This window comes from Pinus tabuliformis, chromosome 2_1 (assembly GCF_031772625.1).
Source record: "Pinus tabuliformis cultivar Carrire ecotype Pingquan chromosome 2_1, CPIR1, whole genome shotgun sequence".
NCBI classification, from domain to species: domain Eukaryota; kingdom Viridiplantae; phylum Streptophyta; class Pinopsida; order Pinales; family Pinaceae; genus Pinus; species Pinus tabuliformis.
The window spans coordinates 512422773-512999488 of NC_142299.1; the positions used below are offsets into that span (position 1 = coordinate 512422773).

Genomic DNA, 576716 nt, shown 5'->3' on the forward strand with positions numbered 1-576716 from the left:
CATACCTTTGCTTTGCTACCTCATCAGTCTGTGGATGGATAGTGGCTGGAATTTTGATCTTCTTTCTTAGTGCAGCCATGTCAGCATCTCTAAGTTTCAGGATCTCTTGTATCCCTTTGATGTCATTGGGATTGTGCCCAATTTCTACAATGATTTCCTCCAGGGTTCTTATCCTGTTGTCTTTGGCCTGAGAAGAGGCCCTCTCCAGTTCTAGCTGGGAAGCTGTGGCATTCAGACTGCTTGTTAATTTGTAGTTCTCCAAAGTCTTGTCTGCCAATGAAGCATACACCATTTCACCAGTTTGCTTATGCAGCTCAATTTTGTCCATAGGGTGTATGTCTTTGGCAAGGACCTCTAGGTTAGTCCTAAGATAGTCAGCAGTGGATTGTGGCCAGAGTGCCGTAGGCATAAAGTGACTCATTGTCAATTTGCCTTCACTTACATCAAAAGCAGACATAAGTCTCTGCTGATTGGAAGGAGCCATGTTTAGCAGGTGATTGTACAGTTGTACTTTGATAGGGTCACTCCTCCTCTTAATGTCTATAAATTGCTGCTTGATGCTGACTTGTCCTTCTTTCTACTGGCTGGAGGAGCTGACCTCCCCTCCCATGGTCCTGTCCTGTTCCTGCTGGAAGGAACTTGCTGAGGCTTCTCTGTTGGGTGGGCCCATGCCCAATGCCTCTCTTATTGCTATATCCTCCTCTGGAAAATCATTGAGTCTCTGCCTTTTCTCTCCCTGGTCTATAGAGGATGTCAGGGGAGTCTCTCTGTCCCTTTTTCTAAAGACAAATGTATCCTCCTTTTGAGGGGTTTGGAGGACCGAGGCATCAAAGGTGGTGTCTTGTCTTGTAGGTGCCGTTCTTTCAGTGGTCTGAGGAGTCTCCACTGTTTTCTTTTGCTGGGCAGACTGCTCCTGCCCTTGTTCTTCTTGATGTTGTTGATCTTGCTGTTCTGATTCTTCTTGCTGCCCTTGCTGCAGCCCTTCTGCTTGCTGCTGTTGTTTTTGTTGCTGTTCCTGTTGTTGCTCCTGCTCCATCTCTTTGCCTTTGCCCCTTTCTGGGATGTTTTCACCAGTTCTTGCAACTTGATGTTGGGCAGTTGAGGAAGATGTTGTTGCTCCAATTTGTGTGCCTGGCAGTGAGGGGACCTGTGAATAAAACTCAAGGTCAGCCATCTTCTTTTGGTTGTTTAGAGCTCTTTGATTAAGCTCTTCTTGTGTAACAGCTTCTTCCAGAGTGCCTCTCTTCCATTTGCTTTGGTTGGCATGTTTTTCTATGTGAGGAAGGCTGCAATGATCATAGGCAGATAGTTTGTATTTCAGCCTTCTCATGGTTATGAAGTTGTTAGGGTCATAAGGTTTCCATAAGAAGCTGTATTTGAGACCCAACCCCCCAAGTATTCTATCTGCTTCCTTCCACCCTTCATCCCTTTCATTATAGAGGAAATGGCCAAGTTGACTTTTGACCTTTAGCTGTGCCTTTTTACCTCTGCCTGAGAAGTGGAACATATCCACAAAGCCAAACTGCCTGAAGTATTCTAAGGCAAATAGCCTCATAGGCACAAATCTGGGTAGTCTAAATGGGGGCAACTCACACCCATATATTCTAATGACGGTGTGGTGTTGGTAGAAATACCAATCCCCAATACTGTATGCTTTTGATAAATGCAGGAGTCTTTACATTTCGTCTGTCAATCTGGGAGGAGGTGAACCCAACAGTAGAGTCAAGGCTGGATGGATGAAAAGATCAATAAATTCGCAGTAGGTGTATGGAGAATAGCTTACTATGTGAAAAACGGATGTCCAATACACTACTGATCTCAGACTGCCCTGTGCATCTTGTCTCTTCTTTGGGAAGGAGAACTTATCATGCTGGAAGTATAGGAGCAGATGATATAGGTAAGAGGTGTATCTAAATACCCTTTCTCTTGACAAATTCATCAATTGGTCATGCATCTTGTCTGATATGTATGTGGCATAATCATAGTAAATTGGCTTCTTTCCTGGGGCAAACATAAGCATCATTTGTATAACTGTTTCATCCACATGTTCTACTGAATCATATCCCAGGATGGGACTGATCATGTCAACAAGGTCTAGGCCCAATTGGTTGAGGTAAACACAGTTGATGGGAGGAGTTTGTAGAGTGTCGGCTTGGATGAACAGCTGGTTGATCTTTGTAATTTGGGCCTCTGTCGTTCTGGCTCCCTGTACTATTAAATCAGCTAATGACAGAGGGACCAACTTTTGATCTGTCTTGAACTGCAACATCTCCCTGATGGCTTCAGGGGTAATGAGGAACAGAATTGATCCTGAAGAGTCTAGCACTGCCCTCTGGGATGCATCATAGTGATCAGCAACTAAGTAGATAAGCTTAGGGAATTGATTAACCTGAGGAAGCTTGAATATTGGGAGAAATGAATCCCAAATTCCCAGGATGTCTGTCCCCCTCTCATGTTTGATCTTTATTTCATTGAGGATTTGTAAATGGAACCTGCTTTTGCTCAACATTTCCTCTGATATCTTGTAGTCCAAGTCTGCTAATGCTCTGGTGTCCAATGTTCTATTAGGGACATTCAGGGGAGCTACATTGAGGGCTATAGGAGCTACAGGGGGGTCCATGACTCTTCTTGGGATGTAGCTCTCTTTTGAAGACTGCTGTTACTATGCAGAGTAATACTGACAAAGTTTCTTTGCAGACAATGATGGTTTTATGAGTGAAGGGTGAAGGTAAGGCTGCAGCAGTTGAAATACTGCCTCTGAGTGATTAGGTGGGTGGCGGAAATGTTCAGAGGATGCTCTTTTGTGGTGGATTTATTTCCTGCAGGTGACGGGTTCACGATTGCGCGAACCAGCGACAGTTTTTCTTTCGAATTACCTACATTGGTTCGACAGAAGCATAGTGATGGCTCTGGTTCAGTTTAAATGTCAATTCGGTGGCATTTAACGGTGAATTTGGGGTCTTAAGGTCTGTTACTCATTGATATGCGAAATGCAGTGAAAATGGAGTTTCAGAGCTTCAAATGAGGAATACCTGTAGATTTGGATCGGTCAGAGCTTGTTGGCGCTGAAGAAATGGACGGTCTGGTGGTCAGGGAACACTTTTCCGCAGCTGGTGCAGGTTTAGTCATAGTTATGCATGCAGAATAAACGACGATGAATGCACAAAAATGGCAAAAAACACGAATTTTCGGCTAAAATAGACCTTTTGGTGATTTTGGCGCGAATCTGTGCTGACGTCATCATGACGTCATGAGTGGGGTCAGGGCCGGATGACGTCAGCAGGACGTCAGCGGGCCAGGTGGCGGGGTCTGGTTGGTCCACCGGGGCAGTGAGATGGCAGGACAAGTGGACCAATGGCTGGGCAAGGGAATGACAAGACAGCGTACCTGGGTTACGGAGCGATGACAGGTTGCTGACGCGGCGAGGACGTAGTGTAAGCGGAGTGGAAAAACCGGAAACGGGCAGCGGTTTCGTATCGCACCGCTCCCGGTACGGCGGAGGTTTGCAGCGGTTGTACCTCCGACGCGCTGTGATGAGGGCGCGTGGCAGCGGAGTGACGTACTCAAAATACGGCCGTCGGGAGGTAAGTTTCGGGCACTGAACGAGCTCCGACGTCATGGTGGCCGTCAGATCTGCGGAGGCTAAATCGGACGGTGGTCGGATGACTGATGTGACGGGGAGATAGTACGCATAATCCGCGGACGTCGGAAGGACTCTGACGCGATCAGGGCCGTCGGATCTGGAGGACCTGATCCAACGGTCATCGGGGAGGTGAGATGGTCAGTGTATACGGAAGCGGGCGGAGGCATAAATATGTATTTTGAACGAATTTCCAATGTATTTCAAAAAAAACAATCTGTATGCGCTAACCTTGGTTAGGGAGCAGAAAGTGGTTTTTTCATAATTTTTGCTCTTTGAAGCGGGTGAAGGTGGGAATTTAGGCTTTTTAGGGGTTTTTTATGTGCAAAAGGGGTTAAAAATAGAGGAATTAGCTCATGAAGGGGAAGGGGTAGTTGGCATAGGTTCATCAACATGACCTGGTGTCATTTGATCCCTGACTCGAGACTTTATTGGCTATAATACCAAGGGGGTGGGTATTTATAAGATTTTGGGGTTTATACACCTTGGTGTTAGTAATATTAGGGAAAAAGGTGATATAAGGGATTTATATAATAGGGTTAGTGTTATCGTGGAGGAGAGGGCAAGTGGAGGGGGAAACCATTAAGTTTATGTGAAACAAACTTGGTTTTAAGAGTAGATCAAAATGAAAAGATCTTTAGACAAGAAATGTGGCTTCTTAAAGATTAAGAAACACCATGAAACATTAGTCTTTTCCATGAATCTTAGCTGATGGGGGAAAGTTAGAAATGAAATTGGAGGAAAATGAGGGAAATTAGTCATGCTTCCTGCTGTTACTCGATGAAGAAGAACACCCTTGTCACTTAGTTAACTTTGCTTTGATGCCCACCATCACCATCTCTGCAATGGTAGGGATAACCTTTCTGCAACCCCAACTACTTACCCAGCTATTTGCCTAGCATTTTTATTTCTTCTTGGAGGGTGCACTTGGACTTGCATACCCTTACTTGCCTTTTCTTTTCTTTGGCTTTTTCTTTTGCTTTCTCTATCTACTTCTACCCTTATCTCTTCCAAGGTCCCAGATTAGGCTGTTGGGAGCCTTTTCATCTCTACCTAAACTAGTTGTCTGCCAAGGTTAAGCAGTTTGAACAGACTTCTTTCTCTAGTCTATAGCAAAAAATTGAAAACATGGCATGATCCAGATTAAACTGTTGGATCATCCATCAAAATTGGAAAATAAGGTCATCAATCATTGAAACACTTTACACACCTTCTTGTTCTCTAGGAAATATGGGATCTTTGTGATATCAAAGCAGAGCATATTTGGACTTTCTCTTGCTAATCATGAAATATGAAACCTATTGGTATAGGTATCCAACACACCATATAGCTATCAATGCGGACATACCCATCTTGGGGAACTTGCTTCATACAATGATTTATGAATAACACTTTACCAAACCAATATGTTTAGCCTTACACAAATCAATATTGTGCAATCAAATCAACTAAGTCGGCTTATCAAATTTTAGATGCCAAATCGAAATTAATATCAAACTCATAAATATCACTATAACAGATTCTTCAAACTAGGTGACAGGTAGAGCTCACATCAAGTAGTGACTTCATCTATCAAAAAATTGTCATTTACCAAACAATATCACACAAAACTTCATCAAGGGATTCTCATGATCAAGAATAATTCATGCAAATTCCATCCATTTATTGTAAGATTACTTCACACTTGTTTATACTTCAATGAGACCAATACAAAACCATTATTGAATACCAATATTAGTCATTGAAAGATACTATGCCCATTTATCATTGTTATCGAGGACAATCATCGGTCATCAAATCAAATCATTATTCATCAGGTCAAATCCAAATTTGTTATCACAGAGAGATATATAGCCCAAAAGATATCTCAACATCAAGCCAAAGTTCTAAATTATTATCAATCATCATGTAAAATATTTCTTATCTATATTAATCAGCCATAATGTCATATTTATATGCATATCCTAGTCATATGCAAACACAAGTTTAGTTAACATATTCACATTATAGTAAGTCAAAGATTCAAACTTCCCTTCTCATAGAACTTTCTGTTGTCTGCTCCGTGTTTGTAGGACTGACATCCTTTAGGCGTACTTCTGATATTATTCAGAAAGCTTCATGCTTGTGTCCTATAGGCATATTCATACCCATAGGCCTTCCTCCGAGATGTTGAGAGGCTACAATCGCACCCTTAAGATTGATTCCATGTGACTGAGGCTTAGAGTAAGGGAAAAATCTATCTTCTCAGGTCCTAAATTTGTTGCAGACCAACAATATTATATATTTTTTATTCATGCCCATAAATCATATTTCAGCAGTAAACAGTCTTCTGTACATATAGTGCAAATGATAGTAGGAGTAAGGATCTTATAGATAGATTCTCCCTCTAAATGGGAAGCCACTTCAGTCATCTTAATTCATTCCATCAACCTATCTATAATGTTATCATGCATTAGCATATCTATTAGATCATAAATTCATACTATATCGTATATTTATCATGATCATATCATGTTAGCATCAGCTAATTCACCATTACATATTGACATTAATCTTTCATCATGAGTTAAATATATAATAGGATTATACTTCAAGAGTCATGATCACAATATTACTTCTTTATCACATAACTCAATCCATCAATTCAGGGCATTCAATTTTACCATATGCCATAATTACTAAACACATCAAAACATAACTATGGTCAACAAAAGATCATGAATATCAATCTCATTGTTATACTTCTATCATCATGGCTACCATGCTTTTCAAAAATAATATCAATAGTGTCAAGTTACCATCTACTAGAATCAATGTTCTAGCCTTCTTTATGGGATCAAAGATATTCAAAATGATAGATGTTAGCCAAACATCAAGTATACCACTATTTCAAAGATCCATATTAAGTATCTTCATAGAATCAAGAAGTTCATCATGTATAAAAGGTAAGATACTTTTTTACCACCAAGTGCACCATTTTATTATAAGAACCATGAATCCAAATAACTTTCATATGCATGAACCATTTGTGAAGGAGACATTCTCATCAGACCTTAGGGCTTACCTTGTCATCAATATTGTAGCTAAAACATAACACCATACATAACTTGTAGTGTTTAGATACTTGTGCACCTTCTTAGCTAGTAGCACTTTGTCACATTTTCATTAAGTGCCTCTTTACTTTTTCCAATGCTTGTTCTTCTCTTCCTGCACTAGCCATGATACTCAATAGGGATCCACTTATCACAACTCATCAAGAGGTTAGAAGCATCCAAATACTCAAATATACATGTAGGAAGCATAAATAATAATCAAAACAATAATTAGGTCCATAAGTCAAAAGTAATATATAAATAAGCATCATGAGTCGGAAAGTACTTATCTTCAATGAGAGGTGATCATCTCCCTCTTGAACCATCCTTCAAGAGCCATCATTTTCCATTGTACATATGACAATATTGCCTTCACTATTTCGACCAACTTTATCAGCAACCAGGACTAATAGATATTATCCCATCTAAGGATTCATCAATTCTGACACAAGTGCTTGAGCATCTTCACATTGACCCTGCTAGGGTTTCTAGATTTCATATCTCAAATATTTTCCATAAACCAAGGTTTCTCTCAAAACCTTCTAATAACCATCAAACTCTAATGCACAAATTTCCTAGGGTTTCCTTCAAATCCTAGAATTATTTTAGGTCTCCTCCATTCTCTCTTGATTCCATCAATGGTGTCATCATAGGGGTTATCTCCATGACTTTTCTTTAGCCCAACTCTGATGCCATGTTAATTTTTCTTAAGGATATATTGTTCTTTGCTTTGATAATTTCATTTCTTCATTAACACATTAAGTTCACCCCATAACAGCATAACATTATTCATATTTACATCATTATTCAGTAGCATATGCAACTATATAGAAAGAACAATATCATAACTATTAATGTGGTGGAACATAAAGGGACAATAGAAGAAAAGAATTCACACATAGAGACACCAGGATTAGTTGGAGACCAAGGCAAAGCCCACTATGGGGAAAACCCTTTCAAATTATTCTTATTAGATTTTCATCAAATGATTCAAAAAAAGAGAGTACAATGATCCATATCTTCATCCATATAACTATCCAGTAAAAACAACTACACAATATCCATGAAATGAGCCCAACAATGTTTATATTCAAAATTCTAATTCTAAATCCTGTAATGAATTGTCCTTGCCTGGGATCAACTGCTAAACACTGCGATTACTAAGAGAAATATCAGAAAACTAAAATTTCACCATTTAGGTCTTGGTTTCATGGAGGAGGTGTCATACGTTCGACTGGGAATGCTCCAGTCGCTCCTTGGAGCCTCTAATCTAGTGACTGCAGTCTGTAGTTGAGACTTAGAAACCCTAGATGTCAGTCGCATGGAGGAGGAGTTGAGCATTCAACTGAAAAGCTTCAGTCCCATGGATGAGATAGTTAGCATGAGACTGTGGTCATGCTATTCATGTTTCATGATTACGACTTAGGCCCAAAACCCTAAAACAAATATGTGAGCTTCGGGCCCTACAATTTCATCTTCGAGTGAACGCATCCCTCCACAGATGTTCCTCAAACCTGTGAGAGCCAAAAACTAAGAAAGAGAATACAATAGTGTTGCGTGATGATGCCCAAATGAGGTTGAGGTCACTTGTATTTATAGCCTTCCAAGGTTTTCCAATCAACTTTAGGTCCAACCTTATCAAATATGCACATGTGGGCTTTTCTTCATAAGTACACTATTCCTTATCCGATTTGAGTGATAGTTAGGTCATTTTTGGTCCTCTCTAAAAGAGGAATTAAATGAAATCATTATCTCCATAAAATGAGCTTCCCAAAGTGGAATTTGAATGAGTTTGCATATTTTAACACGTAAAATGTAACAAAACTATGCACTTTCAACTTCACCGAAGTCATTTATCATGCATTAACCCAAGTCAAGAAATATATCATGTCACCTTCAATATGCTTCCATTATTTCGTTGTTCAAATATGTACACCACTGCCACCATAAACCATATGTTATAACCTACAACATGAGCTCTGCAATCATTATTCAATAATATAACAACATAAAAATATTTTGTCCTTGTAACCACGAGTATTAAGCAAAACAATGTCATTCTTTATTATGGATGGTAATTATATACATGAAACCACAAGACTATATAAGGTTTTTTAATCCATTCAAAACCCTCTAGAAACATTTAAAATATACCATGTCTCAACCATAGGAAATAAAATAATATAGTTTGAATGTGAATTCACATTGGAAGTGCCTATATGAATGGGTCCCAAAATTTGACATTAAAAACTATATACTTTCAATGTGTGAAAAAAAGAAAATTAACCCTTCTTCTTTTGCTTTGTGGAAACTTAGCACAATTGGAAGCTCCAGATATATATATGCTCATATTCCTTTTAATTTTCCAAATTCATAGCAAAAAAAATCACCTTTAAAAGATAGTCAAGATTCAAATGTGAAAGAAAATTTGATGCATCAATTGTTTTAGTATCATTGCACATTGCAGAGAATTTTATGTAATTGACTTAAGGTAGGGTTCCACCTACTAGATTTATTTTTTTATTCTTTATTTCTTTTTATAGAATTTGTATTTAATTCACTTATTGGGGAGAGGGGGGAGATAATCAAAATGATTTGCGGGATTTTAATCATTAACATGTGTCAACATTGGCAACTCCATGGGGTGGTTTACATAGTGTTTACAAGGTTAATCCTCTATGCAGACAGAGACAATCCCTCTAGCCCAATGAGTGGGTATAGCAACTAAAGTGACAATCAACTAGACATCTTCCTAGGTTATAATTGAAAAGTAGAATGAGAGAGATGGCCTACCTCGTTCTGATGTTATTCTGATTTCCTTTGTTGAGAGCCTCAAACTGCTCATGTCACGGACTTGTTCTAGCTTCTCTCAATGTTTTTGTACCTGCACAAGTGATCAAGAGACAACAAATCATACCAAAACCAATACCAAATCCAATAACAACCTACTTAATTGATCAAGGAATGTCAAGCTAAATAATACATGAACATATATATTTTGGGAAGATGAACCAGTAGTTGTATATTATTAAGAAATAAAGGAAAGCTTACAACCAAATTCTTGATGTTGAAAGGCTATCCTTGAGTGGTAATGCAAGTCCAAGCCAAGAACTCTCCAACCACTCCTTCTTCAAGTCAAATGAATAGCCTCTACGCACATGCTTAACGTAAGGGTGCAAAAAGACATAGACCAACCATTTGTGAATGGGAAAAGATGAATATATAGGCTGGAAAAGGGAGTTAGGATCTATCCAAATATAGGAGTAGGTCCTCATCTCAAGGAGGTAGGTCATAGGGATAAGACCAAGAGGCCAAGTTGGGAGAATTCGACCTCATCTATGTCAAACAACCTCCACCTCGCCATTATGGAAGATCTAGATCATGAAGCCTCTCATCCTCTTTGGGAAAATTGCCTTTTTTGGGATCATCACGGGTATACAAGGGAACAAAGCAATGCCATCGTAGGTCAATCATGATGCAACAAGTGACCATCGTGGTTTTTAACCTCGTAAGAGCGATGAGTCTCAAAATAAGGGGTTTAGAGCTATTTCTTCAAGGGAAAGCTCAAGGCATTTTCCAAACAATGTTCTAGAGAGGATATGAGCTACATATCTGAATAAGTACACCGCATGATGGTCATGTTTTGGGAACTTCAGGGTATGTCACTCGGAAGTGCAGGAGGTGTGACAAAATATTGTGTAACACATAGGGAAAACTAGAACTTAGAAATCTCTAGAAATAGAGTTTATAGCTTAGACTATGAGTGAGTAGGATATGAGTTGTCATTAGGGGATGGGAAGTGAGGGATGTAAGAGGTGAGATGAAGATGACATTACCTATGGTGTTTTGTTACAGGTAATAATATAGTTAGATATAGCGTCTTCGCAATCCAACACTTGGACAAAAGGGAAGGTTTTATGTCCCTCTATTAGGAATATTATTGTCAATATTTTTGGAGATATAAAGCCTAACATAAATTGTATCAGGAAGGTATTGTTATCTTGTTAAAAATAATTTGGAACTATACTCAAAGTATAATATAAATACATCATCCTTATCAAGACCAAAGAACTCAGGAAATGAAAAGTCTAAAATCAAAAATAGAAAGTGAATACAAAATGTGGTGAAGAAATTGACTTGGAGAGGAACTATAAAATAATAAAAAAGTAAGAAAGAAGACCAAAATTAACTGGAAGACAAGTGGAATAAAAGAAAAGATAAAAATAAAACAAGAAAAAGAACTAAAAGTAAATATTTACAAGCAGGAAATTGATTTTGATGAGTTTATTCTTGTGTCAATTCTATGTATGGCTTGAGATGAGAGCCATTCATAGTGTAGGGCATGATACGAACATTTTCATGTTTTAAGAGATAGGAACTAAGCTTGACAACAGCATCAATTTTCAAGGGGCCAATCCACAATTTTTTAAACTTGTGATGTTTTCCTTTTTTTTGCATGTGTAAAGTACTCCTATAATAGTACCTTTTGATTGACACTAAAATTAATATATTTTTTTTGTCAAAGTATTTCTTCACTGTTTTCATCCTACGTTTCAGGTTGTTAAGAGAATGATTGTGTTGTTCCTCCAATGCTAACAGAGATAAGACTCTTTGAGGGATGTCAATGGAATTAAGATATCCATCTTGCATGGCAACGTGTAAAGAAGTCAACTCAAGTTCAATAGGCATAACTACCTCTTGCCCATACACAAGCTGGAGAGGGTAAGTGTTAGTACTAGATTTCACGATTGTGTGTTCAACCCATAAGGACTATTTTAACGAATTAGGCCAATTGTGAGGCTTGTCGTTTATGATTTTCTTTAAAATTCAAATCGAATTCTTATTTGTTGATTATGTCTGCCCATTACCTTGAGGGTAATAGGTGGAATTTTTAATCTTTTATCTATCACAAAATTCAGTAAATCACGTAGAAACAAATGTTGGACAATTATTAGTGATCATATTAAGAGGGATACCAAAACGTGATAGAATATTATTTTCAAGAAATTCAATGGCTTGCTTATCTTGGGCATTCTTTAACGGGGCAACCTCGTCCCACTTCATGAAGTAATTAGTGGTGGTGATAATAAAGATGTTCCCTGTAGATGAGGGTGGATCGATTGGTCCAATGAAGTCAAGACTCCATTTTGAAAATAGGAAATTAGCAATGATAGGTAGTAGAGGCATATCATGGAATTTTTCTATACTAGCAACTTACTAATATCCTCTTAGAACTCTACACATACTTATATGGATCTAAAAATATTGTTGGCCAATAAAAAATATATCTAGAGATTTTATGTGCGACAAATTTTTCTCCAAAATGACCACCTATATGCATTCCTCCATTAGTGGGGCCATAAATTCTATAATTTCATCAATAGACTCATCATTGACATGACATAATAATAATCCCTTAAAAATCTTCGAAAAAACCTTGTTATTAAGGATTAAATATTTGGATGATTCCAAATGCAACCTTCTTCATTGATTTTTTTTAAGATGATCAGGACATATTTCATTTTACAAGTAATAGATCAATTCCTTGTATCGAGGGTGATCTGCAACATCGATTCTTGTTGATTAGTCAGAAACAGAGCAGATAAGGATTCATTGTCATTTTTTGGTTCACATGGTTTAGGGTATTGAACCAGATGAAGTTCTAGGTCGTGACCCTTTATCGTCTTGGTAGTAATGATTGAAAAATCATGTTCCTAAAAATTTGGGTTTGCCAATGAACAAGTTTTTCTTAAATATAAGTCTGTGAAAGAAAAACATTTACGGCAAGTAACAAGATCTTAACTTTGTGTGCTTTCCTAGGATATAGTGCCTAAATTTCTCAATTGCTTTAATAAGAGAAAATACATGTTTCTCAATAAAAGAGTATTTTCATTCATCATTTGAAAGGCTTTGACTCATGAAGGAAATTGGTTTTTCAATTCCTTGATCATTCTTTTGCATGAGGATATTAGAAATGGATTCCTTTATGGCATTGGTGTAGATGGAGAATTGTTTGGTGAAGCCTGGATTTTCCAGTGCTGGTGTGCATGCAGTAGCTTCCATTATGGCAAGGAAAGATCTTTGTGCATTATCATCCCATTTGAAAATGCGATCTTGCTTTAATAAATTGTGAATAAGCTTTTTAATTTTGGCAAAATGATTGATAAAATTGCAGAGAAATTTTAATTTTCCTATAAAAGATTAGATTTCCTTTTTTGAGTTAGGAGGTGGGAGATTCTTAATTGCTTCAACCTTGCTTGGGTCAATGCTAATTCCAGATTCAAATACAATATATACTAGAATCTTACCAACAATGACTCTGAATGCAAACTCCTTTGGATTGAGTGATATATTGATTCTTCTACACCCAATGAAAACTCATCTTAGATGCTCAAAATGACCATTACGAAACTTTGAATATAATTTCATTTCATCGAGGAACATATGAATGATTTTCTTGATGAGGTCATTAAAGTCTAATTTATTAGCTCTCTAGAAAGTGGCACCTACATTAATCAATCCAGAATTCATTTGTTCATAAGAAAAAGCGCCCTACAAGTGGTAAAAGTAGTTGTATACTTGTCCACTTTCTTCATGTGAATTTGGTTATAACTAGAAAAGCCATATAAAATAGACATGATTTGAGATGTTTCCACTCGTTGTAATATATGCTCCATGTGAGGAAAATGGAAATTATCTTTTACATTTTCTTTATTTGATGAATGATATTCTACACACAAGTGTATGTCTCCATTCATTTTCCTCGAAGGGACCAAGTTAGCCACCCATTCTAAGTATTTAATTAGAAAAATGATTTGATATTGAAGTAATTTATCCAATTCTTATCTAATAGTGGCTTATAGAGCAAGTTTGAACAGCCTTTGTCTTTGCCTAATTGGTTTTTCATATTCCTTAATAGGAATGGCATGCTTAATGATCCCAAGATTGAATATGTGAAGGTCTTTGTAAGACCAGGCAAATACATCAAAAAATTCTTTGAATAAGCTAATTAGCTTTTATTTCTATTCTTTGGTGCAATGGGCTCCAACTAGTAATAACTTTGAGTCATCAGGGGTTCCAATATTTACCGAAATTGTTTCTCTAATTTTATAATAAGGTCCCTCCCCATGTTTTTATTTTGAATTAGGAACATCATTTGGTGAGAAAGAATTTTTTGAAGGAGAAAATCCAGTTGGTTATTTTTTGTCTTTTGATGATATGATTCCATTCTCCTTGATAGGTTGGTTTTGGATGAAAGCACAAATGCTCTCATCATTAGAAAACACTTGTCGGTCCTCATCATTGTTTGGGAGATGAGGCCTATAGATATATTGTAGAACACAATCCAACCTTTTAGATAATATTTGACGAGAAGGACTTATTGCATATATGGCTAAGCGATCAATAAAATAATTAAGTTCCCTCTGAAAATGAGTAATATTAAAAGCTAAAAGTTCGAAGAACTTTTTCCAAGTAATTTGAGTATACATTTTATTGAGTTTGTTACAAGGAGAATATATTCTATTTATTAAGTTGACAAATCGTTCAGAGTCCCCAAAAGTGGTCAAATATTTACATCCCAAGGTTAAGGATTGTTCTATCCCTAAGAGGAGTGTTTCAAATTTTGCAACATTATTAGTGCACTGAAATTCGAGTTTAAATGTGTATTGGTTCATTTTTCCTAGAGGGGAGTACAAGACAATATTAACATCATTACCTTCATTAGAAGGGGCCCCATTAAAATGAACATGCCAAATCTGATCATCCTGATATGTTTCTATAGGAGGAAGCACCTCATCTTTGGTGAAAAGGGAGTATACACCAATATCCCCTTCCACATAGTTAACATGCAATTGGGGTAAACCTTTGATGTATGGTGTGATATCACCTTCCCTGTAAACAATAATCACTAGAGGAAATTTTAGCCTAAAAGTGGTCTCATAAGGAAAAATAATAAAATAGGAGATGAATTGCATAGGTTTACTCAATGTATCTTCAATTTTTATCAATGTGGGTCTTCTCAAAAGTTTGCATAATGGGTACTCGTTGGATGTGAAATTTAATTCCACATCCAACAAGTGTCTACACTTGAAATTTGAGTAAACTTATAAGGAGATAAGCCAAAAATACAATAAAAAGGGTATTTTTTTCTTCTTTTCCCTCCAAAATATTTGCATTTACCTCTTTTTAAATTTAAATTATTTTGATTGGTTTACATATTATGACATGGTAATTACATGGAAATTACAATAAAATTTCATGGGCACTTTTAGGCTGAAATTTCCTCTAATGGTTTTTTCCATTTTTAAGCAAGGTCATATGTGTGCCAACGAATGAGATGTAAACATTGGCTCGAACTTGCCAATATCTTCCCAAAATTATTGAATAATTAGAGACTGACATGTCCATGAATTCTATGTTGCAAGTGGTTCTAATTTCGGGATGAGTGCATACAACTAGCATGATATCCTTTATTTGACCAATCATTTCCTAGAGAGATGTTGAATGTAAATACTTTCCTTGGGGTATCTTCGAAGAATTGTAGACCTAATTCTTCCCTTATAACCTTAAGCATTTTGTTAGGTCTGGAACCTCCATCGACCAAGCAACAATGTGTTATTTTGTCGTGTAGTTTCATGGAGACATAAAAGTGAGGGTTCTAAGAGAACCTGGAGGGTTATGAACTACAAGGACATTATCTTAATGATCTTATTATTTTGGTTGAATTTATAAGGCATTAATAGGTGTGTGCATTTTACTTTCAAGAATATCCTTTAATTGCCTTTGTTGTTTGGGTATTTTCACCACGTCAAGTAAGGAGGTATCATCTGTAATGTTGACCATCTATTTGAGAATGTCAAATTTGGGAAGCATGGAAGAAGAAGAGGGGATAGAAGAATGTACATTTTGATAAGTGGAGGTGGTATTTACAATTGGGCATAAGATCATAGGATCTAAAGTGCTTGGGTTTTCAGGCTATTTAGAAACTCGATTTCTCACATTGTGAGACCTAAAGGAACCTCTTGTTTCAACAATTAACACTTATTCATTATCGATTCAGTCAAGAGTTGTCATGGAAGGATCATTTTTTTCCCAAAAAAATATTTCTCTCACATTAATTTGGATTTGACATATTTTTTCATCATGATCTTGTTCACAGAAATTACACCACAGTCAAGAGAGCAAAGAGTTTGGTTGATATGTTTGTTAAGCAATGTGAACATGCGTTAAATAAGAGGGTTATGATTGAGGTTGTATGTTAATCTTTCTTTCATAAGAATTCAATCTATTTCTCATGTCTTGCATGAGCTGAAGGGTAGATGTCATGTCAAATTGATTGCCTTAACCCTCCAAAGGAACACCAATTCTACATAGTTGTTCCTTGTATTTGTCACATCGCTCGATATACGTTGTATAAAATACACAAGATGAAATGTTTTTATCAATTTTTACCAACATGTAACATGCCATGAATGACTTATCACATACTTAAATGATCATCAAATGATATAATTATGAACTTTATGCAAGGTGATCACATCATCAAGGTAACCAATTAGACAAACACGCAAATGAACATTGATATACCCTAGAAACCCCGAAGGGATAAACCAGCAAACATTTATTTCATTAAACTCTCCGTGAGAGAGTTCATCCCTCATTCAATGGAAATAAGGGTTTCCATCCCTTTTCCACGGTTGAAAATTTTACAAAAGAAACATAATCTTTCATTTGAGCATTATTAATTATAGGCCCATACATTAGACATGTTGTAATGTTTCTCAAACACATTACCCATAAGTTCTTAGAGCACAATATCTTCATGGCAGTTGTTTATTGCAATAACCTTCTTCCCCATCGTGCATCACCATTTTCAGACCATAACAAGTTGATGATATAACTTAGTAAACCAAGTTGCTCATTGTGACCTGAACATGACGATCTTTCACTCTACATGTAACAATAGTTATATATAATGACCTCATCGCCTACAATAGTATTATTTCTAATCCAACTTTTGATCATTGCAAAAGAGGTTAGTTCAAAAACCATCACTGAATTCTTTTGCAGAAGTCATGATTCTTCACTACAAGCATTATTGCTAGCAAGCACTCTCATGCCATGATTACCTATAATTTCCTGAAATATCAAACTATCTAAACCCGAATATTATGGTACATCTTAGCATGAAAACATTTTCTTTCACATCCATAAATAAAAATAAAATTCATCTCCATAACTAATCATTTACTTTTACATGCATCATTAAATTCCTAACCATAAAAATTTAACACATGCAATACCTTAACTAGTATGAAAACCATATTTTTAATGCATTTAATCCAAATACAAAACCATGGGAATATATTTGCACCACCATGGTATTGTTTTTCCGATTATCTTCTTGTTGCAAAACCACGGGTAACAATCTACTTGCTTCTTATAATACAAAACCATTCTTGTTTTTATCCATGTAAAAAAAAAATCAAATTCATCTTTTTTACCTTTATTTCAAATGCATCATACACATGGATACAATTATAAAAGCTCTTCAATTTATCCATATGCATTTAATATATACATACAATAAAAACATGCCTATTTATCCATAATTCACATGCATTAGATAAATGCATTCAATTACAAAACCCTGATTATTTATCTATATTTCACATGCATTAAATAAATACATTCAATTATAAAAACATGCCTATTTATCCATGTTTCTCATGCATTAAATAAATGCATACCATAATAAAAACATACCTATTTATCCATATTTCGCATGCAATAAATAAATACATACATTCAGTTATAAAAGCATGTATATTTATCCATGTCTCACATGTATTAAGTAATTGCATTCAATTATGAAAACATACATATTTATCCTGCATTAAATATATGCATTGAATTATAAAAACTTGCATTTTTATCCATGTTTCACATGCCTTAAAATAAATGCATTCACTATTATAAAAAAATCAGTTATTTGTGGTTGAAAATACAAAATCTTATGAATTAATAAAACCACCTTTATATTGTTTCCATGAATATAAATGTATTGGCAAAAGCATTTCCGATAAGTCAATTTTTTTCCCTTGGAAATATTGTAATTTTATTCATAAGACAAAATTACATGTTGTAGATGCTAGATGCTAAATAGCATATGCAAATGAAGCCCCAAGGGTTAGCTTAACCATTCAAATCAATGCCTCGTCGTTCGGGAGGTCATAGGGTCAATTTTCCTCGAAGCCCTTGGGGTTAGGCCAAGTTATTGGTCGTGGGGCTTGATTCCCTTCGGGCTCGATCAGCCCAGATATTTCCGTGGACCTAGTGGCCACCCAATGACCAAGGTGCCCATGAACCACACCAAATAAAAAACATATGCAAATGAGTTGATTATGTTAACATAGAGGTCACAGGGTCAATTTTCCTCGAAGCCCTTGGGGTTAGGCCTAGTTATTGGTCGCGGGGCTTGATTCCCTTCGGGCTTGATCAGCCCAAATATTTCCGTGGACATAGCGGCCACCCAATGACTAGGGTGCCCATGAACCACACCAAAAAAAAAAAACATATGCAAATGAGTTGATTCGAGTGGAGATTACAATGGACATTTGATTTTCATTTGTGTTTATAGGATATTCTTTGTCAGAATCGGATCCCTCTGATCCATGAGTTCGTTTGTTGTTGTTTACTTCCTTTCCTGTTGTTTGGGACTCATGATGCTGCAAGGGGTTGTTGGGCCTCAAAATGCAGGCAGTGGTGTGGTCGATCTCCTCCTTTTGAACGCTATTCTGGCCCTTCTGTGAATCCTTTTCTGCATTATTTTCTGTTGTTGCTGCTTTCCATGTTACTTCTTCCAGAGTGTCTATGCATTTCCAACCTTTTGGTTTTTTGGGTTGTTTTTTGTTCCTTTTGGGGTCTTTTTTAGCTTGTGGACAGGCACTGTGTAGGTGGCATGTTTGCATGCATCCCGCAACACGAGAAAGCTATATTTTCATAATCTAAAGGTTGTGTCCAATGTGTATCATTGAAGATCAATGTAATATTGTCTGGTAGTCCTTGACTATGGTCTACTTCGACGCATACCCTGGTGAAAGTGAATATTCCCCTTGTATATCTGTCTACATCAATCTTTAAGAACTTTCCCAAGGAGTTCCATATACCTTCTAATACTTGATGATGCCAGAATTGTAATGGAAGATTGTGTAATGTGACCCAAATAGGCATTTTTGATACCACCATTGTATTGGCGTCAAATTCTGGGAACCAAGGGGTCATGAAGAGCTTTGCGTTGCCCCAAAACCATGGTCCTTTATTAAGTATATATTCTTTTTCTTGAACTATGGTGAATCTAACAATAAAAAACCCCTTGGAATATAAGGGTATTTCACAAGTGGGTGTCCATGTAACAAATATCCATTAGTGCAAAAAATCAGATTTAAGCCGAAAACAATTAAATCTGCATATCGCTGCTTTGGTAAGAAAATATGTATACAACCCATTTACCTCAGGTGTTGTGACTATGAAAGCAAGATTCCAAGATTTTTGTTCCACTATGTAGGGTCCTGAACTACCAGGGTAGTTCAGGATGTAACGTTGGCTTGGTTTGGGCTTTTTCTTTTCCTTTGACTGCGCCTTTAAATGTGTCTATGCCCTTTGAACTGGTTCCAGAGCATCACCTCACAGTAGCAGATTGACTTGAGTCTGTAACAATACCATAATCCTGTAGTAAATCAGGTTTTTCATGCTTGCTGGTATGCCTAAGTGTGTCTGGATTTCGTGCCTTAAGTCTTGGATCTAACTCCCTCCCCTGATTCGCCTGCACATATTCCTTCCTTCCAGCATTTTAATGAAGATTTGGATTAGATCCAGGTTAGTATTCGCTGAATCTGTCTGAAATAGGGCTCGATCTGTTGCCAATGATTCTGGATCTGATGGATCTGAGCAGATCGGTGCCCCATATTTTCCTTTCTTCTCCGGATCTGAGTCGTAGTAGCATTCCCGTGGGACATAACTTTGATTAACAGCAGAGGAAAGGTGATCGCGTGAGGTCCTACTAGAATCGGGGCTGGATCTGCCAGCTTTGTGCACCACAATTACGAGTTGTCTAAACGTTGGTCGTTTTTGTCTCAGCTTGAAGCTACGGTCAGACTCACCAGTCTCTTCGTCCTGTCTAGGCAAGTGTTGCATCATTCGCCCTCTGCAGCTTGCTGGGCTTCCTGGTTTTCGGGGACTGTGAGAACTGAATGCCTCCATCTAGCCCAAAAACTTTTGATGCCTTTTGACTAGGTTCAAGCTAATCCCCCATTGCAGAAGGTCGTGTTGAGTCTGACTCGCTTCAGTTTGCAGGCACGCAGGAACGTCATGTGGAGTTGATTCAACTTCCGCTCCCCGTTCGTTCCTCCCTCAGCATCTTCAGATTTCCTGTGGCCCATCCTGCAATTATCGTTGATGCTCAGTTCTCTCGTTTGGTGGGCGGCGTCGGCCCAGAGAGCGTTTCTCGAAACCCTAGCCATCGTTCCGATCCACTTCGTATTGGTGTTGTCTTTTATTTTGATAGGTCAATCTTTTATTTGGAAGTAAAAATACTTATAAACTTACTTACTCCCATATTAGCTCAATTACTATTAACCACTACAAAACCATATTTATGATATCAACTTTCATGCAACATATAAATGGCCTTCAATAAATAGTGTTTAAACATCACCACGCCAATGATAAGGAAGAAAATAGAGTTTGTACCCCCATTCATTACGTTAAATCCTACTTGGGTGAAAAAGAACAGAGGTAATATTTTCATAACAAAATAAATCATTAGCTTCTAAGTGGTAATCATACCTCCAAAGCTTTGCTTGAATGATTTTAAACACTAGTTTCCATACTACAAATCTTCCAAGACACCCACGATTGCATTTCTAAAATACTATTCCCTTGTAACATTCCTCGTCTTTCAAATTGACTTGAGAAGTTTCTTGGCCAAGCAAAGCACGCACTACAAATTCCTTGAACCAAGTTATTTATGGTGAGTGATCTAGTGGCTGCCAACCATTCCGAAACCAAGCGGGGGCTTTTTAACAGAGTTCTCAGTTACCCTGTTGATTCGTGGCTTATATTTATCCTTTATTTGCTTATATTTATTCACAAAGCATTAATGCATCCATGAATTTATTTTTAATCTAACAATATTTTCCATGTTATTAAAATCATAAATTTTATATGATTAGTCAGGCTTCAAAATTATTTATGCATGTTTGGGTTCTAGGGATATTATCCAGGGAAATTTGGAGTGGAGATTCAAGACTAGTAGTGGTCTTCTCTTCTAGACGTTGACAGTAAAGAGGAGGCAACGAGCAATAATAGTGCATCCTTGATGCTTGATTTTGGGGGTGAATAATTTTAAGAATTTGATGGTATAATTTAGTAATAAAATATTAAATGATTTAATGGTTTCCCTTTTGAAAGGAGACTTTGTTATAATCAAATAAAAGATCAATATGATTTCTAAGTTTCCTATAGGTAGATTTGAATTAGTAATAAAGCTCTTCCCAAGTTAAAAAGACTTTGGGGTCAGTTCGAAAAAATCAGCAATAGCTGTGCCTTGAAGGCAATTCATAAATAACCACATACCACTGTCATTATTGTTTGCCCCAGTATTGTGACAAGCATTAGAAAATGTGATTAAATGCTCATTTGCAGTTATAGTTCCATCAGTGGAGAACTTGGGTAAATGATCTTTGAATTTTGGAGGAGGTGCATTAGAAGGTGCCAAGTTTAGATGAGATTGGGCATGCCAAGGGGTCGTATTAAGATCTTCTTCAAATTGGAACAAACCATATCTACGAATAACCTTTGCAGGGTTAGTGGATGACTGACGAGGAATGAAAGAGGAGTAGATTGACTGAATAGAAATTGTTGGGGTGAAAATTGAACCTGGACTTTATGAGGAGGACCTGAAGGCCCTATACCCCTAGGTTTCAAATGAAGATCATAATTGAGTCCTAGACATTATATGTTTAGCGGGAGAGGTAGTCCTAAAAGAGCTAGTTGAACTTTGTAAGAATTGTCTTCAAGCTTCAACCTCTAATATAACTCTACGTATTTGAATCTCATCAATAGGGGTGCATTCAATACTTTCATGTCTAACGCATCTAGAGGATCAAGGTTCACTACTCATACGATAATTATTGATGGGAAACTTGTATGTGTTGGAATTCACATTCATATTGTTGGTTAATTATAACTTCTTTCTCATTAGAAATTTCAATTGCTTGAGCAATCACAACCTAATTTTGCTTTAAATAATTAATAGTAGAGGCATTGTACAAATGTAATGAAGCAGAGGGTTAGTGATTTGTCTTTGATCATTCAATTGTTGAATTCGATCATGTTGTTGATCAAATAGAATGGTCATTAATTTGATTGGAAAAAAAACAATAAGAGATAAGTCTAATAAACCAACAATCTATGAGCCAAATTTGCGTGCTCACAAATTTTCCTTTAAAAGGCTTCTCGTTGCTCTTCTAATTGAATATCGCATAAGAAAATAGCCCAATTTTGAGCACACTCTTCGATAGAAATAGTGTTAGAAGGATGAAATCAAACAATGAATGAGCAGTATTAGTCTAATCACGCAAGAAAAATCCAATATTAGGTTGTTCCACAGATTGGATAGTAATGAATTTAGCATATATTTGTGATGACAAGGGAAATAAACGTTCCCCAGTATGGCTACCAAAAGATTGTTAGCTAAGGAGAATTTTGTATACTTCTCTCAATTGACCCCTCATATCTCACAAAGTAGGTGAGATAATGGGACAAGTATGTTCAATATTTTATGCCCTAATGTTGTGGTTGATTCAAAGAGAATTTACAAATTTTATAATGAAAAAGAGTTATTTTCAAGGGATTTAAAATAGAAAATTGAAACTAAGCCTAATATTTACAAGGAATTATTAAAATTTCATGAAATTTTAGAAATAGAAGGTTGTACATAGGAAAAATTGGCAAACAAAAACAAAAATCAAACATAAAGGAAACAAAATAGTCAGTGTTTTGAATCATTTTAGCCTCAAAAACTATAGAGAATCAGCTACATTAGATTTATAAATTAAAGGGAATAAATTGCTACCAAAAATATATTTTTTTGTGAGAAGTATGCATAGCAAATATAGAGAAAAAATAGATATATCTATTAATGAAATGTCTATGAGTACAACAGAATCAAAAGGAAGATTCTTGTGAAGAACATTGACCATATGAGATTATAATCATCTGCAATGAAAAGAGGTCATATACAGACACTTTGGAAAACACAAAAAATCAAAAATTGGTCTTCAAACACCTTCAAATGATTTGATACAATTATAGAGAGTCGGCTTCTCTATAAAATTAATGGTTGTTAGAATTGGTTAAATAAAAACAAGACCTGCAAACAACAAATAAAATAACAGGAATTTAAATTACCTAAAAATATATATATCCAAAGGTTGAGTGGAGTTGCTCCTTTGACTGTAACTTCCTTTCAAAAATGATATGTTGCCACCTTTTGGTTCAGCTTCTTGTAAATCACAAAATATTGAAATCAAAAGGAATGAATGACAACTTACAACATAATGCATACCTCTCACCACAGTATTCTCTCTCTTCCTTCATGTTAACCTTCATGTTTTTATGCTTCCTCAAAGTAGTTTGGAAGTTGAATCACCTTTAGGGGTCATTATATTTTACTTTATAATCATATGTTGATTAGAATATGAGGAAGGAGTTTCTAAAGGGAAAGCTAAATAAAATTAACTTTATAGGTTATTATGCTTTAATTTCCTATAAGTGGGACCCCCTAATCCATAAAATAAATTATCTATCATTTAAGATCCCCACATATACTTTTCTTCATAAATAATTAAATAATCATTGACCACACCTGTGTTATATGCCTCTGAACAAAACAAGATAAATTAAATAATGCTACCATAAAGCATGTTGTATAAACAAGCCCATCTCTCATACCTCTAATGTGAAAACATGACAACATCACCCATGCATATACAAGTTGAAATAATCATCATCAAAAAGGAAAAGAGAAGAACGTTGTGTCTCCCATAATACCCCTTGTCTCTTCCTCATTAAGCATCATGATAATAAGAAAATATTCATGCATGCATATCAAAAATTATATAATAGATGTATCATAAGATCCTCAATAAAATGAGTGTTGTAAACTATCCATATATGTATACAAAATCCTTTCATAAGTTTGTATGAATAAGTGTTGAGAAAGGAAACTAAAACAGTAGCAAAAATGAAGCATGATCCATCCATAAATGTAGGAATTTACAAGGTAAGTTCCTCATACAGAACACCAAAGGACACCACTCACAAACAGATCACAGATCAATACACTAGTATTTTTGACATGGTTAAAACCCTCAAAGAGGGAAACAGTCCACGGCCTGAGTCAATGCGGCCACTTCGGCTAATTTATTAATAAAAGAATGAAAATTTACATAAGCTTCTCTCATGAATGGTTACCCTACAAATGACCCTCCATGCTCTTTAAATAGAGATCATGGACCAATCAGGTGTTAAGCCACGGATCAAGTGTCAGTAATACCGAGGAGAGAATGAACTGTCAGATCACTTCATGTCTAGAACATATCATGATCGTCAGATTGTAAGTTACAAAAGTACATAGTAAAGAAACACAATTTACCTAACTCTACACTAGACCAAGTTACACTTAACTATTTCCTATGTGTCGGAATATCCTAACATCCCCCCTTAAGAACAACTTGGGATAGGATTGAAGGATGTATAAATATGACACAATAGGAGAAGGAAGGAGGCATTAGAACCCATCCCCCCTTAGTGACAACTTCCTGAACTCCAACCATAAATTGAAGTTTAGTAAACTTTGCCTCTGTGAGAGCCTTTGTAAAGATGTCTGCAACTTGATCATCTGTTGAACAATATTGCACTTCAAGAACATGGTCATGAATGAGCTTTCTGATGAAGTGCATGTGCAATTCAATTTGTTTGCTGCGATGGTGTTGAACTAGATCTTTGCATAGTTGAATGGCACTTTTATTATCACACCAAAGTGTAGTCGGATGCTGCTGCTGAAAGATCTGACAAAGCCATAGGGCTTCCTTACTAGCTTCTACGGCACCACGATACTCTACTTCTGCTGAAGAAAGAGAAATGGCACTTTGTTTCTTGCAAGCCCATGTAATAGGTCCTGAACCAAGAGTGAACACACAACCTGCAATAGACTTCCGATCATCAGGGTCACTAGCCCAATCAGAATCAGTGAAACCAACCAATAGAGGAGATGCTTCTGCGCTGTAATGAATCCCAAACTGAATTGTACCTTGAACATAATGAAGTATTCTTTTAGTTGCTTTCCAATGAATTTCATGTGGGTTTTGCATAAACCGAGAAATAAGGCCAACAGCAAAGGAAAGGTCAGGACGAGTATGGGTCAGATACAAAAGTTTTCCTACAAGTTAACATTATAAGGTAGCATCAACTTCAGGGGAAGTATAAGTGACTGAAATTTTGACTCCAGACTGAAAGGGAGAAGGGGTTGTCTTAAAGTCTTCCATGTGAAAATGGCGTAGAAGATCACATGCATACTTGGATTGGGAAAGGGAAATACCTTCCTTGGATTGCAAGACTTGAAGACCAAGAAAATAATACAAGTGTCCCAAGTCTGTCATTTCAAACTTCTTTTTAAGGCTGGACTTCACATGGTTTATAAGGTTGGAATCAGTACCAGTAAGGATAAGATCATCAACATAAAGAACAAGAATGATAAGGGACTTTCCCACTTTCTTGGTGTAGACAGTATTGTCAGAACGACACCTAGAAAATCCAGTTTCTAAAAGAAAGCTATCCATTTTGGCATACCAAGCCCAAGGGGTTTGCTTGAGACCATAAAGGGATTTCTGAAGCCGACATACAACGTTGGAGTATGTTTGTATAAAGCCAATAGGTTGTTCCATGTAGATTTCTTCATGCAAGTCCCCATGCAAGAAGGCAGATTTAACATCCATCCGATGGACTTCCCATTTGAAAGAGGCAAAAAGGCAAAGAAAAAGGTGGATAGAGTTCATTTTTGCAACAGAGGAGAAGGTTTCAATATAGTCAATGCCTTCAACTTGTGAAAAACCCTTAGCAACAAGACAAGCTTTATGTTTATCAACTTTTCCATCTGGTCCATACTTGGTTTTGTAAATCCATTTGCATCTAACAAGTTTTCATCCCTTTGGAAGAGGAACAAGATCCCATGTATCATTTGCCAATAATGAATGATATTCTTCATTCATAGCTGTGTCCCAATCTGGATGGCTTGAAGCTTCTGCAAAGGTGTCAGGATCATAATTCGTTGAAGCTTGATCCAATAAAGAAGAGGCTCTATCGTACTGAGAACATGTACGTTGCTGATCTATAGGACCACCGGCAAGAGCATGTTAGGAAACTAGCTCACAAAAAGATAGAAAAAATAGATCAACGCCTTAGAATTTAGCCTCTTCGAGGGGGCAACCTCCTTTACATTACACAAATGAACAATTCTTGGATGATACAAATGACTAAACCTCCTTTCTATATATAGGACTCTAAGGGGTCACAATGTAATCAAGCCGACATAACAGTAATAACATAAGGGCACAAAAATAACAATAGTGGGTTCCTATGGGGCATACTAATAACAATATGGGGACAATAGGGGCACAATAATAACAATAAGGGATATAATGACAATAGTAATGGGGGAATCACTAATATTATAGGGTCCTAACATTCCCCTCTCCTTCTGAAAAGTGTTGTCCTCAATGCTTGAGTAGTTCTGGATGCTTTTGTATAAAATTCTCATCCTCCCATGTGGAATCTTCAATGGATAAGTTCTTCCACTTGATGAGATACTGCGAAATTCATCGATTTCATAGTTTTTGGGTTCTTGTTTCTGTGGCTTCTTTTGGTTCCAATATGATTTTTCCTTCCTTTCAAGTTCTGGAAATATTGTTTGAAATGGGAGCTTGTCACCTATAACCTTCTTTCAACATGAAACATGGAAAACTAGGTGCGCTCGAGAAGCTGCAGGAAGCTCCAATTTGTATGCCATAGTACCAATCTTTTGCAACACCTTGTATGGACCATAATACTTTGGTGATAATTTATTATCCTTCTTAGCTTGCTTGAGGGACATTTGTGTATATTGTTGTAGCCGTAGGAATACCCAGTCACCTACATCAAAACTTCTTTCACTGTGATGCTGATATGCCTGTTCTTTCATTCTATTCTACGCCAATGTGAAGTTATCCTTTAAGTGTTGCAGAACTTGTTGTTGATGCTCAATGTGATGTTCCACTGCTTGAACCTTAGAATTTTCTCTTAAATATGATGTGATGGATTGTGGATGATATCCATAAAGTGCCATAAATGGGGTATTTTTTGTTGCAATATGGAGGGAAGTGTTATAACACCATTCAGCCTGTTAGCGCTTGAAATTTCACCTCAGGCTGAGAAAGGTAAACCTCAAGGCTACATCAAACCACTTAGCCTCGTAGCTAGCCCTACGGGGCATGAGAGGGCTCTCTCCGGTCTATCTCGATAAAGATCTTCAATGGGGAGATGACCAATAGGGTAACACTGATTTTAGGCTAGCAAACTGATCAAAAGGATTTGATTTTGGGTTTTTAGGGTTTTGGGTGGAAAATTGAGGAAATGGCAATTTTCGGTGCGGGGATTGGAGACAGTTTCTGCAGGGGGTTCTTTGGGGCGAGATAGGAGACAGTATTGATGCCTTAAACTGAGGTGAATGGATGAGAAAGACAGCTGAGGAGCTAAGGAGGGGCAAACAATCACTTTGAATCCTCCTTAAACAGTAGAAAAAATTGAAATTAAACAAACTTAAAAGCAGAGCATGACAGTCATGAATTCTACTTTAACACTTCATTTGTTTAATGTGCAGAAGGAAAATAAAGGAAATGATTCACATAAAATACTTACAGGTACATAGAGAAACACACCATCAATACATGTAACCACAAGAATCCCAAAAAGGACTGCAAAACCCTGGTCTTCCTTAGCCAAAAATTGCAGAGATACAGTGAATAATACAATGATAGCTTATCCCTCAAGAGTCCAACCTTCCAACCCCTGAAAATGACTAAGAGAATACATAATATAGGCAAGCTAACACCTTTCCTTGCCTCTAGGGGTCAAGCTCATCCTTCTAGGAGCTGTTTCAACCAATTCTAAAACTGAGCACTAAAAACTAGGCAGTCAAAACAACTTGCCTCTATAAGCTAGGAAACCAATTCATTCACTTAATTTTCACCTTTTTCATGAATGAATCTTCTAGAAGAGGTACATAAGTGTAAAAGTATCAAAAAAGTACATAAATTACATCAAAGAGGATAATAATCCATCCCAAAAAGTCAAACAGGGTCAAACTGCGTTTTTCTGAGCTGTACACTGAAATCTGGAGAAGTTTGTCTGACGGGTCGCGTGCCTCTGCCTGACGGGTCGCGCGCCTTTGGGACCACTTTTGGGACACTTCCAGGTGTCCAAATTGAGCAATAGTAGTCTTGTTGGAAAGTTCTGTGAGTCTACTTTCCAACCCAACTGGAATTTCTGAATTTGGTGGTCATTTGCCCCTCCAAAATTGCAATCTCCCAAGACTGCTTTCTGTGTCTCAAAAATGTGGCAGAAAGTCATTTTTTGCTTGTTTTTTGACTTTCTGGAGGCCCAAAACTTCATAAAATCCTTAGTCCATTGATGAGCATATGTAACTTTGCATGAAAAATCTGGAAATGCTGAGTTTTTGCAAAATGGAGTTGCCAAAATGAAGGGTCGCGCGGGGGGTGAGACCCGTTAATGGAGAAACCTGTAAATTGCTTGAAAAAACCAAAATTTACCCAAAATGCTCAAAATTTCTTGGGATTTGTGATGTGGCTAGGCTATTTAGTTCCATGCTCAGTAAAAGAGGCTTTGGCCAAAATTTGGAGTGGATCGGGCCTTTTCCGTCGTTTTAGTGCCTTGGCCAACCTCCTTGGATCTAGCGATTGCAATTTTGACATTTCTCTAAAACCATGACACCTGTGCAAAAAGTGAAGGAGGTTTTTCTTCTTTGGCATGTTATGGACAAAAACCTCTCTCCGTTTTCCAAAATTCATCTTTTATTGCTCTGAAACATCATTTGAGTGCGACTTGTCCCGATGTGTGAAACAAGGAATTTTGTCGAAATGGAGCGAAATGAAGGGGATAGGGGGCTTATAAATTCTTGGGGAAATTTTTGGGAGTGGGGAGGGATGTTAGGAAGTAGAGGAAATTGGAATCTCAGAGATTGAGTGAGGGGAAGGGGTTGAAAAGGGCAAAACACAGGCCCAACCTAGAAAATTGCCAGGTTGTAGCTAGAAACTAGGGTTTGTGTGAAAATGAGGAATTTGGCGGATCTAAGGGATGGGAAGAATTTGGTAAAGTACTTTAAGGATAGGGGAAGGTGTATGAACATCAGGATACAAGTTTTGCTGATGATTTGACCGCCCAAGAGAAATTGCCTTCAAAACCCTAGGAGAGGGAAATGACCTTGCCTAGGTGCAACTGAAGCATGGACAAGGTGTAAGATGACTCATTAGACACTGAGATGATAATCAAAACCCTATGAATGATGATAGACTCAGCTGAATGATGACATGGATGGGCCTTTGGGCAACTTTGAAAAGAGTGAGAGCAAACCCTAGACCTAATGCCTAGTGACCAAATTTTGCTTGAAGACTCACTGAAATGACAAAATTTGACCTTGACACTCTGAGACCACTTTGTAAGAGCATATTTGATCACTGGAGGAAGGCTAGAAAGACTAACACTAACATTTTCTCCAATGGGGATGGTAGCTCCTTGGAGGTGCCAAGAACTGCAGACCTCTGGGAGAGCAGACCAGTGCTTTCAACCATTGGGCGATGGAGTCATTATTTCGGCAAACGACACAAGACTTTGACTCATTTATTGAATGAAAACTTGACTGAAACTTAACTGAATCTTGACTCAAACCGACTCGATGGAAAACTGAAATAACTTGAAAAACTCACTCAACAGACCAAACACAAATGACTCATGACTTTGACTTAAAACAAGACTTACAAAGCTCATGAAGGGCAGCAGTCCATCAAGATTTTAAATCATGATGACAACCACCTGTGTTTCTTACAAGACAATATACCATCAAACTATATCAAAATTCCAATGCAACCAATCAAGCGAATGCCTTCTTGATTGATTCTCCTGATTAGATCTTCTGGTCAAAAATACAAACCTATCACTATGCATCCAAAAACATAGCTGACCATGATCTCCTTCATCACTGAAAACTGCAATAAACACTATCACTGCTGGCTGCAACAAACTTGCTAGAGGATCGTGAAAAACATGAAGATTTGCCACTGCCACCTCCTGCTGAAAGAACAAGGTATCCTTTGTTTCAAATTCTGATCTACCTTCATCATGTGCTTCAGAAAGAGTATGTTCCTGGGCTTCAAAAAACTCTGAACAAGTACATGAGTAGATCTCCTCTTGGAAAAGCATTTCAGCACATGAAACATATGAAGAATCTGAAAGGTAATCCTGTATGCTATGATCTTCTGTAGTCTGACAATATGGTAGGTCATCTTCATATGGTATCATAACCAAATTATCAAGTTCCTTGTTACATTCTTCAATCATAAGGAAAGAAACTTCAGCTGATTCTTGAAGTGCAAAAATGACATTTCTATCATCTACCATAAATTCATCCAAAGGAACTGTTTCACTTACTTGAATGAAGATGTCATCTTGCTTTTCATGAACTGACTGAATTACCTCCTCATGCAGGCTCTGTTCTGATGGCATGAGAACATTTGGATCAAAAGCTTTGTCTATGGTCTCAACAACAAAACCCTCCTTTTCAGAAGAGGAAGAAGGTCCACCATCATCTTCTTGACCATGTGCACACTGCATTTCTACGTTAACTTGAGCTGGAACAAGACCTCTCAAAAGTAGATCTATCTCATCTTCAGATAGAGGAGATAATACCTTTTGTTTTCTTTTGTTCAAACAGTGATTGTCTTCATTGATTTCAAGTGAAGGAGTATACAGATTTTCCTCATACTGCTGATCCATTTCATGCAATTCCTGTTGACTGTCAAGATGCGAAATTGTTTCATCTTCCACTGTACTAAGATCTTGGTCCTGCTGCAAATTTTCATGATCGTCTCTATGGGAATCCTCTAGGTTCTCTTCATGTTGCTGAAATGGATTCTCGTACAGAGCCTCCATGATCTCAATATCCATAAAATTATCATCTTCATAATATTTCTCAAGGCTTTCAATAAAACTATAAGCATGCTTGCAGCAGTCATGAACCAAATTTAATGATGGATAAGATGCTTGATATCTTTCAATGAACAAGGCATGAAAATCCTTTAAACAGTAAATACAAGCAGGCGGCAAACTTTCATACCATGATTGGGCTTTACCTTCAAGAGTGGCCAGGAATATCTTCATCAAGCAATCTTCAGGAAAATCCACCTTCAACTTGCGAATATGCATATGAACTATGATTAGATGTAAAGCAACATCCTTCTTACCATCATCATTAAATGTAGGCAGATTCCTTGACCAATCTACCTTGGGTATCTTATTCGGAAAACCTGGAATGTGATCTCGGCTCAAGGGAGCGTATCTTCTTGCAATCTGATCCATCTTGAAAAGCTCAAAGCTACTGATCTCTCTGCAGTGAATTCACCATGAAGCATAGGTTGTTGGATTCTTCAGTGAAAGGAGTCACCAGGTGAATGATTTCAGCCTGTCAAGTGTCTGATCGTTGTTCACCATCAACCATCAGATCTGAACTTGATACATGTACTGGGGTAAAATGCAAATGAAATGGTTGTATTCACAAGCTCACGGAGATTGACTGAAGCAGCGTTTATCTACTTCCGCTAATGCAAAGCAAAAGCGTTTCGAAGGCTACCTGGCATAACTTCAGGCTCTGTCTAAGACTTATGAAACAAACACATCAATCAACAAACAATTTTTTCTCCCCAGTATGGTCGCCAATATTTTAGCGCTTCAAATTTCACCTCAGGCTGAGAAAGGTAAACCTCAAGGCTACATCAAACCACTTAGCCTCGTAGCTAGCCCTACGGGGCATGAGAGGGCTCTCTCCGGTCTATCTCGATAAAGATCTTCAATGGGTAGATGACCAATAGGGTAACAGTGATTTTAGGCTAGTAAACTGATCAAAAGGATTTGATTTTGGGTTTTTAGGGTTTTGGGTGGCAAATTGAGGAAATGGCAATTTTGGGTGCGGGGATTGGACACAGTTTCTGCAGGGGGTTCTTTGGGGCGAGATAGGAGACAGTATTGATGCCTTAAACTAAGGTGAATGGATGAGAAAGACAGGTGAGGAGCTAAGGAGGGCAAACAATCACTTTGAATCCTCCTTAAACAGTAGAAAACATTGAAATTAAACAAACTTAAAAGCAGAGCATGACAGTCATGAATTCTACTTTAACACTTCATTTGTTTAATGTGCAGAAGGAAAAGAAAGGAAATGATTCACATAACACACATACAGGTACATAGAGAAACACACCATCAATACATGTAACCACAAGAATCCCAAAAAGGACTGCAAAACCCTGGTCTTCCTTAGCCAAAAATTGCAGAGATACAGTGAATAATACAATGATAGCTTATCCCTCAAGAGTCCAACCTTCCAACCCCTGAAAATGACTAAGAGAATACATAATATAGGCAAGCTAACACCTTTCCTTGCCTCTAGGGGTCGAGCTCATCCTTCTAGGAGCTGTTTCAACCAATTCTAAACTAAGCACTAAAATCTAGGCAGTCAAAACAACTTGCCCCTATAAGCTAGGAAACCAATTCATTCACTTAATTTTCACCATTTTCATGAATGAATATTCTAGAAGAGGTACATAAGTGTAAAAGTATCAAAAAAGTACATAAATTACATCAAAGAGGATAATAATCCATCCCAAAATGTCAAACAGGGTCAAACTGCGTTTTTCTGAGCTGTACACTGAAATCTGGAGAAGTTTGCCTGACGGGTCGCGCACCTCTGCCTGACGGGTCGCGCACCTTTGGGACCACTTTTGGGGCACTTCCAAGTGTCCAATTGAGCAAGAGTAGGATTTTTGGAAAGTTCTGTGAGTCTACTTTTCAACCCAACTGGAATTTCTGAATTTGGTGGTCATTTGCCCCTCCAAAATTGCAATCTCCCAAGACTGCTTTCTGTGTCTCAAAAATGTGGCAGAAAGTCATTTTTTGCTTGTTTTTTGACTTTCTGGAGGCCCAAAACCTCATAAAATCCTTAGTCCATTGATGAGCATATGTAACTTTGCATGAAAAATCTGGAAATGTTGAGTTTTTGCAAAATGGAGTTGCCAAAATGAAGGGTCGCGCAGGGGGTGAGACCCGTTAATGGAGAAAACCTGTAAATTGCTTGAAAAAACCAAAATTTACCCAAAATGCTCAAAATTTCTTGGGATTTGTGCTGTGTCTAGGCTATTTAGTTCCATGCTCAGTCAAAGAGGCTTTGGCCAAAATTTGGAGTGGATCGGGCCTTTTCCGTCGTTTTAGTGCCTTGGCCAACCTCCTTGGATCTAGCGATTGCAATTTTGACATTTCTCTAAAACCATGACACCTGTGCAAAAAGTGAAGGATGTTTTTCTTCTTTGGCATGTTATGGACAAAAAACTCTCTCAGTTTTCCAAAATTCATCTTTTATTGCTCTGAATCATCATTTGAGTGCGACTTGTCCCGATGTGTGAAACAAGGAATTTTGTCGAAATGGAGCGAAATGAAGGGGATAGGGGGCTTCTTAATTCTTGGGGAAATTTTTGGGAGTGGGGAGGGATGTTAGGAAGTAGGGGAAAGTGGAATCTCAAAGATTGAGTGAGGGGAAAGGGTCGAAAAGGGCAAAACACAGGCCCAACCTAGAAAATTGCCAGGTTGTAGCTAGAAACTAGGGTTTGTGCGAAAATGAGGAATTTGGCGGATCTAAGGGATGGGAAGCATTTGGTAAAGTACTTTAAGGATAGGGGAAGGTGTATGAACATCAGGATACAAGTTTTTCCGATGATTTGACCACCCAAGAGAAATTGCCTTCAAAACCCTAGGAGAGGGAAATGACCTTGCCTAGGTGCAACTGAAGCATGGACAAGGTGTAAGATGACTCATTAGACACTGAGATGATAATCAAAACCCTATGAATGATGATAGACTCAGCTGAATGATGACATGGATGGGCCTTTGAGCAACTTTGAAAAGAGTGAGAGCAAACCCTAGACCTAATGCCTAGTGACCAAATTTTGCTTGAAGACTCACTGAAATGACAAAATTTGACCTTGACACTCTGAGACCACTTTGTAAGAGCATATTTGATCACTGGAGGAAGGCTGGAAAGACTGACATTAACACAGCCAGAGACAACCATTTGACCCATTGTGTTTGTTTATCAGATACAAAGCAACGAAGATATCCTTCCAAACATTTGTTTACTATCTCAGTTTTCCCATCAGATTGAGGATGATAAGATGAGCTATGAGCTAACTGAGTACCAATACAAGAAAATAATTCTATCCAAAAATTTCCAGTGAAAATGGGATCTATGTCGCTTACAATAATCTTTGGGTTTCCATGTAGCTTTTGAATTGTTTCCATAAATGCAGTAGAAACTGTACTAGATTTAAATGGATGTGATAATGCACAAAAGTATGCATACTTGGTAAGTCTGTCAACTACCACCATGATGACACTTCTTCCTTCAGACTTGGTAAACTTGTGATAAAATCCATTGAAACCTCCTCCCAACATTGGCTTGGAATGGATAAAGGTTGTAATAAACCTGGGGTCTTAATTGTTTCAACTTTATTTTGTTCGCAAGCCAAACATTCTGCCACAAACATTTGAATATCCGATTTAAGGCCATCCCAAAAAAAATCCTTCTTAACCCTGTGGTAAGTTTTTAAAAATCATGAGTGCCCTCTAAGGGAGAAGTGTGCAATTCCATAAGAATCTTTTGTTTGAGTTGGGAATTCTTACATAGGTATAAGCGATCTTTGTACCATAACAAATCATTTTTCCAACTAAATGTATTAGATCTACTAGGATCTTGTTGTAACTTTCGAATCATTGCCCACACTTCTTCGTCATGCTTCCATTCCTCCCTTGCTTCATTTATCCAATTTGGTTGGATAATAGAAATGGCACACAACAATACTTCCACATCCTCATCCTTTCTTGAGAGTGCATCTACCACAACATTTTGCTTCCCTTTTTTTGTAGATGATTTCAAAGTCATAACCCAACATCTCTGTGACTCATTTTTGTTTCTCTTCAGAGGATAATCTTTGTTGTAAAAAGTATTTAAGACTATCATGATCCGTTTTTACCTTGAAGTGTCTTCCCATTAGGTAGGGTCGCCATTTCTTAAGTGCATGTAGTATTTCCAACATTTCCTTCTCATAAATAGCTTTTTGCAAATACTTTCCCTTGATTGGACGACTTTCAAAAGTAATGGGTCTTTCATATTTCATTAAAACAGCACCAATTACATTTCCTGAAGCATCACATTCCACAATAAAGGTTTTTGTGAAGTCAGGCATAGCTAAGACCGATGCTTGGCACATTTCCTCTTTAAGATGTTCGAAGGCCTTTATTTCTTCTGGAGTCCATGAAAATGAATCTTTCTTCAATAATGTTGTTAGAGGTGCTGCTATTCTCCCATAATTCTTAACAAACTTGCGATAATACCCTGTCAACCCGAGAAATCCTCGCAGATGCTTTATGGATGTGGGGATTTTCCATTCCTTAATGGCTTTAATTTTTCTAGGGTCTACCTTAACACCTTCATGAGATACAATATGACCCAAATATTCCACCTCTTGTACTCCAAAGAAACATTTGGATCTTTTTGCATATAATTGTTTCTCCTTCAATAGTTTAAGCACCATGTCAACGTGTTCAACATGATCCTTCCATGGATTGTGATATTGTGGATTTTCTGTAACGAGGGTTTTTGGTATCCATGGCTGCCGCTTTCACCCCGTCTGCCGTCGGCGCTGCAAGAGATGGCAAGGCGCTGTCAACCAACAGTGGCTACAGAAACCCCAACCGCGATATTTCTCTCTCAGACACGGACGCGCTCCCTTCCTTCGCTTTTCTGGGAAATACGCTATCTCCTCCGTCGGCCCGCAAGTGGGAGGAGCTGCCATGGTTGAAAGCCCAGATTCCCTACAGCCTCGCCACAGCCATGGCCATCAAGCCGGAGCTCTCATTGAAGCTCTCGGGGTTCCTTTCCCCCAGCAAGATTCGGAGCTCCAGGATGAGGATGAACCCTATGGCGATTAGCCATGAAATGCACAAAAATGGAAGAGATCTCGCAGGGACTGCTTCACAGGGGTTCGGGAGGAAGAAAGCCTGCGTCGATTGGTGGCCTAGGGTGAACGAGACGACCAGAGCCGAAGCACTTAGGTTGGTCGTTGCAAAGGTCGCCAAATCCGTGGAGGATGCGGGGCATCTGTTTGACAAAACGCCTCTTCGAGATTTTATCTCATTCAGGGGCCTGTACTCTGTTTTAGCTCAAATGGAATGCGCCGAAAGGGTTTTAAGTCGCCGGCTTAACTCCCAAGTCCCAGCAGAAGCATGGTCTAAGCAAAGCCTTGCAACTCTTTCAACCGTGAGTCTCAGAAGCACCTCCCTCTCAGACAGATGCGTGCTCTCCAGTCCCCCTGGCCATCAGGGCCTCAGTAGCCCGCAGAGAACAGAAATCTCAGAACCATTCCAGATTCTGATTGTCCTCATTTCCGGTAAGTCAAAGCTGCTGTGGGTGAGATCTACTGATTTGGTGCAGCACCTCAAGCTACACCTGGAAAACAAGGAGGGCTACCCGGCAATCTTTCAGCGGCTCCTCTATGAAGGTAAACAATTAGAGGACTCTTGTCCCCTGTCCTGTTACAATATTCAAAGAAATGCCTCCATTTCCCTGTCCTTGCGTCTGAGAGGGGGTGCTGTTGGACAGCCTTCTTCAGCTGCTGCCTTTTCATATAAAGATGTAGTCCATTCTCAGAAGCCTAAGGACAGAGCTCCTCCTGCTCAAGCTCCCAAGCCCTTCCTAGTGGACAAGCTGGAAGAGTCCCCCACCATTGAAATATCACATCCCTTGTTGGATACGCAATATCAGGTGTTTGCAGAAAAGGGCATCATTTGCAGGTTCAATGGTCTTTGGCCTAACACAGCAGACCTATACCAATGGATTCATGCTAATTAGACCAACAATTGCAAGGTTATCTTCTGCTCTAAAGGCTTCTTCATAACTCTGTTTGTTGATAGCGATGATTACCAAAAAGCCTTAACTGGAGGCCCTTGGTTTTGGAATTCGGCGGGTCTGTTCCTCACTCCGTGGTTCCCAGAGTTCGATCCCTCCACAGCAGTCATCACCAAACTCCCGATCTGGGTTAGACTCCCTAACCTTCCGGCGCATCTCTGGAACTTTGTTGTATTTGAAGCTATCGGCAATTCCTTAGGTCGCTACCTCGACACAGATCCCTCACGAGGGCTAAAAGGAATTTATACCTTCGCCAGAATCTGCGCAGAAATAGACATAAGTAGAGGACTTCCTGATCAGATCATTCTCAAAATAGGCGATTTCCATTGGGCTCAACCTCTGGACTTTGAGAATACAGCATTTCGGTGCAGAAATTGTCATCTCACTGGGCACCTACAAAGTTCGTGTCCTTCATTACCTTTCCAAAAAAAGAAAGCTAATTCCAAGCCAAAATCTAAAAGCTGGAAACCTCATGATCCTCCCCCAATGGATAGCTTTTCCAGCTCAGATGAAGACGATGAGGAGGAAGAGGAGGAAGTCATGGACGAAACCCCAGATCAGGTTTCTCATCCAGCGCGTCACGAAGAAGCAACTGTCCCTCCTGTCTCTCAAAAACGAACTCATGTGTCTTCTCCGTCAGATTCAGACAAGGAGCTTTCGGCTCCAGCCCAACTCAGCATACAAATCGTTCATGACCAACAAGATCCAGCTGGTTGGGTCAAAGTCGGCAAAAAGAAAGGGAAAAAAGGTCGACCGAATGATTCCACCCTCGTTGTGTAGAATCTTTGGTTTGGACCGGTTCTGTTTGCTCATCTCTACCCTAGTCTATTCTTCTCTTGGGAGCCGAGGTGGATTGTTTCCTTTCCGGCTGCCCTGTCAGTCTTGTGGTTCTATGCCGCCCTGCGTGGTGGGCAGTCTATTCTTTTCTTGTCTCTTGTAGCTTGGCCTGCTGTTCAGCGGCCAGTTTTTCTGCAGTTTTGCAGAAGTTTTGTACTATATTTTCCTTTAATACAAACGCTAACTTACACAAAAAAAAAAAACATGATCCTTCCATGGCTTGTTGTAGATTAGTATATCATCAAAAAATACTAACACAAAATTTCTAAGGAAGGGTATGAAAATGGAATTCATCAAACCTTGAAATGTAGAAGGTGCATTGCTAAGGCCAAAAGGCATGACCAAAAATTCATAATGACCCTCATGAGTTCTAAATGTTGTTTAATTTCTTCAGTCTTCATTCTAATTTCATGATATCCTGAACGAAGATTCAACTTGGTGAAGTAAATTGATCCATGCAATTCATCAATGACAGGAATGGGAAATTTATCTTTAATAGTGAGCTTGTTGAGCTCCCTATAATCTGGACACATGCGCCATGATCCATCCTTCTTGTGCACCAATACCACTGGAGAAGAGAAAGAACTTTGACTAGGTTGAATTATACCAGCCTCTAGCATTTTTGCAACCATACGTTCAGTTTCACTCTTTTAGGCATAGGGATTTCTGTACGGCCTGATGTTTGAAGGAACACTTCCTGGAATCAAATGAATAGCATGATCATGATTTCAGTTTTCCATGATGCGAATAGATTGTCCAAGACTTTTTGGATATCTGGAGAAATAGATGATTTTGATGTGGGAACCTCTAGCGAACATAATTGTGCAATTACACCTCGTTGTTCCTTCTTTATAAGCTTTGTCATACCGTTAGAGTTGATTATCTTTCCCAGTTTCCCTACAATACCCCTTAATTCAACTTCCTTTCCTTCTGCACAAAATTTCATGAAAAGTTCTTGAAAATTAAAAGTTATTGTACCCAAGGATTATAGCCATTGGACTCCTAGTACAACATCAGCACCACCCATTGGAATGGAAAGCATTGGGTTATTCAATACATATTCTCCCATGCATAGCTTGATATTATGGCACTTTCCAGAGCAATTTATGGTTCCTCCACTTGCAACCATCACTTGACACTCTGGTGCTGGATATAGGAAGCAATTCAATTCATTTTCTATCTTACAATGAATAAAAATATGGGTACTTCCTGAATCAATTAACATTATTGCCTTTTTCTTCTTGATATGTCCTTCTATCTTGATAGTTTGAGGAGTGGTAATTCCAGCCAATGCATTACAAGATATGGTCAGATTCATTTCTTCTTTATCTAGGGTTTGTTCCTGGAGTATATCTTCTTCTTTTGACATTTCTTGTTCCTTTTCTTCCTCCTCTTCACAATCTATGTATAATACTTTCTTCTCAGCACACTTACGACCTTTAGTGTATTTTCTATCACAACTGTAACAAAGCCCTTTTTCTCTTTTTTCTTCCAATTGTCGTGTTGTCAACCTTGTAGGTTGTGGAAGGCTACGGGCAACAACACTTCCATCTTTATAGTTGTGAGTGGTAGGCTTCCTCGTTGCCATAATTTTTCTTTCCATATTTCTTGCTAACCTGAATGCCTTCTCCAGTGAATCAGGTTCCCAAAGGCGAACCTCACATTGGATCTTATCCTTTAAAGTCCCTATGAACACATCAATCCTATGCTACTCTAGAATATATTTTACCCTTATGTTCAATTTTTGGAAGTCCTCAATGTGCTCCATCATTGAACCCTTTTGTTTGAGATTTATCGATTAGCTAAAAAAGGTGTTGCTTTTTGTATCATCATAATGTGCTATCATTTCTTCCGTAAAAATTGCCCAAGTGACAATTTGTTTACGAGAGCAAAGCCATTGATACCATACAAACTGATTTTGTTCTAAATATAAAGTTGCAATACGTACCTTTTATGTGTTTTGCACATTATGGAGATCAAAAAATTGCTCCATCTGTAGTATCTATGTTCCAGGATCCTTGCCATCAAACTTCCTCATATCGATTTTTGGAACATGGTGGGTCTTCAATCCAACATTAGAGTCTACGAAATCATGATTAACATTTTGTTTGTTCTCATCATGAGTTTCCTTTACTACCCTTTCACCATTAGTGACCATTTCTTGTAGAAACTTATTCAAATTCATCCTCAATTATTCCATCTTATCATCCATGCCATTCATCTTAGCTTCTATGCCTTTCTTTAAACCATCCATCTTAGCTTCCACACCATCCATCTTAACTTACATGCCATTCATATTAGCTTCGAAACCATTCATCTTGGCTTCATTTACCTTTAGTGAGAGTGAAATTTTTTGTACTTGGTCTTGTAATTTTGATATATCATGTTGCATTTCTTCCTCTTCTTCACGAGTCATGCTAGAGCTTTCAGGTTTCTTACTAGTTGTTTTTATTTTCTTTCTCTGGGGCATTAGTTAATGCTAATAATTCTCCACTATTCCCTTTGAATTCCTTCAAACTAATTTTTCAAACCAATCTTATGCAAAATTCAAAAAAACTATACAGCTTTTTTTTCACTTTGTAAGAGCTCGATATTGATTATGTTGTATCTTTGTAACTGTGGATCTCAAATATCTGAAATCTCATCCTGCGGTAGCCCTTTTATTCCTCTTTCTAACCCCGTAAGCTTGATCAATATTGGATTCTCCAAGGAAGAGTTATGCCAAATCTCCCATGGTGACCTCATTATAGAATAGTTCAGTAGATTGAACTTGTACGATGTGCCACACGTCACTGTTTCAACCTTAGTACCTAAAATTGATGCACAGAAAACTACAGGCCATCTTATTTCTGAAACTTCTTATGAAATTTCCATCTGATTCTCAAAAAAAAAGTTATGACGATTTTCTCCAGGTCAGTTGTTTGGAATGTAATTCAGGAGTCTGCAAAAATGCCAACTTCCTTAGATCATATCTCCGTGAATATAGCATGACAATCTCTGAAATTCGGACCCCAAGTTCAGAACGATTTCAGCCCAAATGGGTTTTTTTTTAGCTTCTGAAATGTCACAGGAAAAAGTTTATAGCGAAAATTCCACGATGACCTATTCGAAGCAGTGAAACCCTAGAATCCAAAGCTTTGATACCAAATGTTAGGAAACCAGCTCACAAAAAGATAGAAAAGATAGAGAAACACCTTAGAATTCAACCTCTTTGAGGGGGCAACCTCCTTTACATTACACAAATGAAAAATTCTTGGATGATACAAATGACTAAACCTCCCTTCTATATATAGGAATCTAAGGGGTCACAATGTAATCAAGCCGACATAACAGTAATAATATAAGGGCACAAAAATAACAATAGTGGGTTTCTATGGGGGCATACTAATAACAATATGGGGACAATAGGGGCACAATAATAATAATAGGGGGACAATAGGGGCACAATAATAACAATAACGGATACAATGACAATAGTAATGGGGGAATCACTAGTATTATAGGGGCCTAACAGAGCACCTGCTGCATCTCAAGTAGTATGGACCCATTTTGGAAGCTGAGGAGCAGAAGGAGGATCCTGAGAAGGTGGGGGAGGATTGTCATCCTCACTGTCATCATCTGAAGAAGAAATATTTTCAGAAGTAGAAGGGATAGAGAGAGGTGTCACATCCGCAAAACTAGGCTCGGAGGCCGATAAGTTTTTAGCAAACTTTACATCTCTTCTAATGATAATATTTTTGGACTTAAGTGGAATAATTCTATATCCTTTGACATCTTCAGAATATCCAACAAAAATACATTTTTCACTCTTAGGTTCTAAATCTTTATGTTTCTCATCTAGAATATGGGCCCATGCTTCACTTCCAAAAACACAAAAGTGACTTACATCTAGTTTAATTGAGATCCATGCTTCTTCTGGAGTGATATTCTTTAAAACCTTAGTAGGAGTGTGATTTACTATGTAATTTGCACAGTTAATTGCTTCTGCCCAAAAATTAATACTAAGTCCTTTATATTGAAGCATGCAATTAGCCATTTCCTTTAAGGTGTGATTCTTCCTTTCAGCTACACCATTTTATTGTGGAGTATATGGAACAGCATGTTGCATTTGAATTCCATTCTCAGTGCGAAAGTTGATGAATTTATTGTTAACATATTCTCCGCCATTATCAGATCTTAGCTTAAGAATTTGATGTCTAGATTGTTTTTCAACAAAGGCCTTAAAGGCCAAGAACATGTTAAATACTTCACTCTTGAGTTTTATGAAGTATACCCAAGTGCATCTGGAGAAATCATCAGTGAGAGTTAAGAAATACTTGTAGCCAAAGAATGAAACAACTGGAAGTGAACCACATAAATCACTATGCACAAGCTGTAAAGGGGCTGAGACGTGCCAAGGGGCATGTTTTCAAAACTATCCTAATGATGTTTTCCAAGTACACATCCAGAAAAAACACCATCTCTACAAGATACCATTGGAAGACCTGTCACCATATTTTATTTACATAGACTTTGAAGGGAGCGATAGTTTAAGTGACCAAATCGCTCATGCAAAAGTTTGCTCACTTCATCATTATGAGCAACAAATACCGAGGGAATATTTGATGACCCAAAGTTGTTAAACTTATATAACCTTGTAGAATCATCAGCAATGCCAATAGCTAAAATCTGTCTAGGATCTCTTAGGTCCTTAATTACAACATCGTGAGGTGAAAATTCAACACTTTTACCTTCACCTAAACGAGTTATCTAATATACAGATAGAAGGTTGCAGGATAAGGTTGGAACACGTAACACATCATTAAATTGACCATTGTCTAGATGAACAGTTCCAGTTCCTACAACACTAAGATATCTATCATCACCAACATATATAATTTTTTTGTTACAATCATTTAAAGAATAAAACATGGCTTTGTTTTTGGTCATGTGATAAGAAGCTCCAGAATCAATGAGCCACTCATGAGAATGAGAAGAAGAAGATACATTTAGTGCATAACCAGACCGAGATGCTTGAAAACCACATGCAAAAATTTTTATTCCTGAAGATGAAGTTGAAGTTGAAGAGTGCTCCAAATGGATGTTATGCTTCTTCATTGTTGCTTCCAAGGCTTCCATCTTCTTAAAGCATTTGGATTCTAAGTGGCCATCTCGATTACAAAAGTGGCAATGTCTATTAGTCTTCTTCCCTTTGCTTTTATTTGCCTTATCATTTTGTGGAAATGATTTTTCATTTTGAGACTGAAATTTCTTAGGACCCTTGTTTGGTTCAGGACCATCATTTTTAGGATATTGCTTCTTAGGATTCTTTGAATTTGGTTGTTGTTGGGTGACTAAGGCTTTCTTAGAAGAGTTTCCAAGATTAAGAAGACCAAGATATAAGAGCTTTTTGTGTTCTCTTATTAAAGAATCACAGAAGGAATCAAAAGAGGGGGACTTGTAGTATTGTCCTTAAGAAATAAAGGCTTCTCTAGTAGAATGGAAGGTGGAAACAAACACAAAATAGGCTTGTCCCAACTTAGTAAGAATGAAATAGATAAGGCTACCATCTTCTTTCTTAACCTTAACACCTTCCAAGAGAAATCTAAGGGTCTTGAACTTGGACAAAAAATATTCAATGGAAGAAAAATTATTGGGGTCCAATGTAAGCAACTTATGTTCAGGTTGATGGGCTTTAATTTCATTTTTAATTCCAAAAACTTTACTGAGATGTTTCATTGCTTCATTAGGAGTATCATGTTTTGCAATATGGAATCTAAGGTCTAAAGAAATAGACATCCCTATCAACCCACGTGCTTGATCTTTTCTATTTTCCCATTTGGCTGTCTTATCTTCATCTTGAGGTTTGGTTTCTTGGCCTAAAGCTATTCTGTAAAGACTTTTACTTCTAAGTAAATCCACAATGTAGGACCACCATTGGAAATAGTTGGTGTTGTCAAGAATAACTTGGAATTGACTTTCAATTTTAACATAAACTGAAGTTGTAGATGTTGAAACTAAGTGTTCCAATGGAAACATCTCGAAAAATTAGGCTGATTAAAAAAAACGGCTCTGAAAACGACTTCCAGAGTTATGGCCTTTTGAAGAAAAGTTGATGAATATGCTGACAAAGTGCGTGAATGTGTGAAAATGAATGATAATGTTATATTTAAAAAAAAAATCTCTCCCCCCTTTCCAAACTTAATCTAATTAGCTCACTTTAAAAAAAATATGTGACTCACTTTTTTAAATAAGTGAAAGTCACTTTTACAATGGTACTTTATGAGCTACCCATTAAATTGTAACTTAATTAAAAGATAAAGAGACTTTAGAATTATAAATGACTCACTTTTTATAATGGGTGAGAACACTTTTACTTAAAGTAACTTTAAAACATAAGTTATATGTGCTTTTTGAAAAAGTAATTCAACAAAAAGAAAGACATGAACTCAAGACCTCTATTCTCATAAAGGAACTTTGGACCAAGTGAGCTAGTTTAAAAGGCTAGTAATTTTTGGAAAAGAGGAAGGGGGGAGGGAGGGCGAGCGAGTGGTGGGGGTTTCTTTTTTTTATTCATTGAAGCTTTAGGGTGCATGCTTACTTGAAAAAACCCTTTTTTCCTACAAAACAAAAACCACAAAACCCAACACGGACATACACAAAAAAAGCAAACCTTGCATCTTGAAGTTAGCTTTAGCCAGAAACTAAATATTTTCCTCTATGTTTCTGATTTTCTGAGATCACACTACGACACGGTGGAAAATAGCATACGCATGAGAAAAATCCTTCCTTTTTGTTTCTGATTTTCCCAAATCACACAGAGTCGCGAGGTAAAGAGCATACGTAGAAATGAAAGGTATAGATCTGGTAATAAAAAACAAAGAGCTAAATAAACCGAAATAAACAAAGAGATGAATGGCTAGAACTGAAAATAAAAATTGTATACCTCCAGATCTTAAAAATAACGTAGCTAGGGCTACCGGAAACTTTTTCGCATGAAACGAAAGGGGTTCCTCAGAACAGATGCTCCTAACACAATAGAGCAGCCCTCTCCGCCTGAAAGCAATCTGAAACAATAGATCTAGGAAACGACAGTCGGATGCAGTTGTACCAGCTTCAGATTTAGATCACCAATGGATGCAGCCCTCAAATAGCTCTAATACCATGTAGGAATTTACAAGGTAAATTTCTCAAACAAAACACCAAAGAACATAACTCATAAGCAGATCACAGATCAATACACCAGTATTCTTCACGTGGTTAAAACCCTCAAAGAGGGAAACAATCCATGGCTTGAGCCAACGCGACCACTTCAAGAAATTTATTAATAGAAGAATGAAAATTTACATAAGCTTCTCTCATGAATGGTTACCCTAGAAATGACCCTCCATGCTCTTTAATAGAGATCATGGACCAATCAGGTGTTAAGCCATGGATCAAGTGTCGGTAATACCGAGGAGAGAATGAACCGTTGGATCACTTCATGTCTAGAACATATCATGACCGTTGGATTGTAAGTTACAAAAGTACATAGTAAAGAAACACACTTTACCTAACTCTACACTAGACCAAGTTATACTTAACTATTTCCTATGTGTCGAAATATCCTAACAATAAATAAAACTTAATCTAAAAATATCCATAAAATACCATTCTAACGTGTGAGAAGGTGCACTTTCATCTTGTTTCTCCTATTAGCAAGGATGGGATGTAACAGAATGAGAAGAGCCATGTGAGGAGTCTAATATTCTAACTTGGGATTTATGCTTCTTAAGGTTGGCAATGGCTTGAGGAGGATTATTGACATGTTTATAAGTTTTACAAGCAGATGGTAGAAGTTGATTAGTGAGCCTTAAATATTGGGCTACTTGTTGTGGTGTGGGAACAACGCGAGTGACAGTTGACTGTAACTAATGTGATACATGAGCTTCTAGAGGAGGTGGAGAAGGAGGAAATGAGGTTGTTAACTATCCCTCGACATATCATAAAGGTTATGGCCGAATGATATTCTACTAGCCATCAATTGTAGGGACTGCAAGTGGGGCTGAAATATGAGGTGGCACTAGGATACAAATTCTATGCCTATTATGAGTAGATGGTTATGGGGGTTGAGCAACAGGCTAGTTGATTAAATTCACAATGTCAATTTGGAGCAGTTGTCTCAACTCTTTTGATTCTTCGTCAAAATGCACCAAAACTATATGCCTTATATCCCTTCTTATCCCTATCCCTTTGTCTTTTTTATCCCCCCCTTCCTTTGCTTCAATTATAAAAACTCCTGCTATGAAAGAAACATTATGGAGGTTACGACAAAATAAAATATTTCAATATCAATAAATTTAATATTACATGATATTTTTTCCAATAACATTCAATTGGGAAAAGAAATTTGCAGGGAGAAGGATAATTGCTTAATGCATCGTAACAACACATCTGTAATAAATGGAGAGGTTTGCATAATATTATAATAAAAAGTAGTGAAAGAGTGACAATATCTAGGATTAGGCCTTCTTTTTGAATTTATAGACGCTTGGTGTATCGTGCTAACAGAGTATATATCTCAGATTTACTGAGCTGAGAGAATGAGTGGACATAAACACAAGCCCCCCTTTATTTATTTATGCACAATCATATGACATAGGTTAAGTATGCCATTGAGAGTTGAACATAATTATGCAGACAAAAGTAAACACCCTTGGCAACAAAGTGAAGTTATATAATATTTTGTTGCCACAGTATCGAATCAGAGAGATGTGCATATAATATATTATGTTAAATTCACTTGATTGATTGACAATGTAAAAAACTCTTTACACTATGTTGGTAAAAACAAAAAAAATTGATTTATAGCTGGAAGAATTGAAAAAGTTGGGCGTTATAAATAAATGCATAGAAACTTGTTTCGCCTAGATCGTGAAAATAAACACTGAATTAGTGTCATGATAACATCAAAGTGGTTTTGTGCTCGAGACCCTAAGGTCTCAAGGGATTCCATTGCGATATACATATATAATGCAATGACGAAATAAGTTTGTAGTGTAGGGTTTTATTTTTCACCTATGGAGAAGGATAGACAATACGCTTAGCTGAACACTATAGGAATTGACTATTATTATGAAAGATAAACAGACCATAGGTTAGAAAAAAGAAAATAATAAACTTTGATTATATGAAAAGGCTTATTGACGAACTAGTATAAAAACAGAAAACTTTGTTTTTTATATTAACCCTAGCACGAGTTTGCATGAATGGATCCCATAATAATAAAAAACATGATAATAGAATGAATTGATATGCTCAGTTCTAGGAGTCATAAAGACAACATTTTTTGAGATTGGCAGCATACATGTGTATGGCATTGGTGAGTCATGGAAAAAAAACAAATTATGGATTACTCAGATGATACATGTAATTGCAGTAATAAGATTCATTTGAATAATGAAGGATAGATATAGATTTAGAAATCCCAGAATGACGCAAAGTGCTTTTGTGCCTGAGACATAGGTCTCAATGACTTGCACTACATGGCGCAAGGACATTGAGTAGGGAAAGCCACATGACAAGATAAATCTATGCAAATATATTGTGGAGGTGTTTTTCCCTTGCATGCAAATAGATATTAGGTTCATAAAGGCATGCAAAGTAAAACTCTAACAAGGACCTATTCTGTGAAATTTTCCCTGAAAGAGTGTAGAAGGTATTTTATTTTTAACAGGAGGATTTTAGAAGAGTTCTAACATGACATTGAGGAATTAGAAAACAAACCAAAGGAAGAATGGGGACAGGGCGATAAAACACAATGTAAATTTGACCCATTAAAGACAAATAAGTTTAGTCATTTTTAGGTATACCTCGTGGTTTTTCATACCGAATAACAGTTACCCATCTTCCTTCTCAGCTTCCAACAACAATTTGAGGCAATTTGAGAGGGAACAACTGAACAAAGGATGGCTAGACACATGCAATGTCCCTAAAATTTCACAAGTAGAAGGAAATATGGCATGCAGTTATCGAAGTTTGAGGAGTAGTGGAGAGTAAGTGAAGGGAGTAATGGCAAGTGCCGACATGGGTGGTTACGTTCTCAAGATAGTCACAATACAAGTGTCATGTATGATTCATAACAACGTTGATCTATAGTTATTACAAATATGGGTGCACCATGTAGGCAATGTCCATTTGGTCAAGGTGACATGTTAGCAATGCTCTTAATGGATAATTTAAATGGGTTAAATGGTTGTAATATCATGCTGGAAAATGAAGGGAGGGCCAGATATGTCATTAAAAGCAAGTATCAGATAAATATTGAGGGAAGGACTGGAAATCACAGGCACAATAAACAATGAAAACTTTGATTCCATGTGATCCAATACACGTGGAATGACACAATAGCCATCTCCAACCATGCCTTTGGGTCATATTACCAAGTGGTCACATTACCATCCTTTATTATGCATGGGGATTGTAAACCTGTGACTACAAGTATATATAAAGTGTTATGTATCCATTAAAAACCCTCCAACAACATTTAAAATATACCATGTCTCAACCATAGAAAATAAAAAAATATAGTGTGAATGTGAATTCACTTTGGAAGCACTCACAAGAATGGTTCCCAAAATTTGACATTAGAAACTATATACTTTAAATTTATGAAAACAAAATTTTAACCCTTATTCTTGTGCTTTGTGGAAACTTGGCACATTCCTTTTCATTCTCAAATTCCTTTTCATTTGACAAATTCACAGCAAAAAACTTTGGCTTTAAAAGATAGTCAGAATTCAAATGTGAAAGAAAATCTAATGCATTAGTTGCTCTAATATCAATGCACATTGTAGAGAGTTTTATGTAATATACTTAAGGTAGGGTCCCACCTAATAGTTTTATTTTTTTATTCTTTCTTTAGTTTAAAGGATTTGTATTTAATTTGCTTATTAGGGAGAGGGGAAAGATAATCGCAATGGTTTGCATAATTTTAATCATTGGTGCACGTCAAAAAACCACAGCCTATGACCTTCACCTTAATCCTCGGCCCCAAAGATTTTATATGGAGCACACTCCCGCCTTCCTTCTAAACTCCCAGAGAAAAACCTCTAGAATGGGAATATTTGTGACACATGTTGGATCAAGCCACATTTTTGTCAATGTTAATTAACAATCCTGAGGAAGAGAACTATCCTCGTCTCTTGTTGCCCAATTATTTGTCTCACCTTTTTAAATATGTCCGGACGATTTTTAAACAAGGCTCCTCTTGGAAACACTGGGGGAAAAGTCCTGGGATGGGGATTTCTACAACAATTGTTCTACTCTTATTAACATATTCCCTTTATGAAAAACCTAAATCTTGGCATTTTTATGAATACTCATTCTTTGGCAATGAACAAAGGGGTACAAGACTTGTGACATAGTTATGTCAATTCAAAGCTAAGGAAGGTCTCCACTATGCAACTATTATATAAGTAAATTGCATAAATTAAAAGGCTATTTCATAGGGATTTTTACACCACAATGTGTGCAAGATAGCCACATATAAGGGATTCAATGCATTCAAATTATACACAGATCACATTGTGATTTGATTCACACATACAAATCCAACCATTCCCATTATTCAAAGTTTTGATAAATACATTTAGGGCTACATCCATATCTTTGAGAATATGATAAAATGAGCCAATTTTGGCTCCAGATCAATCTTTGAACCTCGTACATGGCAATTAAATTTATTTTCCTAATCTACTCATAACAGAAAGCAAAGATTGAGGAACCAACTCCTTTTGTAAATTATTTTGACCTTCTAGAGGTAAAAAAGGAATTTAATCGATGACCCTGCATCAATATCAAATTTTAAATAAATGGGATACATGTGTCATGGGGATAATGATGTTATTTTTAATGAGATATCATTTTTCCATTATATGTCAAAAATGTGGGAGTCACAAGGAGTTTATTGGTGATAAGTCTTATGAGTTGAGACCATTGGAACCCTATCTATTTTTATTTAAGAATGTTTAAACCTTCATGACCTTTTTATGATTAATTTTATTATCTTATGATATTTTTCTAAAACCAAAATTAAAGAAAAAAGTTGAACTAAATAATTGTTTTTATTCAAATACTAAAGAGAGGAAAATTCAGAAAGAGCAAGGAGATAGTTTTAGAATGAAGGTATGACCAATATTTGTAATATGAATTTATGAAATGATATACATATTTACAACCAAAACACAAAGATACAGTGAAACTTGACTTTTATTAAAAATAGAAAATCTTGAAATTGTATAAATGAAAAATGAAAACAAACTAGCTTGAATGGTGGTAATGTATCTCTAAGAAGAGATGTGACAGTTACATGTCTTCATTGAACTATGTTACAATGAGGCTCAAAGGCCTTTTCATCATAAAGAAGTAATGACAAACCCTAAACATCCAAAAACTTAACCCTAGGAGATGAAGTGCAAAAGGCTTTTTGGCCCAGATGGGGTAAGTTGGAACACCAACTTCTTGGGGTTACAAATTTTGCATACGATATTTGTTTGGTGTGAAAAATAACCCATTGTAAAGGTATATCTGAAAAATAAACTTTTGTCTAATTTCAACCCGTTTATCCAAAAAAAATCATTTAGGGCATCAAAATGGCTCTAGAAGTTTAGGACTTAAAATTTGTCGAAAATAAAAACTACCAAAATAGAAAGCTTGTGATGTGAGGTGGTGGAATAGGTGGGTGGAAACAGATATCCACCTAGATTAGTACTCCCCTCTTAGGGAGAAATGGTCTCCATTTCATTGATTGCTTCAATGAGATGGGGAAACTTTTGTTAAACTTAGCCCCTAGTGAGTCACTTACCTTAGTCCAAGAGTTGGCTTGTTTTGACAACCTGATAGAACTGGATCCTTAGTTAGTGACTGCTATTAATATGTTTGTCCGTGATATGATCAACTGTGTCTTGTTCAATGCGATATGGGTTGATCTCTATCGATGTAATTTTCTCTGTGATTTATGATGTGTCCAATAATGGTGAAAAGTATGGTCGAAGGTGGTCCACATTGAACATTGAGTGCAAGACAAGGAATGGGGGATACTTAGCTCAAAATAATTGTCACCCATATACTTGGTAATGGTGTAAGGTCCATAATGGAGTGGTTGAATCTTCCAATGGGCCCCTACAAGGCATTCCTTTTGTAAATGCAACTAAACTTTGTCTCCCGCTTGAAACTTGTGTGGCACCTAGTGCTAATCATGGTGTTTTTTGTACTTAGTATTGGATTTTTGCAATATATCGTGGTGTAGATTTCCCTGTAGATTCACAAGCTCATACAATTTACTAAAACACAGGACAAGAATATGCTTCTACTTTCCACCAGCAGAAGCCAATAGATTGATGAAAATAGTAATCGACAAGAGGAAGATAATCAATAGAACATAACACAATATGTATCTCGGGAAAGCCACATCTGAAAACCCCTACTATCTATATTGCATTAATCATAAATCCAAGGTGAGAATACAATTATTGTTCTCACAAGAACAATCCCTACACAAGTATAATCAACTCTCAGCTCACAAGCTAGCTTAAGCCAAACTCTAGGCCTATTTTTCAGCTCTCCAAGCCCCTATTTCCTTGCGCAATTCCTAGGATGAATAACATGTATTTAAAGGGAATTGATGCTTCCAAAACTACGCAATCCAAACATAATTCGTTCTATGATTGCATGCGTCATATTTACAACTCATTAAATCATACAACTGATAGTCCCTGCACTCTAGTCTCAACTAGGTCTTTCTCATAACTAACATGCATAAGTTTCTGATGAGTGAATATTCAGTTATTTGGAGTAGCACTCGTGGATGCACCAATGCACTAACTAATTGCCAATCCTTTACTCGTTCAACAAACAGTTAAAACTATTTTAACACACTATAACTCAGAAAACTGAGTTATCTAATCACAACTCAATCTAAACTCATATTGGACCCCTAAAATTTAGGGAGAACATATACATGACTACAGAAAGACTTCCATCTCGAAATTCCTAAGCTAATTAAGTTAATTAAACTTAATTAACTATTTACAATTTGCTATGAGAAAATAATTACAAAATTAATTCACAATTTAATTAAAGGACAAATTAAATTGGAATTTCTAGATTCTATTTTTAACATTTCTTGTTGCTATTTTCAAAACTCCCTCTCAATAAGAAAAGAATTCAACTCGATCGCGATCCTAAACCTTTATAATGTTCTGCATGCAACACTTATCTCTAGTGTTGTTGCTACAAAAACTTTTGAAACAAAAAGATCATTCAACCTAAATCAGTATGATGCATTTGTCATCAAATTCTTTGATTGTTATTGCCTCTGTCAATTGAAACTCTACGTCTCTACTGACTCTACCTTTCTGCATTATTTTCAACCCTTCTCTTCACTCTTCAGTATATGACTTCTCTAGCCTCTGTCACTTTGATATCTGACTGCATCAATAACCATTTATTCCTCCTACTACTATGTACTTTGGGCTCCCGTAGCAAGGTACAATCCATGAGATAAAACCTCTCAATGGACCCTGCCCAATTTCAGTGCTCTTGGGACTATCACTTCACATCGCCCACCTCACACATGGAGGTATAGTTGCATTTTCTCCCTCTTCCCACTTGGCTCGAAATTTCCCCCTATTGGAGGTCTCTGCATGAGTGATTGTCTCCACTCAGTCTCCTCTCTGCTTCTTCAATTGTGGCTACTCCACAATTGTCTGACACTTCTTTTGGGGTTGCATCTTGAGAGGTGATTCACTCTCCCTCTCAACCATCAAGTCTCTAAATTTTGCCTTTCTCCTCAAGGCTTTGCATGCATCTTGTAACTCAAGAGCATATAGGTTCTTGACTTGTGCACGGATGTGTTTCACCTATCTCATGGCGATGTGTCTAAGGAAAACCTTTCCCTTACTAAAATCACACCATAGCCACGATCTTCCAATACCGTGACTAAAACAAGATTCCTCTTTAGTCCTGGAACATACATCACATCTATGATCTTCAGAGGGGAGTCAGAATCCCTCTGAAAGGTAACCATACTAATCCTAGTAGCTCTATACCTCTCGTCATCTCCAAACTTTATGTTGTGCTTGAGGTCCTTTTCCTCAAAATCACTAAAGAGATCTTTGTTCCCCATCATATGGAATGGGGCACCGTTGTCAAGACACCACACGCTTCCCATGATAGTGTTGGCCATGCATGCAATGAGAGTGAAATCAAGTTCAAATTGTGAAGCTAGTGCTTCACTTGCTACAGCTACTACAGACTCCTTCTTGCTTGCTTTCTTCTGTGGGAAATTCAAGGCACATTGCCCATGCTCATGATAGTGAAAACACTTGAATTTTGCCAAGTCCATCTTATTTCTACCCACCTTGCCTTGGGACTTCTTTCCCTTGGCCGTATTTTCCTTACTTGCTAAGAAAAATCCTCTTCCACTTCCTTGGAAGAGGTCCCATCTCTGGTGTTTCGTAAAAACTCCTCTTGTACCAAATCTGACAATAGTCGTTCCCAATCTGGAAGCTTCTCCCTCCCATTGACAAAGTCCTGATAACTATGCCAAATCTTGGGAAGTCCTATAAGAGCTAGGCTCATCATATCATCCTCGGAAACCATGATTCCAACAATTCTAAGTTCATCACGAAATTAAGTGAACTTGGTCAAGTATTTTGGAATAGTCTCGCCTTTCTCCATTTTGATTTTTCAAAGTTTGTTCTTCAGTGCGATTTTTTTTTGTCACTTTTTTTCTGATACAAGTCCGTCAATTCTTTCCACATAGCATACAGATTTTCCTTCCCATGAAGACTCAAAAAAATGTGGTCTCAAACTCCCTCAAGGATTATCCACCTTGCCCTTGCCACACACTTCTTCCATTCATCCAGATATTTTGCATCCGATGTTGGTGGCTTAGGAATGTCTTGATCAATGAATTCCTTCAATCCATTATCCTCCAACATAGCCTTCATCCTATCCTTCCAGGCTATGTAATTCAAGGAGAAATCCAAGGCATACTTGAGGCACAAACCGTAGAACACCATCTACCGATCCTTAAGTATGTATTGTAAATTCGCATTTCACATGTAACCCTGAACACAAAAACTTTGAAATATCCTCTAATGTATTGTAATAAGCTATGATACCATGTATATTTCCCTATATATTCACAAGATCATGCAATTTACTAAATCATAGGACGAGAATCTACTTCTACTTTCAACCAGCGGAAGCCAATAGATCCATGAAAACAGCAATCGACAAGAGTAAGATAATCAATGACACAAAACACAATATGTATCTAGGGAAAGCCATAGCTAAAAACCCCTACTATCTATATTGCATTAATAAAAAATCCAAGATAAGAATAAGAACAATCCATGCATAAGTATAATCAACTCTCAGCTCACAAGCTAGCTCAAGCCAAACTCTAGACCTATTCTGTAGCTCTCCAAGTCCATATTTTCTTGCACAATTCCTAAGATGAATAGCCTGTATTTAAAGGTAATTAATGCTTCCAAAACTGCACAATCCAAACATAGATCCTTCTCTGATTGCATGCATGATATTGACAACTCAATAAATCATACAACTGATAGTACACTGGCCCTGCACTCTAGTCTCAATTGGATCTTTCTCAGAACTAGCACATGCATGAGTTTATGATGAGTGAATCTTCAGTTATCTGGAATAGCACTTGTGGATGCACCAGTGCACTAAGTGACTACTAATCCTCTACTAGTTCAACAAAATGTTAGAACTAGTTTAACTAACTATAACTCAGCAAACTGAGTTATCTAATTACAACTCAATCTAAACTCATAGACTACCCCTAAAGTTTAGGGAGAACATATACATATACATGACTAAGCTATATACAGAAAGACTTCCAACTCAAAATTCCTAAGCTAATTAAGTTAATTTGTTAGGTCCCTATACTACTAGTGTAAACCCTTATAGTTATTAGTGCAACCCCCTTATTGTATTATTGTGCCATATAGTCCCCATGTTGTTATTATTGTACCCCATAGAAGCCCACCATTGTAATTGTTGTGGCCCTACAATATTATTGTTATGTAGGCTCTGATTGCATTGGGACCACTTAGACTCCTATATATAGAAAGGAGGCCTTGTCATTTGTATCAAACAAGAATTGTTCATATGTATAATGTAAAGGAGGTTTCCCCTTCAAAGAGGATGATTTCTAAGTTGCTAATCTATCTTTTCTATATTTTTTTGGGCTAGTTTCATAACATTTTGTGTCAGAGCTTTGGATTCTAGAGTTTCGCTGCTCCAAAACAAGTCATCATAGAATTTGTGCTATAACTCTTTTTTTTGCGACATTTCAAAAGCTAAAAAAAAAACCCATTTGAGCCGCAATCGAAATTATCCATGAGTCCAAATTTCATACCTTTTAATGCTATATTTTCATATATATGATATAAGGAAGTTAGGGTTTGTGACAGCTCCAGAATTCCATCTCAAACAGGTCATCGTGGAATTTTCGCTATAATGTTTTTTATACAAAGGTTTAGACACTGAAATTAAAACCCATTTGAGCTAACATCTTAATTAATCTCGGGCCCGAACGTCAGATATTGTTTCACTACATTTTTGGAAATATGGTTCAAGACATGTATGTTTTTTGCAAGCTCCTGAATTGCATCCCAAACAGATGATCTTGGGAAAATAATCATAACTTTCTCTCTGAGTATCAAATTGCAATTTCGTAAGAAGTTACAGAAAGGGGACAGATTGTAGTTTGCGGAGCATTTTTTTTATGTCCGAAGGTTAAAACAGTGAAACGTGGCCCTTTGTACAAGTTCACTCTACTAAAAAAGTGTATAATCAGGTCATCTTGGGAGATTGGGCATAATTCTTTCTTGCAGAATCCAATTTCGATCAGACTGGTGGCATTGGAAAGAGGACTTATAGGGCTAGCACAGTTCACAATTTTTGACTTTGGAGATCCAAAATTTCAGAGGTACGTCAAATTCAATATAGAGCTTATACAAAGTGCAAAAAGGTGTGTAGTTTTTTTTTTAATTTTGCAAAAGTCTGGCTTGAAAAATTAGTTTGAAGGAATTCAAAGGGAATAGTGAAGCATAATTATCATTAGTTGATGCCCCGAAGAAATAAAATGGAAACAACTAGTAAGAAAATTGAAAGCTCTAGCATGATTCTTGAAGAAGAGAAAGAAATGCAACATGATATATCAAAATTACAAGACCAAGTGCAACAAATTTCACTCTCACAAAAAGTAACAGAAGTTAAGATGGATGGTTTAAAGAAAGGCATGGAAGATAAGATGGATGGTTTAAAGAAAGGCATGGAAGATAAGATGGATGGTTTAAAGAAAGGCGTGGAAGCTAAGATGGATGGTATGAAAGACAACATTGAAGATTGGAAGAAAGACATTGAAGGTTGGAAGGAAGGTTTGACAAAGTTGCTACAAGAAATGCTTCCTAATGGCGAAAAGGTAGTAGAGAAAAATCAGAATGAAAACAAAATAAATGTTAATTGATTCAAAGAATGACAACATTCAATATTTGAAGAAATACGTGGAAGTTTTGAAGGAAGGTTTGACAAAATTGCTACAAGAAAGGCATCCTAATGGCAAAAAGGTAATAGATAAAATTGATGATGAGAACAAAATAAATGTTAATCATTATTTCATAGACTCTAACGGTGGATTGAATACCCACCATGTTCCAAAGATCGATATGAGGAATTTTGATGGCAAGGATCCCGTAACATGGATACTACAAATGGAGCAATATTTTGATCTCCATAATTTGCAAAACACACAAAAGGTACGTATTTCAACTTTATATTTGGAACCAAATCAGTTTGTATGGTATCAATGGCTTTGCTCTCGTAGGCAATTTTTACAGAAGAAATGATAGCACATTATGAGGATACAAAAAACAACATTTTTTAGCTAATTGATAAATCTCAAACTAAAGGGTTCAATGGCGGAGCACATTGAGGACTTCCAAAAATTGAATATAAAGGTAAATGATATTCCAGAGAAGCAGAGGATTGCATTTTTCATAGGGACTTTAGAGGATAACACTCAACATGAGGTTCATCTTTGGGAACCTGATTCATTGGAGAAGGCATTCAAGTTGGCAAGAAAAACGGAAAGCAAAATTATGGCAACAAGGAAGCCTACCACTCACAACTATAAAGATGAGAGTGTTGTTGCCCCTAGCCTTCCACAACCTACAAGATTGACACCACAACAATTGGAAGAAAAAAGAGCAAAAGGGCTTTGTTACAGTTGTGATAGCAAATACACTAAAGGTCACAAGTGTGCTGAGAATAAATTATTTTACATAGATTGTGAAGAACAGGAAGCAAAGGAACAAGAAACGTCAAAAGAAGAGGATATACACCAGGAACAAACCCTAGAGAAAGAAGAAATGAATCTGACTATACCTTGTAGTGCATTGGCCGGAATTACCACCCCTCAAACTATTAAGATAGAAGGACATATCAAGAAGAAAAAGGTAATAGTGTTGATTGATTCAGGTAATACCCATAATTTTATTCATTGTAAGATAGCCAAGGAATTGAATTGCTTCCTATATCCAACACCAGAGTGTCAAGTGACGGTTGCAAGTGGAGGAACCATAAATTGCTCTATAAAGTGCCATATACCAAGCTATCCATGCGAGAATATGTATTGGATAGACCAATGCTTTCCATTCCAATGGGTGGTGTTGATGTTGTACTAGGAGTCCAAAGGCTAAAATCCTTGTGTACAATAGCTTTTAATTTTCATGAAATTTTTTTCAGAAGGAAAGGAAGTTGAATTAAGGGGTATCGCATGGAAACCGGGAAAGATAATCAGCTCTAACAGAATGACAAAGCTTCTAAATAAATAACAACGAGACGTAATTGCACAATTATGTTCGCTAGAGTTTTCCACATCAAAATCATCTATTTCGCCAAATCTCCAAAAAGTCTTGGACAATCATTCCAAGGTATTTCAAACTCCCAAAGGCCTCCCACCTATCCTTGATCATGATCATGTTATTCATTTGATTCCAGGAAGTGTTCCTCCAAACATCAGACCTTACCTAATGGGAAGACACTTCAAGGTAAAAACGGATCATGATAATATTAAATACTTTTTAAAACAAAGATTATCTTCAGAAGAACAGTAAAAATGGGTCACAAAGATGTTGGATTATGACTTTGAAATCATCTATAAAAATGGAATCAAAATGTTGTTGTAGATGCACTCTCAATAAAGGATGAGGACGTGGAAGCATTGTTTTGTGCCATTTCTATCATCCAACTAGATTGGATAAACGAAGCAAAGGATGAATGGAACAATGATGAATAAGTGTGGGCACTCATTCAAAAGTTGCAGAAGATCCTAGTTCAAACAATATTGCCAGAACTTAACGAAGAAGGAAAAATCATATTAGAACCTGAAGAAGTCATAGAAACAAGAAATTGACAGCTACGAAATCGATCAATTTCAGAGTATCTCGTCAAGTGGAAGAACTTACCCACTGAAAATTCCATGTGGAAGGATGAGAATTTTATACAGAAGCATCCAAAACTACTCAAGTGTTGAGGACAACACTTTTTGAATGAGAGGGGCATGTTAGGTCCCTATACTACTAGTGTAAACCCTTATTGTTATTAGTGCAACCCCTTTATTGTATTATTGTGCGCATATAGTCCCCATGTCGTTATTATCGTACCCCATAGAATCCCACTATTGTTATTGTTGTGGCCCTACAATATTATTGTTATGTAGGCTCTAATTGTATTAGGACCGCTTAGACTCCTATATATAGAAAGGAGGTCTTGTCATTTGTATCATCCAAGAATTGTTCATTTGTGTAATGTAAAGGAGGTTGCCCCCTTGAAGAGGATGATTTCTAAGTCGTTGATCTATCTTTTCTATCTTTTTGTGGGCTGGTTTCATAACATAATTAAACTTAATTAACTACAAGTTGTTATGAGAAAAGAATTACAATTTTAATTCACAATTTAATTCAATGACAAATTAAATTGGAATTTATGGATTCTATTTTTAACATTTCTTGATTCTATTTTCAACATATGGACATGTTGATAGATATGTTGAATCCATTTAATAAAATTGGTAGCTTTATCAACTTTACGTTGAACATGTGCTTATTTTTCCTGTGTAGTTGCAAGGGGCAATGCGACATCAATGGGATCCAATCGTTAAAATTTCAAGCCCACCTAGAAGGGGTTGTGGCCAGTTGAGCTATGGAGAGATCAGTTGTAGTTTTTTTGAACATAGGGGAGACTCTCGTCCCATGTTCGTGGATGATTGGAGTTGTACATGTAAAAAATGTGCTTGATCATCTTGTTGATGACCTCTATCTAACCAGCAGTCTACGGGTGGAAGGAAGTTGATTTGGTGAGCTTGGTGTCCAACAATCACCAAAGGATCGACCAAAATGTGTTTAGGAACCTACTATCCAAATCTCATATGATGGTATGTGGGATCCCAACATATACCTACACCCATTCAAATATGAACTTGACATTGGCTTCTATTGTGATACTCTTGTTGCAAGCAACCAAAATTTCCATCTTAGAAAATCTATCAACAACCACAAACATACAGTCATTACCATGCATGGTAGAAGGAACACTAGACATAGTTATTAACATGGTTGGTAGAAGGAAATAAAAACATATAGTCCATCAACATGGATTGGTTAGGAGTAGGTGGAAGGGTGTATAGGCCCTATAAACTCAAAAACGGGAACTATAAACTCAAAACGGGAACTCTAGCCAAAAAACCCCCAAAAAACATCAAAAACAGTGCTAAAAACGAAAATTGTGTATATTGGAATGATGTTTTTATTTTTTAGGCATTAATTTTGTACATGTTTTAAAAATGGCAGTGACTACGAACTTTACTATGAAATTATCGTGCAAAATATAGCTTCAAAATGAAAGTGATGATAATGGAATAATGATTTTTTTTAGGGTCAATTTTCAACATTTTTAGAAAATGCTAATAAAACCAAATTTTTATGTGTCAAACAAAGTTGTTTATGAGGAAAAAAACACATTAATGTTTTTGGTAGAATATCATTTTTCTTTCATAAGTATAAATATAACATGTTTTCAACCATAACATGCTAGGGTGGGCACCACAGCCCGACTTGTCCCCTACCTCTAACCCCCCTCTCGACACCCTCACTACCTTCACCCACACCCTTCGCCCCTGCCCCCCTTAATCCCTACCAACCCAACCCAACGCCCGCTAGAGCGCCCTCACCCTTCCCCCTGCCCGGCCCGGGTGCCCTCCCAACCCCTACCCCCCGCCCAGGCGCCCACACAACCCCCTGCGCCCAAACACTCTCAACGCCCCCCTCCCCCGACTCGGATGCCCTCACCCACCCCCCCAACCGACCCCCCACCCGGCCCCGGCACCCTCACCCGCCCCCCGGCCCTGACTGTAGAAATTTTGAATAATATGACACATATTCAACAGAGATTATCCTGATCATACAATTTAAGTGGAACATGTATAATACATAATCTCCTCTACGTTGATCATCAAATTACAGAAGCAGAAACATCCACAGGCACACATAGAAGCATCAATCAAACTCATAAACACAGTATGTATCCCGGGGAAAGCATCTCGCTAAAAACCCCACACTATCTGTATATTATATTGATTGAATCATGTAACAATACAAAGCATAATACTTCTCACAAGTATCTCCACTTGTTACACACAATACAGCTCAGATTTGATCTCCAAATCTCTCCCGCTGCTTGCCTGCCTCCACTGCTCAAACCTGCTCGAGAACTGATGAGAATAGCTTCCCAAACTCGATTTTTACACTGCAAAATAGTCACCCACACTATGTTGGACGTGAGCAACAGCTATAATATCATGAAGATACGTGAGCAAACTCATTGGCATACTCAATCCTTTGATTGTGCAAATCATCATGCACAGCTATAGTCACAACTGATAGCAATCTGATCCTCTAACACCTGTCCCTGCTGAACTGAACATGCACTGACATGCAACTGAGTTAACTGATGTATTCTATAGTTGCATTATGAGTTAATAACTTGTGAATTAATTAATAACTAATTCACCCAACTCATCTTTAGTCTATTGATCAGTTAGACTAAATACAACCAGTTTAACAAAGCTAAACTGAACACAACTCCATCAACTGTACCTCCAGTCCACTAAACTCAACTCACTTGAGTTCTAACTGAAGTCATGCATGCAACAACTCAACTGACTCATAAGAAAAACGAATTTCCTTCTGACAGCTGCATGTGCCACTTTCGTAGCTCAAACTGAAGTGCTCCAAGAGAATAAGATTAAGTTTATAGTCCAAATATTATTGTGAGATAATAATATTTGACTTTTCTATTTTTGACTTTGATCACTCACACTGTGATCACTCACACTGTAATCACTCACACTGTGATCACTCACACTTTCATCAAAAATAGAAGTCCATCTATTTTTCCCAACTTGATCAATCATCCATAGACATGATCCATATGTCTAAAAATAGACATAGTCTAAAAATAGACTTGCGCCAAAAATAGCCTGCGGGCCCACTTAGTGAAGGCGACTCTTTTCACTAAGCTCCATCATCTTGTTGCACTCTCAACAAGCATTTCTTGTTGCACACTTTTCAACACTCCCTCTCAACAAGAAAGGCTTCCTCTCAAACCCGATCCTGTAACTCTGGAATGTTCTCCATGCAACACATTTGGTCGGTCCACTTGCTCTGTCATCAAAGTCTCTGACTGCTATTGCCTCTGTCAACTGAAACTCTGCATCTCTGTGCTCTTCAGTATCTGACTGCTCTAGCCTCTGTCACTTTGATCTCTGACTGCATCCGTGCTGTTGCTGGTTCTATCTCCCAGCATTGCATCCGCACTGCACCTCCCAACTGACCTCCCTGTTGGGATAGAAACATCCTCTGATGCTGAAGCTCTACCTGCTGCTGACAAGTGCTCCCTCTCTGACATCTGCGCTACTGCAACATCTCCATGCATCTCGCACCATTGCACACCTCTCTGTGCCACCTAACACTGTGCAAAACACTTGTGCCTCTCGCATTGCTACAGCCTGCTAGCTATGCGCTGTCCTGGGATTCCCTGCACTGTCGCTCTCTCTGCTGCTCCATCCGCATCTGTCTCTACCCAATCAGTCAGTTCCTGCTACTACACATCGGGGCTCCCGTAGCAAGGTCTCATCCAAGAGGTTGGGTACCTCAAGGATCTTGCCCCTCCTCCTTGGGACAATCAATCCACATCACCCCACCTCCTACCTGGAGGTATGGATGCATGCGATCCTTCAGCCCACCTGGCTTGAAGTTTCCCCCTACTGGAGGTCTCTGGATGAGTAGATGTCTCTACTCGATCTCCTCTCAGCTTCCCTTGTTGTGGCTGCTCCACAACCTCCTGAAGCTGCTGCACCAATCGTGGCTCCTCCACAATCGTCTGAGACTTCTTCTGGCTCTGCATGTTGAGAGGTAATATACGCTCCCTCTCAACCACCAAGTCTCCATCAGTTTCCTTGCTGCTCAAGGCTTTGCATGCATCTTGAACCTCAAGAGCATACAGGTTCTTGACCCGTGAACCAATCTGCTTCACCTGTCTAGTGATGATGTGTCTAAGGAAAACCTTTCCCTTAGTAAAGACCACATCATATCCTCTGTCTTCCAACATCGCGATCGACACCAAGTTTCTCTTCAGTCCTGGTACATACTTGACATCGGTCAAGGTAAGGCGAGCTCCATGCTCCCTCTGAAAAATAACCGTGCCTACACCTGAGACACTATACTTCTCATCATTACCCATCCCTATGAGTATCTGGAGATCTTTCTCCTCCAAAGTACTGAACAAACTTTTGTCACCGGTCATGTGGAAAGAAGCTCCACTGTCAAGAAACCAACCACTTCCCATCATGGATGAAACCATGCATGCGAAGAGTGTGAAGTCCAACTCAAACTGTGAAGCAAGTGAGGCTGCCTCACCTTCAGATCCTTCCCCGGATCCCTTCTTGGACTTCTTCTTTGGGCAATTAGTAGCATAATGACCCAACTCATGACAACGAAAGCATCTCACCTTCGCCTTGTCAACCTTCTTCCCATCATTGGAAGAACTGGATTTGGAAAGAGAAACCTTCCCCTTCCCCTTCCTCGCCTTACTCGCTAAGGCACAGTTCTCCTCATCCTGCATGGATGAAGAACCGTCTCTGGTGCTCCGCCTGATCTCCTCCTGCACAAGATCCGACCAAAGTCTCTCCCATCCTGGCAATTTCTCCCGACCATTGACAGAGTCGTGATAGGAATGCCAACTCTCCGGAAGACCAAGGAGAGCCAAGCTCACCAAGTCCTCATCATCGACAGTAACCCCCACACTTCCCAGCTCATCTCGACACTGAGTGAACTTCGTGAGATACTTGGGAATATTGTCTCCCTTCTCGCATTTGATGTTTCTGAGTTTATCTTTGAGCGCCAGCTTCCTCTGATCGCTCTTGCTTTGGAATAATTCTGTTAGTGATTTCCACATCAAATATGGAGTAGCCTTTCCATGGAGCCTGGACACAATGTGATCCTTCACGCCCTCCAACAGAATTCTTCGACATTTTGCGATCTTCTTTTGCCAAGCATCAGCTTGAGTAGCATCAGTAGGCTTTGGGATATCCATATCTATGAACTCCTTCAGCCCGTTATCATCCAATACCGCCTCCATCCTGTCCTTCCATGCAATATAGTTTGAGCTGCCCTCAAGAGCATACTCCAATCGCAATCCGTTGAAAGACATTGCTGCGTTGTCACCAAGAAAACACTGCTGCAAATTCGAATTCCACCAGCAACCAACTCAACTGCTTCCGATCTAGAATTCGTGACTGAATAGTAGATCTGATGATCAATCCTCGCTTGATATCCTGTAAAAATATCTTCTACAAATCAAGCTGCTCTGATACCATGTAGAAATTTTGAATAATATGACACATATTCAACAGAGATTATCCTGATCATACAATTTAAGCGGAACATGTATAATACATAATCTCCTCTACGTTGATCATCAAATTACAGAAGCAGAAACATCCACAGGCACACATAGAAGCATCAATCAAACTCATAAACACAGTATGTATCCCGGGGAAAGCATCTCGCTAAAAACCCCACACTATCTGTATATTATATTGATTGAATCATGTAACAATACAAAGCATAATACTTCTCACAAGTATCTCCACCTGTTACACACAATACAGCTCAGATTTGATCTCCAAATCTCTCCCGCTGCTTGCCTGCCTCCACTGCTCAAACCTGCTCGAGAACTGATGAGAATAGCTTCCCAAACTCGATTTTTACACTGCAAAATAGTCACCCACACTATGTTGGACGTGAGCAACAGCTATAATATCATGAAGATACGTGAGCAAAATCATTGGCATACTCAATCCTTTGATTGTGCAAATCATCATGCACAGCTATAGTCACAACTGATAGCAATCTGATCCTCTAACACCTGTCCCTGCTGAACTGAACATGCACTGACATGCAACTGAGTTAACTGATGTATTCTATAGTTGCATTATGAGTTAATAACTTGTGAATTAATTAATAACTAATTCACCCAACTCATCTTTAGTCTATTGATCAGTTAGACTAAATACAACCAGTTTAACAAAGCTAAACTGAACACAACTCCATCAACTGTACCTCCAGTCCACTAAACTCAACTCACTTGAGTTCTAACTGAAGTCATGCATGCAACAACTCAACTGACTCATAAGAAAAACGAATTTCCTTCTGACAGCTGCATGTGCCACTTCCGTAGCTCAAACTGAAGTGCTCCAAGAGAATAAGATTAAGTTTATAGTCCAAATATTATTGTGAGATAATAATATTTGACTTTTTTATTTTTGACTTTGATCACTCACACTGTGATCACTCACACTGTAATCACTCACACTGTGATCACTCACACTTTCATCAAAAATAGAAGTCCATCTATTTTTCCCAACTTGATCAATCATCCATAGACATGATCCATATGTCTAAAAATAGACATAGTCTAAAAATAGACTTGCGCCAAAAATAGCCTGCGGGCCCACTTAGTGAAGGCGACTCTTTTCACTAAGCTCCATCATCTTGTTGCACTCTCAACAAGCATTTCTTGTTGCACACTTTTCAACACTGACGCCCTCACCCGCCCCCCCAACCGGCCCGAGCGCCCTGCCAACCCCCCCCCCCCCGCCCGGGCGCCCACACAACCCCCGCGCCCCAACGCTCTCAACCCCCCCTCCCCCTGGCTCGGGCGCCCTCAACCGCCCCCCCACCCGGCCCTGGCTATCACGCCCCCAATTCTTTTTTCGTTTAATTGAGCAGGTGCGGCACCGCCTAAGATAATAACTTGCTCACCGTTAATTAACTTTGCGAACTACGCCTTCAACAATTCATAATAAACATGAATTCATATTATTAATGTGCGGAAAACATCAACAATATAAGAATAATAATCAACTCGACAATAATATAAAAGAAGAGATCTTTTATTATATAATGAGAGTTTACAATGGCCGGGAGCCGCGCTCCACCGGCGTTAATAATACAAGTGGGCGCCCGCCCGTGCAAGAGCGCACGGCGGTCTGCCTCAACCATCCACTGAATACAATGATAACAATACAAGTCTAGCGTTGGGCGGGTGGGCGCACCCGTGCACGACCCGTGCCCAAGCCTCAACCTAAACTAAGTATTCATTGTGCGGGTGGGCACCCGTGTGCACCACCGTTCACCCTACCACCGTTCCACACAATACCGTCGCCCGACTCGGCAGGCACATCTACTTGTGCGACCTGCGGTAAACTACCTCACACCTTCGTGCGCACTCAAGTCTTGTGCGAAGATGTTCTGCGAGGAGTTCGTTGTCAAATGAGTGTGTGCCTTCATGTTTATATATCCACATATGGAGGTGTCGCCCTCCATGCGGCCGACCTCCAATCTACAATGAAATCACCCAACCAATGTGCCATCTACCGTCGGCTTGCCCCAACATGTAACTCGCTCCTTGGTCGGCTTGTTGTGTGGCGAGTTGCCTGCCTACCTTATAAGTGGGCGACCGCCCTCTCACATCCGCGCGCACATATAATTGTGCCTCGTCGTTTTGGAGCGCTCGCACATCGATACTTAGTCGCATTTCGCAATGGGAGAGGTGCGCGCCTTCACACAAACCTGCAAGGCTTTACACCAGCGCCCTCACCCGCCCCCCAGCCCGGGCGTCCTCACCAACCCTCACCCGCCCCCCACCCCGCCTCAGGCACCCTCACCCCCCCCCACCCCGCCTCAGGCGCCCTCACCCGCCCCCCACCACCGCCTCAGGCGCCCTCACCCGCACCACCCCTCGCCCGGGCGCCCTCACCCACCGGCTCGCCCGGCGCACTCACACACTTGCCCGCCCGGTGCCCTCACCTGCGCCGCCCCTCGCCCGGGCGCCCTCACTCGTCGGCCCGCCCGACGCCATCACCCTACAACCCCCCCGCCCAGGCACCCTCACCCGCCCCCCTGCCAGGCGCCCTCACTTGCCCGCCAGCCCGACGCCCTCACCCGCCCGCCCGCCCGACGCCCTCACCCGCCCGCACGCCCAGCGCCCTCACCCGCCCGCCCGCCTAGCCCAGGCGCCCTCGCCCGCCCGGCACCCTCACCCGCCCGCCTGCCAGCGTGCCCTCACCCGCCCGACGCCTGCACCCCCACCCGCGCCCTCACCCGCCTACCCCCGCGGCGCCCTCACCCACCCTGCCTCGGCCGCGCCCCCGCCTGGCAAGCGATAGGGCGATTCTGGGAATCACCCTACCGCCTGGCAGGCGGGGGCGTGGACCGCCAGGGCGACACCTGCGCCCCCGCCCGGCAGGCGGCAAGGTGATTCCAGGAATCACCTGGGCGGGCAGGTGAGGGCGAGCGAGCGGGCGAGTGCGAGGGCGGGCAGGTGAGGGCGAGCGAGCAGGCGAGGGCGAGGGCGCCCGGGCGGGTGACGCGGGCGAGGGCGCCCGGGCGGGTGAGGCAGGTGAGGGTGTCGGGCTGGCAAGGGCGCCGAGCGGGTGGGCGAGGGCGCCGGGCGAGCGAGCGAGCAAGGGCGCCCAGGCGGGTGAGGGCGCCGGACGTGCGGGCAGGTGAGGGCCGCCCGGGCGATTCTGGGAATCGCCCTGCCGCCTGCCTGGCGGGGGCGCAGGCTGCCCAGGTGGCGCCTGCCTCGGCCGAGCGACTCGGGCGGCCTGCGCCCCACCCAATAGGCGGCAGGAAGATTCTAGGAATCGCCTGGGCAGCCCTCACCCGCCCGCCTGCCCGGCGCCCTCACCCGCCTCACCCACCCAAGCGCCCTCGCCCGCCCGGCACCCTCACCCGCCTCACCCGCCCACCGGCCCTTGCCCGCCCGCTCGCCCAGCGCCCTCACCGCCTCACCCACCCGCCTACCCTAGCCCGCCCGGCGCCCTCGCCCGCCTCACCCACCTGGGCACCCTCACCCACCCGCCTCACCCACCCGGGCACCCTCACCCGCCCGCCTGGCGCCTGACCCGCCCGCCCCCCGGGGCGCCCTCACCCACCGTGCCTCTACCGCGCCACCCAGGCGGCCCGCGCAGGCCTGGTTGGTGGGCGGGCGAGCGAGGGCGCCTGGGCAGGTGAGGTGGGTGAGGGCGCCAAGCGGGCAGGCGGGTAGGTGAGGGCACCGGGGCGGGCGGGCGAGGGCGCCTGGGCAGGTGAGGCGGGTGAGGGCGTCGAGCGGGCGGGCTAGGATGCCCGGGCGGGTGAGGCGGGTGAGGGTGTCGGGCAGGGGAGGGCACCGGGCGGGGGAGCGAGGGCACTGGACGGGCGGGCGTGTGAGGGTGCCCGGGCGAGCGGGCGGGCGGCGCGAGCAAGCGAGGGCACCCAGGCGGGTGAGGCGGGTGAGGGCGCCGAGCGGGCGAGCGCGCGAGGGCGCCGAGAAGGCGGGCGAGCGAGGACGCTCGGGCGAGTGAGGCGGGTGAGGGCGCCCGGGCGGGTGAGGTGGGTGAGGGCGTCGGGCGGGCGAGGGCGCCAGGCGGGCGGAGGGGCGACGATGCCCAGGCGTGTGAGGTGGGTGAGGGTGTCGAGCGAGCGAGGACTCCGGGCGAGCGGGTGGGCAAGGGCGCTGGGCGGGCGGGCGGGCAAGGGCGCCCGGGTGGGTGAGGCAGGTGAGGGCGCCAGGCGAGCGAGGGCGTCGAGCGGGCGGACGAGTGAGGGCGCCAGGTGGGTGAGGGCGCCCGGGCCTGGCAGGCGGGCGGTGGGGGCGGGTGAGGGCACCGAGTGGGCGGGCAGATGAGGGCGCCGAGCGGGGGGGCGGGTGAGGGCTCCCGGCAGGGGGCCGGGTGAGGGCGAGCAAGTGAGGGCGCCCAGGCACGGGGGGAAGGTGAAGGCGTCAGGCAGGGGGCCGGGTGAGGGCACCTGAGCTGGGCGGGCAGGCGGGTGAGGGCAACGGGCGGGGGGGCGGGTGAGGGCACCCAGGCCGGGTGGGGGAGCCAGTGAGGGTTGGTGAGGGCACCCGGGCCGAGGTGGGGGGTAGGTGAAGGTGGGTGAGGGCGCCCAGGCCGAGGTGGGGGCCGGTGAAGGTGGGTGAGGGCGCCCGGGCCGAGGTGGGGGGCGGGTGAAGGTGGGTGAGGGCGCCTGGGCCGGGGGGCGGGTGAAGGTGGGTGAGGGCGCCCGGGCCGAGGTGGGGGGCGGGTGAGGGCGCTCGAGCCGGGGGGGTTGAGAGGGTTGGGGCGCGGGTGGTTTTGTGGGCTCCCAGGCGAGGGGGGTTGGTAGGGCGCCCGGGCTGGGGTGGGGGGCGGGTGAGGGTGGCTGAGGGCGCCCGGGCTGGGTGGCGGGTGAGGGCGTCGGGGTCAGGTGGGGGGTGGGTTGGGGTTGCGGGTGAGGGCACCCAGGCCGAGGGAGGGGGGGTTGAGAGGGTTGGGGCGCGGGGGTTGTGTGCGAGATTCACAGACATCAAAGACCCATTAGAAGAGGAAAATGAGCAAAAGGAAACAGAAAATATTGTGGAAGAAGACAATGATGAAACTCTAGAGGACGAAAAGTTTGGATTACGTGACATTGTTGATTAAATTTAAGTTATGCTTGTAAATCAAGCTTTGCAATGTTTTGACTTTGACATTTTATGAGAAGAATAAACACTCAATTAGGGATGTTATACGTTCAATATCTGTAATATGTGATTTTTGCATTGATTTTTAAGTTAATCATTATTTTTTGAAAAAAAAGTGATTATTATTGTTTTTTTGACATGAAATTCATAAAAGAAGCTATTATTTAACCATTTTTAGTTAAAATTATCATATAAAAATTGTGATTTTGACATGTCAATTCTAGCAAAAAATTATCAAAACGTGTAGTTTTTTAGTTATATTTATGTTAAAAATGGTTATAATTATGTCCATTGTTAAAAAATATTGTTTTTTAGAAACAATTATTTCATGTGGATTGAAAAATTAATTAAGGATGTATAAATATGTATAATATCAAAAATTCTAAATATCGACCTCCTAATTTAAAAATGCAAAACAATAAAAACCTCACTAAAAAAAAAGTTAAAATTAAAATAAAAAACAAGAAAATGTGAAGAAAACGACCACTTCAAAAATGATCAAATTTACAAAATAGTTATTTACATTTTATATATTAGAAAATGTAAAGCCAAAAAACAGGTCTTTTAAAAAAAGGGGGTGATGCAAAATACTCACTTTTTTAAATCAGCATGAAAATCACTACCATTTTAAAACGATTCTAAAACATAATGTACATAAAAAAATTAAAATGCCAAAAACTATGCTCTAAAAAAAAGATGTTCGTTCTGCATCACCCCTTTTCAAAATCAGGTCACTTTTTTGCTATCTCTACGAAACGGGTAACAGTATCAGTTCTCGTTTCAAAGTTTACATTGGTTGGTTTGGAAATGGTGTGAGTGTTATAGGATCTAATATACTTGTCAACGTCCCGTCAAAGTTCTGATCATAATTTTACAATACTTCCATTGTATTCTCCACACCAAAGTTCCATACTACCTGAAAGTAATGTGCCTCCAAGATCACTGGGCACGTTCACTTCAAGGAACACAAAGGTGTCTCAGGTAGCACAACAGGGCATCTTGGAGATGGAAGTCTAAAACTTTCTTTCCCACCATCAATATCTAGTATGTGGTAGTGAGTTCCAAGTCAATGTTGTATAGTTGTGGCCATTCAGAGGTATCATGCCCACAAGAACTGGGAATTGTTGTCAATGCCACAATTAGGGGTTGACTGAGGCAGTGTACGACATGATTGGTGCTACCCTTCTTGTATTTAATGTTCGAATGGAATTATTGTAGGTATGTGGACCATTTCTAATGGTGGTAATTATATAAATTCCCTTGTGTCTACATAAATTAAAGCGGCTTGTGATCTATTTGGATGATCATCTCCTTCCCTGAAATATAATGTTTCCATTGCCAACAAATCTGTCTAATGGAATACATATGCTTATCATAGGTGGGGTGTCTTTGAACAGTTTCAAAGAGTGTTTCACTATGATAGGCCACTGGATGTCCTTGTTGAACGAGGATTGCAACAATAACATAGTTTGAGGAATTTATCTCAATCTCAAATGGTTATTGCAGGTATGGAAGGGTGAGGAGTAGTGCAAAGAAAAGATAGTGTTTAAGTTCATCGAATACCTTATGTTGTGACTTAAACAAAAAAAACCTTATCTTTTTCTCCAAGGCTTGGTCACTTGACATAAGTACCAAACGATATAAGAGAACCCCAACACAAATATTTAGTAGAAGTTTGTAAGGTCGAAGAAGTTGTAAAGCTCTATAAGACTCTTCAGGGCTAGGCAATCTTGAATAACTTAGATCTTGTGATAGACATGCACACGTTTCTCATTAATAATGTAGCCTAGGTATTTAACCTTGTCCATGTTGAAGGACCATTTTTCTAAGTTAACAGATAGCTTATGCTACTACAGAGTGTGAAGGACTTGTTGAATATGCTGCAAGTGTTCTACCCAACTCTTATTGAATATGAGGATATCATCTAGCTATACAACCGCGAAAGATTTTGTGAAAGGATAAAAGATATCATCCATCAACCTCGTGAAAGTTGTTAGGGCATTCATCGAACAAAAGGGCATGACCCACCGAGTCAAAAAGACGCTCCTTGGACTTGAAATCAGTGTTCTACACATCAATTAGTTATATTAGGACTTGGTGGTAATTGGGACTTCAAATAAATGTTATTGAAGTACTTGGCACCATTGAGTTAGTCAAGGAGGTCATCAATCTGGGGAATCAAGTACCAGTTCCTTACTGCGATTCTGTTTAGGGCCTGAAAATCAATGCAGAGTTGTCAGGTTCCGTCTTTATTCTACATGTGTATAATTGGGCTTCCACATGGTGAGGTACTTGGCTAAATGGGCCATTTAGAGTAGCTCTTGGATCCATCGCTTGATCTACTCATTTCCAAAAACAAAGCAATGGTTGATTGGCGCATTGGCTAGAGGTGCGTCGAGGGTCAGATCAATTGAATGCTTGACCTGAAAATGTAGAGATACCCCAGTGAATGAGGAAAATATGTCTCTATATTCCTCCACGGCCTTAACCACTTTCCTATGTTGCGTGGATGATCCCAATGTGGAGGCCATGGCAGTGGCGATAATGTTCTACTTACTTTGAGAGCGAATTAGGAAGAAGACAAATTCCCAATATGGGAGGTGAATTTACTACATTACTTAGGAGAGATCAAAGAAATGGCAGTAAGTGGGATCACCTTTGGTATCATGTATATTTATCTTCCCAAAATAATAATAGAACTATCAAGTTTAGACTCATCTATCACATGATATTTCCACAAGTATGGTTGGCCTAATAGAACATCACAAACTTTAAGGGGAGTAACATCACACTATACTTTATCCTTAAAAGGCTTGATGATGTGTAATGACCAAAAGTCAAATATGCAGCGGAAATCTTTAAAATACTTCAAAGATGTAAATGTCCAGTATAAGACATGAAATTGTATATTTGAATATTGTATAATGAATTGATGTAAGATATGAGAATGAGGGCTTTCTTATATACCCTATACAGGTGCCCTTTCATGAATGGTCATGTCTCTAAAACATGCATTTTCATTACTAACTAACTAACTATTAGGTAATTAATTATTATTATATTTATATTTAAACATTATTTTTATATGAATTATATTCAAACACATTGCCCCTCTCTTAAAAAAGTTTTGTCCTCAAAGCTTACTGATGAAAGGTTGGATTTCTTTTTTAGCTCGTTGTGACATTGTCATCTTCATTGTTACAAGACAATATGAGCCTTGGAGCAATAAATAAATTGTCAAATCGAAAATGGATCTTACCATCCTAGATTAATCCTATTTGAAATCTTCCAGTCACTGGAAATTTTCACTGAATTGTTATCATCGGACTGGATTCTACGAACTTCAATATTCTTGGGAACATAAATCTATTGTTTTCATTCTAAGCGATATTGGTATGTAGATTGATTGGAAAGTTCGTTCTTGTGATTTGAATGTCAATAAGGAGTTATTCTAGTTGGACTTTCCTTTATCATGTTAGTGTCAGTTCCCTAATTTCCTTCAAGTGTTGTTGTTGTTGAGTTGGCATCATCATTTGGAACTTTCATCGCTTTAACTGCAACTTATGCATGTGCCTTCACTTCAGTAGGTTTATCCTCTGCTTGAGTTACGATTTTGATTGGATCGATATTTGTTTCTTTATCTTCAACTTGGACTGAAACAAATGGAGACTTTGATACTACTTGAAGTTGTTCTAAATTGTTATTTAGTGATTTCTTGTCATTTTTAAGCTTCTTTATTTGTGTAAGTAAGGCTTGGTTATGATTCCTTAGACGTGAAATTTCACCATTTGTGAATCGTTGACTTTGTCCTTTGTATCTTTCTCTTTATCTTTTAAATTTTTTATTTTCTCTAATAATTTTTAATAAAAGTTCTGAGACACATAATTTCCTTTTTCTTTTTTTGATAGATTCTCCTTTAGTTCCTTATCAAAAATTTCCTTTTCTTTTTTTAGTCTTTGTTTCTTAACCTTGAACGTTTTTATCTGTGAAAGTAATTTCTCATTGTTGTCCCTTAGACGCCAAATTTCTTCGTTGCTTTCTGTTGATTTTTCATGAAACCAATCTTCGAGATCATTATATTTCTTTTTTGATGCTTCGTTCTTTTGTTGAGGTTTTGTGATTTCTTCCTTTAATCATTTTATTTTCATATGCTCATTTTCTTTATGTTCTTCTATATTAAATAATCTTCCACACCTTGGACAACGTAAATTGCACTTTTTTTATTATATGTATATCCAATTCCATCTAGACAACTTGGACATTTAGTCCAAAATAGTGATTGTTGTGTGGAACTCATCTTAACTGCTTCCTTTCCTCTTATATGAGCTTTAAGAATGTTTTTTTTCCCTTTTCCCAAATAATCTTGTTATAAAACACCCTTTTTTTTCACTATAATAACTTTTCCTTGACCTTACTTTTTCTTGGTAGAATTTTTATTTTTATTTTTTTTTGGTTGCTTAAGTTAAATATATTTTTTTGACCAATAAATTTTTTTGAATTAATTATATATATATATATATATATATATATATATATTCGAAAAAAACTGTGTAATATAATAATTCTTACGGTCATGACCAAACATCACCACAATTTAATCGAACCTTTGAACTGTTTCCATGAAATTTAATGTTTGTTAACTAGTTGTCGGTACGATGGATGAGATTGGTCAGGGTTAACGTAACTGGTGGGGTAGAGAAACAATAGTGGGGGACACTATCTAGCAAAGGGACATGATGGTTGACAATGGATGTGGATAGGATACACTAGAGCGAGGATTGGATAGGGACGGCGGAGGATGGATGGTTTCGGGCCAGCAGCAGATTACGTGGTTTGGTGCAGTCAATACAACACAGGCAGAAGACACGATGGACGAGGCAACATGAAATGGTGGGAAAAGAGGTGGGGACTGAGTCGGATGCGGCGTGGCAAATGGGCGAAGGGCAGCAGAATTGAGCCAGGTCGAGTTGTAGTAGTGATGTGAATGGGGCAACAATCATTGCAGCTTTGTGGAGACACAGTGTAGGAATAGGCGGCTATGTGGTAGCAAGAACATGGTGGAGTTGAATCAGCTAGAGGGCATGCGTACGCGGCTGTGGTTGTGACAAATTTCAATGGTGCTGGCAGCGGTTAGCACGGTGGTCGGGCATCTATCAGACATTGGTGATGGCAACCTTTGCAAACAAGTTACAATTGTGGCGAAGTATTTTTGAGTTGGAGATATTGTGGAAGGCGGCTAGGACCACTATTGTGATGGTGCAACGACGATGGCGAGCAAGTTTGGGAGGCATGGTAATGACTATCAGAAGGGATGCCAATGGTTGTGGTTGGGCTCTAGCGGTAGCAACGACGATTGTTCAGAGAAATGGACGACGACAACGATGTTAGTATGGTGTTTTCGATGGTAAGCGGAGGAGCTGAGCGAGATGGTGGTTGTATAGTGGTGGTTGGCGTCGGGGGCTTAGCCAAGACAAAAATTCCTCTATTTTTTATTTTTTATTTTTTGTGTTTTCCTGAACTTTATATGTATGTATTTTTTATTCCCCTTTTTTATATTATTATTCTTTTTTTTAATTATTTTTTTTAAGTTATTTTCTTTAGTTTTATTTTATTTTTAATTTATTTCCTCCTTTTTCTCTTTTCTTTCTAATGGCCAAGGACCAACTGACGAATTAGAGAAGCTCCAAACTCTTGTAGCGAAACGCTTGATCACGATGACAACTACATTGACGAAAATTTTAATGGCCAATGGTCGAGATCGGAGAACGTGGCTCCGATACCTATATAATGACCAAAATTCATATACACAGTGAAAATATTTAAAATACTTCAAAGACGTAAATGCCCATTATAAGACATCTAATTGTATATTGAATATTGTATATTGAATTGATGTAAGATATGAGAATGAGGGCCTGCTTATATATCCTAGGTAGGTGCCCTTTCATGAACGGTTATGTCCCTAAGACATGCCTCTTCATTACTAACTAACTATTAGTTAATTAATTATTATTACATTTATATTTATATTTATTATTTTATATGAATTATATTCATAACATGATGTAAGGCAGGTAGCACTATTGGTTGATGTGAAGATATCACCCTTGGGGGAGCCACCTGATGGTGTGTGGTTGCGGGTGTGGTGTTGTCAACAGGCCCAATCGCTTAACAACCTCTACTGAGATGAGGTTTTTTTGACTCCCTCTATCGACAATAAAATGCAGTAGAGCACCCCTCACCCACATTTATGAGTGAAAGAACTCACCTTTTTTCGAATCTTCGAGCTCACTTTGTTGGACCTTGGTGGTGGAAACGGTGGCATTAGGTTTTGCATCAATGATTTGTTTCCCCTTGTCTAGGTCTATATCATAGTCGAAACCTATGTCTAACTCTAAGGCTTTTAGCTCGGCAACGAATGAATGCCTTGAACAACATTCATTGGTATTATGAGAGTGGCTCTTGTGGAACTCGCACCACTTCCCCCTGTGTTTCTTCATCTTCACATTACCATTCTTTGTTTACAGCTTAGGTGGGTTGTCCTGGGGTGGTCCACCCTCACTTTATCTTTTGTTCTACGATTTGGGGATGCCCTTGCCCTACTTATGATGTGAAGGATTCATAGATCCAAAGTCTTGCTTATTTTGTTTAAATTTTTTCTCTATTTGACAACATCGATATGTTGCACAAGTGAGGATATGTCCAAACACTTAATTTCCATCTAGATGCATTTTTGCAGACAATCGTGGTACTTGAGAACTAGATGTCACTCAAAATCTTTGATAACCAGCTTAGTGCGCAAAGTATGAAAGTTAATTGTGAACATTGGCACTGCTTGGTCCCTTTCCTACTGTATTGTGGTCCATCTCATGTGCTAGTCTTCGTAGCTTCCAACAGGGCATCCCTAAAAAATTCCCAAGTGGGCGCAACTAAAAACAATGTGGATTCCTTTGTGGCCCTCTGCTCACAGTAAGTTTCCCACCATTTCTTGACATGGGGGACAACCTTAAGGAATGCAAAGTTAATCTTTTCTCTGTCAAAAAAATGTGGACCAAAAAAATCCTTCAAAGTAGATTTAACCATTTATCTTACATCTATTTGGCCTCAAATATAGGAATATCAAAATTAAATAGTACTTTAAAGGGGGAAATGCCTCCAAAGTGCCCATTGGATGAAGATATGTTTCCTATTAGCATATGTTGAATGATATGGGAAAATTTGTCCTTCATCTTATTCTCTTGTCGCTCGAATGATTGTTCAAAAAACGCTTTAATATGATCTCCCACTCTCTCGTTTTTATTTTATTTTGCCATGGGAGGCTTTTGAGGTTGGAAAGGACAATCCTGCAAGGGCTTATGCAATTCGAGTCCCAAGCCCTTATACCCCAACCTCATTGGGGACATGCACAAAAAAACATATAAAGAGAAAATCGCTCTAATACTGATCCGAATTTATGAAGGGAATGAAATGATATACATATTTATAACCAAAACATAGAGATACAATGAAACTTGACTTCTATTAATAAATAGAAAATGTTAAAATTGTATACATGTAGAATGAAAACAAACTAGTTCAAATGGTGTTAGCATATCTCTGAGAAGAGATGCGATGACTACACACCTTCACCGAATTGTGTTATACTGAGGCTCAAAGGCCTTTTTATAATAATAAAAAAATGGTAATGAGAAACTCTAAATATTCGAAAACCCAACCCTAAGAAATGTAGCACCAAAGGCTTTTGTGCTCCAATGGGGTAAGTTGAAACGTCAACTTCTCAGGATCGTAACTTTGGCATATGATCTCCATTCAATGTGTGTGATAGCATTTTGGAAAGGTCTACTCGAGAAGTACATTTTATGACTACTGAGAATAGACATCGATTGTCATCAGCCGTTTCCCCAAAAAAATTCATTTAGGGCCTCGAAACGGCTATGAAAGTTCAAGACCTAAAAACTACCAAAAATAATACTCTGCCAAAATAGAAAATTTGTGCTATGAGCTAATGGAATAGGCAGGTAGCAATATCCATCTAGATCGCTTTCAGAGTGATTTCCAATTAATTTTCTAACCTTTATGTGGACTAAATTGTCTTGTCAATAGCAAGGATATCTTGAAAAATGATAAGATAAAGTAATGTTGATTTGTGGTGTTTTTTAAGGTTGTTTATTTTCTTGTTTTGTTTGTAGCTATTAGAAGCTTTGGTTTTATTCAATGCTAATTAGCGTGAATCTTGTAAAGATTTGATGATGTTTTTCACATCTCTTGAAGTCGTCTAACATCAACTTTATTGTTGTTTTTTCTACTTTCCTATGGTACTTAATTGCCCCTGTATGAGTCATTGTAATGTTTAAGGCTTCTAAGGACATATTTGGTCCTTATCCTCGTAGGGGTCTATAAATACAATTGATCTTATATTCATATTGGTCTTATAATAAAATCATTATTGATTTCTTTCTCTAATTAGCATATTAAAAGGTTTATTCTAAATTTATATTGTTGCTCTATTTTCATGATTTCTTACAAGCATTTTAAAATTTATTTGGAAATTTTCTTGTTCACGAGTTTTTGTACAGATTACTTTATTATTTTATTCTCTGAGCTATTACAAATAGAACACAAAAAAATTATATTGATAAAATAAATTTCAAATTTAAAGAATTTTTCATTTTGAAATATTGATGCAATTTTAAGCGCTATAAAACCAAGATGATATTACCACGTATCTCATGTAGCCTAACAAGATTCAAGGAATTTTTGTGAAAACTTCACCCTCAACGTATAAGTGCTTTTAATCAATAATATCCAAACCCAAACAATATATAAAACATAATATTTTATTTTCTTCACTTAAAAACAATATATATATATATATATATATATATATATATATATATATATATATAGCATAAGTATACATGTATATTGAAATAACTCACCAGAAAACATAGAGCTGGATTTATTTAAAACACTTGAAATCAATTTACAAATAAGGTAAAATAATATTTTCCTTATGGTTTACTTAACAAAATAGATTTGAGTATTGTAAAATGAAATTTAGTGATACAAAGTAAGGTTAAAAACATACCTATGGAATCTATGGTAAGTACTAACCAATAGTTGCTTGAGAAAAACACATTCAAAAGTTTAGTTAAGTTTCATTTTGATTGTTGTACATGGTATATGATCATTAACAAATCTAACAAATGGGTAACTCTGGATTAACATTGAACACAAAAAATTGCTACCTATCACACAAATTATAAACAAAGAATATTGCAATAGGATAATTTATTTTTATTGACAAAATAAAGTGACGAATGCCCATTTCTTCATGAATAAAACATCTAGTAAGAATGGCAAATAAGAGTGGTGAGGCAAAGTTTGCTATATTGCCACCATTTAGACTAGTAGTGTAATTTACTTAAGGTGCAATTAATGTAAATAAAACCCTCTAAGAATGATATTGAAAAGGGAATTGATAATACGATCTCTAAATCAATAAAAAGAACCTTCAAAAATATAAGTTATTTTGCATAAACATGAAGATCTAAAGAATTTTACGTATCATAGGAGAAAAACCTACAAAATTCAACATCAATCCTACAAATCTTTTCAATTAAAGCTTACATGATACATGATATATATTGCACATGGTTCTTTTCCTCAAAGAAAAGAAAACATGGCGGATTTTAAGTAATATATGAAGGAAACCTACAAAATTCAATATCAACCCTACAAATATCTTTAATCAAACCCCATAAGCTGCATAGTAAGCATTCTACTCTTCAAATTCTACGATGTCTATAAAGGCATAGACAAGGAAGATTGTTGTGAATTTTTGGATAAACATGACATGATATGTGGATAATAAAATAAGAAAAAAAACATGGTTTTAACCACCTAGCAATAAAAAGTAGCCAATTAGCCCAATAATGTGTAGGCCCCAAAAGATATTCAAATTTTAAAAAGCCTATCCCATAAGCTATGTATAGATTCTACTCTTCTAAAATCTTTAGCCAAGCATAATCAAGAATGTCAAAGTAAATTTTTGAACACACAAGATAGGTTTTGTAAAAGATTAGCAAAATAAGAAAAAAAAAATATTGTTTGGGCTTAACCACCTAGAAACAAGCAAATGACCAAATAACCTAATAGTTTGTAAACCCCCAAAAAGGGTTTAAATTTTCAAGTCTATGAGTTTGTGTACTTGCATTTCTATTAGGAATGCTATTTAACCATTGGTCCACTAGGTAAGCTCCTTACCTACATTCTACAAAGAAAAGCATAATAATATTGACCTCCAAATGGTTGAATAAGATGCATGGATGAATAAAAACCCTAACTAGTTCCTTGTTTTTTTGTTCATAGGTAGGACTCTCCTTATGAATATTTGCTATAAAGAAATGAAGATGTAAAAGGATGGAAATTTCATACTCCACACATGGGAGAAAGGGAAAAAGGTAACTTGGACAAGAATGTGTGTTGAGCAATAGATGATCCAAGTGGAATGATTGAATGACAATAAATTCAAGTATTGATTCCATTGTGACTATTGATATCCTTTCCCTCATCAAAGAAGCCTCAAAGATTAATGAAGTAATATGTTCAAGAATCAAACTAACGCCTAATCAAGTGCAAGTGACATGTGTTAGCCAACCCATGTATATATTCTATAGTATTGAACATTTATAAATTGCTAAATTTTAAAAGGACAAAATCAACTATAAAATCTTCCATAGCAATAAGGTCGGGCATACAAAGCTAGACTCAATGAAGCAAATGTAAATTGTTACAAACCATAGAATTCTTATTGGATGTGGCTTAATTTCTACTGAAGATAAAATATAACATGATAGTGCATCAAAGCAAGATCCCTTCAAATAAAAAAAATCATCATTTTTTCATTCAAAAGGCCACCACTTAGATCAATTCCAAGACTTACTACAAACTTGGATCCCAACATTGTCACTAAATTGTAAAGTCAAGCTCTCCAGAACCAATAGGATTTTATGCTTTTATAGGTTAAAAACATAAAAATGGAAGGTATGCTAACTATCAACCAATAACTGCTTGAGAGAATCATCTTCAAAGTTTTGGTTTAAGTTTTACATTAATTGTTTTTCATGTCACATGATCATTGACAAACCCTCTAGATGGATAGTTTTCTATTAACATAGAACATTAAAAATTGTTATCAATCACACAATCTATTAATTAAGAAGAATATTGCAATAGGATAACTCTATGTCCATCTACAAAATATTGAAGAATACAAATTGTATCATCAATATAAACAATCTAGTAAGGTTGGAAAATAAAAGTGGTGAGGTAAATGCTACTACATGGCCACCAATTGGACTTGGTATGTGAATTACCCAACTTGTAATTTAATGTAAATAAAACTGTACGGGAATGATATTGAAGAAAACATTAATATCTCCACATCAATATAAAAATTTACAAATATATAGTTATTTTCCATAAACAAGAAGTTATAAATAATTTAAGTATTATAGGAGAGAAAATGAAATTAAAAATCAATCTTACAAATAGCTTTAATCAAAGTTCATAAAATACATCGTATATATACACAAGGTTCTTTTTCATAAAGAAAATAAGGTAGAGAAGAATTTAAGTAATATAGGAGGGAAACCTACAAAATTCAATATCAATGCTACAATATCTTCAATTAAATCTTGTAAGCCACACAGTTTGTTATGCTCTATTGATTCTACAATCTCTAACTAAGCATAAGCAAGAATGTCAAAGTAAGTTTTTTAAAACAAGGGATGATCTATAAAAGACTAGTGAAATAAGGAAAGAAAAAAAAGGGGGAGGTTTACCACCTAGGAACAAGAAGCCAATTAGCCTAACAATATGTATACCCCAAAACATGTTCAAATTTTAAGAATCCTATGGAAATGCTCTTACCATAAAAGCTCATAACCTTCACAATATAGATTCTATTATTTAGATCCTACAATCTCTAGCCATGCATAAGCAAGGAAGAATGTCAAATTAAGATTTTGAATACATAATACATGCTCTTTCAAATATTAGCCTATAAATGATTAGAAAAATAAGAAGAATGAAATATCATATGTGATTAACCACCATGCAATGAGCATACAACCAATTAGCCTAACAGTTTGTAAACCCCAAAAGAAGTTAAAATTTTAAAATGTCTAAGAGTTTGTGTGCTTGCATTTCTACTAGAATTACGATTTATATGTTCTGTTGTGACAATAGCTATTGGAGTGTTGTGACAATAGCTATTGGAGTGTTGTGACAATAGGAAGGCACCTACAAGACAAGACCAGGAGCATTAGATAGTGAAAAGCAAAATCATATTGACCCGTAAAAGGTTGAATGGTAAGCATGCAGGACTACAACACTTAACCAATGCATGATTTCTCTATTCATGGTTAAGAATTTTTTCAGAGGGGAATCCCCTATGAAAGAAGTTGTATATATACATCATGGTACAATATTACATCGGAATATATTGTACATATGTCGCATCCAACAACGACTCAGCAAACACATAAGCTGCACAGCAGCACGCAAGCATGTATCGCGAGTCGAACCCGGGTGGGGAGGCTAATAACATGTTGTCCCATCCACGCGGGATAACAACCACATACTCTATTCATGGCTAAGAATATCTGCTATAAATAAATTGAAATGTAAAAGGATTCAAAATTCCATATTCCATACCTAGGAGAGGGGAGGGAAATTACATAGGGAGGAATGAGATATGGTAATGTGGGTTGAGGAACAGATAATTTAAGTCAAACAAGTAATAACAAGGAATTTGAACATTGATTCCATTGTAAATGTTGATGTGCTTTCCCTCATCAAAGAAGCCTCCAAGAGAAGCGAAGTAATATGTTCAAGAATCAAACTTGTGCCTAACTGTGGATTGCATGCGTTATCCAACCCAAGTTAATGCACTACAGTATTGAACAATTATAGAATGCAAAATCTTCAAAGGATAAAATCAACTACAAAATCCTCCATAGCGGCAAGGTTAAGGGCATACAAAGCTAGACTCAATGAGGTGATTACGACAATTACCCAACTACACCTTTATTGTTGGAAGTGAGTTAACGACCATTGAAATTAAAATAGAGCATGGTCATGAATCAAAACAAGATTCCTTGAATTAAAACAGTCATCATTTTTTCTTACAAAGAACCACCACAGAGATTACTTCCAAGACTTATCACAAACTTCGATTCCACCAAGTTTGCTCCCAAAATTGTCACTCAAATTCTAATCTCAAGCCCTTAGAAACCACCATGCTTCCAAGGGTTGATCAATTTGAAGGCTCTAGAAAGCAAGAATGCCCAAATGTTTAGGTGACTCTTCTCTCATCACTGCTTCAGTGAGAAACGTAGTTCTTGGAAGTTTCTCTCCTGCTTCCAAATCCATTACTCAAATCAAAATTTATTTTCATGCTTTGAACCCATTGAATATTTACAAATTATTGCTTGAGTAATTGGATGGCCATTAAGTGTAACAAATAATCAAACAGATGCCCTCACCTTGTATCAAGTATTGATCATTTTGAAGGCTTTGGGAATCAAGATTGCCCTGATCTTTGATGATTCTATTTTCATCACTGATCAAGTGAGAAAGTCAAATCCCGGAAATTTCTCTGTCGTTTCCAAACCCATCGCTCAAATTAAAGTTACATTTTTAAATCAAATGGAAATGGGAGTAAATCAAGGATGAGCTAGCCATTAAACCATCCTTCCCCCTCATCTTCATCTCACTTGAGCATTTGTTTGCAGTGAGAGTTTTGTCTATGCTTGGATGGAGGTTTACAATGCAGGGGGGACATATTAAGATATCAATGTGATGGGATTTTGTCACCTTGCAAGTTGGATCAAACCGTCATTTGGCTTTGCACTCGTACATGAGGGTGGTTGTGGTCAAAATTGTGTTGTTAAGATCACTTTTGCATTTGTTATTGCGGTGGGAGTTTCGTCTATGCTTTGATGGAGGATTACAATGCAAGGGGGATATATCAAGAGATCAATGTGATGGGATTCTGCTTTCTAGCAAGTTGGATCAAACCATCATGTGGCTTTACACTCCTAGACTAGGGTGGATGTGGTCGAAATTGGGTTGTGAAGAGCTCTGCCGCAGTGTTGGTTTGGTTGTTTCAACACTTGCAATTGGACTCTTGCAGGACCTATTGGGCCAGCATTGTTGAATACTGGGCACTGAATTTTGTTCTTGTTTGTTGAGCAAGTTGTATTTGGTTCGTTACTTGGTTTACTCCATATTGGATTTGGTTTATTGCTCCATTTGTCTAGTGTTTTATACATCTTTGCCTCTGCCTTCTTTGGTGGTGCTATGGATGAGCACAATTATCCTAGACTGTGCTCACTATGGTGTTCTTGACCTGTGCAAAATTTTGAGGTCCTTGGAAACACAAATGGATGTACCTAAATCAGAGCTTTTAGTCAATTTGATGCTCAATTGGTTAGGAATGCAGAATTGAAAATGAAAGTGGAATCCCATGACCAAAGAATGGAGAAATTGGCTATAGGTCTCAATATCACAACATAATTATGGGATTCACTCCTAGCTCAGTCCTTGATCAACCAGCCTCTGATTCTATGCATTCAGTGACAAATGCTCTCATGGAAGACACCACAATTCAGCAAGCTCTTTGAGAGTCGAGACCATGTAGAGGAAGCAACAGCACAGCCTCCACCTGGAATGCAGGAATCTGATGAAGACATGAACGAAGTTCATGGTGGGCATGGACATATCTAAATAGCTTTTTTTTTTAATTCATATTTGCATGTGGTCATTTTATTTGAATTTAAAGTTGCCGAGAATATAGAAACCGAGTTGGTATTAGATGTAAAATTCAGTCTGCAAGAACTGTTTTGACAAACTGAAACTTTTAGTTCATTTTGTAATATTTTGCTGACCGATTTGGCTGCAGAATTTTATATATCAATATAAAAGTTACCTGTTCTCGTTATTAGAAAAAAATAAAAATAAATAAAAGTTAGATTGTCATTTTGTGGCCCACAAGCAAATTGTAATTTCGAAGTACTGTTAACATTCATTGTAACTTAAACATTGCACTCCACGTTGTGTTAATTTTCAACCTCTGAAAATTGAAGGGTTGTATCAAAAATACCCTTTAGTAAACGATTTAAGCAAGCCCGTCAATTTTGATTGGTGGCTCCCAAAAATGCCCACCAAAGAAAAAATGTGCAACGAATGTTTATAGCAAAGACACAAATTATGAAGGAGAAATTATGGATGATAAAATCAAAGGAGGTATAACTATCACTTCTTGTCCTAGATACATTCTTGGTTGACTTGCAATTATAGGTTCCCACCCACAGTGAGCCTTGCTGATGTGGAGCCATTTTTACCATGCCCTTCAATGGGGACCTTGCCTACATGGAAACATTTTATACTGTGCCCATGAACAAGGCTTTGCCAATGTGAACCCAATTTCGCTAGGACCTCCTATGTGGCAAACCAACATGTCCACAAGGATACCTTCCTAGCCTTTGTAACCTTATATTAGCCTTAATTTCTCACAATTCTTTATATAAATGTACTAAATTACGATAAAGTCAAAACATCGATCAAAATTATAACACAGATTGCTTGTTCCCTGACCACAGGACCAACATCCTTGTGGTCAGTCTTTTATAAATGTAGCCAGCCAGATTTCTACAAATGAGTTGGGAAAATTATCCAATTTCTCGATTCTCTAACAAAGAGGGAGGGTCTCAACCATATCTCAACATTAAAATGGGCTACAGGGTGCCTAAAAATATTGATTGTGGATGGGGGGGAGGTGACCATATCTTTCCAACAGGGGGGACAAGAATTTCATGGAGGCTTTCATAAGTTGAAACCTAGCATAAACAAGGTTTCTAAGATCTTTTATAGCTGTGAAACAAGTGAATTGTTGCCGCCATTTTTAAGATCTCTCACAGTTTTCTTTATCGAGTACAATAAGGATGAAGGGTTTAGAAATAGAATAATGAAGCAATTTTAAGACCAACTCACTTTCTATTTCAATTTTGGACTGGCTTTTAGAACGAATTCATATTCACCCTGTTTACATTTCTCTATTCAGTAGTTCATTTACCCAGGGGATAGCTAATTTGCTGCAAAATTAACAGTTACTTCACTAGATAACAATAGGTGTGATTACTACAGTGTCCAGCATGCCCAATAGGTCTCCAATAGGCACTAGTGGTTGCCATTACAGCAATCTTCAGTACTTAATACTAGGCAACCAGGTACTCAAAATCAACAGTAGCTTAGCTTAGACAATCATTACCTGCCCTCTGAGCACAAGAGCCAAATGATTGTAGGCCCAGTTAAGGATTTATTCGAGACCTACGTCTAATGATTCTCCAATTTGTCCTGAGATCATAGGTGCATTATCCACCTGGATGGCTAAGTTGACATGTCAAAGTAACCTTTAGCCACTTCCAACTATGAGAACAAGAGAATAAATATGGAATATCAATGGTTTTGGCATTTCTTCTACAATATGGAGTGTGCCCTACATGAGGTAAAAGATACAAAAGACATCTGAGGTTAGAAACTAATTTAAAACTAGAGACGGCTATCAACGACTGCACAATTCATTTTGAAACAACATTTACTTCACATATCAGAATCTAATACATCTTCCTTTGGATAGCATATCATGTGTAATTAGTAAATTATGCATTACAAAACTGCATTTTTTTGTTTTCCGCCAAAAGTTTACAAAGTTGGAAGGTTATTATCTCAATTTTAGGATCATTTTCTGATCATGCAAGATATCATATCATGCTTTTGATTCATGGTCACCACTATGATTCATGCTGATAGGCACATAAGCCTTGAACTACTTCATCCAGGTTGTTTGAAAGAAAACTGCACCAACATCATCTAAACATTGGCCATAAATCTATAAAAATGAACTAAACCTGTATCAACAAATTACCAAGCAAAGGGCTTCTATATATCAAAACAAAACTCAACTGCATACAGATTGGCATGAGCTGTCTTAACAAAAATTGCAATCCAGATCCACATCCTCTAGATTGAAATGGGACTCACATATCACTTCATCAAATTATTGCATCAACTTGTGCAAACCAATATGAAGATCAGAGGAGATAGAGACAACCAAAGGCCATGAAGGGTGCCATGCTGCTTTAAAGACCCGCTTGCTATGAGCCGGAACAGATTGAAGGGGTTCACTTCTGTTATATCGGATGTCAAAAATGTGAAATCTAGGATCAACTGATCCAGATGCTATGTACAAGCCATCAGGAGACCAAGTCTGATTTATTAGAGCAGATTGAGAATCACTACTCTCTTGTTTCCAACCAAATGCATGAAGCTCTGTTTGTCGTATTCGTATATCAAACAAGCGAAGTTGCTTTTCAGGAGTCCTGCACATAAGCAACAATTGCAATCCTATTAACATGAAGAAAGGACAAAAACATCTGGAGAGGAGTACCCTTTATAGCTGAAGCAAGTACAAATAAAATGTGATGAAACAATCTGCATGCCAAAAAGGTCATCTCGTAAGAACCTTGGTCCACATTTTTGAAAAATACTAGTTTGACTTGTTTATGGAAAAACTGTAAGAAAATCGAAATAATGAAAGTGAAAAGCAGGCACAAAATGCCAATCTTCAGGACAAACAATTAATTGAATTCAAGGCAGTGATTATCCTTTGTATATAAAAGTGGGATGGACAACCATCACAGAATTTAGAACGTAACTCCTCCCAGACTATTTTATATGTTGCTTTCAAAAAGCCCCTAAACTTGACGTATACTCTGCATCCAATGAATAGTGAGACATGCAAGGCACTCCCTGTCACAAGAATAGAAAACACTTGCTGCTTCATGTGAGGTCGTTGAATGCAGAGTTAGACATAAAAATCATTAATGTGCTTAGGTCAAGAAATGGAAACTTTACATGCCCAGGAACAAAAGTTACCAACAGCATGGTTGAAGATGTAAATCAGATGTTTGAAAATTTTCAGATTCAAGGATTTATCAAGGAAAGGGTCCTTGAACAATATAGACATACCAAAGATATGAATCAGAAAAATTTGCAGATCATAATGATCAAATTAAAAACTTCAGACAGCTTAATAATTTAAACACAATATTGTAGCCTTTTATAAGAATCTTTTGAGTAATTTTAAGGTTTAGATATAATTTTAAATACTTTTCCCTTTTTCTTTATTATACTTGTGCCATGAATAGGTGACAGAATCCATCGTCGCAATTCATCATGGATCCCTCTCCTTCATGGATCTGGTCAGGAACCAGATCTTGACCAAATATTTAAGAATCCACATATCCCAAGAAGAGAGGAAACATGGGATATTTATTTGTGACTATTATTATAAAATGCTCAACACAAATTGCAGGTTGGCAGTTAAATTTGCCAGCCTGCCAGCATTCCATACCACATTCTTTCAGATTATTTTCTTGGGTACAACTATTCATAACACTTGAAAATTTGTAGTTTTGTATTCATTAAAAAACGGTTGAGTCGGCATCGCATCAAACAATTGACAGCTGAATTAAATTCAAGAGTGCCAAACTGCATTTAATATGAGTAGAATGACCTATTCCACTGCCATTGCAGACTAAAGATGGAGCTTTTCAAAATCACATTTAAAACAACTGTAATGCTCGCTAGTAAATGTCTTCAAGCTTCCTTATCACATGAAAAACCTATGTGTTGAAAAGTGTAACTAGGTTCGGTCTTCATAATGACATGTAATTGTGATTTCATGTAAGAGATGTAAAGAAGAAAAATAAAATTATTGTAATACTTGCATCATAGGTTTCATGAACAAGAGATTTTACTTTTAGTATAGGCTCCCATTGAGAGCCCTTAGGAATTTTGTCATCTAGTCATAAAAGTCTAAAGAGTCATTGTCATGTATTAAAGGCATGTTACACTTTGTAAAAGAGTCATTTGTATATGTAAATTCACCCTCCAAGACCTTGTCACTAGCCCTCACACAAGTCGGCCTATAACAAAGGAATAAGTCTAGAAGATGAAGTCGGCCTGCTCTAGGGATCATGTCAGCCTAATGGACATGGACCAAAGACTATATATACCCATACTCAGCCTCATTTGGAGATAAGAAATTCAGTGAAGCAAGTCCACAAAGGAGTGTGACAAACATAATAAAAGAAGCCTCTACATCAGCGAAGCAAGAAGGAAGGAGAGCAAAGATCGTTGTGGACTGATTTGGGCTAGTTCAGCCTCCCACGTGCGAATGTAGCAGATCCGAAGGTGTCAAGAGAAGGTCAAAAAATTGCAGTCACATCGAAGTGCTCTTATTTGGGTGGAAATCTTCGCTATAGGAAGCCAAGTAAGAGAGAAAAGAATCTCCTTCAAGGAGGAGTCTATTCAAGTGGCAAATCTGATCTAGGGTTTCTGCTGTCAAGAAAAGGAGTTGCAGAACGACAAGGAGAGGCCAAAATTCTAGAGGAAGCTGAGAAGGAGAAGAAGAAGAGTAGGGTTCAAGAGGAGGCTAGTGACTTGGTCTTGAGAGGACTCTAGTGTCAACGGTCTTTGTCATGGTCTTGGTATTTGTCAAATGAAAATCTATAAGAAAAATTTTGTTTGGGTTTCTGTTTTCCTCTGACAGAGTGAGAGGTTTTGGCCCTGGCTGACAAGCCTATACACTGTGTCTCTTGTCTCTTTGTTGTTCATGATTTGGTAATTGTCTTGATGAAAAGAATACAACAATAACTCAAGAAGAGAAGATCGTAATCAAGAAGTAAAAAGACTATCACAAGCAATTATCATAAGTAGAGAAATCACCTATCTATTGATGCCCTAGATTTCTCAACACTAAGTAGTCTAAGAAATGGAAGTCTAGTCCACATCTATATATTGAATAAGAAACAAGGACAAATCAACAGAGAAAAATAGAGATGAATTCATCTAGGAAGTGAGAAGGGGAGAGAGGCAGATGATATCTAGAGAATAAGAAAGATGTCCAAAGAGAGATACATTTAGTGGAACTGAGCCAAATGTATGGCTAAAAGATGCAGAGACATAGACAATAGACACCATAGTAGTGTCCATAAAATAATATTAGCTTAATGTTAAATAAACATGACATGTATCCAATGTGTCTTGATCTATTTTATATACGTTCTAGTCTGCTTCAAAATCTCGACCATGAACACCTGTTCCATAATTTTTCCCATCAAATTAGTGCACTACCTCCATCCTAGATCTGTCTTTGCCTTTCTCATTCTGTTCCACCTCTCAACTATTGAGAAATCATTATGCTAATTATCTCTTTCACAAGGAACATAATTGACCACTATTTTAGTATCATATATTAAACAACTACATCTCCCTTTATAATGAGATAGTTGTTACCCCTCTTTCAACAGGGGTACTCCAGAATTTTTGGCCACACTATATAAGCCCCAAGGATGTCCCTTACAGCCTTGTATAGCCATGTGGGTGTGTGTTATTGTTATGAAAGTGACTCTCAGATCCCTGTTGATGTGCACGGCCATGGGTTCTCCTGGTGTTGTTATTCATGGTACGTTTGGCTTTGTGGCATTGTTGACTTCCCCTTGGTGTGCAGCAACTTCCTATACCCTTAGATGTTGTCGCAGGTATCATGGATTAGACACTACTAGGACTCATGGTTTACAGGAGCACTTGCATCATAAAGCCTTGTAAGGGTGTTCACCATATAGACTTTTCCATAACAATGCCCTTTCTGATCCCGATGCAGACCCTCCCCCAACCCCCCCAACCCCCACTTGGCCTTGGCTTTGCATCCTTATTGTCTCACAGTTCCCAATGCATTTGCATCTCACAAGGCATCATGCTACAACTTTTCAGGAAAAGAGGGTGTCCCTTAGATTCTCTATGGCAAGCCAAATCACTTGTCTTTTGAAGCAATAAGAATGCCTTCACAGATCTCTAGTTACAACTTACAACAATGGACCCATTTTTGGGGGCAAGAGGGCTTTCCAAGTGGCTTCCAAGTGAGTGAGTAGTTCTAACTTCTAAATACCAGTGATGAGGTGGACAAAGAAGCAAAATCAAGCATGTATCATCTCCATTCCAAATCAGCTCAACGCTCAAGCTAGAGGGCACCTTCCAAGCATTTTGAAGCATTTATTACCACACATGGGGCATGGCGTCATCCTCTCCTTGGTGGTTGGATGAAATTTAAAGGAAGATCAAGGAAAATACTTGAATGTTTAAGTCTTAAGATGGAAGATGAAGCCCCAAGGGCTAGAAAATTAACATTTCAACTCAAATTCACTCCAAAAAGGGTTGAAGTCCTCCAACGTAGCCTAGCCACTAGCATTCTAAGGAAAGAAAGGGAGGTTGTATCCTCCAAGCATGCAAAGAAAGCCTCATCAAGCAAGACATTGTGAGGATAATTCAAGCATATTCAAGCAAAATTAACTCAAATTTAAAGGGTTTCCTCCACAAGCAATGAAGTTGTTGATTATTACTTGGTCCAAGGAAGAGGTTGAGCCCACTTAGAAGGTCATGGAAGATTCCAAAGTGAGACATTGCAAGGGAAGAATCTTCTCCAAGCAAGTTTTCAAGCCTATCTTCAAGGAAATTTAACTCTTGAGCCACTTCAAGATGAATTCAACCAAGGTCTAGATCCATCATCCAGTGAGGCATAGCGGCCTCCTTTATGCCTATCCATTTGAGCATTTTACTTGGCCAAATCAAGTTGTTGGAGCCTCATTTGATGGAGAAAGTTTCAAGGAAGGTTTCCATGGTCTAGCAAGTGGAACAACTTGTCTTGGACGACGAATCGGCCCCTCTTTGCCTCTTGATGTAGTCATTTAGCAAGTGGAACGTACTTGTCTTGGAGGGTGAATCAACCCCTCTTTCCTTCTTGATGTAACCATTTTGCCTCTTATGAGGGTTTTATCTTGTAATTTTGAAAATTATTTTTTCTTAACTTAGTCTCCAAGCATTTTGTGGATGGAAAGTCCTTTTTTAGAGACCAAGGAGGGAATTTTTGAAGATCCTCATCTATAAATATAGGCCTTCTCCTACTTGGCGAATTAGGACTCGTTGAGATCTATCAAAATGTGAAATTTTTCATGAGACAAAAGGGTTTACATGTGAATTTTCTTCTCTTGCTTGGTCGATCTGAAATTTTCAAAGGCAATTTGTGGATTATTTCAATATTACTACAAGGCTAAGGAAATCAATTCATGAAGGCATAAAGGAGGAAGGTCTAGGGTTTATCTCACACCATTCTCTTAATTAATACAAGGTACTATTGTTCTCTTTTGAGATATTCTTATCGCTCCCCTTGCGTGTAAGCAATCTTATCTGGTATAATTGTCGATTTCCTTCGTTCGAGGATTCATTCCATAGGAAGCCCTCCAAGTAGAATGCAGGGAAAATTTTAAGAACCCCCCTAAATTTAAATGTATAATAAATGGGCGAATCCCCGTGATACATAGGAAAAATGGAAGGTGATTTTATATATATATATATATATATATATATATATATATATATATATATATATATATATATTTGTTTGCCGAATCTCTCACCAAATTATATTATCTTGTAAAATCATGGTGAATCACTAAGAAATCCAAGGGTTGTTGCAATCGCTCTTTAGAAAATATCTACAATAAGCCTCTATAAAAGGAATAAGTCATAACCATATTCAAAGCCTAACAATTTGGTGTGGTTGAGAGTAAAAATGCTCTCAAGCCACCTAGATATCAGAAACATTGCAAATGAAAAAGAAAATAATAATAATAATAATATAATATCCAAGTGGAAACCTTATTAATGCACTTGGGATAGACCTTTGGCTAAAAACCACCATGGAGGCAACCTTAGGTCTACAATAAAGGCATTCCTCCTCATGAAAACCCTATTAGGATAAATGGGGTAAGACACTAGTGAAAACCGAAAATGGCATCAATAGCTTGACAAGAAAAATGAAAAAACGAAGGAAAAAAAACTTTGGGTTCATAAGTGTTTTCAAGTACACAGACACTAAATATGACTAGCAATAGGTCAATGAAGACCTCAAACTAGATTGAGAAACAAAGCATTCCAAGATACCTACACAAATAAAACAATTGGAAGGATTAATGTATCTATACAAAAATCATCACAACAAAGCAACATTGTACATCCTATTGCAAGTCCTATTTGCAAGAATCATCATCATCATCTCCATACTCCATGTCTTATCCTCCATTTCACACTTTCTCTATATCCTCCATTTCATCATCCTCTTTATTATTGATGCACCATACTAATTGTAGCAAGCAACGTTTCCAAGTCCCATTAGCATTTTTCATATTCACCATATTTCTTGCGGAACGATTGTATATTTCCATTACAAAACAAAGTGCTCTTACTATCGTCATGGAAAATCATACAGTACAATTGCTACCATTGTTGAAGAATATACATCACACAAATCATCACTGATATCAGCATGGACGACGGAAACCTTCTTCAACAATATTCAACATACACAACCCCATGTGGTTTGCTCTGGACAACATTGATACCACCAACTCTTCCCAACATGCCATCACCACACATCTCTGTGGTCGGCTGTCAGATGGGAGTTCACAAATGCCTACATAAAAGGGATGGAATGAAGGGAAATAATGTCCATCATCTCAAACAAAGGTATTCAAATATGGTCATGGAAACACGATTGTAATCTACGTCACCAGATTCGCCGAATTTTATCCATTAAATTCAAAATTCGGCGATTTTCATTGGCAAACGAACATATTCGTTCGAGTTTGCCGAATTTAATGGCGAACTCGAATTTCAAGTCAAATTCGATTTTTTGACGAACAAAATCGCATGAAAATCGTTGAAATTCGTTGAAATTCCATTAAATTCGTTTTTTTTTTTTTTCACGCGCCCGCGGGTTTTATTGTTCCTGTTTGGGTTTCATTGTTTCATTGTTTCATTGGCGCCGGCGGTCCAGACTCGTCACTCAGCAGACTCCATACTCCAGTCTCCAGTCACGACTCGTAACTTGTAAGGGCTTGTGTTTACCAGTCTCCATACCGACTCCTGGATCTGAAGCTTCAGAACGCTGTCCAGTCTCCATACCGATAGTTGATAGGCGATACCGGATACGTAAGGGCTTTGAACCTTTGGTGCGTTGGTCTGGGCTAAGTTTAAAGGGCAGAGCCTTTGGTGCGGAGTCCGGGCAACTTGGCAAGTGCTGGAGGCCCGAGGGTGCAAAACCGCAGGCCGAGAAAACTGCAGGCGTGCCAGAATTAAAGTTGTTAAATTGTCCATATTCAATCTGCAACTGCAAGAAATATTCAATAGGAACCCATGACTCCATCCATGATTCGCTAAACTAAAATGAAGCAAACTACCATAATACTAAATAACAAGGACATGTTTGACCGTCACTGATTCAGATCAGTAACATGGGCAGAGGTTACTAAGTCAAATCAGTGATATGAGGAGAATTTACTGGTACAAATCTGGTTGCATAACAATTTAGTTTTTGTAAGCAGGGCTGTGGTCCAGTGGTAGGTCGATTGATAATCACCAATGACAATTGTCAATAACAGAAATAAAGCAGTTTGTACTGTTTCTAAATCAAGACTTTAAACGCATTTGAAGTTGCCATACCATTTCTCATATGCATCTGATATATCTATCTTTAATATACATTTTTTTTTTTGAATTTCTATATGTCGAATTTTATGTCGAATTTTATCGACAAAATTTTAGTTGCCGAACTTTATTCGAATTTCATGGTCCTCGAACTCGAACTCGAACTCGAACCTGGTGACTTAGACTGTAATTATGGCCCTGTTCATGAACCTCACCTTGTGAAGATGGAGAAGGTCACTGTTAGTTAATAAGTTAGCGCCCAAATTCAAGTCCATTTGGCCAATTGATATTATGGTTCCAGGTAGCTCTGCTTTATCTTTCAGGCTAGTGGACACTATTTTGTTGGTCTCTCCCACATGATGTTTTGCTTACGTCCCCTATCCCACTCCCCCCGTACCTTGTTTTATCAAAATTCATGTCTCATCCTAGTTCTTCCTTAGCCATCACATAAGTTAAGGTCATGGAGTCTCCTTACACATGAGAGCACAAGATGACATCAAAGCCTTTGGAGCATACCCCTAGGGTAGCTAGAGAGGAATGTGTGAAAATTTATGAATCTAACACATTAGAAACCCCTACTGCATTTTCCGGTTTATTATCTCCTACTTGTTCTTTGCATTAACAAGTTATTTAAATGCATAAATATCGAAGTAAACACAAATGTAGCCTTCACAAATATACAGATCAACAACTTAAATAAACTGAGACAACACAAGGGACACCGTTATTTTTGGACAATCATCCCCAGAAGAACCCAAATGCGAGAAAATCGGTGCAGCATATATGAGGGTTTTATTATTAAGCAGATTCTAAATACAACTAGGATGCCAGAAATGGCTCACCCTTCAGAGAATTTCCTTGGCAGCAATACCACTATCCAAAGACAGATACTCCGGTTGATCAGCAACCCGATGAACAATCCCATAGTGACTCTGGTTGTTCCTTGTGCTGGATAGTGAAAGTTGCTCCCCGCACTCCTCTGGAACTGAGTCACCCTCTCTGGCTCTGCATCAGCCAATCAGCACTTAGTCTGTCCCACTGAATCGCCTCAGCACAACCTCTGAAGCTCACTACGTCCTTTTCGTCAACCTCTACAACCTCTACATTATCTCCTTTGGCCCTATATGACCTCTACGCTGGCCTCCTTAGCCTCTACATCAACCTTCCTAGGCTCTGTGCTACCTCTTCCAGCACTCTGCTGCCTCTCTGATATATATCCTTCAGCCTTGGATCGAAATCCTCTTGTTGAATTGACCCACTGCGACTGATCATTCACTCGATTTCCTCAGAAAACCCTGCCCCAAAACATCGAATTATTGATTTATCTTGGTGTGTCTCCAACTGGCCCTCAAGCCTCCTCTTATACTTTTCCTCTTGACAATTCAACAACTGAGATTAAGTCTCTAATCAACAGCTAAGATTAGATCTGGCTTGATCCTCGTTATTTAGAACTTTCTGACCCATATTATATTACTACACATTAGTATTTTAATTTTCCTAAGTTTAGACTTAGGAACCCCAATAAAAATATTAATTATTTTAATATCTCTTCATCTGGGTGGAATTTCTCCAAATGATTTCTAGGTCTTGGAGATCTCATGTGCCTTAGCATCTCCACCAATTTTCATGGCTAGAGCACAACCGATGCTACCAAAAATCAACACTCCCTCTTAGTGAGGAATGTGCTCTAGTAATGCTTCACCATAGAAACATCACGTTGATCTACTACATCAGTATCTGTGTTGATGCTTGCCCTGCTACCTCACATCCCCTGCACTGTTTCTTCCTGTACTGTTGCCCATGACACTGCCACTACTACATCTGTACTGTGGCTCCCTCTCAAAACGTTGCATTATGTTGCCCATAGCACTACCACTGCTAGTTGTCGCACTGCAACTCAGTTACCGAGAAGTAAGTAACTGACTCCACCCAAACATTGACATCCCGGTCAATCTAGAAGCCTTGTGATGTTGAAGCTACCTCTGTTGCTACCTTGTGCTCCCTCTGCTACCATTGTGCTACTGCAAACACCTTTGTGCCTCTCGCACTGCTACAACCTCCACCACACTACCTCAGATTTCTGCACTCTAGCACTGCCTTGCCGCTCCATCACACCTTGCTCTACTCGTCACCTATCATGATGCTATTGTCGTTAAGGGATCCTGTAGTCGTATGTGATCCAAGAGTTTGGGCACCTCAAAGATCATGCCCCTTTCATGTAGTCCTCCTGAATACAACTCAATGTCTCCCCACCTCTTCACTAGAGGTGCATGAGCACTCCTGGCATAATCGTCATCCGTCTCTGCCTTTGCTGGAGCTTCCTTTGAGTCGGAAGCTTCTCCCTTGCGTTTCTTCCTGGGGCACTGAGATGCATAATGTCCCAACTCCCCACAGTTGAAGCACCTGACCTTGGAGATGTCCTTCTTCTTCCTCTTCCCTTGTTGTCCCACAGATGCTAGAGCCGCATCCTCCTCCTTCTTGACTCAAACTCCCTTACCACTACTCCTTACCTTGGTTAACCTCCTAATCTCTTCCTGTCGAAGAGCTGCCCACATCTCTTCCCAACTGGGAGAGTCGCTCTGCCCAAAATGTTTGGACAAACATCTCCCAGTCCTCGGAGACTGCATTCAGAGCAGTCCTAACCATAAACTCTAGATCCGGTGTAGACCCCACGGAAGTAAGCTAGTCGCGAATTCCTTGCAACTTGAGGAGGAAGTGATCTATCTCCTCTCCTTTCTGCATCTGATATGACCTTAGTTGATTTTCCAATAACATCTTCCGCTGCACGGAAGAGCCCTGGTATAAGGTGGTCAGCGCCTCCCACATCTCCCTTGTTGTGTTCTTCTCAGCAATATGTGGTATGACATGATCTTTGACCCCATCTAGGATCATGCATTTTGCCTTCGCCTCAGCCTCCTCATACTTCTCATTAGCATTCGAGTCAACTGGGACAGCTATGGTTTTCAAGGCATAGTCCTTGATGCGATGTTTATCCAGGATTGCCAGGATCCTGGCCTTCCAGATGACAAAATTGGAAGCCCCGTCCAATCTGTCCTGATCCCTCAATTCGTTCACTGCCATCTCTGCTCCTCTTCTAGACTCCCTCTGAGTCTCGACTTCTCTCCCAGAAATTGGCCAACTGTCGAATCACTCCTCCCCAATCCCCCTTTGTTGCTGCAACTCAAATCTGGATTTCTTGGCTAGAAATCCGTCGAGGTAATGCTTCCCTCTACCTTGGTTTTGTTTCCTTAGACACTGTTCTGCACAGACAGAAATAGCGTCCCACCAACTCCTCAAATCACAATTTGCACAGCTCCCTTAACCCCTTCAACTGAAGAATCTGAGCCCTTCTGGCTCTGCGCAATCACAGTGAGACTTGGATCAGCTCCTCCCGGCCTCAGCGTCGATCCTTCCTGACTGGGAAAGATGATCGAGCATTATGTAGGCCTTATTTCCCCCCTTCTGTCTCTGCGCTAGCCTAGCCTACTAACACAGCTATTGCGTGGGCTCCTCCCAGCTACTGTGTCTTCCCTTCCTAGCTCAGAATGCTGACACAAGCACTACGTGAGCCTCTGCGTCACTCTTCCTTCTGCTTCTCTGGCTCTGGAACAGTGCCATCTCTCGGGACAGCTGCTTCTCTGCTGCAAATCCTCGGGTTTCTTCTGTTGGTGTCTTCAGTCCTCCTTGATCTTCAATCGCTTTGATACCATGTGAAAATTTATGAATCTAACACATCAGAAACCCCTACTTCATTTTCTGGTTTACTATCTCCTACTTATTCTTTGCATTAACAAGTTATTTAAAATCATAAATATCGAAGTAAACACAAATGCATCCTTCACAAATATACAGATCAACAATTGAAATAAACTGAGACAACACAAGGGACACTGTTATTTTTGGACAATCGTCCCCTGAAAAACCCAATGCGGGAAAACCGGTGCAGCATATACGAGGGTTTTATTATTAAGCAGATTCTTAATACAACTAGGGTGCCAGAAATGGCTCACCCTTCAGAGAATTTCCTTGGCAGTAATATCTCTATCCGGAGACAAATATTCTGGTTGATCAAAAACCGGATGAACAATCCCACAGTGACTTTGATTGTTCCTTGTGCTGGACAGCGAAAGTTGCTCCACGCACTCCTCTGGAACTGCGTCACCTCAACATAACCTCTGAAGCTCATTGTGTCCTCTATGGCCTTTGTGTCAACTCCTTTGGCCCTCTGCGACCTCTGCATTGGCCTCCTTAGCCTCTACATCAACCCTTGCTGCCTCTACGTCAGCCTTCCTAGGCTTTGCACTGCCTCTTTCAGCACTCTACTGCCTCTCTGATATGTATCCTTGAGCCTTGGATCGAAATCCTCTTACTGAACTGCCCCTCATTGCAACTAATCACTCACTCGATTTCCTCAGCAAACCCTACCCCAGAAAATCGAATTCTTGATCTCTCTTGGTGTGTCTCCCACTGACCCTCAAGCCTCCTCTTATACTTTTCTTGTTGACGATTCAACGGCTGAGATTAAGTCTCTAATCAACGGCTAACATTAGATCTAATTTGATCCTCGTTATTTAGAACTTTCTCACCCATATTATATTAATAAACATTAATATTTTAATTTTCCTAAATTTAGACTTAGGAACCCCATTAAAAATATTAATTATTTTAATATCTCTTCATCCGAGTGGAATTTCTCCAAACGATTTCTAGGTCTTGGAGATCTCATGTGCCTTAGCCTCTCCACCAATTTTCATGGCTAGAGCACATCCAATGCTACAAAAAATCAACAGAATTGAAATTATTGAAAATGAAGCAAGAGTGGGAAGAATATTTCTATCAAATACAGAGGTTGAAGGAAATATAGGACAGTGGAATCCAAACCTGGGTAATACTAGATCAAGGCACACCCAATATATGAAAATAACGTAATATCTCTATTGGTAAATCAAAACTACCATGGGTAAAGTCATGTTAGAAAGACGTGAGTCCCAATAGGAGATTCTCTTGTGCATAGATACTATGCAGTTACAAGTGGACAATTTGGATTACAAGGTGACTTCTCTTTCCAAGAAAGTAGTAGAATTAGGATTTCCTAAGAACAAGGAAGAGGAGGTTGCACCTTCACCCCAACAAGCAAATTCCCCCTAATGATGGTTGGGTTTTTTATTATTATTTTTATTTTTTAGATTAGGTTATACAACCTTCTCATTTCTTTGTTTGATAGTCTTAGGATACATGACTTATATATTTATATTGTTACAGTCAAAGTAATAATTTTGTCAAAGAACTTACTTACGTGTTACTAGTTTGGTTTCCCAAAAGGCAGACCAATAGGTACATGAACAATGTTTTCTTATTTAAAGTAATACAAAGGTGTGACTAGCTTACCAAAAAAACAATATTCAACTTACACAGGTATGTACAAGTATCATTCCACTATTTTCAAGGGTTCCAAATAGAGATTTTCCCAGGGACAACAATAGAAACCTGATAAAATCTCATGATGTGAATCGTTTCATTAATCAAATGCAATTACATATATACATCCACACATAATATGTTGGTTGAGAGAATATATCAACCACACACCAATGTAGGAAATAGATCCTAACTACTAGGAACGAACTCCTTTCCTTAGTAAGAATTACAACTAAGACAAGTAGGAGTTACATTTTCCACCACTCCCCCTTAATGACTACTTGTCTGAATATCAATCTGCAAAATCTGCATCTGGTCCAGTCTCGTAATTACACCTTGTACCTTGTTCATGCAATTGTCGATGTCCATATAAAGGAACAACCATCTACCAGAATGCATGGGTTCCCAACTGCTGCAACCGCCAGTCTACTAGGAAGTCCTTCACATACATGGTTCATCCAACCTCTTGATGAACTCCCCCTAAATATAAAATTTCACCTCATGGAGTCTAAAACCAATATGGCCCACCCAAGTGTATCCATCTCGCATGACACACTCTTCCAGGGTGTTAAAACTCTCTTACAGAGGGAACACATAACAAAGGGTATGCATGCCTCTCTGGGTCTTACAACAGGTACATAAAACATTTCAAGACCACAACTAACCATTACAAAAGAGTATATGACATGTAGATTTGTTCTAATTACAATATGTGACTCATACTACACCATGAATCTGTTCCACAAACTCACACTAATTCACACAAACTCGATTGTCCATCATCTTCCAATCTCTGATGCAGCTCCTCTAATGCCATCTTCACTGTCATGTCTTCATCATATCTCATGGTTAATCATTCCTGCAAATAAATTTGTCTATTGTTGGAATGGCCAATTCCAACATAGATTCAAACTCGTGACAATAGTTGGCCAAACTAAATGTCACAATACAACATCCAATTCTTTTAACCAAATTTACATGAATGACATTTTTACCTGAAATACATGCATCTTGACAAAATGCAAGGCACCATGTGATTGCTCTCTAACTTCATCTAAAATCTCTAATAAATCATATGGTATGCCATCTAAAATATGATCTAGTTCTTCGGTCAAAGCATGGAATCTACAGGAGATTGATTCGTTGTTGGCCTCAGATCGTTGTTGTAATGTGTCGACTCATCCAGAACATGATACTCGCCATCCAAACAGAGCCTCAAGTGTATCTGACTTGCAAACTTTATCTCCTTTTTCTTGGGCTCCATGTCGGCGAGCATCGGTTTCTCCAGGTTAAACCACTTTGAATTCACAGTCTTGTGAACCATTCTCCTTGATATAATGTTCATAAGAATGATACGATTTCCCCAACACTTCATCCTTGTTGGGCCCTGTCCGATCCTCAACACTAAGCACCAGATGTTTTTAAATGGCTCAGCTGACATAAAGAGGAGGTCTTCGTTCTAGAGGGGATTCGTGGTCTGACTTTGGGAAAACTTGGTCTTCAACATCTGGTTACCTATATGAGCCTTCACAACAGTCACTTCAGGATACCAGGCCTTATCACTAGGTTGAAGATCCTAGGCCTCTATAACATTAACCCTAACATACCGGAGCTTCATATTCCCACGCTGCCTTGTCGGCGAGAGATGCGCCCTCCTGAACAAATGCAAATTCACATGACTACGGGCTTCCAACACAGCCAGCAATCTATGCAGCGATCCTCTCAAATCCTGTAGATCCCACGATCTCAGCCACCTGCATGGAGGCACCACAAAACACATTCAAGCAATTTCTCAACCTTCAATGATCTCGGTCTCCAAGGCTTCAGGCTCTGCACCGAACTGCACTAACGACATCAGTCTCAAAATCCACTAATTGATCCTCGATTGCATCCGGCATCACCACAGATTTGCATAGTCAATCTGACGGCTCCACCGCTGTTGCTGATCTGCTGGGCAATCCAGACCTTGACCTTCGATGCACAAATAGGTAGATCCTCAGTTTTGATGCCTCCTCTTCTCAACGTAAATTCCTCAAAAAAATAGGCATTTATGAACAACAATCTCAGTGGCCTCTCCTCAACGCAATTTGCTGGAGTAACCCCAAGAGCTATGACAGTCTACAGAAATCGCCACCTATCTCGGAGACGACTGCTGCCTGTATCCCTCTCAAATGCAGCGCTCAACTTCGTGACTACCTCTATAGCCGTCTGAAATGCAACCCTTAGCTTCGTGACTATTCTTACCTCATGGAGATCTTGAATCATGTTGTATGCTTAAACAATGCTTGAGCACAACAATTTCTCGTATCTCCATCGACCCACGATGATGGACAAACAAACAAAAAACTAAAACAACTCATATATATTTTCTTATTTAACTCAGCCCAGGAGGGGCTGGCCCTTAGGGCTCTGATACCATGATAAAATCTGATGGTGTGAATCGTTTCATTAATCAAATGCAATCACACCACTGTAGGAAATAGATCCTAACTACTAGGAACAGACTCCTTTACTTAGTAAGAATCACAACTGAGACAAGTAGGAGTTACATTTTCCAACAAAACCCTATTTTTCAAATAACATTATTCACCTTGGCAACATCGTTTGAAGCATTAGAGTCATCAAATAATTTTAAACACTTTCCTTAATAGTGTACAACTTGCAAATATATATACCCTATTCTCTTTTCACAAGTAGGCATATTCTAGGCCAATACAGGAATCATACAAGAATTGTACAAAATCTATACAATTACAACAAAAATTCAACATCAATAGGTAACTTGAGTCAACATAATGCAACATGTTATGTTAGTCCTCTTGACTAATAACACATTATCAACTAAGTTGTGTCAAACAAAAAATACATCAAAAATGTCAATGATATATAGAAAAACACTCAAGCCAATTTCTAAATGACACTTGTAGATTTGTAAGTCTCATCCTTCTTGAAAGCACATTCAAAATTTTGCATGGTTAAATGATCAATACTAGTTTTTCAAATGAAAGGAACACATTTTAATTTTTACCACTTGGATTCTTAGGCTTCAAGAATTCTTCCTCACAACCATGAACATAGAACCATCTATAATGAAATTATAATTCCAAAACTATGTAGAGAGTATGGTCTCTGAAATGTTCGCAAACTACATAAATGGTTAAAAGGAGCTCTTGAATCAGAATCCAAGCTATAGATCTGGATAGGAAGTGACAGAGCACAACTATAAATCCAATCCCATGAGTACACCTATGGTGATTTGGAAAGGAGGGGCCATAAAAATCTTCTGAGCCTCCAAAAATAAAATAAAATCAAGTTGTAATCCCAGGTGAGTCATATCAGCAATGTCTTTAAAGCATCAAGATAGATGGCATGGATATCAAATCCCTCAATGATTTAAGGACACTAGCATTAGTAATTATGCAACAAGAGATTTATCGAGCTGAGAAATTTTTTTCCCTTTCTCATATGATGGAGACCATCTCACCTAGTATAGACATTCAATTCAACATTTCCCTCATCAATATATATGAGAACTCTCCAAGTCTTCATCACCTTGTCCTCTTTCGAAAGCTCTGTTAATCATTCCCTTCCTTCTTAGTGGTGAATTTCTTGGAGCTTGGCCACTGAACTCTATCTTTTCCTACTCTGGGCATCTCATTGTTTCTAATGGAGAGCTGTGTAGCATGCCCCCTACCCAACAACTGTTGGAGGTGTGAGGGAGGTGCATCTTGTGTGAATGTTTGTTCAATGGAATTGTCAATAATGAAAGCCACCCTTTGTGAATCCATTAAGAAATTAGAGACATAGAGAACCCGAGTCAAGTCTAAGCATGGTGAGACAAACAAAGCCAAGGAATGCCTCTCTGTTGAAGTTGCTAACCACATTCTAGCTCTTTGTGAATGGGAGAAGTAATCTAGAAATGCTTTCATCATATTAAGAGGGCATATGAATGAATTAAATGCATATCTCTATTGTTTGAGACCTACTTGACCACTTGGCAAATCATGTGAATCTCCCTCCATGGGAAGCACTCTCAGAAAGATCTTTCGGTTAAAAACACAGAATCGTATCTTGAGAGGAGGCCAACACCACCAGCCAGGATGACACATACACCAAGTCAAAATGATTTAAAGTCTCTGGTTAATATATGTTTTATTTATGTTTGCTACTGTTAGACCAATTTATACCTGTAAGCTTTGGAGAAGAACTACACTATGTTTGGATTTCAGCGTTTTTGGAACACTGCATTTCATGCTTTCTATATTTATAGCTCCATACGGAAATGAAATGTATTGAGGTTCTACAGGAAAAACTGTAGCCATGTTGCTAATTAATATAAATTTTAAGTCGTCATTATCGTTATAAAAAATGGATTAAGTCATAGAAAAAAAATTAATTAAGCAAGTTATGACAATCTAATGCTAAGTTGATTGTATAGGACATTGTGTCTCTCACGAGACATTACTTTATGTTCCTAACTACTACATGCATTTAATTATCATATACACCAACATTGTGAAACTCAACAAAGATCCACGAGTGTTTTCGAGTTCATCTTATAATGTCTACTCAGTGACAACACACTTACAAACTAAAATTCGCCAAATTTGGTGAAACTTACCCAAAACTCAGCATGCCTTGCTCATTTTTTTGGAACTAAGTAACATTCATGGTCTAGAAGTCAAAATACACTGAAGGGACAGAAACCAAAGGAAGATTCTCACCTCAAAGTCTTTAGGACATCACCTAATGCCCTTTGTTTAATCAAAGGTGAGGTCCCAGCAACAACAACACTCCACCCTTCAACTTTTGTCCAACAAAACTCAAACATTGCCTAGAAAACAACAAGGTGAATATAGCCAGCCTTTGAGTAGGAAAGGATCAAGCCTCCATGGGAACTAACCCCTTCTTCCCCTATAAGCAGTCAAAGCAGGAACACATGCACTGGACATCAACACAAAGAATCACCTTGTATAACAGATTAGCCTCACTATATAGTATAGATAAATTGGAGACTTGACCATAATAATTTGAGCACTGAAACTAGAGCTATCTCCCTCCTCTCCTCATCTAGCAAGCATTTTCCAAAGGGAAACATTACTTCTAAAGGCCTTCCACAAATCCTCTACCTTTCGAGTTAAAAGACATCTAAACTCCATAGAAAATGAAATGGTTAATCAAGGAGCTCTTGAATCAGAATCCAAGCTATAGATCTAGATAGAAAGTGATAGAGCACAACTATCAATCCAATCCCACAAGTACACCTATGGTGATTTGGAAAGGAGGGGCCATAAAAATCTTCTCAGCCTAAAAAAATCAAATCAAATCAAGTTGTAATCCTAGGTGAGTCATATCAGCAATGTCTTTAAAGCATCAAGATAGATGGCATGGATATCAAATCCCTCAATGATTTAAGGACACTAGCATTATTAGTTATGCAACAAGACATTTATGGAGCTGAAAGGTAGAGAAATTTTCTTCCCTTTCTCATATGATGGAGACCATCTCACCAGTATAGACATTTGATTCAACATTTCCCTCATCAATATATATGAGAACTCTCCAAGTCTTCATCACCCTGTCCTCTTTCGAAAGCTCTGTTAGTCATTCCCTTCCTTCTTAGTGGTGAATTTCTTAGAGCTTGGCCACTGAACTTTGTCTTTTCCTACTTTGGGCATCTCATTTTTTCTAATGGAGAGTTGTGTAGCATGCCCCCTGTTAGCACTTGAAATTTCACCTCAGGCTTAAAAGGCAAACCTCAAAGCTACATCAAACCATTCAGCCTCGTAGCTAGCCCTACGGGGCAGGAGAAGGCTCTCTCCGGTCAATCTCGGTAGATTTTCAATAGGATGAGATGACCAACTATGTAAAACTGATATTAGGCTAGTAAACTGGTTATAAAGGTTGATTTTGGGGGTTTTTGGGGTTTTTGGTGGCAAATTGAGGAATTGCAATTTTGGGTGCGGGGATTGGACACAGTTTCTGCAGGGGGTTCCTTGGGGCGAGGTAGGAGACAGCGTTGATGCCTTTAACTGAAATGAATGGTCAGGAATGAAAGATGAGGAGCTAAAGAGAGCAAACAATCACTTTGAATTCCCTTTAGAAAGTAGAAAACATTGAAATTAAACAAATTTAAAAGCAGAGCATGGCTAGCATGAATTCATACTTTAACACTTCATTTGTTTAATGTGCAGCAGTAAAGAAAGGAAATGAATCACATAACAAAGCTTACAAGAACATGAAGAAACACACCATCAACACATGAATCCAAAAGAATCCCAAAGATGACTGCAAAACCCTGGTCTTCCTTAGCCAAAAATTGCAGAGATACAAGTGATAATACAATGATAGCTTCTCCCTCAAGAGTCCAACCATGAAAATAAGCAAGAAAGTACATAATATAGATGATCTAACCTCTTTCCCTGCCTCCATGGGTCGAGCTCACTATCCTAGGAGCTGTTTGAACCACTTCTAAACTAAGCACTAGAAAATAGGCAGTCAAAACAACTTGCCTCTATAAACTTGGAAACCAGTTCATACATTCAATTTTTACCCTTTACATGCAAGAATCTTCTAGAAGAGTTAAACAAGAGTAAAAATATCCAAAAAGTGTCACAATTACATCCAAGAGGACCACCATCCACCTCAAAAAGTCAAACTGGAGCCAAACTGCGTTTTCTGGGCTGAACTGGTCAAATCTAGCAAGTTTCCTCAACGGGTCGCGCACATTTCTTCAACGGGTCGCGCACTTTGGAGCTCTGTTTGGAGGCCTTCCCGGTGTCAGAATGAGGTGCAGGATAGCTCGTTGGAAAGGTCTCTGAGTCTACTTTCCAACCCAACTGGAATTTTTGGATTTGGAGGTCATTTGCCCAATCAAAAGTCAATTCTCCCAAAACTGCTTCTGCAACTCAAAAAAGGGGCAGAAAGTCAAATTTTGCATGTATTTTGACCTTCTGGAGGCCCAAAACCCCATAAAAACTCAAGTCCATCCATGGGCATATGTAATTTTGCATGACAAATCCAAAAATGATGAGTTTTTGCAAAACAGAGCTACGATGACAAAGGGTCTCACCGGGGGTGAGACCCGTTGAGAAGCCAAAACCTGTAAATTTCCCAAAAATACCAAAATTACCCAAAATTCTCAAAAAAATTTGGGATTTGTGTTGTAGCTGATGCTAGTGAGTGCCATGATCTTTGAGGGATGCCTCAGCCAAGATACGGAGTGAATTGGTCTTCTTCCTCCGCCTAAGAGCCTCGGACAACCTCCTTTGGAACATTTTCATCTTGGCTTTGCATACATGCATTCTTGCCCAATAGTGATTCTTCATGTTTCTCAACAGCTTTTTCTCTTGGTTGGCCTTAGCTAACAGCCTCTCCAAGTGGGCATTCCCCTGAATGAGCAGTGACTCTCGGTCAGCAGGCAATGGATCACCGGGCCTCCTACGGTTCAAGACTCGGTCGCTACGAATCCTCCATAGCTCATCAAGTGCCTTCTCCTCCTCTAACTGTGTGTTCCGCTGCTCCAAGTAGGTGATGGTCCATTGGGCACCCTCAAGTCTCCTCTGTAAAACATCATTTTCAGCCCTGAGATGCTGAATGATCTCCTTCGCCTCTCGGCTAGGAGAACTGGCCTCAAGATCAATCACCGGATCCTCATGAACCATGGGCTCTTTGCCCCTCTGCAGTACCTGTGCTGGTGAAGAAAGCGAGGCCCCTTCCACCTGATGTGGAGATAACACTCGCTAAGCTGAAGATGAAGAAGAGACCCCTTCCACCTGCTGTGGAGATAGTACTCGCCTAGCTGCTGCAAATAAGGCCCTTGGGCCTTTCTGATAAGTGACCAAAGGAGTGGAGCTGACATGTCGGGTGACGGGAGCATCAGGCTGCTGAGATGGTCGTCCCTCCTCATGAATGACCTCATAGTGTGGCTGAGGTGGTACTGTGAAAAACTCACGGGAAATGAACTCCTCCCATGAGATGCCCTGCTGAGTCAACTGATGTGAGACTATGAGCTGAATCAAACCATAATGACACAAGCTCCTGTACTGCTGGGCCGGGGTCTTCTTCTGCAACATGGGCACCATCCTCTGAATGTTATGAAACAAGAAGACCGGGATGTTCATCATCCTCACTCTGGTGAAATGCATCAAAAGGCGAATGTGATATGAGTACACCTGTGAAAATCTGCCCTCACAGGTAAAATAATGCATAATAAGCCTCATGATGGGAGCATACTCGCTCCGGAGAAATCTGAATGGAAAAACACCCGTCAAAAGTCTCACAAATGGTGGCCGGACATAGGGCTCAAAGTGAACAAAATCAAGCAACCTGCGCTTAGGCCACACCTCACCCACATTTGGTATCCCTGTAGCCTGTGAGATCACCTCAGGTGTCAATGTGAAGTTCACCCCTGCCAGAGTGACATGTCCATCATGGAGGTGTAAGACAAACAAGCAGGCCAACTCTCTATGATGCTGAATCCGAGACTCTCACAAAACTGATAGCAAGACATGTACTGGAAGCAATTCACTGCCAAAGGACATGCCTGTAATTCTGCCAAAGAAGTAGGCTCCTCCCGCTTATGATGTCCTCCCTTACCCCCTCTACGAGGCCTCCTCTGTTCCTCAACCTCTGTAGATGATGAATGGTCATCACTTTGCTCATAAGTTTCGGTTTCTGACATGGTTTTGGAGCAAAGTGGATAAACTGAACTGCTGTCTCTGTCTGCAAAAAGTACTGAAATCTATGCTCGAGCAAATTTGGTGATTTGGAAGAAGATTAGGGAAATTTTTTGAAGTTTGCAGCCAAAACAGTTCAACGGGTCGCGCACGTTGAAAAAATACACTGCAGGCAGCCTCCTGACGGGTCGCGCCCCTCTCAACGGGTCGCGCTTTTGCAGGAGGCTTTTGGAGGCCTTCCCGGTGTCGGAATCGGGCGCATGATAGCTCGTTGGAAAGGTCTTTGAGTCTACTTTCCAACCCAACTGGAATTTTTCAATTTGGAGTTGATTTGACCTGTCAAAAATCAAATCTCCCAAGACTGGTCAAAAAGTGCCAAATGAGGCTGCCTCAAGGAAGAGTGTTGTTGCAGTCAACTTTTGAATGCCTTCCTCAACCCCAAATTGAGCTCATGATAGCTCATTGGAAAGATCTTTGTGTCTAGTTATCATTTTACCCATCAAGAAAATCATTTGGCCAACCAAGCTAGGAGAAAACTTGATTTTCCCAAGGTCACTTCAGAGGTGTCTTTGATTCTCCTGAGGCAACGGTATTCTTGACATTTCTCTCAAACAATGACACCTGTGCAAAAAGTGAAGGAGGTTTTTCTTCTTTGGCATGTTCTGGACAAAAACCTCTCTTAGTTTCCCAAAAGTCATCTTTGATTGCTCTGAAACATCATTTGAGTGAAACTTGTCCCGATGTGTGAAACAAGGAATTTTGTCGAAATGAAGCGAAATGAAGGGGATAGGGGGCTTCTAAATTCTTGAGGAAATTTTTGGGAGTAGGGAGGGATGTTAGGAAGTAGGGGAAAGTGGAATCTCAGAGATTGAGTGAGGGGAAGTGGTCCAAAAGGGCAAAACACAGGCCAAACCTAGAAAATTGCCAGGTTGTAGCTAGAAACTAGGGTTTGTGCAAAAATGAGGAATTTGGTGGATCTAAGGGATGGGAAGCATTTGGTAAGGTACATGAAGGATAGAGGAAGGTGTATGATCATCAGGAAACAAGTTTTGCCGATGATTTGACCGTCCAAGAGAAATCAGCTTTCAAAACCCTAGGAGAGGGAAATGACCTTACCTAGGCACAACTGAAGCATGAATAAGGTGTAAAATGACTCATTCGACACTGACATGATAATGACAACCCTCTGAATGATGATAGGCTCAGCTGAATGATGACATGGACTGACATTTGGGCAAACCCTAGACCTAATGCCTAGTGACCAAATTTTGCTTGAAGACTCACTGAAATGACAAAATTTGACCTTGACACTTCAAAATCATTTTGTAAGAGCACATTTGATCACTGGAGGAAGGCTGGAAAGACTGACACTAACACCCCCTACCCAAAAATTGTTGGAGGTGTGAGGGAGGTGCATCTTGTGTGAATGTTGGTTCAATGGAATTGTCAATAATGAAATCCGAGTCAAGTCTAAGCACGGTGAGACAGACAAAGCCAAGGAATGTATCTTTGTTGAAGTTGCTAACCACATTCTAGCTCTTTGTGAATGGGAGAAGTAATCTAGCAATGCTTTCATCATCTTAAGAGGGCATATGAATGAATTAAATGCACATCTCTATTGTTTGAGACCTACTTGACCACTTGGCAAATCATGTGAATCTCCCTCCATGGGAAGCTATCTCAAAAGCTCTACTAGTCAAAACACAGAATCATATCTTGAGAGGAGGCCAACACCACCAGCCAGGATGACACATACACTAGGTCAAAATGATTTAAAGCCTCTGGTTAATATCTGTTTTATTTATGTTTGGTACGATTAGAATAGTTTATACCTATAAGCTTTGGAGAAGAACTACACCATGTTTGGATCTCATCATTTTTGGAACACTGCATTTCCTGTTTTCTATATTTATAGCTCTATAGGGAAATGAAATGTATTGAGGTTTTACAGGAAAAATTGTAGCCATTTTGCTAATTAATATAAAATATAAGTCTTGATTATCGTTATAAAAAAGAGAATTAATTAAGCTAAGTTATGGCAATCTAATGCTAAGTTGATTGTATAAGTCATTGTGTCCCTCATGAGACAATACTTGTATGTACCTAATTACTACATGCATTTAATAATCATATAAACTAACGTTGTGAGACTCAACAAAGATCTGCGAGTTTTTTCGAATTCATCTTAAAATGTCTACTCGGTGAAAACTCACCTACAAACTGAAATTCACCAAATTTGGTGAAACTTACCCAAAACTCAGCATACCCTGTTGTTTTTTTGGAACAAAGTAACATTCATGGCATAACTAATCTAGAAGTCAGAACACACAGAAGGGGCAGAAAACAAAGGAAGATTCTCACCTCAAAGTCTTTAGGACATCACCTAATGCCCTCTGTTTAAGCAAAAGCCAAGTCTCAGCAACAACAACACTCCACCCTTCAACTTCTATCCAACAAACCTCAAACATTGCCTAGAAAACAACAACGTGAATATAGCCAGCCTTTGAGCAGGAAAGTATCAAACCTCGATGGGAAGCTACCCCCTTCTTCCCTTATAAGCAGTGAAAGCAGGAACACATGTACTGGACATTAAAGCAAAGAAACACCATATATAACAGATTAGCCTCACTATATAGTATAGATAAATTGGAGACTCAACCATAATAATTTGAGCACTGAAACTAGAGCTAGCTCCCTCCTCTCCTCATCTAGCAAGCATTTTCCAAAGGGCAACATTACTTCTAACCTTTCGAGTTAAAAGACATCTAAACTCCATAGCAAATGAAATGGTTAATCAAGGAGCTCTTGAATCAGAATCCAAGCTATAGATCTGGATAGGAAGTGACAAAGCACAACTATCAATCCAATCCCACGAGTACACCTATGGTGATTTGGAAAGGAGGGGCCATAAAAATATTCTCAGCCTCCAAAAATCAAATCAAATCAAGTTGTAATCACAGGTGATTCATATCAACAATGTCTTTAAAGCATCAAGATAAATGGCATGGATATCAAATCCCTCAATGATTTAAGGATAGTAACATTATGAGTTATGCAGCAAGACATTTATGGAGTTGAAAGGTAGAGAAATTTTCTTCCCTTTCTCATATGATGGAGACAATCTCACCGAGTATACACATTCGATTCAACATTTCCCTCATCAATATATATGAGAACTCTCTATGTCTTCATCACCCTATCCTCTTTCAAAAGCTAGTTCATGCAAATGCAAAAAATGCCTCATTTTGCCAATTGGGATGCATCATCCATTGAGGTTAGGTCCTATCGGGATCCCTCCCATGGTAAAACTCATGCCCTTATGTGAAACCACCATGCATTTTCCATTTTAGTTTTTGTTTCAAACAAATGGACATATATAGACATTAACAAAATAAAAGATACCTGCTTATTATAGATGTTGAAAAAGATATTGAATAGATACCAAAGCCCAAACAGAGATCCCAACACCAAAGTCTTCATAATATTTTGTTTCACATCATTATCTGCCTCGTCTGTTAGTATGGCCCCATCATTCTATGTTGCACTCGTTCTTCCACAAACATCTCTTGTGGTGCCCTTCTGATAAGTTTCATAGTTGGAAGTTGAAGCCAAGAGCAACCAATGTCTCAATCCAACCCTTGGTGAAGGGGAAATGGAATCCAGAATTTAGATTTAGGCGAGTAGCCACATTAGATAGTGAGAAGATGGGTCGTGACGGAGCGCTGGACTTGAGAGATCCTTTGAATAATGTGCTACCTAGGTACTCCTGGTAGGCCTTTAGGGGCAGCCAGGACATACATTTATGTATGTATGTATGTATGCACTCGGACCGGATCAAACTCAACCTGATCAAACCAAATCTGTGCTTACACTTATTAGATCTAAGAATTGCTCTTTGTTCTTTCAATTTCAAATCAAATCCCTGATGGCATGCCTCTGTCTCTTCAACATCCGATCCGGATATAGATCTTGTAGCATTCCCATTCCAACAAGGTGTTAGGGCAGCTCCTCTCTAGCTAGATTCTTTTCACTGGATTTAGCCAAGGAAATATTAGAAGCGTGATCTCGGGCACTGCCAGAACACCTTACCTAGTCTTGAATTCTCGGTCTTCCCCATAGTTCGATGCCAATAAGTAGTATAGTAATTTAGGAGGGGAAAGCATGTTGCTTCGATTTATGCGTCGGAGGGGAAATAAGTAATCATCGAATTGGTTTTACACTCTCTTTCATAGGGTAGAGCGTGCACAGGGTAAGAACTGCTTTTACACTCTCTTTCATAGGGTAGAGCGTGCATAGGATAAAAACAAAGCATCTCTTACTCGGATTCTACCTGAACAAAAACCACTATCCCAAAAGAATGGATCGGGATACGACATGCCAAAGAAGGAACGAAGTGAGAAGGAATGGAGTGCAATGAGCCTTACCTGGTTTAGCCCTTCTGTGACCTCAAGACTCTTGCTCAAAAACGAGTCATGGCCAATGGAAACAGTTTAATTTATACAAGCGAATCTCCTAATTCAACCTTGCCCTCGATTTGCAAACTAGGAAACATGGGCGATTGCAACCAAATCCAACCTCCAACCTAGGAAATCGGGCGATTGCAAGCAAATACAACCTCCCAAACCAGGCGAATGGGGCTATGCATTGTTTATCCGCCTTTTTTTATGGCTAAAATGTAATAAATATTTATTTTCTAAATAAATGTTGGGTTAACTATAGAAAATGGGTATATTATAAAAAAAAAATCCCTTCCAAAATATAAAACCCCTTAAATTTCGCCCTTGGGTTAAGATTCACCCCTAAAATTTTCTATGGTAGAATGTTGGTTCCATTTCTTGTCTTGTTTTTTATTCTAGGGATGTATCCTTCATGTTCCAACTTCCACCTAATATCAACACATCAAACATTGTGATACCAAATCTAAGAGGAGATACAGTTCCTTGTCCTTAACTCTTTTGGAAAAGGGAGTGTACCCTTACTCCAACAATTACAATAAAATCTCTTTTCCTAAATATTTTCCAAATTTTATTGTCATTTTTGTATATTTGTATTTAGAATTAAAATATAAAAACCCTAAAAAAATTATATATTCCAAAAATCCAAAAATTCCATATAAGAAAATACAAAATATATTTCAATAGTGAATTTCTTCACTAGCCATGGTTTAATTTGCATTTATTGATTATTTTCGTTTGACAAAGCACCACAAATTTGCATTTTTGGAGGCCCTAGAAGCCCCAAGGTTGTACGACCACCTTTTCTTTGCCTAATATTGTTGTTCTAACATCATTTCCAAGTGTTTAAGGCTTATTAAAGGTTCTGGAAAGTGGAAATTATTTACAGCAATTGGAGACAATTAGAGGCAAACCCTAGCCTTGGGATATGTGAGATTCAACCCAAATCCTCTTGTATTCTTTTATAAATGATTTAAAGGTGTCTTCATTGAATATTCATTGTCTTCAAATCATACATTAGTTGTTCAAATCAATTTGCAGGTCTGATCACTCATTTGGACTAGGTTGATTTTCAACCCTCATGTTGAGAGTCATTTTCAAAGTAGTTAACTTGCAACGTAAATATATTTTCAACTACTCATCCAAATTTGGCGTTCTTGTGCTCATTGGAAAGGATTTTCATAGTACTAACACTTCCAACCGGATTCCTTGAGTTTCATGTCCACCAAGAGCTCGTTTTGGGCCCCTGAAGTGGCTTTATGCCTGCTGTTTTAGTACAATCTTCAGAAATTGCAAGTTTGACCAGCAAGCTTATCTATTTCTTACAACCACATAAACCAGGTACAACATTTCTCAATTTCCTATTATGGTCAATGTTATTAGAACCAAACCGGAATTGTGGAAGTGGCCGGTCCGGCCATTTTTGGCCCAAAATTGGTCCAAACCGGAATAGGCCAGTTCTGTAAAAGAATCGGCTGGTTCAGGACCAGTTCCATGCGATTTGAACCTTCCCGGGTCAGCATAAAAATTTGCCTATTTTTTATTTTTTTATTTTTTCATTTGGCTGGCCCACTTCTAATTCTCCCCTAGGTCAGTGTAATATTCAAGCCTATGGCCCTATTATTGCTATGCAATTCATGATAATGTTAAATTCTTAAAAATTGACATTCTCCTTAATTTTTCATTTCCATCTTTTTACTTAAATTTTAAAAGAATGTTCAATGAATTAATTCACATGGAGCAAACAGCTCAATGATAATACAAAGATATTTACAAAAATAGAAACATCAGGTTTCTATGTAGAATATCGAACAAACAGTTTCATCTAAGAAACTGCTAAAAGAATAAGAATAGAAACATCTAAAAGACTGAGCATTACTAAATAGAGATATAGAGATATATTCTAATACCCTCCCTTAATGCTCAATCTATTTACAACACCAATAGACCCGCGAAATTTTACAAATTTATCAGGACCAAGAGGCTTGGTAAAGATATCGGCGGGCTGCTCTGTGGTGGGAACATAGTGCAACTGAACTGAGCCGTCTTCAACCAACTGTCGAATGTAGTGGCAGTGAGTTTCCACATGCTTTGTTCGTTCATGAAAGACAGGATTCTTGGCAAGTTTGAGCACTCCCTGATTATCACAAAACAAAGAAGTAGGCCCTGTCTGAAAAACATGCATATCTGCAAGCATACGACGAAGCCAAACTGCCTCACAGGCTGCCTTAACTGCTCCCCGATACTCTGCTTCTGTTGAGGAGAGAGCCACAACCTGTTGCTTCTTACTAGTCCAAGTAACAGCTCCAGATCCTAGACTAAACACATACCCAGCTGTAGATTTACGGTCATCAACCGAACCGGCCCAGTCAGAGTCAGTGTAGCCACTGAGAGTAGAAGTGGAGCTGTGAGTATATAAGAGGCCATAATCAGAAGTACCACGCACATATCGTAGCACCCGCTTTGCTGCTATCCAATGATCAGCTTTAGGAGCTGACATAAAGCGAGAAATGTAGCTTACTGCAAAACTGATGTCAGGTCTGGTAGCAGTAAGATAGATGAGACTGCCCACTAATTGCCTGAATAAAGTTTCATCCACAAGAGGAGAGGATGACTGTGCTGAAAGTTTGAGCCCTGGTTCCATAGGAGTCGTGGCCGGTTTGCAATCCTGCATTCTGAACCTTTCCACAAGATTTTTGGCATACTTGGACTGAGAAAGAAAGATCTGATTTTCAGTCTGCCATACTTCAACCCCCAGACAGTAATGAAGAAGTCCCAAGTCTGTCATCTCAAAAGTTCTGCATAGATCTTGTTTGATCCCATGGATCAAATGTGCAGAGCTGCCAGTAATGATAAGATCATCCACATAGACAACTACAAACAAGATATCATCATCAGTATGCTTGATATACAGGTTTGCATCAGATGGACTCCTCTGAAAACCTTGATTTGTCAGATACTGATCAATTTTTATGTACCAAGCCCGAGGAGCTTGTTTCAATCCATAGATGGCTTTAACTAACCGACACACTTTCTGTTCTTGACCAGCAACCTTGAATCCTGGAGGCTGCGTCATGTAGACTTCTTCTTGGAGATCACCATTTAGGAAAGCACTTTTTACATCCATCTGATGAACTTTCCATTTGAACTGAGCTGCTAGGGCAAGCACAAGCCTGATAGTACTCATCTTGGCTGTAGGAGCAAAAGTCTCCTCATAGTCTATGCCTTCCTGCTGTGAAAATCCTCGAGCCACAAGCCGAGCTTTATACTTGTCTAAGGTTCCATCAGCTTTGTATTTGACTTTATACACCCATTTGCAGCCTATGGGTTTTTTGTCTGCAGGAAGATCAGAAAGAGTCCATGTGTGATTTTTCTGAAGACTCTGAAATTCTGCTTGCATAGCCTTTTCCCACTCAGATATACCCTTAGCTTCTGAGTATGTTTGAGGCTCAAAAGTACTGTGAAGGTTAGCCATAAGAGCAAAATTGACTGTAGACTGTTGTCTGTTCTTATGCCTAGAAGTTCTACCTTCAAGGAGCTCATTATCCCGGAGATCACCTATGGTCTTAGCCCACCATTTTGGCCGAAGAGAAGAAGAACCAATATCAGGATTAGAGGGACCAATATCAGGAGGAAGAGAGGCAGGCTCAAGATCAATAGGGATAGCAAGAGGGGGATTAGCTTCTGGAGGAAGCTCAGATAGAGTAGTATCAAATCTGGATTCTACATCATCCCTCCCATCGGATGGACTGACTGGAAGAAGAACACTGTGAGGCGGATCCTCAGAACGCTGCTCAGAAGAAGAAGACTGAAAGAATCCTCTGTCTTCATCAAATACTACATCTCGACTGAAGCTAAGTCGACCAGTGGCTATATCTATCAGCCTATAAGCCTTGTGATGATCACTGTAACCTGTCATCATTAGTTTCTGACTTTTGGAATCCAACTTAGATCGCTTAGCAGATGGAACCCAAACATATGCAACTGAGCCAAAAACTTTGAGATGACTGATCTTAGGCTTACGACCAGACCACACTTCTTCAGAAGTCTTCCCTTTAACAGCCTGAGTAGGGGATCGGTTAAGAAGGTAAACAGCAGTAAATACTGCTTCAGCCCAGAATTTGTTTGGAACACTCCGGTGTTGTAACATGGAACGAGCCATTTCAACAACCGTGCGATTGCGACGCTCGACAACACTGTTCTGCTGGGGAGTGTAAGGTGTGGTGAATTGACGTTTGATGCCATGAATATCACAGAAGTTGGCAAAAGCTGAGGAACAAAATTCCCCCCCATTGTCGGTCCTAAGGGTCATGATATTACAACCAGATTCTTTTTCAACTAAAGTTTTAAACTTCTGAAAGGTACTAAGAGCATCAGATTTATTTTTTAAAAAATACACCCACATCTTTCGACTGAAGTCATCTACAATAAGTAAAAAGTATTTGCAAGCAGTTATAGAAGCTGTATTCATAGGACCACAAATATCAGCATGAAGTAACTGGAGTACCTGGGATGCGCGCCAAGATTCGCCATTTTTGAATGACGACCGATGTTGCTTTCCCGCTTGACAGGCGCTGCATACTCCCAACTGCTGAGTCTGAATATCAGGTAATCCTGACACAAGTCCCTCCCGAGAGAGCTGAGAGAGATACTGCATATTGAGATGCCCATATCGCTGATGCCATAGAGTACTGATGGGAGAGACACGAGCTGCTAGTGCCACTTCTGGAAAGTCACCGGTGTCAAGTAGCCTGTATAGACCATGGTCCTCGAGGCCAGTAGCAACTGTCAGACTGGTCTCCCTGTCAATGATTGAGCACTTGTGTGCACTGAACATAACATCAAGCTGAGGAGAATTCCTCATAATCTGACTGACAGAGAGCAGATTAATCTCCATACCAGGAACATAGTATACATTTAGAAATATGAGCGTGCGTCCACCAGACTGAATTTGAATTGTACCCCTGCCAGCAACAGTGTACTTTTCACCTCCACCAAATACAACTGAATCACTGAAAAGTGAAAAGTCAATAAACCAGTCACGCCTGTGAGAGAAGTGGCGTGATGCACCAGAATCAATGTACCATGCAGAGGAAGGTACATGTTCTGAAGACCTTTTAGCCATAAAGGCGTAAAAGGCAGAATCTGTCTGCTCGGAATGTTCTGCAACATTCGCTGTCTGATGTGACCCTCCCTGTTTCCTTTGTTCAGCAGCAATCCTCTGCCTGCAGTCTTTCTTCATGTGACCGAACTTGTGACAGTAATTACACTGTACACTTTTCTTCCTGTTAGGATCAAAAGACTGAGATGATCCTCTCTGCTGAAAAGACTGAGAGGACTGATATTTTGCAGCAAATGCATTCTCCAAGGGCACTGATGAAGTACCACTACCAAACTGCTGTTTCCACCTATCTTGCTGCAGAAGTTTGGTACATAAATCTGAAAACTTCAGATCAACATTTGTAATGTTAAGTGTTTCAATGAAGTGTTCATAAGATTTTGGTAGACTCTTCAGGGTAATGACTACCATATCTTCTTCCTCCATGGTCCGACCAATGGCGTCGAGCTGATCTCGAATGTCTTTAATTTTGTTGAGATGTTCCTGTAAAGACATATGTTCATCCATCATGATGGAGAACAACTGATTTTTGAGAAAAAAAGCTCTGCTTTTATCAGATGTCTCATGCAATTCTTTCAACTGTTCCCAGATTTCAGCAGCTGTCTTGCCAGAAGGGATCTGTGGTAACTGATCATCAGCTACAGAGAGCTTGAGAAGCATAACAGCCTCTCGATTTCGATCATCAAATTTATCTTGATCGGTCCCGGCTGTACCTGGACGAAGCTCTTTGCCCAAAATGAGTTGATCAAGACGCCTGTACTCAAAAATGGTCAACAGTCTTTGTTTCCAAATGTTATAGTTGCTGCCATTAAACCGTTGATTTCCTTCTAACATCAGATTGGTAAGTGTGGCCATTTTCACAAAGAGAATACAAAAGTATGACACACAAGAACAATGTAGCTGACTGCTTATGCTGGTGAAAATTTAAAGAACGGACTTTCAGCTGTCTAAAACAATAGTAGGACTGCCAATACAGTTCTGAGAATACAGTTTGCCACAAGAAAATGCCGGTCTACCATAAGAGTATACTTATGCAATGTCAGATGTAATGAAGACTGTCAGGATCACAAAAAAAAATTTCCACTGATTGGTAACCCACTGCTGGCAATCAGAACCATACATACAGCAAATACAAATTTTTGAAATACGGACCCACATATGGCATTAAGAAGCTTCAGATAATGATGACTATTGAAGATGACCTCGTGTCTGTTGATGATCTTATTGAGGAGCAGCTAACTGTTGAACCAGCAAATGAATACATTCAGAGTTGTGACATTGTTGCATTTAACAAAATCTAATGATGCACCGGGCGTGCAGCGTGCCAGTCTTCAGTTTCAAGCTTACACTGCTGGTAAATACCACGGATATATTTGGCTCACAAAACAAATACGCAGATCTGAAACAAATACGATCTACACCACGGATGTATTGGCCCACGTGAGCTTCACGTCACGTCTCAGGTATATATTAGTTTGAAATACGTGTCACGGTGTCACGTCTCAGTATATACGTCTCTTGTCTCAGGTATATACGCCTCAGAAATGAACCACGGTTTTCAAGTATCCACGGTTCTACAGCATACGGCAACGGAACCACGGGTCGGCAGAATATATTCACACGTTTCAACAGAAATATGTATTGACCACGGGTTTCAAATATCTATCCACGGGATTTGAAATATAATGACCACGGGTGATTACATACGGGCGTATATTATAATCCACTTGCGTATATAAACCACGGGTTACGTATATAGAACCACGGGTTACGGGCGTATATAGAACCACGAGTTATATAACAGACAGAGCGTGTATACAACAGAGCTATATAACAGACAGAGAGAGTATATACGGGTTATATATACGGGTTATATAACAGAGCTATGACAGAGAGCGTGTATACAAATGCGTGTATACAAATTTGGCGTATTATAGAACCACGGGTTTTGACAGCGTTTAATCAGCAAAAAAAATTTGACCGATGCTCGCAGATCAATTTTCAAAAACACAACTCCAATTTTCAAACAAACAAATGAGTTTTGAAAGTAGAACACCTGGATCACAAATGCTGAGAAATTCCACGGTGTGGTCGAGTAGCCGCCAGGTGAAGAAGGAGATAGCTGGATCCGTTATTCCAAGCAGAACTGACCAGCAAAAACTTCCACGAAAACAGTCACCGCCACAAAGTTATTTCTTTAAAATGATCATGCAAGAGAAGAATCCATTTCTGTATCGAGATGGACGACTGTAAGCTTTTATCACAGCGAGCAAAGCCGAGGCTAAGACTCAGTGAAGGCTGCCTGGCTTACAGAGGGCTCGACCTTAGAAAGGACTCAAGAGATTACGATGCAGATAGTATTACTGTTTCAAGAAAAAATCTCTTAACCTTGCTCTGATACCATAAAAGAATGTTCAATGAATTAATTCACATGGAGCAAACAGCTCAATGATAATACAAAGATATTTACAAGAATAGAAACATCAGGTTTCTATGTAGAATATCGAACAAACAGTTTCATCTAAGAAACTGCTAAAAGAATAAGAATAGAAACATCTAAAAGACTGAGCATTACTAAATAGAGATATAGAGATATATTCTAATAAATTTTTAACATTACCATGAAATGACTCGGGATGTTTGAGAGTGGTTCCAACCTCATTGGATTTCATACAGAGAACGTAGAATTTTAGATTTCACTCAAAATCCATCAGACTAAACAAATTTTCAGGCTTTCAGGATTGGGGGGATTGCAACGTTTCCATTGGATTTTCTCATGTACGAGGGTAAGGAACTAGTATTTAATAAAGAGCACCAATCCCTCTATGTACTTTGATGTTAGTGGCATCGGTTTTTGAACTCCTCTATCATGACTACTAAAAATGTACCCATCACTCAAACAAAATCTTGACTTGACATGCTACATTTTTTTCTATCTTATTTTAATGCTTAAAGGGTTATATTGATGACGAAGATCCCAATATAGGCAATGATTTTGATGATATGTAGATATTTGTTGTAGCATAATATTTTTTGGATACTAGAGGCCATCTAGAGCCTATTTGTTGATGTATTTTCGGTTTAGGGATGGATTGCACTCAATGCTATTTTGGCTATGTGCACCCTTACATGCTATATAAATGAGAACTTTTGCTTATTTTTGTATAAATGGTTTGGATTCATATGGATGCACATGTATATATATGTTCTTTAAAATTTGAATATTTTTGTTTTCGGCAGTGTTACAGGAGTCTTTGATCACTCACAGGTACTCGAAACTGACTCTAATCTTCAACCAAATGAGTCGATGTGAATCTCGGTGAGTCAAGCTTGTGTTGACCAAGTTTGACTCGTGGTCAACGGGAGTTTGAGTCATGGTCAACAAGAGTTTGACTAGCGATTTGTGGAGGACTTGTCGAGCCACTTGGATTCTTAGGTTAAAATTCCATGGGGTTTTATTTTGTGATTTCGCTTTCACTTCTTCTTGCCGCCCGTTGCACTTGGAGTTTGCTTTCATTTCTTCTTGCTGCTTGCCTATCCAGAGATGCCATTGTCACATTCTTCCCTCACTGCGCACACTTCGGCTTTGATAAACCAGAACCATTTCTCTAATTGGTCAAAGTCGCGATGGGTTTTGTTGGTCGGCTTCATTTACATAGTATTAGGCAGTTGGCTTCATGTATTAGGCAGCGGATTTAGCATTGGTCGGCTCGCTCGTCTTACCAGACTACACTGCTTTCCAGGTTTTCTATGCCTTAGGCCCATCCACACCACCCATCCCCCGCCCAAAGAGTGACCTAAGTAAACTACGAGTCTGCTTACCAAACACGATCTACTTGCCCATGTGCTCATGCCAGTAGTTATTGACTTGGCTGGTATACGCACATGTTTGTGGCTACTCCCTGATGGTCGAGAAACGCTCTTTTCCTTTAAAAATATCATTTGGAATAAAGAAATTGGTTGTAGTATGTTAAAGTTCTATATCGTATTGAATAAAAGCAAATGATTGTAGAATGTTGGATGTTTTTGGTCAACTGGTTTTTTGGTCTGGTTTTTTTACCGGTTCCGGTCCGGTTCTGACCTGTTCCCGGTCCACAAGGTTTTCCAGTGCGATCACCGGTTCAGTTCTGATAACATTGAATGTGGTAAGAAGTCTCCATACTCAATTTGTGGCATTTTCAAAGCTTATTTCATTTGTCTATTGAGTATTTTCTTTGTTGGTCTACACTAATCTGCTGTCATATCATCTTATCAGATCAGAATTGATTATCAAATTAACTCCTACCTCTTCCAGCTCAGTATATTTTGGCACTGATCTATTTATAAATTATATATTGGTTGAGTGTTTGTTTGTAGGGATATCGCCCTTGGTGTTTCGTAGGAGTTGGCTTAAAGCAAGAGGAATACATTGTGGTGGCATACGGTGTGTTCCTATGGTGCTCACCGTGTAGCCAGTTTGGAGACTCCAACAAACCCTACTACTTTGAGCAGTAACAACACCCTTTTGACCTTTTGTTTCTTTGCATGTCTTCCACTGATTTTTGTCCTACATATCAGCATAATCTAGGTTTCTGCTTTCTACACCTTTTGTAAGCATCCCTTCTATCCATCCCATTATCCTGTGGTGTTACAAGTTTTGTGATATTTCTTGCCTAGGATACTTACCATCTCCCATCATTGTCATTGCTGACTTCATTGCCAAATATCTTGCATAACGTTTCCACAAACCAGCAAGTACAAATTTCTTTCTCCATAAAATGTTATCACATTTGTGCATTTTAGCCATCGTTATATCGCCCATTATGAAGCAATTGTAGAAGGGGAAGCAAAGAGTAGTGAATTTGAGCTTAAAAGAAAACAGCATTCTCTATACAAATATTTCATTGCGGCCAACTGATGTAGAGTACTAGCCCATTCTGAGTTTAAAAGCACCAGTTGCATGGGTTCTTCTATACCTTTATAGACCACAACTGTGTCAAAGACACCCACATCCTGACAACCTTCTCCCTTACAAAGGGAAATCTCTGTTGTGCCACACCAGCAGTTTGGAAAGTTTTCACCCTTGTCAAACCCACTCTTGTACCAACACCCCCAAGAAGTTGAACTTAACACTGGTTAAAAGATTCTTGGAAGGTAGGGATAACAGCACAATGATGCTTAAATGAAGAACATGTAAAATAAATTGTGGCAGTTGCTTTCAGTTATAATTAAAAGAGCAATTTATTGTAATCAGTCTAAAAAGATTCTTCATGCAGTTAGGAGACCTCTAGTAATAGAGTCGATATTCTTGGAAGATCTTTTCCTCTGTAAATATCAAAGCTACAACTTTTGATCATTGTGTTCAGCTGAATTCCAGGAGATGTTGGGAAGCCATCACCCATGTAAACTAGCATACCCACTAAACGAACGAATGGGAATGTCGAAGTAATCTAAGGGAGGCTTTTATCTCGATATTAATTAGAACCATAGAGATATTGCAATTATAATTTATCTTATTTGAGGGTTGGTCCACTATTTCAATGGTGGCCTGCTACCATGACTCAATTTGGTGAAACAGTTGTGTGTCTTGAAAAAAAAAGGAGTAAAATCTAAGGGAGGCTTTTATCTCGATGTTAATTAGAACCGTAAAGATATTGCAATTAGAATTTATCTTATTTGAGAGTTGGTCCACTATTTCGATGGTGGCCTGCTACCATAACTCAATTTGGTGAAACGGTTGTCTTGAAAAAAATAGGAGTAAATCATTATGAACTCAAGGATCCGAAATAGTGTAGAAGCATCATAATGTGCAGTGGTATATAAATTTGTAGAAATTATAATTGATATGGAAATATGAAGAAAAAACATAAAAGTATTTATATGAAAGAATAAAGGATAAAACAAAATGTTTTTGGTAATCAATTCATTTTATAGGGTCTGTTAACCACACTTTATCAGGTCCAAGAAACAAGGTACAAGTCAGTGGACAAATTTTTTCGAAGATCAGTGTCATCATTCAGCATCAACTTTGTCATTGTAAACCCAAATTCTGCAAGTATGTTGTAGCTGATGCTAGTATGACTGTTTAATTATGTAACAACACCTAGGTAAGCCTCTGATTTTGGCAAAGGATTTCATCCTAGGAAGTTTTTTAACCTCACCGAATTATGTGTTTCTAAACCCGGATAATCGGCAAAGTTTTTCTACTAGCTTAAACCCCAAAGCTAGGGTGGAATTTGTTGACAAGGTCTTGTTACTACTCAAATTAGCAAGGGTCCTAGGACGGAATCCTAAAGGGACAATTGCCAGGTCAAAGGCAACAATGAGCAATACCCAGTATCACCGACTTTCACCGATGGGAGGAGACCCAATATCATAAGGACTATAAAGACGAATAAATCAAAGATAGGATGAAGGGTGATCCTAGAAGCCTATTCACAAGAGAGGCTCAAGATTGTGGCTTGCTTGTCTTCGAAGACAACATGGAAGGCTCTCTAAGAAGGGCTTAGGGAGAATTTCAAGGGTTAGGTTTTGAGTATGTGTCTTATAAAGGAGATCCCTAAGCCCTAGAATTCTTGCGGAAACTTGGGTTCCAAGTGGTCTTTGAAGAATAAACCTTGATAGTGCATGGGACCAAGTGGACCCGAGGTTAGGTCAAGAGGATAGGATTTAACAACCAATGATATACTTGACCTAATTAGGAGGAGAAAGGGATCAAGGAATGAATTTTCAATGAAAGGCAATGCAAGGATCCCAATGAGATTTCTAGCCTAAGGGAAAACAAGGGAAAAAATTGATCTTCGAGCTAGGGCTTGCGATATCTCAAGATCCCACCATCAAAATCTCATCAAATTCGGAGGGCTTCTTAAGGACACACTAGCGCAGTTGTGGACCAAAAATCGAAGTATTTGGATGGCTAGATTGTGTGATAATTGATGCCCTAGGTGACCTATGTATGCTAAGCCTAGAAAAAGAGGGGAAAGTGAAAGAAATAAGCTCTAAAGTGATCACCAAAGGAGGACTAGTGCTTTGTCCTTTGGGAGATATGGAGTCATGGAAGATAGAGTTTGGATTGATTTCCACTTGTTAAGGAGGCCTAAAAGACAACTTCGTTGGGTATTAAGGCTTAATGGAAGTAACTTCAAGGTAATTTATACTTTTGTTCAACAATATTTGGTGACTTGTCAAGACAAGGATGTCTCTAGGAACGTTCATTCATTCAAACATGGCCCAATCATGATACAACACTATTTAGAGATTTAATTTCCACAATTTCATTCCAAGAAAAGCAACAAATTAACCCTAGAATAGCGAAAATCCCAATATCATGAATGCAGAAAAATAAAGAATCCAAATAGGATTAACATAGTACTTACATGTAAGAAGAATATATCCAATCACCAAGATATGCCAATCATAGAAAATCCAAGACAAAGAAGAACAACCAAACATCGAAATTCAACCATTCATCCAAAAAGTCTCATCCTCAAAAGATAGGGAGAATCTCACAAGAAGATATGATCCAATCCAAGTGACGATGCTAAAATGAATTCACATCACTTCTATTTATAAAATTCTAATGAGTTTGATTTAGCTAATTAAGCCTACACCAACCCCTACAATATAATAATGTGCAAAATAACTAACTTTTGGTGACAAGCCCACCAAACTAGCTCATAAACAAAAGAATAAGCCTCTTAAGAGGTCGAATAATGAATAGTGCATGTCGTTGGGCCTTGGAGGAGGACTAATGGAGTCCATATGTGCCATAATGTGTAGTTGAATTCCCAAAAGCAGTGGACAAGGGATTGGCCCCTTGTAATAACATGTGGTGCTCCAAATGACATGTGGGGGCACACAAGTGTCCTCATGGGTCTCCAAACAAATTGAAGATGCCTATAGATCACCTGCAAGGGCTAGGATGATGATGTAAGTGATGCCACATCATTGTGCAAGTCCTGGATCATTTTCCAAGTGTATTGTGCAACTTTGGGTCAGTTGGGCATGATAGATCAGGTGCATATTCCTCGTCCAATAAGTGAACCACGAGCAATCTCTGAATGGCTCTGGGAATCCATGGAGTGTTGTCTGCTGCTGTGGAAGCCCATGGCTCTCTACACACACCCTACATTTGCTAATGTAGCCCTCTGGGATCAGGACACCATATAGGGAGATCAGACCCAAATGAAAACCACCAACAATCCTGCATAAGATCCAATGCGTCCCTGTGCCTTCCAGCACACCAAGTCATTAAAAAAATCAAGTAAAAGAGTTTATAAACCATGGATAACAAGTGAATACTTCATAATCGCATTCCCTTCCATAGTGAGCTTTGGCATGTGCTAATTTCTCCCAGCTCCAAATAGGGTTAACCAGACATCCTATTAAGTGGTTTCTACCTCTAAAGGGGGTGGTACGTCTGTAGTACATCCTTCAAATGGTGGTGGCATGTGGCATAGTGATGAAATGGAATTGGGAATGAACACTTCATAATGGCATTCCCTTCCATAGTGAGCTTTGGCATGAGCTAATGTCTCTCAGCTCCAAATAGGGTTAACCAGGCATCCTATTAAGTGGTTTATACCTCTAAAGGGGGTGGTACGTATGTGGTACATCCTTCAAATGGCGGCGGCATGCAGCATAGTGATGGAATGGAGTAGGGAAAGAAAGGGGGCAACCTAGATTACATGCTATGGTACAAGGGTAGCTAATAAAAGGGAAGTCCACACTTGGGTAAATTGTCGATTTGGGGTAGCATCGGATGTGCTCTAGCCACGAAATTTGGTGGAGAGGTCGGGGCACATGAAATCTCCAATACCCAGAAAGGGTTTGGGCAGATTCTAAACAATTTAGGAGATATTAAAATAATTAATATTTTTAATGGAGTCCCTAAGTCTAAACTTAAGGAAAATAAAATATTAATGTGTATTAATATGAAACTGTGTTTGAATGGTCCAAAAGACATGGATCAAGCCAGATCTAATCATAGTCGTTGATTAGGGACTTAATCTCGGCCGTTGATTTGTCAACGAGAAAAGTATAAGAGGAGACTTAAGGGTCACTTGGAGAACACACTAAGGGAGACCAGTGAATTCAATCTCTGGAGCGGGGTTAGCTAAGAAATTGAACCAGTGGTCTGGAGAGCAATCAGGAGGCAGCAAGTACGAAACAGAGAGACAGGAGATCAGCGCAAAGGCAGAAGAGGCAAACACAGGGCCAGAGGAAGCCACGCAGAGGCAGTAGAGACTGCGCAGAGCCAGCAACGCCTGTGTCATCCATGCAGAGGGTTTCAGGCTGACGCATAGGTTTTCAGGTTGACACAAAGGTCAGTAGGGTCTACGCTGGGTTTAGAAAAAGTGCTGGAAAATTTGTCTATCTGTGGGTAATCCAGTTTGGCACCCTGTTGTACTAGAAAATTGTTGAATAATAAAATCCTCCCTTGCTGCACCGGTTTTCCCACATTGGGTTTTTATGGGGACATTAGTCCAAAATAACTATGTCAATGTGTTGATTCTTGTGCATAAGTTTGTTTCTGTATTACGGTGTGATATTTGCAGCAGTGTTCATTTTAATGTTTGTTGAAGTAATTTCATGAATAACTTATGGTGAAATAAGTAGGAAAAGTAAATCAGTTGTTGTAGTGATGTAATTTTCACATGGTATCAGAGCAAGTAATCAAAGATAGAAAGGGAAAATCAATTATGGGTTGAGACCACGATGCAGAGGCATCTACTTCACGGGACTCACGCAGATTTTCAATAGATTGCACAAGAGAAAGAGATTTCGATTTCTCTATGTTGGCTTCCAGGTTGGAAGAAGAAGTGGCGTGCATGACTAGCGCTGCATCATCAGAAGTATGGTATATAGACAGTGGAGCCTCGTGGCATATAACGGGAATCAAGGAGTGTTTCTCAGAATATCGAGAAGAGAAGATAAACTTTCAAATCACCATGGGGAACAAGGCAAAGTGTACTCCAATAGGAAAGGGTACCATAGTTTTTCAGACAGAATCGGGAGAGCGGTTCTGTACCACAAATGTGCTGCATGTACCACGATTGGGGATGAGCTTACTTTTTGTGTCACAACTACAAGGCAAGGGCTATGACGTCTACTTCATCAAGGAAAAGGTATACGTCAAACACCCGAGCTGGAAAATGAAAATGCAGTTTGGGATCAAAAGTAATCGGTTGTATAGATTACAACTAGAATCTCCAATGGCACTAATAGGCAGTGATGGGGACAAGGACTTGAATGAACTATGACACAGAAGGATGGGTCACTTGCACCATGGAGCTCTGAGAATTCTCAAGAGCACTGTAACAGGAGTTCCAGATTTGAGTACGGAACAAGATGATGTATGCAGGGGATGCGCTCTAGGAAAGTATGCCAAGGCGGCATTTCCTAGGAGCAAACACAGGGCCAAGAGTGTACTAGGATTGATACACTCAGATATCTACAGACCTATGTCCGTCAAAGCTCTCAACAGTGTCGAGTATTTCCTTACCTTCATTGATGACCACTCAAGGAAAACTTGGATTTATTTTTTGAAAACCAAGGATGAGTTTTTCTGTCGATTCAAGGAGTTCAAGGCTCTAGTGGAGAATTGACTGGTAAGAAAATAAAAGTCTTGCGCTCAGATAATGGTGGAGAGTATGTAGATAAGGACTTCACTGATTATTGCGCTAAGGAGGGCATCATAAGAGAGTGGACAGCTCCCTACAATCCGGAGCAAAATGGGGTGGCAGAAAGGAAAAACAAGACTATTGTAGAAGCAGCTAGGGCCATGCTACATGATCAGGATATGCCAAAATTCCTATGGGCAGAAGCATGCAACACAGCTGTCTACGTTTAGAACAGAACTCCTCAACGGGCATTGGGCAAGATTACTCCAAAGAAAGTCTTCACTGGGAAGACGCCTAGAGTCAGTCATTTCAGGGTATTTGGGAGTTTAGCATATTGCCGCATACTCGAAGAAAAGAGGAAGAAGCTGGATCAGACTACAAAAAAGGGGTATCTGGTGGGATATAGCGAGAACGCTAAGGCATATAGAATCTATCTTCCAGGGAGCAGGAAGGTAGTAGTACGACAAGATGTAAATTTCATGGAGGACAAAGCTTTTAGAAGATCTCGCAAAATGCCTTCCGAGGAGCAGTCGAAAGAGGATCCGTTGGTCATGCCTCTTCAACCAACGGAAGAGAAGAATCCTTCCTCAGGTCAAGAAGACTCTCGGGATGAGGACGAGGAGCGAACAGAAGCACCTGCTAGCAAAGGAAGAACTAGCAGAGAACTTCGTCAGATTCTGCGTGATGCAGAGAACTTCGTCAGTGAGCCAACGAATAGTAAGAGGGAGAGAAAACAGCCAGACAGGTATCAGGCGTTAGTAGCTCAAGATGGGGAGCCTACCAGTTTCAAGGAGGCATCTCAGCATCAGGTTTGGCTAGATGTGATGGTGGAGGAGTATAACTCCATGAATGATGTCTGGGATGTGGTGTCAAGACCTCAAGATAGATCTGTCGTAGATTCAAGATGGATCTACAAAATCAAATATGTTGCGGACGGCAGTGTTGAGAAATACAACGCCAGGTTTGTGGCTAAGGGGTATGCTCAAAAGGAAGGGATTGACTATGAGGAAACCTTCGCCTCGATAGCTAGGTATACATCTATTAGGACCGTGATATCTCTTGAAAACCAGACGGGATGGGAGATCCATCAAATGGATGTCAAGACGGCATTGCTAAACGAGGTAATAGAAGAAGAGGTATACATTGAACAACCAGAGGGCTTTGAAACGTATGAGAAGAAGTCTCATGTATGCAGACTAAAGAAAGCCTTGAATGGGCTGAAGCAGGCACCGAGAGCGTGGTATGGTCGAATAGATGGCTACTTGCAGAAGATGGGGATTGTCAAGAGTGACGCAAATCTGAATCTCTACTATCTGGTCGTAGAGAACGAGCCACTTATCTTAGTACTATATGTGGATGATCTCCTTCTAACAGGATCATCCAGACTCATTGAGGACTGCAAGAAGAATCTAGCCACAGAGTTCGATATGAAGGATCTGGGATGAATGCACTACTTCCTAGGGTTGGAAGTTTGGCAGCAAAAAGGAGAAATCTTCCTTGGGCAAGGGAGGTATGCTACAGAGATCCTGAAAAGGTTCGGAATGGGAGACTGTAGACCTATGGCTACGCCAATGATCACCAACTGGAAGAAGATTGATGCATCAAAAGACAAGGATGTCGATCCCACCCTATAACGACAACTCATAGGGTCCCTGATGTATCTGGTCAATACCAAGCTAGATATTTGCTACATTGTCAACACCCTCAGTGAGTTCATGGTGGAACCAAAAAGGGCACACTAGGCAGCAGCCAAACACGTTCTCAAGCATTTACAAGGAACAGTTGATTATGGGCTCTTATATACCAAGGGGAAGGATATCAGGTTGAGTGGATTTACTGATGCAGATTGGGCAGGAAGTTCAGTGGATTGGAAAAGTAACTCTAGTTACTGTTTCAACATTGGATCGAGAATGACCTCCTAGTGCAGTAGGAAACAAAAGTCCGTGGCTCTGAGCTCATCTGAGGCAGAATATACGGCAGCAAGCACAGCTTCGTGTGAAGCCATATGGCTTAGAAAACTGCTGGTGAACCTATTCAGAAGAAATATGGAGGCGACCAAGATCATGTGTGATAATCAGAGTTGCATCAAACTCTCTAAGAATCCAGTATTTCATGATAGGTCGAAGCATATTGATATCCGGTGTCATTTTGTCAGAGACTGTGTCCAATGAGGTTGAGCTACACTCCTACAGGAGAGCAAGTGGCAGATATCCTCACCAAGGCCCTTGGAAAGTCAAAATTTGACTACAAGGAAAAGATGGGGATGGTAAAGAATGTTGGAAATAATACTGAGAGGGGGGGTGAATCAGTATTATCAAATCAATTATTTTTCATTTCACAATTAGATTTGTATACGCTACTTCAGTTATGGGAAACTACATATATATGCTACTGTGTCTAAAGCAACCAGCGTATATCAGTAAACTTATGATTCATTAAATGTTGATCTTTAATCAGTGCATCAGAACTTTATTAACCATAAGAACAGTAAACAGGTGCAGCAAAACAGAACAAATCATCACACACATGGACACAAGATATAAGGTGGAAACCCAATGTGGGTGAAAACCACCTGCTGCAATTCGTCCCTATCTTCTTTTAATAAGAAACTTCTTTTTACAATATTTCTGTATTGTTGCAGTCTTATACCAGTATGCAAGCTTCTACCTGCAGAAGACTACAAGCTTCTCTCGTTCTCCAGCTTCTCTTGGAACGGAGCTACAATCCCCTTATCTCTTGTACTAGCTGATGTACTAGTACGTAGGTGCTGACCTACAGAAGGCTACAACCTTCTCTTTTCTTCCAGGGACCACGTTTCATAAATTTTCAGACTGGATCTATTAATAACAATAATCAAACATCAAATATATCTGCATCAACCAATCTCCTTTGCTTCAATCAAAACTGAATCAAACAATTACTTCTCTGAATGCTGCAACCAAAATACATTAACAGTAACCAGAAACCAATCCTAAACCCAGAACACTGCAGCAATAAACAGAAGTAGCTAAAACATATTTCATGAGACGTACGCTACTTCAACACATAGAATCTGCGTGCATACTCTTCTGTATTAAGGCCAACCAGTGTATATGTTGTTTGAACTTACTGAACCAACGTGTATACGTGCCTCTGCTGTGCCAAACCTGTGTACAGATCTATAAAAAATAATTTACCCTTTTCGCTTATTCAGACATTAGTTATACCCAGATTATCAGATTTATAGATCAAGTCATGCGCCAAATATAACAGATCAAAATCACACAAAGATACTACTATTCAAGCCTTAAAATCTTGACCCATCAATAGAACTTATCCTTCTTCTAGCGCTTAGGTTCCTCCTTGGTTCAGATCCAGCGATGCACCATCGCTCAGTGACCAGTATTCTAGATCTTGCTCTTCATAAGATATTCAATACTTGAGTGAGTGCCTTTGCCTAATGATCTCTTCCCCCTTTTATAGTCTTAGGCCTTACTCAATACCATGGTCCAAAACCATAGAGAATCAATACCATGGACCCAATACCTGGGTTCAACACTTCGGACAAGATACCATGGTCCAAAACCATAGGTTCAAATACCAAGGACTAAATAACATGGAACAAAAAATAAGCTTTCCCACATGTACGTGCTTTTCCTTACATGAAAGTGCGTGCATACGTATACGCGCCTTTTGATCGTTAATCCTGCGTGTATACGCGACTTGTTTAAGAGGAACCTACGTATATCTCTTTTTCCTTCATTCTGAGAGCCTGAACTATGATCTGTCATTTGAGTGAGTTGCCATTACGGACAACACCTGTGTCATAGCGCCAAACCTGTGTCATAATGCCAACAATCTCCTCCTTTAGACTTGATGGCAACCCCAAGTTACTCAAAGTCATTCTCCCCCTTTGCCATCAAGGGCAAAGGGTTATGCTCCCCCTGAGTACATGCTGAAATCTTTGCTTTGTTGTGTTGTCCATGCTCCCCCTAACTGTAGGCAAGGTCTGCAAGAAGATGTTTCTACAAGAAAAAACATGACTTTATACATCATAAATGACCTTCCTATCACCAAAGGCTCATACATACATCCATCTCCCAACCAAGTGGAGATATACCAATATTGACTTATCCACCCAACCAAGTGGGGATACACCAAAAATTTATACATGATAAAACAAGAGCATTACATCATCTATCCCAGGCATAGTGGGGAAACCAAGATAGACCATTACATGACCTTGAAAATAAATCAAATACATGACATAGAGACTAAATATCTGAGACAAGACTATGATAGTCATCAGCAACTAACATCAGCAGCATCTGTCAATCATCATCAAGACCAGCAACCATGATCTCCTTCTGCACCTGTTCTACCTGAAAGAAAATGAACCAAGATCTTCTAAAATAATGCCAACAATGCATTATTAGAAGTATGTGCTCCCCCTGAACCTGTGCCAGATGGTCTCTGTCAGACCCATATCAGACTCTTTTCATCCTGAGTCTGGCCCCACTGTTTTCCTTCAAACCATAATATACGCGACTGTATCCATAGAAACCGGCGTATGTACGCGGATATCTTCATGACACTCGCGTACAACCATTGTTCTCTGAAATAGATAATTTTAACAACAAGATGATGCATCAACTACTCCCAGCTTCTGTCTGAGGTATTCAAATGTCTCCCTGGGCAGTGGTTTGGTGAATATATTAGCAACATGTTCCTTGGAGGGAACATACTCCAATTTGACCTTTTGTTCAAGCACTTGTTCCCGGAGAAAATGGTATTTGATAGGTATGTGCTTGGTCTTCAACTGCATGACTGGATTCTTTGAAATACTAATTGCACTTGTATTATCACAAAAAATGGAGATAGGTGGAGTACACGTGATTTGAATATCTTGCAAATTTTTGCATCATCCAAAGGAGTTGTGTGCAGCGAGATGCAGCAGCCACATATTCTGCTTTAGCTGTAGATAATGCAAATGAGCTTTGTTTATTGCTGAACCAAGATACTAATCTGGAACCCATAAAGAATGCACCACCACTAGTGCTTTTTCTGTCATCCACGCTTCCTACCCAATCTGCATCTGTATATGCATGAAGTGTGAAATCTGTATCCCTAGGATACCATAAGCCATAATTTTGTGTTCCTTGAAAATATTTGAAGATCCTCTTAACTGCTTGAAGGTGTGCTTCCTTTGGATTTGCCTGGAATATTCCAACTATTCCCACTGCATGCATGATGTCTGGTCGGGTACCTGTCAGATAGAGCAGACTACCAATCATGGATCTATAGGTTGGTTGATGTACTGTTGTTGATTCATCATTTGCACTGAGGCTACATCCTGTTACCATAGGGGTACATACTGGTTTCGAATCCTCCATCCCATATTTCTTCAAGATCTGCTTGAGGTACTTGGTTTGTGATAGAAAAATACCGTCTTTGTTTTGTTGGACTTGTAAACCAAGAAAATATGTGAGCTCACCAAGTAAGGACATTTCAAATTCTTTCTGCATCACCAAAGCAAAGTTTTGACTCATGGTTTCTTCATTGCTACCAAAGATGATATCATCAACATACACAACAAGTATTAGCAATTTGTCATTGTCAATTTTTATATATATATTTCTATCAGTTGATCCTTTTGAAAAACCTTGTTGATGGAGATATTTGTCCAACCGAAAATACCAAGCCCTTGGAGCCTGTTTAAGACCATAGAGATCCTTTTTGAGTCTGCATACAAGTTTTGGATCATTCCCAAGGACAAATCCATCTGGTTGCTCAATGTACACTTCTTCTTCTAAGTCTCCATTTAGAAAAGCAGATTTCACATCCATTTGATATACTTTGAACTCCTGAAAGCTAGAAAGAGCAAGGAACATTCTTATGGCATCAAGTCTAGCAACTGGTGCAAACGTTTCTTCAAAGTCTATGCCTTCTTGTTGAGCATACCCTTTACAAACAAGTCTGGCCTTGTTTCTAATAACATCTCCATTTTCATTTAACTTGTTTTTGAATGTCCATTTTGTCCCTGTGACATTCTTATCATTTGGTCTAGGAACCAACTCCCAAGTGTTATTCTTTTCAATTTGCTCAAGTTCTTCATTCATAGCCTTGACCTAGCATTCATCTTTGCATGCTTCACTTACATCTCGTGGTTCAATGGAGGAGAGCAATGCTAGATAGCTTGAAGCTTTTGAAATAGTTCTTCTTGTTTGTACACCTGCCTCTTTCTGCCCCAAAATTTGAGTTTCTGGATGATTCTTCTGAACATACCTGGATGGAGTCTTTTCTACTACCCTTATCTGTTTCTCTGGTGCCTCATAGGTTTCTTCTGCATCATAAGTCTGATTTGATGTTGAAGGATAGTCCTCATCATCTTCGAAACCTTCGGATTTTACCTGCCTTGGATTGTTTCCTTCTTCATCAATAATTTCAACAATTTTTCCAAGTCTTTTATTATAACACTTATATCCTTTGCTTCGGGAAGAGTAACCAAGCAGAATGCCTTCATCTACTCTAGGTTCAAACTTGCCAAGGTTTTCATCAATCCTTTTAATGTAACATTTGCTTCCAAAAATTTTGAAGTATTTTACCATAGGAGTCTTACCATACCAAAGTTCATGAGGAGTTTGAGTGTTGTTCACACGGACGTTTGTCTTGTTGAGAATAGTAACGGCAGCAAATGCAGCTTCACCCTAGAAGGTTGCAGGAGTTCCAGACTCATCAAGCATAGCACGAGCCATTTGTTGAACCTTTCTATTCATCATTTCTACTACTCCATTTTGCTAAGGAGTCCTTGCAGTAGAGAATTCCCTTATTATTCCATGTTCTTCACAAAAATCGAAAAATTCATCCGAGGTAAATTCGCCTCCTCGATCATACCTGAGGCATTTAATTCTGCAATCTGATTCATTTTCAACCAAGGCTTTGAATGCTTTGAACTTTTCGAAGGCTTCGTCTTTATGCTTCAGAAGTCCTATCCAACACATCCTGGAAAAGTCGTCAATGAACAATATGAAGTATTCTTCTCCTCGCGGTGACTTTTTCCTGGATGGATCACATACATCAGTATGGACAAGTTCAAGTGGCTTACTAGCTGGTCCTTCCTTCTCAGGGAAATTAGTTCTGGTTTGCTTACCAAACTGACATGATTTGCATATTGTATTGTCAAGAATTCTGATGTCAAGGAGATCACGAACCTCCTGATATTTGCATGCTTTCCTTATCTGAGAGAAACTTAAATGCCCCAATCTTCTATGCCATAGCCAGTGTTCATCATTCTTGCTTAGATAGCATTGTTTTTGTCCTCCTTTGAGTATGTATAAATTATTTGGAGTTCTTATGCCTTTGATCACTATTTCTCCTATATCAAGCTCACGAACAATACATCCATTTGATCGAAATATTACCTCATTTCTTTAATCACACATTTAACTGACACTCAATAGATTATGCTTTAAGCCATCAACATACATAAAATTTCCAGCTTTGACCTTTCCTTTCAAAAGAACAGAACCTTTACCTTTTATGAGTGCGCGGGTGTCATTTCCAAATGAGACCTTCCTTTCCTTTTCTAAGGCACTATATGACTGAAGTTTTTCTTTATCACTTGTCATATGTTTCGAGCATCCATTGTCGATGTACCACTAATTTTCCTGTCCTTCCACATATAAGGCTATACCACACCTTTCTGGTTGCGGTTCTTCCTTTCTCCATGTTTTGGGACTCAATGAAACTTGCTCCTTCTAAGTTGTTTTCCAAAACCTACTCCTGCATTCAGAATCTTCATGACTGAATTTGTTACAAATAGAACATTCTATTTCATTTTCAAGAACAGAAAAGTTATTGTAGGTTCTTTTCATGATTCCAGTCACACTCCTTTGATTTTGTGCTTCTCTGGTCATGATGGTCGTGTAGGCAACACATTGAGCTGCTTTGTGTCCAAAGTTATGACAAGAGAAACATTGGCCATTGAAGAAATTCATGTGATTATCAAACCTACCATCCAGGTGATTGTAGTTTCCATAGACATTCATTCTTGAGGCAAATTGAGAATGATTTACCTGCGGTTGGTTGTAGCTTCTGTTCATCCTTGAAGTAGATTGCCCCCGATTTACTTGGTGATCTCTGTTCATCCTTGAAGTAGATTGACCCTGATTTACCTGGTGATCTGCTTTATGCCTTTGCTATCGATTGTCAACCTGTTCACTTCTCCTTGCTGCATCAAGATAACTTTTGGAGGTGGATGGCTTCTGTGCTTGAGATGCTTCTTCAGAATATCCAAGACCTGTCTTGATTAGAGGAGAACGCTGCACTTTGATAATCTCATCTAAAGTTTCAGATCCTTTAGCAAATCTAATATTAAGAGCTTTTGTTTTCTCAAAATCTTTTCTAAGTCCCACAGTTTCACATTCTAACTTTTCATTGTGTTTTTCCCTTTCAGCAAGTTCGAATGTCAGAGTATCTATGATCATACTCTTTTCTTCTAAACAGATTTTAAGTTTAGAAATTTCTTCATAGAGATAATCTTCATCTATAACATCCAAGAAATCATCTTCAAAAGCCATCAAAAGTCCATAATCATTACATTGCTCATCTTCATCGCTAATTGAAAATCCATCACTGTCTTCATGAGTATAATAGCTCTTCTTACTTACATTATGTTTTCTGTTCCATCTAACTGGTTCCTTACCTTTGTCAAGTTTATCTTTATGAGGACACTTGGCTGCATAGTGACCGACTCTTCCACAAGCAAAGCATTTGAAAGGTAGCTTACCTCTGAATCTTGCAGAACCCCTTTGAAGGTTCTTGACAAAGTTTGATTCTTCCTCTCCTTCTGACATATGTCCTGACTCATTGTAATATCCTTTTCCTGAAGCTTTGAATGTGGCTTCTCTCCTGTCTGATGGTCCCCTTTTCTCATTTCGAAAGCAGTTAGGATTCTGTGCAGCTGTGACATGGTAATGCTCTGTAGATCCTGCTTTTCTTCTATGGCAGAAACTTTTGATTCAAACTTAGAAGACAAAGATCTTATCACCTTTTCAACCAAACTTCTTTTATTTCTTCACCCAAATTTTTCATACGATTAACAAACACATCTATACGTAAGAAATAATTAGCCACACTTTCATCATTGTGCATTCTGATATTTTCAAATTGAATTTTGAGAGTTTGTAGATTTGCATGTTTTACCTGATCGTCTCCTTCATAGCTCAGAACGATCTTGTCCCATATTTCTTTTGCGGTTTTGAGCTACATAACCTTGACGAATTCTGATTGAGATAAACTCCCTAATAGAGTATTGACAGCCTTTGCATTTGTTTCATACTGCTTCTTACCAGCCGTATCTGTAGGAGTTGTTGATGGAAATGTGTATCTTGCTTCCACGACATCCCAAACTTCTGTACCAAGTGATTGAAGATAGGTTGTGATTCTTACCTTCCAATAGACGAAGTTGCTCCCATCAAAGATTGGTGGCCTGATAGATGCCTCTTTTTCGTAGTTGCTCATGATGATAGATCTTCCTTCAAGCAATCAAGCTTCTTCTGAAGTACCTGCTCGGATACCAATTGTTGGAAATAATACTGAGAGGGGGGGTGAATCAGTATTATCAAATCAATTGTTTTTCATTTCACAATCAAATTTGTATACGCTACTTCAGTTATGGGAAACTGCATATATATGCCACTATGTCTAAAGCAACCAGCGTATACCAGTAAAGTTATGATTCATTAAATGTTGATCTTTAATCAGTGCATCAAAACTTCATTAACCATAAGAACAGTAAACAGGTGCAGTAAAACAAAACAGATCATCACACACATGGACACAAGATATAAGGTGGAAACCCAATGTGCGTGAAAACCACCTGCTGCAATTCGTCTCTATCTTCTTTTAATAAGAAACTTCTTTTTATAATATTTTTGTACTGGTGCAGTGTTATACCAGTACGCAAGCTTCTACCTGCAGAAGACTACAACCTTCTCTCGTTCTCCAGCGTCTCCTGGAAGAGAGCTACAACCCCCTTATCTCTTGTACTAGCTGATGTACTAGTATGTAGGTGTTGACCTACAGAAGGCTACAACCTTCTCTTTTCTTCCAGGGACCACGTTTCATAAATTTTCAGACTGAATCCATCAATAACAATAATCAAACATCAAATATATCTGCATCAACCAATCTCCTTTGGTTCAATCAAAACTGAATCAAACAATTACTTCTCTGAATGCTGTAACCAGAATACATTAACAGTAACCAGAAACCAATCCTGAACCTAGAACACTATAGCAATAAATAGAAGTAGCTAAAACATATTTCATGAGACGTACACTACTTCAATACGTAGAACCTGTGTGCATACGTTTCTGTATTAAGGCCAACCAGCGTATATGCTGTTTTGACTTATTGAACCAATGTGTATACGCGCCTCTGCTATGCCAAACCTGCGTGCAGATCTATAAAAAATAATTTACCCTTTCCACTTATTCAGACATCAGTTATACCCAGATTATCAGATTTATAGATCAAGTCATGCGCCAAATATAACAAATCAAAATCACACAAAGATACTACTATTCAAGCCTTAAGATCTTGACCCCTCAATAGAACTTATCCTTCTTCTAGCGCTCAGGTTCCTCCTTGGTTCAAATCCAGCTATGCACCATCACCCAATGACCAGTATTCTAGATCTTGCTTTTCATAAGATATTCAATACTTGAGTGAGTGCCTTTGCCTAATGATCTCTTCCTCCTTTTATAGTCTTAGGCCTTACTTAATACCATAGTCCAAAACCATAGAGAATCAATACCATGGACCCAATACCTGGGTTCAACACTTCGGACAAGATACCATGGTCCAAAACCATAGGTTCAAATACCAAGGAATAAATACCATGGACCAAAAAATAAGTTTTCCCACATGTACGTGTTTTTCCTTACATGAAAGTGTGTGCATACATATACGCGCCTTTTGATCGTTGATCCCACGTGTATACGCGACTTGTTTAAAAGGAACCTGCGTATATCTCTTTTTCCTTCATTCTGAGAGCCTGAACTGTGATCTGTCATCTGAGTGAGTTGCCATCAAGGACAACACCTGTGTCATAGCGCCAAACCTGTGTCATAATGCCAACAAGGAACCCCTTTTAGAAGTAGTGTGTTAGCAGCACGAATAAAGAGGGAGTTGCAGTGAAGATGCAGTGTTCGGAGAAAGGACTAGTAGCAGCACAGATGCAGAGGGAGTTGTAGTGTTGGGAGACAGGACCAACAGCAGCACGAATGTATAGGGAGTTGTCATACAAATGCAACAATGGCAGTAGCAGAGTCATGGGCAGAAGTATAGGATGCAGCAGTGCAGAGGATGTTGGGTAGGGAGGCTTAACATCAGCACAGGGAACGATGTCGAATGATCAGGGTGATACTCAGTGAGGAGTATTACTAGAGCACAGTCCTCGCTAAGAGGGAGTGTTGATTTGGGGTAGCATCGGATGTGCTCTAGCCACGAAATTTGGTGGAGAGGTAGGGGCACATGAGCTCTCCACTACCTAGAAACGATTTGGGCAAACTCTAAACAGTTCAGGAGATATTAAAATAATTAATATTTTTAATGGGGTCCCTAAGTCTAAACTTGGGGAAATTAAAATATTAATGTGTATTAATATGAAACTGTGCTAGAATGGTCCAAAAGACCTGGATCAAGCCAGATCTAATATTAGTCGTTGATTAGGGACTTAATCTCTACCGTTGATTTGTCAACAAGAAAAATATAAGAGGAGGCTTGAGGGTCACTTGGAGAACACACTGAGGGAGACCAGTCAGTTCAATTTATGGAGCGGGGTTAGCTGAGAACCTGAACCAGTGGTCTGGACAACAGTCAGGAGGCAGCAAGTACAGAACAAAGAGACAGGAGATCAGCACAGAGGCAGAAGAGGCAGATGCAGGGCCAGAGGAAGACACACAGAGGCAACAAAGACTGCGCAGAGCCAACAAGTCCTGCGTCATCCACGCAGAGGATTTCAGGCTAATGCAGAGGGTTTCAGGCTGACGTAGAGGTCAGTAGGGCCTACGTTGGGTTCAGAAAAAGTGCTGGAAAATTTGTCTATCTGTTGGTAAGCCAGTTTGGCACCATGTTGTACTAGAAAATTGTTGAATAATAAAATCCTCCCTTGTTGCACCGGTTTTCCCACATTGGTTTTTTCCGGGGACATTAGTCCAAAATAACTGTGTCAGTGTGTTGATTCTTGTGCATATGTTTGCTTTTGTATTACGGTGTGATATCTGCAGTAGTATTTATTTTAATGGTTGTTGAAGTAATTTCATGAATAACTTGTGGATAAGTAGGAAAAGTAAATCAGTTGCTGCAGTGATAGAATTTTCACATAAATAATGTGTAGGAGGGGGCAATCGTGGTGCATGAGTTACTCTGGCCTTGATTTTTCCACCCTTCTTCATATGCCTTTTTCTTTTTCATGATTTTCTTTGGTTAACCGCTTGGGGCTTTAGGTACTGAGAGCATGATGCGTAAAGTATAATAGCGGATACCCCCTTATAAGGTGGGCCGGTTCATCGTCCACTGAGGGTTGGGACAATCATGGGTTCCTAAATGATAAAGGAGGTTCATCAAGGACCATGTAGGAACCAAGGTGATGGCCATAGAATGGGGTAGAGCCCATGTCATGGCTTTGCCCACGCGCTAAATGTTTTTGTCTCAGGGATATTTTGCATTTTGTGGTATAATTCCCTGTTGAATGTGGCCAATTATGCTTTTTCTTTTTCTTTTAGCTGCATCAACCTTTGGGCATCATTCCAGGCCTGACCCAAGATGTGGGGCAAGGGGAGGGGGTAGCTAACCCTATGTGGACCCAGTGGAGGAATGTGGACCCAGGTGGGAGGAGAGATGATTGCGGGTGTAATGAGTAGAAGGGGAGTAATATATGCGAATCAAGGAGCGGGACCACATAACCAAAATTTGGGTTTCCCATGTAGTACCATCCCTAAAACCAATATGTCGGTAAAAGAAATCCCACAGGACTAGGGTGCAAGGTTAACATCCCAAAAAATACCTAGGGGACAAGGGCATAGACCTAAACCACTCTTTTCGTTGAATCCCCCCATTAATCCATGCCCAAAGTTTCCATGATAAATAAACTAGAATACTCAATTACCAAATAGCAAGGCATACCTTTAGGTTTGGGAGGCCCACCTTCAAAACACATGATCACGACTGATGGGTGAGAACCACATGGTTGGCTCAGGTGGGGGAGAAATGGCACATCGAGCTAGTTGGTCACTGTGGTGGGCTGCTGGCTGTCGGTTGAGGACCATCATGGAAAAAAAAATTCTCCTAGGGATATCACCCACAAAATGGTGGGTAACAGGGCTTAGGAGAGTCCTAGTGTTATATCGACTCTTTTGTAAAAGTGTGTTTGCGAATAATTTACGCACATTTGGCTAAATTATTTTATTACAAACACACTTGGTCTATACTAGATCATATTGTGTCACAGAATTGGGTAAATTATTAAGGGTCTATGTCTAAAGGTGTTTTCCCCCTTCATGGGTTGAATTAATTGTAATATCTTGATGTAAGAATAGTGCATGGTCCCTCATATTTAGACCAATGTGGAAAAAGTCGAAGTCGGGATTAAATCAGCAAGGGTCCAAAAGTTGAAAAAGTCTTTAAATTCAGGAATTTTTTGAAAAAGCCGGCAAAATTAAAAAAAAAATACAAAAATATTCATTTTTTAAAAAATCCGAACTTTTCAATAAAATCCCGATTTTTTCAAAAAAAACTTAAAAATTGTTAAAGAAACTACCTCATTCACGATTTTTTGGAAAAATTCTCGATTTAATCTCGATTTTTTTGATTTAATCCTGAGTCCTGACTTTTTCAACTGGGAAAAAATCGGCAAAAAATCGGCCGATTTAATTGGCCAGCCAAAAAAATCACATTTTGGGGATTTAATCCCAATCTTTTCCAGACTTTTTCCACACTGATTTAGACACCATGACTAAAATATTTGAGGGTCGAAAAAAATATTAATCCCCTCTAGTGTCAATTAATTAATTTTCCGGCTAAATTAAATTAAAATCCCAGTGTTCCACCAAGGTTCCGGGACGAGGGGGTGAGGGAGCGAGGGGGCGCGCGAGCGGCCTATGCAAAAGCTCCCTACCATTTTTCAGGAAATGTGGGGGAGCGTCAAGGTCTTAAAAATTTATAAATATAAAATATAATTTATTAATTGAGTCCACTATGACAATTTGCCAATTTGGTTTGAATTGAAACGCTGCAAGGCATAGCGTAGGCCTGTTCATGGTGAGATATGCATTAAACTGTTCATGGTTGTTCATGGTGAGATATGTATTAGACGTTGTTCATATATCAAACGTTGTTCATATATTAAATGATGTTCATGAGGTTGTTCATGGTGTGATATGTATACAAACAATGTTCATATATTAGACGCTATTCACATGTCAAACGCTGTTCATGTCATATGAATATGGAACCACATTAATGCAATATGAAGTCCATACATGGCATATACGCTGGAAATATATACATTGAATATATATGCTGGGCATTCATATAATACACCACGCATTCATACACAGTCATAAGGATATCCACGCTGCTGATGAGGATGAGCCACGCAATAGATCCATTGACATGATACAGCCGCAGGCATAGATGGCAGCCACGCAGATCCGTTGTCATATAGCCGCAGTAAGGAAAGAAATTTAAAACACAGTCATGAAGGGAAATTACACGCAGATCAGGGAAACTTCTACGCAGTCTAAGAGACATGTAACTTACAGCGAAAAGAAGAATTGTTCAAGCTGAAAAATGACAGGTGTGGCAGCCGCAGTCAAAGTTATAAACTCAGGTACAAGGTCCCACATTAATGGCACGTAGCTGTAGATGATAGCGTGGTAAATCCAAGGCTGTCTATAACAGTCTTGACATCTGATCTCGGTGGTTCTTCTGTAGCAATTTAAGCATGTTGGACAACATAATATAACAGTGATTAGAAGATGAAAATCTCGGATGAAGGGACTGTGTTATACACAACAGTGTGGGATATCTCAGTAAAATCTCAGTGCCAGTACAAACATCTTGTACAGCAAGGAAACGCCCCGTCAGGAAAGGGAAACGCCCCCCTGGCACATCCCCCTGAGTTTCCTCATTTTTGGGAGCATGGGGAAGCGTCCCCTTCTAGTCCCCAAGTCCCCTAGGCGCGGGGGAGCGAGGAAACTAGACCCCTAGGGGGGGGGGGGGGGGCGAGTCCCCGTGGAACACTATAAAATCCTAAGTCAAAAAATTAATTAATTTCGAGTCAAAAAAATAATTATATAGAAAATAAATTTCTCTCCAAGTGAAAAAGTGAAATTTGGAGAAAGTGGTCATTTCCAAGGAAGAATTAAATTGGCAAACCCAATTCCAAGGCAAAAAATCACAAGAAATTCTTTAAGGCCAAAAAACAATCATTTTTTCAAAAAAAAATATTTTTTCCCTGGGTCCAGTTAGTTGAAATTTCGTGGGCCCAAAAGAAATCAAATTTTCAAGGTCCTTTATCAAGCAAAAAAATCAAATTTTTAACAAAAATTGAGCTTATGGAACAAGGTGGTTAAGTCAAAAATGATTTTTTGAGGAAAAAGGGTCAAAATAATATTATTTGGACCACGAAAAAAGAGAATTATTATAAAATTCCAATTTCTTGATCAAGATCAGGGGACGAGATTTATTTTTGTCATGGATCAAGCACCAACTAGTCATTATTATCTGGGATCAATTCAAAATTGTGCAACTTCTTGGACCTAGTCGTTTTACACTTGGAGGGGCATCTAGATTTCTCCATTTTCTATATAAGGAAGCTATTTGCTCCTTATTTGACATCAAAAATTTTATAAAGAAACTCTGAGTCAAGCTCTGCTAGTTGTAATATTTTTTTATCAATAAAGCAAAAATTCTTTGGGGTTTATTCATGGTGGCATTCCTCTTCAGCTTCTTGTGGTAAAAAATTTTGATTATGTGCTTAATACTCTACCGAATAAATTTGTAAGTTATTATTTCATTAGCCAGTGGTTGGATTAACCATTCGCACACGTATCTTGTGTTAGTTAATGGGTTTTAGAGAAACATTTTAATTTGATTTATCTAGCAGGTATCTCTAGATTTTGTGGATCATTATGTTATTTATGCCTCTACCTAAGTAACCTGACACGTGGATTCGAGATTCATCAGATACGGGGATTCGAGTGTCAGATTCGGACACGTTGACCCCCCGGAACAGGACACGTTCGAATACGTTATATATTATTTTATTAAAAAAAAAAAAAAAAAATATATATATATATATATATATATATATTAAAAATTAAAAATTTCTTACACAAATTCTCATTAATGATACAAATTCATTGATTTCAAACATAGATCTTTATCTAGATGAAAGTTTTACTGTTTACAAAGTAAGTTAGTAACATTATAGCATGCATAGTACATACAAAATTCAAATACATGTCACATAAATAATAAATCATAATACATATTCAATTCATCAATGATCCAATAGGAGAAAGACAAGATAGTAAGACAAAGACACTGAAAGTTGTACTTTTCGCATTAAGTCATCAAAATCAAAATGTGTTACATAGGTAGTGCAATGCCAATGGCAAATAGAAATACAAAATACAAAACAACTACAAGTATACAAGCCTCAAGGCAGTAGGTAGCCCATGACTCATGAGTCATCAATCCTCATAGTCAACATCAAAATCAACATCACTGTCCTCATCATCATAGTCACCACTGCTCTCTTCTACATCCTCCTCCCCCCCATATCCAAAGTCATCTTTGCATCTGCTGGTGTGGAAGATGACCCCTCTACAGTATCACCATCATCAAATCTAGCAAGCTTTAGTACTAGACCATTGAGATCCATGTTGGCCAATGCCAACTCAACGCTGTTGTCCAGACCCATATCATCAGGAAAGACATCCCACATCTTTGTCTTTCCCTTCAACCACTCTTCCCTCTGCCTGTAAATAAGACGAAGGTTGGTGTGCACATACACCATTGTCTTTGCCCTGGACTGCTCAAGCCTGCTCTTCTTAACACTATATAAATTCCCATATGTGCTCCAATTCCTCTCACAACAAGAGGATGAAGTCACTTAAGAGAGGAGCCTCATGGCTAACTGCTGTAGAGGAGGGCTTGTTGCCCCATGATTTGCCCACCAAGAATAGGGCTTCTTAGCCCCCTGTCTCTAATCACATCATATCCTGCAAATCGACTAGTGCCAGTGGAAAACTCTGCAAAGGCATCCTCCACCTCATCAAGCAATGCTCTATCCTGAAAAACCCGCCTGAATGCATCTTTCCTCCCCTGTGAGATTTCACCATCCATGTAAGGAGGAAATAGGCGGGAAGGTCCACCATTCAGCCACTCATGGTTGTAGTATTTTGGGTTCAATGAGTGAGCCAAACAATGTAAAGGTGTGCAATTCTTGTCCCATCTGCTGACAAGAATATCCTGTATAGTACCACAGAAGGCCTCTGGTGATGTCTCATACTCGGGGCACTCACTCTATAGAATAATGCTCCTCACAGACTCAATCATTGAATCCCATCCCTCATAACCCTCTCCTAGGATGGGTTTGTTTGTATCTGCAAATCGAAGCAAAGAAATGATAGGGTCCATGATCTGAATAATTAGATCTACCCTCTCCCACCAAGCATCATCTAGCACTGAGTCCTTCACTCTTTTAGAGACTACTTGATCTGTCTTTCTCCAAAAAGACCAAAAATCTGAAATAACCATGGCCCCAAGAGCGGTCTTGACCTCCCACAACCTCTTCAACATGATGAATGAAGAGGAAAACTTTGTATCCGCAATCTTCAAGAATGATATATTGTTGTACTCCTTGTAGATAGTGAGGTAATTTGTATGGTTTTGTACAAAGTTACGGATATGTCATGCATCCTCAATAATGTTACCAATCCAAAGCACATCAGAAGCAATGGATTTCAGTGCTAAGTTCAATGAATGGACAATGCAAGGTGTCCAAAACATTTGTGGATATTTAACTTCCACAACCATGCCAGCATCCTTGCAAACAGGTGCATTATCTGTAATGATTTGCACACAAAAATCAACACCTACATCTTCAATAACTTTAATAAACAACTCACCCATATATTGTGCATCCTTGTATTCTCCAAGTGTATCCACTTCTTTCAAGAAAACTAGACCATTCAAGGAAGACACCATGAAATTGATGAGTGGGTGTCATGCTGGATCTGTCCATCCATCAGAAACAATGCTAACCCCAGATGTTGGCCATGATGCTTTAATAGGCTCAAGCATTTTTTGCACCTCTTTTTTGTCTTCGTCAACAATGTGGTTCTAAGCTTCTCTGAAGCTAGAGGGACATACCATGATGGAGCCCCGTGAGTTAGAGTTCGATACATCTCAATAAATAGAGGTGAGCATGCAACACTAAAGGATATGAAGTTTTGATAGAAAAAAAAGCAATGGTGTGATCAAGCTCTTCTCGTTTCTCCTTTGAAAAATCTTGTCTATTGGACCAAGTGAAATTGCCTTTATTTTTGTTGCTTGTCCCCCACTAGAACTCTCAAAAGGGAATTTGTTGATGCCTTTCCTCAAAAATGGAATGGGGTCATCATTCTTGGTATTTTTTATTTTGCAGCCACATTTGCCATACCAACAGTGAACTCTCTTTCCATTTCTTTCGTCTTTTGTAAAGGAACTTGTGTACAAGCTCCAACTCCACAATCTAGTAAAGCCGACAAATGGCTTTTCACATGGTAATATGTGCTTGTGAAAGTATTGTGGCAAAAGTTGCATCTCTAATTCACATTGCCTCCTCCCTTCACCTTGTTGCTTGGCCCATCCTCTCTTGTGACATATTTCCACAAGGGATATTTCTCAATGTTACCTTTAGGAGGAAATCTTCCCTCAACATTACTTGCAGCAGACTCTGATGAAATTGGGGGAGGAGGGGCATCTCCAGTGGGGACACTCTTCCCCTTCCTTTTCCCCCTACCTGCTGCCCTTGATTGAGCCATTAATACTGTAAAAAATAAACAAAACATGCAAAAATTTGTAAAATAAATGCATATACAAACTACTGTAATACAAATGCAAAAAAACAGAGAGGAAATGCACTTACCTGTTGCTTGAATCTCATTGAAAACGCTCCAAACCCTTGGCTCCTTGCTCCAAACTCCTCACCGCAAACCCACAGCTCACCTATTGCAAAAGAAATGACAAAAAATGATGAAAATGAGGGCATTTCAACCCTTTTATGTTCACGCGGGTCCCAGTTTGCCGGATTCGTGTCCGGATTTCGTGACACAATGTGTCCGATCGAGACACGATCCGGAAGCGATCGTGTCCCAATCGGACACGACGTATCACAAAATCTGAACACGATTTAGGTTGAATCGTATCGGATTCGACGAATTCGGACACGTGGCCCTCTAAGAGCGAATCCGGTTTCAGAGGCCTCTACTAATCTAATAATCTAATCTTAAGTGTGTAGAGACTTCAAGTATTCAGATCTTGGGTTTGAGGGGAAGTCTTCGGTTAGACCAACCGACTCTCAAGTCAAGAAAGCTCAAGAGCCCACTTTGATACATTTCGAAACTTATCTAACGATTTGTTTTGCAGAGGATCTGACTATTGCTCACTCATAGAATTATTTCTCTCGTCTACTTGAATTTATTTGTGCATTAACACATATATCTTCTTATAAGAGCCAAAAATCTAATTTGTGAATAATTCGTAAATAAATTTTGGGCCCTTGTATTTTATTTTTCATTGCGTAAATAATCTCGTAAATAAATTTTGGGCCCTTGTATTTTATTTTTCATTGCATAAATAATTTCTCTAACCATTTATTTTAATTTCTCCTTGTATATAATTTTTTGGGGTTTTTATTTTTAACTTGTAAATTATTTTACCTTTATTTTATTTTATTTTTATTTGTGCATTTAGGATTTTTCTTCTCTTCTTTTCTAGCTTGTGTTATTGCAAGTCTCTTCCTTTTAATATCATTGTGCAGGGGGGTATGTTTCAATACTGAAGAGAAAGCAGATTTTTGAGGATTTAGCCACTACAAACCCTATACGGCTAGGGTTTTTGACCTAAAATTTCACCATTTTTTTTAGAGCCTTCTAGCTAGAACACAAGTTTTGCGGCCAGGTTTCAATTGTAAGATGTGGAGAGATAGCCGCTAAGGTTATTGGCATTATTTTGCTTGGTTGACAGCTTTTCTTGAGATAGGACTTCACTAATATCACAGTTTGATCTTTGTTAGCAGTTTCTTATGTTAATTTTTTATTTTTGCTATATCATATAAGTGAATAATATCCTAATAAGCACATAACTAAGGGCATTTAATGTTGTTGCTACTATTGTCATTGTTTCATTTATGCAATCCTAGAGGTACTTCATTGGAATCTTGTAGTCTTGTGATAATCTTGGTTTGGCATCTCCTCCGTTAAAGCATATTGACACAAATTCCTCTAACATCGTTCCATCTCTGAGCACTCTTAATTTACTTGCAAAGTTATGCATTTCTTGTACTTGTCACTTATACTTATCTTGTAGTATTGCTAAAGTGGAAGTACATTGTTCTATTATTCTTGCAAGTCATCGTTATGCTCATATATCAATCTTTCATCTTGTGCTAACACTTTCCTTAAGAAGCACTTATATCTTGTAACTTGATAAGTCCATCCATTGTGCTAGTATATTTTTTCTTGAGCATTGTTATTGAAGGCATTGGTCTCTTAATTGTCAAAATCTTGAAGTGTCTTAAGAATATAATCCAACCAAGATCGCTAATTACACTGCTCATTAATCACACTTGCAAACTAATTATACTCAAGTTCATAAGATAGTGAAGTGTATCTCGTAGAACTTGTTGGTTCCCAGCAAGTTTCTCTTCATCCTTCACCTTTCACCTTTGGGGACTAACCTCCTTAGCTTGCCTAGGAGGTAGCTAGGACAGAGTGAGCGAGGATCAGAGTGACAGCCCTCACTCTGAGTCGTTGTCGCATTTAACGTATACAATTTGAGCGATAAAATTTGTTGGCATCGCTATCGAGGATAGATTTTTCCCGTTCTTGGGTTTTTGACTAAAATTTTGGTTCTTGCATTTTGGATTTCAGACTTTGATTCCTGTTCAAGTGGCCACTCCACTTATTTCATTTTATGCAAAGATTTATGCATGAAGCTTTCTTCTTGTAGACTTCTTCCTAATCTTGGACAGGAGCATCTCTATAGTATCCATTTTCTCTTTCAAGGTCAAGTGAGCAGGGCATCATGGATGACGTGTTTGCTCTTTGTGATTTTACTAACATTCTAGGAACTCCCCATGATTATTCTTATGAAGTCGGTGAAGCCATCGATGAGTTCCCTTCTTTTCAAGATAATAATGCTTTTAGTGTCGAGACCCACCTTGGGAATTGTTATCAACCATTTTATGGGTGATATCGCTAAGAGAAAAAAAAAATCTCCAAGATGGTCCACAGCCAACAACGCCTTGCAGCCACCAACTAGCTCGTTGTGTCAATTCTTCGCCACCTGAGCCAGCCATGTGGTCCCTCACCCAACTGTTATGAACGTATGTTTGAAGGTGGGCCTCCCGAACCTAAAGGTATGCCCTGCCATTTGGTAATTGAGTATTGTAGTTTGCTTATCATGGATACTTTTGGGCGTGGATTAATGGGGGGGTTCAGTGGAAAGAGTGGGCTAGGTTTGCGCTCGTCCCCTAGACCTCTTTTGGATGTTAACCTTGGACCCTAGTCCCGTGGGATCTCTTTTACTGACCTTTGGGCTTTAGGGATGGTACTACATGGGAAACCTTGATTTTGGTTGCGTGGTCCCGCTCCCTCATCCACATATATCACTCCCCTTCCACTCATTATAACCCCATTCATCATTTCTCCCACCTGGGTCCACATTCCTCCACTGGGTCCACATAGGGTTAACCTTCCCCTTCCCCTTGCCCACACCTTGGGTCAGGCCTAGAATGATGCCCCGGAGGTTGATGTAGCTGAAAAGAAAAGTAAAAGCATAATTGGCAACATTTAACAGGAAGATGTACCACAAAATGCAAAAGATGTTCGGGACAAACACATTTGGCACGTCGGCAAAGTCAATACATGAGCTCTACCCCATCATCATGGCCATCACCCTGGTTCCCATAGGCCCTAGATGAGCCTTCTTTGTCATTCAGGGACCCATGATTGTCCCAACCACTGGTAGGCAATGAACTGCCCTACTCAAAGAAATTTTATAAGAAATTTCTCTCTCCACAGCAACTTCCCGACCAAGAGATGGACCCTCTGCCCATACACTAGTGCCTCTGTGTCACTCTTTGCGCAGTGCCTGAGCAGTTCTCTCGTGGAATACGCTCTCCCTCACGCTACCTCTTCCTGAATTCGAAAATATGCCTTCCAGACTCCTGCTGCTATCTCTCTTGTTGAAGAATCTAGGGAAAATGTAGTTAATGTGATTCTTCTTAGCATGATAACTATTTGTGAGGTGTTTTTCAATTTGTCTTCTTATTCCAATCTTCATTGATTATTATTAGAGTGTGTCTTTGTTAGTTCATCAAATAGCTACCATAACAAAGAGACAAGAACACAAGTTGTTGGCATCCTGGCAGGACCAAAACCTCTCCCTCTTGGAGAGGAAAACCCGCATAAAATTCTTCTTATAGAGATTCTAATTGACAAATACCAAGACCATGACCCTTGACCTACTAGGCCACTCCAAGAACAAGACACCAATCCTCTTCTTCATCAATGTTGAGATCATCATCACCACTGCTTCATCATCGAGGTCTTCATCAATGAGATCTTCATATGTATAGGAGAGTTGCATGTAGATTCAATGAAATCTTGACAATCTCATCATGACTGAGATCGTGACCTTTATATCTTCATAAAGAATGAGATTGTCACTGCACCTTAATGTATACCGAGCTAGTGTGTTACTATGAGTTCCTTCCATCATGTCGAGACAATGTGTTACTATGAGATCCTTCCATCATGCCAAGAGTATCTCACTGTATTACCCATCCAAAATCACAGTGATACTTCTCCATCTGGGGTCCTAAACTGCTACCTTAATCCAAGATTCCTGCACCTCCTGTACCCATCCGGGATTGCAGATAAGTCTGAGATTTCTTGACTATAATCATCACTGAGACTGTACTCTCCTGTACCTTGGAAGTTACAGAGGAATCCAAATTTATGTCTGTACTTTTGCGAAGTTCAACAGGGTATTTATAGTGGTTATGCCTCCATAATAAGCCAACATGTCAATGTGAACTGATGTGTCTCTTTTATTGAGCCGACATGTCATTTGTATATACTTTAAGGCCAACATGACTATCTTCTATATAGATGTGTTGGTTGCCTTCTAAAAGAGGATTATGCTTGTCTTGGAGCCAATGTTACTTGGGAGCAGGAGCGGGAGCGGGGAGCGGGAGCGGAAGCGGGAGCGGGAGCGACCATTTTCAGAAGCTCCCGGTTTGGGAGCGAATCGGGGAGCGATTTTTTAAAAATATATATATTTTTTATATTTTTTAATTTTTGATACATATATGTCAACAAAAACATGTAGAATGATGAAATAGACATAAAAAACATAAAAAAACATAAATTGATCATTGAACCATATATCACATCAATCATCTAGAAATTATAATCGTCATCAACCATGTCCACAAGTTAGTAAAATACATATTACAACTGCAACATAACATGAAGTTGATACATTGAAGTTGAAAGCTTTCAGAATTGAAAATTCAATAACATTTATCATCATTGCTCACCAAAGTAACAAGTTGTACTTGTAAGCCAAGTTTAACCATTACAAGAAGTAATATCGAAGATATTTCTAAGTCCTAACTTCTAACTGTTAACATGATATGAAATGTTAAAAATTTATAAAATGAAACATGAATAATGAGATGAAATGAAACAACTTTAGTCTTTCACAAAGCATCATATTCATAATTCACAATCATTACCAATGAGTTATAATTGCCAAGGCCCAACTTCAAACTTCAAATTTTCATTGTCACAGTGATATAATGTTTACAAAAAATATCATAATGTCATAATGATATGAAAGAGTCAAGAGTCAAGAGTCAAGGACTCAAAACTCAACAGTTATGAAAACTAAAGTCTAATAGAAACTAAAAAAGACAAGTAAACTGTAAATCTACAAGTGGCCCTTGCCACGAGAGTCCCCAGGAGTATAAGTAGGTCGTGGTGGTCTTCTAGGAGTCTCCCGCACAGACCGACGACCAGAACTAGAGCCTCCACGCGAGGGTGTCGATGGAGGTGGCGACAGCAATGGAACAAGACTCGGGCCCCGAGAACTGCTACTGGATGGTGGAGGTGGAGGTGGCATGGTTGCTGCAGCTGCTTCATGTTCATCCCGTACAAGCTCCTCTTCTAGTTCTTCCATATGTACAATGCCATCCTCCAAATTGTCGTCCTCAGGGTGATTGTCCCAAATTTTATATGTGGGATCTTCATTAGCCCGATCACAGTAATGGCTCAACAACCTCAAATTGTAGTGCACATAAACCAAGCTTTCTGCTCGGTTTTCGTTGAGCCTGTTTCTTTCCACATTATGTATATGACTGTAGGTGCTCCAACACCTCTCTGCAGAAGAAGAATTTACAACCTGTGAAAGAACTTTTTTTGCCAATTTTGGCAAAAGTCCGTGGCCGCCATATGTTTCCCACCATGTGAGAGAATCAAATTTATCTTTGTCGTCCATTGCATGGAAGTTACTATACAAACCACTGCCAGTGAAGTATCTGCCTATTTCAAGGCGCACAGCTGCACATTCCTCCCTGTCAAGCACCAACTTTTCTAATGCTTCCAGATATCCTCTAGTTACCTCTCGATCTAAATGGGGTTTGGTCCTAACACCACCCCCTGCTGCAGGTTTGCCCAACCAAGAATCTAAGTAGTATTTTGGCGTAAGGATATACGCCAAGCAATGTAGTGGAAGGTTAAGCCTATTCCACCGTTCACACACACAATCGTGAATCAGTTTGTACAAGTCGGGATCTCTGTTATGGACAATGTCTTTTATTTCCCCCAACATGGTATCCATTTGCTCATACACCTCGCCAATCACTGGTTTGTCTGTATCTGCAAACCGAATCATGTTATAAATTGGCTTGGTGAAATCCAATACCTGTCTCACAGTTGTCCAAAACTGCCCATCAAGAGCGGCCTCCTCCACCGTTTCAAAACCTGCAATGTCAGCTACATTTGTAGCCCTTTCCTTTAACACCTGCCAATGTGGACTTGATACCATGCTAGCTAATGCCTCTCTTACCTTCAAAAGGCGCCTGAAGGTGAGGTAATAACTACCAAATCTAGTCCTCGCAATCTTCAGCAACTCCAATCTCGAGTGACTGCGGAAAAGGCCATGGGTATTGCTATGATTTGTAATAAATTTTATCATTTTTTTCCCTTCTTGTACAAATCACCAATCCATTGGTATTGTTCATTTTTGTTTTTGACAATGTCATGCAACAGAAGGTTCAATGTGTGAACCAAACATCCAGACCAAAATATGTTCGGGTATTTATCCTCAATAATTGCTCCCGCTGCCTTACAATTAGGAGTATTATCAGTGATGACTTGGATGACATTGTATGGGCCAATACGCTCAATTGTTTCAAGCAATGCTTCTGCAATGTTGATAGCGGTCTTGAACTTGTCTGAGTAATCATGTGCAGCTAGAAAGATGGGACCACTTCGGGACACAGCAAGAACACTTATCAATGGCTTGCCTTTTACATTTGTCCATCCATCAGATACAATGGACACCCCCATTGTCAGTCCAAGAACTTGTCATTTTATTCAAAGAATGTGATATTTTTGCTTTTTCATGATCAAGGCCAACAGTTCTTGCCTTGTCATACCCAGGGCTCTTGTATCCTTTAGGGGCATCATTTATGGCAGAAACCATTTCGTGCCAATAAGGTGAGCGTAGAACATTGAATGGTATCCCACATGCATAGAGGAACCTGTAAACTTTTGAATCCACATCATTCCTACACCCCTCATCAAGGAAATCTGATATGGTTCTACGGCGTAAAGATGATGACCCTGTGCCTCCATGTCCATATCCACTGCCTTGGGAGGATGCTGAAGGAGTTCTTTGTGAGCTTGGTTCAAAGAAACCCCTTGATCTTCTTACTCTGTATTGGGCGTCCTCCTCTTCCTTTATGTATTTGGCTCTATCTGTTGTTGACACCGCTGCACAAGTTTTGATTCCTATTTGTTTCTCTCCATCCCATGGCCTTTTCCCGCAGAGGTGTCTTCTAGCACGGGTGTATGAGCCTGTGTAATCAGTGTTGCAATGGGGGCAATGAAATTTAGTGGTTCCACCCCCTCTCCCTGTTTCAGCCCTGTGAACATATTTCCACAATGGAGTTTGGTCTTGTTTAGTTTTTTGACCCTCATGTTCACCCTCCTCCACATCCTCCTCACTGGGGTTTTCACCCATTTGACTTCCTCCGGCTTCTTCATCCACCTCTTCAGTTTCAGGCCCCCTCCGTTTCCTACTCTCCACCACCATAATAACCAGAAAAGGGACCAGGAAGAGGAAAATGCCAATAAATATCCCCAGGTCCATCGTGTTTGATGTTTGTAGGGTTTGAGTCTTGAATCTGCAAATTAATTTAGTTTATTGGGATTAATTCATTTAATTTATTAATTTAATTTAAATTAATGATCTTTAAACTCAAACAGGTAAATTAAACTAACCAAATTAACTACCTAACCAGCTAAACTAACTAAATGATTAAGTTACTTACCTCTGCAAGCTTGCTCCTCGCTCCTTGGCACTTGCTCCTCGCTCCTCAGCTCTGGCTCCTTTTTCCTCAGCTCTTGCTCCAGCTCTCAATCTCTTGCTCAAGCTCTCAATCACTTGCTCAACAAAGTTGTAATGACAAGTTTTTGGCCCATTGGGCTTATAAAACAAAAAAAATTAGCTAAATTTTTTTAATTTTTCGGGTCCAGCGGAATTTTTTTCCGCCGAACCGCTCCCGGAGCGTTTTTTAATGCTCGGGAGCGATCGCTCCCCGATCGCTCCCGGACATTAAAAAACGCTCCGGGAGCTCGGGAGCGATCGCTCCCTGAAACGCTCCCTATCAAAGCAGGGAGCGTAAATATTTTTAAGGGAGCGCGCTCCCGAAAATCGCTCCCGTCTGGGAGCGATTTTGGGAGCGCGCTCCTGACCCGCTCCCGCCCGGAGCGCGCTTCGGGAGCGGGTTCGAAGGGGGGGGGGGCGCTCCCCCGCAACACTGCTTGGAGCACTGATCTAGACACTGGGTTGACTCATATACATTTCATGAATGCTCAAGAAGAGCTCTTTAATATTTTCTTTGACTCTTCGACTTCCTAATGCTCTCAATGGGAGCTACTAATACATGAACCTCTTGCTCATGAAACCCATGCAGCAAGGAATAATAATATTTCTTTTCTTTTGCAAGTACAAAGATCAAAATTATATTTATGAAGATCGAACCTAGCTACACTTTCTTCTATGAAAATTTCTAAATAGAAATCCTACTGCAGTGATTAATATTATTTCTTCTACTTATTATTTCATAAATAAGTTATTCACAGTGTTCTTACAGCAAATATCGAAATATATTCTACTACAGCCTTCACAATTAAAATATTGCAGAAAGTAAATGTAAGGAAAAATACTGGCACAAATACAATCACAATGACAGTTATTTTTGGACAATCGTCCTCGGAAAAACCCAATGTGGGAAAACCGGTGCAGCAGATGAGGGTTTCTTTATTATTCTTCAGCAAATTCTCATGTACAAATTACAACCAGCAAAATAGGAGTGAGAAATTTTACAAACGCTTCCTAACAAATTTCTGATCCAAGTGAAGTACTCCTCTTCCCCGGAATCCTTTTACGTCAAACTTCTCACACTGGCCCAGCGTCTAGTTGCCCACGCAGGCTTTGTGTCAATCTGCCTCTGTGATACCATTTTATGTGTCACCCTGTTCCTGCTCTTCGTCTTGCTTCCTTGCACTCTCGAAAGATGTTGATACCCTCTCTTCATTTCTCACCTGCAACTCTCTCTCTGATTCGAGTTTCTCTTGCCGAACTTCGACCAATGAGAAAATCGATCTTACTCAGGTAACTGAGTATCTGCCTCTGGTGTGTTTTCCAAGTGCCCATCAAGCTTCCTCTTATAATCCTCCCGTTGATCAATCAACAACCCAGATTAGATTCTAATCAATGGCTAGGATCATATTGACTTGATCTCCGCCTTCTTCTAAAAGTTTCACCCACAGTTTAGATTAATACCCATTAATTATTTTAATTTCCTAAGTTTAGACTTAGGGTCCCATTAAAAATAGTTAATTGTTTTAATAAAACTGTCTCCGAGTGGAATTTCCCAAAACGATTTCTGGGTATTGGAGAATGCATGTGTCTAAGCCTCCCTGCAAATTTTGAGACTTAGAGCACATCCGATGCTACCAAAAATCAACACTCTCTCTTAGCAAGAAATGTGCTCTAGCAATGCAACTCGCTGAAGCATCACTTTGTTCTGTAACATCTTCCTCTGCGCTACTAATGTATGTCATGCTGTCCACCAACCTCTGCGCAAATGTTGCATCTGTACTGCTACTGACCCTGCCACTGTCAACACTGCATCCATACTACATCTCCCTATGAATTTTTGCATCTATGCTATTGTCGGCACTACCACTGCACTGCAAACTACTGCTGCTACTGAAACGGATTTTCTGCCATACCCATCTGCTCTCTGAACTGAGTGAACTTAGCTCTTCTGAGAGCCTTTGTGAGTATATTGGCTACCTGCTCTCCTGTGGGGACATACTATAGTTGTACTGCCCAACGCTGAACACAGTCTTTGATAAAGTGACATCAGATATCTATGTGTTTCGACTGATCATGAAATACTGGATTCTCAGAGAGTTTGATACTACTCTGATTATCATCGTAAACCTTAGTCGCCTCCATCTTTTTTTTGAACAAGCTCACAAGCAATTTTCTGAGCCATAAAGCTTCACACGTAGTTGTGTTGGCTGCCATATATTCTACTTCTGCTGAGCTCAGCGCTACCGATTTTTGCTTCCTACGACACCAAGATATCATCCCTAATCCAACACTGAAGCAATACCCCGAGGTACTTTTTTAGTCTACTGAACTACCTGCCCAATCTACATTTGTGAACCCATTCAATCTAACGTCCTCCCCTTGAGAGAATTTCAACTCATATCCGATTGTTCGGCGTACATACCTAAGAATGTGCGTAGCTGCTGCCAAATGCACCCTTTTTGGTTCTACCATGAACTGACTAAGAGTATTGACAGCAAAGCAAATGTTTGGCCTAGTGTTGACCAGATACATGAGAGACCCAATCAGCAACCTGTACAAGGTCAGGTCTACTTCCTTGTCTCCTGATGTATCTATTTTCTTCCAGTTGGTGATCATGGGAGTAGTCATGGGTCGACAATCCTACATTCTGAATCTCTTCAAAAATTTTGTAGCATATCTTCCTTGTCCAAAGAAGACCTCCCCATTCTTCTGCCAAACTTCCAACCCCAGAAAATAATGCATCAACCCCATGTCCTTCATGTCGAATTCAACTTCAAGATTCTTGTTGCAATCCTGCATGAGCCTAGATGACCCAGTGAGGAACAGGTCATCTACATATAATACCAGAATAAGTGGCCCATTCTCTACCATCAAATAGTAGAGATTGGGATCAGCTTCACTCTTGACAAATCCCAACTGCTGCAAGTAACTATCAATCTGACCATACCATGCTCTGGGTGCCTTCTTGAGCCCATACAGGGCTTTCTTTAATCTGTAAACATGAGTTCTCTTCTCATGAGTTTTGAAGCCTTCGGTTTGTTCTATATACACCTCCTATTCTATCACCCCGTTCAAGAATGTTGTCTTGACATCCATCTGGTGAATCTCCCATCCCATTTGCACTGCTAGTTATAACAGATCTGATAGAGGTGTATCGAGCAACTGGGGCAAAAGTCTCTTCATAGTGTATTCCTTCTTTCTTAGCATACCCCTTTGCCACAAACCTAGCCTTGTACTTCTCTATACTGCCATCTGCAGCATACGTGATCTTGTAGATCCATCGTGATCCTACAAATGATCTATCTTCTGGTCTAGGTACTACTTCCCAGACATCATTCGCCATGATAGAATTGTATTCTTCTACCATGGCATCCACCCATACTTGTTGAACAACTTCCTCAAACCTAGAGGGTTCTTCAACCTAAGCTACCAATGCCTAGTATCTGCCAAGTTGTCTACGCTGCCTTTTCTCCATTCTAGGAGCTCCAACAAACTCCTTTGCGTCCCTCAGTGTTTGTCATACTTCTCTGCTAGTTCTACCACTGGTGGTGGAAGGCTCAACCAACTCCTCCTCCTTATCCTATCATTCCATTTGCTGAGAACTATCTGCATTTCCTCCTTCTAAGGAGATACTAGTATTGTTCACTGTACTCGATCTAGGTATCTGTCCTCCTACCTGTCCTCCTTGTTGCCCCTACTGCTCTTGGACTCATGGAGCATCTCTTGACTAATATTTTGCAAACATCTCACGATATTTCTTGAAATCTCTTTCCTCCATGAACTTTGCATCCTGTCTCACTACAATCTTCCTGCTACTAGGAATGTAGATTCTGTATGCCTTTGAGGTCTCGTTGTATCCTACGAGATACCCTTTTTCTGTAGTTTGATCTAGTTTACTACGCTTCTCGTCTGAAATGTGACAATAAGCCACGCTTCCGAATATCCTGAGATGACTGACTTCCGGCTTCTTCCTTGTGAAGACCCCTTTGGGTGTTTTCTTCCCCAATGCTCTATGAGGAGTTCTATTCTGGATATACATTGTTGTGTTGCAAGCTTTTGCCCATAGATAACTAGGTAGAGCCTGATCATACAACATAGCTTTGGCTACCCCAACAATAGTTCTATTTTTCCGTTCTACTACTTCATTCCACTCCAGATTATATGGAGTTGTCCACTCCCTTTTGATGCCCTCCTTTATGCAGAAATCTGTGAAGTCTTTGTCCGTATATTCTCCACCATTATCTGAACGCAATACCTTTATCTTTTTCCCTATCATATTTTCAACAAGGCTTTTAAACTCTCGGAAACGATCAAAGACCTCATCCTTGGTCTTTAAGAAATAGATCCAGGTTTTTCTGTAGTGATCATCAATAAAAGTGACAAAGTATTTGCCACCACTAAAAGCTCTTGTGGACATAGGACCACAAATATCTGAGTGTATCAATCCTAATACACATTTTGCTCTATTGTTACTTTTGGAAAAAGCTGCTTTAGCGTACTTCCCTAGTACACATCCTTTGCATAAGTCATCATGTTCACTACTAAGGATTGGTACTCCTGTAACAGTGTCTTTGAGCATCCTCAGTGCTCCATTGTGTAAATGCCCCATTCGCCTGTGCCATAATTCATTTCTCTCCTTCTCACCATTATAGTTGTTGCCTATCAGTGCCATTGGTGACTCAAACTACGATCTATACAACTTGTTGTTTCGAATCCCAATTTTCCTTTTCTTCTTCCACCTTGGATGCTTGACGTATACTTTCCTTCCCATGAAGTATACATCGTATCCCTTGTCCTATAACTAGGACACTAAAATCAAGTTCATTCCTAATCTTGGAAAATGCAGAACATTGGTGGCTCGGATGATGGTCCCTACTTCCGTCTGAAATGCTATGGTGCCTCTCCCCACTAGAGTACATTTTGTTCTGCTTCCCATAGTGATTTCGAAGTCCATTTGTTCTTCTTGATAGCTCGATAAATGTTCTCGTACTCCAGTCATATGAGCTGAAGCCTTACTACCAATGTACCAAACATCTGTTGATGCTAAATTTTCTAGCCATGCGAATTCTTCATCTAATTTGGTAGATAACTCTAAGACACTTTGAGTATCCATATTGTGCCAATTTCCGACGCTAACCTGTCCCAACAACTACTGCAGGAAAAACTGTGTCCCACCTGAGACAACCCCTCTCGCTGAATCTTCTATTGCGTTGTTCCTTCTACCACTGACAAATTTCGATCGGAAAGACTTACCTCTCTGTCGACTCACTCAGAGAGAGTTTTCCCACGAAATCTAATCCTCTTGGCTTTGAACTACGCAAGCCCCTTGGAGATTTGAATTACTGCCCCTGCAGGAATTTCGAATTCCTTTCTTCCTTCAATGTTGGGTCTTCCAGTGTCTTCCTTCTACTTTCCCTTAACTCTGATACCATGTGAAATTTTCTAAATAGAAATCCTACTACAGTGATTAATATTATTTCTTCTACTTATTATCTCATAAATAAGTTATTCACAGTGTTCTTACAACAAATATCGAAATATATTCTACTGCAGCCTTCACAATTAAAATATTGCAGAAAGTAAATGTAAGGAAAAATATTGGCACAAATACAATCACAATGACAGTTATTTTTGGACAATCATCCCCGGAAAAACCCAATGTGGGAAAATCGATGCAACAGATGAGGGTTTCTTTATTATTCTTCAGCAAATTCTCATGTACAAATTACAACCAGCAAAACAGGAGTGAGAAATTTTACAGACGCTTCCTAACAAATTTTTGATCCAGGTGAAGTACTCCTCTTCCCCAGAATCCTTCTGCGTCCCTCTGCGTCAAACTTCTCACAATGGCCCAGCATCTAGCTGCCCACACAGGCTCTGCGTCAATCTACCTCTTCACTGCCTCTTTCTGTGTCACCCTGTTCCTGCTCTGCATCCTATTGCCTTGCACTCTCAAAATATGTTGATGCCCTCTCTTCCTTTTTCACCTACAACTCCCCCTCTGATTTGATTTTCTCTTGCCGAACTTCGAACAGTGAGAAAATCGATCCTACTCAGGTAACTGAGTATCTACCTCTGGTGTGTTCTCCAAGTGCCCATCAAGCCTCCTCTTATAATCCTCTCATTGATCAATCAACGACCCAGATTAGATTCTAATCAATGGCTAGGATCATATTGACTTGATCTCCGTCTTCTTCTAAAGGTTTCACCCATAATTTAGATTAATACCCATTAATTATTTTAATTTCTTATGACTAGACTTAGGGTCCCATTAAAAATAATTAATTATTTTAATAAAACCGTCTCCGAGTGGAATTTCTCAAAACGATTTTTGGGTATTGGCGAATGCATGTGTTTAAGCCTCCTTGCAAATTTTGAGACTTAGAGCACATCTGATGCTACCAGAAGTCAACATCTTCAACATCCCTCTTAACTAGGGAGGTATACATAATGGTACTTGGTCATTCTCAATCTAAAGAATTTCTCATAAAAAGAATCGAATTGGTAACTCATTTGTATAGCATCATAGTAACCAACATTGTTTCCATAGCAAGGCCTTGACTAACAGCGCTATCTCTCATTAGATCATAGCACAATGTTGGCAAGACCAATGATTATAGACACCTTCATCATTGTTTCTCAAGGTATATACACATCGGAGTGTTCACTGACTATGACCTTCTAGGACTATTCTTATCTTGGATTCCCAGCCCTCAAAGAATATCGGTCCTCTTGCCTACTCTTATCTTGGATGCACTCACATCCTCAAAGAGCATTGGATGCCATATGACTACCCAATCCTCCATTCTTTCTTCCAAAGTGAAGACAAGAATGTTGTGTCTATCTCTCCCTCTTAACTGGGGAAGATATGCCCAAGTTTCCTCTAATCAAAAACATGCCCAAGTTTCCTCTGATCAGGAAGTTGTCAGAGCTCCCTCTTGGCTAGGGACTCTTTTGTACATCAGCAACTTCTTCTTTTGGGTCCTTCAGTTGCTTGATCAACTTCTCTTCTTGATGTCATGAAATTCAGTTGAGCTTCTTCCTTGTAGGGCAACAGCCATCGATCACTTTCCTCCTTTGTTCGCCACGTCATTCCTTTCTTCATGGAAAGTGGCCTTCTTCATATCTTGAACCTTCGTCATATGGCTACTACTTCATCATGCTTCTTCTATCCATCACATGAATGCTAGTTGTATTTGTATTTACAACTCTTGTTTGAGTAGCCCTGCATGAACTCATCCAAATATTTTTCAAGAAATCAAAACATATTAAATCAAATCATACCTTACAAGATGGCTCTTCATCATCATCCTACATTCATGTTGACACATCTCCCAAGGATATCCATTGTCAAGGGTCTTCATCGTTTTCATTAGAGTCTTCATAAATTCCCGAGAGATTTCCTAGTCAAGTCTCCTTAGTCTTTTGGATGTTTATTGCCTTCATCAGGGTTGCATATCTCACGATCTCTTCCTTCACCACACATTTCATTCCCAGGTGCTTTTAATCAAATTTTCTTAATTGTGGTCAACCACCTCATACTTCATATGAGGACATATTATGTTGATTTCATCTAGTGTGTCTTATGGAGGAGATCCTTTTTCTCTTGATCATGCTTCTCAATATAGAAGTAATGATCCATGTTAACTGCAATCATGTGACATGACATTATAATATTAAACCACAAGCATACATAACTTATTTTACCTTTAGGTCATCTAGACTTCTTTCTGCAGCTTCCTTGATTGAAGTGTCTTCAACCCCTTGATATGCTTCTCTTATGTCACCATAACATCATTCATGAATTCCACAAGTTGGAGTTCTTGATGAAACACTTGCTTCCTTTCTAGATTGGTGAACCCTTCAATGAGAATTCCATCAAAGGATCTTGAAGATCTTGTATATCCCCATCTAGCAGATGCTTCCCTTTTTTATGTATGATGAACCTTGTCCTAGATGACTTCTTTCTTTCCTTCAATGTTTACTAAATTTCTCAAGAGCCATATCCTTCATGTTTGTCTGTCATGGATTTTTGTCCTTCATAATTCCCATGGTGATGTTACGAGCTCTTGTTTCTAACGATTCCACGATGCCATGATGCATCTTATTATCTTGGTCATATCTATAACACAAGATTTAGGAGCTTATGATAGGACCCTTTTGTGAGGGATACCATCTAGATCATCGTAGAGATCTGTTACTCCCTCTTTCCTTGGCCCTTTTCTTCAGCTTCCTTCATCTTTCTGGTGATATGAGCTTTTATCCATAATCTTTCCATAGCATTGAATCTTATCTATACTTATTTTGTCTTGCTTGAGGACCAAACTTGCCTTTCCTTTTTGCACATGTTTTAGTCCTTTAACCTCCAATACTTTTTCCATCAACTTGTCTTTCTCTATTTAGCATAGAGACCATAAGTTGTTGAATGAGGTAACCTTCTTATCCCATTGATATTTGTTACCTTGTAAGTGCATTATAGATCAATGCTGGTTATCTTCCTTCCTAGATGTTGTATATGAGACCTTATGAAGATATCCTACATCCTTTGATACATTTTACTTTCATGTAGATCAGATTTCATGTGACCTTCTTCATTGCACCTTAAGAGAATGAGTTTATCATCTACATCACTTTGATGTCTCCAATATTGCTACATGAGGGGATCTTTCATAAATATCCCTTTCCATAAATTCAGAGGAGATCTTTTGATGACTTCAGCTACTTAGAGGACTATGTCTATCCTCCTTCTCCATCCAATTTATACATGTCCTTGGAAGTCATTTAACCAAACTTGATTATAGAATGAAAAGATACTTACTTGTCATGTGAAGATGAAATCTTCACCTTGATGCTTTCTTGAATGATCTCCTTCAATGAGATCTTTGCTTGAGCTGCTTGGTACAACTGAGTTCCAAGACTTTTCTTGAGACTTCCTTGCATTGTTTAGCACCAAGCACTATTGCTTTTATAATATGTTGGGATTACTTGATTCCTTGACTATGAGGGTATGAAATCGAAATCAAGAATTTTGAGAGCATTGTCATGAAGCCCTTCCGAGATGTGGCATTGTGTTCTCCTTCTAAAGTGATATTGTTGTAATGTATGATGTGATTGTATATCCTTGTAACCATGTTGTAATGCTCCTTGCTGGAGTAGAACCTTGCTTGACGCCTTCGAGCACTGTTCAATACCAAGCATCGAAACTACTTCAGACTTAAATCATTAATATCTTTGGGTATGACATAGATTGTAATGACACCCAATTTAGGGCTAGCACTGAAACTATGAGAGGTATTGTGTTTTCCTTCTTTTGACTGTGATCCGAATTCTGAGCACTACCAATGGGAATTCACTTTAACTGAGATTACTTGATCTTCAATTGTCTTGTTAGTGTATAATGCTTGTTGAACATTGATCTTTCAATTCCTTCAACTTGTTTTGAGGCCCTTCTTGAAGTTGATCCTTAAGTGTCTCTTTTTGTTGCCCTTTCCTTGACTTTAGCCACTTACCTATGATACCATGTTGAAGAATCTAGGGAAAATGTAGTTAATGTCATTCTTCTTAGCATGATAACTATTTGTGAGGTGTTTTTCAATTTGTCTTCTTATTCCAATCTTCACTGATTATTATTAGAGTGTGTCTTTGTTAGTTCATCAAATAGCTACCATAACAAAGAGACAAGAACACAAGTTGTTTGCATCTTTCCAGGGCCAAAACCTCTCCCTCTTGGAGAGGAAAACCCACATAAAAATCTTCTTATAGAGATTCTAATTGACAAATACCAAGACCATGACCCATGACCTACTAGGCCACTCCAAGACCAAGACACCAATCCTCTTCCTCATCAATGATGAGATCATCATCACTACTGCTTCATCACCGAGGTCTTCATCAATGAGATCTTCATATGTATAGGAGAGTTGTATGCAGATTCACTGAAATCATGACAGTCTCATCATGACTGAGATCATGACCTTTATATCTTCATCAAGGACGAGATTGTGATTGCACCTTAATGTATACTGAGATAGTGTGTTACAATGAGTTCCTTCCATCATGTCGAGACATGTGTTACTATGAGATCCTTCCATCATGCCGAGAGTATCTCACTGTATTACCCATCCGAAATCACAGTGATACTTGTCCATCCGAGGTCCTGAACTGCTGCCTTAATCCGAGATTCCTGCACCTCCTGTACCCATCCAAGATTGTAGAGAAGTATGAGATTTCTTGACTGTAATCATCACCGAGACTGTACTTTCCTGTAGCTCCAAAGTTACAAGAGGAATCCAAATTTTTGTCTGTACTTTTGCGAAGTTCAGCAGGGTATTTATAGTGGTTATGCCTCCATAATAAGCCAACATATCAATGTGAACTGATGTGTCTCTTTTATTGAGCCGACATGTCATTTGTATATACTCTAAGGCCAACATGACTATCTTCTATATCGATGTGTTGGTTGCCTTCTAGGAGAGGATTGTGCTTGTCTTAGAGCACTGATCTAAACACTAGGTTGACTCATATACATTTCATAAATGCTCAAGAGGAGCTCTTTAATATTTTCTTTGACTCTTTGACTTCCTAATGCTCTCAATGGGAGCTACTAATACATGAACCTCTTGCTCATGAAACCCATGCAGCAAGGAATAATAATATTTCTTTTCTTTTACAAGTACAAAGATCAAAATTATATTTATGAAGACCAAACCTAGTTACACTTTCTTCAACATCTCTCTCATTTGCTACTCACCCTCTGGCCCTATCTCCTCTGTTGAATCACAGCCACTAAGAAAATTGATCTGCCTAGGCAACTAAGTAACTGCACTGGTGTATTCTCCATCTACCCATCGACTTCTTATAATCTTTTGTTGGAGCATCAATGGCCAAGACTAAAACATAATTGATGGCCCGGATTATTTCTTTGACGATCCATGTGAGTTTCTAGAACATTCACACCAAGACTTAATTAATTTTGATCAATTAATCATATTCCCTAAGTTTAGACTTACGAAATATTTAAAAAACAATTAATAATGTAATTAAGTAGTCTCTATGTTGAATTTCTATAAACGATTTCTGGGTTTTGGAAATCTCATGTATTCTAGCATCTCCACAAAATTTTGTGGCTAGAACACATCCGATTCTACAAAACTAATAGTTACACCATAATCTGAGCCCTTATAGATGGTCTACAGGCATCTTCAACCTACTTGGAGACCCATGAGGTCTCGTTTGCCCTCACACCCATTGGGAGCACCACAGGTTTATTATTTGGAGAACAAGGGGCCAACCCCTTGTCCACTACTTTTGGGAGTCCCATTCATCATTATGGCACTTATGGACTTCATGAGGCTTCTTAGAAGGCCCAACGATATGGATTGTTGATCATTTGACCTCTTGAGAGGTTTATTATTTTGTTTATCAACTAGTTTGGTGGGCTTGTCACCAAAACATAGTTCTTTTGCACATTATTTTTATTTTAGGTGCTAATGTAGACCCAAGTAGCTAAATCAAACTCATTAGAAGTGTATAAATAGAAGTGATGAGGATTCATTTTAGCATCATCACTTGGTTTGGACTTGTATCTCACTAGATATTTTCGCTATTACTTCTTGAGGGACGAATTTTTGGAGCATAAATTGAATTTTGATGTTTGGATAATTTTCATGTCTTGGAGCTTCTTGATGGCAAGTTTTTGGATGGTTGGTTATATTCTTATACATGTAAGTACAATTCAATGTTATTCTTTCTATCTAATTTTGTCACATACATTATTGTTGGGATTTCGCTATACTTGGGCTCATTTGTTGCATCTCTTATGCGAGTTGTGGAAATTTTGTTTCTGGATAGTGAATGCTTCATGTATGGGCCATGTATAATGAATGAATGTTCCTAGTGATGTTTCATTACTGAAATTCATCTTGACAAGCCATTTATTTTACAAAATGAAGTATAAAGTATTTCAAGCAACTTTTTATTGCTGCCCTAGTGCAAAGCAAAGTTGTCTTTGAGGCCTCCTTGACCTAGAAAATTCAAAGATCCATAGTCATAATTCTACCTGACTCTAATCTCCCCAAAGGATTAGGCACTAGTCCACCCAAAGGTGATCACCTTAAACTTATTTTCCTTCTCCCCTTTCCTCTTCTATGGGTCTAGTCCTCTAGGTCACCTAGGGCATCAATTATCTAACGATCTAACAATCCAAATACTTCACTTTTTGGTCCACAACTGCGTTTGTGTGTCCTCAAGATGCCCTCCAAATTTCATGAGATTCTGGCAGTGGGACCTTAAGATATCACAAGCCCTAGCTCAAAGACCAATTCTTGCCCTTGGTTTCCCTTAGACTAGAAACCTCAATGCGATCCTTGCATTGCCCTTCATTGAAAATCCGTTCCTTGATCCCTTTCCCCTCCCTAATTAGATCAAGACCCTGTTGGTAGAAGATTGTTTGCAAGGTTACCATAATATAAAATGAAAACAATTTTTATTTAAATTGGATCTAATAATTATAGTCGAAATGTGTTTTAACATTTAAACTCATGTTTTTCTATATAGACTAAACAAACATTTGAGTTTGTCTATTCAGTCATTCCAAGTTAGGTCATTTGCTATATTGTAAATGAATCCATCATAGGATATTTGTTCACAAGATCAATTTTTTTTTATGTTGAACAACACCCACAATAAGACATGTTGGTCTAAAGTAGACCAATTAAGCTTTTACAACATCTCATTGATATTGTTAAGACACCTAATCCTCCGGGATTGGGTGAAATTATGTAAATAGAAACAATTAGAATAGGTAAAGACCCTGGAATGTGAATCCCAACGGTCACCATTCTGATTGCATATAATGATATTTATCTTAATGGAATGTGACTATTCGGGACTTACCATCTTGCCCTGACATGTTATCAGAGCACAGGTCCCAAATTTGGCATTCCTCTGCCCCTGTAACTCCTTCAATATGGATTCCATGTCTATCAGGGGTGCAGACCTGCACAACCTTTTCCAACTTCGTAATGCCTTGCTCGTAAATTTTGTTTTTAGTGTCTCTTACCTATGGACCTATCATACACTCATGGTGTGTTTTTCTACTCTTTTGTGGATTTGTCACACGCCAGTGAATGCACCTGCTATACGTTACATGGTGTGTTACCTTGATTGGAAGGCTATACACCACTCTGCTAGACATCGTTGCGTCTTCCGGTATATGAATTAACTTTGTATGCCAACTTTATCTCCAATTGTGTCCACTAAATAACAAAATTCTCATAACGTTGTCTGCTTATTTGTACTTGTTTGTGGCCTCTCGAAGTTCCACATGTACATCATTCTTTGTGTGCTCATGTTTCCTTGAACATGAGCCAAAACTTGCAACTACTGCACAATATTCGTAACTCCTAGGGTTTCAAAGCATAAAGCTCATAGTTATGGTGTTTTATCTCTAGTTCAAAAACTAATACAAACATTTTTTGGTCTCTTTTGCATTGAGGCCAAATCAGTGTTGCAGTTGTCATGGCCTGTGATTCAAGTTTTCAATCTCTAGTTGTGCGTACAAACTTCAGCAACAGTTGTGTGGTCAAAACCCAAATTTGTTGGGGAGGGTTAGAGGTTTCTCTATAGATTTTTATTATTCAAGCCAAGGCAAACTTTTCATTGGACGGATTATGTCATTAGAGGTCTTTGGTATCGACATCCTGCTCAACGAAGATGGGACGTTGCATGTCTAATTCTATCTATCACTACTCTATAAACTCCCTCCCTCGGTGTGTCCATTGACTTTTCTTATTGATCAACTGCTTACTAATGGCACATATTTTGCTTTGGTGCTCAGTTGATAAAGAGAAGGGTCACTCAAACTTTGAAGTTATAATTATTTATTGTTTCTCGTGAATTGAAGCTTTTTAAATGCACAAGTTATCATTTATAAAGTGTTGTAAATTGAGAGGCGTCCATTTTCAATCCTAATTGCTTAGGTGAACTAAGTTTGAGAATATTTTGCAGTGAGTTTACTTATAAACATGCATTCTCTCATCTCCATTGTTGGTGTGGTGTTGACTGGAAAAGAAAACTACCATGAATGGTCCAAAAAGATCAGACACACCCTTATCTTTGATGACTTATCAAAAGGTTGTTGTGAAGGAGAAGGTGGCAATCCGCCTACCAAGCTCACATTAGATAAAGAGCATGCCATATGGGAGAACAAGAACAATAAGGCCTATGCCCTAATTGTTGCTTTTGTAAGTGAAGAGGTGAGTCACCATATTATTCCAATTACAAATGCTTATGATGCATTAAAGAAGTTGAAAGATTTATTTGACTCACACTCAGAACTGGAGGTAGTTTAGTTGATGATCAAGCTCTTCAATCTAGAATTGAAGGATGATGACCCCCTGGCCCTAGCTTCAGAAATTAGAGCTATTATGCATGATGTAGAAGCCACTGGAATCAAAATGGACATCCCTCTCTTTTGTCAAGGCCCTCTATCCTACATATTCTCACTATCTTGAATCCTTACAAGTTAGTGCCCAACTCAAGGACATTACTTCTGACACTCTTGCAGAGAAATTTGCAAGACGGGAGAAAGATTTTGGGAAGATGAAGACGACTTCTCAGTGTCCTGAAGAAGTTGTATGCCTTGCTAAAAAAGTGAAGAAACGAACTCAAGATTCTTCAAGAGGAAGTGGCAGCAAAAGAGGAACTGGAAGGAAGAAAAACAAAGACAAAGGAGGTAAATGTCATCAAGGAGGAAAATATGATCTCCATTGTATGCTACAACCGAGATGGACATGATGCATCCACATGAAAACTCTCTTGGGACAGAATCCAACAAGAACAAAATGAAGAGAAAGGTAAAACCTCAGATCCAAGGATAGGTAAAGCACCCGTATCTGCTCATTATATTGTTATACACTGCAATATTGGAGTAATTGAAGACCTATTTCATAGTTCATCTGCTTCTTGGAAAGAAGCATGGTTGCACGATATAGGTGCAACTTGGCACATTACCTTCCAGAAATATTTTTTTGAAGACTTCAAAGATAACGTAGATGGAGTGTTGATGTTTCTACAAGAGCGTAATAGAATACTATTTTCTAACACACAATTACTACCTAATGATTCTTCACATAGTATTCTTATGCCATTGATATCATTATGCAATTACACTTTCGAAAATATCAACAATAAATGTAGCAAAAACAATAAATATCAGAGAAAGAAATCCATGCACAATATCGAAAATAATTTTACCCTAGGAAAACCAATCTTGGGAGAAAACCCAACAACTTTTCTCAGAAGAAATTGTTCTTTAGCAAGGTTTACAAATCAATAATTTGTCTAGAAATTTATTCCAAATACCAATCAAAATCTAATCAAAGTAGCAGCAGGTCAACGCTGGTCAAGCAGTCAAACTCCGGACCGGTGGCTCCTGCGGTCAAATTCCAACACACATGAAGCCCTCCTACAACTTGGTCAACTCTGGTCAAACTCAGCCCAAAACAGTACAGTCAACTCGAGTCAAAGTTGATCAAAGAGAGAAAAATAACTGTCAAAAAGTCAACTTGCCCTCTTTTTCTACAAATGTACAGTTGTCCAAGAGACCTCAGAAATATGAAGAATATACTTGCTTGCTTAGTGGAGAAAATGAGATGTCACATCATTTATATATACTAGTCGAATGGGAGTAAATTGACCCAATCGACACCCTTTCAAGAGTTGAGATGACTTGGTATCCCAAAAACATAAATTTTTATTTTAATTTCCTTAGACCGACATGGAGACCTCTTTGGCATGTGGGAATACCTCCCGATGCTAAACAAAAATCAACACTCCATAGTAGCGATGGAGGGATTCTCATTAACCTCAAAGAAATTTCCCCTTAGTTAAAATTTCTCCTTAAGAAAAATTCATGATCTTGCTATGTTGGTGCAGTGTCTCCCTCACATGCATGTCTATAGCACTCCATCCTAGAGTAGGCAATCTGAGTATCCTAGGCCATTTACATCTAGCCAAATCAGCATGGCCCACCCAAATTCCTTCATGGCTTCTTAGGTAAATGTATCAATCTCCTCTGGTCAAATCAGCATGACCCAGCCAAGTCAGTCTGGCTTCTCAGGAAAGGATCTACCCCTGGACCATTCACCCCTAGCCAAATCAACATGAGCTAGCCAAATCCTTTTGGCTTCTTACTAGGTGAAATAAATCTATCTCTTCTAGTCAAATCAGCATGACCTAGCCAAGTATTTTGGCTTCTTAGGAAAAGATCTATCCATTTATGAAATTTTCCCTGGGCCATTCACACTTGGTCAAATGACTCAACCAAGTCCTTTTGGATTTTCGAGTGAATGAATCTGTGTCCCTTGGTCAAATCAACATGACCCAACAAAGTCCATTTGGCTTCTCAGGAGATGGTCTACCCAGTCCTGCAAAGATCAACATTCCCTCTCAACGAGGGAGACATTTTGCATCAAGCCAAGCTTGTCTCTGAAGTATACAAACTTCACTGTAGACAGAGCCTTGGCAAGAATTGTGAAAATTCGAGAATCCCACCCGAATCTACTACATAAAATGATTAAACTTCTCCTAATTGTTAATTACTGAAACAAATTATGTACTGCTTCCTACAGCAATTGTTTACTGCTTCGGATCGTGTTTCTCATCCTTGTCCTTCTTCCTGAGAGGGCACTGTGTAGCGTAGTGACCCATCTCACCACACCTGAAACACTTGATCTTCGAGACGTCCTTCCTACGTCTTCGTTGCTCCTGCTGTCCCTTTAATGCGAGGGTTGAATTCTCCTCCTCCTCCTTGGGCTTCGACCCACTATTGCTACTTCCGACAAGTTTAACCTTGACTAAGTCTCTCCTTAGCTCGTCTTGTTTTAGAGCTACCCACATCTCATCCCAATTTGGCAAAGCTGCTCTGCCAGGATACTCTCGACAAAGACTTGCCACTCATCTGAGACAAAATTGAGGGCCAGTATAACCAACTCTGAATCTTGAGGAGGATGCCCCACAGTAGACAATTCACCACGAGTCTCATAAAGCTTCGTTAGGAATGGATCCACATGCTCCCCTTTATGCATCTGAGCAGAGCTCAGCTTCTATTCAACGTACATCTTCCACTGCTCGGAAGATCCCTGATATAACGTAGACAAAGCGTCCCTCATCTCCTTAGTAGTCCCTCTGCTAGCAATGTGACAGACCACATGATCCTTCACCCTAATAGGATCATTCTTTTCGCCTTATCCATCTCAGCATTGTATTTCTTCAACGAATTTACATCTTCAGGGACACTGACCACGCTGTCGACGTATGTTTGAGGGCATGCTCATTTAGAAGGAACGACATTCTTGCCTTCCAGATGACGTGGTTGGATGCCCCATCCAACCTGTCCTGATCCCTCAAGCCACTGGTTGTCATTTCTGCCACAAATGTCAAAAATCTCCTCTCTCCTCTACGCTACCGCTGGACTAGCCTACGCACTCCCTCCTGGAGTTAGTAAAATTGTTGCCCCTTGTTGTTGCTCGGCTCTATAGAATTCAAATTCCTTGGCTAGGAATTCTCTGAGGAAGAAATTCCCTCAATCGTGCTTCTCTTTTCTCTTCTAGCAATTTTATGCCCAATAAACTGCTTGTAGAAAAATCTACGTCCCACCAGCTTCTCCTCACACTGAGGCTTCAGCACTGCTCCTCTGCCACAGCAAGATCTCGATCTGGAAGCCCTTCTCTCCATCGACTCACTTGGAGAGAGACTGCCTCAAAATTTCATCCCTTCACCTAGAACTGTGCAAACCCTCTGGGTTTCGAATAGCTGCCTCCTATAGCCTTTTCGAATTCCATCTTCTGCTCAACACTGGGTCTCTAGTACTGTTCTTTCTTGCTTCACCTGCAATGCCTTGATACCATGTGAAAATTCAAGAATCCCACCTGAATCTACTACTGCAGCAACTAATTAAACTTCTCCTATTTGTTAATTACTGAAACAAATTATTTACTACTTCCTACAACAAATATCAAAGCTAATACAACTGCATCCTTCACTTAATTAATTAATTTTCCCTAAAAAGGAATAGAGCAATAGAGAAAGATGCACACAAATGACAATATTTTCTGGACAAATGTCCCTGGAAAAACCCAATATGGGAAAACCAATGCAGCAGCTCTGATGGTTTTATGTTATTAAGCAATAGTTTCTAAATACAACTCTGGATGCCCTTCCGGCAATCCAATTACAAAAAAAATAAACTGGCAGAAAAACTAAGTGAGATTATCTCACTCTACCAAGCAATTCCAATTGTTCCGACAGTTGAACCATCTATCCCGACCAGTGATGCGAAACTCGCGATAAAATCGCGATTTTTTTTAAAGCGACGATAAAATCAGTCGATTTTTAAGTGGTTTTTTTTGGCGATTTTTTCGGAAAAAATCGCGAGTTTTTGAAATTATCACGATAGCAAATATTATCGCGATTCGATCAATTGCTATCGCTGGGCCGGCGGACAGCGGGTTATAAACACCGAAAAACGATTTTTTTATTCATTTGATCAGACAACAGCAGCGGTGGATTGGGAGTGACCTTGGAGGAAATTTTTGGTCGATTGGGCACTAATTGGAGGAGAAAACGACTCAAACCCCCGATGGATTGAAAGCTGAGGAGGAGAGGATCAATTTTTTCCGACAAACCGGTATGAGCACCAAATTTATGTGGTTTTTTTTGGTTTTTTTTTTTGTTTTTGGTTCGGTTTGGTTAACCCATTGGTTTATCAAATATTTTTGAGTTGATTTGATTGTGTTTTTGTTTGTTAAATTGTCAAAAATTCAATGTGTTTTGTCATGTTACTCATCTATGTAATTTTTTTTAATTTTTGTAACTTGCAATTCTTATTTTTCCATAGGTTCACCATTCAACTTCAAAGTTCAAACTTCATCTTACAAATTTAAAACTCAAGAGTCAAGATTTCAACCAAGTTACAAACATGCCAAAGAAATTGGACCCTCTATGGGAATTTGGTGACCCTAATGGAAGGTTTGATAGAATAAACTTGTCTTGCAAGTTGTGTGGGCAGCATATGTCAGGGAGGGTTTATAGATTGAAGTATCACCTTGCACAAATCCCTGGATTTGATGTAGGGCCTTGCTCAAATACAAATCCGGAAATCATCCGAAGAGCCATGAGATCATTGGAAAATTTAGAGCACAATAGAGAGGCCAAAGCAGAAATGAAGAAGCAACTAGCAAAGACGGTGTTAGGATCAGGTGAACAAGGAAGTGGCACTTGTACTTCAGCATCAATATCTACAACCAACCCAGTAGCTGCCTCATCATTTTTTATTTCTAAAACCACGCCTGGTTCACAACCATCTATCACTTCAATGCTTAAAAAAAATGAGAAAGAACAAGCTGACAAGTTGTTGGCCAAATTTTTCCTTTTTAGTGATATTCCTTTCAATGTTGCAAGGAATAATCCATTTTTCCAACTTGTTGTTGATGCTATTGCAACTGTTGGCCCAGGGTACAAAATCCCTTCTTATGATGACTTTAGATGCTGGATTCTTCAAAATGAAAAGGTTGACTGCACCAAAAGATTGGAGAAGTTTAGGGCATCATGGGCACAAACAGGATGCACTGTGATGTCAAATGGTTGGACCGACCAAAAGGGAAAAACCCTTATAAACTTCTTGGTTAGTTGTCCCAAGGGGACAATGTTTATGAAATCCATTGATGCATCTTCACATATCAAAGATGCAAAAACTTTATGTGATTTGCTGGATGTTTTTATTTTGGAGGTGAGTGCAGAACATGTTGTCTAAGTCATAACAGACAATGCTGCAAATTATGTTGTTGTTGGCAGGATGCTTATGAAGAGGCATCCTACTTTATTTTGGACACCTTGTGCTGCACATTGTATTGATTTGATGTTGGAGGACATAAAGAAAATTTCATTTGTCAAAGATATTGTTGAGTCATCAAAAAGCATTACAAAATTTATATATAATTATACATATGTGCTTAGCTTGATGAGAAAATTCGCAAACAACAAAGAGTTGGTGCGCCCCGCCATTACACGGTTTGCCACTAGTTTCATATCTCTTCAATCCCTTTTGAATTCTATGTGGGATGTGAAGAGAATGTTTTTTCAGAGGAGTGGCGTGCTTTGACAATGAGCCGCAAACCAGAGGGAGAGGCCATATGCAGATTAGTTTCATACCAGGAAGACTTTTGGGCGGGAGTGCAGGAGGTGTGCACCGTTACTGAACCTTTGGTAAAGGTTCTTCGATTAGTTAATGGTGAGAAGCCTGCAATGGGCTATTTCTATGAGGCCATGGACAGAGCCAAAGAATCCATTCAGGCCTACTATGATGATAAGGAAGATGAGGGGTTTTAGAGACAACTCCTCTTATGGTAAGTGATTGATGAACGATGGAACAACACATTCTGTCGTCCCATTAATGTTGCAGGGATCTACCTGAACCCCGCATTTTCTTACCCGTGTGTGTTCGTATTTGATGTTGAGATCATGGATGGATTCTTAACCTGTGTTCAGAGGATAGTGCGATCTCTAGCAGAACGTACAGAAATCTCCAAAGAAATTGAGACATACAGGATGGCAGGTGGCACATTTGGCTTTGACATGGCTGTGACTGATAGGACGACCAAAATGCCAAGTATTTTTTAGATTGTTTCAAATTTCATTGTCTCTTCAAGTTCATAACTTCATAATTTGCTTCAACTTTCAAATTTCATTTTTTTCTTATGTTTATTTAAAATTTTATTTGTAATTTTGTTGTAGATGCATGGTGAAGAATATATGGTGCCAGGGTACCCCTTCTGCAAAAGCTTGCCATTCGAATCCTCGGCCAAACATGTAGCTCCTCAGGATGCGAGCGCAACTGGAGTGTATTTGAAAAAATACACAACAAGAAGCACAACAGGTTAAACTTAAAACATAAAACTTAAAATATTGCAAATTTCCAAATAATTTTTTGAATTCATTAAACAATATTTTTTTTATAATTATTATTTCATGATCTTTGTATAGGTTGCAGTCCCAGCGACTTAATGACATGGTCTACGTCTATTACAATCTTCGATTGTGGGTGAGGCAACTTGAGAGGATACCTGATATGGAGGCCATCTCATTGGATGGGATTGACACCACTGCTGCATGGAGGGTTAAGGTCGAAAGGCCTCTCATGGAGTCTGTCGATGATTGGTTAGAGTAGGAGGTAGTGGAGGGGGAGGAGGAGGAGGAAGAGGAGGAGGTGACGCCACCTACCCGGGCTACCCCTGCCACCATTAGAGGACGTGGTCTACCTCCTATAGCTTCTAGTTCTTCATCTTCTAGAGCACAGCAAAATCCACTGCCAACTCCACCAGCATCTACATCTAGAGGGAAAGGGAAAGCTATTGCATTTTCTCGCAAGAGGAGCAAAGGAAATCAGTAGAATTAGGCTTAGTTATTTGGTTCATTGCATTGTATACATTGTTTTAATAAACGGTCGTTTCGATACCGAAACGATCGGGTTGATCCGAGCCATTACCCTCTGCTGTGACCCGGCCCTTGGAACGGTTCGACTGGCCGAGTCAGCCATGACTCGGCCGAGTCATGGCTGACTCGGCCAACTCGGCCGTTTATGTATTGACTCGGCCGAGTCATAACCAGTGACCTGTAACCCCATCAAAACAGCGATTTGACATTTTTTTAATGAAATTTTGAAGTGTTTGCTGATTGGTTTGAACTCCAATGTGTTTTATGAATTAGTTAAATGTTATTTGGGGTCCATTTCCCCCTCCCAAACCCTATTTAACACACTCAAATGCTCTCTACTATTGATATGCTATTCAAATTTCATGGTAATGTTAAATTCTTAAAGTAAAGGTGACATTCTCCTTAATCTTCATTTTCATCCTTTTACTTAAATTTTTAACATTACCATGAAATGACTCAGGATGTTTGAGAGTGGTTTCGGCCTCATTGGATTTCATATGGAGAAAGTAGAATTTTAGATTTCATTCAAAATCCAGCAGACTTATCAGTTTTTCAGGATTTCAGGATTGGAGGATTGCAATGTTTCCATTGAATTTTGTCATGTATTAGGGTATGGAACTCGTATTTAATCAAGAGCACCAATCCCTCTATGTACCTTGATGTTAGTGACATTGGTTGTCGAACTCCTCTGGGATTCGCTCCCAAACCAGGAGCTTCTGAAAATGTCGCTCCCGCTCCCGTTTTCGCTCTCGCTCCCCACTTTCGCTCCTGCTCCCAACTTCCAAGTAACACTGAGCCAGATGATGTTGGCAACTCTAGCAGTAGCCAGTAGTACTGGTCACAGACTTTTGTTGTAGAGGCCATTTATAGCCTCCTTGGTTATGTGTTTTTGTTTTGATCTCTATATCATCATCGTGTATGTATTAGACAATGCATTGGGTGCCATTTTGATATAATGGATATATTCATGAGCCTACTTTGATCATATGTTGTCTTCTATCTATATTCTAATGCTGTGTGTTTGGAAACATGAATGAAAATCTTTAAAATTATGTGTTTTTATAAAAAATAAATATTTAATGTATTTTTTACAATGACCGAGTCATTGAAATCAAGCCGGCCGAGTTGATACCGAGTCGGAGTCGGAGTCGGAGTCAACCCTCGGCCGAGTCGGAGTCGGAGTCGGAGTTTTAAAACATTGATTGTAAATGACATTATGACTCATGATATGAGATACATTATTATATTTTTTGTTGATATTTTGAGGCTGAGTTGGGACTCAGGACTCAGGACTTACTATTCAGGACATGATTCACTGTTATGTGTGATGTAGCACTAGAAATGATATTACACATCTTATATATTAGTTCTTTTATCATATTTATGTGTCAATGTATTTATTTTATGTTGTAGATGCTTTAGATATTAAAAAAATTGAAAAAAAAAATGAATATTTTTGTATTTTACGATTTTTCCCGATTTTTTCCCGAATTTTACGATTTTTTCCCATTTTTTCCCCTCACCAATAATATCCCGATAACGATAACTGCAACATTGATCCCAACTATCTCTACACTGACCCTGCGTCAGCCCAACTGGGAAACACCTGCCCTCTAGAGTAGTTTCCAACACTCCCGGCTCAGAAATCTTAACTCCCCGATAGATTTTGAATTTCTACACTAGAAGACTACGCTGCTTCTGCGTGAGCCCTTCTGGCTTTGTGTCAGCTCTGCGTGGGCCCTTCTAGCCCAGCGTCAACCCCTCCTTGGTCTGTGTTGCCTCCTCTCTGTTGTTGATCCTGGGTCCTGGAGAAGATACTCCAACCCAACTATCTTTGCCCCACTACAAAAGCTCACTATCGAAAATCTCTCGGCAACTGCTCTACTTCAGAAAATCGATTCTCTGAACTCTCTCTGTATGTCTTCCAAGTGACCCTCAAGCCTCCTTAAATAATCTCCTCGTTGGCATTCAACGGCCCATATTAGAAGCTAATCAATGGCTAAGATCATTTATGCTTGATCCTCCTCTTCTTCTAGAAGTCACACCCACAATTTATATTAATACACTTTAATTATTTTATTTTCCTAAGTTTAGACCTAGGGTCCCATTAAAAATAATTAATTATTTTAATACAAATATTTCTGAGTGGAATTTCCCAAAACATTTTCTGGGTTCTTTGGAATACATGTGCCTAAGCATCCTTGCAAAATTTGAGACTTAGAGCACATTCAATGCTACCACAAATCAACAATGTCCACAATTCACTCATTTGTAGATATGCTTTGGAGCTTCACTGATCCTTTTTGCACCATGTCTCGAATGAAGTGGTATTTGATCTCAATATGCTTTGACCTGTCAAGGAAAATTGGATTCTCCGAAAGAACAACATAGCTTTGATTATCACAAAATATCAAGATCACCTCAAGCCCTTGATCAAATAGCCCTGCAAGTAGCTTTTGAAGCCACACTGCTTCCTCACTTCGGCACTGGTTGTGATATACTCTGCCTCTGTTGTATTGAGTTCGACGGGAGTCTGCATCCTACTAAACTAGGATATCATAGCTGATCCCAAGTTGAAGCAACACCCCAACGTGCTCTTTCTATCCTCTGCACTCTCGGCCCGATCTGCACTTGTATATCCCTGTAGCCTCACTTCACCACCTAAGACATATCTCAAACCATATCCAACTGTACCACGCAAGCACTGTTACCACTCAAACTAGCAGGGGTCCTACGAAGGGATCCTATAAAGCAATTACTAGGTCAAGGGGCAACAATGGAACGATAGCCCACTGTCACCTCAGCTAAGGCTCCCTGCTCTATACGGACTTTCACCGATGGGAGGAGTCCCAGTATGAGAGGAATCACAAGAACGGATGAACCAATGATAAGATATGAGATGATTCATAAATCATATTCACAGGAGAGGCTCAAATAGATGGTTTGCTTGCTTTGAAAGCAAGGTGATTGGCTCTCTAAGAAGGGTTATGAGCATACCTAGACCTAGGGTTGGAGGATATGCCTTAACAAGGGACTTCCTAGGCTTAAGGATCCTTGCGAAGAAATGGATTCTATGTAATCCTTATGGAATTTGAGTTGTAGCGTTGTGGGACCACAAAGAACCCAAGAGGACCCAAACAAGGTCAAGGGTATGGAGTTGATCAATCAAGGAAGGGCTTGACCAAATGATCCAAAAATGGATCATGGATAAACCTCTAAGTCTAAAAGACTTCATGCAAGAGGTAAAAGGTGCTAAAGGGCACGAGTCCTTTGTAAATCAAAGGAAAATGGAAATTGCATGTTGCTCCTGGAAATAGTCTCATTGCAAAGATTTTCTCATTCTGAATCCAACGCAACTTGAATGGGCGAAAACGGACTCCGGATGAAGGAGTTATGGTAGAATGAAAATTCCCCAATGTCCTTAGAAAAGGAGGCAATTTCATTAAAATTTGAACTATATTGAAAATTGTGATTTTTAGTATAGGCTCACGGGCCAATCCACAGCGGAGACATGGCAGGTCGGGATTGGGCCACGTGGCCCACTCTGATTGGTCATAGAGGAAAATCACACCAAAAAAGGAGTTATGGAAGTATCGGGTTACACTATCGGAACCCCAAAACCATAAGAAAACAACGAAAATGAGCCTATCGGAGGTTGGAACAATGAATGCACAGGGGCCGTTGGATTTGGCCGATCAATGGTCCAGATCCGATCAGCATATCGCATCGACGGTGATCGACGGGTCTAATCGGAGGCATAGCACATGGACCGGGGCGATGCAATAGAGCGATTGCCGAAATCAACAGATCGCCATCGGCGAACACAATGGAGCGGCCATGTTATATATGTATGTGTGATAGTCCGACTGCGATCGTCGATATCAGTGGATCGGCGTCGGCGATACCAAAGGGGAAGCCAAAGGGCTGTTGCGACTAGCGATGCGATATGGTCGGACCCAATAGGGTTCCGAAATGCAAATACATAAAATTTGAAATCCGCCATAAGGCCATTTTTAATGTATTTTCAACATTTCAACGTGTTTTCCAAATACAAAGGGAGACTATGGAACAGGCCCATTTGCGATTGCGATATGCGATTCCCAAGCGGACCCGATGGCGCTATAAAGCACATTTATGGGAATTTGAAGTCCGAAATGAACAGCGTTCTGCGGATTTTTCCGTGTTTTGGCAGTGTTTCCTGTGTTGACAAAAAATGGTCGTTTCAAAGGAATTTTAAGCGTCGATTGCCCTCATTTGTGGCAGAAATAGGTGGCCACCTGCCCAAAGGGCGATATACAATGATTATGGAATGCTCAAAAGGGGGATTAGAACAGACATGGCCGAAAGTTGCAGGGCCCGAAAGGGAGAACCAACAGGCAATGCGTTTTCGCTTTTAAGCCATGAATGCCAAAGAAAGAGGGTTGTTGAGTTATTGTGGAGTGGCCAAGTTGTTGGTTGTCGTTGGGTTGTTGGTCATTGCGGGAATTGTTGCTGAAGCCAAAGCAGGAAGCTAAGGCCAAGAGGCAGCGTTGAGACAGAGCAGCGCTGAGACAAGGCAGCATTGACACAGCAGCGCAGAAGCAAAAGAGAAGCCTACGGGGTCACTTGGAAGCCAAGTGAAAAGCCAAGGGGACTGTGTTTTTTTTTTTATAGAGAGCCGAAGAAGCCAGAGCTGAAGAGCTGAGAGCCAAAGAGTCAGAGCCAAGAACCAGAACCAAGAGCCAGAGAGCCAAGAGCCAGAGCTTCAAGAGCCAAGGGATAAAAAGGTGTCTGAACCCACTGTTTATGTGTAGAACAGCAGGAGTTGAGCCAAAGAGCTTGTAAAAAGAATTTCACCATAATCCTAGAGAGCCAAGTCAAATTGACAAGAGCTCACAGAGATGTAGCACAAGAGTTGTGGGTGAACTCCAAATTAATATTGTTGTTTATGTGTGCGTTTTATTGTTGCATTATCTCTGCTGCTTTATTTACTATTGCATGCATTTATATAACGGTTTCAGCACACTAATTTACAGCACATAATCAGTTAAAATAAATACAAGCATACACCTATGCGTTGAAGCTTTTCTTAATTCCGCATTGGTTAATCATTAAAGACTTGGGAAAATTCAAGCTTTGGACGTGGGAGAGGTTCTTGTAAGCTAGACAAGAAGCCTAAGAGCCCCACTGTTCAGATCAGGTGGTATCAGAGCTTAAGATTGATTAACCACACCTTTAGGAAGGTTATCTCAGAAAGCTTGATTGACAAAGCAAAGATTGCTTGTCTGAAAGGTGTTTGAACAGCAAAAGGCTAATTGTATGCTTGTTTTGCAAACTGACTATTTTCTGAGTTTGCAGAGGTGAAGGGAAAGCTATTGATAGCTCAGTCCAGGAAGGACAAGAAGGAGAAGGGCTGAAGGCATTCTTCTATCCCAAAGGACCTCAAGGCAATCCAAAGCACAAGAGGTTTGTTGCAAGAGGTTGCTTAAATAAGCTCTTTATTTATCTTGTTGAAGTTTTTTTGTTCATTGGCATAATGACAACTTCTACAAGTGGGTCCTCAAATTCTGTGTTCTTCACAAGATTTCTTGATGAAGACATGAGGCAAGAATTGTCCACCATGATAGATATGGTGAGAGAAATGTATGAGGATGGAAGGAAGAGTAGTATGCTTAGAAAGCAATTGAATTCCATGAAGGAAGAGAAGCAGTTGCTTACTAACAAATTGCGGGAAATGGAGAGGCAACTTCATATTGCAAACATGAACCTAAAAAGGATGCATGAGTTGGAAACACAGCTCTTTGTTGCCCAAGAAGCCTTAGTCAAGTACCAGCTTGAAGAAGAGGTAAGCCATTCCAGTTTGTCTTCAAATTCCTCTGAGAATGCTTGTATTGGTTCTTTTGAGAAACATACTAAAGTCATAGGTTGTTGAAGTTTTTTTGTTCATTGGCATAATGACAACTTCTACAAGTGGGTCCTCAAATTCTGCATTCTTCACAAGATTCCTTGATGAAGACATGAGGCAAGAATTGTCCACCATGATGGATATGGTGAGAGAAATGTATGAGGATGGAAGGAAGAGCAGTATGCTTAGAAAGAAACTGAATTCCATGAAGGAAGAGAAGCAGTTGCCTACTGACAAATTGCGGGAAATGGAGAGGCAACTTCATATTGCAAACATGAACCTGAAAAGGATGAGTGGGTTGGAAACACAGCTCTTTGTTGCCCAAGAAGCCTTAGTCAAGTACTGGCTTGAAAAAGAGGTAAGCCATTCCATTTTGTTTTCAAATTCCTCTGAGAATGCTTGTATTGGTTCTTTTGAGAAACATACTAAAGGCATAGGTTCCAAGCTAATGTCCAAGATGGGCTATGAAGGAAAGGGCTTGGGAAAGCATGCACAAGGTATTGTTGAACCAATAATGGTTGAGGAAAGGCCTAAATATTTGGGTCTTGGCTGTGGACAGTCTTATGGAGAGAATTCCAAAGCTGCCATGAAAGCCATTGAAACAGTCCCAAGAAGGAGTTTCATTTCATGTCCTCTACCTCAAAAGTGTGAAGGTTGTATTCAAGAGGAATGCAATAGCTTGAAACATCAATTGTAGGATGTGGGTGTTCAGAAGCACACACTTGAACCAGGGAGTTGGGGAGACTCTAACAGCCTTGAAGAGTTTGAGGGTGTTCCAAAGGGAGCCACTTCTTCATTTGCTTCACCTCCTCATGGAGGCAATAAAGGTGAAAGAGGCAGGTATAAATCTGGTTCTAAACATTTTCCTTTTGATTTTGCAAAGCATGATAAATTTCCACATAAGTATGGGAAAAGAATTGCATGTTCCTTTTGTGGTTTGGATAACCATGATGTTTCTAGATGTTGGAAGAAAGTGGCCGAATACAGGAAGCAGAAGAAGGAAAAGAAGCAAGCAGCCAGAGGTCCATTAGACAAGGCAAATCATGTTGTCAAGAGGATGCACATGCAGTGCACTTACTGCCATAAGCAAGGACATCTTGCTGCAAAGTGTTGGGCATTGAATCCATCCAACAATGCTTCCACCAAAACTGAAGAAAAAAGTCGAAGGAGAAGATGGCAGAAATGGAAGTGAAGATTAAATGAATGATGTGTCTCAAAATGATTCACATGTTGATGTTGATGTGCAGGCAAAGGTAGTACCTTGGAAAGGGATTGGTAAGGAACAGTTAGAGTTCTTATCCGATTAGGATTTCATGTCTATTGATGCGTCTACATTATATTTCATTTCAGCTTCGAAAGTACAGTGTGCTTAAGTGAAAGTTGAGGGAGGAAACGCATGCATCGCATGTGATGCCATGTTGACTTGAAAGCAGTTAACTTGGTCTCCAAAGGGAGACAATGATGAAAGTTTCATCTTTTGAAAAAAGAGTCTTAATGGTCTTTTTCTACATGCTTGACTTGAAGGGTCATTTGTTTAAAGGCATGTTTTGTGGGCTTCTTATCTAGTCCATCATTTGTATGCAGAGATAAGACATGGAGGTGTTCACAAGTTGTGAAAATCTGTTTCTTTTGTTGAAGCAGGAGTTAGTCCATCCAGTTGTTGTCTGTATCCCTGTTGTTGTAAACAATTGTTGTTGGCAGCTTGTCAAACAGGTACAAATGAAAGTTTTGTGGAGCAGATGTACTTCACATTTGTTGAGCCGCCTTGGATCAATGATCAAAGCAAAGAAGCTCAAACTACTTCTATGACCATTTCAACAGAAGCTCTGCAGGAAGGCAAGGAGGAAGACAATTCTTCTCAAGAAGACCAGCAAATCCAAGAGAAGGGAAGTGGTCAGAAACTTTGGTTAAAAGGCACTATGCAAAGGCAAGTGTAGGGGAGGCTAAAAGAAGAGGGTGAGTCACTCTCATTTACTGTTCAGATCAGTGTATCAGTCTTTTGGAGACCAAAAGTTCTTTTAGTGGGAAGGCGTGATCGAAAAATGAATCCTAGATAAACCTCTAAGTCTAAAAGACTTCATGCAAGAGGTAAAAGGTGCCAAAGGAAACGAGTCCTTTGTAAATCAGAGGAAAATGGAAATCGCAGGTTGCTCCTAGAAATAGTCCCATTGCAGAGATCTCCTCATTTTGAATCCAACGCAACTTGAATGGGCGAAAACGGACTCCGGATGAAGGAGTTATGGTAAAATGAAAATTGCTCAATGTCCTTAGAAAAGGAGGCAATTTCATTAAAATTTGAACTATATTGAAAATTGTGATTTTTAGTATAGGCTCACGGGCCAATCCACAGCTGAGACATGGCAGGCCGGATTGGGCCATGTGGCCCACTCTGATTGGTCATGGAGGAAAATCGCACTGAAAAAGGAGTTATGGAAGTATCAGGTTACACTATCGGAACCCCAAAACCATAAGAAAACAACGAAAATGAGCCTATCGGAGGTTGGAACAATGAATGCACAGGGGCCGTTGGATTTGGCCGATCAACGGTCCAGATTCGATCGACATATCACATCGGCAGTGATCGGCAGGTCTGATCAGAGGCATAGCGCGATGGATCGAGGCGATGGGATGAAGCGATCGCCAAAATCAGTGGATCGCCATCGGCGAACACAATGGAGCGGCCATGTTATATATATGTGTGTGTGTGTGTGTGTGCAATAGTCCGACTGCGATCGCCGATATCGGCGTTGGCGATACCAAAGAGGAAGCCAAAGGGCCATTGCGACTAACGATGCGATATGGCTGGACCTGATAGGGTTCCGGAATGCAAATACATAAAATTTGAAATCTGCCATAAGGCCATTTTCAATGCATTTTCAACATTTCAACATGTTTTCCAAATACAAAGGGAGACTATGGAACAGGCCCATTTGCGATTGCGATATGTGATTCCCAAGCAGACCCGATGGCGCTATAAAGCACATTTATGGGAATTTGAAGTCCGAAATGAACAGTGTTCTACGGATTTTTCCGTGTTTTTGCAGCGTTTCCTGTGTTGACGAAAAATGGTTGTTGCAAAGGAATTTTAAGTCCTGATTGCCCTCATTTGTGGCAGAAATAGGTGGCCGCCTGCCCAAAGGGTGATATGCAATGATTATGGAACACTCAGAAGGGGGATTCAAACAGACATGGCCGGAATTTGCAGGGCCAAAAAGGGAGAACCAATAGGCAGCGCGTTTTGGCTTTTAAGCCATGAATGCCAAATAAAGAGGGCTGCTGAGTTATTGCGGAGTGGCCAAGTTGTTGGTTGTTGCTGGGTTGTTGGTCATTGCGGGAACTGTTGTTGAAGCCAAAGCAAGAAGCTAAGGCCAAGAGGCAGCGTTGAGACAGAGCAACACTGAGACAAGGTAGCATTGAGACAGCAGTGCAAAAGCAAAAGAGCAGCCTACGGGGTCACTTGGAAGCCAGTGAAATGCCAAGGGGACTGTGTTTTTTTTTTTGATAGAGAGCCAAAGAAGCCAAAGAGTCAGAGCCAAGAGCCTGAACCAAGAGCCAGAGAGCCAAGAGACAGAGCTTCAAGACCCAAGGGATAAAAAGATGTCTGAACCCACTGTTTATGTGTAAAACAACAAGAGTTGAGCCAAAGAGCTTGTAAAAAGAATTACACCATAATCCCAGAGAGCCAAGTCAAATTGACGAGAGCTCACAGAGACGTAGCCCAAGAGTTGTGGGTGAACTCCAATTTATATTGTTGTTTATGTGTGCGTTTTAATGCTACATTATCTCTGCTGCTTTATTTACTATTGCATGCATTTATATAACGGTTTCAGCACACTAATTTACAGCACATAACTTAGTTAAAATAAATACAAGCATACACCTATATATTCAAGCTTTTCTTAATTCCGCATTGGTTAATCATTAAAGACTTTGGAAAATTCAAGCTTTGGACGTGGTAGAAGTTATTGTAAGCTAGACAAGAAGCCTAAGAGCCCCACTGTTCAGATCACCAAATTACGGAAGAGAATAGGATCAAAGGACTAATCTTCTTTTGAGATTTGAATGCAATGATCCTAGTTAGGAAACTAACCCAAATTGACCGAGGGTAAGAATTAGTCTTATGGCTAGGGCTTTCTATATCTCGAGATTCCACTATTGGATTTGCCTCAAACTTAGAAGACCTCTAGAGAAAACCCCAACCCAGTAGTGGACCAAAAATTGAGGTGTTTGGATGGCTACAAAGGAATTGGATTGACGCCCTAGGTGACCCTCTAAGGTTAGGCCTATAATTGGGAGGAGTGAAGAAAAGAAAGATAAATTTGACCACCAAGAGGATGTGAGGATCAATGCCTTGCTTAGGTGGCTTAATGGAACCAAGATACACCTAGATCGAGAAATTTCATGAGCTAAGTAACCCTAATTCATCTTCGCTAGCCTACTTAAGGGCGACAACTAGGTTATTAGAGATTTATACTTCAAATATGCCAAAGAGGTGAAGTTTCAAGGTCTTTCAACCTAAGAGGTGCCTCTAGGAACATTCACCCAATCCCTCAAGAGAAACGCATGCATTAAATCACTTATTCAAGGTCCTAGAAAAATTTCGCATTACATTAACCCATACAAGAATAATGATAACAATATACATGCATTTGACAAGTAAGATACCAAGAATAGCATTAAAAGTTCACTTCATAAGAGAAAGAAGCTACAAAGACAATAGAAAAAATCCAAACATCATAGTGCATCAAGAAACTCCAAAAAGTTCATCCTAGCAAAAAGTGCGAAAATCTCTCAAGAGATACTAATCCAATCCAAGTGATGATGAGAAGAATGAATGAGCCTCTCATCAATTTATATCCTCTCTAATGAGTTCGATTTTCCTAATTAGGCCCAATTAAGCCCCAAATAATAAAATAATGTGCAACAATAACATTTCTTTGTGACAAGTCCACCAAGATGGCTCAAAATAGAAAAATAAGCCTCTCAAGATGGCAAAATAGTAAACAGGATGAGTCGTTGGGCCATTAAGAAGGTCTAATGGAGTCCAAAGCATGCCAATGTGTGTGAGAATAGGCTCCAAACATAGTGAAAAATGGGTTGGCCCTTGATATCCAAGCATGTCACATGTGGTGTTCCCAAGTGGGTGTGGGGGCACAATGACATCCTCATGGGTCTCCAAGTGGATCGATAATGCCTATAAACCGTCTGTAAGGGCTAGGATGATGACATAAGCCCTCCCTTCATCTCTTGTGGTGAGACACATCCACATCTGGACCCTGGAACATCTGCCAAGTGTGTGGTGCAATGTGACGTCGGTTGCGGGTGGTGATCCAAGTGCATCATCCTCATCCAGAAAGGTGGGACACGAGCAATCACTGAATGGCACTAGCGATCCATTAAGTGCTCTCTGCTATGGTGGAGGCCCATGGCTTTGTACGCTCACCCTACAAGTGCCAATGTGACCCTCTGGAGAGCTTGGACCCCGTATAGGGAGACCAAACCCCAAACAGAGACTCACCTGCAATCTTGCATAAGATAGAATGTGTCCCCTTACCTTGGTACAACAGATCATTAGAATAATCAAGTAAAAGAGTTTACAAATCATGGAATCAAATAGGCACTTCGTAATGGGATGCCCTTCCATAGTGGGCTTTGGCGTGTACAGGTGTCTCCAAGCTTAATAAGGGGATTAACCAAGGACCCTATTAGGTGGTTACAGCCTTTAAAGGGGCTAACATGTCCATGGTACATCCGTCAAGGGGTAGGTGGCATGTGATGTAATGATGAAATGGAGTGGGGTGAGGGAAGAAGATCCAAGCCACGTGCCATGGTACAAGGGTAGCTATAATAGGGAAGCCCACACCTGGGTATACGAGTGTAGGAGGAAGAAATCGTTGTACATAAGTTACCCAGGGCTTTGTTTTTCCACCCTTCTTCATATGCCTTTGGCCTTTGATTGAGTTTTCTTCATAACTGCTCGAGGCTCCAAGGAATGAGAGCATGACGTGTAATATATAACAATAGATACCCCCTTTTAAGGTGGGGCAGTTCATCGCCCAACAGGGATTTGGACAGTCATGGGTTCCTTAATGTGAAGGGGGATAATCTAGGGCCCATAGGAACCAAGGTGATGGCCACATGTAAGGTATAGATAGAGCTTATGCTTGGCTTTTGCCCACATGCTAAAAGTATGTCCCGGCCATCTTTTGCATTTTATGGTACAATTCCCTGTTGAGAGTGGCCAAATATGCTTTTTACTTTGTTTCTAGCTGCATCAACCTTTGGGGCATCGTTTGAGGCCCGACCCGAGCTATGGACAAGGGGAGGGGGAGGCTAACACCTTGTGGACACATGTAGACCCAAATGGGAAATATGATGAATGGGCTTGTAATGGGCAGAGTGGAATGATGTATATGGTGCCAAGAAGCGGGACCACACAACTAAAATCGGGATTTCCCATGTAGTGTCATCCCCAAAGCTAGTAGCCAGTAAAGGAGATCTCACAAAACTAGGATACAAGGTTAACCATCAAATTGGACGAAGGAGACAAGAGCACAGACCTAACCCACTCTTTTCGCCGAATCCCCCCACCAATCCATGCCCAAAAGTGTCCATGATAAGCAAATAAAATTACTCAATGACACTAATGAAAAGCCATACCTTCGGGGTAGGGAGGCCCACCTTCAAACATACGATCATAACAAATGGGCGATGGACCACATGGCTGGCTCAAGTGGTGGAGATAGTGGCACATCGAACTATCTGGTGGTTGCAAGGGGTTGCTCGCTACCAGCTGAGGACCATCTCGAAGAAAAAATTTCTCCTATGATACCACCCATGGATGGTGGGTAACGGGTACCTCAACACATGCATTGCCGCAACCCAATGTATCTTCCTCGACTCAACCATAAATTGGCTCAAGGTCTTCACTACAAGCAAATATCTCGCTTGGTATTAACTAGGTACATCAGGGATCCAATCAATTGTTTGTACATCGTGGGATCCACCAAATCTAAATCTAAAGTGGAATCACTCAGCTTCTTCAAATTGGTCACCATAGGTATAGCCATGGACTTGTTGTCCATCACACTAAATTTTCTCAACATTTGGACAATGTACTTCCCTTGCCCAAGGAAGATCTCATGTGGTCTTCGCCACACCTCCAATCCCAAGAAATAGTGCATGAAGCCAATATCCTTCATCTCAAACTCCAAGGCCAACTTCCACTTACACCCATCAATGAGTCTCTCTACCCTTGTGATGAAAAAATCATCAACATACAACATTGAGATCAAAGAATTACCATCAACAACCATGTAGTAAAGGTCCAAATCTGCAACACTCATGGTGAAGCCCAAACTCATCAAGTGTCCATTAATTCTGGAATACCAAGCCCAAGGTGCCTTCTTGGGTCTTACAAAGCCTTCTTCATTTTGCAAACATGGGACTCCTTCCTATTTACCTCGAAGCCCTAAGGTTGTTGTATCTACACTTCCTCCTCAACTACAACATTGAGGAATACAATCTTTACATCCATCTAATGTATCTTCCAAGTTCCAACCCATACTAGAAGCAAGAGCAATAATAGTTATAATAGAAGTGTATCTGGCGACTGGAGCAAACGTCTCTGCATAGTCCACTCCCTCTTTTTGGGAGAACCCTCTTGCCATGAACCTTGCTTTGTACTTCATGATGCTTCCATATGTGTTGAAGTTTCTAAGTTTACTTAGTTTAGAAACCCTTCATGCACTTTTTCTAATTTATTCCTACCTACTTGTTATTTTTCTTTAACAAGTTATTTACAAAGTAAATATTGAAAATAAACACCAGTGCATGCTCAACATATTACAGATCAACAACTAAAAGAAACAAGAACAAATACACCACATGACACCATTATTTTTGGACCAATGTCCCCAAAAAAACCCAATGCCGGAAAACCGGTGCAGCTATCTAAGGGTTTTCTTATTAAGCAATATTAGAGTACAATCTGGCTGCCGAAACTGGCCTACCCAATAGAGAATTTCCTTAGCAGCTATACCTCATAGTTTGAGAGAAATCTCTTGGTTGAAACCCCGAAAAATCCTTCCGGCAGCTCCTCAGCACAAAACTACTCTGCAACCCCAGCGTCTGCCCAATCTGAACTACATCAGCCCCTCTGTCTCACGCTGGCCCTGCATTAGTCGCTCTTTGTCTCACGTTGGCCCTGCATCAGCCTTTCTTGGCCTATGTCAACCCCAGGAGGCCTTGCATCAAACACACTGGCCTCTCTGGTGCTCTACACAGCACTTGGCTGCCTCTGTGTGGCCCTGCGTGATCCCTTGTTGGCTCTGCATCACTCTCCTTGGCTACCGCGCTGCTCTCCCAGCACAATCTCTGCTTTCTCTGTTTCTCTCTACTCAATGCCCCTCAGCTGCTCTCCCGATCACTGATTCTATCTCTCTTAGCAAACCCTGCTCTAGATAATAGAATGACTAATCACGGTGGTGTCTTCTCCAAGTGACCCTCAAGCCTCCTCTGATACTTTTCCTATTGACATCTCAATGGCTGAGATTAAGTCCCTAATCAACGGCTAAGATTAGATCTGGCTTGATCCATGTCTTTTGACTACTCTAACACAGATTCATATTAATACACATTAATATTTTATTTTCCCTAAAGTTTAGACTTAGGGACTCCATTAAAAATATTAATTATTTTAATATCCCCTGATCTGTTTAGAATATGCCCAAACCCTTTCTGGGTATTGGAAATCTCATGTGCCCCAACCTCTCCACCAAATTTTGTGGCTAGAGCGCATCCGATGCTACCCCAAAACATCAATATGTTGCATGCTTGATCTTATAGATACACTTGGAAGTCATCACTAACTTCCCCTCTAGTCTCAAAACTATCTTCCATACATCATTATTCATGATGGACTAATACTCCTCCATCATGGCATTCTTCCAGACCTATTGGTCTACTGCCTGCTCATAACTAGAGGTTCATAATCAATGATGTCGCTCATCAATGCCATATAGTCCAAGTAACTCTATGGTCGTCTGATCTCCCTGAAAGTACCATGGGAAGCTACATGCCCCTCTGTTGAAATTTGTAACTAGGTTCAGTCTTCATAAATTTATTTGAGATGTACTTATCAAAAGAATGAAGAAAATATTATTATTATTATTATTATTATTATTATGACTTATTAAAGCATGGGTTTCATGCTTGGGTCATCATGTTTTAGGTCAAAGTCCCCATTGAAGACATTTAGGATTTATTCTGAGTCAGTAGAGTCATTGTACATTAAAAGAGACCCTTCTTGGGCTTTCGAATAATGTAAAAAGAACTATTTTTTAGTCAAAAATGAATTTAGTCTCCACCACACCAAGTCGGCCTCAAGAAGAGTAATTCGGCCTCCCTAGAAGGCTATATATACAAGGTAGTTTGAATTCATTTGGAGCATCTCATTCTCTCTCTCATAGTTCGATCTCTAAAGTTGGAAGCAAGAAAAGTGTGAAATTGTTTAAGGGTTGGAAAAGGTGCTGAAAAGAAGTGCAAGTTTCTCAAGGAAGATAGAAGGCATCAAGATCAAAAGTTTGGGACAAATCTCACTCAATTCCGAGGTGTATCAAGGGAGATCGAAGTTCTTCAAAATTGGTTGAAGTTGTTGCTGCTACTGTTGTTGGGTCGAAGTTGCTTGTGAAGGGTTGTCATCTACAAGAAGGATTGAGGGTTGACTTAGTGTGGAGGGAATCTTTGTCTGGGTCTAGAGTCTTGGATTATCTTTAGAAACTATTGAAGAAAGAATTGTTGACTGTGTTTTCCCCTAGATAGGGGTTTTTCCCTAGCTTTCCGCCTACATCTTTTGTCCTTGTGTTATTGTTTTGGTGATTGCTTGATGAACTAAAATATAAAAAAAGAACATAAAGATAAAAGAATCACAAGGTAATTATCTATTTAAGAAAATATTTCTGCCTTTTTGATTTTCTAACATGGTATCAGAGCTAAGGTGAAGGAAGAAAAAGGTAGTCTTGAGTATCTACTAGAAGAAATCTAAAGGATTGATCTAAGGATCATATAAGGAGCTCTTATAAGAAAAGGAGCTCACTATCCTCAAGGACAATGTCTAGCACATTAAAGAGTGAGAACAAGTTGGAAGGAGAAACAAACTACAGATCTTGGAAGAAAAAAATTGACCCATTCTTGAAAATAACAAGGTCTTGGATGTGGTCAGAGGGGAGGTAAAGAAACCTGCCGAAGAATCCAGTGATGCAAACAAAGTGAAGTATAGAGAATTGGATATATTGGCTATGACTCTGATGGTAGAAAGCATTAAGGAAACTCTTGCCCCATACATTTCCAATATAGGCCATGCTCAAGAAATGTATGAAGCATTGACAAAATTATTCACTATCAAGAACATCGGTCAAGTAGCAAGCTTGAAGAATTAGTTAAGGACTGCAAAGATGAAAAAGGATGATATTGTGCTTCCTTCTTTGTAAGGATATCAAGGATTAGAGATGAACTTCAAGCTGTAGATGAAATAATACCATAGAAGGAGCTAGTAATCACTACACTATTGGGATTACCACCTACTTGGAGCTCTTTTGCTTCAAGACTCAATAGTTGGAAAGAAGCTCCCACCTTTGAACAATTGTGGAATGCTTGCACCCAAGAAGAAATGAGAATTTCTTTAGTATCCAACAACGAAGAAGAAAAGGTGTCAGATGCATGCTCCGCCTCTCACGAGAAAGAACATTCCAAGAAGTCAAGAGGGCCAAGAAAGAAGGTTGATATGTCCAATATAGAATGTTACCAATGCCACAAGATGGGTCACTATACAAGTGATTGCCTCGACAATCCAAAGAACAAGAAAAGAAGTAGGGATCAAGCTAATGTAGTTGAAGAAGGATCTCCAAAGAAGACTAAGCCCGAAGAATTGGATTTAAAGGATTTACACTAATAAAGTCCTTTGATCTAAGCTTTAGTTATTTCTTTTTTATTTCTAGTTTTTAGGTTTAACATATTTTGGAAAAACATTTTTTATTTGTTTTTTAGGTTAGTATCCCTTAAGCTTGGAGGGAGCCCTCATCAACCTCTAAAGATAAGTATCCTATTACCATTTTCATTTTTTAGTTTTCCTTACTTATCTAGTTTTGTTCGCATTAAATACTAATCACATTTCTACCCTTATTTCCCTTGTTTAGGAAAACCTGTTGAAGACTCGAGGAAGAAGGCCTCACAAAACAATGCATTGGAAGTACAAGGTTTGTTAAGAAACAAGAGGTATGTTTTGAATTACAAGTTTTGCTCTCTCCATATTCATTCTTGATAAGTTATTACTAACATCTTTATGTCTAGCTTTCCTAAATCTTAAAGATTCTTGATTGGGTGATTCATCATTAGATAAATCTACCCTCCTCATATATTTGATTGCTCTTGTGGAACCCTAGAAAGGTTCATTGTGAAAAACCCTAACTTAAGGGTATGTCAATGATTATGTATGAAACCCTAATCTGCTTAGGGTTATTGTTGAAAGAAAATGTATGATGTTTTGATGAAGTCATGTTTGGGGTTTTGGTATGGTTATGGAAACCGTAACTTGTTAGGGTTGAATGGTAATGTCTGCAATCCTGAACCTTTCAAGTATTGGTAATTTATGGTTTTGTATGGTGATATCTTCCGCAGCCATCGCATTCATGTTTTCTCGGAATCGACATTTCAAACCCACCATTGTGGTTCATCATCAGGATCAGATGAGTGCATAAGTCATAACCTCATGGAATCAATAAATAGAGGAGAGGGTTGGGAAGTGAGTGAAAGGTGCCGACAGGTTTACTAATGATATGATTCAGATTATTAATTAGTTAATGATTTTCAGTTTTAGATTCTATAATATTTAAATTATTTTGACAATTATATTTTTAGTTTTAGATTTCTTATAATATTTAAATTATTTTGACAATTATATTTTTAGTCTTTGTTGAATGATTAAAACTAAATATCGATTTGATATCATTAATGATTATGAATTAACTAATTCTTTTCTGCATAATTAATTAATTAATTTGTATTTTTAAAAATTAAATAATAATTAATTGATAATTAAAACATAATATTAAATAATGATCCTAAACTAACCTAATCTTACAAGCATTACTAATTAATTTTTATTTTTCTTATTAATTTCAAAGTATTTTTATTAATCTCAAATTGAATCAAATTATTAATTTTGATTATGTTAGAATGAAAGTATATAATTTTTTTATATAATTCTTAAATATTATGTTAATGATGTTCCTAAGTCTTCATGTTTGTAATTATTATATCTTTGTTAATTATTAATTGTTAAAGCATCATTTATGGAGTTTTAGTTGAAAAATGAATTTAAAGTTGAAATAATACATTAATTCATTCTTGATTATTGTTTTCAATCAAATTATTAATTTTAATTATGTTAGAAATTATGAAAGTATATAATTTCTTATTAATATTCTTATTAATAATTATTAAATATTATGTTAATGTTGTTCCTAAGTCTTCATGTTTGTACACTATTATAACTTTGTTAATTATTTAATTTTTTAAAATACAAATTAATTAATTAATTATGCAGAAAAGAATTAGTCAATTCATAATCATTAATAATATCAAATCAATATTTAGTTTTAATCATTCAACAAAAACTAAAAATATAATTGTCAAAATAATTTAAATATTATAGGAAATCTAAAACTAAAAATATAATTGTCAAAATAATTTAAATATTATAAAATCTAAAACTGAAAATCATTAACTAATTAATAATCTGAATCATATCATTAGTAAACCTATCAGCTCCTTTCACTCACTTCCCAACCCTCTCCTCTATTTATTGATCCCATGAGGTTCTGACTTATTCACTCATTTGATCCTGATGATGAACCACAATGGTTGGTTTGAAACGTCGATTCCAAGAAAACATGAATGTGATGGCTCCGGAAGATATCACCATACAAAATATAGATCGCAGAAGCCTCAAATCTATAATTTAGGGTTTTTTGTTTTTTATTGAAACCCTAGAAATGAAATCCTTGGGATGTGTATTTCTCTGATCAAACCCTAGTCTAATCAAGTTTGTTATTTGCCTGATATTTGTGCAGTTGGGTTTGACTAACACATGTTATGGTATGCCTATGCATGATGATGGAATCCTAGATGTATGAGTCAACCAAATTGTTGATGGTCATGGGTTCTAGGGTTTGGAACTAAGCCCTAACCGAAGTTTGATTCTCTAGGATGATAGTATTTGTGAACTCTAGGGTTTTGTAACTAAACTTTAGTAGAAGTCTAAATCTCTGATATATGATGACTATGTGATAATTTGAGATTTGTGTAAGATTTTTAAAATCTGAGTTTTAGTTATGATTAATCTCCGTTTGATTGTCTGAGAAAATCTAGGGTTTGCAACAAACCTTAGTGGAAGCTAGTCATGTTGTTGATTGAGTTGTGATTGATTTTGATTGTTAAATCTCATGTATGAAACGTAGGGTTTGTAGGAAGTCTAACATATAAATTTTGAAAGTTGTTAGATACATTGTAGATCTATATTTGTCTAAATTGTTTCTAGAATTTGCAATATGATGAAGTAGAGTATGTTATACCTCTGGAAGAAACATTGAAATCCTAGATACGAAAGGCTCAAAGTCTTGATGAAGTAGTCTACGGTTTATGACAAAAACCCAAGTAAGAAGTTGAAGAGTATGTGTCTCTTGTTTGTAATTAAGTTTGGGTATTTGATATATAAAATTAAATGCTTCCGTGATTTTGATATGGCTAACTTCATGCTTCTATAGATTTGGTTGTACTTGCTATCTAAGTTGTGCAGGTACATAATCTTCAAATATGTTGAAGATGTTCATGTGATAAGCATGATGTGGATGATCATGATCATGATAACTCTGTTGAGAAGGATGGAAGCCATGAAAGATTCTTCGATGTCGTAGAAAAGAAGTAGAACTCCCTAGGTTAAGAGGGAACTTGAATGAAGGAAATCTCCTTAGGTGAAGAGGGAGCTTGAATGAAAGAAATCTCCCTAAATTGAGAGGGAGCACGGATGAAAGGAATCTCCCTAGTTAAAAGGGAGGTCATATCATAGTCAAGATGGACACCTTGATAGAAGAAATTGGAGAATGTATTTTGAAGGGTTGTTGGGATAAGAAAAATTGCATCAATTTATGAAATATGTTGTTGCATGAGAAGTAGGAAAGGAAGTTGCATGGTTCAGGAATCTTATGTCAAGATTCATTGGGAAAGCTCTAAGTCCTACTATGGAAAGTTGCGAAGCAACATCAAGTTGTCTAGAAGACCCCGGAGGTTTGTATCTGTTTATGTACATTTAAAAGTTTGTTACTGATTAGGGTTCTGTTTGTACAAGTAAATCTCTCGGAAGTTTGACAGCATGTCTTTACATTTTTAGAGTTGACGATCACTTCCATTGGAGAAATTTGTTTGATCAAGAAGGATTTGTTACCGATTGGGAAGTTGAGGCTTTGTGAGTAAGACACTGCCTGGGAGGACATTTGGTCGACACTTTGTGTTGATGTCTAGTTCCCGAAGTAGGGAGGATGGTGTTGGTCATGGAGCTCTGACCTTGGATACGCACCTAGATCCTTGGGTTGATGGTTAGTAAGTAAGCATGATGGTACCTAGAGAGGCTGAAAGCTTTAGTCCATCTTAATCCCACTTGGATAGATTGCCTTGGTTAGGAATCTAGTCAATGGCATTATGGTGCCTAAACTGTTGGAGAACCTTGGATAGATTTCCCTACTCAGGTATCTAGTCCATGCCATTGCGCTGCCTAAAGTTCTTCATGATTCATGTGTTTTGAGATCTTCCTTGTACTTGTACTAATGAATACCTCCCTAGTTAAGAGGGAGTGTTGAAATTTGTAACTAGGTCCGGCCTTCATAAATGTATTTGAGATGTACTTATCAAAAGAATGAAGAAAATATTTTTATTATTATTATTATTATGACTAATTAAAGCATGGGTTTCATGCTAGGGTCATCATGTTTTAGGTCAAAATCTCCATTAAGGACTTCTAGGATTTATTCTGAGTCATTAGAGTCATTGTACATTAACAAAGACCCTTCTTGAGCTTTCGAGTCATGTAAAAAGAATTATTTTTGAGTCAAAGATGAATTTAGTCTCCTCCACACCAAGTCGGCCTCAAGAAGAGTAATTCGACCTCCTTGGAAGGCTATATACACAAGGCAGTTTGAATTCATTTGGAACATCTCATTCTCTCTCTCATAGTTCAATCTTTGAAGCTGGAAGCTTAAAAAGGCGCTCAAAAAAAGTGTGAGTTTCTGGAGGAAGATAGAAGGTCTCAAGATCAAAATTTTGGGACAAATCTCAATCAATTCCAAGGTGTATCAAGGGAGATCGAAGTTCTTCAAGTTGTATCTTGAGTCTAGAGACCCTAATCTGCAAGACCCAAGTCCCAAAAACTCAACGCCTAGCCTCTTTGATGGAACCACTAGCCCTAGAGGGCTAAATCACTGCAAAATCAATGTTTGTTGGCAAGGACTTATCTTCTAAGAATTTTGCAAGCAAATATCTTGGGTATAATACATTTTTGTGACTAATCTTTTATTTGGTGGTTCACTAAAGGTAGCCGCAAGGGTTGTTAGCCTCTTTAGGCTTGGACGCAGGCCTAATAGGCCTTTCCTAGCCTCGCCACAGGCTTAAGAGGGCCTAGTAACCCTAGCCGCAGCCCTTGTTGGTTGGATAATCTCTTCATCGCTGACATTTGGCACTAAGACTTGGTCTTTATAGGCTTAATCACAAATTTTGCGAGGGTTTAAAGTGGGTTCCCATTAAATATTTGTCATTGAACCATAGGGGTTTGATTTTTCTTGGCTAATTATTGGTTTTGCAGGGCTACAATCCATTTTGAAGAAGTTTTGTGAGTTTAAATTAACCTCTAGGCCTCGTCGCAGGACGAGAAGGCCCTTTCCACTTAGTCGCAAGGGTATTAAGGGCTATTAGCACTAGTCATAGCCCCTAAAGGGCCTGTAAACCCTAGCTACTAGCATTTGGAGGCTTAATCCATCATTGAAATTGGTTTTAGGGCTAATACCTTGTGGTTGCCAGTGTTTGGAGAAGTTTCATTGCATCCTTGAAGGCTATCCACTTCTTTTGGTGTCTCAACTTCCCATTGGAGTAAGGCCTTTAGTCTTAAGGGGTTTTCTCTCATCCTATTACCTCTCATTTCCTTCACTGTCATAAATCTCAGATCAGAAGTTGATCATAATAGTGGCATAAAAAAACACTAAGATCTAAGCCTAAATCAAGACAAAACACCCTAAGATTATCACAGATTTAACTTCTCAGGCTTAATCATTGTTCTAGTTCTTATGCTCTCCTATTGATTGACTGTCTTGAGGTCTGATATAAAAGTTGCAGCAGTATAATCTCTAAGATATAATCCTGAAACTAAGTCTTTTTTTGAGCCTAATAAGTTAAAGGAATATTGCATATTAACTAAAGACTTAATCATTGTTGTTTTAGCTTATTTGCCAGTGATTTTCAAGACTGTTTTCATAGTAACAGTGGGCTGATCTTATTTGTATTTAAGTCTGGTGCATCTCCTTAATGGTCACTGAATGATAAAAGCATTGGTGCATTGGTCTCTCTTTTGGTCTTGAGGATAAGCCATTATTCTTGCATCCTAACTCTTGCATTCTTGCATCATTGCATGGTTGTCTTTCTTCCTAGCATCTCATGATAGTTAGTCTCTTCTTACGTCACTTATCACTGTTAGCAATCTCATTGCTCTATTGGTGCTTGTTACTATTGTGCTTAAAGAACATTGAAGTTTCTCTTGTCCCTAATTCTCTCATAAGACAAGTATAAGAGAACTATTCTACTTCACACATTAATAAGCATTTTGGATCATTGTGTAATAAATATTGCTAATCTTGTTTCATTGAGATAAAGTGTTCTCTAAAGTGCTTCATTCATTTGCTATTGTCATCTTGTAATCTTGTGTTGAGAAGTAACATTGTGAGCATCTTGATTTCAAGTGGTTTACTATTGTCATATTGAAGCATTTAGCATATATGTGATCTCATTGAAGGAATCTCGTATCATTTGCATCCTCATCCTAGGTAGAATTGCATAATTAAAATTTACCTCCAAGCATAAGCTTGGTTGTAAGAGAGATAGGACCACCTTCTTCACCCAATTTGAGAAGTCTAGACCCTCATTCGCAGTTAACACAAGTGACCTTGCAGTTCTCTTGTGGGCAATCCCTTGTAGGAACGGAGGCACTTGGGTGGTTAGAACTCCAGGGGAGGTATCGTTAATGAGGCCTTAGCCTCCTTCCCATGGACTTCTCTCTACAACTTGCATTTGTTCGTTCATTCTTCGTTGTAGAGAACGAACAAAGTTCGTTCTTCAGGTTAATTACTCCAAAAGACTTGGAATATAAAGATCTCCACTGAAGATACAAGAATATATATTAAAAATGTATGAATAAGAATGATGATACAATTGAGAGTGAGGGGCTTGTTTATATACCAAGCAGGTGTCCCTTTATGAACAGTCATGTCTCCTTAGACATGCCCCTTTGTTTAACTAATTATTACTTATTTACATATTATTATGTTTGTTATTTATTATCTATATTTATTACTTTTAAAATAATTATATTCATAACATTGTCTTCCTCTTCAAAAAAGCTTTGTCCTCAAAGCTTGTTGATGAAAGGGCTTGATCTCTTTTTTCTACTACGAATGTCTCCTCATCTCGGGACAATCACCTTTGTCAATACAAGTTAATATGATCCTTGGAGTGATATATAAAATTGCCACACGAATGAAGGATCTAACCATCTTAAATTAATCTTTTGTGAAATCTTTTGATCACTGGAAACTTGTGATGAATTGTTATCACTGGACTGAGTTGTGCGCACTTCAGTATTCTTTGGAACATAAGTTTGTTGTTTATGTTCTGAGTGACACGGATTCGTAGATTGATTGAGATGTTTGTTCTTGTGATTCAAATGTAGATAAAGAGTTCTTTTGGTTTCCCTTATCATGTGTGTGGCTAGATTTTGATTTACTTCAGGGTCTGATGCCGTCAAGTTGGTTACAAAATCTTCAGTTGGAATTTCCTTCATCTCAACATCTAACTGTGTTTTTTCTTAACTGATGTGTCTTCTTCTTGAGCTGTGATATTCACTTGATCGGTATTCATTCCATTTTCTTCAACTTCGACTAAAACGACTAGAGACTTCAATACTACTTCTTGAAGTTGTTCTAACTTGTCATTTAGTGACAACTTGTCATGTTTAAGCTTCTTTATTTATGTACGGAGATTTTGGTTATGATTTCTTAGAAGTAAAACCTCTTCGCTTTTTGGATTGTTGATTTTATTGTTGATTTTATTCTTCGCTTTTTGGATTGTTGTTCTAATAATGTTTGATTAAGGTTCTTTAAACGTAATTTTTTTTCTTCTTGTTCCAACAAGTGCTTCTTAAGTTCCTTCTTTATGGCCTTAACTTTCTTAACTTGTTCGAGTAATTTTTCATTGTGTTCTCTGAGGCGCAAATTTTCTTTGTCTTTACTAGAAATGACTTCTTCAAGCTCTTTCTGCTTCTTTGGTATAGTTTTTTTATTACCTTGAAACATTAATTTCGAAATATCCTTAAAGTCTTTTGATGAAGGCTTTATCAGTTCTGACTTCATTGTCACATCCTGGAAGGTGGTCATCTTCCTCTTGTAAGGAAACATCAAGAATTTATTTTGTGTTTAGAATGAACGTACCTAATTCCTTGAACCAAGGTCGACCGAGAATTATGTCCACCTCTTTGTCAAGCATAGTTACGACACGAAATTCAGATATGTGCTCATAATGATCAAATGTCACTTGTAAATCATTAATTTCATATTCTTTTTGCCAAAAATATATGTTCTTTCTCCTATGTTTGACTCTGGAATTAATAGTTGATTTGCCAGATTAACATTGATGTAATTTTCCTCGCGACTTGTGTTGATAGTGATATTAATCTCCTTCCCTTGGGTATTCCCTTTTAATGTAATTAATCTACAATCTGCAATTGGAATACTTTTATAGGAAAATTTTCCTTCCTTTCCTTTTGAATTAGACTCCATTTGCCTTTTTCGAGATGAAATTAGGGTTTTTGAAGATAACCCCTTCTTAATCTCTATAATAAAATATTATTATTTTCCTTGTATAACCTTTTATATCTCTTATAAAAATATCCTTCTTGATATATATATATATATATATATATATATATATATATATATATATATATATATTATCTTTTTCCCACTTTAAAAAATGTTAATATAGCTCCACTATTTAAATAAATTGCTCCTTATATTTATTATAATGCTTTTAAAAAATACTCTTCCTTTGTTATAACTTGTTATCCTTATGTCTCTTTATAGTTCTAGATTTAACCCTTTATATACTTTAATATATGGATCTTTTAAGTAACCTTCTCTAATAATACCCGCTTTGTACTTATATATATTTTCAATAATTTTATGACTTGAACTTTTCTTTAAACTACCCCTTTATAATATAAAACTTATCTTTATATATTTTTTATTTATAATATTTTCTTTTTCATTTTTGAAAAGTTACAACTCAAAATTTTCAACCTAGAAATAGTAATATCAAGAATAATAATGCATGGCAAAAGAAGACTTCTCCAAATGGGCAGAGACCGTCAAATCCTCTTGAAGCTACAAATGTTGTTGATCAACCTTTCCCATATTGTAGGCCTTGTAAGAGCTTCCACGAAGAAAGTGCCTATGCTATTGAAAGATGAATTTTGGTTAAGGGAAAAGTAGGAACAAGTGAGCAAATTAATGTGATCAATCAAGATTCCCACTTGACTGCAGAAGATGAAGATCATAACATGGAAATGATCCCTTCATCCTTTACCATCAATAATTTCAGTGATGAAAAAGACCCATTTATAGAATTATATGGAGAAAAGTCGAATTAAGAACAGATTTTGGAAATTGTGAAAAGGGATACACTTATCGCAAGAAAAATAAAGATAAAAGTAAGGAACAAATTGCTTCTAAGCCTTAGCATTCTAGTTTGAAAATTGATTGGGTCACTTGGAAAGATAATGCAATGATTATTGTTCCTATCCTTGAGCTTTTAAAGATTCCATCTCAAAGAGCAGAATTTCTGAAAGCTATAGGCATATCTCAACAGGATAAGATTGATGTGCACCATAAAGATGAAGAAATCAAGTTAAAGGACCTACATTGTTATATAACAAATGAGGATCATCATCCCTTCTTCATAACTTTAATGGTCAACGATCATTTGCTACATAATTGTATGTTGGACTCCAGGGCTTCAACCAATGTCATGACTAAGAAAGTCATGGAACAATTGAATTTAAGGATATCAAGGTCGTATCATAACATATGCTCCATGGATTCAAAGAAGATCGAAGTTCTTGGTGTAATCAAAAATTTACAAGTCTTCTTAGCAGCATTCCCGTACAAGATAATTACTATGGACATTGTTGTTATAGATGTACTTGATGTATGGGGAATGCTCTTATCTCGAAAGTTTGCAGCTAATCTTGGAGGGTGTATTCAATTAGACCTATCTTATGCTACTATTCCTGCAGCTGACCTTGGAGGGTGTATTTAATTAGACCTATCATATGCTACTACTACTGCAGCTAAACGCGGGATGGTTAGACTTTACAGCGAAGTCGAAAGAAGGCATCATGTTGAGGATCCGAGGAGACCTAACAGTGTGGAAGTTGATGGACCTCCTAGAGAATATAATGCAGTATTCGCTGACTTTTTTGAGCATGTAGCAAATAAAGCCCCAGATTCCACGCAATCACATCTCATAAACAAGAAGAGGAAAAGGAAGAGATTTGATTATTCTATACAATGCAGCATAGAAATCCTTCATCAGCCTAAGAGGACTAGGATGCAACAGGGTACATTAGAGAAGCAGCCAATGGATCCGCTTGTCAATAGACAACTTCCCCATATTAGACTTCAAGGATGACACCTGATGCCATAGGGCATCCTTTGTATTATATCTTTAACCCTATTCTCTTAGATTAGGTTTCATTTCTATCATCAGAAAAGGACTTCATTTATGTCATTAGAATAGGACTTTATCTCTATCATTGTGATAGTTTTCGTTTCAGCATTTATGTTTCATGTTTTTAGATTTCATTGTTAGAATAGGATTTCTATTCCAGCAGTTGATGATATATATGATGATTCTGATTTGTATTAGAATGGATATCTACCTAATGTTTCTTTGTTTCCTTGGAAACAGAATTCTAGATTCCTTCACTGAAGCAATGTGTCCCCGAGTAGAGCCAAATGTTGACCATGTACATGTCAACAGTTCCGAGAAGCAAAGTATAAAGCAGTGGATTAAATTTTTCAGTCAGCATCATCATTGTAATCCCAAATTATTCTTTTGTATTTGTAAAAGTGATTCAAGTATGATTAATAAGCCATGTAACAACAACTAAGTAAGCCTATGATTCTTCTCAAAGCGTTTCACTATAGGGTGTTTTTTAACCGACCCAATTACTTGTGTTTCTAAACATGATTAATTGGCAAAGCTTTCCTCCCAGATATAACCCAAAGCTAGGGTGGAACTCGTTGACAAGGTCTTAAGCGAGTCCTAGAGTTATCGAGTCTACGCATTTTTATCATAATAGATCATGTGTCTTGAGTTGCAGAATTTGGTTGAGTCTTAAGGGGCCTGTGTCAGTTTGTCTATTATAAATTTCCCCTTCTAAGGGTTGATTATTGTAGAATCTTGATGTAAAAATGTGTCTAGAAATATTTTTGGTGAATGGTTCCTCGTAATTAGAACACCATTACCAAAATATTTTTTATATCCACTTAGAGGGTGGAAAATATTTGTAATCCACCCTTGAGTCTATTATTTAATTTTCTAGCAAAAGTAAAAGTAAAATTAGCCAGAAATTGTCAAAAAATAAAATGAAGGGGAAAATTTGTTACCCTCCAAGTGGAAAAATTATTCAAAAAATTATTGAGGTTTTTTTCAAAGGAAAAAATTCAAGTCAAAATAAAAAGCCTCATTTCCAAGGCAAAAGGGCCCAGTCCAGAAATTCGTTGGTCCCAGAAGATTTGGACCAAGCAGTTAAATATTTTGCACAACTAACGATAATTCTACTTTTGAAGATTCTCCAGTGATCCAGAAGTCAAAGTTTGATCCCTCCAGCATAGTAAACAAGAAAAATCAAAATCTTTTGGAGATTTGTGCCAACTAATCAAGGGATCGAAATTTTTTCACAAGGATCAAGCCATGGATCAAGCTACTAGTCATTATTTTCCACTTGGATGGGTTGATCCCTCTCATTATCTATATAAGGAAGCATTTTGCTCCTCATTTGACAAGATGATGTGATGAACTGAGCTAAGCTCTGTTGGATTTCTTTTCATAACAATGCATAAATCTTTGGGGTTTCAAATTCAAGGTGTTGAATATTGTTCGTTCAATAGCCAATGGTTGGATCATCTATTAGCACAAGTATCTTGCTTTAGGTGTTGGTTTCTAGAGAAGCATATTTTGCTCGCTCGATCTAGCAGGGATCTCTATTTCTTGAGAGTTTGAAGTGTATATCTAAACCCCTTTCTGAAAATAACAATTTATCCTCCAAAGTGATAGATCTTCAGGTGATTAAGCCCTTGGGAAACCCCCAAGTACATAGCCTTCAAGGAGATCTTCATCTTGTTTGGCTTCTCGGCTTGATCTAATGATTTTTCGTGCACGGTTTTGGCCAGTATATTAAAAATAAAATAATTTGATCGCTTATTTTCAAAATCTACTTGGGCTACAAATGATTTATTTTCTAATTAGAGCTAATATTCTCTCGTAGATATTGTAAATAATTTATGAATACTTTATACTAACCCTTATATTTTAATTTTTCATTGTGTATATAATTTTTGGGGTTTTTATTTTTAAATCTTTTCTAGATCTTGTGGATGGCTCTATTTATATCAATGTGGAAAAAGTCAAAGTTGGGATTAAATCGGTAAGGGTCCAAAAATTGAAAAATTAGTTAAAGACGGGAGTTCTTTGAAAAATTCGGCAAAATTTAAAAAAAAAAATACAAAAATATTCATATTTTTTTTAAGCATCTAAAGTATCCACAACATCAAATAAATGCATTTCCACATAAACATGTAAAGAAAGCTAATATATAATATGTATATGAAGTCTAGTGCTACATCACATATCAAAATAGTGAATCAAGTCCTGAATCTTGAGTCTTGTCTTAGACTCAACTCTCAAGAGTCAAAATATCAACAAAAAATATAATAAATGTATATCATGACTCATCTACGTATCATAAAGTAATCAGTCACTGAGATCCACTGCCCCTTTTATGGGAATAGGGAATGGCTTTTCCTTTTCCTCTAGAGGAAGAAGGCCCTGCCCTTGGGGATACAAATAGCCTCAATCGTCCTCTAGAAGCCAATAAAAGAGGTGGCCTTTATCCTCTATTGTTGTCGCCCATCCTAGACGGTGTCACCTCCTCCTCATCATCCTCCTCCTGCTCTACCTCCTAACCCTAAGGCTGCTCCTCCTCCTCTACCTCTAGCTCTCCCTCCCCTGCAACTGCTACCTCCTCGGTCAGCCTCTCAGTGTCAACCCTCCATGCAACAGTGGTATCAATATTGTCCAATGACATGGCTTCCACATCAAGAGTTTTTGAAGTTGTCTCAGCCACAATTGAAGATTGTAGTAGACGCAGACCATGTCATTGAGGCGTCGGGACTCCAATCTGTATTAGGGTCATAGATTGTAAATTAGTACTTAGAAAATTTAAATATAAAAAATAACCAAATGAATTCAAAAATTTAATTTGAAATTTTTTTACCCGTTGCGCTTTTTGTTGTGTATTTTGTCAAATACACTCCAGTTGCACTCACACCCAAAGGAACTGCATGTTTGGCTGAGCACTCGAATGGCAAGCTTTTGGAGATAGGGTACTCTGCCACCATAGCTTGTCCCCCAAGCATCTACAAGTTAAAAGAAAAAAGAGAAACATAAAAAAAAAAAATTAAAACAGTGAAATTCTAAACTTGAAACAAATTGAAGCTTACCTGGCATTTTGATCGTCTTATTGTTAATAACCATGGTAAAACCGAATGTGCCACCTGCCATCCTATATATCTCCATTTCTTTAAAAATGTCTTCACATTCTTGCTCAGATGCCACCATCCTCTCAACACAAGTGAAGAATCCATCCATCATCTCAGCATCAAATCTGAAACGACGGGAGTAAGAAAATGCGGGGTTGAGGTAGATACATGCAGCATGAATGGGGTGGTGGAGGGTATTGCTCCATCGCTCATCAATCACTCTCCATATGACATGTTGTTTCTTTAACACCTTGTCTCCCTTATCTTCATAATAAGCATGAATGGCTTCTTTCGCCGTATCCATGGCCTCATACAAGTAGCCCATTGCGGTTTTCTCTCCATCAACCAACCAAAGAACCCTTACCAAAGGTTCTGAAATGGCACACACCTCCTCTACTCCTGGCCAAAAGCTCTAATCACATGAAACTAGTCTACATATGCCCTCTCACTCTAGTTTACGACTAATAGATAAAGCACGTCAATCCTATGAAAGAAACATGCTTTTCACATCCCACATAGAATTCAACAAAGACTGAGGAGATATGAAAGTAGTGGCAAATCGTGTAATGGCTGAAGAGATATGAAAGTAGTGGCAAATCGTGTAATGGCAGGATGCACAAACTCTTTGTTGTTGGTTAATCTTCTCATCAAGCTAAGCGCAGATGCATGATTATATATAAATTTTGTTTAGCTCTTGGGTGATTCAACAATATCCCTCACAAGAGGAATATTACCTATATCCTCCAACATCAAGTCAATACAATGAGCAGCACAAGGTGTACAAAACAAGTTAAGATACCTCTCCATAAGCAACTTGCCAACTGCAACATAATTTGCAGTGTTGTCTGTTATGACTTGGGCAACATTTCGTGGGCCTACTTCCTAAATGAAGATGTCCAACAACTCACATAATAAACGTGCATCTTTAATGTGTGCAGATGCATCAATAGAGTTCATAAACATTGTTCCCTTGTGGCAACTAACCAAGAAGTTAAGAACAGTCCTACCCTTATGGTCAGTCCAACCATCTGACATGATTGTTCATCCAGTGTGTTCCAATGATGCCCTAAACTCCTCCAATCTAGCAGTACAATCAGTCTTTTCATCTTGAAGAAGAGGCCCTCTCAACTCTGCAAAGGTAGGGGCTTTGTACCCTGGGCCAACGACAGCAACGTCATCAAACATAGGTTGGTAGAATTGGTTTGTCTTGTCAATGTTGAAAGGAATATCACTCCATAGAATACACTTACTGACCAACCTATCAGCTTATGCCTTTTCCTTTTTTAAAGTGTTGATTTGATGCCAGGTTGTGCACCAGGTGTGGTTCTAGGAACAAAAAAGTTGACAAAGCTGAGGGGTTGGGACATGTGGGTGTGAAAGGTGATGTTGAAGAACCACTCTCACTTCCACCCACAATTAAGGCCCATACAAGTTGGATTTTTAGTGTTGCCTTGGTGTCTTTGCCCTCCTCTTTATCCAGCAACAATTTAATGGCCGACTGAATGATTTCTGGAGATGGATCAAAGGTCTACATTTTGCCCCGAAATTTGCCCCAAATGGAATTTTAATATGTTGACACCCCTTGACATATGCTTGCCACACAACTTGCAAGTCAGATACATTCTATTAACCCCCCCAGATTCGAGTATAGTATCAGGTTCACCATATTCCCACATAGGGTCCAAAAGCCTTGGCATTTTGTTTGAAACTTTGAACTTGAATTCGAACCTAAGGGCAAAAAAAAATTGAAAAAATTAAAAATTTCCCATCACATAAGAAGCAAACACAAATGTAATTGTTGATTTTAGATTTTAAATGCCTCTTCTCACTCACTTGAACACACTCAAATTCACTAAACAAGGGTTTGAATTTTTGTCATTTGATTCTTGAAAGTTGAAGTTTTGATTCAATCTAGATTCTAAACAATGTTTTGATTCAAAATTCTAAGCAAAAATAAGATAAAAACAAACTAATAGAATTATAGAAAGATTTAAGAAGCCATTTGTGTAACAAAGACTAAGAGAGAAATTAAAATACATACCTGGCAGCAGCAAATCGGCACTTTGAATCTCTCATGTTGAGCAGTGGACAAATCTCCAAATCCCCACCACAAAACTAGCAAATCTCCTCCTCTTTGGCAATGCAAAGACCTCCTCTCTCCACAAGGACGAATGGCAGCGAAAACAATGAAAAATGATGGGTTTTTTTGCCTTTTCCGCCTCTTATCTGCGGCCTGGGAAGTCTTGGTGACTTTTTGGGTCGACTACTGATTAAATCGAGAATTTTATGAATTAATCCCGATTATTTCCTCAGTGAAAAAGCTGGCAAAAAATCCGCCGATTTAATCGGCCAACCCAAAAAATCGGATTTGGGCAATTTAATCCCGATTTTTTGGCGACTTCTTCCACACTTATTTAATGACTTTCAGGTGACAAGGCTCAAGGATTCAAAAGCAAATTCGAATTTTGACAGCTTAAGCCCTCACCTAACATAGACGGCTAGGGTTTGGGCAGTGTTCAGCTTCAGAAGTGGTCGTCTAGCCTAAAGGAGGAGAGTGTTCAGCCAAGGAGGGTGGATCTAGGGTCTGAAACCCTAATCTACAAGACCCAAGTCATAGAAACTCAACGCCTGGCTTCTTTCAAGGAACCACTAGCCCTAGATGGCTAAAATCACTGCAACATCAACGTTTCTTGGCAAGGATTTATCTTCTAAGGATTTTGCAAGTAAATATCTTGGGTATAATCACATTTTTGTGGCTAATTTTTTATTTGGTGGATCATTGAAGGTAGCCACAGCGTTTTTAGCCTCATTAGGCTTGATCGCAAGCGTAATAGGCCATTCCTAGCCTATCCGTAGGGGCTTCAGATGGCCTAGCAACCCTAGTTACAGCCCTTTTTGGTTGGATAATCTCTTCATTGTTGATATTTGGCACTAATAATCGTTGTTTGCAGGCTCAACCACAAATTTTGCAAGGGTTTGAAGTGGGTTCCCATTGAATATTTCTCATTGATACGTAAGGGTTTGATTTTTCTTGTCTGTTTATTAGTTTTGCAGGGCTACAATCCACTTTGAAGAAGTTTTGTGGGCTCAAATTGACCTCTAGGCCTAGACGCAAGCCTAGAAGAGCCTTTCCACTTAGCCACAAGGGTATTAAGGGCTATGAGCCCTAACCGTGGCCCCTAAAGGGCCTCTAAACCCTAGCCGCTAGCATTTGGAGGCTTAATCCATCATTGAAATTGGTTTTAGGGCTAATACCTTGTGGTTGCCGGTGTTTGGAGAAGTTTCATTGCATCCTTGAAGGCTATCCACTTCTTTTGGTGTCTCAACTTTCCATTGGAATAAGGCCTTTAGGCCTAAGGGGTTTGCTCTCATCCTATTACCTCTCATTTCCCTCACTGTCATAAATCTAAGATCTGAAGTTGATCATAACAGTGGCATAAAAAAACATTAAGATCTAAGCCTAAATCAAGACAAAACACCCTAAGATTATCATACATTAACTTCTAAGGCTTACTCATTGTTCTAGTTCTTATGCTCTCTTATTGATTGACTGTCTTGAGGTCTGATATAAAAGTTGCAGCAGTATAATCTCTAAGATATAATCCTGAAACTAAGTCATTTTTTTAGCCTAATAAGTTCAAGGAATATGGCATATTAACTAAAGACTTAATCATTGTTGTTCTAGCTTACTTGGAAGTGGTTTTTGAGACTGTTTTCATAGTAACAGTGGGCTGATCTGATTTGTATTTAAGTCTGGTGCATCTCCTTAATGGTCACTGAATGATAAAAGCATTGGTGCATTGGTCTCTCTTTTGGTCTTGAGGATAAGCCATTATTATTGCATCCTAATTCTTGCATTCTTGCATCATTGTATGGTTGTCTTTCTTCCTAGCATCTCATGATAGTTAGTCTCTTCTTGCATCACTTACCACTGTTAGCAATCTCATTGCTCTATTGGTGCTTGCTACTATTGTGCTTAAAGAACATTGAAGTTTCTCTTGTCCCTAATTCTCTCATAACACAAATATAAGAGAACTATTCTAATTCGCACACTAATAAGCATTTTGGATCATTGAGTAATAAATATTGCTAATCTTGTTTCATTGAGCTAAAGTGTTCTCTAAAGTGCTTCATTCATTTGCTATTTTCATCTCGTAATCTTGTGTTGAGAAATAACATTGTGAGCATCTTGATTTCAAGTGGTTTACTATTGTCATATTGAAGCAATCTAGCATCATTCGCATCCTCATCCCAGGTAGAATTGCATGATTAAAATTTACCTCCAACCATAAGCTTGGTTGTAAGAGAGATAAGACTGCCTTTTTCACCCAGTTTGAGAAGTCTAGACCCTCATTCGTAGTTAAAACAAGTGACCTTGCAGTTCTCTTGTGGGCAATCCCTTGTAGGAACGGAGGCACTTGGGCAGTTAGAACTCCGGAGGAGGTATGTTAATGAGACCTTAGCTTCCTTCCCGTGGACTTCTCTCTACAACTTGCGTTCGTGACTAGCTTCAAAAAAATTGAGAAGAAGGATTCACCTAGACTAGGCATGAATTAGATTAGGTCCTGCGCTTCATTTAGGATAGATTTTGCATCTTGCAGCCACTGTTCATCTGGTAACTTGATATATTAATTTCTATTGTGCAAGTAATTAATCTTGAAGGCACTGGTCTATCGTTTATCTAATCTCTTTGTGCTTAATAATCTTACTTGTCATTTAATTTTAATCCAAGTTGCTAGGACATTCAGTTGTATCTCTTGAACTTGTTGGTTACCAACAAGTTTCCCATCATTTCATCTATAGGGACTACCCCACTTAGCCTACATTTAGGAAATAGCTTAAACAGCGAGGGCAGGGATCAGAGTGACAGCCCCTACCCTGAGCATTGTCGCGTTGGGTGTACAATTCGGACAACATGTCCAACCACAGCCTTGGAGTTAAATCTGAAACATAAATTACAGCAGTATATATTTCACTTCTGTACAAACAATTACACAAAGTGTCCCAAGAAAATAAACACCAAACAAATGTACTTTAGTGGAAAAAATTTCCATCCTTTGGGGTGTTATTCCCAAAATATAAAAGCTGAAAATCACTTATTAGAACAGACTTATGACAGCCTTATCACTTAAATGTGTCCTCTTGGCTTCTATATGTTTGTTAAATCACTTTGCAAAATCGGTTCACTGTTATGTAAAATCATAATGGATAACCAGCTCTAAAATCTACTCAATCATCATGAGAACATACACTGCAAATCAGATCTTCAAGTACACAAATTAACAGCAAGCAAGTCTTCTTATATACATAAGATAAGTTACAAATACATACCAACAACTTAATACAAACCAGTTTAACTCGTACTCTCCAAGCCCTAGCAAGGGCATTCACCATAAATAGCAAACCCAAGCCACCAACTCAGAACTAGGGATCACTTCCTACCAAAGTTAGCCCCAGCCACCAACTCCTCTTAGCTACAATTCACTCACAACCAACATTGATTGCTCCAACGAAGATCCACAACTAGCAAGCACACAGACCAACAAATCCTCTTTGGCACGCACACTTACATCACACAAGTGTACAAGAGAAAACAAGGTAAGCTCCTTCTATCTTCTCCACAACAAGCACTCCAAGTAGTAATAGGGTTTCTAAATACCACAAAATCATAGCCTTCGTCTCTCAAAACAACAACAAAAACAAGTGCCCCCTTTGCTTCCTTTCCAGCCCTAGATTCCATTGTCTTCTTAGGGAAAACCCTAACCCTAATGCCTTCCACGCATCAACAGAACAACCCTCGCATACAAGACAAGAGGAAAAAGTACAAAAAAGAAGAATACGAATTTAAGAAACTAGTTCACTCTAGTCTCACATCTCTAATACATGTGCATAATCAATAATGATATGATTAATAAAAAGACACTCTCATCCCTTTATATACATGAAAGGTAAGGAAGGCCAACAATAATAAGCTAGACAAGGTCCACAAGTAAGCAACCTAACTAATCACTAGATAGGTCTGCATGTGAAGGATTCCAACTCTAAGTGACACATCAAACTCCAAGGTATGCATGTCCATCAAGTAAGGGTCCCATGTGAGTGCACCATAAGAAAGGTCCAATGCTCCAACATTACCTCTGAAGCCAGGTGCTCCTTTGGGTCCACCAAACTTCTATGAACACTCCTCAACTCAACAATCCTCAAGTCAAGCGGAAACCTCCATGTAAACAAACAAGTAGGGCCCCATGCTACCTAGGGCTCAACACCCTCTTGTATGCCCAATGTTCCTCCTAATTAATCACCCTTCCAAAGAAGAAACCAAGCCCCCAATGTGCACCTCATAAATAAGGTCACCATGCCACATACGTAACCAACCTCCTAAGTGCACAACATAAACATTGAATCAATATATACCAATTCATGAGTAAGCTATCTCAAATGTGAATGTCTGCTACAATACAACCAAAGGTAGGCACCACAACATGCACTCAATTGGAAAATGTAACTAGTTTCGATCTTCATAATTGACATTGTACTCATGTCAATATGTGTATCTTATGTAACAAGCAAAAGAAGAAAGAAAAAGTACTATTTTAAACCATGGGTTTCATGCTTCTTTTGATTGGTCTTCTAGGTAAAGCATGTTCTTCATGCTTCTACGTTTTGTCATGTCATAAGATTTATTCTCATGAGTCAAGAGAGTCAATGTCATGTATGTAAGACCCATCTACGCAAGATGTACCATGTAAAAGAATTTATTTTGAGTCAAGCAAGTCAAAATAAGCCTCCTAACACAAGTCGACCCAGCCAGAGACAAGCTGGCCCAAAGAGGGTTATTCGACCTCCACAGATCAGTATAAACAGAAGTTGCTTAACCTCATGTGGAAACCAATTCGATCTGAAATCAAGAATTTCGATCTAAAGTGCGAAACTCTAGAAGGAAGTTGAGAAAAGCAAGGACAAAGAAGTTGAAACAAGAAGGAAGAAAAATTGAGCCTTTGACCAAGGTTTTGCCCTAATCTCTTTCACACATGCGAAGATACTCAGCTATTGTAGGGGCTTAAGTTGCAGACATACTACAGGTCCAAAATATAGTTGTTGGGGGCCAAAATTCTAAGTTTTCTATAGTTCTGGAAGGGTTTGACCTTTGTTGACTTGGTTTCACTTGGACTAGATGGAGGAGCTTTGTTGGAGGGTTGACTTGGTGCTAGGAGGAGGTCTTGGTCTTGAGGTTTGAGTCTTGGTTTTCTCATTTGAAATAGATTCTATAAGAAGAGAAGAGATTCTTCCTGGGTTTTCCCTTTGGAGGGGTTTTGCCCTAGCTTGGAGCCTAATACTTGTGTCCATTGTCTTTATTGTTTTTCTCTTGATAATTGTTTGATGAAAGATAGAATAAAACAACATAAAGAAAATAATTAAAGTTTGCAAGCAATTATTAAGGTTAAGGAGAATTTGAATCAATAGTTGCCCTACTACATTCTCCAACATGGGATCAGAGCTAAGGTGAATAAGAGAAAGCAGCTAGAAGATCATTTTAAGAAGGGATTGCTTGTCAAGGGGAATCATTTGCAAAAGGACACAAGGATAGAAGAAGAAGAAGACCTATTGATCTAGAAGGAAGAATTACTACATCAAGTTTTAGTTGAAGAAGAACTCATCATCAAGCTCTCATTGAAGGAAGGAAAGACAAGGTCTATTGAAGATTCTCTAGTGCATCATCGTGAAGAAGAAGAAGCATCAAGGAATCTTGGGATCATCATTCAGTGTTTAAGTTGTTCGAAGACAACATTGTTGAAGGCATCCTAGAAGTCATCATTCTAAGTCATTGTTGGAGTCTCCTTGAAGGTCTTGAAAGCATCAAGATAGTTGGAGACATCATCAAGAAGGAGGACTCTTGGTTGACAAGTAAGTGTTACATTTCTATGTCTCAATCCACAGATCATATGGTTATATTTTGCAAGGAAAGCAACAAGATCGTTGGATCAGCAAACTTCCTAGCATGGAAGAAGATTATTGACTTGACACTCACACAAAATGAAGTCATGGAATATGTTCTTGGAGACGTAGTTGTACCAGACAAAGAGAAGACGCAAGAGTTAGCAAAGTACAAGAGGGGAGAAGTGATGGCACAAAGGATCATTGTTGAATCCATTAAAGAACATCTTGTTCCTTTTGTTGTTGATTTGAAGGACATTCAAGGTTATGTATGATAAGTTGGTAAAGTTATACTCTATAAGTACATTATGACAGAAGATTTCCTTGAGAAATCAAGTATATAGAACAAGGAATTCAAAGAATGAAGACATGGCCACTTATCTCATGAAGATCTCACAAATAAGGGATCAATTACAAGGGCTTGGGGAACTGTTTCCAATTCTGAGATGACCATTTGTGCATTAAATGCTTTGCCACCTGATTGGAGCAATTTTGCAACTAGTATCTACTCTAAGAAAAATACTACACCTTTCGATGAATTTTGGGCTCAACGTATCTTGGAAGAATCTAGGATCAAGGCAAAGGATGACACTGAATCAAATGAAAGGTCTCAAGCCTTTATTGCAAGGTCTAAGAAGTTGAAGAAAGGGAAGTTTGAAAAGTCCAAGAAGAAGACAGATATGTCCAAGGTTCAATGCTTTGGATGCAATGAGTATGAACACTTTAAGAGGGATTGTCCAAACAAGAAACATAACAAAAGAAACAAAAGAAGAGAAGGTCACGTAGTTGAAGAAAAGGAAGAACCTGAGAAGAAGTCAAACAAAGATCCCAAGAATCTTTATTATTGAAGGAAGTCTCATCTCTATCAGGTTCTTTATGAAATTTGTCTTTCTTTTATTAAGTAGAAAGCAGTGTTGCGAAAATCGCGATTTTATCGCGATAACATCAAAAAATCACGATTTTTTCATTTTCTCGATAATATCAGGCGATTAATTCAATGATTTTTTCATTTTGAAAAATCGGGATTTAATCCCGATTTTTTTGAAAAAAATAGCAATTTTTGGGAAAAATCTTGATTTTTTTTTTTTGTTGCCGATTTTTACCGATTTTTTCCCGATTTTTTCCCCTTGCCGATTTACTCCCGATAACGATTTTCGCAACGCTGGTAGTAAGTAGAGTAGCATGCATTGTTGTATACTCTAGAAGAGTCTTCATTTTTGTAAAAGCATGGCATCATAGAAAGAAGCATGTGATACTAGAAGAATTAGAGCCTACTTGATTGAGTTGCTTTGGTAGGAATCATCTAGTTTTTTAAGAATGAGAAGATTGGGACCATACTACATATTATTGTTCATCCAAGCATTTTCTAACATATTATTAGAGGTAATCATTTTGCAAAGAGGGATCACCAAGGCCCTATAAGAACCATCATTTTGGAAGGTTCTTGGGAAAGAGCATTATGAAATTACTAATATATATTCCATTTACTAAGGAAACAATACTTTTGAAGGATGAAGGAATGCAGATAGTCAAGTTGCAGTGTGAAGGTCATAATAAAAGTCTTTCTACTTATGGGAAAAGAAACCTATCTTCAATAGGTATAAGAAACGGGATCGTTCAAGATAGGATGGCTAGATAGTTGTATGGAAGCAAAGGTATGCATATTCTAAGTAACTCCTCTCTAGGGCAAGGTTTATAAATACAGAATCTTGCAAAAGGAGTTGATTATAAAAATATGCTTGGTAAGTCTTCGATATGGTTGCATGATGCTTGAAAGAAACAATTTGACATGCTTTGGAATGGATTGAGATCAAAACTCTCACACAAGATTGCATAAGCATATTGACCAACATCGAGTATAGTCTTCGGAAGAAAGAAAGCGAGTTAACAGTGACAACTCCAAAGAAGATATTGTAGCTTAGTAATAAAGTTCAATCCATGGGCATCTTGATTGAAATAAAATGCATGGAAAAGGATTTGCGCACAATATGGAGATGAATCATGCAAAAGGATGTTGATCTCAAAGGACTCAAATAAGAAAATACTTTGATGAAGGGGCCATCATGATAAGGTAAATATGAGATCTAATATTTTGTATTGGTTATCTAGTTAAGATATTGTTTTGCTACCTTGGAAGATACTGCAGGAATACATAATGATAGTTGGGGCAAGTTCAACAATTGGTATTGTACTCAATTCAAAGAACATACGGATTGAGAAAATGGTTTTGATAATCCTTGAAGGGTTATGTAGTCAAGGTGTTCACATCATCGCCTTGAGATTGAAAGGTAGCAGTGTAAGAAGATAATATGATGTTCATGTTCCTACATCAACAAAGATCACTTTTGTGTTTAAGAGGGAGCTATGACTAGCTTCAAGTTTGATAAGGCTCAATATAATGCCTTCATTGATGATGACTAGAGGAAAGTGATATGCAAGATTGATGGCCTAAATCCTATCACAAAAATGAAGGAAGAAGATGGCTCTACAACATCCAAGTAGAAAAAAAGCTCAATATGGTGAGATACGAAGGAAATGAGGAACCATGCAGCTATCTCCTTGAAGAACTGGTAGTCGATACACTTATGGAGACAAGCTAGAGAGCTTGTGGTTATGACTCATGCAATAGGCCAGGACTAACAGTCGTACATCTAAGTGAAGGCCATGGAAAGAGGATGGTAGATGGAGGATTGGATAAGAATTTGTGATTTCCCTGAGGATAGAAAATCCAAGATAGAAAATGGACTGCCACTCTTTGAGGATTGGACAGGTATCCAAGACAAGAGTGGTCGAAGAGGACCGATATTCTTTGAGGATTGGGAATCCAAGACAATAATAGTCCTAAAAGGACACACCTAGTGAACATCTAGATGTGGTATGTACCTTGAAGAGGTAGTGTGGTATCTCACATAAAGCCTCCTAGCATTAAGCTCTTGTATAAGGAAGAGATTGTCAAGTTAAGGCCTTACTATGTTGGCAATGTTGGTCATGATGTTGATGCTTAAAGATGCCTTACTAATCTGACTCTTCTTATGAGAACTCTTCAATTTGAGAATATACGTGTACTTGTTGTACAATTATGAATACCTCCCTAGTTAAGAGGGAGTGTTGCAAAATGCAACTAGCTTTCATCTTCATAATTGTCATTATACTCATGTCAATATGTGTAACAAGCAAAAGAAGAAAGAAAAATTATTATTTTAAAGCATGGGTTTCATGCTTCTTTTGATTGGTCTTCTAGGTAAAGCATGTTCTTCATGCTTCTAGGGTTTGTCATGTCATAAGATTTATTGTCATGAGTCAAGAGAGTCAATGTCATGTATATAAGACCCATCTGGGCAAGATGTACCATGTAAAAGAATTTATTTTGAGTCAAGAAAGTCAAAATAAGCCTCCTAGCACAAGTTGGCCCTCTCAGAGACAAGTCAGCCCAGAGAGGGCTATTTGACCTCCACATATGAGTATATACTATAAATAGAAGTTGCTCGACCTCATTTGCAACCAATTCATCTGAAATCAAGAAGCTTGATCTGAAGTGCAAAACTCTAGAAGGAAATCGTGAAAGGCAAGGAGAAAGAAGTTGAAACAAGAAGTAAGAAAAACCGAGCCTTTGATCAAGTTTTTGACCTAATCTCTCTCATGCGCGCGAAGATACTGAGTTGTTGCAGCAGCCGAAGTTGCAAACCTACTACAGATCTGAAATATAGCTAATGGGGGCCGAAATTCTGAGTTTGCTATAGTTCTGGAAGGATTTGACCTTTGATGACTTGGTTTGACTTGGACTAGTTAGAGGAGCTTTGTTGGAGGGCTGACTTAGTGCTAGGAAGAGGTCTTGGTCTTGAGGTTTGGATCTTGGTTTTCTCATTTGAAGCTGATTTTATAAGAAGAGAAGAGATTCTTTCTAGTTTTTCCCCTTGGAGGGGTTTTGCCCTAGCTTGGAGCCTAATACTTGTGTCCATTGTCTTTATTGCTTCGCTTTTGATAATTGTTTGATGAAAGGCCTAATAAAGAAGATAATTAAAGTTCACAAGCAATAATTAAGGTTAAGGAAAATTTGAATCAATAGTTACCCTACTACATTCTCCAACGCACTCCACAATACATGAAGTATCCCCAATCATAATGTAAAGACTTAAGTAGCATCAAAAGTGAGATGCTATACAAGTGCTCAAATTTATTGCACACTTATATTTGTATTATGGACATACTTTCCTCCCAATTTTGTTCTTATTCTTTTATCTTAGAATCTTAGAGAATATCTATTTTTCTTTATTCTCTTTTATTTTGTACAAAAGTGGCCCATGCACTCCGTCCAGTGTTATTAGGACTGGACCGAATCGGTTTGAACCGGTCAGTTCGATCGTTTTGAGGCAAAAATTGGTTTGGACTAGTGATTTGAACCACTTTTTGGCAGGTTCGGTACCAAACCGACCAGCTTTGTAATGGAACCGGCCAAGCCAATACTGAACCAACCATTTTCACCAAACAAGAAGAATCGATGCTAGTTTAGTAAAGTCGAGTAGAAAGCAGCAAGTGGGGCCTATTTTGCTTTTTTTCTTTTAATTTTTGTCTTGGATGGGCACTAGCTCACAATAGCTACCTAATATTCAAGTCTATAGCCCTACTATTGTTATGCAATTCATGGTAATGTTTGACATTCTCCTTTATCTTTCAATTTCATCCTTTTCCATAAATTTTTAACATTATCATGAAAAGATGTTTGAGAGTGGTTCTGACCTCATTAAATTTCACATGGAGAAAGTAGAATTTTAGATCTCACCCAAAATCCAATAAACGTAACAGCGTTTCAGGCTTTTAGGATTGGGGGGATTGCAATGTTTCCCTTGGATTTTGTCATGTATGAGGGTATTGAAGTAGCATTTAATTAAGAGCCAATCACTCTATGTACCTTGATGTTAGTGGCATTGTTTGTTTATCCCCTCTCCCAGGATCCTACTAAAAATGTACCCATCACTCACACAAAATCTTGAATTAGCTTGCTCAACATTTTTTATCTTATTTTAATGCTTAGAGGGTGACATTGAAGACAAAGGTCCCAATATAGGCAAATATTTTGATGATATGTAGGTATTTGTTGTAGCATGATTTTTTTGGATGCTAGAGGACATTTAGTGTTGAAGAATGTAACTAGTGTCAGTCTTCATTATTTTACTTGAGTCATGATGTAAATTTGTAATATATTTGTCAAAAAAACACTTTAAAAAAATGACTTATTAAAGCATGGGTTTCATGCTTGGGTCAATGGTTGATAGGTCATGGCACTCATTGCGTGCTCTAGGATTTTTAGTTAAGTTAAATCAAAGCCATTATTGTAAGAGAGCCTTCTTGGGCTCCTTTAGGTCAAGAAAGAAAAAATTCTTTTTGTCTATCCTCCACCAAGTCAGCGCCCTCTCAAGTCGACCTCAAACTCATCATGACAGCCATCTTCAACAGTGTACAAATCGGCATCTTCATCAAATGACAAGTCGGCTTATTATTGCACGCTCTAACTACCATATAAAAGAATGAATTCGACTTTCTTAAGAGACAGAAGTATGACACATCTCTACAATTCGACCTACAAAATAAGAATGCAAAATCTGAAGAAGGAAAGTTTGGGCTAGCGAAATATGTCATGGAAACCAAATTTGTGATGCTACTCATATACTGAAGAAGGGAACCTAAATCAAGAAAGGCCAATTGCAGGAATTATAGAGAAGAAGAAGAGAAATAATTATATGCACCCAAGGTTGACTCGGTGGAAGGAGTAAGTCCATGACTTTGGTCTAAGGTCATGTATGTCTCATTTTGAATTGAATCTACAGTAGGAAGAGTATGTGATTGGGTTTTCCCCTTCTAGGGGTTTTTCCCTAGTTGTGCACCTATATCCTGTTTTCTCTTGTGTTTCTGTGTTTGGCAATTATTTTGATGATAATAATAACAATAAATAAGTAGAAGAAATAATTGATCACAAATAATTGTCAAGAAATGGAGAAATCAATCTAGATAAGAAGCCCTAATAATGTTGCCCTAGATTTCTCAACATGGTATCAGAGCTTGGTTTGATGACATAAGGGCAGCTAGAAGTTCAAATTAGTAGTAAAAGACCTCATAACATCAAAAGAACTCTTAGATCCCTAGGACAGAGCTCCTAGAATTATAAAATCAAAATTCTAGGCATATCATCTAGCCCTTATCTCAATGTCATATCTCTCAACCCTGTTCAAGAAATACAAATAGGCTAGAGACTTTGTTCTCTAGGTCCGAAGGTCTAGTATTCAAGCTAAAAGGAGACCATATCCACCAAATTGAGATCGAAGTCATGAAAACATTCTTCAAGGTCTATCAAGAAATCTTTGTGTCATCAACAATCTGAATCCTTCTCAGTATATAATTTTTGGTAAACATCAAACTCACTTATATGAAGGCAAAAAGTAGGTCTCTTAGACTTAAAATCTAGAAGGATAAATTTTCATCTAGATCGAACTCCTAATGAGAAGAGATTCCAAATTCAGAGCACATTAAATAGCCTTAAACACTGTAATAATTCTACAGACCTATACATGAAAGAGTGAGGGTCTTTGGAGAAGAATTAAATCTTTGTTTTGCATAACCAAATTGCTAATCATGTAGCCTAGTCAAGGCCAAGTTTATCACTATAGAAAGCAAAGACCTAAGTGTAAAATTAATGGTATGAATCTATCTCCCTAAAAATCTGAAATTACACCATAAGTTAAATAAATCCAAAGCTTGACATTCGTTGACTCCAAATTCTTATCGAAGTTTCTAAGCATGGGTCATCAATCATGTTGCATGTTCTCACGTTAGGCAAATGCAAATCGGAATTTAAGGTCTTATAGGAATTTGTTGTCACATTCTCATTTATCAAAAGAAGTCAAGATTTGTGGTTAGAATAGGCTCAAGGCCGAGTTACAATCATATTCATATACTCTACAATAGTACAGAAATCAATTTATATATATATGTTATTCGAGTCTAAATGGTGAAAAAAGTTGACCTATGAAAATAAGAAACACAGTGACAATGTCCACCTTCCGAAAGCATAATCATCAAGCAAATTGAAGGAAGCATCACTCAAGTAAATACTGGTACTACTCTTTGAAAGCATCTTACATATGTTTCCTAGTTACCAAGAAAAAGGGCACCAAGCAAATCGTCGATTCTCCAAGAAACAAAGTTATGCAATTTTGATACGCATAGCATAATAGTTGCTTCCAAAGGTTGCAAGCTCTCATAGTACAATAATTACTAATCCTAGATAATATAAGAATCCTTATTCAAGTAGCAAAATCTTGAATGAAAAATTGGATCATAAGTATAATACTTGTATACTTTTGTTAAGCTTTTGCAGGTACATAAAGGCAATAAAGACCTTATGTTAACAAAAGTCCCTCACACAAAAGATAAATATTCAACTTTAATTTCTCTTGTTATTTAAATGTTTTCCTTGAAAGAAAAATCTACAGAGAACTTACAAAGAAAAAAAGAAGCTTTGAATGAAGAAATCCTTCAAGGAATAACTCTAGCTCACAGGAGAAAATAAGAGTGACCTCAAGGAAAAGTCTTGAAGCCCCTTCAGAAATTTAATGTCCCATAAGGTTTGTAAATCACAAGGTATGTATAAAGTTTAATAGCTAAATTTCTTCATTAAAAGGTACGATCTTTTGAAATTTGTCTTGTATTACTAACTTTCTTATGTTTATGTCTTTGAATCACAAAGATTCCTGTTAGGGTGATAAATCATTAGATTGAATCTACCCTCATTAAAATCATCAGTTTTGTAGAACCCTAAAAGGTTCTCTATAAAACCTTAGCCTAAGGGTGTGTCGATATTAATACCCTAGTCTTCTTAGGGTTATTGATGAAATCTGGAAAATATTATTCTTTTGATGTTTAGGGTTTTCATACTATTATAGAAACCCTAGTCCTTTAGGGTTTGTTGTGTTGTGTATTGAAATCCTAGACCTTTAGGGTTTATGAGTAAAACCCTTATAGTATCTATAGTAAGATCTTAGGCATGAAACCCTGGGTGTATGTTTGTTTGTTTGATCGAAACCCTAGCCTGATCAAAATTGATATATGTCTAACTTTAATATATTGATAGTTGTCTTGGGTTTGTCTGATAGATGTTGTTGTGATATGCTTATGCGTGATTATGAATTCCTAGATATGTATATATGCTAACCTAATTGTTAATGATCATAATTTGTGAATTTTAGGGTTTGTAACAAAGCCCTAGTAGAAGTTCAATATTCTAGGATACGGTGATATTGTTTCTAACTTTCTATTATGATAAAGTCTAGGGTTTACAACAATCCCTAGTAGGAGTTGGTCATATCGATGAAACCTTAGATTGTGCTATGATTGGTTTTGGTTGTTGATATCTAAGGCTTAATGCCTTACAGATGGATTCTAGGGTTTACAATATATCATAAGTAGATTTTGTCATATATCAAAGAAATATTGAGGCCCTTTGTATGATGAGACTAATGTCTTGATTGAGTTACTTTAAGTTTTAATGATGTGATCTAGGGTTTGTAACAAAACCCTAGCAAGAAGTTGAAGTATAGAAGTACAGTCTCTTGTTGAATATGAACCTAACTAAGTTTACGTATTTGATGTCTAAAGTCTAATGTATGATTCTGATATAATTAACCTCACGCTTCTATATATGTGTTTGGTTGTACTTGTTGTTTAAGTTGTGCAGGTACATAATGTTCAAGATGTTGAAGATATTTGTAAGTAAAGTTGATTTGATTGATAAGCATGATGAAGGAAGTTATATAAATAATGATGATCAAGATGACCTTGATGTCGTAAGAATGAATGGAGCCATGAAAGGTTCTCCAATGATATAGAAGAAGGAATTAGTTGATCTCCCTAAGTTAAGAGGGAGCCTAGATAAAAGAAAGGATATATATGCCCAGTTGAGAGGGAAGGCATGGATACCTTGAAGAGGAAAATGGAGAATGTATATTGAGGTGTTGCTGCAAGTAAAGTCGGAAAGGAAGTTGTATGCTTGAGGAAAATTCTGTTAGATTTGTTTGGGAAGCCTCTAAGTCCTACTGTGATAAATTGAGATGCTCAAGGCAGCATTAAGATGTCTAAAGACCCTGAAGGTTTGTGTTTACTTATGTATTTGCAAGTTTGTTACTGACTAGGGTTGTGTTTGATCGATAGAGATTTGATGTTACCGATTTGAATAATCGGGAGTGTTGAGGCATCTTGTGTAATACAAAGTGCCTGGGAGGACATCTAGACGGCATGTGTGTTGATGCCTAGTTCCCGAAGTCGGGAGGGTGGCGTTGGTCATTGAGCTCTGACCTTGCATTACGCACCTAGTTCCCTGGGTTGATGGTTAGCAAGTAAGCTCGATGGTACCTAGAGTGGTTGAAAGCTTTACTCCATTTTAGTCCCACTTGGATAGATTACCCTGGTCAGGAATTTAGTCTGTGTCACTGAGTTTGCCAAAACTCTTCGTAGTTCATTTCAATTTGATAACTTCCATGTACCTTCATATATGTAATTATGAATACCTCCCTAGTTAAGAGGGAGTGTTGAAGAATGCAACTAGTGTCGGTCTTCATAATTCTACTTGAGTCATGATGTAATATATTTGTCAAAAAAACACTATATATATATATATATATATATATATATATATATATGATTTATTAAAGCATGGGTTTCATGATTGGGTCAATGGTCGATAGGTCATGGCACCCATTGCTTGCTCTAGGATTTTTGGTTAAGTTAAATCAAAGCCATTATTGTAAGAGACCCTTCTTGGGTGCCTTTAGGTCAAGAAAGAAAAAATTATTTTTGTCTATCCTCCACCAAGAAAGCTCCCTCTCAAGTCGGCCTCAAACTCATCATGAGAGCCATGTTCAACAATGTACAAGTCGGCCTCTTCATCAAATGACAAGTTGGCTTATTATTGGATGCTCTAACTACTATATAAAGGAATGAATTTGACTTTCTTAAGAGACAGAAGTATGACACATCTCTGCAATTCAACCTAGAAAAGAAGAATGTGAAATCTGAAAAAGGAAAGTCTGGGCTAGCGAAATATGTCATGGAAACCGAATTTGTGATGCTACTCATATACTAAAGAAGAGAACCGAAATCAAGAAAGGCAAGTTGCAGGAATTACAGAGAAGAAGAAGACAAATAATTATATGCATTGAGGGTTGACTTGGTGGAAGGAGTAAGTCCATGTCTTTGGTCTAAGGGCAGGTATGTCTCATTTTGAATTGAATCTACAGTAGGAAGAGTTTGTGATTGGATTTTCCCCTTATAGGGGTTTTTCCTTGGTTGTGCGCCTATATCCTGTGTTCTCTTGTGTTTGGCAATTATTTTGATGATAATAATAACAATAAATAAGTAGAAGAAATAATTAATCACAAATAATTGACAAGAAATGGAGAAATCAATCTAGATAAGAAGCCCTAATAATGTTGCCCTAGATTTCTCAACATTTAGGTCTTTTGATGTATATTCGGTTCAAATATGGATTGCACTCAGTGTTATTTTGGTTGTGTGCACCCTTACATGCTCTATAAATGAGAACTTTTGCTTATTTGCGTATAATTGGTTTCGATTCGTATGGATGCACATGAATATATGTGGTTATCTTTAAAATTTGAATATTTTTTGTGTTTTTGGTTGATAGATTTTTTGATCCGGTTTTTTACCGATTTCCATCTGATTCTAATCAATTCGCGGTCCGGGGGGCTCTACCAATTCGATGACTGGTCTGGTTTTGATAACTTTGACTGCGTCAATTTCTCAAAATTGTTGTACACATTGTTTTAAAAAATGGCTATTTCGATACCGAAACGGCCGAGTTGATCTGAGCCGATACCCTCAACCATGACTCGGCCTTTGAAACGGTACGTTTGGCCGAGTCAGCCATGACTCGGCCGAGTCATTCAGTGACTCGGACGAGTCATTCAGTGACTCGGCCGAGTCATGGCTGACTCGGCCAACTCGGCCGAGTCACAAAATGCCGGCCCAGAGCACGTTAAACAGCAATTTAATATTTTTTTAATGGATTTTTAAGGTGATTTCTGATTGGTTTGGACTCCAAGGTGTTACATGAATTTGCTAAATGTCATTTGGGGTCCATTCCCCCTCCCAAACCCTATTTAACACACTCAAATGCTCTCTACTATTGATATGCTATTCAAATTTCATGGTAATGTTAAATTCTTAAAATAAAAGTGACATTCTCCTTAATCTTCATTTTCATCCTTTTACTTAAATTTTTAACATTACCATGAAATGACTCAGGATGTTTGAGAGTGGTTTCGGCCTCATTGGATTTCATATGGAGAAAGTAGAATTTTAGATTTCATTCAAAATCCAGCAGACTTATCAGTTTTTCAGGATTTCAAGATTGGAGGATTGCAATGTTTCCATTGAATTTTGTCATGTATTAGGGTATGGAACTCGTATTTAATCAAGAGCACCAATCCCTCTATGTACCTTGATGTTAGTGACATTGGTTGTCGAACTCCTCTGGGATTCGCTCCCAAACCAGGAGCTTCTAAAAATGTTGCTCCCGCTCCCATTTTCGCTCTTGCTCCCAAGTAACACAAAGAAGAGAAACTGTTTGGATCAAAAACGGTTAAATGATCTAGTTTATGTCCAATACAACCTCCGGCTCAGACGAAACCATTTGCCGAACAAAAGACCTGATTCAGATCCCATTGTGTTGGAAGACATTGATCCAACATCAGATTGGGTAGTGGAGAGTCGTCCAGCAAAGTTTGATCTTGATGAGGATCTTGATTTAGATTTAGATATCGAGACATCAATTGAACTTGAACATGTTGTTCAGTTGAATGCAGATCCCAATCCACCAGCCTTAGTCTCACAGCCAGCAAGGACTCCAGTTGTAGGTGCTTCCTCTGCTCAACCACGACAGAAGCGCAGCCGCATATCTACTCTATCTCAGCTTGCATCTGCTGCAGTTGCACAGCCTGCTAGTGGTACCACTTCTATAGCTGCAGTTAGAGATGATGATGATGAGGAGGAGCCATGGACCTCCTGTCTGACTCTGATGATGATCCAGAGATTGATCAACATGATCTTGGCTCCTCTGGCAGTAGCTACTAGCCAGTAGTTGTAGTACTAGTACTGGAGTCTGGTCACAATTTACTTTTGTTGTAGAGGCCATTTCTAGCCTCCTTGGTTATGTGTTTTTTGTTTTGAGTCTTTGATCATGTATGACAGTTGACTATGTATTGCCATTGGGTACCATTTTGATATAATGGATTGGTTCATGAGCCTACTTTGATCATATGTTGTCTTCCATCTATATTATAATGCTGTGTGTTTGGAAACATGAATGAAAATCTCTAAAATTATGTTTTTTTATAAAAAAAAAAATATTTAATGTATTTTTTACAACGACCGAGTCATTGAGATCGAGCCGGCCGAGTCATTACCATTTCGGAGTCGGAGTCGGAGTCGATCCTCGGCCGAGTCGGAGTTTTAAAACTATGGTTGTACATAGCAGTCCCATGGACATTAATGTTGGACATTAATATAATTATCTTATCTTCCCAATGTAAACGATTCCCAAGCAATTGTGTTCATTCATTTATACTGATTGCATGATTGAATATGGAAATATGAATAAGTATCCAAGCAAAAAGTTGTGTTTCGTAACCTTGTCTCAACTCTTCCCCTCGTCGCAAAATTATTAAATGCACCAGTACATACAATTGTATATTTAAAATAAAAATTATTAAACAATCTCTCTCACAATCACATATGCCTTTGTATGTACGGATGTATATATATAATGCATGTGTATCAGTGCCGACATGAAAACAATGAACTTATGAACACAAATGCACATAGAGGGATGTATATACCCAATGCATGTGTGTTGGTGCCTCGATGAAAACAATGAACATATAAACACAATTGTACATAGAGGGAAGACAAAAAAGAAAAGAAGAATAATTGATCGACATGGCTAAACAAACTAGTACATCTAAATGAAGTATTCTCACCCCTTGTATCCAAATGATTTAAACATAATACATTTTCCCCATAGGCAGAATGGACTAGGTAAACTCAAAAAAGAAAGAAATTATTATTACCTAATCATTTACCCTACAAAATTCAAAGAAAACAGAGAAAATAAGGTCATCCTCACTCCAGTTAGTGGCAGAAAACAATGATACATACGGTTTGGTTAGCTATGACAAGCTTTTATATCAAAAATAAGTCTTCCTATTCCTTGCCCGCACCAGAAATCAATGAAGCAATTAATTAAAATACTAGCAGCTACAGCCCCTTATACTTTGATCTCTATAGGATTTTGCAGTAATGCAAACACCCTCAAAAGGATTAAACAAAGCCAAAATAAAACTTCTAATTGACCTATTTACCCGGTTTGCACCATAAAAAGGTTGAAGTCAGCAGGATTCGGTAAAACTCCCATAGCCTTGCTGTCCAGCTGGTGCTTGAATTCTGCTCTTCCAAAACGCAAATCAAACCCAACAATTCTTTTATCTGCGCCTGCTGACAATACTATATTCTTTTGCTGCATCCCTGCAACTCCCATTACGGCCGAAGTATGCAGATTTCTGTGCAGTGTCTTTGGTTTCCAACCAATTCCTCCCTCCTTCTCACTCCACATAATCACAGCATGATCACTGCCTCCAGTAGCAAAGCACAAATCATCCCAGGGCATGAATATTATACTGTTCACAATACCTCTTACATGGGGTTTTTCATCCAAGAATGTCACCCTTTTCTGCATATCCAAAATCAGGAAAAGCGTTTAAATTCCTTCAAATTGAAAAGTCAACAGAAGTTGACTGTATTATCACTCTAACAAAGCAAACAGAGAAAGTTAATGGGAAATGGCTACAACATGTCAGCCCATAGCATGTAATCATATTCTGCAGATAACATAAAAATTCAAGGGAACAAGTAGTTGCATGAGCTTCCAACAGCTTAACAACTGGCCACCTCAAACAATGCAGAATTACAATTGTGGAGCAACCTTGGGCTATGCTAAGGTCAGTCCTTCAATAAATCCCCAAGTAAAGAAATTCAAAAAAGAATATTTCACGAGAAAATGAATATGATCTGTTTATGTCATATGGTGACGGGGCAGAGTTCCTGAGTCTTGTACAACATTATGACAACACAGAAGAAAAAAGAACATAAAACATGGAGAATGAATTGAGATGCATAATAAGCTTCTTTTCATTTTGCAATCAAACAGAGTTTACTATGTGAGACATTTTGAAAGGAGAAGCTTCTATTTTACCTTTGACGCATTCAAATTTATGATTGAAACTTGATTGTCTCCACCATCTGCAGTGTATGCCGCGAATAAGCTATCTCCGTATGGATGCCAGGTCATGTCCTCTGGCCATCTTCTTTGTCCGGGAGATAGACAGTCAGATGTGCTAAGCAATGCTACACTCAAACTGCAAAACATAATATAAAATGAGAACATATAAAATTACGTAATTAAAAAACACTCAAAGAAGAACAAGGAAGGTAAGACAAAAAAACTGGTCAACGGGACCTCCCACTCACAAGCAATTTCTTGCAGATCACAACCAATAATCTGCCAATTCTTATTCTCTACTTAGGAATTCCAATTTCCCCTCAGTCCCTTGTGCAATTCACCCTTTAAATATAACCAGTTAATGGAATGGAAACAGGACCAACATGGAGCCATCCCAGTGCCTAAGCTGTCTACAAGGACCTACAAGCTAAGCCAAAAGGTCAAATAATGATGCAGAACACTTATGAGCATCCTCCATACATGCAAATGTCAGCATCCCACAAACATAGAGACAGAAGCTTAGTTATTATTAATATTTACACAAGTTCCTGGAGGCATGTGCATTGCTTTCCTATTATATTATGAAAAAAGAATGGACAGGAATCAAAAGATTAGATGAAATTACAAATTTGATAGATTCCAGCCACCGGAAGTGCTACATGTCAATCTACTTTGCACCACTGTAAGTTAGCATGCTATGCAACCTGTTACACCATATATTGTATTGAGTGTCCAAGGACCAGTTCATGACACTTTGCAGGGTGACACCCATGGACTTGCTATGTGCCAATTGCAGACTCCTGGCATTTTTGTTATTGCACATGTTATTTTCTGCTACTCTCATTGTTTATGTAACCCTTAGTCAAATAAGGGGAGGTGACTTTTACAGGATGACTTGGTAGTATGATTTTCATGCTCTTTTTCTCACTTCAGCATATCAGATTTATTGGTCATATGTTGTATCCTTGGTGTAGGTTGCTTCAACAGCAGATTATGTGTATTCATCTTCTTGGAGGTGCCACTCCATGATTGATTATTGTTGGAGAAATCTCCTATCTCCTTATCTTGTGCTCATTATGTTCTAGACATTACTTTCTCTTGGTCATTTCATGTCGGTTTCAAGTCTTTTTCTTAGCTGTTGTATTGTCTAACTTGGTGGTATATTTTCCTAGTAGTTTCCTTAAATGTCATTCCCCATCAATTATCTGTCCATCATTTGGCCTAGATACCATCCATTACAATGATTACATTATCCCCTTTCCATTTTACATATACAAGCAACATATGTTTCCCATATTCCATCATGATCCACTTCTAGAGGTTCATGATACATTTTCATATATGAAATGAAATGAAATATGATTTTAAGGTCCACGAGACTAAAAAATAGTCTATGAGACCATTAGTTCCCTGTTTTTCACTTTTTGCAATTCAATCCTTTTCCGATTCAAATTGATGATGAGTTGGCCTAACCTTCCAACAATCCCCTCGCTAAAAAGACAATGCCAAGAAACTCTCACTTGTCATATGGTTTTGTCCATAACTTAACTCTCACTTGGCATATGGGAATAAATCACCTTTTTCCATGTGCAAATGTGCCAAAGTGGTTTGGAATATTTTACTGAAGATTAATCAAACTATTAAAGATAAATTTCTCATTCCTATCATTGATGAATTGTCGGATGAATTACATGGAGCAATTTACTTCACCAAGTTGGATATTCATTCAGGATATCATCAAATTAGAATGAAGTTTGAAGACATTCCGAAAACAACATTCAGAACTCATGAAGATCATTATGAATTTTTGGTCATGCCTTTTGGCCATACTAATGCACCTTCCACGTTTCAAGGTTTGATGAATTCCATTTTCAAACCCTTAGAAAATTTTTGTTAGTATTTTTTGATGATATACTAACCTACAACAAGCCTTTGAAGGATCATGTTCAACATGTTAAACAGGGTGTTCAAAGTTCAAACTATTGGAGGATAAACAATTGTATGCAAAAACCTTCAAATGTTTCTTTGGGGTATAGGAGGCGGAATATTTGGGTCATATTGTATCTCATGAGGGTGTTAAGGTAGCCCCTAACAAAATTAAAGCGATCAAGGAATGGAAAATCCCCACAACCTTAAAGCATCTTTGAGGATTTCTCGGGTTGACAAGGTATTATCACAAGTTTGTTAAGAATTATGGGAAAATAGCAGCAACTCTAACAACATCACTGAAGAAAGATGCATTTTATTGGACTCCAAAAACAACTAAGGCCTTTGAACATCTTAAAGAGGCAATGTGTTGAAATATGGTTTTAACTACACCAGACTTCACAAAACTTTTATTATGGAATGTGATGCCTTAGGAAATGAAATGCTTTAACAGATCTTGTATCAGTCGTTCTATTTATGTTTTATGATGATGGGGGTAGTGATATGGCTTTACATTTACTAGTGTTGAATTTGGTTTGACTTCAGTGATATGTTCAATTTTCCTTTCAAGGGGCAATTTCATCAGTAGATCTTGAAAAACCCTTTCATATTTCTGGATTAAGAATGAGACTTCAGGCTGTTGGTGAACCCGTTCCATCGATAATAACTCTAATTGTTGACATTGAGCAACAAATCTAGGGCTCCCTTGCGAATAAGTGTTTTCATTTGCTGAGCAGAAATGACTTGGGTAGGTGGGGCTTAGAACCCGAACAACTTAAACTTCCTTCCATACATTTTGAACTTAATGCACTGTTTTTGGTGATTTGCCGAATACGTCCCTAGTGTTTGCAACCATTGCATTCCTAAGACGGCATCTACTCCTCCTAAAGGGACCATATAAACATTGGACTCCATTTTGTATTCATTCAATTGCATTTTAACTTAATGGCACTTTCCTACTCCATCTATTCGTTTTCCATCTACCACCATAGCTTTTAAATCTACTACGGGGTAGGCAAAAATGTTCAGTCTTTTTCCAACATTGACATCTATAGAGTTGTGCATACATGTTGAATCTATTAAAACAATAACGTTTTGTTTCTTGATATGTCCTTTAAGCTTCAATGTTTGTGGTTGAGCTATCCCTGTGATGGCTGCCAGAGAAATTCGTGGCATATTCTCTTCTTCTGGATTTGGATTAGGGGTCTCGTTTTCTTCATTGTTTTCTTTGTCAAAGCTATCCTCTGAAGATTCTTCTTCTTGTTCTGCTTCGCAGTTGTAAATTTTTTGTGTAGTGCATCTGTGCCCTGGGGAATATTTGTCTCCGCATGTCCAACACTTGCCATCCCTTTTTCTTTCAATATTTGATTGTTGTTTTCCTCAATTGTGCATTGGTGGTGGAACGTACTTACCAATGTTTTCTGAAGATGATTTACTTGACTTCCCTTTTGAGTAGTTGTTTGATTTTTCATTACTGGCATATGGCGCTTTATGGAGTTTATATTTTCGCTCAATAATTATTGTTGCATGTCTAGCTTCTTCAATGGTTTGGGGTTTATATAGTTTATATAATCCTTAAGCCCACATCGATACATTTTTAGCAACTCTTCGTCTCAGCATCCCCTATGCCTTATAGCTAATACATCCCACTCGTGGGTGTATTCGCTTACCGATCCTTTCTGTTTGAGGTGAACAAATTTTTTGTAAACACCGTCTACTTCTTCGCCATGAACCATTTTAGCAGGGCGTTTTTTAAATTTTCCCAATTGAATGAGTGAGTTGCACATTTGTTGGACCACCATAGGAACCAATCATATGCTTCCACTTCTAGGTTGTTGGATGCGGTCATGACCTTCTCTTGTTCACCTATTGGCAGGTTTGCTCTGAAAATGGCATCCATTTTATTTACCCATACAATGGCACCTTTATGGTCCTTACCATCGTACTTAGGTAATTCTCTTTTAATTTTAAGGTAGTCTCTATTGAGAAACTTTGCATGGTAATAAGTTCCTTCAAACTGTATATGCAGTACTCGTGGCTTTTTGTGCATCAACAGAAATTCATGACTTGGAAAAATTTTGCCTTCCGGAGTCTTTGGACTTTGCGTGGTCGAGGGATTAAAAGGTGGATTGGCTCTTCCCATAAATTGGCTCATCATTCTCTTCAATTCTTTAATATTATCTACCATTTGGTCTTGATTACTAACTATCTTCTCGACATTGTCAAGGCGCTACGCATCTTATCGAGTTCTTGGAATTTTTTGAATTTGCATCGTCACTGCTACTCCCCATTTTGTTCTTCTTTTCAAAGTAGACCTAGTTTTTTTTTAAATAAATAATATCTATATATATATATATATATATAATTTGATTAATTAAATTTAGTTTGTAATATAACTATAATGTAAAGAGCCCAACTATATACCGTTCATGGTGTATTAAATGTAATATATATATATCGATCATATAACTATAATGTAAAAATCCCGACTATATACTGTTCACGGTGTGTTAAACGTAATATATATATCGACCACGAATGCTCTGGTGTATCGAACCAATAATAAAGACCAAGGTGTATTAACACAATTCTTATATATATATATATATATATATATATATATATATATATCGATTCAATTACCATAGACCGAGCCATGTATGAATCGAGGTTGGGATCACACCTCACACCCGTTGACCTTTCGATCGAGGCTACGATGCTTCACAGCGGGGGGCGAAAACGTTTTTAGTGTGTTAGTCTCTCAGAACGGCGATTGTCAAACAGCGGCCCTATTGCAATATGCCAAGTGTTTAGAATAGTGACACGGGTTTGGAATAGTGACTTGGATTGGACTACACAAAGGACTGTATGCAAGGTGAGGCACAACGAACGTATGCGACTGTGGGGAACAATGGATTGTGTGGGCAGCGGAACAGTGGGTACACAGGGGCAGAGGACGAAGTGACAGCACAGGGGGGGATTAGTAGCTTTGATACCACTGGAACAAGAATTTTTCTATTGACTTATATTCGCAACTGAATTTTCATTTGTCTGTAAGACAATATAAAATATTTATTCGATAATCGATGATGGTTGTACAAGGACAGGGTGGTTCTCCTTAATAGGAGTTGACTCGCCACAAGCCCAAAAGACACGTCCCTTTGGACTAATGCCTCCCCAAAACTAATTGATTAACTTAGCTTTATTTAAATTATTTACTAATTATGAATTGATATTTATTTATTATTATTTTAATAATTATCATTTATTTTATATATACATGTATAGTTATGAATATTTAATTCATAACAATCCTAATATTAAGGAATCAAACAAGGATGCTCCTGAAGAAGAAGTTGAAGCAATAAGTGCAATCGAATTTCAAAATGTTGTCAGGGTTACAATGGAACTCAAGAGTGAAAAGGAAAGGGCTAAATTTATGGAAGAAGAACTGAAGATAGCAAGAGAACATGTCAAAAGACTTAATAAGAAGAATGAAGAATCCGAGGAAATTATTAGCAGTCTTAGAATCCAGTTAGAAGAAGCCAAGAAAGGTTGAAGAATCTGAGGATCATACACTCAAAAAAGAAGTTGCTCTATTGAAACTCCAAGTGCAGGAAGTAGAGCAGAAAGAGAAAGATCTGGCAAGTCAATTAAAGGAATCTGGTAAAAGGTACATATCTAAAGTTGATGAAAAGCAAAAGAAATTGGATATAACTATTGCAAAAATAGACAGGCTCAGGAAAGAAATTGGAAGGCAGAAGGAACAAATACAAGTTCTTAACAAAGAGAAGAAAAGGGCATATATCTAGTGTATCTTATTGGCACTTGAGATATTTGGCACTTTGTCTTGTATAAGATTGTCTCTTCATTTCATTAAGTACTCTTGCCATAAAGTTAATCATTACTAAGTCATTGAGTCTTAAACGATCTTACCTCAAGACTACTCACTCATCCCTTTGCTAATCGCACCTTCATCTCTTTTAATCATAATAACATTTTCCTTTGAAGCAGTTTTCCATCATGTACTTGGTCCTAAATTTCTTAGCAAGATAGTTGACTCCACAAGGCACCGGTATCAATTGTATAAACTGAATCATTTAAGTCTTGCTAGATCTAAACAAGCATTTGATCGCTCAATTGTGTCTCCCAGCCTGGTTGGTTCCCAACTAGCCCTCCTTCATTTCATTTCCGTAGGGTCCACCCCCCTTAGTCTGTTGTAGGGGGACAACTTAAACAGAGAGATTGGGAATGAGAGTGATAGCCCTCGATCTGAATCGTTGTCAGGTTGACTAGACATTTTGTGCGACAACATTTTTTGGCACCGGTGTCGGGGATCGAACTTATTCTATCCTTGGTCCCCACGACATTTTTCTAATCATCTCATCTTTTCCGCCATTCATTAACCCGTCAAGCAGCACAACATTTTTTGGTGTCGTTGCCCGGGACAGAGTTTTTCTATCCTTGGTCCTCACGACATTTTTCTAATCATCTCATCTTTTCCGCCATTCATTAACCCGTCAAGCAACACAACATTTTTTGGCGCCGTTGTCGGGGACAGAGTTTTTCTATCCTTAGTCCTCACGACATTTTTCTAATCATCTCATCTTTTCCGACATTAATTAATCCGTCAAGCAGCACAACATTTTTTGGCATCGTTGCCGAGGACAGAGTTTTTCTATCCTTGGTCCTCACGACATTTTTCTAATCATTTAATCTTTTCCGCCATTCATTAGCCCGTCAAGCGACACAACATTTTTTGGCGTCGTCGTCAGGGATATTTTATTCTTAATGTTTCAATGGCATTTCCTCATCATTCTTCTCATTTCTCATCTCTCATTCGAGTCGGAAAAGCTTACACTTCTTGGCATTGCCACCAAGGACCAATTTATTGGACTTTGGCTTTACGACCTTTCATCTCATTTTTCTAGCATCCTTTCGTCTCTTCATTTCTCACCATCCTAACTCTCGTCATCTAATCCTTTCATCTTCATTTTCTGCACCTGGACATTTTGGTTGATTTCTTGTTTGGGTTGCAGCACCACTTATTCGTTCATTTCATCCCAGACAAGGAGCCCTCCCTGGATATCCATTTGCCTCCATCCACTAATTTTTCAGTTTCACCTTTGGAAACTTTGAGAGAGATTCATGCTCAAGTGGTGACTCCACTTCTTCCATTTCTTACAAGAATTTCTATAGGAACCTCGCTTCTTGTAGATGTTTTGATTTTCTTGAGCAAGGATCTCTCTCTCTCTGATATCCATTTGGCCCATCTTTTTCCTGTTAAACAAATCATCATGGACTTTGACTTGTTTGCTCCTTGTGATTTTACTAATATTCAAAGAGCTCACATAGTTATTCTTATGTTTTGGGTGAAGCCATCGATGAATTTCCTCCTTTTCAAGGTAACAATGCTTTTATTGCCGAAACTCACCTTCAGAATGTTAGCCTCTGTATAAGCAAGTGTTGCCCATATTCTAAATATGAAGATGTGAAGATGAATATTTTCGTTCTCACCTTATCTGGAGATGCTTTAGATTGGTTTATTAACGGCCCTGATAACACTTTTGATTCTCTACAATTAATCATTGATGCCTTTAAAGATAGATATGGAGATAAAGAAAAGGTCAAAGCGAACGCTGAAGTAAAGGAAGCTATAGAAGTTGAAAATAATTTCAAGGAGTTAATTCAAATGGTTAAAGACATACAGTTAAATCCTAAGTCACCTGACACAGGGATTCGGGATTCGTAGGATACAGGGATTCGAGTGTCGGATTCGGACACGTTGACCCCCTGGAACAGGACACATAGGATTCGTTATATATTATTTTATTAAAATATATATATATATTTAAAATAAAAATAATATATATATATATATATTAAAAATTAGATATTTCTTACACAAATTCTAATTAATGATACAAATTCATTGATTTCAAACATAGATCTTCATTTATAGCATGCATAGTACATACAAAATTCAAATACATGTCAGTGGTAACATCAATCACGATTCATAAATGAAAGACAACTTACAACTACAAGATAGTAAGATAAAGACACTGACAGCTGTTGTTTTCTCATTAAGTCATCAAATCAAAATGTGTTACATAGGTAGTGCTGGTGCAATGCCAATGGCAAATAGAAATAGAAAGTATAAAACAACTATAGGTATACAAGCCTCAAGGCAATAGGTAGCGCATGACTTATGAGTCATCAATCCTCAAAGTCATCATCAGAATCAGCATCAATGTCCTCATCATCATGGTCACCACTGCTCTCCTACGCATCCCCCTCCTCCCCTGTATCCATCAATGTTGCACACATCGCGATCGGGATTTAATCGGCGCCGGGAAAAAATCGGAAAAATCGTTAAAATCGGGAAAAAATCGGGAAAAAATCGGAAAAAATCGTTTGGCACAAAAATATTCATTTTTTTTCATTTTTTTTCAATTTTTTTAATATCTAAACCATCTACAACATAAAATAAATACATTGACACATAAATATGATAAAAAAACTAATATATAAGATGTTCAATATCATTTCTAGCGCTAAAATCACACATAACATTGAATCATGTCCTGAATAGTAAGTCCTGAGTCCCAAGTCCAACTCAGCCTCAAAATATCAACAAAAAATATGATAATGTATCTCATCATGTCATAATGTCATATACAATAAAATGAAAGTCTAATCCTATTGATTTCCTCTGCCCCTCTTGCGAGAATATGGCACAGCTTTCTCTTTCCCTCTAGATGTAGAAGCTGGTGCCTGTGGTGGTGGAAATGGCAGTGGAGTCTGACGTGCTCTAGAAGCTGAAGAACTAGTAGTAGCAGCTACAAGAGGCTGAGGTGGACGGAGACCACGTCCTCTACTGGTGGTAGTGGTAGCCCGGGTAGCCCGGATAGGCGGTGTCACCTCCTCCTCCTGCTCCTCCAACTCCTCCTCCTCCTGCTCCTGCTCCTGCTCCTGCTCCTCCTCCTCCTCCTCCTCCTCCCCCTCCTCCTCCCCCTCATCCTGCACTAACCAATCCTCAGTGGGATCCATGAGAGGCCTCTCGGTCTCAACCCTCCATTCAGCAGTGGTGTCAATCCCATCCAATGAGATGGCTTCCGTATCAGGTGTCTTCTCTAGTTGTTTCACCCACAATCGAAGATTGTAGTAGACATAGACCATGTCATTAAGTCTATGGGACTCCAACCTGTACAAAGTTCATGAAATAATAAATTAATAATTAATATTATAAAAAAAATATTGTTTAAAACTTTAATGAATTCAAAAATTTATTTGGAAATTTGCAATATTTTAAATGTTTAAGTGTTAACCTATTGCGCTTCTTGTTGTGTATTTTTTCAAATACACTCCAATTGCGCTCACATCCCGAGGAGCTGCATGTTTGGCTGAGGATGCGCACGGCAAGATTTTGCAAAAGGGGTACTCTGCCACCATACATCTTCCACCATGCGTCTACAACAAAATTACAAAGAAAATTTTAAATAAACATAAGAAAAAAATGGAATTTGAAGAAACAATGAAATTTGAAACAAAGTTACAAAGTACATACTACAAACTAAAAAATACCTGGGATTTTAACCGTCCTATCATTGATAGCCATCTCAAAGCCAAATGTGCCACCTGACAACTTATATTGCTCAATTTGTCTAGAGACCTCCATACGTTCTTCTGGAGTTTTCACCATCTTCTGGACACAGGTTAATAATCCTTCCACGACCTCAACATCAAAATTAAACCCACATGCATAAGAAAATGCAGGGTTCAGGAAAAGGCCAGCAGCATGAATGGGACGATGGAGTGTGTTGTTCCATCGCTCATCAATGACCTTCCATAGAAGGAGTTGTCTCTGGAACCCATCATCTCCCTTGTCATCATAGTAGGACCGAATGGCTTCTTTGGCCCTATCCATGGCTTCATACAAATAGCCCATTGCGGGCTTCTCACCATCTACCAACCGAAGAACCTTTACCAAAGGTTCTGTGACAGCGCACACCTCCTGCACTCCCGCCCAGAAGTCTTCTTGGTATGAAACAAGTCTGCAGACGGCCTCTCCTTCTGGTTTGCGGCTCATTGGCGAAGAACGCCACTCCTCTGAAACAAACATTCTCTTCAAATCCCACATAGAATTCAAGAGGGATTGAAGAGATATGAAACTCGTCGCAAACCGTGTAATGGCGGGGCGCACCAACTCTTTGTTGTTGGTGCATTTTCTCATCAAGCTAAGCACAGATGTGTGATTGTAAATAAATTTTGTGATGGTTTTTGATGAGTCAACAGCCTCTTTGACAAAGGGAATTTTCCCTATGTCCTCTAACATCAAATCAATACAATGGGCAGCACAAGGTGTCCAAAATAAAGTAGGATGCCTGTCCATAAGCAATCTACCAGCAGCAACATAATTTGCAGCGTTGTCCGTTATGACTTGGACAACATTTTCTGCACCCACCTCCAAAATAAACACATCCAGCAAATCACATAAATTTTTTGCATCTTTGATTTGATGAGTTGCATCAACAGATTTGATAAACATAGTCCCCAAGGGACAACTAACCAAGAAGTTTATAAGGGTTCTCCCCTTTTGGTCAGTCCAACCATCTGACATAACAGTGCATCCTGTTTGTGCCCATGATGCCCTAAAATCCTCCAATCTTTGGGTGCAATCACGCTTTTCATCTTGAAGAAGCCGGCCTCTGAAATCATGAAGAGAAGGGAGTTTGTACCCCGGGCCAACACTGGCAACAGCATCAAGAGTAGGTTGGAAAAATGGATTATTCCTTATAATGCTGAAAGGAATATCACTCCAGAGGAGAAATTTTGTCATCAACTTGTCAGCTTTTTCTTTTTCAGTTCTTTTCATCATTGAACCGATAGTTGGTTGTGAACCAGGTGTGGTTCGAGGAACAAAATATGATGATGCAGCAAACGGATTGACTGACGCTGCAGTAGAACCTGTGCCACTTGGCCCACTTCCTTCAACTGACCTTCTTAGTTGCCTTTTGAGTTCTTCTTTGGCGTCTCTAGTGTGCTCTAATTCTCCCAATGCTCTCATGGCTTTTTGGATAATTTCAGCATTTGTCTTTAGACAGGGCCCCACATCACGTCCAGGGATTTGTGCAAGGTGGAACTTCAACCTGTACACCCCCCCGAATATTTCCTTTCCACACAACTTGCAAATCAAGTTTTGTCTATCATTCGGAGTTTTAGGGTCACCATATTCCCAGAAAGGATCCAATTTCCTTGGCATGTTTGTTTTTGAATTTTGAATTTGCAAACCTATGGAAAAATAAGGATTAGGAAATAGGAATTTAGGATTACATAAATGATAATAGTAAATAGTAAATACAAATTACAATTTAGCATTTGCAAAATTACAAGCTAATTATTTCCAAAATCCCAATTTGAATTTCTAAACCCAAAAAACAATGAAAAATCAAAAAAAATAAACAATGTTTAAAGAAAATGAGAAAATAAAAATCAAAAATTGGTTCTCATAGTCATAACAAATAACCCATCCCAAATCAATGAAAAATTTCTAAAAATTCTTTAAAAACAATGAAAAACAAAGTTTTTAGAGAACCAAAACAAAAAAAAATTAATCTACATACCTGGTTTATGGACAAATTCGCGATCTTGGCTTGGATTCCTCCTAAAATCGGCTCCCACAAGCGACGGCAACCCTCTCCCTCCCTTCTTCTCCTTCTCCTCCTTCTCCTCCGCGGCGGACTGCTGAATGAATAAACAAAAAATCGATTTTACATATAAAACCCCCGCTGCCCGCGCCTCCCGCGATTTTTTCCTTAAAAATCGTTAAAAAAAATTTCCGCCGATTTTTTGGATAAAAATCGCGATTTGAATCGGCATTTTGAAAAAATCGCGATTTTCCGATTTTATCGCGATTAAATCGCGATGTGTGCAACACTGGTATCCATAGTCGCCTCTACATCTGCTGGTGTGGAGGATGACCCCTCTAAAATATCATCGTCGTCAAATCTAACAGTCTCTAACACTGGATCATTGAGATCCATGTTGGCCAATGCCAACTCAACACTGTTGTCCAGACCCATATCATCAGGAAAGACATCCTACATCTTTGTCTTTCCCCTCAACCACTCTTCCCTCTGCCTGTAAATAAGACGAAGGTTGGTGTGCACATACACCATTGTCTCTGCCCTGGACTACTCAAGCCTGCTCTTCTTCACACTCTACAAATTCCCATATGTGCTCCAATTCCTCTAGCAATAAGAGGATGAAGTCACCTGAGAGAGGAGCCTCATGGCTAACTATTGAAGAGGAGGGCTTGTTGCCCCATGATTTGCCCACCAAGAATAGGGCTTCTTAGCCCCCCTGTCTCTAATCACATCATATCCTGCAAATCGACCAGTGCCAGTGGAAAACTCTGCAAAGGCATCCTCCACCACATCAAGCAATGCTCTATCCTGAAAAACCCGACTAAATGCATCTTTCCTCCCCTGTGAGATTTCACCATCCATGTGACGACAGAATCTGCGGGAAGATCCACCATTCCGCCACTCATGGCTGTAGTATTTTGGGTTCAATGAGGAGCCAAACAATGTAAAGGTGTACAATTCTTGTCCCATCTGCTGACAAGAATATCCTATATAGTACCACAGAAGGCCTCTGGTGATGTCTCATACTCGGGGCACTCACTCTGTAGAATAATGCTCCTCACAGACTCACTCAAGGAATCCCATCCCTCATAACCTCTCCTAGGATGGGTTTGTTTGTATCTACAAATCGACGCAAAGAAACGATAGGGTCCATGATCTGAATAATTAGATCTACCCTCTTCCACCAAGCATCATCTAGCACTGTGTCCTTCACTCTTTTAGAAGCTACTTGATCTGTCTTTCTCCAAAAAGACCAAAACTCAGAAATAACCATGGACCCAAGAGCGGTCTTGACCTCCCTCAACCTCTTCAACATCATCAATGAAGAGGCAAACTGTGTATCAGCAATATTCAACAATGATAGATTGGTGTACTCCTTGTAGATAGTGAGGGCATTTGTATGATTTTGCACAAAGTTACGGATATGTCATGCATCCTCAATAATGTTACCAATCCAAAGCACATCAGAAGCAATGGATTTCAGTGTTATTTAGCTTCCACAATCATGCCAGTAGCCTTGCAAACAGGTGCATTATCTGCAATGATTTGCACACAAGAATCAACACCTACATCTTCAATAACTTTAATTAATAACTCACCAATAAATTGTGCATCCTTGTATTCTCCAAGTGTATCCATTGCTTTCAAGAAAATTGGACCATTCAAGGAAGACACCATGAAGTTGATGATTGGGTGTCGTCCTGGATCTGTCCATCCATCAGAAACAATGCTAACCCCAAATGTTGGCCATGATGCTACAATAGGTTCAAGCATTTTTTGCACCTCTTTTTTTTCCTTCGTCAACAATGTGGTTCTAAGCTTCTCTGAACCAGGAGGCACATACCATGATGGAGACCCGTGAGTTAGAGCTCGACACATCTCAATAAATAGAGGTGAACATGCAACATTAAATGATATGAAGTTTTGATAGAAAAGGAAGGCAATGGTGAGATCAAGCTCTTCCCATTTCTCTTTTTGAAAAATCTTGTCCATTGGACCAAGTGTAATTGTTCTTCCTTTTGCTGCTTGTCCCCCAATGGAACTCTCAAATGGAAATTTGGTGGTGCCTTTCCTCAAATATGGAAGGGGGTCTTCGTTCTTGGTTTTTCTTGATTTTGCAGCTACATTTTCCATACCAACAGTGGACTCTTTTTCCATTTCTTTCCTCTTTTGTAAAGGAACAGCTTTACAAGCTCCAATTCCACAACCTGGTAAAGCCAACAAATAGCCTTTCACATGGAAATATGTGCTTTTGAAAGAAATGTGACAAAAGTTGCATCTCCATTGCACATTGCCTCCTCCCTTCCCCTTGGTGCTTGTCCCATCCTCTCTTGTGACATATTTCCACAAGGGATATTTCTCAATGTTGTCTTTAGGTCCTCCTCTTCCCTCAACATTACTTGCAGCAGACTCTGATGATATTGGGGGACGAGGGGCATCTCCAATGGAGACATTCTTCCCCTTCCTTTGCCCCCTAACTATTGCTTTTGATTGAGCCATGAATACTGTAAAAAAAAATAAACAAAACATGCATAAATTTGTAAAAAAAAATCATATCCAAACTGCTGTAATAGAAATGCAAAAAAATAGAGCTGAAATGCACTTACCTGGTGCTTGAATCTCCTTGTCGAACACTCCACACCCTTAGCTCCTTGCCCACAGCTCAAAGTATGCAAATTTGAAAGAGAAATATGGTGAAAAACATAAGGAACAACGCTTTTTTTAAGCGTGCGGGTTTCATTTTAGGGGATTCAAATCCCAGAATCGAGACACAATGTGTCCTAATGGGATTCGTACAAATCCCGTTAGGACACGTCGTGTCCCCTTTTGGGATTCAAATCCCCAGCGAATCGTGTCTGATTCGCAAGATTCGGACACGTGGAGGGTTTCTAACGAATCCGGTTACTTAGGTTAAATCAGGCTCAAGTAATCAAGAACACAGTATTTAATCAGGCTCAACTTATTAAAGATATGGAACTTAATCAAACAAGATTAATAGCTGATCATGCCAGGGAAATCAATTTTATGCAAAGCAAGTTATTAGCCCTAGAGGAAAAGATGACGATCATGGAATTCAATCATTCAAATCAAGTGACTGTCATGAAAGCAAGTTATCAAGAAGAAATAAGTTCGATTCAGAACAAATTGTCAACTATGGATGAAGAAATGACCATCATGAGATTCAATTATAATAATCAGTTAGCTACCATGCAAGCAAATCATAAGAAAGAGATAAACTATATGCAAAACTGCTTCATGGGCATGAAAGCAAAGAATGATAAAATTATAAAGGACATGGAAGCTGGTCAAATATGTCTTCAGAATAGGTTATTGACCATGGAGGAAAACCATGCCAAGGAAATCAGTGCTATGAAGGTTGAACACTCTAACCAGATGGATGCCATAAAAATGGAAAAGATACAGGTACAAAAATTTCAGCATCGGTTAGAGGATGAAAGAAACAAGAAAACGTCAACAAATCATAACCCTCCCTATCTGCTGCAACAAGCTCCATCTTATTATGAGGAGGTCATTTGTTCCATTGAAAAGTGGCTAATTAAAGGTGACCCGGATAAAATGGAAATTTATAAGAATCAGGTTGATGCTTACATGGTTGATCCACCAGTCATAACAGATCAAGTTCATAGAGAAGCGCAACTCACAAAAGTCTTGAACATTCCAAATTTTCCATATAAACGTTTTTTGGATCAAGAAGGAAGTTATGTGTTGACCACATCATCATCAACATCACAGCCTACCACAAAGAAAAAGTGCAAGAGAAATAGAATGAGAAAGCGGTTTGATCCATCTGATGGGCGAGAGCAGCTTGATTTTCGGATAGGAAAAAGTCTTACTGTGTGCAAGGATTGGACATGGCACATCCGAGAAACAGCCAACAGATGTGCCTGAAAGCAAGAAAATGCTCAGTATGCACTATATTGAACGCATCTGATGCCATGGTGCATCTTTGTATTGTATTTCTAACCTTATACCCTATTATTTCAGTATTTCATTTTGTAGTTAGATTTGTGTTTTTCACATTATTAGGATAGTTAATAAATGAAGAGCTTATATATTTCCTATGCGTAAAGTTATATGATGATTTTTGGATGGACGCTACTTATGTTATATTGTGTGTTGCGTGGATGCAGATTCTGGATTCTCACATTCTTCCAGTGCAACAATGTGTCCCCTAGTAGAGCCAGGTGTTGACCACTACGTGTCAATGACCCATAGCAGTACACCCCCGTTTTCGCAAAAGGGATAGCACTTGATCGATGTGTCTATGTCATCCAGCTATCATCATCATCTTGATCATCATATTATAATGTAAACCCATTATGCATGTATATGAAGTAAATAATCTCAGCAGAACTGTGTCGTGCATGTAACAACCTAGGTAAAGTTATCTTTCTAGTGACGATCCCCATAATGGAAGGTTTTTTGTCTCACCAATCCATTCTCGGATGGTCGGCAGATTTTTCCCCTCCAGTCTTACCCCAAAGCTGGAATGGATTTTGTCGCTAGGATCTTAGGCGAGTCCTAGTGTTCTAGATCGACTCTATGTAAAAGTAATTTGGGAATAATCATAACTATTTGGTTAGGTTATTTTATTACAAATTGTTTGGTCTGCTAGATTATATTTGTGTCGCAGAAATGGGTAGTTTGTGAGGGTCTATTACAAATAGGTTTTCCCCCTTATGATGTAAAAAAATATGAAAATCATGATGTAAAGTGTCTTCAGAGTTGAAAAAATAGTTTATCGCCTCATAAGTTAATTAATTAAATTTTCTGGCCAAAAATTAATTAAAATCCTAAGCCAAAAATTTAATTAATTCTAGGTCTCAAATAAATTTAAATTCTACAAAGGCAAAATTCACCAATCCTAAAAAATTAAATTTTAAAAGGTCCCAGAACTAAGGTAAATTAATTATTTTGCCAAATTTTAAACCTTTGATCCCTAAGAGTTAAGTCGAAGTCAATTTTTTGGCAAAATTAACTCAAAATTTTTATTTTTGAATTAATTAAAATGTATTTAAAGAAAAATTTCGAATTTCCCCAAATATTTAAATATTTCGACGGATGAGATTAAAAGAAATTTTAATCTTCATCAACGGTTGAGATTGCTTTGACGAGGATCACTCGAACTAGTCGTTGGAGCATTTAACTTTCAGTAGGAAGTCATTTATCAGTCGACTCATCCGACCTTTGAATCGTGTGCTTAGCAAGAAGTTCTTGTGTAATCTTTTTATAGATAATAAAGATAGACTTTGGGGTTAAATTTTGTTGGTGTTACTCATCATGGGAACACTGTAAGGTGTTTTATTTTCTCTATTTTTGTACATATTGAGTTTTGGATTTTTCTCTTTTCACTTGTGCAGCAATAGATCTGAGAAATTAGCCAAGAAAATCTTCAGATCTGAGCCAGATCTAAACCTTGGGGGCAAGATCTGGGCTGAAAGATTGTTTGCAGGAATAGATCTGAGAAATCATCCGAGGAAATTTTCAGATCTGAGATTTTTTCAAGGAGATATGGAAGTTTTGAGACAGATCTAAAGGGCAAGATCTTGTCCCAAATATTTTTGCAGGGCCAACCATTAAAAATTTTGCAACAAATTTGAAGATCTAAAGCAAAATATTTTTTTTCAGAAAAAGAGTTTCAAGTTTTAGGGCTCCTGAGCCCAGATCTGCCTTCTCCTAGCCTAACTCTAGCCTTATTGGGTCTAGTGCTAGCCCTCATTGGCCCTAGATTCCCCTTGCTCCATTTCTAATCTGAACATTTAATTTTCTGAAGCTGATCATTGTTGATTTTTTGCAGAAGAATTGGTAAAAAATTTTGTTTCAGGTATTGGAATTTGTTTTGGCAACTTGGACAAGTGATCTTCAAGGCCTAGGGCCTAAGTGTTTGATCTCTAAACCCTCCTTTTCCTCATTGTTTGTTACGGCAATCATATACCTTTTCTAATGGTGGAAAAATTTCATGTGGGTTAGCCTAAAATCAGTTCCTAAATTTTCTAATACATTAAGGAATTAATTTCTTGAATTGGGAATCCATCATTAAGCCTATTTCATATTTTAATTGTTGACTGTAATAAGTATATCAAATCTGATGTAATTCTGGAAATCACATCATAACAAGCTGAAATTTTTTTATAATTCATGTGAGCAAGTTAGGAAAATTTTCGGTAAATTTTTGGTATAAATATAGCATTGATAGCTTATTGTTTTCATTGTCATATTGTTGTTATCATAACATTTGTTTGTTGTTGTCCTAAACAATTCACTGTTGTCCTAAAAAATAATTCTCTGAAAGTTAGGAGTTTTAATATTGTTGTGGAAGTAATTGTCATAAGAATCTAGAAGGGTGATCTTCTTGATTGCAGCAAACATTTCCCTGCTGTCATAAAGTCTTTTTTGCTGCTCTTTTTTATCACTGAAACATATTGGCTGCCATAGATTAAATTCTGAAATTTCAAGTGATTTGAGTTCATAACACAATTTAGAATTTGTTTGACATGTTTGGCTTAGTTTGGCATTTTAATTTTACTGTTGTCATTAGAGAATTTGTTGTTGTCCTAAATCTAATCTTTGAAAATAAGTGCTTTTGGATGACTGTTTGCATAAGTTCAGGTCAACAAATTTTTGGTACAATTATTGGCAATAAAATCCAAATTTAAACTCCTATTTTCTAAGTTTCTGAATCACACACACACAAGCTCATTGCCTAAAGGAAATTCATTTCACACAGTTGAAACATACAAGTCTAATATTTCAAATTGCCCGAAGGCTTTCTTGTTGGGTGATTGAAATTTATTGAGCTAAGTATCATTGAAAAGGCTTGCATTCGATTTGGATCTAATAGAAAACTTGGGCTACTTGAATATCTCTTAAGTACTTTTGGAATTTTCAAGTAATTGTGATTGAAGCATAAATTGGATAAATGCTCTCGTTCTCTTTCTTGACATTAATATCATTATTGGCTTGTGGTTATTATAATTTTTTTGGCGTATTAGTGATCTTTCTTTAAGAGCATATATCTTGTGTATCTTATTGGAACTTGTGATATTTGGCACTTTGTCTTGTATAAGATTGTCTCTTCATTTCATTAAGTATTCTTGTCATAAAGTGAATCAATACTAAGTACTTGAGTCTTAAACGAACTTACCTCAAGACTACTCACTCATCCCTTTGTTAATCGCATCTTGCATCTCTTTTCATCATAATAACATTTTCCTTAGAAGCAGTTGTCCATCATGTACTTGGTCCTAAATTTCTTAGCAAGATAGTTGATTCCACAAGGCAGTGGTATCAATTGTATAAATCGAATCATTTAAGTCTTGCTAGATCTAAACAAGTATTTGGTCACTCAACTGTGTCTCCCGGCCTGGTTGGTTCCCAACTAGTCTTCCTTCATTTCATTTCCATAGGGTCCACCACCCTTAGTCTGCTGTAAGGAGAAAACTTAAATACAAAGATTGGGGATCAGAGTGACAGCCCCCGATCTAAGTCGTCGTGGTGCCTAGACATTTTGTGCGACAACATTTTTTGGCCTCAGTGTCAGGGATCGAACTTATTCTATCCTTGGTCCTCACGTTCGCCATTCATTAACCCGTCAAATGGCACAACATTTTTTGGCGCCGTTGTCGGGGACAGAGTTTTTCTATCCTTGGTCCTCACGACATTTTTCTAATCATCTAATTTTTTCCGCAATTCATTAGCTCGTCAAGAGGCATAACATTATTTTGCGGCGTTGTCGGGGATATTGTTAAAATTGGAAACTAGGGCCAAACTCCATGTGGGTCATCATATTTATGACAGCTGATATTTTTCTTGAATACCTCTCATCGAGAGGTGTAAGATTGATCTAAAGATCATCCAATTCCGATAAGTATTCATGGAGTTATGAATTTATTTGCATTATAAGACAATTCGTCAAGGTCGGTCAGCGACCAAATAAACCCTACAAGTGCTCAAAGTTTTAGTATAAATAGAGGTGGCCTTCAAGACATTTCAAAACACTTGGGATCTCTTCCTCTCTCTACTTGTCTTTTGGCTTTAGTAGGAGGAGAGATCCTAAAGAATAATGTTGCCCTGATCCAGAGAGCAGAAAAGCCGGAAAAGCCGGAACTGCCGGAAAAGCTGAAAAAGCCGGAAAAGCCGAAACTATCAGAAAAGCCAAAACTGCCGGAAATGCCGGAAAAGCCAGAATTGCCGGAAAAGCTGGAACTATGATGTTAAAATTGGCAACTAGGGCTAAACTCCAAGTGGGTCATCTTATTTATGGCAATTGATATTTTTCTTGGATCCCTCTCATCGAGAGGTGTAGGATTGATCTAAAGATCATCCAATACCGATAAGCATTCATAGAGTTTTGAATTTATTTGCGTTATAAGACAATTTGTCAAGGTCGGCCAGCAACCAAATAAACCCCACATGTGCTCAACGTTTTACATAAATAGAGGTCGCCTTCAAGTCATTTCAACACACTTGGGATCTCCTCCTCCCTTTACTTGTCTTTGGGTTTTAGTAGGACGAGAGATCGTAAAGAATAACGTTGCCCTGATCCAGAGGGCAGAAAGTCGAAACTGCCGGAAAAGCCGAAAAAGCGGAAACTACCAGAAAAGCCGGAAATGTCGGAAAAGCCGAAAGCTAGAAAAGTCGGAAAAGCTAAAACTACCGAAAAAGCTGGAACTGCCGGAAAAAACGAAACTGCCAGAAAAGCCGGAAAAGCTGAAAAAGTTGGAACTACCAGAAAAGTCGGAAAAGTTGGAACTGCCGGAACTGCCGAAAAATTCGGAACTGTCAGAAAAGGCGGAACTGTTGGGACTGCTGGGACTGCCAGAATTGCCACGAACAACCGGAACTGTCGGGAACAGCCGGAACTGCCGAAACAGCCGCAGCATCTATCTCCGAAGGAGAGCAGCATGCAAGGGACAGCTAACTAACATTGGGGCAGTTGTATGGTACTTAGCAGCAAATACACCAAGCATGCAATGTTACAGCTAGCATGCAAGGGACAACTAGCATGCAACAACAAACATGCTAAGGACAACAATCAAGCAAGGGACAACAAGCAAGCAAGGTGCAGCGAACACATAGGTCAGGATGGCAACATTGTGTAGCAATGGCACATAATACAATACAGTGATGGGTACAGTCGTGATTAATGAAGCATGATGAGATGCAGCATAGTGATTATGGGTGCAGCATGGTGCAGCACGGTGAGGTGCAACATGATGATGAAATGCAGCACAACAATAGGTGAAGGAGTCACCTTGGAGAATTAGTTGAAGCAGCATATCTTCAACTGATCTCATGTATCATCTTCTTAGAGATGATCTATGCTCTTATCTAGATAAGTCAAAGTGTTGACTTTTGTTGTAAACGTATTATCTCTCTCTCTCTGCTGAACTATTGAAGAACATATAAGAAGAATTCATCAAGGTTTTCCCCACATTGGGGTTTGTCGCTGGCTATCTGCAGTTTACTTTAATGCTGATGTGATTGCTAATCTGGCAAAGATATGGAGCTAACTGTGAAAATTGAAATAAATTGCTCTAAGCATAGAACATACCTAAAATTAAAATGGTATCAGAGCTGAGGTGAAGCCAATGCCCAAGCAAGAGTGAAAGAGAAATCATCGAAGACAGTTGGGAAAGGACAAAAGGATCAGTGGATTCCTCATCCCTCTTCAAATTCACCAAGGGTGAAGTCGAAGTAGAGAATATTATTAGAATGGCGCAGCGAAATATGGCCTACCTAAATATCACTTCATTGGAAGACCAGATCTCGGGGTGGAAGGAAAGGCAGATAACTAGTTCGGCCATTATGTGAAGGAGTGTCTGAATGGCAGGGACAAATCACTTGATGATGATAACAATCATTCCAGGGACATCTTTAATGATCAAAGGAATGACAGGTAATGCAGGTCATCAAGGAAATGAGCGACTCTTCATAGAAAGCAAGGAACCCCATGTATAAAGAATCAAATGTCGTTTCTGATAAGATGAAGCGTTATCTTGCATTGGCCCTCTCCTTCAGATTCTTTGGGAATCTGGCTTATAGATTGTAATGCTTCAAGGCAATTCATCGGATAGATGGGTGCACTCTCTAATTTGGTAGAGATGGAAACAATTGTGGGATTATACGTGGAGCCGATGCCACCTATCCCGGAAAGGGTGTAGGGAATGTTAACTCTCAATTGAATAAGGGTAACTCGATTCATTTACAGAATCTCTTTTATGTATCTGATTGCAAGAAGAACCTGGTGTCCATCTCGGAAATGGAAGTCAAAGATTTCAGGGTGGCATTCATCGATGGAAAGGTATGTGTTAAAAAATATAATTTTCAAAGATACTTTTTCTCATGGGTTCAGGGTTTGGGAATTTGTATCAAGTTGTAGGATGGTCCATTTCGGATCATGTCAATTGACATATCGCATCTATAACACCGGAGGTCTACCTATGGGGCCCTACCTGATGTGAGTCAAATGGTGATAGGGATGTTTGAATTCAAGTAGAGCATGAAGGTACATGTCTGAGATGTACCGAAGGAAAATCTTATAAGGGGACCATTCCCCTCATGCAGCAAGTCCACAGGTTTGGAACAACCCGAGGAGTTTGAGATTCATGATCAAGAATCTCATGTATACAGGTGGAAGAAAGCCCTCTATGGCTTGAAGCAAAACACCCCGGGCATAGTATGAGAGGATTGATAGCTGTCTGATGAAGCTGAGATTCACTAGGAGTGAAACCGATTCAAACCATTACCCGAAGGTTGTGGATGATAGACCTCTCATACCGACACCTTATGAGGACGACCTATTTCTGACAGGTGCAGACCCTCTCATTTGCAAAAGTAAGAGGGAGTTGGATTCTAAATGTGGAATGATAAACTGCAAGCCTGTGACTACCTCGAGGATCTTAACTTTCAGAAGTTATATGGTAGTGATGTCGAACCAGATTTGGGAAATGCCTCTAAGCTTGATAAACGCATTCGCGTTGATGTTCTTGGTGAACATCCGTCCAGAGATATGTTTTGCAGTTAGCACGGTGAGCTCATATTTGGTTGAGCCTCACTGGATTGGTGCCAAGAATCTTCTGAGATATCTTCGGAGCACAATCTCTCATGGATTGAGATACACTGCCAGAAATATGAAACTGCATGATTATTCGAATGTTGAATGGGCAGGCAGTGTGGAGGATCACTAGAGCACTTCTCAGTGCTGGTTCTCTTTAGATTCTGCTTCGATATCATGGATGAGCAGGAAGCAGAAGTCGGTTGCTCTAAGCACCGCCGAGACCGAATACATAGCTACGAGTATCATCTCGTGTGAAGCTGCATGGTTGCAGAAGCTCTTAAGTGAGTTGTTTGTACACACGATGAATACCACTGTGATTCTCTGTGACAACCAGAGGGGGATTCGATTATTGAGGAATCCAGTATTCGATGATTGCTCCAGTAGATAGACATCAGACACTGCCTTATTTGCGATATGGTAAGTCGATGAGCGAGGAGTCTCCATCGCATTGGGACTGATGTATAAGTCACAGACATTTTGTCAAAGCCCCGGGGAAAGGTCAAATCTGTGACTTTCCCGAACGACTTGGAGTCGTTGAGAGACCTTCTTATAAGGGTCCTGCATGTTGCATGCATTAAGCTCTGGGAGCTCTAGGGGGCTTGGGGTACTTACTGGAGCAACATACGACCACAGGGCGACTCACCCTCCCCTGGTGGTGCGCTATGAACAGGATGATTAGTTCTTCTGTGGGTCGGGATGATTAGTTCTCCCGTGGCAACTGTGGAACAGGATGATTAGTTCCCCTGTGGGGCGAGATGATTAGTTCTCCTGTGGAAACTGTGGAACAAGATGACTAGTTCTCCTGTGGGCCAAGATGATTTGTTCTCTGTGGCGACTATGAAACAGGGTGATTAGTTCTCCTGTGGGCTAGGATGATTTTTTCTTTGTGGCGACTGTGGAACAGCATGATTAGTTCTCCTGTGGGCCAGGATGATTAGTTCTCTGTGGCATCCACTGACAGGATGATTCGTTCTCCTTTGGACAGGATGATTAGTTCTCCTGTCGAGGCATCCTACCCATGCAGTCTAGGACTCATGGGAAGTACCTCTCATCTGATCAATGAGGAGGGAAATAAGGATAGGGACCATAGTAGTACTATCGATGGATGCATCGTTGTATCTACCGTACTCCCTATGCTAGGATGACCTCCATTGATCTGGGATCAGTATGAGTGGTTTGAAACACTCTCTTGTGACATTGGTCTGGGATCAATGAAACTGATCTCAGATCAGTATGAGTGGTTTGAGACAATCTCTCGTGACATTGATCTGGGATCAATGAAACTGATCTCGGATCAGTATGAGTGGTTTGAGACACTCTCTTGTGACATTGTTTTGGATCAATGAAACTGATCTGGGATCAGTATGAGTGGTTTGAGACACTCTCTTGTGACACTGATCTGGGATCAACGAAACTGATATGGGATCAATATGAGTGGTTTGAGACACTCTTATGATATTGATCTGGGATCAATAAAACTGACTTCGGGTCAGTAAGAGTGATGTGACACACTCTCTTCAAATGAAACTGACTTCGGGTCAGTAGAGAATGGTATGAGACATTCTCGATCAATTCTTGTTCTTCATGGTTCAGCAAAGCAAAGCAGAGCTCAGCAGATCAGAGCAGTGCAGGGCACTGATGGGAGACAGTACAGTCGAACATATGGATCAACGAATGGAGTTCTCCCTAGTTGAGAGGGAGTGTTAAAATTGGCAACTAGGGCCAAACTCCATGTGGGTCGCTTATTTATGGCAACTGATATTTTTTTTGGATCCCTCTCATTGAGAGGTGTAGAATTGATCTAAAGATCATCCGATTCCAACAAGTATTCATGGAGTTTTGAATTTATTTGTGTTATAAGACAATTCGTCAAGGTCAGCCAACAACCAAATAAACCCCACATATGCTCAACGTTTTAGTATAAATAGAGGTGGCCTTCAAGTCATTTCAACACACTTGGAATCTCTTCCTCTCTATACTTGTTTTTGGGTTTTAGTAGGATAGATCCTAAGGAATAACGTTGCCATGATCCAGAGGGCAGAACGCCGGAACTACCAGGAAAGCAGAAACTGTCAGAAAAGTTGGAACTACCGGAAAAGCCAAAACTGCCAGAATAGTCGGAACTGCCAAAAAACCGGGAAAAGCCGAAAGCCAGAAAAGCCAAAAAAGCCGGAACTGCCGGAAAATCCGGAACTGCTGGAAAAGACGAAACTGCCGGAAAAAGTCGGAAAAGTCGGAACTGCCGGAAAAGCCGGAACTGCCAGAAAAGTCAAAAAAGTCGGAACTGCTGGAAAATCCGGAACTGCCGGAAAAGCTGGAACTGTCGGGACTGCTGGGACTGCCAAAATTGCCGAGAACATTGGAACTGTCGGAACTGCCGGGAACAGCCAGAACTGTTGGTAACTGCGGAAACAGCCGGAGCATCTGTCTCTGAAGGAGAGCAATGTGCAAGGGACAGCTAACTAACATTGGGACAGTTGTATGGTACTTAGCAGCAAATATACCAAGCATGCAAAGTTACAGCTAGCATGCAAGGGACAACTAGCATGCAACAACAAGCATGCTAAGGACAACAAGCATGCTAGGGAGAATAATCAAGCAAGGGACAACAAGCAAGCAAGGTGCAGCGAACACATAGGTCAGGATGGCAACATGGCGTAGCAATGGCACATAATGCAGTACAGTGATGGGTACAGTCATGATTAATGAAGCGTGATGAGATGCAGCATAGTGATGATGGGTGCAGCATGGTGCAGCGCGGTGAGGTGCAGCATGATGACGAAATGCAGCACAATGATAGGTGAAGGAGTCACCTTGGAGAATTAGTTGAAGCAGCATGTCTTCAACTGATCTCATGTATCATCTTCTTGAAGATGATCTATGTTCTTATCTAGATAAATGAAAGTGTTGACTTCTGTTGTAAACGTACTATCTCTCTCTCTCTCTCTATCGAACTACTGAAGAACACATAAGAAGAATTTATCAAGGGTTTCCCCACATTGGGGTTTGTCCCTGGCTAGCGCCACATCTTGTGTCCTCTTATCTTGGTTTGTCTTCTGCGATTTATGTTTATGTTCTATCTGCAGTTTACTTTAATGTTGCTGTGATTGCTAATCTGGAAAAGATATGGAGCTAACTGTGAAAATTGAAATAAATTGCTCTAAGCATAGAACATACCTAAAAGTAACCGGGGTTATTGGCGCCGTTGTCGGGGATATTGTTAAAATTGGCAACTAGGGCCAAACTCCATGTTGGTCATCTTATTTATGGCAGCTGATATTTTTCTTGGATCCCTCTCATCGAGAGGTGTAGGATTGATCTAAAGATCATCCGATTCCAATAAGTATTCATGGAGTTACGAATTTATTTGTGTTATAAGACAATTCGTCAAGGTCAGCCAGCGACCAGTTAAACCCCACATGTGCTCAACATTTTAGTATAAATAGAGGTGGCCTTCAAGTCATTTCAACACACTTGGGATCTCTTCCTCTCTCTACTTGTCTTTTGGTTTTAATAGGAGGAGAGATCCTAAGGAATAACGTTACCTTGATGTAGAGGGCAGAAAAGCAGGAAAAGTCGGAACTACCGGAAAAGCCGTAAAAGCTGGAAAAGCCGGAACTGCCGGAAAAGCCGGAACTGCCAGAAAAGTCGGAACTGCCGGAAAAGCTGGAACTGCCGGAAAAGCCGGAAATGCCAGAAAAGCCGGAACTGCAAGAAAAGCCAGAGAATCCGGGAATGCCGGAATTGCCGGGAACAACCAGGACTACCGGAACTGCCGGGAACAGCCAAAACTGTCGGGAACTGCCGAAATAGCCGGAGCATATGTCTCCGAAGGAGAGCAGCATGCAAGGGACAGCTAACTAACATTGGGACAGTTGTATGGTACTTAGCAACAAATACACCAAGCATGCAATTGCAGTACAGTGATGCGTATAATCATGATTAATGGAGCATGATGAGATGCAGCATAGTGATGATGGGTGCAGCACGGTGGAGCGCGGTGAGGTGCAGCATGACAACGAAATGCAGCACAACGATAGGTGAAGCAGTCACCTTGGATAATTAGTTGAAACAGCATGTCTTCAACTGATCTCATGTATCATCTTCTTAGAGATGATCTATGCTCTTATCTAGATAAGTCAAAGTCTTGACTTCTATTGTAAACGTACTATCTCTCTCTCTCTTTGCTAAACTATTGAAGAACATATAAGAAGAATTCATCAAGGGTTTCCCCACATTGGGGTTTGTCCCTGGCTAGCACCACATCTTGTGTCCTCTTGTCTTGGCTTGTCTTCTGCGATTTATGTTTATGTTCTATCTGCAGTTTACTTTAATGAAATAAATTGCTCTAAGCATAGAACATACCTAAAATTAACATGGTATCAAGAGTGAGGTGAAGACAATGCCCAAGCAAGAGTGAAAGAGCAATCATCGAAGACAGTTGGGAAAGGACAAAAGGATCAATGGATTCCTCATCCCTCTTCAAATTCACCAAGGGTGAAGTCGAAGTAGAGAATATTATCAAAATGGCGCAGCAGAATATGGCCTACCTAAAGATCACTTCATTGGAAGACCGGATCTCAGGGTGGAAGGAAAGGCAGATAACTAGTTCGGCCATTATGCGAAGGAGTGTCTGAATGGTAGGGACACATTACTTGATGATGATAACAATCATTCCAGGGACATCTTCAATGATCAAAGGAATGACAGGTAATGCAGGTCATCAAGGAAATGAGCGACTCTTCATAGAAAGCAAGGAACCCTAGGTATGAAGAATCAAATGTTGTTTTTGATAAAATAAAGAAGCTTTATCTTGTATTGGCCCTCTCCTTCAGATTCTTTGGGAATCTGGCTTATAGATTGTAGTGCCTCAAGGCACTTCATCGGATAGATGGGTGCACTCCCTAATTTGGTAGAGATGGAAACAATCGTGGGATTATACTTGGAGCTGATGCCACCTATCCCGGAAAGGGTGTAAGGAATGTTAACTCTCAATTGAATAAGGGTAACTCGATTCATTTACAAAATCTCTTTTATGTACCTGATCGCAAGAAGAACCTGGTGTCCATCTCGGAAATGGAAGTCAAAGGTTTCAAGGTGGCATTCATCGATGGAAAGGTACGTGTTAAAAAATATAATTTTCAAAGATGCTTTTTCTCATGGGTTCAAGGTTGGCAATTTGTATCAAGTTGTAGGATGGTCCATTGGGAATCATGTCAATTGACATATCGCATCTATAATAACGGAGGTCTACCTATGGGGCCCTACCTGATGTGAGTCAAATGGTGATAGGGATGTCTGAATTCAAGTAGAGCATGAAGGTACATGTCTGAGATGTACCAAAGGAAAATCTAATAAGGGGACCATTCCCCTCATGTAGCAAGTCCACAGGTTTGGAACAACCCGAGGAGTTTGAGATTCATGATCGGGAATCTCATGTATACAGGTGGAATAAGGCCCTCTATAACTTGAAGCAAAACACCCCCAGCGTAGTATGAGAGGATTGATAGCTGTCTGATGAAGCTGAGATTCACTAGGAGTGAAACCGATCCAAACCATTACCCGAAGGTTGTGGATGATAGACCTCTCATATCGACACCTTATGAGGACGACCTATTTCTGACAAGTGCAAAGTCAAACCCTCTCATCTGCAAAAGTAAGAGGGAGTTGGATTCCCGATGTGGAATGATAAACTGCAAGCCTGTGACTACCTCGAGGATCTTAACTTTCATAAGTTATATGGTAGAGATGTCGGACCAGATTTGGGAAATGCCTCTGAGTTTCATAAACTCATTCACGTTGATGTTCTTGGTGAACTTCCGTCCGGACATATGTTTTGCAGTTAGCATGGTGAGCTCATATTTGGTTGAGTCTCACTAGATTGGTGCCAAGAATCTTCGAAGATATCTTCGGGGCACAATCGCTCATGGATTGAGATACACTACCAGAAATATGAAACTGCATGATTATTCAAATGCTGACTGGGCAGGCGGTGTGGAGGATCACTAGAGCACTTCTCAGTGCTGGTTCTCTTTGGATTCTGCTTCGATATCATGGATGAGCAGGAAGCAGAAGTCGGTTGCTATAAGCACTGCCGAAGCCAAATACATAGCTAGGAGTATGACCTCGTGTGAAGCTGCATGGTTGCAGAGGCTCGTAAGTGAGTTGTTTGTACACATGATGAATACCAATGTGATTCTTTGTGACAACCAGAGGGGGGATTCGATTATTGAGGAATCCCGTATTTGATGATTGCTCCAGCAGATAGACATCAGATACTGCCTTATCTGTGATATGGTAAGTCGATGAGCGAGGAGGCTCCATCGCATTGAGACTGATGTACAAGTCGCAGACATTTTGTAAAAGCCCTGGGGAAAGGTCAAATCTGTGACTTTCCCGAATGACTTAGAGTCGTTGAGAGACCTTCTTATAAGGGTCCTGCATGTTGCATGCATTGAGCTCTGGGAGCTCTGGGGGGCTTAGGGTACTTACTGGAGCAACATATGACCACAGGGCGACTCACCCTCCCCTGGTGGTACGCTATGAACAGGATGATTAGTTCTTCTGTGGGTCGGGATGATTAGTTCTCCCGTGGCAACTGTGGAACAGGATGATTAGTTCTCTTGTGGGCCAGGATGATTTGTTCTCCGTGGCAACTATGGAACAGGATGATTAGTTATCCTGTGGGCCAGGATGATTTGTTCTCCGTGGCGACTGTGGAACAGCATGATTAGTTCTCCTGTGGGCCAGGATGATTAGTTCTCCGTGGCATCCACTGACAAGATGATTCGTTCTCTTGTGGACAGGACGATTAGTTCTCCTGTCGAGGCATCCTACCCATGCAGTCTGGGACTCATGGGAAGTACCTCTCATCTAATCAATGAGGAGGGAAATGAGGATAGGGACCATAGTAGTACTATCAATGGACGCATCGTTGTATCTACCGGAACTGCCAGAACTGCCTGGAACAACTGGAATTGCCAAAACTGCCTGGAACAACCGGAACTGCCGGGAACAATCGGAACTGCTGGGAATAGCCGGAACTCCCAGAACTGCCGAAACAACTGGACCATCTGTCTCCGAAGGAGAGCGGCATGCAAGGGACAACTAACTAACATTGGGACAGTTGTATGGTACTTAGCAACAAATACACCAAGCATGCAATTGCAGTACCGTGATGGGTACAGTCATGATTAATGAAGCGTGATGAGATGCAGCATAGTGATGATGGGTGCAGCATGGTGCAGCGCGGTGAGGTGCAACGTGATGACGAAATGCAGCACAACGATAGGTGAAGGAGTCACCTTGGAGAATTAGTTGAAGCAGCATGTCTTCAACTGATCTCATGTATCATCTTCTTAGAGATGATCTATGCTCTTATCTAGATAAGTCAAGGTGTTGACTTCTGTTTTAAACGTACTATCTCTCTCTCTCTACTGAACTATTGAAGAACATATAAGAAGAATTGATCAAGGGTTTCCCCACATTGGGGTTTGTCCCTGGCTAGCGCCACATCTTGTGTCCTCTTGTCTTGGCTTGTCTTCTGCGATTTATGTTTATGTTCTATCTACAGTTTACTAAAATAAATTGCTCTAAGCATAGAACATACCTAAAATTAACACATATTTTATTCTCGACATTTTAATGACATTTCCTCATCATTCTTCTCATTTCTTATCTCTCATTCGAGTCAACAAAGCCAACACTTCATGGCATTGCCACCAAGGACAAATTTATTGTTGTTTGGCTTTACGACATTTCATCTCATTTTTATGGCGTCCTTTCATCTCTTCATTTCTCACCATCCTAACTCTCGTCATCTCTCTCATCTAATCCTTTCATCTTCACTTTCTGCACCTTAACATTCCGGTCGGTTTCCTGTTTGGGTGGCAACTCCACTTATTCATTCATTTAATCCCAGACAAGGAGCCCTCCCTGAATATCCATCTGCCTCCATCCACTAACTTTTCGGTTTCACCTTTGGAAACTTTGTGAGAGATTCATGCTCAAGTGGCGACTCCACTTCCATTTCTTACAATAATTTCTGCTAGAAGCTCGCTTCTTGTAGATGTTTTGATTTTCTTGAGTAGGGATCTCTCTCTCTGATATCCATTTGGCCCATCGTTTTCGCGTTAAACAAGTCATCATGGACTTTGACTTGTTTGCTCCTTGTGATTTTACTAATATTCAGGAAGCTTCCCATAGTTATTCTTACGTTTTAACTTTTCGGTGAAGCCATCAATGAATTTCCTCATTTTCAAGGTAACAATGGTTTTACTGTTGAAACTCACCTTTAGAATGTCAAACTTTGTATAAGCAAGTGTCGCCCATATTCTAAATATGAAGATGTGAAGATGAAGATTTTCGTTCTCACCTTATCTGGAGATTCTTTAGAATGGTTTATTAAGTTCCCTGATAACACTTTTGATTCTATACATTAGATTGGTTTATTAAGTTCCCCAATAACACTTTTGATTCTCTACAATCAATCATTGATGTCTTTGAAGATAGATATGGGGAGAAAGAAAAGGTCAAAGCAAAAGCTAAAGTAAAGGAAACTATAGAAGTTGAAAATAATTGCAAGGAGTTAATTCAAATGGTTAAAGACATACAGTTAAATCAAACTCAAGTAATCAAGAATGTAGAAGTTAATCAGGCTCAACTTATTAAAGATATGGAACTTAATCAAGCAAGATTAACAGTTGATCATGCCAGGGAAATTAATTTTATGCAAAGCAAGTTATTAGCCCTAGAGGAAAAGATGACGATCATGGAATTCAATCATTCAAATCAAGTGACTGCCATGAAAGCAAGTTATCAAGAAGAAATAAGTTCGATTCAGAACAGAATGTCAATTATGGATGAAGAAATGGCCATCATGAGATTCGATTATAATAATCAGTTAGCTACCATGCAAGCAAATCATAAGAAAGAGATAAACTATATGCAAAACTGTTTCATGGGCATGAAAGCAAAGAATGATAAAATTATAAAGGACATGGAAGCTGGTCAGATATGTCTTCAGAATAGGTTATTGACCATGGAGGAAAACCATGCCAAGGAAATTAGTGCTATGAAGGTTGAACACTCTAACTAGATGAATGCCATAACAATGGAAAAGATACAGGTACAAAAATTTCAGCATTGGTCAGAGGATGAAAGAAACAACGAAACATCAACAAATCATAAGCCTCCTTGTCTGTTGCAGCAAGCTCCTTCTTATTATGAGGAGGTCATTTGTTCCAATGAAAAGTGGTTAATTGAAGGTGACCCAAATAAAATGGAATTTATAAGAATCAAGTTGATGCTTACATGGTTGATCCACCAGTCATAACAGATCGGGTTCATAAAGAAGCGCAAGTCACAGAAGTCTTGAACATTCCAAATTTTCCATATGAGCGTTTTTCGGATCAAGAAGGAAGTTATGCGTCGACCACATCATCATTAACATCACAACCTGCCACAAGGAAAAAGCGCAAGAGAAAGAGAATGAGAAAGCGATTTGATCCATCTGATGTTCACGAGTAGCTTGATTTTCAGATAGGAAAAAGTTCTACCGTGTGTAGGATTGGACATGGCGCATCCGAGAAACAGCCAACAAATATGCACTATATTGAACACATCTGTTGCCATGGGGCATCTTTGTATTGTATTTCTAACCTTATACCCTGTTATTTCAGTATTTCATTTTGTAGTTAGATTTGTGTTTTTCATGTTATTAGGATAGTTAATAAATGAAGAGCTTATATCATTCTTGTGTGTAATGTTATATGATGATTTTTGGATGGACGTTACTTATGTTATATTGTGTGTTGCTTGGATGCAGATTCTGGATTCTCACATTCCTCCGATGCACCAACGTGTCTCCAAGTAGAGCCAGATGTTGACCACTACGTGTCAACGACCCATAGTATTATACCCCATTTTTTCGTAAAAGGGATAGCACATGATTGATGTGTCTGTGTCGTCCAGCTATCATCATCATCCTGATCATCATGTTATAATGTAAACTCATTCTACATGTATATGATGTAAATAATCTCAGCAGAACCGTGTCATGTATGTAACAATCTAGGTAAAGCGACCTTTCTAGTAACGATCTCCATTCTGGGAGGTTTCCTGTCTCACCGATCCATTCTCGGATGGTCAGCAGAGATTTCCCCTCCAGTCTTACCCCAAAGCTGGAATGGATTTTGTCGCTAGGATCTTAAGCGAGTCCTAGTGTTCTAGATCGAGTTTATGTAAAAGTAATTTGGGAACAATCCTAGCTATTTTGTTAGGTTATTTTATTACAAATTGCTTAGTCTACTAGATTATATTTGTGTCGCAGAAATAGGTAGTCTATGAGGGTCTATTACAAATGGGTTTTCCCCCTTATGATGTAAAAAAATATGAAAATCATGATATAAAGTGTCTTCAGGGTTGGAAAAATAATTTATTCCCTCATAGGTTAATTAATTAAATTTTCTGGCCGAAAATTTAATTAAAATCCTAAGCCAGAAATTTAATTAATTTTAAGTCCCAGGTAAATTTAAATTCTCCAAAGGCAAAATTTGTCAGTTCTAAAAAATTAAATTTTAAAAGGTCCCAGGACTACGGAAAATTAATTATTTTGCCAAATTTTAAACCTTTGATCCCTGGAGGTTAAGTCAAAGTCAGTTTTGGGGAAATTAACTCAAAAAAATTATTTTTGAGTTAATTAAAATGCATTTAATGAAAAATCTCGAATTTCCCCAAATATTTAAATATTTCAACGGATGATATTAAAAGAAATTTTAACCTTCATCAACGGTTGAGATTGCTTTGACGAGGATCATTCGAACTAGCCGTTGGAGGATTTGTCTTTAAATAGGAAGTCATTTATCAGTCGATCCATCCGACCTTTGAGTCGTGTACTTAGCAAGAAGTTCTTGTGTAATCTTTTTCTAGATAATAAATAAATACTTTGGGGTTAAATTTTGTTGGTGTTACTATTCATGAGAATACGTAAGATGTTTTATTTTCATGCATGAATTTTTCTAAAGCCATTAATGATATCTTCTGAAGAGTGATTTGAGTACAGGTATCTTGCTCAGTCGGTGGGGTTTGAATAATAATTTAAATTTTGAATGCAATAGCAAGTGTCTTTATTTGTTTGAATTTTATTATTATTTTCTCGCTCTTTTATGGTTGGATTGAGTTTTAAGAAATCTTGATTTTAGATCCTCGGGTGTTAGGGAAGTTTTCAGTTGGACCAGCCAACTACCAATCTATGTTTTCTGAAGAGCCCCGCTAAATTAGCTCTGGGCTTATCATAAGATTTTGTTGGTGATACACAGACGGTTTCGAGTTAGCACCTCCATTTAAAATTTAAAAAATCTAATTTTTTGTGGAAAATTTAATAGATTTGGCTATTAAGAGCCTTAGATTATTAGATCTGGAAGCAGAGTTGGACTAATATTCCTCAGATTTGACAGATCTGTAAATTATTTGTATAGATCTGTTATTTACTTGTGTAGATCTGAAATTCTATAACATAATTTTGAATTTTAACACTTGGATTTCTGGGATTTTCTCTATTTTTGTACATATTGGGTATTGAGTTTTTCCCTCTTTTCACTTGTGCAGGAATAGATTTGAGAATTCAACCAAGGAAATCTTCAGATCTTAGCCAGATTTAGACCTTGGGGGGCAAGATCTGGGCTCAAAGATTGTTTGCAGAAATAGATATGAGAAATCATCCAAGGAAATTTTCATATCTGATATTTTTTCAAGGAGATCTGGAGCTTTTGAGACAGATCTAAACCCTGGAGGTCAAGATCTTGTCCCAAATATTTTTGCAGGGCCAACCATTAAAGACTTTGCAACAAATTTGAAGATCTGAAGAAATATAATTTTTTCAGAAAAAGAGTTTCATGTTTTGGGCCTCTTAAGCCCAAATCTGCCCTCTTCTAGCCCAACTCAAGCCTTTTTGGGCCTAGTGCTAGCCCTCATTTGCCGTAGATTCCCCTTGCTCCATTTCTGATCTGAATATTTAATTTTCTGAAACTGATCATTAGTGATTTTTCCAGAAAAATTGGTAAAATTTTGTGTTTCAGGTATTGAAATTTGTTTTGACAACTTGGGCAAGTAATCTTCAAGGCCTAGGGCCTAAGGGTTTGATCTTTAAACCCTCTTTTTCCTCACTGTTTGCTACAGCAATCATATACCTTTCTAATGGTGGCATGGTGAGGGTGCTTGTCAAAGTTACCTTGAAGAAGTCACTACTGAAATGGTAGCTACTTTGGAAGCCATTAAAGAAGAAAGTTCTAAGAGGAAAAGAATGAAGGATGAGATTGTTGGGATAGGTAGATCTTCACCTTAGAGTGAAACACAGTTTCAAAGTCCAGGTATTGGTAACTCCTCTTCAACTGCTATGCCAAACAAGAGTATAACCTCTTCTTTCTTCAATCCTCGTACAACTCCAGGATCTCAACCAACCTTGGACAGTTTCAATGATAAGAAGAGGAAGGAGGCAGATATGGCAGTGAGGAGGTTTTGGTACCATAACAGTCTTTCATTCAACTATGCAAAGTCTTATTTTTATCAGCCCATGGTGGATGCCATTGCATGTGTTGGCCCTGGATACAAAGCCCCAACTTATAATGCACTTAGGGGGAAAGAGATAGATGAGGAGCTTGAGTGTGTCAAGGAACAATTGGAGAGCATTAAAAGCTCACGGAAAATTACAGGTTGTACACTTATGTCTTATGGGTGGACAGATCAGAGAGGTAGAACAATAATAAATTTTGTTGTAGCTTGCCCTAAAGGAACCATGTTCTTAAAATCCATTGATGCATCTGCAAATGTAAAAGATGCACATTTGATTTTTCATTGTTGGCTGATGTGGTGGAGGAAGTTGGGGTTGCATATGTTGTCCAAGTAATCATGAACAATGCAGCAAATTATGTGGCAGTTGGAAGGTTGCTTTGTACCAAAAATACCACAATTTTTTGGACTCCATACGCTGCCCATTGCATAGACTTGATGCTAGAGGACATTGGGGAGTTGGAGTGGGTGCAAGACATTGTGCAAGAATGCAAGCATATTACCGAGTATATTTATAATCATGCTTGGGTGTTGAACCTTATGAGGGAATTCACACAGGGTGAGCTTAGTCGCCCAGCTATCACACAGTTTGCTACAAACTTTCTTTCCCTCCAAAGCCTTTTGTATGAGTACCAAGCTTTGAGAAGAATGTTTTGTAGCCAGCAATGGGTATTCTGGAAAGATAGCACAAAACCGGAAGCAATGTCTGTGAAAACATCTGTCTTTGTTGATAGTTTGTGGGACAAAGTGACTGAGATTGTCAGCTTCACTGAGCCCCTTGTGAAAGTCTTGAGATTGATGGATGGAGAGAAACCTGCAATGGGATATATTTATGAGGGCATGGACAGGGCCAAAGAGGCCATCAAGACTTTTTATAAGGGAAATGAATCTAAATATATCCCTATATGGCAAATTATTGATTCCAGGTGGGACAGGCAACTACATTCACCATTGCATGCAGCAGGAGCATATCTCAATCCGAGCTTATTCTATAATGAGGGGTCTAGCATTCAAAGAGATCCCGAGGTGATGAGAGGTGTCATGATATGCATTGAGAAGATGTTCCCGGATGTAGATATTCAGGACAAAATCAACTTACAACGAGATATGTACAAGGAAGCATCTGGCATGTTTGGATTCAGCTCAAGCCAACGTCTCAAGGACAAGAAAATGCCTTGTAAGTGCAAATTGTTAGAACTTAGCTTGTAATTTTGCTAGTTCTCTTTTATATGTTTGGCATTGCAAACTAATAATCTTTGTTGTTATTTTTTTACAGCTCATTGGTGGATAGATTGTGGCACTGAGGCACCACAAGTACAAGAATTCGTCCATCAGAGTTCTTAGTCAACCCTACAGTGCTTCTTCTTGTGAGCACAATTGTTCAGTGTTTGAGCACATCCACAACAAAAAGAGAAACAGGTTGGAGCATGAGAGGTTGGAGAAGTTAGTTTTCATCTACTACAACCTTCGAATGCTGACAAAACAAGTGCAACCAAAGGATACAGATCCAATTTTATTGGATACTATTGATTTAGAGTCTGATTGGGTTGTGGAGGAGGAAGCCCCTGATTTGAGTTGGCTTGATGAAGAGACTGAGGATCTCTCTAGTTTGCCATCTCAAATGGAGACTCCAAATACACCTGCCTCACAGTTGCTTCAGCCTTTTGATGTTAGCACTAGCTCCGCGAGGGCTTATTGTAGGCGTAGTCGTCCATGAGTGATGAGACACAAGATTGTTATGAGACAATCATTTATCATTTATGACATATGTATTTGAATTTTGAACTTGCTGACATTTTTTATTTTAATTATGGAATCATGAGTCCTTTTCTTATTCAGTATCTAAATGTTTTGCTTACAAAAATTGAATATGTTATGTTGTACTTTTATAGATATGAGATGATGTTATGAATTATTGCATATATTGTGGTTTTTATAACTTATAAGGATTGGAATTGTCATTAGTTTCTATTTTGTGCTTAAAATTTACCACATTTTAAGTTTTTTTTGTATTTTGACGAGTCTTATAAGGGTCATTCCCGAGTCTTATATGAGTAGACGAGTCAATGCCTCGCCGAGTCTTATACGAGTACGAGTCGTGCAACATTGATCATTTGTATTGTTTTATATTTTATTCATAACACTTACACTTTTTATTGGCTCCATATACCCAAGATAAAGCACTAATCCTTGTTTGTCAATCTTTAAAAAAATTACTCTAATTCTTCATTTTTATTGTAAACTAGGGTTAGACTACAAAACAATATGCATTAAATAGTATAAAATACCTTAAATATCATAGTCCTAGGGTTACGCTTTGCAACTCATAAATTGTAAAGGTAAAAATATCATTTTATGCATTTTTCAGCAATAACTCTAGGGTGACATCTAGGGTCTAATAGTTGTTTTGTGTATCTACAACCATTGAAAAGTTGTTGTAATTGTTTCCCTTGGTTGATCATTAAATAGCCTTCGATAGTTTATTTTTTACCATGGTTTGTGGGTAATTTTGCTATTGTTGTCAAACTCTAAAGGATCCCAACTCTAGGAAACTTGGCATTGGGATAGGAAAGGTACCCCTTCTTAGAACTTTTCTCTTCTAAGGAGATTGGTTTTATAGGTCTTGTTGCACTCAATTTTTCAAAGTTTCAAGGAAGCGGAAGTGCCAAACATTTTCAACAATATCAGGTCATCCATCAGCAGTCCACGTGTCATTGTAAACCCATTCTGCAAGTTATGTGATGTAAATGATGCTAGTAAGACCTTCAGTATATGTATCAACCTAAGTAAGCCCATTATTTTGGCGAAAAGTTTCATCGTAGGAGGTTCTTCGTCTCACTGACTCGTGTGTGTTTCTAAACACAGATGGTCAGCAAATTTTTTCCCTCCAGCCTCACCCCAAAGCTAGGGGAGAATTCTTCGGCTGAGTCTTAGGTAAGTCCTAATGTTCTAATCGAGTCTAATATAAAAGTGATTTGGGAATAATTTAAGCTAGTTGGCTAAATTATTTTATTACAAATCACTTGGTCTACTAGATCATGTTGTGTCGCAAAATTGGGTATGTGTCTTGAAGGTCTAAGCGAAATGTGTATTCCCCCTTTGAGGGTTGTAAATATAAAAACATTATGTATTAGAGAATGAAAAAATATTAAATCCCCTCATGTGTAAATTAATTAATTTTTTTGGGAAAATAAAATTAAATCCTAAACTATAAAATTAATTAACTAATTAGAGTCAAATTAGGTTGTTTTAGGAAAATTAATTCTCCAAGTGGTGGAAAAATTTGTGGGTCTTAAAGCATTTATCTTGTTTAAAATTGTTATCTCATCATTGTTAAGTACTCTTGCTATAAGATAATTCACATTAAGTACTTGAAAAACATAAACCAATCTTAACTCGAGATAAGTTCACTCAATCTATCTTGCATAAGCATTCTAGGATCTAGCCTGCACTAAGAACTTACCTCCTAGCAAAAGCTAGGTTGATAGACTCTTAGGGCACCCCTTTTCCAATTAGCTTGAGGGATTCAACTCTTTTTAGTGGTTAACACAATGACCTTTCAGTCGTCAAAGCCACAGTCTCTACAACGTCGAAGGCACTGCGTGGGTGGAACACAAGGGGAAATATCATTAAGCAAGTCATTGTCTGCTTCCCGTTGGCTTCCATTTCACAACCTACTATAAAGACTGTTTCTCAAAACAATTAAGGAAGAGGTCCTACTTAAACCAAGCATATAATTAAAAATAACCAAGATCATTGCATCATACATAGATTCTAGGATTTGCATATCATATAGGATAGTCTATCATATAAAGCAGCGAATGTCCATCCAGTTACTTGGCATTAATTTACATTAATCAAGAATTGTGACTCCATAAGGCACTAGTCTCATACTTTAAAATCTGATCTAATCATTAATCTTGCTAAGATTCCACTGAGTAGCTAGGCCACTCATTCCTATCTCCCAAACAAGTTGGTTCCCAACTTGTGTTCCTTCATCTCATTCCATAGGGACTACCCCCCATAGCCTGTTTTTGGTAGACAGCTAGAATGCAGTGGGCAGGGATCAGAGTGACAGCCCCCACCCTGAGCGGTTGTTGTGGTGCCTGTACAATCCAGGCAAGAACGTTTTATGGCATCGTTGTCGGGGACCATTTTGTTCGACCTTGGCTTTATGACAATTTCTTATACTCTTCTAATCACCTTCGATCTCTCATCATTCTTCATCTTCTCATCACCTTATCCTTTTTCCTCTCACTAATCTTCTCATTTTGTTCATTCACACCATTATCACCTGGACAATTAGGTTGGTTTCCTGTTTGGGTGGCAACTCCACTTATTCATCCATTCACAAGAACGTACTCTAGAAGGAATCCTAGTAGCCTCGTTAACCCCGCTCTCGATCCTAAAAACGTTCTAAGAGCCCGGTTAAACAAGTTACACTCTAGAGATCATTTAAATTTTCTCGAACAAGAAGCTCTCCTTGATATCCATTTGCTTTTCATCAACTATCCTATAAATCCAGATATCATGGGTGACTTTTACAGGCCTTGCAACTTCGCCAACATTCAAGGGTATCCACATGACTTGTCAAATCAATCTACCATGAGCAAGCTATCACTATTCCTCTCACTAATCTTCTCATTTTGTTCATTCACACCATTATCACCTGGACAATTAGGTTGGTTTCCTGTTTGGGTGGCAACTCCACTTATTCATCCATTCACAAGAACGTACTCTAGAAGGAATCCTAGTAGCCTCGTTAACCCCGCTCCCAATCCTAAAAACGTTCTAAGAGCCCGGTTAAACAAGTTACACTCTAGAGATCATTTAAATTTTCTCGAACAAGAAGCTCTCCTTGATATCCATTTGCTTTTCATCAACTATCCTATAAATCCAGATATCATGGGTGACTTTTACAGGCCTTGCAACTTCACCAACATTCAAGGGTATCCACATGACTTGCCAAATGAATCTACCATGAGCAAGCTACCACTCTTCCAAGGGAATAATGCCATCAACGTTGAAGCACATATTAAGAAATTCAACTGCTTCATCCAGAGATTTGCTCATACTGCAGCTTACAATCATGAAGATGTCAGAATGAAGCTTTTTATCCTTTCCTTAGAAGATGATGCTTTTGATTGGTTTCAAGATAAGGTTGATAATGCCTTTGATTCTTTGAAGACTCTCCTTGATGCTTTCAAAGATAAATATGGGGACAAAAGAGAAAGAAAATATTTTGTTAAAGAATTCAACACTATTTTTTTTTTAACCACATGGTGAATCAGTAACTACCAGTCCTAATCTATGGGAGACCCAGGATCAATCCTCGTAGCTAACACTATAACACCAAGAGTACATCCAACTACTTGCAAGTCGATATACTAAGATCCTATGGTTTTAGCAAAGCGAGACTCTCGTGCCGCCAAGGCAGGGGTGGGGAATCTACTTCTCGAGAATCCACCACAGCAGGCCAGTGTACTCAATGAGATTTGAACTACAGTCTCCCAGGCTTCGCCCAAGTAGACTTACCGTCAAACCACACATCACTGTACAGAATTCAACACTATTAAGAAAAGAGAAAATGAAACGGTGGAAGAATTAACCAAAGATTCAATAAACTTCTAAGGGATATGACTCAAGACTACAAGCCTCCTGACAAGACTATTCTAGAACAATATCTTGAGGCTTTCCTGTAGAATCCAAGTATGAAATCAGAAGTGCTTATCCGAACACTCCAACAATTCCCCAAATCACGGTTGAGGAATTGGAGAAGGATAAGAAAGCCTCTGGGAAATCAGAAATCCCTGGTTTTGAAAGAATCCAAATTAAGTCCAAGGGAAAAGAAGTTAAAGAAGAGGAATCTGAGACTGTTAAGGAGTTAACCCGATTGGTAAAAGAAATGAAGATTGAACATGCCAGACAAATAGGTGAAATGCAAAATCAATTAATACAGATAGAAAGAATGTGAATGCAGAATATGCCACCCAGGAATAATAATAATAACAGGGGTAATAATAATAATCCATGGCCAAGAAGGAATCCCCTGAATGATCAAAGACCCCCTACGCTACTTGAGTCTGCCAACATGATTGATGAGCATGTTCCTTTCTGCAGACCTTATGAGAGTTTCCATGAAGAGAGTACATGTGCATTTGCTAGAAGGATCTTGGAAGAAAGTAGGAATCAGCAGGATAACAAAGCAAATCAAGATAACTCTAAGGAAAGTCGATGTGTGGACATGATTTCTTCAGCCTTCGCCATTAATACCTTCAATGAAGAAAAGGACCCCATTACTCAGGCATATGGTGAAAAACCATTGCAGGAACAAATTCTAGAACTTGCCAAAAGTAAAGGTTACACTTATCAAAGAAAAGGTAAAGGTCAAAGTCAAGATAAGCAAGTTCCTTCTGAAAGGTATAAATCTTCTTTAAAGGTGGATTGGGCAGCATGGATAAATAACATCAAGATGTCTATTCCAGTGCTTGAATTGTTAAAAATTCCTTCTCAAAGGGCATCTTTCTTCAGGGCTTTGGGTATGCTTCAGCAAAGTGATGATGGAAATAATCATAAGGACGAAGAAATTAAGTTAAAGGATATTAACTGCTATATGACTAATGAAGATCATCAGTCGTTCTTTCTTACTTTGGACATAAATGATAGATTACTTCACAATTGCATGCTAGATTTTGGTGCATCCACGAATGTTATGACCAAGAAGGTCATGGAGCAATTAAACTTAAGGATTTCTAGACCATACCATAACATTTGTTCAATGGACTCTAGAAAGGTTGAAGTCCTTGGTGTGGTTAAAGATTTACAAGTTGCCTTAGCCGATTATCCATACAGAATCATTACCATGGATATAGCAATCATTGATGCACCAGATGTATGGGGAACGCTTCTCTCCAGAAAGTTTGCAGTTGATTTTGCTAGATTTTGGTGCATCCACGAATGTTATGACCATGAAGGTCATGGAGCAATTAAACTTAATGATTTCTAGACCATACCATAACATTTGTTCAATGGACTCTAGAAAGGTTGAAGTCCTTGGTGTGGTTAAAGATTTACAAGTTGCCTTAGCCGATTATCCATATAGAATCATTACCATGGATATAGCAATCATTGATGCACCAGATGTATGGGGAACGCTTCTCTCCAGAAAGTTTGCAGTTGATTTAGGTGGGTACAGTTAGATGGATTTATCCTATGCCACTATTCCCGCAACAGCAGGTGGAATGGTCACATTAGACAGAGAAGTGGAAAGAAGGTACCACATGGAAGTTCCAAAGAAGTTTGACAATGGTGAACAGGTTGTGCCACACGAGCATCTGCCTCATTTTGAATCAGAGTTCGTCCAACCAGTATGTCATTTTTTCCACGGCTCATCCCCTCCACCAAGCAGAAAAAGAGAAAGATTTCAGATGGACAAAAATATGCAGCATAGTAATTAGCAAGTGCACCAACCTAAGAGGGTCAAATTTTGGCACAGGACATCTGAGAAGCAACCCATTGATCTATCAATGGGTAGACAGATGCCCGAGATTATGCCTCAGCGATGACATCCAATGCCATAAGGCATCGTTTTGTATAGTATCTCTAACCCTACTCCTTTTTATTTCATGTCATTAGGTAGTTTTATTTCATGCATTTATATTATGTCTTTTATATTTCAGTTTATTAGAGTAGAGATTTTTCTATTCCAGTGGTATTTTCTATATATGCATGATGATTTCTATGTTGAATGGATATCTATTTGATAGACTTCTATTTTCTTGGATGCAGGGTTCTGGGATTCTCACGTTACTTCATGCAAGCAATGTGTCCCCATATGGAGCCAGATGTTGCACTCAATTTGTCAAAGTTCCAAGGAGGCGGAAGTACTAAATTTTTTCAACATGATTGGGTCATCGATCAGCAATCTACATGTCATTGTAAACCCATTCTACAAGTCATGTAATGTAAATGATGCTAATAAGACCTTGAGTATATGTAACAACCTAGGTAAGCTTATTATTTTAGCGAAAAGTTTCATCCTAGGAGGTTCTCCGTCTCACTAACTCAAGTGTGTTTCTAAACACAAATGGTCAGCAAATTTTTTCCCTCCAGCCTCACCCCAAAGCTAGGGTGGAATTCTTCGTCAAGGTCTTAAGTAAGTCTAGTGTTCTAGTCGAATCTAATCTAAAAGTGATTTGGGAATAATTTAAGTTAGTTGACTAAATTATTTTATTACAAATCACTTGGTCTACTAGATTATGTTGTGTCGCAGAATTGGGTATTTGTCTTGAGGGTCTAAGCCAAATGTGTATTCCCCCTTTAAGGGTTGTAAATGTAAAAATATTATGTATTAGAGGGTGGAAAAAATATTAAATCCCCTCATGTGTAAATTAATTAAATTTTCTAGCAAAATAAAATTAAATCCTAAGCCAGAAAATTAATTAATTAAAGTCAAATTAAGTTTTTTTAAGAAAATTAATTCTCCAAGTGGAAATATTCGTGGGTCTTAAAGGAATCAATTTCTAAAGGTCCTCCACCAAGGGAATATTGTATATTTCAAGAAAATGTGTACCCTTGGACCTTAGTGGTTAAGTCAAAGTCAAATTTTTGAGGAAATTAGCTCAAAATAATTAATTTTAAGCTAATAAAAATGGAATTAAATGATAAATTCGAAAATTCCTCAAAAATAAAAAATCAAGGGCCAAGATTAAAAGATGATCAAATATTTTTCAACAGCCAAGATTATTTTGACAAGGATCAAAGAAACTAATTGTTATTTTTCCAACTGGGGATTGATCTATAAATTAGAGTCATTTGAGTCTCTAGCATAATGATCTTTGGCTAGAAAATTGTTGTTGAAGCATCTTTATAACATTATTGTCCCACCGATATGACGCGGGACTGAGCAGGACCGGAAGCTATCGGAATTGGAGACTGCATCCCTTGTGCGCGCGATCAGACTCTTCTCCCTGAGGGCGGATCCATCTGAGCCTGAGGGTGGGCTGTTTTATGGAGATCTGGGCTGGATCATGTCTAGCTTCTCTCTAATACGTGAGATCATGGAGACTCTGGGCTCCCCCCAGGGTTCCCCATCTGCTCCTCCGCCTCTTTCGCCTTCAGAGGCCTTCAAGCGGCTTCTGGCAGGGCTCCCTAAGAAGAAAACCCCTGAACCTTCGAAATTTGTGAAAAAGTTGGATGATATCCCAGCGATCTCCCTTTCGCCTGAAACCCCGATGCAAGTTGCTCTGTCGCTATCCGAACGAGCCCTCATTGGCCAGTTTACGGGGCTTTGGCCATCCCCAAAATCCACGGAGAGCTGGGTCTCTAGAAACTGGGCGCCACTGATCAGAGAAAACGTTACTTCTTATTTTCTGGGGAGAGGATACTTCCTCTTCGAATTCACTGCAAAGGAAGACAAAGACCTGATCTTCCGAAACGGACCCTACTTTATGGGTCCTCGGGGTCTGTACCTTAACAAATGGACCCCGAACTTTGATCCAGTAGTCGATGTTCTTAACGCAGTCCCAGTGTGGGTTAGACTCCCGAACCTCCTGGTCCATTGTTGGAATTGGGACTCTCTGCGTCACATTGGAAATGCTCTGGGGAAATTTATTGATCAAGCGAACAACAAGGACCAATACGACTGCGCCCAAATCTGCGTAGAAGTAGATCTGGAGGTAGGGCTTCCTGAGGCCATTACGATAAATGTCGAAAGCTGGACGCATCTGCAAAAGCTGGACTATGAGCAGTTGCCCTTCAAATGTCGGAAATGCCACGTGTATGGTCATTTCGCCAGAGGCTGCCCATCCAACATCGAGGCCACGCAGGGAAAGGAGGACGGATGGAACCAAACCAAGCGCCACAAACCTAGGAAGACGGGAGGACCTAGCGGCAAAGGACAGCCACCAGTTCAACATACTCCTCCATCCTCAGAAAACAGGTTTGATCCTCTCAGCTCACAAAAAGAGAAAACTCAGGAGGCAGAGACTCAAAAGGAGATAGAACCCACAGAGGAGACTGGAAAACAAAACCCAGATTCTTCAAGCAAAGGCACTCCTTCAGCCTCCATTAAAGACACAAAAGTTGAAAATCCCAAAGGCAAGAATGACGAAGACAACGAAGAAGAGCAGATCACAGATGATTTAGAGGAGGAAGGAGAAATAGGAGAGTCCCAAGCCTCGGTAAGAAGATCCACGAGAGGCCGCAAAACGGACAGAGAAAAAAGAGAGGAGGAGACGTATAAGGAAAAACTTCAAGGCAGCCGGCCCACTCTGGAAAAATTGCTAGCCTCAAAGCCTAGGATGCCAAAAAGCCAGCCTCAAGGCTCCAAGGGAGCCCATCAGAAACATAAATAATGAAGATCATCTCCTGGAATTGCAGAGGTATGGGGAGCAAGGTCAAGGAAGAAGCCATGCGAAGTCTGATAAGAACAGAAACCCCAGATATACTTCTCATCCAGGAGACCAAGCTGGAAGACTCAGTCTTCCTTCAAACAAGCAAGAAACTTTGGTTCAAAATTGAAGCAAGAGCAGTCTCCGCTAGGGGAGCCTCGAGAGGTATTGGTACTCTTTGGAACGATAACAAATTTGCAGCCATCAGTGAGGCCAGCAACATTCACTGGTTGCTGCTGAAAATGCAAAATCTGAACACTAAAGAAATACATTGCATCTTCAATGTCTACTCTCCAGTCAACGCTGGGGAAAAAAAGCATGCTGGGATTCGATAAGGCTTCAAGAAGATCTTATGAATCTGGAAAATACTATCATTGTCGGAGACCTCAATCTTACCCTCAGCTCGACTGAAAAAGAGGTGGATGTGTTGTTCGCGATCCGGCAAGAGAATGGGCGGAGGATCTCATGCAAGACTAGGATTTGCTGGACATCAAACCCTCCTCTGGTAAGTACTCTTGGTCCAATAAAAGAATAGGCCAAGGCCATATTGCTGCTAGATTAGATAGATTCTTCATTCAAAGCTCATATTTGTTGCTGGGATTAGAACCAAGAATGCACATTCTCCCTAACAGTATCTCGGATCATAACCCATAAAGCTAGAATTCCTAGCCCACCTTGATCTGGGCCCTATTCCCTTCAGATTCTGCCCAATCTGGATCAAGGAACCAGACTTCATGCAGCTAGTTAAGGAATGCTGGAGCCAATCTGTTAAAGGATCCCCCTTCTATATATGGGAAGAAAAGCTCAGAAGGGTAAAAAGAGCTCTAAAACATTGGGCCAAAAATCTACCCAAACCTGATAAAGAAAGGAAAAATATCAAAGCCGCCCTTGTCAATCATCAATCTCATATGAAAGACACCTCAGTCACCAAAGATCTGCTTGATCAGGAAGCCCATCTGCAATAGCACTACAACAAGGCCTGTCTTGTTGAAGAGGAATACTGGAGATTAAAATCTAGAAACCTCTGGCTCAAATCAGGGGACAGAAACACTGCATTTTTCCATAAACAAGCGCAAAGCAGAAAATGTTATAACACCATTTCTGAGATCAAGGTGGACAGCGAAACTTTCAAGGAGTTTGCAGACATAAAAAAGGCAGCCCACGCCCACTTCCTAAAGTTGTATAGCGAAGAAAAGATTTAGCAACAAGCTTCAGATCTGTTAGACTTGATCCCAACTACAATTTCTCCTGGTATGAATGAAATCTTGGAGGCCAAAATAACCAAAGATGAAGTCAAAAAAACCTTATATGACATGGATCCGGACAAGGTCCCTGGGCCGGATGGCTTCTCTGCCAGATTTCTCCAAATATGTTGGTCCATTATTGAAAAAGATCTGACCAAAATGATTCGAAAATCTCAGAACTCCCAGAAAATAGGCGGAAGCACAAATTCTGCCTTCTTAGCCCTCATACCCAAGGAAAAAGGTGCCAGCAGTTTCAGTAGATTCCGGCCGATCTCTCTATGTAACATTGGGTATAAGCTAATCACAAAAGTTATAGCAAATCGATTGAAGCACATTCTTCCCAAAATAATCCCGGAGAACCAAGGAGGCTTCATCCAAGGGAGGCAGATAGTGGACAACTTCACCCTTGTTCAGGAGGCAATCCACTCAAGTCTTCATAGAAAAGAGCAAGGTATGGTAATTAAACTTGATTTAGCAAATGCTTTTGACCGTGTAAATCACAGTTTTCTCTTAAAAGTTATGAACAGGTTTGGGTTTGGATCAAACTTCATTAACTGGATCTGGGCTTGCATCTCGGAGCCATGGATTGCTCCACTCATAAATGGAACAGCCATGGACTTCTTCAAAGCATCAAGATGGCTCAAGCAGGGGTGCCCTCTCTCCCCTCTGCTTTTTGTCATTCAAGCCTCAGCTCTCAGCTTTCTGCTGGACAAAAAAAATGCAAGACCAAGATCTTACGGGACTGCGTATAGCAAGAGGAGTCAAGAACATTAATCCTGCTCTGTTCGCGGACGACACCTTGCTTCTGGGTGTTGCCTCTCTCTCCTCCGCCTCCAAATTCAAAGCTGCTCTGGAAGAATTCAGCATGGGCTCAGGCAGCGTTGTTAACAAGAATAAGTGTCACATTTTCAGTTGGAATACCTCGCCCAGACTTCTCTCTGCTATCTCCAGGTGCCTTGGATTTGCAGCCTCCGCTTCGTGGACCTCCTTCAAATATCTGGGCCTCGCTGTTGTCCACAAAAGAATCTCAAGCAAAGATTGGCTACCCCAGCTCGAAAAATTCCAATCAAAAATTCAAGCCTGGGGCTTCACTTGGCTCAACTATGCTGGCAAATCCGTCCTTATCAAATCAGTGCTCACTAGTCTTCCTATTTTTCAATTTGCAGGGATGCTAGCTCCATCAATCACTCTAAAAAAAATGGACGAGCATATCCGGAGATTCTTCTGGAAGGGAGGAAAGCAGAACGAAAGAAAAATCCCCCTCATCAGTTGGGAAGTCATATCTAAGCCTCTGTGCGAGGGAGGACTTAATTTCAAAAATTTAGGCCACCTGAATGTAGCAATGGCTGCAAAGGTCATCTGGAGAGTTGTCGCGCCCAATCCTGGCTGGGCCCAAACAGCTCTCAGAAAAAAATATTTCTGTGGCCCTCGCTCCAGCTGCTTAGACAGAGTAATCCGTCTGCAAATTCGCCTTTCCTCAAGCTTTATGATAAGGCCGCCTCCCTGACCAAAAACCACATTTACTGGATCTCGGGAAACGGTAAGAAAATTAAAATATGGACTGATAAAATCTTGTCCACAGATCCGATCAGCGACAGAGTGCAAATGGGAGAGCTACGGGAGTGGATGGAAAGAGAAAAGTTGCGAACTCTTTGGGACATCTCCCTCTGGAAAGACAGCGATTGGACAGGCTGGAAGACAGTGGATCTGCTAGAACGCCTGGTCGATGACTGGGCCACGATGACAGGCCTCCTCCACGGTCTTGCGCCCATGAACAAGAATAATCAAGACGCAATTGGCTGGGGAAAAAAACTAAAGGTTACTCTGTCGCCGAGGGCTACGCCAAGCACTGTGAGAGACCGCACGTCCCCTCAAATCCAGCGCCTTGGCAAGCGATCTGGCACTGTCAGGCTTGGCCCAAAATTGATACATTCGCTTGGATCCTTTGCCATGGTCGAATCCTTACATTCGACAGACTACAGAAACTGGGATATAACGGCCCCTCCATTTGCCTTCTGTGCAGCAATAGTGAAGAAACAGCAGCACATTTATTCCTGGAATGATGCTACGCCAAACAGATATGGTGCGCCCTGCTCCACTCCTTGGATCCCTCCTTCCTGCTTCCGCGCTCCATGGTTGATCTCTTCTCTAGCTGGGCATCCAAATATCCTAGTCCTCCTCCCCAAAATCGGGTAATCAAAACAGCTTGGGCCATTCTACCAAAGGTCATTTGCTGGCAGTTATGGCTAGAACGCAATAGAAGAACCTTCAGGAATGCTAGACAGCACCACAAGACCATCAAAGTTAAGATCAAGTGCCAAATAAAGGAATGTCTGTCCCAAATAAACGACGATGCTAATCTCACCCATCATGATATCGTTTGGGGCTCTTTCCTTGGATTACAATTTGTCCCAGCAATCAGAAATGCACTACCTCTCAAAGATTGGCAAATAAGAAAACCGGAAGCAGACTTCCAAGACTGGCTCAAATCGCAATCAAGGTACTTTCTATTTTTCGATGGGGCAGCTAAGGGTAATCCGGGCAGAGCAGGCGCTGGAGGTGTCATCCTAAACTCAATGGGAGAAAAAATTCACTCATACACTTGGGGGCTTGGACACATGACCAGCACTCAAGCTGAGGCTTTGGCCCTCCTGCAAGGCCTCAAGACACTAAAGGAGCTAGACATAAGGGAAGCAATAGTTATAGGAGACTCTCAGATCATTATAAGTGCAATGGTCTCTAATTCCCCTGCTGCAGATCTTAAACTAGCCAGGATGATTTTCAGAATTAAGGGCCTAGAAAATGCTTTTCAGAAGCTGAACTACTACCATGTTTTGAGAGCCCACAACAAAGAAGCGGACAGCAAAGCAAATAAAGCAGCCCTCCTCTCCGCCGAGGTCAAGTTGAAAGACGGAAAAGAATCATGGGAACCCATCCCATAAGTCGCGGACTACCATGTTTTACTGCTTGATCTTAAAAAAAATTGTCTGTATATCCAAGTGGGGGAAAATAGCGGATATAGAATCAATAGAATCCCAAGCTAGGAAAAAGATCTCAAGCCAGAATAACACTCACTTCCATAAGTGAGACTTTTCAGGATTTAGACATCCTCATTGTATTCAAACATTTGGCATTTAAGCCAGGAGGAATATAATCACAATATAACCGTTTCTGTCAAAAAAAAAAACATTATTGTCCCACTGGGAATTATTTCTTCTATCATAATAAAGACTTTGGGGTGCAATTCAAAGTGTTCATTCTTAATGATTTGTGGTATGTACTAACCACGGGCATCTCTATGTTGTGTTGAATATTGGTAAGATCTGCTTTTTCAATAGATAAAGATAAAATCACTATTGATAGTTTTGGGTTAATCTTAGGTGGTTTGATTCCCCATGTGATTAACATATTTTTTTTGAGATAAATACATAGTGTTTGCAGGTACTTCAATCCTTGGCCTCCAAGTTCACAAACTTGGGGCAGGAATCACTGTTGGTTGGATCCCAAATATTTGTACGGTGGATTAAATCTTTGCTAAGGCTATAGTATACATTAGGGTTTCTAAAGTATTTTTAGCCAGTCATCAAAGAAAAATCATAAAAATATTTTTCTCAAAATTTAAAATTTTCAAAAACCCTTGTATATTTGTAGATCTTGTGAATAATTTTGTAAATTATTTTTGCTAACTTGGGTTTCAGGGTTTTAAGTATTTTGTATATATTTCGGCTTTGGGTGTTTTATTTTCATTTTTTGCAGGTTGTATCAAGAGATCAAGTTAAAGTAGAGTTAGATCTAGACCCTTGAGGGTAAGATCTAGTCTCCAAAAAATTTTGCAAGGCTATCCACTAAAGATTTCGCAGCAAAATTCAGATCTAGAAGAGAAATAATTTTTTGAGACAATGGTCACACTTTTTCAAGCCTCCCGGGCCTAGATCCAGCCCTCTTAAGGCCAGCATCTCCCTTCCTTGGCTTGTGTCAACCTTCTTCAGCCTCTGTGTCACCTTTTTGGGCCCTTCTAGTCCCAACGTCAACCTTTTAGGGCTTCGGCCTCCCTTGTGGGCCCTGCGTCAGGGTTTTTATGCCAATTTTGTCGTAGCCATGTCCTAAAAAGGCCTTGACCTCTCTCTAGAACCCTAAACGGTTGCCTTAGGGTAGGTCGTGGGCTTTTAATCCCTCAAACCCTAGTCTTTTGCCACTTCTAGCCTTGATGTCAAGCCTTCAAGGGCTTTTCTCCTTCAACATTGCATCTTTTCGACCTCCTCTTGCATCTTTGTCCCCCGATCTGCCCTCCTAGGCTCCTATTCCTTCAACGCTGGCCTTCCTTGGCCTAGCGTTGCCTTTCCTTGGCCTTTTTTTGCCCTAGTTTGCCCTAATCCCTCCTTTGAAATTTTCAAGACTAATTCCTTGGTGGTTTTGCAAGTTTTTGGGCTCCAAAAGTTTGATTTTCAGGTGGCATCTTCATCCCAAATTTTTGGGCAATTTTGGCAAGTGCATCTACAAGGCCTTGGGCCTAGGGTTTGACCTCTAAACCCTCATTTTGGCTCTTTTTTATTACAGCAGTGATAGCAGTGATAGTTAGGCCCTAAAATCACATGTAACTTGGTCAAAACCAGTGTTGCGAAAATCGCGATATAATCGTGATAATATCGAAAAATTGCGGTTTTTTGAAAATGGCGATATTATCGCCCGATTATTACGTGAATTTTTTTCGCAAAAAATCACGAAATAATCACAATAACTTGAAATTATCACGATTATTACGAAAAGAATTGCTTTTTTTTATTTTGCCGATTTTTTGATGAGGAGGAGGAGGAGGTGACACAACCTACCCAGGCTACCCCTATCACCAGTAAAGGACGTGGTCTACCTCCTATAGTTCCTAGTTATTCAGCATCTAGAGCACAGCAAAGTCCACTGCCAATTCCACCAGCATCTACATCTAGAGGGAAAGCTATTGCATTTTCTCGCAATAGGGGCAGAGGAAATCAGTGGTATTAGTTATTTGGTTCATTTCATTGTATATGACATTATGACTCATGATATTAGATACATTATTATATTTTTTTTGATATTTTGAGGCTGAGTTGGGACTCAAGAGTCAGGGCTGACTATTCAGGACATGATTCACTGTTATGTGTGATGTAGCACTAGAAATGATATTACACATCTTATATATTAGTTCTTTTATCATATTTATGTGTCAATGTATTAATTTTATGTTGTAGATGCTTTAAATATTAAAAAAATGAAAAAAAAAATGAATATTTTTGTATTTTACGATTTTTTCCCGATTATTTCCTGATTTTTACGATTTTTTCCAATTTTTTCCCTCGCCGATATTATCCCGATAACGATTACTGCAACATTGGTCAAAACCATTCTAAATAGCAAAATCTTAATTTTCCTAAATTTTGGCCACTTGGGCATCTTAGATCTAGCCTAGATCTAATTTTTTGCTTGTTGGAATTTACAGCATAACTGAACATATCAAATCTGCAATTTCTAAATCACATATTTAAGGGGGTCAAAATATTGATTTTTTCAAGTTTCGGTGAAATTTTCCTATTTTTGGGCATATTTGGCATTGATTATAGCATCATTAGCTTATTGATCTGTTAGTTTATTTACTGCTAGTGCTGTAATAACTAGATCATATATGAAATATTTTTTAATATTATATCTTAAGCAGGCTAACACATCTGATCCTTAAGTTGGTTAAGTTTACTTGGTGATTGGGTTACTTCTTGTGACATTGGGAAAGCATATGCACTTTGGAATTGATATTTACTTGTTCTTGTCATAAGTTTCTTACTGTCGCCATAACAATCATTTATTGCTCATAAAAGGGTCATTGGAACATAAAGTGTATAAGTGTTTTCATAACTCTATGTTTTGTTCCTAACATTCACATTGTGGAAAGGGCTAATATTGTGTTCTTCTTGTGAGTTTATTCAAATTTCACATCTAAATTGACTCACTCACTAAAGCACTTAGATTATAAATCAATTTGGTGATAAGTCTGTTGGGAATATTGGCATCTTGTGAATCTAGATCACGCATAATCTTGTTTTACATCGTTGATAATTGTGATTGGCATTTTAATTGATAAGTGGATAAGTTGATCTAATTGGTTAAGCATCTTGTGGAAATTTGTTGAAGTTTTCACTTGTGTCTCTAAGCATTTGTCTTGTTTAAAATTGTTATCTCATCATTGTTAAGTACTCTTGTTATAAGATAATTCACATTAAGTACTTGAAAAACATAAACCAATCTTAATTCAAGATAGGTTCACTCTATCTATCTTGCATAAGCATTCTAGGATCTAGCCTGCATTAAGAACTTACCTCCTAGCATAAGCTAGGTTGATAGACTCTTAGGGCACCCCTTTTCCAATTAACTTGAGGGATTCAAATCTTCTTAGTGGTTAACACAGTGACCTTGCAGTCGTCAGAGCCAAAGTCTCTGCAGCGCCAGAAGCACTAGGTGGGTTGAACACAAGGTGAAGTATCGTTAATTAGGTCGTTGTCTGCTTCCCGTTGGCTTCTGAAGCATAAAAATTGAGAGTTGTAGACTTGAATGTAAAAATACACAAGAGGTATTTGAAATAATAATTTAACATATATAAAAAATATATAAGTGATCTAAACGTTACAATGAAGCCCTGCTTTTATACCTCAGCAGGTGACCTTTCATGATTAGGCATGTCTTTTAGATATGCCTTTTTACTTAATTTAATGACTATTTAACATAATCAATTTTTTATTATTTAATATTTACATCTATTTTATTTATTTACTTGTTATGAATTATATTCATAACATAGCCCCTTCCTTTCGAAGCTTTGTCCTCAAAGCTCTAATGTTGTGGATTTTCTTCACTTAGTGTCTATCGTCTCGATGTGTATAATCTAGCCATCCTCTCGTCTTACAGCTCATCAGAAATATTTCCTTGGATTTTTTTATTTTTATTTTTTAATAATAAATTTTTTTAACAAGTTTAAATTATTTTCTTTTATTTTTATAACTCTAACTTTTTTCTTTTTTATTAACTCAATTTTTTTATTATTTAAATTAAATAATATTTTTTTAAATAATAATATTTATTTATTTAATTTTTCATATATATATATATATATATATATATATATATATATATAAATAATTTATAAATTAATTAATTAACTTATAACGGTGTATAGGTGTTGATTCGTTGTATATACGTAGCCCACCCACAGCGTATCCATTTTTATATATATACCGAACCCACCTACCCCACCACATTGTACACATTGTTTCTGCTTTTCGTTGTATTACCTATATTGACCACGAAATAATAAAGGCCACGTGTATGATGCAATTCATATATTTATCAGCTATCACTATACGCAATGCTCCCATCAAATCGACGCCGAACATGTCGGACTTTGATTGACACACAACCAGGAATTATTGTGGTCCAACTGCCGACAGTGAGAGGGCACGACGGTTCGTTATAGGGTTTCAAGTTGATAACTTGCTGAATGGTTCGACGGCTAACCTCGATGCTTGATGGCCTGTATGCTCCCGCTCCCACACCAACAGACACTCAATCAGTGGACTGTAACGGCACGGTTATGGCAGATGGACTGTTGGGAGCACCGAACGGGTCACAGCGGAAGGTGATCCAGGATGGCGAACATGGAATGTTTTTTTGGTTTGGCTTTAATGGGGAATAAACCTCTATGAAATAGGGTTTTAAACATGCATCGCACAGATTTCCAGTAACACCCTCGATGGTATCATCAATAGGCAAGATATGCACATGCTTGTTGTACTTTCCATCCGGGCACTGGTGAACCGAAACAACATCGTTGAATCGAACCCTCATATTCGAACATACAACTTTGTTCATTCTAGTCCTGGGCTCTGCGCATGTCTCATCAACGAGAGCGATACAAATTGTATCCTTTCTCTTCTTTCCCTTGATAAGAGTTGTATCTCTACGGAAGAGCTGTAATTTTTCCATGGTGTCTGGATGTAGACAGACAACAGAGTTATTGTTTATAGCCTCATCGACAGCAAGGCAATTGGGAACCTTTGTAGCATAAAAACTATGCTGAAGCACAAAAACTGATAGCTTGAAACTTAATATGTTAAAATACACACAACTATTTGTAATAATAATTTATTAATATATAAAATTGTATAAGATGATATGAATGTTTACAATGAGGCCCTGCTTTTATACCTCAACAGGTGACCTTTCGTGAATGGGCATGTCTTTTAGACATGCCTTTTCACTTAACTTAATGACTATTTAACCTAACTAATATTTGATTATTTAATATTTATATTTATTTTATTTATTTAATTGTTATGAATTATATTCATAACATAGCCCCTTCCTTCAGAAGCTTTGTCCTCAAAGCTATATTGTTGGCAATTGTCTTTGCGGTGGTTGTCATCTTGGCATATGGGAGGCGGAAGGTCTCTGGTGGCTCAGCGTCTATAATTCACTAATAACTCTATTTTTGAGTCCAAGGTTGTCTTCTTTTGTTCCCTTCTCTCCTTCTTTTTTTGTACTACATTTTTTTTAAATATATATATAAATCTATTTTAATATATAATTTTTTCTTTTTTTCAATAAATATATATATATATATATATATATATATATATAATTATTATATCCTATATAATTGTTATAAATATAACTTTATATAATAGTTATAAATATAACTTTATATATTAATTTTTATATGTTATATATATGTTCAAAAAAATTCGTTGCACATCCATATGTATATATCGAGCCCACCCGTTGTACAAGCACCACTCCACGTCGAATCGTTGTTGAACCGGTTGACCTTTCGACCACACACCACTTGATGGCAGGGGAGTCATTTTTTTAACATATCGGATGTCGAAACAGCGTATATTGTCGAAACAGGGTTGCGCAGTGTCAAGGTTCATGGTCGACGCAAATGGTTGACCCGCGGCAACAATTGGCGGGGTGTCCGGTTGTGACAGCGATTTGTGGTTAATGGTATGGGGTTTGCCGGAGAATGGGTTGCCAATGGAGAAGTACCCAGAAGATGGGTTGCTGACGGAAATCATGGTAGCAAAAATGGTAGGGACGGATCGTAGAAATCAGACGAAGCTGACCGAAATCATGGTAGCGGAAATGGGCATGGGTATACAAATTTTGACCAAAGTTAGTTGCGGAATTGATGACAGGACGCTTGGGTTTCTCCATAGTTCTCTGGCGTTTTCATCCACAGCTGCACAAAGGCTAACAGCTACTTCTTCCTCTATGCGACTACTAATTACTACCCCCTTTGTAATGTTACTCCGACCAAACATGATAACTTCATCTCTAAAATCAAAATTATAAGTATTATCCTCCAGATGTTGTTTGATCTGACGCCAAGTGAATCTGGAATTCCATATAATTTGGCCACATCGAAAATCTGGTTCTCGATTGGCTTGGCGATTATCTTGTATGTATCGAAAAACAATAGTATTCTCTGGAAATGTCATGTTAAGTGCAATACTCCGAGGCACCCCCAATTCATCAATGTTCAGACTTGGATCACAGGAAATAACAGTACGCGCACTGAAGTCTACACGTTTTCCCATTAAATTTCCCCTGATACGACCCTCCTTGGCTTTCAGTCTGCTATATATGGATTTGATGGGCCGACCTGATTTCTGTGTTGCACTGGAAATACCAGGCAAGTCATTATTCATATAAGTAGCAACAGAAAACTGCAATATATTGATAAATTCAACAAGAACATGAGGCGCACTCCCATTCTTTTCTTGCAACTTTAGACTATCGTTGTATCGAATGATCGTGGCAAGCGCATGGGTGAGATCGTCCTCGCTCCGGAGTGTAGGGTCCATCTTGATAGAAGGTCGGACAGCAGGAGGAGGAACTGGGAGAACCTGCAGAATCATCCAGTCTGGACGAGCGTATCTAGGGTCGAAACCCAACATTTCACACTCTTCATCCATTAATTTCTTCAGGAGATTCAGAATGGTATCTGCATTAACAGCTGTCTTTTCCTTAAATTCTTGTTGCTGCTCTTGCTCATCTTTCTTCTTCTTGGAAGGTTTATACTCCACCTGTATTTTCGAGCCATCGATTGAAAGTGTGGGTTGTGTGGCACCGCAGCCACTGCGTTTCCTCACTTCATCTGTTGCAAATTCCAAATTAACTTCAGCAATCTCCACAGTGGGGAGTTCTGAATCGAAACATTTTTCAGTGACTCCTGCTTTAAGTTGACTTCTGGTATCTACATAAACTTCTTCTTCTGCGTCACCTTGTTTTGTTTCTTCATTGTCGCTATTCTCTTCCTTATTATCGATTTCCTTTTGACATGCTTTAACTTCTGCAAATGATTTTTCTAATCGCTGAAATGCTTCTTGAATACTAAATTGTTCAACGTAATCAAGATGTGAACGTAATGGCACATTGTGCGGCGAACTACATTCAAAGGCCCGCATGATTATATCGTGTGTCATGGCTCTGATACCACTGTAGCATAAAAACTATGCTGAAGCACAAAAACTGATAGCTTGAAAACTTAATATGTTAAAATACACACATATATTTGTAATAAATATTTATTAATATATAAAATTGTATAAGATGATATGAATGTTTACAATGAGGCCCTACTTTTATACCTCAACAGGTGACCTTTCGTGAATGGGCATGTCTTTTAGACATGCCTTTTCACTTAACTTAATGACTATTTAACCTAACTAATATTTGATTATTTAATATTTATATTTATTTTGTTTATTTAATTGTTATGAATTATATTCATAACAGCCTTCTTTCGATCAGAACTACCTACATTTTTTATTAAATTTCGCATAGTCTTTCTACTTATACCTTCATACAAAAAATAGTTAGAACCATATCCACTTAAAACTGAAGCAAAATTTACCACCTTTTCCTTCATCAATAAGATGAGTTCTAAAGGAACATCAGTTTGTTTGAGCAGCAATTCCACTGCTTTATCATGCTTTATGCGTGCCATTTCTTGTTTTATTCGATCAGCATACAATGGTAGAAGTATAATATCTGCAATTTCCTCTAATATAATATCTTGATTGATGTTGTCTTCTATGCTTCTCATCACCTTTAAATATGTATTCCATCCATTTGGAGTAGGCTTATCTGGCCTAACACGCATATACTGCCCTGTGCCTTCATCTACATTCCAAGAACACTCTATAATTTTCCCAAAAAAGCTTGATGGGTCTTCATCATCTGGAAAATTGACACGAGCTCCTTCCAGCTTTCGTTTCCTTCCCTTGTCAAAAAAATACATTGATTGTCGATTCTCATCTCCTACCTCAAAAAGGAAATCCACTGAATTCATGTGAGCATATTTCCATTTAAGAAGCCCATCATGTGTGCGAGGAACATATGGATCGTCCCAACCCCGAAATGCTTCCATGTCATAACAATATAGTGCATTCGTTTTAATGTCATGAGTCTGAGGTTCAATTATTTCCTTCTCTATTAGTTTCCACCTCTCGTGAAAAGGTAGCTTTATCTGAGATTGTTGATTAAGCATCATCAAATCATACACCAAATATCGTCTATTTTGCTCGTGCATTTCAGGTACAGTGTCAATTATCATTTTGCCATCCAGTAAGGTAAGGTGATGAGATTCAAAAGAACCCTGTGGCACACCTCTTTTAGGTAAACAGAGTTGAACCCTACGAATGTTGAACTTCCTATCAATCAAGTAACATCCATCACGTGTGATAAGCATCATATATCGAGTTCCATCAGCTTTCCATGTGGCATAATAATATTGTTGCCTCAAGAGTTGTAGGTGTGCTTTGTCCAATGAAATTGGCTGAGATCCTGAAAAATGAGAATTTCCATGGGACTCTACTCCAAGCACCATACAACAAATCTTCTGCATATCTATTTGTTGAGCTGAAGGAATTGCATCACCTAGGATATCATCATTTGTTATCAATTCATTTTCTTCCTCAACTTCCTGCAAAGCAGCGATAATGTCACCATCATCATCTTCATCCTCCATTGCATTGCCATTAAGATCAACATTTTGATCGAATTCTTCTTCTTTTTCTTCTTCCACATTTTCCTCTCGACATGCTTTAACTTCTGCAATTGATTTTTCCAAACGCTGAAATGCTTCTTGAATTTTACTAAATTGTTCAACGCATTCAGGATGTGAACGTAATTGCACATTGTGCAGCGAACAATGTCAAAGACCCTCATGACTATATTGTGTGCCATGGCTCTGATACCACTGAAGTATAAACACTGATATCTTGTAGACTTGAATGTAAAAATACACAAGAGGTATTTGAAATAATAATTTAATATATATATAAAATGTATAAGTTATCTGAATGTTACAATGAGGCCCTGCTTTTATACCTCAGCAAGTGACCTTTCATAATTAGGCATGTCTTTTAGACATGCCTTTTCACTTAACTTAATGACTATTTAACATAATCAATTTTTTATTATTTAATATTTACATTTATTTTATTTATTTACTTGTTATAAATTATATTCATAACAGCTTCCATTTCACAACCTACTCTGAAGATTGTTTCTCAAAACAGTTAAGGAAGAGGTTCTACTTAGACTAGGCATATAATTAAGAATAACCAAGATTATTGCATCATACATAGATTCTAGGATTTGCATATCATATAGGATAGTCTATCATATTAAGCAGCAGATGTCCATCTAGTTACTTGGTGTTAATTTACATTAACCAAGAATTGTGACTCCATAAGGCACTGGTCTCATACTTTAAAATTTGATCTAATCATTAATCTTGCTAAGATTCCACTGAGTAGTTAGGCCACTCATCTGTGTCTCCCAAACAAGTTGGTTCCCAACCAACTTGTTTCCTTCACCTCATTCCACAAGGACTACCCCCTATAGCCTGCTACTGGAAGATAGCTAGAACGGAGTGGGCGGGGATTTGAGTGACAGCCCCCACCCTAAGCGGTTGTCGCAGTGCCTATACAATCCAGGCGACAACAGGTCCCTAAAGACGAAGGAAATGTTGGTTTTCTTAGATCGCCTTGTTACTTTAGCGCATTTGCTTCTCTATTGAATGCCTACCCCCTTCTAGATACTCTTTCGGCAGCCCTAGACACCTTCTATCTCCTAAGCAAGCATCGAAGTTCATTCAAAATATATTAATTAGCTAAATATCATGTCTATTGGAAAAGCATAAAGAAAGATGTAAACAAGTGTATTAAAATATATGAAAATTTTCCAAGTACACAGTTGAAAACAATGCAGTGATCAAGTCTTATGCCACCTCCTATTCCCAATGCAGTGATAGAGTCTTATGCCACCTCCTACTCCCAATAACAAACAGGAAAGCATCTCTATGGACTTCATCACTTGGTTACAAAAAATGACTAGCTGTTATCATTCAGTTGTTGGAAAGGTGAATTTAGATAAACAACACACAAGGATGGATGAGGAAGAGTGACATGAGGAGTGGCCCCTTGCATAGTTTCCAGCACTACAGTCAGTGAGAAAGACACACCTTCCAAGTGTTGATAGAAGGAAAATTGGATAAATGGAACAATATTTTATTGCTTTGTGATAAGAGTCCAAATGATCTTGTTGACAGAACTCAATTGTTGGATTGGATGTCCGTCTTTACCAGTGATAAAGTGGATTATTAGTGGCAACTCTAACATGATTGAATGGGATGGTGAACAGAACTAGCTCCCCTAGTCCATAAAAAATATTACAGGGGCACACAACAAGGGTATACGAGGGATTTCAAATATCAATCTCAAGCAAAAAACACTGGAAGCAGGAAGCTGGTATACAAATGTTGCAAATAATCAACTAAAAGCAATGCATCTGAATCAAAGTATAAAGACCAAATCCATAATATCTAATTATTCAATCAATCAAGATAGAGATCTTTTGAATAGGGTGTGAGACTGTCATTTTTTCACCTGCAACATGGGCATTTTTTAAAAGAAATACAAATCAGAAAGAAATAACAACCACAGTTTTCCTCATTTTTAACAAGTCAATATGAATTGAAAATATATGGAAAGGATGTGCTCCTCTAGCATACCAAATGAATTAAATACTCACCCTTTTCCCTGAAGTTGCCATAGGTTTACAGTTCCATCCAATGCACTGCAGCCAGAAAGATCAACATTAACAATAAATATGTAATGAATCAACCAAAAGGATATGAAGGATGTTCAAACATAATAAAGTAGCTAGAAATCATGTTTCGGCAATAAATGTTATTTCTATAGATCAATGTTTGCACCTATACTATGGGAGAAAAACTGTGAAGAACAATCATTCTAATAGAAGCAAAAAAATTCTCTTTCCCAATGGCCATCTAAGCATCTGTCCAAATGATATAGTAACTTAGGTCTCTTGGTCTAAAAAACAATGAATTAATTGATTCCAATGAATTCGACAGGGATATACCAAGTTATAATTAGAAACTGTGTTATTCAACAATAAACTTTGTAGCAGTTCTTTTGTATTACCACTTAAAGGGGCTAATGAATACTTGGTGTCCAATGGCTCCAAACCTTAGGAGGCATCACAATGAACTTCTCAGAGTTATAAGATAAGTACCAATAGAATGGCAAGCACTTTGCCATCCAAGGGTTTAGGCCAAAAGCATGCCGAATTGCTGTTCAATGTCAAGTCTCAACCCACAAGGTAGATAGGGAGTTATAAGAAAAGGCAGCTGCAGCCTGCCATGCAACCAAGAGTTTGCATGTATCCAAAGGTACATGTTACCCCTAGTTTTGTTTGGTGTTAGCATAATTGTTTATTTCCATTAACATTGATGAGATGGAGGTTTTGCTGCCATGCTAATAGATCATTTGATATGACACTTGGTGATTTCAATCCACTCGTGGGAAACCAATATTAACTTTAACTGATGCAAAACGTTCAGCTAAGGATGCAGAAGCTTGAGCCCTAGCTATGGAAGCACTGTACAAAGAGTATATGCCTGAAGTCACATGGCAGGAGGACACGGGGCACAAAGGACACGAACACAGTGACACACTGGAACATAACAAGGAGGACACGTTATATATTATATATTAAAATATATAATATTTTAAAAAATATAACAAATTAGTGAATATACATAAAATATCGAATATGTAAAACATTTACATGATGATGATACAAATTCAGTCATACAACTAATGCATATAACCAAAGTAGCACGAGCGCAATCCATCTCTAGAGTCTGAACCAAAAATACATCAACAAATAGGCCCTAAATGGATTGTAGAGTCCAAAAAAATCATGCTACAACAAATAACTGGTACTACATATCATCAAAATCAGTTCATGTATTTGATCCTCATTGATTCAATATCACCCTCTAAGCATTAAAATAAGATAGAAAAAGCCTAACATGTCAAATCGAGATTTTGTTTGACTGATAGGTACATTTTTACTAGGTTCATGATAGGGGAATTCAACAATCAATGCCACCAACATCGAGGTACATAGAAGGTTTGGCCTTATTAATTAAATACTAGTTCCATACCCTCATACATGACAAACTCCAATGGAAACATTGCTATCTTCCCAATTCTGAAATCCTAAAAGCTTTTAAATCTGCTTGATTTTGAGTGGGATCTAAAATTCTACTTTCTCCATATGAAATCCAACAAGGCTGAAACCACTCTCAAACATCCCGAGTCAATTAATGGTAATGTTAAAAATTTAAGTAAAAAGATGAAAATGAAAGATAAAGGGAAATGTCATTTTTAAGAATTTAACATTACCATTAATTGCATAGCATTAGTAAGGCTTAGACAAATCCACTTCCTAACACTTGGAATCCCTTCTAACATTCCTTAAGCACCCTTATTTGCACTCTGAAACCTTTAAAAGATCCAAACCTGTGACTGAATTGTGTGAGAACGAGACAATAAATCGAATTTATGATGCTTTTTCACTTGACACGTGTCCAAATTTCAAGACACCAGTCAAACTCATGTCCTGCAAACACGACACAAGTCAAACTCGTGTCAAACACATGTCACGCACATGTCGTGTCTGACACGTGGAATATGTGACACGAGGCGAGAGAGGACATGTCATGTTACTTAGGTTATGCCCTTTCTATGAAAACTCCTAAATCTACCACATCAGAAACCCCTACTGCAATTACTAATTTACAATCTCCTACTTGTTCTTTACATTAACAAATTATTTAATTGCATAAACATCGAACTAAACATTATTGCAGCCTTCACAAATATACAAATCATGCCTTGAAATAAACTGAGACAATAACACAAGGGACACCATTATTTTTGGACAATCGTCCCCAGAAAAACCCAATTCGGGAAAATCAGTGCAGCGTATAGAGCGTTTGTATTATTAAGCAGATTCTTGAATACAACTAGGGTGCCAAAGATGGCTTCACCCAACAGAGAATATCCTCGACAGTAGTACCTCTATTCGGAGATAACTATTCCAGCAAATCAGCCACTACATGATCAAACCCCACAGTGACTCCAGTTGTTCCCTATGTTGGACAACGAAAGCTGCTCCAAGCACTGCTCTGGAACTGCGTCACTCCTTCAGGATCTGCATCACCCTCCTCTGCTCAAAATCAATTGATCTTCTCCTCAGTCTACCCCACAGAATCTCCCAGCGCTACCTCTGAAGCCCTCTACAACTTCTGCGTCAGCCTATACTACCCTTTGCGTCCTCTGCGTCACCTCCTACAGCCTCTGCGTCAGCCCATCTAGGGCCTACATTGTTTCTCCCAGCACTTCATTGCCTCTCTGCTATGTATCTTCAGCCTCGAATGGAAATCCCTTGTTGAACTGTCCCTCACTACAACTGATCACTAACTCGACTTCCTCAGCAAACCTCACCCCAGACAATCAGATTCTTGATCTCTCTTAGTGTATCTCCAATTGACCCTCAAGCCTCCTCTTATACTTTTCCTGTTGACGATTCAACGACTGAGATTAAGTCCCTAATCAACGGCTAAGATTAGAACTGGCTTGATCCTCGTCACTTAGAACTTTCTCACCCATTTTATATTAATACACATTAATATTTTTATTTTCCTAAGTTTAGACTTAGGGACCCATTAAAAATATTAATTATTTTAATATCTCTTCATCCAGGTGGAATTTCTCCAAACGATTTATGGGTCTTGGAGATCTCATGTGCCTTAGCCTCTCCACCAAATTTCATGGCTATATCACATCTGATGCTACCCAAAATCAACACTCCCTCTTAGTGAGGAATGTGCTCTAGTAATGCTCCACCATAGAAGCATCACATTGGTCCTCCGTATCGGCCCTTTGCATTGATGCTAGGCCTACTACCCCACATCCACTGCACTATTGCTTCCTGTACTGCTGCCCATGACACTACCACTACCAGAGTTTGGGCACCTCAAGGATGCTGCCTCTTCTTTTGGAGTCCTCTCGACTACAGCTCTATGTCTCCCCACCTCTTCTCTACAGGCGCATGAGCACTAATGGCACAATCATCATCAGTCTCGACGTCCTTCTTCGCCTTTGCAGCAACAACGTTTGAGTCGGAAGCTTCTGCCTTTCTTCCTGGGGCACTGAGATGCATAATGTCCTAGCTCCCCACAGTTGAAGCACTTGACCTTGGAGATGTCTTTCTTCTTCCTCTTTTGAACCCCTTGTTGTCCCGCTAATGCGAGAGTTGCATCCTCCTCCTTCTTGATTCGAACTCCCTTACTGCTACTCCCCGCCTTGGTCATTTTCCTGAGCTCTTCCTGTCGAAGAGCTGCCCGCATCTCCTCCCAACTGGGGAGAGTCGCACTACCCAAAATGCTTTGGACAAGTGTCTCCCACTCCTCGGAGACTGCATTCAGGGCAGTCCTAACCATGAACTTTGGATCCGGTGTAGACCCCATGAAAGTAAGCTAGTCTCGAATTCCTTGTAACCTAAGAAGGAGGGATCTATCTCCTCTCCTTTCTACATCTCATATGACCTCAGTTGATTCTCCAATAACATCTCCCGCTGCACGGAAGCAATGTGGAAAAAGTCGAAGTCGGGATTAAATCGGCAAGGGTCCAAAAGTTGAAAAACTCGTTAAAGTCCAATGTTTTTTTAAAAAGTCGGAAAAATTAAAAAAACACAAAAATATTCATTTTATTTTTTATTTTTTTTAACATCTAGAGTATCCACAGTCCATTAGGGCTTGTAGTCTGCAGCATCAGATCTACAATCTAACCAATGAGAAATAGACAAGAACAAACATATAGCTTACTTGTTGAAGTAGCCCATCTAGATCAACCCTTTCTTCATTTTTTGTCCTTGACACCTGGCACGTCCTTTGCCTCATTTGCCATCAATTGCTCACTGAGTATTTGCTGCTCCAAAATACACAATATACTCCGCCCTAACCAGATCTACTTCTCAAGTAGATTTGACCACCAAATCACTGTACAATCAGCATCAAAGTATATCATCAACTCACAATGATCTGGACCTTCCAAGACACTCAATGCTAGTTGTCCAAAACCCTTATTGTTCAGCCTCCTCACAGCAAATTTGCCTCGTCAAATTCATTGTATAACAGCTCTAACAGTAGTGGCAACTCATAGTAATTTAGATTATCAAATCACTATATGATAGCCCTTAAACACCATTGTCATATCCCACATTCAACAGAGATGACCGAATTTTTCGATCGACTCTCAATAAAATCGGGCATATAACGAATAAATCACGATTTTTTCGTTTCTGAAAAAGTCTACAAAAAATCGGAGGATTAAATCTTTTTGTTAAAAGAATCGCAATTTTAGGATTTAATCCCGATTTTTTGCAGACTTTTTCCACATTGCACGGACGAGCCCTGGTATAAGATGGTCAAGGTCTACCACATCTCCCTTCTTGTGTTCTTCTCAGCAATATGTGGTATTACATGATCCTTGACCTCGTCTAGGATCATGCATTTCGCCTTTGCCTGGGCCTCCTCATACTTCTCATTTGCATCAGGGTCAACTGGGATAGCTATTGTTCTCAAGGCATAGTCCTTGATGCGATGTTTATCCAAGATTGCCAGGATCTTGGCTTTCCAGATGACAAAATTGGAAGCCCCGTCCAATCTATCCCGATCCCTCAATCCGTTCACTGCCATCTCTGCGCCTTTTCTCTAGACTCCCTCCAAGTCCTGATTTCCCTCTCGGAAATCCTCTGACCAATTGTCAAATCACTCCTCTCCAATCCTCCTTTGTCGCTGCAACACGGATCTAGATTTCTTGGCTAGAAATCTGTCAAGGTAGTGCTTCCCTCTATCTTGGTTCAGTCTCCTTAAACACTATTCTGCACTGACAGAAACACCGTCCCAATAGCTCCTCAAATCGAAATCTGCTCAGCTCCCTTAGCCCTAGCAGCTGAAGAATTTGAACCCTTTTGGCTCTGCGCAATGACAGTGAGAGGTGGATCAGGTCCTCCTAGCCATTGCATCAATCCTTCCTGGCTCAGAAAGATGACTTAGCACTGCGTAAGCCTGATCTGCTCCCCTCTACCTCTGCACCGGCCTAGACAGCTGACGTAACTACTACGTGTGCTCCTCCTAGCTACTGCGTCACCTTCACCTAGCTCAGAGTGCTAGCGCAGGCACTGCGTGAGCCTCTGCGTCACCTTCTCTGCACTGTGTCAATCCTCCTTCTGCGTCTCTGGCTTTGGCATAGTGCTGTCACTCGAGACAACTATTTTTGTTGACACCTAATCATAGGGATTGGGTGAACAACTGTAATTAATGTAAATAAATAATAGAAAAGATGAAAAGTCACCGGGAGATGAAATGAACAGTCTCTCCCTCATGTATATAATAATGACCAACCTGAATGAATATCATGATTTGTTTTGAGGATTTACCTCCTGGTCTGACATGGTATCAGCGCCAGCGCCATTTTTGGCTTCCCTCTTTAATTTGTAACTCCTATTCTGCCTCTGTTCTGAATCCTATGACATCTCTCTCACTATTATTCTGCTGATTCTGGCTAGCCTGGCAGCGTTGACGCTTCCTCCTCCCACGCTGCGCTACTCTGAACGCGATTAGCTTACTCCATATATTTAAACGTTGTTGCATGCATGCCTTGTGGAATCCAACGCTACCTCCTGAGGATTGTCGGTTGATCTTCGACGGTTCTATCCTATATATTGAAGAAAGGTCTAATATGTATGGTCAGTGCAAACGCTACCTTCTACAGCACAATGTTGCTCTCTGTTGAAATATTCTTTAAGGACCACAACGCTGCCTTGAACGCCACTCCTCCCACGCTATGCTGCTCACCTCGGCCATACCCCATCTCACACCCTCCTCCACAGTGAACGCTCCCATCACTGCAGCTGCGTTCCTTGATGATCTCTTGGCATTCATTTCAACAGAGATCGCGAGTTCGATTTGCAGCTAAACACACCCTCCTCCCATGTTGCGCTGCTCCACGTTGAACATTGGTGCGGTAGCTACATACAAATTCGCTTGAGGTCCAGCATAATCACGATGAGGAGAACGGCCTCCGTAAGGTGAATGATAACGCTGTGTGGGATCGTGGTAAGTGGGACAGAACTACGACCGCTCCATGATATATCGTTGTTGCTGCAATGCTGTGTTCTGGCAGCGGTATTTTTGTGATTGTTGTTGTTGTTGATGAGATTTTCTGGATGTATACACAGTGAATATATTTTTGTGGCTTTTGTTGGCAATGTTGTGTTCTGGCATGGTATTTTTGGTTCAAATTAGGTGAAGATTGATATATCATTGTGGGATATATCGTTATTGTTGCAATGTTGTGTTGTTGTTGCATTGTATATGTGTATGGCATTGAATATTAGAGTCGATGAATGGTGAATGATATTACGTTGAATGATATTGCGGTGTATGGTATTACATTTTGTACAGTGATACCTCTGTCTCCATATATCAGAATCAGATTTTTTTTAGGAGTAAAATTTTGCAGCAGAAGTATTTTTTTTCCACAGTACACAGATTTTACAATGCATTCAATCATATCTATTGTGGGAGTAGTTCTCACTAGCAAGGAGAACTATCCTGAGTGGTCCCGGAAAATAAAACACACCCTCATTTTCAATGAGTTGTGGAAAGGAGTGTGTGTTGGAGACAGAGACAAAGAGCCAGAACAACCTACCTCAGACAAGGAGTTCGCCATTTGGGAAAATAAGAACAGCAAGGCCTATGCATTGATTGCAGCATCAGTAAGTGAAGAGGTGAGTCGCCATATTTCGCCATTTTCAAATGCTTTCGAAGCCTTACAAAAACTGAAGGAACTCTATGACTCACACTCTGCACTTGAAGTTGTTCAACTCATGATTAAACTCTTCACTCTTGAATTACAAAATAATGATCCTCTTGCTCTTGCATCCGAAGTAAAATCTATAATGCATGATATCAAAGCCACTAAGGTTGAATTGGATATTCCTCTGATCGCTTTTCTCAAGGCACTTTATCCTACTTACTCCAATTATCTTGAGTCATTGCAAGCAAATGGAAATCTCAAAGATATTACCTTTGACTCCCTTGTAAAAAAAATTGTTGAAAGAGAGAAAGCTTTTGGAAAGAAGACGGCCCCTGAATTTTCTAAAGAGGTTGTGTGCCTTGCTCATAAAAAAAAGAATCTTGCCCAAGATTCTTCCAGAGGAAGAGGAAGATATTTCAAAGGTAGGGGGGTAAACACTCTCAAGGAGAAAAGTCATATTTGCACTGCATACGCTTCAAAAGAAATGGATCACATGATGCCTCCACATGCAAGTTACCTTGGGACAAAATTGAGCAGCAAAGAAACCAACCCAAAGGTAAAACTAATGACACAGACAAAGGTAAAGCACCTGAATCCGCTCATTATGTTGTGGCACAATGTAATATTGGAGTAAATGAAGACTTATTTAATGCTTCACTTACTTCTTCGAAAAATGATTGGTTGCTTGATTCAGGAGCAACTTGCCACATGACTTTTAGAAAAGATTCTTTTGAAGAATTTACTAACAATGTTGATGGAGCAGTATACTTTGCAGACAAATCAAAGCTCAAGCCATCAGAGCTTGGCACAATCAGGCTTAAATTACCTGGTCTTCCAGACTTTCCTCTGCATCATGTTCTATATCTCCAACAGCTGAGGAGAAACTTGCCGTCCTAGGTCCACATCCGCCAGCAAGGACAATCCATTCATGTATTTGATGGCAAGCATGAGGTGAGAAAAGCTTCAGACCACTCACTTGTCATGACGGGGATAGAAGAAGAAAGGCTTCTCAAGTTGCAGGGTACCTCTGCTCGTGCATAATTTTTCTCATACAATTCTCATTATGAAGAAGGTACATTTCCATCAAGTTTATTATGGCATGCCAAATTTGGACACTTGAACTATGACAGCCTCCGCTTGTTAAAGAAAAATGGTGTTACTGGGTTGCCTACAATTCCTAGGAAACTTAAGCAATGTGATGCTTGCATTCTAGGAAAGCATAGCAAACAATGTTTTCATGATTCACATTCAAGAGCACATAGAAAACTTGAACTCATTCATTCAGATTTATGTGGTCCAATGCCTGTTCCTTCTGCAAATGGAAATAAATATATGATGACATTTATTGATGACTACAACAGAATGTGTTGGGTTTATTTGGGTTTATTTATTGAAGAACAAATCTAATGCTTTTCAAACATTCAAGAACTTTCATACATGGATTGAAAATGATGCACAATCTCATATTGGCTCTATTCGAACTGACAATGGAAAAGAATACACTTCAAATGAATTTGAAAACTATCTTCGCCAACATGGGATCCAACATCAAACAACTGTGCCTTATAATCCCCAAAAGAACAGAGTAGCTGAAAGAATGAATAGGACAATCTTAAATATGGTACGCTCCATGATGTTTTTCAAAAATGTAAAATTGATGTTTTGGGCTGATGCAGCTCTATGTGTTGTATATGTAAAGAATAGATGTCCATCTAATGTTATTAGAAACAAGACTCCTTATAAAATGTGGTATGGGCACATTCCTTTGGTAAAGCATCTCAGGGTCTTTGGTTCCACATGTTATGCCTTAATACCAAAGGTACATAGAAACAAACTTGGTGCAAGAAGTCGTAAGCGTATCTTCCTGGGGTATTCAAACACCTCCAAAGCATACCATCTCTTTGATGAAGTCAATAAAAAGTTTGTTGTATCTAGAGACGTAATCTTTCTTGAATCATCCAAAACTGACAATGTTGTTAAGCGACAACTTGATCGCTTGGATAGATTCGCAAATGCAAAATCATTTCAAGAATTTGATAATCAGATTCCACATCTTGAAGGGGGGATTCCTATACTAGATCAACCTGTGGAATCTTCTTCTGAAGCACTCTCTCCCCCGCATGAAACTCCAACAACGGATGATACTTTAAGTGATTTGATTGATAGAATTGGGAGACTCGATCTTGATTCAGTCCCAACTCAATCAACGGAGCAACCTGGACCATCTGAGAAAGGTCCCCTAAAGTGGCTAACAAAGACACTTGAAAGTGTTCATCCTAATGAGGTTGGAAAAACAGGAACTAGAAATTGAAACTGGCAAAATGGAGGTGATGTAGATGACTCTGATTCACCTGTTGATATGGATATTTCTTATGATTGTGAATTGAATTTGTCTACAGATTTTGAACCAACTTCCTTCAAAGAAGCTGCTTCTCATGATGTATGGAAAGAAGCAATGCAAAAAGAGTATGATGCCCTGATAAAGAATGGCACTTGGAAGCTGGTTGATCCTCCATTAGGAACCAAACCAATTGGCTGCAAGTGGGTCGACAAGAACAAGTATAACGATGATGGCTCACTAGACAAGCACAAAGCCAGGCTTGTGGCAAAAGGTTTTGCACAGAAGGAAGGGGTCGATTATGAGGAGACTTTTGCCCCCACAGCAAAATGGGCTACCATCCGGACACTCTTTGCCCTAGCAGTTCCGAACGGTTGGAAAGTCCATCAAATGGAAGTAAAAACTGCTTTCTTGAATGGAGATCTAAAAGAGAATGTTTTTATGTCCTAGCCTGAAGGATTTGTTGTTGAAGGACATGAACATAAAGTATGCTAACTTGTGAAATCCTTGTATGGCCTCAAACAAGCACCACGAGCCTGGTATGAAAAACTAACTGAGCATCTTCTGAAACTCAATTTCAAACATTATGATCTTGATGATGCAACTTTGTTTGTCAAGAAGGTTGGCAAAACAGTTGTATATCTTGCGGTATATGTCGATGATCTTTTGATGACAGGGAACAATGAAAGCTACATTGCATCCATAAAGAAGGAATTGAGGAAAGGTTTTCAAATGATTGATTTGGGCTATGTTTATTACTATCTTGGTATTGAAGTAACTCAACATCTGAAGTCCATATTCCTTTCTCAAAAGAAGTACATTGGAGATCTGTTGAACAGGTTTGGCATGACAGAATGCAATCCTCTTACTACTCCAATGGAACAAAACTTAAAGCTCACATCCATTGAAGGAAAAGAATTTGAGGATGCAACAAAGTATAGACAACTTGTAGGAAGTCTCAACTACCTAATTACTACCAGACCAGACATTTCGTTTGTTGTTGGAATCCTCTCCAGGTTTATGGAAAAGCCTTGTAAGGGACATTGGTCTGCTGCAAAAAGAGTTCTAAGGTACTTGAAGGGAACTCAAGACTTTGGAATCAAGTATACACAGGGGGGCAACTTCAACTTGATTGGATACTCTGATTCAGCCTTCGAAGGAGACAAAGAAATTAGGGTATCTACTTTAGGTTGTGCTATGAGTCTTGGATCAGGAGCTGTCTCCTGTAGATCACGCAAACAATCAGTTCTAGCAGATTCCACAACAGAGGCAAAATATGTGGCAACAGCTGAAGCAACAAAAGAAATTGTGTGGCTCAGGAAAATTCTTGAAGATTTGCATGTAAAACAAGTACAATCGACTCCACTCATGATTGGCAATACCTCGGCAATAAAGTTGGCCAAGAACCCAAAGTTCCATGATCGAACGAAGCACATCAATACTAAATATCATCTGATTCGACATCATGTTAAGGCCAAAACAATCCATCTCCGTCATTGTTCCACTAATGAGCAAATTGCAGACATCTTCACGAAAGCGCTTGGAAGAGAAAGGCTTGAAAGATTCAGAACGATGCTTGGACTCACCAACATCCCTTCAGATTAAGGGGGGAATGTTGACACCTAATCATAGGGATTGGGTGAACAACTGTAATTAATGTAAATAAATAATAGAAAAGATGAAGAGTCACCGGGAGATGAAATGAACAGTCTCTCCCTCATGTATATAATAATGACCAACCTGAATGAATATCATGATTTGTTTTGAAGAGTTGTCTCCTGGTCTGACAATTTTTCTGCTGCAAATTCTCCGGATTTCTTGGTTGGTGTCTTCAGTCGTCTATGATCTGCAATCACTCTAATACCATGTGAAAATTCTAAATTTAACACATCAAAAACCCCTACTGCAATTACTGGTTTACAATCTCCTACTTGTTCTTTACATTAACAAGTTAATTAATTGCATAAACATCGAAGTAAACACTATTGTAGCCTTCACAAATATATCGATCATGCACTGAAATAAACTGAGACAATAACACAAGGGACACCATTATTTTTGGACAATCGTCCCCAAAAAAACCCAATTCGGGAAAACTAGTGCAACATATAGAGGGTCTATATTATTAAGCAAATTCTTAAATACAACTAGGGTGCCAAAGATGACTTCACCCAACAAAGAATATCCTGGGCGGTAGTACCTCTATCCTAAAACAGATATTCTGGCAAATCAGCAACTGGATGATCAAACCCCACAGTGACTCCAGTTGTTCCCTATGCTAGACAGTGAAAGCTGCTCCAAGCACTGCTCTGGAACTACGTCACTCCTTCAGGATCTACGTCACCCTCCTCTGCTCAGAATCAATTGATCTGCTCCTCAGTCAGCCCCATAGAATCTCCCAACACTACCTCTGAAGCTATTTATGACTTCTGCATCAGCGTCTACGGCCCTCTACGTCCTCTGCGTCAACTCCTACGGCCTCTGCGTCAACCCTTCTAGGGCCTGCATTGTCTCTCCTGGCACTTCACTGCCTCTCTGCGATGTATTCTTCAACATCGGATGGAAATCCCTTACTGAACTGCCCCTCACTGCAACTAATCACTAATTCGATTTCCTCAGCAAAACTCGCCTCAGAAAATCAAATTCTTGATCTCTCTTAGTGTATCTCCAACTGACCCTCAAGCCTCATCTTATACATTTCTTGTTGACGATTCAATAGCCGAGATTAAGTCCCTAATAAATGGCTAAGATTAGAAGTGGCTTGATCCTCGTCACTTATAACTTTCTCACCCATTTTATATTAATACACATTAATATTTTTATTTTCCTAAGTTTAGACTTAGGGAACCATTAAAAATATTAATTAGTTTAATATCTCTTCATCCAGGTGGAATTTCTCCAAACGATTTCTGGGTCTTGGAGATCTCATGTGCCTTAGCCTCTCCACCAAATTTCATGGCTAGAGCAAATACAATGCTACCCAAAAATCAACACTTTCTTCTCCAATGAACCAAGTATGAAGTGTTGGCTGATTTGCGAGAAAAATTATTCGGGATTGTTACTATAATTTGATTCATTTACAGCTAAAAACTTTATGGACAATTTTCTCATGCAAAGGTTAAGAAAAAAGCATTCGCCTTGATTGAGACTTATGGTTCATCAATAATGCTGCATCTACATCCAAAGCATCCTTTCATGTTCCTAGGCTCCCCATACTTGCAAAAAATTGTGTAGTCATTCATTCTTGCAATAGATGTTACGCCACCTGACTATGTTGCATCACATCTGTTTGAACATGGACCTAATAGTAAAGATATCAAATCAAGTCTACATGATTTGCATCATGCTCCAAAATCAGTAGCTCTTCAAGAAATACTTGGAGGATGTGGAATAGGTATAGCAGGTTTAGAAAGTGAAAGCATAGCTGTTGCAGAAGGTAATCAGTGTCATGTCGTTATCTTGGCTCAGTACAAAGCATTTTTGGGGCATGCTTGAAAAGGATCTCTTTCAAACTTGAATGAAAAGAGTAACTTATTTGCCCATCGATTTTCCCTTTCTCACAACACATGTTGGGGGACTTGATTTAAATCTTGTTGGATTCACAATTATACTGAGAAATGTTTCAGGCATCACATGCTTAGTTCTCTTTGAAGACTTGTTCTGGCTACAAGGATTGTTGAAAGATACATTAACAAGACTCCATTAAGACAGAATGAAGAATGAGATCACTGTACAGTATTGAGAATCCGTCTATAAAGAAAAAACAAGTAGCTGCATATAATATCAGTTCCATAACAGACCTTGAAGTAGATAAATGTGGGACAAAGTTCAAATTCGATGGTAATTAAAAAAGGCATTCATTTGTTTTCAGAAAAGAGGAGGCCGAGTTACCTTGTCTGGAAGGACTGAGATCAACCATCTATAGTCAAAAGTTGTTAATAATTCTTTTGTAAAATAAGTTTTAAAGATTGCTCTCTATGGAAGACCTGAAAGGTATGTCTTGATTGCATACTGTTATCCTGCTACTCGTGCACTTTAGAAAGATGTTGTGAGGTCTCCTATTCACCCGCTAGTATGATGTAATAGTTTTTTAATTATGGTTCAAAGGCATGATAAGACCTGAAAAGGGGGAATAAACCAAGTATGTGTTCCATACACCTGTATCGGGAACATTTTGCATTGGATTGAAGTTTTGCATTAGATCTAAGCTTCTAACGCCACATACCTTGTGAAAATATCTTGTATGACTGAATAAAGACTCTTGTACAGAATAAGCTTTGTATTTGTGATCATCATTGTACTGGATACGAAGGTACCATTGCTCAATTCTAGCTGTTGAGATAGGATCAATTTGACCAGAGAGAGCTATGAACATTGGGATACCATCTTGCTTTCATTTGTTTACAGTAACAAGACTCCATTAAGAAAGAATGAAGAATGAGATCACTGTACAATATGCTGAGAATCCATATATAAAGAAAAAACAAATAGCTTCCTATAATATCAGTTCTGTAATAGACTTTGAAGCAGATCATTGTGGGACAAAGTTCAAATTTGATGATAATTAAAAAGGGCATTCATTTGTTTGCACTTTGCAGAACAGAGGAGGCCGAGTTACCTTGTCTGGAAGGACCGAGATCAACCATCTATAGTCAAAAGTTGTTGATGCTTCTTTTGTAAAGTAAGTTTTAAAGATTGCTTTCTATGGAAGACCTGAAAGGCATGTCTTGATTGCATACTGTTATCCTGCTACCCGTGCACTTCAGAAAGATGTTGTGAGGTCTCCTATTCACCCACTAGTATGATGTAATAGCTTTTGAATTATGGTTCAAAGGCATGATAAGACCTGAAAAAGGGGAATGAACCAAGGTACCATTGCTCGATTCTAGTTGTTGAGATATCATCAATTTGATCAGAGGGAGCTATGAACATTGGGATACCATCTTGCGTCCATTAGTTTACATTCAAAAAGAGGCCGGGTTCCTCATAGCTTGCAGACAGAAGTCCTCTTGTGAAGATCTAATCATTTTTTTTGAACTGAAGATTGTCTTTGTGACAAACAAATTGTTACTGTTACAATTGTTTTAAAGAGACCGAGATACTTAGTTTAAAAAGGGCCAATAACAATCATCTATGTGAACAAATTGTATGTACATTATTTCCTAATGACTCTAAAGGAAGTCTGGATCTTGCTCACGCCTCTTGAAGATTGTTCTTGACGAAGTTAGTTTTCTTGCAAGAAGCTAGTTGGAATACCATTCCCTCCTTGGAGATTTGTATCTGTGATTCTACCTACTATATTTATACTTGACAATTGTCGGAGGATGTTATTTCTTTACTTTTGTTGATATCGAGATGGAACATCCTTGATTGCTTGATGACATGATGGACTTCAATTTGGACATTTGGATATGGAAAAAAGAAATTGGATATGATAAAGTCTGTTGGACTTGCAAAAACAGAATTGTAAAACTGGGTTTGTAAATCCTAGAACACTGGAAGTCTTGGATGTGAAAGCCTTAGGATTTGTAGATAAAACCCTAGAGCTGGACCTAGATCGATGATTCCACTGCATGAAAAAAACCTAGTAAAGGAAGGAAAGGAAAGCAACATTCTGATGATGAAAACAATGAAGAGTTTTGCAGATGGATCATTTTTGTAAGATGGCAAGGATCAAGAAGGAGCTGACAAATTCCCCTCAATCCTCAAACGAGAAGTATGTTATATCTCTTTTCCTGATTATTATTGTTGTTGTTTTACTATTACTTAGCCTCTTATATTTGTCTCTTTTACTGGATTGAAATCATTCTTATATGGCCCTCCTAGTGAGGATTGCAGGTACGTCGTGAAGGCTTCCATGGCTTTGGCTAAGCATTAAAAGAACGAATCAAAGTTTGTGGCAACAAGATTCTCCCTAGAGTGATTTGTGTTCAAGACGGAAAAATTCTATTGACCAGAACGGCTCCAAAAGCAAGCAGGATAGCAAGTTTGCACAATATCAATGTGCCCAAATCTATGGAAAATCAGTGATGACTTCAAGGTGGATTTACAAGATCAAGCATTTGGGTGATGGACAAGAAGTCCATACCCATTCTCATTGTATCCAATCTGATGAAGCTAAGTGGCAGAGGGAGCAGCCTGAATTGTCTCAGCAGGATTAGTTTCAGCATCAGAATGACTGGAAAGCAGCTTTGATGATGGATTCAAGCTGGTCAATTTGTGGTTGAGCCAAGGCATGTGGCACATGTCTTGAGTTTTGTTTGGCATGTTGTGAAGCAGGGTAGCTTTAGGATTAATTGATAAAATACAAAGATGACCACGGTGACAGGTCAAAGCATGTGGAGTAGTGAGGCTCTTATGTATTTCTATGATCAAGTTGATTGCTGACATTCTCAAAAAGCCTCTATCCCTGGATGAAGTTGGTGTACTTCTAGGAAAAGCTTGGAGTGATTGAGAATGTTTCCCTTGGTTAATGGGATTGTTGATATTGTAGCAACTATGAGCCTAGATTGTTCACTTGGTCATTTGATTTGACTTGAATGTTGGATTCATGATTGTCGTTAGACCAAAACCTGCAGGTGTTAGTCTCCACTACAATCGCCAGAGTTAGGATCCATGATAAGCAGTTAGTCCATATCACGAAACACATGGGGAGCGTTGAAGCCAATGTCCAACAATCCCCGCCCCCCCCCCCAACGCGAGCTAGGTGAGTTTTGAACTCAAGACCCGTCGCTCTAATACCACTTGTTGGAAACACTGAGGAGGTGTATCAAAATTTCTTTCCAATTAGTTAATTTTAACCTTCAGCGCATTAATTATCATTAGCATCAGATAAATGTAAATATTTATCAACAGTGAACAACACCATTCAACAATGCACAATAATCAAGATAGTAGACACAGATATTTTTAGGTGGAAAACCTCCTCCATGTCAAAAACCACCGAATGCTTCTTAATAGTTGTCTTCAAAAGTAGTTACATCAAGTTTTCAGCCCCAACTAAAGGAGGCTCCAACCTGTAAGATGTTCCAACACTCTGTTTACCAACTGCAACTGGGAGGACGCTCCAACACCCTAGTTTACAGACTCTAACCTGAAGGATGCTCCAACACCCTGTGTACCAACTGCAACCGGAAGGACACTCCAATGCGTTGTGCAGGCTCCAACCTGCCCTAGAACCACCCTACCACCCTGAAGTGTTCTCAAGCTCCAACCTGAAGGTGACTCCAACCACCTTACCTTACACCACCCTGTCACCCTGACGAGCCGACAGACAACCTTTCACAATTTTCAGACTGGCTCCCCCTGTGCTCTGAATCAATATAAAGGAATTGTAATGAAAGTTCTGCTACTCTGCTCGATATGTATATAATTGTCAAGTCCCGACAGCCTCACCACTCAACTCTACTCAATCTGACCACTCCACAATCGTACCTCAAACACAATTCTGCCTACCGTCACAACTGCGGATATACCAGACCCCACTCTACCAAGTATCACTTTGTTATGTCACTGAACTTTGAAGTATTGTCATGTCATCAAGCCAACATCAACACCATGTTCTTAGGTAATTGTTATCATCACAAGGAAACTGTGATGTACAAGGAACATCGTCAAGTACCAAAATACACTGTCAAATGCAAAGTATACTCTCATGTAGATCACTATCATACAAAGTCAATATAATTATGCATTGTCAAAGATCACAACAAATTTGTCTCTATCATACAACTATAAAGGTCATCACTGTCATCAAGAGGTATATTGTAGATTATCACTTTAGGTGTCGCTGTCATATGCCAAGTCTTTGTTATATGTCACAGAAATGCTATGATCTCTATCAACAAGGCTTAGTTATTAAAGTATTGCCACAACTTGTCATGCAATGTTGTACACTATATCTCATGGAAGATCATGTCATTGTAGGTTACTGTTTGTATCAAGATTATCGTCAACCCTTCAATATCAAATGTATTGAGGCCTAACATTGCCATACAATAATGAAGTCTTTAATGTCAATTGTGTGGTACTCATAACATCTGTAGGAGGCCATTACTACTACATATGTCACTGAACCATCTTCACAAGGTGACAAAGATACTTCACAGTGAAGCGACCGTAAGACTCTTAAACAGTCTTCAAAATAAAAACAAACCCTTGTTGCTCATAGTAGATTAACTGACATATGTGTATCTTAGAGCTATCACTACAACACTCTCCTAACAAGGTTAACTCTATTACCCACCATTTTGTGGGTGATATCCCTACAAATTTATTTATTTTTCTAGAAGATGGTCCTCCGCCACCTGAGCCAGCCATTTGATCCCTCACCCATCTGTCATGGTCATATGTTTGAAGGTGGGCCTCCCAAACCTAAAGTTATGCCTTGTCATTTGGTAATTGAGTATTGTAGTTTACTTATCATGGAAATTTTTGGGCATGGATTAATGGGGGGATTCAGCGGAAAGAGTGGGCTAGGTCTGTGCTCTTGTCCCCTAAACCTCTTTTGGATGTTAACCTTGGACCCTAGTCCCATGGGATCTCTTTTACTGACCTTTACGCTTTAGGAATGGTACTTCATGAGAAGCTCTGATTTTAGTTGAATGGTCTCGCTCCCTCATCCACATATATCACTCAACCCCATTCATCATTCCTCCCACCTGGATCCACATAGGGATAGCCTTCCCCATCCCCTTGCCAACACCTTGGGTTGGGCCTGGAACGATGCCACAGTGATGCAACTGAAAAGAAAAGTAAAAGCATAATTGGCCACATTCAACAGGAAAATGTACCCCAAAATTCAAAAGATGGCCAAGACAAACACATTTAGCACGTGGGCAAAAGCCAATACATGAGTTCTACCCCATTATCATGGCCATCACCCTAGTTCCTATAGGCCCTAGATGAGCCTCCTTTATCATTCAGCAACCCATGATTGTCCCAACCCCTGGTGGGCAATGAACCACCCTACCCTAAAGGGGGCATCCATTGTTATACCTTACACATCATGCTCTTATCCCATGAGCCCCAAGCAGTTAATAAAAGAAAAATCATAAAAGGAAAAAGGCATAGAAAGAAGGGTGGAAAAATCAAGTTCAAGGCACCTCATGTACCATGATTGCTCCCTCCTATACATTCTATACTCAAGTGTGGGCTTCCCTTTTGCTAGCTACCCTAGTACCCCGGCGTGTGGCCCAGGGTTGCCCCTTTTCATTCCCTGCTCCATTCATCTCTTTATCACATGCCACCGCCCTTTGAAAGATGTACCTTGGACATACTATCCCTTTTAAAAGTAGAAACCACCTAATAGGATACTTGGTTAACCCCATTTGAAGCTTAGAGACATTAGCACATGCCAAAGCCCACTATGGAAGGGCATGCCATTATGAAGTGTCCACCTGTCGTCCAAGGTTTGTAAGCTCTTTAACTCGATTTCCTTTGATGAGTTGTTGTACTGGAGGGCTAGGGGATGCATTGGATCTTATGCAGGATTGCAGATGGTCTCCATTTTGGATTTAGTCTCCCTATATGAGGTCCTAACCCTCCAGAGGACTACATTGGCACATGTAGGGTGTGTGTTGAGAGCCATGGACCTCCATAGCAGTAGACAGTACTCCATGGATCCCCAAAGATGTTCAAAGATTGCTTGAGATTCACCTATTGGATGAGGAAGATGTACCTGATTCACCATGCCCAACCGACCCCACAGTTGTACCATACACTTGGAAGATGACCCAGGTCTTGTATGTTGATTTGACATCACTTACACCATCATCTAAGCCCTTGCAGATGGTCTACAGGCATCTTCAACCAACTTGGAGATGCATGAGGTTACTTGTGTGCTCTCACACCCATTGGGAGCACCACAGGTTTATTATTTGGAGAAAAAGGGGCCAACCCCTTGTCCACTACTTTTGGGAGTCTTATTCATCATTGTGCCATTTATGGACTTCATCAAGCTTCTTAGAAGGCCCAATGACATGTATTATTGATCATTCGACCTCTTGAGAGGCTTATTCTTTTGTTTATGAGCTAGTTTGGTGGGCTTGTCACCAAAAGTTAATTGATTTGCACATTATTTTATTTTAGGGTCTAATGTAGGCCCAAGTAGCTAAATCGAACTCATTAGAAGTCTATAAATAGAAGTGATAAGGATTCGTTTTAGCATCATCACTTGGATTTGGAACTAGTATCTCTTTAGAGATTTTCGCTATCCTTCTTGGAGGACGAATTTTTGGAGCATGGAATGTATTTTGATGTTTGGATCATTTTCATATGTCTTGGAGCTTCTTAATGGCAAGTTTTTTGAATGGTTGGATATATTCTTATACATGTAAGTACATTTTAATGCAATTCTTTCTTTCTAACTTTGTCACATACATTGTTTCTGGGATTTCGCTATACTAGGGCTTATTTGCCGCATCTATTATGCGAAGTTGTGGAAAATTTGTTTTTGGATAGTGAATGCTTCATGTATGGGCTATGTATAATGAATGAATGTTCCTAGGGATGTTTCTTTATTGAAATTCATCTTGACAAGCCATTTATCTTGCAAAACGAAGTATAACGTCTTTGAAGTTGCTTTTGCTACTGCTCTAGTGCTAAGAGAAGTTGTCTTTGAGGTCTCCTTGACCTAGAAAATTCAAAGGTCCATAGTCATAATTCTACCTGACTCCAATCTCCCCAAAGGATTAGGCACTGGTCCACCCAAAGGTGATCACCTTAAACCTATTTTCCTTCTCCCCTTTCCTCTTCTCTAGGTCACCTAGGGCATCAATTATCTCACGATCTAGCCATCCAAATACTTCGATTTTTGGTCCACAACTGCGTTGGTGTGTCCTCAAGAAGCCCTCCAAATTTCATGAGATTCCAATGGTGGGATCTTAAGATATCGCGAGTCCTAGCTCGAAGTCCAATTCTTGCCCTTGGTTTCCCTTAGGCTAGAAACCTCACCGGGATACTTGCATTGCCTTTCATTGAAAATTCATTCCCTAGTCCTTTCCTCTCCCTAATTACAAGCATATCATTGGTTGCTAAATCATATCCCCTTAACCGAACCTCGAGTCCACTTGGTCCTGTGTGGTCCCATGCACTATTAAGGTTAATTCTTCAAAGACCACCTAAAACCCAAGTTTCCACAAGAATTCTAAGGCTTAGGGATCTCTTTTATAAGACACATACTAAAAACCTAATCCTAGAAATATTCCCCAAGGCCTTCCTAGAGAGCCTTCCATCTTGTCTTCCAAGACAAGCAAGCCACATATTTGAGCCTCTCTTGTGAATAGGCTTCCAAGATCACCCCTCACCCTATCATTGGTCCACCCATTTCGTGATCCTTATCATAATAGGTCTCCTCCGATTGATGAAAGACCGTAAAGAGTAGGGAGCCTTAGTTGAGGTGACAGTGGGCTATCGCTCCATTGTTGCCCTTAGCCTAGTAGTAACCCTTCAAGGATCCCCTTTTAAGACCCCTGCTAGTTTGAGCGGTAACAAACTCTATTTCCCTTATAAACAAAAACTACAATTGGATGTTTCACACAGTTAGATATGCAATACTTGGGTTCAATTTATTACAAGGTTTAACTCTATACAGTATTCATATACATATATATATACACACATATATATATAGCTTGTCGGAATAGCAATTACAACTTTTCATCATTGATTCTTTGTACTAGAGTTATTGTAGGTATGGACTAAGTCTAAATTTTTTGTGGAATACTACCTACTGCTTTAAGATGAGATACGCTAAGAGATAATAGTGATTTATTTAAAACAATACAACTGAAATTGTTTAAATATCGTTGCTTCAAAATTCATTCACAATTGTAATTAGAGACGCTTGTGTTTAGAATGTCAATCCGATTTTTGTTTTGGACTTATTCATAAATGCAAACTTCAAAGTGCAGCCCACATGAGACACTTTGGTTGAGGAGACTAATGCCTTGTGCACAACAATGAAACCCTAAAGAGGGCCGAAGGTCATTGCTTCAGAGTCCTGCAATCTCAAACAAACTTAAATTTTTAAAAAGGCTGAGACATTGTTCTTTAAAATTGTTCCAAAATCACTGGATTTTAGGGAGCTGAAGGCCTATCAAAATAAATGTTCAGAGCAACTAGAGGTATAGCCCACTGAACAATTTAAGGTATCCCAAATGATGCCCTAACAAGTCTCCAAACACAGACTAAGGATGTTGAAAAGTTGCAGAGCTAAATATTCAATTTCTTCGTTGTTTTGAGAGAAGGATTACCACGAATTTTGTTGATTTCCTGTAGTGGATGCTCTAAGGAGGCCGAAATAATAGTGTTGTTAAAACCCAAGTGCTCGGTCTACCTGCAAGAGAAGATTTATCTAAACAAATCCCAAACTAGAAAGAACAAAAACAAAAAGCTAAACCCTTCACAGCCACGTACTTTTCTTCAGAAAGACTCGCATCTGTTTCAGATAAACCTCGCATATTAAACTTAGGAGGGATAATAGAACAATCAACGAACTTGACCTTTGAATGGAGAATCTTGATGTTAATTTTAGTTGTTTGGAGGTATAAAGGGTCATGTCTCTTTAGGTGAGCCGATTTATATTATATGAAGTCATTAATATTTGAATTCTCTCACGTGATGCGTGTTGTTTTTCCACAATAATGGTGTCTAGGATAGAATCTTAAATCATTAACGCTACCAAACCAAGTATCACAACAAGTTTACTTTGCACAGCAGAAAATAGATAGCAATAAATCTACTAGTGCACAAAATATACACAAGCTTTTACAAATTTTCAACCCAACTTCGTTATATTAATCAAACTGAATAATACAACAATCTAGGGCTCTCGTACTAAGGATAATGGCCCTCATACATCCACAAGTACAAGAATACAAAATTGGGGCTTGGTGTCAATCCATCGACAACCAATCTACCCTCAACAAGATACTTTGATCATCTGGTTGTAGCGCACTCTCTCAACTCCTCTCGGTCGTACCCTGTACCTACCTGGTCCTTCGACTCCTGATTTGCAGCATCAACGTCTATCAATGCTCCAAGTCCATCTAGCCACTAAATCTCGGCTATCCAACCTCCTCACTAGTGCCTTGGTCTATCAAAGGCACAACACATCGAGACTCCTATTGAGTTGTTCAAACTCCATTTGTGAACAACTCACAACTACCCACTGCTGCTCCTCAGCTACTTCAGCCCACTATAGTCTTCCTGCACTGCTCCAATGAAGACTAACATAGGGCACAGAGGGTTGCCACCTATCACTGCAAGATGTCCATCTCTCGTAATGAACACGAGTTGCACAAACTGCTCTTTTGGTTGATCAGACCTATGAGCTCCAACAAACTGCCTCTCCTAGCAGCCCTTAGTCCATCAAGGCACTGCACATGGGGCTCCACACTTGGGCACTCTCACGCTGCCCTCCAACAAACCTCAAATGCCCAATACAACACCAAACATAATGTCCTTCAAATCTACTCAAACATTAACAACCTAGAGCTCTAAAGATCTTCACTTTGTTCTGCAATAGAGGAGCTATTACACAAATCTAGGCACCCAATCACCATTGTAGCATCTGCACACTGGTTAGGGCATCTAACATCCCATGTCATCCCTACCTCTTGGTTGCTACAGTCATCTACAATCTATCCTCTCCTAGGACACCATCCACTAGCATCCATCCATCACCGAGAGACCATCTGCAACCATACTGTTTATGCCCTCTTGCCTTGATTTCTGTGTAATCTAGACGACTGGTTAGGGCACATCACTAGCCCTAACCCACTGCTCCAAACTTGTGTGAACTTCTCCCAAAAGGTTGGTCCTTTTGCTGTTCAATGATAGGCACCCAAATCTGTTGTAGGGTATGAGGCTCCTCCTCAACATACCCTACAGCCAACCTGTACCAACCAACAACATAATACTGTCCCAATCACAAGGAAGAATCTTTGTCTTAGCTGCGCTCAGACCTGGGCATATGCAGCCTAGAGGGAGGACTTTCTCCAAGCCTCATGTCCTCCAAACAGCCATCCTAACCTATTGTTGTAGCAGCCTCTTCCTGTGGTCTTATGGCAGAGATACACCACACAAATTATGCACATAATAACTTACCTCAAACCTGTGGCTTTCTCTACTAGGGATTCGCTGCCTTTTGTTGCCCTTCCAAGCCTTCACGCTAGTTGGAACACGCCTAAGACAAGTGCGACCTAACTCTACAAGAAGTTCACACCCAAAACACAAGAGAAACCCCTCCAAACAAGTGCCAAACTCATCCTTCTTGCCTCCCTACATCCTGCCTCATATCCACACAAAAATTCAAAGATAATCTATGATGTTAGATGCCCATTGGAAGTGTAGAATAGCCTTCCACTCGACATCTTTTTATACTAATCCCATGTGGCAACGTCTAGCCCTAAAGGGCATCTCTACAAGCCAAGGCCGACTTATTCTTTGTGCCAAAGACCCACAAATAATCTTCAAAAATCCATATCTCAAGATTGACAACTCGGGTTTCAACGATTTTCGATGCGTTCGGTTCGTCTCGACATCCTCTATCATCTCCATCCATCACATGTCAAATTCTCTCCATGGTTTTGGCCCCAACATCGATGGGTACAAAACCCCAAGCTTGGGTTTCAAGCACACAAAAGACTTTTGTGTGCCAACTCCTCCACAACCCTCAAGCCTAGGGTTTGGAGTACTTCACAATCTACAAATCTCAACAAAGCTAGGGTCGACAATTTAATTAAGTCAATGGGTCATGTTGTCATTCAAATTGTACAGGCACCGCGACAATAGCTCAGGGCGAGGGTTGTCACTCTGATCTCCACCCACTCTGTTCTAGCTATCTCCCAACAGCAAGCTACAGGGGGTAGTCCCTATGGAAATAAGAAGGTGGAAGGCAAGTTGGCAACCAACAAGCCTGAGAGACACAGTTGAGTGGCCTAGCTTCTCAATTAAATTTAGCAAGATCTTAAGGATTAGATTAGATTTAAATATGAGACCAGTGCCTTATGGAGTCAAAACTCTTGCTTGTTATTAAATTAAGACCAAGTAACCAGATGGACAACTGTTGCTTAAATGCTTCACTAACCTATATGAGATGCAAGTCCTAAGATCTAAGTGTAATGCAAGGATCTTGGTTACTTTTAAGTTATATGCCTAGTCTAAATGGAACCTCCCTCTTAACTATTTTGAGACCAATCTTTAGAGTAGGTTGTGGGATGGAAGCCAATGGGAAGCAAGCAGAGGCTTGATTAACGATACCTCCCCCTATGTTCCAACCACCCAATGCCTTCGGCACTGCAAAGACTATGGCTCTGACAACTGCAAGGTCACTATGTTAACCACTAAAAAGGTGTTGAATCCCTCAAGCTAGGTGAGAAAGGGTGGCCCTAGAAGTCTATCAACCAAGCTTATGCTTGGAGGTAAATTATTAATGCAACTAGGCCTAGAATGCTTATGCAAAAGTTATGAGTGAATTCTTGGTTTAAGATTGGATTAATGTTTAAGTAATTTAAATTACAATTAGCCTCTAATGACAAGAGTACTTAACGATAAATTATGAAACAATCTTATGACCAAGAAAATGCCAATTTAATTAGTGCCAATGTCAAATCCACAAGATGCTTAATTAAGAGCAATTATTCACTTAACAATTTGCCAATGATTATCAACACAAGATGCCAATTACTCAAGATATTCTAATGATAATTATCAACAATCATATGCCAACAATAACGCCAAGATTATGTTCTTTAGACAATCCCAGCATTGAAAGATGCGCAATTAGAATAAAACTTAAGATGTTAATTGCTTAAGATAGACAACACAATGTGTTTAGCAATTATCAATGATTCCTTAGCAATGTTCAATTAGATGCTTAAGCCAATTAGATCAATGAAACTTCAATGCTCAAAGTAACTTAAACAATTCAACAAGATTAGAGTTATGATGTGTGAGTGGTTACTTAGTGCAAAATTAATGATTCCTTAGAGACTATGGATGAGCTTACAAGTAAACAAACAAATGTTAGCCTTCAAATAACCAATGCTAAGACAATCTTCTTCACAATAGCACTTAGCAACATTAATGAGATGAGCACTAATTAGCCTTTAGGACAATAGTAAGTAAATCACTTTAGATCTAGGAAATGACAAGCATATATGAACCAAAAATGAGCAATGAGGCACCTAACAACTTGCCAAGTGAAAATATGAACTAACAAGCACTTTTTATGATGTAGCTTCAGAATATATCAGATCTGATTTCACTTATGACAGTCAGCAAATAAACATATAAAGAGCTTGATGACAAATGCCCAAATCATGCAATTAATTCCTCAATATGTTAGGCAAATTTTGAGTTAATTTTAGGGCACTTTAATGAGTGTTATGTCACTATTATGAGAAGTTTATGACAGTTGTAATAAAACAGTGAAATAATGAGGGTTTAGAGGTCAAACCCTAGGCCCAAGCTCACTTGCCCAAAATGCCAAAAAAATTCCAATGATTATGCCATCTAAAAAGTTAAAACACAAATGTTGAGCCAATTTCTCACAAAACACACCAAGTATTCAGTCTCAAAATCAAACTCACCCACAGCGATGGAAAAGAGGGCAAATTAGGGCTAAGAGAGGGTAACGCTAAGCCCTAGAAGGATAGCGTTGAGGGGAAAAAGGTCTAGATAGGTCTGCATTAAGGGGAGGAGGCCGAATAGGCCTTCGGTTGAAGGGATGAGGGCCTTAGAAGGCCTACCGTAGGTCCTTAGGGGTTGCGCTTGGAGGACAGAGGGAAAAGGAGATGAGGGAGGGCTGAGAAGGGAAGGCGAAGGGCCAAGCTAGGGGGTGAAGGAAGAGCGGAGGGAGGAAGAGAGGCTACGGAGGAGGCTCGAGAGGGAAGGAGGGCTAAGGAGGGGAGGCTGAGTGGCCTAAAGCCCACGACCAGGCCTAAAAACGCCTTAAAGGCTTGACGCAAGGCCAAAAAGGGGAGGTTGAGGTTTCTTAGGGCTTGCAGCCAGCCTCTACGAGGACTAAAACCCTGACGTAGAGGGAGAAGAGGATGATGCAGGGCCAAGAGAGGTTGACACCAGGCTTAGATAGATAGATCCGAGCTTGAGAGCCCTAAAACATGAAACTCTTGCTTTGAAAATTTTATTTTGCCTCAGATCTTCAGATTTGCTCAATTTCACTGCAAAATTCTTTGATGTTGGCCCTGCAAAAAAATTTAGAGCCTAGATCTTACCCTCAAGGGCCTAAATATAGCTCTAATCCAGCTCTTCTCACTTGATCTCACTTGCACAAATGAAAATAAAAATACACAAAACCCCAATATATACAAAAATTCAAAATTAATTCAAACCCCAACTGCAAAACCAAGATTAGAAAAATAAAATAATTTACAAGTGTATTATACAAATTATATTTACCAAATATACATGTAAAATGCCCAAAAAAGTAATTTGAAATTTTATAAATCTTTAGTAGTGGCTAAATGTATTTAGAAAGATAAATAATAAACTACAGCCTTAGCGAAGTTAGAACACCATAAAAATAATTAGAGTCCAAACATAGTCAACCTCTATCCAAAGTTCGTGAACTTGGAGTCCAAGGGTTGGGGAACCTACAAACACTATATATTTTTGAAGAACAAATCGTTAGAACACCCAGTGAATCGGATCACCTAAGATAAGCCCTTAGCTTACCAATAGAATGTTCTTATCACCTACAACGAAATAACAATTAAAATATTTATAAAGCACAATATAGGAATGCCCATACCCAACACCTACCACAAATCATCAAATAAGAGACACCATGAACTGCGCCCCAAAGTCTATTATGATTATTCCAACATTCCCAGCGGGACAGTAATTTACATCAATTTTTCAAAGTTACATAAGCCAAAACTAGATGGCTTAAAACACATGACTCTCAATTTATAGATAAATCCTCCAAGTGGAAAAATAACAGCTAGTTGACTTGATCCCCGTCAAAATAATCTCGGCGATCAAAAAATATTTGATTATCTTTTACTCTCCACTATTGAAAATATTTATTTTTGAGGAATTTTCTAATTTCTCATTTAACCCATTTTCTTATTAGCTCAAAATTACTTATTTTGAGTTAATTTCCTCAAAATTTTGATTTTGACTTAACCACCAAGGCCCAAGGGTCCAATTTTTCTTGAAATTTCCAATATTCCCTTGGTGGGGAACCTTCAAAAATTAATTTCTTTCATACCCACGAATTTTTCCACTTGGAAAATTTAATTTCTCTAAAACTCTAAATTTGACTCTAATTAATTAATTCTCTGGCTTAGGATTAATTTTATTTTTGTCAAAAAAAATAATTAATTGACACTTGAAGGGATTAATTATTTTTTCCACCCTCTAATATTTTAGCCATGGTGTCTAAGTATGAGGGACCATGCACTAAAATATTTTTACATAAGATGATTACATTTTTAACCCTCAAAGGGGGAACACCCATTCGGTATAGACCCTCAAATTACACACCCAATTCTGTGACACAACATGATCTAGTAGACCAAGTGATTTGTAATAGAATAATTTAGCGAATTAGCTTAAATTATTTCCAAATCGTTTTTACATAAGACTCTACTTAAAACACTAGGACTCACCTAAAGCTTTGACAACAAATTCCACCCTAGCTTTGGGGAAAGGTTGGAGGGAAAAACTTTGCCAACCATCCGTGTTTAAAAACACAGATGAATCAGTGAGACGAAAAACCTCATAGGATGAAATTTTCACAAAAATAATAGGCTTACCTAGGTTATTACATACATACATGGCCTTACTAGCATCATTTACATTAAAAATTTGCAAAATGGGTTTACAATGACTCAATAAACTGATGTCCTAACGATTTCGATCCTTTGAAAAAAATGGGTACATCTGCTTCCTCGGAACTTTGACAAAAATAAATGCAACAAGTCCCTCCTTCATAAATGTCTTATGCTTCATTAAGTGTTGATTATATCCATACTAGTCATAAAGTCCTCATTTATTTTTATTTTTTTATTTTGTTTATTTATTTATTATTATTATTATTATTATTATTTTAAACCATGAAGCCTTTATCATAGATATATATAATTTTGATTGTCCTTTGACCATTATATTAAACTTATTCAATTTCCTTTTGACCTTTGACTTAACCAAGGTGATGGTACCATATGTGTTGTTTTAAGTCTAGGTTAAAATCTTACAATCACTGATGCTACCAATCCAAGTATCACAATAAACTACTTTGCACGACGGAATAATATACAACAGTAAATCTACTAGGGCACAAAATATAGACAATTTTTTAAATTTTACAATAACCTAACTTTGTTATATTAATCAAACTGATAATACAACAGTCTAGGGATCTCGTACCAGGGATAACATCCCTCACACATCCACTATTACAAGAATATAAGAACAAGATACATTAATGGTCACAAGATACATTAACGGTCTAGCTGATGTAGTGCACAATCATAGTTGCTTTATCATACCCTGAATACACTGCGGGTCCTTCGCTCTCATTCTACAGCACTGCCTCTATCAATGGTCTTGGTCCTTTAGGTCACTAAACTCAGCTCTCCAATTTGCCCTCTAGTCGATCATAAGTCCATCTACAACCAACACACAAGGTCTTCATGCTCACTAGTTGCTCCTTAGTCCTTCAAGGACACAACACTTTGAGACTTCTTGCCCATTGCTGCTCCTCAACTACTTAGAGACTTCTTCCCACTATTGTCTTCCTGTGCTGCTCCAATGAAGACAAACATAGGGCAAGAGGGTTGCCACCTATCACTGTTAGAAGCCCTTCTCCAACAATGAACTTGGGCTACAAATTGCTCCTCTATGACCTCCTTTAGTCCTTCAAAGATTAGTCAATGAGCTCATCAATTCTGCCTCTCCTAGCAAACCTAGAGTCCTTCCTAGTTCTACACTTAGGGCCCACAAGGATCACTTTCTCGCTGCCCTCCAACAGTCCACAAGTGTCCTTCACAAATTTGTGCACCCTGGACCTATCCTTTTGCAACAACAACAACTCAAACACACTTACACATACCTTGGAACCTGTGCATATTGTTGTAGCTTCCATCCACTAGTTAGGGCACCCAAAAAACTTGTCCAGCCCTCCAATTCTGCTCCAACGGTCCACTAGATGTTTGTGACCTTCCCTCCTTAACTTCCTGCTCCCACACGTTGGTGCCTGCGCTAATTTCCAACCCTAAAATAGGCCTCACAACACCCTTCTATGGCACTGAAAAAGGCTCGACCCTTCTACAATTAGCCCAACAGTCTTCGGCCTATAAACAGAGAGAAACATCTGCCAAACCATGCACAAATAAACTAGACGTGTCCTCCTCCTTCTCGGCCTGCACCATAGATTAAATCAGCCCTTAAAAAATCATAGTTGCTTTCTCGTACCCTGAACTCTCTACAATTCCGCTCTCGTTCTACAGCACTGCCTCTATCAATGGCCCTAGTCCTTTAGGTCACTGAACTCGGCTCTCCAATCTGCCCTCTAGTTGATCATAAGTCCATCTACAACCAACAGATAAGGTCTCCACGCTCACTAGTTGCTCCTTAGTCCTTCAAGGACACAACACTTTGAGACTTCTTGCCCATTGTTGCTCCACGACTACTTAGGGACTTCTTCCCAGTATTGTCTTCCTGTACTGCTCCAATGAAGACAAACATAAGGCAAGAGCGCTACCACCTATCACTGCTATAAGCCCTTCTCCAACAATGAACTTGGGCTACAAATTTATCCTCTATGACCTCCTTCTTTAGTCCTTCAAAGATCATCCAATGAGCTCATCAATTTTGCCTCTCCTAGCAAACCTAGATGCCTTCCTAGTTCTACAATTACAACATTCAAAGATCACTTTCTCGTTGCCCTCCAACGGTCCACAAGTGTCCTTCACAAATCTGTCCACATTGGACCTTGTTGAAGATTATAACTAGGTTCAGTCTTCATAAATGTATTTGAGTCATTATGTAATGTACTTGTCAAAAGAATAAAGAAAAAAAAAATTATTATTGTATCAATGACTTATTAAAGCATGGGTTCCATGCTTGGGTCATCATTATATTAGTCAAAGTCCCCATTGTGGACTCCTAGGATTAATATTGAGTCAATAGAGTCATTGTATAATTAAAGAGACCCTTCTTGGGCTTCGGGATCATGTAAAAAGCTTTATTATTGAGTAAAATATGATTTATGTAACCTTTGTTAGTCAAGGTTGTCATTGATGTCAATATGGCATTGTTTGTAATGGCAAATTCTTGTGATCCGTGATGTTGCCCAATGATCATAGTGATGAAAGTTCTAATGAAGATGCCATAACCTCATGTATATTACGATATCCTTGATGAAGGACTTGATGACATATGATGACATAGTTAGAGATCATATGATGAGATGGAGAACCATATGGATTGAATATATATACAGACAAAATAGAAGCATCGGACCCAAGGAGCAATCCCAAGTAGCCATCGGAAGCCATCGGAGGAAAGCCATCAGAAGCAAGAGGAGGGAAGTCATCAGAAGCCATCGGAGGGAAGTCCTCAGAAGCCATTGGATCCAAAGGAAAGCATATGCAAGCCAGGAGCAGGAGCAACAAGCCAAGGAGGAGAAGATCCAAAGAGAAGACCACATATGGCCAAGAGAAAGAGACAAAGGGTAGAAACAGTGATATCGGAGGAGCAAAGAGAAACGATATCGGCAAAACATCCATAACCAAATCGGAAAAATCATATCGCAGTTTTGTTATGTATCTCCACCCAAAAACTCCGATCTCCAATATGCGATTTGCTCCAACCTCCAATATGCAGAACCAATGTGATCTAATAACGAATTTAATTGTTCAATCACATCCACCCTTTATCGAAGCTTTTGGAATGGGACCTCCGATAAGATCCTCCAATGAGACCTAATCTCCAATTGCGATATGCTTTGCGGACCCGACTAGCCTTATTATAACGTTTTAAAATGTAATATCGTGTTTGTGCATCGGAACTTTCCTATCGCAAGTTTTGAAGGCATGTCATGTTAAAACCTCCGATAAGATCCTTCGATAAGACCAAAGTTCCGATTGCAATATGTTGTGGACCCGATTGGTTTATCAAAACGGTTTGATTGAAATATAGCATCTGTTGCATGGAAGGTCAGAGCAAGTAAAAGCGACATGTGATATTGCAATATCGGCATTGTTGACATATCAGAACTTTGGCATGTGCACAACTTAAAAAATCTCCAATATTCATGCAGTTGTGATATGCCGGAGTAAAGTGACAATGTGGCATGTGGGACCTCTCGGCATCTATTATAATATGGTTTCTGTTCAATGAAACTATGTTATATTTGGTCAAATATTAACAAAAACCCCTTCAATATATTTTTAATGTGCCACCTCATGCACAAGTCGGCCTCTCCTCCAATGAACGTGTCTTTTCATTTATTGGCAAGACTCGTATAAATTCAAGTCAAATACCTCATTTCCATGATCGATCTCAGTCATCTGATATAGACAATAAGATACAGTTCACAACTCGTGAACTTGAAAAAACAAAGGAAAGGAAGCATAAGGCAGAGAAGGAGAAGCGAATTTTGATTGGGTTAAATTCATGAAACAAAATCTCTCGGACTTGTTGACCACTACATGTCAACAACCCATAGCAGTACACCCCCTGTTCGATGTGTCCATGCCGTCCAGCTATCATCATCAGTCCGATCTTCATGTTATAATGTAAACCCATTCTGCATGTATATGATGTAAATAATCTCAGCAGATCTGTGTCATGTATGTAATTGCCTAGGTAAACCTAATTTTTTTGTGACAACCTACATTCTGGGAAGTTTTTTGTCTCACCGATCCATTCTCGGATAGTCGGCAGAGTTTTCCTTCAGTCTTACCCCAAAGCCGGAATGTATTTTGTCACTGAGATCTTAGGCGAGTCCTAGTGTTATAGATCGAGTCTATGTAAAAAGTGATTTGGGAATCATCCTAACTATTTGGTTAGGTTATTTTATTACAAATTGTTTAGTTTACTGAATTATATTTGTGTCGTAGAAATGGGTAGTCTGTGAGGGTCTGTTTCAGATGGGTTTTCCCCCTTATGATGTAAAGTGTCTTAAAGGTTATAAAAATAATATATTCCCTCAGGTTAATTAACTAAATTTTCTGGCCAAAAATTAATTAAAATCCTAAGCCAAAAATTTAATTAATTCTAGATCTTAGGTAAATTTAAATTTTCCAAAAGCAAATTCGTTGGTCCTTAAAATTCAAATTTTAAAAGGTCCCGAAACTAAGGTAAATTAATTATTCTGTTAAATTTTAAGCCTTTGGTTCCTGGGGTTTAAGTCAGTCAAATTTTTTAGGAAATTAACTCAATATTTTTATTTTTGAGTTAATTAAAAAGCATTTAATTGAAAAATTCAAATTTCCTCAAGAATTTAAAATTTCGACGGATGAGATTAAAAGAAATTTTAATCCTCATCAACGGTCGAGATTGCTTTGACAAGGATCACTCGAACTAGCCGTTAGAAGATTTATCTTTAAATCGGAGGTCATTTGTCAGTTGATCCATCCGATCTCTAGATCGTGTACCAAGCTCTCAAGCTCTCTTGTATACTTTTTTGAATTAATGCAAAAGTCTTTGGGGTTTCAACGTGCTGTAGTGTTCCTTTTCATGAATTTATGGTAACATTGTTTTAATTTTTGCTTAATATTATGTGAAAACTATCAATCAATAGATCTCTTAGAATAATTTGAATACAAGTATCTTATTCAATTTGTTGGATCTAGGGTAACATTTTTAATATTGATTGAAGTAGCAGATATCTCTATTTCTTCATAATTTTATTGTTGTTCTATTTCTCTACTTGATTTGATGGTTGATCTAGTGTTTGCAGAAGATCTCTCAGGTTCGCATTAAGCATTTGGGGATAGCCTTCGGTTGGACCAGCCAACTCTCAACACATATTTTTTGAAGAGCCTACTTCATATAAGCCTAAGGATTTATTTAACGATAATCTTTTTTACTGCAAGGTGTTTTTGGGCTAGTACCTCTCTAAAATTTCAAAATCTTTTAAATATTTTGTGGAACTTTTGATAGATCTGGCTATTAAGAGCCTTATATTATCAGATCTGGGATCGGAGTTGGACTCATACTCCTCAGATCTGATAGATCTGTAAATTATTTGTATAGATCTGTAAATTATTTGTATAGATTTGTTATTTGATTATGTAGATCTGAAATTTTGTAACATAATTTTGAATTTTAACACTCGGGTTTTTGAAATTTTCTCTATTTTTGTACATATTGGATATTGGGTTTTTCTCTTTTCACTTCTGCAGGAATAGATTTGAAAAATCAGTCAAGAAAATCTTCAGATCTAAGCTAGATCTAGACCTTGGAGGGCAAGATCTGGGCTCAAAGATTGTTTGCAGAAATAGATCCAGGAAATCAGCCAAGTAAATCTTCAGATCTGAGATTTTTCAAGCAGATCTGGGGATTTTGAAACAGATCTAAGCCCTGAAGAGCAATATCTTGTCCCAAATATTTTTGCAAAGCCAACTGTTAAAGATTTTGCAATAAATCTGAAGATCTGAAGCAAAATAACTTTTTCAGAACAAGGGTTTCAAGTTTTGGGGCTCCTAAGCCCAGATTTGCCTTCTCCTAGCCCAACGCTAGTTCTATTGGGCCTAGTGCTAGCTCTCATTGGCCCTAGATTCCCCTTACTCCATTTCTGATTTGAATATTTGATTTTTTGAAGCTAATCATTGGTGGGTTTTGCAGAAAATTTGGTAAAAAATTGTGTTTCAGGTATTGAAATTTTTTTTGGCAATTTGGGCAAGTGATCTTCAAGGCCTAGGGCCAAAGGGTTTGATCTCTAAACCATATTTTTCGTCACTATTTGCTACAGCAGTCATATACCTTTATAATAATAGTGAAAAACACATCTAAGTGGTTTGAAATTAACTAAAAAAATTGCTAAATACATTAATAAGTCATTTATGTTTGATGTGTATCAAAAATTTGGTCTAGATCTACATTTTTTGTGACTGTTATCTCTGAATAATTCTGTTTTTGAAGTCTAAAATATAACAGTGGCAAAATTTCATGTGGGTTAGTCTAAAATCAGTTCCTAAGTTCTCTAATACATTAAGGAATTAATTTCTTGAGTTGGGCATTCATCAATAGGCTTATTTCATGTTTTAATTGTTGGCTGTAATAAGTATATCAGATCTAATATAATTCTGGAAAACACATCATAAGTGGTTTGAAATTAACTAAAAAAATTGCTAAATACATTAATAAGTCATTTATGTTTGATGTGTATCAAAAATTTGGTCTAGATCTACATTTTTGGTGAGTGTTATCTCTGAATAATTCTGTTTTTGAAGTCTGAAATATAACAGTGGCAAAATTTCATGTGGGTTAGTCTAAAATCAATTCCTAAATTGTCTAATACATTAAGGAATTAATTTCTTGAGTTGGGCATTCATCATTAGGCTTATTTCATGTTTTAATTGTTGGCTGTAATAAGTATATCAGATCTGATATCATTCTGGAAATCACATCATAACAGGCTGAAAAAATTTTATAATTCATGTGGACAAGTTTGGAAAAAATTCAGTAAATTTTTGGCATAAAGATATCGTTGATAGCTTACTGTTTTCATTGTCATATTGTTGTTGTCATAAAGTTTTTCTTACTGCTGTCCTAAAAACTAATTTCTGAAAATCAAGTACTTTGTCATGGAATTGTGATAAAATGCATATCTTTGTTTCATAAACTAAGTATTTTTTGAGCATTTGTTGACATTGATTGCAAAGAAGATTTGTTTGTTCTCTATGAGCTATAATTGTATCAGAGAGATTTGAAATACGCTTGTGTTTTAATTGTAATATCTTCAGGGGTTTATTTTTTAAGTTTTCATCCATAAAGCGAACTTTTTATTTTGGTAATCAAGGAATTTTGTGACACAAATGTTTCTTATCCTCGAGTCTAACTTCATCCCATCATCTAATGCATTCGCATATAAGTTAACTTTTCATAAATAAAATTTACTTCCAAACATAAGTTTGGTCAATAGAGAGATAGGTATCCATCAATCTTTGTTTGAGAAGCCTGTTTTAATAGTACTTAAAACGGTGACCTTACAGTCGTCAGAGCCACCGCTCTCTGCAGCGCCAGAGGCACCGAGTATGTTAGAATTTCACGAGAGGTATCGTTAGTCACACCTTAGTGTCCTTCTCCTTATCTTCTCTTTGTCAATTACTACGAAATCAGGCACAACACAGAAAGGATTGAAGGATTCACATCTAAATAGGCATTTAACTAAAATTAACCAAGATTCTTGCATCTCACATTAGTTTTAGGATCTGCATTTCATGTAAGATAGTCATTCATCTAAGCAGCAGTTGCTAATCGATTACTTGGTCTTAATTTCCCTAGTAAGATTGTTGACTCCATAAGACACTGGTATCAATCGTTTAAAATCTAGTCAAATCTTATGTCTTGCTAAATCTTAATCAAGTACTTGATCTCCTCATTGTGTCTCCCGAATTGGTTGGTTCCCAACTAGTTCTTCTTCATTCCATTTTTCCATAGGGTCTACCCCCCTTAGCCTGCTATAGAGAGAACTTAAACGGAGAGATTGGGGATTAGGGTGACAGCCCCCAATCTGAACTGTTGTCGTGGTGCCTAGACATTCTGTGCGACAACAGGACCCGTGATGAATTAATATGTAGAAGAAGTGCAGACCTCGACCTTAAGGACAGCCATGTCGAGGTTCGTTTAGTAGCTTGGTTCAATTCTATATCTCTGTCTCGGATTATTGAAAAGATTAATTCCTGGATCTGTATGACCTCGGACCAGCGAAGTAAGGTTACATCTATCATCATTTGAAGGGAGCTGAAGACAACACCAACATTGAAGTGTTTTGTGAGTTTTCCTTGGAAGTAAGCATATTGCAAACTCCTGAAGCAGTCACCTCAGCATTGTGAACAAAGGCTTGGACTAAGTGGAACAGACATCTGTGGAAGGCTCAGAGCTATAGAAAATTTGTGAAGGCCCGGATCTTTTGTAGCTCGGCAAACTTGCAATCCTGTAACTGCGTCTTCGGAGACTGTCGATACATTTCGGAGTTGTGAAGACAAGCTACATTCTCAGACTTGTGGACAATGATTCTTTGGTGTCTCGATCCATTACGTAATGCGATTTGAAAAGACTTGAAGTGGACAAATCCTGTTATTGGAGAGAGACCTTGAAGACTATGTACATGACGTTGTGTTGAAGCCCTCATGGAGTAACCTTGGAGATTATGTTTGGGTACCATGAAAAGTTGTGGAGACACCTTCATGTGAAGACAAGGTTGTCATTGATGAAGTGATTTGGAGGAGACTTTGTTGAAGATAGACAAGGCTCGTTGCAAAAAATATTGGGAGCCATAGAGAATCATCAAACTTATCCTGACAAATTGCAGCTGAGGGTTGGAGCCCTAGAGGTTGGAGCCTCATAGAAACAAGGTTGGTGCCTTGGAAGATAGGGTTGGAGCCCTAGAGGATACGAGTCCTGAAGAGACCAAGTTGGAGCCTGTACCAGAGAAAGGGTTGGAGCCCTAGAGGTTGATGCCTCAAAGTTGACAAGGTTGGAGCCTTGTAAAGTTTAAGTCGATGCTTGGCAAAAATACAGGTTGGAGCCTGGGAGATTGAAGATTGGTGTCTTCATCTAGGGTTGGAGTCCTACACATTATTGTATTTGATTTATTGTAAAGAGGATTGTAGTCCTCGTCCTTGATTAATAAAATTATTATTCTATCAATGCTCATTTTGTGTTCTAATTATAAATGATCTTAACTGGTAAAAATAAAAATTGAAAAGAAACACTAATTCACCCCCCCCAAGTATTTCCAACAATTGGTATCAGAGCCAGTACCTTCTCTCAAAGCCTAACAGCTTGAAGGTTGATCCTTAGAACACAAATGGCAAAGCCAAGGAAGAAAGCCTCCAATCCTTCTAAAGATGTCTCTTCCTCAACTATGAAAACTGAAGACAATCATATTGGGAAAGTTCCATTGTTCAATGGAAACTTTGATGTATGGAAGGTAAGAATGAGAAATTTCTTAATGGCTCAAGGCGTTGAAGTATGGGAATCAGTGATTACTGACAGCATGATGGAAGGAGAATCCAAGGAATATAATACAAAAGCAATGAAGGCAATCTTGAATGGGCTACCAGATGCTATAAAAACCAAAGTGGAGAAATGTTCATTGGCAAAAGGTATGTGGGACAAACTTCATGATCTTCACTCAAAAGGAGCATTGACCATGACTGTTAGTCAAGAAGATGATGGAAAGCAAGAAGGAAATCCAGAATCCATTAAGGAAGTTGAAAACATGAGTGAAGACATCAAGGCCAAGGAAGACCTAGAAGATGAAGAGAGTAAAGATGACTTTGAAGAAGATCTCATGGCGAAGCTTGTAGCTGCCCTAGAAGAGATAAGCAATTTGAAAAAGGAGAATGAGGAGCTCAAGAAGCAATCACAAGATGGTGACCATGACCTTGACAAGACAAGGAAGGAAGTTAACCTATTCAAGCTTCAAGTTCAAGAAAGAGATGAGGAGCTCACCAAGCTTAAGGAGGAATTTCATCAAAACAAGAGAAAGCATCATGAAGAAGTCATATCCATGAAAAATCAATTGGATAAGGCAAAGAAAAGGGAAGAATCTTTGTCAAGCCACCTTGAACAAAGACACAAGATCTTGAACAAACTTGAAGCAAAAATTGGTCACTGCAAGGAAGAGGTCTCCTCCTTTAGCTCTCAACTAGAAGAAACAAGCACAAGGAGGTGAGAAGGTGATAGAAGCTTTGGCACTCATAGAAGAACAAGTTGATGATGAAGAAAAGGAAAGAAGTACCATGGTATGCTAACTATAAGAAAAGGATGAAGAGATCTTCAAACTGAAATCAAATATCAACTTTCTCAAGAACGAAGCATGTGAAACAACAAAGATGAAGGAAAAAATAGAGATTAGTCTAGCAAAGGAGAACGAAGAAATCTTCAAGATGAAATCAGATATCATCTCCCTAAAAGTAAAAGCTAATGAAGCAACACGAGTCAAGGAAGAAATTGAGAAACAACTAGCTAAGAAAAATGATGACTGTGGAAAATTGGAAGAAGAGATTGTTTCACTAAGGAAAGAAGTTGAATTGCTAAACAAAAGAACAAGTTGATGATGAAGAAAAGGAAAGAAGTACCATGGTATGCTAACTATAAGAAAAGGATGAAGAGATCTTCAAACTGAAATCAAATATCAACTTTCTCAAGAACGAAGCATGTGAAACAACAAAGATGAAGGAAAAAATAGAGATTAGTCTAGCAAAGGAGAACGAAGAAATCTTCAAGATGAAATCAGATATCATCTCCCTTAAAGTAAAAGCTAATGAAGCAACACGAGTCAAGGAAGAAATTGAGAAACAACTAGCTAAGAAAAATGATGACTGTGGAAAATTGGAAGAAGAGATTGTTTCACTAAGGAAAGAAGTTGAATTGCTAAACAAAAGCTTGAAAAGTTCTCAAGCCTTGGATGACTTGCTCAGCCATTAGAGATCTCCATTTGATAAAATAGGTCTTGGTTATACAAGTGAATCCTCAAACAGAAGTGAAGCAACTCTTATTGCTTCAAACAGCAGAGATGTGGAGAAACCTGGAAGAAACATTGATGTCCTCAGTTCCAACAAAGGCAAAGAGAAGAGTCAAGATGACATTGGAAGAAACCCTGCTCCAAGAAGATGTGAAGATGGTGTCAAGACTGCAAGAGGCAATAAATATGATCAAAGGCTTCCAAGACAAAATAACTTTAGAAGTGCATCGAGACAAAATTGTGCAGAAAGTGTTAAGGATGCAAGAGGAAATGGATATCATCAAAGAATTCTGAGGCAGAATGCTTTCAGAAGTGCATCAAGGCAATCATCATTTCCCAGGTACCAAAATTTATTTCATGGTTATTGTTATTCCTGCTCAAATTTTGGACACATGGCTAAACACTGCAGAGCCTATGAAGATCCCTATCAGTTCTCCAGAACAAGATTTACAAAAAGAAACTATGCTCTCTCTTTCATGTTTAAGACTGAGTGCTTCAAATGTCATAACATTGGACATGTGGCTTGTGATTGTAACTTTTCTTGGGTTCCTGAACAAGCTCAAAGCATAACTACTAAGCCAAAAAAGAAAGTCACACAAGTCTGGAGAAAGAAGCAGATTGGATCAGAAATCCTCTTGAACACTCAAGCCAACAACACATGTTGTTGATCTGATGAATACATCTTTGACAGATTTTGATGATGAGATTCTGCCAAGAAGAGACCATCCATACAGGTAGGGGGAGCTTGTGATTCTTGCAAAAGCTATCTGTGAAGAGCCCTATGAGTCACATATGGACAATTGTGCTATGAGGCATATCTCCCGATAGATAATCTCCCGAAAGTAACTCCATTGAAGAAAATCATCCATTGATTGAAGATACCTTCCACTTACAACAATTTATCGTGTCTGAAGAAAATAAAAAGCTAGAGGGGGGAGCTTGTGATTCTTGCAAAAGCTATCTGTGAAGAGCCCTATGAGTCACATATGGACAATTGTGCTATGAGGCATATCTCCCGATAGATAATCTCCTGAAAGTAACTCCACTGAAGAAAACCATCCATTGATTAAAGATACCTTCCACTTATAGCAATTTATCGTGTCTGAAGCAAACAAAAAGCTAGAGGAGTTTATGCAGGCAGAGGGAGCCGATTGATCATCTACAATTGAATTGTAGACAGTCACTAACGTTGGAAAATTATGGGTTGCTGAGATCGGACTGATAGATGCTTGGTAAAGACAGAAAATTGAAACTGATCTCAAAAGATTCTGAACAGAGCTAAAATCTGGAAATGACATTTGTGGAAGCAGACAGCAGTTGAATAAGAAGAATATACAAACAAATATTATAATACTTGACAGATGAAGTAAAACAAACCTAGATCAGTATAGCACCATTGGAGAACTATAGAACAAAATGACAGAGGTGACTGAGCAGTATGATGATGACAGAAAAGGGAGCACAAGTTCAGGGGGAGTTGCACAAGTTCAAGGGGACTCCTAGGATTAATATTGAGTCAATAGAGTCATTTACAATTAAAGAGACCCTTCTTGGGCTTTGGAATCATGTAAAAAGGTTTATTATTGAGTAAAATATGATTTATGTAACCTCCACACCAAGTCGGCCTAAAGGACACCTATTCGACCTCACCTGGAGCCTATAAAAGGAAGGAGATCGAATTCATTTGGAGCATCTCATCTCAAGCTAGTTCGATATCTCTCTAGAAGCTAGAAAAAGTGCAAAGTGGATCAAGGAAGCCAAAAGGAGTGTGAGTTGGGTCAAGGTCAAAGAGAAGGAAGAAATCAAAGTTTTGGTGCTACTCTCTCTCTCTTTCGTGCCCTAGTTTGGGAGATCGAAGTCTTCCAAGTGTTGTTGCTACCAGTTGCTGCCTGATGTCGTAAGTTGCTACATAGTCGAAGTTGTTGGGGTGGAAGTGTTGCTGCAAAGGGGTCGAAAATCTGGAAGGGTTGACTTGGTGTGGAGGGAAGGTTTGGTCTATGTCTAGGTTGAAAAGTCTCGGAGAAAACTATTGAAGGAAGAGAATTTTTTAATGGGTTTTCCCCTCGAGAAGCGTTTTGCCCTCGAATAGTGCCTACATCTTGCGTCTTGTGTTTTGTGATCTTCATACACACATAATCTGGTAATTGCTTGATGAAAGATAAGATAATAAAGAAGTAAAAGAAGCCAACATAACTCACAAGTAATTATCAAGAAAGAGGAATCAAACCCTAATCTACTTGCATTGATTTCTCAACATGGTATCCGAGTTAAGGTCAGGAAAGGTTGAAGATCACTTTGTTGGCTTAAAAAGAATGGACATGGATTCTCCCTCTTTGATAAACTATATGAGAATGGTTATCAGCACTACTTGGAGCTGGATCAAGAAGGTCATCCACTACTTATTCAACAAGGTCAAAAGTCAAGGGTTCTTGGTTTCTCTTACAAGTTCTCTTAATGATGATAATGCAAGGATTATTAACAATAAGGCATCTAGGCATATAACAAGGAAGAGTAAACGACTTCACACTCTATCAAAGGAATCATCTTCTCATACAATGGAAATGGGAGACAACAAAAGCTATGTTATTAGAGGCCTAGGATCAACATCATTGAAGCTGGAGAATGGAGCTAAGGTTAAGGAGGAGGAAAAAGACAGTTTAAGAATCTATTGAACGGAATTTAAGGAATCTCTAGAAGTTGATTAGAGGATCATATAAGGAGACCTTACAAGGAAAGAAGCTTACTATCTTAAAGGACAATGTCTAACACAATAAAGGGAGAGAAAAAAATAGAAGGAGCATCCAATTACAATGCTTGGAAGAAGAGGATAGATCTCATCCCCAAAAAGAATGAAGTCTTGGATCTAGTAAAAGGAAAAGTGAAGAAGTTTACATAGAAATCAAGAAGTGTAAAGGGCCAAGAAAGAAGGGACAGGGATCACTTTGCCAAAGAAGTTTCACCAAAGAAGAACATGATGGAAGGACCCGAAGTCAAAGACCTATTTTCCAGGAACTCTTAGGGACTCTATCCCTTGCATATCCTTCTACTATCCCTCAAGCTTGGAAGGAGCCCTTACCAACTTCCAAAGATAAGTATCTTACTCCTTGTATTGTCTTTTATATTTGGTTTCCTCGTCCAATAGGTGGATCTTGAGCCAATCTCTGAACATCCCTGGGGACCCATGGAGTGTGGTCTACTATTGTGGAGGCCCATGGCTCTCAACACACACCCTACATGTGCCAATGTAGCCCTCTGGAGGGTTAGGACCCCATATAGGGAGACCAAACCCAAGATGGAGACCACCTACAATCCTGCATAAAATTCAATCCATCCCTTAGCCTTCCAGTACAACAAGTCATCAAGGAAATCGAGTAAAAGAGCTTACAAACCATGGACCACAAGTGGGGACTTCATAATGGCCTGCCCTTCCATAATGGGTTTTGGCATGTGCTAATGTCTCCAAAGTCCAAACTCTAGATGGGGTTAACCAAGTATCCTATTAAGTGATTTCTACTTCTAAAGGGGATAATATGTCCAAGGTACATCCTTTAAAAGGTGGTGGTATGTGATAAAGAGGTGAATGGAGTAGGGGATGAGGAGGGGCAACCCTAGGCCACATGTTGAGGTACAAGGGTAGCTAATAAAAGGGAAGCCCACACTTGGGTATATAATGTATAGGAGGGAACAATCATGGTTCATGAGGTGCTCGGGCCTTGATTTTTCCACCCTTGTTTATATGCTTTTTGTCTTTTCATGATTTTTCTTTAATTCACTAATCAGGGCTCAAGGGGTGAGAGCATGATGTGTGAGACATGGCAGAGGATACCCCCTTTTAAGATAGAACAATTCATTGCCCACCGGGGATTGGGACAATCATGGGTTCCTATATGATTAAGGAGGCTCATAGAACCTGTAGGAACCAAGGTTATGGCCATGATGATGGGGTAGAGCTCATGTATTGGCTTTTTTCCACGTACCAAATGTGCTTGTCCCGACCATCTTTTGCATTTTGTGGTGCATTTTCTTGTTCAATGTGGCCAATTATGCTTTTACTTTTCTTTTTAGCTGCATCAACCTCCAGGCATCATTCTAGGCCTGACCCAAGGTGTGGGCAAAGGGGAAGGGGAGAACTAGCTCTATGTGGACCTAGTGGAGGAATGTGGACCCAAGTGGGAGAAATGATGAATGGGGTAATCATGAATGGAATGGGGCTAATATATGTGGATGAGGGAGCACGACCACGCAACCAAAATCAAGGTTTCCCGTGAAATACCATCCCTAAAGCCAAATGGTCAGTGAAAGAGATCCCACTGGACTAAAATACAAGGTCAATATCCAAAATGGGTCTGGGGGACAAGAGCACAGACCTACCCCATTCTTTCCACTGAATCCCCCCATTACTCCATCCCCAGAAGTGTCCATGATAAGCAAACTACAATACTCAATTACCAAATGACAAGGCATACATTTAGGTTCGGGAGGCCCATCTTCAAACATATGATCATGGCAAATGGGTAAGGGACTGCATGGCTGGCTCAAGTGGCGGAGAAATGGCACAATGAGCTAGTTGGTGGTTGCAAGGTGTTGTTGGCTACCGACTGAAGACCACCTTGGATTAAAAAACTCTCCTAGAGATATCACCCACAAAATGGTGGGTAGCAGTGCCTAGACCGAAGGACAAGTCCATAGTCACCTCAAAATGGCTATACAAAATCAAACATGGAGCAGATGGGAGTGTTGAGAAATACAAGGCCAAGCTCAAGGCTTCTCTCAAAAGGAAGGAGTGGAGTATGACGAGATATTTGCATCGGTTGCTCGATATACAACTATCCAATCTATTATTGCTCTTGCTGCCACTCAAGGATGGATCCTACATCAAATGGACGTCAAGATTCCTTTCTTGCATGGCTCGCTCAAGGAGGAAGTCTCCTTGGAACAACCTCAAGGGTTCGAAGTACATGATCAAAGGACACACGTATGCAGGCTGAAGAAAGCCCTCTTAGCTCTATGGGTTGAAGCAAGCCCCTAGGGCTTGGTATGAGAGAATTGATAGCTATCTTGTGAAGTTGGGATTTACAAGGGGCGATGTTCATCCTTATCTATACTTCAAGGTTGAAACGGACATGCCTCTCATTTTGGTCCTTTATGTAGATGATCTCTTTCTAACAAGTGCAGGCCCTCTCATTTATCAATGCAAGAGGGAGTTGGCTTCCGAATTCGAAATGAAGGACCTAGGTCTAATGCATTACTTCCTAAGCCTGGAGGTCTAGCAAAAGCCATGTTAGGTTTTCCTTTCACAAGGAAAATACATTATGAAGCTGCTCGAGAGATGTGGGATGTGGAGAGGTTTTCCTTTCGTCATTGTCTGTGTCTACTCCAATGGAACTCAACTTCAAGAAACTGTGTGAATTGTTGCTAGGGCTGAATTGGCAAACCCTTCCGAGTATCGACAACTTGTGGGGGCCATGATGTCCGTGGTAAACTCCTGTCTAGACATATGCTTCGCTGTAAATACGTTGAGTCAATTTATGGTTGAGCCTCATCATATACACTAGATTGTTGCTAAGAATCTCTTTGAGATATCTTTGTGGCACAATCAACTATGGACTGAGATACACTGTCGGGAATTTGATGTTGACTGGGTTGGCAGTGTGGTGGGTCGAAAGAGAACATCTGGATGTTGCTTCTCATTAGGGTCTACGTCATTCTCTTGGATGAGAAGGAAGCAAAAATAGGTTGCTCTAAGCACCGCCGAGTCCGAATACATTGTTGCTAGTATGGCCTATTGTGAAGTTGTTTGGTTGAGGAAGCTCTTTAGTGAGCTATTTGAGCATGTGTTGAATACCATCGTGATTTACTGCGACAACCAGAGTGGGATTCGCCTTTCAAAGAATCTCGTGTTCCACGACCACTCCAAGCACATTGATATCATGTACCACTTTATCCGAGATATGGTACAACGGGGAGCAATAAGGCTCCAACACATCAGGACTGATGAGCAAGTCGCAAACATCCTCACAAAGCCCTTAAGGAAGGTAAAATTTTTAACCTTCCGAGACAGACTTGGAGTCGTGGAAAGACCCTCTCATGAGGGTCTCGCTTGAGTTGTACATTGAGCTCTGGGAGCTCCTAGGGACTTGGGGTTCTTCTTGGAGCTATGAGCGACCATAGGGTGAGTGGTTCACCTTCCCCTATTGGTGCAAAATGTACAAAGCGAGTGGTTCACCTTCCCATGTGGTACCCCATGATGGTTGACATGTGTGTAGAGTGAGTGGTTCACCTTCCCCCTACGATTGACATATTGTACAGGGCGAGTGGTTCACCTTCCCATGTGATACCCCATGATGGTTGACATGTGTGTAGAGTGCATGGTTCACCTTCCCCTACGATTGACATATGCATAGGATGAGTGGTTCACCTTCTCCTACATCCTACCCATGTAGTCTGAGACTCATGGGAAGTACCTCTCATCTGGCCAATGAGGGAAAATTGTTTAGGGACCATAGCACTACGGATGGATGCATTGTGTACTGTCGTACTCCCTATGACTAGGATGCATGGCGTTCAACAACTTAATCTGGGATCAAGTCTAATTGAGGTTTTACCTCTAGACTAACTTTTCTCAGTGGAGAGTGGTAAGGTTTTGTGACTCACTCTCGATCAATTCTTCTTCATTATTCATATTAGTGTTTAGCAGAGCAGAGATGAGATGAGATACAGAGATGGTACATGATGACAGGATAGCATGATGATCGATGATGATGGATAGATTGGAAGGTGGAATTCTCCCTAATTGAGAGGGAGTGTTAAAATTAGCAACTAGAGCCAAATTCCACCATGGGACAGCTCATTTGACAGAGATGATGATTGCATTAAATTCCTCTTTTCGAGAGGACCAAAATTGATATAAAGATCATCCAATTTGGACAAGCAGAAGTGTGTTTTTGAATTTATGCCCACACATGTGCAAATTGTTCAAGTCAGCCACATCATCATGTAGGCTCATGAAGCCCAATGGACGTGACTCTTCACCCTCAACGACTTGTATAAATACAAGTGCCCTCTAACGTCATTTGGCATCATCATCACACACTTTTCTTCTCTCTCCTTCTCTCATTGGTTCGTACAGCTATTTGGTAGATCTTCTCTCTCTCACACGTGTCGCAGAAGGATGAATTTTCTGTTAGTTTCTGTATCATCGGATGTGTTCTAGCCACAAAATTTGGTGGAGAGGCTAGAATACATGAGATCTCCAAAACCCAAAAATCATTTCTAAAAAATTCCACATAGAAATGACATAATTAGACTATTAACTAGTTTTTAAATATTTTATAAGTCTAAACTTAGGGAATATGGTTAATCAATCGTAATTAATTAAGTCAAGGTGAGAATTCTCTAGAAATTCACACAAACCAATCCAGAAATGATCTGAGCCATCAATTAAGATTTAATCTTGGTTGTTGGGGTTCCAACAGGAAGATATAAGAAGGGATCGATGTGGTGATGGAGAACACACCAGAGCAGAGACTCAGTTGCCCAAGTAGTTTGCTCCTCTGTAGCAGAGACTCATCAGAGAAGATAGAGTCAAAGGGTGAGTAGCAGGTGGTAGAGGAGGTCAACAGCATTTTAGGAGGAAGTGTTCGAGTTCCGAGAGAAGCAATAGGAGGAAGGCCGAAATTCCCAGAGGAACTGCGCAGGGGTTGACACAGAAGGATCTACAGTCAGGCTATGGGGGCAATTTCGGGGGGCAAAAAATAGTTGTGGGGTTAAAGAAAAATTTCACAATAATTTTGCCAATATTTTTCCTCAGATTATATTGCTAACATGTTGGCACGAGGTCCCCTGGGTCAATTTTGTTAAAATATTGTAAGTCTCCGCATTTTGAGGAGCGAAGCGCGAGTAGCGCAGGTCAAATAAGAGTCAAGGGGTTTTAGGAAGGTCAAAACCCCTTACATTTTGGTAATGTTTCAAAATATGCCCAGGGTTTGCGCCCCATGGTATTGTAATAAAAAAGAGTATATAAAAGGGTGTCTTAGCGAGTCTAAGGCAAGGAATTAGATAAGTACTTGATGGATGAAATAACTTTGAGTCTGTAATTGTAGATCTTTCTTTGTTTTGGGCGAAGGGGAAGGCTCTTGCAACTGAGTGCGTGGAGACCTTGGTAAGTCTACAGCTAAGTGTGCGGGCCCCATCAGCCGAGTGCGCGGAGACCTTGGTAAGTCGGCAGCTGAGTGCACGGCCCCTGCAACTGTGTGCACAGGGTCTGGAAAGTTGTATAAGGAAGATCTGAAGTAATAAAAAGATATTTGAAGCAATTCTGTGTCTATTTTTATGCACTTGTGTATTTTCTGTATTTACGCGCAACTGAATGATATTTATCTGTATTTTATCTTAATTACTCCGCGAAGATCTGGATCAACTGTTAGATGTTATTTCATGTACGATTAGATGGTTACGCAAAGATTATAACTCTCTCTAACTGAGAATCACTTGAGTTCCATGAATAAGGGTTCGCAAAGGTCAAATCAAAACTAGAACTGCAAGAAACACCTTAAACCACATCACATAGCCTTCTGGATGCAAAAGCCTGGTTGTAGCATCCCCCAATATTGCCTCGGGTGAGACTGCAGCCTGCGCTACGCGAGTTGTTGCCAAAAGGGCCGGTAGTGTAGGGTTTTGTTGGTTAGCGCAGCTAACTCTGAACCTAAGTCCAAGTCCCCTCAAGCCAACATAGCAGGGCATTTAAAATATTGTACTCAAAAATGTTGCTAAAGAAAAATAATAAAACCCTCACTATTGCACTGGCTTTCCCAAGTTGGGTTTTTCCAGGGACAATTGTCCAAAACTAACTGTGTTAAAAATTTTGTGTGTGCTAGAATTTCTCGGTTTTCTGTATTTTATTTTCCACGGTATTTTTATGGTAAAAATTGCAGTTGTCATTTTATTCATTGTTTGTCGTAGCAAATAAATTGCAATAGATGAAATTTTCACATTTTCTGGGCAAATTGCAAGGCTGAATTTCAGGACTGTTGCAGGAGTTTGACCAATGTTGACCGAGCACTTTGACTCATCCTTTGACAGCAATTTTTGTGGGAATATTTCATCTTTTTGCATGCCGTACAGTTTGGCACAGGGTCCGAGAATTTTTTGGCACTTTGACCGCAGAGTTGACCAAGTTTGACCGTAGTTTTCAGAACTGTTTTGGGTTGACTTTGACCAGCAAGGAAGGCCAAATTTCACTGGCTCTAACCGAGCTTCAAGTGGACTATTTGACTGCTACGTTGACCATCTTTAACTTTCTGGTTAGGGCTAAGTTTGACTGCAGTTGACTGCAGATTTGACAAGGTTGTTTTGACTTTGATTTGGCAAGTCAATTTTGACTTTTGTACTCTCTCTTTGCTGAACATTTGATATAATAATAAGAAGAATTGATCAAAGGGTTTTTCCCTAGCATCCGCCAATTTTAGTGTCTCTCATCTTAGCTTGTATTCTGCATTTTTTATTTATGTTCTATCTACAGTTGTTGTCAATGTGATTTATGGTTAATGTGATTGTTATTGGAAACTAATTTGGAAATTGCCATTGGCCTGCTTAAAAGTACATTGAAGTAATTGTGCTAAGTATAGAACATACCATAGTTATCTAAATTTAACATTAGAAGACTAATCCTCTCACCTAAAGGCCTAACAGCCTTATTGCTTAGGCTTCAAGGTAAGTAGATTTAATACATGAGTTTGAAAGTCCTTCTCCAACAGCTAGCCTTATGAAGCCCCTCCTAAGCTAAAGACTAAACTATAAAACGGAGACCTAATACACTCCCATAACACAACAAATCTCAACACAGGGTCCCATATTTTGGCTCTGAAATTCGATCTACCTGTGGAAGAACTTTTCGGTATACCTGAGGAATTGCAGAAGGTAGGGTTTTATTTTATTTATGTTATTTCTGGTTTTGAACTTCTTTGGGATTTGCTTGGATAGAATGATCTGGCAAGTTTGAACTTATCCCCAAATCAGCAAAGTTTTTAAAGCACTATGGCATGACTTTTTTGAGGCAGCGAAGTGTCTTATTGACCAGAACTAGGGCACATTTTCAGATTTTTAGCCCTCTACTAGGGCATCCATTTCAGGAGTGGTTAAGGCTTGAAGCACTATTTTTTACCATTGCCATCAAGCTTGGTACCTCGGCCTGATTTCAAGACCCTATTACATCTGCAAGTATTGTGTTTTGCCCTCATTCAAATGTATTTTAGACCTCGGCCTCACTAGATATCTCCTTTTGAACAACGAAGCTTTCTAGGCATTGTGTACAAATCAAAACAAAGGTTCTCCATTGTTTTTAATTAAGTAATTGCTTGTGTAGAAGAGTAGGTTTCTAGTTGTAGATCTTCCCCTACCTAAGGCACAAAAGCCAAAACAGCAACCTATTGTGTTGACCTCTTCTAACTCTCGGCTCCGTAATTTCTTACAGGATCTCGGTATTTATTGTTTTAGGTCTCATACTTGTGTATTAGGGGTTGGGCACCGTTTCTAGACTAAGGCAGCAAGCTCGTTTTCATATCTCAAATTTCAGACTTGTGTAGTAAAGGTTGAGCAACAAACTTAGAAACCATTACCAATTCTTCATTGAGGACCTGTTGGGTTGTAATAATTAAGGCTCCCATTGTTTCATCATTGCGGTAGTAGAGGTGTTACGAATAAAATATGTATAAATAATATAAATATAATTAAAGAGGATAATTGTAATTAGTTAATTATTAATTAGGTTGAAGAGGCATGTCTAATGGGACATGACTCTCCATGAAGAGACAAATGCCTAATATATAACGAGGCCCCTCACCTTCAATTGAATCTATCTTATTCATACATTTAATATATATTCTTGTATCCTAATGGAGATCTACATATTCCAAGTCTTCTAGAGTATTTAATGTGAAGAACGAGCTTTGTTCGCTTCATTTGGTATCAGAGGCAATTCTATCCTCTAGCTGCATAACCGCTGCACAGAGCACGTTCTCCAATCTAGGTCCTTGGCCATAAAATTCGTCAAACATCATTGTTGTTGAAGCGTTTCACTACCAAAATTTGGAGTTTCTCCATATTGCCATTTAGACCTTTGGCCATATTAAAAAAACAAAAACAAAACAAAACAAAAAAACATTGTATATTAAAAAAAATATCAAATAAAAAAAAAAGATCAAAAAAGTTTTATATATAAAAAAAACATAGAAATATAATTTAAAATAAAAACATAGAAATATAATTAAAAAAAAAAAAGACCAACGTACTTGGCTTGCCCACACACAGCCTCGCAGGCCATCGAGCCACATTTAGATTGAACAATTGTCCCTTACCTCGTTCACATGTTGTTCCTCCTGCACGGACCGTTGCACAGAACAATGTCGCCATCGAACGAGACCTTCGCTGACTCCACCAAGTTTGATTCGCCCAAAAGATCACACTGCCACCCGTCTTCCATTATAACAGTCAGCCCGTCGGCATTCTTTGATGCTCCCACTACTACTACAGAAGTCCACGCCGCCATACATCTGCATTCCATTGACTAGATCGCTACCATCACTATAACTACGCTCGTTTATGTCATCGATTTGCAGTAGCGCCTGCTATCCTAACCACCACAGTTGCCACCGTGGGTCGTAACCTTCGTCGCCTCTCTTGTTGCATGTCTCGTCATCTAGATTTACAGCCACCATCGTCATACCGATAACCAATCGCACAGATACCATTGTTCACTTCATTCATTCCATTGAGAGTCGCCATTGCACACAATCCCACCTACGCCATCATTCAGCAGCCCGAAGCACTCCGCTCGACCCTGTGCTCCATCGAGTGTAGCCGTCAAACCAATCATAATTATCAACTCCCACCGCTCGACCTTTCACCCTCAAACCGCCTCATCCCACCGTTGTCTTTTGACCGTTATCGTCCACCTATGCCACACACGTCCAGCCTATGACATTAATTATTAACCCTATAGCCACCGTTGTTTGTTGTATTAAATTGAGCGTCGGGGTTACTAATTTCTTCAAGCCACTGTCAAGGAAGATTGTAATGTTCAGAATACATCGTGACGTTTGGAAACACTGGCTCAATAGCATACATAATTACTATTGACATTCAAGTCGTGACCTTAATAAAACTAAGATTAAAAATCCATCAAAACAAAACTAAGGTTAAAAACGCATTAAAACAAGGTGATATTTAAAAGGATTAAAAAGGAGACAAGTTATTTAAAAAATAATAATAATAAATTAATAAGTTATAGCCAAAAAACCTTAAAAGTTTTATAAATAATTATTTGGAAAAAAGGTGGTGATATATACTAAAAAAATTTATTAAGTAGTCGATATATATCCAAGTGCCTACTTATAAAATTATAAGGAGGTTTGGAAGCATCCAAGGATTATTCAAAGTTACCTAGTATCATTCAATAAAATTGTCAACGAAAGGAAAAATGGAGTCTAATTTGGAATTGAAGGAAGGAAGATTTCTGAAAACTTCACGTAATTATGCTTCAGTGCTATTTAGAATTAAAGGGTCCATTGCGGGAAAAGATGTCACTATTGCTATCTCACCTGCCAAAGATAAAAATTATATAACGCCTAAAATTGCAAACCAATTAGTGATCCCGGAGTCAAATATAATCGAAAAATTAGATTGTTTTGGCAACAAAAATATGACCTAACCAATTTACAGTTAAACATTGAGGATTATACATTTATATCGCACTTCTCAGTTCAAACCCTATGGAGCGATCAAGGTGACATTATTTTGGGTTCACCCTGAATGGAAACCCTTGGTTCCTTCATCCTGAATACGAAAAATAAGTTTTTGACATTTTCTTACAAAAAGAAAAAAATAACACTACAGGATGTCACCATGAAGCCAAATTTAGTAACACCAAAAGACGCCCAAGATATTTCAAAAGTAATTTTTCAAGAATGTAAAAAAGTACTACAAAATATGCAAAATAAAATTGACAAAATCACTACTGATAGAGATGAAGAAGTTTTGTAACTTAAGGATCATAGCTAAAATTACTAACACAGATTAAAAAGCTTAAGAAGGACAAGAAGTCGTTAAAAGACAAGTTAGAACATTGTATCGAAGAGGAAGTATCGAAGTCGCTAGTCGTAACATCCCCAGTTGAACATAAAGAAACAAACACTAAACCAGTCAATAGCAGAACTCAAGAAGAGGATCAATCAATTGAAGGAAAAACACCCACATGTTACAATCTAGATGATGAAAATTCCAAACGAAGATTGTAAACCTAACTCAACAACCACAGTACCAGAAGGAAGTCAAAAAAATTCCACACACCTAATAAGGCAAAGTCAAACCAAAAAAGTTCCCTATCGACATTCGAATCATGAGAGTAGACTCAACCAAGTTACGTATCAGGACCATTCAGAACAGAAACAACAAATTGATGTTCCAAAGAATATTGATGTAACCTCAATCCAATCCTATTATGACAATTCGTTACGAAATTCCAGCGATTAGAATATTCCACATAAGATTAATCTAGGATGGTCTGATCCTTTGTCAGTGCGACAGTTTTGTTTGTCACTTAGAAGATCATATCAACTTGTATCAACAAAGATGACAGTGCCGAGACGAGAAGACATTTGAAACAGAAAAAGAAATCAAGCCTTTTTCATCAACAAGGTTTGAGGACAAAGTTTTTTTGAGGAAGAAGGCAATGTTACGAATAAAATATATATAAATAATATAAATATAAGTAATGAGGATAATTGTAATAATGATTAGTTAATTAGTAATTAGGTTGAAGAGGCATGTCTAATGGGACACGACTCTCCATGAAAAGGCACCTGCCTAATATATAAGCAGGCCCCTCACCTTCAATTGAATCAATCTTATTCATACATTTAATATATATTCTTGTATCCTAATGGAGATCTACATATTCCAAGTCTTCTGGAGTATTTAATGTGAAGAACGAACTTTGTTTGCTTCAATAGGTTCATATTAATCTTGCAAGGTTTTCATATTCAAGAGGCAAAGCTAGAGTTGCAGCACTGTAACATTTGTTATAAACACTTATGGTAGTACTTGATTGATGACCTTTTGGTGAAACAATTGTTGAACAATGAAACATTGTGATTATGTTTTGATTGACATTAAAACAGTGGGACATTGACCTAGATATGTATGGCAGTCATCTAGGTTGACTTGACAGTGATGCATTGACACTTGTGACTTCATGTTGACTTGACTTGATAAGTAATAGCAACCTAAATGGAGTGATCTTGTGTGACATTAACTTGATGCAACATCGAATGTATTTACGTGGCTCATAGCAATGATTTGAGATAGAACTTCTTGAAAACAGTGGTTGTGAGCTTAGTACTAACAAGTAGGCAATCTTACAGTGTTGTCACAGCGACTCTAGGTTTGAGTTGAAACAGTGACTTGTTCCCTTCATTGATATATGTACAACAATGACCTTTGGTTTGACTTGACTTGGCTACATTAATAAGTGACTCTCTTTGATTTGACAAGTGATAGTCACCTCATATGATAATGATGCAATTACAGTTGTGATGGCAATAATGTTGCAGTGATTTGATTTGACAATTCCAATATGATGTTTTGACTTGACTTGGCAGCATTGTATGACAATCTGGAAGGTGTTTCATAGCCATATTTGAGCTAGCTATAAAACACGTATTGGTAACCTTCATTGGACAGAGTTTGAGAGCATTACAAGCAGGTCATAGGGATGACCTAGGCATTTAGGATTGTGCCATCATCAGACAATTGTGCCCGGCACTTGCAGAAGTATAAGCATTTTGGTACAGTGATGTATTTGGTTGTCTCATAAGCATTTGAACACTTATTCATTCATGAGCAGTGTAGTGCAATGATAGCATATGCAGTGATCAGTTTCAGCAGTGATGTGCAGTGGTCAGTAATCAGTTTGAGCAGTGATGTGCAGTGGTCAGTTTGAGTAGCGATGTGTGCAGTGGTCAATTTGAGCAGTTGTCAATTGATATGACAGCATTTGATGAGCAGCTTGTTCAGTTGCTTGATTTCGTAGTGGTCAATATGAGCAGTTTTGTGCAGCGCATAGACTGCAGCAATATCTTCTTTACAGCCTTCTTATATTGATTCAAAGCACAAGGGATCCAGTTTGAAAATTGTGAAACATGGTCCACCAGCTCTTCAAGGTGGTAAGGTGGTGCAAGGCATGTGATTGGAGTCACCTTCAGGTTGGTGCCTGAGAACACTTCAAGGCAGCAGCGTGGTGCTAAGGTAGGTCGGAGCTTGCAGCTGGGCATTGTTGCATCCTTCAGGTTGGTGCCTGTAAACCAGGGGGTTTGGACCCTCCTTCAGTTGTAGCTGAAAACTTGATGTAATTATTTCTTTTAAAGAGAAGAAAACAATTACTAAGAAGCGTGCAGTGGTTTATGACCAAGAGGGGGTTTTCCACCTAAAATCTTTGTGTCTACTGTCTCTATCTTTCTGCATTGTTGTATGGTGTTGTTTATTGGTTTTGCTATCTAATACTGAATAATAATAATATTGTTGAAGATTAACTAATGCTTTGAAAAAATTGCTAATTGCTAAGAAATATTGGTTCAGCCCTCTCAGTGTTTCCAACAATTGTTATCAAAGCAGGTTCCTTTAGTAGCAACTTAATAGCTGGACAGAATATCTCATAATAAAAAGATGGGAAAATCAAAGAAAGTTGCCAAGCATTCAAAGGAAGTTCCCAGTAATAAAATAATTCTACATTCTATTATCATTGCTAACGGGAAGGAAGCTCCTGAAGAAGAAGATGAAGAGATGGATGAAATCATATTTCAAACGAGATGATTAGAGTTATAAAAGATCTTAAGTTTGAAAAAGAAAACGTCAAATTTCTGAAACATGAACTAAAGATAGCAAAAGGACATGTCAGAAGACTTAATAAGAAGAATGAAGAATCCGAGAAAATCATCAGCGACCTTAAAGTGCAATTGGACAAAGCCAAAAAGGTTGAAGAGTCACTTAGAAGAGAATTTGAAGAAAGTAAAGAATGGAAGAACACAGAGAAGGAAAATCACACACTCAAAGACAAAGTTGCTTTGCTGAAACTACAGGTACAAGAAACAGAAAAGAAAGAGAAAGAACTGATAAGCCAACAAAAGTAATCTGGTAAAAGGTACGTATCTAAAGTTGATTAAAAGCAAAAGGAACACGATACAGATGTTACAGAAATAGATAGGCTCGGGAAGGAAAATGGAAGACAGATGGAACAGGTACAAGTTCTCAACAGAGAAGCAGAAAAGGTCACTCTTCTAATGCTACAAATAGAAGAAGCGAAAAGAAGAAGAAAAATCTTGAAAAGTCGATTTCAAGAAGACCTTGCTCAAAAGCAAGAATAACTTGACGCAGCTCTTAATGAAGTCAACAAGTTCAAGGATTGGCAAAAAGAACACTTGCAAGTTATTGACAAGAAAGATCAAGAATTGGCTCAATTGAAGATGAAGGTAGAAGAAGCAAGTAAAGCCCCATCTGACGAAGGCACAAGCTAAAAGACTTTACAAAAACAAAATGAGTAGAAGATTGATCGAAGTGAAGGACCAAAGAAGATTAAGGATGTTGCAGCTCCAAAGAATGATGGTGAAGCGATCAAGGACAAAGGGCAACAAAAGACTACACCACCGCCTCCAAAGAAGAACAAATATAGGAGACCATCTAAGTATGCTAATTCATTTAATGGTTATTGTTTTTCATGTACTAACTTTGGACATATGGCTAGGGATTGTAAAGTTTTTGACAGGTACAATTATCAAGGGCATTATCAAAACCCTAGAAGCAAGTTTGCAGGATCACGAGATATGTTTCACAATGAATTTGTCAGCAGAAATTAATGTCAACTAGGCCAAATATTGAATATTTCATATGCAACAACTATGGTCATATAGCTCGTAATTGCAGATACAAGAAGAAACCTTCCATGAATGATAACCCCAACATTAGATGTTACAATTGCCACAATTATGGGCACATAGCTCGCGACTGTAGGTACAAGATGGAATCAACCATGAATGACAATCTTGATGTCAGGTACAAGAAATTATGGAGAAGGAAACAGGTACAAGAAGATCAAGCAGATAAGAAAGTATCAGCAGTCATGCTTTCAAGTTTTGTAATGGCAAAAGGTCATGATGAATCAACAGGAACATCACACAATGACACAAATCAAGAAAGTCCATCTAAAGAGTTGGGTGATGCATTATTTTGAAGAAGTCAGCGTGATGACTCCCTGAAAATTGAAAAGGGGAAGTCTATGCAGCAGTATGTGGCATGTTTTGAAGGTCTATCTATTAACAGGTCTACAGTTAACAGACAGGCAACATTATGATCAGAATCGCAACTTCAAGTTAGATATGCCAAAATCCATAACAGGTTCAGGGGGAGAAGAACAGTTAAAGGATTATAAGTCCACAGTAATTGCTATTGACAGATTATTAGAAGAAGTTAAAAACTCATATGCATTAATAACAGGTTAGTAGTACCGAATTGCAAAAGCTCACGATAAGTTTATCCATATTCAACAGAAGCAATTTGTATGAAGCATAGCAAGACAGGTTGTTGCAGCAAGTATTGAAAAAGGCATTTCAAAGTAGACAAGTACTTTGCAGGAAGACAGAGGAAGGCTTTTCGTCAAGGGGAGCACAAGCAGATTATAGGTCCATAGGAAGCAAGCAAATTGTCAAGGGGAGTCACCCTTTGCCATTGATGTCAAAGGGGGAGATAAATCATGAGAAGGAGATCAAAATCACAAGAATGATATCGAAGCGTGAAGTGAGGGGGAGTTGTACTCGCAAGAGTACATGTGTTGCCAACAATGACGAAGGGGGAGATTGTTGGATGGTGTGTTTTCATTGATGTCAACCCTGGGGCTTAACTTTGACTAAAATGCTTATCATTGATGTCAAACAATTAAAGAACGGTTCTTAATAATTGTATGGATTACATCAAGTTGGAAGCTCCACTGTTGGATGGTTGAAAACCCTAGTCCTAGGGTTTGGGTTCCCTGGACTGAAAACATACCCCAAACTTGTCGAGGGTTTTGAAGTAGCTAATCATTGAATTCGTCTCGGAGATCCACGTCATTGGATTCTCCTCATCAAGATGTTTCCAGTAGTATGTGGCACACCACATAGTTCCTCCTGGCTTGAGAGATAATTGAGTTTGAAATTGATAACAACAGTTTCTGGGCTAAAACCCCAAGCGGTGGTGACTTGGCATAATTTCATTGATTGTAGGTCATTAAATATCAAGCATAAGGGTTAGTTATTTTGTTTCATGAAGAAGCCATCCGGAGGAAGGGCCTCACAATATTTTCCACCCCCAAGAAGTGTCCCTCATTAGTTAGAAGACTAATCCTCTCACCTAAAGGGCTACAGCCTTCTTGCTTAGGCTTCAAGGTAAGTAGATTTAATCATGAGTCTGAAAATCCTTCACCAACGGCTAGCCTTATGAAGCTCCTCCTAAACTAAGGACTAAACTAGAAAAAGGAGACCTAATGCACTCCCATAACACATTAGATCTCAAGACTCAACACATGATCTCATATTTTGGCTCTGAAAGTTGGTCTGCCTGTGGAAGAACTTTTCGACCTTCCTAAGGAATTGCAGAAGGTAGGGTTTTACTTTTTTATTTTATTTTTGGTTTTGAACTTCTTTACGATTCGCTTAGATAGATTGATCTAGCAAGTCTGTGTTAGGATATTCCGACACATAGGAAATAGTTAAGTACAACTTGGTCTAGTGTAGAGTTAGGTATAGAGTTAGGTAAAGTGTGTTTCTTTATCGTTGTACATTTTGTAACTTACAATCTGACGGTCACGATATGTAGTGATCCAACGGTTCATTCTCTCCTCGGTATTACCGACACTTGATCCGTGGCTTGACACCCGATTGGTCCATGAATTCTATTTAAAGCGCATGGAGGGTCATTTGTAGGGTAATCCGTGCATGAGAGAAACATATGTAAATTTTCATTCTTTTATTAATAAATTGCCTGAAGTGGCCGCGTTGGCTCAGGCCGTGGACTGTTTCCCTCCTTGAGGGTTTTAACCACGTCAAATTACTGGTGCATTGATCTGCGATCTGGTTGTGAGCGGTGTCCTTTTGGTGTTCTGTCTGAGGAACTTACCCTGTAAATTCCTACATGGTATCAGAGCTATTTGAGGGTCGCGTACGTTGGTGATCCAAATCTGAAGCCGGTAGAACTGCATCCGACTGCCGTTTCCTAGATCTGCTGTTTCTGACTGCTTTCGGGCCGAGAGGACTGCTCTGTGTTGGGAGCATCTGTTCTAGTGAGGAACCCCTTTCGTTTCACGCGAAAAGGTTTCCGGTAGCCCCAGCTGCGTCATTTTTAAGATCTGGAGGTATACAGTGTTTATTTGCAGTTTACTGTTATTTTCTCTCTGTTTATTTCGGTTTCGGTTTATTTAGCTTTTTTATTACCGGATCTATACCTTTCATTTCTGCGTATGCTCTTTGCCCTGCGACTCTGTGCGATCTGGGCAAATCAGAAACAGAAAGGAAGGATTTTTCTCATGCGTATGCTCTTTTCCCTGCGCCTTAGTGTGATCTCGGAAAATCAGAAACATTGAGAAAAATATTTAGTTTTTCAGCTAAAGCTAACTTTGAGCCGCAAGGTTCATTTTTGAAAATATTTAGTTTTTTGGGTAAAGCTAACTTCGAGCCGTAAGGTTCGTTTTCTTTGCATGTCCGTGTTGGGTTTTTTGTTTTTTGTTTTGTAGGGAAAAAGAGCTTTCTCAAAGCAAGCACGCAAACCAAAGCCCCCCCCCCTCTCTCTCTCTCTCTCTCAAATTTTTTGTATAGATCAATTGGTTCAAAGCTATTTTAAGAGAGTAGAGGTCTTGGGTTCAAGTCTCCATTTTGTGGGGGCAGACTTTTTCATTTCCGCACATTCCCGCACTTCGTCGGCAACTTCAACAACTTTTTTTCAAAAAGCCATAACTTCTTCATCCGGAAGCCGTTTTCAGAGCCGTTTTTTTTAAACCAGCCTAATTTTTCGAGATCTATCCATTGGAACACTTATTTTCAGCATCTTTAGCTTCAGTTTCCATTGAAATGGAAAGTCAATACCAAGTTACCCTTGACAGCACCAACTACTTTCAATGGTTGGCTTACATTGAGGATTTACTTAGAAGTAAAGGTCTCTTCAGAATAGCCTCAGGCCAAGAAAAGAAACCGAAGGATGAAGATAAGGCTTCTAAATGGGAAAATAGGCAAGATCAAGCACGTGGATTGATAGGGATGTCTATTTCTCCAGATTTTAGATTCCATATTGCAGAAATTGATTCTCCTGATGAAGCAATGAAACAAATCAATAAAATTTTTGGGATTAAAAATGAAATTAGAGCCCATCAAGTTGAAAATGAGTTGCTTACATTGGACCCTAATAATTTTTCTTGCATTGAAGATTTCTTGTCCAAGTTCAAGACCCTTAGATATCTTTTGGAAGGTGTTAAAGTTAAGAAAGAAGATAGTAACCTTATCTATTCCATTCTTACAAAGTTGGGACCAACCTACTCTGTGTTTGTTTCCACCTTCCATTCTACAAGAGAAGCCTTCATTTCTCAAGGAACAGACTACAAGTCCCCTTCCTTTGACTCTTTTTGTGATTCTTTAATAAGAGAACAAGAAAAACTCTTACACCTTGGTCTTCTTAATCTTGGAAACTCTTCCAAGAAAGCGTTAGCCGCCCAGCAGCAACCAAATTCAAAGAATCCTAAGAAGTCATATCCTAAAAAGAATGGTCGTAAACCAAACAAGGGTCCTAAGCAATTTCAGCCCGAAAATGATAAGACAAATAAAAACAAAGGGAAGAAGACTGATAGACATTGCAATTTTTGTAATCGAGATGGGCACTTAGAAATCAAAATGCTTTAAGAAGATGGAAGCCTTGGAAGCAGCAATGAAGAAGCATAACATCCATTTGGGGCAATCTTCAACTTCATCTTCAGGAATGGCACTTTCTGCTTGTGGTTGTCAAGCATCTTGGTCTGGCTATGCATTAAATGTATCTTCTTCTTCTCATTCTCATGAGTGGCTCATTGATTCTGGAGCTTCTTATCACATGGCCAAAAACAAAGCCATGTTTTCTTCTTTAAATGATTGTAACACCAAAAATATATATGTTGGTGATGATAGATCTCTTAATGTTGTAGGGACTGGAACTGTTCATCTAGACAATGGTCAGTTTAATGATGTATTATGTGTTCCAACCTTATCCTGCAACCTTCTATCTGTATATCAGATAACTCATTCAGGTGAAGGTAAAATCGTTGAATTTTCACCTCATGATGTTGTAATCAAGGACTTAAGAGATCCTAAACAGATTTTGGCTACTGGCATTGCTGATGATTCTACAAGGTTGTATAAGTTTCACAACTTTGGGTCATCAAATCTTCCCTCGGTATTTGTTGCTCATAACGATGAAGTGAGCAAACTTTGGCATGAGCGATTTGGTCACTTAACTATCACTCCCTTCAGCATCTATGTAAAGAAAATATGGTGACAGGTCTTCCTATGGTATCTTGCAGAGATGGTGTTTGTTCCGGATGTGTACTCGGAAAACATCATCGGGACAGTTTTGAAAAACGTGCCTCTTGGCACGCCTCAGCCCCTTTACAGCTTGTGCATAGTGATTTATGTGGTCCACTTCCAGTTGTGTCATTCTCTGGTTGCAAGTATTTCTTAACTTTCATTGATGATTTCTCCAGACGCACTTGGGTATACTTCTTAAAACTCAAGAGTGAAGTATTTAACACCTTTTTGGCCTTCAAGGCCTTTGTTGAAAAACAATCTGGACATCAAATTCTTAAGTTAAGATCTGATAATGGCGGAGAATATGTTAAAAACACATTCATCAACTATTGCACTGAGAATGGAATTCAAATGCAACATACTGTTCCATATACTCCACAACAAAATGGTGTAGCTGAAAGGAAGAATCGCACCTTAAAGGAAATGGCTAATTGTATGCTACAATCTAAAGGACTTGGTCTTAGTTTTTGGGCAGAAGCAATTAACTGTGCAAATTACATAATAAATCGCACTCCTACTAAGGATTTAAAGAATATCACTCCAGAAGAAGCATGGAGCTCAATCAAACCAGATGTAAGTCACTTTCGTGTTTTTGGAAGTGAAGCGTGGGCCCATATTCCAGATGAAAAGCATAAAGCTTTAGAACCTAAGAGTGAAAAATGTACTTTTGTTGGATATTCTGAAGATGTCAAAGGCTATAGACTTATTCCATTTAAATGTTATCATTAGAAGAGATGTAAAATTTGATGAAAATATATCGGCCTGCGAGCCTAGTCCGGCAGATGTGCCACCTCTCCCTATCTCTTCTACCTTTGAAAACATTTCCTCTTCAGATGATGAAAGTGAGGATGACAATCCTCCCCCACCATCTCAGGATCCTCCTTCAGCTCCTGAGCTTCCAAAATGGGTTCGTGCTACTCGAGATGCAGCAGGTGATCTTGCCGGTGATCCTACAGATCAGCGACGCACACGTTCTCAGTTCGAGAGAGCCTCTTCTTTACTGGCTCAAGCTCCAGTAAATTATGATCCTGACACTTTTGCAGAAGCTTCAGGCCATCCAGATTAGGAAGCAGCTATGAATGAAGAATATCATTCATTATTGGCAAATGATACATGGGATCTTGTTCCTTTACCAAAGGGACGAAAACTTGTTAGATGCAAATGGGTTTACAGAACCAAGTATGGACCAGATGGGAAAGTTGATAAACATAAAGCTCGTCTTGTTGCTAAGGGCTTTTCACAGGTTGAAGGCATTGACTACACTGAAACCTTCTCCCCTGTTGCCAAAATGAACTCTATCTGCCTTGTTCTTTCCCTTGCTGCCTCTTTCAAATGGGAAGTCCATCAGATGGATGTTAAATCTGCGTTCTTGCATGGGGACTTGCATGAAGAAATCTATATGGAACAACCCATTGGCTTCATACAAACAGACTCCAGCCTTGTTTGTCGACTTAAGAAATCCCTTTATGGTCTCAAGCAAGCTCCTCGAGCTTGGTATGCCAAAATGGATAGCTTTCTTTTAGAATCTGGCTTTTCTAGGTGTCATTCTGACAATACTGTCTACACCAAGAAAGTGGGCAACTCTCTTATCATCCTTGTTCTTTATGTTGATGATCTTATCCTTACTGGTAGTGATCCCAACCTTATAAACCATGTGAAGTCTAGCCTCAAAAGGAAATTTGAAATGACAGACTTAGGACACTTACACTATTTTCTCGGTCTTCAAGTCTTGCAATCCAAGGAGGGTATTTTCCTTTCCCAGTCCAAGTATGCTTGTGATATTCTACGTCATTTTCACATGGAAGACTGTAAGCCAGCCCCTTCTCCCTTTCAGTTTGGAGTCAAACTCTCAGTCACTTGTACTTCTCCTGAAGTTGATGCTACATTATACCGTCAACTTGTAGGAAAACTCTTGTATCTAACTCATACTCGTCCTGACCTTTCCTTTGTTGTTGGCCTTGTTGCTCGGTTCATGCAAAACCCCCGTGAAAGTCATTGGAAAGCAGCTAAAAGAATACTTCGTTATGTTCGAGGTACAGTTCAATTTGGGATTCATTACAGTGCCGAAGCATCTCCTCTATTGGTTGGTTTCACTGATTCCGATTGGGCTGGTGACCCTGATGATCAGAAGTCTGCTGTCGGTTATGTGTTCACTCTTGGTTCGGGACCTATTACATGGGCTTGCAAGAAACAGGGTGCAATTTCTCTTTCATCAGCAGAAGCAGAGTATCGTGGTGTCGTAGAAGCTAGTAAGGAAGCCTTGTGGCTTCGTCAGATCCTGTCAGAGTTTGGCTTTGAGCAGCAGCATCCGACTACACTTTGGTGTGATAATCAAAGTGCCATTCAGCTATGCAAAGATCCAGTCCAACATCAGCGCAGCAAACACATTGAACTACACATGCACTTCATCAGAAAGCTCATTCACGACCATGTTCTTGAAGTGCAATATTGTTCAACAGATGATCAAGTTGCAGACATCTTCGCAAAGGCTCTCACAGAGGCGAAGTTCACTAAACTTCGATTTATGGTTGGAGTTCAGGAAGTTGTCACTAAGGGGGGATAGGCTCTAGTGCCTCCTTCCTTCTCCTATTGTGTCATATTTGTAAATCCTTCAATCCTATCCCAAGTTGTTCTTAAGGGGGGATGTTAGGATATTCTGACACATAGGAAATAGTTAAGTACAACTTGGTCTAGTGTAGAGTTAGGTATAGAGTTAGGTAAAGTGTGTTTCTTTACCGTTGTACATTTTGTAACTTACAATCTGACGGTCACGATAGGTAGTGATCCGACGGTTCATTCTCTCCTCGGTATTACCGACACTTGATCCGTGGCTTGACACTCGATTGGTCCATGAATTCTATTTAAAGCGCATGGAGGGTCATTTGTAGGGTAATCCGTGCATGAGAGAAACATATGTAAATTTTCATTCTTTTATTAATAAATTTCCTGAAGTGGCCGCGTTGGCTCATGCCGTGGACTGTTTCCCTCCTTGAGGGTTTTAACCACGTCAAAATACTGGTGTATTGATCTGCGATCTGGTTGTGAGCGGTGTCCTTTTGGTGTTTTGTCTGAGGAACTTACCCTGTAAATTCCTACAGTCTGAACTTATCCTCTCCCCAAATCAGCGAAATTTTTGAAGCCTTATGGCATGACTTTTCTGAGGCAGAGAAGCGTCTTATTGATCAGAACTAGGGCACATTTTCAGATTTTCGGCCCTTTACTAGGGCATCCATTTCAGGAGTGGTTAAGGCTTGAAGCATTATTTTTTACCGTTGCCATCAAGCTTGGTACCTCGGCCTCATTTCAGGACACTATTACAGCTGCAAGTATTGTTTTTTGCCCTCATTCAAATGTATTTCAGACCTCGGTCTCACTAGATGTCTCCTTTTGAACAACAAATCTTTCTAGGCATCATGTACTAGTCAAAACAAAGGTCCTTCATTATTTTTAATTGAGTACTTGCTTGTGTGCAAGAGTAGGTCTCTGGTTGTAGATCTTCTATGCTATCTAAGGCATAAAAACCAAAACAACCTATTGTGTTGACCTCTTCTAACTCCTGGCTCCCTAATTTCTTACAGGATCTCAGTATTTATTGTTTCAGGTCTCATACTTGTGTATTAAGGCTTGAATATGTTTCTAGACTAGGGCAGCAAGCTTGTTTTCATATATCAGGTCTCAGACCTGTAAAAATTGGCAACTAGGGCCAAATTCCACTTTGGACAGCTCATGTGATGGAAATGATGATTGCATTGAATTCCTTTTTTCTAGAGGACCAAAATTGATCTAAAGATCAACTAATTTGGATAAGCAGAAGTGTGTTTTTGAATTTATGCCCACACATGTAAATTGTTCAGGTCGGCCACATCATCATGTAGGGTCATGAAGCCCAAGAGACATGTCACTTCACCCTCAATGACTTGTATAAATACAAGTGACCTCTCACCTCATTTGGCATCATCATCACACGCACATTTTCTTCTCTCTCCTTCTCTCATTGGTTCGTACAGCTATTGGGTAGATCTTCTCTCTCACACGTGTGGCAAGGAGGACGAATTTTCTGGGCAAATTGTAGAGCCGAATTTCTGGACTGTTGCAAGGGTTTGACCAGCATTGACCAAACATTTTGACTCATCATTTGACTGCGATTTTTGTGGGAAAAAATCGTTTTTGACAGGCTGTACAGATTGGCACAAAAATCAAGAAATTCTGAGCACTTTGACCTGCATTGACCGCAGGCCTGTTTGACCACAGAAGTTGACTTCAGTTGACTGAGTTTGACTGTTGTTTTGTGGACTGTTTTGACTACTATTTGACCAGCTAAAGAGGCCGAGTTTGACTGCCTTTGACCGAGCTTCAAAGGGGAAGTTTTGCTGCTGTGTTGACCATCTTTGACTTTTTGGTTAGGGTTGAATTTGACTGCAGTTGACTGCATATTTGACAGGGTTGTTTTGACTTTGATTTGGCAAGTCAACTTTGACTTTTTGTACTCTCTCTCTCTATTGAACATTTGATATAATAATAAGAAGAATTGATCAAATGGTTTTCCCCACATTGGGGTTTTTCCCTGGCATCCGCCAAATCTGGTGTCATCTTGTCTTCTACATTTTGTTATTTCATGTTCTATCTACAGTTACTGTCAATGTGATTAATGGTTAATGTGATTGCTATTGGAAACTAAATTGGAAATTGTCATTGGGCTGCTGAAGGATATTGAAGCAATTGTGCTAAGCATAGAACATACCATTGTTAACTAAAATTAACTTGGTATGAGAGCACAGGTGAAGACAAAGCCCAAGCAAGAGAGAGAAAAGCAATCACTAAGGGAGATCTGATAGACAAGATTAATGGACTAGCCTCAATGGCTAGTAAATCTTCTTGCTCATTTATTTATAACGCTTTTTTTCCAAGTTTCAATATAATGTGTTATTTATCAAATAGCACATTGTGTGTGTGTGTCATGTTGCCCCACTTCCAAATTTTTGGGAAGTCGCGTTTCCAATGCATTTCCGTTTCAGAAATGCGTAGCTGTTTCGCCGTATCATACAACATAGCCTATTTGCTGTTTGGAATTAAATACAATTTGTTTAGTGCCCTGGATATGGCCGAATTCTGTTACATGTTCCCAATTTGACTGAAACGCATTGTGTGTTCCTGATATGCCTAACTGTGCATTAGCATTATAATTTGTGTATTGTTGCAATTTGTAGTAATACTAAATAGTAACTTGTTGGGATTACAAATTTATATTTCTCTATAGAGTAACTAATGGAACACACAACATGTGTAAAGCCCATCACTAATCTCCAAAAAGAATTGTTAGCTTCGTTTCAGAGTGAAATTGCACACTTCTCAATACTAGCTTTGGTGCGCTTTATATTACAAAAAACATCATCATAAGAAAATGTTTTAGAATATTAACAATCAATAAACCATATAAAATGTAAACAGGTTAATGTGTAGGTCATTGACTCATACCTAGTTGCAAAGAGTTGCTCACTGGCAGGATTCATAACAAGACTTCGAAGTTTTCGTTTGTGCTGACTAGAGAGGAGAGTTCCTGTCTGAAAACGTAATGGTGATGGTCTTGCATTACTGCTGCCACCACGTACGCTTGAAATCAAATCCACATGCTCCTTCTGCTCTGCAGCACCAAATCAGCATTGTACAACTTGAATAACCAAGAAAAACAAACAAAACCTAACATTTATTGATTAACACTTACAATGGTAAAGTCTTAAAGAAAAGAACAATTCTTTTGAAAAACCATAAACAGTAAATGGTCTGGCAGAATACACAGAAGATGAGGTGCATAAGGTCATTCTACGATTATAAAGGAAAAGCCATCTCAATATAGTTAGAGAATCTTTAGAATTTGGGCAGCACAAAAACCAACATATGTGAGGTTTCCGTTACTTATATCTCCTGTCATAATACAGCAAATATTGGAGGAAGGAAAAGAGGAATAATTGTTTTCTATACTAGAAAATACAAACAATATTGAGCCATATTTGTTTTCTATACTAGAAAACGCAAACAATCTTGGGCCATGTGTGTGTCATCTTTTGTCATAATCATTCCTGTGAGACAGTTTTTTATAGTATAATGCTTCAGTAAGTGACAAGCAACATACCTAACTTCCTCTTCGGTCTCTTCTCTTGTAAATCTCTACTTTCCAACTGATTTAAAGATCTAGCAGCAGATATATCTCCTTTTGAGGATGACGGATTTTCAAATTGGGATGGACTCCGACTCAAAGCAGCAGCCCTTACACCAGATGTTGACAATGTCTTGTTGCCTTCAACTGGCCGCGTTGATGACCCCACTTTTGGGGTTGCTGAGGGGATCAGAAGTTGAGGTTTGGACTGAGATGCTGCCCTAGAACCACTCTGTTCTGCCTGAGGAGGGCTTGGTGACATACGTTCTGTCTTTACTTTTATTAGTGTACCATCTGAACTAACATTTGCGGATACATCTCGGCCCTTTTGACCTTGATTTTCCATCCGAAGTAATTGAGCTTCTGCATGAGATAATTTTGTCCGAGCCTCCTCTAGCTGCAGGCCTCCATGTTAACAACAATCGATCAAAGTCTATAACAATTAACTTGAAACAAAAATAGCCATTATAAATCACTAATTCACCTGGACGGCAGTTTCAGAACATGTCAATGTAAGATAGTTTCCCTAAGCAACATCATACAATAGCTCAAAAGATCAAAATTTTCAACTGTCTTCTCTCAGAGTATTCCATATTTAATACTACTTTATATTAGTAGCCATCTTTAATTTTGAAAGAGGAATTAATGGAAATTCTAGTCTCTAAGACAATGTTTTAGTGCCCATTTTTTATTTTGAAAGAGGGATTAATGGAAATTCTAGCCTATGGGACAATGTTATATATACCAACAAAAAGCTTGCAGGATCCCCCTCTTCTCTTCTCCAGGGTTTTGGAATGTAGGGTGACTCAACTCCCAGACACAATAACGGTTGATAAGCCGCAGGGACTCAGGCAGATAGTTCGAGATATCTCAAGGTGAACTCCACCTTGAAATGGTCTGTTTAATCAATTGAGCTACCCATTAGGCTAGTTATGTCTGTAATTTTCTGTAACTTGTTCTGCAAGACAGAGAATTGTGTAATATCATTGTTTTCAAAAACAGTACTTGTATTACGGAAAGAGATGCAATTGTCATCTTTTGAAATAGTACATGTACATGTACATGCTAAATCATCATTATATCAAAATAGCCTTCCTGTTGCATAATCATGCAAGTAGGATAAGTGCATGAGATATAAGCCCTACATCTCGCTCTTCATTTTTGTTTCTTTAAGTTCTTTCAATCTTTTCTTGAGGTGATCAAACGAGCTGAACATTGAATTTATAGAGCTCGAAAAAACAAAAATGATAAATTTATAGCAATGGTTCTGGTATAATCCCAGGAGAAATTTTAATTTAAAAAATTGCAGGGTGTTTAGAGTTCGAGAATGGTGTCCTACTGTGACCAAAATGAACTAACCTATTGGCCTCCTAAAGCGCAAGAAACTTAATTCTAGAAGGAGCATCGGGCAAAAGCCTATTTTCTGTCTGAAATGCTATATTTCAGTTCACCCATCCAATTTTTATCTGCATTGTAATTTAAATTCTGTAGCAAATCCATATCTGTAACCCATTTGAAAGAATCTGTAAAACTTATCTAATGGAGACAATCAAGATTTATTAATCCTACAAATGGCTAAATTTTCCCACAAAAAGATTGCCAAGACAGCTTTAATTCGTCGTGGCAAAAGGACAACCTGGGTCTTTGCGGCTTCATATTTTTTTGTGTATTGTTCAACCTCCTTACGCCTGTACACAACCAAAGCTCTGATGGCTTCTACATCTTCCTGTGTAGATTGTTTTCCACTTTTATCACTGCTACTCTCATCAGAGACCTCCATCTTGGGTTTTTTGAGGGATGGCTCCATTCCCGCAATAAAGCAAGTTGGCTCCCTAATACTTCAATAACAACCTCGGACTACTTAAAAAACTCGAGTCTGCAGGCAATATAACGATGAAATGCCTCAATTCCTTTAAAAAACGAGGCAACCCCCTTGCTGATAACCGAAAGACCAGAACCTGATGACCCCTTCTGATGTTTTAAGCTTCCACTGATCTGGAGGGGCCAAAGGGAAACGGAGAGAAAGTAGGCACAACTAACAAGAGACCAATTTAAAATGTGAGAAGTATACGACCTAAAGGAAATCATATGCTCATTTATATGACAATCTCTCATCTGAAACGGTGAAATTATAGTTGAGTGTTTCCTTTATATGATCATTTATATGACAGTCTCTCATTTGAAACGGTGAAATTATAGTTGAGTAACAACATACGTGCAGATCTCAAGGGTTCTCTTCGTCTAACCTTAGATGGCAAAGAGGTAACGTGGGAAAAGTACTCCACTACCTTCGTGGTTATACTATGAAGTAGTCGAGCAATTTAGGCAGTCCCTTGTGAAAATTTAAATTTATTCTGAATGTTTTATCTTTTTTTAATTTTTGTTAGTTTTTGAGGAAGAGAAATAAAATGATGGAACTTTTAATTTTATAATGTAGATGGTTATATTTTTATTCTTTTTCCTTTTGACGAGTTTTATAAATTTGTTTTGAATTTTATTAGTAATATTTAAAAAATCATCTATATCAAAAATATATATTTAATATTCAAAATACTAAATATTAATTTTCAATTTATAAGTAAAATTACTTTTTAGAAGAATACTTTTATTCTATTTTAATTGCAATTATATTAGTAATATTTAAAAATCTATTCATATAAAAATAAATATATCCCGGATTTGGGTGATTAGGAGAGGTTCAACGCACTCTTCCAACATTGATGGTTCTCAGTACATAGTGGAGACACTAACCAAATGACGCTCATGAGGATCGCTCGCTTTAATATTCATTCCTTAGCCTCGCAATGCGCCCTCCAACCTCTCCTCTTTGGCTTTATAACCCTCAATGACACAGCCTCCTGGTTGCTTATCTCCCAGTCTTTTATCCACGTGACCTTCTATGCCCCTTCTTATCATAGCTCCATGATGCCCGACCCTTGTAGTTCAATCATGAGCAGCAAAAGAGGCAGGGGGCACCTCCCAAGCAGGGGAAGAGGTCGCGAACACCCCCCCCCCACCACCCTGGATGATGCCTACATAGCCACCATGTTTGACTATAACATTCATGAGCATATTTGCAAGAGTGTACTAGTCATGGAAGAGGAGGAAACCTGCAAAGGGCACTCGTCCCTCTGGGCTCTCTCTAATCTCCTCGCTCGCCATCTTAAAGAGAGGGAGCAGGATAAATCTAAAGCCACCAATTGGATCGTTGAGCTCTCTGTGCACCTCAGTCACTCCACCTCCTCCCTTAAGTGTTTAGCTAGAGACCTTAAAATTAATTACCCACCTAACCTCTCATCTCCTATTGTGTCCTCCTCGCGCTCACCTCCTGTCAACTCGTCCTCTTTGCCTCCCCATAGAGCTCCCATGTCCCCTCCCCCTGAATGGCCAATGCTCCCTCCCCTCACCCCAGCCCTTATGGTTGTTTCATCTTGGAAGATGTCCTAGGGAACTCCAGCAACATGCAAGTTAATGGCAATACGCAGGTGCACGGAGGAACCAACTCGATGATGATGAGGATACAGTGCGGAATGTGCTAACCACAAGTGTCCATGCAAAACAATAAGTTGGTAATCGTCATTTGATTTGGCCTCTAAGGAATCAAAACAACCTTGCTCTCTTCACTCAGCCTAAGTACGCCTGGTCTGGGGCCAAGGAGCTCCCAGTTCCATTTTTATTTATCACTATCTTTCATTCACAATCAACAAACATGGCGTCGTGAGGCCCAACTCTTCATTTTTTATTGTTTCTCAGTGATATGTTTCCAATGTCAAATTGTTTAAAAAAAACTCAAACTCTGGTTTCCCCTACCAGGGACTGTACATAATATGTTTCCAATGTCAAATTGTTTAAAAAAACTCAAACTCTTGTTTCCCCTGCCACAGACTGTACATAGTGTAAATTTTGCTCTGTTAATATAATGTAGAAATGTTAACTTACAAAAAAAACAAATATATATTTAATATTTAAAATATGAAATGTTGAATTATATTTCAGAAGTTATGTAAAATGTATATGGTATTAGTGACTGAAAAATCATATTTTTGTTAATTTATTATTTATAAAATTGATATATTTTAATTTTTTTATAGATATAATTTTGATATTATAAATTTCAAAGAAGATAAAATTGATATTTCATATATTTTTGTACATGGTAAATTTAAGATTAATGAAAATATCAAATAGCCATAGGTTTTATGCTTAATTAATAAAGATAATCTTCAATATCAAGTATTACTCACTCTACTTAATGGAATGATTTTATCTCATGTATAATAGTAATAATAATAAATTAATTTTCAGACTTTTTTTTCCATCTAGTATAAGACCGGAGAACCCGGCTACGTTCAACTTTTCAACTTGTTGGTGGTTGTGGGTTGCATTTTGATATTAGGTGTTTTTTGGTTCCATTGGTCATTCTCAATGTGTGGTCACTAAGTTTACACTAGCAATTTGTAATATAATTTTTGTTGTTTTCTTCTAGCCAACCAGGTAGGGGCGACGTATGCATAGTGTGATGTAAATCTGTTTTTTTTAATAGAATCTATTCGACTTAAAAATAATAATAATAGTAAATTAATTTTATTCAATGTAATTATTTTACCTTATATAATAAAAATAATTTAATTTTAAGATTATGGTTAAGTTAAACATTACATTAGTATGTAAGACCTCTTGTTTATGTGAGAAGAATCTCTTTCATTCATCAATTTTGACCACTAAAAGTTATACTCCCTTTGAATTTATTTTACCTGTTTCCAATATCTTTATTTTCGTTATTTTTTTAATTATATTTAAATTAATATTTTATCCATTTATAAAAAATTGCAAAATCTTGTTTTAAATACCTAGATGGGAGTGGATGGATATGGTATTAATGGGAGTGAAGGGGACCGTCATGACTGATGGGAGGGGAGTGATGCGCCTGGAAAGTGGCCAGCATGCGTGAGCCGTAATGGCGTATACACATAATCCAGAGACTTCGTTCGTTGTTAAATATCTGTGTTGAGACAGGATGTATGTTTTTGCATTGGAGGTGATGGGAGTGTATGGGGGAGGGGATCCTAGAGCCTTGATATTTTGGGGTGGTGACTAGAGCAAGATAGCACTGGAGCTTCGTTGGTGGTTGTTGGCAATGGACTTTCGCCTTGTTGATGGCCATAACAATTCTACGCGTAGGATTTCTTGTGTGGTCTGGATGTGGGACCTCAGTGTATGTGCTCGACTGATGACTTGGTGTTGCATTGGTCTTCCACCCGAGGTTGGCGTAAATGCATTCTTATTCTAGAGGCGGTATGGGGCGTCTAAGGATGTTGACTCTAATGCTCAAGTAATAACTTACCCATTTGGATTTCTTCCTATGCTCAATTCGGTTTGAAAAGTTTCAATATTTGATTATGGTAGCCCCTATCTATGTTTGGCTTCGGCAGGATTCTCATGTTAGTTTGCTCTTAAGAGCATTTCTTTAGAGGATTTCAACCCTCTTAGTGTTATCAGGTTTTTTTGTCTTTTTTCCTCGAGAATTGGCTAAGTCGTTGGGCTAAAAAGTTTTACCAATGTGGGGATGCTAAAGGGGTTCGTGAGTTACAGTGGTCTTTGCAGTTCTTAATTTAGTTCAGAGGTTGTAGTATAGTTAAGGTTTTTCTGGGAAGTCTAGAAGTGCTTTCTTGGGTCCAGGGTTGTGGTGTTTGTGACCTCTTTCTTTGGGAGGAGTGGAGCCCCTTTCTTCAGGGGGCATTAGACGGCTTCCACTATGGTTGTTTTGGGAAACTTGTATGTTGGGTTTTTTAGTATTCTCGATGGCAGGGTCTGATAAGTGGTTGTCCAGTTAAAAAGTATTATGTCGACCAACTTGAGAAATTACCTAATGAAATGTTGAGGCAATGTGGACATATATGGCACGAGGGGGTCTTGCATTCAAGGGGGGCACCTAGAGCAATTTGAGGTGGACCCTAGTGAAGTTGTAAACCCAACTATAGGTCAGTCGCCTGGGCGTGTTGAATTACTGCCCTTTGATTCCTTGCATGCTAGTCTGTAGGATATTGCTACCCCCTTGGAACAACTGGCCACTGATAGACCAGAGGATAGAAACGTGGTTATCGACTTCTTAAATGACATATAGAGACACTAGCGGAGGATGCATGAAAGGTTGACCACTTTGCAACGTGGACAGTGATGGCTTTATTAAAAGATGGATCGATTGGAGGGCCACTTAGCGCATATGGAAAAACATGTCCATTGCGACTTTAGCCTTCCTCCTTCACCTAGTACAACTTCGAAATATCTTGTTATGGTCTACTCCTCTAATCCTAGATGAACTCCTTCTATAGGTGGATTTTGGGCACCTTTGGTTTAAATGTGCTATCTACTCTAGTTTTTGTAATAGATGGTTAACTATGGTTTTTTGGATGTTTGCACAACTTTTGGCCAAAAAATCCGGTAAGGGTGAGGCCAAAAGAGTTTTGGTAAATCAAGCCCATCAATGTAATATATTTCTAAATTAATAGAAACTTTTGACCTAAAAAAGACATTGTAAAATATTTTTTTAAATACAAATTAAATATTAATTGTTTATCTAAAAGATAATTTATTTATTTTTTAAATACAAAACATTTATCTATTCACAAGTAAATTAATATTTTTCCACATATCTAAACATTGACATTGATTTATTTAAATATTGATTTATCTAAACATTAACTAATTATTTTTAATAAAAGTAACGATTATAATGTTTTTTTTGCTAATCAACAACACTTTTACCAAAAGAAAAGAACATGTTGACTCACAAGATCTAAACATGTTACTCTTTTGAAAATCCAAACCCTCATGAAGACCATGATCACGAATTGAAATCAATTCTCATAACTTTATTTATTTATCATCATTTTGTATTCTAATAAAATATTAGGATTAGCCCTAAGGGTTAACTTTGTTGAAGAATGTAATTAGTGTTAGTCTTCATAATTATATTTGAGTCATGATGTAATGTATTTGTCAAAATAAAGAAAAATCAATTTTATTATTTAAGGAATTGACTTATTAAAGCATGGGTTTCATGCTTAGGTCAATTGTTTATAGGTCAAAAACTCCATTGTAGGATTTTAGGGCTTATGTCAAGTGTCCTTGTCCATGTCATAATGTAATAGGCCCTTCTTAGGCATTATCAATCAAGAAACAAATTTATTTTGAAGTAAATTAGGTCTTTTAGGCCTCCTCCACCAAGTCGGCCTCAAACTAGACAAGTCGGCCTAACTGAGGAGTAGAATCTCCTATATAAAGGCAGTGACTCGACCTCATTTGGAGCACTCACTCACCAATTTTGATCTACAACTGTTGGGGTTGGGCTAGACTTTTGCATTTACTGGAGGTCGAAATTATGGGTTATTATTAAGTTGAATCTATTGGACAAGAAGAGACTCCTGAAGTTTGTTGAATCGTATTGGAAGGATGACTTGATGGAGGAAGAAGTTCTTTTGGTCAGGGTATTGGTCTATCTCAACTTGAATTTGCTAGTTGGAGAGTTTGACTGTGTTTTCCCTTATAGAGGGGTTTTTTCCCTGGAAGAGTGCCTACATCTAGTGTCTATGATCTTCGTGTTTTGCTTTTAATAATTGCTTAATGAAACAAAGATAAAATAATAATGTAAGAAAGTTAATAAGAACTCAAAGATATCACAAGTAATTATTGACATAAGATAATATTTTTCCCTTTCTGATTTTCTAACATGGTATCATAGCTAAGGTGAAGAAGAAGGAAAAAGGTAGACTATTGAAAGGAGAGATATAAGGATTTTAAGAAAAGGGTCACAAGGAGTAGAATATAGCAATATGACAAACACAATGAAGGGAGAAAATAAACTAGAAGGAGCCTCCAACTACAGGGCATGGAAAAAGAGGATAGATCGTATCCTCACAAAGCACAAAATTTTGGACCTTGTTCAAGGAAAAGTCAAGAAACCAACAGAGGAAGCAGAGAAAGAGAAGTTCAGAAAAACCAAAATCTTGGCCATGAACCTAATAGTGGATGGAGTAAAGGACAAGCTAATTCCATACATATCCAACATAGATTCTACTCAAGAAATGTATGAGGCTATCTCCGAATTATTCACCATCAAGAACATTGGTCAAATAGAAAGCCTCAAGAATGAACTAAGGACAATAAAGAAGACAAGTGATGATATTGTATCATCATATTTTGTAAGGATATCTAGAACAAGAGATGAACTCCAAGCAATAGAGGGAGTAGTACCAAAAAAGGAGCTTGTAATTGTTGCTCTTCTAGGACTACCAAAATCTTGGAGTGCTCTTGCATCAGGAATTAGCAGTTGGAAGGATAATCCAACATTTGAACAAATGTGTAATGCATATAGTCAAGAAGAAGATCGAATATCATTAGTAAGCGACAAGAAGGACGATGAAGAAACAAACACCTCTAATGGTTATTATGCTCATCACAAGAAGAAGAGAGCCTTCAAGAAGTTCAAAGGACCAAAGAATAAAGTTGACATATCCAAGGTTAAATGCTACAACTGTCCTTAGATGGGTCATTACAAAAATCAATGACATGAGAATCCAAGGAATAAGAAGAGAGATAGGGAACAAGAAAATATTACCGATGAAGCTCCACATAAGAAGAACAACACTAGCGAATCAGAAGTCAAATACTTATACGAGTAAGTCCTCTCCTACATATTATTCTTAGACTTGTATTGTTTTTATTTATATTTTGATTTCCAGATTTTGTAGATCTAACATGTCTTGTTAGAACATTTTTGAATTATTTTTGATAAGTTGTAGGTATCCCTTAATATTGGATTAAGAGGGAGCCTTCAACATTTTACCAAAGACAAGTATATTGTTCCTTATTTCCTTTTTATGTTTGGTTTCCCTTTCATATCAAGATTTGTTTGAATTATGTGCTAATAAGCTTTTCTTTGTATTTTCCTTGGTAGGAAAGATTGCATAAGACACAAAGGTTATGGAGAAGACTTAAAGGATAGACTTGAAGCATGGAAGAAGTTCTATTGCAAAGGAAACCTTTCAAGAATCAATATCCTACAAGGTTTGTTAAATAACAACTCAATATATGTCTTAAACTACAAGGTTTGTTAAATAACAACTCAATATATGTCTTAAACTACAAGGTTTGTTGAATAACAACTCAATATATGTCTTAAACTACAAGTTTTGTTGCAAGGTTCTCTTCATAGAAAGAGGTATGTTCATTCTCTTTTGAAATTTGTTTTACATTATTGACATTGTTATGTCTAGGGTTTTGAATTTTAAATATTATTGTTAGGGTGATTAATCATTAAATTGAATCTACCTTTGTTATACTATCATTTGATCATTCTTGTGAAACCTAATCTTTAGGGTTCACTATAAAATCCTAGCCTTTTTGTGTTTAGGGTGTGTTAACAATATTGTAAAAACCGTAGTATTTTAGGGTTTGTTGTTATTGTCAAAGTTATAAACCAAAACCTCAGATCTTGATAATTTAGGGTTTGCTGTTGAAACCTTAGGGTTTGGTAAATTTGGTTTTATGAACAAATCTCTTGTAACAAATGTTATGAAACTAGCTCACAAAAAGATATAAAAGGTAGATCAACGCCTTAGAATTCAGCCTCTTCGAGGGGGAAACCTCCTTTACATTACACAAATGAACAATTCTTGGATGATAAAATGACAAAACCTCCTTTCTATACATAGGAGTCTAAGGGGTCACAATATAACCAATCCGACCGAACAATAATAATATAAGGGCACAAAAATAACAATAGTGGGATTCTATGGGGCACAATAATAACAATAAGGGATAAAATGACAATAGTAATGGGGGAATCACTAGTATTATAGGGACCTAACATGCCCCTCTCCTTCAAAAAAGTGTTGTCGTCAATGCTTGAGTAGTTCTGGATGCTTCTGTATAAAATTCTCATCCTCCCGTGTGGAATCTTCAACGGGTAAGTTCTTCCACTTGATGAGATACTCTGAAATTGATTGATTTCGTAGCTGTCGAGTTCTTATTTATTTGACTGCTTCAGGTTCCAATATGATTTTTCCTTCCTCATTAAGTTCTCGCAATATTGTTTGAATTGGAACCTTGTCACCTATAACCTTCTTTAAGCATGAAACATGGAAAACTGAGTGCACTCAGGAAGTTGCAGGAAGCTCCAATTTGTATGCCATAGTACCTATCTTTTGCAACACCTTGTATGGACCATAATACTTTGGTGATAATTTCTTATCATTCTTAGCTTGCTTGAGGGACATTTGTTTATATGGTTGTAGTTGTAGGAATATCCAATCACCTACATCAAAACTTCTTTCAATGCAATGTTGATCTGCCTGTTGTTTCATTCTATTTTGTGCCAAGGTGAGGTTGTCCTTTAAGAGTTGTAGAACTTGTTGCTGATGCTCGATGTGATCTTCCACTACTTGAACCTTAGAATTTTCTCTTACATATGATGTGATGGATGGTGGATGATATCCATAAAGTGCCATAAATGGGGCCATTTTTGTTGCAGTATGGAAGGAAGTGTTATACCACCATTCAACCAGAGGCAACCATTTGATCCATTGTGTCTGTTTATCAGATACAAAGCAACGAAGATATCCTTCCAAACATTTGTTTACTATATCAGTTTGCCCATCAGCTTGAGGATTATAAGATGAGCTATGAGCTAACTAAGTACCAAGACAAGAAAATAATTTTGTCCAAAAATTTCCAGTGAAAATGGGATCTCTGTCGCTTACAATAATCTTTGGGTTTCCATGTAGCTTTTGAATTGTTTCCATAAATGCAGTAGAAACTGTACTCGCTTTAAATGGATGAGATAATGCACAAAAGTGTGCATACGTGGTAAGTTTGTCAACTACCACCATGATAACACTCTTTCCTTCGGACTTGGGTAAACCTGTGATAAAATCCATTGAAACCTCCTCCCAACGCTGGCTTGGAATCGATAAAGCTTGTAATAGTCCTGGGGTCTTAATTGTTTCAACTTTATTTTGTTGGCAAACCAAACATTCCGCCCCAAAATTTTGAATATCCGATTTAAGGCCATCCCAAAAAAAGTCCTTCTTAACCTCGCGGTAAGTTTTTAGAAATCCTGAGTGCCCTCCTAAGGGAGAGGTGTGCAATTCCCTAAGAATATTTTGTTTGAGTTGGGAATTCTTACATAGGTATAATCGATCCTTGTACCATAATGAATCATTTTTCCAGCTAAATGTATCAAATGTACTGGGATCTTGTTGTATCTTTTGAATGAGTGCCCACACTTCCTCGTCATTCTTCCATTCATCCCTTGCTTCGTTTATCCAATCTGGTTGAATAATAGAAATGGCGCAAAGAAATGCTTCCACATCCTCATCCTTTATTGAGAGTGCATCTGCCACAACATTTTGCTTCCCTTTTTTTAGATGATTTCAAAGTCATAGCCCAACATATTTGTGACCCATTTTTGCTGCTCTTCTGAAGATAATCTTTGTTCTAAAAATTATTTAAGACTATCATGATCTGTTTTTACCTTGAAGTGTCTTCCCATTAGGTAGGGTCGCCATTTCTTAAGTGTATGTAGTATTGCCAGCATTTCCTTCTCATAAATAGCTTTGTGTAAATACTTTCCGTTGATTGGACGACTTTCGAAGGCAATGGGTCTTTCTTCTTGCGTTAAAACACAGCCAATTCCATTTCCTGAGGCATCACATTCCACAATAAAGATATTTGTGAAGTTCGATGTAGCTAAGACTGGTGCTTGGCACATTGCCTCTTTAAGATGTTCAAAGGCCTTTATTTCTTTTGGAGTCCATGAGAATGCATCTTTCTCTAATAATGTTGTTAGAGGTGCTGCTATTCTCCCATAATTCTTAACAAACTTGCGATAAGACCCTGTCAACCCGAGAAATCCTCGTAGATGCTTTATGGATGTGGGGATTTTCCATTCCTTAATGGTTTTAATTTTGCTAGGGTCTACCTTAACGCCTTCATGAGATACAATATGACATAAATATTCCACCTCTTGTACTCCAAAGAAACATTTGGAGATTTTTTCATACAATTGTTTCTCCTCCAATAGTTTGAGCACCATGTTAACATGCTGGACATGATCCTTCCAAGACTTGTTGTAGATTAATATATCATCAAAAAATACTAACACAAATTTTCTAAGGAAGGGTTTGAAAATGGAATTCATCAAACCTTGAAATGTAGAAGGTGCATTAGTAAGGCCAAAAGGCAAGACCAAAAATTCATAATGACCCTCATGAGTTCTAAATGTTGTTTTTGCAATGTCTTCAGTCTTCATTCTGATTTGGTGATATCCTGAATGAAGATCCAACTTGGTGAAGTAAATTCATCCATGCAATTCATCCAATAATTCATCAATGACAGGAATGGGAAATTTATCTTTAATAGTGAGCTTGTTAAGCTCCCTATAATCACGACACATGCGCCATGATCCATCCTTCTTGTGAACCAATACTACTGGAGCAGAGAAAGAACTTTGACTAGGTTGAATTATACCAACCTCTAGCATTTTTGCAACCATACTTTCAATTTCACTCTTTTGGACATAGGGATATCTGTAAGGTATGATGCTTGGAGGAACACTTCCTGGAATCAAATTGATAGCATGATCATGATCACGAATAGGTGGGAGGCCTTTGGGAGTCTCAAATACCTTGGAATGATTGTCCAAGACTTTTTGGAGATCTGGAGAAATGGATGATTTCGATGTGGGAACCTCTAGTGAACATAATTGTCTAATTATGCCTCGTTGTTATTTCTTTAGAAGCTTTGTCATTCAGCTAGAGCTGATTATCTTTCCCGGTTTCCCTACCATACCCCTTAATTCAACTTCCTTTCCTTCTGCAGAGAATTTCATGAAAAGTTCTTGAAAATTAAAAGCTATTGTACCCAAGGATTGTAGCCATTCGACTCCTAGTACAACATCAGCACCACCCATTGGAATGGAAAGCATTGGGCTATTAAATACATATTCTCCCATGGATGGCTTGATATTATGGCACTTTCATGAGCAACTTATGGTTCCTCCACTTGCAACCATCACTTGATACTCTGGTGCTGGATATAGGAAGCAATTCAATTCCTTGGCTATCTTACAATGAATAAAATTATGGGTACTTCTCGAATCAATCAACATTATTACCTTTTTCTTCTTGATATGCCCTTCTATCTTGATAGTTTGAGGAGTGGTAATTCCAGCCAATACATTACAAGATATGGTCGGATTCATTTCTAGCCTGGTGTATGTCCTCTTCTTTTGACGTTTCTTGTTCCTTTTATTCCTCCTCTTCACAATCTATGTAAAATAGTTTCTTCTTGGCACACTTATGACCTTTAGTGTATTTGCTATCACAACTGTAACAAAGCCCTTTTGCTCTTTTTTCTTCCAATCGTTGTGGTGTCAACCTTGTAGGTTGTGGATGGCTAGGGGAAACAACACTTCCATCTTTATGATTGTGAGTGGTAGGCTTCCTTGTTGCCATAATTTTGCTTTCCATATTTCTTGCCAACCTGAATGCCTTCTCCAATGAATCTGGTTCCCGTAGGCGAACCTCATGTTGGATGTTATCTTTTAAAGTCCCTATTGACACATCAATCCTATGATCCTCTAGAATATATTTTACCCTTATATTCAATTTTTGGAAGTCCTCAATGTGCTCCATCATTGAACCCTTTTGTTTGAGATTTATCAATAGGATAAAAAAAGTGTTGCTTTTTGTATCCTCATAATGTGTTATCATTTCATCAGTAAAAATAGCTCAAGTGACAATTTGTTTACGAGAGCAAAGCCATCAATACCATACAAACTGATTTGGTTCCAAATATAAAGCTGCAATGCGTACCTTTGGTGTGTTTTGCACATTATGGAGATCGAAAAATTGCTCCATTTGTAGTATCCATGTTCTTAGATCCTTGCCATCAAACTTCCTCATATTGATATTTGGAACATGGTGGTTCTTCGATCCAACGTTAGAGTCTATGAAATTATGATTAACATTTATTTTGTTCTCATCATGAGTTTCCTTTACTACCCTTTCGCCATTAGTAAGCATTTCTTGTAGAAACTTTGTCAAATCTGTCTTCAAATCTATTTTCTAATCGTCCATCTTAGCTTCCATGTCATTCATCTTAGCTTCTAAACCTTTCTTTAGACCATCCATCTTAGTGTCCACACCTTTCTTTAAACCATCCATCTTAGCTTCTACGTATTTCTTTAAACCATCCATCTTATTTTCTATTACTTTTTGTGCGAGTGAAATTTGTTGCACTTGGTCTCGTAATTTTAATATATCATGTTGCATTTCTTCCTCTTCTTCATGAGTCATGCTAGAGCTTTCAGGTTGCTTACTAGGTGTTTCCATTTTCTTTCTTCGGGGCATCAATTAGAGATAATAATGCTTCACTATCCCTTTGAATTCCTTCAAACTAATTTTTCAAACCAAGCTTATGCAAAAAAATTTAAAAAACTACACACCTTTTTTCACTTTGTAGGAGCTTGATATTGAATTTGATGTATCTCTGTAATTTTGGATCTCCCAGGTCTAAAATTGCTTCCTGCGGTAACCCTCTGAGTAATATTTGTAACCTGGCAAGTCTTATCAAGATTGGATTCTCCAATGAAGAGTTATGCCAAATCTCCCACGATGACTTGAGTATAGACTTGTTTAGTAGATCAAACTTGTACGACGTGCCACAGGTCACTGTTTGAACCTTAGGTTCTGAAAATGGTACCCAAAAAACTACAATCGTCCTCTTTCTGCAACTTCTGATGAAAATTTAATCTGATCCTCAGGGAGAAAGCTATGACGATTTTCCCAAGGTGACCTGTTTGGAATGTAATTCAGGGGTCTGCAAAAACCCTAACTTCCTCAGATTATATCTCCGAAAATATAGTGATACAAGATCTGAAATTTGAAGCCGAGATTCAGACCAATTACTTCTCAAATGGGTTTTTTTTAGTTTCTAAAACTTCGTAGAGAAAGCATTATAGTGAACATTCCACGATGACCTGTTTTAGATGAAATTTTGGAGCTTGCAAGAATCCTAAATTCCTCAAATCATATCTTCGAAAATATAGTGAGACAAGATATGAAATTCAGTCCCGAGGTTCAACAAGATTTCGTCTCAAATGGGTTTTTTTTTTGCTTCTGAAACGTCGCATAAAAAAATTATAGTGAAAATTCCACGATGACCTGTTTGGAGCAGCGAAACCCCAGAATCCAAAGCTCTGATACCAAATGTTATGGAACCAGCTCACAAAAAGATAGAAAAGATAGATCAACACCTTAAAATTCAGCCTCTTCGAGGGGGCAACCTCCTTTACATTACACAAATGAACAATTATTGGATCATACAAATGACAAATCCTCCTTTCTATATGTAGGAGTCTAAGGGGTCACAATATAACCAAGCCGACCTAACAATAATAATATAAAGGCACAAAAATAACAATAGTGGGATTCTATGGGGCACAACAATAACAATAAGGGATACAATGACAATAGTAATGGGGGAATCACTAGTATTATAGGGACCTAACAACAAACCTGGTGAAAATTCCATGTAATAAAAGTTAATAAAGGCAAAAATAATAACCACGGTTGATGGGACACTTATTCCAAGCTTAATGTTGACCAAGACATCCTAGTGTGGGTGTTCAATCGGTTATTAATGGCTAAGGAATTTGGAAAAGGCAATGGCTAAGGCTTTGGAAAGGAAAAGTGTTATTTTTGACACATTTATTTATGAAAATAATGGAAATTAGGAGAAAAGGGAGGTGGAAGGTCACAGGTTGCATGTGAGGAGGAAAATGAAGGAAAATAATGGAAAATGAAGAAAATAGAGGCCTCATTCATAAAAAGGCTTATGGTGATCAGTTGGTAACCTTTTGTCAGTTCAGTTTTGGAGCTATCTCATTATTCTCTCTCTCTCATACTCTTGAATACTTAGAATTTTTTTGGAGCACTCTTGGAGGGAGTGGCATACTTGGATTTTTTGAGAAAGAAGGCAAAGGAAGAGCAAGAAATTGCAAGAGGACATCGAGATCAACAACTACAATAGATTTTGCTTGCAGGTATTGAGTTGCATGTATCTTTGCCTCACTAGTTTTGGCATGCATGGCATATGCATGTGGTTTGTTGGTTGTGATATTTCATTGACATGGAGGATGGCCAGGATTGACAGTGGATTTCCTAGCCTTGAAATTTCCTTGATAGCCATGGTGATTGTGGATTTGTTTTCCTTGTTTTGTTTTGGTTGGTTCTCATGTTTCCTTAGCTTGGGTTGAGTTATTACTCGTAGAGGCCCTAGTTAGAACAATGCTCTGGAAGCCCTGTAAGAGCTTGGGTTGAGTTACTAGTCCTAGAAGCCTTGGTTGGACAAAGGCTCTAGAAGCCCTTTGTGGGTTGAGTTACTAGTCCTGGAAGCCCTGGTTGAACAAATGCTCTCGAAGCCCGGTAACAGTTGTGGGTTGAGTTACTATTCCTGGAAGCCTTGGTTGGAAAAACGCTCTAGAATCCCTGGAAGGCTTGGATAGAGACCACTCTGATGATCGTTTTGTGATGTCCAGCCATGAGGTGGAATCATTGTTTGATGGGTTTAAGTGGATGGCCTCTGGAAGCCCTTGATGGTTTTTGATTTATGTGTTCTATGAGATCCTACATTCATGCTTGGAATATGGCAAGGGGGTGAATGGCTGAAGAGAGATTTGGCTCAGCCATTCTATGGTCGGGTGGAATGTGGAAGTCCCATCCCGAGTTTGGATTTTAAATCATTAATATGAGGTTATTTCTCCTTGTAATTCTTAGTATGATACTGATTATATGTGGTTAATATGTGGAAGTCTAGTAAAAATTTTGGGTTGAGTTACTAGTCCTGGAAGGCTTGGATAAAAACCAAGTTGATGATGGTTTTGTAATGTCCGACCGTGAGGTGGAATCATTGTTTGATGGATTGAGGTGGATGGCCCCTGGAAGCCCTGGATGTCTTTTGATTGATGTGTTCTTTGAGATCCCACATTCATGCTTGGAATATGGCAAGGGGGTGAATGGCTGAAGAGAAATTTGGCTTAACAACTCTACAGTTGGGTGGAACATGGAAGTCCCATCTCGAGTTTGGATTTTGCATCATCAATATGAGGTTAATTATCCTTGTAATTCTATAAGTATTATACTGGTTATATGTGGTTTATATGCCTGTAATTTCATTGGTATTTATGCTGCTAGTATGATGGTTATATATATGTTTTATGACCATAGCTATATAATTCTCTCATCATGTTTTTACTGGTAAATGAATGAGCAATGTATCTATGACCTAATGGATGAAATAACAGTTGATGTGTTGAGGCATCAATGTTTCTTAGCGATTCTCAACTAAGTATGAGACCCCTATGCTCATATATGTCATTTACACTTGTAGATTACATATCCATGATATGTTTGATGAGATGCCTGTCATGGCTAGTAAGGGTCCAGTCAAGGTATTATTCAAGAAATTGCATTTGTACTGTCATTTCTTTGTTATTTTACTGTTTTGAAGATGTCATTCAATTTTGGGTAGTGACCTTTGTTATAGGCTTGAAAAAGTGGCTCAAATCCCAGGGACACTGACACAACACTATGCAAAATAGTCCCTAGATGCTAGCTAGTAGGCCTGTGAGAGCGTCCAGAGGTCCCTCGGCACTAGCTTGCGGGCTTGTGAGAGCATCTAGAGGTCCCTGGACGATGGAATGCCCATAGCATGAGAGCGTCCAAAGGTCAGGTGGTCCAAAATCTTAATATGACCCTGGGGCTGGTTGGAAGAAGGGTTAGATTGGTTCCTGAGGGTCCTAATGCTAATGTTGAATGTTTGTATGGTGCGTTTCCTTCGATTCCACTTCCTTAAGGTGACTTAGGAGGTCGAATCATATCATAGTGGCCTCTCGTTGCATGTTTACCCCAGTTGGCTTGTTATTTGGGTAGATGTGGGAAGAGGGTGTTACAGAGTGGTATTAGAGCATGGTTCACCCCTCGGATTGGATGGGTTGTGTGATGGTCATGCATGCATGTTAGTTGCATGTGTGTTTCTTACGCTTGCATTCCATGTCCTTGTTCATTTGCATGATGTTGATCGTGGTTGTAGTGATGTCATCATGTGGAGGTTGATGTTGTTATCATGGAGTGCCTCGTCATAAGTGTATGACTAGTTACATGTTGTTATATGTCGCTTACATGTATCATTTTGTATGCTTGGTTACATTCTCGCATGTGTTGGTTACATTCTTGCATGCTTGGTTACATGTATCATTCTTGTAGGTTTTATTGCAAGTATTGTTCGTTTATGCTTGCTTACATGTATTTATGCATGTGTGTGGTTGGTTATGCATTGCTTATGCATGTTGATGTTTGCATGTGATCAAGTGCAAAGTGATGTAATGGTTGCCGTCATGCATGAGGTCATGGTGTGCGTTGTTGATAAGGTCATGAATTGATGACTGGACCCTAGCTAGAATGATGGTTGCATGGTTAGATACTTATGTGTTATGTTTCTATATGATGTCATGATTATGTTATACATGTATCATACTGATTTGTTGATCTGACAGACAAGGTATCCTCCCCGAGTTATACTAAGGTACGTTGGTTTATTATGATTTGGTTTAACTGAGATGATATACCTTGCATGAAGAAATATAAAATCACTAACAAGATGGTATACTACAAAGACTCTTCCTATGAATTAGATTAGCAATATGGTGTTGGGAACTCTTCCAATTTGGTAGATACACTGAGAAGCTTAAAGGAAGAAATAAGGAGTTGTAAGGCAGATAATGACATAATCATACATGCACAGAAGAAGCTAGCAGAGGTAAATGCAATGATACTTTAGGGCTTGTCAGATTTGCAGTGACAGGGACCACTTTGGATCAACCATGAGCAAGAGGAGTGATAGGGATACTTTCCAAATGAGTTTAAGAAAGAAAAGTCACCAACATTTGATGGAGAGGTGAAGAAATCGCAGGATGCAGAGGCATGGTTGCTTGGTATGAAGAATTTATTCAAGTTGCATGACTATTCAGAGAACATGAAAGCCAGAGTAGGTACATTCAGTCTCAGGTAAAGTAGACATTTGGTGGGAAGATGTGAAGAATGTCAAATGTATACAGGAGGAGGACTTGACTTGGAATGATTTTGAGCGGCTATTCAAAAGGAAGTACCTATCAAAGAGATACTTTGATGACAGGGCAAAGGAATTCAATGAACTAAAGATGGGATATATGATAGATGATGAGTACATTAACAAGTTCTTGGAGCTATTGAGGTATGTGCCTTACCCCAAGAAAATTAACAAGTTCTTGGAACTATTGAGGTATGGAGCTATTAGTCTTTCAACCACTTGTAGTGAGGTGCGGCACCACCGAACACTTTCTTTTCACCAATACTTATGTTCATGGACTACGCCTTAACATTCAATACTTAGTTTATTTTTCTTTACCAAGTATTAAGATTAGCCTTTATACTAATGAACACCCATACACATTCATTATCCACAACAATTAACACATATACACAATTGCAACAGTATAAAGGGAGGGGCAACTCCCTGATATGAGTCTGCCCGATTTCAATATATTTTCCACTTTTATAAAAATACAAGTATTACCTTGGAAACCCCAAGTTTCATACTTAGACAAATATCAACTCGTGTCCTTGCCATCGGGCTTCCACCTCGTGCACACCTTGCATGGTGGTCACCTTACAATCCACACTTCGCTTTTGCCAACTCGTGTGCACGGGTGCCCTCATCGGGTACCCACCTCGTGCACGACTCATTTGGGCGGGCACGCCTTCGTGCGGCCCTCCACCCGAACTCGTTCAACCGACCGGTGGGCATGCCTTCATGCAGCCCTCTACCCGAACTCGTTCAACCGACGGGCAGGCACACCTTCGTGCGGCCCTCCACCTAAACTCGTTCAAGACTCCTGCCCGACCACGCCTTCATTCACAAGGTATACCTGCAAATTCTGAACTCGTTTCACCGGCCGACAGCTCGCCCGAAGTGCGGGCACATAAGACTTGTGCCCTCCAAGCACTTCCAGCCTACACCTGCTCTTCCACCAACTCGCAACTCGTATGAACTCGTTGTGATGGTTGTTCGATGATACCTCCAACTCGTCCATCCATCCAACAATATATACAGGAAGTAGCAAGGTTGGCTCACCTAGCCGACACATGTCTAACTCGCCCAGCAGACTCATTTATTGCCTGTAGCTCGCCCATGAGGTGGGTCGGCCTGCCTAACTTGTGGGATTACCCGCTCAACTCATACAACGCCTATAAACTCGTCATCAGACTTCCTTCCTTCACATTTCGCCTAAGTTTCTCGCTTGCACTTCGCACGGTGATAAGGCCTCGGACCGCAGGTCCTTACATCCTCCTCCACCTGAAGTCATTATCGTCCTCGACAATATACCATCCCGGTAACCATCTTCCACCAAGATCATCATCTCATCCAAGATAACCATCTCATCCTTGGTCCATGATATCAACCAGTCCATACACTGCAAACATCCCTGCAACATATGCAAAACGACTGTCTCCACCATGTGTCATCCCATCCTGTGAACTGTCGTCAGATACTCCAACATAATGCCAACATCTCTCTGGTACACTGCTAGCCCTCATGACTCGAACTAGTCAGGTGATCAGTCCAACTGTCATGCTCAAATCATAAGAATGCACATCCTTATGTCTACACCAGTCTTTTCTCAGACTCTGCCACATCCTAGACTCACCAAGAGTCTCTCCCATGCTCAGGTCCATGGAAACTCCATCCCATCTACAACATGTCATGATGCTAATGCCAAACCATTCCTGCATCATTTGTCATACCTGCTCAACCTGTTTTAAGGACTCACTGCCATGAGCAACTAACAATGAGCCCCATCTTCTAAGTCATCTAAGAAGATGTGGAGGGAGTAGAGCCTGAAGGCTCACCCTCACTAATAAGCTCAATCCATCTGTCAGGATCCTCTATCTCCATCCTCTACAGATATGCAACCCGATCCTCCTCCTAGACATTTGGCCTCACATAAACATCGTCGTCATCATCATCCTCAACTTCTTCTAGCCTTCTTGACAAATCCAAGATACTATCAGATAGTGTCCTGATAACCAATGACTGTTCAGTAAGCTTTGCCTCAGTAGTAGACAACCGCTTACACACATCATCCATGCGCTTCTCATCCTCCATCTGCATCACTGCTAGTTTACAATCAGGCCTTGTCACGCCAAGATTCATAGATTCACTAGTGGGTTACCAATGGCATTCAAAGATAGGATTGAGTTCGATGAGCCTAGATCATTGGAGGAGGCCATCTAAAATTTAAAGCATTGCTATGAGCAATAGAAGCGCAGATCTGAGACTAAGCCAGACTAGAAAGGCAATGCAAAGAAAAAATCAAAATGGGACAAGAAGTGAGTAAGACCACATGCTTCATGCAATAAGGAGAATTTTGCACCACCTAAGAGGTTCAAAGCATCTAACAAAGGACATGGACATCAATCTGAGGAGTAAAATAAGGATGTAGGTTGGAAGCCTATAGAGTGTTGGACTTGTGGCAAAGATAATCGGAAGAGAGATTGTCCGCAGAATTAGGGTGGTAGGCCTCAGATATATAGTGCACAGGACGCACAAACTGTTGGGGAAGTTGGTGAGAGCATTCCTCATATTTATGCGACATTGGATAACAAACACGCAGACTATCATGAACATATCATTGAGATGGATAGTAAGCTTTGTGATCAAGTTATTTCTATTTTGATTGACCCTAGATCTAATTATAGCTATGCTAGTCCTGACTTGGTGGATAAGTGTGGTTTGAGTAAGGAATTGCATGCAAAATCTTGATTAGTGCAGCTGGCTACAAGTATGATCCGGATTTAAACAGGAACGCAACAAATTACAGAGATAACCATATACACAAAGATGCAGCGGAAATAATACTTCATTTCATTAATGGAAAATACTGAAATATGCTTACAAACAGAAATGGCAATAAACTAGCTAGGGCGATGGTAGCTTATCTCTGAGAAGAGATGTGATGGCTACATGCCTCTGAACTGTGTTACAATGAGGCTCGAAGGCCTATTTATTGTTGAGAAACAATGGAAAAACCCTTAACATTCCAAAACCTAACCCTAGGAGATGAAACGCCAAACTGTGGGCCCCGTTTGGGGGTAAGTTGGTACATCAACTTCCCGGGGTCGTAACTTTGGCATATGATCTCCGTTTGACGCGTACAATAGCTCATTAGAAAGATCTATCCGAGCACTATCATTGTTGGAACGGGCAACACCAATCCATTCCATGGACTCGTGTTGCCCCCAGATTCCCAAAAAACGTCGTTTAGGGCCTCAAAACGGCTCCGGAAGTTCAGGACCCGAAAAACTGCTAAAAATAGTAAGTTGTGCTACAATTAAGGAAACTGAAAATGCTGAGAAAGACAATGGTGGGGGTCCAGGTGGACTTGGCAGGTGGCCACCAATATCCACCTAGATCATTCCTCCCCCCTTAGGAAGCAATGGTCCCCATTGCGTTGAGCTCCTCCATGAGATGAGGAAACTTCTGCTGAACTTGTTCCCTGGTGAGCCACTTGCCCTGCTGAAGGAGTTGGCCCACTTTGACAACTCAATACAGTTGGATATTCTGTTGGCGAGTGTTCTTGATCTGTGTGTCCATGATCCGATCAGTTGCAACTTGTTCCATGCAATCTGGATTTAATTCTGTGGGTTTGAGCTGTTCTGCAATGTCGGATGTGTCTAGCAATGGTGGAAAGTATGGCCGAAGGCGGTCCACATTAAATACTGGGTGCAGGCCAAGGAATGGGGGAATGCTGAGCTCAAATGCATTGTCTCCCATAGCCTTAGTAATGGTGTAAGGACCATATCGGAGTGGTCTCAATTTCCGATAGGCTCCAGTAAGGCGTTCCTTTTGCAAATGCAACCAGACTTTGTCGCCCACCTGAAACTTGTGTGGCACCCGATGTTGATCATGTCGCTGCTTGTACTTGGCATTTGATTTCTCAATAATGTCATGGACCTGCTGGCGAATATGTTGGATGCGCTCAATGAAGCTGGTGGCCTTATCTGTTTCGGACTGGACATGAGCTGAATTCATGTGAGTAGCTGCAAGTGGCATGGCCACATCAATGGGGCATAGTGGCTGGAATCCCAAACCCACCTGAAAAGGGCTATGGCCAGTGGAGCTGTGAAGAGCTCGGTTGTAGCTGTGCTGAACGTAGGGGAGGCTCTCTTCCCATGTTTGCAGGAGCATTCGTCAATCCGAAAGGCATGACCAACCATTCGAAGAGGCCCTCCTTGGATTTGAAGGCAGTCTTCCACACATCTGAGGGTTCAATTGGTACCTGGTGATATCCTGACTTCAGATCGATCTTGCTGAAATATTTCGCCCCCTTTAGTTGGTCTAGGAGGTCATCAATCCGCGGGATCGGGTACCTATTACGGACAGTGATCTTGTTCAGCGCCCGATAGTCAATACAGAGTCTCCACGTCCCATCCTTCTTCTGTACCAACACTATCGGGCTCCCACAGGGCGAAGAACTCGGACGGATGTGACCTTTCTGCAGGAGCTCCTGAATCTGCCTCTTGATTTCATTGTTCTCCAGAATGGAGCGCTGATAAATTGGTCCATTGGGTAGCGGCGCACCTGGGGTCAGATCGATGGAGTGCTTGACTTGACAGTGCAGAGGAACCCCTGCCATGGAGGTGAAGATGTCTTCGTACTCCTCCACAATCTTGTCCATCTGTAGCTGCCGTGCAGAGGGACCCCGTTTGGAGGCCGCGGCCACTGTCTTCTTCTTCCCTTGAGGGCGTATCATCAGGAAAACAAATTTCCTGGTTTTGGAAATGATCTTACTGCATTGTTTTGCAGTAATCAAAGCGATGGCGGCAGGTGGTGCTACCTCTGGTATCCTGAACAACTTATTTCCCAATGTAATAATAACAGCACGGGGCCTTGATTCATACACAGCATGTCGCTTCCACAAGTATGGTTGTCCTAGTAATACATCACAAACTTCAAGGGGAGCAATGTCACACAATACCTCATCCGTGAAGGGCTTGATGTTGTATGGAAGGCGACACTGCTGGCTCACGCGAAGATCTCGCCCTTGGTGAAGCCACCCAATGGTGTATGGTTGTGGATGTGCTGTGGTCGGTAAGCCCAACCGCTTCACGACCTCTGCCGAAATGAGGTTCTTTTGACTCCCGCTATCAACAATGAACTGTATCGGGGAGCCCTTTACCCACATCTGGGAGTGGAAGAGACGCTCCTCCTCCTCTGGATCTTCGGGTTCATTTTTCTGGATCTTTGCGGTAGCAACAGTGGCGCTGGGATCCGCATCAATGATTTGCTTCCATTTTTCATACCCCTTATCGGGTTCTGACTCAGAGTCGGAACATGCATCTGATTCTGAAACCTTTAGCTCAGCCACCAGTGACTGCTTGGCCCGACACTCACTTGTGTTGTGAGTGGAGCTCTTATGGAACTCGCACCATTTTCCAGTGTCCTTTCTCGGCTTCGCGGCGTTGCTCTTTGCTTGCAGCTTCGGCTGGTTGTCTTGGGCTGTCCCGCCTTGGCTTTGTCCTTTGTTCTGTGGTTTAGGGGCACCTTTCCCCTGCTTTGGATTTGCAGATCCAAAGTCTCGCTTCTTTTGTTTAAACTTCTGCTCGACCTTGACGGCATACCGGTATGCTGCGCCGAGCGAGGGGATGTTTAGGAACTGTATTTCTTCCTGGATGTACTTGTGCAGTCAGCCACGGTATTTGAGTATCAAATGTTGCTCCGAATCCTTGATACCCAACTTTGTGCGAAGGGTATGGAAAAGATTGGTGAACTCTGGCACGTCTTGGTCCCTTCCCTGCCGCAGCGTGGTCCACTTTATGTATTCATCCTCATAGCTTCCGACAGGGTAGTACTGCTCCTTGATGGCATCCCGGAACGAATCCCAGGTGGGTGCGGCTGAAAATAGTGAGCCAGTACTTTCATCCTTCTGCTCGCAGTAGGTTTCCCACCAGTCCTTGACGTGGGGGGCTGCTTTGAGAAGAGCAAAAACAATCTTTTCCTGACTCGAAAATTCATGAACAGAAAAATAACCCTCTAGCAGATTTAACCATTTATCTACGGCATCGGCGTCTATCTGACCCTCGAATATGGGGATTTCAAAATTAACTTGTACCTTAAAGGGTGTGGCGTTTCCAGAGGAGCTGCTGGAAGCCGATGCGCCGCTTCTGGGTAGCCGCTGAAGGATCTGCGCAAAGCTGTCCATCATCGCGTTCCGTTGTCGCTCGAGCGCTTCTTCGAGCAAGTTTTTGATGGGATCTCCTGCCCCCTCGTCTTTCTTCTCGTCCGCCATGGGAGGCCGTCGGGATTTGCGAGGCTGGTCTTGCAAAGGTTCAACTAGTTCAAGCCCTAACTCCTTATATCCCGACCTTGTTGGGGACATGCAAAGAAAAACAGAGAAAAAGCAGACCGCTCTGATACCACTGATCCGGATTTAAACAGGAACGCAACAAATTATAGAGATAACCATATACACAAAGATGCAGCGGAAATAATACTTCATTTCATTAATGGAAAATACTGAAATATGCTTACAAACAGAAATGGCAATAAACTAGCTAGGGCGATGGTAGCTTATCTCTGAGAAGAGATGTGATGGCTACATGCCTCTGAACTGTGTTACAATGAGGCTCAAAGGCCTATTTATTGTTGAGAAACAATGGAAAAACCCTTAACATTCCAAAACCTAACCCTAGGAGATGAAACGCCAAACTGTGGGCCTCGTTTGGGGGTAAGTTGGTACATCAACTTCCTGGGGTCGTAACTTTGGCATATGATCTCCGTTTGACGCGTACAATAGCTCATTAGAAAGATCTATCCGAGCACTATCATTGTTGGAACGGGCAACACCAGTCCATTCCATGGACTCGTGTTGCCCCCGGATTCCCCAAAAAACGTCGTTTAGGGCCTCAAAACGGCTCCGGAAGTTTAGGACCCAAAAAAGTGCTAAAAATAGTAAGTTGTGCTACAATTAAGGAAACTGAAAATGCTGAGAAAGACAATGGTGGGGGTCCAGGTGGACTTGGCAGGTGGCCACCAATATCCACCTGGATCAAAGTACAAAGAAGTGATTTCACCATTGGGTAAGAGCTTGTGCATTTGATTGGAATGGTATGCTTTTCATAGCACATTTGAATGTATTACCATTGGAATCATACAATATGTTGTTGAGCATGGATTGGTTGTACCTTCATAGAACCAAGGTGGATTGATATGACAAGGCCATTGAGTGCTTGGATGATAATGGGGAAGCAAGAGTTTTACAGGGAAAGAAGAAAGCCACATCAGTTAGGATGGTGACAACTATGCAAGCAAAGCGTAGTCATAAAAAAGGGGGTGTGTTATTTGCAGTACACATTTATAGTGACAAGGGTAAGGAAGTTGAGGATGTAGATGTTTTGAGCAGGTACCTAGTTCTACAATGGTTCAAGGATTTATTTCCTGAGGATATTTCATAGTTTCTACCTCATAGGGAGGTAGACTTTTCTATTGAGTTGGTGCCAGGGGCAGCTCCGACATTAAAGGAACCTTATAGGATGAGCACACCTAAGTTGGTAGAGTTGAAGCTACAGTTGAAGGAAATGTTGGACAAGGGATACATTAGGCCAAGTGTATCACCGTGGGGCACATTGGTATTGTTTATGAAGAAAAAGGATGGTACTCTTAGATTGTGCATTGACTACATGAAGTTGAACAAAGTGACCATCAAGAATAGGTATCTGTTACCGAGGATTGATGACTTGTTCGATCAGTTGAAGGGAGCAACAATGTTCTCAAAGATTGATCCGATATTTGGATATCATCAAGTATGCATCAAAGAGGAGGACACTTACAAGACAACCTTCCGGACCAAGTATGGGCATTATGAGTTTGTTGTAGTTCCATTTGGCTTAAATAATGCTATAGCTACATTTATGTACTTGATGAATAGTGTGTCGTGTCTGTATTTGGATAAGTCTGTTATTGTGTTCATTGATGACATATTGGTATATTCTAAAAATGAAGAAGAGAATGTCGAGCATTTAGCATCTGTGTTGAGGTTGTTGAGAAAGAATTAGTTGTATGCTAAGTTCAACAATTGTAGTTTCTTTCAAACTGAGGTACACTACTTGGGGCATGTTGTCTCCAAGGAGGGCATTGCAGTAGATCCAGAAAAGATAAGGGCCATCATGGAGGGGGTAGCTCCCATGAACGTAAATGAGGTGAGATGTTTCATGGGGTTGGCAGGCTATTATAGGAGGTTCATCAGGAACTTCTCACAAATTGCTTATCTTATCACGTCATTACAAAGGAAAGGTAAGAAGTTTGAATCGACAGAGGAGTGTGAGGCTAGTTTTGAGCAACTTAAGCATTTGTTGACACATGCACCCGTGTGAAAGATTGCAAATTCGGAAAAAGAGTTTGTAGTATGCACATATGCTTGCAAGAAAGGACTTGGTGGAGTCCTTATGCAGGATGGACAGGTGGTATGCTATGAGTTGCGAAAACTGAATGAGCATGAGTAGAACTACCCCACACATGATCTTGAGTTGGCAGTGATTATACATGCGTTGAAGATGTGGAGACATTATCTTATGGGCATGAGGTTTACATTGATGAGTGATCACAATGGTTTGTGGTATCTATTTGACCAACCGAATCTGAATGGTAGGCAGGCTTGGTGGTTGGCTATGATTAGTGAGTTTGATTTTGAGATCAGGTACATCAAAGGAAAAGAGAACAGAGTGGCAGATGCTCTTAGCAGGCAGATATAGGTAAATCACTTAGCAACTATGAGCTCCTATGGGACAGACTTACAAGATAGGATCTTGCAGGCAGGTCAACAGGATGTCAGATATATGGAGATTATGCACAGGTTGCAACAAAGTACTGGTATAGGTACAGGTGGTAGTACAGGTACAGGTAAAGTTGATAGTACATGTGATAGTATAGGTACATGTACATTTACGTGTACAAGTAAATGTACATGTACATGTATAGGTAGAAGTACAAGTACATGTACAGGTACAAGTACATGTACAAGTACATGTACAGGTGCAGGTGCACAGGATTTGGGCTATTGCCTTACATCAAATGGATTGGCTAGGTTCAGAGACAGGATATATGTGCCAGACAGTAGTGAGCTCAAGAAGGTGATCTGAAAGGAGTTTCATGTGAAACCATATTCAGGTCACCAAGGTTATCAGAAGACACTAACAACAATGAAGAGATTTTATTATTGGTAGAACCTGAAGAGGATGTAGCAGAGTTTGTGGCTAGGTGTTTTGATTGACAGTGTGTGAAGGTAGAGTGTAAACATCTAGGTGGGCTGCTACAGCCGATTGCGATTCTAGAGTGGAAATGGGAAGTCATTTCCATGGACTTCATCACAGGTTTGTTGAGGGCAGTGAGACATGATGATTCCATCATGGTTATTGTGGACAGGTTAACAAAGGTTGCACATTTCATTCTAGTGAAGTCTACATTCTCAGCTAGCAATGTAGCACATGTATTCATTAGAGATGTGGTCAGATTGCATGGCGTTTCGAACAATATCGTGTTAGATAGAGATGCGAAGTTCAGTTCCAAGTTTTGGAAGGATTTATTTGCAAGTTTGGGCACAGAGTTGGTCTTCAATACATCATATCATCTGCAGACATATGGACAGACAGAGAGGGTCAACAGGATGTTGGAGGACATGTTGAGTATGTATGTGATGCATAAACAATGAAAGTGGGAAGAGTACCTTCCATTGGTAGAGTTTGCTTACAACAATGAGTATAAGGAATCTTTGAGGATGAGTTTGTTTGAGGCATTGTATGGGAGAAGTGCAATACTCTTGTTAGTTGGAGTGATCTAGTCAACATGGCATTGATTGGACCAGACATGTTGTCAGACATGGAACATGAAATACAGGTGATCAAGAAGAATATAAAGGCGGCACAGGATAGGCAAAAGAGCTATGCAAATTGGAACAGGTTGTTCGAGGAGTTCTAGGTTGGGGAATAGGTGTACTTGCACATCAGACCGAAGAAGATATCCTTACGGATTGGATCATGTGCCGAGCTGGCACCACGGTTTAGTGGACCCTTTAGTATTATTGAGAGGATTGGGCCAGTTTCCTATCGACTTTCATTGCCTCCAAAAGTGAAATTCGATGATGTTTTCCATGTGTCATTGCTTAAGAAGTATGTTAGAGATGTTGATCATGTGATTGACTGATTTGTATTGCAGGTGGAAGCAGATGGAGAATTCTAGCCAGAGCCTATGAGCATATTGTAGAAAAAGGTGCTCATGCTCTGGAACTGAGCAATCTAGCAAGTTAAAGTGCAATGGAAGCACTTTAGGCCCGATGAAGCTACATGGGAGATGGCGAATCAGGTGTGGGCTATGTATCCTTCATTATTTGTCAGTTGAGGCAAAGCAGTTTTGGTATGATGTTTTGGTATATGTCTTAGTATATGTTTTTAAGATTGTGAGAGATTTTTCAGCGAAAATCACATGGAGTACCATTTGTCGACGCGTTTCGAACCAACTAGTGTGGTTCATCGTCAGGACAAGTTGAAGAAACAGATCCAGCTTAGCATGCTAAATAGTCTGAGCGAAGCCTCCAACAGCTAACTAGACCAACGGCTAGTTTGACATTAGGACCGGGGTCAAAATTATTATATTAGTTTAATTAGTAAGATTTAGGACCAGTATCTATAAAAATAAATAAAATATTATCGAGGGTATTCAAGAAATATTATTAAAAATATAAGTTAGTTAGAAATAAAATAAATGACCTTATAATATATGAAAAAATTAAATGCCTAAATAAAAATATACAAAGCAATATATGAAAATCTCTCACAATCTTGATATGGATCACAGAAGCCTGAACTCTATATATGTTTTTAGTTTATGTTTTGGTGATGTTTGGTATATGTACATATGTATATGGATGTAAATACCACCATGAGCTCTGTTATAAAGCTCCAATAAGTGGTATGGGTGTCATGTCATTATGATGTTATGTTTTCATGTTGGTTTGCTTATGAGAAGGTTGATAATTGTAAATATTGCATCGAGCTAAGTTATAAAGCTCCATCAACAGTATATTTTGCTTATAGCAGTTTTGTGGTTATAGGTGTTGTTAAATATCGAGTATGGTGTTCCCCCAAGGGGGAGGGTTCTGTAAGAGCCTTGGGGAAAATTCCATGTAATAAAAGTTAATAAAGACAAAAATTATAACCACGATTGATGGTACACTTATTCCAAGCTAAATGTTGGGCAAGACATCCTAGAGTGGGTGTTCATTTGGTTATTAATGGCTACAGAAATTGGAAAAGGGCGGTGAAAGGTCACAAGTTGCATGTGAGGAGGAAAATGAAGGAAAATAATGGAAAATGAAGAAAATAGAAGTCTCATTCATAAAAATGATCTTGAGTATCAGTTGATAACCTTTTGTTAGTTCAGTTTTGGAGCTCTGTCATTGTTCTCTCTCTCTCATACTCTTGGATATTTAGAGTTTTCTTGGAGTAGCCTTGGAGGGCATGGCATATTTGGATTTTTGGAGCAAGAAGGCAAAGGAAGAGCTGGAAAGTGAAAGAGGACATTGTGATCAATAGCTACAATGTATTTTTCTTGCAAGTACCTAGTTGCATGTATGTTTTCCTCACTAGTTTTGGAATTCATGGCATATGCATGTGGTTTGTTGGTTGTAATATGTCATTGGCATGGAGGATGGTCAGGATTGATAGTGGATTGCCTAACCTTTCCATCTTATGGATAGCCATGGTGATTGTGGATTTGTTTTCCTTTTTTTGTTTTGGTTGGTTCTCATGTTTCCTTAGCTTGGGTTGAGTTATTAGTCGTGGAAGCCCTGGTTGGATAAATGCTCAGGAAGCCCTATAATAGCTCGGGTTAAGTTACTAGTCCTAGAAGCTTTAGTTGGAAAAACACTCTGGAAGCCCTTAGAGGGTTGAGTTACTAGTCCTCGAAGCCCTGGTTGGACAAACACTTTGGAAGCCTGGTAAAAGTTGTGGGTTGAGTTACTAGTCCCGGAATCCTTGGTTGGACAAACACTCTTGAAGCCCTGGAAGGCTTGGATAGAGACCAATTTGATGATGGTTTGTGATGTCCGACCATGAGGTGGAATCATTGTTTGATGGGTTGAGGTGGATGGCCCTTGGAAGCCCTGGATGGCCTTTGATTGATATGTTCTGTGAGATCCCACATTCATGCTTGGAATATGGAAAAGGGGTGAATGGATGAAGAGAGATTTGGCTTAACAATTCTATGGTCGGGTGGAACGTGGAAGCGTGGAAGTGCCATCCCGGGTTTGGATTTTGCACCATAAATATGAGGTTATTTGTCCTTGTAATTCTATGAGTATTATACTGGTTATATGTGGTTTATATGCTAGTGATTTCATTTGTATTTCTGTTGCTATTATGATGGTTATATATACATTTTATGACAATAGCTATATATGGCTCTCATCATGTTTTTACTGGTAAATGAATGAACAATGTATCTGACCTAATGGATGAAATAGAAGTTGATGTGTTGAGGCATCAATGTTTCTTAGTGATTCTCAACCAATTATGAGACCCCTATGCTTAGATCTGTTATTTACACTTGTAGATTACATATTCGTGATATGTTTGATGAAATGCCTGTCATGGCTAGTAAGGGTCTAGTCAAGGTATTATTTAAGAAATTGCATTTGTGCTATTATTTCTTTGTTATTTTACTGTATTGAAGATGTCATTCAATTTTGGGCAGTGACCTGGGCTCTGGGCTTGAAAAAGTGGCTCAAATCCCAGGGACACTAACACGACACTGTGCAAAATAGTCCCTGGACGCTGGCTTGTATGCTTGTGAGAGCGTCCAGAGGTCCGTGGACACTTGCATGCCATAGCATGAGAGCGTCCAAAGGTCAAGTAGTCCAAAATCTCAGTGGGATCCAGGGGCTGGTTGGCCAAAAGGTTGGATTGGTTCCTGAGGGTCCTAATGTCGACATTGAATGTTTGTATGGTTTGCTGATCCGGATTTAAACAGGAACGCAACAAATTACAAAGATAACCATATACACAAAGATGCAGCGGAAATAATACTTCATTTCATTAATGGAAAATACTGAAATATGCTTACAAACAGAAATGGAAATAAACTAGCTAGGGCGATGGTAGCTTATCTCTGAGAAGAGATGTGATGGCTACATGCCTCTAAACTGTGTTACAATGAGGCTCGAAGGCCTATTTATTGTTGAGAAACAATGGAAAACCCTTAACATTCCAAAACCTAACCCTAGGAGATGAAACGCCAAACTGTGGGCCCCGTTTGGGGGTAAATTGGTACATCAACTTCCCGGGGTCGTAACTTTGGCATATGATCTCCGTTTGACGCGTACAATAGCTCGTTAGAAAGATCTATCCGAGTACTACCACTTTGGGAGGCAACATCGGTCCATGGACCCATGTTGCCCCAGATTCCCAAAAAAACGTCGTTTAGGGCCTCAAAACGGCTCCGGAAGTTCAGGACCCGAAAAACTGCTAAAAATAGTAAACTGTGCTACAATTAAGGAAACTGAAAATGCTGAGAAAGACAATGGTGGGGGTCCAGGTGGACTTGGCAGGTGGCCACCAATATCCACCTGGATCATTCCTCCCCCCTTAGGAAGCAATGGTCCCCATTGCGTTGAGCTCCTCCATGAGATGAGGAAACTTCTGCTGAACTTGTTCCCTGGTGAGCCACTTGCCCTGCTGAAGGAGTTGGCCTGCTTTGACAACTCGATACAGTTGGATATTCTGTTGGCGAGTGTTCTTGATCTGTGTGTCCATGATCCGATCAGTTGCAGCTTGTTCCATGCAATCTGGATTTAATTCTGTGGGTTTGAGCTGTTCTGCAATGTCGGATGTGTCTAGCAATGGTGGAAAGTATGGCCGAAGGCGGTCCACATTGAACACTGGGTGCAGGCCAAGGAATGGGGGAATGCTGAGCTCAAATGCATTGTCTCCCATAGCCTTAGTAATGGTGTAAGGACCATATCGGAGTGGTCTCAATTTCCGATAGGCTCCAGTAAGGCGTTCCTTTTGCAAATGCAACCAGACTTTGTCGCCCACCTGAAACTTGTGTGGCACCCGGTGTTGATCATGTCGCTGCTTGTACTTGGCATTTGATTTCTCAAGAATGTCATGGACCTGCTGGCGAATATGTTGGATGCGCTCAATGAAGCTGGTGGCCTTATCTGTTTCGGACTGGACATGAGCTGAATTCATGTGAGTAGCTGCAAGGGGCATGGCCACATCAATGGGGCATAGTGGCTGGAATCCCAAACCCACCTGAAAAGGGCTATGGCCAGTGGAGCTGTGAAGAGCTCGGTTGTAGCTGTGCTGAACATAGGGGAGGCTCTCGTCCCATGTGCGTGGATGCTTTGAGTTATACATGCGCAGAATGTGCACAATCATCCTGTTGACAACCTCTGTCTGGCCATCAGTTTGAGGATGGAAGGCTGTGGACTTCGTGAGTTTGGTGTCCAGCATTGACCAGAGACTGGACCAAAAGGTGCTGAGAAACCGACTGTCCCGATCTGAGATGATAGACTGTGGGATCCCAAAGTGCACCCACACTCGTTCAAAGAAGAGTTTAGCAGTGGCTTCTGCTGTGATATTCTTCTTGCAGGCCATCATAATGGCCATCTTTGAGAACCTGTCGACGACCACAAAAACACAGTCATTTCCATGCTTAGTGGAAGGAAGGCCTGACATGTAATCCATGGAGATGGATTCCCAAGGTCGACTAGGGGTAGGCAACGGGGTATAGAGGCCTTGCTTCTTAATGGTCGGTTTGGCAATGGCACAGGCAGTACATGATCGGATGTACTTCCCAACATCCTGTCGAAGATTCGGCCAATAGAAATAGTTTTGCAGTACTGCCACTGTTTTCTCGACCCCGAAATGCCCAGCAGCCCGACTGTAGTGTGCTTCCCAAATCATCTTGGCACGCTCGCTTGAAGGAACACAAAGGTGACCGAGGTGGCATAATAGGGCATCCTGGAGGTGAAAATCTGCAACCTGCCGACCCTCCAAGAGTGTCTGGTATGTGTGGCCGAATTCTGGGTCGCTTTTGTAGAGAAGTGGCCAATCAGAAGTCTCGTGCCCGCAAGAGTTGAGCACGGTGGTTAGCGCCATGATCGGTGGTCGACTGAGGCAATCTGCAACATTATTGGTGCTGCCCTTTTTATACTTGATATTCAAGTGAAACTGTTGCAGGTATGTAGACCACTTCTGATGGCGATCATTCTGCAATTTCCCTTGGGTCTGTATGAACTGCAGAGGTCGGTGGTCTGTGTGGATGACCGTTTCCTTCCCCAAAATGTAATGCTTCCATTGTCGGCAGGCCTGTACAATGGAATACATCTCTTTATCATAAGTGGGGTACTTCCGGACTGTGTCTGAAAGTGTTTCACTGTGATATGCCACTGGATGTCCATGTTGAGTAAGGACTGCCCCAATAGCATAGTCAGAGGCATCTGTCTCGACCTCAAATGGTTGTTGTAAATCTGGTAACGCGAGCACTGGTGCCGTGCAGAGGCGATCCTTCAACTCCCTGAATGCCTTCTGTTGAGATTCAGACCAAAAGAATTTTGCTTTCGCCCCGCCCTTGGTGACTTGACTCAAGGGCCAAGAAATATGAGAAAATCCCAACACAAACCTGCGGTAGAAGTTGGCAAGACCTAGAAAGCTGCGGAGCTCTGTTAGAGTGGTTGGAGAGGGCCAATCCCGAATGACTTGGACCTTGGCTGGATCGACATGCACCCCCTGTTCATCAATGATGTATCCCAGATACTGAACCTCGGTCATGCCAAAAGTGCATTTCTCCAAATTGGCACATAGCTTGTGTTGCCGCAGTGTTTGGAGAACCTGTCGGATGTGGTGGAGGTGCTCTTCCCAACTCTGGCTGAAGATCAGAATGTCATCCAAGTATACTACTACAAAGGAGTTGGTGAATGGCCGCAAGATGTCATCCATTAGCCTCATAAAGGTTGCAGGAGCATTCGTCAATCCGAAAGGCATGACCAACCATTCGAAGAGGCCCTCCTTGGATTTGAAGGCAGTCTTCCACACATCTGAGGGTTCAATTGGTACCTGGTGATATCCTGACTTCAGATCGATCTTGCTGAAATATTTCGCCCCCTTTAGTTGGTCTAGGAGGTCATCAATCCGCGGGATCGGGTACCTATTACGGACAGTGATCTTGTTCAGCGCCCGATAGTCAATACAGAGTCTCCACGTCCCATCCTTCTTCTGTACCAACACTATCGGGCTCCCACAGGGCGAAGAACTCGGACGGATGTGACCTTTCTGCAGGAGCTCCTGAATCTGCCTCTTGATTTCATTGTTCTCCAGAACGGAGCGCCGATAAATTGGTCCATTGGGTAGCGGCGCACCTGGGGTCAGATCGATGGAGTGCTTGACTTGACAGTGCAGAGGAACCCCTGCCGGGGAGGTGAAGATGTCTTCGTACTCCTCCACAATCTTGTCCATCTGTAGCTGCCGTGCAGAGGGACCCCGTTTGGAGGCCGCGGCCACTGTCTTCTTCTTCCCTTGAGGGCGTATCATCAGGAAAACAAATTTCCTGGTTTTGGAAATGATCTTACTGCATTGTTTTGCAGTAATCAAAGAGATGGCGGCAGGTGGTGCTACCTCTGGTATCCTGAACAACTTATTTCCCAATGTAATAATAACAGCACGGGGCCTTGATTCATACACAGCATGTCGCTTCCACAAGTATGGTTGTCCTAGTAATACATCACAAACTTCAAGGGGAGCAATGTCACACAATACCTCATCCGTGAAGGGCTTGATGTTGTATGGAAGGCGACACTGCTGGCTCACGCGAAGATCTCGCCCTTGGTGAAGCCACCCAATGGTGTATGGTTGTGGATGTGCTGTGGTCGGTAAGCCCAACCGCTTCACGACCTCTGCCGAAATGAGGTTCTTTTGACTCCCGCTATCAACAATGAACTGTATCGGGGAGCCCTTTACCCACATCTGGGAGTGGAAGAGACGCTCCTCCTCCTCTGGATCTTCGGGTTCATTTTTCTGGATCTTTGCGGTAGCAACAGTGGCGCTGGGATCCGCATCAATGATCTGCTTCCCTTTTTCATACCCCTTATCGGGTTCTGACTCAGAGTCGGAACATGCATCTGATTCTGAAACCTTTAGCTCAGCCACCAGTGACTGCTTGGCCCGACACTCACTTGTGTTGTGAGTGGAGCTCTTATGGAACTCGCACCATTTTCCAGTGTCCTTTCTCGGCTTCGCGGCGTTGCTCTTTGCTTGCAGCTTCGGCTGGTTGTCTTGGGCTGTCCCGCCTTGGCTTTGTCCTTTGTTCTGTGGTTTAGGGGCACCTTTCCCCTGCTTTGGATTCGCAGATCCAAAGTCTCGCTTCTTTTGTTTAAACTTCTGCTCGACCTTGACGGCATACCGGTATGCTGCGCCGAGCGAGGGGATGTTTAGGAACTGTATTTCTTCCTGGATGTACTTGTGCAGGCAACCACGGTATTTGAGTATCAAATGTTGCTCCGAATCCTTGATACCCAACTTTGTGCGAAGGGTATGGAAAAGATTGGTGAACTCCGGCACGTCTTGGTCCCTTCCCTGCCGCAGCGTGGTCCACTTTATGTATTCATCCTCATAGCTTCCGACAGGGTAGTACTGCTCCTTGATGGCATCCCGGAACGAATCCCAGGTGGGTGCGGCTGAAAATAGTGAGCCAGTACTTTCATCCTTCTGCTCGCAGTAGGTTTCCCACCAGTCCTTGACGTGGGGGGCTGCTTTGAGAAGAGCAAAAACAATCTTTTCCCGACTCGAAAATTCATGAACAGAAAAATAACCCTCTAGCAGATTTAACCATTTATCTACGGCATCGGCGTCTATCTGACCCTCGAATATGGGGATTTCAAAATTAACTTGTACCTTAAAGGGTGTGGCGTTTCCAGAGGAGCTGCTGGAAGCCGATGCGCCGCTTCTGGGTAGCCGCTGAAGGATCTGCGCAAAGCTGTCCATCATCGCGTTCCGTTGTCGCTCGAGCGCTTCTTCGAGCAAGATTTTGATGGGATCTCCTGCCCCCTCGTCTTTCTTCTCGTCCGCCATGGGAGGCCGTCGGGATTTGCGAGGCTGGTCTTGCAAAGGTTCAACCAGTTCAAGCCCTAACTCCTTATATCCCGACCTTGTTGGGGACATGCAAAGAAAAACAGAGAAAAAGCAGACCGCTCTGATACCACTGATCCGGATTTAAACAGGAACGCAACAAATTACAGAGATAACCATATACACAAAGATGCAGCGGAAATAATACTTCATTTCATTAATGGAAAATACTGAAATATGCTTACAAACAGAAATGGAAATAAACTAGCTAGGGCGATGGTAGCTTATCTCTGAGAAGAGATGTGATGGCTACATGCCTCTAAACTGTGTTACAATGAGGCTCGAAGGCCTATTTATTGTTGAGAAACAATGGAAAACCCTTAACATTCCAAAACCTAACCCTAGGAGATGAAACGCCAAACTGTGGGCCCCGTTTGGGGGTAAATTGGTACATCAACTTCCCGGGGTCGTAACTTTGGCATATGATCTCCGTTTGACGCGTACAATAGCTCGTTAGAAAGATCTATCCGAGTACTACCACTTTGGGAGGCAACATCGGTCCATGGACCCATGTTGCCCCAGATTCCCAAAAAAAACGTCGTTTAGGGCCTCAAAACGGCTCCGGAAGTTCAGGACCCGAAAAACTGCTAAAAATAGTAAACTGTGCTACAATTAAGGAAACTGAAAATGGTGAGAAAGACAATGGTGGGGGTCCAGGTGGACTTGGCAGGTGGCCACCAATATCCACCTGGATCATTTGCTTCCATCAGTTCCACTTCCTTAATGTGACTTAGGAGGTTGAATCATATCATAGTGACCTCTCATCACATGTTTACCCCGACTGGATGGTTGCTTGGGTAGATGTGGGAGGAGGGTGTTACATCTCTTGCAATTGTTATAACAAGATCCTAGGAATGAAACCCTAAGTGTATATTCGTATGTATGATCAAAACCCTAGTCTGAATGAAATTTTTGTATATCTAACTTTGATGTATTAATGTTTATGTCTTGCGTTTACCTAGTAGATATTATTTTGAAATGCTAAGGCATGATTATGAAACCTTAGATATGTACATGTTGATGTTTTAGTTTGTTAAATTTAGGGTTTGTAACAAAACCCTAGTAGAGTCTGGCATGAAATTATAAAAGCATATTGTTGAAAACCTTAAATGTATAATACTATGATTGTATTGTTGTTGAATTGCTTATATTTAAGGCTTCATTTCTTAAAGATGGAGTCTAGGGTTTATGAAAAAACCCTAGCAAGAAATTTAAGTCTAGTATATAAAAATATGTGTCTCTTGTTGATTATGAACCTAACTAGGTTTAGGCATTTGATGTCTAAAGTTTGAATGTTTTGATTCTTTCATTATAATGACATGACAAACATATTATAGTTATCTTCATGCAACTGTATATTTGTATTTGGTTGTACTTGTTGTTGAAAATTTGCAGTTACATAATCTTCAAGATATTCATAAATTGAAGATGGTATTGTTGAGCATGATGAAGGAAGCTATAAGTATAAGCCTTGAAAGAATGAAGTTTCTCCAATGTTATGGAGTTGTTGAACTCCCCAAACTGAGAGGGAGGGCATATTATGACAATCATAATGAATACCATGAAGTAAGACTGAATCTGAATGAATGTAAGTACTACAGATGAATGTTCATAATTCATGAAGTTATAAACAAAAGACTTGAGAAGTACTGAAACTATATTTGGTGCTGCTGAAGAAATGGATAATGAAAACATCCAATAAAATGGAAGATGATATAAGCAACATCAGAATGATTGAGGACCTCGAAGGTTTGTGTTTACTTGTGTATATACATTTGAAAGCTTATTACTGATTGGGGTTGTGATTGTGTAGAACCTCTCCATAAAAGTTTGAACATTTGAAGCATGCTTGGATTGGTCGATATATCAAATTTATTTGATTAGGAGAGATGAAGCATCTTATGGCAAGATGCTTGGGAGGAAATCTAGTCAGCTAATGTGTTTTTGTCTAGATCCAGAAGTAGGGAGGGTGGCATTGGCCATGGAGCTCCGAACTTGGATACACACCTAGATCCCTGGGTTGTTGGTAGAGCATGAAAGCTTGATGGTACTTATAGTGGCTAAATATTGAGTCCATTTTAGTCCCACCCGATTAGAGTACCCTAGTCAGGTATCTAATCTATAGCACTATGTGTGTTGTGACTCTTCATAGAGCATATCATATTGAGATCTTCCATGTACCTATATATATGTGTAATTATGAGTACCTCCCTAGTTAAGAGGGAGTGTTCAATAATGTAACTAATGTTGGTCTTCATAATTATATTTGAGTCATGATGTAATGCATTTGTCAAAAGAAATAAAAATGAATTTTATTATTTAAAGAATTGACTTATTAAAGCATGAGTTTCATGCTTGGGTCAATTGTTTATAGGTCAAAGCCTCCAATACAGACTTCTAGGGTTTATGACAAGTGTCTTTGTCCATGTCATAATGTAATAGACCATACTTGGGCATTATTGATGAATAAGAAAATTATTTTAATGTAAATTTGGTCTTCTAGGCCTCCTCCACCAAGTCAGCCTCAAACGGAACAAGTCGACCTAATTGAGGGGCATAATCTCCTATATAAAGAAAACAACTTGACCTCATTTGGAGCACTCACTCACCAAATTCAATCTGTAGTGGTTAGGGCAGTAAAAAGTGTGAAATTCAAGGAGGAAGGTGGAAAGGGATAGAAAAGGAGAAGGAGTTCTATATCAGGCACAAGAAGTCAAAATTCTCTCTCTCTCTCTCTCACGTGTGAAGCCGTTGAAATACTAGAAGGTTCAAAGTTACAGTAATATAGCTAGGTCAAAATTATGGATTTTCTAGGGGTTGAAATAATGGGTTATTGTTGGGCTGAAGTTGTTGGACAAGAAGAGACTAATGACGTTAGTTGAATTGTAAGAGAAGGCTGACTTGATGGAGGAGGAATTTCTTTTGGTCTAGGGTCTTGTTCTATCTCAACTTGAGTTTATTAGTGGAAGAGTTTGAATGGGTTTCCCCTATAGAGGGGTTTTATCCCACACATAGTGCCTACATCTGGTGTCTTTGATCTTCATGTTTTGCTTTCAATAATTGCTTGATGAAACAAAGCTAAAAGAAGAACATAAGAAAGTTAATAAGAACCGAAAGATATCACGAGTAATTATCAACATAAGAAAATCTTTCTTCCTTTTTGATTTTCTAACAAGCTCTATTGGTCGAGTCCCCATCGTTAAAGCATGTTTGTTATTGAGAGATCATGGGTTCAATTCTCTCGACACCCTCGAGTTTAGGGTCCATGGTTGAGTTGGCAAAAAGTGATCCCTTCAAGTGGATCTAGCTAGTACAAATATTTTGTAGATATAGTGGTCATCAATCTCTAGGGTCTGTGAACCACATTAAAAAAAAAAAAAAAAAAAAAAAAAAAAAAAATATATATATATATATATATATATATATATATATATATATATATATATATATATATATATATATATATCGAATTAAAGGTGTCATATACGTTTAACATGGGTGGTTGGGTGGAATCATTTTGATCCTCTCCACCTAGGTTCAAGTCTCGTAAGTTGACATGTTTAATCTATGGAATATAGTAACTATGTTGTGCTCTTAAGTGAGTATATATTATGGGTTGTCTAGGTACCAAAAACTTCTCTCTTACATTTTAGTTGAGAGAGATCAATTTCTTTCCCCAAGCAGTCCTTAATGCCCAAAATTTTTCTTTGGAAAAAATAAATCTCATTAAAGGAAATATAACTTAGACAACACCATAAAGTAGTTAATGAAATGTGAAATAATTTTTGATGTCGTTGTGAAAGACAACCTTGGGTCTACAAGCGTTAGAAGATTATTTTGAGAAAAAGGAGGAAATGTTTGAAAAACGTAGCGTAGATTCCTTGGAGTGACCACTAAAAATGAAGCAAACATTAAGGAATCGATATAAGGTATTGAAATTTTACACGATCATGGATTCCAAATTGAGGTGGAGCTCAACTCAAATGTGATCATTTCCTTATTGCTAGTCAAAGTCAATAAAAAATATTAGTTCCTTTAGAATATAATATGCTTATTAAAACACATGCTAAACTACAAGAATGTAACTTATAATCATCTTAATTGGAGTAACCTACAAGCTTGTCGACTTGCTTGCTAATAGGTAAATTTTGAAAGTTAATAAAACCTAAAGGTGGTTGAGGTTTGAATGAACTTTAGGGAACCATAAAGGTGGGAAGATAATATTTGGCCCTTACTTCTCTTCCTCTCCTCCGACAACTGCCCCGCAACACCCCCCCGGCCACCCCATCCCAGCACAAAACCACCTTTTCCTCTAAGCACAACCTTAGGAATTTATGGTTGTGAAAATCTTTATGAAGTGAGTTATGGTAAATATGATGATATGATCAAGGGTGTCCTTAAGCCAAGAAACTTTTAGGGGCTAAATTTTTTTCCATAGGAAAATTTTCCATTTTTCAAAAAAAAAATTGTTAATTTCCATTTCATTCATTCAGATTGTATAGCATAAAAGTATTTTACTCTAAAAAGCACCAAAACAATTTGGAAACTATGTAGAACCATTGGAAATTTTAATACTTTTACAAAAGTATCATCAAATATTTTGTGATTTCCATTTTAAGAATTAGTAATATTTGTCGAGGTTTCTACACTTTAAGATAAGTATGGATCCTTAAAATTTCCTTGTCTTTGAGGCATGGCTCATTCCATTATCCCATGTCTTGGCTCAAAGGAGTAGACTAGGATCCAAGTGGGTGTTCAACAAATGAGTTGTAGTCTAGTACCTGCGTATCAATTCTTGAGATGATGGAAGATCTCAACTGAGTTGCATTACTAAGACTTAAGTTTGTGGGAGAAGATAAAAACAAGACTAGGACAACCATATCTAAGCTCATAATGATGAAACCCAAATAATACGTACTAACCCTTAGATTCACCATTACATGGTGCATCACAATAAAACAAATACACAACCAATCATAGCATCGCAAATAAGAATTAATGTAGAAGAACATAAAACCGAAAAGAGTAAATCATTGTATACACCGTTAATACAACAAAAATTATTTCAAACGAGGGTCTCATTCCATTCAGCTCTAGTACCAACAAATACATGCTTGCGACAATAGTATAGACTTCATCAATTTCTAAATAATTGTTTCTTTCCAATAAAATACTCAACCTATAACCATCAAGATATCTATTAACCCTTTCCTAACTCACAACATATGCATTAATACATGCTTTCTCTTAAGCAACATGATCCCATTCAAAGTTAGGAACCATTGTCCCGTAACTAGCAACATTGATGTCTTATTATTGATCTCTCATAGTTCCAAGCAAGTGTTGGCAATGTTTTATGGCTTTGTCTTCGTCCCTTAGAATCTACTACTTATCCACATATCTTCTTTTATAATTTCTTCCACTTCTAGCTATCCTCGTATTTCCCAAAATGATAACACAAATTTTGAGTACTTATTTGTTGACCCAATGCCATTATCTCCATTATTAAAATGAAGGGGGAAATAAGTTTCAACCATACCTATGAACTCACCCTCAAGAAAACTCGAGATTGTTTCTCCAAACAGAGTGGCTAACTTGAGAGTCTAAAGTTTGAAATCCTATATGGCATGAAAATAATTATCCACTTAGTCATCAAAATATGTGTACCCACCATGAATGCTTGAGAATGTCCTTAATTATGTTTGGTTGGTCTCATTTCTTAAACATTAATGTAACATACCCAATACAACTTTTAACTATTAAGGATACAAGGTATGTAAGGCCCTATCCCAGGGTCTTCTAACAGATCTTCTCTGGAAATTAAATACAATAAGAGGCAATAATTTGCTTTCTTACAAGACATTTAAACAATGAAAATTTACCATTTACATTCTAATCCTTACAACTGGTATTGAACATTTCATTTCAATAATTTACATGGGTAACCTATGCATAGAGGAATACCTGTATCGGTGGCTGGAGATGCCCTTGAGTTGTCGCTCCTACTGAAACGCTCCTCTCGACTACCAACTGGATTTACCTCCCAACCAACTAGGAAATAATTCCTAGCCCGGGAAACCTCCACAGGCTCCCTAGCCCTCCAAGCCCAAGTCCAACCAGATGTAGTGTGTGTCCAAGATGAATAATCCAGACCAAGATAAACAATAATCCCTCCAAACTCCATGCCCAAGAAACCTCCACAGGTTCCCTTAGCTCTCCCAAAATCACAACCAACTCAAAACCAAAAGCAAGACCTAGCATCCCCCTTTCTCTCTTCCTCCTCCCCCTTTTATGCCTCTCCTCTCCTCTCCCCTCAACCACCTCTCATTAATGTCATTAAATTATCCTTCATCGTTACATTTGACTTCTCTTCTTCCAAGTAAATATGAGAGTACATTTGGGAATGTGATATGAATATAAAATTGGGAAATTAATGGGAGAGGACCATGTCTCCTCCCAAGTAAATCTGAGAGTACGTTTGGGAATGTGAGAGGAATATATATATATATTGGTAATTAGTTGGAGAGGACCATGTCTTCTCCCAAGTAAATGTGAGAGTACATTTGAGAATGTGAGGTATGAATATAAAATTGGGTAATTAATTGGAGAGGACCATGTCTTCTCCCAAGTAAATGTGAGAGTACATTTGGGAATGTGAGATGAATATTTAAATTGGAATAATGGTAGGAGACTATATCCTATCCAAGATTAATTTTGAGAAGACAAGTTGGAAATTTGATTAATAGCAATAATAAATTTTACCTCTGTAAATAAAATTTACAGTTTTCTCAAATGAAGGTATTCACCAATATTTCTCAATATTTTCAGGTAATGTAAACATTAATAAAATTTGCATGATAAGATTAAGTGGGGCATTACATACACCCCTCCAGAAAACTTCGTCCCGAAGTTAGAGTGAAAAGATACAAGGAGTTTGAAGGCATAACAAAATAGAGAGAGTTGTAGTAGTAAAATTGATAAGTCAGACAATGACATTACTTTCCCCCAAGAGTCTCCAACTGATCTATATCCTCCTATCCATCATGACCTACTTCCGTTCCCACCCTATCTGTCCTCTGCTGCTTTATCCAGTGGCATCGACCATACTAACCACTGATAAAACCGACATGGTGGAAGCGTCGAATACATCGACCTAACTTCCCCAATAGGCAACTGGCAATCGTCATCACACGTCTAGGGGAGCGTGTCCACCATAGCCCTCCCACGATTCCAGGTTTCGGAGGATACACGATGGGAAATGCCTCCACCCCTCCTTACAACTAGGGTCAACACCCTAATATGGACCACACTACAACGCTGGTTGGACTTGTCATCGAATAATCCAGTCAGGTAGTCTTGCCACCTGTCATTTATATTTTACCCGTGTCATAAGAGTGTATATCAAGTAGATACCAAATGTAATAGAACAATGTACATCGTACCTTTCCTCATTGGTCGTCTCGACCTTCCCCAACAGAATAGTAGATCTTGGTTATCATACAGTTCTTTCCAATCTATAGTTTAGTTCTCATCCATGCATATATATAACCACAAAATAGATATAGATACATGATCTTAAACATCATGTTTATTAAGTCCAGTATCCACGTGTCAATTTTTGTTGTTCATACTGGAAATAAATCTTACATTAGATAAATCATAATTTCACTAAGTCATTGATTAGATAAATCATATCTACTTAAGCCCTATACGATGCAACAATAACTCTGACAAGTCATGCACTAGATAAATTGTAACCAAGTAAGTCATAAATTTGGTCATACATCCAACATTTCCATCATCAATACCAAATCCATCAATTGATTTTCACGTGTCCAACCAAATGGATATAGTGTTCATAAATAACAACATGGAACTACAAAATAGACCCTTAACATAGGTAGCTATCTACATCAAAATGGGCATCATAAACACTCGTGTGACATCCTTGTGGAACCCCTCGATAACAATTAGAGTTGAAACAGATTCAAATGTCCGTCATGGAAAATACCATTTAAACCTGGATATGCTATAAGGTGGTAAGCAACGGATTAGTGCACTATCAATTCCACTAGAAGGTGCTAGTATAAGTTTCATGCATATAATTTCTTTACTACCTTAGTGAATATAAAAATCGCACTCTTCCAATTTGATGGTTTTTCATCTTCCAAACCAATTAGTTAATCTTGAAAATAAAAGACTCAAAACTTCAGAAACTGTTTCCAGCATGATTTTCATACTTTATTTTTTTTTTGTAAACTGAGAGAAATGTCCTCTAAATGTCAAAGGTTCAAATTTATTATATATTTAATCATTGTTTAAAACAATTTCATGATATATTTTACAGCTCACAATATGACTAGACAAATGAGAAATAATTAAACGAATGGAACAATTGCCTTTGCCCTGCTGCTATTAGTATTTCCCTTCTAAATGGCATCACATCTCTATGGATGCCTACTCCTTTCACAAGTGGCCAGTGACCGCATAAGTTGCAAAGAAAGTTGAGGGTCCTTTTATCCAAAACTAGAGACACATTATTTTTCACGACATTTTTATTCAACACTAGAATAAGGGTAAGAGTGTATTCTAATATTTTCACTGGTCTTTTATTGACTAAATAAGCTTCCATTCTAAAATCCCAAATTCTCTACGATTTGATCTTCTCATTTAATTTAAGATCATTAAAACAACTATCACAGTAAGCCTTACACAAGTCCATGGTATTCAATCTATGTTGTCACTAGAAAATTCCACCACCCATAGAATAATCATTAACGTGACATATAGGATATTTCAACACATCCTAATCTGAATTCCCATGCTTCATAGTCGTTTACTTCTCAAACTCGAGATTTGTTATTATGACTTCCTCCATGAAGAATGACAAATATACTATCCGAAAGATAATCCTACTATCCGAATGGAAAATCTACTATATCTTAAAGAAGAATAATGATAATCTACTATCAACAGAATTAAAATCCACCCTCGTATGTAAAATATAATTGACTACATTCTTTAGATTGGGACACATTTTGGGTATAAATTACTGGCTCCATTGTAAAGCTATATATGGATGCTAATGGTTCTTGTTGTGCATGTTGAGGAAAAAGGGGTCAGATTAGGTGAAAGTTTGGGAAAATTTTGATAGATAACTCAGCAACCTATCACCTAAGCTAAAGGAAGTCTATGTTATGCATTGCAACACTGACCTTGGGGCATGCTTCTCGAAACAATTTCAAAAAAAAGAATCCTATGAAGAATGTGGTCACATCTTGCACTTGACATGTGGAACGTAAGGCAGGATTGTACAATCCATCATATAGGAATCACACCACTAGGGTAGGTATGAAACCTACACAAAGACTCTCTTGTAAACAAGTATGTTCTTCATTGTATTTTCATCATGTTGTATCCCCTGGATAAGGCTTGAGATTTCCTAATGGAACTCTTACCTGACTTCACATTTTGTTGCCAACCACGATAAAAAGCAAAGCTTTCCATATAGGCTAGTTAAAAACATTGCATGGCATTGCCATAGACCTAAACAAAGTTCGGCAAGAAGAAAATGCATGTTCTCCAAACTGACAATGTAAGCTTTTAAGAATCATCCCAAAAGCCTAAAAATGTTAACGGGGTCTTCAATTGGCTTCAGTCAAGACAATGAAGGTCATTAAACAAAATAGGTAGGTTATTCCAAATGATCCATGGTTCAAGGGAAATGCCTTGACTATGCAAGAACAGAAACAATGGCTAAAACTGGACCTTATGATGAGTAGGTAATACATATTACTAAATACAATTAACTATAAAAAATTTACATCTTCTTTATATGTGTTTGTATCATGTAAAATGCGTATGCATATACGCATCATGCCTATAATTAGGGAATGAATAGAGTCGATGGTGAATTCTAATGTGTAACTGAGTGTGTGTAAAATTATTATTCTATACAAGGAGAAGCTATATTCATTTAAATTTCTAAGATGCAGCTGAATTCAGAAGCTACCTTTTCTACTCAAGGGAACTTTTCTTCCATTGCACAATTAACTAAAATTGATTGAGAAGTTAATAATCTTCATGTTCCAAGATCAAGTTTTGGGTTTCTTTAGCTCAGCTAGAAAATCTATTCAACTTTTCTCATCTTTCTCTACCTTTGGTCCACAATAAAGGTATCATCTCCTCAATATTGATGCCAAATTTGCAAAATTATCAAATTCCCAGTGCTCCAAGGAGTGAATCTTCTATCTTGAGTAGTGGAAGGTATGAAAAAGGATTTGCAAGGCCTAGGCTGATGAAAATTAACTGAACCTTCTTATCTTGAAACCATTTGTAGAGTGCAATACCTAGGCTGGCATTGTCAGTTAAGCTGATGGCCTCCACATGCACCCATTATTGGGAGTGTCATTCCACACTTGAATTTGCAATTCATCAACTGCATGACATTGTCTTTGGAAAGTCAAGACATTACAGATTCAACTATTCAGCCATCATAGCTTAATTCTGAACTTAATCCTTAAAACAACATAGAGATTTATCACCCTTTGCTGATTATATCTCGTCTAAATTTCTCCAACATTTTCAACTAATCACATCTCAAACCCTAAGTAGTTCTTAAAAGCTTCATTGATCCGTTAATATCCATCAAACCTTTCATCTGCAAGACAGCCATAGAGAAAAGGATCCAGTTTTGATCCAAATCGTGACCCTGTGCAACAAATGGTAACAAAATACCAATGGTACAAATTTCAAATAAATCCTCAAGAGCACCACGACATTCCAAATCCAGACAATGACAGGGGACCTCCCCAACATTCACTTGGTTTTCTAAGTTCACTACTGCTTGCAGAAGTAATCAACCAACTATCCACATAGAAAAGAGATGAGATACAGACACCAGTACCTCAGCTGCAGAATGAAGAACAAAATCCAGTCTAACAATTCTCTGTGAACCTCCAGATCCTCTCAAAGAGGAGGCTTTATGTTTAGCACCTTCTCCTTCCAATGCCCAACAACCTCTCATGGATCAGTCATATACCTCCCAGTTCACCATAGGCAATATTCTTAGCAGAGAGGAAACTCAACAAAAATCTATGCAGCGACAAAACAAATTTCCAATTGAAAAATGTCACCATCTATAACACCGAGTTGGATCTTTTACTTGCCCTCTTTCTCATGCCCTTGCCAACACAATAGATTTTCAATACAATGATCACGAAGGAAAGGAACTTCAGCCTCTGGATCTAGGTTCCAGATTCACAATCACATCTTTGAAGCAACAAACAGTGTTTGTACCCACATCTAATCTGATGGCAAGTCCTATACCTCAAGTAGGATCAAATCAGCCAAGTTCCATCTTATTTCTACAGTAGCCAACACATCTTGAGTTCATTAACACATATAAGTGCATATCCAATGTGTCCAAAACTGAATCACTACCACTTCCATCTTGCTTCCACCCCAACATAGTCACAACTACCTAAGAAACTCACCTTTGCTTTAGAACCATTGACCTAGATGTCATATGGGTTTAGTAAGTGCAACAAAATCTTGGGCTTATCAGTCCACACAACTGAAGGATACCTAATTGCATCTTGCTCCCACCCCATCATATATGTTAAGAAACAGACTTTTGCTTCAATGCCATAAAACACCAAACAAACACATCTATGGTTCCATGTTCGATATGTGTAATGCAAACATCCTTGGCTATATAAACAAGCAAGTCTTGTCTCCCCACAATTGAAGTGTGCCAACTTCCATCTTGCTCTCACCCAAGCACAAGCATGGCTACCAAAACAGCTGAGTTGTGCACACAGTAGCACCACTGCCTAACATGGCTACCAATTTGGTCCATCTATGCTCTCAACAGGGCCCATGGTCAAAAGGATTCTGATAGGACTCATTTGGGGTCTCAATAACACTGATGGCCAATGCCACTTAAATTACTCATCTGTGCTCAAGCAGCAACAATGGCCATCTCGACTATAAAAAGAGCTTATCTATGCTCTACACAACAACAAATCCAATGAGGTTAGCAATATAGCTCATTTATTCTTCCAACAACATCAGTGGCCAAAACAACTCAGCTTAGCTAACAACAATAATAGAAATACATGAACTTACTCACCAATAGCTCCCTAATCAATTCAAGTTATGCCAAGTTACTTCTTAGCCACAAATTTAAACTTTAGAACATGTTATCATAGGCTAGATCACTGGTTAAAAACACTGTTGGTGCTCTGTTTAAGTGTTGTGTGCATTTTACCTACCTACCAACACCTCATTTATGTTTGCTGGGTTTAGTGTTTGCCATGTAAACTGCTACAACTAAATTTCTCCCTAAACACACGACTGGTCAACCTACAACAGTAATTATTCATTTATGGCTTTTGCAAGACTACTATATGGGTTTGAATGCAGTGTACTAGCATGGTATAGGCTACAACCATATATTCTCAAGCCAGTGCACTTTGGCATTCATTATATCCACCACATGCTGATTTAAATATTTTATAACGGTCTTGCAATTGGGCAACATTGGTTGGAAGGAAAGGGACTTCATACAACCGTTTAAAATACTTTTTATAAATGCATACAAGTTGTTCTTTTGTTCTTTGTTGATTAATTACAGCCTGTGTACGTTGATCAATTAACTACAACCCTCACTCTCCAAACACGTGGAGAAAATTAGCTAGCATGATAGATATATAATTGACCAATTGCACCCTGATTACAGTGATATCAATGAGAATATGCTTATATGATTTTAATGAGCAAAGAAATGGTTGAATGAAGTACTGTGATTGCACATTCAACACAAAAGAGGGCATTGTTTATTTTTAACACAACAAAATTTGACTTACATCCCTGGTTAAGCATTCGCCTTGGCACCATAAGCAGGTAAAACAAGCAGTCAAGCCATTGAAACTAGATTTGCAGAAAGCCATTCACCCCATGTCATGAATTCACAATGTAAAGTTTGATCTCAGATTGTGATTGTGATATGCAGAGATAATAAATTTTAATTCTGCAAAGATCTGTGTTGGCAAGATGGACAGTCCATATGCCTACATTTTAGGGATCATTTTCACAAAAAACTTGGGATGCACAACTCAGTAATGGTGTATGTGCATGGGACTTGTAAAAGATAATAAAATCTCAGGGTGGTATTCTAAAATAGTCATCCAATTACAATTGCAAAGAAACTAAAAGCAAACCTTGACATAACTTTCTTGGCTGTTTATGATATGTTAATAACAGTGAGAAACATACAATACTCACAGAAGAAGCTTCCATGGTAGCCCCAACAATCCCTGGAGGAAGATAGAGTCCAGTAAATGGAAACAATAATCCAACTGCTATGGGGATACCCATTATTACATTATAATCCATAGCCTAAGAATGGTTAAGTCTGATTTGTGTGAATGTGCTCCTTGAAAGGTCAATGGCAGTAATGACATCTTCCAAACTGCTTTTCATCAGTACTATGCTAGTAGCTGCATGGGTATATTTGTACCAGCAAGAATTACAACCACATCAGCAGCCACTAGTGTTGGAGAATCGTTGATACCATAGCCCAGCATTGCAACTATCATCCCAAACATATGTAGAACCAAAAGCACAAGGAAACAAGTGCTCTTTGTACAAAGCTGAATACTTTTATACAGTGAAATGTTTTTGAGCTCTACAAATGTTTAGAGATCTGTAAACCTTTCTAATCTTTTCAACAATCATATTAAAATGCACATGACCAGGATCAAAATATTGGGAGGAACAAACGCTTGAGGCTTAGGGGCAAAAGGAAACTGAAATGTAAGTACCTCTAACTCTTTCATTCTCTCCTTTTTTTCCCAGGGAGAATTTCTTCCATGACCATGACAATTCCAACCTGCTTGTCAATTGTCTCTTATGACTATAATACTTTTAACTCATCGATTTTGAAAATGGACATCACATCTTGTGAGTCTGGCTTAACTGAATTTGACTTTGCAAATATTCCTGCAATCTCTCTGGTGATAGACACCAAAAATCTAGTTTGAGCCATCCCTTTAATCTCCTTCAAAATGTCATAAGCATCTTCAGAAATAGTGATTTCAGAACCTAACATCAGCTTGACATTGCCTATGAGAATATTTTTATTTACTCTAGCCCTTAGACCGTGGCCAGTTATTGACACAAAATCTTGTGCTTGGCATCTTACTTGCCGTGACGGTGGCTTGTTATTGACACAAAATATTATGCTCGGCAGCTCTGGAACAGGGGAAGGAGGAATGAGCCATTTACATTTGCACGACTTAATGTTGGATTAAATGGATAAAGTATGGACCTCCACTATTCATTGTAACAGATCTGAATTTCCACGATGAGCAACTCAGAGGAAAGAAAAGAAAAAAAAAGAGGGAAAAGACTAGAGTCGAGAATTGGAATGATAGGGCTAAATTATTCCCAATTTATAGAATGCTTAACCTAAACAAAGAATTATAGAAGTCAAGCTCTTCCGATGGCAGATCTAACTTGCGATGATTTATTTTGTTTAACAAAATATATCTCCCAATTCTTAGCATAGAATTTTTTTTACTCGAACAAGGAAAAATACTTGTATTTGCCTGCAAACCTGATAATTTGAAACAAAAAAATGCAATACAGCCCATTGGAGCCAAAGAAAACGAAAAATATAAAATTACTAACTAGAGTTCCAGCTTGAGTTGGCAACAATTGACTCACTACTTGAACCCCATAGCTGGATCCCGGAAATAGTTGGTGGGGGGGGGATGTTAACGAGTACAATCCTTTAAAAACATTGTATTGTCTATGGACTTGAAGAAAATGGAATGGATATATTGAAATCCATAAATGTTTGCAACGTTGACAAGGAAGCAGCCTAAGGCGAGAGTTTTAAACTACATACTTAATGAACAAAGACTTGGATTTCCTTCTTTAAAAGTTTACATGCTTACTGTAATATATCTACGCAGATGCTAACAGTACAATGGATTGCTAGGTATTAGAGGAAACCTCACAATGGCTCCAATTTAAGTTATTTTGCAGACAAAATATTGGCCAATGTATTCCTCATTTTAAGAATTGCAGCATTTACGACAAGGAGAATGAATATGCCATTTCATGAATATTAAATGTAACTGATTTTTAAAGCTCATATGCACAACTTCAGCGAAACGACAACTCTGATAAAAGAGAACTACGCATTTGCTTGAGCGCGACGATTTTACCCCAAATATGACAAATAACGCTATTAAATGGCAATAAACACTTGGATTACATGTTGTGTTTTCAATCAAGAAAATGGAAAATCTTAACTGGTTAGGATTCCCCGGGGCACAAAACTATGCACAGATTGAAAAGATTTATGACAGTTCTCGAGCAATCACAGCGATGAATGAGCACGAAAGCTCTATTGACAACAATATTTATAGATTCAAACTTGCACAACTGAATATTCTGATGAACAAATGATAAAATGTATAGCTGTTTGTTAGTCTTCTTTCGAGATCCAAATTGTCTGTCAGAACACCTCCCTTTGTTGATCTAGTTGATAGAAAATGTGTAGTCCCCAAAATATTCTCAATATTTAACTAGCGAGCACAATATAATTGACCCCATAGATCCCAGATCTCCGCCCTGGTGTTTGTCCATGACCACTGTTCCAGTTGAAAAGATAAAAGATATCCTGATCTATCACCATTAGCGCCACATCCGCAAAGTATATTTTGAGCTGCCTATCTCCTCCAACAATGGAGTGGTTGAAAGTCTTTTCTAAATAATTGATTTTGTTTGAATTGGTAGTTAAGGATAGCAGACCGTGAGAAGCCAATGCATTGAATATATTGAAACAATGACTTATTGAGAGTAAGGTGGAGAAATCATTTCCACACACACACACACACACACACACACACACATATATATATATTTAATTTAGTGGAGATTTGTGTCTAATGGGTCTTGGGTCTAGATTTCAAACCAAAGCTCTGATACCATGTGTAAGGCCCTATCCTAGGGTCTTCTAACAGATCTATTTTCTCTGGAAATTAAATACAATAAGCAGCAATAGTTTACTTTCTTACAAGACATTTAAACAATGAAAATTTACCATTTACATTCTAATCCTTACAACTAGTAGTGAACATTTCATTTCAATAATTTACATGAGTAACCTATGCATAGAGGAATACCTGTATCGGTCGCTGGAGATTCCCTTGAGCTACTGCTCTTGCTAAAATTCTCCTCTCGACTACCGACTGGATTTACCTCCTAGCCAACTAGGAAATAATTCCTAGCCCAAGAAACCTCCACAGGTTCCCTAGCCCTCTGAGCCCAAGTCCAACCAGATGTAGAGTGTGTCCAAGATGAATAATTCAGACCAAGATAAACAATAATCCCTCCAAACCTCAAGCCCAAGAAACGTCCACAGGTTCCCTTAGTTCTCCCAAAATCACAACCAACTCAAAACCAAAAGCAAGACATAGCATCCCCCTTTCTCTCTTCCTCCTCACTCTTTTATGCCTCTCCTCTCCTCTCCCCCTCAACCACCTCTCATTAATGTCATTAACTTCTCCTTCATCCTTACAGTTGACTTCTCTTCTCCCAAGTAAATCTGAGAGTACATTTGGAAATGTGATATGAATATAAAATTGGGAAATTAATGGGAGAGGACCATGTCTTCTCCCAAGTAAATCTGAGAGTACATTTGGGAATGTGAGATGAATATATATATTGGTAATTAGTTGGAGAGGACCATGTCTTCTCCCAAGTAAATGTGAGAGTACATTTGGGAATGTGAGGTATGAATATAAAATTGGGTAATTAATTGGAGAGGACCATGTCTTCTCCCAAGTAAATGTGAGAGTACATTTGGGAATGTGAGATGAATATATAAATTGGTAATTTAGTTGGAGAGGACCATGTCTTCTCCCAAGTAAATGTGAGAGTACATTTGGGAATGTGAGATGAATATTTAAATTGGAATAATGGTAGGAGACTATATCCTATCCAAGATTAATTTTGAGAAGACAAGTTGGAAATTTGATTAATAGCAATAATAAATTTTACCTCTGTAAATAAAATTTACAGTTTTCTCAAATGAAGGTATTCACCAATATTTCTCAATATTTTCAGGTAATGTAAACATTAATAAAATTTGCATGATAAGATTAAGTGGGGCATTACAAGGTACTTTTAGAAAACTACGATTTTCCATCCATTTCTCTTACTCTAATACCATAATCCCCTTTGTCCTACTTTTAATGAATTAATGCATGCAATATGACAAGTAGGATTATGCAAATATGATTAAAACATTCACAGTTACAAATGCAAATTATGCAACATAAAAACATTTAAGTATGTAACATACACAATATCAACTCAACATAAATATAATAAACCATAACACTTGCCTTTGTGGAAATAGGACACTAATTGGCAATGGATGTAGGACATTCCACCCAATCATAGTTTTCCTATTACCTACAATTTTTTTGCAATAGAGGCACCTCCAAGTTGAAACTATGAGTCCACAAGGATGAAATCTTCCCATGATTGGATCTAGTCCTCTCATACAACCAAATGTCTAAGCAAATACGATTCAAATTGGATCACTATATAATTTTCATCCATCTCGATTCTTTTTGGGTGGAAAATTTGAAGGAATCAACTTGCAGGAGCAGTTTTATCGATGGGACCTAGTTTGGAGAATTTGGGTCTGAAACCTTTTGGGGCCAATTTGAGGACTTAAATGACATTTTTTGGGGGTAAAAATTCTTATCTTTAAGCATTGGACCTTCTAACGCTTTCTCCCTTAAGGATTTCCCATATCATATCTTGGTGTTCATTATGGTTGGCATGTGAATGTGTTTTATTATTCTCTATTTTCTGCATTGCATGCATAAACAACAAAAATCAATAATAACAAATATAGAATCTAAAAGCAATTAACCCTTCACAATATAGATTTCACTTTATTTTAATAGATATGTTGTGATGAATTGTCTAGTGGTAGATCCATTGTAGTTAGAATAAATGAATAAGATGTCATAAAGTTAAAGACTTGATTCCTTGTGTGTTCGATCAATTAGGTAATCAACCTCATTCTGGAGTTGTATGTGTATTTGGAGACTCTATGTTGGCTTTTCTCTTAAATCAAGTATATTCTTCCAATTTCTACATGAATTTGTAAACATTCCAAGTTTGATCTATCACAACTTGTAGTTGCACCTTGCATTGTTCTACTGATTGATAAGGGGATCAATGGCGCCCATTAGTCCTATTGGATTTGAATCTCCATAGGTGTATTAGGTTGTTAGTAGTTAGTTTAAGGTTTATTACTCTTATTTGAAGTATTGCAAACAATCATGAAGTTTCTCAATGATCACCATGATTTTCTCATCCTCAATTATTTCTTTGGTGTAAGAGCTTCTTCCCATGCTAACATCCACATATGTTCAAACTTTTATATAACAACCTCAACGTAATAGATGGGGGAATTTTTATAAGGACACAAGAGTGTCTCATTTTTCTTGTAGATAATCCACTCGTATGTGAAGCTCTCAATTTTCTTAAAAAACCTTTAAATAATCTTGTTTTGATTTAAACAATTTGTGCCCTACTTCCTCCCTTATCATCCAAAAATGTAAATTAGATTGTTATATGGACTTGGTGTATTTCCATTATTTCTTACACTTGGGAATGCGATGAAGGCATTAGATTGATTCTTTCCAAGGATTAAACATTGCAAACATATTGTTTGGCATGGCTTAATTTTGTACCAATTACTAATTTGAGAGTGGTCTTTTCTGTTTTCTCTTGTGTATCAACTATGATGTGTTGCATAATGTCAAAATTTTGTTGATGGAGAGTCATCATCTCTCATCCATACTCAACATTGAAAGTAAGTTCAATGATTGCAACAAGTGTGGTTTGGTGGTCCACAGGTAAATCCAATGAACTAGTACGAGTTATGATGATTGTTGATGAAACCATTGGTTGTAAATCTGCCTTGTCACTCTCTCTGTTTTGATATTAAAAAGTGTCCATATCTTCATTTCTTCTTCCTCAGTGTTTATGGAGGATATAATTGATGTTTCTTTTAATTTTTTTAGGTGGGTTATTTTCCTTCATGTCTTCCAAGTGAGGTTTTGAGGCATATTTATTTCAGTGTTGATGCCTCTTTAGTTGGTTATTTCTATCCACTACTAGTCCCAAAGCCATATTGGTAGTCATAATGTTGCTTGGCTCATCGGAAAGGATGCATAGATGTTTGTATCTCTTCTCCCTTTAGTTTTAGTATTATTTGATTCATTTAGGTGATTATCTCTTTATCATCCATTATTTATACATTTAAACCTAGGTAAATGATGTTTCCTTAGCATTGGGTTCACTAGATTCTGCATTGTTGTCATTGTAATCAAATTTGTGTCTCACCCTAGAGTGAGAAATGTTTAAACCAAGATAGTGTTTTGGATCCATTAATGTGGAAAGGGAATAAGTATAATTTAAAAAATAAAAAAAGTAATTCATTAATTAAAGATAAATAATATCAAAGCCCAAACTTTATATCTGTAGGTACACATAAAGTGCAAGCCTAAAAAGATCTAGTGAGCTCAAATTACAACAAATAAAAAATGCATATTCTATTTCAAGTACAAATCAATCAAGATTTAGTATGTCACTATAGTTTAAGTAGGTTGTCCTCCAACATTATTTACCTATCAATATCCCTATCCTTGACCTCAAAGTACCCCTCTGAGCATATATTTTTGTTGGGTATTTAAGGGAGTTAATATATTTGATATATCTAGTTCTAACTTATGACTGTGATAGCTCTATTGACAAGGCCATACTAGGTTTTATGGATGGGATTTTTGCTTCTTGTGGATTGTCATGTGTTGAGTACCAATGCAAAATATATCTTTTCAAGTCCATTCAATAATAGTTGTGTGATTTTCATACCTTTAGACTATCCTAGTACCAATCATGTATGATTTGTTTACTATTGTACTTCCATTTTTCATATTTTAATAATTTGATCTTGATGAAGTTATATGAGTTGGGTAACCTTTTCCCAATCATTGGATGGACTTTAGTGGTTACAAAACATGAAGCAAATAAAATATTAAGATCTTTATTAATAATTTTCTCCTTTATGTCCATATAGTTTTCATGGAGATCCTCCTCCTAGAATTCCTATTGAGTTTGGAGAGAACTCCTATCAAATCTTGAAGGGTGGGATATAGGTTTCTTTTTAGAGATCATACAATCCTTAGAATATTTGGCTTTGAAGTGCATCTCTACTTACTTCCAATGTACCTCAAACTTTAGACTTTTGCTTTAAAGTACATTAGGAAAAGAGAGCCTTCCAATGAACTTTATTTTTCATCCAAAAATCAAAGGTCAACCTTCACTTTGTTTTTTGAAGAGTGCCCTTTCATTGTTAAAAAAAAGTAGTATAAAAGGTTGTCAACAAATTGATGAATTCATTTGGTTTCATCTTGGGATCTTTGTGGCATTATGATCCTCACCATGTAATTTCAGATCAAAGAGTTGCCCTTACATTTTCCTCTGATATTCATCCTAATAATTCTAAATTGGAAATTTTAGCAAACATATATATGTGGGAAGCTATTCAATTCTCAACATAGGGTTAAAGTGCACAACATAATCCAAGGACTTCTTTTATGAAAGGAACAAAACTGATTTTTTTGACATTGGGGGAGTTGTAAGATATTGACCTAGAAGTCATTGAGATAAATACAAGGGATGTCTAAAGCAAGTGAAATAAGTGGTAGAGTCAACAATCATCGTGGTTATTGATATAAGTAATAGTGGAATAATGAATCAAGAGCAATGTTCGCCTTCTGATTCAGACAAGGAGTCTCCTCCTTTAGCACAGAACAATCTGCAAGTAGTTTCGGTCCAGCCAGATCAAAATGGTTGGGTCAAAGTCAGTAAAAAGAAAGGTAAAAAATGTAGATTGGAAGATTCTACCCATGCTGGGTAGACTCCCTAGACCAGCTTGTTCCTCTTGTCCTCTCTGTCATCTTTTGCTTATGCCGTGGTTGCTCTATGGGACCGAGGTTGATATCATATCATTTCCGGCTCCCTTGCTCTTTAGCTTCGCTTCTCAAAAAGCTCTGATTGTACCATATTTCTTTTCTTAATAGAATTAGTCTTTATTCAGAAAAAAAAAATGAATCAAGAGCAATGTCAAAATAAAACAATCATGTTAATTCATATCCCAAAAAAATGGGGGATGTGAAATAAAAGGAAGAGAGAGACCATATCAAGTAAGCCTAAAGTTATCTAATCAAGTGAGCCTATACTCTAGAATGTTGAGATAAATTAACTCGAGGCTATATATGGGGATGAGAGATGGGGAATGCAAGCGGGGGCTTCGAAGGAGCTGGGGATTGAGGAGGGATTGCAAGTAGCTCTGACACCAACAATGCTCTCCTCTGACCCCTTATAACACAACTCAAACATGAGATATACAACAAGGATCCCCACGACTCCATGTAGGCCCTCCCTATTAATCATGCATTCACTCTACCCCTGCGACAACTTAAGTTAAGCACTAAACCTCTCGCGTATGCAGATGTTTATATAATTGCTTTTTCAATCCATGCATGTGATCACAACACTCCCAAGGCTTTGTGAGGGTAACAACATCTAGGGTAATCCCTTTTAACCATGGAGGAAATTTCACTCGATTATTCTGAGTATCCTCTCAAGGGTATAGCCATTTTTACTTCACTGCCTCCTAGTCCTTAGAACAGGCAACAAACCCTCAACGTTTGGAAGGCATGGATCTTATGAAAGCGCATCTCCCCTTTTATTACAACGAGATTAACTGTCAACTAGGAAGGGGAACATGTGATGATACTTGGTATTGCGCCAAGGATGTTGCAACTCCTAAGGGCTTTTGAAATTAAATTATCAACCTGGGGTTCATACAAACTTAGAGGTGACAATGTTATATGCACAGCAGGTTAGGTTCTACCCATGTGACCCTCAGTCATGATATCAAATCAAGGTGTTCATAGACCACTCCTTCAACTAACTACAAAGAGAAAATCATGTCATAATTGCAAAGGAGATGAACATGATTCTAACTACATAAGTGAAAATGCCATTCATTCAATGTAAATGTTGAATTGAAATTGCATGAAAGGAAAAAAAATAGTCTAGTTGTAGAAGTAAACCATGCTATTATATTTGCATACTTAATCAAATTAAGAACCTACTTGCATGAATCATCTATCTATTTTCAACTTGCTTGAAAATGATAAATTCAACCTTCAACATAATTATAAAAAGAATGCCAATTCTAATTATATTTGTTGTGTTATGTTTGCATTGAGGAGAGGATGTGGTTGGAGTGTTCTTAGAATCTTCTTTGATAATGAAATCAAGGCTTGAGGGCCATTATTTGACTTCAATATCCAAGGGTCAGAATCTCGAGTAAATTTGATTGAAGAAAACAATGCTACAGGTCTACTATAGGAAGTGCTACAGGAGGCCCTGTTTTGCTATAGTAGGGGGTCCAAGAGATTTTTGAAGACAACAATGGTGTCTTGAAGGTATAAGAAGGTGGATGAAGGTAGAAGAAGGTGAATTAAGGGTGTGGCTGCCCCTTAGCCAAGCCTAGTAGCCCTTAGAGGTTTATCTTGCACCAAAGTTTGTGCCCACGGTGTCCTCCATTTACCCTAGTAGAGTGATCTTGGTGGCATAGTTTGGAGGCAATGTGAGGTGTATAAGAGGGTGATGGAATGGTCTAGGTGGATGTAGAAAGGTGTGCCCACCTATACAAGTCAAGAAAATCCTTGCAAACTAGTCAAACACAAGCATCAAATGGTCACTATTACAACAAAGTAAATTGACATGGAAGTGATGAGTTGAATTTTATTAAAATCTACTCTACCCTACAACACAACTCTAATTACCAAACCAATGCTACTAACTTCTAAGTTGCAGAAACTAAACATGCAAAAGGATTACAGTCCAATACTTAAAAATTTCCAAAAAATCATAATCACATGTTTTTGGGTTGTTATTGTAGATCTTCCATTCACTCTTCCCATAAGAGAGGTGATAGCCAAACCTACAACTAAAAGTTTTATTATATAATGCCTACTAAAAAAATAAAATAATTGCAAGAGAGGGACTAAAGCCTCTGGGTTGGGCCGAAACCCAAGGGTTTCATCACTCCAAAACTAACTCAAATGCAGACCAATAGTGAGCTTCTCATTAACAGAAAATAAGAGTCACATACATCGTATGAAGGATGAGAATAACAATGGAAAGAATTAGGATCTCAGTAGCTACTCATAGTTGAAACAAAAATTCCAATCCTAGTGAGCCTTTTGGCTGGTTTATTTATACAAAAAGTATCTGATGGGTAATTCCCGTGAAAAGAGGAGTGATCCCTCCAAAATATCGAGATAGGTGGCTCTAGTTCCCTTGGATCTTCACATGCACTTGAGTTCCTCGGCTACTAGTGAATTCAAGTTGTTGGTGAGGAATATTTGATCTAAATCTGAGTTAGGGAGTTAATGCAGTGGACAGGCGCCCCTATATTATCTCTAGATGTCTCCAATTATCCCCTGCATTGTAAATGTCTCCAAAAATGTTCCTTTTTCATGATATTAATCACATTAGGCCATGAAATATGACATGCACCCTTTAGTCTCCCTATTAGATATATTATGGTTAAAAATGCAAATTAATGTGAGAAAAGGATAGTTTTGAGGGTTGGAGGATAGCACAATGGGCCTCAAAATATACCGGTTCATGGGACCCATCATCACCCCCCCCCCGCTGAAGGTGTTGCTCACCCTCTTAGCAACTCAGCCGTTAATATGAATCTCATTCATGGCCCTAGTGGCCACTCTGACATCCCAAGGCATCTCAGATGGTATGCCTTCCTGGGGACAGAAACCTACACTTTCCTTTATGTTTTTCCATTGCTTTTTTTCTTCTGTCTGGTTTCTTCCGTCCTATAGGCCCAAAAATAAGGGAGGACTGAGTTTGAGTCCTATCCACTGGATCTTCAACCTTTGCATGATTCTATTTTATAGTGGGGTTCTCTCCAAGGAATTCCTTAGTGTTTGAGGAGAGTGATACTCTCTGATTTGAAAAATGTGAGGTAGGGCATGTCATATTCTTTGACAACTTGCAAAATTTCTGTCCCCAACATCCTAAAGGTGTCTTCAAAATGGAGGGTAGTTTGTTCTTGGGCTTCCATATACTGCAATGCCAATTCAGGATCTGTGGAGATGAGGTTGTGATTACATATGAGAGCCTTGGGGCTCACTAATTCTGCTCTGATGTACACGGGATCCCTCTCTTCTTTGGCCATCACACTCTTTACTTCCTCAACTCTTGTCTCCTCATAAGTCAATCAAGAGGCTAATGCCATTAGTTCCATGTCCTTGAACCTTGAGTTGGTGTCCTAGAATTTCATGTCTATGAGGATCATATTGTGCATGTAGAACTCAACCAGTTTGGGCTTATCCTCAATACTTTCCTTTTTACAGAAGTCAATGAACTTTTTGTAATCTTGAAAAGGTAGAGAGCCATACTGTGCTAAGGGATTTATCTGAAATTGCAACCATTGCTCCTTGAGGAAGATAACATAGGATTTGGATGGCTACCTGCATTGTATGGATTCCATGGATAGACTTTCCATAGTGGTAAGTTGTACCTATTTTTCTTGCAGCTTCTCTTTTAGCCTTATGTTTTTGCATGAAGCTGCTCCCTCATGATTGACTCTCTCAACCTTATGTTGTTTAATTCCTTTCTCATTTCATTTTCTTTTTTTCTCCATGAAGTCAACATCTTATACCTTTTTGGATTTTGCAATTTGTATCCATCTATTTGTTCTGCCTCTTTCCTTCTCCAACTCAAAGAAGACTGGTATGTTTAAACCTTTGTGGTTAGTTTTTGTTGAGCTAAATTTTCGAATATCCATAGTAGTGATCATATTTCATCGACGTTTAGAATCCCAAAGGGGATCCATCATCAGGGCTTCTTAAAAGAATGATGGATCCCCTTCAAGAAGTTCAGTGGATATTCAAGAAGTCGTGGTGATGGATCCCCTTTGGGATTCAAAATGTCGACGAAATATGATCACTACCATGGATATTCTGAAATTTAGCTCAACAAGAGTGGTATAGAAATTTTTTTAGGTATAATCTTACCTCCCTCACCAAATTTATAGTGGGATTCTAGACTGGGTTGTGGATCAGGCTCCTGGAGTTCTTGGAGACCTTTTTCCTCGTCTTTTGGTGTGGCTACCTCTTCCTATAACATCTCATGTTGCTCCTGTAGTAGCCCTTGTTTCTCTTGTAGCAACCCCTGTTTCCCCTGTAGCAGCGAATGTTTCACCTGTAGCTCCTCTATTTTCTCATGTAGCAGCCCATTATTCACTTCTAGCTCCTATGTTTCCTCTTGTAACAGGGAAATTTGTGTATTGAGCCTCTTAAATGTGATTTCTTTAGTGGTGGGCCTCCTTATGGGTTGCACAGGTTGCTTAGTCTTGGCCTTAGGAGAGGTAACTTCTTCAATCTTTTCCTCAATAGGTCTCACTTCTTCCATTCTTCTTGCTGATTCATCAATGGCGATAGGGATTTTGAAGGAGGTTGGGATTTCCCTTGCCTTATCCTAGTGCTCTTCCTTGTTTTAAAGTACAAGCGGCCTTGTCTTGGTTTCCTCCTTTTGGGCTTGACTGGTGTTCCCAATGTTGCAACCACCTCTTGCTCTGTATTTCCTGGTGAGAGGCTCATTTGTTCCCCTTGTCTCTCTGTCCCTTGAGGTTTGGAGGGCTCCTCAGGGTCCTCTTCCTCTACTTTTTGTTCCTCTTCCTCTTTTTCCTTTGTTTTTGCTTCTTCCTTCTCTTGTTCCTTTTCTTCCCTACCCCTAATAGTAGAGGCTGGTGTTTCTTCTTGTTGTATGGAGGTAAGGGCTTGTGTTTTAATGAAAATCATCTTGTCCATGTCTACGAAGTTAGTCCATAGCATAGGGTTCCTTATGTGGCTCGAGGCATTCATGAAATTAGCTTGATGAGATCATGATGGGCAATGTGTTGGTGCTTCCCTTCCCTCACCTTTTGGCTCATTTCAATGATGAAATGTAAGAGAATATATGAGATACTGAGTCTGTTTGGAACGGGTAACTATGTTTGGAACCTCAGCTCATAGAGCAACCTAAATTGATAGGCATACACAATGCTCAACCTCCTCTCATAGAATATGTATTTGAGGATGTGATAGGCCACTTCATGCCAAGGGTAAGGGAGTCTCTCCCTCCTTACCCCATTTTTGTCTTCCATAGGATTTTATCTATGGAGGAAGAAGTTTTTCCCGGCTGTAACACTTATTGCCTTATCTTCCTTGCTGCATTAAACTACTAAGTGTATGTTGGTCACTCTACTTATAATTTTTGCTCTTTGCAAGTCCTCTAACAATAATAGTGGCACTATTTTCTCCTTGAGAGTTAAGGGCCATGGAAAATTCTTGAGTTATCTCATCATCATATCCCTTTAATTGCTCAAATAATCCCATCCACTGCTGTCTTAGGAAAATGTCTAGAACAAGGGGATTTTGATGGATTCTTTTTGTGTTTGTGCGTTCTATTTCGTTGAAACCTCCCCCCATTGTTCTTATTGCTCCTTCTCAATGTTATTTTGGTTGTATTCTCATTCTTGGCCTTAGAGCAGTCTCAGGTGTAGAGATAGTGTCAAATTTTCCTTCTTCTTTTTTAACAAAGGAGGAGAAGGATGCTAGTTTTTATAAAAAAAAACAAACTTTTCTCTGTCCCTATCTTGCCTTCTCATATAATAACTTTCAAGGGAAACTACTCCATAATTGTTTGCTATAAGATACTCGATTCAAGCATAATTCCTCATGCAGGTGTATGGGAATTAGAGAGGGAGGGGGCCACTTACTCTTTCAAGATGAATCTCTTATGTGCATTAGGGTTTGAAGACAATCTCTGGTGTTTTTTTTCTCATTTTCTCCCCTTAATTCTCCCTGTAGCTTCCTCTTCGTGCTTTCTATATCAATTCAGACCCTCTTGTAGCAGTTCTTGTAAAATTGCAAACTTAGTTTGTAGGAACTCGGTGGCACCCTAGGTAGTCTTTGGTAGCATCTAGCTTGTCATTCTCCAATTGTTTTCTTGAAATGAGTGATTGTGCAAAAGGAGTCGAGCCTTATACTTTTTATTCCTTTTTGGGGTAAAGGCTCAGAGCACTTTGGTGACTTGGCTCTTGAACGAGTTTCTTTTTTTGAATCGTTGTCCCCACTCCTTGTAATCATCACCCCACTTAAATTGATTTTTCCACGTTGCATGGTGGTTGAGTAAACTATAGTTAACTAATCAAAGGTGGCCAAGTTTATTAGCCACCTCCAACCCATAAAATTCCATTCTTGATCATTAAACACATTTTTTCCATTATGTGCATAGGGAAGTGGTGAGGGGTGTCATACCTGAGACTACTTGTGATGTCAAATTGTTGGAGATGTGTGAATGCTGTTGCTAGGCTTCACAATATCATGATTTTGAAGGTGTTGATTTCCTTTGTTTGCTTTTGCACTTGTCTTCATAGCACGATGATTCTCGATTTATGAATCCCTTTTTTTTGTGCAAGCCTCTTTTCAGTGCTCATTCTGCTGCCGTTGAAATGGGATGGTGTGTAAATTAGCTTCAGAGATGGCCTCATGATTCCTTAGGGTGATAGCAGTCACTTCGGTCCTCCTCAAGGATTTAGATTGCATTCAAAAACTAAGAAAAATCATAGGAGTTATAGGGACATGATTATAACCATAAGAGGGTGGTGTATGTGGTGAAAAAGTTGAAGGCATAATTCTTTTTCTAAGTTTTTTTTACGTATGGTGGAGTGGAATTTTTTGAGGATGAACTTTGGCTAGATGGAGTGGATGAGTGATGAATAAATTTTGGTGGACCTATCTCAATATTTTCTAAGTAAAACATGACCTTTTTGGCCCCTTTTCTCAATTGGATCCGCCTCCTGTAGCATTTCAGGTTGCTCTTGTAGCAGTTTAGGATAGTCCTATAGCACTTCAAAAAGGATGCAAAACATGGTTCAATTACTGTCTAGATGATGGAGGTAGGGAATTGAATGAAGAGGATGAAAATGCAATGGATAGTTGGAAAAAATGGAGAAATGAATACGTAGAACCTATTCTATAGCCACTATTCTTCTGACTACTTGGAGTCCTGCAAAAGAGAGATGTTAGCCAAATTGGTGTAAGGATGACTCCTTGGGTATTATTTCTTTTTCTCTCTTTTTATTTTATTTTATTTGAAACATGCAGATTGCCTCTATAGAGGTTTTCAACTCGCATGCCTGCCCTAGGCGCCTTAAAGGAGGTTTTGACTTGGGGATCTTCTCATTATTTTATTTTTATTTTTTATTTTTTTTGGGCTACCTCATAGAGGTTTTCAACCCTAGAGGTTGCCTGAGATGCCTCATCGAGGTTTCCATTTAGGCCCTTTATTTTTATTTTTTCTCTTTTTAGAAGATTTGTGGACCGAGGGTTATGAGCCTCCCAATCACATTCAATTCTCTGTTGATTGAAATAATAAACTCTTACTTTGATAGAGACCTTTTATACAACTTCAACCCGTAACCATTGACAAATAAGGGAATTCCCTCCTCATCAATTGTTTTGCTTTGGACAGACCCATTTTCATGACATATTTCCACTATATAAGGGCCCAACCATCTTGCCATTAAATTTCCCTTGAAATCCTTGAATCTGGAATCATACAGCAGGTCCCAATCACCTTCCTGAAAAGTATTCTCCCTAATGTGTTTGTCATGTAAAATCTTCCTTTGTAGATGGATTACCTTAGTGTTCAGGAGAGCTTGCACCCTAAGTCCATCTAATCCATTGAGTTGGATCAACTTCTCTTGTTGTGTTGTAGTGAGGTACAAGGTTAACTGGGTTACCATCCTTAAGGTTTTGTATTCAAATTCAATGGACAACCGAGCCTTCTTCCCATAGACTAGTTCAAATGGAGTGAATTTAGTGGTGGTTTTCCAAGTTGTGTTGTAGGCCCAAGTGGATTCTACAAGTCTATATGCCTAATATTTTCTGCTGCTGCTAACAACCTTGGTTAGAATGTTCTCTTATGCTCTATTTGTGACCTCCACTTACGCATTTTCCTGAGGGTGTTACATAGTGGATGTCCTGTGCTTGATGTGGTGTTGCCTCATGTGATTTTCAATCAGATTTGATGTGAAATGTGCTCCTTAATCAATGATTAAATCTCTTGGAAACTAAACTTGTAGAATATGTTATGTCTTAGAAACTCAACCACATTTTTCTCAGTTGTTGCCTTTACTTCTTTTGTTTCAGCCCATTTAGTCAGGTAATTAGTGCACACAATGATATGCTTCTTCTGTCCTGATGGGGGATTAATGGGTCCAATGAAATCCATGCACCACTTATTAAATGGCTCTAGGGTCACTTGAGTTTTTAAGGGATTTTCATCCTTAGGTGTGGGCTTACCCATCCTTTGGCATTGATCACATCTATTGGTGTACCTCCTTGCATCATGATGCAAAGTGGGCCAGTAGTAACCTGCTTGTAAAAATTTGAAGGTTGTGTCCTTTTAGCAACAAACTGGCCTCCACAAAGGTCCACCATGGCATGCTGAGAGGATGTTAAAGACCTCCTCTTCCCTCACACATCTCCTCAAGATCTGATCTGGCCCCAAATTGAAGAGATTTTCCCCAATCCAAGTGAATGGGGCACTTTTCCTAACAATCTCTCTTTTCTCCTTGGAGGATAGATTAGAGGGAGCCTTCCAGTAACCAAGTAGTTGTCTATATCAACAAACCAAGGAGAGAGTGTCGAGATGGCAAAGAGGTGCTCATCTGGGAGTTGATCATCTACTATCTCTTCTTGTTCTGTAGGCAAGGTTAGTCTTGACAAGAAATCTGCAACCACATTCTCTTTTCCTCGTTTGTCAATAATAGTCAAATCAAATTCCTACAATAATAACAACCATATAATTATCCTAACATTGACATCATGTTTATTCACTAAATACTTAATGGCTACATGGTTAGTGTGAACAAAAGTTTGATAACCAGTGATGTAATGCCTAAACTTGTTCAAAGAATGTACCATAACCAAGAGTTCCTTTTCAATGACTGTATAATTTAACTCAGATTTAGAAAGGTTCTTACTAATGAAATATATAACATAAGGCAATTTGTTTTCCACTTGTCCTAAGGCAGCCCCTACAACTTTATCTGAGGCATATGTGTGTATATGGAAAGGTAATTCCCAATCGGGACCCCTAAGGATGGGTGTAGTGGTATGTTTTTCTTTTAGCACTTCGAAGGCTTCCTGACAATGGTGTGTCCAACAAATGTCTGAATCTTTAGCCAATAGTCTAAACAAAGGTGAATCCATTTTACTAAAGTCTTTAATGAACCTTTTGTAATACCCATATGATCCAAGGAAGTTTCATACATCTCTTTGTTTCTGAGGGACAGGGACCCTTTTATTGATGGCAATTTTGTTTGGGTCAACTTGTATCCCTTCCTTGGATATGGAATGGCCAAGGACAATCCCTACATTCATAAAAAAATCACATTTCTCAGGACTCAATGAAAGATTCATTTCAATGCATTTCTTTAAGACTTTTCATATGTTAGAAAGAGCTTCCTGGAAGTCACATCCATAAGGAGTGAAGTCATCCTTGTATATCTCAACAATGTCATGAACAAGTTTAATAAAGATACTTAAAACCTCCCTCTGGAAAGTAGCAAGGGCATTGCACAGATCGAGTGGAAGGACTATATAGGTAAAGTTACCCCAAGAACATGTGAATGTGGTCTTATCTTGGTCTTCAGGGTTGATTTGTATTTGGTTGTACCCACTAAATCCATTCGGGAAGGAGAATAATTTCTTCCTTGTGAAACCATCTAGGACTTGGTCAATGAAGGGCAAAGGAAAATGGTCCTTCTTTGTAGCCTTGTTAAGTTATTAGTAGTAACTACAGATCCTCCACTTCCCATTTTTCTTGGGGACCAAAACAAGAGGGGACATCCACCCACTATCTAAAATGGGATATATGAACCCTACATACAGTAGTTTTGTAATTCCTCTTTCATAATGTCCTTAAGGGTTGGGTTCATCCTTCAATGGGGTTGGTGCATGGGCTTGCATCCCTCTTTGATGTAGATATGATGAGTACAAATTGAGGGATGCACACCCTTCGTCTCCTTATAATCCCAAGCAAAAGCATCCAGGTGTTGCCTTAGCACACTGCATAATTGCTCCTCCTGTTCGGCTGAGAGAGAGAGGAATTGATCTTTAGAGTTCTGGATGGGCTAATAAGGATAGTGCACACCTTGCATGCCCTGTTGATATGGACAAGGGCCTTGAGGTGATTAGGTGCTCAAAAATTTGCTCAAAATTCATAGTTGTCAGATTGGTGTGGAACCTAAATGACCGCGTAGTGCTTGTCATCCTGAATCTGGCACAACTCATTTCGTGCAAAACAGACTCTGTCTGCTCTCGAAACATGTTCTGTTCATTTTCCTAAACAGATGAATTTAAAAAAAAAAATGCAGGCAGCCCAGTTAGCAGTTCGTACTGCTAACGTGGCACTAACTGGGCATGCCTATGTGGAAGGGTGACTGTGCATGTGACTATTTACCTTCGACAAATTATATGGTGCCAAGTGGCATGATTTCATTGGTGCAATTTTGGACAAATTTCATTGGTTGGTTGGTGGCCAACCACAGGCTACCACGTGGTCTAGCGAGGGGCCACCACATGACAGCTCGAGGGCCACCAAAAATTGGGTAAGGTATGAGCAACAATGGGCAAGGGTCTAACTCGCGACCTCTATGTGACAAGTACAAGCCATTACCAACATACCACACAATAATTCTTATTAACTATTGTTGTTGGCACATATTTAAAGTTAAATCTGGTGCTATCCGGAAAAGGGGACAACCCCTGGGCATGTGCCACCCAACGAAACCCCGGGCGGAGTGGAGTGGGGGCCCGAACGGCGGGGGTGGGCCGTTGGCCTTAGCCCCGGGCACATGGACCCCTTCCATGTGGCTGATTTTCGGGATTAACGCCTCATTGGGCATTTAATACATCAAACGAATTCACCCAGAATTAGGCAAAATCGACACTTGGTTAGTAGAATTGGAGGCGAATTTACAGGATGGTGCCGAATTTTGGGGAAATTGAGGTGTGATTAGCAAAAAGACTTGGGGAAGCCATAACTTCTTCAGTTTTTGACCAAATCAGGAGCAAAAAGAGGCTAGACAGGCATTTTTGGGCATTCTGGAGCCATTGGAATAGTTTCAGAGCTGTTTGAGCATTATATACGATGTATTCACATTTTTGAGCATAATAGAGAGGGCTAAGCCATTTGAAGTTGGACCAAGGAGACGTAGCTCAAGCGGGTGAACTCCTTCATCGTGCTATTGTGATACTGTTTTGGTGATGTTCATGCCTGTTATATGTTGTTGTTTAGTCATTTGCTTATGTTAATTTATACATGAAATTTACATAAAAACATTCAAAAACTCGTGTTAAAACTTGCAATTAACCTCATGAATCCTTAAGCACTTTTACATATTTTGAAGAGGAATTTAACATAACAAAACTATTTTTCCCATTTCGATCAAGTTTGGTATGAAAGCTCTTGGTTTTCTTTGTGCAAGGAGGATTTAACTGTTTGGAAGTGAATGTGATGCTTACAAGGTTGAAGCTCAAGAGAGGAGAAGGAAAGTTGGTTGAAGGTCCTAAAGTTAGGTCAAGGAAAAGGAGTGCAAGATTGCCACAATATCCATGACCAGTTCTACCTCAAATTGCAGTTGAAGCTTTAGAAAGCATGTCACATGAAGGAGAGCCTGCAAATATGTCAGAGGATGAGAAGGTTTTTAGGAAGACTTTCTTTGACATGACAGAGATGGTGAAAATCCTCTATGAAGAGAAGAATACAAGACTACAGGGTGAAAGCTCCAAGCCTCCAAAAGGAGAAGGTTCTTCAGGAGGAGGAGGTAAACCTCCACCATCATCTTCATTTTCACAAGCATCTTCACCCTCTTCCGCTAATACAACCCTTACTCATACTCATGAACATACCTCAAAAGGAATTGGTAAAACACCCATGTTAAAACTTGATGTTACATTTGAACTGGCCATGTATAATGGTGAAGTGAATGCAGAGAAGCTTGACAATTGGGTTTTCTCCAATGGAGGTCTATTACGGAATTCAAAACCTTCAAGATGATGATACAAAGATTCAAATATCTTCCTCGATACTAGAGGGTGCATCACTAATATAGTGGGAAGCTAAAACACAAGAAGAGATAAAAAAATGGTAAGATCTCAATTTCTTGGTCTAATTTCATTACTGCAATTAAAAGACAAATCTACCCTCTAGCATATATGTAGAAATCCATCATGAATTGGTAAAACTTTAAACAACTTAAAGGTCAAAATGTGCAAGATTACACCCAAGAATTTAGAAGAAGGTCTCTAATGTTAGGTGTAGATTTGAAATCACAAGACACGTTGTTGAAGTATATAGGGGAGTTACACAGTTACCTTAGGCATATGATGCTTATGTTTAATCCCAATAGTCTAGATGAGGTTTGTGTGCAAGCCACTCATCTTGAGGCAAGAGGGAAAAATATTCAAGAAGAGGGTAGCAAAGATCCATTTAAGGGTAAAGAAAAAGAAAAGGGTTTCAAAGGGAAAGGAAAGATAAATGCATCCATTAAAAAGGAAGGAGAGTAAACAATATGTAAACATTTTTCCAAATACGGTCACGATGAAGACCATTGTTGGAAGATTTATCTAGAGATGAGGCCTAATAAACTCAATAACAAAGGAAAAGAAAAGAAAACTGCAATCATTCAAGAGGATTTGGGATCCGATTCGGGTGATGAAACTAAAATTACAAACAAGGGTATAAAAAAGAATCCATTGCTAGCACTAGTCCATCAAATTGTCACACTACCACTCCAAATGAAGAAACAAGGATTGAATTATTTCATGTGAAGGTTATTGCAAAACATACATAAATCGACACACTATTTGATAGTGGGTCTCAAGCCAACTTGATATCTAAGGAATTATCCAATAAAATTAATCTTGAAACCTTTCTACATCCCAGGCCATATCCATTGGTTTGGATATCCAAGGACACAAACTCACATGTTACAATAAAATGTATTCTTCGATTTGCAATCACAACAAAATTCATTGACGAAGTTGAATTAGATGTTGTACCGCTTGATATTTCAAGAATTGCTTTCAGTAGTCCTTACCTCTATGATAGAAAATAGATATTCTATCGCCATGAAAACAAGTACCACTTGTTCAAAGATGGTGTGGAGTATATTGTGAGAGCTCTTTGTAAGAAAGTAAATATCTCATTAGTTAATGCAGGGCAAATGAAAAGACTAATGAATTCAAGCAAGAATTTAGTGCTTCTTATGATCAAACCAAAGAATGATGTTGGTTATAAAGTGTTTGAAGGTTGTGATACAAAATTGAAATTTGATTTGATTGAGGTGATTAATGAAAATTATGACATGTTTCAGGAACCAAAGGGATTACCTCCCAAGGGGGGAATCCAACATGAAGTACCATTGCCAATAATATTGTCATCTTTCTAACATTGGCATGTACATGATGTCAGTAATGGAAAATGCACAAATACAAAATCAAACCCAAGGGTTATTGAACAAAGGGATCGTCCGACCATCTCCTTCGCCATACAGGTCACCTATTGTTTTGGTGCCCAAGAAGAATGGTGTAAGGTCAATTTACTAAGTAAACTAACACGTGTTTTACTTGTTAATCCGGGTTTGTAGACTTGGAAGCATGTCTAAAGTATATGGATTTCAGGTGAAGTCAATTTAGGAAGGCAAGACTACAAGGTTAAAGGAAGTGCATATTACAAATATATTCCAAGTTTTAAAAGATTAAAAAGTTTATGGTTCAAGATGCAGAAAGCAAGAGAAGAGGCTCCTAACTTAGGAGGTCATGGTTGCCCTTCCTCACAGTATTGTCCCGAAGAAGAGAAAATAAAGAGTAGTGGTTTGTAATCTGTAGATAGCAATAGAAGAGGCTCCTAATTTAGGAGGTCCTAGTTGTCCTTCCTCACAGTTCTACTCCAATAATGTTACCGTTGCATCAAATAAAAACTGGAATTCAAGAAATAATATAGGAAATGCAAAAAGGATGATTTTAGCTATGATTCATATCTTGATAGAAAGAGAATTTAACTTAAATTCTTGTTTGTCCTTTCATATGCAAATTTGACTTGAAACTAATCATCATCCAAAAATCACACAAAAAACATTACACATCTAAATAACTGAATCATAAATATGAAACAAGAAATACTGAAATTAAAATTACACTAATTTAATCAAAGTGTACTTAGCTTGGTATGGTGGCCCTCCAACGTTGCCTTGTACACCTAAGGAACTCTCAGCTCCAACTAACTTATGAAAATATCCATAGCATGAACAACAACTAGAATAGCAGAAAGTATTCTTCAAACTATCAAAAAGTCTCCAATAGTTTGAATACAAATTACATACATGAATGGTTCATAAACTTAGTTTAAATAAGAAAATCATCAACAAACTTTGCTACAATGGCTCTAACAATCCTATCTATTCTAATCCATCCATCCAAGTCGAAATCATCAAGTCTGGTTCAAAAAATTAGGAAAAATCCCAAAAAATAATATTTTGCCCCTTTTTAATAGGGATTTCTGAATGACAAGTCAAGTTTGACCAGTGTTGACCGGGCCTGTGTTTTCTAAGTTTGACCGAACCAATAGGCGTTCCTCGATCTGTGGTTCCCAAGCTTTCCAAATATGTGCTCAAATCTCGCCCAGGAATATTGCATATTCAAATTTTAAACTACGTTATCAATCTTAGAAAAAATTTCAAAATCAAAGGCTTTAAGAATGCTTTAAACTTACAATACTTTCCTTTTACTTGATAGCTAATTGTCAATGCTTTAACTCTTTTGTCAATACTTGACCTTTTCAAAATGAATTCTTGTCAATATTGGATTGTAGATAGATGCTTGTAGTTGCTTCTCAGATCCCTTTGATGTTGATATGAAACATGTCCCTTCTGTATATGATATTGATCTTGTTCAGGTCCCTTACTGATAAATGTTGATTATGATGTCTTAGGTCCCTTCTGTAGTACAACTGCTTGATATTAAACCATTGCATGGTTTGTTGATTTATTATGAATCTCCCCCTTTGTTGATCTTAAGACTTGTCCTTAGGTCTTTAAATTTTGGAGGATGATCCTTCAAAAATAAAAATGAGAAACATAAAAGAGAATTCATATTGGCCAAACAAGTTGGTTTTCCGATATGAATTCGAGTTTGTATTGTGCCAGTATCCTAAATTTTCAAAACCAAACTCCTTTGTTATTTATTTATTTATTTTGTTCTTTTGGAAATAGGGAAGGCATATTACTATGTTGTGCCAATATTTTCATATTGTTTTCTGCTGAGACTCTATTTAAAAAGTCTTTCTTATTGATAGGTTTGTTATAAACTTTGAGTCTATGACCATTAACTAAAAATGAAATTGATGAAATTGTTGCTTCATCAATTTTTTGTTTGTTTGTTTTTACTACTCCATTGTCAAAGATTTATTCTATTTCATATGGCCCAAGCCAATGAGTAGTGAACTTAGCTTTGAAATCTTTGTACTTGGAGTAAAAAAGAAGTGTATAGTCTCCCTTATGAATTTTTTTATTTTTGATAAATATTTCATGCCATTTGATTCTCGATTGCGGTACTAGCGATGCATGCTCAACTACCTGTTGTCTGATCGCTTCTAGTTGATTCAGTTGCATAAGTCTCTACTGTTGACCTTCTGATAGGTCCAATCCCAATTATGTTGCATGTTTGAATGCATGAATTTGAAATTTGATTAGTAACAAAACTTCTTTACCATATACCAGTTGAAATGGATTGAATCCATTAGTGTTTTTCCATGTAATTTTGTACGCCGATAATGCATCTTTTAATTTATCTAACCAATCTGTTATGTTCATTTATACTTTATTTTTCATGATGTTTTCCAGAACCTTATTACTAGATTCCACTTGTCCATTTGCTTGTGGATGATACAGAGTAGACTTTTTATGCTTGATTTTGTATTTTTCTTTAAGATATCAGACAAGTTTAGAAGTGAATTGTGTTTCCTGGTCTGTAACAATCTGTCTTGGAACTCCAAATATTACAAAGATTTCTTCAAAGAGGAAAGAAACCATTGTTTCTTCTGTTGCTTGTGCCTCAACCTATTTTGTAACATAGTTTGTACATATTAAGATGTGCTTCTTTCCATTTGAAGGCTGGTTAATAGGTCTCACAAAGTGTAGAGTCCATTGTTCAAATGGTTCTATAAGTACTTGTGGTTTCAATGACATCTCATATGATACTACAGGACTTCCAGTTCTTTTACAACTATTACATCTCTTGCAATAGGTCTTTGACTCTTTGAAAATTGTTGGCTAGTAGTAGCCAAGTTTGAGCACCTTGTATGTTGTCTGTTTATCTGCAAAATGGCCACCACATGGCTCATCATGACATGCTTTTAGAATATCAAGAATTTCATCTTCTCTTACACATTTTCTTATCAAAAGATCAAGAATAGTATAAAAGAGGTCACCATTGACCCAAGTATATCTAGCACTCTGTTTAATTATTTTCTTTTTCTGCTTGCTAGTGAAATGGGATGGTAATATTCCAGATGATAAATAATTTGATATATCTACAAACCATGGGGTTTTAGTTGTTATGGAAAATAGATGCTCACTAGGGAATTTGTTTGAAATAGGCATAAGATCATCAGGAGAATTAAGCCTTGACAAGAAATCTGCCACTTGATTATCTTTTCCTGGTTGGTCTAGAACAATGACATTAAATTATTGCATTAGTAACAACCATCTAGTAATCCTGCCATTAGTAATTGTTTTCTTCATTAAATATTTAATGGCTGAATGATCTATATGAATAAATAATTGATATCTTGTTATGTAATGCCTAAATTTATTGACTGCATGCATAACAACTAACATTTCTTTTTCAGTTACTGTATAGTTTAATTCTGCCGGAGTTAAATTTTTGCTTATGAAATAAATGACAGTTAAACTAATTTTATTTTTGTCCTAGAGATGCTCCTATAGCTGTGTCTGATGCATTAGTAGATATGTGGAATGGAAATGACCAATTTGGTCCTCTGAGAATGGGTGCTATATACAATTTCTCTTTCAGTTTTTCAAATGCATTTTGACAATTTGTAGTCCATTGAGACTCATTGTCTTTTGCAAGTAATTTGAACAAGGGTAAAGCTATTTTGCTGAAGTTTTCAATGAATCTTCTATAGTAGCCTGCATATCTCAAGAAACTTCTTACTTATTTTTGTGTTTTTGGTGGCATTAAGTTTACAATGACTTGTATCTTTGTTGGGTTTACCTTATTTCCAAAAGAAGAAATGTGGTGTCCCAACATTATCCCTTAAGTTAACATCATAAAACATTTTTCATTGCTGAGGGATAAGTTTGTCTCTATGCATCTTTTCGAACTTTTTCAAGATTGTTTAAACAATCATCAAATATACTTCCATAAATAGTAAAATCATCCATGTAGACTTCAACACATTCATGTATAAGATCTGCAAAGATAGCTAAGACTGCTCTTTGAAATGTAGCAGGTGCATTACATAGTCTAAAAGGTAAAACATTATAAGCATATGTTCCCCATGGAAAAGTAAATGTAATTCTATCCCGATCTCCTAATGCTATCTTGATCTGATTGTATATACTAAATCCATCAAGAAAGGAAAAAAACTTTTTCCTTGCTAATGAGTCTATAAATTGATTAATGAATGGTAGTGGGAAATGATCTTTCAATGTTGCTTTGTTCAGTTCCCTATAGTCTACACATATTTTACATTTGCCATTTTTCTTTAGCACTATAACTAAGGGAGAAACCTATTGACTATCAAAGATAGGGTAGATAAATCCTACCTGTAATAGTTTCTGCAGCTCCTCTTTCACTATCTCCTTCATCATTGGATTCATTCTTCTTTGTGGTTGTCTTATTGGTTTGATTTTTTCATTTGTGTAAATGCGACAAATACATGTTTTTGGATGGATTCCTTGCATGTCTGTATAGTCCCAGGAAAAGGCTTTTTAATATTTCTGTAATAATGCAATTACCTGTTGTTCTTGTGATGATTGTAGATTATTACCAATATTTAAATTCTTTCTACGACTGATTTCAATGATTTTGCTTTGAGAATTGGTAATTGAGTTGAGAGGAAAAATAATTTAAATGAATTTTGTAATGATTGAATAGTACAATTTTCTTGAAAACATTGATTTAGAAGATGATTTGCAGCTTCATGTTGTGTTATTCGTAGCTGCTCAGTGTTAGAGCCTAGATTTGTCTCAGGCTGAAAAGACAAGGTTGTAGGTCCACATCAAACCACGCTCAGCCTTGTAGCTAGCCCTACGAGGACAGGAGAGGGCTCTCTCCGGGTCAATCTCGGCAAAAGGTAATAAATGAGGCTCGAGATGACTAAATTTGCACCTGATCTTAGGCTAGGTATTAAGTGCAGAGGATTTGATTTGAGTTTTTATGGTTTTGTTGAAAAAATGGGAAAGGGAATTTTGGGCTCGGGGATGAGGCACAGTTTCTGCAGAGGTCTGATTGGGGCAAGGAAGGCAATCGTTTTGATGCTTTAAAGTGAGTGATATGGATAGATCGAACCGGTGAGGAGCTAAGGAGAGTGAGAGAGTCTCAATAATTCTCCTTAAATAGATGAAAACATGAAAATTTAAACAAATTCAAAGGCAGAGCATAACAGTTATGAATTCTACCTTAATCACTCATTTGTTCCAATTCAGAAGAAGAGGCAAGAAAATGATAACATAACACTAATGAACTTACAATTACTCAGAGAATCACACCATCAAAACATAAAGCCACATGGATCCCAAACAGTGTTGCAAAACCCTGGTCTTTCCTTAGCCAAAAATGCAGAAATGGATGTACAATAGAGTGCCAAACTTTTCCCAAGAGTCCAACCCTGAAAATGACTTAGAAAATACATGATATAGACTAGCCCAACCCATTCCCTTGCCTCTAGGGGTCGAGCTCATCATTCTAGGAGTTGTTTGAACCAATTCTAAACAAGGAATTGAAAACTAGGTAGTCAAACAACTTACCCCTATATGCTAGGAAACTGATTCATTCACTCACATTTCACCTTTTGGTGAATGAATATTATAGAACAAGTAAACATGTGCCAATATTGCATCATGGTTGTCAAATTACATCATGAAAAGTCAATAATAACTTCAAGAAGCAAAACTGGTCAAAACCGGGCGAATTGCTGAGCTGAAAAGTGAAAGACAAGCCAAACTTCTTTGTGCGCCGCACCAATTTCTCTATGCATCACACCACTTTGATGCTGAGTTTGAGGTACTTCCTGAAGTCAAAATTGAGCCCAAATGTGCTTGTTGGAAATCCTTGCCTATCTACTTTCCAACCCAAGTGGAATTTCTGATTTTGGTGCCCATTTGCCCCTCCAAAAACTCAATCTCCCAAGACTGCTTCCTGTGTGTGAAATTAGGGGCAAAGAGGTCTTTTTTAGTGTGTTTTTGACCTCCTGAGGACTCAAAACTTGCCGAAATTTCTTGTCCAAGTACCAATAGTCATGATTTTCCATGAAAAAACCAAAACTATAAACTTTTTTGCATTTTGAGCCTCCTATTGTAAGCGCGCGCCACGTGGCTCGACGCACAGGGAGAAAAACCCTGTTTTTTCCACAAAAATTTACAAAATGACCAAAAATGTCCCAAATTTCTTGAAATTTGGGTTGGAGCTTCTTTATCAAGTGTTATGCTGGGCTAAAGAGGTCTTGGCCAATATCTGAAGACAATCGAGCTCCCTTTGCCTCTTTTGCTTCTTGATTGCCTTCCTCAATTTCACCTTCAAATTCCTAATTCGGGCCTTGTGCACTTTGTTGCGCACCATGTAATGAAAAGCCATGTGTCTCAGCAGTGCATGGTCTTTGTCGGCCTTGTCCAACAACCTCTCTAAGTGCATGTTCACTCTCTCAAGATTGGCCTCTCGATCCTCATTAATTTCTTGCTCCAATGATGTGAGCTCAACTCTTCTCCTTTGTGCAGCTTGGCGATGCTCACGAATGTTTTGTAGCTCCATGATCGCTTGTTGATCCTCAAGTTGCTTGTTCCTCTGCTCCAAGTATTTCATGGTCCACTTAGCCCTCTCCAAGTCAAGGGATAAGGCTTCGATCTCTGATTGCTGCTCCTGGATGATCTCTCTAAGTTTGGCGCTTTGTGGACCCGTATCTGTATCATCATCATGAAGGAGAATGAACTCGGTCTCTCGTTCACCTGATGGCTCACCTGAAGGCCCCTCATCCTGCATTGGCTCCTTGCCTTTGTCATGTACCTGTGATGCTGATGGAGGAAGCGAGGCCCCTTCCACCTCAGGTGGAGATAACACTCGCTTTGCCGCTGCAAACAAATGTCTGGTGCCTCTCTGATATGTGATAAAAACCGACACACTAGCAGTCTCATGGCGCTCATACTGATGAGAAGGTTCACCCTCATGCTTAACCTTTGATACTCCCCGTGAAGCCCTGAAGAAGTCACGAGAGATAAAATCATCACAAGTGATGCCCTGCAATCCAAGCTGATGAACCACCAAAATCTTTATAAGAGAAAAATGATATACACTGTTAAGTCGCTACTGAGGGGTTTTACACTGTATAAAGGTGGTCATCCTCTCAATGTCCCAGCAAATGAAATACAAAATGTTCATTATCCGTACCCTGGTGAAATGCATGAGAAACTTGATATGATAAGCATAAAGACGAGAGAACCGTCCCTCACAGCTGAAATATTTCATGATCAATCTCATTAGTGGAGCATATTCATCTTTCAGATACCAGAAAGGGAACACTCTCTTGAGCTGCCTCAAGCAACTGGTTTTAATGTATGGCTCATAATGCTGTCGATCAATCTTTTGTTTCTTGTGCCATGGTTCCCCAATGTTCGGTATATTGGTTGAAAATGAGACAGATTCTGGTGTAAGTGTGAAGGTGACACCAACCAAGATAGCTTGATCTCCGTGCAAGTGCAGCACAAAAAGACGAACCAACTCATGATGAAATTGGACACTTGCCACCTTTTGACAAAAATCATAGCATGACTGATGCTGAAAACACTGCATAGCAAGAGAGCAGGCTTGCAATTCTGTGAGGGTGATTGGCTCTTCCCTAACATGTCTACCACTCTTATGCGGTCTCCGAGGTGCCTATTCTTCCAAGGGAGAGTCACTTTGGGTTTCTACCTCATAGTCCGACGAATGCTCAGATGCCATGACTGCTGGACAAACTACCTCAAAGACAAAATGATTGCTGTGTATAAACTGTGCTTGAACTGCTCTTTTGGATGTTGTATTCAAATTCTACCACCAAGGGAAAAAGAAATGCAACGTGGACTGTTAGGGATTGTTAGGACGGGGAAACAATATTGAGGAATGGGAATTGTCGGGAGAAGTTTAATAGGGAAATATGGGAGGGAGTTGAGGGATTTGATGCATGGGAATAGGGTTTAGGGTTTGGGATTAGTTGTATAGGTTTTGAGGTGTGAGGTTAGGGGATTTGGGATAGAGTATGTAGGGGAGGGAGTAATGAATTTTGGTGATAGGGTTTTAGGGATTAGTGAAAATAAGGGAACAATGGGAGGGAGACAAAGTCTTGGTGGAAAAACAGTGAATTGTAAACCTGGCTGCAATTGGCTTGAGGATCTTAGAAGTAGGTTTTGAACATTTTTATTGCGACCACTATCACCCATAAACCACCGTCTTTTACCATAAAATTTGATGCAATGGCAGGATAGCAAGCCTACCTGGCAAATCTAGGCAAAGCATTGGCAATTCGGTGAAGTTTCCAACAGTTTTCGGGCTTGTGGCTATATGCGCCGCGCTCAAAACCCAGTGCGCCGCGCTCTCTGTGTGCATCACGCCCGTTAGAATTTACAATGGGCGGAAATCCCCAGTGCGCCGCGCCACCTGTTATATGCGCCGCGCCGGTTAGCTGCGGGCCAGTTCTCTCCAAAACACACACTGCTCTCACAAATTCGCCTTGAAACGTTTTTCTCCAACCTTGGCATGCAAAATGACTTTCATCTTCATTGGAAAAACTTTATATAGACATCAATTTGATTTTTGTCTCTCCAAAAGCCCACTTTGTAATGTTTTGCAACTGACACTTTTTCACAATTAATAGAACTTTGACCTTTTTGTTTCCTTCTTGACTTTTGGTTGAAATAATGAATTTCTTGGTAATTTTTTGTAGGGATAGCTGACATGGAATTTGGCTAAGGAGACCAGGGCTGCGCCTCGAGAATTCAAGAACTGAAAATTTTGAAAAATTATTACAAAAAATGAAATGTCGACTTATCTTCAAAACAGAGTTTTGAAGAGAAGTCATAATCCATCCATATGACGATAAGAATCTCTTGAGATAACAACTTATCAAGGACCTCCCTTTGGCCTGCTGGCTTTATTAGACTTTGTCGAAGACCAAATTGACTAACCCTAGACCTAATGACTAAAATGACTGTTATGACCTAAAAACTACAACAAGGCTGCAAATGACTTTTTAAAATTTGATTTTGATGGACAGACCTGAGCCAATAGTGCAAAGCATGAGGGGGATGAATGACAAAAGCCCTTCTGTCAGATTTATGGCATGCTCCTAACGAAATGCAACTAATCGAGAGAGATGGGACACCTAAACATGAAATGCAAAAAGAGTTTTGATCTCTGTGTTATCACTCAGGTTGGAGTAAAGGGATACAGCCGAGGTAACCACAAACCAACTTTGGACTGCAGGTTCTAGCCCACCTGCAATCAGAGAGGGCTCTCTCTTTTGGATTTAGCTTTGTTGATGATGATTTTAGGCTAGCTATTGAGCTCGGGGGTTTTGTTTGTGTTTTGGTGAGAATATTAATGTTTTCAGGTAAAGAGGCAATGCATATTCTAGTAAGTTTCAAACCATTGGGCATGGAGTCAAGGAGTAAGACTGCTGGTGCGTTTTCTTGGTCACAGGAGGAATAAGGAGCAAGGTAGCTGCACATGGAACAATTTTTCAAGTTTATAGGATGGAAAGAATGCTAAGAGTGGAGAGGCAATTAAGAATCTCTCAGTCATCTTAACAGAGAAGGGTGAATGAGCTCTATCTAAGGGCAGTAAAGAATTCCTAGATAACTGTCAAACACATGTGAATTAGGGTAACTATGAGCCAAGGGGAATTCATATTCATGTCCAATTCATTTTAGATGAAAATATAAAGAAACAACAGAAATTGAGCCTAGAGTGCAATTAAACAAATTCTAAGCTAATCATTCTTTCTGTTATTTAGAGGGTGAAAAATGAAAACAGAGGTAAGAGGCACTTATTGATTCATGTTGCAGCACAAGAATTCCATCATTCAGTCTCCAGAGACCATTAACAACACATCAGACAGTCATTCCTCCAATCTCTTCAGCAATCTTTGATTAAAGAAAAAGTATCAGACATACAGTGCGAGTCTCTAATGAAAAGTTATCAATCGACCAACCCTTGAAACAATGCAGAGGGTGGTATATATAGGAAAAATTCTCCAAAATTGTTTATTACAGCTGTGACCTAAACAGGTCTGAAAGTAAAAGATTACTTTAACCTAAACCTATCAGGAATAAATGCAAGAAAATATCTATGGGCTGCGCTGAGGGCAGCCGTATCAAAACTGAATTAAATGCGTTGTCCTCGCTGGCTTGGTGCAGTGCCTCTGCAATAACTGTGCATGGACTTCTGCTCCATTGTAGTTTGGTGGCTTTAAGTGATTTAACTATGATTTGAGAGCTGGGATGGGCTTGCACCATCTGATTTGACTTTGCTGGAGGCCATTCAATGCTGACTTGCTTTGGGAACTGAAGATTTCTATTAAAAATTCAATTGATACTCTTTGTCGCTTCATCTTTCCTCTGATACTCTTTGACAAATGAATCGAGCCGGTTCTCTTCTTCGCTGTGGGTCAAATCAAAATTTAATGGCTACTGTTCGGCCCTCTGTTTCCTTTAGAACTGTCTTTTGATCCTTTCTGCATGCCTCGTGAAGAAAAATGGGTCATTCGACGCCTTTTGGGCTTACTGGGGGCTGCACAATGAGGGGTTTTCCATTTCGGCCCTTTTCCCGTAGCCATGCACGATTAGCGCTAGGCACTAATCGCGCATGAAAAACTGCCTCGGAATTTGAATCCGGGCTTCCTAAGCATGATTTTCGCCTTTCGCTCCAAAAATTGATGATGACGTCAGTGGGTGGGACCCAGTACGACGGATTACGTCAGCATGTACGACGGGTGACGTGGCAGTGACACGGTGGTAGTGACGTGGCAAGGGTGACTCGACAGGAGGCCGATGGTGTGCAGACGACATGGCGTGGTGACGAGGCATACACTTAGAATAGGACAAGTGACATGGGGCGCACGCACAGAAGGCGGAAAGCGGTTTCATCGGACCGCTTTCTGTACGAGAGCAGTATCTGTCAGAGCCCTTCCGATGCAATAGAAGGCAGATAGGTGTCTTTGGTATGGCAGAGAAACCGCCTCGCCATCGGAAGCTAACGGCCGAGCAGCGGGGCACCTCCGAAATAGCCAATAGCCATCGGATGGGGAGGGCCCGATCCGACAGTGGACGGAACAGGTGAATCGGCGGGGGAATAATGGATGGGCGCGCAAATATTCAGATTTTGATATCGCGTGGCGGGGAGGGTAAAAACTTAGGAAATGCAGGTTTTCGTGGGTTAGTTTAAGCGGGTGGGGGCATAACTTAACATCTAATCAAGCTTTTGAACTTTAATCTTTAGAAAAAGACTGTGAAGGGGTAAAATGTGGGGTTTTAAGGGGTAAAGGGGCGGTGAAGGTTGTTATTCTGACCAGGTGTCAGAGTAACTCTTGCTAGGACACAGATGGGTTAAAAACGGCCCCAGATGGACCGTTTTCTCCCAGATTTAGGAGAATAGGGCTATAGTGCCAGGGAGGGGATATTTAATATATTTTTTGGGGATTTTTATACATAGTTTTAGTAGGGGAAGGGGAAGAATCTAGGGAGTTATATAATAGAATTAGTAGTCAATATGGAGATGATGAGAAAGCGCTAAGGTAAGTAACCTTGGGCCATTTTGGGGGAATAGAACTTTGTAACAGAAGAATGGAAATCCTTGAGTGAGGCAGATCTTCACCAAGGCCAATGTTATAGAAGATGATGAAACTAAGAGGCTCAAGCATATCTTGATCTCTTCAAGGAAGTTAGTGAGTGATTTGGGGAATAAGAGGAAGGGGGAGTTAGTTATGTCCAGTTTGAGTTCCTCCAGATGAAAAACTGCATCATGACTATGATCTGAAAGGATATAACACTTTAGAAATACAAAATTGATCATGCATGAACATTCTGCAACCTCAAAAACTACCTACCCAACCTACTTTCCTAGCATTTTTTCTTCTTTTTGGATTGGGTGCACTTAGACTTGCAGACCCAGCTTTACAATTTTTTCTTTTTTGTGTTCTCCTATCTAAGCCTACACTTATTTCTGCCAAGGACCCAGATTAAGCAGTTGGGCTCCTTTGATTCTCTACCTATCTACAAATCTGCCAAGATTAAGCTGTTTGGACAGATATCTTTCTCTATATTTTAAAACAGGAAATTGAAACCTAGGGAGACCAAGATTAAGCTGTTTGGCCCTCCCTTTTATAGAAAATTTTTTAAAAAATGGTTAAGTTATCAAAATTGGAATTCAGTAGTGGCATTTGGACTGGCACCCTTTCATAGCATCTTCTTTGACCTCTTTTGGAAATATGGAACCTTGCAGCATGAAAGATGACATATTTGGCATGTAAAAATGTCAATCATGAAACATGAACACCTGTTGCAAGAGGAGGCTAATAGTGGCTCCACTTTGGGATGGATTTTCCTTGTGAAAAGCCAAGAATAGCAGGCCAGAATGCCTGATCTTCTGTTGTTGCTGTAGATTGAAAAAACTTCTTTGTGCTGGCTATTAGATAATTGAAACTTTGTAATATGAACAACCTTCTCCTCAACTGAAATATTGTGAAATGCATAGCACTGCCTGCTTTCTTCTGCGTGCTTGCTATTATGTAAAATGTTGCTTGAGCTTTGTACCTTTGAAACATTCTCAAAACATGGATCAAAACTGATATGTTTGCCTTGTTTTTGCTTTGAGCAAGGGTGCTGATATGAACTGAAAATACTGCTCTGTTTTGATATTTTAGACTAAAGACTGCAAACGGCTTCCCTTTACCATGAATTGCTGTGATGTGACTGTGCTACTCTTTGCTGTTTTGTTGAGGTTAGTGCAGAGACAGAGCTTTTAAAACTGGAACACTTGTATTGGCTGTGTCTTCACAAAATTTACTGTTGTTCCCTTGACACTTGGTTTGCTTATATAAAAATGAAAACAAAGTGCTGATATATACAAATATCACTGTACAAAAGATATATACAAAGCTGCACTGTATCCCCTAAAAGGGATCATGGTAATGTTTCAGCATACGACCATTCACAGGGCCTTCCTCAGCAGTGTTGTCCTCTACGGATTTGAGAAAATAAGTGTTATTTCCCTGAACAACAGAAATAACGAATGGCCCTCTCCATAAAAAATCAAACTTTGCATGTTTGCCCTTGTCTTCTCTTCTTGAGTCCCACCTTAGAACTTTGTCACCAATATAGAAATCCTCAACCTTAACTCTCTTATCAAACATCTTTTTGAGTTTTTCTTGCAAAATTTGAGCTCTATGATAAACTTGCTCTCTGGTTTGCTGAAGATGAATGGTCTGATTAATTCTCCTTTGAATATCATTTGGTTCAGCCTGAATTTCCTGTAACAGTTTGATAGTAGGGATGCCCAAGGATGAAGGAAATCTAGCCTCCATACCATATACTAGCTAATAAGGGCTCATCCCAATGGATTTCTTTGTTGAAAGTCTGTCTGCCCATGGGCATTTGCCAGCTTTTTGTGCCAGTTCTTCTTGTTTTCTTCCAACACTTTCTTTATGATGTTGATGAGGCTCTTGTTGGAGGATTCGTCCAAGCCATTACCTTGAGGGTAATAGGCTATAGAGTGGCCCAAGGTAATATGGAATTGGTGGCAAAAATTGATCATCTTTTTGGATTTGAAGGCAGCGGCATTGTCAGTGATGATTTTCTTAGGGTAGCCAAATCTAGAAAGGATATTGCACTCAAGGAATTGGATAATGATGGTGTCATTGGCTTGCCTGCAGGGGATGGCTTCAACCCACTTAGTGAAATAGTCGGTGGCTGTTAGGATCCATTTGTGCTGGCCTGAGGAAGAGGGATGGATTTCTCTAATGAAGTCAAGACCCCATTGTTGAAAAGGTTTTTCAGTTGAGATGGGCTTCAGGGGCAAAGGTAACAACTTTCTCTTGCCTTCAAAGATTTGGCATTTGTGACATGACATGGCAAACTTATTTACATATGCAAAAAGAGAGGGCCAGTAAAAACCAGCTCTTAAAATTTTATCAGCAGTGGACTTCCAATATAGATGTCCTCCACAGTCACCTGCATGGAATTCTTTCATGACATTGTTAGTTTCATTCATTGTTAAACAATTAAGCAATATACCTTCATGATTTCTCCAAAATAATGCACCATCTATGACACAAAATTTTAAAGCCTTCATTTTCAAAAATCCTTTCTTGGTTCTGGACAATCCTGGGGGAGAAAACAGGTTTAACAGTACAAAACATATATCAGCATACCACAGAGATTGCAAAAAGGTCTCACTGATCTGTGGAGTCGCCAGCTCCTGTTCATTGTCCAGTTGGTTAATGTCTAAGGCTTGAAAGTTTGTTTCGGACATCAGTTTGGCTAAACCTTGTCCCTTTATCAGCTTGGTTGGTTTTATTTCTATGTCATACTCAAGGATGTTTGCTATCCACTTGCCTCTTTTGCCTTCTAATCCCTCTTGGCTCAATATGTCTTTTACAACAGTGTGTGGGACATAGGCAATCACATGTGAATATAAAATGTACACTATGAAATCCTTGATGGCCTTAACGAGTGCATAAGCCTGCTTTTCCATGATTGGGTACTTCAAAGGGGCATCTCTTAAGGCTTGGCTGAAAAATGCAATTGGCTTTTCAGCTCCCTGTTCATTTTTTTGTAAAAGGACCGTAGCTATTGTATGATCAGATGCAAAGGAAAAAATGATAAAATCTTTGTCAAATTGTGGGCTGGTGAGGGCAGGGGTTTGGGTTAAGGCCGTTTTGATACTCTCAAATGCTTTTTTGGTTTCGAGAGACCACTTTACCTTGGCATCTTTCTTTAGCATGTTGCTTAACAATCTTATCAGCTCGGCTAGATTTGGAATGAATCTCCTTAGGAAATTGATTTTTCCAAGGAATGCTTGTAGCTCTTTTATGTTTATGGGATATGGGATTTGGAGGATGGCTTGGATTCTTTCAGGATCTATTCTAATCCTATCTTTTGATATGATGTGGCCGAGTAGTTTGCCTTCTTCAAGGCCAAACAGGGACTTCTTGGGATTCAAGGAAATGCCATATTTCCTACATGTCATGAATATTTGCCTAAGATGCTTGAGGTGTTCCTGATCAGATTTGGAAAATGGGGTAAGGTCATCAAGATAGACAACTAGGAAGTCATGTATTTCTTTGGCAAAAACAATATCCATTGCTCTTTGAAAGGTAGCACTAGCGTTTTTAAGTCCGAATGGCATCTTAACATACTTAAATGTTCCCCACGGTGTGGTAAAGGATGTCTTGTCTTGGTCATCCAGGTGAACAAGTATTTGATTGAAACCTGAAAAGCCATCTAGCAAAGAGATTCTAGATGACCCCACTACTCTTTGTAGGATGTGATCCATCTTGGGCAAAGGATAGTGGTCTTTTAGGGAGACTTGGTTTAAATTTCTCAGATCTACACAAAGTCTAATTTCACCTGTCTTTTTTCTTGTAGGAACGAGGTTGGATACCCATTCAGAAAATCTGATGGGTGCTATTATACCTGCTTCAAACATCCTCTTTACTTCCTTCTCAATCATGGGAAGCAACATAGGGTTAATTCTCCTAAGTTTCTATTTGAAAGGTTTCTGGTTTGGTTTTAAGGGAATGGTGTGTTGAATTATTGAAGTGTCATAGGACTTCAAGTCCTCATAACTCCAAGCAAATACATCTTGGAACTCTTTAAATAAATCAATGTACTTGGGCTTCTGATCAGGTGGTAAATTTTTGGACAATTTGATCATTTTGGGATTCTCTGTTGTCCCAATGTTGTGTTCTTCTATAGTAGTGTTCAATGGTTGTAATTTTGGCTTTCTGGGAAAATCATTGGCGTCAAACATGTCTTCTAATGGGGTTAGGCCAACAGGCAGAAAAGTATCTTTTAGGTCAATGATCTCTGCCTCTGTTTTGGAAATTTCTTCCAAATGCATTTGTTTCAGTTGTTCTATGTTTGTTTTGTTAAAAACAGTCGGGTTTAGGATTTGTTTGGCTGTTGCAGCTGTTACAGCCTGCTGGTTTTCAGTTGTTTGCTGTTGGGGATCCTTCATAACATCCGTGTCAATGTTAATATTTGAAAACTCATGCTCAAGGGTGAGGAAATTGTTGATCTGGGCGTCATTTTCAAACACTTGCCAATCTTTAACGTTATTTGGGACAGAGGGCCTATGTTTTATTTCAGCAGTAAAGTGATGGTTTGGCTCAAAGGGAAGCTTGCATGTACTAGCAAAGGTGGCTAGGCTGTGTGCATGAATGTTATGCTCTCTTGAAATCTTGGCCAGGCTGAATTCAGTGAATGCATTGAGTATATTAGTGGCAGCAGTCCTATAGGCCCTCATTCTATTGTCATTGGTTACAAAATTACCTTTCATCTGTTGTATGATTAAATCAGAGTCACCTAAAATAGACACTTTTGCAGCTCCTAAAGCTTTGAGCAGTTTAAGGCCTAAAAGCAGAGCCTCATACTCTGCCATGTTGTTTGTGCATTTGAAATTCAGTCTGTAGGCATGACCCTCCGCGTGGTTGTTAAATGTGTTGTGAATCCATACACCTGCCCCTGCTCCTAACTTGTTGACCGAGCCATCAAACTCTAAATACCATGTGATTTCTTGCTTGTGGTTTGTGCTAAGGGTTTCAGCTATGTTAGGATTGGGCAGATTTGAAATTTCTGTTTGGGGAGTTTCTTCTAGCATGCTGGTTGCATTAATTGTTGTGACAGTCTCATGGGTATGTGTAACCGATTCTTCATTGATGTGTGCTTGTTGTTCTAGAGCCAAAGGCTCATCATCAGTTGGAGAATTTGTATCATCATTAAACAGAATAAAGGAATCCATATCAGAATGGATTGAGTAAATGGGAAAATTTTCAGGCTTGCTCTCACTACTTACCACATATTTCATGAGTGTTTCTCTGTACAGTCTCTTTGGTTGCCCAAAGACTGAAATAGTAGCATAGGAGAGGTCTAGTTGAAGGGATCCTTGGAGCTTTGCTCCCCATGATCTTGACAGGAGCATACCATACTTTGGTGGGATGTCAACCACCACCACATCCATGAGGATGGTTTTATTGGGATATTGGACTAGGGAGACACACAAGTCTTTGATGAGGCCTAAACACTTGACCTGGCTTGAGTCAAAGGAAAACATATCTTTGTAGGGTCTGGTAATATCGAGGTTCAGTTTTTCCATAACTGCTTTGGGCATAAGATTGTGCGATGCTCCTGAATCAAACATACCGTTGTGCAAAACTTTGTCATGTATATGCAAACTGACATAAAAGGGTGGAATAGGTCCGTATGTTGATTTTCCATTACCTTTTGGGCCAAACGACAGTTCAGGGGTATCATCCAGAACATTTACATCGTCCTTATTCTCTGGTATTTGAAGTGATCTTTGAATCTCTTGCCTGTATATATCATGTTTGGCAAGTTCTGAGAGGGGGATGGATATCTTCAACTTAGCTATTTATGCCTCTAAATTAAATGGCTTTTTCAATGGAGTCTTAGTGTTGGTAATGGCAGTTTTTTTCTGTTTCATTTGAATTATCTACTACCTGCTCTTGTTTATCAGCGTTATGGGAATTGATTGCTGGCGGTTTTTCAACTTCAGGAGGGCTTTTTGGAACGCTGTTCGAGTTCTGCTCAGAGGAAGAAGGTGGTAAAAGTTGATCTACAGAAGGCTGCGCTTCTGTTATGTATTCTACAATCACTTGATGCGAGTTTGGGATGATTGTATCAGCTGGTTCTGTTATGACAGCCTTGCTCTTAATCTCGTTGGGTTGTTTGTCATCCTTTGTTTTGCTAGGTTCAGAAATATCAATGGTCCTAGTTCTCAGCTTATATTGTTTGTGGACCTCATACACAGCAGTATCATAACCTTGTTTAAAATCAAAAGACTCACCAGACTTAGTCTGAAATTGACTAAAGTTAGGCTCATCTTGGTCTTCTTGGCTCAGAAAAGTTTGATGCTCACCCTTTAGATCCATCAGATTCATGTGAGTGTCTTCTGTTTGCTCATTGGATGTAGATCCTTCAACATAATTATCTTGAAAAGGGGGTCTTATGTCATGGTCTGGGCTAGACCTGCCAGCATTTGTGTTCTGCATTTTCCTAAAATTTGGGTTTCTTATGGTATTGGACTGTTGTCCTTCCCATGATGATTTCCTCTCAACGCTTTCTACTCTTTCTCCCAGCCTTTGTAGGCCATTGATAATAGCATCAAGCTTTTGATCAAAGGCTGAAGGTTCTTCCTTAAAGGTGGTTATTCTTTCCATTCTGGCTCTGTTTCTTTTGGCAATTAGGTTGGCCTCTACGCTAACAACAACATTTTTCATGTCTGCAAGGGTCTGAGGAGCTCTTTCTTTTAACTGGTATGCTATATCCGGGTCGAATCCATCAGGGAATTTATACAAGGCAAGGTCAGGTGGGAGTCTTAAGTTCTGTGGTACTGCATTATAGACATTATTGAATCTTGCACAGTACTCCAAAACAGTCTCCTGAGGACCTCTTTTAATTGTATCATATTCAGCTAGTATGTGCAAGGGGTCTTTCTTTTTCTCCCATCTGTTGGTAAAGGATTGGTAAAGCTCATCCGGAGTAGTTATGGAATTTGCAACAAGTGATCTAAACCAAGTTCTTACATCACCGTTAAACTTTGAACAAAAATTCTCATTCTCACGCTATCATCATCTATCTCATAGTTTTCAAAATAGTCTTGCATCTTTTTGGTATGCTGAAGGGCTGTGAAAGGACCGGTACTGTCAAAATAGGTAATTTTAGATTGGTACTCCTGAGGTAAAGCCCCAGGATTAGCAGGTAATTGCAGGGGTGCATATCTATTAGCCATATTGGCAGGGATAAGTGGAACAACAGGGATAACTGGGATAACAGAAGTAACTGGAACAACAGTAGTGGTATTTGTAGTATGTGCAGTGAATGGAGGTGTGGATGGAGTGCTTTGAGATGTGGATGATGAACAAGGGGAAGAAGGAGTTGAACGAAATAGAACCTTAACAGGAGTTGGAACACAGCTTGGAAAAGCTGCTTTAGGACTCAAATCAACAAAATCTTCTCTTTGCTCTTGCTTCTAAAGGTTCTTTGGGATTAAGTTCAGATTTTCAAAAGCAGCTGGGGGGGTTGGGTCAGGATTTGACCTTGTGTATCGTGGATTCTTCTTGGGAGCCAGCTTCCGAAATGTTTTAGTATTTTTCTGGGAATGTTTTGAGAATTAGCACGGAACTGATCAAATTTTGGAACTGCTACCTATAGCTTAAAACTAGCATGAAGATTGACTGAAGCAACTTTTATTTACTTCTGTCAATGCAAAGTAAAGACAGTTTCAAAGGCTACCTGGCTGACATTCAGGCTTCATCTGTAGTTTTAAGGAATATGCAGCAATTAGAAAATTGATTTCTCAGTGGATTCTTTCAACCTGTTTCGTGAATTTAACTGAGGAGGTCCCCAGTGGAGTACCCATTATGTTACCACTCAAGTTGTCCCTCAGGTTGGAGTAAAGGGATACGACCGAGGTAACCACAAACCAACTTTGGACTGCAGGTTCTAGCCCACCTGCAGTCAGAGAGGGCTCTCTCTTTCTGATTTAGCTTTGTTGATGATGATTTTAGGCTAGCTATTGAGCTCGGGGGTTTTGTTTGTGTTTTGGTGAGAAGATTAATGTTTTCAGGTAAAGAGGCAATATATATTTTGGTAAGTTTCAAACCATTGGGCATGGAGTCAAGGAGTAAGACTGCTGGTGCGTTTTCTTGGTCACAGGAGGAATAAGGAGCAAGGTAGCTGCACATGGAACAATTTTTCAAGTTTATAGGATGGAAAGAATGCTAAGAGAGGAGAGGCAATTAAGAATCTCTCAGTCATCTTAATAGAGAAGGGTGGATGAGCTCTATCTAAGGGCAGTAAAGAATCCCTAGATAACTGTCAAACACATTTTAATTAGGGTAACTATGAGCCAAGGGGAATTCATATTCATGTCCAATTAATTTTAGATGAAAATATAAAGAAACAACAGAAATTGAGCCTAGAGTGCAGTTAAACAAATTCTAAGCTAATCATTCTTTCTGTTATTTAGAGGGTGAAAAATAAAAAACAGAGGTAAGAGGAACTTATTGATTCATGTTGCAGCACAAGAATTCCATCATTCAATCTACAGAGACCATTAACAACACATTAGACAGTCATTCCTCCAATCTCTTCAGCAATCTTTGATTAAAGAAAAAGTATCAGACATACAGTGCGAGTCTCTAATGAAAAGTTATCAATCGACCAACCCTTGAAACAATGCAGAGGGTGGTATATATAGGAAAAATTCTCCAAAATTGTTTATTACAGCTGTGACCTAAGCAGGTCTGAAAGTAAAAGATTACTTTAACCTAAACCTATCAGGAATAAATGCAAGAAAATATCTATGGGCTGCGCTGAGGGCAGCCATATCAAAACTGAATTAAATGCGTTGTCCTCGCTGGCTTGGTGCAGTGCCTCTGCAATGACTGTGCATGGACTTCTGCTCCATTGTAGTTCGGTGGCTTTAAGTGCTTTAACTGTGATTTGAGAGCTGGGATGCGCTTGCACCATCTGATTTGACTTTGCTGGAGGTCATTCAATGCTGACTTGCTTTGGGAACTGAAGATTTCTATTAAAAATTCAATTGATACTCTTTGCCGCTTCATCTTTCCTGTGATACTCTTTGACAAATGAATCAGGCCAGTTCTCTTCTTCGCTGTGGGTCAAATCAAAAGTTAATGGCCGTTGTTCGGCCCTCTGTTTCCTTTAGAACTGTCTTTTGATCCTTTCTGCATGCCTCGCGAAGAAAAATGGGTCATTCGACGCCTTTTGGGCTTGCTGGGGGCTGCGCAATGAGGGGTTTTCCATTTCGGCCCTTTTCTCGTAGCCATGCGTGATTAACGCTAGGCGCTAATCGCACATGAAAAAGTGCCCCGGATTTTGAATTTGGGCTTCCTAAGCACGATTTTCGCCTTTCACTCCAAAAATTGATGATGATGTCAGCATGACGTCAGCGGGTGGGACCCAGTACGGCGGATTACATCAGCATGATGACGTCAACATGTACGGCGGGTGACGTGGCAGTGACACGGTGGCAGTGACATGGCAAGGGTGACTCGGCAGGAGGCCGATGCTGTGCAGACGACGTGGCGCGGTGATGAGGCATACACGTAGAACAGGACAAGTGACATGGGGCGCGCGCACAGAAGTCGGAAAGCAGTTTCATCGGACCGCTTTCTGTACGGGAGCGGTATCTGTCAGAGCCCTTCCGATGCAATAGAAGGCGGACAAGTGTCTTTGGTACGGCGGAGAAACTGCCTCGCCATCTGAAGCTAACGACCGAGCAGCGGGGCACCTCCGAAATTGCCGATAGCCGCCGGATGGGGAGGGATCGATCCGACGGTGGACGGAATAGGTGAATCGGTGGGGGAATAATGGATGGGCGCACGAATATTCGGATTTTGATATAGCACGGCGGTGAGGGTAAAAACTTAGGAAATGCGGGTTTTCATGGGTTAGTTTAGGCGGGTGGGGGCATAACTTAACATCTAATCAAGCTTTTGAACTTTAATCTTTAGAAAAAGACCGCGGAGGGGTAAAATGTGGGGTTTTAAGAGGTAAAGGGGCGGTGAAGGTTGTTATTATGATCAGGTGTCAGAGTAACTCCTACTAGGACACGGATGGGTTAAAAACGGCCCCAGATGGATTGTTTTCTCCCAGATTTAGGAGATTAGGGCTATAGTGCCAGGGAGGGGATATTTAATAGATTTTTTGGGGATTTTTATACATAGTTTTAGTAGGGGAAGGGGAAGAATCTAGGGAGTTAGATAATAGAATTAGTAGTCAATATGGAGATGATGAGGAAGCGCTAAGGTAAGGAACCTTGGGCTATTTTGGGGGAATAGAACTTTGTAACAGAAGAATGGAAATCCTTGAGTGAGGCAGATCTTCACCAAGGCCAATGTTATAGAAGATGATGAAACTAAGAGGCTCAAGCATATCTTGATCTCTTCAAGGAAGTTAGTGAGTGATTTGGGGAATAAGAGGAAGGGGGAGTTAGTTATGTCCAGTTTGAGTTCCTCCAGATGAAAAATTGCATCATGACTATGATCTGGAAGGATATAACACTTTATAAATACAAAATTGATCATGCATGAACATTCTGCAACCTCAAAAACTACCTACCCAACCTACTTTCCTAGCATTTTTTCTTCTTTTTGGATTGGGTGCACTTAGACTTGCAGACCCAGCTTTACAATTTTTTCTTTTTTGTGTTCTCCTATCTAAGCCTATACTTATTTCTGCCAAGGACCCAGATTAAGCAGTTGCGCTCCTTTGATTCTCTACCTATCTACAAATCTGCCAAGATTAAGCTGTTTGGACAGATATCTTTCTCTATATTTTAAAACAGGAAATTGAAACCTAGGGAGACCAAGATTAAGTTGTTTGGCCCTCCCTTTTATAGAACATTCTTTTAAAAATGGTTAAGTTATCAAAATTGGAATTCAGCAGTGCCATTTGGAGTGGCACCCTTTCATAGCATCTTCTTTGACCTATTTTGGAAATATGGAACCTTGCAGCATGAAAGATGACATATTTGGCATGTAAAAATGTCAATCATGAAACATGAACACCTGTTGCAATAGGAGGCTAACACTCTGATGGAGGGATGACCAGACCGACTCTAACACTCAAAAATATCAAGTTCTGAGATAAAAAGGTCTATTAAATCATCATTTTCTTCTTATTCTCTAAAATTAAAGGCTTGATTAATGTTTAAAACAGGTAGAGTTTCTTCCTGTTGATCATCAGGCCATGATAGTAAAGAAGGTGATTGAGCAGGAGGATAGAGTGTGATATGTTTCCTTTCATCTCCATGTGCTATGATCATGTTTCCTGATCTGCATCTAATGAAGGCATATGCTGTGGCTAACCATGGTCTGCTAAGAATTAAAGGAGGGCCTCCTAGATTAGTTTTTGCTTGCAAGATTAGAAAGTCTACATGATATTCCCATGAACCCAAAGAAACAATGATGTCTTCGAGTATTCCTTCCGTACAACTTTAGATCTATCTGTTAGTTCTAAAATTGTGGTAGTAGGTTGAATATTTGACAATTTTAAATACTTCATAGTATCTATTGTTATGATATTTATAGAAGCTCCTAGATCAATTAAAGTTTTAGGAACTGAAAAATTATTGATTGAAATGGTAACCATAGGTATCCCTGGATGAATATATTTTTCAATTGTTGTTTTTGCAGACATGAGACTAGCTAGTTTGCCGATGACATAGATTGTGGGTGGATCTCTTTTATTTCTGCCAGTTTTCTTAATACATAATTCCTTTATTGTTTTTGTATCAATTGGAATATCTTTGATAGTTTGCAACAAAGGAATCGTGACATAAAAATTATTTAATTCATCTATGATATCAAATTCAGGAAGAGAAATTGAAGTTTTCTGATAAACTAACCTTTCTGCGAAAGGTGGTGTTTGAGTCATAATAATTTTGTTTTTTTCGAATTTGATTCCTTGGATTAGACTTGTCAGATTGTTCTCCTTCTTTAATATTTGCTTCTATGATTGGGGGATAAAATTTTTGTATAACTTTTCGTGACCTCTATTGGATATCTTGAATAGGAAGAATATAATATGTAGGAAATAATGTTGTTTCTTCCACATTATAGGTTGGCCTCTCCACTTTGTTACTCATATTTGCTACTGATCGAGCTATTAATTGAGTTGGTCTAGGTGGTGGTTGGTTAGAAGGCAGCTGAAGCTACTGAGGTTGAATTAGTGTAGGCATTGATTGTTGTGTGAATGGATTTGATTGAGGGGATTGCTAGAATTGCTGATATTGAAATGATTGTTGAGGATATGGTTGTTGATATGACTGGCTGGGATAAGATTGATGTTGTTGAGGGTAAAATTGTTGGGGAGGTTGGGCTCCATAAGCATATCCTCACCAACTTTATGAAAGTTGGTTTTTGTTTTGTTGAGGAGGCCAAACCTGCCATGGCATAGGAGTATTCCATGAATTCTGATACTGAAAATTTTGGGGAAATTGTTGAGGAAACTGCCGAGATGTATTTGCAAAATGTGGTTGCCAAGCTCTTCTTGGTGCCATATAATAAAATCCTCGAGTTTCTTCTAATTGACCTGCTTGCAACTCTTTTAATGTTGGACAATCATCTGTAATGTGATTTTCTGTACAAAGTCCACAAACATGTATATTATCCAAAGGACATTCTCGTAAAAGATGATTCTTCCTACACTTAGGATAAAAGATTGACATTGTTTGTTCTTCTTCTTGTTGTTTCTTATTTTCTTTTAATACATCACCTTGTGTCCCTAAGGTGCTCAAAAGATCTGTTTTAAAGTTTTCTAACAAGCTTCTTATTTTTGCTCCTTTCACTCCTCCTGTTGCTGATTTAGAAGCTTTAGAAGTTATATCTCTTTTTCGTGTTTTGGCTCTACCTCTAGAGTACTTTTGACATAATTCCTCAATTTCATCAAATGGTAAGTATGAAATATCTCATTTACCCATCACATTGAGAATATCAAGATTCTCATCTCGTATTCCTTTGAGAAAAACTGTTCTAATGGTATCAAGATTTAGAGAATGTTGTTTGGATTTTTGTAGGTTGTAAAGAAATCATTCTAAATATTCTTCCAAACTCTTATTTTCTTGTTGGGACGTTTGAAAAATATCTTCTTTTGAATCTCTAAGCCTACAGTAGGCTTGATATTTCTTAAGAAAAAATTTCTTCATTTCTTCCCAAGAAGTAATAGAGTGTTCTCGCAATCCCATAAACCATTTTAATGCAGCTACTTTAAGAGTAGTAGGAAAAATATGAATCTTATGTGTATCATCAGTATAACCATAAGTTCTACATAAGATATCAAATTCAAACATGATTGAATCATGATCTTCAGAAGACATTCCATAGAAATTTGGTAAAATTGAAGGTGGCATATTCTTGATTTTTACCTCTTCTCCTAGAATTTATCTAGTATCTACAACTGGAAATCCAAAAGTAGCATTTTCATCATTTTTTATTTCTACATCTTGTCTTCTCTTATGATCATATTCTCTTTTGGCATCTTCTTCTCTTTTCATGTCTGCTTCTCTTCTTGCCTCTTCTTCTCTTCTTCTTTGCCATTCTTTTTGTTGCTTTTCATATTGTAACCTTTGTTCTGGAGTGAGGATGTTAGGTCCTTGCCCTTCTTCTGCCATATCTTTTTCAGCAGCTTCAAATGCTTCAGTAAAAACTTGAGATACAACTTGTTTTATTTGTTCAAAAATAGGCTGATCTATTTGTTCAAGAATAGGTCGATCAATTTGTTTTCCTATGGAAGATGTTCCTATGTGTTTCTGTTTTATGTTCATTTCATAAGCTAACAAAGTTTGTCTTTCAACAAGAGTTAACCTTTGTCTTGAACATTGTTTTTCCTCTAACTCTTCCAAAGGTGGTTTTTCATCAATTGATGTAGTTAATTCAAATGGAGGTAGTCCTACTTCTACCAATGGTTTAAAAATAGGGCGGTCTTGTTTTGTGTATCTACCCTTTTCATCTCTTTGTCCAGGCATAAATGACCATAATGAAAAATCCTATTTACTTTTTTTTGTTTTTTGTTTTTTATTTTTTATTTTTATTTTTAAAGCTTCCTATTTTGATTAATTATGAATATGCTTTCACAACAACGACGTTAAAAATTTAAGATCAATTTACTAAGTAAACTAACACGTGTTTTACTTGTCAATGCGGGTTTGTAGACTTGGAAGCATCTCCAAAGTATATGGATTTCAGGTGAAGTCAATTTAGGAAGGCAAGAATACAAGATTAAAGGAAGTGCATATTACAAATATATTCTAAGTTTTAAAATACTAAAAAGTTTCTGGTTCAAGATGCAACAAGTAAGAGAATAGACTCCTAACTTAGGAGGTCATTGTTGTCCTTCCTCATAGTACTGTCCCCAAGAAGAGAAACTAAAGAGCAGTGTTTGTAATGTGTAGATAGCAAGAGAAGAGATTCCTAACTTAGGAGGTCCTGGTTGTCCTTCCTCATAGTTCTACTCCAATAACATAATCATTGCATCAAATAAAAACTAGGATTCAAGAAATAATACATGAAATGCAAAAAAGATGATTTTAGCTATGATTCATAACTTGATAGAAAGAGAATTTAGCTTAAATTATTGTTTGTACTTTCATATGCAAATTTGACTTTAAACTAATCATAATCCAAAAATCACACAAAAAACATCACATATCTAAATAACTGAATCATAAATTTGAAACAAGAAATACTAAAATTAAAATTATACTAATTTAATCAAAGTGTACTTAGCTTGGTATGGGGGGCCTCCAACCTTGCCTTGTACACCTAAGGAACTCTCAACTATAGCTAAATTACGAAAATATCCACAGCATGAACAACAACTAGAACAATAGAGAGTATTCTTCAAATTATAAAAAAGTCTCCAATAGTTTGAATACAAATTACGTACATGAATGGTTCATAAACTCAGTTTAAATAAGCAAATCATCAACAAACTTTTGTACAATGGCTCTAACAATCTTATCTATCCTAATCCATCCATCTAGGTCAAACTCATCAAGTATGGTTCACAAAATTAGGAAAAATCCCCAAAAATGATATTCTGCCCCTTTTTAATAGGGATTTCAGAATGACAGGTCAAATTTGACCAACATTGACCAGGCCTGTGTTTGCTCAATTTGACTGAACCAATAGGTGTTCCTCCATTCGTGGTTTCCAAGCTTTCCAAATATGCGCTCATCTCTTTCCCATGTGTCCTACACATATGACTTTAACAGAGCTATTACAGGAATTTTTAATGCAGTCCAAATTTACTCTTAAAGCTCAATTTTTACAAAAAATCTAAAAATTGAAAAACTTAATTTAGTTACCTAAATATGAAAAATACGAGTAAAATCAAGTATATGTAATGAAATAGGATGGAATATGGTGGTAAATGGATGGGTTTAGGATAGGAAAAAAATGACCAAAATTGAGGGCCAACAAATGGAAAGCATGTCACTAAGTGGAACTTAAGGAGTGGTTATCATAAAAGTAGAATTGTTGAAGGAGACACATAGAATATGACATTCAAAACAAAGCAAGGTTTGTTTGAATGGTTAGTTATGCTTTTTGGTCTTTTCCATGCTCCTACTACTTTCCTGTGTATGCTGAATGATGTATTGGAGCCAATTCTAGATGAGATAGTCTATTTAGATGACAACTTAGTTTTTAGAAAATCTCTTGATGAACATGTCATGCATGTGAGAAAAGTACTTGATGTATTGAAGAAAGAACAATTGTTTTGAATATGTGAAGGTCTGAATTCGGTAAAACTTCTTTGGTGTTCTTGAGGCATATTGTTGGAGGAGATGAATTGAAGATAGGCCCCTCCAAGGTCGATGTCATGATGAATTGGCTAACACCCAATACAGTCACTGGAGTAGGAAGTTTTTTGGGAGCAACCCAATATTGGAGAAAGTTTATTACTAACTTTTCTTCTATCACCACTCATTTGCATGCATTGACTAGTGTGGAAAGGGTCTTCCAGTGGGGAGGCAAGCAACAAAAGGAATTTGATGCCTCGAAAGAAAAGATCGGTTCAGCTCATGTACTTGCAGGCGACTATGCCATGGGCGCAGTCCTCATGCAATATGGTAATTCCATTTCATGTCATTCATAAATTTTCAATGGTGCAGTGAAAAGTTGCAACAATCAAGGCACTTTTGACGGATGGGATCCTTACAACAATTCCACTTGGTCAACAGGTATAAGAAAGGTATATACAAGAAGGTTAGTGATATGATTTCTAGGCCTATTGTTAGTGTAACTACTTTGCTCAAGCACAATTTTGTTTTGCATGAAAGTTATGTTCAACAATATGCATACTTTCAAAATGTACATTTAAGCTTGAGTAAAGAGAACCAAGTAGGGGAATTTAATTACCATTTGTGTCATAAGTTGTTGTACCTTCTTGGTAAGAAGGATGTTGCTATTGATGGTGACATGGAAAAAGCCAAGAATTTCATTGAAAGATTCTAAATGGTACCTGAAACAATTCAAGGTCAAATTGAAAAGAGCCAAGGCAAGTACAAAGAAAGGCACACCAAGCATCGTGTAGATTACAAGTTCCAAGTCGGTGATGAAGTTTGGCTTCACATTAGCAAATAGAGGCTCCAAAGAGAAGGTAAAAAGTTGAAACCAATTCGATATGGTCCATTCAGAATACTGGAAAATATTGGTGACAATGCCTTCAGGTTGGATTTGCCTTCATATATGAAAATTTATGTTGTTGTTAATGTGGAAAATTTAAGGTTGTGTGAGCCTCCTTCGATTGAAGATCAAGGAGAGAATGTCCAAATTCCATCCATTGAATATTTCTCTCCTGAATATCTTGATGAACTGCAACAAGAGACAATTCTTGACATAAGAACAAGGTCTGCAAAACGAAGGAGTGTGGACTACCTTCGAGTGGGGCTCAAAGGAACAAATCATTCCAAGGCCAAATGGATCGAGATTGGAAAGGTGAGGGAATTGTACCCTCACCTGTTGAAAAAGTAAAAGTGATCTTTTGGGGTCCAAAAGCTTCCAGTGGGGAGTAATAATCAAGTGCTAAAAAATTTGCTCAAAATTGAAAGTTTTTAGATCTGTGTGGAACTTGAATGATCATGTAGTGGTTGTCATCCTAAATATGGTGCAACTCATTTCATGCGAAATAGAATCTGTATGCTCCCAAAAACATGTTCTGTTTGTTTTCCTAAATAGATGAATTTCAAAAAAATTTAGGTAGCCCAGTTAGCAATTCGTACTGCTGACGTGGCGATGACTGGGCATGCCTACGTGGTAGGGTGACTATGCGTGTGACTGTTTACCTCTAACAAATTAGATGGTTCCAAGTGGCACGATTTCATTGGTGTAGATTTGGACAAATTTCATTGGTTGGTTGGTGGCCAACCACAGGCTGCCACGTGGCCTAGCTAGGGGCCACCACATGGCAGCCCGAGGGACACCAAAAATTGGGTAAGGTCTGAGCAACAACGAGTAGGGGTTGAACTTGCGACCTCCAAGTGATAAGTCCAAGACATTACCAACATGCTGCACAATACTTCTTATTAACTATTGTTGTCGACACAGATTTAAAGTTAAGTCTGGTGCCATCTGGAAAAGGGGCCAACCATGGGGGCTAACCCCTGGGTGTGTGCAACCTAAAGGAACCACAGGTGAAGTAGAGTGGGGGCTCAACCGACAGGGGTGGGCCATTGGCCTTAGTCCTGGGCAAGTGGCCCCCCCATGTGGCATGATTTTCAAGATTAAGGCCTCATTGGGCATTTAATCCGTCCAAAAAATTCGCCCGAAATTAGGTGAAATCGGCGCTCAGATAGCCGAATTGGCGGTGAATTTTCAGGATGGTGCCAGATTTTGGGGAAATTGAGGTGCGGTTAGTAGAAAGACTTGGGGAAGCCATAATTTCTTCAATTTTTGACCAAATTAGGAGCAGAAAGAGGCTAGACATGCATTTTTGGGCATTCTGGAGGCATTGGAACAAGTTTTAGAGAAGTTTAAGCATTGTAAACTGATGTATTCACATTTTTGAGTATAAAAGAGAGGGTTGAGCCATTGGAAGCTGGACCAAGGAGACATAGCCCGGGCGGGGTGAACTCCTTCATCATGTGTTGTTGTGATACTGTTTTGGTGATGTTCATGTCTGTTATATGTTGATGTTCAGTCATTTTTTTATGTTAATTTGTACATGAAATTTACATAAAAACATTCAAAAACTCATGTTAAAACTTGCAATTAACCTCATGAATCCTTAAGCATTTTTACATATTTGAAGAGGAATTTAGCACAACAAAAATAATTTTCCCATTCAGATCATGAGGCCTCCTTTGGTTAATGAAGCAGAGTTGCTCTGAACCACCTTATACCCCTTGGTATATAACCTTTAGGTCTGGTAGAGAGGGACATTTGTCTATTGCATGGTTTTCTTCACAGATTGAGAAATCTTCTATGAATTTTAATGGGCACTCATTCCTGGGATGTCTCTTAGTGCATCTATGGCAGAAGATAGCTGGTGCCCTTTTTGCTTCCTCTTGCTTCCTTTTGATTTGCATAGTATCCATTTGCAGGGAAATGGTATGTGACATTTCACTCTTAAAAATTCTCCAACGTACTTCCTCTCTCATGATTGATGGTTATTGTGGAGGGAGAGGAACTGACGAAGCTTTGACTAGACCTACCCTTTTCCCTAGTAGCCCTAGAGTGATTTCTTAATACAATTTTAATGTCATAATAAGGAAATTGGTAGATATCTCCTCCTGAAAGCATGTTGATGGTTTCAATTAAATCCTCGTTGATTCCACAGAGAATAACTACCTTGAGTGACTTAGGATCAAGGGTACAATTATCCCTCCTATAATGGAGTTGGAATATTTCCTCATAGTCTTCTAAGGATTCATCATGTCCAAGGGTCATCCTAAAATTCTCTTCCTTAGTTTCTTTGGAACTACAATAATCCTTGTACTTGGAATTGAAGGCTTGTTACATTTGGGCCCAGGTAGTGATGCTTCCTCTAGGTAAACTCATAAACCAACACAAGGCTGCATCTTTAAGTGTTGACGGAAACAACTTCAACTTCTCTTCATTCGAGGGATAGTCATAGGTCCTACAGGAAACACCAAATTCAAACATAAAGGTGTCAGGATCCTTCGAGGTTAGGCCATGGAAATGTGGAAGGGAAGTATGGATTATATTATTCATTTTTTCCTCCCCATTAGTTTCTATGACAGGGAAAATCTCATTGTGCCCGTTTTCAGCCATGATTTGGGTAGGTGAGATAATTTCTTCTTCCCCTATGGGTTCCTCAAAATTGAGGTTGTTTACCTAAAGGGTCTTCTAACTCCGATGTTGTTAGAGAGGGAAGTTCTCAACCACCAAAGAAGAATGAAGGTTGATTTCTTGAAGGGGTGGGGGTTTTTGGTAAGAATTTCCCTTGACTATCCCTACTCCTACGAGGCATGAAAGAACTATCTTTGTTTGTTTGTTTGTTTGTTTGTTTTTTTTTTTTTTTTTCACTTTTTAAAAAACAATAAGACTGATGCAAAAAAAAACAAGTAACTCCTAGGCCGAAACAACACCTACATAGACACCTCTTCGGTAATGACACCAAAAATTAATGAACCCTGGTATTGCACCAAGGATGTTGCAACTCGCAAGGGATTCTCAACTTAAATTATCAACTCGGGTTTCGTAGAAACTTAAAGGTGACAATGCTATATGCACAATAGGTTAGTTTCTACTCATGTCACCCTCAGTCATGAGATCAAATCAAGGTACTCAAAGACTACTCCTTTAGATAACTACAAAGAGAAAACCATGTATTAATTTCAAAGGAGATGAACATGATTCTAACTACATAAGTGAAAATTCCATTCATTTAATGTAAATGTTGAATTGAAATTGCATGAAACGAAAAAGGTTAGTCTAGTTGCAGAAGTAAACCATTCTAGTCTATTTGCATACTTAATAAAATTAACAACCTATTTGCATGAATCATCTATCTATTTGCAACTTGCTTGAAAATGAGAAATTCAACCTTCAACACAATTATGAAAAAAATGCCAATTCTAATTATATTTGTTGTCTTATGTTTGCAGTGAGGAGAGGATGGGGTTGGAGTGGTCTTAGAATATTCCCTGATCACAATTTCAAGGCTTGTGGGCCATTATTAAACTTCAATATTCAAGGGTAATAATTTGGAGTAAATTTGGTTGAAGAAAACAATGCTATAGGTCTGCTTCAAAAAGTGCCACAATAGGCTCTGTATTGCTACAAGAGGCCCTGTTTTGTTACGGGAAGGGGTTTGAGAGATTTTTGAGGACAATAATGGTGTCTTGAAGGTAGAATAAGGTGGATGAAGGTAGAAGAAGGTGAATGAAGGGTGTGGGATCCCCTTATCCAAGCCTAGTACCCCTCAAAGGTCTATCTTGCACAAAATTTTGTGCCCACGGTGTCCTCCATTTACCCTAGCAGAGTGATCTCAGTGGCAGAGTTTGGAGGCAATGTGAGGTGTCTAGGAGGGATATGGAATGGTCTAGGTGGATGTAGAAAGGTGTTACCACCCCTGTAGGTCAACAAAATCCCTACAAACTAGTCAAACATAGGCATCAGATGATCACTATTAAAACAAAGTAAACTAACATGGAAAAGATGAGTTGAATTTTATTAAAATCTAGTCTACCCTACAACACAACTATAATTTCAAAACCAATGCTACTAACTTCTAAGTTGCAGAAACTAAACATGCATAAGGATTACAATCTAATACTTAACAATTTCCAAGAAATCATAAACACATATTTTTGGGTTGTTATTGTAGATTTTCCAATCACTCTTCCCACAAGAGAGGTGATAGTAAATCCTACAACTACAAGTTTTATGATATAATACCTATTGAAACAAGAAAAAAATTGCAATGAATTGAACAAGAACAAGGAAGAAATACAAGAGAGGGGCTAAAGCCTTTGGGTTAGGCCCAAACCCAAGGGGTTCAGAGCTCTGAAACTAACTTATATGTAGACCAATAATGAAATTCTCATTAACAAAAGATAAGAGTCATATACATCATATGAAGGATGATAACAATGATTTCAAGCACTAGGCTCTCAGTTGCTACTCCTATATGCAACAAAGATTCCAATCCTAATGAGTCTTTTAGTTGGTTTATTTATACAAAAAGTAGCTGAGGGGAAGCTCCCTTGAAAGGAGGAGTGATTCCCTTCAAAATCTCGAGATAGGTGGATTTAGTTCCCTTGGATCTTCACATGCACTTGAGTTCCTCCGCTGCTAGAGAATTCGAGTTGTTGGTGAGGAATCTTTGATCTAAAGCCGAGTTGGGGAGTTAATGCAATGTACAAGCCCCCTATATTCTCTCCAGATGTCTCCAATTAGCCCATGCATAGTAAATATCTCCAAAAATGCTCCTTTTTCTTGCATATTAATCACATTAGGCCATGAAATACGACAAGAACCCTTTGGTATTCCTATTAGGCATATTATGGTTAAAAATTCAAATTAATGTGAGAATATGAGAGTTTTAAGGGTTGGAGGTTAGCACAATGGGCCTCAAAATATACCTATTTATGGGACACAAGAACCCTTTGGTATTCCTATTAGGCATATTATGGTTAAAAATTCAAATTAATGTGAGAATATGAGAGTTTTAAGGGTTGGAGGTTAGCACAATGGGCCTCAAAATATACCTATTTATGGGACCCATCAACAAGCTCGACATATGTGGTCACTGTTGCCGTTGGATCAAGCTTTACTTATGGAAATACCAACCCTGCCGTCTGTTAGGATACAACTGTTGCACCTTCTGTTAACCACCCGATTTTGAGTTAGGTTGATTGTTCTTTCCTTGTTTCGACCCCCCTCAATAAACTTTTAGCCCCACCCTTCACTAAAGACTCCTCCTATCTATCAAGGTCATTTGAACCTCATTATTTCTTCTGCCTTCATCTTCCTAATCCCTCCTTACCCTCGAGAGGCCTAGGCCATAACCTCCTTGATATCTCATTTGGTAAAGGTAGAGGTCGACGATCCAAACTAGTTCAACAGGGCATTCGGGCATCAAATCTCAATCGATGGGGCACTTAGAGCAGTGAATTCACCCGAAGGGCTAGCATCTCATAACAATACTCTTTTACTTGGATCAAATGGACCAAAATATCCATGCCCAAGGCATGGGGGGGTTGGGGATTGAAACAAATACCTTATTTCTCTCAAGCATTGACAACGAAATTAAGTTGGAGGCTTCTCTCCTCTCAAAGTATGTGGAATTATACCGTTTATAGGAAATACATTTTTCCTCTATCCCTTGAGTACTGGATTAAGAGCACCAATAAAAACATTCTAAATGCCTTTATTAGCTAGAGAGCCATCATCAACTCCTTCCCCCGCAATGAAAATGGTCTTGGATGGAAAGTAGGAGAAGGCTCTTGCCTAGGATTGGGTAGTGATCGTTAGGTTGGAAACAATAATGCCTATAGCCTCCCAACAGATATTATTTCTCTCCTTGATACTAAGGGTATATATACACTCAACCAGGATGTAGTCCCCCGTATGAATCCTCTAAGAGATAAAAAATGGCTATCGAATAGACATTTAATTTGCTAAGAGACTTCAGAAGAACTTGGTCAACTTTCACCCATGCCTTAAGAGAGGCCCATATCCACATTATAGAGGACCTTGATGAAGTAGTTTTGACTCTCTCCTCCTCAGGGATATACACTCCAAAAGAAGGCTACCTAACCCTCATCTCAGATCGAGCCCCGGACTCAAAGGAGAATTGGTGGCATCACCTATGGAACTCAAATGTCTAGCCAAATCTAGACTATTTATGTGGTGCACATTGGAAAATAAAATTCCTAGATGGGACTTCTTGCATAAAAGATAAAAAAAAAATGGCCAAGCTGATGCAATCTGTGCAGAATAATGGAGGAATATGTTAACCACGTATTGATCAAATGTTCATATTCTAAATCCCAATGGCATTTATTTTCTTTAAATCTTGGTCAACCCTGTAAATGGAGGGTCAAAATCTTATGGAAGCATGGAAAGCATGGAACTCTATTGGAAGAATAAGATATTTCATTTTTCTCCCTCTCCTATCAAGTTGGGGTATCTAGCTAGCTAGGAATAAGGCTATTTTTAAGAAATGTTTGATTCCTCTAGAAACCTTAGCTACTCAAGCTCTTGCCATACTAAACCTTCTACCTAAACCATCTCTTATTTTTCATACCAAAATGGTTCCCCACCCACAAATAAAAAAAATCAACACCTGAGGCTTTTTTGATGGGGCAACACAGGGTGATCCTACATTATGTGGAAGCAACGTTTTCCTACATATTGACGACAACCACTCTTTTCATATGAAAATGGGGTTGGGAAAAGGGATAAACAACTATGTTGAACTCATTTCCCTCAAGCTATTATCATTTTTTCCTCTGGAATAAAACATCACACCTCTACAAATTTTCGGGGGCTCCCAGCTCATCATAAACTAGACAAATGGATTGAACATATGTTATAACCTTAGGCTACTTCCACTGTTATATGAAATTTACCACCTAAAATCAACATTCTCTATCTGTCACATTTATAGGGAACACAACACATCTACAAACAACCTCTCTAAATAGGGTATTCCATTGGCTCATGGGACGTGGGATATAATAGAGCACATTGAAGATGAGGCCTATGAGTTCTATCATAGGCCCTTCATTATGGATGACAACGCATATTGAGAACTTGGAACAACAATTTTTTCTTTGGCTTTACTTCTAATTTAATATTCTCAGCTACAAAATAGTCAAAGGGCCTGCCCACACAACCCAATTTTTATATTATGTAACTACATTAGAAGCATGCTCTATGATGTTATCTTTCAACGCTTTTTCAGTTTGTATTTTTTGCTTTTTGCAATCAGATTTATAATCATTAGCACTATCAGAAGTTCTTCTTTCAGCAATATTATAAACCATAAAACAATTACATGTAAGACATGTATTAGAAAAATGTAATTTTGTTTTCCAATGATAACAAAATTTTGATTTTTTTGGTGGAAAAAAAATCCAATCAAGCAAGCCTGATCCAAAAAAGTTTAAAACACTCAGTTAAGAGATAGGAATGGAAAAGCTTGTTTAAAAAATCATAGATAAATATCTTGAAGTGATATGCAAAGAAGGAATACCTGGAGAGGTAAAAACTCTTTGAGAAAACTTGTATCTTTTAGTACCAACTTTTCCTATGGCGATGGTTAGTGCTTTTGTAGTCTTGGTAGCTTAGGATTATATCAAAGGGAAAGGACTTTTAGGAGATATATATGCAATTGATCTTGTGATAATCAAAAGTAGAGGGTAAAATGTTTTGACAAGTCAAGGGATTGAAGGAGGGTTCAATATAATTTGAGTTACAATAGCGTTCACAATTTCTTCCAAAAAATTCAATAGTCTTAAGACTCTTGATCTCCATAGATCGCGAGGAGAGGTAATTTAACATGGTATCTCATTGGCCTGTTTGCAAGAGAAAATAAGTTGATGTTGACAAAGTTGGATAAATGATACCACTATTTAAGAATATTTAAATAAGATTAACGTATTTGACATGATAGAGTGTCAATGGTAGACTAGGAGATAGTTTCCAACATGCTAGTCTAGTTAGTAGTTAATGCGAAGAAGCTCCAACAAATGGTCAACAAGTTAGATAAGAAATTAAAGAATAAAATGACAATTAATAGGCCCAAATTAACTGAAACAATTGAGTTAGAGGGGAATATTGATGTGTTAGCAACCTAGTCCAAAGAATCATACACCATCAAAAGTTTGTTAAAACAAAAGGACACAAAAATTAAGATTATGAGATCAAAATTTAAAATGTTTCAAGATAAACATGTGTAGCCAGAGGAGTTGATAATATCCCATGAAGAGAAAGAGGCTAATATCTTATAAAATAAAAAATTAAGGGACCAAAATGCCACTTGCATATAAGATTGTTGAATTAGCTAAAGAGAAGAGTGAAATTGTAAAAGAACACTTGGTCGAGGTTAAACAATTACAAAGGAAAATGTTTGAAAAATATTATAAACCTATATTTCTATCATAACCCTTTCAGGATCTAAATAATGATGATAGGATAATGGGCATTTCCACCAATGAGGATAATCTGGATGATATGCTAGAATAGATAATTTCCTACAAAGATAAGGCCTTAGATATTTCACAGGCGATTCCAAATTTGGAAATGAATAGGGAATTAGAGGAAGGCAAAATAAAAAATTTGAATGTTACCACAATGTAAAAAAAACTATTTATTCAAAATTTACAACATTGGGTAACATAGAAGGAGTCATATTTCAAAGCGCTAACTAAATCTTATGAGATTTTAAATAAGTCATTACATGATTCTTTAAAAAAGATACCAAGAAGGTAGTACTTAATTATTACAAAGTATGAAATTTGGGACCAAATAATTTATCAAATGAATGAATCTAGACCATATTTTGAGCTTTTCCATCAAATTTGAATCCCTCATCAAGAATGTGCCGTTAGATATAAATAAAAATATGGCCTAATATATTTCAAAAATTTGAAATTGTAAGACAAGTAGTTCAATTTATCAACAACTTGTCCTAGGAATCTTTGACTAATGTTGGGGTCAAAGATAGAAGAACTACAATTATGAATACTAAGAATGTGAATGTAAAAAAGGATTTGATTCACAGTAAGGATAAATACAGTTTAATGGGTAAACTTTAAATGCTTTCAATAGTCAATTATCTTCTTTGTGTAAATGGGCATTCCCTTTCCTTGGAAATGGAACTAAGATTAATGGGAGCACATGTATAAAGGAGACCTCATGACTTGATCAAATAATGTGGGAATATTAGAAGAAGGTTTGGGAGTCCTTTTAGGAAAACAAATTATTGATGAATTACTCACTATTTTTAGTATATTAGTTATTGCTCAAAATGTATGTAAGGCTTAGCATGTAATATGCTCCTATCTGTATACTAAATAAGGCATTACACACAGGAAATTGTGTGGATTTTCATTTCCCATAAACAAAAACTTGAAGAAAAATAGTTTGAATAACGTTAATAATTCAATGCTACTTGTCAAAGAAGTTGCATTAATAACTAATCAGAATAAAGAAGAAAGTTGCACTCCTAGGGAACCAACAACCAAAGAAGAAAAATAATGCAAGAATGAAAATAATTGGCACTATGTTCTTATGCTTTTGTCATTAATAGAAAGTGATTATTTCTAAGGCTTGACATTCCCATATTACACACATTGTCTATTTTCTTGAGTTATAGTTGGGGAATAAAGAGACAATTTTAGTGGTAGGGCTATATGGCCGTAAGTGAGAGACTTTAGTGGGGTTAATAGTTTGGACTGAGAAGTGTTGATTACTTGAACTTTATTTGTTTGATTGCTAGGGAATTAATGTTTTTTTTGAATATTTCTAAATGAATAAAGACACAGTTTCACAAAGTTTGAGAGGATTCATTCTTCTATTTTATCAATTTGTACATCTTTTGTTTTTGTGTAAGCCATCTTGTATTTTGTTGAATATTTAATTATGTCATTTAATAGTTACGTGGAAAAATATTTTTAGTCACAATTACTTAGATCAAGTATGGAACTTGATCTTTATTTGTTTTATGTGGTCAAATAAAAATATTTTAAAGTTTAGCACATTAGATACAATGTACTAAAAGGAAGTTAGAGAGAGATGGAGGCTCTACTATGCCTCCTAGGTTTGATGCAATTTCGATTGGAGGAGCACACAACTGTCAGATTGGGTCAAGATAACTGAAGACTACATTTTGGATTAAGACAATGGACGATTTAGTGTTATCGAGGCCTTTTCCCTGTTGAGGCTTCACTTTCATCTCTGTGAAGTGTTGTTACCCTCTACACACCATGCGACTAGGGTTTCCAGGAGGTGGCTATTCGAGGTTTGGAGGGTAAATGAATTTTCTCATATGTGGTAAAATGGTAAGTCCAAAGGAATATGTTGAGTTGGAGCAAGAACTTGAGGACATCTTTACGGTTTTGGGACTTGAGCCCACTAAGCAAACTTTAGGAAAGGTAAGGCCTTGGGCTAGATATCCACTTGTCTCTATGGTTGTATCTTGGGCAGTTCTGTTACATGGTGACTTATTTGGTGGGTTTGAGACTGGGAAGGGTTTCCTCAAGCAATTAGTTTTATGGAAAGTGGTTAGGCCTCAGCAGGAAGGTCATGAGTTTTTAGCAGTAGTTATAGAATTAAACAAATTATCGGTGAAAGTTACGATAAGTTTAACTTTTCCCTTAGATATTGTTTTCTCTATTTCTCAAAATAATGGGCTTACAGGAGGCCTTGAGGACATTTTTAGAAGTTGTGGGTTTTGAGGCAATGAGGGTCTTAACCAATGTATCACTGGGGTTTTGAACTCGAATTTCAATGGAACTGTAGTAAGAAGGACTTCCCCCTTTCATCGAAGGATATCCAAATCCCGTTTTCATATCCCCTTAGGGTTATTAAGAAGGGCAAGTTTGGGGAGGGCTTAGGAGGTGAGGGTGTAAAAGAAGTACCAATACAAAAGGAAAACATTGTATTTGTAGGATTATGAAATGCTGGTGAAACCCCAGTGGAAGTCGACCCAAATGGTGTAGCTGTAAAGGATAATGGATAAATGTAGGATCTAGAGGCTTTGGGATTTTTAGTCCATGAGCCTTGCCTTGTGTGTTAGGGGGTTCAAGATAATGCATGGACCCAATGAGATTTTAGGAGGAATGAAGGGCTCCAAAGTCCAGAAATTTTAAAAGAAGGTTTTGTGCAAGAAGAGATTCTGACTCCTCAGTTACAAAGTCAAGATGTAAATGGGCAGATTTCTACAACAGAAGGAGGAGATAATCCAAGGTCGGTCTCCAAGAGGAAGACAAGAAAATGTAATAGGAAAAATTCAGAAGACTACAAGCTAGTCCTTGGTGTGGATATTCGTCTTGACACAACCATCACAATGTCAAGGCACATTCTCTTGCGGAGGGAAAGAGGCAAATATTTTTTGACAAACACAATAAATGTATGGATATCAAATTCATGGGGTGACTCTTCAGAATAAGAAGTTGAAATTATAGTTCTAGTGCAAGGATGATTTATGCTTCATTTTTAAAAACCTTGAAGCTTTCCAGTGGGCTCTTGGTTGAAACTAAAGTATTGGATCCTTCCTGATTTTATTTAAAATATGAACCCCTGTTTTCAACGTGAGGAGGGAGAAGCTCAAATACATTCCAGTATGGGTTCGTTTACCTACTTTTCCCCCTCAATTTGGGGCAAAGGATGTTTTCAAGGCAATCGGTAACAAAGCAGGTGAGTTCTTAGAGGCTTATATGTCATTTATCTCTTCAAAAACTAGGACAATGGAGAAAATACTTGTAAAATTAGATCCAAGGGAATGCATCTTTGAAAAGTTGGAGCTGTGCATTGAAGGATACAACCATGTACAAAAGCTCGATTATGAAGAGCTTCCCTTTCGTTACTGCTACTGCCACAAACATTGCCACCTTGCATGATACTGTTCGTTGGGGTTTGGAAGAAAAAAGAGGCACAATAATATGGTGAAGGAGGTTAGGGATGATGAGGGTATGCAAGAACATGACCCTTAGGTATAGGATGCGAGTGATCAGCGGGATCCGCCCCCAGTCCATATGGAAGTGGATTCGGAGCAAAGTCAGGAAAAGCCTCAACAAGTGGCAGAGGAAGCTGACTCTTAGAATCTGTTGAAAGCACAAGAAGGTCAAATTGATCCTAGATAGCACCCACCCCACCCAACTTGCGGGTATAGTATTCCCCTTGACCTCCTGTCTTATATCTCTTATGTCTTCTTTGCTTACATCAGATATTGGGCCTCGTCCTTCCAAGCCTCTTTATTTTGTGATCCCTTTTCCGATCCTCTGGACAACATTGTAATCTCCATTCCCAAGGTTAATCCCTCCTATAAGTATATTCCTAATACTTACATTACACCTTTTCCTCCTCCTCACTATAACCCGCGACCTAGGTCGACAAAGGGGATTCCTAGTGTTCTAGTAGGGGGTCTTGGGGAGGTGTTGGAAAATTATGGTCCTATTAAAACCAGAGGTCGTAAGTCAAACATATCAAAATCCCAATTGAAATCTCAACTAGATATAGTGATGCAAAACAACTTTCTCTAGAAGGGGAACTTAGAGCAAAACATGCCCCTCTAGAGGTCTCTAAATCATAACTATATATTTCAATTATAGAGCATTAACTAGTGCCTAGAAAAAAACTAGCTCTTAAAAGACTCATTCAAGATACCATTCTGGATATCATGATGCTACATGAAACCTTAGGGATTGGAGAAACAATTTTTGAATTTCTTAACAAGATGTTCCCAAGGTGGTTATTTCAAACCTCTAATGCTAGTCGCAGATCAGGCAGTCTTGTAGTCGTAGATCAGGCACTCTTGCAACAAGATTCAAGATGAGTAAATTTAGGGTTTTAAACACTTGGGGGTTTTGAGATGATTTTTGGGGCTAAAGTTTTCCCAGCTAGTCTAAGCCTGGATCTTACTATTTTTAATTTTTATGGTACTTGTTAGGATAGCATCACTATTTGGAACTCTTTACTGGAAAACTATTTTATGCAATTGCAGAATCTAGTGGTAGGCGGTGATTTTAATTTATCCTAGGGGACAACAGAAGTTTGGGGTCTTCAAGCCCAAGAACACCCATTGGCAGATTACTTCACCAGTAAGTTGATGGAAAGTAAACTGATTGATGTTAATTTAATCAAATATAAGCCAACATAGCAGAATAGACATTTGAGGATCTCCAGGGTGGGCAAAAGACTTGATAGATTTCTGTTGGTAGAGTGTTTAGTAAATAGAATCTCCTTATTTCACCAGTAGGTAAGATCAGGTGGAAATTCCGACCATCATATGATTTCGTTGAACTAAAGGGGAGTAGTTGGAAACCAAGCAATCCCTAAGTTTAATTCTTCCTGGTTGTAGAAGGAGAGCTATGCTAACATTGTAAAGGAGACCTGACACCCTATAATCCAAACTTGGGTACTTCCACATCCCAATAGTTCATAGATAACCTAAAAAGATCCAAACAAGTCATGATTCAATGGGCGTTGCAAAAAAATAGTAGGGAGGAAGTGAATCTCAAGTCTATTGCGGAACAACTCAAGAGATTGGAAGGTATGAATGGTAATGGATATGTGTCGTAGGAGGAAAAGGAAAGCATAATTCAGGTAGAAGCATAAAAAGAAAATATCATGAGGGATAAAGAGGAGCAGGGGAGATTGAAAAGTAGAGCGATATGGTTAGCAAGTGGTGATGAAAATGGGCAAGAAAAATATAAACAACATTTGGGAGATGCTGAGATAAAATGGTAGGAAAGTAAGTATATTTAAGGAATTAGCTGCAATGGGGAAGGATTACTTAAAAACCCTATACAAAGCTTTGGAGGAGGTGACAATTGCAGAAGTGATCCTGGTCACCCAATTATTCCCAAGATTCTTGGAGGAGGAGGAAAATCAACACTTGATGGCCCGGGTCACTAAACGTGAGGTGGAAGCAATCATTAAAACAATGCAAAAGGACAAGAGTCCAAGCTTAGATGGTTAGACATTGGAATTTTTTTCAACATTTTTAAAATCTTATAGGAGATGACTTGCTTTTGGTGGTGGAAGACTCGAGACTCAGGGGAAAGATTTATGAGCCATTCAATACAACCTTCCTAGCCTTAATTCCCAATATAGATGAGTCCCAATGATTTGAGGACTTCAGACCTATTTCCCTATGTCACTTCATCTACAAGATTATAGCAAAAATTATAGCTATCCATCTCAAGCCAATCTTGTCCATAAATATATCTAGAGAAACATTTGGTTTCCTGGATTGTCAACAAATTCATGAGGCTATAGGGGTAGCTCAAGAAGGGATGCACAATCTCAGGAGTTGCAACATGAAATGTATAACTACTAAAATTGATTTATGCAAGGTATATGATATAATTAGTTGGATTTATTTGTGCATGCTTCTCACTCATCTGGATTTTGAAATACCTTTCATCAATTGGATTATGGGTTGTATTACTAATGTGAAATTTGTAGTTTTGATTAATGGGGATGCCTCCCATTTTTTCCATTATTAGAGAGGCCCAAGGCAAGGATTCCCTCTACCTCCCATCCCGTTCCTTTTAATAGCAGAAGGCTTAAGCACGTTGATTATGGAAGCATAGCAAAGAGGTGAAGTTAAGGGGATTAAGGTAGCAAAAAATTTCTTTATAACACATTTTTTTTAAGGTAGCTACTGTTATGATCATTAACGAGCATACATATTATTTGGCCTATGAAGGACTATCTCAGGTAGAAATAATCAGGGCCCAATCCTATTTGTCCTTCGAAGCAAAGCCTATGAAGGAAAGTCTCAAATATGTAGGTTTTTATTTAAAGCCCAACTCCTATAAAAAGGATGACTAGAAGGGGCTTTTGGAAAAGATCGAGAAACATATTAAAGATTGGAGCTTAAAATGGATTTTGAGAGTAGGAAGGCTGGTTTTGATTAAATCGGTCCAAGTGGCAATCCCAGTATACTAGATTGATCTCACTTGGATCTCGAAGGGGATTATTCATGCTATTAGTAAGATGTCTGGGTGATTTCTATGGGAAAGAGATAAGGATGAGGAGGTCATACCATGGGTTGCTTGGGAGAAGATAACATTACCTAAAACTTGGGGTGGGGTTGTGGATAAAATATTTTCAAATTCGTTGGTGGCCAACTCATGATGGCATCTTATGTATGTTGAAAACCTTTGGATGACCATGGTAACTCGGAAATACGTCTTCCCTCTCTCCATGGATGAATGGGTGCAAAAGCCAAACAAGAGAGCTCCAAATTCTTCATTCATTTGGAGACATAGAGTGGAATCTTATAGAGTTGTAGGAGCGGGTACGACGTGGCATGTTGGTAATGGAGAAAAAGTCAAAGTTAGTATCAATCCTTGGGTTGGTTGTACAACAAACTATATGCTTCCATGGGAGATGGTTTTGACCCTAAATGAACAAGGAATTACTTTCCTTAATCAAGTGGTGGACGAAGAAAGATCTTCCTTCTGGCATCAGGGTTGGAAGATTGTTGAACATTTACACTTGAATGAGGATTTTGTGGTGCATTGGTAGGAATATATAATAGGTCTTCAAAGGTCTCAAATTCGAATCAGGGAAATGAAATTTTCCCTCATATGGGGACATGCCCCGTTAGGTATTTACTCACTTAAATTCATGTACAACTATCAAATTGAATCCAGCATGAAAAATAAAAAAATCTAGTGGTGGAAGCTTATATGGAAGCTAGAATGTCCAATAAAGGCTCGCCTTTTTCTTTGGTGTTTACTTAGGAATAAAATAATGACTTGGGACAATTTACATAAAAGATAAAAACAAGGTCCTCGATATTGTGTCTTATGTAAAAATGAGGACGAATAAGTCAATCATTTATTTCTTGTTTTCCCCTTTACAACTAGTGTCCTAGAGTCATCTAGGAGACTACTGGGATTCAATCTAGAGTGGAGAGGGCACAACTTCGGGGAAACATGGAATCTTAGAGAGATGGATCGTGTGATGAAAAACTTAGAAATATTCAACCCTTATTCTGATGGCGAATCTAGCTCACGAGAAAAAAAGGCATCTTAAGAGACCAACCCTCAGCCCAAGCTCTCATCACTTTTGAAGTTGTTGTAATTTACTCTCTAATTATCTCAAATCAATCAATCCAAGATCCTAAAGTCATAAGGTAGGAGGAGATTAATACATAAATCCCTTGGTCATATTTTGATGGGGTGCCAGATGCACAAGGAAGATGCAGATGTAGTTTGGTAATTCACCTAAATCATCAACGTTGTTTAAAATCCAAAATAGGTTTGTTAAGAGGAACCAAAACTATGAAAAACTCTTGTCCTTAAAACTTTTTCTATAATGAGCCATGGAATTGGAAGTCAGATCTCTTCAAATCTTCAGGGATTCCTTAATTGTCATCAATTGGTTCAATTCTATTCAGAGATGTCAAAACCATGTTTTATTGCCTATTTTTAGAAGAAATACAATTCATTAAATATTATTTTTATTATATTTCATGCTGCCATATTTGCAAGGAACACAACATTGAGGTAGATATCCTATATAAGGAGGGTGTAGGACAGGGTTTGGGCATCTGGAAGGTCAGGGAGCAACTAGAGGGGACTGTTAGCGCTTGAAATTTCACCTCAGGCTGAGAAAGGCAAACTCCATGGCAACATCAAACCACTTAGCCTCGTAGCTAGCCCTATGGGGCAGGAGAGGGCTATCTCCGGTATATCTCGGTAAAGATCTTCAATGGGTGAGATAACCAATAAGGAAACACTGATTTTAGGCTAGTAAACTGATAAAAAGGTTTGAATTTGAAGTTTTAAGATTTTGGTGGAAAGTTGGGGAAAGGCAATTTTGGGTGCGGGGATTGGACACAGTTTTTGCAGGGGGTTCTTTGGGGCAAGGTAGGAGACAATATTGATGCCTTTGATAGAGGTGGATGGATGAGAATGACCGGTGAGGAGTTAAGGAGAGCAAGCAATAACCTTGAATTCCCCTTAAACAGTTGAAAACATTGATATTAAGCAAACTTAAAAGCAGAGCATGATAGTCATGAATTCTACTTTAACACTTCATTTGCCTAATTTGCAGAAGGAAAAGTAAGGAAATGATTCACATAACACACTTACAAGTACAAAGAGAAACACACCATCAATACATTTGACCACAAGAATCCCAAAAAGGACTGCAAAACCCTGGTCTTCCTTTGCCAAAAATTGCAGAGATACAATGAGTAATACAATAGAGCTTATCCCTCAAGAGTCCAACCTCTCCAACCCCTGAAAATGATTGAGAAAATACATAATATAGGAAAGCCAACCTCTTCCCTTGCCTCTAGGGGTCGAGCTCATCCTTCTAGGAGCTGTTTCAACCAATTCTAAACTGAGCACTGAAAACTAGGCAATCAAAACAACTTGCCTCTATAAGCTAGGAAACCAATTCATTCATTAAATTTTTGCCTATCTTATGAATGAATCTTCTAGAAGAGATAAATAAGTGTAAAAATATCATAAAATTACATCATTTACAACAAGGAGGATGAAAATCAACTCCAAAAAGTCAAATCCAGTCAAAACTGCGTTTTGCTGAGTTGTAGGTTGAATTCCTGTGCAAACTGCTTGATGGGTCGCGCGCAATTCCTGAATGGGTCACGCGCCTTTGGAGGCACTTTTGAGGCACTTCCAGGTGTCCAAATGAGGAAAAAGTGGGCTTGTTGGAAAGTTCTGGATGTCTACTTTCCAACCCAAGTGTAATTTCTGAATTTGGTGGTTATTTGCCCCTCCAAAATGGCAATATCCCAAGACTGCTTCCTGTGTGTCAAAAATGTGGCATAAAGTCATTTTTTGCTTGTTTTTTGACTTTCTGGAGGTCCAAAACTTGGTGAAATTTCTTGGCAATGGCTGAGCAAGTGTGAATTTTCATGAAAAATCTAGAAATAATGAGTTTTCCCAAAATGGAGTTACCAAACGAAAGGGTCGCGCGCGGCGCACGACCCATTGGTGAAGAAAACCTGTTTTTTGCCAAAAAAAATCACAAATGACCAAAAATGCTCAAAATTTTTAGAATTTTGTGTTGGAAGTGAGTTATTTAACACCATTCTCCTTCAAAGAAGCCTCATCCAAGATGTGGAGGGGATCGGGCCTTTTCCTTTGTTTTAGTGCCTTGGCCAACCTCCTTGGATCTGGCGATTGCAATTTTGACATTTCTCTAAAACCATGACACCTGTGAAAAAAGTGAAGGAGGTTTTTCTTCTTTGGCATGTTATGGACAAAAAACTCTCTCAGTTTTCCAAAATTCATCTTTGATTGCTCTGAAAAGACTTTTGAGTGAAACTTATCCCGATGTGTGGAACAAGGGATTTTGTCGAAATGAAGCGAAATGAAGGGGATAAGGGGCTTCTAAATTCTTGGGGAAATTTTTGGAAGTAGGAAGGGATGTTAGGAAGCAGGGGAAAGTGGAATCTCAGAGATTGAGTGAGGGGAAGGGGTCCAAAAGGGAAAAACACAGGCCCAACCTAGAAAATTGCCAGGTTGTAGCTAGAAACTAGGGTTTGTGCAAAAATGAGAATTTTGGGGGATCTCAGTGATGGGAAGCATTTGATAAGGTATATGAAGGATAGGGGAAGGTGTATGAACATCTGGATACAAGTTTTGTCGATGATTTGACCGTCCAAGAGAAATTGCCTTCAAAACCCTAGGAGAGGGAAATGACCTTACCTAGGCGCAACTGAAGCATGAACAAGGTGTACAATGACTCATTAGACACTGAGATGATAATGACAACCCTATGAATGATGATATACTCAGCTGAATGATGACATGGACTGACATTTGGACAACTTTAGAAGGAGTGAAAGCAAACCCTAGACCTAATGCCTAGTGACCAAATTTTGCTTGAAGACTCACTGAAATGACAAAATTTGACCTTGACACTCCGAGACCACTTTGTAAGAGCATATTTGATCACTGGAGGAAGGCTGGAAAGGCTGACACTAACATTGGCTCCAATGGGGATGGTAGCTCCTTGGAGGTGCCAAGAACCGCAGACCTCTGGGAGAGTAGACCAGTGCCTTTCAATCATTGGGCAATGGAGTCATTATTTGACAAACAATACAAGACTTTGACTGATTTATTGACTGAAACCTGACTCAAGCCGACACAATTATGAAACCTACATGATTGAAAACTGACTCACAAATGACTCATGACTGACTTAACTAAAAAAAAAACTTACAAAGCTTATTGAAGGGCAGCAGTTCATCAAGATTTGAAATCATGATGACAACCACCTGTGCTTCTTACAAGATAATATACATCAAACTATATCAAAATGCCAATGCAACCAATCAAGCAGATGCCTTCTTGATTGATTCTCCCGATCAGATCTCATGATCAACAATAGATACTGGTAACTGGGCATCCAAAAACATAGTTGACCATGGCTGCAACAAAACACTGTAAAAAACACTTTCACTGCTGGTTGCAACAAACTTGCTAGAGGATCGTAAAAAACATGAAGATTCGCCATTGCCACCTCCTGTTGAAAGATCAAGGTGTCCTTTGTTTCAATTTCTGATTTGCCTTCCTCATGTGCTTCGGTGAAAGTATGCTCATAAGCTTCAAAAAACTCCAAACAAATGGATGAGCACATGAAACATATGAAGAATCTGAAAGGTAATCCTGTATGCTCTGATCTTCTGTAGTCTGACAATATGGTAGGTCATCTTCATATGATATCACAACCAAATTATCAAGTTCCTTATTACATTCTTCAATATTATCAAGCACAATATTATCATTTACATTGTCTACCACAAATTCACTCAAAGAAACTTTATCACTTGCTTGAGCAAAGATCTCACCTTGCTGTTCATGAGCAGACTGAATGACCTCCTCATGAAGACTCGGTTCTAATGACAGACTGGCAGCACGACTGAGAACATTTGAATCCATACCGCTGTCTATGATCTCAACAACAAAATTCTCCTTTTCAGGATTCAGCACAAGGTATTCTTGGTCATCATGATCTGAATGTTGATCTGAAATAGCTGACTTGACTGCATCACATTCTGAAATTGAATCTTGACCACCCTGCACGCTGTCTTCTTCTGTGGACAGATCTGAAACAACATTTGCTCTTTCCTCATTTTCAACCATATGGAAATCTTCAGCCTGCTGATCTTGACAAGTATCCTCTAAGATTTCTATGTGCTGCTGAAATGGATTCTCATACAGAGCCTCCATGATCTCAACATCCATAAAATTATCATCTTCATAAAACTTCTCAAGGCTTTCAATAAAAGTATAAGCATGCTTGCAACAGTCTTGAACTAAATTTAATGATGGATAAGAGTCCTTATATCTTTCAATAAACAAGGCATGAAAATCATTTAAACAGTAAATACAGGCAGGCGGCAAAATTTCATACCAAGATTGGGCTTCACCTTCCAGAGTGGCCAGGAATATCTTCATCAAGCAATCTTCAGGAAAATCCACCTTCAACTTGCGAATATGCATATGAAATCTAACTAGATGTAAAGCAGCATCCTTCTTACCATCATCATTAAATATAGGCAGATTCCTTGACCAATCTACCTTTGGAATTTTATTTGGAAAACCAGGGATGTGATCTCGGCTCAAGGGAGCGTATCTTCTTGCAATCCAATCCATCTTGAAATCTCACAGCTACTGATCTCTCTGCAGTGAAGTCACCATGAAGCATTGATCTTTGGAGTTTTCAGTGAAGGAGTCGCCAGCGAATGATTTCAACCTTGTAAGTGTCTGATCGTTGTCCACTATCAACAATCAGATCTGAACTTGATACATGTACTGGGGTAAAATGCAAATGAAGTGCTATATCCACAAGCTCACGGAGATGTACTGAAGCAGCGTTTATCCACTTCTGCTTATGCAAAGCAAAAGCGTTTCGAAGGCTACCTGGCATAACTTCAGGCTCCGTCTAAGACTTATGAAACCAACACATCAATCAACAAACAAGTTTGTTCTCCCCAGTATGGTCACCAATATGTTAGCGCTTGAAATTTCACCTCAGGCTGAGAAAGGAAAACTCCAAGGCAACATCAAACCACTTAGCCTCGTAGCTAGCCCTACGGGGCAGGAGAGGGCTCTCTCCGGTATATCTCGGTAAAGATCTTCAATGGGCGAGATAACCAATAAGGAAACAATGATTTTAGGCTAGTAAACTGATAAAAAGGTTTGAATTGGAAGTTTTAAGATTTTGGTGGAAAGTTGGGGAAAGGCAATTTTGGGTGCGGGGATTGGACACAATTTTTGCAGGGGGTTCTTTGGGGAAAGGTAGGAGACAGTATTGATGCCTTTGATAGAGGTGGATGGATGAGAATGACCGGTGAGGAGTTAAGGAGAGCAATCAATAACCTTGAATTCCCCTTAAACAATTGAAAACATTGATATTAAGCAAAATTAAAAGCAGAGCATGACAGTCATGAATTCTACTTTAACACTTCATTTGCCTAATTTGCAGAAGGAAAAGTAAGGAAATGATTCACATAACACACTTACAAGTACAAAGAGAAACACACCATCAATACATGTGACCACAAGAATCCAAAAAAGGACTGCAAAACCCTGGTCTTCCTTTGCCAAAAATTGCAGAGATACAATGAGTAATACAATAGAGCTTATCCCTCAAGAGTCCAACCTCTCCAACCCCTCAAAATGATTGAGAAAATACATAATATAGGAAAGCCAACCTCTTCCCTTGCCTCTAGGGGTCGAGCTCATCCTTCTAGGAGCTGTTTCAACCAATTCTAAACTGAGCACTGAAAACTAGGCAATCAAAACAACTTGCCTCTATAAGCTAGGAAACCAATTCATTCATTAAATTTTTGCCTATCTTATGAATGAATCTTCTAGAAGAGATAAATAAGTGTCAAAATATAATAAAATTACATCATTTACAACAAGGAGGATGAAAATCAACTCCAAAAAGTCAAATCCAGTCAAAACTGCGTTTTGCTGAGCTGTAGGTTGAATTCCTGTGCAAACTGCCTGATGGGTCGCGCGCCTTTGGAGGCACTTTTGAGGCACTTCCAGGTGTCCAAATGAGGAAAAAGTGGGCTTGTTGGAAAGGTCTGGATGTCTACATTCCAACTCAAGTGGAATTTCTGAATTTGGTGGTCATTTGCCCCTCCAAAATTGCAATATACCAAGACTGCTTCCTGTGAGTCAAAAATGTGGCAGAAAGTCATTTTTTGCTTGTTTTTTTGACTTTCTAGAGGCCCAAAACTTGGTGAAATTTCTTGGAAATGGCTGAGAAAGTGTAACTTTTCATGAAAAATCTAGAAATGCTGAGTTTTCCCAAAATGGAGTTGCCAAACGAAAGGGTCGCGCGCGGCGCGCGACCCATTGGTGGAGAAAACCTGTTTTTTGCCAAAAAAAATCACAAATGACCAAAAATGCTCAAATTTTTTAGAATTTTGTGTTGGAAGTGAGTTATTTAACACCATGCTCCTTCAAATAAGCCTCAGCCAAGATGTGGAAGGGATCGGGCCTTTTCCTTTGTTTTAGTGCCTTGGGCAACCTCCTTGGATTTGGCGATTGCAATTTTGACATTTCTCTAAAACCATGACACCTGTGCAAAAAGTGAAGGAGGTTTTTCTTCTTTGGCATGTTATGGACAAAAAAATCTCTCAGTTTTCCAAAATTCATCTTTTATTGCTCTGAAACGGCTTTTGAGTGAAACTTATCCCGATGTGTGGAACAAGGGATTTTGTCGAAATGAAGCGAAATGAAGGGGATAAGGGGCTTCTAAATTCTTGGGGAAATTTTTGGAAGTAGGGAGGGATGTTAGGAAGCAGGGGAAAGTGGAATCTCAGAGATTGAGTAAGGGGAAGGGGTCCAAAAGGGCAAAACACAGGCCCAACCTAGAAAATTGCCAGGTTGTAGCTAGAAACTAGGGTTTGTGCAAAAATGAGGATTTTGGGGGATCTCAGTGACAAGAAGCATTTGATAAGGTATATGAAGGATAAGGGAAGGTGTATGAACATCTGGATACAAGTTTTGCCGATGATTTGACCGTCCAAGAGAAATTGCCTTCAAAACCCTAGGAGAGGGCAATGACCTTACCTAGGCGCAACTGAAGCATGAACAAGGTGTACAATGACTCATTAGACACTGAGATGATAATGAAAACCCTATGAATGATGATAGACTCAGGTGAATGATGACATGGACTGACATTTGGACAACTTTAGAAGGAGTGAAAGCAAACCCTAGACCTAATGCCTAGTGACCAAATTTTGCTTGAAGACTCATTGAAATGACAAAATTTGACCTTGACACTCTGAGGCCACTTTGTAAGAGCATATTTGATCACTGGAGGAAGTCTGGAAAGACTGACACTAACAGGGACGACCCAATATTATCTTCATAAGTCGTTTATATACTGATAGTTTATCTATAGTCATATACATATGATGGTTTTGATAGAACTTTGTCATATTCTGTTAGTGTTGCAGTCAATTTATTACTATTTTTTTGTGCCTTATATCTATATGCTTCCGGTTAGTTTATATTTATATGGTGCTAGCCAATAGTATGTTTTTTCCTTTTCTTCAAGTGGACACAAATACTTGTTATGTCTCAATACAGAGGGTTGTTTTCTCCATAAGGAGAGGTCCATTTTTGTCTTTTTTGGATAATGTTCAGAACTATATGTTTTAAAAACATAAATGCTTCAACATGTGCGTATGTAAATTTTTATTTCCTTAATAAAAAGTTAGATTTTTCTTTGGAAAAAAGAAAAAGAAAAGAAAAGAAAAAGATACAATGTAGTAGATATTTTTTAATATCATTTTGTGTCATGCCATGTAGAATTCTTGAAACCTAAATTAGTTTATAGGGCTGGATATGCCTTGAACATATTATATAGTGTTTTTTTATTTGTTATTCATCATTTTGTGATTGGATCTACACTTAAAACTTTTGATTGTGTTTTACAATTTAGTGAGTAACTTTGAGCCACTAGAATTATTTCACAATGTCTATTGTACTTTCATCTCGTGATAAATTTATGTCTTGTGACTTCGTACTCTCTTTGATGTTCATTACACTTATATTACTATGTCAATATTACTTGTGGATGTTTCAAATTAATTGTAAAACAAGTCTTCAATATCTCCCATTATTGCTATTTTTATGTCTAGTAAAATTAAAGATGCCCTCTAAATCTAAATAAACTGTGTCCTTAGTTCCCATTTGACTCAAATAACTCACGCACATCATTCTATCTGGAATTCCATTGGAAATTATTTTGAATTGAATATCATTAAGATCGAGGGTTACACCCTCTAGCTACTGAACTATTTAAAACTAGCCTAAAGTGTGAAGGTTTAAATCTCCATAAGGTGCCTTAGCACTATTTCTTATCGAGGAACATCTCAAGAAACAACATCTATTTTTGTGTTGTTGTTGGGATCAAATATTTGAAATATTTCCTTGGGTAAATGGCAGTGATTAAATTATCTTGGTGGTGAATAAGAGAAGAAAAAATATATATTATTGATTATTTTTAAGATCGTTAGAAGAAGTTTCACTTAGCGACTCAAATTCAAGTTGGAGGAGAGAAGAAGATGTACTAGGTCTTTTTCAAATTCCTGAATATATTTCAATTCTTTTTTGATCTAGAAAAGTTAATTTTTGAAGATAACAAATGTCAAAATGTGGATGCTTCATCTACAAGTAGTCCTATTTTTGAAGAAATTATTATTCTAAAATATCATTACTTTGAAAACCAATTTGTTTTCCAAACCCCTGGAAAGTGCTTGATAGATCGTCTTATGGGGAAAAATAAACCATTGATAGATTTAATCTGATTTGGGTTGTTTTTCCTTGAGTATGGGAATTTAAAGCCACATCTTACCTTCACTTCCCCTTTCCATACACCTATAACACCTGAAGCTTAGAATGATATTATTTAACATTTATGTGCAACCCAAACCCACCCCCACAAAGGATAAATGCTTATGTGGCTACTAGACATGGATCTCTTAGACTTCCTCAAAGTTTGCATGACACGCCTCACAATTATCTTAAGATTTTTCCTAAATTTAAAAGGGAAAGAGACATATCAATAAAGGAGCATAATGTTGACTTTCAAGACTGCACATATCGCTTGGCCATTGTGCATGAAGAAATGCACATGAGGATTTCTATTCAACGTCCCAAAGATGATGTAAGAAAATGGTTTTAGAATATCCTTGTAAATTTAGTAAATTATTGGCACATATTATATACAACTTTTATGAATTAATGGTGAGAGAAAGGAGACTAGCAATACTAGCTAAGTAAATTTTCATCATTAGAGAAGAAAACTAGAGAAATTGTCCCAAAGTGTAATATAAGGTTTAATAAATTGTATAATTGGACTCCCTATGGATGTTAAATCTTCTCAAGCATCTATAAAGGTGACTTTTGAAGACGTTGATAACCTCAAATTTGTTATGATGTTAAGGAAAAGGAGGTCCACGATCTTGGATAACATACAAAATGATGTAGTGGACAAAGAAGGTAATATGGTTGTTTGGGGAATACTAAAATAAATTTTGATAGTGGGAAGAATAAAAAACAGAAGGAGGATTTGTCTTCTCAACCCTCATACTCGAATCCTTAAGATACTAAAGGTAATGAAATGGCAAAGTTGATTAGAGAAATTTGAAATAAAATAAAAATATTAGAAATGGGAAACAAAAATGTGGGTTAGGGTGTTCAAAATATTGGTCGAAGAAATCAGAATTTCTAGTTACAAACTAAGTTTATACAAGTGATTTTCACTCCTAAATCACTTTCCCAAGAGAGAAGAAATAAATATCCTCTAGTTCAACCTCACTTAAGAAATAATCCACAATTTCAATCTTCACCATAAAATACGTTGTGTAAAAAAAAAAAACTAGGAATAGAGAAATATATGCACACACATAAAAACTGACACAATAATTTTTGGACTAATATTCCCACAAAAATCTTGAAGGGAAAACCAATGCAACAGAGGAAAGTTTATTTTTATCATGCAAAAAAAATGCAGAGTACAATATCCAAATTCCTAACTGGAAATCCTTCGGAAAAGAATCCGACAAAAAATAATTAGGAGAAAAATTCTCCCTCTGCACAATAATTCGACCTCCCTCTAGCCTGCTCACACTGCCTCGTGGATGTTGGCCTTCAAAGATCTGGAGGACCCTTGAAATTGTTTGTAAACTGGTCGTCTAGCCTTCTCCTGCCTCTGGAAAAACTCTCTCTGATTTTCAGATAATATTTTTGGCCTCCGACAATTGAAATAAACCCTTCTTGTCAACTCGCTCAACTGGAATAACTAACTCACACTAATTTGACGACTCTCTCTTTAGAAGAATTAAACCTACCTTTTCCTACCTCTCTGACAATTGAAATGTTGGGAAACTCCTCTGAAAATTTGTCTTCAGCTCCCTCTCTTCGATGCTCTCCCTTTGGCTCGAATTCTTCCTTCGCTGAAGATTTGTGCACTAGGTAGCTCGATATGCCTAACTCTCTCGCTCACAACTTTATTCATCTCCATCCCATTGAATTACTCTTATAATATCTCACTGGAGCTTAAACAACCATGATTAGATCCTCATCAATGACTCAGATAATCTTAGATTCTATTCATGTGAGTCTCTAGAGCATTCTCATCCATCCTTAATTAATTCCATTAATTAATCAATTTTGCTAAGTTAGACTTAGGATTTTTTTAATTATTGATTAGTTAATTTAATTAAGGTGCTTCACAAGATTACCTTGCGAAACCTTTTATGGGTTTTAGATATCTCATGTTCCTTAGTCTCTTGGACACAAATCAAGAATAGAACACCTGTCTGATGCTACCAAAATCTAACACTCCCTCTTCGCGAGGAAGGTGTTCTCTCATAAACAACTCACCTTTTTAGTTGGACCACGCTGCTAGTGTCTGACATTTTCAACAATATGTCATTGTCCACCATGACACTATGCATACTTTGATTCAACTCCTAATATTGTAGCTGAACCACCTTGCATCCACGTTGCTGCTGACACTACACTGTGACTCTCTCCATTATTGCCAACATTGCCTACGCTGCATCTGATCTCATGTTTCTATTGTTGTTGTAACTACTGCAACTAAGAACTGATATATTTTCCCTACAACTATCCCTTGACTCTCTTATTACAACTAGCTCTGCTCTGTCTACTATCTGACTGTGTGCAACTGTCTCTACGCCTCTCTAGTATCTAACTGCAACTAACTCTACATTACCTCTCAACATCTAATTGCACCTTGCTGACATCTCGATCCTCCTGCTACTAAATATTATGGGCCCCTATAGCAAAGCTAATGATCCATAAGCAAACACGTATCCAATGTTGTGCCTCCTCATATCCTTCCCAAATCTGCAACTCTGAAGCCTCATGCTCCTCCTCCATCTAGAGGTACAATTGTTATCAATGAAAACTCCTCCAACCTGGAGGTCAACTCATCTATCTCTGCCGAAGTTGTTGTCTGCTGTTGCCCCTTCTTTTCCTTCTTCCTTTTTGGACAATGGGTGACATAGTGACCAAAATCATCATAACTAAAGCATTTTTCCATCAACAGGTCCTTCTTCTTCTTTTCGCCTCCCTTTGATCTTTTTCCCTAATTGGTACCTTTCCTTGCCTTCCATTTACTAGCAAGGGCTACGTTCTCCTTGTGAAAACTAAAAAATTGTGAAATGAACTGAAATCTGATATTGCTTGCCTCTAGATGTCCTTTTCTGGTATTCGCATTGCCTGCTACCTCAACTAGACAAATCTCTCTACCTTCTAGAAGTCCTTCTCTAGAAACTGGCAAACGTACTTCTACTCCTGAAGCTCGCATTAGCTGACTAGAAAAAATGCTACAACCTATTGCAACAGGAAATTACAGATCTCCTCCTGAAAATTGGAAATTGGAAACCCTCTAAGAAAAATGGAAATATCCGTCACTGTACTTTTCTCTTCCCGTCCCTGCATAGATCTACAACTAAAACCCTTGCTGTAAAACTTTTGCGCTGAGATATGCTCATCTAATCAACTAATATGCTCACTGAAATCCTCTATCTAGAAAATCCACTATCTGTTGGAATTTTGCTATGGGAAAATCACACTTTTCCTACACTCTGTCTTTGGAAATCGATTTTTTTGTAACAATTCACAATTCCTAGATGACCTGCATAGGTCTAGAGAAAATATTCTTAGATCTCCCTTTGAAACTACACAATTATTCTCCTCTTGCTTCTAAGCCTTTGATCTGATCTTCAATGCTCTGATGTCATGGGAAAATTCCTTGATTGCAATTACTGGATATTATTCTCCTAATTGTTAGCAACTTAATTGTTTACGACAATTAATGAATAATTCACACGTGAAATATTCACCATAAAATATGTTGTGGAAAATAAAAAAATCAGGAATTGAGAAATAGATGCACACACATAAAAATTGACACAATATTTTTTAGAATAATAGTCCTCAGAAAAACCTCAAAGGGAAAACCAGTGCAACAGTTGAGGTATTCTTTTTACTATGCAAAAAAATGGAGAGTAAAATATCTAGATGCCCAACTAGCAATCCTTCGGCAATTTATCCGGCCAAAAATAATTAGGATAAAAATTCTCCCTCTACAAAATAACTTGGCCTCCCTTTGGTCCGCTTGCACTACCTCATGCCTGCTCGCACTACTGGCCTGCGCAAGTCTGGATGGCCCCTGAAACTGTCTCCAACTGGGCCATCTAGCTTCATCCAACCTCTGGAAAAATTTGCTCTGACTTCCGAATAATACTTTCGACCTCGGACAGCTGAAACAAACCCTTCCTATCAACTTTCTCACTTGGACTGGCTAACTTGTACTGCTTGGACGACTTTCTTTGCAGAAGATTTCAACCTCCCTTTTCTTTCCTCTTCAACACTAGAAAATTGTTGGGGAAATCCTTCGAAAATATATCTGTTTCTCCCTCTCTTCAATGCTATCCTTCTAGCTCAAACTCTTCCCTCCCTGAATCTTTGTGCACTAGGTATTTCAATTTGCCTAACTCTATCTCTCACAAATATATCTATCTCTATCCCAACAACTTGCTCTTATAATCTCTCGTTGGAGCTTCAACGACCATGATTAGATCCTCATCAATGGCTAAGATCATCTTAGAATCAATCTGTGCAAGTCTCTGGAGAATTCTCGATCATCCTTAATGATTTCCCATTAATTAATCAATTCTCCTAAGTTAGACTTAGGCATTTTTTAAATTATTAATCAATTAATTTAATTAAGGCGTTTTAGAAGCTTATCTTGTGAAACCTTTTATAGGTTTTGGAGATCTCATGTTCCTTAGTCTCTTAGACACAAATTGAGACTAGAACACCTGTCTGATGCTACAAAAATCTAACATTTAACCTCAAGAAGGATAACGAGAATGATGTTTTTGAAGATCAAGCTCAACTAGTAGATATGAATTAGTTGGAATGAGAAGGGGCATATCCACATTTCATCCAAGAGGATTAGCAAGAGTCATTAGGCATTAATAATCAGTTCTTTAAGAATCCACATGAAGAATTTCAATATCTATGGCCTGCTAAATACAATTTGTTGGTGATGCTATACAAATAGAGTTAAGAAATAAGTATGATCTTAAACGAAGGTCAAATTCTAGTTAAAAGAAAGTAGTAAATCCTAGCCATATACATCATAAGGAATTGGAATAGATGTAAATAGGAAAGAACAAAGAACAAAAATTAAGTGAAAAGTATCCCCTGAGGATGAAAATAACATTCCTACTCCTCCTTTCTATACCAACCTGTTGTAGGGAAAACCCAACACCCCCCCATTTTTGAATTATGGACTCAAATAATGGGGACCCTCTATATTAACTTTTGGCTAAGCATCTTTTATGCTTTTCATAAAAGATGATTGTCGTACAATTTTGTCATTTTTAATTTTTCATTGGATTTCTATTTTGATTGTTTCATTGAATTCGACTTTTCATTAGCTTTCCATAGATACTTGTTTTGCCTCATTTGGTCAACCGGTTTGTAAATAACACTCCTTTGAAGTTTAATCATTTTCTCGCCCGAACTAAAAATTGTTAATAAATATATGATATTTTAAATTTTGCAATTAAAATATTCATTCATTTTGAATATTAACTCTAAGTTAATTTTTACTAATTATCTCATTTTTCACTAATGGTCCTACAAAATGACCTAGTTAAATTGTACAATGGATGAAAACACATTTCGAGATCTTCGTAATTTACTCCAATTTGTTATTTTAAAACAAATTGCCAAACCCAAAACCCCAAAATTGAAAAGTGGCTATAGTCGAATTTGTAGGATTGTTAATTCACGTGGGCCCCAATTCTCATCGAATCCTCCCTTCCAAAAATCTTGAAATTAAAATTGATTTAAAAAATCACCGAAATAAAAAGTGCGATGCAATATCACATATTGCAAAAACCTCAAGCAACTCAATTAAAATCTTGCGATTTGTGATTTGATTTTTATGCGATGGCTAATTTTATTTAACATATAGCTTATGTTGACCTCCTTATGACTCCCGGTTCACCTTATCCCTCCGCCTATATGAGCCTCATATCACCCTACTTATCTCTCCACATCACCCTCCACCATACTCCTCCTCACGTAGCTTGGTTTTGTTTTAGTTATTACGATGTTTGGTTTTTGGTTGATTCCAATGATGTGGTTTTAAAAAATAATAATTATATGTCATATTTATATTATAATAGAATTACATTAGAATGATAATTTAGTATTATAATTTTAATATAATTTAATTATAATCTTAATATAATACAATTATATTTTGATTGATTTTTAAATCATATTTTTTTAATTAAGTTTGGTTTATAATTAATTTTGTGAATAATTGATATTAATAATATAGTTATAATTAAATTAGCATTAATTAAATAATAATTTTAATCTAATTTAGGATTAGAATTTAATTTAAAATTCTGATTTTTAGTCTAGGCAATAAAATTTCCAGCACTTTGGAAATTTTAATTCTCCAACTTTAGAGGCTCATAAATGGAGTTTTACTTGGCTAAATAAGGCTCATTGGAAAGATAAAACTATTGAGAATATTTATAAAGTAGTTTCATTTCCATATTTGATAATTTATTGGGTCTAAAATCTAGCAGAAGATCAAACTCAAATTTTTTAATAAAAATAATTTTTCTAAGTTTAATTTTTTGCATCCTCATTTGCCCACGACTTCTTCTGAGTGCAACTTCATTCGTCAATGATCTCCTTGACCAATTAAATATTCACAGGCAACAATAGAAAGATCAAATTTCTTTTATCTTAATTATGTAATTAAGTTTTTATTAGATTTGTTTTAATTCCAGATTTGGTATTTTGATTTTATTTTTCCATTCTAATTTAGTTTTGATTTGTTTTTGTAGGAAAACAGTTGAAGAGATGAGGAGAACAAGATCTCAATCAATGAGAATGCTTCAGCAAGAGAAGAATGAGATTTTGAGCCAATGAAAATTGATGGAACATATTTATTCTTCAACAAACTTTCTTGTTGAGAATTCTTTTGTAAATATTATAAATAACAGATTGTAGAATGTATTAGGGGCTTCTCTCCTCTGCAATTCTAGAATTCTAAAAGCACTACTGTAATAGGGATTTAGAGTTGTAGGTGAGAGGAGAAAAAATCTCAGATCTGGGGATTATTGAGGATTTTTCTTTTGCATTCTGAATTATGTATGACGGGAAGAGCTTGCACTACTATAACTCTTGTTATAACAACACAAGTTCAAAGATTGTAGAGGACTGTTGGGGACTAGAGCGAGATAAATGGATTCAATAAATTGATATTTTTAATATTATTATTTTAAATACTAGTTTCATTTTATGATGGTAGGAATGTGTCATTTTATTCATATTTGTGCACTATTGTCGATATGAGTAATTTGTCTCAATTATATGTTATTATTTATCTCTGCTCTTATGGGTTGAATTCTGATTTCTGAGTAACTATATACTCAGAAATCTGTTTAATACCGATTTAAAAAATAGTGACATGTTGTGAAATATTCTTCATATTATTGTTTAATTATTTGAATTACTGATTTAACAATCAATATCATTTTGTGTACTACTTCCTAAATGTTGTTGGTTGATTATTTCAGTTAAGAGGTCTATGAATAGAATGCTTTTTGGTATTCATAATGTCACTTAATTGAATTACTTCATTAACTTGATATTCATTATAAGTCAAACATATTTAAATCCCAATCATTTAAATATCTTGATTTCGGTTGGGTTAGATCTATATCTGCGTAATTGAGATAGGATTGGTATTTAGTTCATTTTGCTTGCATTTTAGAAAAAGCATATAGATTTAATTCTACATTTCTAGAAGTCCTCTTCCCAAAGAGGCAAAATTTATGTTGTGGCTTGCTTGAGCCCCATATCAACTTAAGGATCACTTTTTTCCCTGATCAACAAGAGGGCTGATCTGATGTCTCTTCTCAATTGGTGGATGAAAGTCATATTTTAAGCCATTTGAGATTGAGAGAAGATAACTAGACCTAGTTAAACAGCCAGAACCATCATTCCAAACAGAAAAGGAGTTGCTTTAAGGTATGGACCAGGTGGTCATTCCCAATGTTATTGCAGCGAATTTCGAGGCTTCAACGTTTTTGGTGCTAGAAAGAGGGCCTAAAACTTGTTGTCTGTTGGAGTTTTTGTATTCTAACATTTTATTTGTCACAATGGCTCCTCTTAAACTTCCAATTTGGAGTTGTATTCCTGGACGTGCATCTTCCAATACTCCACCAGAAGTGATAAGACTCTTGTCTCAGGTAAAGTTTAATGGTAAGAGGAATTCTTTTGCTTTTGATCATGCCTTTCAATTTATTCAAAAAAATTTAAAATCTCTTTTCAAGGAATTGATGAAGGAATTTTCTGCAGTATTTTTACTCTTACATTCTTGGCAAAAGCTAGAAGCTAGTGTCAATCACTTCCAGTTGCCTCAATTCACAACTGGGATCAATTTGTTACATTTTTCTTTTATAAATTTGACCACTATAACTACAAACATGTATGTGACGAAATCAAAGATTTACAAAGGTTTGAAAATGCCTTTGATTGATTTTACCATTCGATTTAATTTAAATGGCTTAAGATCTAAAATTAAAGAAAAGATTTCAGAAGAGGAATTATTAGACTGGTTTAGATATATTTTCTCTCTTCCTCCCATTCATAATCCATGTGAAATTATTTCAAGCATTGCTCAATCTCCTTCCAATTTCATTAACATAATTGAGAATTCCAATATGGAGGTGCAAACAAATGATGATGAAGTGGCCTCTATTATGTACGATCAATTTCTTCATTTAGTGCACACTTCCTACAGTATTAATAATGATCAAGATGCACCTTCACATGTCAGGAAATATCAATCACAAGGCTTCTAGAATTTTACTATTCAAATGCAAAAAGATATTAGCAACAATCTTGAAGAAAATACTGCTTTGAAATCTAAAAATCACTATGCCTTAAATTCAGAAAATCAGTATGTGTTAAATTCAGAAAATCAGAACATAAATCAACAAGTACAAGCAACAATCAAAGTTTCCAATAACATGCAACTTGTTGTACAAATTTCTGAATTATTTTACGATGAACAAATGCTAAATTCATAATAACAAAGCAACGTTCTTCAAGAAATCACAAGTACACAAATGAATGATCTCAAATATTAAAATTACAGTGAACAAAATGCACAAGAGTTCTCAAATAAAGACACTTTTAAATCCATTTCTTTTGATTCTCATTTTCCCCTTTATCCTAGTATTTTTGATAATAACAATTTATCCCCTCTAAACATGAATGACATTTTACAAAACAGAGAGGTTGATCTTAATGAATTTCCAATTAGTTTTTATCAAGATAGATAAATAGTTATTGATCATTCTTCTGGCTTTAATAGACTGTTAGGTCCCTATAATATTAGTGATCCCCCCATTACTATTGTTGTTGTATCCCTTATTGTTATTATTGTGCCCCTATTGTCCCCATATTGTTATTATTGTGCCCCATAGAATCCCTCTATTGTTATTTTTGTGCCTTTATATTATTATTGTTAGGTCGGCTTGGTTATATTGTGACCTCGGAGACTTCTATATATAGAAAGGAGGTTTTTTCATTTGAATCATCTAAGAATTGTTCATTTGTGTAATGTAAAGGAGGTTGCCCCCTCGAAGATGCTTATTTCTAAGGCGTTGATCTATATTTTCTATCTTTTTGTGAGCTGGTTTCATAACATTTGGTATCAGAGCTTTGGATTCTAGGGTTTCGCTGCTCCAAACAGGTCATCGTGCCATTTTCGCTATAACTTTTTCTGCGATGCTTTAGAAGCTAAAAAAAATGCATTTGGGCTGAAATAGTTCTAATCTTCGGGTCCAAATTTCTGAGCTTTTCTCGCTATATTTGTAGAGATATGATATGAGGAAGTTGGCTTTTTTGTAGACTTCCAAATTACATTCCAAACAAGTGACCTGGGGAAAATTGCCATAACTTTTGTTTTGAGCATCAGATTGAAATCTCGTAAGAAGTTTAAGAAAGATGACGACCTCTAGTTTTCTGTGTATGCGTTTCAAATACTAAGGTCGAAACAACGACACATGGCACGTCGTACAAGTTCGCTCTACTCAACAAGTCTATAATCAGGTCACTGTGGGAAATTTGGCATAACTCTTCCTTGGAGAATCCAATTTTGATCAGACTGGTGGCATTGGAAAGAGGACGTAGAGGGCTACTATAGGTCACGATTTCAGAACTGGGAGATCCAAAATTACAGAGGTACATCAGATTCAACATCGAGCTCCTACAATTGAAAAAATGTGTGTATTTTTTAAATTTTTGCATAAGCTTGGTTTGAAAAATTAGTTTGAAGGAATTCAAAGGGCACAATGAAGCATTATTATCGGTAATTGATGCCCCAAATAAAGAAAATGGAAACACCTAGTAAGCAACCTGAAAGCTCTAGCATGACTCATGAAGAAGAGGAAGAAATGCAACATGATATATCAATATTACGAAACCAAGTGCAACAAATTTCACTCGCACAAAAGGTAATAGAAAATAAGATGGATGGTTTAAAGAAAGACGTAGAAGCTAAGATGGATGGTTTAAAGAAAGGCGTAGAAGCTAAGATGAATGACTTGGAAGCTAAGATGGATGGCGTGGAAACTAAGATGGACGACATGGAAGCTAAGATGGATGGCATGGACGCTAAGGTGAAAGCTAACATGAATGGCATGGACGATAAGATGGAAGAATTGAAGATAAATTTAAATAAGTTGCTACAAGAAATGGTCACTAATGGTGAAAGGGTAGTAAAGGAAACTCATGATGAGAACAAAATAAATGTTAATCATGATTTCATAGACTCTAATGTTGGATTGAAGAACCACCATGTTCCAAAAATCGATATGAGGAAGTTTGATGGCAAGGATCTCGGAACATGGATACTACAGATGGAGCAATTTTTTGATCTCCATAATGTGCAAAACACACAGAAGGTACGTATTGCAACTTTACATTTGGAACCAAATCAGTTTCTATGGTATCGATGGCTTTGCTCTCATAAACAAATTGTCACTTGGGCAATTTTTACGGAAGAAATGATAACACATTATGAAGATACAAAAAGAAACACTTTTTTTAGCCAATTGATAAATCTCAAACAAAAGGCTTCAATGATGGAGCACATTGAGGACTTCCAAAAATTGAACATAAGGGTAAAAGATATTCCAGAGGAGCATAGGATTGATGTGTTCATAGGGACTTTAAAGGATAATATCCAACATAATGTAATATTCCTAATTAGCCATGGCTAATTGGAATATTCGATTTTGCCCAATTTTTGCCTTCTATAGTTATTTATAAATAAAAAAGTGAGGACGGGGGACATAACTCACTTTAAGAATAAAAAGTCACTTCCTAGTAGCACAACGTTGTGACTTAAGGAGGATCCAAGGGGGCCAAAGGGGGATGCAGAAATGGGGTCCACACAGACACATGGAGGGACTGCGCAGGAGAGAAAAACACATGGCGAGAGGGGAATCATGCAGGAGGAGGTGAGCCTAGGGATTGTGAGAGGTAGAGGGTATAAAATAGAGAGGAGCCCCCTCATTTTAGATCAGTCTGGTTATGAGCATTTGTGATAGTCATTTCGACATAGAGCATGCTGGCTGTTTAGCTAGTCTGCAACACTGTTTAGTGCATTGAGTGTCTCCGTTCGGAGATCTCACCCTTAGCCCCGGGGGACTTCGAGTGCCTGCTCGGGCAAGGTATTTCCATTGGCATTCCAACAGTAGATTCATCAGCATTTCAGCAGCAGTTTCATCAGCATTTCAGCAGCAGTTTCATTAGCATCTTTGAGGAACTGCGCAGAACCCCAAGGGGGTGATTTTCGGGGGTCGGCCATTTCAGAAAATCTTTCTAGGTTTTTCTGGGTTTTTTGAGTAGAGTCCGATTCCAGAGTTTCAGCCTTTTCTGAGGAGGGGAGCATCCCCAAATCCTCATTCGATTTCCAGCAACAACAACACGATAGTTTCCCCGTAGCTGGAACGCAGATCAGTGTGAGGCCATTCCATGAAAGCTTTCTGGGTTTTTCTGAGTTTCTTGAGTAGAGATCGAATCTAGAGTTTCAACTTTTTCCGAGAAGGGGAGCAGCCCCAAATCATCATTTGTTTCCTAGCAGCAGCAGTAGCACAACTGCAACATCCACGCAGAGAGGCCATTCTTGTCATTCTGAGAGTATTTCTTCACTTGCCTTGTGCAAGTCGAGGTGACATCTGTTTGATCACCTCTTGTACTCATTTTATTGCTCAGTATAATAAAATGGCTTAGCACTTTCTCTCTGCATTTCTTGTATTTGCTTATATTTCCGGTATACATTATTATATGCTGTTTCACTATCATTTTATCACTTTTGGGTTATTATATCATTTGCACATATTTGGTTGGATTTTTTGCTGGGGTTTGTGGTATATTCCGGGTTAGGAATATTACAATGGTATCAGAGCATAGATCTGGCTTAGCCTGTGGAGCTAGCAATCTATGAAACCAGGGGAAAACCCCTATATCTGTTACAGAGGTCAGAGATACAGAGACGTTGGGCATAGGTTGGAGAATACCTACGGAGAGGGAGATTGTGTTCCTGTGGTAGACGCAAAACAAGAGGAACCTGTGGTAGACGCAGAACAGAGAGAGCCAGTAGTGGACGCAGAGCAGATGGCAGACGAGGATGGGAAGAGATTTGCGGATATGCTCCTCAAATCAGTGCAGGATCTGTCGAGGCAGATTGAGGTGATGGGGCAGAGATTCACGATAGTAGAGGCTAGATAGCCGGAGAGCCCACGAGTTTTTCAGATCGATGAGGGATCAAGTGCATACCATCACTTGCTAGAGCAGTGTGATACTGCACAGTAGGGGGCCTCACATGCCCCTACACGCTCTACCATGCCCACCTTCTTAGGAGTAGACACGGGGGCCGCAACCTAGCAGGAGGTAGAGCCCGGGCATATGGGCAATTATTTTGTAGAGTACCAGGCCTATGGGCAGGAGTTCAGGGAAGCCCTCTCATTCAGAGATTTTGTTAAGCTCCAGCGGGATATCAGAGCCCGCGATCATCACAGAGGGTACCAAAATTACCATGATGGCGACACCCACTGTGCAGCGAGCAGATTCCACTTGCCTACGTTTGATGGCTCATCAAACAGTTCGACAAAGTCTTGGGTGGAGAAGCTGGACATTTATTTCCAGCTTAACCAGATGTCAGAGGTAGAGGCCATCAAGGTGGCAACTTTGCATTTGGATGGCAAGGCCTAGGATTGGTGGTTTCATGGGATGGTTACATTGGGGCACCCCACAGTGACATCATATTCCGAGTTTACAAGGAGACTGATGGAGCGATTTGATCGGAGGAATCCAGAGCAGCATTTTGTTGAGCTGACGAGGCTCAAACAGACAGGGAGCCCAGAGACCTACATTGTAGATTTCTTGAGGGTCTCCGTGATGGTGCCAAACCTCTCCACGACACGAAGGGTCTATATGTATGTTGAGGGGTTAGCAGAGCCACTTCAGGGTTTAGTCCGATCCACTAAACCAACCACACTCCAGGACGCTATCAGCAGGACCCGAGACTTACAGGATGTCTTACCTAGGACCCAAACACTTTACCCCCAGAGACAGACTTTCCAGTCTAAGGGGAAGGATGTGAGGATTCCTCCTCCAAAGGGGAATCCAGGATGAGTACAACTTGACGACGATGCCAGGAGGGAGCTAAAGAAGAAGTGGTTGTGCTTCACCTGTCATGAGCCATGGGCACCAGGACATAGATGTGTTGCTGGTAGAGCACATTTTATTGAGGTATTCTCCAAGAGCAGTGGAGAAGAGGATGACGAGGAGGATGTGGAGGCAGGAGATAGCCATGCCATACAGGGACCTATGCCACCTCCACCACCACCAGCAGGTGGTGCATATTTTGCACCCACCGGAGGGGCCCTTGCAGCGTTGCGAGGAGTTCCCAAGTATCTGACGCTACGCATACGAGGGACAGTACGTGGCCAACGCGTATTAGTTTTGGTTGATAGTGGGGCCACCCACAACTTCATCGATTCACAGATGGTTGAGTGGAGAGGTATACAGACAGAAAGCTTCGATGGGTTTTCAGTTTTGGTCCCAAGAGATCAGATTATGATGTGTGCTCGTTATGTTCCAGAGCTATCAGTGACAATGGGCACCTAAACATTGACTGACCACTTTTTCGTGGTCGATATTTTGGACACCAACATGATATTGGGTGTTCAGTGGCTCATCACTATAGGGAAGGTCACGACAGATTGGAAGACCCTGGAGATGGAGTGGGATGATGAGAAGATAGGGAGGCATGAGAAGATACAGGGACAACACACATATCTGCCTCAGACTGTTTCGAATAATCGGATGGAGGCAGTCTTCCGAAAGGGAGACATAGAGTGGGCAGTAGAGCTGCATGCATCAGAGACAGGGACTACAGGGTAGACGGTACATCTAGAGATACAATTCATCCTTGACTGGTATGCCATAGTGTTTGGGGAGATTATGCTAGGAAAGCCACCGGACTGGGTTTTTGAGCACACTATCGAGCTTGAGCAGGGCATCCAGGCAGTGATCACCACCCCCTATAGGCACCCCAAGGCCTATCGAGACGAGATCGAGTGGGCTATCCAGGAGTTGCTAGCTCTTGGGCACATTCGACTGAGCACAAGTCCTTTCGTTTCTTCTGTGGTGTTGGTGAAGAAGAAGGACGGTACATTGAGGATGTGCATCGAATACAGGGCCCTGAACAAGAAGACCCTGAAGAACAGGTACTCTATACCCAAGATCGACGAGTTGATGGACGACTTGAGGGGAGCACGATTCTTCTCAAAGATTGATTTGAGATCTGGGTACCATCAGATTCGCGTGAGGGAGCAAGATATTCCCAAGATCGCCTTCAGGTGTCACTATGGGCACTTTGAGTTCTTGGTGATGCCTTTTGGTCTAACCAACGCCCCAGCTACATTTCAGTCCTGCATGAATCACATCTTCCATAGTCATTTGAGAAAGTTTGTGTTGGTATTCTTTGATGATATTCTCATTTACAGCAGGATTTGGGAGGAGCATCTCCAGCACATTGAGACAGTACTGCGTATCTTACAGGAGCAGCAGTTCTATGCAAAACTCTCCAAGTGTGAGTTTGGGTTGACGGAGATGTTGTATCTGGGACACATCATAGGGGTGAATGGAGTGAGGGTCCACGAGGAGAAGATTAGGGCCATCAGGAATGGCTAGAGCCAAGAAACGTGACGGAAATTCGAGGATTCATTGGCATTTGCACTTATTACCGGAATTTCGTCAAATGTTTCTCACAGCTTGCTACACCCCTGACAGATTTGACGAAGAAGGGGGCATTCAGTTGGTCTGATACAGCACAACGAGCCTTTGATAGGCTCAAGGAGGTTATGAGCAGCTGCCTAGTGCTTGCATTGCCAGATTTTACGCAGCCATTTGTCTTGGAGTGTGATGCGTCGGGAGAGGGGATCGATGCAGTATTGATGCAGGGAGGTCACCTGATAGCATTTGAGAGCCTGAAGCTCTTTCCGCACGAGAGGTTGTATTTCATATACGACAAGGAGATGCTGGCCATCATGCATGCATTGGATAAGTACCGATAGTATTTGGTAGGAAACAGGTTCAGGGTGAGGACTGATCACAACAACCTCAAGTTCTTTTTGGAGCAGAAGAAACTACAGGAAAGGCAATAGAAGTGGATCAGTAAGATCCAAGCATATGAATTTGACATTGAGTATGTCAAAGGTAGGAACAACGTGGTAGCAGATGCCATTTCACGTAGACCAGCCACGTTGTCTCTTATGAGCTTGGATACAGATTAGAGGGCTCGACTCTTAGTAGAGTACTCCAAGGACAAGTTTGCACGTGAGGTTCTGGATGGGCAAGTGGCAGATGACAGGTATAGGGTGGTCGATGAGATCATCTACTACAAGGACCAAATCTTCTTGACTGAGGGGTCTTAGCTCAAGAAGAAGATACTCCAGGCATCACATGATTCCCCATTGGTAGGACATCAGGGTTTTACCAAAACCTACAGGGCCATTAGGGAGAGGTTCTCACAGAAGGGCCTCAAGGAGGACGTAATCCAACACATCTGAGAGTGCGATGTTTGCCAGAGGAACAAGGGATAGATGAGCCATCCTGAAGGATTATTGCAGCCTCTTCCCATTCTGGAGAGGAAATGGGAGAGTATTTCGATGGATTTCATCACAGGGTTGCCCATGGTGCAGGGCAAGGATTTCATCTTTGTCGTCGTTGATCGCCTGATGAAGTACGCACATTTCTTTGCCATATCCGCACACTATACAAAAACACAGGTGGCTGAGCTGTTCTTCAGGGAGATCTTCGGTTACATGGTCTTCCTAAGACCATCGTCAGTGACAGGGACAGTTGTTTCATGGGCGGGTTTTGGCAGGAGATTTTCCGATTGGTGGGGATGGAATTGACACCGAGTACCAATTATCGCCCACAGATGGATGGGTAGACAGAGATAGTTAACAAGTGGCTAGAGGGCTACTTGCATAACTATGTTAGTGGGCAACAATGAGCATGGTTGAGGTGGCTGCATCTAGGGGAGTAGTGCTACAATACTTGACATCACATGTCCATTGGTATGTCACCATTCTATGATTTATATGGGTATCATCCTTTATCTTTTGCTGACGTGATGTTTGGTGATAGCAAGGCTCCCAGAGCCAAGATATGGATCCAAGAGAGTCAGGATATTCTTCGAGCTCTCAAGGATAACATGGCTACAACACATAACCGGTAGAAGCTGTATGCCGACAGGGTCGGATGGAGAGACAGTTCGAGGTAGGGGACATGGTCTACCTATAGTTACAGCCATACCGATAGTCGTCACTAAAGCAGAAGGGGGCTGAGAAGCTTAAGCCCCGCTTTTATGGGCCGTACATGGTGATACACATGGTTGGACAGGTTGCATATGAGTTGGAGCTGCCCCAAGGTAGCAAGATTCATAATGTTTTCCATGTATCATGCCTCAAAAAGGCATTGGGGCAGCAGGTGACAGTGACAGATGAGCTACCACCCATGGATGACGAGGGGCATTTGGTATTGTAGCCGAAGGCTATCATTGATACCAGGGAGAGGTAGCTGCGGAGTAGGACGGTCTGGGAATTCTTGGTGAGGTGGAAGAATTTGCCAAATGAGGATGCCACTTGGGAAGGTGAGAAGATCTTGCAGCATCCATCGCTTCAGTTGCTTGAGGACAAGCAACATTTTGTCGGGGGAGACTATAATATTCCTAATTAGCCATGGCTAATTGGAATATTCGATTTTGGCCAATTTTTGCTTTCTATAGTTATTTATAAATAAAAAAGTGAGGACGGGGGATATAACTCAATTTAAGAATAAAAAGTCACTTCCTAGTAGCACAATGTTGTGACTTAAGGAGGAGCCAAGGGTGCCAAAGGGGGATGCAGAAATGGGGCCCACGCAGACACATGGAGGGACTGCGTAGGAGGGAAGAACACATGGCAAGAGGGGAATCAAGCAGGAGGAGGTAACCCTAGGGATTGTGAGAGGCAGAGGCTATAAAATAGAGAGGAGCCCCATCATTTTGGATCATTCTGGTTATGAGCATTTGAGATAGTCATTTCGACTTAGAGCATGTTGGTTGTTTAGCTAGTCTGCAACACTGTTTAGTGCATTGAGTATCTTCGTTTGGAGATCTCACCCTTAACCTCGGGGGACTTCAAGTGCCTGTTCAAGCAAGGTATTTAAATTGGCATTCTAGCAGTAGATTCATTAGCATTTCAGCAGCAGTTTCATCAGCGTCTTTGAGGAACTGCGTAGAACCCCAAGGGGGTGATTTTCGGGGGTCGACTATTTCATAAAATCTTTCTGGGTTTTTCTGGGTTTTTTGATTAGAGTCTGACTCCAGAGTTTCAGCCTTTTCTGAGGAGGGTAGCAGCCCCAAATCCTCATTCGATTTCTAGCAGCAGCAACAACACGATAGTTTCCCAGCACCTGGGACACAGATCAGTGTGAGGCAATTTCAGGAAATCTTTCTGGTTTTTCTGGGTTTCTTGAGTAGAGCCCAAATCCATAGTTTCAACTTTTTCCGAGGAGGGGAGCAGCCCGAAATCATCATTTGTTTCCTAGCAGCAGTAGTAGCACAACCACAGCATCCACGTAGAGAGGCCATTCTTGTCATTCTGAGAGTATTTTTTCACTTTCCTTGTGCAAGTCGAGGTGCCATTTGTCTGATCACCTCTTGTACTCATTTTATTGCTCGATATAAAAAAATGGCTTAGCACTTTCTCACTGCATTTCTTGTATTTGCTTATATTTCCGGTTTACATTATTATATGCTGTTTCACTGTCATTTTATCACTTTTGGGTTATTATATCATTTGCGCATATTTGATTGGAGTTTTTGCTGGGGTTTGTGGTATATTCCGAGTTAGGAATATTACACATGAGGTTCGCCTTTGGGAACCTGATTCATTGGAGAAGGCATTCAGGTTAGCAAGAAAAATTGAAAGCAAAATTATGGCAACTAGGAAGCCTACCACTCACAACTATAAAGATGGAAGTGTTGCTGCCCCTAGCCTTCCAAAACCTACCAGGTTGACACCACAAAAATTAGAAGAAAAAAGAGAAAAAGGGCTTTGTTACAGTTGTAATAACAAATACACTAAAGGTCATAAGTGTGCTGAGAAGAAATTGTTCTACATAGATTGTGAAGAGGAGAAAAGGAAGAAGAAATGTCAAAAGAAGACGATATACTCCAGGAACAAACCCTAGATAAAGAAGAAATGAATCTGACCATATCTTGTAATGCATTGGCTGGAATTACCACTCCTCAAACTATCAAGATAGAAGGACATATCAAGAAGAAAAAGGTAATAGTGTTGATTGATTCGGGAAGTACCCAAAATTTTATTCATTATAAGATAGAAAAGGAATTGAATTGCTTCCTATATCCAACACCAGAGTGTCAAGTGATGGTTGCAAGTGGAGGAACCATAAATTGCTCTGGAAAGTGCCATAATATCAAGCTATCCATGGGAGAATATGTATTGAATAGCCCAATGCTTTCCATTCCAATGGGTGGTGTTGATGTTGTACTAGGAGTCCAATGGCTACAATCCTTGGGTACAATAGCTTTTATTTTTCAATAACTTTTCATGAAATTTTCTGTGAAAGGAAAGGAAGTTGAATTAAGAGGTATTGCAAGGAAACTGAGAAAGATAATAAGCTCTAACGGTATGACAAAGCTTCTAAAGAAGGAACAACGAGCTATAATTACACAATTATGTTAGATAGATGTTCCCACATCGAAATCATCTATTTCTCCAGATCTCCAAAAAGTCTTGGATAATCATTCCAAGGTATTTGAGACTCCCAAAGGTCTCCCACCTATTCGTGATCATGATCATGCTATTCATTTGATTCTAGGAAGTGTTCCTCCAAACATTAGGCCGTACAAATATCCCTATGCCCAAAAGAGTGAAATTGAACGTACGATTGCAGAAATACTAGAGGTTGGTATAATTCAACCTAGTCAAAGTTCTTTCTCTGCTCCATTAGTATTAGTTCACAAGAAGGATGGATCATGGCGCATGTGTCCAGATTATAGGGAGCTCAACAAGCTCACTATTAAAGATATTTATTATTGGATGAATTGCATAGATCAATTTACTTCACCAAGTTGGATCTTCGTTCAGGATATCATCAAATCAGAATGAAGACTGAAGACATTCCAAAAAGAACATTTAGAACTCATGAGGGTCATTATGAATTTTTGGTCATGCCTTTTGGCCTTACTAATGCACCTTCTACATTTCAAGGTTTGATGAATTCCATTTTCAAACCCTTCCTTAGAAAATTTGTGTTAGTATTTTTTGATGATATACTAATCTACAACAAGTCTTGGAAGGATCATGTCCAACATGTTGACATGGTGCTCAAACTATTGGAGGAGAAACAATTATATGCAAAAATCTCTAAATGTTTCATTGGAATACAAGAGGTGAAATATCTGGGTCATATTATATCTCATGAAAGTGTTAAGGTAGACCCTAGCAAAATTAAAACCATTAAGGAATGGAAAATCCCCACATCCATAAAGAATCTATGAGGATTTCTCGCGTTGACAAGGTATTATCACAAGTTTGTTAAGAATTATGGGAGAATAGCAGCACCTCTAACAATATTATTGAAGAAAGATGCATTCTCATGGACTCCAGAAGCAACGAAGGCCTTTGAACGTCTTAAAGAGGCAATGTGCCAAGCACCAGTCTTAGCTACAACAGACTTGACAAAAACCTTTATTGTGGAATGTGATGCCCTAGGAAATGGAATCGGTGCTATTTTAATGCAGGAAGAAAGACCCATTGCTTTTGAAAGTCGTCCAATGAAAGGAAAGTATTTACACAAAGCTATTTATGAGAAGGAAATGATGGAAATACTACATGCACTTAAGAAATGGCGACCCTACCTAATGGGAATACACTTCAAGGTAAAAACAGATCATGATAGTCTTAAATACTTTTTAGAACAAATATTATCTTTAGAAGAGTAGCAAAATGGGTCACAAAGATGTTGGGTTATGACTTTGAAATCATCTACAAAAAATGGAAGCAAAATGTTGTGGCAGATGCACTCTCAAGAAAGGATGAGGATGTGGAAGCATTTCTTTGTGCCATTTCTATTGTCCAACCAGATTGGATAAACAAAACAAGGGATGAATGGAAGAATGACTAGGAAGTGTGGGCACTCATTCAAAAGATACAACAAGATCCCAGTACATCTGATACATTTATCTGGAAAAGTGATTCGTTATGGTACAGGATTGGGTATACCTATGTAAGAATTCCCAACTCAAGCAACATGTTAGAGAGGTATCATTTTCTCCAACAAAAGATAAATTCTTCTTTTAGTTAAAATTAAAAGCATAATGAAATTTTATTGACCCAAAATCATTGTTTATTAAATTTAATCTAAAGCGAGCAGTAAACCAAGAAAGCAATGTTTCATGTTCAGGGAATCGAAAATAAACCAAATCCATCATAAATAAGAATAAATATATGCTTCTTAATGAATCGCAACGATAAACATTCTCATAATATTATAAGTTTTATATCAACTCTATGATTTTCATAAATTGTTGAGAATCAAGACCAAATCCAAGATAATGAAAACAAAAATATAGATGGAGAGGTCTTGAATTTCGCATATTAATTATAGAGTGATTTATGAGAACCAAAATATAAGAGATATCAAAAATGATTTATCCATATTCCAAATTTCTTATCAATTGCTTCATTATCCAAGAGTGCCTTGAATTCTTTTATACAGGACAACACTTCATCGGATGTTTCGCATCACAAGTTTCTTTGTTATGCATATTTTTCAAGCTGTGAGGTTTACCTTTGCTGATATGTTATTGACTGTTATATAACAGTTAATAGAAAAAATGGCAAAGGGGCTTATATCGTATTTTATCACATCATAAGATGTCAAGACAAGGCATCTTTTGATTTTTTCGATGCAATACATGTGGTGTGATAGCAGAGTTGCGATATGAGCATATGTAATAGAAAACTATGATGAAGCGATTTCTATATTGGAGACTAGTCACATCACAGATCGGAGCTGTTAATAAAAGGGAACGCCAATATTATTCTTGTGATAATAGGATTGTGATAGATGACATGGCTCATTGGTGGAATTGGCTTTGGATCTATAAGAGATCAGCGATCGGCAGATTTGAGTACGAGATGCAACATTATTGATACACCAATGTGCGATGAAGAACAGACCCGATTGTTTAATTATATGTATTTAATTTCATATCGGATCAGAACTTTTAAACATGTGCCTCAATCGAAATTGCAATTTATGAACGGATGCTATATCTTTCAAAACTAGATTTAAATGTGGTATCAGGTCCGGCATTGTATGGTCATTGCAATATTGGTGAAGTCAACTATTGGAGATCAGTGATTTGAGATATTGGGGATATGCTCAATTAAAAACTTCCAATATGCGAAATGCGATATGAGATGTGCCATATGTGGGGCCAACAGCTTCTTAAAGTATTCAATTAAAAAGAAAGTGGCCAGCTTACTTTTCCTTTTAACAAAATCCCTTTTAATAGATATCGGAAATATTGGATAAGGGAATATGTTTATTGGAGCTTTTTGAATATGACAATTATGCTATTAGAGTGCTCCGATATGAATCTTCTCATACTATTTTTAGAGGCCTCTTGGAGTTTCAGTGAATGAATGCAAAATTAAAAATGCTCAAATTCTGATGAACAACCAATAATACTTCCCTAAACATGTTGCATATTTGAAAAAGGGTTGGTTTCTTGCTTAGGTGAGGTCTCCACAATCAAATTGATGAAGACCTACAAAAGAAACAAAACAGAAATAAGAAACATCCTTTGAAAAAGTAAAACTAATAATAGATGATTATGAACCTATATACTATTCTTGGGAGAATTTTGATTGTAACTTTACCTCGTGAATCTTCAAGTTGTCCCAAATTTACTTAAAATTTTCATATGTTCAACATCACCTACTCATTTAATCTAAAAATGCTAAATAATGAATTTTCAAATTGCATCCACCTTAAATTTACACCGGAAGCAAAAGTGGTGAAAACAAACTCTTTTTAGAAATACTTATGAATAAAAAATTGTCAAGCTATAGCAAATTCTTGGACTGTCTTCATGTATGATCAATGTGATGAAGTTGTGAAAAACAAGACAATTAAGGGGTTCACAAATATGTATGATCAATGTGATGAAGTTGTGAAAAACAAGACAATTAAGGGGTTCACAAATATGTATCATCAATGTGATGAAGTTGTGAAAAACAAGACAATTAAGGGGTTCAAAAATATGTATGATTTGGTTATTCAAGAACTTTGAAAATGTTCTAGGTTGCTTTCCAAAAATGAAAGGGGATGCTCAGAAAAAGTTGGATTCATTACTTGTGTATTGAAAATCTGAAATAATGAAATAAAGGTAGACAAAAATAAATATAATCTAAATTAATCTATTCATATTTCTAACTTAATGAAAGAAACATAACTAGATATAGGCATACTTTGATTCGGACTTAAACAGGAACGCAACAAATTACAGAGATAAATATAAACACAGATATGCAGCGGAAATAATACTTCATTTCATTAATGTAAAATACTGAAATATGCTTACAAACAGTAAAGGAAATAAACCATCTAGGGCGATGGTAGCTTATCTCTGAGAAGAGATGTGGTGGCTACTTGCTTCTGAATTGTGTTACAATGAGGCTTGAAGGCCTATTTATTGTTGAGAAACAAAGGAAAACCCTTAAAATTCCAAAAACTAACCCTAGAAGATGAAACGCCAAACTGTGGGGCCCGTTTGGGTAAATTGGTACATCAACTTCTCGAGGTCGTAACTTTGGCATACGATCTTTGTTTGACGCGTACAATAGCTCACTAGAAAGATCTATCCGAGCACTACCACTTTGGGAAGAGAAATATTAGTCCCTGGACCCATGTTGCCCCCAGATTTCCCAAAAAACGTCGTTTAGGGCCTCAAAACGACTCAGGAAGTTCAAGACCCGAAAAACTGCTAAAAATGGTAAGTTGTGCTACAATTAAGGAAACTGAAAATGCTGAGAAAAACAATGGTGGGGGTCTAGGTGGATTTGGTAGGTGGCAACCAATATCTACCTGGATCATTCCTCCCCCCTTAGGAAGAAATGGTCCCCATTGCGTTGATTTCCTCCGTGAGATGAGGAAACTTTTGTTGAACTTGGTCCCTGGTGAGCCACTTGCCCTGGTGAAGGAGTTGGTCTGCTTTGACAACTCGATACAGTTGGATATTCTATTGGTGAGTGTTCTTGATCTGTGTGTCCATGATCCGATCATTTGCAGCTTGTTCCATGCAATTTGGATTTAATTTAGTGGATGTGAGTCGTTCTCCAATGTCGGATGTGTCTAGCAATGGTGGAAAGTATGGTTGAAGGCGGTCCACATTGAACATTGGGTGTAGGCCAAGGAATGGGGGAATGCTGAGCTCAAATGCATTGTCTCCCATAGCCTTAGTAATGGTGTAAGGACCATAGCGGATTGGTCTCAGTTTCTGATAGGCTCCAGTAAGGCGTTCCTTTTGCAAATGCAACTAGACTTTGTCGCCCACCTGAAACTTGTGTGGCACTCGATGTTGATCATGTCGTTGCTTGTACTTTGTATTTGATTTCTCCAAAATGTCATGGATCTGCTGGAGAATATTTTGGATTTGCTCAATGAAGCTGGTTGCCTTGTCTATTTTGGACTGGACATGAGCTGAATCTGTGTGAGTAGCTGCAAGTGGCATGGCCACATCAATGGGGCATAGTGGCTGGAATCCCAAGCCCACCTGGAAAGGGCTGTGGCCAGTCGAGATGTGAAGAGCTCGGTTGTAGCTGTGTTGAACATAGGGGATTCTCTCGTCCCATGTGCGTGGATGCTTCGAGTTGTACATGCGCAGAATGTGTACAATCATTCCATTGACAACCTCTGTCTGGCCATCAGTTTGAGGATGGAAGGCTCTGGACTTAGTGAGTTTGGTGTCGAACATTGACCAGAGACTGGACCAAAATGTATTGAGGAACCGATTGTCCCGATCTGAGATGATAGACTGTGGGATCCCAAAGTGCACCCACACTCATTCAAAGAAGAGTTTAGCAGTGGCTTCTGCTGTGATATTCTTCTTGCAGACCGCCATAATGGCCATCTTTGAGAACCTGTCGACGACCACAACAACATAGTCATTTCCATGCTTAGTGGAAGGAAGGCCTGACATGTAATCCATGGAGATGGATTCCCAAGGTCGACTAGGGGTAGGCAACGGGGTATAGAGGCCTTGCTTCTTGATGGTCGATTTGGCGATGGCATAGGCAGTACATGATCTGATGTACTTCCCGACATCCTGTTGAAGATTTGGCCAATAGAAATACTTTTGCAGTACTGCCACCATTTTCTCGACCCCGAAATACCCAGCAGCCCGACTGCAGTGTGCTTCCCAAATCATCTTGGCACGCTCGCTTGAAGGAACACAAAGGTGACCCAGGTGGCATAACAGGGCATCCTGGAGGTGAAAATCTGGAACATGCTGGCCCTCCAAGAGTTCTAGGTCGCTTTTGTAGAGAAGTGGCCAATCAGAAGTCTCGTGCCCACAAGAGTTGAGCACGGTGGTTAACGCCATGATCGATGGTCGACTAAGGCAATCTGCAACATCATTAGTGTTGCCCTTCTTATACTTGATATTCAAATGAAACTGTTGCAGGTATGTAGACCACTGTTGATGGTGATCATTCTGCAATTTCCCTTGGGTCTGTATGAACTGCAAGGGTCGGTGGCCTATGTGGATGACCGTTTGCTTCCCCAAAATGTAATGCTTCCATTGTCGGCAGGCCTGCACAATGGAATACATCTCTTTATCATAAGTGGGATACTTCTGGACTGTGTCTGAAAGTGTTTCACTGTGATATGCCACTAGATGCCTGTGTTGAGTAAGGACTGCCCCAATAGCATAGTCAAAGGCATCTGTCTCGACCTCAAATGGTTGTTGTAAATCTAGTAACGCGAGCACTGGTGCCATGCAGAGGCGATCTTTCAACTCTATGAATGCCTTCTGTTGAGATTCAGACCAAAAGAATTTTTCTTTCGCTCCTCCCTTGGTGACTAGACTCAAAGGCCAAGTGATATGATAAAACCCCAACACGAACCTGCGGTAGAAGTTGGCAAGACCTAGAAAGTTGTGAAGCTCTGTCAGAGTGGTCGGAGATGGCCAATCCCGAATGACTTGGATCTTGGCTGGATCCACATGCACCGCCTGTTCATCAATAATGTATCCCAGATACTGAACCTGGGTCATGCCAAAAGTTTATTTCTCCAAATTGGCACATAGATTGTGTTGCCGCAGTGTTTGGAGAACCTGTTGGATGTGGTGGAGGTGCTCTTCCCAACTCTAGCTGAAGATCAAAATGTCATTCAAGTATACCACTACAAATGAGTTGGTGAATGGCCGCAAGATGTCATCCATTAGCCTCATGAAGGTTACAGAAGCATTCATCAATCCGAAAGGCATAACCAACCATTCGAAAAGGCCCTTCTTGGCTTTGAAGGCAGTCTTCCACACATCAGAGGGTTCGATTGGTACCTGGTGATATCCTGACTTCATATTGATCTTGCTGAAATATTTTTCCCCCTTTAGTTGGTCCAGGAGGTCATCAATCTGCGGGATCGTGTCCCTATTACAGATAGTGATCTTATTTAGCGCCCGATAGTCAATATAGAGTCTCCAAGTCCCATCCTTCTTCTGTACCAACACAATCGGGCTCCCACAAGATGATGAACTCAGACGGATGTGATCTTTCTGCAGCAGCTCCTGAATCTGCCTCTTGATTTCATCGTTCTCCCGAACGGAGCGCCGATAAATTAGTCCATTGGGTAGCGGTGCACTTGGGGTCAGATCAATGGAGTGCTTGACCTGACAGTGCAGAGGAACCCCTGCGGGGGAGGTGAAGATGTCCTCGTACTCCTCCACGACCTTGTCCATCTATAGTTGTCGTGCGGAGGGGCCCTGTCTGGAGGCCGTGGCCACCATCTTCTTCTTTCCTTGAGGGCGTATCATCAGGAAAACAAATTTCCCGGTTTCGGAAATGAGCTTACTGCATTGTTTTGCAGTAATCAAAGAGATGGTGGTAGGCGGTGCTACCTTTGGTATCCTGTACAACTTATTTCACAATGTAATAATAACAGCACGGGGCCTTGATTCATACATAGCATGTCGCTTCCACAAGTATGGTTGTCCTAATAATACATCACAAACTTCAAGGGGAGCAATGTCACACAATACCTCATCCGTGAAGGGCTTGATGTTGTATGGGAGGTGACACTGCTGGCTCACGCGAAGATCCCGTCCTTGGTGAAGCCACCCGATGGTGTACGGTTTTGGATGTGTTGTGGTCGGTAAGCCCAACTGGTTCACGACCTCTGCTGAAATGAGGTTCTTTTTGCTCCCGCTATCAACAATGAACTATAGCGGGGAGCCCTTTACCCACATCTGGGAGTGGAAGATATGCTCCTCCTCCTCTGGATCTTCGGGTTCATTTTTTTGGATCTTGGCAGTAGCAACAGTGGCGTTGGGATATGCATCAATGATTTGCTTCCCTTTGTCATTCCTCTTGTCAGGTTTTGACTCAGAGTCGGAACATGCATCTGATTCTGAAACCTTTAGCTTAGCCACTAGTGATTGCTTGCCCCGACACTCTCTTGTGTTGTGAGTGGACCTCTTATGGAACTCACACCATTTTCCCATGTCCTTTTTCGGCTTCACGACGCTGTTCTTTGCTTGCAACTTTGGCAGGTTGTCTTGGGCTGCCCTGCCTTGGCTTTGTCCTTTATTCTGTGGTTTAGGGGCACCTTTCCCTTGCTTCAAATTCGTAGATCCAAAGTCTCGCTTCCTTTGTTTAAACTTTTGCTCGACCTTGATGGCATATCGGTATGCTGTGCCGAGCGAGGAGATGTTCAGGAATTCTATTTTTTCTTGGATGTACTTATGCAGGCAGCCACGGTATTTGAGTATCAAATGCTGCTACAAATACTTGATACCCAACTTTGTGTGAAGGGTATGGAAAATATTGGTGAACTTTGGCACATCTTGGTCCCTTCCCTGCCGCAGCATGGTCCACTTTATGTATTCATCCTCATAACTTCCGACAGGGTAGTACTACTCCTTAATGGCATTCCGGAATGAATTCCAGGTGGGTGCGACTGAAAATAGTGAGCCTATAGTTTCATCCTTCTGCTCGCAGTAGGTTTCCCACCAGTCCTTGACATGGGGGGCTGCTTTGAGAAGAGCGAAAACAATTGTTTCCCGACTCGAAAATTCATGAATAGAAAAATAACCCTCTAACAGATTTAACCATTTATCTACGGCATCTGCATCTATCTGACCCTCAAATATGGGTATTTCAAAACTAACTTGTACTTTAAAGGCCGTGGCATTTCCAGAGTAGTTGCTAGAAGCCGATGCATCGCTTCTGGGTAGCCACTGAAGGATTTGGGCAAAGTTGTCCATCATCGCATTCCATTGTCGCTCGATGGCTTCTTCGAGCAAGATTTTGATAGGATCTCCTGCCCCCTCGTCCTTCTTCTCATCCGCCATGGGAGGCCGTCAGGATTTGCGAGGCTGGTCTTGCAAAGGTTCGACCAGTTCAAGCCCTAACTCCTTATATCCCGACCTCGTTGGGGACATGCAAAGAAAAACAAAGAAAAAGCAGACCACTCTGATACCAATGATCTGAACTTAAACAAGAACACAACAAATTACAGAGATAACTATAAACATAGATATGCAGCAGAAATAATACTTCATTTCATTAATGTAAAATACTGAAATATGCTTACAAACAGTAATGGAAATAAACCAGCTAGTTCGATGGTAGCTTATCTCTGAGAAGAGATGTGGTGGCTACATGCCTCTGAACTGTGTTACAATGAGGCTCGAAGGCCTATTTATTGTTGAGAAACAATGGAAAACCCTTAACATTCCAAAACCTAAGCCTAGAAGATGAAACACCAAAATGTGGGCCTCATTTGGGTAAATCGGTACATCAACTTCCTAGGGTCATAACTTTGGCATACAATCTCTGTTTGACGCGTACAATAGCTCGTTAGAAAGATCTATTCAAGCACTACCACTTTGGGAAGGGAAACATCAAACCATCAATTCATGTTGCCCCTAGATTTCGCAAAAAACGTCGTTTAGGGTCTCAAAACGACTCCGAAATTTCAGGACCCGAAAAACTGCTAAAAATAGTAAGTTGTGCTACAATTAAGGACACTGAAAATGCTGAGAGAAACAATGGTGGGGGTCTAGGTGGACTTGGTAGGTGGCCACCAATTTCTACCTGGATCATACTTCCAATGTAACCATGTAAGCATTTTTATTCCTGCATGTATGTACATGTCAAACATTAGTAGCAAGAGCATAAATAAAATTAAACTAAGGAAACTAAATCTGAAAGAAGAATGTACATATATTGTTAGCAGCTTATTCGCAATTACCTTCTCTTGAAATGTCCTTTCCAGTTGAATTTCAATTGGATCATATAAATCTGGTTGAATTTATATTAATGATTAGAAGAGGTCCAAAAGAGGGGATAACAAGCCGGATTGTGGATAAGAAATTTTAGATGCAATGGCATGCATGAATATGTTAGTGTTATGTGCACGTGTTAAATTATTAACAATCTTCCGTGAAGGAAAACTTTCCAAATATTTTTCAAATGGATCTATGAAATATGGATGGAAATCTGTTAGATACAATGAAAGATCATTAATTAAATTAGGTTTTTGGTCATATTGTGAAAATACACTCTCTTGTTGACATTGCCTTTGAGAAGATAGAAGTAATTGATAGGAAATGAACATTAATTGGAATTGAAAAAGAAATAGCTCTTGATGTTCACAATTAGAATGTGAAACTTCATTTTCCCATTCAGGCAATGCATCAATTAAGTGTTCAATACTGAGTTGTTCAATATGCCAACACAAAGTATCTAAAAATCGAAAACTAAAAATATAAAACAAATTTGAATTTAAACAAAATAAGTGAAGGATAGATAACAAAATTGAATTGTAGTTTACACTAGTGTTACAATTATTGTTACATCACAATTGGGATTGATTTAAAACAAAATAAAAATTCACAAGAATTGGCCATAATAATGGAATTAGAATGATTGTCAATACCAACTTCTGAATTAGAATTAAAAGCATAACAGTGAATAGGAATGAGAGCTTGATCATCATATACATCATATCTTGGAATGGTTTCTCGAATGCTGAAATAATGAGTATGATTAATTATTTGAAAATGAGAACTATTTGAAACAAATTCTGAATTAGAGTGTTCTTCATTTTCACATGTGATTCGACTTTGATCATGAGGATTCAATTGTGAAGAAGACAAATCAATATCCTCAATGTCAAAGTAACTATCATAAATGACCTGATGACATTCATTAGAATTCCCTTTGATCTCATCCAATGTATCAAAACAAGAAGGAATATGAAGCACATTTTTATGTTATAAAACCAGCTCACAAAAAGATAGAAAAGATAGATCAACGCCTTAGAAATAAGCCTCTTCGAGGGGGCAACCTCCTTTACATTACACAAATGAACAATTCTTAGATGATTCAAATGAAAAAACCTCCTTTCTATATATAGGAGTCTACGAGGTTACAATATAACCAAGCCAACCTAACAATAATAATATAAAGGCACAAAAATAACAATAGAGGGATTCTATGTGCACAATAATAACAATATGGGGACAATAGGGGAACAATAATAACAATAAAGGATACAACAACAATAGTAATGGGGGGATCACGAATATTATAAGGACCTAACATGCCCCTCTCCTTCAAAAAAGTGTTGTTCTCAACGCTTGAGTAGTTCTGGATGCTTCTGTATAAAATTCTCATCCTCCCATGTGGAATCTTCAATGGGTAAGTTCTTCCACTTGATGAGATACTCTGAAATTGATCTATTTTGTAGTTGTCGAGTTTTTGTTTCTTTGACTGCTTCATGTTCCAATATGATTTTTCCTTCCTCAACAAGTTCTGATAATATTGTCTGAACTGGAATCTTGTCACCTATAACCTTCTTTAAGCATGAAACATGGAAAATTGGGTGCACTTGAGAAGCTACAGCAAGCTTCAATTTGTATGCCATAGTACCTATCTTTGGCAACACCTTGTATGGACCATAATACTTTGGTGATAATTCGTTATCCTTCTTAGCTTGCTTGAGGAACATTTGTTTATATGGTTGTATTCGTAGGAATACCCAATCACCTACATCAAAACTTCTTTCGCTCCGATGTTGATAACCCTGCTATTTCATTATATTCTATGCCAAGGTGAGGTTATCCTCTAAGAGTTGGAGAACTTGTTGTTGATGCTCAATGTGATCTTCCACTGCTTGAACCTTAGAATTTTCTCTTAAATATGATGTGATGAATGGTAGATGATATCCATAAAGTGTCATAAATGGGATCATTTTTGTTGCAGTATGGAAGGAAGTATTATACCACCATTCATCCATAGGCAACCATTTGACCCATTGTGTATGTTTATCAGATACAAAGCAACGAAGATATCTTTCCAAACATTTGTTTACTATCTCAGTTTGCCCATCAAATTGAGGATGATAAGATGAGTTATGAGCTAACTGAGTACCAAGACAAGAAAATAATTTTGTCCAAAAATTTCCAGTGAAAATGGGATCTCTATCACTTACAATAATCTTCGGGTTTCCATGTAGCTTTTGAATTGTTTCCATAAATGCAATAGAAATTGTACTCACTTTAAATGGATGAGATAATGCACAAAAGTGTGCATACTTGGTAAGTCTATCCACTACCACCATGATAACACTATTTCCTTCGGACTTGGGTAAACCTGTGATAAAATCCATTGAAACCCACTCCCAATGTTGACTTGGAATGGATAAAGGTTGTAATAGTTCTGGAGTCTTAATTGTTTCAACTTTATTTTGTTGGCAACCCAAACATTTCGCCACAAACTTTTAAACATCCAATTTAAGGCCATCCCAAAAAAATATCCTTCTTAACCCTGTGGTAGGTTTTTAGAAATCCTAAGTGCCCTCCTAAGGGAGAGGTGTGCAATTCCCTAAGAGAATAATATTAAAAGAGATTCTCCAATGGTAAGTTTTATGTGCCCACTTTTGCTTATTTACTTTTGGTTTCATTTTTTTTATTTTTGCTGATCTTGAAATATGTTTTTACAGGTCTTCATCAACTTTTCACACCTCTACCCGATTAATTTTGGAATATCACTCTTTTGTTCAGTTTGCTTTGAGATTATTGAAAGAAGCAGTAATGATCCTCATTAAATTAGCCAAACTGGGGAGTTTCTGAACCTTTAGTCTGTTTATTTAAGCATTACTTTTATAAAAAAACGTTTAAGATGTTTTTTGCAGGTTTTTCTTCGAAACAAGAAAATTTGCAGCAGACAGAGACTTCCCATTTAACATATTATCTATCATCATTGCTATTCACCCTCTCCATTTTGAGAGCCTCATTTTTTATAACTCTGCAAGATAAAAAAAAAATTAATCTCAACATTGGAAGGAACATACATATGTTTATTTTCTTTTATCTCTTTTGATTGAGACATTTTTCAGTTTTTGCTTTCTTCAATTTTATTTTTGTTTGCTAATTTCTTTTCTTACTTTACTTTAGGAATTATTTTCCTTTTTCTTTCTCTTTTGTTTTGATTTTGGTGACTCTACCATGATTTATGTGAAAGGCCTTTTTCCTCGCTCGACAACGATTAACATACACGGGAAATATCCTAACTCTATCTATTACAGTGAATTTCATTTATCATTAAATGCATACCTTTACGAAACCATAAAACCATCTTGCTTTAAATTTTTTTATGGAGGAACAAACATCCTTACTAAGTTATGGAGTTTACTTTTTCAAGGAAAGAACTGATTTGGGTTCAATACAATTAATCCCTCCCAACCGTCTACATAAAATCCTCTGATTGATAGTTATAGGGAAATAATTTGGAGTAAACATTATGAAAGTATTATGTCCATTAAACATAAATACCTATTACCATCCCACCTCTTTCACTCAAATACATCATAAACTAAAAGCTTGCAAATACGTTTATCAAAAGGGTGATTAAAAGTGGAAGCATGGGAAATACAAGAAAACCCATTGGGGGTATGGACACTCACTGGCAACGGGACTAGACTTGTATGGCATAAAATACAACTTCACTGGGGTACTATTCAAGCTCGCTGGCAACGAAGCGATGTGAGAGACAATCATAAAATAGATATACGATTTATCAAAAACTCCTATCTCTACCTTCTTCTATTATTATATGATGTAGTTTTAAAATAATTTTTTCCAAATTTGGATTCATCACTTTCACTCAAGTCTTCTTTGAGTGCTTATCTTTACAAACTCATATTGCTTAATCTATTTATGTGGGACGTATGGAAATATTTTACTATTACACAGTTTCGTGATTTCCATTGTTTTTAACATTTGGATAAATTAAAGTTCATTATCTTTAACTAGAGATAACTGGTTCTTCCTAGTATGTCGCCATTGTTGTAGGGAAAACCCAACACCCCTCCATCTTTGAATTATGGACTCAAATAATGGGGACCCTCTATATTAATTTTTGGCTAAGCATATTTTATGATTTTCATAGAAGATGATTGTCTTACAATTTTGTCATTTTTCATCGGATTTATATTTTGGTTGTTTCATTGAATTCGACGTTTGACTAGCTTTCCATCGATACTTGTTTCGCCTCATTTGATCAACCGATTTGTAAATAACACTCCTTTGAAGTTTGATCATTTTCTCACCCAGAATAAAATTGTTAATAAATGTATGATATTTTAATTTTTGCAATTAAAATAGTCATTGATTGTGAATATTAACTCAGTTAATTTTTACTAATTCTTTCATGTTTCACTAACGGTCCTACAAAATGACCCAACTAAATTGTACAATGGATGAAAACACATTTCAGGATCTTGGTAATTTACTCCAATTTTTTATTTTAAAACAAATTGCCAAACCCAAAACCCAAAAATTGCAAAGTGTCTATATTCCAATTTGTAAGATTGTCCATTCACTTGGTCCCCACTTATCATCGAATCCTACCTTCCAAAAATCCCAAAATGAAAAAACCGTTTTAAAAAATCGTCAAAATAAAAAGTGCGATACGATATCGCAAAAATCTCAAGCACCTCAATTAAAATCTTGTGATTTGCGATTTGATTTTTATGTGATGGCTATTTTTATTTAACATATAGTTTAGGTTGATATGAATGTGAAATATTAGTTTTCCATGCTAAGATCCTCACCAGAATACAAAAATGTGCTTGAGGTTTGTTTTCCAAAATAACAAGTAAAAATATGAGTTTTTAAGTGTGTTTTCTTATGTTAATTTCATGAAAATACTTTAAACATGGAATCAAAACACTGAATAGAAGCATTGCATCGATCAATAATACACTGACCATTGTTAAAGGAGTTCACCCCTTCTAGGCTACATCACCTTGGATAAGCTCTAATGGCATGACCCCTTCTCATTATGCTCAATGTTTAGAAAAGAAGAGTACATAAAGTGATGAGCAATGGAATGGTTAGTTTCTCCTTCAAAGAAACAAACTTATGCAAGATTTATCACTCCATATACATGTTAACCTACAGTCAAACATGTAAACTTTCAGCAAACAAATGCATCTTGTACCAAGACCCCATACTCCAACTTCAAAGATCATCAACAATACTACAATCCACTTGAAGTACATAAACAAGTCTCTCCTCCAAAACACATAGAGGAAAGAGGAATAAAAGCTACAAAACTAATGTAATAATTGTTGCAGAAAGAACATGGAGATTGGAAAATCCTGCAAGGTCATCTCCATCTTCAAACTCCTCTATAAAATGATTCAACACTCTGGTTGACCATGGCACCCATAGACTTCAATTTGCAAAAATTCTATCTAGAAGTGCTCCTTTGATTCTAAAACTTGGTCCAATGAGTCCAAAATGTCCAAAAATGGCTACCTAGCCTCTTTTTGCACAAAATTTGGTCGAAAAATGGAGAAGTTATGACTGGGCTGTACGGATGCCTAGTCAGCATCCCTGTCAGCACCTATAAGAATTTTACCTGTTTGAGCAAATGATAAGCACACGATATCTTGAGCATATGATATCGGTTTTTCGTGAAACAGGTTGCACCAGAATCAACATGACGAGATCTACGCGTTCGTTCATGTTCCACACCATTCTGACAACTTTGACTTTTGTTTTGCAAATTCTGAGCTCTTCATCACTCATCCCCACTGAAAACTTTTGGTCCCCAAAAGTTCACTTTCAATTGTTTAAAATTTGAAGGTACAGTTCCTTCACTTTTCCAAACTCGATCCAATCGATGATTGTAGTGCCTTGACTTGTACCAGTCTTGGCTCTTTCTCAAGCTAAACCTGAAATATAACCCGACCAAAGAATTCAAGTTTAGTGTTCTTCTTCGCTTATCCATGTCGCTATGGCCATCCACAACAACATCCCAAGAAGAATTCCCATGGCACTCTTCTGCAAAATCCTTATCAAGGATAAGATCCCAAAAAGACTTTGACAAATGAACCAAAACAAGTTTCACATAGTGAATACTTGTATAACTTGAGTGCTTAACACATTTGTAATATAATAAATGTGTTGCAACTACTCATACAACAATTTTAAAATGATTTCTTGAACTACGAATAGAAATGCATTTTACAAGATGGAATAAACTTGACCCCCAATTTTTCCATTCAAATTGACTATCAACAAGCCAAACTAGCATAACAATGCCAAAGAAAACACTATTGCATATAAGTGATTTATTTATGAACATCAATTTTACAAATTGCCCAACTATGGGGATATGCAACTAGTGAAAAAAAAAGATTTACAAACTTCATCTAGACAAATAGTCTCCCATTTCTTACCCAACCAGGTAAATGAATCCTCTATATGAACTTTTTCTCCTTCTGGAGTTGCTTCAGGGATGGTCACATCTTGCAAAACTTTTTCTTTTGTTGCTTCCTCGTTTGGTGCTTGCATAATTTTCTTGCCATTGTTAGGATGAAGTTGTGGAAACAATTTCCAACACTTCTCGACTTAATGCCCATTGATATTGCAGTGAGTGCACAAGTTCTTTTAAGCTTCTCTTGGCTCACATTTCTTTAGCCTTGGATGATATTTTATCTTTTTAGTCTCAATTTCATTAGACATAAACATCTTCCTGATGATTGCTTTCCTTTTGTAGCACTTATCTACACAATGATTAGATGAAAGGAAAACGGTGCATGGAAACACATTCCTCAACATGTTATTCCAATCAGCATGTTGCTTTCCATTATGAAAAGAATTTGAATTAACAAGACGATTATACCTCTTTTTGTTGTCCTTTGGCTTATGCTTCTTGCGTGAACAACTTGCATGAAGAAGAACTTAGCTTCGTTTCTTCTTCAACTTGTTCATCTCTATTTGGAGATGTTTTGCACTTCAAGTCCTTCTTATACTTGAGGAACCAAGCGGGTACTAATTCTGAATGAAAATCCCAACATCTTGCCTCCTCATGTGCTCTCTTATGGCAAAAGGAACACAATACCCATGAGTTGTCACTAGAAGATCATTCTTCTTTGCAACATATCCTAAGACTTCATATTTAGGCATCTCCTTTGCCTCAATTGGATTTTTAATGCCTTGATGGTTCACTCCAAGGCCTCCTCCCTTGTAACCCATCTTGGTCAAGAGCTTGGATCCAATGCCTTTACTATGTTTTTCAAAGGCTACAAATGAATTTACATCAACACTTTCATGTAAAGAAGAAGCATGTAAATGCTTACCATTTTCCTCATCTTTTGATTGAGATACAAAGATGTTTTCAAACTCTCTTTTGATTCTGTAGGTGTCCTCTTGGACTCTTTGTATCTCTTCTTTCAGCTCCTTCAATTTCGGTGTTGATATATCCTCAGCCTCCACATCATGTGGAAAAAAGGTACAAACTTGTCCATCTTCCTTCTTTGAGGAACTTTCTACACTAGAATCTTGTATAAGAGCTGTAGAAAAACATGAAGATTGTGGAGAAGATGGTGGTTTATCACCATTTTTGTTACCTTCTTCCCTTAGAGAACATTCTCCTCATGGAGGTCTAGAGCTTTCACCTTGCAATTTGGTATTCCTCTCTTAATAGAGTACTTTTACCATTTATGCCATGTCTAAGAACACCTTTCTAAAAGCCTTCACTTCCTCTGACATTATTGCAGGCTCTCCTCCTTGGGACATGCTTTGCTTGAAGCTTCTTCTACAACTTGAGGTAGAATTGGTGGTAGATATTGTAACGATATTGCTTTCTTTTCCAAAACCTTCTCCTCACTTGAGATTCAAAACACATTCACTTGCCAACAACATTCAATTCCTCCTTGCACAAAGAAAACTAGTGCTCTGATACCAACTTGATATGAATGTGGAATATTAGTTTTCCATGCTAAGATCCTCATCAGAATACAAAAATGTGCTTGAGGTTTGTACTCCAAAATAGCAAGTAAAAATATGAGTTTTTATGTGCGTTTTCTTATGTTAGCTTCATGAAAAAACTTTAAACATGAAATCAAAACACTGAATGGAAGTATGCATCAATTAATAATACACCAACCATTGTTAAAGGAGTTCACCCCTCTTGGGCCACATCTCCTTGGATCAACTCTAATGGCATGACCCCTTCTCATTATGCTCAATGTTTAGAAAAGAAGAGTACATAAAGTGTTGAACAATGGAATGATTAGTTTCTCCTTCAAAGAAACAAACTTCTGCAAGAGTTATCACTCCATATACATGTTAACCTACAATCAAACATGTAAACTTTCAGGAAACAAATGCATCTTGCACCAAGGCCCCATACTCCAACTTCAAAGAGCATCAACAATACTACAGTCTAGTTGAAGTACATAAACAAGTCTCTCCTCCAAAACAGATAGAAGAAAGAGGAATACAAGTTACAACACTTATGTAATAGCTGTTGCAAAAATAACAAGGAGGTTGGAAAACCTGCTGCAAGGTCATCTCCATCTTCAAACTCTTCCATAAACTAATTCAACACTCTGGTTGACCATGGCACCCATCGACTTCAATATGCAAAAAGCCTATCTAGAAGTGCTCCTTTGATTCTGAAACCTACTCCAATGAGTCTAGAATGTCCAAAAATGGCTACCTAGCCTCTTTTTTCACCCAATTCGGTTGAAAATGGAAAAGTTATGACCTCTCTTAGTTTATCCACTATTTGCTTCACAAATTGCACAAAACCCGGCATCATCCTACGAATTCGCCCCATTGCCGAAATCTAGGCAGATTTGTTAGACGGTTAAGTTTTCCTCCGAGGCCTAAAAACCAAAATAATGTTCATATGGGGGCCATGCGCCCAGGGGCTAGCCCTCAGCGCTGGTCCCCTCCCTCTGGCGGTCACATAAACCATTAATGGTTAGGCAACAGTGTCACACGACAAAAATCACTGGTAGTTTTCCATGATGGTTAGAGGTTTAAATGCTGACAGTTTAATGTTAGGAGTGTTCACATGGGCGGCTAGCCCGTTCTCTAAACTCCACGCTCATGCCATTTAAATATAAATCACAATGTATATGGTTAAGAACCATTGCGTAAGGTGTCTTGGTAAGGCCTTTGTATTAGCATGGGGAGGTCACGAGTTCGACCCTCGTTGCCTCCACCCTGTCTGCCATAACAAATTTTACCATGTTACGAGGAGGAAATGTGGCGGCCTCAAGCTTAGCCACGTGTCACCTCCTCATTGGCCCTAAATAAAACACGTGGACCAATAGAGTGATGCCACCGAGCCTGAAGAATATTCAGAAAGAATATGCTGGAGGAATATACCAAGAATAATTTTTTTGCTGACTAGGATGTACGGATGCCCAGTCAACATCCTTGTTAGCACCTGCAAAAATTTTACTTGTTTGAGCAAACGATCAACACGCGATATCTTGAGCATATGATATCTCTTTTGCACAAAACGAGTTGCACCGGAATCAGGATGACGAGATCTATGCGGTCATTCAGGTTTCCCCACTACTATGACAACTTTAAATTTTTGGCAAATTTTGAGCTCCTCATCATAGGTTGACCTCCTTATAACTCCCGCTTCACCTTATAGCTACGCCTATGTCATCATCACATCACTCTCCACTCACCGTCTTTATCTCTCCACCTCACCCTCCACTTACCTCCACCATACTCCTCACGTAGCTTGGTTTTGCTTTAATTATTATGATGTTTGGTTTTTGGTTGATTCCAATGGTTTGGTTTAAAAAAATAATAATTATATATTATATTATATATTATATTATAATATAATTATAATTATAATTATAATTACAATTATAATTATAATTATAATTACAATTATAATTTAATATTATAATTTTAATATAATTTAATTATGATATTAATATAATATAATTATATTTTGATTGATTTTTAAATCATATTTTTTAATTAAGTTTTATTTATAATTAGTTTTGTGAATAATTAAGATTAATAATATAGTTATAAATTAAATTATCATTAATTAAATAATAATTGTAATCTAATTTAGGATTAAAATTTAATTTAAAACTCTGATTTTTAGCCTAAGCAACAAAATTTTTAGAATTTTAGAAATTTGAATTCTCCAACTTTAGAAGCTCATAAATTGAGTTTTACTTGGCCAAATGAGGATCATGATGACTCATTGGAAAGATAAAACTATGGAGAATATTTATAAAGTAGTTTCCTTTCCATATTTGATCAATTATTGGGTCTAAAATCTAGCAGAAGATCAAGCTCAAAATTTTTAATAAAATTAATTTTCTGAGTTTATTTTTTTGCATCCTCATTTGCCCACGAATTCTTCTGAGGGCAGATCTATTTGTCAATGATCTCCCTAACCAATCGAATATTCACAACATCAATAAAAAGCTCATATTTCTTTTATCTTAATTATATAGTTAAGTTTTGATTGGATTTGTTTTAATTCCAGATTTAGTATTTTGATTTTATTTTTCCATTATAATTTAGTTTTGATTTGATTTTGTAGGAAAACAGTTGAAGAGATGAGGAGAATAAGATCTCAATCAATGAGAATGCTCCATCAAGAGAAGAATGAAAGTTTGAGCCAATGAAAATTGATGGAGCATATTTTATTCTTCAACAAACTTTCTTGTTGATAATTTTTTTGTAAATATTATAAATAACAGGTTGTAGAATGTATTAGGGGCTTCTCTCCTCTGCAATTCTAGAATTCTAAAAGCACTATTGCAATAGGGATTTAGAGTTGTAGGTGAGAGGAGAAAAAATCTCAGGTCTAGGGATTATTGAGGATTTTTCTTTTACATTTTGAATTATGTATGATGGGCAGAGCTTGCATTACTACAACTCTTGTTGTAACAACATAAGTTCAAATATTGTAGAGGATTGTAGGAGACCAGAGCGAGAGAAATTAATTCAGTAAATTGACATATCTAATACTATTGTTCTAAATACTAGTTTCATTTTATAATGATAGAAATGTGTCATTTTATTCATATTCGTGCACTATTGTCGATATGAGTATTTTGTCTCAGTTATATGTTATTATTTATCTCTACTCTTATAGGTTGAATTCTGATTTCTAAGTAATTATTTACTCAGAAATCTGTCTTTTAATACTGATTTAACAAATAGTGATATGTTGTGAACTATTTCCTCATATTATTATTTAATTATCGAATTATTGATTTAACAATCAATATAATTTTGTGAACTACTTCCTAAATGTTGTTGGTTGATTATTTCAGTTAAAAGGTATCTGGAAAGAATGCGTTTTGGTATTCATAATGTCAATTAATTTAACTACTTCATTAGATTGATATTCATTATAAACCAGACATATTTAAATACCAATCATTTAAATATCTTGCTCTCGGCTGGGTTAGATCTATATCTGCCTAATTGAGATAGGATTATGATTTAGTTCCTTTTGCTTGCATTTTAGAATAAGTTTGCATATAGATTTAATTCTACATTCCTAAAAGTCCTCTTCCTAGAGAGGAAAACTTTAAGTTGTGGATTGGCTGAGCCCCAGATTAGCTTAAGGATCATATATATTAATATTAAGTTATATAGTCATATGTAGTCATTAGGTTATATAGTCCTTAGGTTAAATAGTCATATATATTAATATTAATATATATTAGTTTTTAGATACAAAATTATATAGATTTTAGGATATATAAAGATTTATGATATTAATATATATATTAGTTTTTAGATATTGATTTAGGTTTTTGATATAATTCTAATATATATATTAAGTTGTATAGACTTTAGGTTATATAAATATTAAATTATATAGTAATCATGTTTAATTAATATTAGGTTATATAGTCATTAGGTTTTATTATTATTAATAGGATTTATGATATCAATATTAATATATATATTAGTTTTTAGTTTTTAACATCGATATAGATTTTTTTTTTTTTCTCCGTAAAACTGATCTATTTATATTACAAAAAAGTCAAAAATGTTACAAAAATTACAGCTAGGCCAAAGCCCTGTTTCTTCAACGAAGATCATATACATTACTTCCATGCTGAGAGGAGCGACACATAACAAACTGAGACCGACACGTAACATGCTGTGACCGACACGAAGAGTTCCAGAGATGACACGGTGGATGATGGACAACATGGTGAACATGATGGACGACGCGTGGACTGAAACTATGGCGATATGGACAGAGATTACCGTCCTGAGCTAGATGACAGAAATGCAAAGAACTGAAAATGAAAAGGTCAGAGGAATTCATCCCTTGCTTCCCAGACTTGGCGAGTGCAGCGCTAATCTTCATCCGTGGAATGCGGCTCATCAGAAGCAGGTCCCTTGAGATTTTCCGCAGCTCCCTTGCCCTTGTCTGAGCTTCGTTGCACAGGCTCCCTACCCGGACTCGAGCTTCTGCGAACAGGTTCGCTGGGGCCAGCTTCATCCTTCTGGACCGGGCGCGTGAAATCCACAGTGGGAGTCTCCATATCGACCCGCGGAACTGTCACCGTGTCCATGCGCCCCCGAACACTGCTGCAATGCTCCACAGTAACAGACACTATGAGAGTATTGTTAGCAAAGGCACAGGGAATTCTGTAGCGAATGGCCGGATGTTCCGCATGGCCACACTCCGGCATACCCCAACAATTGCCTCTGGCATTACGGCCTGGAGGCCTGTTTTGCTCAGAGGTGATTTCAAGTGAAGACGAAGGAGAGATTTCAGGCCTCTGGGAGCCTGAGCGCCCTCGAGACATGCCTCTGCGACTGCACATCCTAAGTCTCTCCCTCGGCATATGGCTATGGCCTGCCTCTCCAGCAATACCTCCAGAATCCCAAGCAATTACCCACTCCTCTGGATTGTCAGAATCCCAATCAATTACCCACTCGAATGGTTTGTGATTCATCTGAGCGGTAAGGATGGCCTCCTTATTAACCGCCTTGCTCCTCGTATGTTGCAGCGCATTGAATGGCGCCTGCAACTCCCTGTACATTCCTCCAACGCTCCTCTGCTCCAGACGAGACAGCCAAACGACATTCCCATCCCCCGAGACATTGCGAAAATACCAATTGCATCGCCTTCCGGCGAATTTAAGGTTCGAGCAGTTTGGCATGGCGTGGCTTGTCCGGGCTGCCAGAGGCCCATGTGACAAGCCACATGCCTCTTAACTGCCTCAACACGCGGCATAGGCGGTGATGTCACCCGCATCCGGGAGAAGGACATCGATATAGATTTTAGGTTATATAATAGTTTTTGATATTAATATTAATATACATTTTAGTTCTTTAGATATCAATATTAATTTAGATTTTAGTTTAAAGATTTTGTCTTAAAGGTATTAAATAAATAATATTAATTTATAAAAATTAAAAATTAAAATTAAAATTAGGTTTCATTTTAAATCTTTCTGGCCGACCTGTGCTTTGCCTCTAAAATTCCTCCCTCTTGAGTATTTATTTCCTCCATCTGACTCTTCTTTTATCATCTTTCTCTTTACCCTGATGATGGATCCCATTTGGGATTCGAAACGTTGGTGTAAAAACTCCATTACTGTGGATTCTCCGGTCAAAAATTTAAAAAGATCACTTTCTTGCCTGATCAACATATTTTAAGCCATTTGAGTTTGAGAGAAGGTAACCAGACCTAGTTAAACTAGTAGGAACCACCATTCCAAATGGAAAAGGAGCTGCTTTAAGGTCTGGACCGGGTGGTCATCCCCAATGTTGTTGCAGCGAATTTTGAGGCTTCAATGCAACCTAATAATTCATGATCCTTTATTGCATAATTTCATGTTGGGAAAGGTGCATCATATAACCTTATACCTGAACCTATTATGGGTAAATTAGAGTTGGAAATTACAAGGGGATGATCAAATATTAAGTGCATGGGGATGATTAAAGAATTGGTTATAAATATTTCATAAATCCAAGAAAGAGAATGATGATATATGCAGTTGTAGCACATGTTCCAGTAAGTTATGGAATGTCATTGTCCAAAAATTGGGGAACAAATTTGGGTGGAACTTTGCAACTTGATATGTCTTATGAAACTATTCTAGTATTTGGAGGAACATTTCACATACGTTCTTAGTGACCTAGACCATTCAAAGGAAATTTCCAATAGATGCAGTTTGTGATGATGTGGCTAATTATCTAATTTGTTTGATAATGAGGAGGGACAATATGCAGTGGTACAAGAGTGAGTTCCTCGAGGATATAAAATAGTGAGAAATGAGGTGTGTAAATGTTTTATGATAGTGCTTCCTCCAATAGTATATCTACAATAGGTATTTAATTTCCTCTCCTTTAGGAGATACTATTTCGTTATCATACAAATTAGAGTATGAGATGACCAATAATGCGGTTGAATAAAAATATTTAGTCTTGGGACAAGAGCCAAGAGCATGATGTTATAAAATATTGTTCTTTATGGTGATTCAAAGCTAGCAATCAATCAACTAAAAAATAAAATGAAAAACAAAGCATCCAAAGATGACAACTTATGAAAATTACGTTTGGAACTTATTAGAAAACTTCTTCTAAGCTAAACATTTATATTCAACCCTAATAAAGTTAATCAACAAGCTAAATCATTGGCCATATCAACAACTATTTTTAAACTTCCAAATATTTCTCATTCAAATTACAAGGTAGAAGTGACTTATAGGCCACCTATTCCTAATAATATAAAGCATTGGGAGATTTTTGAAGACAATAAGCAAATTAAGGAGTTTCTTAAGATGGTCATTAAATTTTTTCTAAAAAGATTTGTTTAATGAGGATGAAGAGAAAGAGAAAATGGAAAGATCATATTGAGTATAACTAGAATTTATAGTGTTTGATTGGGAATCATAACACTGTACAACTTCAAAACAACTACATTAGAAGGGGCCTTATATCATTAGAAATTTTTTTGACTAAAATGATGATGTAACATAACCACATTCCAACCCTAAGAAAAAGATGTAAAAGAGGTTAATCTTGGTGATCCTAAACATTTAAAGATGGTGAAGATTTCAAAGTCATCATCAATTGAACAATGATGGAGTTACAAAATTATTTTTGGAGAATTTTTTGATGTATTTTCATGGAGTTATGAATATTTGAAGATTTGTAATACCTCCATAATTGAATACAAAATCCATTTGAAAGGATTTAATCCTTTAGGGAAAAAATAATGACATGTGATTCCATTGATTCTACCCATGATAGAGAAGGAATCGAAAACATTGTTGAATTGAAGAATGTTATTCCTTAAAGGTATTTGGAGTGGGTGGTTAATTTAGTGTGCATGAGGAAAATAATGGAGAAATATACTTGTATGTGGATTCTAATAATCTTAATTGATCATCTCTAAGGGATAATAATCCTCTACACAAAATGGATCATATACTGCAAAAGATGGTAGGTGCTCACATAATCTCCACGATGAATGTATTTTCATGATATAATCAAGTGGTTGTGCATAAAGAAGACCAATATAAAACAACATTTACCACTTCTTAAGGAACCTACAAGTTAATTTTGGCAGATCAGGGACAAATTCCTTCCTTTGGACAATCTTCCTCATCAAGGAAGATCCCTACTTGCCCTTGGAAGAATTTAATTTGGTTAAGGAAAAATATATTTTAATATGGAGACCCTCATTTGCACCAAAATGATATGTTGGCCCAAAAAAGAAATTCGACACTCTTGGATGGCTATAAGTACAAGTCAAGTGACCCCCATTTGGATATCATCAATCTTTCATCTTTCTTTGATTTGGCTCACACAGGTGCAAGGTTGGTTTGCATAGGTCTGGAATTGCAGAGTCTGAAGCTCGCACGTGTAATTAGGGTTTTTGGTTCTCAGCGACAACGATGTGATAGGGTATTTTCAGTTGCAGCCATAGGCATGCAAGCTTATGCATGTAGTTGGAGGGTTTCAGCCACACACACATCTCTCTCTCCGCGTGGTTGGAACCTAGGGTTTGACTTTGATAGTTGACTGCAGAATCCGACAGTTGATGAAAATTGACTACAGGCTTCTGAATCAGGTTTTTGATTATTAGCATGTTTGGGTTCATCTCTTGGATGTTGTTTAGTTGATTTTGCTGGATAGTTTTGTGGTTGAAGATATGGATCATTGTAATCTCTCTTTGTTGAAACATTCAATGACAATGTAATACAAAGAATAATTTAAAAGGGTTTTCCCACTTGTGGGGTTTTGCCCTAGTCTCCGACCAATCCTTGTGTCCCTATGTGTGATGATTTTCTTCTTTTGTTCCTTTATGTTTCACTGCACTGATGATGATATTGTTCTTTCTATATGTTGGCTTAGTGGGGCCTAACCCAAGTTCAGAATTAATTTAGCCAAACAAATCCCGGTACTACTAGCCCTTTCGACAAAAATCCACGGAGCGCGGACTAAGGTCTCACTCGAAGTAGTTTGGGAGGGTGCTAGAACCAGGTTTCTGCACCCTGGAGATGTCTACTGAGGTCACATGGTCCACGGTTTGACCCTGTGCGCAGGTTGCTTCGCGCAATTTCCCGCACCTCGCAGCTTGTAGGGGTTGAACGTCGCGCTCTACGTTATTACCAAAGATCTTACTGGTATTCTAATGTTAGTTGATTATCTTAGCCTACTTGCGTGCTTTAAGTTATACTTAACAACATAAATCATTTATACAGGTGCCCGCAGTAAATAAACAATGTATTTGCAAAGTCTATCAGACATGTATTAACCCAAGAATAGATACATAGAATTATGACAAAACTTCTCTTTATTAATTCCTTCTTCGGTTATAGACTCGACTTTGCCCTGCACACTCAGTTACGGACTACTAGGCCTCTGTGCACTCAACTGCAGAGCCTTCTCCTACTCTATGACCCAAAGACACACTTCACACTTGGACTCAATCACTTTCTCTTCCTCCTTAGTTAGTTACCTCCTTTTACACTTAGAGCCTCGCTCTATTTATACAATCCCATGGTCCGCGGACCATGGTTAGGTCTTTCTAGCCAACATTACATTACAAAACTAGGGCGAACAACCCTGTGACTCTATCATACTTTCGTGCCCCGCACCTACAATTCACGGAGCTTTACAACAAGATTTGGTCAAAACTTGGGCTTTGAGCCCCAAAACATGCCTTGGGTTGATTCCATGCCCAACATGCCACCAAAACAAGCATCGTGACTCACCCTCGAGTCACTTTGTCGGCACAACGATCCTTGCGCGAAGTCCCTCCAACTATTCTTGAACTATGCAGAGGTCAGTAGCGCACTGAGCTACTACTTGCTGGATCTATTGTATACACTGTTCTAAGACCTCTGTGTCGGGATTGCTTCTCTACATCAATGTGTGCATCCCCTGCATGTGTGCGAGCTTGCCTTCGATATTTGCGGTGATGGTGAAGGCCTCGTCGATCCAAGGCTGGACGTGCACTTTTAGGACTGCTTCCTTATGTCATGCCGCATCCACCTGCTCCTTCAGTGCTTTAGCCTACTGCATCCACGCAAGCCTCTGGGTGAGGACCACCGTCTGCGTAGTTCCTCGGACACTGTCATACTGCTATTGGAGTTCTCGCGCCTCTATCTCTAAGCTCTGGATGTTGGGATCCTCCTACATAGTTGTGAGGACCCCAAGTTATTCTTCCAACATGCTGGTGCAGTCTCACATTGCACCTCCGATTTCCTCTAATCCCGCTGTGATAGCACTAGTGCGTTGTTCTCTAACTTCCAGGGGAGTGGATGGCTGCACCTTTAACCGCAGCTTGACGATCTGAAGATTCAGCTCCAGCTGAACCTTTGTCATATCTTCCCTAGCCTCGCGGACCCCTGTTTCTAACCTGTGGATCTACGCCTTCGCTGATATATCTGCTCGGATGACCTGCTCCGAGACACTTTGGCAAGTGCCATCTATCACTTGTAACAGCTGCTAACTCTGCGGCACCAATTCGTTGTGCTGCAAGCTTAGTTGTTCCATATTTATCTTCTTCTCACTGAGGACTTGGAGCACGTGACTCTCCCTAGCTTGCAGCTTTGCAATTATCCCATCCTGTAACACATATAATATCTTGCACGGGAGGGCAGCTAGATTGACACCGAGACCTTTCAGTGCACTAACAGAAGGCCTGTCAGCCTCATTTGATGTCACTAGTGCCCCTTTCAGTAGCACTATTGTGTTCGTCATCCAAGCATGCAACATCTGCTCTGCTGCCGTGGATCTGACTGCGAGGTTGGTCGAAAGGGTACCAACCTAAGGGGGTGCCCTTGTAATTCCCCCAACTGCACTTTGAGGGCCCCCAACACAATCTAGTTCTCTTGCATGAAATATTGGAGAGCCTCATTGGTGACATTGCGCACCGTCTCACCGATGTCATGCAGATCACCCTCAGTTAGGGTGATCAAGTCAATGGAAAATTTCAAGGCCTTGACATTCTTCCATGACCCTTCCCGTTCTGCTGGTTGCTGGCACTTTTGCCGTGTTGACGCGGTTCATGGTTCCGCACCTCCTTCTTCTGTTTCTACTTCCTTTGCTTCCTACCCTTGCAAATTCATTGTTTGGCCCTCGCCCGCCTTCGCGGCTGCTGTTGCTGCGCCTTTTCCCACCCAGCTTCTTTCTGTGCCGCGTCCCACGTTGCCCGCACTTCTACTGCTGCTATTTCCTTCATTAGTTTTCCAGCCAACTGTGCGATGCATGACTTGGCCTTCTCTTTCTTCTTTTTCGTTACCGCCTTCTCAAGTTTTACAATGTCCGGGGCATGCCATTTCGGTGACCATGCCTCCAGGACACTGAAAATGGCTTCATCGGTGGCTATAAAGGGTAGCTTTGTCCACTGTTTAGTCAGGTCCTTGCGCGCCCCGATATATATGTTATGCATGTCTACCTTAAATTCTGCAAAACTCTGCAGAATTTTGTAAACCGTGGGTGACAACCGCGGCTTATGGTTGATCCACATTCTGAGGTTCATCTCCATGAACACCTAGAAGATCTTGCTTTCGCGTACCCTTTTAGTGTCCTTCGTGGCCCAGAGCGAAGCGTACTTCGCGGCCTTTGATAAATCTCTGTCAATTATGGGGAATTGACTATCCTCCTGCTATTCCCTAGCTACGAGCATCATGGACAACAACGACCATGCATAGTGGAGAGATTTGCCCTGTTCCTGGGCTTCACGAGAATTCTCTAGAAATTCTATGCAGAGGAATTCAAACCAGTTAAACTGGACTCCCTTCGCGCACTGCTCGACTAGTGCAACCATCAGCGCAGGTACTTTGTTTGCGCGACACTTGCGTAATAAATTTTCCTGCTAGGATTTGGGTTGCCACACTTACTGCTTTGTCCTTGATGTTGGAGATGGTGTAGCCCCTCTTCTTCTTTTCTAGATTGTACTTTGTCTTCATGGCCTTTGCGAGGTCCAAATCATTGCCCTTCCCTTCCAATATGGCCGTAGGGTCCTTTCCTTTGTATGGAAGCCGAGAAACGCGATGAATCAGGTCTGTCGTGATGGGGATGGGCTCCTCCAACCATAAATACCAATCATGCACCAGGAAGAGCAGCTGCTTGATGACGAAAATGGTTATTGGGGAATAGTGGAAATGCGACACCCATAGTCGGTTTAGCATCCAGGCCTTTTCCACTCTGCGCAACCATTTCCGCGGCTCTAATGTTGTCACACCCCCTGCGGTGTTTTGTTTCATGAGGTTTCCGGTCTCAAGGTGAGGGAACTTCTCGTGGTCAGCGAGGTCCCAATCTTTGAATTTCATGCTTGGTATGCATCCTAGGTTTGTGCCTTCAAACATAATGCCATTTGGGAGGAGCGGGGTCTGGAGCGAGCTCTTGGTCTCGTCTAGGTCCTCAGGCACTTTGGCCTTCCCTTTTCGCAGGGGGGACATAGGCGGGCAATTTTGTCGTAGAGTGCATAGGTTGAGTATCCACCTCCATACCTTCATCATCTTCTTCTACGATGATAAGGGACTGTAGATCTTCTTCTTCTTCATTTGTTTCTATAGTGACAACTTTCCCCTTCTCCTCCATCGAAAATTTGCTGCGTAGCGGGTTCCGCGGGGACACACGTACAAGAGCCATTGCTTGTTTTTCCTTCTTGGGTCTTGGAATGTGCAATGATTTTGGGATTTCTGCCACAATCCTGGCACCTTATGGAACATCCCCCACAGTTAGGGCCTACACAGCCTCCTCGACAGTTACTTCTGGTATGTCCATAACATCCTGAGCAATTTCTATCATATTCGTTTGGAAATCTAGCACTTGTGAACACAGGGGCTCAATCAACTCTCGACTCACAACACTCAGGGCTCTGCTCAATCGATCAATTCACAAATGACTAAATGTTGTTTACTGGGCAACCCTTTGTATTTTATAGCACTTTTCGAATTCGAATTCGACTGTTCCCCCCAATTCTGGTTCATTAATGCTTTCTTGGCGACAAATTTTCTCAAATATTGCCCATAAATTGCGTCTTAAATGCTTGCGCCCGCTCCATTTGGCCTTAAGTCGAGCATCCCATTGTGAATAGTGACTTCAATGGTCACTTTCTGGCCAACCCATGCGGCAACACAGCCCCGCATGTGCGTTTGTGGACCTTGTGACTCTTAGCTTCTATGTGCATCTCCCATATCGCGTAGCTTCGAGGCAGAATAATTTATAGTCCCTCGCTGCCTTCCAACTGCTTGGAGCACTAAGAATGTCCTTCCCTCAGCTAGTAAGGTGGTCGTACGACCCGTGAAAAGTTTCATCTGATCATTCATCATGTTGCCTGGAGAATCTCTTCCTTTTACTTTTATGATCGGCACTGCGTAGTTTATTACTTGCAACGCGCTACCCTGGTCAATATGTTTAGCAATATGCAGTCCAAGCCAAGGCATCATATTGATCAATTCGCGACAATAGGCCTTAACCCTGTCATTGTGATCACACGCAACCTGCCTTACCATTTTGGTATTTCTGCCAAGAAAATATTTCTTTATTATGTCCTCCATCTTCTTGACTTTTGCATCCATCGAAGCGCTTTTCTTCCTTAATCATACCCTTTCTTCTTCAAGTGTGTGGAGTCTAAGGTTTCCATGTTGGATTTCTTCCTCAAGTCCCATGCGTTCTGTTTCTTGCGGCTGTGTGATCCCTTCTTTCCGAGATTCGCGAACCCTCATATGTACTGGTGCTACTATGCGCGGACTAAGCTTTGCATGCTTATAGGGATTACAGCCTTCACTTCATAATTCAACTTCAGAAGTGCCTATGCGGTTGCGGTTTTGCACATGGTCCTATAATCCCAGAGAGAACCGCTGGTACGCGCAGGTCCTAGTCAGTTCTTTTCATATGGTGGACCATGTTCAGTGCTTCACGTACTTTGTCAAAAGCTTCTATGTGAATATGCTTTTGCGTGCTTGGTTTTTCCATACTTCCTAGTCCCAACTGGAGGGGTAGTTCGTGCCATTGTCTTGCCTGCTCCAGCTTGTCGGTCATGTTTCCTATTGCGAGGACGGTGTGTGTTTGTGCAGGTTGTGCACCATACGCCTATACCCATCTAGAAAGGTGGGCACGTGGGCTGTTTCATCCATCATACTTGGCTTTCATCTGCATCTGAGGCTTTCCAAACCAAATGCGCATCATCCCCCTGCTTTTGCGCCAATCCTTAAAACTTCTTTGATGCGTACCCCACCATCTTATGGGAGTAGCACGCAGTACCCATTTTAGAGCGTCGAAACACTGCTGTTCCGATACTTCTCTTTCAAATTTGTTCAGGAAATCATTCACCTCACTCAACTCGTCATACATAGGTAGATCTCTTACCTTTGTTGTCCACACAACGCAATGACCTTGTCATCATGTTACAATTGAGTGTGGTTACCTCGTGTAACCAGTTCTGCCATCGTTCTATTTCCTAGTCCAAATCTGAGGTGCAGGATATTTCGCGCTCCCACGAGATCCTTCCATCCGCAGTTGGATTTACCCAGTCTTACTCCCACATGGTTATCTTGTAGATAGAGTCTAGGTCGTCGTTGCTATTGTAGTCATGCACTAACTCTATGTAGCGCGATCCTTCCGCAGGGTCTAAAGGTACCACTACGTGCAGTGAATTTTTGTCAAAAATCATCTTGTGCTTCTTTAGATTTATCACTCCATTCATGTCAGTGGCCCAATCTATTCCTAGTAGCACGGGATAGGGGTTGCTGTCATCAACAACCTCTATCACTTCGAAATCTGCTAGCGTGCTTGTACCTTCAATATCTACCGTTATTCCCTGCAATCTTCCCATAGGTAGGATCTTTTTCTGGTTCGCCATTCGCAATTGAATAGGAGACCATTGCAGCGCCAGCTTACCCACGTGCTCCCACGTCTTCTTTGGCAGGATGTTCGCATCCGATCCTAGATCCAAATTCACTTTATCTATTTCATATTCCCCATTCTGCGCAGTCAATGTTATCTCTCTTCCTTTTTGCATTGTGTGCTTCCCGAGCTTCTAGACTACGCGCAGTTCTCCTAGTGTGGTTCCATCACATCTAGTGATGAGTTCTTATAGCCCCTTCACAGCCTTGCTGTCGCACAACGGCTTCATGCATGTCTCCAAGAAGGTGGTGAGCATTGATGGGTCCATTTCCGGTTCCAGTTTATCTTTACTTCTTGAAGTGGAGGCATTCATGAAGTTCTTCTTAGCTTCCATGAATGTCTCCTTAGTACGCTCTAGATTAAATTTTGGTTCCTTTGTTGGAGCCTTGCGAACCCAGGCACTCTCTTCGGGTTGCTTGCCTTTTTCATCTCCTGTCATGATACCACTTCGGAGCACGATATTTACATTCGGGTCTTCCTCGCACGACTGAGACCTCATCATTTGTAGGTTTTGAGTTGGGGGAGGTTGGGGTTCTCCTTTATCGTGCAACATTGCTATCAACGTGGGATAATCCCGCGTCTCATGATCGAACCAGGTACAATATAAGAATGATGGTCTCATTGGATTTGTACAATCATGGGCATAATGCCATGACCCTTCGCAATTGTAACATATCAGCTGTCCGTGACCTCTTCCTGGTCCCATTCCACCTTGACCTCGTCCGCGCCCCTGAAATCTAGTGCACGACATACTGCATTTTGATCGAGGGCTTGTGTTTCGGTCTGAACTCTATAGGTAGGAGTCTGATCCATCATTAGTTCATAACTTCTACAGGTTCACTCATCATGGCCTAATGACCTATAGAAATTACAGAACAACTGCTGATAATTCTACATATACTTAATAGATGGCAGTTATCTGTAGCATGCTTTCCTCCTATCTGAAAAATCATGCAGCATAATGTAGGCGCTGCGTTTGGCCTTGCTTGTTCCTTTGGTCTCAATGGCATTAGTTCTCCTCTCGCCAGGTAGTTCACAAAGATTGGACAATGGTCCTTGTCATGTCCCTGGCCTTTGCACTTTACACACCATGCCTCCTTGCATGCTTCTGGGTGAGCCGTCCTGTCTTGTTTCAAACTCCGCATTTCAAGGCACAAGTTTTTCAACTTTGCATGGATCTGTTGAACTCCCAGGTTAGGATCTTGTATCAAGGTCTTGTGCAGTCTCATTGGGATCTCCAAGGCCTTGGCCTAAGTGGTTAGCTTCTGCTGTGACAACACATTCTTAGATGCGGTGTTACCGATGCTACAAACCATGCGCAATGTTGCCCATTCGTCAAGGTCATATTGGCTTCACGAATTGCACACTTCAGTCTCTCATCCAGCTCCCAGGGTGTCTCGCCTGGAAGCATCATGATTTTATTAAATCCAATGATCGAATGTGTCTCTGATTTTGGCCTGCTAAATTCCTTGTTTAGCGCAGCTTGGATATCTGCGATCCCTGCATTCGGATTATCATTGGAATGCTTAATTTACCAAGTCAGTGCACGATCCTGTAGACCACTGACCAACATTGTTTTCTTTATATTGTCATCCGTGGCTATCTACGCTTCCCATACAACCCTTACCACGAACCAAAACTGGTCCGGATCTTCATTCCCTACTCCTTTGAACACCGAAAACTTTATCATGCTTGCCATATTGCTTTGTGGTAGTGGCAGAGGCAGTGTGGACGAAGATGGGGGTAAAGATGGTGAAACTGGTGGTGGTGTAGGTGGGAGTGGTATGCACATAATTCACTACTTTATCAAACTGATCACACTTCTGGGTGAAATCTTTGCGAGCTCTTCCTCACTCTCTCACAGAGGTGAAATCAAGGGGCTAGTTTCTAGTTCTGCACTACCTTCATTTCTATAGATCCTCCCACTTCGCGTAGCCCCAAACATCAATTTATTCACATAACCTACTTTTCACACAGTAGCATTTTAATCCAAGTTTTCAAAGATTTAACGTACTTACCTCGCGGTCCTTTGAGGAAGCATCATTCTGCCTCGCTATAGCTGACTGAAGTATCTACCGCGAACTCGGTGATAAATCCTCCTATAATTCGATCAAGCCAATGATCCATAGCGTGTGCGATCTTATCTTTCGATGCTTCTAGTATGCGCACCAACTCTGGAGTCCACACAATAGGTTTGTCGAGCCTACACCTTCCTTGACTGTCTGCTAGCTTCGTGATCCTATCGTACAACTTAGAGGGGAAGGATGCAAAGAAAATTTCATGGATTTCCGTATATAAGTATCAATCTAACCACTTTTCCTTTGATAATCACAGATTCTTGTTTTCCTGCGCTGCGAACTCGTGAATCTTTCTGTCCAACCACTCTTCAATTCCTTTCTTTATCGGATTCCAGTGATACGACATCAGGCATCTCTATGTAGATCTCAGTCCCGGCAACAGAACCATTTGATGGCTTAGTGGGGCCTGACCCAGGTTCAAAATTTACTTAGCTAAACAAATCCTGATACTATTGGCCCTTTTCGTAATAGTTTGTGGAGCGCGGACTGAGGTCCCACCCAAAGTAGTATGGGAGGGTGGTAGAACCAGGTTTCCGCACCCTGGAGATGTCTGTTGAGGTCACATGCTCTGCGGTTTGACCTCGCGTGCAGGTTGCTTCACACACTTTCCTGCACCTCGCAGCCTGATATACTGCCTTTGCGCAACCATACCCAGGGGTTGAACATCACGCTCTGCATTATTACCCAAGATCTTATTGGTATTCCAATGTTAGTTGATTATCTTAGCCTACTTGTGTGCTTTAAGTTATTATTAAAAACATAAATCATTTATACAGGTGCGCGTAGTAAATAAACAATATATTTGCAAAGTATATCAAACATGTATTAACCCAAGAACAGATACACAAAATTATGGAAAAACTTCTCTTTATTAATTCCTTCTTCGGTTACAAACTCGACTTTGCCCTGTGCATTCAGCTGTAGGGGTCCGTGCACTCAGTTGCAGACTACTAGGCCTCTGCGCACTCAGCTGCAGAGCCTTCTCCTACTCTATGACCTAAAGACACACTTCACACTTCGACTCAATCACTTTCTCTTCTTCCTTAGTTAGTTACCTCCTTTAACAGTTAGAACCTCGCTCTATTTATACAATCCCATGGTTAGCGAACCATGGGTAGGTCATTCTAGCTGACATTGCATTACAAAACTAAGGCAGACAACCCTGTGACTCTATCATACTTTCGTGCCCCACGCCCGCAATTCGTGGATCTTCACAATAAGATTCGGTCAAAACTTGGGCTTTGAGCCCCAACACATGCCTTGCGGGGATTCGATGCCCAACACTATATAGTTGCATATGTTGCTGAATACTATTATGACGTTGCGGGATGAATTCAATATGTAAATAATGAAATGCAATTATCTAAAGCAAAGAACAATATAGCCCTAAGAAAATTTAACATGGTATCATAGATGGGTTGAAGAAAAGTCATTGAAGATTACCCCTATTCAAACACCATTGATGAGAGAAAGAGAATATGGAGGAGACCTAAAAGAATACTTGGGTTTGAAGGAAACCCTAGGCAATTTTGTTGTTACAGTTGGATGGATATCATGAGGTTAGGTTTATAAGAAAGCTTGGGATAAGATAAAGGCTTGAGTTTTGCAGTATATAAACTCTAGCTCGATCAATGAGGAATTGTTCTAACATAACCCTAGTTGGGCTAAGTCTCAATTAAGCCTTGTTTATTGATTAAGTTGATGGATATATTGAAGGAAACATTGAATATGGATAATGGACGGTAATGACTCTTGAACACTGGTTCAAAAGGGAGATGATCACTTCTTGTTAGAGATAAGTACCTTTCAAATTTATGTTATTTCTTTGTGACACTATTCTTGTTTTGACTTATTGTTTTTATTATTGCTTATACTTCCAACATATTTAAGTATTGAATACTTTTAACCTCTAGATGAGATGTGATAAGTAGATCCTTCTTGGGGATCATCTAAGGTGCATGAAAAGAGAACTAGTACAAAAGAATGTACCTAATGAAAATGTTTCAAAGTAGCATCCAAAAATCATGATATGCAAGTAAGAGCTATAAGTAGCATAGGTTTCTGAAGACTACATGGTGTGTATGATGTATTAAATGTTGTGATTTGTAGAAATTCTCACTGTTTTAACCTGATTATGTAATACAACTAAAGATAAATACTTAATATACTTCTACAATAAAACTTGCGAAAGCTTAATCAATTTGAGCAAGATCAAACAGAACACATATAACAGAGAAGAAGAATCAATACACATGAAACACATAAGAATACTCAGGGGAAAGCCTCAGTTAAAAACCCCACTATCTGTATTATCACACAAGTGGAAATATCTCAGGATTACACACAGCTTTAGCTCTCACAGCTATCCATCTCTCAGTAAAATCCCTCACTGCTGCTCATAGACAAAATAGACTGCTCATATGCCTTCTCCTTGCACAGTTTTCCCTGGGTGCTCTAGTTGTAACCTTGTGTGACACTAATCTCACACACTACTCCAACACACTATAAAACTGCGCAAATATCAAGGAATGGATTCCTTCTGCATGCAAGAGATTTTCTTGTAGGGAACTTCTTGCAACTGATAGTACACTATCCCTGCCTTTAATCTCAACTGGGTCTTTGTATGAACTGACATGCATGAGTTAGTTATGAGAGAATATTCAGTTATCAGGAGTACACTAGTTTCATGCATGCATGCATTAATTGATTGAACTCACAATTAGTTCCTCAAACTGTTTGGAACTAATTTAATTGCACTTAACTTAGTTAGCTGAGCTAACTAATTACAACTCAAATACAACTCATCCTTATCTCCTTAATTAAGGGATAATCTCCTTAATTCAAGGGATAATTGTTGCATGACTTCATAAAGACTTCTAGCTTGAATTTCTCCAACTAATTAATTCAATATGAATTAATCAATTATTTTTCAAGCAGCTAGTCAGACTAAATTCAAATTTTAATTCTCAATTTTAATTCAAGGACAAATTAAAATTGGAATATTCTTGTTGCCACATTTCAACACTCCCTCTCAACAAGAAAGGGATTATCTGCCACCCTCCTGTCTCTATGGAACTCAAATTTACACTTTGATAATGCCTTAGTCAAAATGTCAACATCTTGCTCCTCGGTCGAAATATACTACAACAAAATGATCCTCCTCGCCACACAGTCTTTGAGATGATGATATTGAATGTCGATGTGCTTGGACCTATCATGAAATACTAGATTCTTAGAGAGTTTGATACAACTCTGATTATCACAATACATCATAGTTGGATCCATCTTCTGATCAAACAAACCAACTAAAATTTCCAGCATCCAAATGGCCTCACATGCTACCTGACTTGCAGCCATGTATTCAACGTCTGCTGAGTTGAGTGCAACCGACCTCTATTTCCTGCTGTACCAAGAAACTACAGCTGACCTAAGATTGAAAATTCCTCCTTGTGTGCTCTTCCAATCTGATGGACTCCCTGCCCAATCTGAATTTGTGAAGCACTATAGCTTCACTCCCTCTCTCCATCTGTACCATAATACATACTGAGATGTGCCTTTGAGGTATCTCAAAACATGCTTAGCTGCCTTCCAAAACATCTTGGTAGGCTGAACCAAGCTTGACTTAGCTAGTTCACCACTTAACACAAATTTGGTCATGTGTTCACTAAGTACATTAGTGAACCCACAAGCTGCCTACACACAATAGCCTCTACTACTTCTCTTGAAGTAGCATCCTCCTTCCTCTAGTTAATTGCTAGAGGAGTCTGCATGGGCTTGCACTTCTCCATGTGGAATATCCTGAGTATCTCATTGGCATACTTGCCCTTAGACACAAAAAACTCCCCATCCTTCTGCCACACTTCCATGCCAAGGAAGTAGTGCATGAGACCCATGTCTTTCATCTCGAATTCTCTTGCAAGGTCCTCCTTGCAAGACATGATCAACTGATCATCACCTATAAATATGATATCATCAACATAAAGAACAATGATCAACTACTTAACTTTTACCATGATGTGGTACAATTTCGCATTCGCTTCGCTCTTTGTGAAGGCCAACCCGGTGAAGTAGTTGTCAATCCTGGTGTACCAAGCACGAGGTGCTTGCCTTAGCCCATACAAAGATCTCTTGAGTCAACACACATGCAACTCATGATTGAAGGTCTCAAAACCTTCCAGCTGCTCTATGTACACCTCTTCCTCATTCTTGCCATTGAGGAATGTCGTCTTCACATCTATCTGATGGATCTTCTAACCCATCTATGCTGATAGTGCCAACATCGATTTGATAGACGAGTACCTTGTTACAGGAGAAAAAGTCTCATCATAGTCGATCCCCTTGAGCTGTGAGAAACCACAGGCAACAAATATTACCTTGTGTTTCTCCACACTACCATCAATAGCTTGCTTTACCTTGTAAAGCCAACGGGAACTCACAACTGACTTGTTCTCCGGTCTTGGCACCACATCCCAAACACTGTTCCATACTATGGAGTCATACTCCTCCACCATAGCATCAACCCAAATCACTGCTTCACTGCTTCCTCAAAGGAAGATGGCTCGATATCAACACATTCCCTGACAAGGGTCATGTATCCAGTGTACCTATCAGGTGACCTCCTCTATCTGCGCTGAGAAGATGGTTCTCCCACATTCTTTCTCGCATCTGACAACAATCTGTCAGCTTCTCTTATGCGCTTCCATCCCTCTCTTGAAGACTCTGCTTGAGTGGATGCCTCCACTCCTATAACCTATGCATGCAGCTGCTCCGCATCAGTATGAGGCTCCTCTTCCTTAGGAACGAAAAGTTCCTCCAAAGCCTATAGTTGGAGCTCCCTCTCAAGGGAAACTCGCATGGCCTTCTGCTCATCAAAATTGAGATCTCTACGAACCACTGTCCTCTGACTGGTAGGCATGTACACCAGATAGTTGTGAGGTGTATCAGTGTACCCCACAAGTATTCCCAACTCAGCTATCGGCTCAATTTTCTTCTGGGCATCCTTGGTCACATGGAAATATACCGATGAGCCAAAGATCCTGAAGTGACCCACATCTGGTCTCTTCCCGGAGAAAGCTTCCTCTGGTGTCTTCATCCCAAGTATGCAATGCGGGCTTCTATTATGAAAATAGACTGTTGTGTTGCATGCCTCAACCCACAAATGAAGTGGTAGGCCTTGGTCATGCAGCATCGACTAAGCTGCCCCCACAATCGTTCTGTTCTTCCTCTCGGCCACCCCATTCTGCCGTGGGTTATGAGGTGTCGTTAACTCCTGTTTAATTCCTTCCGCTCCACAGAAGTCCTTAAACTCTTGAGAGACATACTCTCCACCATTGTCGCTTCTCAAGGCCTTGATCTTCCTCCTTGACTCTTTCTCAACCAAAGCTTTGAACTCACAAAAATTTGAGAAGGTTTGGTCCTTCTTTTGCATGTAATAAATCCAACATTTACGAGAAAAATCATCAATGAAAATCACATAATACCTTTGTTTTGTGGTGGATGCTATCGAGAATGGTCCACACACATCAATATGAACTTGCTCTAAAATTGCTTCAGCTTGATTGTCTCGATCATGAAAGGAAGACTTGGTATACTTTCCCAAGGTACAACCTTTGCATATGTCCACTTGCTCAAGTTTACCTTTGGGAAGTTCGATAGAGACCTGTTGCATTATCTTCAAGACCCCATGATGTAAGTGGCCCAACTGCCTATGCCATAACTTGCCAATGTCTTGGCTTTGCATCAATTCTACTTTCAAACTAAATGCAGCACAATTATCTACCTCTAGCTTATAGAGATTCTTCACTCGAATCCCAATCCTCTTGGTCTGACCCATGGCTATGTGTCTCAAGAATGCCTTTCCTTTACTGAAGACAACATCGTAGCCTTTGATCGATACCAAGTTATTCTTTAGTCTAGGCACATACTTTACATTAGTCAGGGTGAGAGGAGCTCCATGATCCCTCTGAAAAGCAACCGTGCCTTCTCCTAAAACACAATACTTTCCATCATCACCCATCTCTATGCACATCTTGAGGTCTTTCTCCTCCAAGGTACTGAATAAATTTTTATCGCCGGTCATGTGGAATGAGGTTCCACTGTCCAGATACCAAACACAACCCATCATCGATGAAACCATGCATGTGATGAGGGTAAAATCCAATTCGAATTGAGAGGCTAATGCCTCACCTTCTGATTGCTTTGATAATCCCTTCTTGGATTTCTTCAATGGGCAGTTAGTTGTATAATGGCCCACCTCATAACAATTAAAGCATCTCACTTTAGATTTTTCAATCTTCTTCCCTCCATGAGAAGAATTCGATTTGGAATGGGAAGCCTTCCCTTTCCCTTTCCTTGCCTTACTTTCTAAGGCCAGATTTTCTTCATCATCATGCTTAGATAAAGAACCATATCTAGTTATCCTCCTAATCTTCTCCTACATCAGATCTGACCACAGTCGTTCCCAATTTGACAGTTTCTCTCTTCCATTCATAGAGTATTGGTAGCTATTCCAACTCTTTGGAAGATCGAGGAGAGCAAGACTCACCATATCATCATTGGCTGTAGTTATTCCCACACTACCAAGATCATCTCTATAGGTGGTGAGATTGTTCAGGTATGTGGAAATAGTGTCACCCTTCTCCATCTTGATTTTCCGAAGCTTATCCTTGAGTGCAAGTTTCCTCTGGTCGTTACTGTTCTGATATAGTTCCTTCAATGTCTTCCACATTGAAAATAGAGTCTCCTTCCCATGGAGACTCGAGACAATATGGTCTCGAACTCCCTCTAGAAGAATCCTTCTCGCCTTTGCCACACACTTCTTCCATTTAGCCAATTCTTGTGCATTAGCTGCAGTTGGCTTGGGGATTTCTTGATCAATGAAATCCTTCAAACCATTGTCTTCTAATACCGCTTCCATGCAATCCTTCCATGCTATGTAATTTGAGCTACCATCCAGAGCATACTCGAGTCTCAAGCCATTGAACGACATTGGTGAACTTTGAGGTGTGATAAGATTTCGATTTTGCACCTGTAACCAAGAACTTCAAACTTCGAATTTCCCTTCTCATTATACTATTCACAACTTTGATCACCTTTGCTTTGATACCATGTATAAATTATCACTGTAGATTAACCTGATTATGCAATATAACTAAAGAAAAATACTTAATCTACTTCTACAATCAAACTTGTGGAAGCTTAATTGATTTGAGCAAGATCAAACAGAACACATATAACAGAGAAGAAGAATCAATACACATGAAACACAGAAGAATACTCTGGGGAAAGCCTCAGCTAAAAACCCCGCTATCTGTATTATCATACAAGTGGAAATATCTCAGGATTACACACAGCTTTAGCTCTCACAGCTATCCATCTCTCAGTACAATCCCTCACTGCTGCTTATAGACAAAATAGACTGCTCATATTCCTTCTCCTCTGTCCTCCAAGCCTCCTATTTCCTTCCACATTTTTCCCTGGGTGCTCCAGCTGTAACCTTGTGTGACACTGATCTCACACACTACTCCAACACAATATAAAACTGCAAAAATCTCAAGGAATGAATTCCTTCTGCATGCAAGATATTTTCTTATAGGAAAATTCTTGCAACTGATAGCACACTGCCCTTGCCTTTAATCTCAACTGGGTCTTTGTCTAAACTGACATCCATGAGTTATTTATGAGAGAATCTTCAGTTATATGGAGTACACTAGTTTCATACATGCATGCATTAACTGACTGAACTCACAATTAGTTCCTCAAACTGTTTGGAACTAATTTATCTGGACTTAACTCAATTAACCAAGCTAACTAATTACAACTCAAATAAAACTCATCCTTATCTCCTTAATTCAAGGGATAACTGTTGCATGACTTCACAAAGACTTCTAGCTTGAATATTTCCAACTAATTAACTCAATATGAATTAATTAATTATTTTTCAAGCAACTATTGAGACTAAATTTGAATTTTAATTCAAGGAAAAATTAAAATTGAAATATTCTTGTTGCCACATTTCAACATGATTCAACAGCAAGATCAGAAAGAAATTTAAGCCCTAAGATATGATGATAATATCACCTTAATAAATGACTCATGCATATATTGGTGTACTTGGCATTTGGCATGAATCTCACATTTTAGACATAATGAATTTCCTAGATGTATTGATTTTGATATATTGTGACTTGATACTATTGTTAATACTTGTGATAAGCATGGTAACTTTGATGATAAGAGTGTAATAATAAGATTGATACTCAAGATCTTCTTGTTGATCTTGTTTAGTTTTTGATAGGCTCAGAAAATATGAATGAATGCCCTGACTTGATAAAGAAGTGATGTTGTCATTATGATTTTTGTAGTATAATGATATACTTGTCAGCTGTCCTAATATTATGACACTAACTTTTAATGAAAGTTTGATGTCATATGTGATGATGAAGTAGTTGATGCTAATATGTTATGACTATGATGCATATATTTTAATTTCATGATCCAATAATTATACTGATGCATGACAATATTATGATAAACAGGTTGATGTTTTGAATGATGATGACTGAAGTGGCTTCCCATTCAGAGGGAGAAACTTTTAATGATATTTTAACAACTATTAATATTTGAAAATAAGACACTTGATTGTTGAAGGAAGGATTCTATACATGAATAAACATCTGATGTTGACGAAAAAAGGTTTTGGCAGAATCCAATTTTAGTAGAGAAGATTTCTCCTTGTCCAAGCCCCAATCGCTGGGAGAAATGATTAAGGGTGCAGTTGTATGCCTCCCAACCACTCAGAAGAAGGCATATGGGTGTAGTTGAGCCTATAGGACACAAAAAATAAAATATTATAGATAGGACTAGGAGCACAACAAAAATATGACAAACCTGCGAACATGAAACATATGAGGGAGTTCTATGAGCAGGGAAGTTCTTAAGATCTACATAATGCTTGAATTATTATAGAGAATGTGAATGTCTTGGATAATCTTGTGTTTGAATGGGATTGAAATATGCATATCAGTATGTTGTTTGCCTTAACTTGTTCACTTAAGCTAGTATATGACAATATTTGGTAACAATTGCAAGGGTTTGACAAGATTTGGCCTGTTGACTTGACTTAATATAGATGAGTAGTATTTGAATTTTGTCATGATTCTTGACAATTCATTGATGTGTTTTGGCTTATGGATTAATTGAATTCACAGTGATAACAAGTTATGGTTTTGATTTGGTACTTGATAATAGTGATTTTTTTGATGTGAAATGACAACTCTATGTGGTCAGAGTGACTTTTCGTTACTAATATTGGTATTCAATATTTATTCAGTATTGGCATCATTGGAACTTGACAAATTGGTTGAAGCATAAACAATTATGATTCAATATGCAGTGACCTCACAATGAGTGAATAAAACTTATATGACTTATCCTCGGTATATGCATTCGCATCTAGGGACATAAATAATTCATACTATGATTATGTGGATGGCCTGATGAAGTTTGATATTTCTTAATGACAATTGTTGACATGACAATAGATAAGGTTGTAACCTGATATTTGGGTGTGAGCTCTACCTGGCTCCTAGATTGAAGAGTTTAACAGTGATACTCGCATGAACTTTTATAGCTTTGATATTAGTTTTGTTTTGGAATTTAAGGCTTGATAGACAATCCTACTTGATTTAATTGCATAATGTTAATTTGTTTGAGGCTGAGCACATTGGTTTGGTCAGTATTATGTTTATAGAAATCATTGTATGGTTTTAAGCAAGCTTCCTAAGCCTGGCATGTCCACATTGATAGTTATCTAATGAAGCCTAGAATATGTGTCAATTTGATTATCTCCTTCAAAAGTGGTCCAAGGTATGCCTTTGCTTTTGGTTCTTTATGTTGACAATTTATTCTTAATAGGTAATGAACCTTTGATGATCAAAGTAAGAGGGATTTGGATATGAGATTGAGATGGAAGACTTTGGAATGATGCACTACTTTATGAGATTAGAAGTTTGGAAAAGGAAAATATGTCATAATGTTATTGGGCAAAATGGAATGAAAATCCTTGGACACCCCGATGGAATTATGCAGAGATATGGTTGAATTGGAAACTGTCAATTGATTAAGCATTGATGTTCCTTGTAACACCCATCTCGACATATGTTGCACAGAGAACGACCTGAGTCAATTCATGATTAAGTTGCTTCATACACATCACATAGGGTTTCCGACAAGCACTTTTTGAGATATTTGCATGAGACTATCATTCTTGGTCTAAGATATGCAACAAGAGATGTACGATTTCATGGATGCACTAATGTTGACTAGGCTGGAGAGCATTATTGACAGAAAGTGTTGAAATATGGCAATAAGAATATTCCAATTTAATTTTCCCTTGAACTAAATTGTGAATTAAAATCAAATTTAGTCTTAACAGCTACTTGGAAATAATTAATTAATTTATTTTAAATTAATTAGTTGGAGAAATTCAAGTTAGAATTCTTTCTGAAGTCATGCAGGAGTTATTCCTTAAATTAAGGAGATAATATTGAGTTATATTTGAGTTGTAATTAGTTAACTCATTTACTGAGTTAATTCCAGTTAAATTAGTTCCAAACTGTTTGAGGAACTAATAGTGAGTTAACAGTCAGTTGATGCATTAATGCACTCAACTAATGCTACTCCAGTTATCTGAATATTCCCTCATCAGAAACTCATGCATGTCTATTTTGAGAAAGGCCTAGTTGAGATTAATGTTCAAGGATAGTGCACTATCAGTTGCATGTGTTTTCTCATGGAGAAAACACATGCATGCAGTCAAGGATTCATCCTTGAGGATTGCACAGTTTTGGAGGCTTGGTTTTCCACTTGGTAATAGGCTAATCATTCACAAAGGAACAATGCAAGGAAATTGGAGCTTGGAGGGCAGAGAGGAAGGCTGGAGAGAAACCAAGATTGCCCGTGAGCATCTGTGAGGATTGTATTGAGAGCTAGATAGCTGTGAGAGCTAAGGCTTTGTAAAATTCCTATGAATTTCCACCATGTATGATAATAAAATAGTGTGGGGTTTTTATTTGAGGATTTACCCAAAGTGTTTTCATAGGTATTGTTCCATTGATTCTTCTTCTAGTTATATTGTTCAACTCAATATTTAAGTTTCCACAAATTGATAGTAGAAGTAGGTTATAGTATTCTGCTTTGATTTATATTGCATTATTGGGTTAACCTATCACAAATTTTCTACATGGTATCAGAGCTGCGAACAATATACTAAGAAGAGAATTCGAAGTTTGAAAATCGGGGTTGTAGGTGAAAATCGAATTCATATCATACTTCAAGGTTGGCCAATGGCGTTCTATGGCTTGAGACTCAAGTATGCCTTGAAAGGTATCTTGAATTACATAGCATGGAAAGATAGAATGGATGTTGTATTAGAAGACAATGGTTTGAAGGAATTCATTGATCAAGAAATCCCAAATCCATCTTCAACTAATGCACAAGAGTTGGCTGAGTGGAAGAAGTGTGTGGCAAAGGTGAGACAGATCATCCTTAAGGGAGTTTGAGACCATATTGTCTCGAGTCCCCATGGGAAGGATACTCCATTTTCAATGTGGAAGAAATTGAAGGATCTCTACCAGAACAGTAGCGACCAGAGGAAATTGGGGTTCAAGGATAAGCTTCAAAGAATCAAGATGGAGAAGGGCGATACTATTTCCACATATCTGAAAAAGCTCACCACCTTCAGAGATGAGCTTGGTAGTGTGGGAATAACTACTACCGATGATGATATGGTGAGCCTCGCTCTCCTTGGCCTTCCAAAGAGTTGGAATAGCTACCAGGACTCTGTGAATGGAAGAGTGAAACTACCAGATTGGGAACGACTGTGATCAAATATTATGCAGGAGGAGCTCAGGAGAAGAACATGAGATGGCTCTTCATCCAAGAATGACGATGAAGAAAATATGGCCTTAGAAAGTAAGGAAAGGAAAGGGAAGGGAAGGGGAAGGCTTCCCATTTCAAATCGAATTCTTCTCATGGAGGGAAGGAGGGTGACATGTCTAAAGTAATATGCTTTAATTGTCACAAGATGGGACATCATGCGAATAATTTCCCATCAAAGAAGTCTAAGAAGGGATCCTTGGAAGGATCGAAAGGTGAGGCATTAACCTCTCAGTTTGAAATGGACTTTGCCCTCATCTCATGCATGGTGTCATCGATGATGGGTTATGTCTGGTATCTTGATAGTGGAGCCTCATTCCACATGACCGGTGATAAAAATTTATTCAGTGCCTTGGAGGAGAAAGACCTCAAGATGTGGAAAGATATGGGGGACAACGAAAGGTATAGTGTTTCAGAAGTTAGCACGATTGCTTTTCAGAGGGAGCATGGAGCTCCTCTCAGCTTGAAAGATTTGATGTATGTGCCTGGACTGAAGAAGAACTTGGTATCAGTCGCGATGTTGGAGGACAAAGGCTATGATGTTGTCTTCAGTAAAGGAAAGGTGTTCCTAAGACACATAGCCACGGGTCAGACCAAGAGGATATGGATTCGGGTGAAGAATATCTATAAACTAGAGGTAGATGATTGTGCAACATTGAGTACAAAAGTAGAATTGGTGCAAAGCCAGGACATTGGCGAGTTGTGGCACAGGTGGTTGGGACATTTGTATCATGGGGCTTTTAAAATAATGCATCAGATATCTACAGGACTTCCCAAAGGTAAACTTGAGCAAGTTGACACATGCAAAGGTTGTACCTTGGGAAATTACACCAGGTCTTCCTTTCATGATCAAGACAGTTGAGCAGAGGCTATCTTAGAGCGAGTTCATACTGATTTGTGTGGACCAATCTCGATGACATCGACAATGAATCAAAGGTATTATGTGATTTTCAATGATGACTATTCTCGTAAATGCTGGATTTATTTCATGCAAAAGAAAGACCAAACTTTCACAAAGTTTTGTGAGTTCAAATCTTTGGTCGAGAAAGAGTCAGGGAAGAAGATCAAGGCCTTGAGAAGTGACAATGGTGGAGAATATGTCTCTCAAGATTTTAGGGACTTTTGTGCGGTGGAAGGAATTAAATGAGAGTTGACGACACCTCATAACCCACAATAGAATGGGGTGGCCGAGAGGAAGAACATAACTATTGTAGGGGCAGCACGGGCAATGCTGCATGACCAAGGCCTACCACTTCACTTGTGGGTTGAGGCATGCAACACAATGGTCTATTTGCAGAATAGAAGCCCACATCACATACTTGGGATGAAGACGCCAGAGGAAGTTTTATCCGGTAAGAGACTAGATGAGGGTCACTTCAGGATCTTTAGCTCATCAATATATTTCCATGTGACAAAGGATGCACGGAAGAAGCTTGAGCTGAAAATAGAGTTGGGGATATTTGTGGAGTACACTGATACACCTCACAACTATCAGGTGTACTTGCCTACCAATCAGAGGATAGTGGTTCGCAGAGATATCAAGTTTGATGAGTAGAAGGCCATGCGAGTTTCCCTTGAGAGGGATCTCTAACTACAAGCTGTGGAGGAACTGTTGGTTCCTAAGGAGGAGGAGCCTTAGACTGATGTGGGGCAGCCGCATGCAGAGGTTCCAGGAGTGGAAACATCCACTCAAGCAGAGTCTTCCAGAGATGGATGGAAGTGCACAAGAGAAGCTGACAGATTGTTGGAGGATGCGAGAGAGAATGTGGGAGCACCATCTTCTCAGCACACACATAGGAGGTCACCTAAGAGGTACACTGGATACATGGCCCTTGCTGGGGAATGTGTTGAGACCGAGCCATATTCCTTTGAGGAAGCAGTGTAGCGGCCGATTTGGGTTGATGTTATAGTGGAGGAGTATGACTCCATAGTTCGTAACTGTGTTTCGGACGTGGTTTCAAGACCAGAGAACAAGTCCGTTGTGAGTTCCCGTTGGATTTACAAGGTAAAGCAAGCTGCTGATGGTAGTGTGGAGAAGCATAAGGCAAGATTTATTGCCTGTGGATTTTCACAGGTCTAGAGGATCATGTTGCTGCAGTATATTTCGACATAGGAGCAAGACACTGACATTTTGACAAAGGCATTGTCAAAGTGGAAATACGAGTTCCATAGAGACAATATCGAGGTGGTAGATAATCCTTTTCTTGTTGAGAGGAAGTGTTGAAATATGGAAACAAGAATATTCCAATTTAATTTTTCCTTGAATTAAATTGTGAATTAAAATCGAATTTAGTCTTAACAGCTACTTGGAAATAATTAATTAATTTATTTTAAATTAATTAGTTGGAAAAATTCAAGTTAGAAGTCTTTCTGAAGTCATGCAAGAGTTATCCCTTAAATTAAGGAGATAAGATTGAGTTATATTTGAGTTGTAATTAGTTAACTCATTTTATTGAGTTAAGTCCAGTTAAATTAGTTCCAAACTGTTTGAGGAACTAATAGTGAGTTAACAGTCAGTTGATGCATTAATGCACTCAACTAGTTCTACTTCGGTTAACTGAAGATTCCCACATCAGAAACTCATGCATGTCTATTCTGAGAAAGACCCAGTTGAGATTAATGTTCAAGGATAATGTACTATCAGTTGCATGTGTTTTATGATGGAGAAAACTCACGCATGCAGTCAAATATAGGTTTGGTTTTCCACTTGGTAATACGCTAATCATCCGCAAAGGAACAATGCAAGGAAATAAGAGCTTGAAGGGTAGAGAGGAAGGATAGGGAGAAGCCAAGATTGCATGTGAGCATCTATGAGGATTGTACTAAGAGGTGGCTAGCTGTGAGAGCTAAGGATTTGTATAATTCCTATGTATTTCCACCATGTATGATAATACAATAGTGTGGGGTTTTTATCTAAGGATTTCCCCAAAGTATTTTCATGTGTATTGTGCCATTGATTCTTCTTATGGTTATATTGTTCAGCTCGATCTTTAAGCTTCCTCAAATTGATAGTAGAAGTAGGTTATAGTATTCTTCTTTGATTTATATTTCATTATCAGATTAACCTATCACATATTTTCTACATGGTATCAGAGTTGTGAACAATATACTGAGAAGAGAATTCGAAGTTTGAAGTTTGGGGTTGCAGGTGCAAATCGAATTCATATTAGACTTCAAGGTTGGCCAATGGCGTTCTATGGATTGAGACTCAAGTATGCCTTGGAAGGTAGCTCAAATTACATGGCACGAAAAGATAGAATGGAGGCTATATTAGAAGACAATGGCTTGAAGGAATTCATTGATCAAGAAATCCCAAAGCTAGCTTCAACTAATGCAAAAGAGTTGGCTGACTGGAAGAAGTGTGTAGCGAAGGCGAGACGAATCATCCTTGAGGGAGTTCGAGACCATATTGTCTCAAGTCTCCATGGGAAGGATACTCAATTTTCAATGTGGAAGACATTGAAGGACCTCTACCAGAACAGTAGCGACCAGAGGAAATTGGCGCTCAAGGATAAGCTTCAAAGAATCAAGATGGAGAAGGGCGATATTATTTCCACATATCTGAACAAGCTCACCACCTTCAAAGATGAGCTTGGTAGTGTGGGAATAACTACTATTGACGATGATATGGTGAGCCTCACTCTCCTTGGCCTTCCAAAGAGTTGGAATAACTACCAAGACTCTGTGAATGGAAGGGAGAAATTTCTGGATTGGGAACGACTGTGGTAAGATCTTATGTAAGAGGAGATCAAGAGAAGCACATGAGATGGTTCTGTTAGCTCTGCTACAGTTTACAACATTTGATGGGTAGAAAGGCAAGATTGGCAGTGCTGGTTATGGTTGCAAAGGGTTTGCAGCAGTTGTTTTTATTCCTTCCTTCCATTTTCATTATGCTCTTTTAGCTCCTTATTCCTCCATTTTCCCCTTCCCCTTTATCCCTGTTATTCCCCTTGTAAACCTTGCCTAAACCCTGTTTGACCAGCTCCCGGGTCATATTATGTTTTAATACTGCTATGTCCCGCTAACCCTTCATAAAACCTCATAACCCTATTAAACCCCGTATTAATCCATTTTTTTTGGTTTAAACCCCGGTGCAAAGGCCCTAACCCTTTATAATGCGCAGATATAATTAAAACATAACCGGGCCCGCCCCTTACATGTCACATCACCTGTCGCATCACCCGAAATGTATGTGTTAACTTGTCAACCGTCCGATCCTCCATTTGACGATCCAATGGTTATCACTTTCCCCGCTCGCAGACCTGCGCACCTGTTAGCCTCCGGGGAAAGCAGTTTCCCCACCATCACTCCTGCCACGTGTCTTATTATTATTCCATCGCATCGCCTTGTACGAAAACCTCCCCAGCACCATAAGCGGTGTGATAAAACCGCTTTCCGCCTTCTGTACGACTCCCGGTAGTTAATCAGCGTGCATCTTCTGCCCCTGATCGCCGTCGGATCTGCCTTGTGGTGATCCAACGGCCCTCGTTAACCCCGATCACCCATCTCCCGATAGACTCCATAAACTTGTTTGGGCCGTTGATTTTTGTGATCCGACGGTTTATGTTTGCTCTTCCCCGCATCTTCCCATCGCCTCTCTCCATGAAGTCTCGATCGTCCTTCCATGTCATTCGATGGTCAATATTCATTTGTAGGCCCTTCGTCCATTTTTGATGTTTTTCAGTGTTTTGGCTCGGCTCATGCACGCAAAGAAGTGAGTGATAATACAAGAGTGTGCACATTAATTCCTCAGCTACCCGCATTCAAGAACAACACGGTCAAGGACAAGAAGGACGACAAAAAGCAGATCAAGATATAAATCAGTTATGTTGCATTGTACACATTATATCCCATATGCTCAGAAAGGACACCAAAATATCAGAAAATGTCATTTGGTTAATTAAAACAGTCAGAATGTATCAGAGGCCCATAATAGTCTATAAATGTGGTTGGTGATCCATTAAGACACCTCCACGCATAACCTAGCAGAGATATTTTGTAAACAGATTCTATTTATACCTAGAAAAATGATGTAATCAGTTTGATGAGGGTTAGATGAGTGCTAATATGTTGTAAGCTTCAACTTTTGGAGACTGTAACTACTTTGAGACCTGCAGTGTCTGGTCTTCATTTCCAACTAATACAAGCTTCTTTTGCTGTCAATTGCTCATTTTCACTTCTTCTATGTTCCAGGCTGTGCCTGTTTTGCATTTATTCACGTGCTGTGAATGTTTAGCATTAGAGGGTTTGTCATCCCACCTCTGTGTTAGAATTTAGCTGTTTCATTGAAATTTCTTGCAAGTTTCTGTTGTTTTAATACCAGAGAGCTGTCATCCTGTCTGTGTATTAGATAATAGATTTATAGACCTTCTTACTAGTTGCAGCTGGCCATCACAGGGTCATGTGTATCTGCTGGTGTAGTCAGTCTTCTCCATCATCACATTTTGTTTAAATTGTGAGTAATTGGTGGTTAAAATCCTTGTAGTCTTGGAGTGCTCTCCCATGTCTGGGGTCAATCATAGTAGAAGTGGTTATCTGGCTTGAATATGCAACATTTCTTTCATTCATCCACCATTTATCCAACATTTTGTTGAGTTTGTAATGTTCCCGAGCATCACTGATATACAACCTAGGTGAGTTTCTTGGGGTGATAATAGGTTCTTCATCCAAGAATGATGATGAAGAAAATATGGTCTTAGCAAGCAAGGAAAGGAAAGGGAAGGGGAAGGCTTCCCATTTCAAATCAAATTCTTCTCATGGAGGGAAGAACGGTGAAATATCTAAAGTAAGATGCTTTAATTGTCATAAGATGGGAAATTATGTGACTAATTGCCTATCGAAGAAGTCCAAGAAGGGATCCTTGGAAGGATTGGAAGGTGAGGCATTAGCCTCTCAGTTTGAAATGGACTTTACTCTCATCGCATGCATGGTGTCATCGATGATGGGTTGTGTCTGGTATCTTGACAGTGGAGCCTCATTCCACATGACCAATGATAAAAATTTATTCAGTGCCTTGGAGGATAAAGACCTCAAGATGCACATAGAGATGGGTGATGACGGAAGGTATAGTGTTTCAGGAGTTGGCACGGTTGCTTTTCAGAGGGAGCATGGAGATCCTCTCACCTTGACAGATGTGATGTATGTGCCTGGATTGAAGAAGAACTTGGTATCAATTGTGATGTTGGAGGAAATAGGCTACGATGTTGTCTTCAGTAAAGGAAAGGCATTCCTAAGACACATAGCCACAGGTCAGACCAAGAGGATAGGGATTCAGGTGAAGAATCTCTATAAACTAGAGGTAGATGATTGTATAGCATTGAGTACAAAAACATAATTTGTGCAAAGCCAAGACATGGTGAGTTGTGGCACAGGCGGTTGGGCCATTTGCATCATGGGGCTTTGGAGATAATGAAGCAGATATCTACTAGACTTCCCAAAGGTAAACTTGAGCAAGTTGACACATGCAAAGGTTGTACCTTGGGAAAATACACCAAGTCTTCCTTTCATGATCGAGACAATCGAGCAGAGGCTATCTTAGAGTGATTTCATACTGATTTGTGTGGACCATTCTTGATGGCATCCATAGCGAAGCAAAGGTATTATGTGATTTTCATTGATGAATATTCTCATAAATGTAGGATTTATTTCATCTAGAAGAAGGACCAAACTTTCACAAAGTTTTGTGAGTTCAAAGATTTTGTTGAGAAAGAGTCAGGGAAGAAGATCAAGGCCTTGAGAAGCGACAACGGTGGAGAATATGTCTCTCAAGAGTTTAAGGACTTCTATGTAGCGGAAGGAATTAAACGAGAGTTGATGACACCTCATAACCCACAACAGAATGGGGTGGCCGAGAGGAAGAATAAAACTATTGTAGGGGCAACACGGGCAATGATGCATGACCAAGGCCTACCACTTCACTTGTGGGCTGAGGCATGCAACACAACGGTCTATTTGCAGAATAGAAGCCCGCATTGCATGCTTGGGATGAAGACACCAGAGGAAGCTTTCTCTGGTAAGAGATCAGATGAGGGTCACTTCAAGATCTTTGGCTCATCGGTATATTTCCATGTGATAAAGGATGCATGGAAGAAGCTCGAGCCGACAATAGAGTTGAGGATATTTGTGGGGTACACTGATACACCTCACAACTATCGGGTGTACTTGCCTACCAATCAGAGGACAGTGGTTTGCAGAGATCTCAATTTTGATGAGCAGAAGGCCATGTGAGTTTCCCTTGAGAGGGAGCTCCAACTACAGGCTGTGGAGGAACTGTTGGTTCCTAAGGAGGAGGAGCCTTAGATTGATGTGGAGTAGCCGCATGCAAAGGTTCCAAGAGTGGAGATATCCACTTAAGTAGAGTATTCTAGAGATGGATGGAAGCCCCCTAGAGAAGTTGACAGATTGTTGGAGGATGCGAGAGAGAATGTGGGAGCACCATCTTCTCAGTGCAGACAGAGGAGGTCACCTAAGAGGTACACTGGATACATGGCCCTTGTCGGGGAATGTGTTGAGACCGAGCCATCTTCCTTTGAGGAAGTAGTGCAACAACCGATTTGGGTTGATGCTATGGTGGAGGATTATGAGTCCATAGTTCATAACAGTGTTTGGGACGTGGTTCAGAGACCGAAGAACAAGTCGGTTGTGAGTTCCTGTTGGCTTCACAAGGTAAAGCAAGCTGCTGATGGTAGTGTGGAGAAGCATAATTGTTGCCTGTATATTTTCATAGGTCAAGAGGATCATGTTGCTGTAGTATATTTCGACAGAGGAGCAAGATGCTGACATTTTGACAAGTCAAAGTGTAAATTCAAGTTGTGTAGAGACAAGATTGGGGTGGCAGATAATCCTTTTCTTGTTGAGAGGGAGTGTTGAAATATGGCAACAAGAATATTCCAATTTAATTTTTCCTTGAATTAAATTGTGAATTAAAATTGAATTTAGTCTTAATAGCTACTTGTAAATAATTAATTAATTAATTTTAAATTAATTAGTTTGAGAAATTCAAGTTAGAAGTCTTTCTAAAGTCATGCAAGAGTTATCCATTAAATTAAGGAGATAAGATTGAGTTATATTTGAGTTGTAATTAGTTAACTCAGTTTACTGAGTTAAGTCCAGTTAAATTACTTCCAAATTGTTTAAGGAACAAATAGTGAGTTAACCGTCAGTTGATGCATTAATGCACTCAACTAGTGCTACTCCAGTTAACTGAAGATTCCCTCATCATAAAATCATGCATGTCTATTCTGAGAAAGACCTAGTTGAGATTAATGTTCAAGGATAGTGTACTATCAATTGCATGTGTTTTCTCATGAAGAAAACTCATGCATGCAGTCAAGGATTCATCCTTGAGGATTATGCAGTTTTGAAGGCTTGGTTTTCCACTTGGTAATATCCTAATCATCCACAAAGGAACAATGCAAGGAAATAGGAGCTTGGAGGGCAGAGAGGAAGGCTGGAGAGAAGCCAAGATTGCCTGTGAGGATCTGTGAGGATTATATTGAGAGCTGGCAAGCTGTGAGAGCAAAGGCTTTGCATAATTCCTATGTATTTTCACCATTTATGATAATACAATAGTGTGGGGTTTTTATCTGAGGATTTCCCAAAGTATTTTCATGTGTATTGTGCCAATGATTCTTCTTCTGGTTATATTGTTCAGCTCGATCTTTAAGCTTCCACAAATTGATAGTAGAATTAGGTTATAGTATTCCGCTTTGATTTATATTGCATTATCGGGTTAACCTATCACAAATTTTCTACAGAAAGAGAACATTTGGGTGCTGCTTTAGCTTGGGATACACCATGACTTTTTGATGAGTAGGAAATAGAAGTTCGTAGATTTAAGAGCGATCGAGGTTGAGTATATAGTTGTGGGGAAGTTTGGTTGAGGAAGCTCTTTGTAGAGTTGTTTGAGAAGGTTCTTGTTATGATAGAAAAATATTGTGATAATGAAAGGTGGGATTCAATTGGCAAAAAATTCCATATACTGTTGGGACTAAGATATCTTCTTGTCTTAAGGAAATGTTGTTGTATGAGACAAGATTAGGCTTGTGGTTGCTGTCTCCATGATAAGGAGGATGATAAAGGTATCTTTATGTGACATGTAGTTACTCTAACATAGTATTTTGATGCAATGTCTTGCATGAATAAGAAATTAGAGCACTGTTAATGTATGAGGGATGAGATTAAGCTATTCAATGAGTTGTTTAATCTCATACCATATATGAGCATGTTGATATGTTTTCGATCTATAGAAAGCAGGGTTGATCGAGGACATTGAGCCAACTCTTCCCCTAGGTTTGAGCTCCCGGGTAAGGAATTGAGATGTAGGGATCACGAGGTTGAGGGATCTCTGGAAAATAGGGTATCATCCCTATCTGTCACCCATAGGGTGGATGATGTTGCTCCCTTATCTTGGTCTATGCAAAGTATACCCCAGTTGGCATCTGTATTTCCTACTCATCTGACCAATGGGTGCTGGATGATTGAGTTAGGTGTGATCCTTACTTATTATGGTAAATGACATCCACCTCAAGGTAGAGATGCAGGTGTCCTATCACATGACTCTTGAGGGCCATTGCTAGGAAAATCAACATGCAATAGGATGGATGAGACATTGTATCTCCCATATTACCCAACATAGGGTGGAAGATGTATGCTCCCCTATGAGATGACCTGGGGTGAGAGTGTTCCATAAGAGCTTCCTCATTTTCATTGGATTCTGGGTTGATATGTGCTCCTCGATGTGGTTCCAGAATGAGTAGGGCTCCTTGATGATAAGGTATTTGATGTTTCCTAGGTAGTAGCATTGGGATCCACGTTGGCAGATGATTTCAGGTGGTATCAGTGACTCCCCAATGAATAAAGGGTGTTAGCTTGGACTCCCCTCTGATGTCAAGTTAGTCTTCTTTTAAATTGGAGAGTGTTCATCATATGAGGAGAGATGATGAACATAGTATCATAAATAGAGATGGGAAAAAGAACATAGATGAGCATATGAGCTTAGATAAGCAGAGATGAGAAAATATGAGCAAGATATGCAATGATTACATTTGTTAACAAGATACATGTGATGGGACATATGTTTCAGTCTGTTATTTCTCCCTAGCTGAGAAGGAGGGTTAATTTTGGCAGCTTAGGGACAAACTCCCTCCTTCAGACAATCTTCCTCATCAAGGAAGACCCCTACTACCCCCTGGAAGAATTTAATTTGGTTAATGATAAATATATTTTAATATGGAAACCCCATGTGAACAAAAAGGACAAATCAAACCAAAAGAGAAATTGGACACCCTTGGATGACTATAAATACAAGTCAAGTGACGTCATTTGGAGATCATTAATCATTATTATTTCTTTGTTTTGGCTTGCACATGTTTGAGGTTGGTTCGCACATGTTCGAAATTGCAGGGTTTGAAACTTGCATATGTAATTAGGGTTTTTGGTTCTTAGCCATAGGGATGCTACAATATATTTTCGGTTGAAACAAAATGCATAGAAGCTTATGAGTTCGGTTGGAGGGGTTCAACCACACACACATCTCTCTCTTTGTGTGGTTGGAACCTTGGGTTTGTGATCGAGGTGGATGTTGGTGGCCACCCACCTATCTCATTTGGACCCCCACAACTGTCTCTTTTAGTTTTTTGGTTTCCATAATTGTAATGCCCCACTTAAATCTTATCCTACAAATTTTGTTAATATTTACATTATCTGAAAATATTGAGAAATATTGGTCTAATATAAATTTATGATTTCCATTATTCAAATTCCCCACTTACCTTCTCAAATTGAATAATATGTAGGATATGGTCTCCTTCCATTATTTCATAATATATGTATTCGTTTCACATTCCCCAATGTACACTCACATTTACTTGGGAGAAGACATAGTCCTCTCCATCTTATCATCAATATATATTTATTCATTTCACATTCCCCAATGTACCCTCACATTTACTAAGGAGAAGACATGGTCCTCTCCATGTAAGTACATTTCACATTCCCCAATGTACCCTCACATTTACTTGGGAGAAGACATAGTCCTCTCCATCTTATCATCAATATATATTTATTCATTTCACATTCCCCAATGTACCCTCACATTTACTAAGGAGAAGACATGGTCTTCTCCATGTAATTACACTTCACATTCCCAAATGTACTTTTCAGATTTACTTGGGAGAAGACATGATCCTTTCCCATTAAATTCTCAATTTTATATTGATGTCACAATTCCAAATGTACTCCTAGCTTAGAAGAGAAGTCAACCACGGATGGGTGAGAGTTAATGACATTAATGAGAGGTGGTTGAGGAAAGAGGGTATACAAGGGAAGGGGGAAGGAAGAAAAGGGGGGGGGGGGGGGTTGGAGTCTTGCTTAGGATTGTGGGGGTTGGTTGTGATTGTTTGGCCTTGTCATGATTTTGGGAGACCTTGGAAACCTGTGGAGGTTTCTTGGGTTTGAGAGGAGGAAAGTATCATTATCTAGTTTTGCACATTCTTCTTGAGGACACACTATATCTGGTTGGACTTGGGCACGGAGGGCTAGGGAACCTGTGGAGGTTTCCTGGGCTAGGAATTTATTTCCTAGTTGGCTGGGAGGTAAATCCGGTTGGGTCGGTGAGAAGGAGCGTTCAGCAGGAGCTATAAGTCAAAGGTATCATCATCAACCGCCAGAACAGGTATTTTCCATGGACCACTCTTGCTAAATTGATATCAATGGAATGCTCACCTTAATTTATGTTGCTTACGATAAAGTGATAAGATGTTAAATGTTTAAATCTATGTAAGAAGGTCAGCAAGTTTTTCTTTAAACAGTAGGAAAATAGATCTGTTAGTGTATAATAGAATGAGACTCTAATAATTGGAATCAGGCCCCTACACATGGTATCAGAGCTTTGGTTCAAAATCTGGACCCAAAGCCTACTAAACCCAAATTCCGTTATAAAAGCTTATAATCCTCCTAAGTACTTGTAATATATATCTATATATATGTTTTAGATTGAAAACGATACATTAACCTCTAAAAAAAAAAAAAAAAAAAAAAAAAAACCAAAGACTTTAAAAAGGTTTGGCTTAACAACGATTTAATCATTCTTATGCCAACAATCAATATGCTACATTTCCATTTTGGAAAGAAAAGATCTCTACGTTGCGTACATTTCCATTTTGGAAAGAAAAGATCTCTACGTTGCGTACATTTCCGTTTTGGAAAGAAAAGATCTCAAGGTTTATGTAGGATCCACATGCATCTAGAGGAGATGAGGTTTATGAGTATATATACCACAACCATCAGAGAGGGGCCTTCGATTTATTTAGACTTGCCTGAACAAGCCCATAACCCATTGAACTAGGTACTTAGGATATTTTTTTTCGTGGGCGGTGGCAATATTCCATTAGATTCAATCCAGCCTTCTTGCCTCCGAGAATACCTTGAAAAAAAATCCACAGTGGAATGGATAGCAAATTAATCTTCACTGCTTCCTTCTTGGCGGCAGTTTCATTAGCTGTATTTGTGTATGTGATTCATCACAGTGAGAAAATACTCGGCGTCCAATCGCAGATGAAAAACCTCAAAGGAAGTTCAAGTGCATTTTCGCTGGTAACTCCTAGTCGCCCTTTGTACACTTTCAACACCAGCGGGAACAAAATGGGCAAACCTACTTTTCTTTAATTATATTTTTGTAAAATCTACCACTTCCATTTGGAGTAGTTTGGTACACTGGTAAGCCAATTCTTTTCAGTTTTAAATACAGAACGTACCAAAAGCACGAACTGCAGTGACAGTTGGGGATTTTCAAAAAAATATATAGGTCTAGTATGTTCAATTAGAAGTTCGAACGACGATTTTAAGTTTAAATTTGACGGAAATGGACTTTTCTGGGGTTCGTAATCTCTAAATTTTATGCAGTTAGAGGGTTTCTATCATTGAGTTGGTGATTCTAATTGCGAATTTGACGAAACATTGTTACATTGGTTAAATGAGGTTTTGGCCTGTAAATTATTCGTTGAAATGTTGATTATGAGTGTAAATTTGACGGAATGTTTGTTTGAGGTACGCAGTCCGAAGGGTCGAAACCGGGACCTGTGCCATAATATTTGTTCCATAATCAAATTTCTTACTAAATAGTTGAAAATCCAGAAAATTAGAATGTCAAAATGTCAAAATATCTTAAGGCCAGGTATCAAATGCGTGCTTCTACAAACAATGGAGCATCAGGATACATAGTTGTTGGGAACTGAGACCTATAACAATGTATGTAGCGGATGTTCATAGGCAATTCCACCAGTGAATTACTTTCAAAAGTAAGATGAAATATAAACATTTATTATTAGAAATAATGCCTCTATCATAGATCCATCTGCAGAGCTCTGGTAAGATGGAATGAACTCAACAATGTGATCAACCACAGAGAGAAACCAACCGATTTCCTTGCGCCACTTAGCTTTCCTTTCAGCGGACAGGGGCTCCAATTACCATAGCTCATCGAAAGTGGAGGCTGCGTTCAATGGATGGATCAGTCTGTTTACTTCACAAATAGAGATTTTTCATGAAATTCCATGAATGCCCAACAACAGCGCTATCATTGCAACATTTTAATTTGTCCCAAATCTAAATAAGAGTCTTCTATGCTATGTATCTGAGGGGTTTCATACCCGAAAGATTGGTAATAGCATTAGACAAGGCCGTAGCTGAAGAGACACCCTTGTTTCCTCCAGACATGTCCTCCACCAGTAACCGCTTGGCAAACATCTCTATCACAAGTTCAACATCTTCCCAAAAGCATTGTTGGGCAGGATATCCAATCAACCATCAAATCCATATATATTCAATAACATACATAAATACTTGTAGAATTCTTGTATTTTGTGTCTTTCTGTAGGCAATAAACATAAATCAATATTGAACCCTCACTGATAAAGATCTACAGAGTCCATAGAATGGCAATCATCTTGCTTCGATCTCTTGCTCTCGGATTGCATGTCTGGAAGCCTGTCTGGCCAAGCATCTATTTCCAGAGCCTGTGTCTATGAATTTTTAGACTGTGAAGAAGGGGTATCATCCATATCAAAATCCTTCGACTCAAATAAACCTTTTACAAATACAATCAAAGCAGGCACATGTACTTCCATGGATCGAGATTGCGAATACCTCCTCGATCTCCCTATGGTACTTTCCATTGAAAGCAGACACATGTACTTCCATGGATCGAGATTGGGAATGCCTCCCCGATCTCCCTGTGGTACCTTCCATTCAAAAACCCGATTGAAAAAAAAAATAATTTGAAATGAAATGTCCATATTGGAGATACTGGTTCAGACAACATTATATTAAAAGAGAATTTCCCTTTTTTTTCTCTTCTTGGATTCTAAATTGAACAAGGGATACTCTAGCCTGCCAACTGTTACAAAAAACTTCCTAATTCAACAAATTAAACTTGAATTCTCTCTTTAATACCTGCAAAATCAAGGAACTTCCGAGGCAATCCTACTCAATACAGATCTGAAAGACTCAGATCAAGTGTTTCAGATGCAAAAAAAAAATCGCAGAGTGGAATTATTTTTCAGTTTCTGAATATACTGAGAAAGTTTTATTTGTCTATTAAGCTGCCATTCATTCACCCATTGTGGTTTCAGCTGGGTTGGGAGAAGGAAATCTAGCTTTTGTGGTGCCTATGGATCCTTGTTTCGGTTAACGTATGACTTGTAGTCTTACTTATGAAACTCAAGATGGAAATATCAAATATATTTTCATTTATAGTTCCTAACCAATTTCCCCGGCAGACTAGAGAAATATGAAACCTGATATACCACTCACTTCTTCAACATCAATCAACCTCTAACCTTCATGATTTCAATTAAATAACATTTAAAAAAAATCCTTTTAGAATCCAATGCCACTCAATAGTGGAAGCATTTAAAAATTTCCACTCTTTTGACCCAATATTCTTTTTAAATGTTGAAGAAACCCTGATTGCAGAATAAAGGTTGTTTTGAAATATTTTGATGTTTAAATGTGAAAGAAACTCATATTACATAAGCGATCAAATTTCAAACTGGACTAAAAACCTCATAATTAGGTTCTGTCAATTTTCCGAGAACCCCTATTGTCCTTGTGATGTAATTTTTCTGCTTCATGATGCACTGATTTGACATTTGAAGTTAACACATACAGTTTTTCAAAAAAAAAAGCAAAAACTGAGAGTTGCATGTCAACAAACTATATATCTACAGAAAAAAAACAAACCAGGTTGTTCAAGACACCAAGAAATGGTTTCATTCAGGGTATCTATGTTACAAATATTCAGTTTCCATTAAGGATTACTTTTGTGGATCTCATAATGCTTATGGTGTGTTTTGATACAACAAAAGTTTGATATTAGACTCCATTCATTTTATCCTTTCGGACTCTAATTAGGTGGATTGGTCTCTCATAAAGACCTGGTTTAAAATTTCGAAGTCAATGAGTGTCTGACAGCACAAATATTAAGTTTAAACCATGAATGTATACAAAAGAATTATTTCATGCTTTGGAGGTAATCTCTTTCAAGCATATACGAAGAGCACCCAGAGTCAATTGAGTAAAATACTACATTATTTGGAAGACAGCAAAATTTTTAGCTCCATGGCACCTAAAGGGGTTTAGAGCGATCTTAAATAGAACAGGCATTAAAGGCAATTAACATAAGTTCACTGCTTAAAGATATTAAGAGAATGTCAAGGAAGCCTACTGCAGAATTTCTAGTTTGAAATGTTGATCCAAGAAGATGAAAAGAACCAACAAGTTCTCTGAATTTTCTTGGATTTAATCTAGCATCCTTAGCAAGATCCGAGCAAGATATACATCCTAGAGGTTTCCCATAATAAAATAATTTTGAAAACTATGAGTTGTTGCTTATATTCTTCAGATCACAATCCTCAAGTTTGACAGATTGCTAATGCATGAAAGTGGAAACTATTCACTTCATACTTTCTACCTCAGCATCAAAACCAGATCCATTTTATGTATTTGACATTGGCAACAAAAAGTAATGAATGGTTGCGTTCTCCAATTGAGAGGCAATTCTAGCTTCCAATAGAGTTTTGTATTCGCTACAGAGCTCGTAGCCTAAAGATTTGTGAAGAAAAGAAAAGGGAAAATCAAGAGGTATAGAAGATGTTTCCACAGGAAGCAGTCTAATAACACATTCTGTAACTTTTTTAGGCTTTCATTTTTCTCTGGTGTTCCATTTATATCATCTACAATTTGCTGTCTTTTCTCGATAATAATCCATTTGGTACCATATTGAACTATTACTTACCTATTGTCTGGCTAGCTTGCACCCATTTTCCTTTTTTTTTTTTCCTCTGAAAAAAAAACAATTCCCTGCAGCCAGCCGATCCCAGAACTCATATGCTCACGTGGTGCTTCTTTTACGCTCTTGAAATGATCCCATGGCACTGCCCAGATGCTTCTAAGATGGTCTAGTAGTGATCCTTGGTTTCTCTTTCCATTCATGTTCCATAGTCCACTCTTACCCCTCATTTTGAATGAAGCTTTGCTTGTTATTTTGATCACACACACACTACTGATTTTGATCACAAAGCAGGTTTACAGGATGATAAAGCTTTTGGTGGCCTAGGGACATATACGTGTGCTTGATTGGAGAAGTGTGTTTGATGATGTTGATGCTTTGGTGGTTCCTCCATGTTGATGTGGATAGATGGCTCATGTGATGAGCTTTGATGCTATAGTGTATTATTGATGATGTGACGTGCTCCTAGACATCGTGATGTTTACATTGATCACTTGACCTGGTTTGTCCTAGCACCTTGGGGCTTGTTTCTTGAGTACCCACAGATTGAATGAAGTTGGTGGACTACAATTAACTGAACTCATAGTAATATCTTCTTACACTCAGGAGATAAAGAATGTATGCATTTCATGCAGAAGGGAAAGCAGGAAAATGGGAACAAATTAGGCTGGCAATTCGTTTCCTTTCTGATTTAGTACTTAATTTGATATTTGTGCAATGCATGTGTGCAGAGAAAGAAACAGATATTACAATGAAATCAATTCATGAAGATTTACAAGCTCTTTTGGCATAGGGCCAGATAAATTAGTTAGTGCAAAGGACCTGAATCAATGAATGTTGTTGGACATCAGTCATGCAAATTGTCTGCAGATGAAATCTGTTTCCTAGTAGTAATAGTTGATGATTTCAAGTATTATGACCTACAAAAAAAAATTCTACCAGATGGAGATAACTTCATTTTTATTCTTTAGCCGAGCTACTTATGAATAAAGAATGAGAAGTTCTGTAGAATTTCAGAATATCATTAATTTTAAAGAGCATGGAATAGAAATGGAATGATCTTACAAGTACTACATCTGTGATGAGATTACCAATGAAGGCAAGAAGGGAGAACATAACACAATGTTATTAAAATATGAATTATGGGCACAGAAGGTGATGAATTTTATATTGCACTGGTAAACCATGGACCTGTCAGCAAATCTTAAATCCTAACCCGACTAGCACATTTCATTTTAAGACTATTTATCTTTTCTACTTCTATCAACTAGCATATGCATATATATATATATATATATATATATATATATATATATATATATATATATATATATATATATATATATATATATATATATATATATATATATATATATATATATATATATATATATATATATATATATATATATATATATATATATATATATATATATATTTGTGGAAGAGGATACAACCATGAGTTTTGCTTGCAAAATTGTTGCTGAAATTGACCTTGTTGATTAAGACGTTACAAACATTACAAATTACATTGATAAAGAAATCCTTGATTTGGTACTTGATTGAAAAGCAAGGGTAGCAATAGATGATGACCACTCTTTCTATGGGCATAACAATTCCACTTACAAAACAAGTGAAACTTGATGGTGGAATTATAACGATCACCTCTTTAGTATCTCTTCTTAGGGTTCTTTGATGGAATACCCAAGGTCTCACAACTATGTTGACAAGAAGTCAGACATAATGCCTTTTACTTGAGTTGAATGTGTAGCCATGCACTTGAGTTGAATGTGTAGCCATGCATGATTGCTTTGAAGGAGTGACATTGGAAGTTGACGCAAACAGATTTTTCTTCATATGTGGAAGAGAAATCTTGTACAATTTCAATCAAATAATTAGATGTCCTTCATCATGATTGGGTCAATGGAGAGGATGTAATTTCATCCAGATCTTTAATGTCACATGGTTCAAGGGATAACAATTTGAATATTCTTGATACGTCTAATATCCTGAAGCACTGATAACACAGAGTATGTATTTCCATGAAAACCTGCAAATCCTCTAGAAAAGATAGGATATGTAGATAAATTTGGAGAATGTTGGAGCCATGGATATCTAAAGGGTTTAACCCTATTAATGATTGTCACTGTCTTAGGTCTATCCAGAAACCTATGTTTCAAGCTCAGATGACTATCATCAGTAAATGTTTTATCTAGTAAATTTGAAGATTCCACTAATAAAGAACCATGATTATTAGTAGTCAAACATTAGAAGGCACTAATGGAACCCTAGAGAAGACATGGGCATTCCCTCTTAGAAAAAAAATGATTTGAAGAACAAAAGACCTCTCAAACATCTTTAAATAAGAATAAATTCATTCCTGAAATAAATTTTTAAGATTAAAAAAAAAAAAGGAAGTCAATGGGCAGCTGGAAGAGTTGGTATATTAGGAAGGGTTCAGGGGTTTGCAGCCATTAAACAACTTGGATTTGATGTTTAGGGAAGAAGACTTTCTAGCATTTCCAGTCATATATTATCAAGAATCTAGTAGCAAGTTATGATTTTCTAGGTCTAAGGAAACTGGAGCTAAAAGTAGTTAAATTTCTACTGGAATCTGTTAAGTGTTGCTATCTATAGGAGCTAGCTCGCATTCTTGCAATTTTGAATATTATTGATTTTTATTGATTGTTTTGACAAATTCTAGTTCAAACCTCCATCACCATGGGAGCAGTTTTCTTCCAGTTAATTAATCTCATCATTTGACAGTTCTTGCACGGTGACAATATCCTTGCAAGATTATATTTATCTTCAAGTTGTTCTCCAAACAACCATCTTCAAGTGATTAACTATCTTCATGTCATGAAAATAATTTGGTCTTTTGTTGCTAGACTAAGACGACTACAGTTAAGGGATATCACCTAGGCTTGGACACATCTTCGGATCCAAGGAGTCTCCTGTATATGGTATGTTATATTGACCCGATCGTCTAAGGCCAATCTTCAAAGAAATTAGGGAGTCTTTCGTATTTTTTCCAGCTTCTTTACATTTAAAGGCTCCCATATATAGCATGACTTGTTGACCCAACGTGCTTAGGCTCATCTCCAAGGAAGCTAGGAGTCCTTTGTGATTATCCCAACGTCATTACATTTGAAGATTGTTTCCCTCGTACCTTCATGGCTTCAAAAGTGAGAAAGAGGCTTTATATTAAAACAGATCTTCAACATACTTCTACTACAAGTTGGTTCTATGTTGATGTTATGCATGCGTCAAATAAATTTTACAAATAGAGCTAGAGTCTCCCTTTGATAAATAATAATAATAGGTCATGGCCAAGCCAGACACGAAATTGGTTTATGAGACCCCTTGTTTATGGGACAAGCGATCCACCTCCTTGCAGTGATTTGACCACTAAAGTCTATGGAGGTTTACCTTTTCTACTTCTCGCTAGATTTGAATCTATGACCTCTTACAAGGAAATACATGTTCTTAACCATTAAGCCCACCAAGGCCATTATAAGCTTTATCTTTGTACAAATTTTAAACATTGCATGCTTTCTATAGATGAATGATTATAGAAATAAGCATATGAGGTTGTTAAGCTTCTTGGAACCTATAAGTAGATGAGGTTGCTAAGCTTCTTGGAACCTATAAATGGAGACACCAGATCTGCAATATAGTGACGATGTCAAAACGAAGACCTAATTATAGAAATTTAGTTTATGGTTGTAATGCTCATGACTTCTGTTGACTAGCATGTGTCATTTAAATACCCTCTACTTTAAACATAGGGATATAGTATAGAGTGGTTTGAGTTACTATGAAGCCCAAAACATGCCAAGAGTTTTCCCTAAGTGATCCAGTACTATCCTTACCATTTGATAGTTCTTTTAAGGCATGGTTAATTGGTTAAAGTGTTCTTAATTGAATTGAACTTCTCCAAAAATCGATTTTCACTAGAATGCATCAATCTAGCATGGTGAGATTCAATGTAATGGTTGCTTCTAATCCATACATATTAAGCATAGTATTGTAACTAAGTATGCTTTGTCATGTTGTTTGTTTACTAAGACGAAGAAACCTAGAAAGTAATCAAGAAATTAGTTAATAATGAATAGGTACAGGTAACAGAGAAAAACAATAAAACCAGCAAGCAAACAATCCAAAGAAAAATGGGCTGACATGATGTAACCTAACGTTGAGGAAAAGAGGATGCCAACAAATATTGCATGGTGCATAACAGATGGAGGCCTGACAAAGATGGTCTAGTGGGGTAGAATTTTCTAGTGAAAATATAGATTGAATACCATGGGCTTGTGTAAGGCTTACTCTGACAGTTGTTTTTAATGATCTTAAATTAAATGAGAAGATCAATTAGTAGAGAATTTGGGATTTTAGAATGGAAGCTTATTTAGTCAATAAAAGACTAGTGAAAATATTAGGATACACTTTTACCCTTATTCTAGTGTTGAATAAAATGTCGTGAAAAATAATGTGTCTCTAGTTTTGGATAAAAGGACCCTCAACTTTCTTTGCAACTTTTGTGGTCACTGGCCACTTATGAAAGGAGTAGGCATCTTTAGAAATGCGATGCCATTTAGAGGGGAAATACTAATAGCAACGGGGCAAAGGCAATTATTCCGTTCATTTAATTATTTCTCATTTGTCTGATCATATTGTGAGCTGCAATATATATCATGAGATTGTTTTAGTACTAGTAAAAAATGATTAAATATATAATAAATTTGAACCTTTTGACATTTAGAGGACATTCCTCTCAATTTACAAAAAAAATAAAGCATGAAAATCATGTTGGGAAACAGTTTCTGAAGTTTGGAGTCTTTTATTTTCAAGATTAACTAAATGGGTTGGAAGATGAAAAAGAAAAAAAAAAAAAAACCATCAAATTGGAAGAGCAGGACTTTTATATTCACTAAGGTTTTAAAGGAATTATATGCATAAAACTTATACTAGCACCTCCTAGTGGAATTGATAGTGCACTAATCTGTTGCTTGCTATTATTTTGGTTTTGGTACCACCTTATAGCATATACGGGTCCAAATGCTATTTTCCATGATGGACAATTGAATCTGTTTCAACTCTAATTGTTATTGAGGGGTTCCACAAGGATGTCACATGAGTGTTTATGATGCCCATTTTAACATAGATAGCCACCTATGTTAAGGTTCTCTTTTTCAGTTCCATGTTGTTATTTATGAACATTATATACATCTGGCTGGACACATGAAAATCAATTGATGGATTTGGTATTGATGATTGAAATGTTGGATGTATGACCAAATGTATGACTTACTTGGTTACAATTTATTTAGTGCATGACTTGTCAGAGTTATTATTGCATCATATAGGCTTATATATATATGATTTATCTAATCAATGACTTAGTGAAATTATGATTTATCTGATGTAAGATTTAATTCCAGTATGAACCACAAAAATTGACACGTGGACACTGGGTTTGATAAACATGGTGTTTAAGATCATGTATCTATATCTATTTTGTGGTTATATATATGCATGGATAAGAACTAAACTACAGATTGTAAAGAACCGTATGATAACCAAGATCTAACATTCAATTGGGGGAGGTTGAGAGGGGGAGGTCAAATTCCCCAATGTACCCTCACATTTACTAAGGAGAAGACATGATCCTCTCCATGTAATTACACTTCACATTCCCAAATGTACTTTTCAGATTTACTTGGGAGAAGACATGATCCTTTCCCATTAAATTCTCAATTTTATATTGATGTCACAATTCCAAATGTACTCCTAGCTTAGAAGAGAAGTCAACCACGGATGGGTGAGAGTTAATGACATTAATGAGAGGTGGTTGAGGAAAGAGGGTATACAAGGGAAGGGGGAAGGAAGAAAAGGGGGGGGGGGGGTTGGAGTCTTGCTTAGGATTGTGGGGGTTGGTTGTGATTGTTTGGCCTTGTCATGATTTTGGGAGACCTTGGAAACCTGTGGAGGTTTCTTGGGTTTGAGAGGAGGAAAGTATCATTATCTAGTTTTGCACATTCTTCTTGAGGACACACTATATCTGGTTGGACTTGGGCACAGAGGGCTAGGGAACCTGTGGAGGTTTCCTGGGCTAGGAATTTATTTCCTAGTTGGCTGGGAGGTAAATCCGGTTGGGTCGGTGAGAAGGAGCGTTCAGCAGGAGCTATAAGTCAAAGGTATCATCATCAACTGCCAGAACAGGTATTTTCCATGGACCACTCTTGCTAAATTGATATCAATGGAATGCTCACCTTAATTTATGTTGCTTACGATAAAGTGATAAGATGTTAAATGTTTAAATCTATGTAAGAAGGTCAGCAAGTTTTTCTTTAAACAGTAGGAAAATAGATCTATTAGTGTATAATAGATTGAGACTCTAATAATTGGAATCAGGCCCCTACAATAATTGTAGCACAATTTACTATTTTTAGTAGTTTTTCAGATCCTGAACTTCCGGAGTCGTTTTGAGGCCATAATCGACATTTTTTGGGAAATATGGGAGCAACATGGGTCCATGGACTGATGTTTCTCTTCCCAAAGTTACAATGCTCAGATAGATCTTTCTAACGAGCTATTGTACATGTCAAACAGAGATTGGGTGCCAAAGTTACGACCCCGGGATGTTGATGTACCAACTTACGCAAAATGGGGCCCACAATTTGGCGTTTCATCTTCTAGGGTTAGGTTTTTGGATGTTAAGGGTTTTCCATTGTTTCTCAACAATAAATAGGCCTTCAAGCCTCATTTTAACATAGTTTAGAGGCATGTAGCCACCACATATCTTCTCAGAGATAAGCTACCATCGCCCTAGCTGGTTTATTTCCATTTCTGGTTGTAAGCATATTTCAGTGTTTTCCATTAATGAAATGAAGTATTATTTCTACTACATCTTTGTGTATATGGTTATTTCTGTATTTTGTTGTGTTCCTGTTTAAATCCGGATCAGTTTGATTTTGACAGTTGATCGTAGCTAACTGCATAATCTGACAGTTGATCACAGGCTTCTAAATCAGGGTTTTGATTATTAACATTGTTGGGTTCATCTCTTGGATGTTGTTTAGTTGATTTTGGTGGGTAATTTTGTGGTTGAATATATGGATCATTGTACTCTCTCTTTGTTGAAACATTCAATGACAATATAATAAGAAGAATAATTTGAAAGGATTTTCCCCCTTTTGGGGGTTTTCCCTGGTCTTTGACCAATGCGGTGTCTCTATGTGTGAATGATTTTCTTCTATTATTCCTTTATGTTCTGTTGCATTGATGATGATATTGTTCATTCTATATAGTTGCATATGTTTCTAAATAATGTTATGATGCTGTGGGGTGAATTCAATATGAAAATAATGAGATGCAATTATCTAAGAAAAGAACAATATATCCTTAAGAAAAGTTAACACTACATGTACGACAATATATCATTCAAATTGATAAACGCTAGAGCAACATTTTAAAGAGAAGTGGATACAACTTTTTCTAATGAGAAGGATATGACTATAATTATATTCTTATTCTTCTTTTTCACAAGGAAATTACCCTTGCATTCCATATGATAAATATACAGTTTTAGGTCCATTACATCATAGGCTCAAAGCCATTACATCAAATCTCATCATGTCACTTACAGGAATTGACCCTCAGTGGGGAGGATCCAAACCATTCCTCCCAGCCACCCAAGATAAACACAATTGACAAGTTAATAGTTATCTATTAGGATAACATGATTGTTTATTCAAGGTTAGATGAATAAAATCATAAGGATTTATAATAGGTGTTTACAAAATGTGAAAAGTATGGTATCTTTGAATCCCAAGAGGTAATTTTTTCATAATGACTAAGGGAAAGATTTTGAGGCATAATAGATTGGTATATAAAGAATGGAAGCAATTGAGGTCATTAATTTCCTAAGAGATAAACAAGAGGTACACTATTTACTTGGCAAGATTAATTTCTAGAGAAAGTCCATTCAATTATTTTTAAACTAAAATTGTCTAAGATTTTACTATTATGTTAAAAAAGGGGAACAAAGTTATATGACAAAAAGAAACTAGAGCTTCTTTTCATCAAATAAAGAGGTCTACTGGGGAGGAATAAATGCTCATGATCCCTCACTCTACAAAAGAGTCCCTATTTTTTCCTCTCTTCTAAACATTCTATAACATTTCTTCTTTTTGAAAAAAATAAGGAATAATATTGATTCGGATTTAAAAAGGAATGCAACGAATTACGGATATAACCATACATATAGAGATGCAACATAAATAATACTTCATTTCGTTACTGTAAAATATCGAAATATGCTTACAAACATAAATGGAAATAAACTAGCTAGGGCGATGGTAGCTTATCTCTGAGAAGAGATGTGGCGGCCACATGCCTCTGAACTCCATTAAAATGAGGCTCGAAGGCCTATTTATTGTTGAGAAACAATGGAAAACCCTAAACGTCTAAAAACCTAACCCTAGAAGATGAAACGCCAAACTAGGGGCTCTGTTTTGGTAAATTGGTACATCAATTTCCCGGGGCCGTAACTTTGGCATACGTTCTCCATTTGATGCATACAATAGCTCGTTAGAAAGATCTGTCTGAGAACTACAACTTTGGGAAGAGAAACATCAGTCCATGGATCCATATTTCTCCTATATTTCCCAAAAAACGTCATTTAGGGCCTCAAAATGGCTCCGGAAGTTAAGGACCCGAAAAACTGCAAAAAATAGTAAATTGTGCTACAATTAAGGAAATTGAAAAACTGAAAGAGACAGTTGTGGGGGTCCAAGTGGGATAGGTGGGTGGCCACCAACATCCAATTGGATCAAATATGAGCATCCCACTACATTCTTCGATAAATCTTTTAGGGACAAAGAGTTGAAGTCAATGTTATGGAAAAGTAGCCTTTTTCCTTGGTTAAAGCATTAAAAGCTTTTATAGATTATTCTACATTTAAAGGTATATAATTATTTATTTTTGTCAAGCATATTTTAGAATAGAAAGGTTGTGATGGAATAAGAGGAAAATGGATTGGTAAAATTTAGGAATATGATCTCGAGATTAAACCAATAAAAATAATTAAAGGTCACGATTTGTAATTTGTCGTGGATGTTCCAATGGATAGTTTGTCACAATAGAATTGATTGAAACCTATCCTATGAAGGTTAATTTTTCCTTCGATTTTTGGATTTACAAATTATTGTTCTTCATCTTATGGATACCATAAAATGTAGAAGATAGATAATGGTGAATACAAACACTCATTGATCTGAATTGGAGCAGATTAGTAATGTTGTGCTAATTCCCCATTCAGAAACAAACCCAAGATGCTTAATATTTGTTTTTTTCAAGTGCTTAAGGATTCAAAATATTTTTCTATTATGAGAGTTTCTTATGTAAATTTTATAAACAATTTAACATAAAAACATATAATGAACATCAACAATATAATAGCAATGAACATCAATATACAACACACAAAAAGTACATGATCAAGGAGTTCATCCCTCTTGGGCTACATCTCCTTGGTCCAACTTCCAATGGCTTGTTCCTCTCTATTATGATCAAATTACATCAAAAGTGTTTTTACAATGCTTAGACGCCTCTAAAACCTATCTCAATGAGTTAAGAATACCAAAAACTGATAGGATTGCCTATTTTTGCATCACATTTGGATAAGAATTGAAGGAGTTATTACTTATCCCACTATTCTTTCCACAAAATGCTCCAAAACTGGCAGGAAATCTAATTTAGCCCCAAAATTCACTATCCGGGCAATAATTTCTCCACACCGCGGGCCATAATTTGTCGGCCATATTGCAAATCGCAATCGGTGGGTTTCGGCAAGCGGAATGTATTGTTTACCTCATGAAATGCTTTGATTGTGATATTGTAGACCTATCGGAGTATTAAACTCTGACATATAATATTATCGCGTCAGGGGTCTTTTGTATTCGGGACCTAACTTACGTCGAGGCCGATTCTGTTACTGCTGTGATTGTGATATGCGATTGCATCACATCGCATTGTTAACCTTGCCGGGGCTAGGGCTGATATCTATTCTCCGTGATTGCGATATGCGATTGCATCGCATCACAAACCTTATTGATACTTGTTCTGTTCTCCCCTTCACAATCTGTGATATGCGATTGTGATTAGATCACATCACAACTTGAACCTACCGGTGGCCGATTTGAAACACCTTTTCTGCCTACCACTGCGACATGCGACTTGTGAGGGCCAATGGTGATCTGCCACTTGGCACCTCCTTATTTGTTGAAGACTTGCCACATCATCCTAATCCTACCATGTAGGCAAGTCAAACTTGAACTTTGGCTTGCTCTAATTTCTGCATACGAACTCGGATTCGAGTGTTGTTCATACCATTGGATTCAGAATGACAAGCTCTTCAATTTGAAGCCGAGTTTGCGAAGATTCTGACACTTTGATTTTTGAGAATAATTTTGAGCACCTAATACCTCCTCCCCAGTGGAAGCCTTTTAGACCCCAAAAGGATCAATTTCAGTTATTGAACAGATGAGGGTTTTGTTCCCTCACCTTCCCCACTTCAATCCATTTGGACTTTTATGGATGTGTACCTTTGAGACCCACCCAAAGATAATCAATATTTCCCCTTTTAGTTGTCCTTGTCCTTTTGTCAAGTATAGTGTCTTGCTGAAGCACATCAAGATATTCTGGAGAAAAGTCTTCAATAGATGGAATTTGAACATTATATCCTTGATCTTCAATCAAAGGAGGTTCATACAATCTCAAATTTTCAATGTTAATAATGGAATAGATTTGCATATATGAAGCCAAATCAAGCCTGAAAGCATTATTACCAATATTTTTCAGAATTTTAAATGGACCATAACGAATTGGTTTCATATTTTTACCTTCACCTTGAAGCCTTTCCTTCCTAATGTAGAGCCAAACTTCATCACCTACTTGAAACTGATGATCCACACGATGCTTGTCATGCCTTGCCTTATACTTGCCTTGAATTTATTCTAGTTGTTCTTGAACTGTTTAATGAATCAACTGAATTTGATTAATGAATTTCTTTGCCCTGTCAATGTCACTATGTCCATCTACAATTACATCTTTCTCAAAGATGAAATCCAAACGCATTTTAGGAAAATAACCAAGACATGCTTCAAAAGGTGAAGTTAGAGTAGAAGAGTGTTTTGCGCAGTTGTAAGCATGTTGAATATAATGAAATTGTTCATCCCACAACTTAGGATGTTTGCTGCAATATCCTCTTAGCAAATGAATTATTGTCCTGTTTACCACTTCAGTTTGACCATCTGTTTGCGGATGGAAGGATGTACTTTTATTCAACTTGGTGTCCATCAAGTTCCATAAACTTGACCAAAAATTCCCAACAAATCGAGAATCACGATCACTTACAATAGAAGTAGGCAATCCAAAATGAACCCATACATTTTGAAAGAAAAGTTGAGCTGTAATTTGCTTTTTAGAAGGCATTAACATGCACATCTTGCTGAACCTATCCACAACTACATACAAATAATCATGACCTTTCCTTGACAAAGGAAGGCCTCCCACAAAATCCATAGAAACAATTTCCCATGGCCGTGAAGGCACTGGAAGTGGATTGTACAATCCTAGTTTCCTATTACTAGGCCTACTCACTGCACACAATGAAAAACCTCTGATAAAACGTGACACACTTTCAAGCATATGAGGCCAATAAAAATACATCTGAAGATTTACCACTATTTTACTTACACCGAAATGTCCAGCAATAAGAGAAGTGTGCTCTTCCATTGTGACATTTACTCTCTCTCCTTGTGGAACACAAAGTTTTCCCAAATGATATAACAGATTATCATGTACATGGTAGTTTAATTCCTCAACTTGGTGGCCTTGACTCAAGTTTAAATACACCTCTTGAAGCTCAACATCATGTGCATATTGTTCAACATAACTTTCAAGTAAAACATAATTATTCTTGAGTAAAGTGGCTACATTTATAGCTGATATAGAAAGAATATCAACAACTCTGTTATAAATGCCTTTATTGTACCTAATTACCAAGCGGAATTGCTATAAAAAACCCTTCCAATAAAAGTGCATTGACTGCTGCAATTTGGTTTGAGATTGCAGATATTACAGAGGTTGACGATCAATGTGAATATTGGTTTCTTTTTCCATCAAATAACGCTTCCATTTCTTCAATGGGATTCTTGACTAAAAAAAAATCCCTTGCTCATGAAACCCATGAAGCAAGTCAATATAATAATTTTATTTTTCTTATTTACATCTCATTACATAAAATCACAATTGCATGTCATTATGAATACCGACCCTAATTACACTTTTCAAATGCTCCCTCTTAACTAGGGAGGTATTCATAATGGTATTTGGAATTTCTCAACCTGAAGAATATCTCATAAGAAGAATTTGTATTTGTAACTCATTTGTATAGCATCATATTAACCAAAATTATTATATATCAAGACCTTGACTAACAAATCTATCTCCCCACAAGATAAGAGCACAATGCTGGCGAGACCAATGATTTACAAACACACTCATCATTGTCTCTCTCGGAACATACCCCACCAGAGTTCTCTCAGGATATGATCCATGATGACTATTCTTTTCTTAGACTCCCCAGTCCCACAAAGAATATCGGTCCTCCAAGAATACTCTTTCATGGGATGCCCTATGTCATCCCCTAAGAGTATCAGATTCCAAATGATTACACAATCCTTCATTATGTCTTCCCAAGTGAAGAACATAATGACATGTCTATCTCTATTTTTCAAACCATGATGACATATTCCATAAATGAATGTACTCATTCCTATCACAAAGGAATGTACCTAAGCTCCCTTAGGAATTTTCCAAGTTTCTTCCAAGTAAGAAACTTATTTTCATGATCCCTCTTAACCAGGGATCTAACGCAACACCTCATGTGGATATCCTGAAACAACTAGATGCTTGAAGATATCTTTGCTTTGATGTCATGAATTTATTTTTTGTCAAGGAGTCCTCATCTTTTGTGAACTTCTACGTAGGGCACGTATGATCCATCACTTTTTTCCATGAGTTAGTCATG

The 576716-nt window shown here is 38.8% G+C and overlaps 2 protein-coding genes across 2 annotated transcripts; both read right to left on the minus strand.

Moving 5' to 3' along the window:
- Positions 1-86031: 86031 nt before the first annotated feature.
- LOC149201209 (uncharacterized) lies at positions 86032-358942 on the minus strand. The gene is made up of 7 exons (XM_089402884.1): positions 358432-358942; positions 356772-357192; positions 356117-356282; positions 289838-289882; positions 228832-228994; positions 227942-228309; positions 86032-86580 (listed from the first exon to the last, which is right to left on the minus strand). Exons 1-7 carry the CDS (start codon positions 358600-358602, stop codon positions 86259-86261), a joined length of 1656 nt encoding a protein of 551 aa, XP_089259010.1. The 5' UTR covers positions 358603-358942; the 3' UTR covers positions 86032-86258.
- LOC149201210 (uncharacterized) lies at positions 234364-269631 on the minus strand. The gene is made up of 5 exons (XM_089403665.1): positions 269617-269631; positions 238372-239251; positions 238116-238257; positions 237709-237991; positions 234364-234447 (listed from the first exon to the last, which is right to left on the minus strand). Exons 1-5 carry the CDS (start codon positions 269629-269631, stop codon positions 234364-234366), a joined length of 1404 nt encoding a protein of 467 aa, XP_089259791.1.
- Positions 358943-576716: the final 217774 nt, after the last annotated feature.

Excerpts from the sequence above, each read along its gene's own strand:
- LOC149201210 (XM_089403665.1), bottom strand. Across the intron at positions 237,992-238,115 it reads CACAACAAGAAGCGCAATAG|GTTGGAGTCCCATAGACTTA; the intron begins GTTAACACTTAA and ends AACTTTGTACAG. Across the intron at positions 234,448-237,708 it reads TGGAGGAGCAGGAGGAGGAG|ATTCCTTTAATTGACTTGCC; the intron begins GTGACACCGCCT and ends ACCTTTTACCAG.
- LOC149201209 (XM_089402884.1), bottom strand. The coding sequence starts at position 358,602 with ATGGAGCCATCCCTCAAAAAACCCAAGATGGAGGTCTCTGATGAGAGT. Across the intron at positions 356,283-356,771 it reads GAGACCGAAGAGGAAGTTAG|AGCAGAAGGAGCATGTGGAT; the intron begins GTATGTTGCTTG and ends TTGGTGCTGCAG. Across the intron at positions 228,995-289,837 it reads TGGCAACTTCAGGGAAAAGG|TTTGAGTGTAGCATTGCTTA; the intron begins GTGAGTATTTAA and ends TATGTTTTGCAG.